The 576,716-nt window shown below is 43.6% G+C and overlaps 1 protein-coding gene across 2 annotated transcripts; it reads right to left on the bottom strand.

The window, feature by feature from the left end:
* Positions 1-183,917: 183,917 nt before the first annotated feature.
* Positions 183,918-555,742, bottom strand: GRIN2A (glutamate ionotropic receptor NMDA type subunit 2A). 2 transcript variants are annotated; one of them, XM_081089521.1, is made up of 14 exons: positions 554,810-555,742; positions 554,043-554,233; positions 552,255-552,686; positions 339,348-339,940; positions 297,143-297,257; positions 261,501-261,706; positions 255,368-255,536; positions 255,105-255,258; positions 249,878-250,003; positions 246,233-246,462; positions 238,001-238,161; positions 219,301-219,488; positions 193,797-194,035; positions 183,918-188,061 (listed from the first exon to the last, which is right to left on the bottom strand). In XM_081089521.1, exons 3-14 carry the CDS (start codon positions 552,666-552,668, stop codon positions 186,271-186,273), a joined length of 4,386 nt encoding a protein of 1,461 aa, XP_080945647.1. In that variant the 5' UTR covers positions 552,669-552,686; positions 554,043-554,233; positions 554,810-555,742; the 3' UTR covers positions 183,918-186,270. The 2 variants fall into 2 exon arrangements, with proteins under 2 accessions (XP_080945647.1, XP_080945648.1); XM_081089522.1 differs by lacking the exons at positions 552,255-552,686; positions 554,043-554,233 and having other exon boundaries at positions 554,810-554,993.
* Between the last annotated feature and the right edge of the window lie 20,974 nt (positions 555,743-576,716).

The raw sequence follows: 576,716 nt of genomic DNA, 5'->3' as shown, positions 1-576,716 counted from the left end.
AAAGATGGCAAATGACTGTACACGCTCACTGGAGAGTCTGACGACGCACTGGGACTCCCCAGGGTGGAGGAGAAACTGCCCGACAGGGACAAGATGAAATCGTTCATCTTTGCCATCTGATGGGGAGCTGGGATGGGAAGAAGGCAGGAGGAGGCCTCTGCCTGCTTAGGAGCAGAGCGAGCACACGGTTAACGCTCATTAGGTTAACTAAGCGTAGCTTCCATACTAATTACAGCAGGGCTGCACGCCTTACACATAGCCCAGCGAGATGGATCCCTGATGTTTCTTTTACTGGCCCGGAGCTACAGTGCTAATTGAAGCATGTCTCTCAGCGCCTCTCTGCAGGGAAACCGGCTGCAAACCACTCATCAGTGCAGACTCACTGCCCTGCTGCTTATATTTATTCTTGGGTTGTTTGCTAGAAAAAATCAGTCTAAGGGGGGAGTGCTTTATGTTTTATTTTTGATTTAAAAAAAAAAAAAAGAACTCTCAGACAATTGGTGAGCCCACAAAGCTAATGTCAGCTTGGACTAATTTTCTGGACACAGTCTGTGGAGTTTCCCCATGTTAGATTTTGGAAGTGCCGCAGGGGAACTCAGACCGAAGGGTTTGTGTGTAGGCATCAAACTTTAGGGTCTCTGCCTTAGCTTGTTCTTCCACTGCCTTCAATACCTTGAGATTTCATGGGTTTTACTTCTTTGCAGGTGCTCTTGTTCTAAAATGGACCGGAAGCCACCACGTGGTGTGTTGGCACCTGCTTGCACCAGCTCACAAGAATCACTTGTTACATTCTCAGGAATTTGGTGAGTCCAGTCGTTAAATCACTGATAACATCTGACTGGCCATGGTGACAGTATTTACACCATGGGAATTGGGGATGGCTACACATCAGGGCTTCCCAATTTTTATTGGAGAGGTTGTCTATTCGCATACTACCCCCCGCCCGCATTGTAGAATATTCATGCATTAACTATCCATTATCAGGTTTAAGATTATGAGCTTCGGAATCAAATTAGCTTTGAGGATAGTAGAAAATGGTCTCTGAGGATTTTGACAATTGGGGTTCACATCCAGTGTTATCATTTAATAACCACATGACCTTAGGCAATTTATTTAACCTCTCCAAGATTCAGTCTCCTCAACTGCGAAGGGGGCATAGACACAGCATAAGGCAGGGGTCCTCAAACTTTTTAAACAGGGGGCCAGTTCACTGTCCCTCAGACCGTTGGAGGGCCGGACTATAGTTTTAAAAAAACTATGAACAAATTCCTATGCACACTGCACATATCTTATTTTGAAGTAAAAAAGCAAAACGGGAACAAATACAATATGTGCATTTGCATGTGGCCCGCGGGCCGTAGTTTGAGGACCCCTGGCATAGGGTTATCATGCGGTCAGAATGAAATAGCTACCCAAGGCCGCTTCCAAGTGCCAGGTATTGCTCCTGGGTCTTGAAGTGTAACTGACAAACACCTGGACCTTGGAAGCTGGAAGCTGGTTGAGAAGGTTCAGGAGGCAGACCCAAGGGCCTCAGGAACAGTGCGACAGTTAATGAGCAATGTCTGTCGTAAGTGAGGGTGTGGGGAGTGTGAAAAGGAGGGAATGGTGCCCCAGGTGGTGGGAACAGCAGGGGGAAGGGCATGGCAATAGTAACTAACACTTAGTAAACCCTTGTGACATGCCAGGCACTCTTCAAAATGACTTATAATGTGTCATATTAACTTGTTTAATTCTTATAAGAATCCCATAAGGCAGGGATTCTCAACCAGGGCTGATTTTGCCACCCACCCTCTCCGAACCCCCTCCAGTGTATTTAGCAATGTTCGAAGCCTTTTTGGTTATTATGGCTATGAGTAGTTAAATGAATGGTACTGGCATCTAGTGGGTAGGGATCAGAGATGCTGCTAAAAATTCTACAATGCATAGGGCAGTTCCCATCGCAAAGTGTCAATAGTGCAAATGTTGAGAAACACTTCAGTACAATATGAGGCACTATTACCCCCATTCTAGTGATGGGAAAAGTAAGGCACAGAGAGGCTAAAGCACTTTAAGTTATTCACGCAGTGACTTGTGGATTCAGACCCAAAGCTCATGCTCTGACCCGCTGTGGCTACACAACCTCCTGTATTTAGTAAGAAAGTGGGGAGAGGAAGAACAGGATATTCATAACAATTTCTGGGAAATAAATGGCAGGTTGCAGCTACAGGGGATTTTTACTAGGTTTTGCTTTGCCTGTACCTGCAACAGACCTTTCTCCGGCCCTTCCTTAGGCCAGTTCCTCTGCTGCTCCCCAGAGGCCTTGCCCAGAGGGTTTGGTTCTTTCCCAAACTTCCTCAGGCACCGTGGCCTTCTTCCAGCCGCCCTCCTCCACCCCGGGCGGGTCAGGGCTGCGAGTGCGATTTGTCCTTACTCGCTAGCCACTCTTACCTACTTTGCTGGGGAAACCGAAGCTGAGAGTTGCGAGGGCTTCATGGGAACCAAGTACCCATCATTGCACTTCCCACTGAGGAGAGCAAGGCTGGATGCGCTCTGGTGTCACCTGTAAAACAGCAGCACTGGTCTGGGGAGCAGCCCCCGGGCCTCCAGGGCTCCCGGGAGGCAGTGGAGGTCAAGTGCAGAGCCAAGTGCAGAGCGAGTCACCTGGAGCCTTTGGAGGCAGAAGTGGAAGCCAGCCTCTCCTCAGGGCTGACAGGAAGCTCTGAGCTGTTGCTCTTCCTGGGCTGCTGGGTGAACGGTAGTTATGAAGAGTTTGCTGTTTTTAATATAAATAGAGGAGAAAGAGAAGGAAGAAGCATGGTATGAAGCATGGGCTGCGGAGTCAGACGGCGTTGGTAGCTGTGTAACAGTGAGCAATCTGCTGCCTTTCTGAGCCTCACTGACCTGTAAGATGCCTAACATGGGGAATTGTGAGGATTACAATTTTCTGGGCATCGGCACACAGGTATGTTACCAAACTAAAGAGGTCCATTCAGCTTGCGCTCAACAAAGCTCAATAAGACAGGAATGGGAGCTTGCAGCAAAGAAAGTAAGGGTTACTTTTAGGACATGGCCCAGGTCTGGAGTCACAGGTGATAGGAAGCCAAATGATTGGTTACAACCAGCTCCCTCACTGATACCTATTCTCACTGTGCAGACCGGGGCCAATGCGAAGTTACAGAGTGTCTCCGGGTGAGGAAAAGGTGGGAGGAAGGACCAGCAAGGCTGGGAGGAGGGGTCAGCTCATCCGAGTGAGCCTCTTCTGCCTACAGTTATTTTATGGGGAACGGTGTTGATATTAAAGGAAAAAATTAAAAAATGCCTATAGCTAGTGAACATGGATGAGTTTTGTCTACATTTCCTGGTACCTCTTCAGGTAAGAGCATCCCACTTTTCCTCTGAGGACCCATTGCTCTCCCACTCCTGATGTGGCTTCTGACTCAGGTCTAGCCAATCAGAATGTTGCATCCCTGGCCACTGGTATAGTTGTCAATAGACAATGAGAGAAGTCAATCTGAGAATTAGGCCTAGGAATTCTTCTGGAAGCATTTAGAAAATAGTTGCTTGTTAAACTGGGACTATCTTAACCTCAAATCCCTGAGGGCCATTTTTTGTCACTACAAAGGGGAAGGCTGCCTGAAAAGGGAGCCCAAACACAGTAAAATGGAGATGAGAGATGGCGGAAGGCAGAGTCTTGACCTTGCTTGTGCACCTGGATCCAGCCATGCCTGAAGCTAAGAGCAGCTGGACTGATGGGCCCTTTTGCCTTAACCAATTTATGATGAATATTCTCATCACTGGAAAAAGAGAGTCCCCATGAGTTCCAGCTAATACAATATCCATGGTCAAAACAGCATGTCCTCAGAGCCAAGTGAATGCTCTCACATTTGCTGGGAGAAAGAAAGTAGCAACGTAGAACAGAGTAGTGAGAATGAGAATAATTCTAGCATGTTAACCATGAGGGTGATAACTTCTGTAAACCTCCTATCTATTACTAAGTTGGCCTGGGCCAGGGGGGTTCACAGTTATCACTGATCCTAATAATCCCACAGTATGATCTCTGTTTTCCAGCTGAGGAAATAAAAAATCAGAGAATTAATGAATCATGCCCAACATACAACAGCTTAGGGAGCTTAAATTTGAGTCTAGTCAGGCCAGTGTGGCTCAGTAGTTGAGCATCGACCTATGAACCAAGAACTCACAGTTCGATTCCTGGTCAGGGCACATCCCCTGGTAAGGGGCATGCGGGAGGCAGCTGATCAATGATTCTCTTTCATCATTGATGTTTCTATCTCTCTCTCCTTCTCCTTTCCTCTCTGAAATACATAAAAATGTATTTTAAAAAATTTGAGTCCAGCTCTGTCTGATTCCAAGACTCATGCTTTTAACTACACTCTGTACAGCCCCTTGGCACACATGCTAAAGTGTCAGAGTAAGAGCAGAGATGTGGGCTTACTATAAGCCAGGCACAGGGCTAGGTCCCCACACATGCCTTCTTTTTTGAGCAAAGTAACACTCAGGTCGTGGAGATTGAGAAAACAAAAGATTAAGAAAAGAAAAATCTGTAGGCAGGAAGCACAAAATCTGCTTGCCCTCATGCACGGAGCTCCTTAGCAACTTATCTATAATAATAAAAGCGTAATATGTTAAGTAGACCGGACATCCTTCTGGATGATCTTCCAGATTAAGCTGGGGCTGCGAGGGAAGCCTGGGTCCTGGGTGCCTGCAGGTGGCTGGAGGGAAGCCAGTGATGGCAGCTGGGGGAAGGAAGGCCTACTCTTGCACAAATTTCATGCATCGGGCCTCTAGTCTATATACATAAAAAGCTAATATGCAAAGTGTCCCCTCAGGAGTTTGATGGGGAGACTGGGAGTTTGATCGCTTGCTATGATGTGCGCTGACCACCAGAGGGCAGTGCAGAATGAAGGAAGGCCCCAGCTGGCTGCCAGAAGGCCCTGATTGGCTCTGATCGCCAGCCAGGCCAGGGACCCTACCCGTGCGTGAATTTCATGCACCGGACCTCTAGTATTAAAATAATTGATCAAATGCATATTATCAGCTGCTGCAATATCCAGTGACAATGGCTGTCTATAGTTCCCTGCTTCATCTGGAGCTCCCAGAGGGAACTCCAAGGAAATCCATGAAGGATATGTTGCATCCTGTCAGTCAAGCCAGCCCTAAAGAGGCTGAGGGAGAGGTGGGACAGGTAGTCACCTTTCCAGCACTTTGTGGCATCAGTTAGAGCAAGAATCATCAGTGTGTCAGAGCAGTTGATAATCTTCAAGATGCAAGCTGGCTGGGAATCTCACTGTTTCTGACTGCAGAAGAAGTCTGTCTCAGCATGTAGCTGGGACAGCGCCTTGACGATCAACATGTTACTCATTAGTGAGCAATTTGTCCTGGGTTGGTATGAAAGCCGACCTTTCTTCCTGGAGTCCTTCATTAAGCACAGAGTCTTCAACTGTTGCAGATTTTTACGTTCAACATCATAAATATTTAAAAGGTTTTTAATCATTAGAACATATCTGATCCAATCAACGTCTTCTTTCACTTCTATTTCTCACCTATCTGTAGTTTACATTCAGAGAAGACAGCCGGTGCTGAGTATGCACCTGAAATGTTGCTGAATTACTCAAGCACATTATTGTCTCATCACTCAGGACCTTTGTTTATATTCTTCCCGCTGCCTGGACTTTCCTTATCTCCCCACTTCCCTCAAATTCCCCTTCCCCCGCATATTAACTGGATTAGTGAATTACTACACAATAGCCACTTTGAGTAGATCCTTCAAATTCCAGTCTGGTCTTCCCAGGTGAGCTCTCCTATTACACATTTTCTTAGTTCCTGGTGTTTCTCCTAAATAGATGCATCACTTTGTAATGACAAAATTATAATTATGCAATTTTTCATAGCATGAATTGTGTTTGTACCTAGGGGTATATGCATGGGTATATTACATTAATTATGTAATTTTTTATTATCGCCCGTATGGTTATAGACTAATGTCCAACTCCTTCTCTGGTACTTAAGTTTCATGAGACTGAACTTAGTTTTTTGCTCACTATTATATTCCCAGAGCTTATCAAAGGGCCCACATGCAGTAAATCTTCAATAAATGTTTTACAATAGGTGGATCTTGCTAATAAACATTATAGACAAGGAAACTGAGGCACATAGAGAAAGTTGAATAACCTGCCAGGACTTGAATCTAGTCCTGTTTCACATGCGCTCTGCCCTTAACCATTATGTTATCCTGACTCCTAGAAGTTGATCTGTCCAGCAGGGTTCAAACAACTAAATGAGCATTGGTGGGCCTGGAGCTCAGCTTAAATCGGTCTGCAAGTTTAATGCTCTTTCTTGGATCTAATTACCTCTATGATCTCAGGAGTCCTTTTTGGTTTTTTTTTAGAATTCAAAGTCCACCATCCAAAATATCTTAGATTGTTAAGGAGACATGTTGTTATTTAGTCCAGTGTTTCTCAAACTGGAAATTCACTGGAGAAAACACAAAACAAAAAAACAACTGCTGATGTCTGGGTTCCACCACCAAAAGATCCTGATTTAATTGGTTTTGGGTAGGAACTGGGCATTAATTGTGTGTGTGTGTGAGAGAGAGAGAGAGAGAGAGAGAGAGAGAGAGAGAGAGAGAGAGAGAGAGAAAGAGAGAGAGAGAGAAAGAGAGAAAGAGAGAGAGAGAGAGAGTTTTGTTTGTTTTTTAAATGTTCCCCAAATGATTCTATGTGCAGCCAGGTTGAGAGTCACTGACCTAGACCTGCCAGCCGCACTAGCTTTATCTCCTGGCACATCACGCATCCCATCCTCATTTCAACCTCATCCTCCTACGAGCAGTTTCCTATGAAGCTCTGTGTTGCTTTTTCTCCTCCATGGCCGCGGGTCTCCTGTGACGCCCTGTGCATATTATTTTGGGCACATTAATCACACCGTATTCTAATCCATCACTCTGTTGTTCTCGTTTCATTTCCTTGGTGTCACCCACATGGACTGATTTAGTGGCGGTCATGGACTGGTCTTATCCAATGATCTACTCAAAGTGCCTATTCTATAGTAAATGTTGACACACAAAAATGAGTTAGTGAATTAAAAATAAATGAAATGTGGTGATTCAATATATTTTATGTTTCTCACCCTTTCCCATTTTAAACTCATAAAAGTCAAGGAATATTTCTAAGACCACTGAGAGCAAAGATTGTAGTTGAGTAGCTCTGGCTCCTCAGTCTTTCAAACATAAACCTCAGTGCTAAAATTACCATCTGTTTTTGGAAAGGTTATTTGGGTTATATTATTTTTTAAAAAATTATCTTACCTGGGGACATAATCTAGTTCAGTGGTTCTCAAACTGGCTGCCCATTGGAATCATCTAGCAATGACAGTGGTTTCCATCAGACCAACTGTACTGTGGACCTACCGTGGATCATGAATTGAGGCATGTGCTGTATTTCATGTGTTAATAGAGAACTTTCTCAGGGCATAAACCCCAAGCTCTGAACATACCTTCTCCTCCTTTTTCTTGTGTATCATGTATCATTCTACAGACATACCCTAAACACCACAATTGACTTTCTTTGCAAAAACAGGAGGTAGGGGGATGGGAATGACTAGAAAACACTATATTCTCTGAGTTTTCCCAATAGATTCTTTCTCATTTCCATATGATAAGCACACTCATTATGCCTTTCATTAGTTAGCAAGAGAGAGAAGAATAACTTTTTTATTTTTAAATTTCACTTGTGGATATGCTTTTAATGATTTTAGAGAGAGAGGAAGGGGGAGAGAGAGAGAGAGAGAGAGAGAGAGAGAGAGAGAGAGAGAGAGAAACATTGATCAGTTGCCTCCCATATGCTCCCTGATCAGAGATCAAACCTGAAACCTAGGCATGTGTCCTGACCTGTAATTGAACCTGCAACCTTTTGGTATAGGGGACAATACTCCAAACAACTGAGCCACCGGCCAGGGCAGAAAAAACCAATTGTACTGTGGACCCACTGTGGATCACTTTTTTTTAATGTGACTTTTTCAATTTCAGTCTGGCATGAATATTTTGATGCTGTTGGTTTGGGGATAAAAAAAATGTTGAGTGTGGAAATATATTATTGATTCCTGCCTCTTCTTCAGGCTCATGCACTATTGATTAAAACCTCTCACAGCCTTAACCTTTGCTCTCTCCTCCCAAATGAGCAAATTTGTAGAATTGCCAAGAACCCAAACTCTGGGCTGGATATTTTGACACTTGGTGAGCCAGCCAGACTGGAGCAGCTCAGAAAATTCTTACCAATCGTGTGAGAGGCCTCGATGGGGAGATGTAAGGAGGGCAGATTGAGTTGACAGAAAGGTTGTGCAGGCTAACAAAGCACACTCCCTTTAAGGATGTGGCCCTCTCTTTGTCTGCACACCTTTCTGTATTTGGGCAATGTGATGCATAACTCTGCTTTCCCATTGCAGCACAGAAACTTAAGCCTGATTGGCATAGGCAACATCATTGTTATTTTCTTGGCTTATGTACCCAGGAGTGGCTGGGATGGAGTTATTTGCCTTAGGGACAACTGGACCAGGACTTTGAAGATGCTCAGCATTGTTCATTTTTTTCCTTTTCTCATATATTTTGTCTTTACAAAAATTGTTGACAGTATCACTCTTTTTCTCTGTATTTTTTAAAATGTTATGAAATTTATTGGGGTGATATTGGTTAATAAAATTATATAGGTTTCAACGGTACAATTCTGTAATATTTCATCTGCATCTTGCATTGTGTGTTCACAACTCAAAGTCAAGTCTCCTTCTGTCACCATTTATTTGACACTCTTTACCCTTTGTTCGACTTTACCTCCCCCACCCCTATTTCCCTCTGGTAACCCCATACTGTTGTCCATGTCTGATTTTTTGTTTGTATTTTTAAAAAATATTTTTTATTGATTTCAGAGAGGAAGGAAGAGGGAGAGAGATAGAAACATCAATGATGAGCGAGAATCATCGATTGGCCGCCTCCTGCACGCCCCACGCTGGAGATTGAGCCCACAACCCAGGTATGTGCCTGACCAGGAATCAAACCGTAACCTCCCGGTTCATAGGTCGATGCTCAACCACTGAGCCATGCCAACTGGGCTGTATTTTGATTTCACTTTCTCTCACTAAAGACAGTTGTCTCGAGTGGTGCTTCTTCCTTCACAAGACTTTCTGATTCAATTGCTTTCCCTCTTTTGTTGTGATCATAGTCCTCACTCAAGTACCCAGTACCTCTCAGTTTACTGATTAGATTTTTAATTGAACTCTGGAACCAATTTCTCTGTCTCTCAGTAGATGATGTAGAAAGAACAATCTCAAGTTCAAGTCCTGGCATGGCCACTACCAAGCTCTGAACTCCTGGAAGAACCACCTGGCCTCTGCGAACTTCGATTTTTCTCTCTTTCTTTGCCCACTTCATATGTCTGCAATGAGGGTCAAATGGGAACACATATGTTACAGGCGGTTTAGTGACGAGAACAAAATATGCTCCCTGAATATTAGTAAAGAGGCAATTTTCTGGTAATCAAACTATGAAATCAATATACAATGGATCAGGGCAGAGATAGAAAAAAAAAGAACTCAAGTTTCCAGGCTGGAGAAAAACTTAGCTGAAGTTGTTAGTAGCTAAAGACAACATGTCTATAAAAATGCACTGGCCAGAGATAAATGTAGAAAAAGAGTGTCAGAGAGGCTATCCACACTAGCAAAGCTAATCCAGCTCACCTCCTGGGGCCCTCTGGGAGGCTCGCACAGTGTGAAATCGGTGCAGACAATGCCAGAGCCTGGTGTCATTACACGTGGGCATAAGCCAATGGACCTGCCTTTGGTTGCCTTACACTTTCTGTTTATACCTAGTCCCGGGCAGGTTGAGATGAAGGAAGCGTTTTTGTGCCTGGCTGGCCTGCATGCACTTGCACATCTTTTCTGGAGGGACAATTTGCAATGTGTAACAAAAGACTTAATAATGTTCTTACCTTGTGAACCAATAATTCTACTGCTAAGGCATTGATCACAAATTGGGATGAAGTTGTATATAGGGGAATATTCATCACAGAGTCATTTATAATAGCAAAAAGTTGAGATGCTCTAATTGACCATTGGGTCTGGGTAAATTTATTATTCAGTAGTTTTAAGATCAAATAGTATACTTTTAGTGAATACAAAAGTCATAGGGAAATAGTTATAAACTATGCTACCTAAATATACTTTGTATGATTTTAATCAGAAAAACTCAATAACAATAATGTCAGGTGAATTCAAGTATGATATAATACTTTTTTATAACATGATCCAGAACTTAACAGGTGAATTCTGTGGCAGATATTTAAAGTATTTGGTTCTGAAAGTGACCCTCATCTAGTGCCAAATGCCAGTGTGTTTGTATAGATGTAAAAATGGAAGGAAACAATAACATCCTTTTCTGTATTTGCCAAAATTTCCATAATGAGTATGTGTTACTTTCACCATAGAGATATATATTTTCCAATTGTGTTACTTCCCTGATTATACACTTTCCCCTGAGGCTCATGATTATTCATGAGTCTTAGACTAATGTACTCTGGCTAGAATTCAGTGACCTCAATCAACAGTACTGAGCTTTCTTCCTACTTACCACCCTTTAAAAATTCCTAGATTCAGGTGGCTCACTACTATTTGCTCTTCCAACATATCCCCTCCGTAGGCATAAGTTATGATGTTTGCTCAGCACAGAAACCATTGTTCCTTTGCTGAGAACTGCTCTCAAACTCACCAGCTGGCACCCTGGCAGTGATGTTTGTGCTTCTTAGAGAAGCTCATTGGATGAAGGGTGGGCCAGTCACTTCATCCTGAACCAATCAGATTCACTCTGTTAGGAACTTGGAGTTGAACTGAGAGGCAGCCATTTCCACCATGTAGAGTGAGAAGCAATGGAAGCTTATCTGCCAAGAAACAATAAAGCAGGCAGAAAAGGTAGAGGGTGCTATGATGGCATGTGAGCCCTCCATTCCAATTAATGCCCAATTCCTTGGTGCACTGCCATCTTCGTTCTATAATCTTATATTAAATTTGAAAGTCTACCTGCTTGTTTTAAGTTGGCTTGAGTTGGTTACAGTTATATGTGGTTAAAGAGAATTGACCATTATGTATTGCATGCTTACATTTTTCTAAGTAGGGTGTAGTTAGTTCTAACAAAGGTTATTTCCTTTTTAAAGCCAATCTGAATCCCAGGCTTCCTCCATCTCAGCTTCTCAGAGAGGTCTTCCTGGTTGACCCCATTCACACTCACCTTCCAGTTACCCATATTTCACCGTGTGTTGGCATCTGCTGTTTCATAACTGCACTTTGTAAGCATCCCAGGAGCTGAGATTTTGTCTTTTCATTTTGTCTGAATACCACAACACCTACCATTCTGCTAGGCAGGAATTAATTTCCTGAATGGGAGTAAAACTTCAGGGTAATTGTAGGGAAAAGTGGCCAAGGAAGACTTCAGCCTGTGCTGACAGCCCCACATCCGTCCACCCTTACTCTCTGCACACATATCCTGAACGTGGTCCCTGGTGGGTATTTTAGTGCACGGGTTGATTCAGCAAGTACAGGTGGATATTGACGTGATGCAGTGGACAGAGGGAGCTTTAGGAGTGAGTCATATTCCCCATATTTCCCATTTCATTGTGTGACCTCAGGGAAATTATTTAACTTTGCTGAGCCTAGTTATTTTTATTTATTTATTACTCAAAATCTAAAATAGAGCTAGTAATAACCTTCTCCTTAGTTATGTTTTTAGAATGAAATAAAATAATGCATTGCCAAATGGCATGGTACTTAAGAATGCAGGTTCTGGAGTACGACTCTCTGGGTTGAAACCCTATCCCCACCACTTACTAACTGTGAGGTAAGTGGCATAATCTTTCTGTGGGAGATAGATGCAATGACGGCCCCAATGTATTCAAGTCTCTCTCTCTCTCTCTCTCTCTCTCTCTCTCTCTCTCTCTCTCTCTCTCTTTCTCTCTCAAAATGTGTTCATTGATGAATTGAACAGAAATTCAAATTGCATTTCAGGCTCATTTTTTTCAACTCTTTTTAGTCTACTAAGACTAACTGGATTTGAAAGTGTCTCTCACCTTCTGACAAGACCCTTGAATCAAGCTGTGGAAGAGACTCTGATGTGATCTCTGCCCACCCAGCTCTTTCTTTTCCCTGCTCCAAGGCAGCTGAGTGATTTGTGTCCAATCACCTTGGGCATCTGGGCAGTGGGCCTCTGAGATAAGCAAAGGGATGTGTCAATCCTCCACCATGTGCCTAAAGCGAAGCTGTGCTGGGAGAGCACTCCCATTGAGCAAGAAGGATATTTTTAAACAAAAGATAAGGCAAGATACCTATCTTAAAATTAAAGGACTTGACAGGCAGGAAGCTCGATTCTCTTTGCCTGGACACATCTTGGTAGAGGCAGAGGGAAAGAATGACTGCTAGAAAGTCCTGACTGATGCTAAATGAATCCCTTTCAGACGACACACTGGAAGATTACAATACCTTCTGCTTATTTGGTAGCTGTAAAAATCCCCCTGTTTCTGAGATTTAGAGGCATTGTTTTCAATTTGCCAAGAGGTTCTTTTCTTCAGTGAAGTGTGATGCAATCTCCCAAGAGGAAAAGACTATTGATAAACCAGGATGGTGTCTAGCAGAGGATGGAGTCCACCTTGCTGACGGTTGAAAGACAGCCTCTGGTCAGATTCAGCTGGACAGCTGGCAGGCAAAAGAGCCGGGAGTTAAGAGTGTTGTCTTCGAAGTCGGCCAAACCTAGACTTGAGGGCTGGCTCTGCCCTTCACTAGTTTTATGACCTTGGGCTAGTTATTTAATGACTCTACACCTTAGTCTCTACATTTGTAGAGTGGGAAGGCAGTAGTTCCAACCAATTAGAACATTATGCAGGTTTAATACGATAATAAATGAAGGGTGTTAGTACAGCACTTGAGTTAGTGCTCAATAAATGACAGATATTACTAGTTTCGGAAACAAGTATCGCATTCTGTTGCAGGCCATTCCTGTGCCAGACATTGAAGGATATAAAAAGAAATGTTATAATCTTTATCTCAGATCAGGGACTTGGTAAACTTTTTCCATAAAAGGCCAGGTAGCAAATATTTTAGGCTTTGGGGCTACATGGTCTGTTACAGATACTCAACTCTGCCATTGTAATAGAAAAGCAGCCACAGACGTAAAAAATGGGTGTGGCTGTGTGCCAATAAAACTCTGTTTACCAAAATGAGTAGTAGGCTGGATTTAGCCCACGGGCTGGAGTTTGCCATCCCTTGTCCTAGAGAATTGCAGTTAGGAGTCTTTGGCTACAAGTAACTGAAATCCCTACTTACAGGAAGTCTTGAGGTAGGCAGCTAGTGGTGTTGGTTCAGTGGTCCAAGGATGTCAATCAGAATTTTTATGATGCTCTGTGTATTTCCTTCATGCCTGCCAACCACATCACATCTGTATTCAAGACAGGAAGGAGGAGAGAAGGGTCAGGGCCAGTGAGGTGTTCCCTTTTATTAGGAGAGCAAAGTCTTGACCAAGGTCACTTTGCAGATTTCTGCTCTGTCTCACTGGCTGGACTGTGTCACACTCCTACCTGCAATAAAGGCTGGGGGAGTGAATGTTTGTCCCCTCTGTCATTTATAATGTATGTGAACAGGGGGAAATGAGGTGAAAATGGTGTTCAGTAAGTCAGTAAAACTATTACACCCTTGGGTAATATATCATTGAGAGAGAAACACATACAGAATTATAATACAGACTGCTTGATAGTTGTATACACACATGCTCACAATCTGTAATGGGAACTGAGAAGAGAGAACTTAATTCCTTGTTAATTCAGAATATCATAATTGTATACTCATTAATAGGGCTATTTGAACAAGGAAAATGTGGGTGTCTAAATGGAGATGGAAACATTTGATTAGCAAAATGAATTATAGCAAGACTAAGCATTGTGTTGAATCCATTATTTAGTGCTCAGACTCTCCACTCTCTTCTATCTTCATGGGGAACATATGCTCACTGGACCCCATTCGTGTTGAATTGGGTCATATAGCTTCATTCATCCTGAATTTGGCTGTGTAGTTTGCTTGGCATCATGATGGGCCATTGTACTGTTCTGCTCCTTGACTATGGGTTCAGTCATCTGACTTGGCCAATGAGATGGTAGCAGCCATGATAAAAGGAGAGAGTCTCAAAATGTGCTTGTGAGGTTGGGTGCATCCTCTTGCATCTCTGTCATCATCATGACAGGAGCTTCCCCTTAGCTCAGAATGAACATACCTGGAGGAGACCTGGGCCAAACCCGCAGTGAGTAGTTAAGTCTACCCGAATCTAGGCTTGAAGCAGAGCTGCCGAGTTGAGCTTAATAAAGTCTTACCCTACCTACAGATAGGTGAATAAGAATAAAGGATTGTTATTTTAAACCACTGAGTTTGGGGGTGATTTGTTACACAGCAATACCTAACTGATACAATAGCACACTGTAAGAGTACATGGATTGCAAACCCACTAATCAAGAACCTGTGTTGACCTGAATTTTAGACTTCTGCCTTCCAGAACTGTGAGAGAACAAATTTTCTGTTGTTGTTAATCACCCAATTTGTGGCAATTTGTTATAGCAGCCATAATAAACTAATATGGAAACTAAACTTCCTTATCCCATGGACAGGCCAGAAAGGAATGCCTTTTGACAAAAAAAAAAAAAAAAAAAAAAAAAACAACAAAAAATCAAACAAACAAAAACCAAAAACAAAACAACTTGATAAAGCTTAGAGGGGATTGGGGTCCTAACAGATGTCTCCAATAGTAATAAGTAAATGCTAGCCCTGGAGGGCAGCTGAGCACTCGATGAATGGGGGAGACACTCACGTGGGGGGCAGGCTCAGTAGCTGTTCTGGACTTTTCCCTTACCAGCCATGTAGAGCTCAGGGAGTATTCTTGCTGTTTCCTCACAGAGGAATGCAACTAAGGCAATCTGATTTTACATCCACAGTAAGGCCTGATTTTTGCTGAAGCAACGAAAACATCTCTGAAAGAACGAACATCTGTACTCAGTAGTGCATCCATGGGAGGATGGCTTCAGCTCAGGTTCAAGTGTGGGCCTCTGTTCAGTAAAGTTTAACAAAACTTTGCTGAATGTCTCTTCTGTTACAGTCCCTCAACTGAGCCTTGGGGCTACTGAGACGAATAAGACACTGGTCTTCCTTTAGGAACTCACAGTCCAGCGACAGCATTGAGAATACAGTGCGTTCTGGCCTATTTGGGGCACAGTTGTGCAAATGTCTGTAACTCACCTGTGTTTTTGCAGGTGTGTGCCTGTGCACGCACATATGCACCTGTAATGTAGGGGACACACCTGCCTGAGTGTGTGAATGTGTGTACTCTTGGTGTGCTGGTCCATGTGTGTTTGCTCTGGTCCACACAAGTGTGTCTGCATCCTTGTGCAATGTGCATGTGTATTTTCCAAAAGGAATGTTTTATCTTCTTTAGAAAAAGTTCTGTCATCTTTGTGCAAAAACTAATTGCTTTTCTCTTTTTTTTCTATATTCAAAGTTGGTTTCAACCAGGGCTTTGCACAGTAACTGAATCCAGCCCATCTTCAGTGAATATAACTGGATGGCAGTGGGCTGTCCACTGGAGAAGCCTCCCAGATAACCTCCTACATCCCCGCCCTTGTCCAGACCCTCCTTCACCTCCTAGGGTTGTGTAGAAGCCCGAATCATTTTGTCCCATTCTCTTTGCTGTGCCTTTGTCTTTTGGGGTTTCTGCTGCTAAACCCCAGTTAGGCATTGGTGGGTATCCTGCCACAGAATCCAGGGAAATTATATCTTTTGAGGACCCCACCCTGACTCTGTAAATTGTATTGTGGGTTGGAGGTGAGAGGTGGATTTTAAAGCATCTAAGACAGGGGTGGGCAAACTTTTTGACTCGAGGGCCACAATGGGTTCTTAAACTGGACCGGAGGCCGGAACAAAAGCGTGGATGGAGTGTTTGTGTGAACTAATATAAATTCAAAGTAAACATCATTACATAGAAGGGTACGGTCTCTTTTTTTTTTTAGTTTTATTCATTTCAAACGGGCCAGATCTGGCCCGCGGGCCGTAGTTTGCCCACGGCTGATCTAAGAGCATCCAACTGAGGCCCCCAAGTTCACTCATGGGTCTTTATAATTGCAAATCCACTAAAAAGGCTTGCCATTTGACATTAGGAATGAAAAAGCTAGTAGGGGGACAAAGCAACAAGGAGCAGTGTCTTCCCAGGAAACAGCAGAATAGAAGTCTGTACTCAAGTCCCAGCTCTGCCTCCCATTGCTGTGTGACCTTTAACCAGTCATATCCCTCTCTGAGCTTCAGAGGGGCTGGGATAAGCCAGACAAATATTAGAAACACCTGACAGTGCTGGTTCAAAGGAAAACTGCCCGGCACCCACTCTAGAAGCACGGAAACAAACCTCCAGGGATGAGGCCCCAGAACCTGCATTTTTATTACGCCTCCCACATAAGTCTTCTGCCCTCTGGAGTTTGGAAACAATGGACAAGCCAGCCTCTGAAGTCCCTTTCAGATAGCCTGACTATTATTCTGGGATAGAACATATTTGCAGAGAATGGATGGGATTTTTTTTTTTTTAAGGAAAAGAAATAAAAACCTTATATCTTGCAAGAAATAGGAAAAAAAAAAGTGAACTGTTTGAGGAGAAACCATATTAGCAAAAGAGGAGAAAGCCTGGGGCTGGGTGTCTGACCCTGAATGTGAAAGCAAGGCTGGCCAGGTTCCAGGAGTGGGAACACTCTGCCAGCCTCTCCAGGTGAATAGATTGATCGGCCCAGCCCCGGGATCAGGGGAGTGTTCTGTCCCTTTAAGCATGTTGCATCCATAAATCAGAAGAGCTGCAGCTCCAACAAGAGCTGTTTTGTCCCCGTCTGTGCATCACACTCAACTCATTTTCCAGTTGTTGGTTTGCACACCGGTTCACACTGGGGAGCCAGTCCATCCACATCATGAAATGACTGTAATCATAATGACAGTGGCTTAAGATTTATTGAGCATTTATCTTATACCAAGCGCTATGCTTAGCCTTTTACGGGCATTAACCCCTTAATCCTTGGAACAATTCTTTGAAGTAGGTGCTATTATTATCCACATTTCAAAGATATGAAAACCGGGGCCTGGAGAGGTTAAGTAGCCTGCCCAGCATAGGGCCTCTGCTAGCCTGTAAGAGTCCATGTGCAAATCAGAAAAAGGCACCCCTTTTGAATGAGAACAAAATAGCCTTTGGCCAGATACGGCTCAACTGGTATGCAGCTTGGTCAGTCGCTAGCACCTGGAAGAACAGCCCCTTGCCCAGACGGGTCCCCCCAAAGCTGGCTTGCACAGTTAGGCAAATACAGGGCAATCTGGACTTGGGCCGCCGCTCACCAACTCATCTGAGTGCCTGTGTGCAGGGCACAGCTGAGCAACCTCACCCAGTCACCCTAACACCACACCTGAGGGCGGGGGGGGGGGGGAGCTTGGGGTTTGACAGTAAGCTTCCTGACTCCAGAAGCTATGCTTTTGACCATAATAAATTTCAATTCTTGGCAATATGTAAAAATAATATACACTTTTTTCCCACAAAAGGGAGATGTATGAGAGTCTTTCAGGGCACAGCGGGCAAGGGAGCATGGAAGAGGGTGAAATCAGATGGGGTGCTCGCTGCTCCGTCTCCAGGGATCTGACCACTGAGCAGTATGCTGCTGGCTGCAGGAGAGCTTGGGTCATTGCAGTTTTAAATTATTTTTTTTCTCAACCAGATATTTTTAAGGCACACACACAATGGGCTGTTGGTTTAAAATTAGGATATGAAAGAGATGGAAAGGCTGAACTACATTTCACCGAGAAGCATGATCATTCTGCAAATGAGGCTTAAGATAGTCTTTACCCATTTCCATAGGCAGCATCCATCTGATCGGAATTCTTAGCACATCTGGTCTCCGAAAATGAATGTTCAGTGGAGAAACTTTTATTAAGAATGCTTGAAACAAACAATCCAATTAGAAAATGGTCAAAAGATACGAAGAGACATTTCACTGAAAAGATATACAGATGGCAAATAAGCACATGAAAAGACGCTTGCCATCATTAACTAGCAGGGAAATGCAAATTAAAACCATCATGGGATTTCACTGCATACCTAGCAAAATGGATAAAATAAAAAAAATGGCGATAACACCATATGCAGGCCAGGACAGGGAGAATCTGGGCCACTCAGACATTGCTGGTGGGAAGGTAAAATGGTACAGCCACTCCAGAAAACAGTTGGGCAGTCTCATATATAAAGCAACCCTGCAGTGGCCTCATGGGTGATTGTTTTAGAGAAATGAAAACTTATGTCTTTACAAAAACCTGTACACAAATGTTTATAGAAACTTTATTTATATTAGCTCCAAACTGAAAACAACCCAAATGTCCCTTAATGAATAAATGGTTAAACAAACTATGGTACATCTATACAAAGGAATACTACTCAGCAATACAAAGGTATGAACTATTGACACATGCAACACTTTTTTAAATTTTACCTTTAAATTACAGTTTACATGCAATATTATTTTGTATTTGTTTCAGGTGTACAGTATAGTGGTTAGAGTATCATATATTTTACCAAATGTTCCCCCTGTTATTTCCAGTATCCAGGTGGCACCATACAGTTATTACAATATTATTGCTTATCTTTCCAGTGCTGTACTTTGCATTCTATAACTATTCTGTAACTACCAGTATATTCTTCTCAATCCCTTCACCTTTTGTACCCATTCCCCTCTGGCAACCATCAGTCTGTTCTCTTTAACTATGAGTCTATTTCCACACAGGCAACAAATTGAATTGGATCTTAAGAGAATTATGCTGAGCTTAAAGAATCAATCTCAAAAGACTACATACTGTCTGGTTCTATTTATGTAACATTCTCAAAATAATAAAATTATAGAGATGCAAAACAGATTAGGTGTTGTGAGGTATTAGGAATATGGTGGGAGGAAGTGGGTGTGGTTATAAAAAATAGCACCAGGGAGCCTTGCGATGGAATGGTACTCTATTTTGATTGCGGTGGTGCTTAAACAAATCTACACATGTGATAAAATTGCATAAAACACACATTGCACAAAACTGCATAAAACTGGTGAAATCTGAATAAGCTCTGTGAATTATATTAATGTTAATTTCTTGGTTCTGTTCTTGCTCCAGAGCAGCAATTTTCGACCTTTTTTCATCTCATGGCACACATAAGCTAATTACTAAAATTCTGCAGCACACCAGAAAATGTACTATTTTTTTTTTTTTTTTTTTTTTTTACCAATCTGACAAAAAAATAGGTATAATTGTGATTCTTTCACACTGGAAAGCTATTGTTGTGTTGGCTGTTGTCATTTTTTTATTTGACAACCTAAGGGAAAAGAGGTCAGTGCCCCTGACTAAATAGTCAGGTATTGCATGTTTTAATAATTCTTGCAGCACACTGGTTGAAATTCATTGCTCTAGAGTTATACAAGATTATGCACAGCAAGTTATGCTATTACTGGGAAAACTGGGTGAAGGCTACCTGGGACATCCCTATCTTTTTTCTATTTCTTGTGAATCTATAGTTACTTCAATATATAGAGTTAAAATATAATTAGGAAATGTTCACACATTCTTAGGCTACAGTAACTCTATAGTATAATATACAAATTGTGCAAATAATAATAATAAATAATACACGGAAGTAAAACAAGAAAAGGCACTTTAATGACAATTGTATCTGCTTCAGTTTTTCATATGCCAAGAACAAGTACGATCCACATGCACATGTGGGAAGGACCGTCTAAATTCCCCACCCATGCCTCATTGTTTAGAAATAAGACCTGCGTTAAAGAAATCCACACACAAGAAAGCGTGTGTGAATGAGGCAGGATAGTAAGAAGCCAGGCAAAGTCCTTGACAAGAGGGTCCCTGTCCAGCTTCCTCTTCTTAGATATGACCTTGGGGACAATACTCAGGCCCTCTAAGCCTTCCTTTCTTCATTAGCAAGAACAGGTTGATCCCTACATTGTAGGGTTTTTATGATGGTTTAAGTAGATAATGGATATTATGCACCAGGCTTATGGCTGAGCCCTTGGGACCTGCTCCATAGAGGTGAGGCCACCTTCTCTCTTTTCTCACCATGTTCTCCTGTTAAGGGATTTTGTGAATTTTGGGGCCTCAGAGAGAACCATGGGCAGATGGGAAAACTCAGTTCTAATGAATCTTTGGGGATTTCTGCTAGAGTTCAATCCTTGATCAGCACTCAATGGCATTTTGAGAAACAGACAAACCCAACACATTCACTTAATTGCTATTCCAATGTCCCAGGAGGCGGATTTTCCTTAAAGACAAAGCATCACTTTGCCACTTGAATAAATAAAAATTGTATTTGTCGCCCTTCCTCCTTCCTTCTTCCTCTCCCTCTCCCTCGCCTCTCTCTCCCATCCTTTCTTGCTTGCTTTCCCCCCTTCTTTGAACAGATTGCTAATATTCTCTCTTTCTTAACATTATCATCTTCGGCATCATCCTCTGCCTTTCTTGAGGTACATTTTCAGGGAGTCTTATGACCTCATTTAATACTCTTTACAAAAGCCACATCCAAAATACGGGGCAGGACCTAAATGAACCTGCTGGTGCATTTTTCACTTTCTGCCCTTTCATTCCCGAATGTCCATAAGGGGAGAATGAATTGCAGCTAGAAACAAAAAGAAGAGAATTGGACAATATGCCTTTTCTAGACTCCTCTACGGAACTACCTTCTTGGCATCTCCCAGGATGTCTGACAGGCATCTTTACTACAAAGAGCCCCAAACTAGACCACTATAACCCTGTTTTACCACCTCATTTTCATCACTGATGGCAACCCTGTCGTACCACATCTGTCTACTAGCTAAGCTTGTCGGCTCTAATTTTAAAGCATATCCAGAAGTTAACCATTTTCACTGTTTCCTCTGCACTGACTGTGTTCTCACCCACCAGCATGCCTCACCTGGATTCTGTAGAGCCCCTCAGGTGGCTCTCCGCTTCCTTCTTTGCCCCTCCCTTCTCACCACAACAGCCTCCGTGAGCCATTTAAAACGTAAGTCAACCATAGGCAGCAAAAGAGCAGACGTATGTCATAGCAATATCTTTACCAATGCAGCTCCTAGGGCAGTGATGGCGAACCTTTTGAGCTCTGCGTGTCAGCATTTTGAAAAACCCTAACTGAACTCTGGTGCCGTGTCACATATAGAATTTTTTTGATATTTGCGACCATCGTAAAACAAAGATTTATACTTTTGATATTTATTTTATATATTCAAATGCCATTTAACAAAGAAAAATTAACCAAAAAAATTAGTTCACGTGTCACCTCTGACACGCGTGTCATAGGTTTACCATCACTGTCCTAGGGCAATGGAAACTAAGGAGAAAATAGACAAATGGGACTACATCAAAATAAAAAGCTTCCGCTCAGCAAAAGAAACTGCCGGGAGCCGGTCCATCCTTGCTGTATCAAAGGACCTGGCATATATGGCATACTGTTCTTAATATGTTTGCTCACCTTCTTGGCACTATGTGTTTTAAACAAGGTCTCTGAGAAAGTTTGTTTCCCCAGGTTGGGATTTTCCCCTGAAGTTAGGGAGGGAATAAAACCCCTCAACTAAATGCCAGGCGGGTAATTAATCACTTTAACTACGAACAATCATGCTTAAGCTACATAATCTTTACTCCCTGGAACGGAGATAAGAAATGCCCTAACCTTTGTAATAGAGATTGATAGGATTGAATCAACTGGTATAAATACAGATGTAACAAGACAGCAAGACTCAGAACTTAGAAGACAGAGCTTAGAACACAGAACTAAGAAGACAGAACCTACACAGAACCTACAGGCAGAAGAACTTCGCTGGAGAGAACATGGCAAAAGATCCTGGACTGAACCTGACTACAGAAATTGGCAAGAGAACCTGACTAGAACCTGGTGACTGAACCTGGCTGGAGAACCTGGAGAACCTAGCAAGAGAACATGGACACAGAACCTGGCTGGAGATCCGAAGCAGAACCTCTCTGGAGATCCAAACCAGAACTTCGCTGGAGATCCAGACCAGAACTTGGCTGGAGATCCTGGCTAGAGATCCTGGATAGGCTGCTGATCAACTGAACGCTGTCTTCATGTCATTCCTTCTTCGCCGACTCCGTCCACACCTTTGGGGACCCCTGGACCCGCTGGGGTTGGACTCCGGCAAGAAACCATCAACAAAACAACAAGAAAGCCCATTGCATGGGAGAACATTTGCCAATGTTATCTCCAATAAGGGTTTAATCTCCAAAATTTACAAGGAACTCATACAACTTAACAAAAGGAACATAAACAATCCAATAAAAAATGGGCAAAGGACCTAAATAGACACTTTTCAAAGGAGGACATACAGAAGGCAGAGAGATATATGAAAACATGCTCAAAGTCACTAATCATCCAAGAGATGCAAATCAAAACAACAATGAGGTACCATTTCACACCTGCCAGAATGGCTATCATCAACAAATGACAAGTGCTGATAAGGATGCGAAGAAAAAGGAACCCTCGTGCACTGCTGGTGGGAATGCAGACTGGTGCAGCCACTATGGAAGACAGTATGGAGTTTCCTCAAAAAGTTAAAAATGGAACTCCCATTTGACCCAGTGATCCCACTTCTAGGAATATACTCCAAGAAGTCAAAAACACCAATCAGAAAGGACATGTGCACTTTCAAGTTCATAGCAGCACAATTTATAATAGCTAAGATTTAGAAACAGCCTAAGTGCCCATTAGCAGATGATTGGATTAAAATACTTTGGTACATCTACACAATGGAATACTATGCTGCTATAAAAAAAGAAAGAACTTTTACTATTTGAAACAGCATGGATGGACCTAGAGAGCATTATGCTAAATGAAATAAGCCAGTTGGAGAAAGATAAATATCACATGACCTCACTCATTTGTGGAATATAATGAGCAACATAAACTGATGATCAAAAATAGATCCAGAGACAGAGAAACACTGAATAGACCATCAAACCTCAGAGGGAAGGCAGGGGAGGGAGGGTGGTAAGAGACCAACTAAAAGACTTGTTTGCGTGCATATTAGCATAACCAATGGACTCGGACACTGGGGCGTGGGGGCTTGTCCTGCAGGGTGGAAGTGGCCAGGGAGAGGTCGATGGGGGAAAAAGGAGACATATGTAATATTTTAAACAATAAAAAGAAAGAAAAAAACATAAGTCAAGTCGTAGCTTTCTTAATATCTTTACTTATAACCTTGCAATTCACTCAGTGTAAAAACCTAGTTTCTTACAACATTGGTGTCTCATTATCTCTCTGACCCATTTCTCACTCTCTGCAGTCATACTAACAGTAAAACATAAAGTTTATCACGTGCTTATCATGTGCCAGGTGCTAAGGCTTTATATATATATATACAAGAGGCCTGATGCATAAAATTTATGCACGGGTAAGGTCCCTAGCCTGGCCGGTGATCAGGGCTGATATGTGGGGTGACTGGTGGGGCGATTTGGGGGGACCCTCACTGGCACCTGCCTTGGTTGGCCTTGGGCCTGCGGGCAGCTCCTGCATTGAGCGCCTGCCCCCTGGTGGTCAGTGTGCATCATAGCAATTGGTCGTTCCACTGGTCATTCCTCCATTAAGTCAATTTGCATATTAGGCTTTTATTATATAGGATTACTCACTCAATCCCATAATAATCCTATCCGGGAGGTACTATCATTATCCTAATTTTACAGGTAAGGAAACCAAGTCACAGAGCAATTAGGTGACTTGCTTACAAGCTACTTCTTGGAGATGATGGGCCGGGATTCACACCCACACATTCTCGGCCGCTATCTTCAGCATTAACGGGTGGATCTCCACATCGATCACGGTGGTGTACAAGGAATAGGTTTTGAACGCTAGCCTTGTCCCTCACTCATTGGCTCTAAGCTCATCACTTTACCTTTCTGCATCCTAGTTCTCCATCAGTAACAGAGGATTTTTAATAGGGTTGGTATCATCATGATGGTAAATGAGAGCATTGGGAAAATTCCTGTCACGTATCAGGGACTCCATTAACACAAGACCTCTCCTGGACCCTAGCTCCTCCCCCAAAGAAATGCCAAAATGGTGTATTCAGCCACAGACAAGATACTAAAAAGAACATCCTTCTGATACTGGCTGCCAGAGTACATAGAAATGTCAGGACTTCCAGCAGCACAATGAACTCCAAAGTTGCAAGTAGCTACAGGATCCATCTCACATCGTTGACAGAGGACATTTGGGGCTTCCTGCCCACACACAGTAATGCACATTTTCTATGGGGCATATCAATTATGCATTCACTGGCTTCTATTAATATTTCAGGCCTCATAAGCATAAATAAAACATACATTAATTAGAAGTTTGAGTCAGATCATCCTTTTCCCATCTTCTCCTGCCATCAGCCTGCTTTCCAAAGCTGAGCACGAGTGGGTACGGGGGTACGGTCCACAGCCATAAATCACCGAGCATCATCCTTGCAGGTCAGCGGTGTGCCCCCTGCCGGCTCAGAACAATGGATTCGAAAAACCTTGCTATGCAGTCCCCGAGCACCAACAGCCACCAAATTCTGTTGTTTTTCCTTTTTAGAAGAAATTAAAATTATTCATGAGGTGCCGCTCAGCTGAACACTTGGATCCTTTCCCCCACAGTGGGGACAGATTTCCCGGCCAGAACTTGCGACTGAAGAATTTAACATTGGTTAAAAGTGAACATCTCCTCCAAGGGGGGACATTAATACACTTAATGTTCGGCGAATCTTGGCACCCCCCACTGTGAGGCTGCCAAACAAATTACATTAGGTAGGCACTTTGGCTCGTGATGGGATTAACAGGTGGCCCAGGTACATTCCACATCTTTATTCACTTGGATCAAGAGCAAGCAGGTGGGCACTAGTCAGATCTCCAAAGCATAGGCTGACCAGCACCTCCAGTAGGTCCTTGAACAGTACACGTGCAAGTCGCCAGTACAGCGTACCTTGGGCACTGTTCTCACTTGTACTGACAAGCTGGGGGTCTGGGTGCCTATAACAGTTTTCTCCCAATTATCGCACTTGGCAGAGGACAGGAAGGAGGCCGATTCTTGGATTGCTCTCAGCACGCCCAGATGCAAGGGTCACGACCTCCATTGTCCGCAGGCACGCAGTGGGAATGAACGAAGCAGACTGAGTGAGGAATCTGAGAACAAGAAATTGACTAATCTGGGGCAGCAGGACACACCGAGGCTAAAGGACGAAGCTTGACTTTGAACACAGGTCTTTCTGCCTCTGAAGTCCTCCAACACTTCCATGCATGACCCAGATCATGAGGTAAAGCAAGACAAGCTTCCTAAATCAGCAAATGGCCAGGGGTTGCTATTGTAGATCATTTCCAGCTTCCAATGGACAGATGAATGGTTGTCTTCTCCGTCCTAGAAGAAAAAGCTAGGATTTCTGTGACTGTAGAATTCATCCCACGTTCTTCTGCTTCTATTTTTGTTGCTCCTCTAAAGCATTTCGCTCTGGGAATTTCAACAAAGGCAAATGCACCACCTAATGCAGTGGTTCTCAACCTTCCTAACGCCGCGACCCTTTAATACAGTTCCTCATGTTGTGGTGACCCCCAATTTCAATGTTACAAATTGAACATAATTAAAGCATAGTGATTAATCACAAAAACAATATGTAATTATATATGTGTTTTCTGATGGTCTTAGGCGACCTCTGTGAAAGAGTCGTTCAACCCCCAAAGGGGTCACGACCCACAGGTTGAGAACCGCTGACCTAATGCATGTTCTCTCCCTAATGGCACCCTGTGTTTTGAATACTAGGCTTCCCTTCTCTGTGCACAGACCTCAGCTTCAGCCATTCCTGTACTGAGCAGATGTTGGATCAAGCCTGCAAGGCCCCTTGCAAATGGAAGAGTTATTGGTCTAACCAGAGAAGCACAATGACACTCTCTGCACTTACCATTGAGGGCAGAGTGATTTGACAATCGCCCTGTGCCCAGCTCCCTGCTTGAATGTGACCTGTGTGTAGATCCTTTATCAGTCCACAGATCACTCAAGTTTACCTGCCATGTGATACTGATTTTTATGTCCTGACATGCAAGTGTTCGGCGACCCCGGCCAATTGGCAAGGGCCAATCCTTTATGATATTTAAAAATAAATTACCAGTGACTGAAAAGTTGGAACAGAAATCAAGAATTCTCAAGATCATTCCATGCTCTTTCACTCAGTAATTTGACTTCTGAGAATCTCTCCTAAGGGAATCCTTCTTACATCCCTATATCATTTATTGAGGACCTTCTCTGTCCCACGCCACAGTTTACAAAAACATCTCATTTACATCCTTGACACTGCCTTGGGGCAGGTATAAATAGGACACCATTTAATGACAAGGAAACTGTGGTCCAGAAAGGGTGAGTCACTTGCTCAAGTCCTTTGGCTACTGGGCAAGAAAGGACCCCGGTTTCAGCCCAACACGCTTTTCCTTTAGACAAACTGCCCACGCAGTGCTATTTTGGAAGCTCCATTTAATAAGCTAAAATGAATTTTATGGGCAGCTGAGTAATTATCTGACTTGAACCCAATTAAACATTGAGTCCATGCTGCCTGAGTTTCACAGGTTCTTTTAATGAATGCTCGACAAATGGGTTTCTCCTTTTAACCAGAACTCGGAGGCCCAGATGGAGAGGCTGGCTCTGTACAGAGCAGCCACAGAGAGGTGTGCCCGATGGGCCCACACATGCCCACTCGTCCATGTGACGATGTGGTGTGTATGGGCTCCAATCAGGGAAAGGACTATTGACTTCTGCACCCAGGCATCTGACTTGCATTCTCAGCAGTCAAGCGGTTTAATTGGAATGTATTGCTTTTCAGAAGCTCGGTGAAGCTCAGAGCGCTTGAGCTTTAGAATCTCCAGACCTGAACTTGTAAACGGGCCCTGTCCCTTAGCAGCTGTGTGGTCTTGGGCACGTCACTTCACCTTCTCAGCATCATTTCTTTCACCTGTGATGGAGTCAGTGGTTGGGGAGTTTGGTCGCAGGCAACAGAAGCTAAGCCTGCGGGTCGTAAGGAAGCTCACCCCTTGAGGATCAGAGAATCAGGTTCAACTCCCCAAATCTTCCAACATCACTGCAGGCATGGTTTACAGCACCAACCCCGGATGTTGGATGTGCTGTTAGCTCAGCGGTCCTTTACATCCAGGATAGCAGTAGAAGCCGCCATCACAGCCATCATCCATTTTTTTCAAAATGAATTTCACTTGTGCCCTATTTCTTGGTGCCTGTGGCTCCAATTTCACTCTGGAACAGGCATAACGGCTGGGCAGAGCCTGGGAGCCACCGAGACCTGCAAAAGCCAGTAATTTGACATTTTCCTTATAAGTGGGAAATGGGCTCTGCCTCCTCAGGTGAGGAAAATGCTCCAGGGGAAGGAAGGAGCCTTAGGGTGCTTTTTTTAGCCAAACAGAGAACAACAAACAGCCACTACAAATGGGAATAATCACAGCCACCTCCTTGGTTTCATTCATTTATTCAGTCACTGATTCATCCCGCGAGTATTTAATGAGCATCTATTCTGTGCCAGGCGCTAAGTCAGGCTACAGCTGTGAAATAAGGATTTATTGCACAGATTTACAATGTTGCTCATAACATCATTGACATGGACTTCCGTTATTGTGAGTCCATGCTTTGTGTCAGGCACATGCTGGGCACTTGATGCCTGTCTGCCACACCCTGCAAGTTAATGAAATGTTACCTCCCAAACATCATGGCGCAGGGCTATTGTGCAACGACACCTCACAGCAGGTGGCCGATAAAAGTGAATTCTCTCTCTCCTCAGCTCAGCAGGTTCAAACTCTGATCCCCAGAGATTAGGTCTCCTTGCTTTTTTTTTTTTAAACATCAATAAGCTTGAAAATCAAAACATGGGAACCTGGTGATTTTGTCTAAATGCATGGTGTCAGCTGCTCAGCTCAATCACGGGGTGACAGCTGCCAACCAGGTGACAAATAGAATGAAGGGCACCAGGGGCATGGAAGCACAGCTTGAAAAGGCTTGCTGCTTGCAGACTCAGATCATCTGTCACTAGACCCCTCCCTGTGCCGAGTTAAACTGATATAATTAAAGGCATGTTTCTATTTGGGAAGTGAGAGACCGAGCTGGCTTTCGGGGCTGCCACATTCGTCATCCTAGACTGTTGTTGTCTTGGGATATGGGCTCTGAACATGGTTCCCCTTAAATCTTCAACCCCCTGGGACTCAGTCAGCCCAGGTATACAACTCCCACAAAGATGGTACCCAATTCTGTGGTTGATCAAAGACTTCAGTGAGAGAATGCTAGCAAAGTGCCTGGCTTATCATGTTGTTGGTAATAGGCACTCTCTAATGCTGTTACTATTATTATCACTGATTCCCAAGCTTTGCCACTTATTGCACAATTTTAGTCAAGTTGACATAGCCGTTCTGTGCCTCGGTTTCTACAACATTAAACCTAGATACCTCTTCAAACTCATCTCCTAACGATAAGTAGAGAAAACAGGTATGTTCACATTTAAAAAAATCCCTTATGAGGATGGAGCCACTCATCAATGTGATACAATGGGAAGGAAAATGCTGCCTTGTACCGTGCATTCATTTGAAAGCCTGACACAAGATTAAGCTGGATCGCTGGTTTTCTGAGCATCCCTTGCTCATCTGTAAAGCAGGGCCCCTGCCTACCTCTTAGGGTTATCATGAAGACCAGTTGAGGGAATGCCTGAGAAAGTTCCAGAAATTCTTCTAGAAATCACTGGGTAGTGTCAGGTCTGTGGACCCTGCCCCTAGGGTAGCAATTTCCAGAAGCAGAAGGGAGAACCTGGTCATCTTTGCAGCACCTGGCTCTCTGCTCTTCTGAATCTGACCACTGGCCATGGCTAATGTTTCCTCACCCCCCCCTCCATTGCTCCACTCAGCCACCCCCCCCCCCCCCCCAAACCCTGTCCCGTGGCTGTGTGGCCTTTCCTGAAGGCTTTGTCTCACCTTTGTATCTGCTCCTCTTTACACTGCAAAGCTTTGCTGCCGGTGAGTCCTGGGCTGTGGCTGGGTTCCCCTGGCACCCTCACCTGTGCCCTCCCTTGGCACAGCACCCGGCTTTCTGTGTGTGCATTTCCCGTTTGTTTTCTTTCCAGTTTGAGGCTGTCAGCCACGTGAGGGCCCCTGCCATTCACTCCAGCAAGGAACCAGACAGACGTGAGTCAGCGCAGAGAAGGTTCGAGTGCCCAGACTCTGAGTTCAGACCTCACCTGTGCCCTTTTTAGCTGTGTGACCTCAGGCCGGGTACATGAGCAATCTGGGCCCCATGGCAAGGGTGTCTGACTGGCTTACTCTCAGTGGTCCTCATGCTTAAAGAGTCTTCAAAATGCCCAGGGGTCTTGTATAAAATTCAGATTCTGGTTCCGTAGGTCTGGGCTGGGGCCTGAGATTCTGCATTTCTACGGAGCTCCTGGGTGTTGCAGGCCCATGGACCACGCTCTGAGCAGCGCGGGGCGTGATGTGGTGGGTTCAAGCCTAGGCCATCCGGCGTGTTTGGTTTTCAGGAGCAACTTGACAAAGTAAGCTGATATGAGGGTCCAAGGGCACTATGCATTTAAATTCTTGAATCCACACATCTGGGCTAATCAAAGCACTTCTCACATCAGCTGTCATTGACTGAGCTGCTCCTATGAGAATAAATGGGAAATATCCACTGAGCACTTTCTACGTGTCAGTTAAATGCTAAGTACTTTGGCACACAGGTGCCTCATTTAATTGTCATAACAGCCACAGGATGTGGGTGGGAACAGCTATTGTCCCTACTTGGCAAAGAGGAAAACAGGCTCAGAGAGGTTAAATGCGTTGAATTATTATTGGCCTAACAAGTGTTTTGATTGACATGTTCCCTTCCTTGCTTGTCTCACCCCCCTCTCTTTCAATAAAATCGCCAAGGATCTGAGGAACTCAAATCTGTTCCCAGCCCTTGTTGCTGCTGCCCAGGAGCAGATGTAATGACACGAGCAGTATTCACCCTCCTTTTTATTCATTGCTGCACCATTGTTTATTTATTTTTTAAAATATGTTTTTATTGATTCCAGAGAGAGGTAGGGAGAGAGAGAGATAGAAACATCAATATGAGAGAGAATCATTGATCGGCTGCCTCCTGCACGCCCTCTACTGGGGATCAAGACGGCAACCCAAGCATGGGCCTTGACCAAGAATCAAACCAGTGACCTCCAGGTTCATGGGTTGATCTCAATCACTGAGCCACACTGGCTGGGCTGCACTATCACATATTGAGTATCTACTATGTGCAAGCACTGTGGCTACAATGGGGAACACTTTTTTTCTCTTGCTTTACAATCTAGTGAGAGACACAGACTTTAATCATGTAACTCCACAGATAAATATGATTCCAATCTGTTGGAAAAGAAAAACACAACTATGAAAAATGGGAAATTTGATTAAGGGACTTGCGAAGGCTTTTGTGTGGGTGTGACCCTAAAATGATATGTGGAAGGTAAGTAGGAATTAGCCAGTTAAAGGGATGAAGGCTGATGGGCCTTCCAGCCAAACAGAACAGCTTTGTGCAAAGGCCCAGTGGCCAGGGGAGCCCGGACAACCCAGGAAACAAAAGAAGGCCAAAGTGGAAGGGCTGAGGGGAGGGTGAGTTGAAACTGGAGAGATAGGCAGGGTCAAGTCACAAGGAGCTGGGGCTTTACGTTAAGAGCAGTGGCAGACACTATAGGGTTGTAAGCAAAGGAGCAATGAAAAGGCCAGGCATGAATTTTGAGATCAATAGGACAGATTCGCCAGGTGTAGCTTGAGCAGAAATAGAAAGAGGAATGTGGAAGCTATCACTGTAGTCCGGACAAGAAATGATGGTGGCCGAGCTGGGGTGACCCAGGCGCAGCAATGCGGTAAAAGGGGCTTCTGTAGAATGTATGTGGCGAGTAAAGGGAAAAAATTATAGGACTGGGAGATGGGGTCATAGCACGGGACACAGTAACAAAGAAGGGAGAGCTTCCTGAGTATCCTCCAATATGAGGGACTTCATGGTCCCAGTCATTATCTCGTTCCACACCTTCCACTTACACTGGGGCAAACAGGCCTAGAGAGGGACGTGCCCAAGGTCACACAGCTAGACCGGCAGACGTAGAGCCTGTGTGAGACCAGTAATGAGGTCCTAGTAAATGAGAAGGTGAATGAGCTGAAATTGATTCTCCCTTTAATGATTCTGTTAGACCTGTCAGATTCTCTATTCTCAGCGTTCTACGCATCATCTGGCCTGAGAAGTGGAACTGCTCAGCCGTCTAGCACCTCTGCTGCGATCCTTTGCTAGAATTGTAGCCAGAAGCTGGCTGTGGTGGACAGGCAGGCCTAGGAGCAAATCCCAGTGGGGCTTCTAACTCCCCACCTTGCAGAGGCACTTGTCTATGTGAAATAAGGAACGTGCATAGGAATCTTCCTGCAAAGCTGCTCTTTTTATAATAAAAATTTTTAAATCAACCTTAAAGTTCATAAATTGGGGAAAGAATAAATAGCATGGTGTATTTATAAGATGGAATAAAACACAGTCATCTAAAGCAAGGAATTTATATCTGTTAGAGAGGGAGATCTCAAAGGTATATTTTGAGTAAAAATGCAAGTTGTCTAAGTATACAGTCAGTATGATACTATTAGGTTAAAAAAATCACAGGAAATACCATATGTCTTATGGACACCGTTAGGCACATCTAAAATAATAAAAAGAGGCCTAGAAAAATGGTTTAGTGGTAAATTTTATGTTATGTATATTTTACCATAATTTTTTTTAAATATTTTATTGGTTTTTTACAGAGAGGAAGGGAAAGGGATAGAGAGTTAGAAACATCGATGAGAGAGAAACATCGATCAGCTGCCTCCTGCACACCTCCCACTGGGGATGTGCCCGCAACCAAGGTACATGCCCTTGACCAGAATCAAACCTGGGACCCTTCAGTCCCCAGGCTGATGCTCTCTCCACTGAGCCAAACCGGTTAGGGCTACCATAATTTTTAAAAAAGCATCAACAAAAGAACCCAAAACAAACAAAAAAACACACCAAAAGACCACCAACTCAATAACAACAAAAATTAAATAATAAAAGACGTACAGAATAGGTCTGGAGGTGGGAGGAAGGGGAAATTCACTGCACTCTTCCAATTTTCTGAAAGGGGAATGAGTCCATTTAATACGGAAGAAAACCTCTGGTTGTGCAAATTCAGACAAATTATATGAACTTTCTGAGCCTCATTCCTGTCACCTTGTAAGTTATAAACGTTTACTATTTACCGTGCAAGGTCAGGGGGAGGGGCTGCCTTCAGAGGAGCCATGGTGTCCTGGACAGAAAGCAAGTCATTGATTAGAGAGCACAGACAAACCAGGTATCCGGGGACCCAAAGTATTACCCCTCCCTACCCCACCCCCCTCCGCCACCCTGGGGGGCAGGGAAGGCCCCTCTGGAGATTGGATTGAACTGAGATTTGAAAGGCAAGAACGTGTTAGCCAGTTTCAGGAACCGGAGACAGGCGATGCAAGCAGAGGAAACAGCGAGTGCTCTGTGTCAGGCTGATTAATTACCATATCATCTACAATGAAGAAAACAAATGCTGCTACTATTCTAAGCCTGTTTTATTGTGGTTGTTTTTTAAATGCCGACACCATCAATAAAATGGGAATTAGGATGTTGAGCGCTCCAAGCTGCTTTTAGGAAAGCATCCGTCACATAGTAGGTGTTTAATAGACAGTACTTCCTGTCTCACCTGGTGCCTCATGTGACCCACTGTAGTGGATGAAGCGGAAAAATGCTCCCCAAAGATATCAGATCATAATTTCTGGGAGCTGTAAATGTGATTTATTTGGGGAAAGGGCCTCTGCAGATGTGGTTAAGCTAAGGATCTTGTCAGAGGGAGATGAGCCTGAAGTATCCAGGTGGGCCCTAAAGGCAACCAGTGTCCTCATGAGAGAGGCAAAGGGAGAGAACACGTTCACACAGAAGCGCCCAGGAGGCAGAGAGAGATTTGAAGATGCTGACCTTGGAGATTGGAGTGATGCAGCCACAAGCCAAAGGACACTAGCAGCTGCCAGAGCTAGAAGAGGCAAGGAAGGACCCTCCCTAGGGCCTCCAGAGGGACATGGCCCTGCCAACACCTTGATATCAGTCCAGTCGTAGTACTTTTTGGACTGCTGGCCTCTAGGACTGTTGGTACATTTCTGTTGTTTTAAGCCACCAAGTTTGTAGTCATTTGTTACAACAGCCACGGAAAATGAATGCACCCACCCCTATTGTCTGAGGTTTTCTTCACTCTTACTGGATTGAAGTGAAGATCTCTAATAAATGCACTAACAGGAAGGAGGTGAGCCCTTGGTGTCCTAGGAGTGTATGCATTGTAGGAGAGAATGATGCTCAGCCAGACAGGGAAGGTTTTCTAATTGTGCATTTCAGACATGAGAGGGGTGTTGAGTTTTGGCCAGAAGGCCAGTTTGAAACATTTGTTGCATTATCTGGAGGAAACTGGCAACCACGGGGAAGGTTCCTGACATTATCTTGGAAAACCAGCCAACAAGGTGGTATAAGGACTGAGCTGGGATGGACAGGCAGAAGCATCATGGAAAAGTAATGCCGGTGGTCTTAATTCAGCATCTAGAAGGGTTCAGGAATCTGGAGAAGCGCTGTGTGTAAATTAATCAAGAGACCAGAGACGAAACATAATTTTAGAAGGCATTATGGGGAGTCAGAGAAGACTTAGCTAAAGGAACTAAGCTCTCCTTGTCTCAGGACCCCTTGCTATTTATAACACAAATTGTCCTAAGGCAAGGTAGATGTACACATCAAAGGGTATACAGAATCCATTGTCAGATTGGTGAAACTGCCTACGGCTGTTTAGGTGTTTAGCCAGTAGGAGGCAATAACTTGTAGACTGAGATGCCCTTAGCTGTCTGGCAGCAAACAATTGTTTAATGCATCTTTTCAGGTTTGGGGAAGTGCCCTCAGCCATTTCCAGATGATTCAGCCCTGCTGACATGCTGGAACTGGCTTCCAGCAGAAAAGAAGCCAAAGTTATTTATGGAGTTCAGCTTCATGAAGCTACTGTGGGAGTAAGGCAAAGATGGAATAGAACAAGTCATGATGGATAAACTATCATTAATAAATGTAGAATATTCAGCTACAGGGGTGGGACACTGCTAAAAAGTTATGTCTGTTAGAGGGGCTCATTTTTATACTCTGAGGTAAGACCCTTTTGCATATTAGGAATCTTGGGCTCAGTGACTCTGCCCAAGGTCACAAAGCTGGAAGGGCAGAGCCAAGATTTACACATAGGTCTCTCAGATTTCAACTAGCGTTCTTTCTTATTTTGGTTAATCCTCATCCAAGGATTTTTAGAGAGAGTGGAAGGGAGAGGGAGAGACAGAAACATCGATGTGAGAGAGACACGCTGATTGGTTACCTCCTGCACACACCCCAACAAGGGCCGGGGAACCTGCAACTGAGGTGCATGCCCTTGACCGGAATCGAACCCGAGACCCTTCAGTCCGTGGGCTGGCACTCTATCCACTGAGCCAAACTGGCTAGGGCTCAACTAGCTTTCTTCACATCGGCTGAAGACTGGGGAAGGTATCCCAGGTGTGGCTACCTGTGGGTGGCATTTCTGTGTCCTCTTACTTCCTGTCTTGCAGATCTGTTTGCTACCCAGAAGCCTGAGTCTAGTGCTAGTATTTTTTAGAAGTTTTTTTTAAGTGGACTCATGCCAACACAGAGGTCCGGATTCTTCTGGAAATCCATCTGGGCTGATTCATTGGGCTGAAGCTGAGGAGGAACAAATGTGCGCGTGTGTGTGTGTGAGTGTGTGTGTCCATGTGCACAGACACATTTAGTCTTATCAGCGTGCTTATCTTAAGACTGCGCTAAATTGCTGTCTTTGGGAAAAGAACAACATCACAGCTCCTTGTCAAGCTGATTCATTCCTGGTGCTGCTGTAATGAAAAACAAACCTCATTTCTGTCCCAACCTTATAACAGTCTGTATCTTCAGTGATTTTTTTTTCTCTTAATCTAGCTCCAGAATCTTAACAGCTTGTGTAATCTTCCAAGGACTCAATAGGACTTTCTTATGTGACTCTCTCTGAGAAAATGGGGGAAAATTACATTTCTCTGGCTTGTCACAAATTCTCGCATATAGCTCCTCAAATTAGGGGCCATTTGAAAGGGAGTCTGATCTATGTATATAAAAGCCTAAGTGACTGACCGTACATCTGTCCAACCGACCAACCACCTGACCAACCGACCAGCCAGTACATATGACTTGCACTGGCAATTTAAAAATAAATGTTGACTTGTGCATGTGCAATACATATAAAGCTCTCGCTGGCGCCAATAACATGTGTGTGTTTCGATCTGTCATTGTTGATTGTGAATTTGGTTCTTTGTCCAAAAAATGAGCACATTCATAAATTAAATGAAAAAATTTTGGATATACTCAATGGAGATTTTCACACCTATTTGAGTGATAATTCCATTGATTCAATGGATGATGCCAAAAAGAAAAATTTTCCATCGAATTTCTTTATAGTATTACTCCTTCAGGAACGCTGTGTCATAAATTAAAATTGAAAGTAGGTGCAATCATCATGCTACTGAGAAATCTTAATAGTAAATGGGGTCTTTGTAATGGTACTAGTTTTATTATCAAAAGATTGCGACCTAACATAATCGAAGCTGAAGTATTAATAGGATCTGCGGAAGGAGAAGTTGTTCTGGTTCCAAGAATTGATTTGTACCCGTCTGACACTGGCCTCCCATTTAAATTAATCCGAAGACAGTTTCCCAGGATGCCAGAAATTATGATGACTATTAATAAATCACAAGGACAAACTCTAGACAGAGTAGGAATATTCCTACCTGAACCCGTTTCTGGACATGGTTAGTTATATGTTGCTTTCTCTTGAGTTCAAAGAGCGTGTGACGTTAAAGTTGTAAATACTTCATCACAAGGGAAATTAGTCAAGCACTCTGAAAGTGTTTTTACTCTTAATATGGTATACAGGAAGAAATTAGAATAAGTTTAATCAATTTATCAGTCATTGTTTATATCAATATTGTTTTTATATCATGTCTTTGTTATTGTTATAGCATGTTGTTATTATTTATTTATTAATCAGTTTACATATTACTAGAGGTCCAGTGTACAAAATTCATGCACTTGGTGGTGGTGGGGGGGACCCTCAGCCCAGCCTGAGCCCTCTCACAGTCCGGAAGTCCTCATGGGATGTCCAACTGCCATGGAGGCAGTAGAGGCTCTTGCCACCACCACTGCACTCATCAGCCGTGAGCCTGGCTTCTGGCTGAGTGGCACTTCCCCTGTGGGAGCACACTGACTACGAGGGGGCAGCTTCTACAAAATACCTACTTCTGTGCATGGGCCACGACGTTTCAATCGCACTGTATGTGCACGCCCACACGTGGTATTTTGTGAAAGAGCCACACTCAAGGGGCCAACGAGCCACATGTGGCTTTGAGAACCACAGTTTTCCAGCCACTGTTATATAGGATTTTCATATACATTTTACTAATTTTCTTTCATCTCTGACACTTCTATTATAGAGAAAGGGTGAATAGTGATATTAAAATATTTCTTCTAATTAATTTCCTTTCAATGTGCATGAATCTGTGCAATGGGCCACTTGTGTTATCATAATTCACTAAACCTTGAGTCTAATTTCATGAAAAAGATTATCTAAGCTAACACAGCATTTATTTTGTGTCAGTTGCTGGTCACTGTTCTATGCATTTTACATATGTTAACTCAATTAAAACTATACAACTCTATAAGGTAGATACTACTATTAACCCCATATTAAATATTACGTTACTAAGATTCAGAGAGGTTAAGAAATTTTCCCAAGACCACACAGCTATCAATGTTAGGATTTGTATTTAGATATTCTGGCTCAAGAGTCCATAGTCTTAACCACTCTGCTAGGGTCCTATATTATTCCAAGGCTGTTTCATTAAATCATAAAGCAACTGCTGGCCAGAGTGTTGTTCTGTGCACCTAAAGGTTGCTGATTTGATTTCCGGTCAGGGCACATACCTGGGTTGTGGCAGGAACCTGCAACTGATCTATGTTTCTCTCTCTCCCTCTCCCTTCCTCTCTACCCATGTCCACGGGTGAGGATTAAAACAGAAAAGAGAAAACAATCATAAAGCAGCTAGCATTAGTTGAGTCTTTATTATGTGCCAAATATCTTGTGGGATACTTTCTATGTCTTTTTGAGTGGTTCCCACACCTGATTGGTTGTCATAATTACCTGGGAACTTAAAAAAATTCAGATTCTCTGGATCCGTTTCCAACCCCTCAGTTATTAGGCGTAGAAGTGAGAATAGGCATCTGTATTTTGAGTTCTTATTTAGCCCACCTGACATATATGTTCCAGGCAACTTGGGAGGGGAGATGAGGTAACTTTCTTTTCTGTTTTCAGGAAGAACGATCATCAAACCTCAATAGTCCCCAATTGGCTCAACTCAAAGAGGCCAACCCCAGTGGGGCAGAAGCAACAATAGGCTGCATGCTCCTGCCTTCTCTCTGCCACAGGTCCTTTGCACTTGATGCTCTTATTCCTGGGCCACCTGGGCTATTCCTATGACTGGCTCCTGCCCTTTCATGTTTCAGCTTAAACATTGCATCCTCAGAGAGATCTCCCTGGCCACTCTGCCTACATATGTCCTTAAACTTTCTGCAAAGGGCCAGACAGCAAATATTGCAGGCTTTGTGGGCCACCTGCGATCCCAGTTCCATATTATTATTTTTGCTTAGAACCCTCTACAAATGTAGAAAGTCATTCTTAGCTTGTGGTTTGCTGGCCCTTGATGTGACTATTTCAGCATCTGACTCATATTTTATCCAGCACTACCCTTCTCAGATTAGTTCTCCAATGGCAGACTTTCTCTCTGTTCACCCTGAGCATCCAGTGTCTGCCCACAGATGATGCTTAACAGATACTGATTAAGGAAAGAAATGTTGTGAGAATTTTAAACATGCTGCCTTTTCTCCAAACACTGCCAGGAAGCTTCAGACCAGGATGGCTTAAAGCGACCAGAAATCTGTTTTTTCTTTTATAGCCTTTCACTCCACGCTAAGGGACTTAGAATACTTCTGCTAAACAACAGGTTCCAAGTTCTTGGGCCCACGGAGAGCTGTCTACTTCCACAAATACAGGTAGAAAAGGGAAAGGTAAGCATAGATACCTGCCCCACCTGACTATTAATATAGGTCTACAGATGCCAATGCGAATGGGAAACTCACTTCTAACTTTTGCTTATTTGAAAATGAAATGGTGAACTCATTGACTTCCCAGTTGGCTTTCTTGGAGTGGCCACCACTAGATTTCAGACACCAACCCTGCCACAAATATGGCAGAGCTCAAGCATTCTAGCCGGGCAACTATCTCATTTTATTTGTGATGACAATGATGATGATGATGGTGATGATGGCAATGGTGATTTGATGATAATGATGATGGTGGTGATGATAGTGATCATGATGGTGGTGATGATGATGGTGATGAGATGACAATAATGATGATGGCGACTTTTTCTCTTTGGAAGTGGAAATAGTTTTATTTTTCATTACACAGCTAATTTAATAAAATTTTTAAAACTTCAAATAATATAAGAAAGAAGAAAAAGATGAAAATTCACCCAAATCCCCACTGGCTCTAAATAACTTGTTAACCGCTTTCAATATTATAAAGAGCATACTTCTAGATGCCTTTCTAGTACTTAAAGAAACGTAGAACTCTATAATTTACGCGAGTGAGATTATACGATACGAAATGTTCTGTAACTTGCTTTTTTTTTTTGCTCAGATGATGGTGATTTGAATGGACAGGTTAAGTGGAATCAGAATAGGAGAAAGATGTCCTCTATGAAAGTGACAAATGCAAGCTCAGGGTTCCCAGCCTAAATGTAAGCGCTAACCCCAGGGGGCCGATGCGAGAAGAAAGCCTCTGTATTACATCCCTGGACCTCAACGAGATAGCTGTCCCTCAAACAAACGTGCTCCCAGCTGCCCTCTTTGCATGGCCGTTCCAGCTCAAATGCTATTTATGTACAGTGTAAGCTTTGATCATTTTCTTATCGGGGACAACAGCTCCTGGAATTACTCTGAGCCATCAAAGGCTGGACTCGGAGATAAAACGGTGGTGGTGATTGCTGTCCATTTGCCTCCGATGCAGCCTGCACATATTGCATCATTTTAATTAAATAGGAAAGGTCAAAAATGACATTAGGGAGGCATACTTATTTAGGCCAGTGCCTGTATTTTCCTGTCTAATGGAATTCCTCTCTGCACACTCATTACCTCATCTGTGAAAAGAGATTTGAAAGCAGTGTTCACGGTACTTCGGGAAATAGGCACTTTTCTCATGGCAGGGATGTCATGTGGTATAACCAAATGAATGACTAGTATATATTGCCACTTACCAGTATTAGGGGCCAGGCACTGGGGAAGCCTCTTACATTTCATACCTGGGACACTCTGAATAGGGGAGAATGCGGAGACTAAGCATGGACAGGTGACTTGCCCAGGTCACCCAGCCAGCCAGTGACAGACCAAGGAGCTGAATCCAGGCCGAGTCAGAGCTGACCTGTAACTGTTATGCTGGTGCATAGTAGGCACACTCTCAACACATTTTTATTCCTCTTACCCTCGTACTAGGGGACTTTTAATAAGGAGAAACCTCATGCCTGCTCTGTGCTAGGCATTGTCCTAGGCAGAGTGGGTAGAGCAGTGAACCAAGCGAAGCCCCCTCCCTCCTTCCCTTCATGGAGCTTACTTTGAAGTATGTGATGATAGACAACGAAAACAACACAGAGGTAAATATGTGCCATTTGGGGATTATGGGGAAAAGTAAGGCAGAGTATGGAAGACAGGGAGGCAGGTAGGTAAGTCATATGAGATGGTCAGGGAAGAACTTTGTGATGAGCTGGCAGTTGAGGTGAATCCTAAAAGAGACACGAAAGTGAGGCTTGCAGAATTCTGGAGGAAGAGCTTCCAGAGAAAGCATGTGCAAAGGCCCTGAGGCATGAGCATACATAGGAGCCAGAGGTGGCTGAAGCAGAGAATTAAGGGAGGATTGGGAGGAGATGAGCTTGAAGAGGAAATGGGAAGTGGTCAGATCACATAGGGCCTTGTGGGCCATTTGGGAAGGACTTGGGATTTATCCTGCGTGAGCTGGTGTTTGAGCAGGTGAGTGATATAACCTGATTTCATTTTGACAGGACCATTCTGGCTGCTGTGTGTGTTGGAGCAGATGGACCGGTTAGGAGGCTGCTGTGATAAGCTAGGTGACAGCCAAAGGGGTCATGGGCCAGAGAGGGAGCTCTGAAGGTGGCAGGAAGTGGTCAGATTCTCTTTATACTGTAAAAAAAGAATCAACGGGGTTTTTTGATAAATTGGATGTGGAGAGACAGAGAAAGAGAAGACATAAGAACCGTACATTCCTTGATTGTCCTGCCACTCTTCAATATCGACCTGCAAATCATAAAAGAGCAGCTTGATAGCTCCAATCATGCTACCTGAGCGATGCCATCTCCTCCTGAGCAGAATAAGACAGCACTTGCTCAGATCCATACTTAGCTGCTTTGTTCTCCTGTAACTGTTGTCTTTCTGGGCCATTTCTTCATTTGTTAAATTGGACGATAATATCAACAGTGCCTCCAGCAGAGCGCCATGGTGTGGATTAAACTCGGTGACGCATGCTCATAGCTGGGACACCAGCATATGATGGAATCTGTTTGGCCTGGGCTTTGATTGTGGGATGGAGACCTTCCCTTGAGGTCCCTGCAGCCCTGGTGACACTGCTTATCTAGCACTGTGGCTAAAATCAGAAACCAAAGGCCCAGAAGTCTATAAAAAGGCAGTGACAGCCATAATTGTTCCACTTGGTCGAGTCATTCAGGTCTTTATGCCTCAGTTTAGTCACCTATGAAATGGGAGAATAATAGTGTCCTTGCTGAATGGTTGACAGGATTGAATGTGACACATCTACTGAGCCCAGGACTGTCCCTCAATCACACCTGCTTCCCTTCCCCTCCTTCCACGCTACAGCTGTCGGTCGCCACACACCTGCATTGGGAATTTCCCTCACACTCCATGTCTGCTTCAGGTTATAGAAAATTATGCTCCTGTCCTCTCTCATATGGACCTGCAGCTTGTTCTGGGGCTGGGGATTTAACGTCTTTGTAAATTGCCTGATTCTGACATTTACTGTCCTCTGCTTGTCCTGGGCTGGCTCCTCTGCAAAGAGACAGCTGCAGGCTATGTTCTGAGCAGCGGCCGTGCGCCCTGAAACCTGTTTGTGAGGCATCTGTGAGAGGAAGGACGGGGCTTTCTGTTTTTAAGTCACAGAAGTGTCCGTAGTGAGTCCCTCTCGTCTGGGATGTGGTACCTGGTCCCTCAAGTCCACACTTGCTCCTTTCAATCCTTTTTCCATACAGCTGCCAGAGGCCTGGGGGATTGTTAAAAATGTCCCCTCACATCATGTGACTGCTCAGAACCTGAAGGGGCTTCTGCTGGTCTCAGGATAAAGACAAAATCCTTCCCAGGGCTCACAGGGCTGTCTTGAAACATCCTCCTTCTCATTCTCCCAAGCCACACTGGCTTGCCCTTTGCAAGTTGATTTGCATCCTCCCTCCCCCACAGGACCTTTCCACATGCTAGTCTCTCTTCTGGGGGAGGTGCATTGGGGCACTGGGGGTAGAGGGAAAGGGACAGTCAATAAGGTACAGGTAGGACATTCAGAGGTCCAATGCCCTGGAGATGTCATACTGCCGCCACGTGCAATTAAAATAAATAATGATAGGCTGTAACATATAATTTTATTTTCAAGATTACACACCTTTATGTTATGCTGAACTACATGAGTTCTCTTGTTTGCTTGCTCTTACTCTCTCCTTTAACATTTTCTTGTTCATTCTCTTCTACTCTCTGTCTCTCTGAGTCTCTGCTTTTCTGATACTCTAAGCCTGTTCTTAATTTCTGATTGGAGTCAAGCATGGGCTTTTCAGGCAAAGGAAGAATTAAAAAAGAGCAGAGCAAGGCGTATTCAAAGATGACTGGATGTCTCTTGAACACCACCATCACCACCACCACCACCATCATCACCACCATCAACACCACCACCGTCATCATCACCACCACCACCATCATCGTCATCATCCCCATGTTTTACATAATATTCACAATAATGGTAAAGTACTCATATATTGGCTATATACAATGAAGCAGGTCCTTCTCTGCACCCTTCCTAGAGCTCTTTAAGGAAACACTATTATCCTCATTTTAGAGGTAAGAAAAGCTAGAGCTCAGAGAGCTGTGTTGCTGCCCAAAGTCTCACAGCAGCTGGAGATAAAATTTACATTCAGATCATCTGACCCCAAAGCCTACACTCAACCCAAAGCTTGCTTCGACATGAACTTTTGGGTTGCTGAGGCCAGAAGGTCCCTCTAGTATGTCACCATCTAGGTAGACCTCAAGCAGAAGCCAGTCAAATGGGTTTGATGATGTCCAGGCTTACGGCTGTCCCGACAAAGGCAGGGGAGCCACTGTGACCTGGAGCCTCAGTTTGCAAAACTAGGAGACTCCCACATACATAGCCTTGCATATCACTAAGCAACAAATGCAGGGGCTCAGATCAAGCCTGGGGTGCACCAGGGTGTGTCAGTTTCCTAAGGCGGCTGAAACAAATTACAACAAACTGGGTGGCTTAACACAACAGAAATTTAGTCTCTCACAGTTCAGAAGGCCAGAGGTCTAAAATGAAGAGGTCAGGTGAGTTGGTTAGTTCTGGGAGGGAAAATTTAGTCCATGCCTTTCTAACTTCTGGTGGCTCTCAGCAACCCTGGGTGTTTACTAACTTGTAGATGTATCACTTCAATTTCTGCCTCCATCATCACATGGCATTCTCCTTGTATGTCTCTGTGTCCAAATGTATTCTTATAAGGGCACCAGTCATTGGATTAGGACACATCTTACTCTGGTATGACTTCATCTTAACTTGATTATAGCTGCAAAGACCCATGCTTGCAGGTGGTAAGGATTAAGACTTAAATGTATCTTTTTGAGAAAAACAATTCAACCCACTACAAGGGACAATAGGAATGGCCGTAGCATTCACCCCAATCCATGTGGTGTGACCACACAAGCCAAATACATCAGTAGCCATGACTGCTATTCAAATGCAGCTTCACAACAACTTCCCACCTCTTTCTAATCAGATGGGATCTGAAGCATCCCATGTAGAAATTCCTGAGGCTCAGAAGGAAGGGAGAGTTTGGGGGCAGTTTCAGTGTCATAAAAGAGGGGGCAAGTAGAGGTGTCGGAGAGGGACTGGAATCACAGACACGGAGGTACCCTGTTCACACCGCCTCCCAGGAGATCCTCTGTGAGGAGCATGGCTGTTGGACAGCCTCCAGCTGCTGGACCTTTGGATCCACCCGTGTTCATGCTGCGGCCATGTTCTCCTGGCCTCCTGCTTAGTCAGTGACTAAGTGAGACAAGGGCATGAGTGCCAGCCCGTCCTGCCCAATGCATGGTTCTTCCAATGGACCACACATGCTTGGAAGCACTTCACTGGCCTGGCCAAGCCCTTCTCCGAGCCACTTTGCAGGCCAAGAGCCTCCCTACCTACCCCTCCTTCCTCCCCTCTTCCTTTTACTGGTGTCAGATCCGCATCGCGGTGTGAAGGCCTCTGCATCTATTCCTGCTCCTTTTCTCTTTATCTTTCACTGGCATTTCTTCCAATAAATCTAGTTCCAATTTGACTTCTGCTTCTTAGAGGACCCAGATGGACACAAGCAGAAAATGGGAATAGAGATAAGCATGTTCAACTGTCTTGGAACCCCTGATTCTCTGAAATTCAATAATGTCAGCCCTCATGTTCCTCATGTCCACATAGATACATAGACTGGTACCCCATTTGGAGGAGGTTGGCTACCTGACTGGCTACCTCACAGCCATTCCCACCCACTTCTTTACTTCTTTGCATTGCAGGGCCTGGAAAAGCCCTATAGTCATTTCCTGGCCTCTTGGCTTTGAGAATTGATTTTCTACCTCTTTCTCCTCCCTTTTCATCCCTGAACATGGACAAGATGCCTAGATCCTGGGCAGCCTTTGGAGAATGTGAAATACCCATGAAGAAAAGACTCAGAAAGTCACAGAGACCCAGCTCTAGCATTCTAGCATAATAGAGCTACTGAACACCAGCCTTTTTTTTTTTTTTAACCTCTGGACTTCCTTTTACATAAGAAAAGTAAATTGTTATCTGTGAAAGCCATGGTGTGTCTCTTGCAGGCAATAGGCCATGGCTTACACCGAGAAGGGCTTATTTTGGACAAAGGGCTGAGGAAATGCCAGCAGCATCTCTTGGTGAGACAGAGTTTCACAGACAGAAAGACCAGCAAGTGCCCAGATCCCTGTCTGCCCAGCATCCCACGGAGAAGTGTACCTGGGCTGAGAGCACCTAGACACAGCATGGAGCTGAGATATAACCTCTCTGTTTTAACAGAGGATGCGTGAGAGATTTGGGCTTTGTTGGTCTCTTCTCCACTTCATCTGATGAGTAGGAAGAGTCAAGAGGCAGCAGCAGAGTGTGACAGTGAGAGTTTGTAGAAAAGAACGTAAAGTATTACTATACAAGCGAGAGAGTGTGAGACCCCCAGGGGGTAGTCCTGGGAATATCTCAAAAGGGAAGGCACAAAGGGAAACACGGTCGAACCGCTCACTCATTTCATTAAGGGGTTAATTTTGTTTCCTATGTTTTTACAAAATTCAAGTCCACTCTCCATATCCCCCTAAAAGCCCTCATCTCCACCAGCTGAATGTGAATCAGCCCCACACTCCACGTGCACCGAGTGTCATGTTCTTTACTTAATATCACAAGTAGCAACACTTGAGCACCAAAAAAGCCCTGGTAATTATATGTCTTTTCTCTGCTGTTATTATTTGCATGTAACAGAGGCACCTGCCACGCTAATTGTGCCCTGTTAATAAACATCTTCTCCAGCCAACCAACCAAAAAATGTTTATGTGGGGAGGAGCTGTGTGTTGGAAGGAAGGGTTTCGTTTTCACATCAGATCTTCAGGTTTTCCTCGAGTCCAGTGATGTACTCATTCACATGAGGCTGCCAAGCCTTCCCCCAGATCACCGGGGAAGATGATTCATTGAACTTAAAAAGAGATAGAGAAATGAAATAAAGAATCCTCCAGAAAAGGAGAATCTAGAAAGAAGTTAACCAAACCTCCCTGCCTGCTGTTCAAGGTCATAGCATCACATCGAGGATGAGCCTTCCCGAAGGCAAACAGGGAAAAAGAAATGTGCTCCTCACAGCTGTACCACCCAGGCACTCTGAACTGGTCCCTAACAGTTTTCTTTCTATTTACACATAGAAACATAACATACAGTAAAGGGCATACATCTTAAAAGCTTGTTTGCCTTTAAAAATTTGTATTGTAAAATATGTAAGACCCAAAATTTGCCATTTTAACCATTATAAGTGCAAAAGTCAGCTGCATTAATTACAATCAAGATGTTGTGCAACCATCACCACTATTTCCTAAAATTTTCATCACTCCAAGCAGAAACACTAAAGCCATTACACTTGGTCAGTTTTTGCTTACACCGACAATGTGTAGCCCAAATCCAGATCAAGATATAGAACATGCCCAGCTTCCGGTAGGCTCCTTAGGCTCCTGCCCTAGGAGCACCGATGTAACTACCATTCTGACCTCTATCACCATGGATTAGTTTTGCCTGCAAATTCATATCAGTGGGACCAAAGAGTATCTGGCTTTTTGTGCCTGGCTTCTTTCACTCAACAGTGCCCATGACATTGATCCATGTTGGTGCATGTATTGGTAGTGTGTTATTTTTTATGGCTATGTGGTGTTTTATTATGTGAATATATCACAATTTATTTTCCTCCTCCATTCTTTCTCCTAGCAGCGAACATTTCGATTGTTTTAAATTTGGAGCTGTTATAAATAAAGCTAATGTGAACAGTATGGTGTAAGTCTTTTAGGGGAACATGGGTACTCCTTCTCCTTGGCCATTTTATTAGTCTGCTAAGGTTGTCATGACAAAGTACCATGACTGGATGGGCTAAACAACAAAAATTGACTGTGTCACAGTTCTGGAGGCTGGAAGTCTGAGATTAAGGTGTCAGCAGGGTTGGTTTCCTCTGAGGTCTATCTCCTTGGCTTGCAGTTGGCCATCTCCTCCCTGTGTCTTCACATGGTCTTCTCTCAGTCTGTATCTGTTTCCTGATCCCCTCTTATAAGGACACAGTCAGATTAGATTAGGGCCCATGCCAATAATCTCACTTAACCCTAATTACTTCTTTAAAAGCCCTATCTCCAAATATAATCACATTCTGAGGTTCTGGGAGTTAGGACTTCAACATATGAATTTTAGGGGATATAATTTAGCCCTTAACAGCTACATATTAAGGAGAGGTGTCACTCAGTCACAGGATGGACATGCATTTAGTGTTAACAGATATTTTCAGTTTTCCACAGCAACTGCACCAGTTGAAGTTCCAGCAGCAGTGAGAGCTGCAGTTCCTCCATGTCCTTGACAACACTTGATGTTATCAGTCATTTTCATTTTAGCCATCCTGGTGGGAGAATAGCAGTGTCTCACTGTGGCTTCTCAGACATTTCTCAAACAAGCAACTTAGGGTCTGATTTGATACTTCCCCTCTAGTTCATGTGTTATCAGAACATATTTTTGTGGTTGTACCTTGGAAGCTGTTTAGCTCACAAAGATTCCTGTGGTGTGTTTGTCTCCACAAGTCTGGGAAGTGGTGTTTACCCCGGGGTGGATGGAGAAATTTTGGATGATCTAAATTTACATTTTTATGTGTCTATGACATTCTTCAAAACTCCTCAATTAGTGTGTGTTACTTTTCCTAAGAAAAAACAACAACCTTATTTTAAAAAGGAAGGTGAAAACATCTGCTTGGGCATTCATTGTAGAGGTAAATCTAGGGCGCAATTGTAAGTGTCCTTTGTGACTTGTTTTTTTTTTTTTTTCAAAGAGCTCACTCACCAGAGAGCATTGGGATTACCCACGTGCTACTGGGGAAGTTTCAGGAAAAAGACAGAAATGAGGCTTGATTGTTTAAGAACTGTATGCACACATAGGTATAGGTATGAATGTGTTTGTGTATACATCATTTTTTTCTGGAAGGTCCTCTCCCAGATGCTATTCTAAGAACCTTCTCAGCAATTTCACAGAGTCTTAATAAGATTGGTGATAGCATATTATCAATAACAATAGTATAGTATTCATTATCATTATTATTTATTGATAGTCAGAGAGGTTAAATGACTCACCCAAGGCCACACAGCTTACAAATGGCAGAGCTAAGGGTCCACCTGACTCATATTCATTGACATCCTACTGCCTTCATGGTGAGTCCAAGTCTTTCACACACTTTACCTGCAATATCTCTAACACTTATAATGCTGTAAGGTGGGCGTTATTAAGGCCCATTTTAAGGATGAAGAAACAAAAATACTTGCCCAAAGTCATATGGCTAGTTGGCAGGATCAGGATTCAAATCCAGTTGGTCTGGCTTCCAGCTCCATGGTTGCTATTTTTATCCATACTAGAGGCCTGGTGCACGAATTCGTGCATGGGTGGGGTCCCTCGGCCTGGCCAACATTGTCCCGCCCAGTCCCAATTGGGGCCAATAGGGGCAGGCCGGCAGGGGGGAGGGACTACAGGAGGTTGGCCAGCCCAGGCTGCGGGAGGTTGGCTGTGGGAGAACACTGACCACCAGGGGGTAGCTCCTGCATTGAGCATCTACCTCCTGGTGGTCAGTGGGCGTCATAGCGACCAATCGACTGGTTGTTCAGTCGACCGATTGTAACAGTCTCTTAGGCTTTTATATATTTAGATCATTTCAAATCTCTATCAAGCTCTGGTATGGCAAAAACTGGTTTTGCACTATCCTTGAAGGACAGGTCCACCCACCAGGCAGTTCTCCCTTGCATCAAGCTGAAATTGGCCTCCATGCAATTTTACTCAATTGTTTCCTGTCCACAGCCCAGCATTTAGCACTTAATTGTATCTTGTCTTCTATTAGGTACTAATTGTCTCCTCTGGTTCTTCCCCTCTCCCTGGTTCACATGCTAATTCCTAGAGGGCAGAGACCAAGTCTACTAGGCTAAACACCTAGCAGAGTGGCAGAATAGAGCTTATTAAATAAATGCTTGTTGATTGAAAGTTCCCACCAGGATTTCCCCTAGGGCCTCAACCCAGGTGTGTGGAAGATCGAGTAGGAAGGTCACAAAGGATTTGCAATTCAAATATGCATACAGTTTGTGTATAATTTGTGTACTCCTTCAGCAGACTGTATAGTCAACACAATTATTTTACATTTAAAATGATATTGCTCCCCTGATGGCTGTCATTTCTTCATCTCTCTCTTTTTTCCTTCTTTGATATCATGTGCATATCAATTCAGAATCTAGGGAGCTTACATCCTATGTGAAAGCGAGTAAACCTGGATCGAAGCAAGAGAGGGTCAGCATAATTTTCCCTTTCAAGAGTGGTTTTTGCTTGTGTTTGCCAATGCCCTCAAACACAACTACTCACTCTTACATTCCGTTGTTCCTGTCTCCTGCAGTTCCCTTACCCCTGAGGGTCCTGGCTAGATTTTAGTCAGAATTCTCTCAGTTGCAAATGATGGGAACCCTACTCAAAGCAGTTTAAGCAACAAAAGGGAATTTGCTTAATTTGAATTCATCGGCTTTTTTTTCTATAACTGAACTGTCTGGGGACTTGAGACAAGGCTCTAAAGCCTGAAACAATAGCATGAAGAGGCCTTCAGAACCTCTCTTCCCTTTGCCCCACTCCACATGGAAAGAGCTTTACTTGCTTAACAGATGAAGTCAAAATCTCAAGACAATGTCTCATTGGCCTGAAATGGGTCACATGACCACCTCTAAACCAACTGCTATTGTTGGGAAGACACATAACGGTACTGATTAGCTAGTTCCTGGGTGCGGCCCACTGCCAGTCATGTGGTCTGAGCGTGGGGGAGGAGTTTTCCAAAGAAGAGGCGACTGGGGCTTTTATCCAGGGCAGTGCAGACACAGCCACCCGCCACCAGTAGGCTCTCTCTTCCTAACCTGGGGCTCTTGGAAGGCAGGAAGTTGGGACACTCCCGTGAAACGGAACATGTAAAGAGGAAGGAAAAATACCTCTTCAAGGCACTAGAGCAGGGGAGCAGGGGTGGGCAAACTTTTTGACTCGAGGGCCACAATGGGTTCTTAAACTGGACCGGAGGGCCGGAACAAAAGCATGGATGGAGTGTTTGTGTGAACTAATATAAATTCAAAGTAAACATCATTACATAAAAGGGTACGGTCTTTTTTTTTTTTTTTTCAGTTTTATTCATTTCAAATTGGCCGGATCCGGCCCGCGGGCCGTAGTTTGCCCACGGCTGCACTAGAGAGTTCTTCTTTTTTCACCTGTTTACCCAGTGACAAGTGTTGGGATGACAGTTGATGAACCAACACGGACATGGTCCCTGCCTGTCATTGGGCTTACAGTCTTGTTGGTGAGGCAGAATACACACAACCAACATTAACAGAGAGTAATGTGCATTATACTAGATGTAAATAAAGATTCTTGTTTACAGTCTAGAACACTCAAGGTGATAGAGGGATAATAAAATGACACCTTGTTTTTTTTTTCATAAATCTCTTTAAACACCTTCACAGCAATGCCTGGGATAGTAGATGCAATGCTCCCCCATTTTATAGAGAGGGAATGGAGACTCTGGAAGGGAATCACCCCGACAAATGCCAGTAGCCCCCAACATTATGCACTTTTATGCAGATAACCCTATTTTCACTAATCTTCCCAATGGCCTCGTGAAGTGCCATCTCATTTTGTAAATGAGGAAAAAGCACCTCAGAGGTGAAGAAATGGGCCAGGCGGGCACCAATGGGAGGAACTGGGATCCCCAGTGATTGGTTGATGCCGAGGTAAGTGAGTTAGTGTCACACAAAACCCGAGGCCGGGTCAGGACTCACCACTCAGGCTCATGGCTCCAGATCCAGTGCTTGTTCCTCAGCCCCACTTAAGCCATGTCCCTCATCGCGGGTCTCTCTGATCAGTCATTAGGCAATGACTCTTGCAACTGGGCAAATAGCTATGGGCAGCTTTGGCCTAGATGAAAGAAAAAGGTGTCCTTCCTGCTCTCCTCACCAGAGCCGTGATGCCCTGCCCCAGAAATGCCAACCCCTTCTTCCGCCCGCCCCAACCGCGAAGGTATTTCTGTCAATTCCAATTGCTAACCCTATTCTAGAAGCTGGGCAGGGATGGTGACAGGGGCATGCAGCCAGCCCCACCTGGGCTTGGCAGGGTATGTGAGGTGGCTGAGATCTGGCCTCTTTTGTGCAGACAATGAGCAAAGATCTGCTTGCTATTCTGCTGGTGTGTTGTGAGAGAAAGGAAAGGGTTAAGGATAATGCTGACATTTTTTGTCTGAACAACTAGAAGTTGTCATTTACTAAGATGAGGAGACATTGGTCAAAGCAGATTTTTTTTTTTTTTTAGCAGGGTGGAGTCAGAGTTTAGTTTGGTACCTGTTAAGTTAAAGTTGCTTATTAGACTTTAGATATTAAGAGGCAATTTGATATGGAAAGAGAATGGAAAGGGCTGGAGACAATAACGTGAAGTTTGTTATCATAGACACAGTATTAAATGCCATGGGATGGTTGAAACCACTAGTGAGTTTGCCTATAGAGAAGAGAATGAGTTAAGCAATAGCTCTGGAGCAGCCAAGGACAGGGGAATAAGAACCAGCAAAGAAGATTGAGAAGGCATAGTTAGCAAGTCAAGGATAACCAAGAAGGTAATTCAGGAAGGAGGGAGGAATTAATTGCACCAAACACTGCTTCTCAATTGAGTTAGATTAGGACTGAGGATTTATCTTGGTTTTAACACATGTCACATTATTGATGACTTTGGCAGGAGTAGCTTAGTGGGGAAGAAAGCAGGAGAGAATGAGAGGAATGCAAGTGGAAACACTCCTTTTTACAATAAAGAAGATGATTTTTCTCAAGATGGAAAGTATTGTAGCATGTTTGTGCTCTGATGGGAATGATGGACAGAGAGGGACAATTTTATGATCCAAGGGGAAAAAAATAGGGCCATTGCAGGAACAGTGTCCCTGAGCAGGATGGAGGAGATGGATTCAGTGGGCAGCTAGGCTGTTTGGCCTTAAAATCCAAACCCCTATTCTTCCAGGTGGCCTCTCCCCACCATGATGCATTCTTAACTTCTCTCCTCTGAACCCTTCAAACTTCCTAAAGAATGCTCCTGCTTGAGAGAACAAAGCCTAGAACAGAATACTTGCTATTTATCCAACCGATAACCCTGAATTAAAGAGAAAAGAGAAATAAGAGGTGACAGAAGACTTTGTCTGAGCTGCTGAATTTAGGTGTGTGCATTGTGTGTATTGTGAGCGTGCTTGCCAAGTCACCTTGCTAAGGATGTTTTCAAGGTTGGGAGGCAGTTTCAAAAGGAAGTAGAGACAAATTAATGAGCACCACTGAAATGTAAGTGGTGAAGTGATCTAAGAAGTTTACAAAAGACATGGCATTTACCATGGCCTCCAGCTTAAAAACAGTTGATTTTTTTTTTAAGAGGTTCCTTTTAAGGTCATTCATGCAAGTGTAAATGAGATTTGGGCAAGGTCCTGGAGATAGAGAGGAGAGAAGGTGCTTATCCTCAGGGAGCTGGAAGTCCTGTAAGGTTTGTTTAACACAGGATGTTTATAGTATGACCTCCCATGTTAAGTGCTTGGAGAGATGTGGGCATAAATGCTTTGGATGCACACAGCAGGGTTGGATAACCCAGGTAGTTTGAAGGAGGCAAGGCTTAGGCACATGTCAAGGAGGAATGGGCTCCATGCAGGGAAATGCAAGGAGAAGTGTGCTAGGGAACAGCATGTGCAAAATCCTTTCGGTGTGAAATACCAGGGCACATTGAGGAACCACCAAATAACTCAGGATGGCTGGAGTTGGGACTTTATCCTGAGCACCCTGATCCATTGAAAGATTTTAATTGGGGAACAATTGGGGTGGACATGTTTAGAATTCAGGACATAAAAGAAGTGTAAAAGAAATGCTCAGGATGCAAAGCATCCTTAATGAATGAAAGACTAGTTGAATTGTCATACTCTTTAGGGTTTGAGGGTTTAGAGGCAGGTATGGAATGAGAAGGAAATGTTTTTTGTTTCATGATTATATATTAAGCCAAGGTCTTGTGCATCATTGTGAAACGACTATTCTTCATATTAAGATTTAGAGTTAAGAACAAACATTTTCTAAGCATAGGACTCCAAGCCTAGTCATACCCATTTGGACAAAGCACAAGGGTGATCTGGGAGTGCCCTCAAAATGTGGGAGGCATACCTTTGATGCATCTAAATTTATTTTAAGAAGTGGGCAGATGAGCATTAGGTAATTGAATGACAAAATGAGAAAGTTATTCCCTTTGGGTTATCTTGCAATCCTTTTGAACACTTCAATGAGAAATGTTCAGTTTGATGCTAAAGGATCTTTAATACTGGTCTTTTTTTTTATTGCCTAAGGTACACATTTGAATTAGATTGAATAGACAATGAAAGAATATCTTAAGACAAGATATTCTTAGAATTTGGAAAAGCAAAAGGAGGCCACATCAAAACATGCTGGAGCACAGAGCAGCCCTTTCAAACCAATATTCTTCCACATTGTTTAGTATTTATTTAGAGAAAAGATGTGTAGTGTATGAAGGAAGGGTGAGGCACTACCAGTAGGAGGCGCTATCATTTCTCCTGCCTGGGGAACTCAACTAGAGTGGAAACGCCAACACTCCATTTAGCCCAAACACACATATAAACAAATAAAGGAATTCTCCAGGAATCTGAGATTTACTCTCCATAATGGTTATCTACACTTTCTAGAGTAGATGTCATTCACTCAACCTGATTTTTCCAAGTATTTTTCTCAAACATTATTTCTATGGCAGGAGTTCTATGTTGCATTTCACTCTATAATGTTCCATCTCCAGGGATGTTTTAGCATCCCTTATGGATGTTGGGCAATTGCCTGGTTGTCACATTTTTATGGCTTAAAACAATGTTTATTTTACTCACAAATCTATAATTTGGGCAGGGCCCAGTGGGGACAGCATGTCTATGCTCCCCTTGGTGCCAGCAATGGTGACTCACAGGCTGGGGCAGAAATAATCTAAAGGCTCATTCACCCATATCTGGTGGAAGATACTGGTTGTGGCTGGGACCGTAGGGCGTTCAGCCAGTATACCTACAGGTAGCCTCTTCAATGTGTCTTGATCTTCCCCCCAACATGGTGGCTTGGTTCTAAGGGTGAGCCTCCAAGGAGAGAAAAGGGGGTGGAAGCTATATCATTTCTATGACCTCGCTTTAAAAGTCACACAGCAACACTTGTGCTACATTCTGTTCTTTAGAAGCAAGTCAAAGAGGGCAACCTATGCAGAAGGGGAGATAACTCAACTTCACCCCTTGATGATAAGTGACAAAAACTTTGTGGGCATGTCTTAAAAACCATCACAGTCCACCCTCTGGCCAGGAGTTATTTATATTTCTCCTACTGGCAAAATAAAGACACTCTCAAGAGTCTCCCTCCCCCAATTTTTCATCTATGTAGAGAAACAGGTCCAAATGATGCCTATTAATCTCTTCTTTTAACACGTTGAAACCAGATCTCAGGCTTAGAATCGCACACAGGTTAGTAACCAACTAGAATTAAATAATGTTTGTTTGATTGATTAATTGATTTTTTTCTAGCTATAACTCACAGCAACATTTTATTTATTTTATATCCTTTCCATTACTGTAAGTAGTATTGATTTTCCATTCATAGTACTAAGGTCAAGTTTTCTTTTAAAATGGATTTTTTTTTTTTTGTAAAGAGAATGGTTTTAAAGAAAATAGTAAATCAAGAATAGTATTTGACACTTGAATTTGGCAAAAAATTATTACAGTGAGTGGTATAAAGGGATTGCAACATGGAGAAACCTAAAAATATTACACTAAGGGAAATAATCCACCTACAAAATTCCATATTATATGAATCCATTGATATGAAATGTCCAGAAAATGCAAATCTAAGTAAATAGATTAGTGATTGCGTGGGGCTGGGGGTGTGAAAGGGAATAGATTGAAATGACCATGAGGTTTCTTTTTGGAGTGACAAAATATTCTAAAAGTAGATCGTGGTAATGGTTGCACAACTCTGTAAATCTCCTAAATATCTTGAATAGTACTTAAAACAAGGTAATAATGGTATGTAAATTTTTACCTCAGTAAAGCTGTTTACAGATTTTGAGAGTGCATGTGAATGCCTGGAGTTTTGGAGACATTGGACAATAATAATAGGGTGGTTTTCAAATTATGTTGATCAGAGCTGCTGCTTTGAAAGAAAAGATATGAGGATAGCTAATTAGTGCTCGTTCAAGACCTCTCTGATCTGTCCTTATTTATTTTATAAACAGTTCAACTTAGAAACATAGAAATTGCTAGAAATGAATAAAGCTAGCCACCAGAGCAAAGGTGGGTCTGCCCTGCCCAGTACAGCTGATGGTATGAACCATTGTGTGAGGCCATATGATGTATAGATTTCCTGATTTATTTATGAAGGCGACTCATGCCTTATCCTATATAATAAAAGCCTAATATGCTAAGTGTCCGGTTGTCTGGTCGTCAGCTCAACCACTCAAAGTGTAATATGCTAATGATATGCTAAGGCTGCTCAACCACTCGCTATGAAGTGCACTGACCACCAGGGGGCAGATGCTCAACACAGAAGCTGGGCTCATGGCTGATGAGCACAGTGGCAGTGGCGGGAGCCTCTCCCACCTCTGTGGCAGTGCTAAGGATGTCCGACTGCTGGCTTAGGCCTGCTCCCCCTGCGAGAGGGTGCTGGCTGGGCTCCCCCAGAGTGCATGAATTTTGTGCACTGGGCCTCTAGTTTATGATAAAAAGGACAACTATAAACATAGTTGAATAAAATGTCTATGAGCACAGAACAGAACAGATGAGTCAGCATGTAGAATATGGCTTTATTTACATAGGTGTGCGTCTATCATTTGTTCAGGATCTCAGAAGTAGGCACAGATGGACCTAACAGAGAGCTTCATGGAACCGAACTCATTAGTAGTAGGCTGAGGAGTGTCCAATTTGGTCTTTAGCAGATGATTACATTGGAAGGTAAGATCTCTAAGCTAAACATGTCTAAGAATCACTGGCTTAGAATATGCAAGGTGGACACCACCATCACAGAGTTTTGATTGGTTTCCTACAGTCTCCACAAATTGTAGTAATTACCATTTGTGATTTCCTTTATGGATAGGCAAATGAAGACTCTGACCTAAACACAGAAAAGCAAATGATGGGGTAGACCAGCCTCCCTCATGAAAATTCCATCTGTGTGAGGCCAACCCCTTTTCCCCTCCTGTTTTTCACAGTGCCTGCACCAATCTGCATTCACATCAACACGAGGATGCCCTTTTCTCTGCATACTCAACACTTGTTTGTGGATTTATTGATGATAGCCATTCTGACAGATGTGAGCTGATATCTCATTGTGGCTTTAATTTGCATTTCTCTGATGATTAGTGACACTGAGCATCTTTTCATATGTCTCTTGGCCACCTGTATGTCCTCTTTAGAGAAATATCTATTCAGATCCTTTGCACATGTATTAATTAAATTGTTTTTGGTTTTTGTTTTTTTTGTTGGGGTTTTTTGTTGTTGTTTTTTGGTGTTGAGTTTTATAAGTTCTTTATAAATATTGGATACTATCCTCTTATCATATTTATCATTGGTGAATATGTTCTCCCATTCAGGGGCTGTCTTTTCATTTTGTTGATGGTTTTCTTTGCTGTGCAATATCTTTTTTTTGATCTAGTCCCATTTGTTTGTTTTTCTTTTGGTTTCCCTTGCCCAAGGAGTCATATTAGAAAAAATATTGCTATGAGAAATGTCCCAGATTTTACTGCCTATATTTTCTTAGAGGATTTTGATGGTTTTAAGTCTAATATTTAAGTCTTTAATCCATTTTGAGCTTATTCTTGGTATGGTGAAAGATGATCTAATTTCATTTCTTTCCATATTTGTCCAATTTTCCCAACACCATTTACTGAATAGACTATCTTTATGTCATTGTATGTTCTTGCCTCCTTTGTCAAATATTAATTGGCCATAAAGGTATGAATTTGCCCTAGCTGGTTTGGCTTAGTGGTTAGAGTGTCAGCCCTTACAGGGAAGGGTCACAAGTTTGATTCCAAGTCACCCCCGAGACCTGCCTTTGCCAGCTGCCTGTCATCTGCCTGATAGACTTAGTCACTGGAAGAGCCTCTGGTGGTCTTGAGTTGCATGAGGTAGGTTCTCAGTGAGTCACCAGGTAGGGGCAAGTGATGTTCATCAGATTCATAGAGGTTCAAACTTGGGGCCAGTGTTGGGTCTGAGGCCACTCAGCAAATGTCCCAGGGTATACCAAGTCTAGCTGTTCCCTGCTGGGTGCCTGCAGGCCTTTGCAGTGGGGTGGGGGCCTCAGGGAGTCATCTGGGTGAGGCAAGCAGATTTTATCAGGCCCAAACAGACCAACATTTAGTCATGTGACAAGAAGACTCTGCACTGGTTGGGCATGTGAGGGAAAAATAGCTTCCATCCTAGAGACGTGAAGCTTGTACTATTTTAAAAGTCTCCTTCAATGACAATCAATTCCTAATTTTTAGGTAATTTTGAGTGAGAGTTTAGTGACATACAAGTGGGAGTTAACTCGACCTGATATCAGACCTAGCCTTCTGAGGTGTCAAGGAAGACATCTGTTTTTAGCCATGTTCCTCAAGAAATAGACTCTCTCTGAATAGGAGATTCTTAAGCAGGAGATTTATCAGGGGATTCCCATGCGATCAGTGCCTGTTGTGGAATGAAGGGAAGTGAAATTAGGCAAAGGAGGAGTTGAACTGTACTGCAGGCACAGGAAGGCCTCAGCTGACTTCACAGCAAGCAGTGGAGTTGGGATGCCCCTAAGAGTTGTACTTTCTTGAGACATAGGGGTAAGGTTTCTGTACAGCCATGTGGAACATGTGAATGTGTCAGGAAGGTGGAGTAACTTTGGGTGGGACAGTTCTCTTTGGTTGAAGGCATTTCCTGGGGAGAGACTTAGCTGAGAGCTGTCAGACACTGACATCCCAATATCTGGAGGTGAATCTGGGTGTCTTACCATCACAGCAACTACAGGTTCTTACAGATGATATCTAAGCCATAATCTAAAGAAATAAGTAAGAGTTATCCTGATGGAAGTCTGGGAAAATGGAATTGTCCTGGTGGAGGTTTGGGAAAATGGAGACCATCCAAAGGATAAAAAATAGCATTTGAAATTCTTGGAGATGACAAAGAGCATGATTGATTCTCAGAATGGAGAGGCGACCCTTTTCCTCCCCACCCTAAGTCAGCTTCAACTGAGTTTCCTGTCACTTGTACCCAATGGGCCATGATTGGTACATACAGGTTCTACGTGGCAGAGCCAAGATTTGAAGTATGTTCTCTGTGACTCAACAGTCTATGACCTTACTCAGCATGTCATCTTGTCTTTCCAGTTAAACAGCATTTCCTGCATCGGAGGCACTTGAAGTATCTCCAGGCAAGATCTTCAAGTGTCCACAGCTTTGAAAATAAGCTTATATGGGTCATTGCCAAGAGTATTAAATTTTACATATTTTTGTTCCACATGTTTATAACACAGCTTTCAATTCACCTCTTTGATATTTAATTTCTGTTTATGAGCCTTTCTGTGTAGCAGGAGTCATAGGAAGGAGAAAGAGAAGAGACATGGAAAAGGCTAGAAGTTCAGGTACTCAATCATAGCAGGAGTCCCATAAACTAAGTTGTAAGAATGGAAGGCGATTATTTCACTCACACTAAATCAGCCACTTTCAGGCAGGCCTTTTGTCACTGCTGAAGGCCAAATGTGTTTCTGGAGTGAGTTCATCAAGTAAAAGTAGCATCCGGAGACCAATCAACATAATGTTGAAGGAAGCAAACAACCTGGCTCTCGGTGCCTGTCTCTGCAGCAAATGTGCCGCTAAGAGCTGTAGTATGTCCTGTAGGCTGATTAGCTCAGTGCTTTCCCTCCAAAGCAGCCATGTTCCCAGGTCAAAACAAATCAGGTTACAATGAGGGAAAGACAATGATGGTCTCTACACCATGTTCCAATATTTCCCCACCTCTGGACTTTTCCAGATGCCAGTCCATCTTCTGAGACCTCCTGACCCTTTCCTATGTTTAGAAAACTCCTAGTCATCCTTCCAGACCACATTTCTTCTTGGAGCCTTCTCAACAATTTGCATGGATGCTTCTTACAACATTTTTCCTTGGTATGTAACATAATGTATTGTAGTTCTTAGTCCGAGCATCTGATTCCCCGCTAGACTATGAACTCCTTTAGGGGAGGGCGATGGGCCATTTGTCTCTCCAGTTCCATGGAGCTGGACAGATGACATGTCCTTGGTAAGGGTTTGAAGAATAAATAAATGACTGCATGAGTATATGACAGTAAATGTGAAAGTGGGTGAGTGAACATGTGTTGCCTGAATGGTGAATGAAGAAAGAGTGAGAGAGTGACAGGATGTGTATAACTGAGCACCTGTGTTCATCACTGAGGGGGTGAATGAGGACTGAAGGAATGAAGGGAAGTCAGTCCTCTTTTCTGATCTTTTAATGGCTTAGTTCCTTTTCCAACAGACTTGAGCACCCCTTGTACCTACCAATCAGTGCATAGTTAGCATAATTAAAGCAAAACCAATTACTTCCTCTAAGGATTGGAAGGCTTTATTTCTTCAAGCAGTAGGCATGAAGGCAGGTCAGAACAAGGAAAAAATCAAGAACCTGTGGGTATGGATAATAAATAAAAATAAAAATCCTAGAAATGGCTCCAAAAAAGTTCTCAGGTGAAAGTAGAGACACCATTATTTTCTAAATTTATAAATTCTTAAGCTTTTTGTTGTTGAAGGCAAGAATTTTTGACAACAGGATAGACTCTCTGGGCCTTCTTCCCAGAAAGAACATAGAATCACACATGACCACAGACACATAAATGCACAGTTGTGTGTGTAATTTAAGTTAATGGATCCCCTTGAGCCCAAAATAGGACACACAGACCATACTCTGATTGTGGCATCTGTCTGTTTTAGTTTAGTAAGGATTCCCAAGATGTATAACAGGGCCTGTCACCTAATATTAGGGTTTCACACATTTCTATTGAATTGGATTGAATTGAAATTCCCTAACTTGAGAATCAGGAGCATGGACCAGCGGACTTTCTCAAAGTCTCATAAACCTTGGGAATCCTTGATATGGCCCCTGGAACTGGCTCTATACTGAGAAATAATCTTTCCAGAAACTTTTCATCTTCAACCCTTGCCAGGACATGTGAGTCCTTCCAAAGCCTCTTAGGAGAAAATCCAATAGTATAAAATATGATTTACATCTGGATGAGCAAACAGAGCTCTGTGTTGGAACAACCTAGTTCATGATGATGCCAAGTGTTTGGCCTTATTTGTTCAGTGCCATATGCTATGCAAATCACATCCAAGCCTCAGTAAGCTCCAATCTAGAGAGGGTAGCCCAGCATGGTTAAAAAAAGTAATAGCTGAGGTGGAACAGAACTACACTTCAGTTTATCCTGAACCTGGCCCATAACGAAGATGTTTAATTTCATTAATACAGCTTGGTGAGTCTGTCTTTGTTCACAAGGATTTATATGAAGGCAAGATGAATAACTGTCAAATTATTGGGGAGGTAGAATATAGATATTAAAAATGCCAGAAATGTGTGGTTTGGGTAGGGTGTGGGGTAATAGGAATTTCCACATGCTGTTGGAAGAAGGGTGAAATATACAAATAGTTTGAAGAACTATTTGACAATATTTGTTAAGATAAAAAAAGCACATTTATTCTTGGACACAAGTATTCTAGTATTAAGATGGTTTCCTACAGATGTGCATAATGAAGATGTTCATTGTTTGTAACAGCAGAGACTGGAAACAACCTAAATGTCCAACAGTAGGGGATTGGCTAAATAATTCATCTATTCTCATAATGGTACACACAGTGGTATTTGGGAAGGAGAAAATAGCCCAATATGCCTGGATGAAGAGTAAAACCCATGATATATTTTTTTCAGTATATTTCTAATTATGAAAACACGTGCAAACACAAACACACACACACGTATGCACATACACTTATTTATGATTACTTCTAGGGAGAACTAGAGAGAGGGTCAGGGACATGATCAATACTTATTTTCATTGTATATACTTGGTACTGTTTCAATTTTTACCATGTGCATGTATTACTTTTTCAATTAAAAGTGTTTTTGTAAACAAGACATTTCTATTAGAAATGAGCACCTATTTCTTAATTCATTTATTCTCTCATTCACTTAAATACCTGTTGAGAGTTGACCTTCAAAAAATATGACCCACATATTCACCCACTGACAGAGCTGAACTGATGATATGCCTTTTACAACCACATCCATCTGGGATCTCTCAAAGTTTGCTTTGGGAAGAGGGAGGAGGAGAGAGGTGATGACATTCTTTGAGCATCTGCTGTTTCCCAGCCACTGTGCTGGGCACTCTCTGTTTACCGTCTCATCCAATCTGCTCTTCTCATCACTGAATTCCTAGCATCTAGATCAGAGCTGGCACCTGATGAGTAAATGGATGGTAACAGTTACAGTATAAAGAAATGAGCGCATTTAGATGTATGGCCCCTCTAGGAAGAGGGAGCAAGTGGCCGTGGTGGGGTGCGGGGGACAGACCCTCAGCTTAGCCTGAGGCCCAGAGTCCCCACTGAGCTGCTGAAGGCAGATGGAGACCATTGGTTTTTCTCCTGCTGCCTCTGGGAAGAAGTGTGGCATCACCACTCATGATCCATGCCCAGGATCTGAATGAAGAAGTGGCAGAGAGTGTGTCTCTAGGAGGCCTGTTTAATATTTTAATATTATGTATTTTTAAAATATAACTTCAGGATACACGAGTCAGTTTTTCTTCACTCTTAATGTATGCATTGAAACCTGAGGGCTTGTCTGCTTTCTGGAAGAGTTGCCTCTGTGGGAAAAGTCTTCATTTTTCCACAAATATTTACTAGGCACTTTTATCAAGACTGTTGCTCAAGAAATCACTGCAGACATTTTCTCTCTTTTTACCGCCGAAACCGGTTTGGCTCAGTGGATAGAGCGTCGGCCTGTGGACTGAAAGGTCCCAGGTTCGATTCCGGTCAAGGGCATGTACCTGGGTTGAGGGCACATCTCCAGTAGGAGATGTGCAGGAGGCAGCTGATTGATGTTTCTCTCTCATCGATGTTTCTAACTCTCTATCTCTCTCCCTTCCTCTCTGTAAAAAATCAATAATATATATATATATATATATATATATATATATATATATATATATATATATATATATAAAAAGAAATGTTTTACCCCACTCTGGTCCTCGTGGTTGTGCTGTGTGACTCTGTTTGCTACAGACATAGTGGATCATGCATCATGTTGGGCTCTCTTTTGCATCAGCTACTGGGAGCTCAGAGCCCAGCTGTGCCCTCTGTTTCTAGCAGTTTCCATTGTGTCTATGTAGATGGCTCTTATTTCCAGTTTTTTCTACAACTTTACATGGCTTTTTCCCTAAGCTGATTTTATTTTGTATTAAATAAACCATATTGGGGCCTTTTGGAACAAGGCAGGTGTATTAGTTTCCTTGAGCTGCTATAACAAATATCCCCTAAGTGGCTTAAAATAACAGAAGTTTGTCTTCTCACCATTCTGGAGTCCAGAGGTTCCAAATCAAAGATATTGGCAGCGACAGTTCATCTTGGAGATTTGAGGGAGAATCCATTCCATGTCTTCCTCCTGGTTTTTGGTGATTACTAGTAAGCCTTAGCGTCCCTTGACTTGTAGACTCACCATCTTGGTCGCAGTCTCCCTTCTGCAAGTGCAAAGGGTGAGGAGATGTCCTAGAGCCATGGTCGGCAAACTGTGGCTCACGAGCCACATGTGGCTCTTTGGCCCCTTAAGTGTGGCTCTTCCTAAGCCTTAGGAGTACCCTAATTAAGTTAATAACAATGTACCTACCAATATAGTTCAAGTTTTAAAAAATTGGCTCTCAAAAGAAATTTCAATCGTTGTACTATTGATATTTGGCTCTGTTGACTAATGAGTTTGCCGACCACTGTGGAGTCTTCTGGTCCGGAAGTCCAGTGGCTTCCACAGTGTGGGGAGGGTAGCTGACCATCTCTAGATTGTACGGAGTTACATCCTGGAAAGTGGCCCTAAAGGTGGAGTGGGAAAGACAATTTGGGTCATACAATGGGGGCCAGGTAGGGGATCCTGATGGCTAAGGGATGTGGGTCAAGATAAGCAGAGTGAGAAGATAAAGCACAATAATCATAAATAACAATGTTCTTGACATTTTTTCCCAGTGGCTTGTCGCGCCACAGGGAGTCCCAGAGCAGCATGGAGTATAAAATCCTGGGACTCGGGTGGTGTCTGGTGTGTCCCCAACTGCCTGGCTCAGAGCCTGGCCTAGGGAAGGATTTCAAACAGTATCTGCGGACTGACTGGCTGAGTGAGTCATATAGCTCTGGATCAAATATGGGCTCTACCTCTTGGACTTTTTGAGCCTCTGGAGACACACCTGTAAAATGGGTACCACCAGAGCTACCTTGAAAGGTTGTGGAAGCTTCTTATCTAGAATTCAGCGTTTGAGAGTCTGGGTTCTCAGGTTGGATGGTATGAGCTCCAAGGCCACCTCTTGAACTTACCCGCTGTTAGATTTGAAGCAAGACCTTTGGGATTCCTGAACATCCGTTTCCTTATCTATAAAAAGGAGGACAACACGAGATGTGAGTGGAATGTGCTTGGCACAGGGCTTGGCACACACTAAGTGTTAATAATTCTGTTTTATTCTTTAGTTTCTCCTGAAAGATGCGGGGTGTGGGAGCAGAAGGGGCTTCCCTGACAGTCCTACGCTTAACTGAAGGGAGGGCTGGTGTATGGTGTCCTCCCCCAGTGCCCAGACCCCTGCAGACTCCGGATTCCCCACTCACAGCCAGTAACCCTCATGCCAGATTGGGAGGCTGGGCAACACCCTTTTAGTAAAAATTGAGAAAGTTTTTATGTTTTCGGTAGGCTCACTTGCTGAAAAACCCTCAGAAATCCATTAACTCCACTATTACTGAACATCTGAATGCAATTTGCAAGCTATAATAACATCTCTCTAGTTAGCAAATGTTTATGCCTCTCTATAATTTTCTTTTCCATATGAAAATAGACCTGTCATATAACGTGGTCGACCAGCTGCCTCTATAATATCGTTAATAAGCAAGAAGGATCGCCTGCTCCGCCATCGGAGGGGCTTGGTTTGCGTTTCTGTTCCAGGGTGGACGAAGGATGGATCTGCCACCCTGGCGGCCACTGCCTGGGTGTTCTCAACAGGTAGAGAATGTGGGACCTGAGGAGGAGGGGATTAGGAGGTACTAGGTCTACACCCAGCTGGCAGAGAAGAGCAGAGCTAACATTTCCAGAGCCTGTTTTGTGCCAACCATGAGGCTAGGCTTATACAGGGGGTCTCAAAAAATGTACACATATTTTAACAGCCCACAGCTCAATCGATGTTTCTTTTCAGATTTAACCCAGTGTGCCTTTATCATTATTCAAAGTATATATATATTTTGCGGGGGGGCACACCTGTATATCTTTCAGTGGGACCCCAAGTTGAGTGTGTGTGTGTGTGTGTGTGTGTGTGTGTGTGTGTGAAAGTCCCCCTTAGGACTTCTTACAGGTACAGATTCCTGGGCCTCGCCCCAGATTTGCTCATCCCTGTGGGGAGTGCCTGGGCATCTGTATTTTTAAAATGTTTCTTTGACTACCTGGTGATTTCCATGCATATTGGAATATGGAAGGGCTAACTACTTCTAGCACAGAGGACAACAAAATTACATTTCAGGGGAAAGGTTCCTTTTATACAATGGCTATGGATCACGTAAGCTTCCCTCAAAGGTTGATTTCCCTTCATATAACTGGATATTTGGATTCCCAAACCAACCAGCAAAACTGAGTGCCCATGAGAGCATTGGTGCGTGGGACTGGGCTATGAGAAAGACATTGCCCCTGCCCTTTCAGAGGGTACATTTTAGTGGGAGAGCCAGGCACCAGAATAGATGATGACAACAAAATATAAGCAGTGCCATGAATGGAGATGTGGGAGCACAGGAACCCTCGGTGGGGGGGTGGGGGACTGACCGAGTCTTAGGGACCAGGGAAGCCCATGGAGAGGCAGTGATAGCTAAGCTGATGAGAAAGACAACCAGAAGTTTGCCAAGGGAAGGGAGGACGTGCCAGGCAGGAGGAACATCCTGTGACTGGGGCCTGGGGCTGGAAGGAGCTTGGAAGGTCAAATGGACCGTGAAACTTTCTGCATGGCTGGAATGTCGAGTGAGAAGATGCTGAAACATGGTGTTAGGCTGGATAGGGAGGTGGGGGCACATTAAGGACTTTATCCCGAGGAGCCATCAGAGGGGTTAAGTGAGGGGATGACATGGTCACATTCATGGTTTATGAAGATCACTCACTGTGGCTGCCATGTGAGATGGGACTGGAGGGGGCAGACCTCACATCTAGAAGACCAACTGGGAGGCTGTCGCCATTGCCCAGGTGAAAGATGGTGACCTGGGCCAAGGCAGTGGCACTGGAGGTGGAGATAGGTCAGCAGGCTCCAGACACCACAGGGGGTAAAAGTCACTGTGTTGTGTGAGTGGTTGGACACCAGCCAGTATGGGAAATAATTAGGAAGCAGAAAAATCAATTGAAGCCCCCCCCCCCCAAGGCAATGACTATGACCTTTATTAGTTCTGAATCCTGAGCTTTTTTTTTTTCACTTAACATTATTTCACATGCATTTCCTGCACTATGATACATTACCAGCTTTCTTTGTCCAAGACTAGTCCAGAGAATGCTGGCTTGACAAGGGATCCTCTCAGCTGGAGGTCAATTTTGGGTTTGGAACCTATTATGTCTTTTTGAATCAGCTCCAACGGTCTGATGTGCTGTCATGGACCTCCTAATAAATGAGCCCGTTTGCTCCATTGCCTGTAACCTTGCCAGGATTGGAATAAGGGAGAAATTATAAACGGATCCCGATCTTCTGTGAAGTAACAGCTCAGCTCCTTGGCATGGCTTTGATGGATACAGACTGCCGACAGCAAGAGGGATAAAGCCAAGTAGAAACGAGGAAAGATGAGAAAGAGACAGGAGCGAAGCACATTGTGTCATTGCTTAAGCTAGTTCCAGCCTTATTTTTTTCTTTTAAATTCACTACTCAAAAATACCAGATGAAGTTGTCAACACGGTACAGGAAGAGCTTTTGCTGCAAGAGGACCGGGTAGGAGAGCGTTTTGTAATTCATGACATGAAACCAGCCCTCCCTTGCCTGCCTCTGTCCCAGCCCCAGGTGTTCCAAGCTGAGGTTCAAAATTAACAGAGCCCTGGGTGAAGACTCGCACCAGTAGATGCTCCACAGAGGATAGCTTTGCAGTTAGGCAGACGAGGGTTATATCCCAGCTCTGTCACTTACTAGCTGTGTGGAAAACTCCCATAAATTATAGAAATGTGTTTTTTGGTTTTTGTTTTTTTTGGGGGGGGGGAGTTGGGTCAGGGATCAGGCAGTGACAGTGGCAGTGGCTTGGGGTTGGGTAGGGGGAAGAGCAGACAGATTTAATGAGATTTTGTGCACATCATATGCCCTGAGTTTCTTACCTGTCAAAATGGAAATGCAAACACGTGCCCCCCAAACCTCACATGGTGGGGTTGTATGCAACTCTGATTCTCAATAATGATTGCACTCTTCAGCTATAAAAAAATCTGATACATGCTGCAAAGTGCATGCACCTCAAAAACATGCAGCTCAGGGAAAGGAGCCAGATGCAAAAGGTCACGTGTTACAGGATTCCACTTACAGGAAATGTCCAGAAGAGATAGATCTATGGAGACAGAAAGCAGATTGCTCGGTCCAGGGGCTGGAGAAGGGGGCAATGGGGACTGACTGCTCATGGGGGAGGGGTTTTCTTTGCGGGTGAATAAATGCTTTGAACTACATAGAGGTCATGGTTCCACAACATGTTCTAAATGTTGCTGAATTGTCTGCTTTAAAATGGCCAATCTCCTGCTATGTGAATTTCACCCCAATTTAGTCTGAAAATCACAGGATGGGGGTTTAGGATGCCAGATGACCCGCTGTTTATCCCATGGATTCTCATTCTCCTGGCCTGAAAAGCGGCTCAAACATTGGTTACTTTTTAGAATTTCCCCCAGAGGATGTAATGGACTGCCAAGGTTGAGAACGATAGGCTTAAAGCAGTGGTTCTCAGCCTTGGCTGCACATTAGAATCACCTGGGAATCTTTTTAAAATCCTGATTTCTGGGCCTCATCCTCCGGAAAGTCTGTTTCTTTGTTACTAACGTTGTGGCCCCACCCCATAATAAAAAACAGAATTTCCGGAGGATGAGACCCAGAAATCAGGATTTTAAAAAGATTCCCAGGTGATTCTAATGTGCAGCCAAGGTTGAGAACCACTGGCTTAAAGAATACCTCCTGGTGGGAAGGGCGGGAGTTTGGGGTCCAGCTCACCCAGGTTTGCATTCCATCTCTGTCGCCTAATTGCTAATCCCCTGAGACTGTTTCCTCATCTGTGACCACATCAGGGCTGTTGTTAAAATTACATTCGATCATGTTAGGAAAGCACATGGGCTTGGCTTCTATTAGGTACTAAATGAATTACAGTTATTATTTCTAATTAAGACTCGTTGTCAAACTTGATGGTAAAGTTAGAAAGAGCTGTAAGCTGATAAATGGCCAAATGTGTGTTTCCCATAAGTCACAAAATCACAATTATTTACCTTCCTTGCACCTTGGCCTCCCTTCTCTAAAAGGGGATAAAAGTGGTACCTGCCTCTGGTGTTATGTTGAGGATTAAATCAGGATATGCTTAGTGCAATACATCATAAGTGCTGGCTGTTTATTTTTAGCAATACCATGAATAGTTTGCAGACTTTGGAAGAAACAGACATAAAAGCTCCTTGGGGGGACCCGGCCTGTGTCTTTGATATCTCTGGTATCATCTCAGCATCCAGCCTTTGATGGAGGGTGGCATGGGGAAATGTGATCATCCTTTCCTGTATTTAAAAAATAAATTTGTCTGGTCCAGGCTGGTGTGGCTTGAGTGTTGTCCCATGTACTGAAGGGTCCCGGGTCAGGGCACAGGCCCTAGTGGTGGGCTCAAACTCCAGCAGGGCGTGCAGGAGGCAGCTGATGGATGTTTCTCGCTCTCATTGATGTTTCTCTCTCCCTCCATCTCCCTTCCTCTCTCTTTAAAATCAATAAAAACATATTTATAACTAAAGAAGTCTGTCTGAAGAGTAACTTTATGAGATGTGTGTGCATCCGGGCATTTTATGGCTCAGACTTTCTTTCCCTGCCGCCTCCCTGGGCTTCAGAAAAGCTCAGCTATAACAAGGGCAGCATCTGGACAAGCTGAGGAGGAGTTTAACGTTGGAGAACCAAGCCCGCGTTATTGAGCATCAGCTTCAAGTGCAAATGGGCAGCAATTTGCAGCAGCTGCTGAGGCTGTGCCCCCCACACCCTCCAAGACCTGCTCCTCTTCTCAGCTACTGGGGGCGGGGGGGGGGGGGGAGACACCCAGTTGTGACACCCAGCTCTCCAGGGAACTCAAAGCTTCAGGATATAGAAACAATGTTCATTCAAATTCAGAGGAGAGGTGTTACTTAAGCACAGAGCCCTGCCATTAAAGCAGGTGTTAACTAAGCACACAGAGACCTGCCATTAAAGCAAGAAATGAGCTCAGACCAAACACTTAAACCCAGCAGAATCCCCCAGTCTTCTGAGCCTAATAAATTGAATGGCTCTGTGTCCACAGGTGGGTTTCTTTTGTTCTTTTCATTGCCCAAATTAACTGTTGTAGAGCCCCCAGGAGTGACAAGTTACCCCCCACCCTCACAGTACCCAATCCATTGATTTGTAATTTTAGATAAAGCACCTCTTCAAAAACCACTCTGATCTTGAACAAAAAAGAAATCACAGGATAAGAAAAAAACCATTGCACAAAATGTCATAAGAAATTTGCTTAAAATGAGAAAGAACATCAACAAAACTCTTCAAACACTAATAGGTTTTTTAATTATCAGGCTTGGAACAATTGTCAAAATGTGACTTCAGTTGCTTAAATTCTAAGGTTGGTTTAATTCAACAAATAAGCTATAGTTTTTAGTCCATCTTTAGATATATTGGTTAATAATAAAATCTTTGATTGGCTCTTGCTGTGCCCATCCTGCAGGCTCAGAGCTTAAAATGAGGTTTGGGTAGTATCTTCCTGTTGATAGTTTGACTCAACATAGCATTCTCTGCTCTGGGGATTCATGGCAGCTATAGCTTATGAGGAAAGATGGGGGAAGGTGAGAACTAATGGGTGTTGATTGAGTCCCACAGTTCTGATTGGCTGTGACTTTGGGCAAGTCACTTAACTTTGCCAGTGTCTTCATCTATAAAATGGAACTGCTCAGAGCACCTATCTCATCATAGATTTGGTGTGAGGATCTTATGTAAGAATCCATGTAAAGCGTTTAGCACAATGCTACGAGACATTGATATTTGACAGATGAGGAAACTGAGTCATACTGGTGAAGTGATCTGGTCATGCCACGCAGTAAGTTATTTGCAGAACTTGAATGGGAAGCCAGCTCTGAACTTCGAAGCTGGTCATGTCTCCTCTATGCCATGCGGTTTCCTTCTTCTCCCCCTCTTTCTGGAACCCCGCTCCCCTCACCACCACCGCCCCTCCTCCTCCCGCATGTGTGTAGTGTTTGCTTGTGTCTGTGCTCATCAGTGCTGTGCTTCCCGGTCAGGTCTCTGGGCCTCCTCTGAGCCACAGGAAGGGATGTTAGGAGTTGATAGGGCTTTACAGTCATTAGAGAGAAGACTCATTAAATAGCCAAGACACTGACTTAGGGCCCTTTGTGTTGGTGAATGAGGAGCTTTGAAATGCTCCTCAGACCCATTTAAAACAACAGGAAAACACCATTCAGACATAAATCCCTCTGCCTGGTGTGCCTCCCATGAAATCTTCCTTTGTATGGGCCCAAACAATGGGCTGGTGAAAGGGAACAGTACTCCTGTGAAGCAGTACAAGACGCATTTCTCAGAGCTGGCTTTTGTGGGATGAGCTGTCATCGAAATATGGTGAGGGTCACTGTGACAAGCAAATGGTCTTGGGGACAGAGTTATGTGAAATGACGATAAAGAGAGAAGCTTTCTGAGTAGCCCGCTGGCACTTGGCTATGAGAAGGATGGGTAAGATATTGTGTAAGAAGGATGAGAATGGAGCTGTGATAGTGTGACGTCTACACAGTATCCTCCCCCGCAGTAAAGTTTTCTGAGCGACATCATCACCACCTTCAGAATTGTTTCCCTCTTCATCACGGTCATTACCATCATCATCACCATCGTCATCAACATTGTCATCACCATTGTGGAGGAGGAACAAACTTTCCTCTACCCTCAGGGTTCTTCTGGCTGGTCTAATAATCAAATAGACATGAGAAAGATTCACGAGAGAAAATAACCAAATTTAATACATGCATATGTATGGGAACCCTGCACACAAAAGAGAACCCTGCATGCAGGAGAGGTTCAGAGAGATAAAGGGAACATGGGTACATAAGACGTCCTGATGAGAGATGGGGTAAGGTGCTTGGGGGCCGCAAAAGGTCACTGCAAAAGGATAAGAAAGAGTGATGCTTAGTAAGTGGGTGTTTGTCCTGCAACATAGATGGGTCAAAAAAAGATTATTGCTGATAATCTCTCATTATGGACAAGGCCCCTAATTCCAGTTCTCCTAAGTAGTTAAAAGGAGGGATGATGTTTCTCTTGAGCCTGAAGCTAAAATTGTCCTTTCCTCAAAACAATCTGCACACCTCAGAAGCACATCTTGGTAGCTCTGAGCCCCCACCCCCATCGTCATTGCCATCATCACCACCACTGTCATCATTATCATCATTAGTACCAATTTTCTGGGACTTCATATCCACTCTCTCATGTAAGGCTGTTACCTTTATTTCCTTTTTATAGGTAAGGAAACTGAGGCTCATAAAAGCTAAAGAGCGGCCTGGTTTTGCCCTCAGCCGGAGGTCATCTCTGCGGTTACTTCTGAGAGGTATTTACTGAATCCCTGCACCCACTGCCCGGCACCTGGTAAATCTCCACAGACCCACTGCAGAATGAATAACTGATCCCTAGAGTTACAGATAAGGCTCAGAGAGTGAGGGTGACTTGCCCAAGGCTGCATAGCCAGGAAGCAGAGAAGCTGGGCTGGCATACTCTGGCCTCCCTCTTCCTTCTGAAATGAGTGGGAAGCTCTGAGCAGGTTCAGGGGCAGCTGCCCTCTGACTCCAATTGAGGAGGCAGAAGCTGCAGGGAACAGATAAAAGGTGATTTATTATCCACTGGGTTTCAGAGGGAGACTTCCTTGGCAGGTTATTTCCCAGGAACCAAGGATTCTGACCCCTCCATTGAGGAAAATGTCATACGGGATATGCTGTTTTATGAACTGGGACCCTAGCCTTTGGGAAAGTGGAGAGAGTAGGGCTTTAAATGGGGTCAGAAGAGAACATTAGCATTGACATTCCTCTGCAATCCAGGTTCTGACAACTGCACCTCCATTTCTAAAGGGAGGAACAGATATGTATTCAGCGCAGCAAAACTTGGTTTACTTTTTCTGAAGGTAGCAGGATACTGTGACAAGCACAAAGGCTTCATGGGCAAGAGGCTTGATCTCACTAGTACTCCTTATGAGCTGTGTGTTCTAGGGAAAGTTGCTTAACCACTCTGTGCCTTAGTCTCCTTGTTGGCCTTGACAGACAATAATGCCTACCATTCGTGGCATTGGGGGACATTTAATGAGACAAAGAATTTAAAGGTACTTAATAGTGTGCCTATCACAGGACAGACGCTCAGGAAATCTTAGTTCTCATGGCATGAAATGTGCTCATTTGAATGAACACTTCCATTGTTAGAATGGCGACAGACAACAGGGATCTTGGAAAGAGGAGAGGAAGAAGGGACAAGCGACCTTTAGGGTCTTCTTCAAACCAGGATACCATGATTCTCCTTCCTGTTTGTCAGTTGTCTTTGAGTGTTAACATGCCCCAGGGCAATCGTTTTACATCAAGGCATGAATAAATTGGGTCTTGGCCGTGAAACACTTACCAGGACTTCCCCATGGTGAAGATAACATCTTTAGGTTCCTTGTTTAAATTAGAGATATCCAAGTTGCCCAGTCCATTGTCTTATTCAATGTGGGCTATGACGATAACAGCGAACATTTTGGGGGTGAGTACTTACCCTGAGCCGGGTACTGGGTTAACATCCAGACATTAATGCATCATCTCATTTGATTACAGGCCAAAAGGATAAATACTGTTTTCCTTATTTTACAAGTGAGGGAAGTGAGGCTCAGAGAGGTTAAGTAGCTTACCCAAGATCACGCAGCTGGGAAGTGATGAGATTCGGATTTGAATCAGGCAGTCTGACTCCATTGCCTTTGCTCAAAGCTATTAGGCTACACCACTCCACTCTGAGCAGGCTTCTCCTCACAGAAAACCCCTTGATGTGTAAGCCTCAAGATATGTACAGTCCTTACCTGGAAAGTGGGAATCATGACAGCAGCTAAGATAAATGACTCTTAGTAATTCCAGGGTCTGCACAGAAGTCCATAGAAAATAAAAAAAGGCAAAAATGGAAAAGTAGGAACAAAATATAACATGGTGTCTCCTAGAAGGGAAGAGAATGGGTGAGGTGACTGGATGGGGAGTCAAGGAAGGCTTTATGTAGCTCTGAAACTTGAGTCAAGTCTCTATTTTAACTCTTTATTATTTGTTTATTTATTTGTTTGTTTATTTATCTATTTTTATTAATGTTGACAGTATTACAGATATTCCCCAATTTTCCTCCTCTTAGCCCCCTCCCCTTCTTCTCAGTCCCTGCCCCACCCCCGGCCTTTTTTCTCTCCCTCACCCCCAATATGTCAGTCTGTTCCATGCATCCATGCCTCTTGGTCTGTTTTGTTTTGTTATGTTCATTAGGTTACACATATAAGTGAGATAATGTGATATTTGTCTTTCTCTGACTGGCTTATGTCACTCAGCACATTATTCTCCAGGTCCATCCATGATGTTGCAAAGGGTAAGAAATCCTTTTTTCACAGCTGCATAGTATTCCATCGTGTAAATGTACTACAGGTTTCTTTATCCACTCATTTACTGATAGGCACTTGGGCTGTTTCCAGATTTCAGCTATTGTACATAATGCTGCTATAAATTGTTTTAGTACAGATAGATGAGTAAATAGAAAATAACTTCAAAGTAAGAATTCTCTAGGCATGATAATGTAAAATTTCATTTGATTTGCTCAGTTCTGAGTAATCATCCATCTCTGTCTTTTGGGGAGATACAATGGAATGGCCTAATAAGAGCAGAGGGTGATTGGTGAGTTTCAGATAATGTTTTTACCTCGGCTGACTCTCAAAGGAAAGGTTGAAACCAACTTTTGAGCTGAAAACTTGAAGGCATGTCAGTCAGAGAGTCAAACATGTTTAAGATCTTACAGCTAGTACCTGGCAGAGCTGAAATTCAGACCTTGCCCAGTCTGACCCAAACCCAGGGAACAATTTCTATTAAAAGAAAGGAAAAAAGAAAACCCAGAAAATATCATTTACAGACATCATCAGATTCTTCATACAGACATAAATTTTTACAAACTTTCTGAAAAGCAGTTTGAAATATATATCCTGAGCTTGAGAAATGTTCTTACCTGTTGACACAGTAATTCAACTTGTAGGAATTTATCATAAGAAAATAACCACAAATGGAAACCAATTAGACATAGATGAAGACGTTTGAGAAACCATTATTTGTAATAATGAGGCTTCGGAAATAATCTACATGTCTAGTAGTAGAATGCAATGGTAATTATGGGATATCTACATGACAGTATTATCTAGCTATTGAAAATAAGGTTTTGAATTCTTTTTATGATGTAGACAGTGCTTACTGGGGCTCTGCAACTTATGAGCTGTGCAAAAAAAATTACACATCTTAATAAAATAGAATGGCAATAGCAAAGTTTGAATGATAACAATAATGCATGGAGGGATTATGGTTGATGTTTTATTTGATTCCTTATATCTGTCTCTATCTTCCAAGTTTTCTCCAATAAACACATATTGCTTTTACCATTTCAAAAAAGAACACATAAAAACCATACATATTTTGAGGTTGGATGAACCTCCTTAAGTGAAAAAGACAAATTCTTATTTTGAATCTCTAAGTAGCAAAAGGAATGGATGCATCTGTAACAATGGGGCTGATTCCATAGAAGTTTCCCTTTAAAAGTGATGTTGAGATGCTGTGACAAGAGCACCTGGGGTGGGGATGAGGGTTGGATTTTGTGCCCTTTTCCTCCTCAGGAACAGAAGAGCCTCCTTGGGTTTGGGGACTGGCACCTTAGCTTTGGTTTCCTCATATTCATGCATGAGGAACAATATGTGTGGAGCACCAGCTATGTACCAGATCGTGCCTAAAGCCCTTGGATTAGGAAGTCTTCTTTCTTTTTTAAAATATATTTTTATTGATTTTAGAGGGAGAGAGAGAGGGAGAAGGATAGGGGGAGGGAGGAGAGAGAGAAGGGGAGAGGGGGAGGGAGAGGGAGAGAGGGGAAGGGAGAGGGGGAGAGGGGGAGGAAGAGATCGTTGTCTCCCACAGGAACCCCAACGAGGGCTGTGGATAGAGCCTGCAACAGAGGTATGTGCCCTTGGAGGGAATCAAACCCAGGACTCTTCAGTCTGTGGGCCAAGGCTTTATCCATTGAGCCAAATCAGTTAGGGCAAGTTAGATATTCTTACTCCCATTTAAAAAATGAAGAGTGAATGAACTTAGCCATGGTTTCCATCTAGTAATGGTGGATCCAAGATACAAACTCAGGGTTTCTCACCCCAAAGCTGTGTTTTTAACCAGCTCAACAGTCTGTGCTGGGAAAAGACTGGTGACAAATGATTTGAATTGGGCACCCAGGAGCAGGAGGGAGCCTGAGGGAGTGGGGAGCCTTTGGGAGGCTGTGTCAGTCACGCGAGCTGAGTCTTGACGATGAATTGGAGCTAGGTCAGCAAAAAAGGGAGAGGCCAGGCGTGAGCGTGGCCTGTGTTTGGGAGCTGCCAGGAGTTGGAGTTGGCTGCACCTGGATGGATGCTGGGTGGGTGCAAGAAATGGAGGAAGGGCAAGATCGCAGGCTATTCTCTATTCCAGTGATGGTGAATCTATGACACGCGTGTCAGAGGTGACACGCGAACTCATTTTTTGGTTGATTTTTCTTTGTTAAATGGCATTTAAATATATAAAATAAATATCAAAAATATAAGTTTTTGTTTTACTATGGTTGCAAAGATCAAAAAATTTCTATATGTGACACGGCACCAGAGTTAAGTTAGGGTTTTTCAAAATGCTGACACGCCGAGCTCAAAAGGTTCGCCATCACTGCTCTATTCCCATGTGGGGATTTGGATCTTGTGCTGCAGATATTGGAGCAAGGGAGTGAGAAACATCAGTTTTATGTTTTTGAAAGTTTTCTTTATTTGGAAAGAAGATGCAGAGCTATTGTTATTGACAGGTGATAGGATTTTTTAACACAGGGAAGCCAGGGGAAAAGCCTTAGATTAGAACTAATAAGAAAAGGCAGTAAAATAGCTACACAATAGTTTTCTCATATGTTAGCAATCAGCAGTTAGAATATAACAACAGCCCTATAGAATTTGATTAACCAATGTTACCCCAATAAATTCAATAAAAAATAATAACAGAAAACAATCTTATTCCCTCATAGTAGTGAAAAAAATAATTTGTTTTTAAACCCTTAAGGAATAAGTTATAAAATTATAAAACCTTACTGAGGAATATTAACAAATACCCTGGCTTCACGGAGAAACTCATCATATTCTTACAAGGGAGGACTCAATGTTATAAATAGGTTCTCTCTTAATTAATTTACTGGTTTAATGCAATTATGATATAAATCCCAGAAGGACAGATTTTGGGAAATTTGACAAAGTGATTCTAAAATGCATTTGGACAAACAAATGGGTGAAAAGAGCCAAGAAAAAACTATTAAGGAAGGCAGTAAGGTGAGATTATAATATATTTAATATCTGTGAGTGCTGGGGGGGAAATAAATTTGAAAGTGTGACACTGCTACAAAAAGAGACAGATTGATGGAACACAGAAGAGAGATTAGAAACAGATGCTAATGTAACACACACACGCATGCACACGCACGTACATGCACACATACACATGTACCAAATTCATGATAAAGTTGCTGTTTCAAAGTGGTGTGAAACAGGTTTATTCAATCTATAGTGTTGGAACACTTGGTTAGCTATTTACTTTAGCAATACATCAAGCAACATTTCTGGTGGCTAACTTTGCCATTCTTACTTAGTTTATAACTTGCTTTCTCCAGTCGTCTTGGGTTAGTGCAACCGGATCCTGCTCCCACAGCTGCCTTCAGCACTGCCCTCAGCACAGGGAGGTCTTGTTCTGATTAATTAGCTGTCTCGATGTCTAGACCATGATCTCTTAGGAAGGCAGCAACTTTGCCTTATTCATATCTGCGTCTCCAAAATATAGTAGGTGCTCAATAAACATTGTTGTGTGCATGTTATGCACCTGCCTCCTCTTGGTTCATACATTCTAGATGGGCAAGATGACTTACTTCATTTTGCAATCTCCAAACCTTATAAACCATGCATCAACGATAGCTCTCAACAAATATTGGGTGCAAGGATCACAATCACATTGACAGTTGTTTCCATTTTCCCCAACTTATTTTGAGCTTTTGTATGTTGCTATCTTCTTTGTATATTGCACTTTAATCTCTTGAATGCAATTTAATTAGATCATAGATGGGAGGGGCACTGGCAGGAGAAACCCATCTCAGTATCTGAGACACATTCATTCAGTCTTTCTTCTGTTTTAATTTTTTAATTACAGTTGATATTCAAAATTATTTTATATTTGTTTCAGGTGTACAGCATAGTGATTAGACATTTATATAATTTACAAAAGTGATCCCCCCTCGATAAGTTTAGTAGCCACCTGGCATCATACATAATTATTACAATACTATTGACTATATTCCCTATGCTGTACTTTACATCACCATGACTATTTTGTAACTACTGATTTGTATTTCTAAATTCCTTCACCTTTTTCACCCAGTCACCCAACCGCCTCCCATCTGGTAACCATCAGTTTGTTCCCTGTGTCTATGAGTTTGTTTCTGTTTTGCTTGTTTATTTTGTTCTTTAGATTCCACAAATAAGTGAAATCATGTGGTTGGTTGTCTTTCTCTGTCTGACTTACTTACTTAGCATAATGCCTTCTAGAGCCATCCATGTTCTTGCAAACGGTAAGATTTCATTCCTTTTTATGGCAGAGTAATAGCATTCTATTGTACATATGAACCACATCTTCTTTATCCAATCGTCTATTCATGGGCACTTACATTGCTTCCATATTTTAGCTATCCTATATATTAAAGGCCTAATATGCTACGTATCCAGTCGTCTGGTCAGTCATTCAACCAATCAAAGCATAATATGCTAATGATATGCTAAGGCTGCTCAACCGCTTGCTATGACCTGCAATGACCATCAGGGGCAGATAGTCGACTGGTCGACAGTCGCTATGATGTGCACTGACCACCAGGGGGCAGATGCATCGACCAGTAGGTTAACTTGCTGCTGGGGTCCGGCCTATCAAGACTGAATGAGATGGGCTGGACACACCCTGGAGCCCTCCCTCAGTCCCTCCCTGGCTGGCCAACCTCCCACGTCCCTCCCCAGACCCGATTGTGCACCGGTAGTGTCCCTCGGCCTGGCTTGCGCCCTCTCACAATCCATGCTGAGTGTCACCCTCACCCCCCAGTGCATGAATTTCGTGCACTGGGCCTCTAGTTGTAAATAATGCTGCCATGAACATAGGGGTGCACATATCTTTTTGAATTAGTGTTTATGATATATGCATTCCTATGGTCATTCAGTCCTTCATTCAACACACATACTTTGACACCTATTATGTGCTAAGCAGTGTTTCAAAGACCAATGAGTTTCTTTGTTTATTTTAAATATATATTTTTATTGATTTCAGAGAGGAAGGGAGAGGGAGAGAAAGATAGAAACATCAATGATGAGAGAGAATCATTGATCGGCTGCCTCCTGCACACCCCATACTTGGGATTCAGCCTGCAACCCAGGCATATGCTCTTGACCAGAATTAAACTTGGACCCTTCAATCCAAAGGCTGATACTCTACTGAACCAAATCAGTAAGTGCATGAGTCTAAGTTTTAATGGTCTCAGTTTGGGCAACTTCCTGTGTTTTATCTCAGCTCTTCCTCTATTTTCTGACTCCCGACAATCATTGATATTCTTGAGTCATTTCTATGATTTCTTTTCCTCCTTGGGGCTGCGAGAAAGAGGAAAACCATCAGGGAAGTTCTTCATGCAGTAATAATGTCCACTTGAAGTGGCCTGTTCTGGAAACTGCCCCAGATGGGTGTGGAGAAGTTTGTCTCCTCCAGCTGGAGAAATGCCATTAATCAAAGCTCCACATGCTTGTGGGAGGCACCAACCCCAAACAAAGCAAGATTGGTTTCCACTTTCTCCTCTTTCATCAGCAGATGCCTTTAACCAGTTCCCATTTGACGCAGTTCAGTCATTCTCAGTCAACATGGTCTTTGCCTCTCACCTTCACATTGAAAAATCCCTTTGATATCTTTATTTGCCACTGGTTCTACAGCTCAGGGTCTTTAATCAAATCACAGAGGCTGATATTATTGGAACACATTCATCCATGTGTGCGTCCTTCTTCAAACCAGTGCCTGTGTTGGACTTACCATAAGACCCTGAGTTATTAAATCTGGATTCTTCTTGTGTGTACATTAAAACCTCATATTAACCTCTACTTTTCACCACTTTCATGGACAAAACAAGGAACCTGGGACTCATGCTTAGAAATTGTCATTATTACCATCATCATCACTACCATTAATTGAGCTCTTACCATGGCCTAAGCATCACACATATATTATGTCCTTTAATCCATTTAATTTCCACAATATATAGCCTTAGGAGACAGGCACTGTTCTTGAGGCTATTAACTTAATTAAGCCAATTTAATTTTTGATCCATTACCTATATAGTACATTCACAGCAATGTCATTTCTTCCCACTTCTACTTTACTTTTACTAAACTCATTTTTATCAGATCAATCCTTTTCACATAAATATTGGTTAGAAATGTTTTAACCTCATGGCCTTGATGCCACTTTTTGACCTGGTGAATATTTAACGCCATCATTCTAAACTGGCAATTACTCAACAATTTTGATTTCTGGGGTCTTTGTCTTGAGAATTACTGAAATATTTGGGATTAATGGGGCATTGTGTCTTCAACACACTCGCAAATGGTTAAAAAAACCCTTTTATTTGACTATGCCCACAATTTGTCTTCATATTTATAATTATCCTGAAACACAAAATCCAAATATATTTTATTTCAACTATTAAATATAAAATACTTCTATAAACCAAAAGAGGTGCAGAAAATAATTTCACAAAAAAGGAACCAAATAAAGAGCATGACAAAGTAAAATAAATATTGAAGAGCACAAACATTATAACCAAATATCCCGGCTTCTATTGCACCATCTGCCTTTATTTGCTGTTCGATCTATCTGGGCAAGTTCCACAACTCCCTTTGTCTCCGTTTCATCAACTGTCAAATGAAGGTGACATTAATATCAGTCTCCCAGTATTATTTGAGAATTAAGTAAAATAAATCATATGAAGTGCTTATCATATTGACTGATCCACAGAGAGCTCCGATTAGTATTAGCCATTTAAAAAACATCTTTACTAATTTCTTAAAACTAAATCAAATTTCCTCAGGTAAAATTTTGCATGCCCAAATTTTGTCAAGAATATTTGAATCTTCCAACGACTTTTCTTCAAACACAGACATTACCAGTCAGCACGGTTTTAGCTGTTATCAGTGTTTCTTTCTGCTCATCTTTCAGCACGTCTAATTTTTTCCTCGGGTCATTTTTTTGTGTGTGCAGATTTCACTGTTATCAAAAAGTTGTGATTCTTCCGTCAGTTTTTCCATTATAACAAATGTTACCATGTGCAGATTTAACAGCTGTCAGGTTTAGTTTGTGTCATACATTGCTGTGAGTAATATGCATCGTGAATTAGAAAAACAGCTAAAGATGTTTTCTCATCTCTTGCATTGGAAAACACTCATCTGAAAACCAGATGTGTAGACGTGGATGTGCATGAAAGTCAAAACGGCGAGGCATGAAGTGTGCCCTGCATCCTACCACTTGTCTGGGATACAGAGGACTGAGACCCTGGGCGAGTGACTGCATTTTGATTCCTTTAATCCAAAGATTTCAGGATGCTTGTATAAAGAAGTTCACACATACATAGCAAGACTTCAATAAAAAGCAAGTGATTAATGCAGAAAGAACCCTGGGTTTTGAATCCAAATAGCTTTGGTCTTAGACCCCAGCTCTCCCACACCCAAGCAGTGAGACCTTGGGTAAGTTCCTTGACCTTTCAAAGCTCTAATTCCTTCCACCCATGGACACAGACAATAGGGTGCTGAAGGCCTGGGGTGGGGGGTGGGGAGGTTGCGGGGGTCAATGGGAGAAAAAGGGGACATATATAATACTTTCAACGATAAAAAATTATAAAAAAAGAAATAAAAAAATGGGGGGTACTGTTCACTTTTAGAATTTTGAGGATTGAAGGTGATAATATATAGAAAGCATTATCCCTAGTGCTTTATGGACAATAGGTGTCAACAACTGAGAAGTCCTGGAGCCCTCACAGTGAAGAGATTGAGTGACTAGATACTAGAAGCCCTAGACCTTCGGTGTCCAATATAACTTCCTGTGATGATGGAAGTGTCTATATAGACATTGCCCAGTATTGTTCCCACTAGACACATGAGGCTACTGAGCACTTGAAATGTGACTAGTGTAAATGAGGAACCGACTTTTTAATTTAATACACATAAATTATTTTTTGAGTGTTCTGAAACTATGTATTTTATAAAACAATATGAATCCATTAATGAAACAATTCAATTACTGCACAAGTCATTTCCTGGTCGTGTAATTTCCTGTTTTGGTGATCAGAATTGGCCGCCCAGATCATGCGATTTAACGCCATTGGACTTTTTTCTTTGGGGTTTTTTGAAGTCTAAGGTTTATGCCAACAAGCCCACAACCACCTACGCCTTGAAGGAGGAAATTGAGCACTGTATCAACGAAATTCAGCCACATTTATGCAAAACGGTCATGGAAAATTTCAACAAAAGAGTGCGTATGTGCCAGCAAAGCCGTGGAGGCCATTTACCCGATATGCTATTCCATACATAACCCTATACTGTATACTTTATGAATAAATAAAAAAATTTACAATTTTTAATTATAAACCTGTGTTTTCTATCAAAATTACTTCTTGCTTGAATTTTGGGACACCCTTTACCTCCTCCCACCCCCACTTTCCCTCTGGCAATAACCGTACTGTTGTTTGTGTTTATGAATTGTTGTTTTTTTTTGTTTAATCCCTTCACCTTTTCATCCAGGTCCCCAACCCTCTCCCCTCTGACAGCTGTCACCCTGTTCTCTGTATCTATGAGTCTGTTTCTATTGTGTTTGTTTGTTATTTTGTTCATTAGATTCCATATATAAGTGAAATCATATGATATTTGTCTTTCTCTGATTGGTTTATTTCACTTAGCATAATATTTTCCAGGTCTATACATCCTGTTGCAAAATGTAAGATTTTCTTTTTCTTTTCTTTTTTTTCTTTTTTTTTAGGGCTGAGTAATATTCCATTGTATAAATGTACCACAGCTTTTTTTTAATCCACTCACCTACTTAAAGGCACTTGGGATGCTTTTAAATCTTTACTATTGTAAATAACACTGCAATTAACATAAGGGTACATTAATATACATTAATTTAAATTGAAGCAGCCACATATGACTTGGCAACAGTACTGAATGGCATAATCATAGATCCATGCATTTCAAAACTTCCCTCCAAAACACTTACCCCAGACTTAGTCATGCCAAACCACCTAGACGCTATGAGAATAAACCAAAAGTGCCATTTGGACACCCATATTTCAGGACTCAAATGGCTTTATGAAATATCTGCAATTCCACTGTTTTCTATCAAGGGCAATGTTTTGTGATCTGCTTGCCAGACCTGGCAGAAGGTTCCAGAGGATGGTAAGAACACAGTCCTGAATGGATGCTACCCAGGGCATTGTCATAGAAATCACATTTGCTCAGGTCTTTGCAATCGTTGAATTGTTTTTCTCTGAACTCGGATACGTCTCTTCCCCACTCCTGCCCTCAAGCGCCATGCACTGACTGACTTATTCAGTCATGCATGACTCAACCATTTATGGAGCATGTATGATGTCTCAGGCACAGTTTTAGGCATTGGAGATCAATCAGAAAACCAAAAGAGACAGCCCCTGCCATCATGAAATGTATAGTCTACCAGGGGGCCCTAACAAGTGCCTCAATTACATGGTTCCATGCATAGCCCATGTTTTAATTACTATGGCTGGGTAGCAAAATCACTGAAAAACTTAGTGCCTTAAAATCACGGTTGGTTCTCTCTCATGGTTTCTGTGACTCAAGAATTAGAGAGCAGGACGCTGGGCAGTCTCTCATGAAACTGCAGTTAGATGGCGACTGGGGCAGAGGTCATTCTGAATTCTCTACTCACATATCTGGCAGTTGATGCTGGAGGACTCACACAGATGGAAGCTCACACATGAAGGCTCCTTGATCATCTCTCTCACGGTGTTGAAATACAGGTGCATCTTGTAAATATGTGATGAATGGAGTCAGCATGCATGACCACTAGGAAACAGCACGCTCTCGTTTCTGATGCTCACACTGACGTCCGTAGAGCTCAAAGAAGCGGGAAGGGGAGATGGCTAGCTCACAGCAATGACCTCTAAATCGGATTGGAAACTTAAAAGGGGCAGCATCACCCCTCCCTTCTGCCCTGCTGCCCTTCTATTTGCTGAGAAGGGAAACACTTCTTTAAAGATAAGAGTAATGGGATTTATTGTCCACTCGAGATATGCTCAGTTGGTTTTATCAATACATTCATTATGGTAAGCAGTAGTTTATCACAACACCTGGATTGGGCAAACTATAAGTAACTGGTTTATCAGATGATGCCTTTTTGCATGAGCAACATTTACTATTTCTGCTACAGAAATGAGGCGTCTGCATTCAAGCATTTTTATGACTTGAGCAGATGAGAAAGCCATATATTTTAAAAGGCCTTGAAATCGACCAAACTGAGGCGGGGGGGGGGGGGGTTGGGGGGGTTGGGGAGAGGGGACACATCTAAATTCTAGACATTGTCTGTGAGCTCTGTGACCTTGGATAAATCACATGGCAGCTAAGTCACCTGATTTAGTGAAATGACCAAAAATAGGCTTTGGAAATAGAAAGGTCTGGTTCAGATCGTGGATTTCCACATTCCAATTGTATGACCTTGGGCAAATTAGCCCTCTTTGAGTCTCACATTTGTTATGGGTAAATGGGGAATGAGAACACCAAGCTGGTAAGATTGCCTTGTAGATGAACTGAAATATAACAGGAAAATGGTACAGCATTTGGCACCAGGAGTGTGCTCAATTAATGTCCACACACTTCAATTCTTTTCCCCTTTGTTTTACCTTCTCTGTTTCCTTATCCTAAAAATGGGCAGTTGACCTCAATGGTTTCTAAGTTTCCTTTAAGCCCCAAATAATTCTGATTAATTTCTGGGGCTAAGTACCAGAACACAGACAGGTCATGTTAACTTCAGAAACATTCAAACCTGTGAAGAATTTTGTTGTGAGTTTGAGCTAATTTGTCGACAAAGGTTGGGAAGCAGAATCTCAACAGATTGAGATTATGCTCCCAAGAATGGCAGTTTTGCACCTTATTTTATACATTACAATCAAGAGAGAAGATGTAAGTGGGTTACATGAAATCCACTGGTGATAGAGAAAGCAAAGTGGGGAAATCTCTGGGATTTGAGGTTTTTACCTAGGTGGCAGCAGAATAGTTAATAGTCCACAATTAACTCAATGACAATGAATGTATTTGTGGTCTCTACAGAATGGTGCCTGTGCTTTGAAGGGTCCAGAAAAAGGAAAATTACTTTGACATTCCAACGATATATTATTGTAGATGCAAAAAGACAATAGACAGGTTCAGTAAGGTAAAGATTGACCTTTGTAAGAGAAGATATCAGCCTAGGACATGACTACCTACCATAAACTGCTCTTTAGTTTAAAAAGTTTTAATTTAAGACCATCCTTTAAGTTTCTGAGTTTGCAAGGCCACCATGCAGGCTTTCCCTGAGATTGTCAGGTTTAGCATGTGGCCCCTTTTCATCCACAGTCATACAGACATGACAGGTGGACACGCGTTAGATGTGTGTGGGTACAAAGTTGAAAAATGGTGGCAAAATCAGAGGAGCCACTTATAGCTGAGTAGGATCAAAGATACACTAAAATAGCAACTATTCTTTCATGGGACATAATGAGTGCTTCAGCTGAGGAATGTCAGACCTAGAGAAATCAGGTGAAATGGTGAGTTCAGTGGATTTGCAATTATAGGTTGAACAAGGGCCTTGTACCTTGTGAGAGATGAAGCAGGTGGGAAAGGTCAACATTTTTCATCGATAAAATGCTGCAAATGGAGCTTTGCCAACACGAGAATAAACACTCACTAACAGCTAGCTTCTTTTGTGCTCCTTATAAGACCCTGTTGTAAATATGTAACATTTGTAACTCATTCTTGACAATCACCTTGTCATGCAAATACTGGTATTATATAGGGTATAGGAAACTAAGTGGCCCAAGATCACAGGTAAAGACAGGGTGGGGATTCAGATTTTCTGAGTCCAGGAGCCCTACTCTCAATTACTGCTTGTGTATGGAGTGTGGGGGGACTGGGCATCTAATATAGTCACAGTGGGCTGAGGCTCAAGACAGGTCTGCTTGGTTACCTGGTGGTAGTCAGAGGTCAGTCTGGGGAAGGGTATTATTGGTTACATAAAGACCAACTCTGATTGGGGCATTTGGGTTGTATCCACCTATCAATCAATGACTGCCACTCAAGCAAGACTATGAGGCCAATAGACTGAAAATTGATGACCCTGCCTGGACCCTGTCTACAGTTTATGGAGAAGAAAGCTTCTCCCTGGTCATGGTCATCCTAGCTAGGGGTCATCTCTAACAAAACCAAAGCTAGAGATATGTTCCCCACGTGGTTCCAGTTTCAAAGAGAAGGCTACCACCGTGAGGGCATAACTAAAGTCAATATCGGGAACTTATCCTAAGGCCAATAAAACTCAAAATTCTCATCAATGATTGAAGAGCACAGAGAATGATCTTTTTATAAGCCTTGCATGCTTGCTGAGTAAGATATAAGAATGCAGAGGGGGGAAAAAACACATAACATTTTAAAAAGCAAAACTAATTTGAGTCTTAAGAAGTGTTTTTGAGATCTTGTTCCATTATTTATGAACACCATGACCTTACTTGCCTCACAGGAGCTTTTCGTGAGTCAAATGATAATCTACACAAGTTGTATGTAGAACGAGGCAGACACGTCAGGGGTGAAGTCAGCAGAGAGGGGCAAAAGGGGGCACCCAAGCCTCCCCCAACATCTAGCAGAGACAAATCGCTTCCATCTGTTTAACTTGATTCTTGATTTGGTAAAATTGTCCTGTTTCTTAGAACAGATGGACAACTGTGATGGATGTCACCATGCATTGGAAATGCTAACGCCTCTTAAATGTCAGTGTTCAGATTCAGTAAGTGTATCAGTTTCCCAGGGCTGCTGTAACAAACTGTCACACACTTGGTGGCTTCAAGCGATGGAAATGTGTTCTCTCTCAGCTCTGGAGGCCAGAAGTCTGAAACCAGGATGTGGGCGGCTCTCAGGGAGGATGTGGTCCAGGCCCCTCTCCTGGCTCCTGTGGTTGCTGACAGTCCTGGACATTCTTGGGGCTGTAGATGCATCATTCCAATTTCCGTCTCCAATGTCACATGGCCACCTTCTCTCTGCATGTGTTTGTGTTGTCTCCTCTTCTCGGGACACAGGGCTGTATAATTTCACCTCACGGTCCTTCAGTTAGTACCCTAGTTCCAAACAACAAGCAAGGAAATGATATTTGTGGGGGGAAGATAAAAGTCACCTTCTGAGATTCGAGGTGGGCATATCAGTTGTGGGGGACACAGTTCTACCGACTGCAGAAGCCTGGGCCGGGCCTGAGACTCTGCTTTTGTAACCAGTTCTACTGGTGCCCTAGGCCCACAGACCACATTTTTAGAAGCAAATTTCTAAAAGACACACAGGATCGATTATTTGCAGCATTTCAGGTGGGTTATATGTCACACAGCTACACACACACACACCTACTGTAGGTTTCAATTTTGATTAGTCAACATTCTGGGACTTCTCAAGAGTGCAGCATGAATGCCTAAGAGCAGGAGTAGATGTAGCATGACCCAGATAGGCATTTTCCTGGCCCCCAAACATGACACTGGCTACAAATGGGTAGGTCCATGCCAAAATATGAGAGATGCACAATCATTTTGTCTTTTTTATTCTTGGGCTTACAGAAATCTCTCCACCTCCCAGAATACCTTACACTAATAATACACATGTTTCTATTTAAAGGGATGTTTATAGATATCTGAGTCTCCTGCCATTGAACCAAATTCACATCAGCAAGGGCACATTTTTATCTGGGAGAGAAAACAGGGTCAGTGGCTTGCTGTCTCTAGATTCCAGTTAGCTGCCCAGGTTCAAATCCCAGCTCTGCCACTTGATAGCTGTGTGCCTTCAGGCAAGTGTATTGCCTTCTCTAGTTCAGTTTTCTCATCTGAAGCACTGAAAAGTATTAGTTCTTATTTCATAGAATTATTTTGAAGATTTAAGAGCTAACGTAAGAATAGTATTTGGAAGAATAGTATCTAGGGCACAGTAAACACTCAAAAAACTTAGCCACTATTTTTATATTTACCATTATTATTATTTTCTTATAGCCCACTTATGAGTCTGACTTAATACCACCTTCTTATCTGGGTGTTTTTTAATAGAAAGTTTGGTCCCAGGGACCATGATAACAAAATCCATTTCCCATTACCTTTAACATTTCATTTCATTTCATTTCATTTCATTTTTTTATCTGTTGATTTAATTTATCCCTCAGCTCATCCCCTGAAAGATATGAAACAGAAAAGAGCTCTCTAACCCTTAACACTGACCATTTAGGGCCTTCTCCTGATTGTTTTCTGACCTTATTCCTTTGCACGTGAGAAATGCTACACAGCTGCTTACCATGTCTCCAAGTTCTCGGGGTGAGATTGAGAATTAGGAGAAATATGACCACTGACCTCCCCCCCGCCCCAAGCTGGTGTGGATGAAGATGCTGTGACAGGCCTTCCCTGGAAACCCGTTTTCAGAGGAGCGTGGCGTAAGTGCAGATCAGGAAGAGATCACATGTCAACAAGAAGGATCCAGGAGATGACCCATGTCCTGACTCAAACCTCCCCTCTCCTCCCCTTCCTGGTGAAAGCTGTTTTCAAGTTATAAAGTTTGCTATTTATCCAGAATTCCTTCTTCAAGCTACAGTTCTTTGAGGGAATAAAGCAATGGTCCATCCACTAAACTTTAAATACTAATACACAGAAATATGACTTTTCATAATAATAACATATTTGATTTATGAAGCACAGATGGTGTATTAGGCACAATACTAGAATCTTATATGTAGTTTCACATTTAATCTTTATAACAACCCTGTGAAGGAGACATCACTGTCCTCATTTACAATGAGATAAATGAGTTTTAAAGAGAATACATGAATTTCCCCAGGCCACAGGATTAGCATATGGCACAGCCTACATTTTAACCTATGCTCTCTGACTCAAAAACTCTGCTGTTGTAATACACAATATAATACATAATATTCAATATGTAATGTATAATATATAATTTCATCTACTATGGCTACCGTGTTTTTGAAGCCAGGGGAATTACAGTTAGTTTATGTACTATATATGATTGTGAATGTTTGTTTATTTTTTATTTTTTATTTTTAATCCTCACCCAAGGACATTTTCATTGATTTTGAGAGGAGAGAGAGAGAGAGAGAGAGAGAGAGAGAGAGCGCAACATGAATTGGTTGCCTCCCACAAATGCCCAGGCCAGGCCAAGGATCGAACTCACAAGCTAAGTATGTGCCCTGACCAAGAATTGAACCCATGACCACAACTGAGCCACACCTGTCCAGGACTGTGAATGTTTTACATTTGCTATCATGCACATTTATTTTTCTAATTGTATTTTAAAGGTAAGGTTTATCTGTAATAATAAAAGCATAACATGCTAATTAGACCAGATGTCCTTCCAGATGAAGCTGGTGCTGCAAGGGAAGCCTGGGTCCCGGGTGCCAGAAGGAAGCCGGTGCCGGCAGCTGGGGCGGGGGGGGGGGGGGGCGGGGAGGGAAGGCCTACTCTTGCACGAATTTAGTGCATCGGGCCTCTAGTATATACATAATATTAGGGGTTCTCAAACTTTTTAAACAGAGGGCCAGTTCACTGTCCCTCAGACTGTTGGAGGGCCGGACTATAGTTTAAAAAAAAACTATGAAAAAATTCCTATGCACACTGCACATATCTGATTTTGAATTAAAAAAAATAAAACGGGAACAAATACAACATTTGTATTTGCATGTGGCCCGCAGGCCGTAGTTTGAGGACCTCTGCATAATATCGTATTTTATCATGCTTTAAAGCAAATAGCACAAGGCCAACTTGACAGGGGATGATGATAAAAGATGAGCTTTTCATAAAATTCAAGGCAAATGAAACTAAATTCACCTACGGATTCTAAAAATAATCTGAACAGGCCATTGAGTTTCACGGTCTGCTCAGAGTCAGCCTCACAATGTGTGATGGATGCTTTTATATATTTGCTGCATATGAGGAATCAGTGGATAACTGGTAAGAAAATTACATGTCAGTTTCCAGAAAGAACAGATGTCGATAAGCAAACCAGGCTGTTGTGCAAATGGGAGCAATTAGAACTTATTAGACATGGCTTGGAAAGTTGCCTCCTCTTGCAGCTAGAAGTTGTTATTCACACCATTTTCTGAGTAGTTCAACTGGGTGTACAAGAGAAGAAATATGGTAGCAAGCATTTATTGAGTTTTGTGATATTGAGGACACCGTTCTGGGTGCTTTATATATAATAAAGTATTCATTTCTCACAAAAGATCCATTAAGTAAGTGCCATTCTAATCCCAATTTTTATATGAGAACACTGAAGTGTAGGTTTTTGAAAATTTAATGGAAGCACCAAGGACATCCAAGTGCAAAGAATATCCAAGTAATTGTTGATAACGGGTACAAAGTTGGAGAACTAATGCTATCTGACTTCTTATAAAGCTACTATATTGACACATTGTGATATAGGCACAATGACAGACTTCTACATTAAAGGTCTAGAGAATCCAGAAGTAGACTTAAACTTACATGATAAAATGACTTTAGACAAAGACACCAAAACAATTCATTGAGAGGGAAAATAAACCTGAATCTCTTCCTTACACTTTACAAAACGAATCAATCTGAGGTGGATCAGAGACCTAAGTATAAAAGTAAACAGTACAAAGGTTTAGAAGAAAATATAGGTGAATAAATAAACACACAACCTGGGAGTGGTTAAAAATTTCTTAAGTAGAACACACACAAAGAAGGAAAAAAGGTAAATTAGACTTAATCAAAATTAAATATTTTTGCTCATCAAAAGTCACCATTAAGAAAATTAAGCAAGAAGTCATAGATTGTGAAAACATACTTACAAAACACATACATGATAAATGACTTGCATCAGAAAATATAAGGACCACCTGCAAGTCAATAATAAAAAGACAAACAATTTAATTAAAAATGGACAAAGCCTTGAACACCCTCTCACAAAGATATGTCAAACTGCAGCGGGAAGGCCGGGGAGGGTTGGGGGGCAGGAGGGAGGGGGGTAAGAGATCAACCAAAGGACTTGTATGCATGCATATAAGCATAACCAATGGACATAAGACACTGGGGGGTAGGGGAGGCTAGGGGACTGTTAAGGGCGGGGGGGAAAAAGGACACATATGTAATACCCTTTGTAATACTTTAAGCAATTAAAAAAATTTTTTTGAGTAAGCACAGAAACCTGTTCAACATCGTTAGTAATCAGGGAAATGCACAACCATAGCCACCCTGACACATCCCTACACCCTCGCCTGAACAGCTAAAACTAAAAACGACTGATAACAGCAAATGTTGGCAAGAAGTGGAGCAACTAGAACTCCCATGCATTGCTGGTGGGTGTGCAAAATGTTGCAACTACAAAGAAACAACAACAAACAAAAAAACAAAATGTTACAACTATGTTGGAAAGAATTGGAAGCCTCTATCTAATAACTCAGCAATTTCATTCTTAGGCATATGCCAAAAAGAAATGAAATCATATATTCACATAAAAAGCTTGTACCAGAATGCTGATCACAGCTTCCTTATAATACCTAAATATTGGAGACAACCAAAATATCCATTAACAGAAAAATGCCATTGACAGAAACAATTTGTAGCATATTTATCTAATGAATTAACAACTCAACAATAAACAGGATTGAACATGTAACAACATCAATAAATCACTTCAATGTTATGCAGAGTGAAAGAAGCCAGGCACAAAAGAGAACATACTATATGATTTCAATTTTATAAAGTTGTTTTTTGTTTTTGTTAATTCTCACCCGCGGATATTTTCCCCATTGATTTTTTTTTTTTTTTTTTTTTTTTTTTTTTAGAGAGAGTGGAAGGGAGAAAAGGTGGGGAAGGAGAGAGAGAGAGAGAGAGAGAGAGAGAGAGAGAGAGAGAGAGAGAGAGAGAGAGAGAGAAACCCATGTGAGAGAGATACATTGATTGGATGCCTCCAGTATGTGCCCTGACCAGGGCTGGGGATCAAACCTGAAACCCAGGGGCATATCCTTGACCTGGAACTGAACTCTCGACCCTTCATACATGGGCTGACACTCTAACCACTGAGCAACCCTACCAGGGTATCAATTATAAAAGTTTTAAAATAGACAAATCTTGTTGATGATGAAAAACATGGAAAAAAAAGATTAACTCCTGTGGGAAATTGACTGGAAACAGACTTAAGGGAACTTTCTGGCAAGATAGGAATGCTATCTATATTGATAAAATAGACATTTGCATTTTCCAAAACTCATTAATTGTATGTTTAAGATTTGTACATTTCATTTTATGTAAACTTTACCTAAAAAAGGAATTAAAAACAAAATTTGCGCTCCAGCTAATTGGTTTGCTTTTCACAGTGACATGAGTTAGCAATTCTAAAACTACTTTTTGTGTATCCTGGGCTTGAGCAAAAGAGTAAATATTTTGAAGATAGTGAGATCCAGGTTTCTCACTGTTGGAAAAGGCAGTGGCAAATGTGGAGAGGAGGAAAACTAGCATGTTTCTTGTACTGTAGGATTAGAAGTATCAATAAAACTCATGCTTTTAAACATAGGGGGCAGTGTGTGCATGTGTGCGTGCGTGTGTGTGTGTGTGTGTGTGTGGACACATGCATGCTCTAGCTCTATTGCTGAGAAGGTCTAGAAGCAATGACACAGTAGTAGCAGTGAGCGCATCTAGACCCAGACCTTCATTTCCAAATATTCTTCTCATCTGAAAGGAACCCAGATTCCTTGGCGAAAAGGCCAAATCCAGGGCTGGGGAAGGAGAGTGTAAATTGGACCTAGAATTCCTTTTTGTGCCAGAAAGTAAGGAAGTGCTCAAGAATGATGTGGATGACACGGGGTCAATGTGAAGAAGTTCCTACTGGATCAGTCTGTACAGTGTAAATATAAAAATAGATAATGATAATCTGTCTATATAAAAGCCTAAGTGACCGAACGGCCAGTCAACCGGTCGCTATGACGTGCACTGACCACCAAGGGACAGATGCTCAATGCACAAGATGGGGCTCCCTCCTGCTGGATTGGGCTTCCAGGGATTGAGCCAAAACCAGCTATCTGACATCCCTCAAGGGGTCCCGGATTGTGAGAGGGCACAGGCAAGGCTGAGGGACCCCACCAGTGCATGAATCTGTACACCTGGCCTCTAGTAGATTATAACTCATTGAATAAAATAAGAACACGTGAGTTAATAAATGAATAAATAAGTAAACGGGAAAGGAAGAAAGTGCTATCTGATGGTAAGATGTCAACTAATAAATACAGAGAGATTGATGGGTGGGGAAATCATCAATTAAAGTGAAGCCATTGCTTCGAAAGTTTGCTAAAGGGATAGGATACATACAGTTTCAAGGGGAAAGTAGTGAGATAGTGGAGAAACCTGCAAGACATGTTATCTTAATATTCTTGAGGGACATTCTACACAGTAACCAATCAGAATTCTTCAAAACTGTCAAGGTCACGAAAGACAAAGAAAGGCCGAGGAACATTTCAGAAGAAAAAGACTAAAGAGCTGTGACAACCACATGCAATGTGTAACCCTGGATTGGATGGTGGAGTAGACTGGGGGGAGAAAGGAAAGGCATTGTTGGGAAAATTGACAGCATTTGAATACAGACTGGATTTTATGATAGCTTTATATCACTATTACATTGATACTGTGTTGTTTGAAAGAGAATATTGTCGATCCTAAGAAATACATACTAAAATTAATAATAAAGGGGTGTGATCTTCAACTTCTCTAATGTTGCAGAAAAATACATATGTAGAATATGAGTAAAATGGGGCAGATAATTAAGAATATGGTTGCCTGGCCTGTATGGGTCAGTGGTTGAGCGTTGACCTATAAACCAGGAGGTCATGGTTTGATTCCCGGTCAGGATACATGCCTGAGCTAGATCCCCAGTAAGGGAGGGCAGGAGACAGCTACTCAATGATTCCCTTTCATCATTGATGTTTTTATTTCTCCCCTCTCTCCCTCTCCCCTCTTCTCTCTGAAATAAAAAAAAAAAGAAAGAAAAAGGAAATCCAGAATGGAAATCAGACTTAATCCATTAAAAAAAATAATAATATGGTTAAAGGGTATTGGGATTTCCTTGTACTGATCTTGCTGCTTTTCTCTAAGTTTGAAAATATATCAAAATCATAGAGAGAGAGAGAGAAACCCAGATATGCTTCCTGAAGAGCAGGACTCGGGCCAGGCTGTTCAACCTGTAAGGTCTTGGCTAAATAAGCCCAGACCGTTCCTGGAATTGGCAGGCACTTTCAGGCAAAAAATGATTACAAGTCTGGAAATCAGGGAGCTGGTTAAGACTATATAATTGGAAGTTAATAAAAAACAACATGTTGAGCTACAGGCAATTTAATCCCCTTGCATATATTATTCTGAAAGTTACTTTATAATTACAAGCATAACTAATATAAAGTTACATACTTTGTTACTAAAGATTTTGTGGAGTCAGGGAAAATAACATCAGAAAGGGGGGCTGGCATTTCTCTGCTCGTGTGTGTGCAAGGCACTGGGCACACAGCGCTTCCCAGGATCTTCCCTGCAACCCTCCTGGTGGCTGTTATCCTCTGCATCTTACAGAAGAGTCTTGTTTCAAAAACTGGCCCTGTACCTTGAATCTAAGAAAAAGCCGGGCCACTGCAGATAGGCAGGTGACTGTTAACAAACAAGGGAACTTACATAGGAGGCCTGTCTTGGATAGTCACAAGACAAGGAGATCTCTGTAACCACAGAAAAATCCTAAAGTTTCTATGGAGGCCTTAATGAGGTTCCACCACCTTTACAGACCAGATGGTCTCAACAACACCTTACTCTCTCGAGGATGCATCCTTGACACAGCTCCAAAGACAGGTGAGAGGGGAAGAGACTCACATTGCCTGGGTCCAGCTCAAGCATCAACCACTGGTCACGTACTCTAGTTGGACTCCTCCAACAAGGCGGGGATTGAAACACTGATAGTTTATCTTGCCCAAGGTCACACAAGTAGAAAGTTTTTCAAGAAGGAGGGCTGCTGAAGAAAGAATTGAAAAATGATGGCTTTCTACCTCACTATTCTCCTCTGGAAGGTAAGCTCCAGGTGGGTAGGGATCTCTGCCTCTGATGTTCAGAGATATATGCCTGAACCCAGAGCAAACATTGTTTAAAGAAATGCTCAGTAAGTGGCTGTTGAATGAGTTCCCCATCGGCTTTGGCACCATCTGGGTCATGGTCAACTTCTGGTAATAGTCATTACTGTGCAGTGGGTTGAGGAGAGGATGAGAAGTGAGGAAGTGAAGACAGTGAGTCAAGTTAACCTTTTAGAGAAACTTTGCTGTGAAAGACAGAAGAGACAGTGAGCGTTATCTGGAGAGAATGAGGGTCAGTGGGGGGACTTCCTGTAGGACCTATCAAATCACATTGGTAAACCAGTGGGATGATCCAATGAAGGTAGAGAAATAATGCAGGAGAGAAAGGGGATGCCAGCAAGTGAGTCTGGTCAGAAGGGACAGAGTGAGAGCAGAGGGTACCCAGTAGGAGATTCCAATACAAACTATGGAGGAGTGTGTATTTTGTTGGTGTTTCAGACATAACCATGACTGTAAGTCCTGGGGAGAATGTTCATGTTAGAATATGATACAGAATTCTTCCCTGAAAGTCAAAAATTTTCTTTATATTTTTTCTCTGGAGGAAAAGACCCACAAGAATCTCATTTCTCTAAGAAGTTTCTGGAAACCTTAGTCTGAGAAGCGGTTCCTTTTCAGATATTCATTTTCCTACTATGTGTCAGGGTTTACCAGATGCCTCATTGAAACCTCACAATCCTATATAATAAAAGGCTAATACAAAAATTGTCCCCTCAACCAGAGTTGGAAGGGGAGTTCAACCAGGAGTTCGACCGGGGTGGGGCCAGCCTGCCAACCACCCATTGCCCCTCCCCCTGACCAGACCTACCTCAGATCGGGGTGGGCGGTCTGGACCCCACTAGTGCACAAATTTGTGCACCGAGCCTCTAGTGATATTATAACTTTTGTATTATAAAGTCCACTTGATGAAGTGGAATCGGAGGGCTACAACATCTCAGTGGCTTTCTAAGGGTAACTTCCAGAAATGGAACCCAGTTTGTCTGTCTGGGTTCTTGCTTTTCTACTACATCTTAGCAAATTTCATTGCATATTTGTTGACAGCAGTTGCAGGGCTCCCTGGACCCAGAGTCCAACCTGAAGAGAGAGCCCCTGTGCCCAGCAGTCACCTTGAGGGAAATCCTGCTTCTCTCAGAATAGCCCCGGAAAGGAGTCTACCTGTCCCTGCCAGCATTCTGAGACAGAGCAAGGCAGACCTGCAGGATTTAATGTCCCAGCAGCGACAACAATATTGTTGCTTCAACAGCACTAGTTTTCTTTCTCTTCCCACAGAGAACTTTTCCCAATATCAGCATTTAAAATGTGCCTTCTCTTACCAGAAGAATGGATGAACAAATTGTTATCCATTAAAAAAAACAAGACAAAACAACTGCTACTTGCAAAAACATGAATGAATCTCAAAATCATGTTGGGCAAGCAGGAAGACACCACAGCACACATACAGTATGAGTCCATTTATATGGAGTTCAAGGGCAAGCGAGACCAACCTAAGGTGGCAGTTGTCAGAATAGTAGCTGATACTCACTGGAAGGGAGCAGTAATGTTTCTGGAATGGTGCTAATATCCAATGTCCTGACCTCACAAAGGTTTGGATATGTAAAAATGAATTGAGTTGAGCACTTAAGGATTGTGTATATTATATGTAAATTATGCTTCAGTTTTTAAATATCCCTTCCCTGAGCCTGACCGGGGGTGGCTCAGTGGTTGAGCATCGACCTATGAACCAGGAGGTCACGGTTCGATTCCCAGTCAGGGCACAGGCCTGGGCAGCCGATCAGTGATTCTCTCTCACCATTGATGTTTCTAAGTCTCCCTTCTTTTCTGAAATCAATAAAAATATGTAAAAAATAAAATAAAATATCCTTTCCTTGAGAACATGGTCTTGTGGAGAAGGGTGAACACCCAGGAAAAACATGGTGAGGAGAGTCTTCCAGAAAAGGAGATGCTGGATGAAGGCAGGTAGATGAAGGGACAACCAGCAGGGTCTGCAATCAGGATGGATAAGAGGGAGGTCTTATCCATCCCGATAAGGTATAATTGGGCTGCTCATTCCTTAGCGGGAGCTGTAAAGATGAGGCGGCCTGAGGTTTATGTTTTTTTTCTTATTCTCTCCACTAAAGAGGTTGAAAAGGTTTCTTATCCAGAAAACTTAATAAATATGGTTGAAACTTCAGGGAATATTACAACGTTATACAAGCGATCCCCCACCTCCAGCCCCTTGGTAACCACCACTCTACTCTGCTTCTATGAGTTTGGCTTTCTTCATTCCACATATAAGTGAGATGAGACAATATTTGTCCAATGGGATGAGGGTGCTAGAGATAGAGATGGTGATCTGGAGGAGGGCAGGAAGAGATGGGAAGGAGATAATATAGACTTCAGAGACTAGATCTGCTTTGTCCTTTGCACAAATCCTCTCTGCATTTCTTCTTTAGTGGAGAGAATAAGAAAAAATAAAACACAAACCTCAGGCTGCCTCATCTTTACAGCTCCCGCTAAGGAATGAGCAGCCCAACTTTAACTTAAAATCCTTCCTCCCCATTGATGCTGGGCGCCTCCGGGGCCCACAGAAATGCATTGCTTGCCCGCTGTGCATGGAGCTCTGACAGGTTTCGCTGTGCGGAGGAGCAAAAAAAATAAAAGGGAGAACAAATACACATAAATACACAGCGTATCAGTTGTGACAACAAATATAAACAGATCTAGTTCTTGATCATAAGGCAAAAACTCCTTGTAAAAATTGTCTTAAAAATCCAAGTCATGTTGCCTGTGTCTTAAAGGACAAATATAGGTTACAAATAAAAGAAAAATCAGCAAGTAAATCTCAGGAAAGAAACTTTCATCGTAAACGAAAAAAATCCAAAAGATAAAGGCCACATTCAGGTCAAAGGCAAAGCAGTATAAGGCAGTGAGAAGTATCTGGCTTTGCACTTAGATCTGAGTTTATGTCTGAACCTCAACTGATCATTAAGTACCTCAGTGAACAAGCTGGGATTAACTAATACCTACATTTCTGGGTGACTGTGATCATTAAAATGAATGCTAAAGCTTATGTATAAAACTTACTAGGCACTCTGGCTCAGGGCAGCTAGCCCATTAGAGGGTAATGTTGGTTAGTGATCACGACCTTAAAATAGATTTCTGCTCTAAAAAAGAAAACAGTAGATCACTGACAGTTTCAATGTCTAAGTCCTGAAATACGTATGAATTGTTAAATTCAGACACAGCAGCAACTAAATGACTGGTTCTTGTTCGCTGCGGGCTCCCTGGTTGCTCATAAATAGAACAAACCTCATATTGACAAGACCTCACATGCTATTGAGCTATTGAAATGGACTGTCTTGACCAGGAGCTGAAAGTCAAATCCATAGAGAGATCAAGCTGGAAATGAAAATGAATGAAGCCATCTGGGTTAGATAGATGATTTTGATACAAACTATGATTATATATGAAACACGCAGGATATATTTCAATTCTATCATCCTACATTTTCTTGAGAGATGTGGTCCTGTCTGTTGTGTTTTCCTGCATTTGATGGAGATGGTATAATAAATGTTTCATCTTTTCCTTAATTGCCCTGAAAGGAAAATAGCCCAAATGCAATGATAAATGTTGAGGAGCACTTGGATTTGGACTAAGAGAAGCAATAGGGAGTGGCGTGGAGGGCGGCGCACCAAGGAGTATAGCCATTGTCAGCGCCAACAGATGGCTGCCAAGTGGGCCTAATAATGCTAGAGTTCCCAATCTTTCCAAAGACATAGGAAATCTGGACTTAAATGGGGGGTATTCCAATATTATAACTCCATTTTTTTTAACAGGATGTAAGTGGACATTTGGCCAGCCAAACAAAACACATTTGTGGATGTCTGACCAGTAAAGGCCCCTGATCAAAATCGCCTGGCTGCAGATTCAGCTGATACAAAGCACACACTCATTAATTTTTTTCCACACACATCCACTCCTACTGCGTTCAAAGCATTTGTGCTTGACACTGGCGGAAACCTCAGCTTTGGGGGAGGTGGAATGGAATCTTTGCAATCATGGCTTTTGAAATCAGACATCCTTATTATTACTATTTTATTTAAATTCTTTATTGTTTAAAGTATTACACATGTCTCCTTTTCCCCCCATTGACCTCTCCCCAGCCCTTCCCACCCCCCAGCACAGGCCCTCACCCCCGTACTGTCTATGTCCATGGGTTACTTATATGCATGCATATAAGTCCTTTGGTTGATCTCTTAACCTCCCCGCTCTCCCGCTTTCCCTCTGAGGTCGGACGGTCTGTTCAATGCTTTTCTGTCTCTGGATCTATTTCTGTTCATCAGTTTATGGTGTTCATTATATTCCACAAATGAGTGAGATCATGTGATATTTATCTTTCTCCGACTGGCTTACAGACATCCTTATTTTGAATTTGGCTTTGCCCCTGTTCTAGCTGGGTGCCATCAGACAATACTCTTAACTCTCAGATCATCCATAAAGTGGGGGTTATGCCTCACTCCCTGGGTTGTTGGGAGAATTAAATGAGATAATGCATTGATTGTGAGTATCAGTTTGTTAATTATTCATAGCCTGGCACCAATCAAAGGCTAGCTCTTATGGTAACGAACAGCCCAGCGATGTGGTCCTGGCATTTTGTCCTGCGTGTTTCTAATTTCCCTCCCTGGCCAGCATCCTGCCAGCGTCTTTCTTGATAACATCCCTTCATGCAGCTACCATCCAAATGAACACAGCTGATGGAGGCACAGATGCCTCCTCTCTGGACATTTCAGCCGTCATGTTGAATTATGTGGCTTGAGCCTCATTGTGCCTCCGTGCTTTGTAACACAGTGGTTTACATCGGATACCATGAATCACCGTCCTGTTAGACTCGATTTATGTCCAGCTGCAGAGCTGTAGTTTCTTGTGTCATGTCTTATTATATGCATCCTTCCAGACTGACCGACGAGGTGGCTGCAAAGGTCCCCTAAATTCAGAGTCCTAGACTGTGCCGCTATATCAAAGACCTTCTCTTTCTAGTCCCACACATCCATTCCCAGCCTCTCTGGAAGGCTCTACCCTGTTCCAACCAGAAAGTTCCCTTCCTAATGGCCCCTGACTTCTGCTACTTGCCTTTTCTGCTTCAAGGCGTGTCCAAATGCTTGTCCAATCTGCTTATTTGTGTTTGATACAGAGGTGATGCTGATTATACTCTCGATGGTAGTATATATGGACCATTATGTCCTCCTAAATCCCCTCTCTTCCCGTGTGTGTTTTTTCCCTCTACTCTTATTCAATTCTGAGGACGTCCACAACTCTGCTCATTTTTATGGCATTTCTCAGGATTGGGAATAAGCATCCTTTATGTACAGTATGATGTAAAGTAAAGTCTAAAATCTCTGGGATCAGACGGCCACACATTTGCGTGCTGCCTACCTGGCAGCTGTTTGACTTTTGGCTAGTTCCCATTCCCCTCGTGCTCCAATTCATCATCTGTTAAATGAGGTTGTTAATGGTAACTGATTCACACAGTTGTGAAGATGGAGTAGACATTTCTGGCACATAATTAGCATCCAACAAATGTTTGCTCCTTCATTCTATCAGAAAAAAAGCTTATTAATAACATGTCACAGGATTTTTAACACCTGCAGGTAAGGACTGTGCCTTAATCATTTCTGAATCTGCAGGGGCATCACAGTGCCGAACGTGTGAAGAAAGAGAGGAACACTGGAGAGGAGGCGTGCCTAGAAGACATGAGCCCATGATGCAAGTTCCTTGTTTCCTGAGGTGAATAGAGATCTCAGACCCTCTCACCAGCAGCCATGAACTTCCCTCCATATCTGGTCAGAGTGCTTGTAGCACTCTAATAATCTGCATTTCTAACACGTCCCCAGATGCTGCTGCTGGTGGGAGGACCACACTTTGAGAACCCTTGACTTTTTTTTATTACACTCCTCTTTACCCCAGTGTTTCTCAACCAGAAGTTGATTTTGCCTCTTCCAGAAGATGTTTGGCAATATCTGGAGACATTTTTGATTGTTACAACTGGATTGGGGGTGGCTGCTACTGGCATCTAGTGGGTAGAGGCCAGGGATGCTGCTAAACACCCTACAGTGCACAGGATAGCCCTACGACAGAGAATTATGTGTCCATCATGTCCAGGTTGACAAGTCCTGCTCTTCCTCCCTCATGCCAGTAAGTCAGAATGACAATGTCCATCTGTCCATCTGGAAGTCAGCAGGCCTTCTACTGCTGTCTCTCTCCCTTACTGCTTCACAGAAACGGCCTAATGACTTCAGTCTACCCCAGGGCTTTGCCATTCTACAGCCAGAGCTGTCTGATCACATTGCTTCCCAGCCAAGAGCCCTTTGTGGCTCCTCGCTGCCCTTTTGACCAAGACGGAGACCTTCCTGCACTCACGGAGCCATTTGTTTTGCCAGCTTCCTCTCCTGCACGTGTCTCACTGACTCTGCCCTCCAGCCTCTCAGATCTGCTCTCAGATTCCCAACAGCGTGAAGCCTCTCTCACCCTGAACCTTAGCTCATTTGTTCCATTGGTCCAGAATGTCCTTCTTCATCTAGTTTGCGGGAGCTACCATAACAAAGCACCAAAATCTGCTGGCTTAAACAACAGAAATTTATTTTCTCACAGTTCTGGAGGCTAGAAGTCCAAGATCGAGGTGTTGGCAGGGTCAGTTCCTTCTGAGGCCTCTCTCGTTGGCTATCTAGCCATCTTGTCCCTGTGTCCTCACATGGTCATCTGCTGTGTGGGTCAGGGTTACAATCTCTTCTCACAAGAACACCAGTCATATTAGGGTAGGGCCCACCCCAATGATCTCCTTTAAATTTCATTGCCTCTTAAAGATCCTGTCTCCTAATACAGTCTTATCTAAGGTACAGGGGATTAGGACCTCTACATGTGAATTTGGGGGAACACAATTCATCCCGTAGCAGTGGGCAACCAAAATATTCTCTGAGCCTTAACTTCTCATCTTTCAAATAGTGAAGATGATACATGGAATGCCTCAGCACAGGATAGGAGTTTGATAAATAAAAATGTCCTTTCCAGTAGCAACTCAATAGCCTGCCATTCATCTAGCTCAGCCGTGGGCAAACTACGGCCCGCAGGCCAGATGCGGCCCGTTTGAAATGAATAAAACTAAAAAAAAAACACCGTACCCTTTTATGTAATGATGTTTACTTTGAATTTATATTAGTTCACACAAACACTCCATCCATGCTTTTGTTCCGGCCCTCCGGTCCAGTTTAAGAACCCATTGTGGCCCTCGAGTCAAAAAGTTTGCCCACCCCTGATCTAGCTTCTTCTCTAGGGGTGTGTGGTGAGGGGCAGAAGAGAAGGACAGATGAATGCCTCCTGCAAAATTTACAGCCTGGAATCATCTTAAAAGTGTGGTCCCTGAATCATCAGCATCACCTGGAGGCTTGTTGAAAATGCAGAATCTCAGGCCCCACCCCAGACCTACTAAGCAAGCAGCTTCATTTTAACAAGGCCTTTAGGTGATCTGCAAGCACACTGAAATGGAGAAACACTGTTCTAGACTACATACAAGGTCATTCAATTGCCCCTCCTGCCACCTGCCTCTCCAGCCCTGACCATCTCCAGAACCAAAAAGTCTGCCACGCCCTCTTTACCACGCTGATCAAGTCTTTATGCCCCTTCCGGGGGTCATTTTCTCCAGCAGACAAGAAGAGAAAACATTTTCTCAGGAAGACAAGCCTCGGCCTCGACAGTTAATCACTATGGTTTGTAACCTGTCAGTCAGGAGGGGGGCGAAGCTCACCTACCTGATATTCATGTGGTCGGGCTTCCTGCCTGCTCTTGGGAAGATCACCAAGTCCAGCTCTAAACTCATGCAGCAGAGAAGCAAAGTCATCAGGACAGGCCAATAGCAAGCATCAGGCAGACGGTGTGGGTGGGGAATCAGGGGCCAGAATGTCTGATTGCTCTTAGACCTATCAGGAGGAGCACTCCGTTAATTCTGACCTTCAACACCTTCCCCCAAAGCTTTGCACATAAGAGCGACTCACACTATCGGTCCTTGGAGCTCTCTTCCATGCTGCTAGCTTAAGCCCCACGAATCTTAAGCCAGCTCCACACAAATCAAGCACATCTCACTATGGGCCAATACTTTCAGCTGTGGTCATGTGGCTGGCCCAGGGAGAGCTTTTACCCCCAATTAAAAACAAAAAAGGGCTGCCTCATTGTTCAGCATGGCTTCAGTCCCACTGTTTGGCTGTTCTGCTCTCTCCAACGTAGCTAATCCCACAAAGCCCATCAGCATCTCAGCCTGCTGCCTTCTGCTTCCAAGACTCTGCCTTCTGCAATTGGACCTTGTCGTAGCTACCGAAGCCACAGATGGAACAGTTTAAGAGACAGTGGCACCATTCCGTGTCCCTGTCCATGGGCTTCTCATCGGTTATCCATCTGGATGAATTTCCTAGAGACCTAGACTCTTTGGTCTGTTGCTCAGACACCTGGAGTCCCAAACCCGTGTCCTTTGCAGTTCCTAATTTCTGGCAACTTATAACACACTCGCTGTTAAATATCCATCACCAAATGTCAGCCAGGCCTTTGCCTGGTATCTGCTCCCTAATGTTGCATTCTGTGCCCCCCTTCAGGTACAAAAATAGTCCCCTGACACGGGAAGCGGTCCTGTGAGTAGCTGGTTCCCGCGCCATGCTATTATTGGCGAGTGACGCTCTAAGGATTTAGATGAGCTACTTGAACTCACTTCTCTTCAGTTCTTAAAAGGCGAGTGGTTTTGATTGGATTTGATTCCTCAGCCCCTCTGAAATATCTGAAATATTTTAAAATATAATCTATGGGCCATTGAGTAATGGCAACGATGACTTGCTGAGACCAACCATGGTAGTAGCATGGTGCGTCCTGAGTTAAATGATTTCAGCACCACTCTCATTTTTTTAAAAACTAAACTTTTTTATTTTAAGATTACATAAATACACATGAAGTTGTAAGAATTAATATAAAGAGATCCATTGTACCCTTTATCCAGTTCCCCCAAATGTAACATCTTGCAAAACTTTGTACAATGTCACAACCAGAATATTGATATTCATGCATCCAACATACAGAACAATACTGTCACCACAGAGGTCCTTCATTTTGCCTTTTTTATATTCACACAACTTCACTTCATAACCCTCATCTGCTGTAATCTCTATTTCTACAATGTTATCATTTCGAGAATGTCTTATAAATGGAATAATACAATATATAACTTTTTATACTGCTTTTTTCACGCATAATAGTTCTCTAGAGATTCATCCTGGTTGTTTGTATATATCTTTTGCTCCTTTTTATTGTTAGGCAGTATTTCATGGTATAGATGCACTGGTTTGTTTAACTATCCACCCACTGACAGGCATATGGGCTTTTGGCCATTGTGACTAAAGCTTCTGTAGACATCTGTGTACAAATTTTGTGATAACATAAGTCTTCATTTCTCTGGGGTAAATGCCCATTGCAATTGTTGGGTTATATGGTAGTTGCATGTTTAATTTTTAAAGAAACTGGAAAACAGTTTTCCAAAGTGTCTGCACCATTTCGCATTCTTGCCAGAAATGTCTGAGTGATCCAGTTTCTCCACATCATCACCAGCATTTGGTGTTGTGACTATTTTTTATTTTAGCCATTCAGATAGATGTGCAATAATATCTCACTTGTTTCAATTTGCATTTCCCTAAAGGCTAATACATATTTTCATGTGCTTATTTCTACCTGTATATCTTCTTCAGTAAAACATTTCTTTATATTTTTTGCCTATTTTTTCTAATTGGGTTATTATTGTTATTTTTACTATTGAGTTTGGAAGTTCTTTAAAATACGTTTTTATTGATTTTAGAAAGAAAGAGGAAGGGAGATGAGATGGATAGAGAGATAGAAACATGGATAAGAGACGAACATGGACTGGCTGCCTCCTGCATGCTCCCTACTGGGAATTGAACCTGAAACCCAGGCATGTGCCCTGACTGGGAATCAACCAGTAAACTCTTGCTTCATGGGTCAATGCTCAACCACAGAGTCACACCAGCTGGGTTAGCTTGGAAATTCTTTACATATTCTAGATACCAGTCCTTTGTTACATATGTGGTTTGCAAATATTTTCTTCCCAGTAATACCTTGCCTTATCATGTACTTAACATGGTCTTTCACAGAACAAGAACTCTTAATTTGTTGAAGTCCAGTGTATCAACCTTTTCTTTATGGAGTGTGTTTTTGGTATCAAACCTAAGAACTCTGCCTAACCTGATATCCCAAAGATGGTCTCCTGTGTTTACGGTTTTTACATTTAAGTTTGTAGTTTCATTTTGAGGGATTTTTGTTTTTTGTTGTTTGTTTGTTTGTTTTTGGTTTTTGTTTTTTTTTTTGTAAAAACTATGAGACTTAGGTTGAGCGTTTTTTGTTTGTTTTTTTTTTTGCCCCTCTGATGTGCAATTTCAGCAGCATCTTTTGTTGAAAAATTATCTTTCTTTTATCAAATTACTTTTGCATTTTCATCAAAATCCAGGTAGTTGTATCTGTGTGAGTCTGTTTCTGCGATCTCTGTTTGATTCCACTGATCTACCCCTCCATCAACACCACCAATTCTTAATTACTGTAGTTACGTAATAAGTCTGGAAATCAAGGAGACTGATTCCTCCCACTTTTTCCCTCTTTTTCAAATTTGTTTTAGCGATTCTAGTTTGTTTTTCCATAAAACGTTTAGAATAATCTTGCTCCTTATAACCCTTGCTGAACTCATTCACTTATTAGTGCTAGGAGGTTTCTTTTTCTTTTAGTAAATCACTTGATGTTTTCCACATAGACAATTATGTCATCTGCAAATAGGAAGGATTTATTTCCTTTTCTGGCCTTATTGCATTTGCTAGAACAAAAGGAGCAAGAATAGACATTCTTACCTTGTTCCCAAACTTAGAGGGAAATATTCTGTCAAATTATGAAAGATTCTTTTAATTCCTATTCTTCTAAGTTTTTAAATTTTTAAAAAAAGGGCATTAAATTTTGCCAAATGCCTTTTCTTTGGCAACTGATATAACCATGTGATTTTATTCTTTATTCTGTTAATATGGCAGGTTACACTGATTGATTTTCAAATATTACATCCTTGGGATAAACCCCACTTGGTCAGGTCTATAATTCTCTTTACATATTGCCAAACTCTGTTGGCTAATATTTTGCTAAGGACTTTTGTGTCTATATTCATGAGGAAAATTGGTCTATACTTTTCTTGTTTTGTACTATTTTTGTCTGGTTTTGGGATCAGGGAATCAGGGTAATACTAGCTTAAAATAAATTGGTAGTTTCCCCGCCTTTTCTATTTTCTGAAAGAGACTATGTAGATTTGGTGTTGTTTCCTCTTTAAATGTTTATTAGGATTCTACAGGGAAACTACCTGGGCCCGGAGGTTTCTTTTTTAGGAGTTTGTATTCCAAATTCAATTTCCTTAATAGCTATAGAGCTATTCACATTATCTCTTTCATATTGAGTGAGTTGCCATAGTTCGTGATTTTCAAAGAGGCCCATTTCATCTATTGTCAAGTTTATGTGCATCGAGTTGTTTATAGCATTCCCTTATCATTTTGATGTCTGCAGAATCTGTAAGGAGAACCTTGTTTTATTCCTGATATTGCTAATTTGTGCCTTCTCTCTTTTTTCCTTTGTTAGTCTTACTCGAGGTGTATCAAGTTATCTTTGTAAAGAACTGGTTCTTTGTTTCATTATTGTCTCTATTATTTCTCAGTTTTTAATTTCATTGATTTATTTTTGCTGTTACATTTATTATTTCCTTCATTTTACTTGCTTTGGGCTTATTTTTGTCTAGCTTCTTGAGGTAGAAGCTTAGATTGTGGATCTTAAACTTTTACTGTTTCCTAATACATGCATCTAGTGCTATAAATTTCTTTTTCAGCACTGCTTTTGCTGTGGACTACAAATTTTCCTAAGTTGTACTATCCTTTCATCCCGTTCAATGCATTTTTAAAATTTTCCTTGACACGTTCTCTTTGACCCATGGATTATTTAGCAAAGTGTTGCTTCATTTCCAATTCTTGGGAGATTTTCTTGTTACCTTTCTGTTATTGATACCTAAGCAGATCCCATTATGGTTGGAGAACACACTCTGCATGATTTCAGTTATCTGAGGGTTGTTGGGTGACCCTGGACTTGGTCTTTTCGGAATGTGTTCCATGGGCACTTGGAAAGAATATGTATCCTGTTGTTGTCAGAGGGAGTGTTCTAAAAATGTGAATAGATCTTGTTGGTTGATAGTGTTGTTGTGTTTTTCTATATCCTTGCTAATTTTCTAACTGCTCTATCAATAGGAGAGAGAGGTTGAAACCTCAATTATAATTGAGAAATTATATGCACGCCCCGGCATATTTTTTTTTTTACCATTTAAATTTTTATTAATAAAACAGAAAACAGAAGTCAGATAACTGCTTTGTTACTCTTTGATCTGACCATATGCCAGATAAGTGATTCTTTATGAGGAGGTAGGAGAGAACTGTCAATGTACCAGTTCCATTAAAAATGGCATACTGGAATATCTAATAAAGTTAGGTAAATGAAATTATAAAGAGAACAAATTAAATATTAAAAGTAACAAGAATCTTTCCCTCAAATATCAGGGATCTCCTTTAGCAGTCTTCAATGCAGCTCATTTGCAATTAAGATCAATCATATTGCAAATAGTGTTTTTTATTGTGCTTTTTGTGTAGCTTTTTCAGTGTTGCTGTAGTTATTCCATTATGCATACAAAACTTATCACGGTTTACTGGTTTCACCATTTTACCAGTTCCAGCAAAATATAGACATTTTGTCAACCTTTATGTCGCTTTATCATCTCCATTTATAATATAATGATCCTCTGGTTGGGGCTTTTTTAGTCTTTTCCTATTTGCATTTCTAGGTAACCAGTTTCTTCATCTCCATATCTGGGAATATGAGACAAAAAGAAAACCCAGAGAGCTCATTACCGTCCCAGTCCTCAGACTCTAAGGTAGCATGTATCAGCACATCATTCCTTTTTGTGCTTAAATAATATTCCATTAAATAGATACAGAACATCTTGTTGGTAATATCGTTAGTTAAAATATGTTTAGCTTATCTCTCCTTTTCAGATTATTATGAATAATACTGCTATGAATATTCATGTACAAGTTTTGGTATGGACATACATTTTAATTTTTCTTTGGTAGATACTCAGCAGTGTAATTGCTGGGTCATATGGTGACTCTATATTTAACATTTTGAGGAACTGCCAAGCTGTTTTCAAAGCAGCTGCAACATTTTATAATACCATCAGGAATGTCTGAGGGTTACATCATATTTTTTAACATCTCTGAAATTGTCATGTATCTTTTAATTGATAGCACTTTAAAATTAAATTGGCAATGTCTTTTTGCTTTCTTTGTGGCAAGTAAAATGATGCATTTTTCAATCCCTATTAGCTTAGAGTTGACGATATATGGAAACTGTTCAGCACCACATAAATACTATCAGTCTTGATAATAATGTAAAAGCACTGGTGATAAAAATTTGGAAGTAGAAGAGGAAGCAGAGTTGAGGGGCGAATTTTAGATTTTATCTCTAGTTGAAAGAACAAGGAAAGGAGATACGTAAGGAATATTTGCACTAGAAGAACTTATAAATGTGTTATATTTATGAGAAGGAGAAAGGTGAAGTACTTTAAATGAAGAAAATCCTCAACTATCATAGCAAGAAATCAATAGATAATTTATGAAACCCATTGGTCCATAAATAGCAGAATAACCACAATATTTAGAAATATAGACTTAACTATCATGAAAAACAATGAATGGTGAGATGGGTGGTATCTTTGTCATTATGTGTTCTGGGAGAGGGAAGGATGTAGAGCTGGTGATGGACAGGGGGCTGTTCCTCTATAAAATGAATTTAAAGATATACTTTACTAAACTAAACTCTCTTGTGATGAACATGTTGAGAATGCTAAGAAATATAAGCTATGGACCCTGAATAAGATGACAAAAGGGAGGAGAAGTGATAGCAGGCAATGGACCAATCAAAATTGTCTACTTTGCTGTTGCTATTTATCCAACATGGTTCCATGATACCATTACTTATGCTTTTCTCCAACACCTAAGAGCAGCATAAGCTCAAAAAGAGAAAGGAGAGGAAAAGCATATTTTCCATTTTACCACATATTAGTGGCTCAGAGTTTCTCGATGAAAGGAGGTTAACACTGGGTTTCTGATTCTGTTTACATTTTCCAGGTGTGTGACTAAACTAAGCTATTTAATCTCTCTGTGAGTCAGTTTTCCCATCCCTAACATCGGAATATAGTTCTCCACTGAGTCCACAAAACTGTCATGGAAATTAGATATAATCAAGAATGTTAAAACCTCTTGAAAAGTATAGATAAATGTTCTTTGATAGGACTTTCTGCACATTAGCACTGTAGGTGTTTGAGATTGCAACATGGAACTCTTCACAATATGCTGAAAATAATAAATACTTGACATTTAAACTATTAAATTTTATTTTATTTTAAAACATTAAATATTAAAATTCAAAACACTTGCACATCTTTGTAGGAATCGTGACATCAGAAGTGAATCTGTTACATGCCAGTTGGAAATAAAGCGTGACGCTAACGTCTTATGCAATGTTTCATGGACAAGAAAACACGCCTTGGGCGACTGTGAAATATTTTAATGCGGTAAATGACCAAGGGACTCTGTTTATGTATATATTTTAGGATCCTCCATCTGGTTTCCTCATCCCAGTCCAAGTGAATGCGGAGCATCCTGAGCAATTTCCATCGCCCACAATAGGACTGAAAGCACTTGCTAGATGATGATGATTTATTTGCCTCTCAGACATATTTCACATATCAGAACAGAGTAAACTCTCCCTCCATCCTTCCTATGAATTCCAAGGGCTTGGTAATAAATGTTGATACCTGAGGGCTGTGTACTATGAGCCTTGCCACTCAGCTATTTACTGGACACATACTTCCTCATCTAACTGTTACACAGCTTATTATTCCCATCCTACTCATGAAATCACAAGCTTAGAGAGATGGGCCAAATTGTTCAGAGCCTTGGGATGCAAGGGGAGGAGCCATAGCTCAAATTTTGCCCCGTAAGTCTGAGCTCTTAATCATGATGTTGTTCCCCTCTTTTGTATACACCGGGAACTCACAGAAGATGCAGAGAGAAGAGGCATAATATCATCAGAGCTTCTACTATCTGTCAGGCATTTACATAGAGGCTCATTTAATCTTGGCATCAACCCTGAGGGATTGATTTTATTGCTACCTTTTTCTTTTGTTCTCACCAATAAGGAAATAGAGAAGCTCAGAGATGAAGGGTGGAGGGAAGTAAAAGAGTCATGGTCAGAATTGGTGGCCATGAAGCCTGTGGGGCTGGGGAGGAAAGAGGAAGAACAGTCCGTTGAAGGGCAGAAGTTGAGAGACAGGTAAGGGGTGCTAAGGATCTCGGGTCAGTGCTCTGGTATATTATGATGTGCTCTGGGCTGAAAGTATCATGAGCCAACTTAATTATAGTGAAATCTGGAGCTGCCCATGGCCAACTAAGCTAGAAGAACATAAACCTGGTGTTGGCCACAACTTTGATACCATTTGGGAAGCTGATAGTGGAGCCCACAGATAGGATACCAGAATCAAGAGATGAAGAGTGAAATATTCCTATCGCTATCATTTCAGCACCTGGAAACAGCTCTGCCTGAAGTCACCACTGGACTTTCTGATATGTTGAATGATGCTATTCTCTGTTGTGCTTAGTTTGAGATGGGTTACCATGAGCCTTGGTTGCAAGAGCCCTGAAAACAGATACCTACAACTTTTCGAGGCACCCATGGCCAACTTTTCTCTTCATAGGACCATAATGATATCTGGAAAGCAGGAATTGACATGAGAGATTTCCATGGTTAGGCACCTGCTAGACACTGAGGCTGAAATCAAAGATCAGAATTAAATCCTGATTTCAACCCCTAATCCCTAGGTAAAACAAAACAAGTATATTTTTAAGGTACTTAACTGGTCAGTATGCTGATCTTCTTAATATTCTTTTGGATACTTCAGATCATGTTCCATAAACAGAGTTTCACACAAAAAACCTGAAAAACGGTTCTTTTTTGTAGGTCCTATTGGAATTCTTTTGGGGGATAAAAGGGTGAAGAAGGGAATGGGAAAAGGAAACTAGCATTTATTGAATACTCCTTATTGTCTGGGACTGTGGAAGCATTTTGGCATAGATTATCTCATTTGTTTCTAATAAAACCCACGAAAGGTGATTATCCTCATTTCCACTGTGTGGATGAAAAAACTAAGAGTCTGGTCCAACTCCATATCCCATATTTTAATAGCTGCACTATAGGCCTCTAAACACAGTGAAATGTGAGAGAGGGTCTCTGTTCATAAAGAGCTTATGCTCATTCTGTAGGATTCATAGCAGAAGGAGCAGGCAGTCCTGAGGTGAAGTCCAGCACCTTCATCCATTAACTGTGATCTTGGACAAGTCACTTCACTTCTCTGAAGCTCAGTTTCCCAAGCTATAAATTCAGGATAATACAATGTAACCTACAGGAGTATTGTGAGAATTCTTGATTAAATGTATTGTAGTTCTCACCACAGTAAAAGGGTAACTACGTGAGGTGATGGCTGTGCTAGTTAGCTTGATTATGTATGTCATTTCACAAAATATCTGTATATAAAATGATCTCAATGTACATTTTAAATGAACACAATTTATATTTGTCAATTATACCTCAAGACAGCTTGGGGTAAAACACTGCTTATGGAACATCTCCTATATGCCAAAAGAGGGCGACAGAGGGCACAGTGAAAGCAGTAAGACAGTGGTGGAGAGCAGAGATCCAGATGTCAAGGAAATTGATGGTCGCAGCCGTGGGCAAACTAAAACAAAAAAAAGACTGTACCCTTTTATGTAATGATGTTTACTTTGAATTTATATGAGTTCACACAAACACTCCATCCATGCTTTTGTTCCGGCCCTCCGGTCCAGTTTAAGAACCCATTGTGGCCCTCGAGTCAAAAAGTTTGCCCACCCTGGTAGGGTCTGTCACCTACTGGCGGGGTGACTTTGAGTCAACCACTCAACCTCTTTAGACTTCATTTTCCTCCTATGTAATACAGAGATAACAACAGCTGCTTCCTTTTAGAATGGTTACATAATGAATGAAACAATGCATATAAGTTGCAGAGCACAGTGCCCAGGTCACATAATAAGGGATCAATAAATATTAGCTGCTGTTGCTGTTACCGAATCTCAATAGTAGATGCCAGGGTGGTGGTTCTCAACCATTAGCTGCCTGCATATTAAGGTCACCGAGGGAAATTTAAAATTTTGATTTGCAGCTATATCCCAGGGCATATAAATCATAAACTTTGTAGGTAAAAGCCAGGGATCAATATTTTTAAAACTCTCCAGGTGATTGCAAGATGTATCAAAGATGTACCTGGTTCCATGGAATCAGAGATGATTTCAGGGAGTGTGCCCTCCCTTGGTGGAGCTCACAGCCTTCTTGAGATGTGCTATTATAACTCTATATTCCAAGAAAGGAGCTAGGAGAAAACAGCAGGAGTGGTCAGTCTGAAGGTGTCTTTGAACTTAAAAGGCATAAAAAATAAAGAGAAAAAGGAACTGCGCACTATTTTAGTTGTTGTTTTACATACAGAAGAAAGTAATTGTCCATGACTCATATTCTGGCAAAAGTTTGTTCTCCTGAAAGTAACTAGGTCATTGCAACCCAATCACTAGCAGTTCTAAATAGGTCCCAGGTGTCCATTAACCTCCTTGCTTGCTTCTTCATGAGATGGGTGGGTAACTGTGATGTTCTTTACAGGGCCTGCCAGATGGCAAAAAGAAAAGCTATTGTCACCTGCCTCAAAGAAGTGTTAAAAGATTCAATCAGAAATGGAAGCCCCGAGGAGACACACTGCAATCCAGTCAAGGTGTGTGAGATCAGAACTACCCTTTGCCAGGCAGCAATGCCATCTCACCTGCACTCCATGATTCCTCTGGTTTCTTTTGTTTAAAGAGCTTGATTAAGTCAATTCCCCCATTTGCAGTCACACCAAGAACAAAGAAGCCTGATAAAACTAGTTTGCCTGATGTTGTGCATTGAGCTGTGTTCCCCTGAGGGACACGTTGAATTCATTAGAACCTATGAATGCATCCTTATATTTCAAACTAGGGTCTTGCCCAGCCAGCATGGCTCAGTGATTGAGTATTGACCTATGAACCAGGAAGTCACCGTTTGATTTCCTGCCAGGGCACATGGCCGGGCTGGAGATTTAATCCCAAGTTTGGGGAATGCAGGAGACAGCTGATCAACGATTCTCTCTTATCATTGAAGTTGCTATCTCTCTCCCTTTCCCTTCCTCTCTGAAATCGATTAAAAATATATATTTTTTAAAATGACACTAGGGTCTTTGAAGATGTAATCAAGGATGGGGTCTAAATCTAATGACAGGAGTTCTTATAATGCAAGAAAGATACGAAGTCAGGTGACAACAAAGGCAGAGATTGGGTTGATGCAGCTATAAGCCAAGGAAAGCCCAGAAGCTACGAAGAGGCCAGGAAGGATTCTCCCCTAGAACCTTTAGCAGAACATGGAGTGTAATCAATTTCTGCTGTTTTAAGCCATATAATTTGTGGTAATTTGTTACTGGAGCCCTTGGCAACTAATAAAACTGGTGACCTATCACTTAGGGCCACTGGCTCTGACAGGGAGGAGCAGAACAGACAGGCCATGTCCACTGGGGATTGAGCTGACTGAGCTGACTCTCAGTGGCCAAGGTCTCAGGTGTCGGAAGCTTCATAACTACCTCTCAAGCTGCTCACTACTTTATTTTGCTCAATATGGCGGTGATAGAATTTGTTGAAATAAATTGGATTTAAAAAGACCTAAGTGAAGGTGTCTATCTGTGTTGGATCCATCTGGCCACATGGGCACCAATACCAGGACCCTCCTTGACATCCACAGTAAAGAAAGAGATGGATCTTAGATTCGTTTAGCTTCTTGAGAGCAGACTATACTTAGCTTTGTGGACAAAAAAAGGGCCACATGCTCACCTAACTCAGGAAGGCGTGTGTGGCGGCCTTGCAAACTCAAGAGATCTAAAGTAACCACAAAGGATGGTCTGAAATTAAAAACCTTTCGTTAAAAAGCAGTTTATAGTGGGTAGTCATGACCTAGGCCAGTATCTTCCCTGACAAAGATCAACTTTGAAGCTCAATCTTTACTGAATCTATTGTCTTTTTGTTTTAGTTTCAATAAATACAAGGAATGTACCTGTATATTTATTTACGTTGTTCTGAACTCACATCAACAAGAAATATATACTTGCAGTACTGTATGGTAATATATATGCACACGACCTCCCCCCTCCCCCCGGCTCATCAGCAGTGTTAAATACTGAATATTCATTATTTATTGTTATTTTATTTTATTTTATTTTATTTTATTGTTTAAAGTATTTATAAATAGTAGTACATATGTCTCCTTTTTTTCCCCATTGACCTTCCCCCGGCCTCTCCTATGCCCTGCCCCCCCCACCCCCATCCCCCCCCGCCCCCCCCGCCCCAGCACATGCCCTCACCCCACCCTCCCAGTGTCTTGTGTCCATTGGTTATGCTTATATGCATGCATACAAGTCCTTACCTCCCCCCCAACACTCCCCAGACTTCCCGCTGTAATTTGACAGTCTGTTCAATGCTTCTCTGCCTCTGTATCTATCTTTTTGTTCATCAGGTTATAATATTCTTTATTATCCATAAATGAGTGAGATCATGTTGTGTTTTTCTTTCACTTCCTGGCTTAATGCTCACCAGTTCCATCCATGCTGCTGCAAATGGTAAGAATTCCTTCTTTTTTATAGCAGCGTAGTATTCCATTATGTAGATGTACCACAGTTTTCTAATCCACTCATCTGCTGATGGGGATTTAGGCTGTTTCCAAATATTAGCTATGGTGAATTGTGCTGCTATGAACATAAGGGTGCATATATCCTTTCTGACTGGTGTTTCTGTTTTCTTGGGATATATTCCTAGAAGTGGTATTACTGGGTCAAATGGCAGTTCCATTTTTAAATTTTTGAGGAAACGCCATACTGATTTCCACAATGGCTGCACCAGTCTGCATTCCCACCAGCAGTGAAGGAGGGTTCCTTTTTCTCCACATTCTCTACAGCACTTGTCATTTGTTGATTTGTTGATGATAGCCAGTCTGACAGGTGTGAGGTGGTACCTCATTGTTGTTTTGATTTGCATGTCTCGGATGATTAGTGACTTTGAGTATGTTTTCATGTGTCTCTTGGCTTTCTGAATATCCTCTTTTGAAAAGTGTCTATTTAGGTCCTTTGCCCATTTTTTGATTGGATTGTTTATCTTCTTTTGGTTAAGTTGTATGAGTTCCCTGTAAATGTTGGAGATTAAACCCTTATCAGAGATAACATTGGCAAATATGTTCTCCCGTACAATGTGCTTTCTTGTTGTTTTGTTGATGAGCCTATTGTCTTTTTGCATAACACACCTGTGAAATGTCAGGGTAACTTGTAACTTTTGTCTTTCCGGACCCCTCAGGGCACAACAAAATGTGCCTGGGCACCTGGATGGAGACCACAAATTCCTTCTTTGTTATGTTATCAATGTTAATTGTGTACTGTTAACTATCCTGTACCCACCTAAGTAAAAGAATTATGTGGCTATCGCATCTATCAGTTTACTTTTAATCCAATCCCAGAAGTCCCCTCCAGCCCTGCTCCCTAATCTATCACCAATGGATTTCTTGTAACCCACTTACATCTCCTCCTTCTGTTATAAAGTATGAAACAAGGTAAAAAAAAAATGCCATTTTTGGAGCACTATCTCAATATGCTGAGATTCTGCTTCCCAGCAATTGTTGACAGTTTGGCTCAAATAAACTCACAAAAAATTATTTACAGGTTTGAATGTTCTGTGTGTTTTTTTTCTTTATTGATTAAGGTATTAAATATCTGTCCTTATCCCTCCATTGTCCCCCCTCCCCTTCTCCCACCCTGCTCATACCCTCACCCCCCTGGTGTCTGTGTCCATTGGTTATGCTTATCTGCATGCATACAAGTCCTTTGGTTGATCTCTCCCCCTGACTCCTACCCTCCCCTGCCTTCCCTCTGAGGTTTGATGGTCTGATCAATGCTTCTCTGTTTCTGGATCAGTTTTTGTTCATCAGTTTATGTTGTTCATTATATTCCACAAATGAATGAGATTATTTGATACTTATCTTTCTCCAACTGATTTATTTAGATTAGCATAATGCTCTCCAGGTCCATCCATGCTGTTGCAAATGGTAGGAATTCCTTCCTTTTTACAGCAGTGTAGTATTCCATTGTGTAGATGTATCACAGTTTTTTAATCCACTCATCTGCTGATGGGCACTTACGCTGTTTCCAAATCTTAGCAATGGTAAATTGTGCTGCTATGAACATAGGGGTGCTTATATTTTTTCTGATTGGTGTTTCTAGGGATTTATTCCTAGAAGTTGGATCACTGGGTCAAAGGGGAATTCCATTTTTAGTTTTTTGAGGAAAGGCCATACTGTTTCCCAGAGTGGCTGCACCTGTCTGCATTCCCACCAGCAGTGTTAACAGCTTGAAGTCAGAATTACCCAACATTTCAATATTGTCTCCAGTTTCTTTCACAAAATCAATGCTTGTTTTCACCTTTCCAAGAACTCCTGACTTCACCGCAGACAGGTTTTCTTCACTTACCTCAATACTCGTTTAGGCCCTATTATTTACCTGTGTCTGAAGCACCCTTATTGTTCATTTAGACATTTGTTACGGTGTCCTTTCCCTGAGAACTGGTATAGCTGCTGGAGATGGATGGATTGGAGAATGGATTAGACCAGCTCCCTGTATTTCTGGAGCTCAGGTTTGGCATTGTCAAAAATCCTACAATACAGAGACTTTAAATAACAAAGAGGGGAAACTTAGGCCTCTGTCCTGAGAGCTTTAACCCAGTAGGTAAGAGGGAAAGCCTGGGAGGTGATAGGGCTCAGGTCAGGCTGCTTCAGAATGTGCCACTTTGGCTAGGCATTGTTTTGAGTGGAGGATAATCAAGGCCCTATAGAGTCAAGAAGAGCCCGTTACCTCCTCCTTAACTGCATAACCAATTCAGATAGGGGGCTTGTACCAGGAGAGAGCTTTACAGAGATAGTTTTGTATCTGCATGGCAGGGCAAACATCTGTTCACCAAACATTTGCTCTCCCCACGTCCTGCAAATTGGCTTTCTCCCCTTTGAAGTCCCAGATTCCTACCCCCTTCTCCTTAGTTCAGAGTAGCATAGAAGCCTCAATTGCCTGTTAGTCGGGAGCCCTTACGTATGACATTAAATTTGTTTTGTTTTTTTTCCCCCCTTCGGTTAATCTCTCTTAAGTCAAGTTAATGATTAGACCAGCCAAAGAACCTAGAAGGGAAGAAGGGAAAAGTTTTCCTCCCTTATGGTGGTAAAATATATTTGAGAAAGTGCTTAGCTGGGAAAACAAAGAGAAAAAAACGGAATCAATTATGGAAATAAAGGGATTAGTTCTTGAGAAACCTAGAGATGCTTGTTAGAACACAAAGATAGAGGGCGAGGGAGTACCTTTTTTTTTTTTTTTGTCCTTTAGCTTAGGTCATTTCAATTCTGCTTGAATATCAGGGTGCTGACTGGCTAACAGTACTGCAGCCACCCATGGGCAGTGTTCATGCAGAGAGGTGGAAGAGCGGGGTGGACAGTAGAGACCAAATCTGGCCTCACCACTCGTCAGCCCAGTGATTCTGACAATTCCCTAACTTCTGTCTACCTTGAATTTCTTATCTCTATGCACTTTCACAGAACAGCAGCCATTAGAAGGAATCACCTACCACATACAGCAGCTGCAAAGGACTAAGTAAGATAATGCATATAAAATGCACCTAGAGTGGTTGGCAAGCAGTGCTGGATGTGATTTTCACACGTTGTCTATGAAATATTTACTGATAATAGCACTCTTACTTGGCAGCTTTATTTTGCATGCTCGGATTCACAAGCCCCTAATTTGTTTTCCCTGCAGATGCCAAGTACCGCCTCCCGTTTCTATTCTCACCTTAAATTTGGAATTCAAGATAGGCAGCTCCTTCTATCGGGCTAACTGTGGCTCTTCCTGCTTTATTTCTCCAACAAACGCTGATGGAGTGCCTCTTCCTGGCGCTGGAGACAGAGCAGCGGAATAAAGAAACAAAATCTTTGACCTTTTGTGGCTTAAATTCTGAGGATAGAGAAAAATAAAAGGCACACACAGGGTGCGGCAAAAGCAGGTTTACAGTTGGTCATATAGAAAATAATGCAATAATTAGTAAATAAGAATACAAGAATAAACTCTGTGTTTTGCATTCTCTCAACCGTGAACCTACTTTTGCCCCACCCTGTAAAATAAGGTCAGGTAGTGTTACTTGTTATGAAAGACACACAAAACAAAATTAACCTGTAATTGTGGGACAGCTACTAGACATGGGGGGCGGGGGTGAAGCTGGGCTGCAGCCACCTGGTGCTGGAACAGAAATGGCATTACCAGTGGGACTAATGGTAACAGAGTAGCAAGTAGTCTTTGTTTAGAAGATCGAAACTGACAGCATAGAAATAACCAGTGGCATCTGATTAACTAGCAAAAAAATGAGCATGTGCAGAAGGTGAGGACTTTACCAATAAAGCTGGGAAATTTATCCTCTAATCCCCAGTTAGGTTAACTACCTTTGTTCTAAACTGAGATGTAAATGTGCAAGGAGGAGAAGGAGGAGGAGAGGAAGGAAGGACGGGAGGAGGAGGAAAACCAGTCGTGATCTTTCTAAAAAGGTCATTGTGGGATTTTAATTTCTTCCTTAAGCAGGAAATGGATATAGAGTTTGCCCAAAATAATTTGAGAATATTGCTTCTTCATTTGATTAGAAAATTCTTCCAGAAATGTGTTCACTGAAAAATTCAGTTAAATATAATTTAAAAGATAAAACATGCAGATCCCGACTGAGGAGGAAACCCAAGGCTTAAGAGTGGAGGCAGCTCCCCGAGGACCCACTCAGCTCCTCTCTCTCCAGGCAGCTCTGCTCTCCCAAAGACATTCCTCTGTCAGCCAGGTGACGGGACAAGGGCTTTGGCGAAACAGCAGGCCCCGGAGTGATCAGTCCTGTAGGGCATGTGACCAGCGCTGGAAAAGAGCTGCAGCAGGGCCCTGCTCTGGTGCAGGCAGCTGAGGCATTTTCTCTGCTCACCATCTTTGTAGCCCTTGACAATTACAACATCCTGTTGCCCTAGGGCAGTGATGGCGAGCCTATGACACGCGTGTCAGAGGTGACACGCGAGCTCATTTTTTTGGTTGATTTTTCTTTGTTAAATGGCATTTAAATATATAAAATAAATGTCAAAAATATGTCTTTGTTTTACTATGGTTGCAAATATAAAAACATTTCTATATGTGACACGGCGCCAGAGTTAAGTTAGGGTTTTACAAAATGCTGACACGCTGAGCTCAAAAGGTTCGCCATCACTGCCCTAGGGGACAGTGAGCTGTGAAACACCCTCAGAGTCAGAAAAATATGGGTTTGATCACCTCCTCTGCTGGTTTTCAGTGGTGTGGCCTTGGACGTGAACGTAGCCTCTCCGATGGTGTTTCCTTCTCTGTACAATAAGGGTCTGTACGTAGGGATTCAACGCCAGCACACGTATCAATTGCCTGGCACATAATGAGTGCTTCATAAATGGTCTCCAGGACTGTTGTGATTGACCTCAGATAAATGAAAGTCCACGTAGAGCCTGTGGGTCCTAAAAGCTGAGGGGACTCACAGCCTGGCTGAGGATGAAAAGATAATTAAAGTGGGAAGAAGAGCGGTGGGAGTGTGTGATTCTAGTCCCTCTCTCTCTCTGGCTGCCTGTGCCCACTCTCGCAAGCCATTTTAGTCCTCGACCATCTGTTCTCATAAATGGAACTGATGCTTCCTCTCTCTCTGATTCTGTCATTTGACACTCACTGGTGCCATAAGAAGCCCCTTCAAGTTCAATGAAAACGAAGACCTCTGATCAGTACTTTCCAGCTTGCAGACGTATCATTTGATTTGATCATCACAAACTTTTATTTTATTTTATTTTATTTTATTTTATTTTATTTTATTTTATTTTATTTTATTGTTAATCCTCATCTGAGGATATTTTTCCATTGATTTTTTTAGGGAGAGTGGAAGAGAGAGAGGAGGACAGAGAGAAACATCAGTGTGAGAGAAACATTGATTGGTTGCCTCCTGCACAAGCCCTGACCAGGTCCCAGGCTGGGAAGGAGCTTGCAACCAAGGTAAGTGCCCTTGACAGGAATCAAACCCGGGATCCTTTGGTCCGCAGGCCGATGCTCTTCCACTGAACCAAACCGGCTAGGGCCACAACCTTTTTTTTAGATCTCATTTTCCAGTGGGTAGCTGAGGTCCAGAGCCACAGAGGGGCTTGCACCAAACCTCAGCGAGATGCAGAATTACTTGAACCCACTTCTCACGACCAAAGTATGAAGCCCAAATCCCAAATGAACTCTTCTTCCCAGTGCATATAGTGTGCCTAGCACATAGTAGGCACAGACCGATGGGGAAACGAAGTGAATTGTTGCCCATGATGAGCTGTAGAGGGCCAACTCAGAGACATAGAGGAAAGCCTTCAAGCAACATAAAGAAACATCACTCTGGTCCTGAGGCCAGGGGAGGACAGAGTGTGGGTGAGCTGATGCTCATTTGGGCCAGTCTGCTCTTTCTCAGTGCAGTTTCCATAGCTGGAGCAGCTACCACATTCTGTGGCTTTTTTCTATGCCTTTGATTAATTGCATCTTTCATGATTCATATTGCCTAATTGCCTCCCAAATGGGTATTCCTGGGTGATCACCTCATGAGGGGAGGCTTGTGGGTCTCTGGCGTGTCTTAAGTATGATGTTGCAAAGCTACAGCTAAATGAGGCATGCTCTTCCAACAGCACAAGGCGGCTACAGAATCGGTGTGTGTTCTCTCTACAGCGGCGCTGTTCCACAGAACTTTCTCACTGATGGCAAGTTCAGTATCTGCACTATCCAATAGGATGGCTACTGTCTGCTTGTGCAACTTGAAACTAAATTGTACTTTTTATTTCATTTGAATTAATTTAAATTTTATGCGAATAGCCACATGTCCAGTGGCTATCATATTGGGCCGTGGAACGCTAGAGTAATCAAAATATTTGTTTCACAGAATGAAATTAAAATCCTAGCTCTGCCATTCACTGCCCGCATCAGCTTGGACACTTACAATTGCATGTATGAGGAGATTTAAAGCACAGGGGACACTGAAGTGGCAACTTTCCCATCTTCTGAGCTCTCGGGGGCTGTAGAAGGAATCCAGGACCAAATTAGCTGGAATTTAGCCATCTAACTATCTACATTCATATGGAGATCACGGAGTGTAGCTGTGGAGACAGTTTACGGCAGAAAGTTCCACCTACTTAGAACACATGTTTGAGTTTGTTGAGGTCCAGGAACCTGCTGTGGCCATCAGTGCAACTAAGGAATGTTCGGAGGAGTCATCAGTTCTGCTGAGGACCACAGGGACCTTCTGATCCATGACCAGGCTTTGTGCTGTTGGAAGCTTATCCACCCTGGCTGCTTGAGGCAGTCCCTGCAGGGATGTTTCAAGGAACCTTGAAATGGAGATGAGAAACACCCTAGCCTTTGGAATGGAATGGAATGGATGGGATTAAGATCAAATAGGATAAATGCAGATGTAAGAGGACAATAGGGGGAGGAACTTGGCTAGGAGAAGAAAGGTTGTTTCCCCAGGTGAGGACCAAATAGTATAAATACAGATGTTAGATGACAAAAAAAGAGAGAGGACCTGGCTATGATGATCACCTGAACACTGCCTCCATGTCCTTCGTTCTTCGCCGACTCTGTCCACACCTTGGGGAACCCCTGGACCCGCTGGGGCTGGACCCCAGCATTGTGCCAGGTAATATAACTCCCTGAATGCACCTGGCAGGTCTGGGTCTCCATGTCTTTCCTGACTGAAACGTTATCTTGGACCCTAAACAGCTCCCCCTGGTCTACCTTATCAATTTCCTCTCTTGGACCTTCTTAAAGAGCCAGCTGAACATTGGTCCTCTTGGACATATTTATTCATTTCTGCTCTGTTCCCCTGGAACAAACCTTTTTTGCAGCACCTGTGGATGTCTGCATGCCAACTTCCTGTTAGAGGATTATACCTTTCAATCTTTAGAAATTCTCCAAACCTAGTACAGAACCTGGTAGGTTGCAGGATCTAAGTAAATATTTAAATATTTGATAAGACAGTAATGATGACAACAGTAAAAGATGATGATGATGATGAGAAGGAGGAGGATGGTGATGTTGGTGGTGGTGGTGTGGTGGTGATAATGATGATGGTGGTGATGGTGGTGGTGGTGGTGGTGGTGGTGGTGGTGGTGGTGGTGGTGGTGTGGTGGTCATGAGAATAATGGTGATGATTGTAAACATTTATGTAGTGGTTGCCATGTTCCAGTTACTGTTATAAATGCTTTAAATAGCATTCAACAACCCCCACAGTAGCTGCTATTTTTGTCTTCATTTTACAGATAAGTAGAATGAAGATTAGCAAGTTTAAATAATTTTCCCAAGGTTGACTGAGCTTGGAAGTGGATTCCTTACTAAAATGGCTGCACCTTCAGAGTGCTGAAGGACCTGCTCTCCCAGGAGATCTGGTCTCCCAGCATCTTCTCCCTGAGGATCCCACCATGAGAACAAAGCCATCCTGACTCCTATTGATCTGGGAGCGAAGGGACCAACACCCTGAGTTTCAGCATAAATTACGGAGCCTCGGAAATAGCCCTGTGTGGCTCCTGGGGGCAGGAGCACGTCCCCACGTCCCTTCCCAATTCCCAGGCACTTATCGCTCGGACAGCTGCAGTGGAATGATTTACAACCACTTGGTGTTTTTCAGCAAGAAGCTGAAAAAAAGTCACATACTGTGGAATACCAATTGCACAACCTCTCACAGAAAGCAGCCACTGGTGACTTTCTGCAGACCTGCCTACCTTCTCCCCAACCCTACACACACTTGTTAATGAAGGACTCACCCTGTGGCAGTCCTGCCTCAACTTGGCTCTAAGCTGTAGGGAGGGAAAGACATTAGGGATTGAGTGGGATAAAATTCATACAATGGTGGGTTTTCCCACGCCTCCACTGAGCGTAAGGTTTGTTTCCTTCACAGTCTCCTTCTTACCTATCACAAATGGACTCATTTAACAAATATTGATGGAGCCCCTTCCATGTGCTAGGTGCTGGGGACACTGCCTTGAAGAAATACCCAGCCTCTGCTTCTTAGTCTAGTTGGGGGGGAAGGGGCTTGGAGTGAGTATTCCCTGTGCAGTGTGATAAATGCTGTAACAGAATGGAGCCCAGGGTATTATGGGAGCACCAAGGAGGGGTCTCACCCTGCTTGAGGAAATACGGGAAAGCTTCATGAAGGAGGGGCCATTTAGATGGTGCCCCTCAGGCTTGTGAAACTGAGATAGTTGAGAGGGAGCTCTAGATGGAGGGAATAGTTTTCAAAAGGCATATGAGGATGAAAGGATACTGTGATGGTTAGTGTATATGTCCACCTGGCTAGGCTGTGGTATCCAGTCACGTAATCAAACACAGATTAGTTACTAATCTAGGTGTTGCTGTGAAGGTATGTAAATGTTATTAACACCTATAGTCAGTTAATTTTATGTAAAGGACCCACACTCTTTGGCATGTGCCCACCATATCATACTAAGAATTCAATGCGTGGTATTCATGGCTAGCTATTATTACCATAGTGTCATTATACTTATTATGATAAAACTGAGATACAAAAAGGCCATCTGACTTGCTTACGGCTATACAAATAGCTTTACTTCAGCAAGAACCCTGCATATGCTAGCTGCGTCTTATATACAGTAAATGTCAGCAGCCATTACCATTTACAGGTGAGAAAACCGAGGCATGGAAAGGTGAAGACACTTGACAAAGTTGCAACAGCCAGTAAATGGCAGACCCTGGATTCAAACCCAGAGATCTGTTACTTGCCTCGCCCTGTAGTCCAACCTGAAATTGATGTTCGACTCTGTGCCTTCTCTGTTCGGGCTTCACCAGTCAAGACATCTCTGTTTCTCATCACAGCCATGCCCACCTTCTGAGCAGATCAAATCAGACTGTGAGTTCATCTGTCTGCAGAAGCTGTGAGGGACTGGGACCTGCGTGAGACAGAGATGGGCCAATCTCAGTCAAATGTGTAATTTATTGCTGGAAGATGCCCTGGCATCAAATCAGAACACTATCTCCAGATCTGCCAGAACACCTCCTCTGACTGCCCTCAATCATTTGGATTCTGAGAGTGTTTGTCAGGCAGTCAGATATGTCAGCTCCTCAGGATGGGGCTTGCAGGGTGTGCCCCAGCCCTGCTGGATTGCTGACGGGTCCTGGCTGACAGCCTCAGGTAGTGGATTTCTCGTGCTGGATAGTTTGGGTCAATACTGCGCTGTCATCAATTATGGACTAAGGCTGGGCAGCTAGTCATCCATCATGTCTTCACAGCTCGCTGGAACCGAATCGTTGGGAGCCTGCTGCCCATTCTTCCAGGCTAGGGCCTGAGGTTTCACTGTGAGAATTAAAAGGCACATGCTCTCTCCTCTGATCTGAAACTTCTTTGTATTTGAATTATTGGTATTTGTTGGTCTTTCCTCTGGTGAATGTTTAATGTTAGAGTAATGGGACTTTGAGGTTCAGTGATTCCCTTAATTAATTTCATTTCAATTTCTTTTTCTTTTATTATATCCAGAGAAAAACAATCTAATATTACATTTTTTAAAAAGTCAGGATACTATGATCCCTTTCTTATCATTTTATTTCTATCTCTTGCTCTCTGTCTATTAGTATATAAGCATGGAAAGATGTCTGGAATGATTTTCATCAAATGCTAACCATGATTATTTTGGGATGATGGGATTTGGAGTATGGTTAGTATTTTTTCTTTGTACTTTTCTGAATTGCTTAAGTGTTTTATGGCAGTCATGTATTTTTTTTCCACCAAGATAGTCATAATAAAAGAGAGAGAGAGAGATGTATGAAAGCTCAGAACCAAGAATAGGGGCCCCATATATTTTCAGTTCAAGCCTTGGTAACACAGATGAAGAAATGGAGGCTCAGAGTGGGCAATGGGTTTACCTCTGGTCATATTGTTATTTGATTGTTGAGGCAAGACATAGATGTCAGTCTGGGTTTTTCTCCCAATATTCATCTGTGCATTCATCAAAATTTAGTGAACATGTACTTGCAAATAAGATGAATCCAATGCAGTACCTGCCCTCAAGGAGTCAGAGAGTTGAATCAAGGTTTATATTGTAATTGATGAAGTTATGGAGGAGAACACAGGGGCTGTCAGAATGCAGATGAGGAGAGACCTAGTACAGGCAGAAGAGAAGAGGGGGCTCCAGGTGAGTCCCCTGGAGAAGACATGAATGGCCATTGGTTAGATACAAAAGGAGGCAGGGAGGGGTCCAGGCAAGAGAACTGCATGAACACATCCACGGACTCAATAGAGAACATGGGCCACATATCAGATGAGGAAGAGTCACTATGTGGCTAAAAAAAAAGTGAGATGTAGTGGTTAGGACTCTGAGGCATTGAGCTGGAGAGTTAGACATGGGCAGGTGAGAGTCAAACTCCCCAGAATCTGCATGGTAATCACATGAGGACATGAATCTTGTCTTTCTTTTTCACTGTAGCATCCCCAGCACCTGGGATAAGTGCTCCATAGATATGTGTTACATAAGTGGCTCAGCAAAAACCGGCATCCTCTCCAAGAAGCCTTCTCCGACTCCCTCCTCTTCCCAATGCCAAAGTTAACCTCTCCCTTATTTCTATTTCTTAAGTCTTTGTCCATTTATTTTAGTGCCTACAAATCTGTCTGGTAGAAGAGATCATTTTCCCATGCCAGTCTTCCCCACTGGACCACAGCCTATAAAAAGAAAGGTGAACGTTAGCATGTCTGATCCCTCTCCTTATTACCCCAGAGATTCTGGCACACAGTAGGTGCTTAACACAGGATTGATGAAAAGATACTTATCAGATTCCCCTTGTCCAGGTTTTCCCTCTCACCTTACCTGGAGCTTTTTACTACATGTGGTCACAGTGCCTACCATTCTAAACACCTAAGGAGCTCTGCAGGAAGGCGCCTGTTGGGATAGCAAAGGCTGTAGTGAATATATTTTGGTTCCACCTATTCAAGATTCATTCCATTTTCTTTGGGGTTCCAACACGTTTGTTTTCCCTTGGTAAGCTACTCATTGAATGCAATTTTGGTGGGAATGTCAGTCGAGATGACCCATCCAACCCCAAGCTGAAGTTGACCAACAGGGTTAATCCGTTCCTCTCTCCTAGGCTTTTCAAAATTAAGCAGAGTGATGCAAAGACCAAAACATACTGAAACTAATTTTCCCAAATGTGTTCCCCATATCCTTCCTTATGGGTGACAGAATCTGTTTTTGTTGCTTGCAACGGAAGAATCTCTGCAAACACGGGCACTGAATCATTCATTGCTTGGCGTTTTTCATGAATTCTCTAGGGAGACAGGCCACCAGCAATGGGCCATGCTTTCTGTTCTCGTACAACTAATCAACAAGTCTTCTTGAGTGCCTACTTTGTTCAGGGCACTGTGCTATCCTTTCGAAGTTTATATTACCTGGATATTAACAAGAAAATCTAAGTAACTTCAATTTTAAAAAGCAGGCCAAGTATATAATTAGCCAGTGTTTGGAAGCCCAAAAGACCCCCAAACATTTGAAGAGATGCTCAAACTCATTAGGAACAGAGAAATGCAAAGGGAATCTACAACATGCTATCACCAATTTACACCAAGGAGATCAACAAACATAAGAAAACTGGGTGATACCAAGTGCTGGCGAGGGGAGATGCGGTTATGCCTCTGCTAGAGGAAGTGTGGGTGGTTCAGGCATTCTGGAGCAACCGGGCAGTGCGTGGTCACATGAAATATACTCGTACCCTGGGGGGCAACAATACAGTCCTTAAGGGTAGGTCACATACCAATTTTCTCACTTGTCCATAGGGAAATATGCATGAGAACTGAAGCATTATTTGTGGTAACAGGAAGTTGGAGAAGACTGGGGTGCCCATCACAGAGAAAGTGGACAGGTAAGAAATGAAGGACACCCCTCAAGGAGACTGGAGTTAGAAGTGGACTAGCGTCACATCTAGCAATAAAGATGGAATGTAAAAACAGAGCGTAGGGGAACTAGAAGAGAAAGAACAGAATGAGAAATGGCACAGTGCCATCTGTAAATTAAATGACACATCACCAAAACAATAGTAGTTTGAAAGAACATATACAGACAAATGATGCACATTAAATGCATTAGAATGCTTGTCGGTGGGAAAGAGAAAATGAAATGGGAAGTGGGATTTATCAGTAAGTGGAATAAATACATAAAACAGAAGAGGATGGGGACAATTAGCATGGTTGGGTCTTTTCCCAAAAGGCAGCAGGGAGGAAGCTGACGTTAATAAGGCAGGAGGACGGGACCTGGAGAAGTGGTAGAATCTGACCAAGGACAAGCTTTAGCTTTCTCCAGGGACCGATGTGCAGGCACTCCTGCTTCCTAGAGCTCCCGCTGGCATGTTGTCCATGAGCCGGACACTGTTTTATGAGGGACTGTGAGGAGTGACCAAGTCCTTTGCTGCCACCTGTGTGTCTCCTGGGCACTGTGTGTTCTCATATCATGGACTTACTGACCAGTGACGGTGACCAGACCAGGAGAGGAACACCTTCTTGTGCTGGTTATGTGAGTCACCGCGTTTTAGGGCGGAAGGATGAGAAGTTAGCAGCACAAAGACACCACATTACTATTCGGTGTTGGATATCACTAGTGCCAGTCAACTTAGGATAAGTTAGATATAGTTCTCCTTTCGTAATCATTTTAAAATTCCTCAATGAAAAAATCTGTATGTATAGGTGAGTGGTTGAAGGAGCTGTTAATAAAGAATAATGTCAAGATTCCGTGGTTCTCCAGCAATTCTATTCCTTTGTGTCTGCCCAAGAGAAATAAAACATAGTCCAGATGGATTGGGGCTTATGCACAGTTACTGAGCAACCTTATTCCCAACATCCCAATACTGGAAACAGCCCCAAAGTCTGCCAACTGAGGACCAGGTGAACCACTGTGCTGTGTCCATACAATGGGATACTACTTAGCAATACAAGAGAACAGACTACTGACACACACCCATGGGTGAGTCTCAAAAGCACTGTGCTGAGTGAGAGAAGCCAGACACTGGTGAGTACATACTGCACAGTTCCATTTGTATGAAATTCTATAAAGACAAACATAATTTGCAGGGTCAGAAAGCAGATCAATAGGCAACTGGGGCTGGAGGGTGGGGACTGACTGGGAAAGGGGACAAGGGGACATTGGGATGATGGAAATGTTCTGGATTTTGATTGTGGTGGAGCTTACACAGGTGTGATCGTTTGATAAAAGTCCATGAATGATACACTTGAAATGTGGGCATTTTATTTTATGTTCATTTATAACTCAATAAAGTTGATTTTTAAAAAGGTAATAGGATATTAAGTCAACAGAATAGACAAGAATCCCCCTGTAGTAGGGTGCTAGTATTGCAAACCCTACCTAACTCTGAGTGGATTGCACTGCTTTAAAATGACGCTATTCCTTTTCTCACAGGCTGATTAGAAAGATCTAACGAAATAGCCTGTTGGAAATAACAGTAATGAGGAGGAGGAGGGAGAGGAAGAAGGGGGCATTTATTGATGACTTACTAAGGGTTAGCACCTTCAACAACTCTATCAGGTATGTACTGTTATGAACCTCATTTTATATAAGGAAATCAAGACATTGAGAATATAAGCAATTCGTTTAAGTTCACAAAGGAAGCAATGGAGTTAGGGTTCAATAAATGCCACTTTCTTCATCTCCCCCCTTCTCGTCATTACTGTTGTTATTTCTAGAAAGCTTGAGTACAGAGGCACACTTTTGGGCCCTAATCCTTGCAGGCTGCAGGGCTCTGTGAGAGCTGTAAAATATATAAATGTCGTAATCAAAAGGAAAAAAATCAAGAATGGGAAATTTATGCATTAAGTCAAGCAAAAACTATTGGAACCCTCACACCTTAGAGGTGACAGTTATCTATATACTTAGTCACAGGGTCCTTTGAATGGTTGAGAAGAAACCTTCTTTTTTTTTTCTAACCTTTCTTACAATGAAACTCTCTTATTTACTCTCACACCTGCCACCAAAGTTGCCACAAAACCAGTGAACAAATTAACACAAGGGATCAATGAGTAATGGCTGTCTTTCTCCCACGGTGAACAAGATAAATGACATGGGAGGATGGCTCTGACTATTTGGACAGGAACATGAAGAATCGTGTGGGCCTCAGCAGCCACTGGGCTCCCCACTCATTGGAAAGTCAAGCTCCTGGCACTAACACAGCAGTGTGGCCAGGCTGGCCTCATGCCTGGCGGGGACCATCTTCTCTGAGGCTGGGGAGTCTCTGACATTTCCATGTTGCACTTGGCCTGGCACGGGGAAGTGAGCACAGAGGGGGAAGGGGCAAGCCCAAAGCGACAGGATGCATCACCGGGTAAGGACTGAGCCCCCTAGCCTCCTCCATTGGTACTCAGCTCATCAACTATCCCCAAACCAACGAGGGAAGAAAAGCCCATCACGGAGACTGGAGCTGGGCCGCAGTTATAAAGCTTGGTCCTGTGCACTGGCTGAAACATTCTGGAACCAGACCTCTGCATTCAAGTACCGGCTCAGTCAGTCCTCACAGGGTGACTCTGGGAAAGCATGTCAGCCTGTCTCCATCTCAGTTTTTCCACTTGCATTTTCTGAGGTGCTTCTCCTCCCCCCACCCCATTTTAATATATATTTATTAGAGGCCCGGTGCACAAAATTCATGCACTGGGTGGGGGGAGGGGGTGTCCAGCAGCCCAGCCTGCACCCTCTATAATCTGGGACCCCTCAGGGAATGCCCAACTACCGGTTTAGGCCTGATCCCTCTCACAATCTGGGACTGCTGGCTCCTAACTGCTTGCCTGCCTGCCAGCCTGATCACCCTCTAACCACTTCTCTGCCAGCCTGACTGCCCCAAACTGCCCTCCCCTGCTGGCCTGATAGCCCCCAACTGCCTTCCCCTGATCTTGTGATGACATGGGAATGGCCATCTTGTGATAACATGGGGCGGCCATCTTGTGATGATGTGAGGGTGAGACACCACCTAGGCTTTTATTAGTATAGATTTTATTTTTCCCATCACCATTTATTCCCCCATACACTCCTCTACCTACCCCCATTTTTCTCCCCCCATAATCACACATTGTTGTCCATGTCCATGAGTTATTTCTTTTTTGCTCAATTCCTCCACCCTCTCACCCCCTCCCCCACCCCCGCCCCAGCTGTCAGCCTGCTCTCTATCTGTCTCTGTTCTGCTTGTTAATTCAGTTTGACCTGGAGAACATTATGCCAAGTGAAATAAGCCAATCAGAGAAAGACAAGTACCCTATGATTTCACGCATATGTATTTTTGATTACTCAGTACAGAGTTGGTAAATAGTGAAAACTCAATAAATGTTAGCTGTGATTGTCATAATCATAAAAATTGCCTGTGATTGTCATAATCATAGAAATTGCCGTAATTCCAAGGTGCATCTCCTTCACATTTTGAACCAGTTAACAAATTAACACAATGTTAATCAAATTGACATTCTGAAGTTCAGAATGTATCTTAAAATTTATGGTCAAGCTAAAATGATCCCAAATAAGAAAGTTTACTTAGAAATTGGTGTATTTCAATTAGATATGGCAATAAAGCCCTCACTATTTTTTAAAATTCCACATTAAAAAAGAATGTTAATAAACCATTGGGTACCTTATAATCACTGGTATCTTAGAATCAAAGCAATTAGGTATTAAGGACCCAAGTTTGTGCTGTTGATGGCGATACAATCACGGGTTTTGTATTGTAGCTCATCAGGTGGAGCTACACTGGCTTTTGTTAATCCTTCCTACCCACAGTGCTCTTCCCAGCACAGGACCTTTGCACATGATATTCTTTTGAGATCCTTTCTTCTCCAGCTAGCTAATGCCTCCTAATACATTAGTTCCCAGCTCTAACATTATCTTCTCAGGGAAGTCCTTTCCAATTTCCCCATCTAGGTTAAAACTTTCTATGTTGCCATTTCAGTCTAGTCCACGTCACAGTTGTGGTTTTATGTAAATCACACAAACATGTGGTTACTATCTGTCTCTTCCAATAGACTTTAGGCTTCATGGGAGGGAGGGGCTGTGTCTTCTTTTACTCACACTGTATCTCCAGCACCGAGCATGGTGTCTGGCCCAAAGTGGGAGCAGGATCAGTGTCCTTTGTAAGAAGGAACAATTAAATGAGTTGTGGAGACACCATGGATCTGGTTGGAAAGTCTGGCACCTAGGGTTTTAGCAAACATCTAAATGATAATTTAGTTCATGCCTCTTAAAATCCACTGCAACCTACGCCCCCTGAGAAGACTCCTGTCTGCTCTGATCTGTTGTAACCTGGCACTTGTGGCATTTCATATCGTATGAAAATATTTCTTTCTATACTAGACCTCATCTTTGGGAGTCAGGAGAGCAGGTATTGTCCTGGCCACTCGTACAACAACGAGTCATAAACCTGCAGCTACAGCTCCAGTTGGTTTCCCAAGCTTCAGTGCAGGGAGACTCTCTCTCTCTGAGGCAGTGTACTTGGCTCCCCACAGACAAGTTAACGTGCACATCGCAGTCAGAGTCAGCCCTGCCCTCCCCCTAAACACACACAGTGCTCACTCATTGCACAAGTTCCTCTAGTACCCAGGCTCGCCTTCCCTGTACCACAGGTGATTTAAAAGAAGGGATTACCTCCCCCCGGCCATTGCATCATCACAGTGGTGGGGGAAAAGGTTCTGGGCAGCGTGGGGAAGCAAAAAGAACACGGGTTTAGGGGTCAACTAGTCTGGGTTCAAGCTCCAGTTCTATTCGACATGAAAAAGGAAGGTGGAAGGAGCAAATAGAATGAGGATTATGAAGCAGTGTGTATGATGGTAAGGCCTTTTTATATAACAGTAAATCTATGGAGTGGGCATTATTATACCATTTTAATAACTAGGAAATGGTCATTAAATGTTAATCAGCAGAGCACAGTTTAAAACCCAGATCTCTCTGACCTCAAAAGGGATCTTTTTTCTTTATATCGTCTTACCTTATATCCTGCCTGTGTGACCTTGAGCAAGCTGCTTAACCTCTCTGATCCTTCGTTTTCTGGTTTGTTACCAAGATGATTCCCTCACCTACTTCCAATGGCTGCCCTGAGGGTCCAATGACAATGCATTTGGGGCAATACATAAATTCCAGTTATTACTGCACTCAATATCCACAAACAGGTAGATCAGAAGAAATTGATTCTTCTGTTGGTCTCTTTAGGGCAGAAGAGAGCTTTTATTATTCCAGAAAAAGTCACCATAGCTCGAGAAGCAGCAATACAATTCCCTCAATAAATGGGAGTTGTGTGGGCAGGGAGGGGTCACAAGGCAACACAACCCTGTCTTCCAATCCAGCCTGTTTTCATTTTTACCAAAATACAACTTCAAATTAGATAGCTTACTGTTCGTCTGAGGTCTGAGGATTTACAGCCCCGCTGTTGGGAGCAGGAACACAGCAGTTAAATACTGCTCCGTGCCCTGGCCCTCTGCTGGCCGCCCGCAGGTGACTCAGCACCTCAGCACGCAGACTCACAGGCAGCAAGCATCCTTTCCCCCAAATGATCGCCCTGGTATTGCTTCCTGCATCTCACCACAGGCCCTGCCTTTCCCTGCACAGGTGCTGGTTTCCATGGGAACGCGTAATCAACTCTCTGTACTGTCACCTGTTGAAATGATCAATCGTAGCCACTAAGTTAGCAGCTGGCATAGCATTCTGGCTGGTCCCAAAGGATGGTGCTTTTGCTCCAGCTCCAGCTTGTCTTGGCTCAGTTTACCTATTTGCTGAGATTTGCTTCTGGGTGAAACCCCACGAGGAAACCCCAGGTTGTTAAGGCTCACAGTACCCAGAAAACCAGTCTCCCTTTGCATCAGAGGGAAGAAAAGAGAGCAGACAATAAACACTCAAGGAACAGAGGGAAGCAGCCACAGTCACTCCCTCAAAGAGGCTACAGTTGACAAGGAGACAAACTGTGAACAAATAAAAACAACAGCAATCATTTCTAAAGTCCTTACTATATGCCAGGCACTGCTCTAAGTGTGTTAAGTAAGTGTATTATTCTTTTATAAAAAATATATTTTATTGATTTTTTACAGAGAGGAAGGGAGAGGGATAGAGAGCTAGAAACATCGATGAGAGAGAAACATTGATCAGCTGCCTCCCGCACACTCCCTACTGGGGATGTGCCCGCAACCAAGGTGCATGCTCTTGACCGGAATCAAACCTGGGACCCTTGAGTCCCCAGGCCGACGCTCTATCCACTGAGCCAAACCGGTTAGGGCAAGTGTACTATTCTTGTCCCCCATTTTACAGATGAGGAAACTGAGGTGAACTTGTCCAAAATCATGGCTACAAAGTGGAAGAAGCAGGAAGTTGGATTTCAAGAGTCTGTGATCTTAACCACTATATTATAGCTTCGCTCAGATGACTATAATATAGTGTAGGCTTAATAGAGAGAGAGGTTTAAAGATTGTTTGTGGACTAAGGTGTTCCAGACAGGCAATCACACATGCAAAGGCCTTGAGGTATCAAAAAGCCTGCACATACAGGGAACAGCAAACAGCTCATTACAGTTAGAGCATAACAAGGAATGGGGGACAGGAGAAAATGGAGACCTGTGGTAGACATATTTCTGGGCTGGAATGAGCCTAGAATGCCAAGTTAGAATCTTGGATTTGACCTAGTAAGATGGGGACCCACAGGCATTTAGAGAGGAGAGTGACATGAGCAGCTTATAGCCGAGAATAATCTTTCAGGCAGTAGTATGGAGAATGGATCTAAGAGGGAGACCGGAGAGAGGCTGCTCTGGGATGGTGACAGAGGATGGGAGGAATCATCATCTCCTTCTGTTTCCTGTTTTTGGAGGGATATGTGCCTTTAAGGATCTCCCTGTCCGAAGTGACCCTTCTTGGCAGCAGCTTGCTAGTATGCAATCAGCATGTAAATGGGGTTGTAAGGCTTCCAAGGAAGGAGAGTTGGCCAAATGAAACCATTGACAGAGAAGCCAGGAAGCCCTTCCAAGTCAGGAAAGTCTAATGATAAAGTCACTTTTCCAAACACCTGACAAGGATAAAGGAACCACTCAGAGCTGCAAGGAACTTTGGAGAGCAATTGGATTTTGCCTGCCTTGGGGAAGCTACTCATTCTCCACTGGGAGTAAACCTCATGGTGCCTGCCTGCCCTACTTCTCCGCAGCTCTGAGGGTGACTGGACCAGTTATAGAACTTCATTTTCCCAACTGTGCTTGGCCCAAGTGGTGGGATGTGCAGACAAGTGGGATCAATCAAGAGATCTGCAACATTTGACCTATGGTGGTAGGCCAGAGAAGGGCTTTGCTGGTAGCCAGCATTCCTGACATATAAAGAATGAACCTGAAAATGAAGCAGCACTAAGGGAAACAGGACCAGAGATGGAGGACAGAATCTTGCTTATATATTGAGCATAAGGATTTAGCTGAGCTAAAGTCAATTAGATCTATTTGCAATTTGCATCTATATTGCCAACAAATCGCAGTTAAATCTCATTGGCTTATTCAGGAATCAATCAATGAGGTCAGGGTGATGAAATATGCTGATTGGTCAGGTTTGAATCACATGACCTCTTTTAGGGACGAGGGCTGGGATGTGAGTTGGGGTAACTGGGAGCAACCACATCAGAATCACATAAACTAAAAGGAGGGGCAGGTGGCTTCCCAAACAAAGTCAAGGTCTTATTAATAGAAGAAAGAGAAATGGTTTCCGGGCAGGCAAAATAGAACAGATGTGCTCCAAAACCTTTGGTAATTCAAATGATAAGATTACATCAGTCTTTCAAACTCATTAGTCCTTGAGCTGGGTTATTTAAAGAGTAAGTAATTCCACTGAGAGCTCTTGGGATGGAGGGACATGGCAAGTGGCTCTTTTTCATTTCCGTCTCTGCTTTTAACCATATCTCCTTGTCACTGCCTTATTAAAAGCCATTGGGTCAGCTAAAACACAAAAGTTTTGTTTCTGTAGGCCTGCGGCCTCCATCTTAACTTCTTATGACTCTGCCCTTACATTAGTGTTCATGAACTCAAATTGTCAGAGAGTCTCTGGTAATTAGAAGTAATAAACAAATGCTAATTAGCACCCTGGCAGTACTCAGAGAACACCACAGGCACCGATCCAAGCCCAATGTTTGTGTTTCCAGGATTCCTTGAACTACCACCTTTAGGAACTTGTTACGAACTTTCTTTATGAAAGAAAGAGCTCAGAGACAGCATAGTCTTTGTGAAAAGCATTGCCCTTTTAGTTTACAGACTTGCATTTCAATCTCAAGTCTGCCACTTACAAGAGCTATATCCATAGGCAAGTTACTTAACCTCTCTGAGTTCCAGTTTTGTCATCCACAAAATGGGAATAATAATCATCTCTCCTTTAAATGTGTTTTTTAATATATTTTATTGATTTCAGAGACGGGGGGGAGAGGTGGAAAGAGATGGAAACACCAATGATGAGAGAGAATTATTAATTGGCTGCCTCCTGCATGCTCCCACTGGGGATGGAGCCCTCAACCTGGGCACGTGCCCTGACCAGAATCCAACCCATGACCTCCTGGTTCACAGGTCGACGCTCAGCCATGCTGGCCGGGCCCAATAAGTTTTATGAATGATTTCCAGAGCCAACCAATATCTCTGATTAGGATTGGGAACGGAAGAGATAAAGCTTTGGAAAACGATAGCTATTAAACTCTATTAAAAAGGCCTATGTGCATTTTTTTAATGCAGAGAAAATAATCCAACTGTTGGATGTTAATATGTGAACAAGACTGGGCTCCAGCAATTCGGGGAGTTGGAATCAAAACCCCTGCAAACTGCCGAGTGCACAGCCGCGGAAGCTTGCTTTCAGCTTTGAGCAACACTGATCTGTGGGTGCGATTGTTTGGGACTTGGCGGCAAGGAGCAGTGAAAAGAATTATTTGGAAATGAAGAGAATCAACAGAACATGAGGGGGGAAAAATAGACAAAAGAAGAGAGCAAATGGAACAAGAGAAAGACTGTCGGAATAGGCAGATTTATTCTGCCTCATGCGGCTTTGGTGGCTTGCGGTAAATGAGTTTCTAATGATGTTTTTAAAAAGCTGGTCCTATTTAGTGGGGCTGATGTAACTCCTGCTGCTTCCAGGCCGGTGTCCTGGGGAACCAGATGAAAGCAGGAGGGAGAAGACTTGAACCTGGAGTTGCCATTCTCTTTGTCCTCCTGGGAAGGTAGCCAGCCAAACGCTCCTCCCTTTCCCACTCCCTGCACTGGATATTCAACTAGCCCTACTATGTGCCAGCAATTCTGACCTTCAAGGATCACAGTCCCGTTGTGGAAGAGACACAGACAGTAACAATACTGTGCTAATAAGCAGTTCTTTCACGCCTACTGTGTGCCAGGCATGGTATTTCTTTGAATTGAGGAATGGAAGTATGAATGAAGGAGGAAATGAAACAAATGCTCTGTGGGCCCAGAGATAGAGCACCCCACCTTTGGGGTGAAGTAGGGGGAAAGGAAGGCTTCCTGGAGGAGGTGATGCAGTAGTATTCAGGGAAAGAAGACACAGAGGGGAGTTTGAGGCAGAAGGGAAGGTGGAAGCAAATGCATGGACTGCCAGAAAGGACATTTCAGTCCAGGGAATTTCAAGTCATCGTATTTAGGCAGAGGCTTTTAGAGGCAGGTGCTGGGAGGTGATAATGATAAACCTCATTGCCTAGGGCAGTGGTCAGCAAACTGCGGCTCACAAGCCACATGCGGCTCTTTGGCCCCTTGAGAGTGACTCTTCCACAAAATACCGACTTCTGCGCATGGGCCACAAAGTTTCAATCGCACTGTACATGCGCGCCCACACGTGGTATTTTGTGGAAGAGCCACACTCAAGGGGCCAAAGAGCCGCATGTGGCTCACAAGCCGCAGTTTGCCGACCACTGGCCTAGGGGATGGGGTGAAGGAGGAAGAGTTGGGAGTGACTGCGAATGGGCATAGGGGTTCTTCTTGGCATGAGGGAAATATTCTAAAATTATATTGTGGTTATGGTTGCATAATTATGTAAATATCTCTCTATACAAAAGCCTAACATGCAAAGTGTCCCCTCTGGAGTTAAACCGACTGGGAGTTCAATCGCTTGCTATGATGTGTGCTGGCCACCAGGGGGCAGCGCAGAACGAAGGAATGCCCTGGTCAGCAGCTGGCAGCTGCTAGGGACCCTATCCATGCACGAATTTCATGCACTGGGCCTTTAGTACTGAATAACATTGAATTGTACACTTATAATAGATAAATTGTATGGTATGTAAATTCTACCCTAATATAGCTGTTAAAAAGATGACTGACCCTAGCCAGTGTTGCTCAGTGATTAGAACATTGGCCTGGACACTGATGGGCTGTGGGTTCAATTCCCAGTCAAGAGCACATACCTAGGTTGCAGGTTTAACACGTGTGGTAGGCAACCAATGGATATGTCTCTCTCACATTGATGTTTCTCTCTCTCTCTCTCCCTCTCCCTCCTTCCTTTCTATTCTCTCTGAAAAGCAATGGAAAAAATATCCTCAGGTGAGGATAAAAAAAAGATGACTGGTCCATTGCCCCAACTAGTGAGGGTCAACCACTGAACCCCAAGCAGTCTGACTCCACTCCCCCACAGCACAACCTTACTCCAGTGGGAGGGTAAATCTTAAACCTACTCAGTCACAGAACCCTTTTCTCACGGGGCCTAGGCACACAGCTTGGAAGACAGGAATGACCAGCGCCAGCTTTGTTGCTGATGGAGGCCGTACTGGCAATAGCGCTCTGTGCTGTGCAGTCACCGGCCAGCCCAGAGGCGAGAGGGGACCGGCCTCTGATAACATCTCAAGTGTGATTAAGCCAGCAAGATGTCCAATGTGCCTGCTGTATTTGTATCATGGCTCCCTGCGCCAGCCATTCATCTAGAACAAACTTGGCAGGACTGGGCAGCCAACTAATTAATTGTTGCATCAATAAAACCCAGGTTTGGCCATCTCATGATGAATTACATAGTGTAAATGAACTTAACAGCTGCATTAAAGACAGAACACAAAGGAAATCCATGCAGAAGAATTTTCTCAGCCAAACAGTCAGCATTTCTCATGGATCAGGTCAGTGGGGTGAGCACCTATTACATGGAGAGATGGCGTTTGTCATTGACAAGACCATCCTAGTTTACATGCGCGGTTTAAAACAAACAAACAAATAAACAAAAAGCACAATGCTGCAGCCCCAGACAGTAGACTGTGGTTGGCACAAAGCCCAGACTCTGGACTTGGCGATACCTTGATTCAAATACCAGCTGCTCCACTTCCTAGCCATGAATTCGGGCAAACCATTCAATCCGGGCCTCAGTTTCTCTTATCTGAAAAAATAGGGACGATAATAGCACCAATATCTTGTGTTGTTAGGCAGATTAGATGAAATGGAGTAACACTGCAGTTCTTGCCAAGTGGGTGTTTAGTAGAGGTTTGCTATTGATCATGTAAAGTTTTTCTCTTATTACAGTGTTCCCAGAAGTGGCAGCAGCATCATTTCCATCTCCCCACCATGGTTCTATTTCTGAACTCTCTATTCCTTCTATTGACCTATGCATGTCAGTCCCGTTGTCAATCCCATAATGTGCTGATTACTGTGGTTTACAGTAAGTCTTTTATTTTTAATTGTTGACAGCAAGCATTACAGATGTCTCCCATTCCCCCTCCCTCCCCCCCACTCCTCCTGCTCCCTTCACCTAACCCCCAACCCACCCCAGGCCTTCATCACACTATTGTCTGTGTCCTTGGGCTATGCATATGCACATATATGTTCTTTGGTTAATCTCTTCCAGGCCCCCCCCCCCGCCCCCCCGAACCCTCTCTTCTCTGAGATCTGTCAGTCTGTTCCATGCATCCATGTTTCTGGACCTATTTTGTTCATCAGTTTATTTTACTCATTAGATTCCACAAATAAGTGATATCATGTGATATTTGTCTTTCTCTGGCTCGTTTATTTCACTTAGCATAATACTTTCTAGGTACATCCATGCTTTCATTTTTTTTTACAGCTGCATAGTATTCCATTGTGTAGATGTACACAACTTTTTTATCCACTCATCTGCTGATGGACACGTGGGCTGTTTCCAGATCTTAACTATTGTAAATTGTGCTGCTATGAACATAAGGGTGCAGATATTCTTTCTGATTGGTGTTTCAAGATAGGATATATTCCCAGAAGTGGGATTACTGGGTCAAATGGGAGTTCCATTTTTAATTTTTTGAGGAAACTACATACTGTCTTCCACAGTGGCTGCATTCTCACCAGCAGTGTACTAGGGTTCCTTTTCTCCACATCCTCACCAGCACTTGTTTGTTGATTTATTGATGGTAGCCATCGTGGTAGGTGTGAGTATAGTAAGTCTTATAAAACTGGGTAGTATCATTTCTCTAACTTTATTCTTTATTTTCAAGTTATTTTGTTGGTTGAAATATTATTTTTGGAAGGCTTTTTTTAAAAAAAGTACTATGGATAAAATTTTTTTTGGTATATCTAAATCCATTCAGGTTATCTGTCTCATCTTGCTGAGTTTGGTAGTTTGTACTTCTTAAGAAATTGGTTCATTTCATATAAATTCTTGCATTTATCTGTATGGAGTTGTTTGTAGGGTTTCTGTATTAATCTTTTAATAGCTGCGGGTAATATTATCCCCTCATTGATTCCTAACATTGGTAATTTGTGTCTTTTCACATTTTTCTTTTTCAGTCTTGTTGGAGGTTTATCAAAATCAAAAAACCAGTATCTTTTGGTTTTATTGATTTTCCATACTCCTTTTCTAATCTCAAGTCCATCAGTCGCTACTTTTCAACAACTTTGTTGTTGAAAACAAATATAATAATATTGTTGTGTTTGCTTCGGGGGAGATATTTAGCTCATTATTTTCCAATTTCTTAAAGTGGAGGCTTAGACGGTTGATTAGAGACCTTTCTTTTTTTAAATGTAAACATTTAATGCAAATAAATTTCCCTCTAAGCACTACTGTTTCCATTCCACAAACTGCTAGTGCTATATTTTATTTTCATTAGTTCCAGATATTTTGCAATTTCCCTCGCAATTTCATTTGAACCTTGGAACCATTTTTGGTTTCTCATAGCCCAAAGCACTTCCTTTATCATTTCTTTTGGGGATGATTTGCTGCCAACAAATTCTCTTATTCTTCCTTCATATAAACGTTGTATGGTGCCCGGTGACTACTGGACTTATGGACTGGGAAGAAGGGGAATCACTTCATAAATTATATAAACATCTAATTGATGCTGTATACTTGCACTAACATAATAATATTGACCGTGACCTGTAATTGAAAAAGTAAAGAGTTAAAAAAAAGAATGTCTATATTTCACCTTCATTCTTAAAGTATTACTGTCTCTGAATATCAAATTCTGAGTGGACAGTTTTTTTCTTCCACATTAAAAACATCATCCTGCTATTTTTTGTCTCCATAGTTTCTGATGAAAAATTTAGTCAGTCAAATTATTGTTAATGAATATTCTGAATATCACACTTTCCCTGCCTTAGTTGCATTCAATATTTTTCTTTGTCTTTAATTTTCTGTAGTTTGATTATGATATATCTGGGCATGAAGGTTTTGGGGGAAGTTTTCAGCAATTATTATTCGAAGTATTTTCTACTCTGCACTCTTTCTACTGATCTCAGGACACGGCTCTCATACCTGTTAGTGTTTTCTCTGAGACTGTGTTCAGTGTTAAAAATCTTGCCTCTCTGTTGTTCAGACTGGGTAATTTCTACTGATCTATCTTCAAATGCTCAGACTTTCCTTTGTTATTTTCGTTCAGCTATTGCATCCTTTCAGTGAGCTTTCATTTTTTTTATAGTGCAAAAACAAACATATCTACAGCAATGAAGGAAAGCAGTCTTCTGTCAAGTGGAGAATACGATTAGGAAAGAGCTGATTTGGGGACCGACTACAATGAGAAGACTTGCTTTGTAGCCTTCAAAGGTTACCTCTCTTCACCTGACACTCCAGCAGCTTTTTAAATGGGTCTTCCTGCTGGGCCTGCTTTTCTGATCCCTTATGATAGTCAAGCTGGTGTGCCACACAGCCTGTGCTCCTCTCCCGTCTACCCAGGTGCTTTCCCAGGTAGCCTAAGAAATCAGAGATCAGATTCATTGTTTGCAGAAGCCACCACCTTAAGGTCTAACAGGAGCTCAGTTAACTTGCTCTCCAGCTCCAGAGTGGAATCCATATGTGTACGCCACTTCCCCAGCTTTCTTGATCAGGCCTCTCAATCACCAGAAGGCAGATTTTACCCCCACGTTTCCTTAGATATTGCACGAATTGCTTTGCATGCTCCCTCTTCAGCTCAGCTTGGTCTTGAAAGAATGCAGCAAGAAGAGGTGCTCCCGTGTCTTCATTGTAATAGCAGGCCGTAGAAAAATAAGCGTCACTGACGTGCAGCTCAGAAGATGCCAAGTGGTTAATAGCAACCCTGCACTCTTCGGAGAGCAGGTGCTGGGATGCCATCTCAGCTTTAGAGAAAACCGGGCATAAACGGTGCTCTAAATGTTTGTTATTGCGTTTTCAGTTCTAAAATGCCCACTTGGTCCCTCTTTAAAGTTCCTGGCCTGGACTCAAAGTTTCTTTGCTGCAACTTTATATGTTTTCATTCATTTTAAGAGCGTGTGCCTAGTGGAGCATTTTTGTCATAGATGCTTTAATGCTGTTTTCAGATCACGCCAACATCTGCTCATCTTGGGGTTGGCATCTGTTGGACCGCCTTTTCCCATACAGGTTGAATTTTTCCAGATTCTTCATACAGTGAGTAAGTTTGGATTGCATTCTCATATTATATTACAAGACTGAACATTGTTAAATCTTATCAAGAAGATGATATTTCTGCGTTAGTGGACAATTGACTCCATTGGGTTGAGGCCACAAGTTTCTACTGCTCTTTTCTAAGTTGTAGTTCCTGTACCTCCTCCACTTTCAGAGCCTCTGCAGTGCTGCCCAGATTTGGTCCTTGCATGAACCACCTGCTGATCAGTCTGGGGTCGAGCCAGTGGTCTGTTTCTCTGCAAAGAACCAGATCCATGACACGTGCAGCTCAGGGGTGAGCCCCCTGGTTCAAACACCAGTATAGAGGCATTTTCCTGAGCTTCTATCTTCTGCCCTGTGATCTTCCCAAAATCTTTTGATTCCTTGGTTCTACCCATTTTGGTCCTGAACATCCCATGTATGAGGTCAAGAGGTAAAAATGGCAAGTTGTTGCCTCACCTTCTTGAGACCATAGCTTCTTCAATCAGAAACAAAGTTTCCTGCTCAAGAATTTTAGGTGCCCTGCTGCTGCTGTTCTGACCAGGATATCCCTCTCCTGTTCCTAGAGCCCAAGCTAACGGACTTTTCCTGGAGCTCTCGCTGTCTTCATGTGCTCACGTCTTGGTTTGGGGGCTACTTTGAGCCCAGGCCTGGGGATTTGAGAAGAAACGATGTTAAACGTACTGATGGTCCTATGGGGCTTCAAATTTTAGTCTTTCCTCCAACCTGCCTGTTATTTTTTACTTCTCAGAGTTCTCAAAAGCTGATCCATACCTGTACCAGGTTTTGTAGCTCTATTCAGTCGGAGAGGCAGGGTGCTGAGCGCTCACCCTATCTCACCCAGAAGTGGCACAATCCGGCTGCTTTTGAGCCACAGCAATATCCTTATAGACGAGAAATAGGTAAGGGCTTATTCACTAAAGTCAGAGTAATTCAAGTTTGAAAATGGTTTCTTACCTTACAGGTTTGCCTACATACCTTGTGAAATCAGTATTATCCCTTTTACAAGGGCTTACCTACATTAAATAAGTTCGCTAAGAGCACACAGCTGGTAATTAGCATAAGCAGGACTTGAACCCAGTGTGTGTTCGCTTTAGGGCCCATTTGTCTTGATATCAGTACCATGTGCTGATATCGTATCATCATTTTATTACCTGCAAGCATAAAGCTTATGCTCTCCTTTCTCAGATAATGTTGATTGACGGCAGCCCTTGAGTGCCGGAATTAGATCATCAAGTCCCAGTGCAATTCTGTTCAATAAAAACAATAAAAACCAAAGACAATGCATTGCTTTCTGAGCCTTTGTTCGTTCACAGTGATTTGTGAAGGAAATGGCCACCTTCTCTCAGTGTATGCCTTATCCTTCGAAAACACTGCAGCGGGAGAATCCTGACCCTTCACTCCAATTTTGCAGATAAGCATTTTGGAAAAGAGACAGAGCTGAGGCTCCTCATGTCAAATGCAGGTAACATATTTAAGGAAAAACAATCCATTTTTTACTTGTGAAATTGAGAGACCTGTAGCTAGCAGCCGAGACCCAGAGGAATTCTGTAATCCCTACCCACTCTATCTCTAGAAGACATCTGCCCAATAGGTTGGCTCCCTTTGGAGCTAACGTGTCTGATAAATATTGGCCAGGTGTAGGAGAGAACGGAATTCACCCAGGCATCTTTCTGACCCACAGGAATATCTCAGTGAGTTGGTAGCTTTCCATCAGATGTAAAGAAAGGCCTCTTCTATTCAGACCAGAGAGGAAGTGGTGACTAAAATGACGAAGGAGTTAGGATAGGAAGCCTTAGCCTTCTTAGAGAAGATAGTGGGGCTCTGAAGTCCCTGTCAATTTTTAAATCACAAATGCAAGGGAGAGAGCATAGAAATACAAGTCAAGAGACTGCAGTAGTTGGGATTCTTTTAGGTGGTGGTGTCAGAATCCATCTCAAATTAGGTTAAGGAGAGGCACAAAAATCTACTGGCTTCCCAAGTCATTAGCTTATGTCTCTTCAGATTCTCAGTATTGTGTTAGCTCAGGTGTGGCTCAATCCGGGCACTCAGCAACATCAGGAATCTCTCTCTACTACACACTCTCCTCTGTGTTGGCTTTGTACTCAAGATGATTGTCCACAGATGATGGCAAGGATGGTCCCCAGCAGCTCCTGACTCCCATCCTTGCTCTTTAGCAATCCTTCTAGAAAAATAACATGTCTTTCTCGATAATCTCAAAAAAAGCTTTAGGGCAGATTCTCAATGACTCTTTTTGAGCCAAATTGGGTTAGATGCCCACTTTCTAGCATCACTGTGGTGATAAAGATGCATTTCTCTAATTGGCCACGCCTGGACTGTTTGGACAAAGCCTGACCTAGGATAGGTCAGCTTAACCTAAATCACAGGGATGGAGAGGCAGAGAGAGGTGTCATCCAAAGGAAAATTGAAGTCCTGTTGCTAAATGAATGGAGAGGGCAATGGATGATGGTTAGAAAAATAAAATAAAGTAAAATAAAATAAAATAAAATGAAGGAAGGAAGGGAGGGAGGAAGAAATGGTATGTCCACTACATCTGCTGTCCAGTACTGGCTCTGACATTTACTAGTTCTCTGTGACTTTAAGCAAATCCCTTTCCTTTTTGATCTTCTATTTTTTCATGTAGAAAAATGAGGGATGTGGACAATGTGTTTAAGATGATTTCCAGTTCTAAATAGTCTTTGATTATGAATCATGTACATTCACATGCTCCTCAAATTTCATATCATAGTCTGGTAGCTCAAAGGAGCACCACACCTGGAGCTCGAAGGAGGCAGTTTTAGGAAAAATACAAGAACTGGCTTCCTCAGAGAAGTTACTGCTTGAAGAACATAGAAGCTGGAGCACAGGCTTGCATGCCAGATGACTGAGCAACCCTGGCAAGTACTGAAGCCTCTACGCTGACGCGCACAATGGCTGTCATAAAAATTCCCACCTTGCGGTGTGTGATGAGATGTCTGGCAAGCACAATGCTAAGATGGCCCCAGGATTCCCACTCCCTGGCATCCATGGCCCTGACAATCCCTGCCCCTGAGTGGGGTGGAACCTGCGCATTGCTTCTATCCAGCAGATGGGATGATTACTCCTGCGATTGCATTACATTATATAGGACTCCGTCTCAGCCACTGGAGCTGGAGATCCTGCTGTCCTGATATGAGAGGAGGGGACCACGGCAGGAGCCAGAGGGCAGCCTCTAGGACCTTAAAAGGTCCCTGGCTGACAGTGGCAAGAAAACAGGGTCCTCAGTCCTACCACTGCAAGGAAAAAAATTCTGCCGAACAACTCGGGGAAATGTAAAGTGGAGTCTCCCCCAGTCAAGCTTTTATTTATTTATTTATTTATTTATTTATTTATTTACTTACTTACTTATTTACTTATTTACTTATTTTACTTCTTTTTTAAAAATATATTTTTATTGATTTCAGAGAGGCAGAGAGAGGGAGAGAGAGACAGACACATCCATGATGAGAAAGAATCATGGATCGGCTGCCTCCTGCAAGTCCCCTACTGGGGATCGAGCCCACAACCCGGGCATGTGCCCCCAACCGGAATCTAACCTGGGACCCTTCAGTTCGCAGGCCAACGCTCTATCCCCTGAGCCAAACTGGGTAGGGCTAACATTTACTTTAATGTCTATACTTCAGGCCATTTTTAGACAGACTCTTTCATTGGTGCTTCGTCCATTTTAAATTGTGTGAATAGATTCATCCATTTTAAGTTGTGTGAATAGAATAAAGTTGTAGGTACCACAAATTAATTAGGAGGCACATTTAAACCAGATACTCTAGATAAACACTAATTAGGATGTTATGAGTAATTTTCTGTCAGATTTCTGTCATCTTAAAACACAACAGTGAAAATAATAAAATGGTCCAATTAAAGGTAAACTTACAAATTCTGTGTTTGTCATTTACAAAGCAATTTTAATCGAACCAGTTATAGTCATTAAGTCCTAAGTAGTCCTTGACTTTTACAGAGAATTGACTGAAACATCAGAGCGCTTGCCACGTCCGAAACACTGCGCCAGATATTAAGAAACAAGTCTAGAATGCAAAGGTCAAGTGACTATACAGAGGCAGAGAGGGCAGTTACACTCCAGCTGTGCAGAGGGAGGAGCAAGAAATACAGGTGCAGAGAAGTACATTTGGCCTCAACATTCCAAAATGAAGCAGATGTGGAAAAGCCATTTTCAAACCCAGTTCCCTCAGTCAGGCCTTTAGGAGGGCAGTCTAGCCAACACCCCAAGGGCAGCCTGTGAAACCCTGAGCACGGGAACCATCAAGCCAGCCTGGAACCCTACCTAACCCATGGAAAAGGGAGATAACACACGTTTGTTGTTTTAAGTTGCTCAATTATTATAATTTGTTATGTAACAATAGAACACTCATACAAGGGGTACATAGATCATGCATGTAAAGTGCATACACTTAGCATGGTGCCCTGCTAAGTAGTCTATATTAGCTACTGTTAGTCTATATATATAAAAGCCTAAGTGACCATTATGACTGGTCGACCGAGTTGACTGGTCGCTATGATGTGCACTGACCACCATGGAGCAGATGTTCAATGCAGGAGCTGCCCCCTGGTGGTCGGTGCGCTCCCACAGCCAACCTCCTGTGACCAGCCAACCTCCTGCAGTCCCCCGCGCGCCCCCGCCCCCCGCCCCAGCTGACCGCCACAAATTCGTGCACCAGGCCTCTAGTATTATAATGAAAGAGTTTGGCACTGTAGATTCAAGGTAGTACAAGGCTATAAACTTCCCTGCATCCATCAGTAAAAACCTTCTAGGCTGGATGGTCCCTGGTCTAAGGCCACACTTCCATCCTAAAAGTGCCATCTTTGCAGACACCTATACAGCCAAACGATGACCAAACTGATGCACCTTTGATTTGAAACACAAGTTATAATCATTCAATTTCAGCAGAAACTGTTTTAGTGTAATGGGAACTGATGCAGAGTATTAGTGTTGGAAATGTACCACTGCGCTTACCCAATAATGAGGCGAGAGCAGGTAAGGATGAACAGGTGTTTCCAACCACCTCAGTGTAAAATACTAAAATTGGGTTCATCTAGTACAGGGGTCCTCAAACTATGGCCCGCGGGCCACATGCAAATACAAATATTGTATTTGTTCCTGTTTTGTTTTTTTACTTCAAAATAAGATATGTGCAGTGTGCACAGGAATTTGTTCATAGTTTTTTTTTAAACTATAGTCCGGCCCTCCAACAGTCTGAGGGACAGTGAACTGGCCCCCTGTTTAAAAAGTTTGAGGACCCCTGATTTAGTAGGCCAGTGGTTCTCAACCTTGGCTGCACATTAGAATCACCTGGGAATCTTTTTAAAATTCTAATTTCTGGGCCTCATCCTCTGGAAATTCTGTTTCTTTGTTATGGGATGAGGCCACAACATTAGTAACAAAGAAACAGAATTTCCGGAGGATGAGGCCCTGAAATCAGGATTTTAAAAAGATTCCCAGGTGGTTCTAATGTGCAGCCAAAGTTGAGAACAACTCATCTAGGCTTTGGAAACTAAGAGAAAGGAAAATAACATTTACTGAGCACTGCCAGGTGGTCTAAAACACATTGTGGCCTTTAATACAAATGGCCGATGGGAAAGAAATTATCCTCTCCATTTTATAGGTGAACAGGTGAAATGAAAAGTGAGCTCAGAGAACTTCAATGACATGCCCAGGGTCACCAGGTCTGACCCACATTGTCACTGACCTTGATAACTGGGAGAGTCCTTGGAATCTACCATGATGTAATTGTAATATTTGTATGTGAAAGGAATGTAGCCCACAAAAAATGGGGGGAGAGAATGGAATGGGTGAGTAGGATCTGAAGCCGAACAGCTTCATTTGAAAACATTGACATTTGGCTTAAAAAGTGCGTCAAATAATATGTTTCCAAGGTTGGGGGAGGGAGCCCTTAAGAGAGACAACAAGGACACATATAGCCATTCCTAGTGGGAGAAAGGAAATAAAAAGCAAATAATCTTCCTTTTAAAATGTATTGTGGTAAGAACACTTAATATGAGATCAACCCTCTTAACAGAATTTCAAGTGTTCAGCAGTTTTGTTATCTATAAGTGCCGTGTTGTAGAGCAGATCTCTAGAATTTATTCATCTTGCCTGACAGAGTTTATATCCATTCATGAGTATCTCCCGACTGCCCCCTCCCCCCAGGCCCTGGCAACCACCACTCTCCTCCCTCCTTCTCAGAGTTACTATGTAGGTGTTTCATATAAGTGGCATCTTGCAGTATTCGTCTTTCTGTGATTGGCTTAATACACTTAGTCCTCATCATTCATCCATGTTGCAAGATTTCCTTCGCTTTATGGTACAATAACTCTCCGTTATATGTATACTAGTAGCCCTGCACACGAATCTGTGCGCGAGTAAGTCGCTGCCACTTGCCTCAGCTGGCCACTCCACCCACCGCCACTGGTAGCCCTCCACTGCTCACATCTCGCTGCCCCACCCTCCTGTAGCTCTCTGGCAACTGACCCGCCCTGCTGTAGCTCTCCGCCACTTGTAGATTGGTCATGACATTACAGTGTCCTGGCTAATTTGCATATTCCTCTATTATTATATTAGATATCACATTTTCTTTATCCATTCATTCATCAATGGACATTTAGGTTGTCGAGTGCATATATCTCTTTGAGATCCTGATTTCAATTCTTTTGAATAATTACACAGAAGTGAGATTGCTAGATAATTTGCTAGTCCTATTTTTATTTTTTATTATTTTTTATTTTTTATTTTTTTTATTTTTTTTTTTATTGCTTAAAGTATTACAAAGGGTATTACATATGTGTCCATTTTATCCCCCCGCCCTAGACAGTCCCCAGCCTCCCCTATCCCCCAGTGTCTTATGTCCATTGGTTATGCTTATATGCATGCATACAAGTCCTTTAGTTGATCTCTTACCCCCCTACCTCCTGCCCCGCAACCCTCCCCGGCCTTCCCGCTGCAGTTTGACAATCTGTCTGAGGCAGCTCTGCCTCTGTATCTATTATTGTTCAAAAGTTTATAATGGTCTCTATTATCCATGAATGAGTGAGATCATGTGGTATTTTTCCTTCATTGACTGGCTTATTTCACTTAGCATAATGGTCTCCAGTTCCATCCATGACGTTGCAAATGGTAAGAGTTCCTTCCTTTTTAGAGCAGCATAGTATTCCATCGTGTAGATGTACCACAGTTTTCTAATCCATTCATCTACTGATGGGCACTTAGGCTGTTTCCAGATCTTAGCTATGGTGAATTGTGCTGCTATGAACATAGGGGTGCATATATCCTTTCTGATTGGTGTTTCTGGTTTCTTGGGATATATTCCTAGAAGTGGGATCACAGGGTCAAATGGGAGTTCCATTTTCAGTTTTTTAAGGAAACGCCATACTGTCTTCCATAGTGGCTGCACCAGTCTGCATTCCCACCAGCAGTGCACAAGTGTTCCTTTTTCTCCACATCCTCTCCAGCACTTGTCGTTTGTTGATTTGTTGATGATAGCCAGTCTGACAGGTGTGAGATGGTACCTCATTGTTGTTTTGATTTGCATCTCTCGGATGATTAGTGACTTTGAGCATGTTTTCATATGTCTCTTGGCTTTCTGAATGTCCTCTTTTGAAAGGTGTCTATTTAGGTCCTTTGCCCATTTTTTGATTGGATTGTTTATCTTCCTTTTGTTAAGTTGTGTGAGTTCCCTATAAATTTTGGAGATTAGGCCCTTATCAGATATGGCATTGGCAAATATGTTTTCCCACACAGTGGGTTTTCTCGTTGTTTTGTTGATGGTTTCTTTTGCTGTGCAGAAGCTTTTTATTTTGATGTAGTCCCATTTGTTCATTTTCTCTTTAGTTTCAAGTGCCCTAGGAGCTGTATCAGTGAAGAAATTGCTTCGGCATATGTCTGAGATTTTGTTGCCTTTGGATTCTTCTAGAATTTTTATGGTTTCCTGTCGTACATTTAAGTCCTTTATCCATTTTGAGTTTATTTTTGTGTATGGTGTAAGTTGGTGGTCTAGTTTCATTTTCTTGCATATATCTGTCCAATTTTCCCAACACCATTTATTGAAGAGACTATCTTGGCTCCATTGAATGTTCTTGCCTCCTTTGTCAAATATTAATTGAGCATACTGGTTCGGGCCGATTTCTGGGCTCTCTATTCTATTCCATTGATCTATATGCCTATTCTTGTGCCAGTACCAGGCAGTTTTGAGAACAGTGGCTTTGTAATACAACTTGATATCTGGTATTGAGATCCCACCTACTTTGTTCTTTTTCAGGATTGCTGCAGCTATTCGGGGTCTTTTTTTATTCCAGATGAATTTTTGGAGAGTTCGTTCTAGATCTCTGAAGTATGCCGTTGGTATTTTAATGGGAAGTGCGTTGAATTTATAGATTGCTTTGGGTAGTATGGACATTTTAATGATGTTGATTCTACCAATCCACGAACACGGTATGTTCTTCCATCTGTTTATGTCTTCCTCTATATCTTTTTTCAACGTCCTGTAGTTTTCTGAGTAGAGGTCTTTTACCTCTTTAGTTAAGTTTATTCCTAGGTAGCTTAATTTTTTTGGTGCGATGGTAAACGGGATTGTTTTTATAATCTCTCTTTCTGAAAGTTCACTATTGGTGTATAGAAATGCCTCAGATTTCTTGGGGTTAATTTTGTATCCTGCTACATTGCCAAATTCATGTATTAAGTCTAGTAGCTTTTTGATGGAGTCTCTAGGGTTTTGTATGTATAATATCATGTCATCTGCAAATAAGGGCTAGTCCTATTTTTAATTTTTTTTTGAGGAAACTCCATATTGTTTTCCATAGTGGCTACACCATTTTTGGATCCAATGGAATACGAGGGTTCCAATTTTTCCACATCTTCACCAATACTTGTTGACTTTAAAAAGTATACAATAACCATCTTTTTTTTTTTTTAAAAAAAAAAGAACAACCAGAATTTTATTGATTTCAGAGAGAAAGGAAGAGGGAGAGAGAGATAAAAACATCCATGATGAGAGAGAATCACTGATTGGCTGCCTCCTGCATGCCCCTCACTGGGGATCGAGCCCACAACCAGGGCATGTGTCCTGACTGGGAATCAAACTGGGAATCAAATCGTGACCTCCTGGTCAATAGGTCTAAGCTCAGTCACTGAGCCATGCCGGTTGGGCTATCATAACCATCTTAACAAGTGTAAGGTCATATGTCTTTGAGGTTTTGATTTGCATGTCCCTGTTGACTAGTGACATCGAGCATCTTCTCCTACACCCGTTGGCCATTCATAGGTCCCCTTTGGAGAAATGTCTGTTCAAGTCCTTTTACCACTTTTTAATTGGGCTGTTAAAAAAGCACCAGCAACAAAAGCAAAAACAGACAAGTGGCACTACATCAAACTAACAAGCTTCTGCACATCACAGGAGACATCCAATACAGTGAAAAGGCAACCCGCGGGATGGGAGAAAACATTTGCAAACCACATACCTGACAAAGAGTTACTTTTCAAAGATACTTTCCATTTCTAAAGAGTGGGCATTAATCATTTTCTTCGTAGCCTCCATATTGATTTTTTCTTCTTCCAATATTTAACAAATTGACCACTGAAAATTGAAATGCCAGAGGCTGCAAAGGTGTTTCTTTTTTCTTCTCTTTTGTATGAGAACATTTCTATTCTATCTCTTCTAAATAGGATTTGAGGCAGGTATGAAAGATATATGGAGTATTTCTGCAATAATAAATCATAACTGATTAATTAAGAAGATGCAACTATAAAAAAGCCCCAACCAAATAAACAATGATGTGAGGGAGAACCAGGAGCAATATTTGTTACATAAAATCCATGCCTGCTAGCGGGTGGCCACAAATCTGCTTCTGCAACCTGCCGGCATCTGACTAGAAGAAACAAAGACGATTAGTTATAAGAATTGCATGTCTATACATAGAAACAAACAACATGGCAATGAGCATTTATTGAGCACAGTGCAGTACCAGGCCTCCACATATATAATCTCACCTAATCCTCACAACAAACCTGCAAGCTAAGTCTTAGTATTAGCAAGCTAAGTACGAAGTATTATCCTCCACGTCTGAGGATAAAAGAGAGGTCCAAGCTTACTGAGCTAAAAGGTGGGAAGTATGAAACTCCTGCCCAGGTCTGAGCTCTCCCAGACCTGCCCTTCCCATTGCACTGCGCTGCACGTTCCCACTGCAGACACTTTGGAGAAACACAACCAAAGCCAGGCAAAATTTTCTCCAAGGCATCTCAGAGGGAGGGCCCGGTGTCATGTACTGAGCCTGGCTGTCAACAGCCACCTAAGAGCAAGCCAGAAACAAGTGGAAGGGTTGTTTCTCACCTGGTCCCTCAATACTAGTGGGTGGCACCCTGTCAAGGTCAAGTGTGGCACGCAGGCATCCTACAGGGAGGCATCCAAGACATGACAGGTTGTTGTTTTATGTCTTAAACGTGCTGCTGTCAAATGACTTCAACAGAGAAACTTCTGGTCCGCAGCGCAGAAAGGTCACAGAGGCCCCAGAAATCAAAGTCTACATTCTATGTGGGCATCTGACTAATGAACTCCTAGGAGGCCAGCTCTGCTTCACTGAGCACCTCGGGGAGGTAATGAGCTGCGGCGAGGACGGAAGCAACCATCCAGGTTAGAAGCAGAGGGAGGTGGAGCTGTGCCCACCAGACACAGAACTGTCCAGAACAAAAGCCATGCGGGCATCTGCAGGAACCAGCAAGAGGGAAGGAGAGGTGGCGAGATGTGTTTGGGAGGCTGTGAATTTCAATTAAGCACAGTCTTAATTAGGACTGAAACAGCTCAAACAATTTTTTTTATGTCCTCCCACAAGTACCAGCACAATCTTGGCCTGATCCTAGACCCCAGTCCTTTTGATCATTTCTTTATGCAATAGCAATTCTGAGGATACAGAGTGGGCCCTTGCCCTCATGGAGGTCCCCTCTGAGGGTGTCTGGACTCTATCCCTCCACTGGGCTGCTGAGGGAAAAGATCTCAGGAAGGGACAGTGGAAACAGGCTGTGTCCCCGTGGTTGGAGATTAAGGTGGACAGCTTCCTTGAGTGCCCTCCACTTGGCATCCATAAACCTACGCACCCCCAATCCCAGTGGATAAGGAGCTAGCCTCCCCATGGTGTTTGTGGGTCACCAAGTCTGGAATTAGAACCCAGTTCTGACTGGCTCTAAAACCCATTTTGTTCTACAGCATCTCACTGCTCCTGGGCTGAACAATCAAGAGGTCTGTGTCATGACCCGGCAGGTGCATTGGCTTATTCGCAACCCTCTCCTTTCTTGGGCAAATCTCAAATGAAATAAAACCCCTGACGCCTGTTATGCAGATAGGATGTGTGGTTAGTACGCCAGTGGTTATTTTTACAGCAGCCTTGCCGCTTCAAATCTCAGTGAGGAGTGGGGATTGAGCCAGCAACCACCACATCAAAATGCCACAGAGAATCCAAAAGCAATGTCATCAATATTGCTCAGAGCCAACTCTAGCCTCTGACGTCTGCATTGGAGGCAAGTTATCTCACACTTTGCATCCAACTGAAGAGACAGGAGAAACACAGGGAAGCAGGTGGGAGAAGGGAAGGCAGCTCACAGCCCCTCTGCGGAGGACACAGAACCCCATGAAGAGCAGACACAGCTCAAAAAGCTCATTATTCCTAACATCTAGCCTACTCAGTCTTGGATATTTCTGAAGCCTCACAGTATCATTGAACTTGGTGATGTTCCCGGAGGTGCCATGTGCTCAAGGATATTAATAAGTCGGAGTCACCTGGTTATAACATTGCTTGCATCAGGTTCAATATTAGTTACACTGAATGTTCCCCCTACTCACCAACATTCTGGTAAATAGCGTTTGACATCATCTCCAGGAAAATGGCCATGAGTGACCGGGTATTAACATAATTGATTTTGCTTTCATTTCTATGGGCATTTCTATTAACTCAATTAATTGCTTTAAAATGCCTGTTATTTCCATTCATCCTTCAAAGAGGTGTTCAGCTCCATTGATTATGAAAAGCATAGATTAACAAGGCATCCTCAAAGTGGAGTATTGAATGTCATGGTGGGTCTGTAAACTTTGGGGGCATTAGATTGTATTATTATAGCTGAACAGACTGGACAAAAGCTTCCTCAGAGAGCTCGTTTTTTCTTTTCTTGGCGGAACTTCTGGGTCCTTTGGGCAGAGCAGATGTCTCCAGTACTCACCTGAGCAGGGAGAACACCTAAGCAACACCAGTCATTCAAACAACATGCTTCTCTTCCAATTAATTTCACAGCCTCTTCGTGACCTTGCATTCACAGCTCAAAAATCCGTCCAGAGATTCCTGCTACCCCTCATCCCCCACCCTTCTTGCATTCTAAAGCCACAGTTTGAAGGGTGTGTCTCCATAAGTGAAGGCAAGCAGACCTAATAAAGGTGGAGCCGACACAGCCTTGCCATTGGCTGAACTCATGCTTGGTTTAGAGGGAGGCACGGGGGGAAATGCCCATCTGTGGAGTCTGTTACCAAAAAAATAGTTTGCGTTACATTCTGGGGTTCTTAGAGCCAGGAAAGATTGTTGACATAATCTTGTCAGCTATCGGTGAGCGTGAGGTGAGGCTGTATGGAATCCCACGGAACAAGGTGGAGTTTGAATTCTGTGGTTTGAGGGAGTTGGAGAGAGTCACACAGCGAGAGGTGGGCGGACCCCAAACCACCAAGGATCTTGTGTTTTCACCTCAGGACTTTTAATTTTATCCTGTAAGCTGGGTAGTGATGTACTCAGATATGTTTTGGAAGGTGGACATGAGTAAATGAAGCCAGTTAAGAGACAGGGAGACCATGAAGTTCCAGAATCGGGGATGTCACAGAGACAATTAGGGATGAGGAAAGGGCTTGTATGGGGACAGGAGGATGCTGGCTAGCTCACTAAGGCCAACCCCTTCAACCAGATCACCTGCGTGGCTCTGTTCTGTGACAGCAATTCACCTTTCTTCCTAGTCCTCCCCTGTGACTTCCAGAGGTCCCGATTTATTGGTTGTCCTGATGCAGGTGCTCGGATTAGCCTAAGCTAGGACCTCCTGGGTCATTTTCCTGGCTGGACTCCAAGTTCACCTCTCAAACATTATTCTCTGGCCTAGGCCCTCTCACACTAATACTGCTACACTGACCTTTCTGTTCCTCAAAGTGCCAAGCTCATCTCTGCCTCAGGACCTTTGCACAAACGATCACTGCTGCCAAGAATGTACTTTCACCTCACTCTTCATCTGCAAATGCTGCCTCATCTTTCAGGGCTAAATTAATATCATATCTTTAAAGCAGACTTTCCTGGTTAAAAACCAGCCCCCTCCAGCTAAATTAAACCCTTCCTTTTGCTTTATTTTAATAGCAGTTTTCACAATCTGAAATGATATAACCCATTCTGTGTTTAACAACAGTCCTTCTACTAGACTCCATGACAAGGACTGCTTCTGTTTTTCAACTCTGTATCCGTAGCATTTGCCCTAGCACGTGGCATAGAGTTGATGGCCAATGACCATTTGTACAAACACTCTGGGTCCACCTTGCAGCCTTATTCTGTTCCTTCCTTGCCTGATGCTCACACAGTTATAGGAAATGGGTTTCTGGAATATTAGAACAGTCTTATTAGAAAGGAACCCCATTTAATGGACCTTTGGCAACCCTAATACCAGGCCCCAAATCCCAGCTCTTCCTCTGGGTGGCTGAGTGGCCCTGGGAACATTACCTAATCTGAGACTTGGGTTTCTCAGAAGAACAATGTGAATCTTCACTTTATTTATAGGGCTGCTCTGAGATTCAAATAAAAATCTATATCCATCCCCAGGGCAGTACTTGGTGAACATCAGCGTCCTTCCCGGCCACAAAGTGAAAGCTGTGATTGGACCGGAACTGGCATCTATTAGGTAGAATTAATTCTAATCTTCAATATTGACCAGAGCTCGGAGCATTTTTTTCTTCTTCCTGGAAATAAAATAATATTTTAATTCAGTTCCACTTAGAAAATAAAAGTAGTTTCCTTGTATCCACCGGAAGCCACTAACCACACTTTCACACACAGAAAGCTTAGGAACAGCCCGCTGATTTACCAGATGTCTCCATATAGTGCATTTACATCCCTGGAAAGTATATGAGCTTATGTAATTGCCTATATTTGTGACTTCTGTCTCTGGGTTGGAAGCCTGACTCTGCCACTCACAACCTCAAGGACCTCAGGAAATTTACTCATCTTCTCTGAGCCCGTTTCCTCACATGTAACATATAGATGATCACATGAGGTTACTATGAGATTGCAGTGAATTCATATAGAAAGCACGTGAAGCGAAATCTGACACGTGTCAAGTTCAACATCAATTTCAGTGATGATTGTTAATATGCTTAGCACAGTGCCTGGCGTGCAGTAAATATGTTCTCACGTTAGCTATGACTGATTAACTTCTGCTGAGGTCCATTGGATAAGATCAGGAGCAGTGAGACTGGACAGGGCAGGTGGGGGCTATGCTGATGACCAGTTTATAAAACCTGATGGTTTGGCCTTGCAGGCACTGATGGGGTGCTATCACTTTAAGGGAGGAAATCAAAGGATACTTTTCCTCTAAAGCAGTGGTTCTCAACCTTGGCTGCACATTAGAATCACCTGGGAATCTTTTTAAAATCTGGATTTCTGGGCCTCATCCTCCGGAAATTCTGTTTCTTTGTTACTAATGTTGTGGCCCCACCCTATAAAAAAGAAACAGAATTTCTGGAGGAGGAGGCCCAGAAATCAGGATTTTAAAAAGATTCCCAGGTGATTCTAATGTGCAGCCAAGGTTGAGAATCACTGCTCTAAAGCCCACAAACAAGTGAGCATGTCAATGTTTTGAAAGGGAGCTTGAGATTTACACATTTCACGTGACATGACATGCACCTCACATGTGCAAGCCCATCTCCTCGTTGCAGCATACTCCCATAGTTATATTGAGTGTCTATCCAGAGGTCTTGGAGTGTTTTTTTTTTAAGCACTTGGAAATATTCGAGGCCTTTAAGCCAGAGTTTGGAGCGAAGGGTAGAGAAGAATCCTTATTTTTCCTCTGATAACTTATAGCTGGGCCTCCTCCCGAGAAATGAAATGGGAACAATTTGATAGCTAGTGTCAAGGGCAGGGCACTCCATCTGGTTGAAATTTTTCCCCAGCTTATAACTAGTAAATTAGCACATGCTTAGATCGCCTGGGATGTAATTCTCTTTAATGCCTGGTTTCTTTTGGCCTCTGAGTGGTTTGTCAAAGAGAAAAATCGAAGATGCCAAAAGAACACTGCAGTTTGCCGGGTTCTGACTTCTTAAGACTCAGAGAACTAGGACCCGTGAGAGCTGTTTGTCCATTTCCAGAGCGGAAGCTGCAGCCTGGAGGGGCCACCAGGCCACACAGTGGGTAAGTAGCCAGGACTGAGATTTGAACCCAGGACACTGTGGCCTCTGGGGCCAGGGCTCTTCTTTCTGATGCTTCGGAGTCTTTATTTATTGACTGTCCCACTCCGGGGGGATCATTGTCTAACAGCAGGGTACTTTCTCGGCACAAAGCTTTCCTTCCACGAGAAGAACCCGAGACCCTAACAACCTCTTTCCTGACACTGGCTGATACTGCCTTTGTGTGATGCCTGGAACTGTAGCAGCCATCTTGCGGCCATGAGATAAGAATAAACCCTGTATGATGATGGCATATCAGAAAAAGTGAAAGGACAAGAGCCTCTCTCATCATGCTCTGTAAGGTTTTAAACTTGGAACCATCCAGAAGATCTCATGGCCTTGGATGTAGAAAACTGGGCTAGATCTTCCCTGTAAGACAGCCAGTAGGATAACTTTGATAGATTATAGAAGAAGTGACATATGCAGTGTAGTCTCTTTATATGCACACAGGGGAGGTCTGGTCCATGTTTGACCAGGACAGTGCCACCCACGGCGGGGGGGAGGGCAAATAGTATCTCTCTCTGTGTCTCTTTTTTTCTGAATGGAAGAAAAGCTTTCTCAGACTGATTTTTTCAGCTGATTTAGTCTCAAGGCTTAATGATCAGGTTGATGTCACCTGCCCAGAGTACAGTATCAATCACTTGACAAAAGGAATGGAGTCTCCATGACTGCCTTAGATCAGTGGTGTTCACTGCTGGCTGCCCATTGGAATCACGTGGCACATCAGTTCTCCCGTGGGCTAGAGCTCTTTCTCCTTGTCCCACATCTTACGGTCTTGAATCTGGAAAACTCCCCTCATGTTGAAAGGTCAATTTTTTATGTTATAAACCTGACTCTGTGATACCCAAAGGGCATGTAACTCTTCATTGAGCATCTACAATGGGGCAGACATTGTTCAGATCATTGGAGATGTTATTTTAGTGAGTGAGACAGGGAAGTCCTGGATCTCATGGAGTTTTATACTTAATTGAAGGGAAACGAAAGAGTAAACAGAAACCTAAAATAATTTTAGATGCTGTTACATGTCAGGAATAACCTAAAACAGACGAATTTCATAGAGAGAGACTGGAGATGGGGTGCCAATTTATATTGTCAAGAGAGGTCACTTTGAGACAGGGTCTCTGAATTGCAGCCAAATGGCTAAAAGGCAACATAACATTCTTAGAAGAGGAAGCAGCATTCCTGATTAAAAATGATCCTGGTGCCCAGCTGGTATGGCTCAGTTGGTTGAGCATTGTCTATGCGCCAAGAGGTCATTGGTTAGATTCCCAGTCAAGGCACGCGCTGGGGTTGTGGATTTGATCCTGGTAGGGAGCATGCAGGAGGCAGCCGATTGATGATGTTCCTCTTTCATTGATGTTTCTCTCTCACACTCCTTCTCCCTTTCTCTCTCTAAAATCAATAAAAACATATATTTTTATAAATGAGCCCGGTGTGTTTGAGGAACAGTCATGAGGCCCAGGTGCCTGGGATGAGAGGGTGGTAGGGAGCCTGGTAGGAGATGAAGTCAGAGGTAGGAGCCTAATGTCCTAGAAATTATAGTGGGTTGAGTGGTGGCTTCTAAAATATATGCCCATCCAGAATCTGTAAATGTGACCTTATTTGAAAAATGGGTCTTTTCAGCTATCATGAAGTTGATAATCTTGAGATCATATATATATATATCACCTTGGATTAAGGTGGGCCTTACATCCAATGGCACATATCCTTATAAGAGAAAAGAAGAGGAGAAATACACACAGGACAGGGTGACATGAAGACTCAGAAGAGATTGAAGTGATGCATCTGGAAGCCAGAGGATGCCAAGGATTGCTGGCAGATGCCGGAAGCTGGGGAGAAGCATAGAGAGGATTCTCCCTCAGAGCCTCCAGAAGGAACCAAACCTGACAGCACCTTGACTTTGGACTTATGGCCCCCAGAGCTGTGAAGGAATATATTTCTGTTGTTTCATGTCATCAAAAATTGTGGTAATTTGCTACAGCAGCCACAGGAAACTAATACAGAAGCCGTGACTCAGAGAGCCCTCCATCGTTCTGCTCTGAACTGGTGCTACGTGTCGGCAGCCCATCCAGCCCCCGAGGAGCCACGCCAGGCTCCTACACACTTGTCCCCTCCCTGGAAACATCTGCCTCCGATTCTGCATGTTCTAGGAAATGTACAAGGGACCATTATTGCGCTGCAAGTCAATTCACCGGAATCCATGTGGCTTGAAAAGATGACATCTCCACGTTTGAAATTTTAGTTCAATTGTTGAGCATGTCTTGGCAGCCATCCTTGCAGTGAGCTGAAATTATCTTTCTCGTATCATCAAAATCCAACAGTAGCATTACTCGTGCTGGGTCCAACTCCAATGGCTTCAAATAATTATTAGCAATTGCTCATTATCTCTTTCGGAAGCCCTAAATATATACCTATTTTGTAAGACATTGGCTCAGTGGGACTGGAAAGGATATGAGACTTTCTTTCTTGGGGTTGATGTGAATGAGGGCATTGTTCAGGAAAACTCAAGCCTGTGGGTGGGTGGGTGCCAACTGGAAATACTGATCAGCGAAGCCAGCTGGGCTAGGAAGCCTTGGTTTTCAGATGTGAAGCCCAAAATAAGATGCGGGGAATAAGAAGGAAACTGTTTTAATTTGTTCTCTTAGCCCCCTAAGTGCCTTTCAGGGTTGCTTTCTCTGTATTTCTCTGACACCATCATCTCACACCTTAAATGTTCAGCTGATCTGGACTGATCTTGAAGACCACCTATGGTCAGCTGGCTGCGGCTGGCTGTGGCTGGCTGGGGCTGGCCCTCACCTAAAGGACCTCACCTGCCAGCCCGGTGGTTGGCTGGCTATTGGTTGGGGCGGAGAGTGATTGGGTCACATGTCCCTCATCGGTCAGCAAGCTAGTCTGGGCTTCCTCACCTGGCAGTAAGTTTCCAAGAACAACAACAGAAGCACACAGGGCCTCTAAGAGCTCGGCTCAGAATCGGCACATGCCGTTGCCTCCACCGCCATGTTTTTTTTTTACTAAAGCATGTCCTGAGGCCAGCCCATGTTCAAGGGGTCTGGAGGTCACCTCTGCCCTCAGGATCCCAATTCTCTGAGGCTGCCTCTGTTCCAGCCTTCACAGAACCAGTGTGGAATTCAGACCTTCCTGAAGTACAAGGGCAAACGTACACAGCATTTATGAATGTAATAAAGTTGACTGAATACAAAGACACCTGCACAAACAACTTTAAACTAGGAACATGCATATCCTTTTTCTTTTAAATGTCTATTCTCTCTTCAGGAAATTTCCACTAGCCCATAACCTCATACAATATTTGTGACTCCTCATTCCTCTCCTTGTCTTCTCCCCACTCCTTCTTCTCAAGAGCTTTGTGAACCTTTCTCTCATCCTTCTATACAAGAAGAATCTCTCTCTCTCTCTCTCTCTCTCTCTCTCTCTCTCTCTCTCTCTCTCTCTCCCCTTTCTCTCTGACACACACACACACACACACACACACACAAACACACACACACACCAGTATGCCTAAGCTCAAGTTCATATTTTACACCAAGTATCTTTCCAAGGTATTTTTTCAGACCCTAAAAGAAATTCATGGCCAGGCTTTAGAATAATATTTTCACTTTATATCTTCATAGAAAACTATCAGATAAGAAATACCCCAACATTTAAGTAGTGTCCGATTTTTATTTCTTCTTAAAAACAAACCTGTATTTCTAACTAACTTTCAGTGGAAGACATATTACATCATTATATAAATATCCCGCCCTCACCCCCCACAAAGAGTTTAAAACTTTATTTGTAGCCCACCCACACAGCACCACCAGTTAGTACTGGTTATACTTAGACTCACAGAACATGGGCTCTTCTGACAATACATGGGCTCAGGAAATAATATTTAACACATCTGATTCTAGCCTCTCTTTCTGGAACAACTTCAAGGACATTTTTTCCTGCTAAACATTGATCCTCACAGCTCAGAGAGGTTGAACAATTTCTCCAAGATCACACAGCTACAGAGAAGCAGAGCCAAGATTCAGACTCAAATGTCTGACTCCAAAGACAATGGTCATTTTGCTATTGCACATCTCCACCCAGAGAGCCAGAGGCTGGAGATTCAAGGAGCCTAGACTATGGAGAGAAGGAATCTAAAGAAGCTGAGAAACACTTAGCCAGATATCATTTGTGGTTTTTCTCAGGGCTTACATCCTGACATAATAGTGACAGTACAGGCACAGGAACATGCTGCTAGAGGCATGGGTAACCTTCACCTCCCTCCCTAGGCAAGAAGCACATCTGAGAAGACATGCCCAGCATTCCTGAGCACCTCAGAAACACGTTATCTATGCGAAATCATGCTGGGAATGACCTCGGGAACAATTACCTCTATCAAATCATGTGATTGGAACATGGCCTTATAAAAATGGATGTGATCAAGGCTCAATTTGGCAGTAGTCATTGGAGACACTAAATCATCAAACCTCTGTTAGAACCAGAGATGGGTCGCCATGGTTTTCTGCCTGGGAGGTTCTGATCAAGTCCCTCCACTCCCTTTCGGGAACAAAAAGAAAGTGAGCTCTGAATAATGTGTCTCCATCCATGTGCATATTGGTGATTGTGCACTGAATTCTAGGGGTAGGGAAACCAGCGATGCTCACAGCAGACCCCTTCCCCAGCTTCTTCCTCCAGGCTTTGGGCTCTGTTTTACTTTGAAGGCAATGAACTAATGGAGGAGAGAGTGCTACTAGGCATGACCACTGACTGACTTGCAAGCTGGTCCCAGGCCAGAAGGGAGGTTGTTTGTCATTGAACTTCCCATTGAAGCGCATTTTTATCTTAATCATTGTGTGTTCTGGCACAAACCATCATTCCTTCCCTGTCTCCTGCTACAGGCTGGATCTGGAAACATTCCTGTCGTCCTGACCTGGTCAAGCATGCAACACAATTTCCTGTACTTGGTAGCTGTCACACACTAGTACTTGTGACTGTCACCCCCTTGTCCTTCATAATTCCTTAGCACTTGTTAAAAATTATGAGCAGGTCCTGGCCAGGTAGCTCAGATGATTAGAATGCTGTCCCAATACCCCAGGGTTACGGGTTCATTCCCCAGTTCGGGCACATACAAGAAACAACCAATGAATGCATAAATAAGTGGAACAACTCTCTATCTATCTATCTATCTATCTATCTATCTATCTATCTATCTCTAACTCATCTTGCAGCTGCCTAAGATATATCTTGTATGTCAATTCCCTTCATAACTCTACTAATTACTGCATTGGTGTGGCCAACCCCTTTATTCAGTCCTTCCCTGCCCTCTGCTTCCGGACATAGGTTTTCAGTCCTAACCTTAACTCTAATCATGTAAAAGAAGGTGATATAGTACAGTGGCTAGGAACTTGAATTGGACTACTTGGCTCCTTTGATCATTCATTTCACAAACAGTTATAATGCACCTATTATGTGCCAGGTACTAGTGTAGGTGCAGTCCCTAAGCTAGGATCTTTGCTTTCATAATGTGTCAGGTCAAGTTGAGGGAGAAAAAAAATAATATATAAGCAAGAACATAGTAGATGGCGATAACTGATGTAAAGAAAGCAGAATAGGGTAGGAGATAGAGGTGGGGGTGGGCTGCTTTAACTGTAGTGGGGGAGAGGTCAGGGAAGACCTCTCTGTGGAAGTGACTTTTAAGCTAAAACCTGAAGATTGAGAATGAACCAGTGTGGGGATTTCTGGGAGTTGAATTTCAGGCAGACATTGCACTTACCAGTTGTGACCTTGGAAAGTTCCTTAACCTCACCAGGACTCAGTATTCTCAAGTACGAGATGGCGGTAACAAAAGGCCATTGTTAGAATTGCATGCCATAAGCCATAAGCCATAAACCATAGGAAGCCCCGCATGCTGGGTGAGGCTGAACCACAGGAAACTAACGAGAGCAGGATGGGAGTGATGGACATGGAGGGAAGTGGATGGAGTCTGAGAGAGGTAGGATGGGGCTATGTATGGGTACGTGTGGGGCTGAGACAGAAAAATGACAAGAAGGTTCTCTGTTCCCTGTATTGAGCTTGAAAGATGGTGGTGGTGGCCTCTGCTATGGGGGCGGGGGGTGGTTGGTGGGACCAATCTGCATGGTGAGCAAATGGACTTTGGGATGAGACCAGGTTTTAGTTGGGGCAGTGTTCACACTAATATTACTGTTAGATATCCAAATGGAAGTGTTGAGTAAACAAAGGAAAATTACAAGTCTGAAGCTCTCAAGGGAGGTCTACAAGAAATATGAATTTGAGAGTCATCAGCCTACAGCTTGGATTGATGTCATGAGGCTGAGTGGGGCCAGACAGAATACAGGCTGAAAGAACACATGGAGAAATGCAGATTGAGCCTTATGTGCTCTGTAACACACATGCACCATGGACAGTGAATGGGGGACATGGCTATTTGAATTCTGTCTCTGCCCTTCACAACCTTTGTAACTTTGGGTGTTACCCCACCTCTCTGAACCACACTTCCCTCACCCATAAAATAGGAAAATGTCATATACATCCCAAAGTTTTTATGAGGACTGGCAATGAGGTGAGTTAATCCCTTGGGCATGTCCTAAGGGCATTACACGTGAGTAGGCTTGGAGGTTGCTTTTCCTCCTAGACCCCACCCGCCCATCTCCCAGCCTGTGTTCCCAACTCTGCACTTCCTTGATTCATACCACATTCCTTCCTCGTCTCATTCTAAACCCCCAGCAGCAAAAAGCAGTTCATTGATAACTCTCCGCGGGGCTTCTTTGATATCAGATTTTCCTCTACTTTCCTGCCTCCGAGTAATATCTGGCTCCTCTGAGCAATCTGCAAACTTCTCATGTGGAAAAAAAAGACTATTTAGGATGAACCACTTTCTAAGCTGCATGCTAATAAGTGGTGTTCTTATTGTTATTATATTTGCTTTCAAATCAGCAAGAATTCTGATTAGATTGTGTAGACAGGGGACGGGAGACAATATTAGCCAGTGGTGTGAAGAAAATAAAAGCTATTCTTAGAAAATCTCTCTTTTAATTAAACCCTAATGCTCATTGGGTAGCTGATGATGTCAGTAGATAATCTTGACATGATGTCAGGGGTTGTCTGGAGGAGCTGGAGGACACAGGTGGGAATACATGGTTGCACCGAGCAGAATGGTACCCATGCTCCTCTTGTGTAGGCCTCCTGCAACTATAACGCCCCTCAATCGGTGCTTCCCACGTGTGACCTGCACCAGTTGCTTCCTAAATATCATGCAAGACCAAGGGGAAGATGACTAAGACTCTGGGTCCACACAAATTAGGTTCAAATGTGGTCTTTTCCATTTCCTGTGTGACTCGGGCAAGAGAATGGTCACTCTAGATGTCCACATCCTCATCTATGGCATGAGGGAAATGATACCACTTGCCTCATAGCTTTGTTGTAAGGATTAAATGGGACACTCCTATAAAGGAACAAGGACTTCAGTTGCAATGTGGTGACTGCTCTATAAATGTCAGTTTTTATCATCTTATTTAATTATCATATTATGTAAGGCAGGTGCTAATATGATGCCTCCAAAGAGGAGAAAGTACTGACCTGACGAGGCAAAGAGACAAGTGTCTGATCTGGGATTTCATCATAGTCTTCCCTAATCGAGGCCAGTGTTCCTTCTGTTACACTGATCACCTTGACTCTGTGATGGAAAACCAGTGACTGACCACCATGAAGACGTGTAACTGACTGAATGACAACATTCTAGGTGTGAGTGCGTAGACGGGCGACTGGACAGAGCAAAGAGCCATGACCAGCCTGAAGCCATGCCTGCTGTGTTCAACAATACACTTCCACATGTTCTGCTCATACTGGGGGAACTCCTAGAAATGTCACAAACTGGACCAGACACTGAAGTGAGTAAAAGTGGTGCATAAAAAGTAACTCAATGCTCTGTCCCCATGGAGCTTGCAATGGAGTCTAAAGGGCTGGTATAATGCAAATAATCACCAATAAATGCAAAATGACAATGAAGATCATTTCTACACTGAAAAGGTATAGGGTTCCTATTTTATATACATACATACATCCTGGTTCCCTGACCTAGTCTGAGGGCTCTGAGAAGGCTCTCCTGGGTAATCATATCATTATGTAATAATAATTATTAATGCTTTTATAACATCACTTACTATGTGCCCCACACTGTTTTTGTGTTATGCTTTCATATTATCCTTACAGCAGCCCTATTATATATCGTTACTATTATGCCCATTTTAGAGATGAGGAAACTGAGACACAGAAAGGTTAAGTGATTAATTTCCCCTAGGTTACATGGCTAACAAGTGGCAGAGCTGAACCAAAAGTTGGCTCCAGAGTTCATGGTCTTAACCATGCTGAGGTCTGAAGGGCACATAGGCATTAACTAGGCAAGGGATGGAGGTGGGAGTGCTCCTGGTAGAGGACGGGAGCACAGAGAGTGCTCAGGACTGAGTGCAGCTGGGCAGAGCTAGAGATCGGCAGAGCAGGACCCTGAAAGGCCTTCAGGCTATAGAATACATTTCAGTAGTTAGCCTAAGAAACATGCGCATAGGTGAAAAGTTTTTAAATGGAGAAATCACATTATTTGCTGTTTGATAAAGAACAGGTGGAAGGAGTAGCAAAAGAAGCAGCAGGAGGCAAAGTTCGGAGGATTTCTTAATTGTCCAGGCTGGGATGATAGCGGCCTGGGCTAGAGTGGTAAGGGTAGATCAGAGAAACACTGATGGATTAAAAAAACACATAGGAGGCAAAAAAAGCGGAACTTTGTGATTCATTGGTGTTGGGGGAGAGGGAGAAGGAAGATTAAATGTCCAAAGAGAAAGGAAAAGACAGTTGACTACAGCTGGTCATCTAAAATGACTGCATAGGTTATTGCTTAACTGGGATAAAGCATAAATTCTTGCAACTGGGCCCCAAATACCCACTCTCCAAGAACATGGGAGGGATGTTATTGCTAATAAGAGCATGTGGCAGGGGAAGACCTTTGAGTTTGAATCAACTAGAAATATGGTATGAATCATCTGTGGGCACCAAAAAGACATATTATCTTGGGCTGTTCCCCCAGTAAAAGGGGACACATATCCTTGTCTCAGAAGACACCTGGAGTATGATGCATGCAGTCCTGCACATCAGACATTTACGGAATTGACAGACCCCACCCTGTCTTGATGGTGTCTGGGATACTGACAGGGAAACGTAAAACATTGTCTGAGCATTTATTTCACATCAAGAATTTGCTAGGCTTTTCACACACATAGCCTCTAATTCTTCTCCTGACCTTATAATATGTTAACCTGTTGACTGGAGGATGGCAGCTCAGATATTCAAATGACTGTTGAAGGTGGTGTAACTCATAAGAGACAGGAGAAATTTTGATTTGAGTCAGCCTGATTCAAATGGCTATGATTTTCCCACTATACTGTGCTGTCTCTCAAGACAGAAGAGAAAGAGCTTGAAAATAAAGACTTGGTGGAACTCGATGTTTACTTTCTGATAGTTGCCTAAAATTTCTCATTGGTAAAATTAATAATAGTACCTGCCTCATAGGGTTAATTTTAGGCCTGAAGGACATACTGCCAGTAAAACACTCAGTCCTATGTCTGATGCATAGTCCATAAAAAATGTTTTATATCATCATCATCGTCATCATCATCATCATCGTTGTCACCGTTGTTGTTGTTGAAAGGAAATCGAATTTATTCTAGGTGAGTCCAGAAGACTAGATGAGGACAAATGGGTAGAATTGATAGAGAATTTGTTTTGTTTCAATGGAGCTAGGGGTAGAGCTAACTCATAGTGTAAAGAACAGCCTCAGGAAGGGGTGAGCTCTTCATCACTGGAGCTGCCCAAATCTAGGCTAGACAACCACTTCTGAAAACGACATACGAAGGGCCTGCTCATCAAATTGAGTTATACAACCTCCAGTGGCCCTTTAAACTGAAAATCTGATTCTACCTCCTCCACCTGTTCTAAAGTGACAATTTTTGTTGTGACATGGAGTAAATCTAGGGCACCTGTTCCAAAAATAGCCGCAGAGTAAGGCAGGAGGAGGAGCTGGGGTTGGTGTACGTCACCTTCCCTTTGACTCACTCCTCTTGTATGTCACAAGGCCAGAGAGGAGCAGGGAAATGACGAGAGTTCTTCTGACCCATCCTTTGACTTGGTCAGGTCCCACCACTCCATCTGGCTCTGGTAGACCCAGCTTTGTGGCTGCCCCAAAGGGAGATGCACCCTAACTCTGGCAAAGGCATCACCCCAGGCACACTTGGCCCATTCTTTTTAAGGCGCTGATTTAGAATTTCAAGAAATCATCACTATTGAAAGGAGGCGGGGCTTCTGCTCTTAAAAGCATAAGGCAAATTCATACTGGAGACCTCTGGAGGCCTTCTGTGGAGGATGAATTGACATGAAGCAAGATGAAAGCTCCTTTAAGACAGGGAATATATTTTATTCATCTTTGTGTGTCTCATAGTTTAATACAGGGCCTTGTACATAATACTGGTACACGCTCAATAAATATAGGAGGTAAAGAGCAAATATCTGAATGATGGAATCTAATTATTTGCAAATATGGATCTACTGTCTTTCAATTCAGCTTGGTATTTACAGTATAGGGGGAATTTGATACAATGTTAGTGAGTGGCTATAGGTTCAAGAGACATATCTAGGCTAGAAATAGTTTCAAAATTTTGAGCAGTACGATTGATACTTAAATTTCTATGGCCAGGGCTTAGATGGATGAAACATCTACCCACATGCAACAAAATATAAGAAACAGAAAAATAGTTGAACCACCTAAGATAAATAAGGTCAGCATACTAGGTCCCCTCCTATAGTCAGCTTTTTCTCTCCCTTTCTCTCTCTCCAGCAGTCCTAGGGAGGAGGGCCCCGAGCAATGAGAAACTGAGGTCTCCTGCTCACAGTCATGTGAGTGAGCTTGGAGGAAATCCTCCAGGCCCTGTTAAGTTTTCAGATGATTAAAGCCCTAGTTGCCACCTTGGCTGCAACTCATGAGAGACCCTGAGTCAAAACCACCAGCTAAGCTTCTTTCAAATTCCTCACCTACTTGAATGTAGTATGTGTTAATTGTTTTGGGACAATTGGTGTTGTAGCAATAGATAACTAATGCAATTTTCATTCCCATTCTTGGTACTAAATTCTGTATTAGTGAGGGTCCAATCAGATAAGAATCACTTGGAATAGATAGATAGATAGATAGATAGATAGATAGATAGATAGATAGATTTATTACATGGATTTGACCTCATGTAATTGTGGGAGCTGATAAAACAGCACCTGTAAGGCTGTTGGATTCATGTCTAATGCTGAAGATTGGAGTCCACAGCAAGGTCAGCAGGAAGGGAAGATTGATGTAAAGGGAATGAGAAGATGAAGGGCACTGTGGAACCCATGAGAATGAGGCTGGAACTTCTGATGAAGGATTGGAACCTGTGTCAATTCTCACTGCCTTCAACCAGATGAAATGATGTCCTGCTGGAGAAGCTGGCACCCTCTGTCATGGAGCCCCACACACCACTGGTTTCAGAGCTGGAGAAGCTGAAGGGAGACCCAAGGGGAGGTGGAGCAGTTGACCCCACCCCAATGAGTGGGCCAGCAGGTAAATGGCAACATGTATGTGCTACCCTGACCTTCCAAGCATAGAAACAAATGACTGCTTTCTCCCTCCAAAGCTCCCCCATATCTCTTGTGGCCCACCTTAAGTGGGAAGTTGACACAGCACAAACCCAGCATATTCTCTCAGGTGTTCTTATTTACAACCATGGTTTTAATTATAATCTGTGTCTTGGTGACTTCCAAATTATCTTTTTTTAAAATATATTTTATTGATTTTTTTTACAGAGAGGAAAGGAGAGGGATAGAGATTTAGAAACATCGATGAAAGAGAAACATCGATCAGCTGCCTCCTGCACACTCCCTACTGGGGATGTGACCGCAACCAAGGTACATGCCCTTGACCAGAATCGAACCTGGGGCCCTTTAGTCTGCAGGCCAATGCTTTATCCACTGAGCCAAACCAGTTAGGGCCCAAATTATCTTTAATTCAAGCATTTTCCTGTGCCCCACACAGCTCACTATTTTTTTTTAAAACCACTTTATTGAGATGTGACTGACATGTAAAGAGCTGTATATATTTAATGTATAAAACTGGATGAGTGTGGGGATAAGTATACATGCATGAAACCATCATGACCACCAAGGCCATAGATATATCCATGACTTCCCAAAGTCTCCTGCCACTATTACTGTTGTTATTGTTGTTGTTGTTAACATAAGGTCTACCCTTTTAGAAAGTTTAAGTGTTCAATACAATATTTTTTAGCTATAGACTCTATGCTGTATAGGTCTTCAGAACTGATTTATCTTGCATAACTAAAACTTTGTATCCTTCGACCAATATCTCCCCACTCCCCATCCCTAACCCACCATACCCCTGGTAGCCACCATTATACTCTCTGCTTCTATGCCTTTGATTATTTGAGATTCCACATGTGAGATCACGCAGTATTTGTCTCTGTTTCTATTTCACTTAGCATAATGTCCTCCAGTCCCATCCACGTGGTAACAAATGGCAGTAGTTGCTCCCTTTTTTAAGACCGAGTAATATTCCATTGTCTGTATATATACCACATTATCTTTAACCATTCATTTACTGACAGACATTTAGGTTGTTCTCATATCTTAGCTATTGTGAATAATGCTGAAGTGAATATGGGAGTGCAAGTATCTCTTCAAGGTCCTGATTTCAATTCCTTTGGATATTTACCCAGAAGTGGGATTGCTGGATCATATGGTAGTTCTGTTTTTAATTTTGAGGAAACTACATACTACTGTTTTCCATAATGACTACCAATTCACATGCCCACCACAGTGTAACAGAGTTCCCTTTCTTCCACATCCTCACCAGCATTTATAATCTTTTGTTTATTAAAAATAATAGCCATTCTAACAGTTGTGAAGTTATATCTCATTGTGATTTTGATTTGCATTTCTCTGAAGATTATGGTGTTGAACATCTTTTCATGTACCAGTTGGGTCACATAGACCATTATCTTCTTTATAGGAAACTTCACAGTAGTAGATATATTAAAGGGACAAATAACATGCTACACTGAAAAAGTGTCCAAAAAGTCACAGGAGCTCATAAAATGGAGCCACTAACTCTATTTGGGGAAAACCAAGAAAGAACTCACAGAGGTGAGTCAGGACTTAAAAGATAACTCTGTTTTAAATAGTTAAAGGATATTAATGAAGAGAAAACAGTATTTTTTAAGGACCTACTTGGGAGGTTACAAAGGTTTACTTTTGCTGGATCAGCATCTGAGTGCAAGGAAGGAGTGGGAGGTGAGGTTAGAGAATCAGTGACAGCAAGAACAGACCAAAAAATCCTTGCCAGGCATGTCAAATATTTTGATCTTTACTGTAGGCAATGGGGAGCCATTGAAAGACTCTCAGTTGGGGATATCATGATCCAAATTTTACTTTAGCACAATGACTGGGGCAGGTATATGGAGAAAGAAAGGTCAGTCAATATCGGCTGCAGGGAGACCTATCACTAGACTGTTACAATAATCCATGTGGGAGGAGATGAGAGATGGCAATCCAGCAGTGGGGATGGAAAGCAGGAGGCATGTAGGAGGATTCAGACAGGGAAATTCACCAAAACTGGGGGAGGGAGGGAGAGAGAGGAGTCAAAAAGACTGAGGATTTTGGCCTGGTGGGTGGAAGCCTATGATGCTCTCCTCTGAGGTAGGAAAGAAGAGACGCAAGTGCTGGTAGCAGGAGGAGAAGGGTACATTTTGTTTTGAATATGTTGAGTTTGGAGTGCCTTCAAGATATGCAAGAAGCAGCTGAAAATTAGTTTCTGTGTTATTATTTTTACTTACCTTATCTTTGATGAATGAATGGGAGCTTGATGATCCTGAGCTTTATTTTTTATTGCCAAATATCAGAAATGCCCCAAATCAGTGAAATGCTTTCAAGGTCTGAAGGCAATACCAATACTCACATGTCCTCCGCTGCAGCTTTTGATGGAAGGTGAGTTGTTAAGATGATGGGAGAGGATTCAGGAAGGTGTCAAATGTGGTTTAACCTATCATAGTGGATTTGGGATGCCTGGATTATAAAGCCTCTTGTGCATACTGATTGTACTGAAATAGCTCCCTTGTCACCATATTTATTGTTCTGCTGGTGTTTGTACATCTTGAAGTCAGTCAAATATTCTATGGGTCCATGAGCCAGAATAGACCCTGACTTCTTTGTATTCCTCTGAGCATGCTATAGGGGCCACAGATAATCACCTTCTTCAGCCACAGCATTTTAACTTTCCAGGTAGGAGTCCATGGGCTTGTTCTTCATTGTGCTCAGTGATGGGGGCAGAGAGTGGGATCTAGGTGCTGGTTAATAGGGGATAACCTTCTCTTCCTTCTTTTTATTGCTGCATATTCTTATTCCTTGGATTCTGTTTTCATTAAAGGCCCCAAACAATCAAACTTAACAAAAGCAGTGAGCAAGGCTGATGCCACCAGGTCCTGGGGCCCAAGCCTCTGAAAGGATGACCAGAGTTTCTTATCTGCTTAGGAACAAATGCAGGAGGAGGAGGCTGTCAGTTGGAACACAGGGCTGCCTGCAGTGCTGCTGAGTTAGGTAGGGCCAGGCTGCTCTTTCTTTCTCAGAGACAGATTGAGAGGCAGGCAAGAGAAGGAGAAAACTTCTGAGACACCCTGGCATGTCAGCGGGGGGTGAGAAATGGGAGAGAGTCGGACACTTCCTCAAGAGAAGATAAAGACTTTCAAATGGAAAGTCACAGCACAGTCTGCTCCTGGCTTCTGCCAGCACGCAGGCCCAATAGAAGTTTTTGCTGAACCAAGTGCATCAGTCTTTGCATATGCATCCTCAGAAATTTTAGCATTTTGGATATTCTGGAGGCAAAAATGTAGACCTAATAAAAGTAAAAAAAGTGGCCAAAACTGGTTTGGCTCAGTGGATAGAGCGTCGGCCTGCTGACTGAAAGGTCCCAAGTTCGATTCAGGTCAAGGGCATGTACCTGGGTTGCGGGCACATCCCCAGTAGGAGATGTGCAGGAGGCAGCTGATCGATGTTTCTCTCTCATCGATGTTTCTAACTCTCTATCTCTCTCCCTTTCTCTCTGTAAAAAATCAATAAAATATATTTAAAAAAATAAATAAAAAATAAAAAAAGTGGACCTAGATTCTACCTCCTGTTTTAGGAGAGTAGTGAAGGCTTTGCACCTACTAGTACTTCCATGCAACTTTCAGCACCACGGAGAGCTCAGGAAAATAGTCCTGGGCGACTTTCTGTTTCTTTAGGGAAAGGCCTAAACCATGATCTCTAATTCATGGACCATTCACATCCAGGGAAAGACAGCCTCTGTTCCCAGCACACCTGGGGGCAGATGTCATGAACTTCCAGCCGTTTCATAAAGCAGTTGTTTTTCTTTGACTACTAGAAGCCCGGTGCACAAAATTTGTGCACTCGGGGTGGGGGCGAGGTAAGAGGTCCCTCAGCCTGGCCTGTGCCTTCTCGCAGTCTGGGACCCCTCGATGACCACCTGTTGGCTTAGGCTTGCTCCCTGGGGGATTGGGCCTAAGCTGGCAATCAGACATCCCTCTGGCAACCCAGCAGCCCTTGGGGGATGTCCACTTACCAGCGGGGAGCAGACCTAAGCTGCAGTCAGACATCCTTAGCGCTGCTGAGGAGGCGGGAGAGGCTCCCACCACCACCCCTGTACTGGCAGCCATCAGCCTGGCTTGTGGCTGAGCAGAGCTCTCCCATGTGGGAGCTCACTGACCACCAGAGGGCAGCTCCTGCATTGAGTGTCTGCCCCCTGGTGGTCAGTGTGTGTCATAGTGACCAGTTATTCTCAGTCTTTCTGCTGTTAGGGTCAGTTTGCATATTACCCTTTTACTATATAGGATAGAGGCCTGGTGTATGGGTGGGGGCCGGCTGGTTTGCCCTGAAGGGTTTCCCGAATCAGGGTGGGGGTCCCGCTGGGGTGCCTGGCCAGTCTGGGTGAGGGGCTGAGGGCCGTTTTCAGGCTGGCCGGAGACTGAAGCTCCAAGCCTCTCCTTTTTTTTCTTTTTTCTTTTATTCTGGGATTTATTTACCTTCTATAATTGAAATTTTGTTGCTGCTCCAGCTCCGAGGCCACAGCCAGCTGAAAGCAGGTATCTGGGGTTTGTTTAGCTTCTATAATTGCAACTTTGTTGCTTAGAGTGGAGCTCAGAGCCCGGCCACAGCAGGGAGGAAGCTTGGCTTCCTCCATCACTGGAGCAAGCAAGCCTCCTGCTCTCTTCAGCTGCGTGGCTGCCATCTTGGTTTGTAGGTAATTTGCATATCTCACTGATTAGCCAATGGGAAGCGTATCGAAGGTATGGTTAATTTAATTTCAATCTTTGTCTATTATTAGATAGGATACCCTGAGTACAACTTCTACATTTTGGAACTAAAAAAAGTGCAAACAGAGTTATCTTTTGTATTGTATGGTCAACCATGCCTCTGCACAAGCCTATGAAGAGGGAAGAGTTGGAGCTGAAAATTCTCATTTTACAGATATGCATGAGAAGACTATGAGAAGGATCAGAGGCTTGGAGAGACTAGCCAAAGTTCACAAAGCTAGGATGTGGTCAAGAACCTAAGACATTCTGGCTCCTCTTTCTGCTACATGTTTATTTAAAAATATGAATGGAGCATTTATAGTGGATAAGGGATTAGGGACACAGAGGACGTACCTGCCTTACTCTATTGCAGTGGTTCTCAACCTTCTGGCCCTTTAAATACAGTTCCTCATGTTGTGACCCAACCATAAAGTTATTTTCGTTGCTACTTCATAACTGTAATGTTGCTACTGTTCTGAATCGTAATGTAAATATCTGATATGCAGGATGGTCTTAGGTGCCTCTGTGAAAGGGTCATTCAACCGCCAAAGGGGTCGTGACCCACAGGTTGAGAACTGCTGCTCTATTGGAACCTAGGTAACACTGAGCATAGAACTAGAAATAAAAGATCACGGGATGTGGATTCCAGCTGACCCATGCTCACCCTGACTCCTGCTTCACAAGGACCTGGGCCACTTCAACTCTCTGACTCTTGGTTTCCAAATATATAAAAGGGAGATTATAATCCCTGCCACATAGAAGTGTTCTAAAGATTTCTAAAGGGCTCTTTACAAAAATGGGTTAATTTAATGAACTTTGACAAAGTTCATCAGCGTTCTTAGAAAAGAAGGTAAATGATCCCAATCGGTCCATTTCTAGCAGAAGACTACAGTCTTCTAAGAGAAACATTTTTTTTATTTTATCCTCAGAATTATAGCAAATTTGACTGGTAAGTCAGAGATTTTCTCTCTCATGAGACCATAACTGCCTGTGAATTAAATTTGCTTGGCTGTCTGGCTATCTAGCTTCAGCCAGCAGAATCTTGGGGGAGCAAAATAAATAAATAAATAAAGTGAACTATTCTGGATAACCATGTCACTGGCAGAAGCAAATGTCTCAAGTCCCAACTACAAATATCTCCTAATTAGGAAATAATTATGCCCCCCAAATGGGGCTACATGGATGTAAAAGCATCTCACAAATTGCCGATTAGTTTCATAGCAGAGATGGTATTTAGTGCCACTTCAGTTAATAGAAAATGTGTTGGAAATGGCCCATCTTTAGGAGAGAGAGAGAGAGAGAGAGAGAGAGAGAGAGAGAGAGAGAGAGAGAGAGAGTAGGAGGCTGGGGATGAGAAAAGGCTCAAAAGACAGGGAATGAGGCAAGAGAAAAGGGAAAATGTATCCTTTTTTCTTGGAGAGTGTACTATAATATGAGTTAGGGACATGAAGTTAGAATGGGAAGAATTTTTATTTTATTTCGATTGTAATGGGAAGGCATTGAAAGCTTGAGAGAAGTTGAGGGATATGATCTAATTAATGTCTTGAAAAGATGACCCTGGCTTCTGTCTGGAGAACGGACAGACATGAAGACAAGCGGAAAAGCTAGGTGGAGGGTTAGAAAGCTATTGCAGTATAGATGGGAGGTCAGGGGCTGGGGTGACAGTGGTGGACACGATGAGAAGCAGATGGATCCTGGATGAATTTTAAAGATCATCCAGACTAAGCTGGCCATTGGATTGGATGTGAGTGGGGAAGAGGAGTGAAGGATGACCAATAGGTTTTTGGCCTGAGAAAGCATGTCAGTTGTAGTACCATTTCCTGAGATAGAGAACTCTCTGACTTCTGTGTATGTTGTAGGGCGGTCCAGAGTACTTTTTAAGACATTTTAGGTTTGGGATGTCTTTAACATCTCTAGGTGGAGTTATAAAATATTAATATGTATGTGAGCTCACATATATGTGAGTCCAGAGTTTACAAGGGAGGTTAGACCCAAATAAAGAAATTTGGGGATAGTCAGTGACATTTAAAGTCAAAGGACTGGATGAGATAGTAGATATAGTAGAGAGTGAGGTAAATCAAGAACAGATTCCAAAGGACTTCATCTATCTGCCCATCCAGCCATGCACCCACCCATCAGCTATCCACTCTTCCAACTAGCCATCCTTCTACCCATCCACAAATGTTTAGTAAGTGCCCTCGCTGTGTCAGATGCTGGGTGGGGTGCTGGGATTCAAATGTGAAAAATGACATGGCCCTTGCCTGGAAAAGCTCACATTCCAAGGAGAGGTAGCACACATGAAAAATATAGTAAAACCTGCCAACGCCTGGATTAGCCAGCTGTTAACTCTGCTGCTGGGAAGAGCTTGGAAAAACTAAGAAGGGGTTTCTACTGACAACACATCTTGGAGGAGGACTAACTTTTTTTTTTTTAAATATTTTATTGATTTTTTACAGAGAGGAAGGGAGAGAGATAGAGAGTTAGAAACATCGATGAGAGAGAAACATCGATCAGCTGCCTCCTGCACATCTCCCACTGGGGATGTGCCCGCAACCCAGGTACATGCCCTTGACCGGAATTGAACCTGGGACCTTTCAGTCCGCAGGCCGACGCTCTATCCACTGAGCCAAACCGGTTTCGGCGAGGAGGACTAACTTTGAAGAGGAGAGGAGGAGACCAGCATTCCTGGAAGGAAGAAGAGCGTGAGTGAAGCACGGGAAAATGAGAGCAGATGGTGTCTTTCTTTGCAGAAGAGCAGAAAGGTCTCTGACACGGCATAAGGCACATGGCAGTCAGGGGCATGGCAGGGACTGGAACATCTCTGTGTGCTGGGCCATGGAACTTGAACTTGGCCTGTGGGTCATTGTTTTAAGCCAAAGGCTTTAAGTGAAGGAGAGGTGGAATAAACATGGTCATATTTTGGTTTTAGAAATGTCCTTTGATCTGGGGGCTGTCAAATAAAAATTAAATCTGGCTTTAGTAAGGTGTGAAGTTGTTCAGAAAATTTACCTCCAGGGGGAAGAAAGGGGCTACAGCAATAAGGGAGAAGGACTATTGGAAAAGGGAGAATGCTCTGAACATAGATCTGCGAGCAGCTTAAGGGTTAGGCGAGAAGAGTTTTTCTTTTATAGGGAGGAGCAAACAGATAGAAAGAATAGGGTGTGAGGAAGTGAGATGAATGGGAGTAGCATGATTGGAAAACAGATCAGAGACTCTGAAGCCAGCCCATCCCCAGGAGGGGCTGTTAAGGAGAGGTTGTGTGCCTGCTCAGGCTGAAGGTGGGCCAGAGTCAGGGACCCAGGAGAAGGACAGAAGCTTAACCAAAGTTCAGTCAACAAACATTCTGTTTCCAATCATCAGTGGGGACAAGAAGCTCAGCAAATCCTTTGTGAGGCAAAGGAAGGGGATTTGAGAGGGGCCTATGTGTGGCCTTGGTAAACAAGAGGGACATCCATGACTCATATCTAAGCCACATAAAGAAGAGTGGTTCTCTGCAGTACACGCTGTTTCCTGGAACACAAAAAAGAGAAGTCTTTAACCATCACTTTTTCCCACAATTCACAGTGCTTGGCAAAGTTTACCATTATCCAGAGTTGAGACTGCAAATGTGGGACCTGCACAGGAAGTTGAGGCCCTGATAAGGGACATTAGTAAAGAATGCAGCTAAAATCCTGAAGCCAAACCATGGATTCTTCCCAATTCCACACTTCCCCCTATACCCCTCCAGAGCACAAAGGAGGGAAATCAAGCTACTTCCCCTTTGCAATAATAATAAGCCTGCCTGCAACATCAGTGATGCCCACCAGGGCAGCAACGATGACAACAAAGACCACAAATCCGTTTCTCATTTTCATATCAATCGGCAGAAATTATCTTTATTAGAAAAATGAAATTTTCCTGTATTTACATTTTTACACCATAGGACCGGGCACTTTCATTGCCTTGTGAGTTATTTACAGATCAGTTTGCACACACATTTCAAACCCCATTCCTTAAAACAGGTTGATAACACGTTGAACAAAAATAAAAGACATAACTACAAGAAGACAACCATAGTACGTATATACTTCCTCTATCGTAGAAAGGTGTTAAGCAAACGTGTAATTTAGTAGCTATGCTTGGAAATATTTAATACAGTTAGTAGCACTTCCTCATGCAGTGGATTAAAATATGACAGGTAGAAGCTGCTGTGATTGGTACATGAACATCTATCCCCAAATGGAAACCACTGAGTAGAGCACACAGCTTGCTTTGGGCTCCGCCATACAAGAGATCGAGCCAGCTCTGATGTGGGGTTTGGACTGTGTTTGAATGTGGCTGTGAATGGAAACCCTCTCTAAGGAGCTCAATCCCATGCATGTTGGGTTAAAATAGACTCAGATATGGACCTTCGAAGGTGCACCATTCAATTTCTCTCTTGTGTGTAATGACCAGCTTGTGTCTTACCCAGTAAGTCTTCTAACATGAATGAACGATGAATAGTTTACCCTCTGCTTCTGCGTAAAAGGACATTATTTGTTACTTTAGTGACCTACTTCTCATTCAAGCCACCAAATTAACTTACCAAATTCTTTCTGAATATTCAGCTTGAAATATATATTAAACACGTAAACACATACCCACAAACAGTCCTTCATGATCAACAACATTGAATTGTCCTGACTACATCATTTGGCAAATAAATGCTTTCCACTTTGTTTTAGCAGGGGGATGAACAAGATTAAGATTCATAGTTAAAAATAACTGATAAATCTTTGGGGACTCTTCGGCTTGGAAGGTGTCTGAGCCACATCTGGCCATGTAACTAGTTATATCGAGGAGTTTATTAAATTTTCTATGAAAATCTTATTCTTCATCTTATCTCTTATTTGAAAAAAAAAGAGGCAATTGACATCCTTTGCCAAGAATTTGGGGAATATGAACGTTACAAGTGCCATGTTCATCTCCCCCAAATGCATCAGAATTTGACCCCAAATAGTTGTCTGAAGCTTTCATTTCTAAACATTTCCTTCATGGTCATGGCCTCAGAGAAACCCAATACACTTACGATTTTAAAAAATAAAACAGGGCTAAAAGTCAATACTGTTCATTTATTTGAATCAGGTTAACTGAGAATAGAAACAATTCAATGCCTCAGATGGCTAATGTAAAAACCTTAATTGAATTCAAAGGGCTAAAATTGTTTTTCCATGGAAAAACTGACCAAATCTGGACCTTCTCTATTTGTTAAGCTATCAATAGTCTTTGATTTGAGCCCTTTACAAGCTTAAAACAGCAAAATGTCAGATCAATGAGAAGTATTTAAAATGCCAAAGACAAACTTTTGTTTGCCAGAGAACAATTAATCTTATTAATTTAAAAGGCAGCTGTGGTATTGGTTACATGTCATGTTAATATCCTTTTGAAGGCTCATCTTAAATCCTTCCCAAAGGTGTGAGGGAGAATTAAGTGGAAGAGGTTATGACTCAGGGTTATGGCTAATGAGGAATGTTCTGGAACTGCAACAATGCAAAGACATTGTTTCATGGATAAGGTGCATAAGAGGGATTTATGAGTGATAACCTCTTGCTTGTTTCTGCATACTGCTGACATCTTATTTGAGGAATGTAATCTGAGAAATGATTCCATTTTAAACAATTTGGTCTCTGCTCCCTGGAGAGCTGTGTGCTTTGAAATACGGCCCCGGTGAAGATATATCACTGGCCAAATTGTTCTTTTGAGCGTTCTGGATTCTACACAGCTCAACATCCCTAGGAGGATATGGTCTTGCACTGTAGACCAAACTGCAGGACCTCCAAATAGCTATTAAATAATATAATAACCTTTCTGTCCTGAGACTTTTTACTGCCAGTTTGAAACAGCTAGAGAATTTCTCAGGGATGAGGACAAGGGTGCTTACGTGAGGTTAATTGACCATCCTGAGGGATTGATTCATAGAACCTTCTAGAAAAATATTCCTTCAGATCTCAGATCAGTTTTCTCATCTATAAAATGGACCTGGTATGCTGCCCCTCACAGTAAATGTAAGTGCCAGGAGAGACAAGTGTGGCTGAAAACATGGGAGGGGGCGTGCAAAAAAAGAATGAATGGGCTCAGTGTCATTGCCTACACGATACATTAAACACTACATCATTCGGGACTCCTAGAATGCCTAGTGAAAATATCCAAAGTCAACACTCGGTAAAGAGACAAACTGAACAAGCGCTCGCTAATTCAGTAGTTATCGTGATGTCAGCTACTAGGAAAGTAACTCTAAGATTTTTTGGGGGGAATAACAGACCAAGAAGGAAAAACAGTCTTACTAGTTGGCCCAAAGTCATGCTGACCACCAAGCTCTTAATCATTTATGCAAAACTCTACTTGCTATTCTCTGTCACACCTCAAACCTTATTCTGTCTGCTTGGTGAAAATAACCAAACATCTAGAGGAAACAGAAGGGCCAGTCCATTTGTAAATAATATGGCCTTTTGGAAAATGTGTCAAAATGTTTAGTTATGAGAGCTTTAATGGGGCCACAAGGCAGCGTGTGTGCGTGTGCACGTGCATATGTGTGTGTGTCCGTCCACACACGTGAAAGAATACTATTTGCATATGTTTAATGGAATTAGCCCTGATGTCTATTGAGAAAAAAAAAAGGAAGGGGATATTTAAGATTAGGCACATGCTAAGTAGAGAAAATAACTCTCCACGAACCAGAAAAGTAAATGCTAAGCACAAGCATATAAGGGAGAGACACAAATGGCATTCAAGTCTCAGAAGGGACTGAGAACAGATCTGAGATCCCCAGGAGTTCTCAGTGCACCCCAAACCAGGTGATGAGGGGTGGACACTGACTAACTTCCTCACCACAGAGGCTGAAACTCAAGAGAGAGCTGTGGGGACCTCTGAACAGCATATCTCTCTTTCTGACTTCTATTCTGACCTCTCTGGAGGAGATCAGGCACTTCAAGAATATGCCAGACATTAGGGATTTATTAGCAAGCTTTTGTTACTGATGAGGCTGAGATTGCCCTGAGCCTTGGTTTCCTTATCTGTAAAATGGGAGCAACCAGACTTCACCCTAAGATTATTTTGAGAATCGCATCCTAGGATATGCCTGGAATATTGTCTGTACTCAACGTGGATATATTTTAATATTTTCAAATTCAACTTCTGACTCAAGGCATGTACTTGGGATAAGCAAAGAAGCTAACATTCCAGTAATGCAAGAATAGGATGGACAGAGAAAAAAAAAATAAGCTCCATATCCGCCCACCATCTTCCTGAAATTTCCTTGCCCCATTTTCTCTTGAGGGCACCTGGTGTGTTCTCTTCACCAGCCAAAACAGTAGGCACTTGGGACTCAACAAGGAATTCTCCCTACTCCCTTCCCTGATACAGTTATACCCTGAACTATCAAAAATATTTTTCACAAGTCAAAAACAAAACCAGAGAAGAAAGCTTTCAGGAAATAGTCTTTTTTATATCATGATCTATTTTTTAATCCTTTGAGATTTTTTCCCCAACCTTTCCTTGAAGCACATGACAGAAAGCAGAGCTGGAAGGAGGCATGATTTGGCAAGGGCTTGAGCGCCGAGTGGAATCAGATCTAAGCCTGTCTGTGCAAAATGTGGAAGGGCAAGTTTATTCACCTGGTTAGATGCCCTTAGGTTTCCATCTTTGAAGATTAAAGTAACCAAGGCATCCCCAGGAGCACAAACTGTATCCTCCAAAGTTACTTACAGATCTCTGGGAGGGCTTCATTGTTTGTTTGATCATGGAATCAGATACATTTTGATTTCCTGGCAAGAATTTTATTTACCATTTCTAGTTTCTACATCTACTCTGTGTTTGCATGTCATGGGTCCTTGGCTATCTTTTGTATTAAGAAACTGAATTTCTAGACCATAAGCTACTATTAGAAAAGACAATTTTCTTTTCCTTTGTGGTTCCTCAATCCTAAATTGGCCTTAAAGAGAGATTAGACACTCAGTCAAGTGCTATCAGCTGATCAGAGTCAGTCAAGTGCTATCAGCTGATCAGTGTCCTTTGCTCATCCTTGGCTCACAAGAAAGAGAACTCTATCATCTCAGCGATCACTGCCAGCTCTCATCTTTGGTTTGAGATTTTAAACTATATCCTTCATTGACTCTTCCCAGGGAATAAGTCCCTGAAACAAGATATTCTCTTTTCCGGGACTCTGAGGCAGGGATTGCTGGGGAGCTTGAAGGAAAACTAAAATTCAAAGAGGGATGTTTGGGTCTGCATAAGGCAAGAGGCAAAGAAAGATGGGTCAGTTCTATAAGGTTCTCTGGCTCTTATCCCACAGGTACTCAGGAGAGCCCTCAAGAGAAACCTAGAAATGAGTCAGCTGGTCAAGAGGACCAAGCTGGGAACTGGGCCATGAAGCCTTGGGTCCTGGACCTGGCTCCGATACTGTCACCTTGACAATCCTACAGATTACTGTCTCCTTGGGAACTTCATTTCCTCTTAGTTTTCTCACCTCCCATCCCCTTGCCTCAAATCTTGGTGACTTCTTTCAGTTATGTTTGTCTAAGGCCCTTCTGGGCAGGCACCTTTAGCTGATACTCTTCTGAGAGTACTTCTGCCCACAGAAAGAGTTCAGGTGGGGGAAGAGAATAAGGAATTCAACAGGAAAGAAATGCCCTCTGATGACTTTACAGAAATCACATTCATGTCTTTATCAGCATTGTCTTCAGAAGCAAATGTGAGCAGAATATACTGCATGCCCCTAACTCTAGATACATTTTTTAAGAAGGGGTCAAGGAACACCAGCATCCAAATCCCACTTGGCTCTGCCACCCTCCCTAGAACTGAGATTTTTTTTAAAAAAATAGTGCCCTGTCTACATAAACATGATCCCATCAATAACCAGAATGGGTTTTCCATGTGTTAATACCATCACCACCATTTAATTGTTAACATAAACTTTACAGTATGTACAATTTTATTTGGATAATACACTTACGTGTGAATTATAGAAATCAAGCATGTATAGTATATACATGTGTACACAAGCATTTGTATTCACAAGATAAGTGCATTTGATCATCTCCGATCTCTATCAAGTGGCAAGCTGGCCTCATCTGGTACAAGTAGATATGAACACAGTACAATGAAAAGGGAGAAAATGGGTACAGGGCAACTGCATATTAGGAGAACTTTTCAAGTATAAGCCCCACTTCACCTCTCATTAAGCACTTTCAACCCTGTTCACCAAAAGAAGATGGGGGTATCCCAAAATGTCTCATTTTGTCTCAAGTGAAAATAAACACTGCTTTTGGAATGGAAGTTGTCTTTATCAAGAACCCCTAGCTCATAGTAAATATCAACCAATGAGTTTAGTTTCCACCTACTCAGTTTTGTTTTGTGTTTTTACCTTGAAGTCCAATTACGTCTACGATAGCCGTGGGTAATACAAACAGGCTCTCTCGCAGAGACAGCTCATGTCCCCCTTCCAAGGCCTCATGCACAACAGCAACGCACAAAGAAACAGTACGGGATGTGCATCCAGTTAACAAATACATTCAGCTCTTCTGAAAGATATTTAGGTTTCTCCCATTAGTATTTATTTAGGTCTCAAACTGCAAGGGATTTCAGTGTGAGGTATTTATTTATATGACAACTGATTATTACAGCTGCACTTTTTAGGTTTAAAGAAGATAAATTTTTAATCACCATTTAATTAACACCAACTTTTTTTTTCCTTTTTCATTAGCAATTCTATTTGCAAAGAATTCAGAGCATTTGTCATTTCCTGAGGAGGATGCAGAATATTAAATACACATCAGCGGTAAGAAATGTCAAATAGAGTAAACAGTGTGCGACTGTATGGTGGCCGTGGATCTTTTTACTAATTAGCTGCCTTGGCTAGAGTCCCACTTAAGTGAAGCTATTTCATTTGTAAACAAGGTGTAATTTTCTTTTTTTTCCTCCCTTGAAAAGAAGCGTGAATTGATTTGACTGATTTTGCTGCAATGGGTGAATTTTAATGCCTTCATCAGAAAAGCTACATATGAAACCTTCTCAGGCCCCCTCTGAAACAGCGTTCAGGAGGAAACCAAGTACATTCCATGAGACACTTGTTCATGGTGCTGGCTAAAATCCTGCAGTGAGATTTGCATAGGATGGAAGAGTGATGCAATGTGTGGGGAGATTATCATCTCACACCTCTCATGGAAGCCCCACTGGCAGAAAAACAGACCCATCAGGAACTTGCCTTCTCAGAGCATTGCTACCGGAAGTGACCTCACAACCCCAGTGTGTGAGGATAAGGAGCACGCTTTTCCAGATGTGCACATGTTTCCCAGAGCAGAACTCATGCCCTAGATTAGAAGACTCTCTTCCTAACACAGAATATTTTAAGTTGGTTGCGTGTGGGCAGGAGCATGAGCATTTGCGTGCAGGTGTACCAGTTGGGTGCTCTCAAGTGGAGAAAATCATGTAGAGCTAATGAAACATCATTATGATGCCAACTCTGACTGCAGTCAGGTGAAACTTGGGCACAAAGTTGGATGCAGAGATTCTGGCTCCTTGGCATCAACAAATCTAAGATCACAGAACCCTTGGGGATGAATGCCTAAGTTCAAGGCTTCCTATTTCATTCTTGTCACCTCCTAAATTGTAGGCATCATTTACAGTTGGGTGTTATATTCTGATATTCTTTTTCCAAAGAATTGACTGGATGTGGATTATCTCTGAATAGCTCCACAACATGGCCTGCCTGTCACTTAAAGATTGACCATCTGATCTATGGCAATTTTCTTATGCTTGGGATCATCCCAATTAAGAGTAAGTGCATTAGTGGAGGAGAGAAATTAGGTATTTATTATATACTATCCAATTCTGATTGTCTTTTCGAAAAACTATGGGTATAAAAGGAGGCATATTTTTTCCAGCACACTACAGTACTGTTGGTTCTTCCAAAAGCCACTTTTAGTTTATTATCCAGAGAAGCATGGGATTAATAGCAGAAATAATGCTGTTATTAGAAGGTTTTAGGGGCCAGGGAATCCTTCCACGTGTAATTTGCACTCCCCCTAGAGATCTCTATCACAGTGGCAGCCCCATGCGTTTTGAGGACACCGGAGGAAGACAAAGCCTCTTTGGATTGATGACATACCACTTTTCTGTATTCCGGGGAGACTTTTTAATTCATGTCATGCAAAGACGTGACAAATTTGTGGGGAAATCCTGGCTGGGGGAAGACAGGTCTGGAATGCAATGGAAGGGCAAAGGCAGAATGTTCTAAAAGACAATCAATGGTATACCTAAGATTAGAAACTGGGGTGACTATTCAAGGTCGTTCAGTATACATTCCTCCATTGTTGGGTCTAGGGGCAGCAAAGGTGCAACATCCATGAATAAAATACAGTGTTCAAGTGCATTTATCATCAGTGTCTAGTCAGCCCTTTCTTCCTTTCTACCGCAAGGTTGATGGGACACCTTCTCACCCATTGCCTTCCTCAGCCTCTCTACCACTGACTGAAATTTATTGCAACCAGCTTTCATCATTCTGGGAATATTGTAAATCGGGTACACATCCCCAAAGATGGAGCCATTCAGTGAATTCTCAAGCTCCAGGAGAGTTATTTCTGGCACCTGCCCAGTCACAGGAAAACACTACCTACAAAACAGAACACACCATGAAGAAAGGAAATAGGATAACTTTTCAACCTGCCACTCTGTTCCCTTTTCCAAGAACCCAAAGCAAAATGCAGGAGGAAACAACTGTTAAGCTAGTCTACATTAGCTTAGGGTTTCTGTAGCATGATGCCAATGCAGACTGAGTTACTCTGAAAAAAACCCGATGGCTAGTTCTCCCAAATATTTCAGGGATATTAATGTATTTAAAATACATTAATTATTAGATTAAAACTGTATAAAATATTTACTCTTGTTTGTGGTCTTTATAATATTTAAGATTTAAATATTAAAATTCTGGTCTGATAAAGTATCATAACATAACAACTGTCTTTATGTATTCATGTAGGCACTTTGCATGTGCCAGGCACGGTGCTAAGAGCTTCCGAGGCATAAAGTTTCCCCTTTCTCCTCCAATCCTGCTCGATAAGTATCATTTCATATCACACATGCACAGGTTTGAGTAGATTAAGAATGAGATATTGGAGGGGACTCAGAAATGACAAATGCTTTGAGAAATTTTTCATCTGTCTCTGTTGGTGCCAATGAAATAGTTAGCCTCTGACAGAGTGAATATTTCAGAAGAGAGAACTCGCTTGTCCCACTGATGTTTACCCACAATTTGGAGGATGCTCAGGGTAGATGCAGGAGTGTCTCTCATGTTTTGAAGGCTTTTGATTTGAGGAGGCTGGGGTGGAAATGAGTGTCCAACTAAATTCCATGACGGTAAGAAACATAAACCGAAAACCACACTAGCCTTCTGCAGACAGATGGCATTGTACTTCTTACAGATCACAGCGCACATATGGCTGTTGGTGCCTGCCACCACATTAACAACCCTGGAAACAGCAACACACAGTTGATTAGAGCCACCATGGCTGTTTGGGGACTGAACGAGCTATGGTTACTCTGGAAGGAAAGGGATAACAGATACTATACAACCCTGAGTCATCACCAGAAGGGGGGAAATGCAAACTTACGTACACTGGAGTCTTCAGGATAAACTATAAGGGCCGCTGTGTCATAGACAGAAGATCCACACTTAGATATCGAAGACATAAATGTCTTAATTTATGCAATCCTGAACAAGACCAGAAGCCAAGGATGAGAACGTGTCTGTGAAACACACAAATGGACATCCAAAGAGATTCTTATAGCTCTCTGCCTGAGGGCCCTTCTGGCCTTTTACTCCAAACGTGTCTTGGAAATGGACTCTAATGAAGGTAGTAGCAGAGTTAGCATGAAACGCACTGATTTGCTATTCTTTGGGGGAGCCTGGAGTTCTGGGGTTGGGCCTGGACTGTGATGGAAGGCATGACAAAAAAGCTGAAATGGTTACAAAGCCAAACTTCCTAATCTCTTGCACATGTCAATCTCGCTACAATGCAGATGCATTCTTAACTGTTTTATTTGGTCTGTGTCGGATTTACATGCATACCATATTGCTTATTCTGTATTAGAGAAACCGTTAGGTGTTTATGATGAGAAAATTGCATGGTGGACTGGCTTAATGGAATTTGGAATATAGGAAATCACAACATCACTTCTGGCATCCAAGGCATCATTATTGCCAACATACCTAGTGGGCATGTCCAGGAGACTTGCCCTTTGATTTATTATTTTTGGTTAAGGACTCACCTATCTGGTATCTGCCATTCTCAGCACACACCTCACAAGATTCCTTGAGTGGAAGACTATGGCATGGAGCCATGTGCAAAAGAACCAACAAAAAAAAAAAATACCTTCCTAAATCCTCTTCCTCTTTGCAGGGCACTATTGGACATCCAACATTTTCCCTCCCGAATGTTGGCCATTACGTATGTTTCCCTATTGATAAAACATTAATGGAAGGTTTTAAACATCAGATTCAATACTAGGCATTTTCTTGTACACACGTCTATTGCTGCAGGAATTCAAAACCCTGGGGGTAGAGTACGTATTATTCTTATTTGCAGCATAAGGCATAACATGCTCGGAAATATACACATCGTTGTGGCCTCTACTGTCCCTGGAACAGTACGATGCCGTTGACCTCAAGGAGGATCGAAGATAGCTGTCATTCATTGTCTGGGATGGCAACGAGTGTTTATAGGAGTCCGAGGGGCATCTCCCAATGACTAAGCGTTGGTCATCCCCATAGGAGTGGAGGAAAGGGTTATTGGAGGTGTGGTCTGGCAAGAGAGACTTGCTCCGCTTGCCCTCCTCCAGACCCTGGGGGAAGAGGGAGCTTTTGTTCCCCAAGAGTTTGCTGGAGGGGACACTGACAAGACTCCCGTACAAATTTCCCTCCAGAAGCCGTTCCCTGTCCTTGAGGCTTATGCTCCGAGAGGGCCTGCTAAGGTCTATCTCCCTAGGCTTGTCGAGGATGTTATCATAGGAATGCTGACGGCTAATCCTTAGCTTGTTCTTTTGGAACTGGAGGGCGTTGTTCTGTGCCCAGTCCTGCTGGTAGACCTCCTCCTGGGTGGCTGGATTCGCTGTCTCCTGAAGCATCTGGTCTTCATCAATGTCGTAGAGGTTCCCCATCCGTAGGCAGGCATCACACTTGAACGGTGACCTCATGGTGAAATGGCCTGAATAGGTGGGCAGGTTGGAAAGGCAGCTCCTGCAGTGTGTGGAGTTCTGCCTGTAGCGGTCGCTGCCCTCGCTGAGAGGGGAACTCTTGTCCTTCAAGGTGAAGTGCTTGGAGTAGAGCTTATAATGGTCATTGTTGGGAAGCCCATCTTCATTGTGCAGAGGGTTCCTGTTCATGGGCAGCGTGGCGTCCCCCTTGCGAAAGTTCTCACTGTGGTCCTGGTAGGCATCTGGGAAGTCCATGTTCTCGGGGAGGGCCATGTTTTCAACAAACTGGGGGGGATCTAGGTGGAAACTGGGCTCCTTCTCACCATCAATGGTGTAGATCTTGTCCCTGGGGGAGCTTGTTTTGGTTTTCAAGTATGAGCGCTCGACCTCGCTGCAGTCCTTGGGATACTTGGAGGCCATTGACCTTTTGAAGTTGTCCTTGGTCTTGTGGCTCTTATTGTTGTCAGGTTCCCTGTGGCACGTGGCCCGACTTGAAGTTTCTGAAATGTCTGAGTGGGCCACCTCCTCTGGAAGGTACCTGGGGCTCTTTAGGGAGTGGGTCCTATTCTCCAATGTTCCCTCCTCCCTCTGGGAGACTGGGTTCTGGGTCATTGAATCTTGGCGTAGAGAGTCCATGGATTTCTTCCAAAGCTGCCGGGGCCTGGAGTTCCCTTTGGATTCTGTGCTCACGGCCACCTCCACCGTGTTAGGGTTAGATTCGTTGAGAGTCAGAGGGTGCTGACCCTGGAACACATAGTTATTGAGGTTGTCCTTGTGCCTGTTGGCCACAAATGTTTGGAGTTCATTCATGTTGTCCCCAAAAATGCTGTCTTTCCCCTGAAAGGACCTGTTGTCTGAATATATCAAGTTTCCCTTGTCTGAAACCATGTCCATGATCAGGGAACCTCTTTGGATAAGGTCGGCAGCTCTTTTGGGAGAATCCATTCTTGAGGAGTTCATGTTGGACATGTTTTTGGCTGACCGAAGGAATTTTAACATGTTGCTCTGTGAGCCGGTCAGGTTGAAGTCTGGAGACTTCTTTTTTTCCTCAATGTGCACTCCGTGAATGCAGCTGTAAATGCCCTGTGGGAAGTGACATAACACACCATCAGCAGCAGCAAGAAAAGGAAACCACTCCACACCTGAACTCTATCTGCAAAGGTGAGATATGGCCTTCTTGTAGGAGCCCTAGAGAACTAGCAAAATCCAATACGAAGCCTGATAATGTTTCTTAATGGATGAGACCAGTGGCAAAGTATCAGGCTTATCTTTTCTCTCTGGCTCAAAGTTATTAAACACTTTTGCAAATAGTCATACATGAAGCTTGAGAAAAGGCATCAATGAATGTTCATATAACTATGAGGGTCTCAGTGCCTCCAAATTGACATGTATTTAATCAGCCCTGTGAACACCCAGATCACCAACTCATGCTTTTTATTAAAATTTCTCAAAATCATCTTTGGAGTTTGGATACCAGAGAATCAGCTATTGACAAATAAACTAAGTTGGCATTAAAGGACAACCTATTATTATTTTGGGAAATTACCCCTACCCACACACTGAAGCTATCATTCAACTCGTGAGACCCAAATAGGTCAGTCAGAAAATCCTTTCTGATTCAGTATAGGCATGAAATCTATTAGTATGTGTGATGAATCAGATTTTTTAAATTTTTTTTAGGAATAGACATAGATGCTAGGATACAAGTAGCAGTCGCAGGGGACTAGTCTTGCCACCACGTGGGGACATTATCCTGAGAGTGAAGCCACCATAGAAAAAAGTAGAACCCAGGGGATAGAGAAACATGACATAGGCCAAACCTTTTGGGCCAATCTTTCAAACTTTTCTCTTACTTCACTCGATATAGTCTTTGTGTGTTTGTTTGTATGTGAATTTGCTCAACATAGAGTTGGGTTTTAGCTGCGAGGGACAGTGGAGAGTCCTGATGATACAGTGTGCTGCATTTAAATCCATGTAGGGACTTATGGACTCCTGGGGAGCTCAAATATAGGCACATCCATCTATATGTCTCTTGTTTTCCACTACACTTTCTTCCATTCTTAAAAATAGCTCTTTACTTCTACTTAATAGTAACTCCAGGGAAGAATTCGGTTCATGTGCAATAGTAGGCAAGAGGGCATCGGTGACATTGTGTTTTACAGTCCCCCCTGCCCCACTCCTGCTCCCAAAGTTTTGGCAGCCAGACCTAAAAGGAACAATCATATCAAGCCTGCAGGATTTGACCTGGTCCTCCCAAGATTGATGAGGAGCCAGCCTGAGAAGGGGTCTGTAAAAGCGAACATGGCAGCTGCTGCTGACTTTGGCATGGACTTGTGCAAAGTATACGTGATTAACTGTGGACTGTGATAATAGTGGCTCCATCAGTTCCCCATGGTGGGGACGAGTTTCACCCGCAGAGATGCTCAAGGAACTGTGACAGCCGAGAGCCTGCTGTACTTTTCTTGTATTTTTCTGAAGACAGTCTCCACTCCAGCCTTCTAAGAGAGGTCAACAGAAAAGCCTACCTACGGTTGTGCGTTTGAGCATCTCTCTCTCTGACACTCAACCCTGGGCTGCGTGGCCCTGACATCGCTCCCTTTCCCCACCTTCCTGCAGCCTTGTCTTTACTCTCCTTTTCTGTGTCCTGTGTGGCTGGCTGTTCACCTGCCAGGAGCTTCTCTCTCCTCCTTATTATAAATTTTTGAGCTGCTCTGTTCCCCCTGATCTGTCCTTCCTGTGATACTGCACCTCTCCTTTCACACCAGCATGAACATGCACTGCCCATTTTGTGGGAGGGCCAAAGAAAGGCCTGCTACCCTTTCCTACCAAAGGTTTGTTCTCCATAGCCACTGTGGCTTCCTGCTTAGGTGAGCAGCCAAGCCCCTCCTCGGGAGCCAAATCCCTGGGCTTGTGTTTCTTTCCTTCCTGCAGAGTTCTCTCTTTCTGTTCTCCTCTCTGTTATTCATAATCCTGGCTGCATTTCATGGATTGTGGAATTAGGGTGCCCTTTTGAACCCACAGGGGGCTCATCCCAGGCCTGGATAAGCCGGAAGCCTTTTTCACTGTTTCCAGCTGCCCCATCCAAGCTCATCGGGAAGGTGCCTGGGTTCCTTCTCCCGGGTCCTTGGCTTTGCTGTGTCCCCCATTCCTTACATCTCAGGAGACAACCGAGGCAGTTCTTTGTGCTGGTGACAGTGAATATTTTTTTTCTACATGAGAGGGAAAGCATTTCAGAGAGAAAACAAACGTTAAGGGCATCCTGCAGACAAGAGGGCACAGTTTGGGAAGTTGTTGGAGACAAAGGCCACAGCTGTGGGAGAAGCTGGGTTCTGATGTTAAATAAATGGTTTCTTTGAGCTCTGGCCTTCTCCCTGGGCAGCTCCACACGTGCACTATCTCAGGTTTGTATTGGTTCAAATTATCGGAGCTCCCCAAGGGACAAGCCCACAAGGAGGGTTGCATGTGTGTGTCTGTGTGTCGCAATAACTTTATGTCTATTGTCTGGCTAATCAATATGCTAAAAAGAGAAATGGTGATGGAGAGACCTGGCTTTTATGCAGAAACCCTGCCTTGGGGTAGAAGTGAATTTCCGATGAAAAGGTGTCTGACACTGACAAAAACAGGAGACCCAACCCTACACACATAGACAAAAGTTCCTCTCTCATGCTTATTTTTCTGGCATGAGAGATGGAGTGAGAAGACCTCTGTTGTTTCAAGGAAACGTAAGTGAACAGGAGGGTCCCATTCTAACCTGTCGGGACTCGGTTTCTCCATTCATAGGATGGGTGTGATCAACTCAACCTCATAGGATATGGCGAGGATTAGAGACAATGGCCCAGGCTTTCATTTACACACGAGGCACAATTCATTGTGTCCTTGTAATCTTCTATTTGTAGGAAAGTAGGTTCTTTGCTTGGGAATTCCCCACTGCAGGTTTTATTTCACAGGAAATGATGGTGTGTACACACTGAAGACACTTTCGCTTCGGTGTGTGTTCTCTGCACTGTATGCAAGCATATATGTAAGGTGGCATGTGTGTGCATGTGCACATCAGACCAGTTTAAAAAATGTGTGCTGGCCCTTGACCAGAAAAGGAAGAGCACTTTTTAGCAACCCAGAAGCCCTTCTAGGTACAGCATCGGGGGCTAAGCCCATTCTGAGTTCCCCTAATAAATGAGAGAGAGATTTATTAGGTAAACTTGGAATGAGAAAAGTACATTAAGGATGAGATCTTTTTATTCACACGTACAAGGCTGTGCTTATTTTAAAAGACAAATCTCATCTAGGGAGAAGGAGGGAGGGCAGTTGCTGTTGGAGGGCTCCCTGCAATCGTTGGGGGCACGAGTGAGGATTGCTGGGAGTTTCAAGGGGGCACACAGGTCCCTTCAGTGGTCCTATGGGATGAGGGGTCTACTCTGGCTTAGGGAAGGGAGGCTGATATTCAAATTCCAGCTCTTCCAGCCCGTCAATGCACAACACAACAACAGCTGCTCTTGTGGGCTCCGTCTCTTCTCCCCACTCCCCCCCCCCCCCCTGCCCCACCAACACTCCCATTCTTCAAGATGCTTGGAACAGGAATGAGGGATTTAGTTCATTTCTTATAATAATGATCCTATCAACTTGGCTTCCTTAATGGTATCTCAGACAGAGGAAATGCTCTTCCAAACACAAGCAGGATTTATAAGTAAATGCAACAGTATGCGTTTGCCCATAATAATCCCAGAATCTTTGGATATGGAAAGCCTTTAGTAATTGGCAGAGAGAATTAGCTTAAAGTTGGCATACCTAGCTATATGCACGCACACTGTTATTTTTAAGCAATCTGTGTGTTTAGATGCCATCAAGCTAATTAAGAAATACGTATTTGCACCAAACTCAAGTTTACAGTGCCATTGAATGGAGAAAATAAATCCTCCTCACTAAGCTAATGTGTACCTTCTGAATCTCCGAGGTTTTTAAAATCACTAAATGCTAAGGATACAAAAATTCCTTTTTAAACAATGATTTAGCTTCCTCAATAAAGCTTAGCATATAAAATTAGATGTTTTTAAGAAATATTTTTCACCATGTTTCAAATCCAAATTCATTAAACACATGTGAAAAAAAATTCCAAGGACAGTAAATGGGAGAAATAGGGAGATAAATAGATTGAATGGAATGGATGGATAGATGGGTGGATGAATGGATGAACAGACAGATGAATGAACAGATGGATGAATGAATAGGTGGATGAATGGATAGATGGATGGATGGATGGATGGATGGATGGATGGATGCATGGATGCATGGATGGATGAACGAATGGGTGGAGAAAGAGATGGACAGACAGATGATTGATACAAAATCTATAATAATAAAAGCATAATATGCTAATTAGACTGGGCAGCTGAACGACCTTCCGTACATCTTTCTGGACAACCTTCCAGATGAAGCCAGGGCTGTGAGGGCCGAGGCAAGCCACCAAGGCTGTGAGGACCGAGCCCCTTGCATGAATTTCGTGCATTGGGCCTCTAGTAGACAGATAATGTTCTACTATGTTAGATGATGAATAAACAATATGTATGTATATGCTTTTATTATGATGCAAGTAAATTACTAGATTGTGTTGAATATGTAAACACATTATATGAGCTGCATGCACATATATATTGTATAGTATGATTTGTATCAAATCTCTCGTGTTGCTTGCATTTGCTATTTGTTGGATGTGTAAAGAGTGTGGGCTCTGGATGGTACACTATTTAGATTCAAACCATGGCTCCACCACAACTGTGTGTCCTCGGGTAATACCCCTAATCTCATAACTCTGAGTTTCCCCCATCTGTAAGCTAATTACATAGAGTTGGTTTGTAGGTTACATGAAATAGAGGGTATAAAGTTCTTATAAGGTGCCTGGAACATATATGTGCTTCACAAATATAAGCATTTTCCATGATGGTTATCATTACTGGTGAATTATGTCACATGTGCTTTTTATGGCAACACCCACATGCCATGTTATACAGAATAAAAGGAGATTTTCTTGTATTGCATGGGAACTCCCATCGCCTGTGTACTCTGTGCTGTAGTTTATGTTGGGTTGAATGTGTAATTTGTCATGTTTGATGTGTGTGCATTTTCTCATGGGTCTTCACGTCTGGTTTCATTGCAGACACTATTGCACTGCACATGCTTTCCGTGTTTTGTTAAGGTGTGTGCACAAAGCGTGGCTGTGTGTGCAGATTACGTTTTGTCCTGCACGTTCTGTTGGAACGCATGCGCACACTGTCGCATCCTGCCTAGGGATGTTAGTAGTGTGGCATAGCATGCCTGGGTGCTAATAATGGAGGCCACAGACTGCTTTGTTTGGCCCACATGATGTTTTGTGTGTGTGTTTTAATGGAATTAGTTACTAATATTTAAAATAGAAAGGTTTCACACAAAATCAGACTACTATTTTCTCTTTTACAAATAAGACCTGATGATATTCGCTCTGCATTCCCGTCCTCCACTGAGGAGGACTGCCCCTTCAGGCATGGTGAGCATTATGCACAGTTTGTCACAGGTCCTGGGATCCTCCATTGTTCCCTCACCCAGACACCCAATTTCAGAAGCTATTTTTCACATCATTGGTGCTGCCTTTCTTATGCCCAGCCTGCTTCCCCCATTCACCCTTCTTTTCTGGCTAATATAGTCATCTGGGTTTGCAAACCGCGGCTTATAAACGCCCAAGATTCAGACCCTTTCCTGCAAAAAGTCAAGACCCCCTGATTCTCTGGACACCTGATGCTTCCCTGGACCTGCTACTGCAAAAGGAAGTGGCTGCCAGGGGTACTGACCCTGCTGATGGAGAAGAGCAGCCCCGGCCGGTCAGAGCAAATGCCCGTGAAACAGAAGCGCAGCTTCCAGTAGAAGAGGTGCTCCCAGATGAAGGTGATGAGGCTGAGGGCCATGGCGGCCGCCAGCATGTAGAACACGCCTGCCATGTTGTCGATGTCCAGCTGACTGCTCATCACCTCGTTCTTCTCGTGGTGGCAGATCCCTGTGAGCCACAGCGTCTCCAGCTCCTCCATCTCACCTGCACAGAAGATACGACCCACAGGCAGTGAGAAGCGGGGCATGCACTCTGGGGCAAGCATCTTTGGGTTTGGGATACACATCCATGACCTGTGGCTGTGTAACCTGAAGGCAAATTACTGAGCTTTCCTGGTCTGCATCACTCACTTGTTGAGTGAAGGTAATGATAATAATACCTACTTACTGTCTGTTGTAGGAAGATGAAATGAGATAATGTATAGTTTGGCACAGTCCCTTTTTTGCCTTTTTGTATGTTTTTTTTGTTGTTTGTTCATGTCATTATCATTATGTTCTGCCCATCCTATTTTTCTCTATCTCAACCTCAAACACACCCGATCCTGGAGCAGGACATGGGCTAAACTGGCAGCCAGCTACAGTAGAAAGACCTGCAGTCCAGTTATGATTTCATCACTCACTAGCTGTGCCTTCGGAGCTACAGTTATCCTGCCTGTGAAATGGGTATAATAACACTGCCTATTTCCCACATTTGTGGTGAGGATCCAACTCACATATGTAAAATTACAAAATGTACTGCCTGAATCACAGGAACTCATTAAATTGCAGCCTTTGTGGTACTGTTGTGAAGAAAATGCCCAGCGCAATTCCTGGCACACCATCATCTTCAAATATATTAGTTTCTTCTTCCCTCTTCCTTTATTTTATTTTATTTTTTTAATATTTTTTTATTGATTTTAGAGAGGAAGGGAGAAGGAGAGAGGGATAGAAGCATCAATAATGAGAGAGAATCATTGATCGGCTGCCACCTGCACGCCCCCTACCGGAGATCGAGCATGCAACCCAGGCATGTGCCCTTGACAGGAATCAAACACGGGACCCCTTCAGTCCACAGGCTGACGCTCTATCCACTTAGCCAAACCAGCCAGGGCTTCCCTCTTCCTTAAAAAGAACATCCAGGATTGTTCCAAATGGTCACCCACAAACTATGCACTTAGGCCTCAAAGCATTGATTGAAAGGAAACACCCCAACCGGCTCTGAATGGCCCCTGGTAAATTAAACACCCCCTGCTCCAGTCAGCACTTAAAGAAGCAAGTGGGGTTTTCAAAGAAATAAGGTAATAAGCATGCTTAGCATTATTTTGTCTCTCTCTTATGTGCATTTTATCCAGTTGCCATTTAGGAGGAAATTTTCTGATCTGAATGCCTAGCAATCATACTAACTGTCTAGCAATTCACTCAACTATGGCACTTCGACTAGGATCCAGCCTTTACACACCACCCTTCAAGGGCAGTGACAATCAAGGCTTCTGCACATAATGCTAAGTGGAAGCTAGAAGTGCGTGCGTGCGTGTGCGAGCACCTGTGTGTGTGTGTGTGTGTGTGTGTGTGTGTGTGTGTGTGTGATCTCTAAGATACAAGAGACATGCAGAGCAAAAACAAAGGAAATAGTCCCCCTGATTACTGGATCCCTCTCGAAGAACTTAATCAAATGACTGTTTCCATACTGCTCTACTGTTCCCTTTTTATGTTTCGGGGAATCAGTGTGTATTGCTGGTGGTTTGTTCTAGCTCTTGACTGATTCGATGGGACACAGAAAGCTCCATCGGCAGTTATTGTTTCTTGACCTTTTGAAGATGTTATGAGTTTTCCTCTGATCTAGACTGCAGCTGTTATTAGAAGCCGGCCCGTAATTACTTGCTATGTAATTTCTATTTTCTCTCTACTCGCTTCTGAGAATTTCATTTTGTCTGTGGTGTGGAATCTGGGTGTGGGTTTGTTTTATTTGCTCTGCTTTTCAACCTGGTGACTCATAACTTTAATTCTGGAAAAATCTCACCCATTGCTGCTTGGCGTATTAACTCTCGCCATCCTATCTTTTTTAAAAAAATTAATAGACTTTCATTTTTCGAGTAGAAAGTACAGAGAGTTTCCACATACTCCTAGCCCCCATTTCTCTCACTTTCCCCTATTAACTTCTGACATTGATAGAGGCTTTTTTTTTTTTTTACAATTTATGAACCAATCTTGATACATTACTATTAACTAAAGTCCACAGTTTACATTGTGGTTCACTCTTTGCTTTGTAGGTTTGTGGGTATTGATGAGTACTTAATGCTAAGCACCCACCATTGCAGTATCATAGTGTATTTTCACTGCCCTAGAAGTCCCGTGCTCCAACTATTCATCGCTCCCTCCCTCCATCCCACCCCCTGGCAATCACTGGTCTTTGTCTTTTCCAGAACATCATATGGATGGAACCATGTAGTATGTAGCTTTTTCAGACAAGCTTCTTTCACTGAACAGAATGTACTTAGGTTCTTTTGTATCAAGTCATGTGTTCAATGACTTGATAGCTTGCTTCTTTTTATTGCGGAATAATATTCCATCGCATACATGTATAGTCTGTTTGTCCATTCACCTGCCGATGGACATCTTGGCTGCTCCCTGGTTTAACCAGTTATGAATACAGCTGCTATAAACATTCTGTGCAGGTTTTGTCTGTGGATGCAAGTTTCCAATGCATTTGGGTAAATACCTAGGAGCATATCGCTAGATTGCACGGTGAGACTACTAGCATGTCTAGTTTTGTCGGAAACCGCCAAACTGCCTTCCGAAGTGGCCGTGGCATCATGCATTCCCACCAGCAGTGAATGGGGGTTGCTCCGCATCCTCACCCACGTTGATTAATGTTCTCCGCGTTTTGGATTTTAGCTATTCTAATAAGGTGTGCAGTGAGTGGTAACACAATTCTCTAATGACACATGATAATCCTGGCTTTTTTCGCTTCTGACAATTTTGTTTAAACTATTCTGGACCCTCTCATTCTATCCTCTAGGTTATTAACTTTGTTTTAATATTTCCCATTCCTTTATCTCTCTGTCCTGCCATTAGATGATTTGCACACTTTCCAGTTCATTTATTCCTTCATTAGTAATACTTAGCTTTCTGTTTTAATTTTCATCTATTTTAATTGTGACACTCATCTGCCTTTTTTTAAAGTTCTGCCAGTTTTTTAAATTTTTTTTTATTGCTTAAAGTATTACAAAGAGTAGTACATTGTCTCCTCCCCGCCCCCCGACCTTCCCCCAGCCTCCCCTACCCCCCAGTGTCTTGTGTCCATTGGTTATGCTTATATGCATGCATACAAGTCCTTCGGTTGATCTCTTACTACCCCCCCCACCCCACCCCCAGCACAATTCACCACAGCTAAGATTTGGAAACAGCCTACGTGCCCATCGACAGATGAATGGATTAGAAAACTGTGGTACATCTGCCAGTTCTTTTGATCACAATGTCCTACTCCTCTGTTATTTTTTAAACTTTTATATTTAATAATTCAACCCTACAGTCTTTGGGTTTTTCTCTGCCCTGCCTCCTCCCCACTCCCTTGGTTCTTGGGGTTCCCACCTTATTGGTTGTGTGTGCTGCATCTCATGGTGGCTTGCCTCCCTGTGACATTAGTAACTTTTGATTACGAGCTCATCTTCAGCAGACTGGTTCTCCCCCTACACCCAGAGGGCTCCCAAGCATCCTGGGCTATAGAAGTGCCCCCGCTGCGGGGTTCTGGGTTTGCTTCCATCACGGACCCAGGGACTTGCAATGCACCAGCTTTAGTATGAAATTTGTTTACTGTAATTACCACACCATTTCAGTAGCATACATTTAGACCTCCATACTCATTTTGGTGTTAATTTCTCAGAGCTTCAAACAGATGGCAAGCCTTCTTGTACTTCCTTCACTTTGATGGACAGTTTTATCTAATCTCCTTTTCCCAGATGCGTTGACTCGCTGGAGGTCTCAGCCTCATGCAGTGGTATCATTTTCTACTCCCTTGCATGATCCAGGGACCCAAGTGGATGTTAAAGGCCGTCTCCCCTTAGATGCCGCACCGCTGATGAAAAATGCCATGGGAACATCTGAGTCCCCTCTGTTTCTGGCGTCTAAAGAATTCCCTTTCTTTTTCACTTTGTGCACTGTGGGAGTGTGGGAGGGCGTGAATGTGCGTATGTGCAATTGCATGTAATCCTGAGTTCTGTGTTTGCCGCATGAAAGGGCACATGGGCCTTGGGTTTTCCATTGTCCCACAACCATATACGCATGTACAACTTTTGTAATCAGGATTTAAACCGCATATGTTTCATGGAAGGAGAAAATAGGAAATGTGCCTCTTTAGAAGTTCTTCTCAAGGAAGGGCGCTGGTTACTCAGTGGTGCAGGCAAAGTGATGGGAAGGGCTATCCTGATTTCCAGTCCTCTCCTCCCAGCAGCCCCTGGTGCTTCCGCAGAGCTGCAAACATCATGGGAGACACTGTCATGTTATCTCATTATCCACTCAACGCCGCGAGTTACAGTATGGGTTCGTCTTGTCAAAAAACTCTGAGGCCATCCCCTCAAAAATACTGTGTGCCGCCGACTTCCCACACTTTGGAGTCTGTGGGGACACAAAAGTGGGTCTTTTCCCCACGTTCTGTCACATTCCCAGCACATCTTCCTTTTGCTGTCTGTTGTCTCAGAGACAGCCAGGCTTGTGCGCCTGTAACAGGGTCAGCCTAGGTATAAGACACATCATCTTGATTCCTTTCAGAATGTGAATATCAAGACTTTCCCTTGCCCTCTGCCCCAAAACCGCCTCTCTGTTTGAATAAGTCCACTGGGTAAACCAGACCCACATCCAGAGAGGAGAACAAAACGCAGTTCTCAATGCCAATTGCAGCCTGTTCCAATCACTTTCCAGTTATTCACTTCCTGCCTCACAGCCTTCTGCTACGCGTGTACTGAACTGCAGTTCAAATGCTTTATTTTGTTTTTAATTTACTCAAGTATATTGTAATCTCCTTGAGGGAGACGAGGGACCATGTGTTAGGATTTTGGTGTTTCTTGTGGCCTGCAGCTCATAGCAAGCGCTGAACCCGTATTTTCCGTTTGTTTCTTTCCTTACAACCCCAGGCTTAAATGGGGAAGCACTGCAAAACGCGCAGGTCTGTGGGGTGAGCGTTTCTGCCACATAAATAGAGAAAATGCAGAGCAAGAGGGAACGTGCAGTGGGCCCCAGCGTAAGAAGCTGGGCGTCTGCATGTCGTCGGCTGGCAAAGCGGCAAGTGCCATTTTTCCGAGGAGCAGCGCTGTGATGTTCATTTGGCTGTCAGTTGCTCCGTTACAAAGAGGCCGTGATCCCTGTCGACGTGATCTTGTAAACTGGAGCTGGTAAATGGGACAATTAAATGTCTTTCCTGCAGCAGACTCATTCTCGCTGCAAAGACAAAAGCTAAGAGCTCTCCTGGGAGGAGAGGGAGCCTGAGCAGCGTTCAGTTTGCAGCCAGCCCTGTATTGTCTCGCTCTCTGCACCTGAGAGCCCAGAGCTCTCTCTCCCTCCCTCTATTTATACCTCTAATGACAGACAGGAAGCTCACGCGCACTTGAAGATACCTTTGTATCCATGGAAGTTACACCTGTTCAGAGGACCTTCCTACATCTATCTTCAGGGAAGAAGGCATTGCCAGCACGGGTCTCTCTGCCAGCCTCGGAGTTCTGTGCCTTCCTAAGAAGGCTGTGTGTCAAACCAGGTGTCACAGACCTCTCTCTCTCTCTTCCCTAAAGCTGCCAGTTAAAAGGCAGCGTGGTGGGGCTTCCAGAAGCAGGAGCCAGAGAGATGTAAAATCTAGAAGGGAACAGGCGAGGATTTCAGAGACAGCTCTGTGCACACGTATGTCTGAGACTTGCTGCCATTAGCACTTTGGGTGATGCTGCAAGAGGCTGCAGGAAACATACAGAATTGGTCAGACCGAATCCTGTGCAGAAAGGACACAGACAGCGGGCCCACCCACCAGCATGGACTCTCACATCATCCATCCACTCGCTCACAAGGCAGAAGTCACGGCTTTCAGATTTGCAAAAATTAATGAATAAAAATTTAAGTAGACACCATCCAGCACATCACAGGAAAGAAGGTTTCAGGCAGAAAACACTGGAATGAGCTACAAATGGTAGTGCCCTTTCCCGAGGGTTTGGGGAGCGTGTTGAATCATCCTGTAAGGGCTACATAGTCACAGGGGGGAGTATGAGAACCAGGCCGCCTGCATTCAACTCCCACCTTCAACAGGTGCTACCCACTTGATCTTGAGCCAGATACTCCTCTTATATATCCATCCCCACACCCATGCATTTATCAACTTTTCAATTCTTTTTACTTAACAAAGTTACATAAATTATCTTCTCTTCCAGGCCCTCTATAGAATTTTCTGAAATTAAGCCACAAGCCCTCATATCAACTTAAGGTGGCTGGTGCCATTATCACACCCATTTTACAGACGGGGCCAGAGAGGCGAAGGAACCTGCTCAATCTCTCTGAGCACCAGATCTAACAGCTACCAAACCTAGGAAAACAGCATCTACCACGTGGGAGTTTAGTTGGAATTCAATGAGGGTGCACACGTGCAGTGCCTGGAACACACTTGTTATGCAATTAGTATTGCTGGTGATCACATTATTTCCTGCCTCAAGCCAGGGAGGCTGGGGCACTGGGTAGATCACATTCTCCTTCCCGTGCCCTCCCGTGGAGCCTGTTGAGTCCAAGGATGCATGTCCGGAGAGAAGGCGTAGGCCTCCAAGAAGAATCTATGTTCAATGGTAAGAGAAATCCTTATTTAGCCCTCAGACTCATTCTCCCCACCTCCCCAGGGACTGCAGTTGCTTTTCAGATTAGATCTCAGCCTGTTCTTAAGACTGTCTGAGCACTAAGGGCATTGCTTCCGGAAAGGATTTACAGCATGCAATGTGACCAGCCATCAGACTGTTGAGCATTTCTCCCCCAGGTCAGTGGTGAACAGTCAGTTGTGGACCTATACCCTTTAGGTTTCACGCAGGGCCTGAGACTTTGCTGCAGTACATCTTCTAAAACCGGCCCACACATGTATCCTTGCAGGCACACATCTGCATATTTTCTTCCCTTGGTCTGTGGCCAAAGCACCTGACCCTAGGCAGTGATCGTATGGAAAGAAATAGTATGTGGTTTGTAGAAGCTGGGTTTAATATTTTGTTTCATTTCTGGTCAAGGCAACTAATGCTTTTTGGTGTATGCGCCGACACTCCAACTGATTGATGTCATTTAGTTTTGACTTACTCCTTCCCACATTCATTCACTCACTCATTTTCATCCATCCATCCATCCATCCATCCATCCATCTGTTCATTAAATTTCTTAAGCACTTAGCATGGAGTCAGCATCTCTGTATTTGTACACAGAGATGGATAACACAGTCTTTGGCCCCTACAAGCTCAGAGTCCTGAGAGACAGACCTGCAGACCAGTACTTACGGCAAGATAAGATGATTGAATTTGCATAGGGCCATAGGCAGGAAAACAACGTGGAGTGTTTTGAGATCAGAGATTTGGGGGAAGGAAGAAGTGATCAAAGAAGGAGCCTGAAGGGCAGGAGCTCATTGCAAAGGACTCAGCTTTCATGCTAAGAAGTCTGGGGTAGCCTGGGAACAGTGGGGCCATTGGATGAGACCAGCTGTGTGCTTGGTGGACCCAAGATTCTTCAACTGTTGCCCACGGAAGCCCAGTGTGTCCTCACATATAACAGAAGGCAGGCTGTTACAGGTAGGTGAGGGATGAAAGATTTGAACAATGGCGCTATAGTGTAGAGGAAGGTCACCAGGAAATGTTACCCCAGTAACACAACCACTAGTAGAGTCGGGTCATGGCCTCAGAGGCAGGCCGAATGTCCAGATTAAACTCTCCTGCTTCCAAGATATGTAACAACTGTCAGTATCACCAGCACCATAACAATTTATTATGGATATACCAGCTGCGTAGTATCATGCTGAAAACTTGGCAATGGCTATATGTGGAGTTCATAGCTCAGAGGTCTCCATCTCCAGGAAGTCTTCCCTGAATACACAGGGATGTTGGTAAGAGACCACAGTTTCTCCTGAGGCATCAGGATATCTTGTCAATAGAAAATCCGTCACACTCAAGTATAATTATCAATTGCTTCTATGTCCTCCCCATTGGGAGGTGAGTTTATTCAGGGTGAAGATCTTTCCTTGTTCTTCCTGAATCTCCAGTCCCTGGCACAGATCTTGGCACATAGTCGGTGGGTCCATAAAAGTGTGTTGACTGAAGTCTTGGCTGAGAAATGCAATCAGTTGGAGTTTCGTCCCATACACCGAAAAGGCTGTGGGTTTGATTCCTGGTCAGGACACATACCTCGATTGTAGGCTTAATCCCTAATCTGGGTGTGTAAGGGAGGCAACTGATTTATGTTTCTCTCTCACGTCAATATTTCTTTCTTTCTTTCTCTCTCTCTCTCTCTCTCTCCCTCTCTCTCTCTCTCCCTCCCTCCCTCTCCCTCTCTCTCAAAAATCAATAAAAAACACAAATAATCTTGTTGAGGATTTAAAAAAAAGTGTGATGCCCTAGCTGGTTTGGCTCAGTGGATAGAGCGTCAGACTGTGGACTGAAGGGTACCGGGTTCGATTCCCAGTTAGGACAAATACCCTGTTTTCAAGCTCAATCCCCAGGAGGGGGCGTGCAGGAGGCAGTTGATCAATGATTCTCTCTAATCATTGATGTTTCTATCTCTCTCTCCCTCTCCCTTCCTCTCTGAAATTAATAATAAAAAAATAGGAAAAAAAGGTGTGCTGACTGTAAATGAGGCTTTCCTTCTTGTTTAGCTGGTGATTCACTGATCTGAGAATCAGCAAGAGACCAAGACAGGAAAGAATCTGTGAAGTCACAGGCAAAAGGGTCAGGTATAGTCTCTGGAACCCGGAAATCAAGGCTGACCCAGGGGGCAAGCATGTTCTAAGCAAAGGTCCCAGCAACAGAGTCCCATGGTTCCCCACGGGGAACCGGCTTCTATCCACAGCCAAGACGTCAGACTGACGTTGCTGGTGATCCCATTAGGGTTTGCTGTGAACACCAAGAGGGGAACTGACCCCATTTCAATCCTGTTTCATGTCTTGTCCAGGGACTGTGCAATTGGAGTTTCTCAGAAGCCCGAATGGAATTGGATATGGCAAAGGAACAATTTTCTTTGTAGAAAATCTGGGGCACCATCATCGGCAGCCTCCCGTTCTCCCGGAGAACAGATTCAGCCACTGTGAGCTCTGAACTGCGGTTGGGAGTGAGGACAGCTTGGGGTCTGCAGGTTTCAGGCCAACTCTGTTTCTTGCCTAGTTGCCCTGGAAGGAAGCCACTGGTCAGATCTGGGATTTAATATGTGGCCTTGAAACAGCGTAAGGTCAGCCAGACCATCTTATCACTGACCTTGGGACTTTAGTTTCGTTAATTCTAAACTCTTGGGTTTAAGTCAGATGACTTGGATCTGGAAATAATAACATCTGGAGCCTAGAATCTCTGTATCCATAATCTCCGAGGGTCACTGAACAACTTGCTAAGGAGAAAAAAAAATACCTTTGGTGTGGGCTGGGGAGCCAGGGAGAGGAAGAATACAAGATTCTAGACACAAATAGAATAACTTTGGAAGATAAATCTCCCTTATTTAAATGTCAGAATATTCCATTTTTGTATAATGCTGAGAAGTCACAAAACCAGAATAAAAATAGGCTTAAATATATCCAGTTATATGCAGAGACAGGCTGTCTTTGGCATAAATGTTCCACCTTCCAGTTGAGGTCTCTGCTCTGTGGATGGAGCTCGAGCACCGTGGAATTCATTGCGGGTTGTCGCCACCTGGCTGGGATTTTAGAAGGCCACGTGATCAACCGTGCAAGCTGGAGTTGGGGAATTTTATGCACACAGGTCCTCAACCTGTGTCTCTTAAAGAAGAAAAAGGAAAAATAGGAGCAAGAATTGGGCAACTCCATCAGACATCAAATGATGTATGTGGTCTCAATTTTCCATTCGAGGGTAGAATTGGTGAGAAATAATTATCTGGAGTTATGACTGTAGAACATTTTCAAGAAGTCCAGGAAATTCTGTGTTTAACAAGCACTTCTGGAGTCTGCTTAACTAATTTGTCTCTTACACATAGAGATGGTCAAGTTGGTATGACTTAAAAGGCATATGCATTTGTGAGCACAAATGAATTCACAGTAACTTTTTGACATTGCACATTTTCTCAATCAATAGTCCTCTAATTCCTATGACTCACTGTGTAAGAGCATGAGGGCTTTTTAATATCACAAAGGGATCCTTGTGTTTTAAAAGGCTATAGATGTAAGAAGATAAAAAAAGGATAGCAAAAATTCCACATCCCATGCCAAAAAATATCTTTTTCTCAGCAAGTAAAATGACGTCACTGCCTTTTAGCTCCCTTTCTATTGAAGAGCTCTTAATAAGCTTCCTGAGACTGCAAGGTCCTTAAGCAGAGGAGCCCATCCCCGTTTTATCTGCATTCCCCTTGCCTAGGACAGTGCGTGTGAGTTTAATGGGCATTCAAGACTTGGTTGTGGCATGAAGGAGAAAGAAGAGAAAGCAGAAAGAAAAGCAAAGGGAAGAAAGAGGAAGAAGGGGAGAGAGAGAAAAGAAGAAGGGTGAAGAACAGAAGGGGAAAAATGGGGGGAGGCAGTTCTTATCTGTCTCCCGTCCCCCTTATCATAGGTCAGAAGTACCGGATGGCAGAGAGACCAGAGCCAGGGATGAGTGGGAGAGCATATAGGGGTAGGGGAGTAGTTACATACAGATTCCAACTCAGGTAAGTATGTAGGGCAGACACTAGTAACTTTTTGCCCCATTCTACAAATGATGCAGCTGAAGTCAAGTGAGAGGAATCAAGGTCATGAATTAAGGAAGCCGGGGAAGAAATCTGCATCTGTAAACTATTGGCTACTTGGGGCCACTGTTCATTATGATTGTACAATGATATCCACCCACACGGCCACCGAGGAACACACCCAGAGCTCAGTTATGCAAGCCTGCTTTACCTCTCTCCTAGAAGATAGAAACAGGGCGCGCAGAAATAGAGGAGCCACATGCATTACCGGTGGGAATGGAAATTTGTTGTACTTCTGAAAACTATCTACTGGGAGTATCTACGGAAGCAGAGTATATGTGCACTTATGACCCAGCAATTTCATTTCTACGTGTATTCCCAAACAGCTAAGTGCCTACGTGCACAAAAATGTGCAGAGATTTTCAAAGCAGACAAAAACAAAGACTAACACAGTGTCCATCAAAGCAGATGTACAACTAAACTGTAATATGTTTGCACAATGGAATACTACGCAGTAATGAAAAATAATGAGCTGTAGTTAGCTCATTAGTATGGACTAATGCCACAAAAGATACACATGAATATACATTATATAATTCTACCATTTATTTGAAATTCAAGAAGCAAAAGCTGTCCATGATCACGGAGAACAGAGTGGTGTTACCTTTTGGGGGGATGTTGGCTGGGAGGGGCCATGAGAGAGCTTTCTGGGGTGCTGGCCATGTTCCAGATCTGGATCTGGGTGGTAATTACACAGTGGTATAAAAATGAATTGCACATTGAGCTTTGTGCCAGAGAGTGATTGTACATTACAGTTGATAGAAAGCAAAAATAGAATAAGAGTGGCATACTAAAGGTGAAGGTATTCTTGCATTTGGGGAGTCAAGAGGAGGCATAATAAGTAGAGTGAACAGAAACAATACTTCTATCCAGAAAAAGAAATACCTTTTCTAGAAATATGAACTGTTTACAGAGAAAATAAAAAGAGTCTTAAAGGATAAAAAGGTATGTACTATGTTAATTTCATCCAAACTGTTGGAATTTTAAAATAATTTTTAAAGAATACATTTTTTACTTTTGTAATTTAAGCCAGAGGTCAGCAATCTTTTTCTGTAAAGGGCTAATTGGTAAACTTTTGCAGCTTTATGGACCAGATGGTGACTGTCACAACTGCTCAACTCTGCTCCTGCCACACAAAGGAAGCCACAGGCACGCGGAGTGCACGGATGATGCGTCTGTGTTCCAACAAAGCATCATTCACAAAGCTGGCAGTGGGCCACAGTTAGCAGATCATTATTTAAGTAAGAAAAACATATATGTGAATAAGAATAAACCCCAATTTAAGATCGTCACCATTGTTATCACCTATGATACACAGTGGGTAGTCTCATACCATTCAAGTTGGTGAGGTTGGTGTCATTAGAATCCCCAATTGAAAGAGGAGGAAACTGGCCATTAAAAAGGGTAACTTCCCCAAGGTCATGGAGCAAGTAAAAATCACTTCTTGCAACCCAAAGCCTTTGTTCTTAGCCTTTGTTCTTAGCGACACCCCTGATGCTACATTTATGACTTTTTGTGTGTGAAATAATAAAAGTTTTAGCAAATTACTAAGAAATAGGAAATTCTCATTGGAATGTATATGTAAAATAGTTAAATGGCCAAAAACTAGATGAAAAGACAACTCAGACCTCCCCCCTCCTGTCTTTCTCCAGTATTCAAAGGAATTCAAATGAAGGCAACCGTGAGGTAGCACATCATACCTTCTGTAATAGCAAAAAGAACCACAATGCTCAGAGCTGCTACATTGTTCTGAACTTGGTACAGTGACTCATTATTAATAGTAAATTTATTTGGCAACAACCTTTTGGGGCAGTAATATGACTAGAAATCAAGATTCCTAGGGATAGTTGTAGCCATTTGCCTTTCAAACTCCACAGTTAAGAATTTGTTACACAGAGAATTAATAAAAAAAAAAACAGGTATGAAGATGTTCCTTCCATCATCTATAATAATAAAAGCATAATATGCTAATTAGACCGGATGCCCTTCCAGGACGAAGCCTCTGCTGCAGCTGCAGGATCCAGGCAGCAGCCTCAGCTGCGAGGGAGGGATCCAGGCAGCCGTGGCTGCGAAGGCCTACACTTGCACAAATTTCATGCATCGGGCCTCTAGTTATCTATATGAGCAAAAAATGTTTAACATTAAGAAAATAAAGTATGAAATATTATTTAATAATGAATATGATATTTTATGCAAAAATTAATTATAAGGACCAGATTATGTAAAGTGAAAAAATGTTTAAAATATACTGGCAAGTGGAATAGTGGAATATAAAAGTGTCCATAACCAATAATTATTTAAAAAAACATGTCTGCAAGTAGCAAGGACCAGAAGGTAATTATATATTGAAAACAATTACGTTGCGGTAGTGGATTGGGATGCTTTTCTAGGTATATTATACTGCTTTGCCAAATCAAAGTGTTTTTAAAAATGTAGACTGAGAGGGAGTTGGGGCCACTGTTTATTCATCCTGTCACTCCTATGTGAGGTTCTATGACATCAATGTTTGATTTACCAGCAAGTCCTTCATTATGTTGTATTTCAACTTTAATGGTTGTCTTGACATTTGGTGTTCCTGATTTGAGCCATTCACTGATTGTCAGGAATAAGATTGGCACTGCAGTCTTATTCCAATCCTGGTGTCAGATTGGTAGTAAACACTGCAACTGCAGATCTCAAGGGACCTATTGGAAAATTCTCTGAGAACTTACACAGATAAATACCCTTGGCGCTTCAACTCAGAGGGGCAGTCAATGACTCTCTGGAATATTTATAGATTTTACCTGTTTCTTAAGAAAGTACTGTTTCATTATTATTCCAACGATATCTCTAGTTAAAATTAAGAGGGAGATAAACAAGTCTAATTTTTATGGTACCATCTAAGTCACAGCCCAGTGGCAAAGCAGGTAGGCCCTTCACTTCTACTTTATGCTTAAGGTGGATACTTTCTTCTGATGAAAAACTTCATTTCCAAATAAGTAGTTTGTGCTGAACTCCTTTCTAGGTCATAGGAGGTGTCCATTGCTGGGGCATCAAAAGTGTCATTAATCACCACTCTGGGTTTATATCATCAAAGCTGGTATTTTGTGTATAAATGAGGTTCCAGTGCATGGAAAAAAATTAGACTCAGTCAACCCACCACCAGGAATGATCTCAACCCACACCTCCCTGGTGGTTTCAAATGGGTCCACATTCACATGTGTACGGGATCAGGAGAGCCATCGGGTCCAAATCTGGTTTCCTATTGAATATAATCAATAAAAGCAGTAGGTCATTGTCTGCCCAAATGTGGGTCTTTCCGTCTTGCCTGCTGTATTTTTGACAGTTATTACATGAAAATGAAACCTTTGGAAGCAACAAACACTTTCATGTCTATGTTGTTCCTTTCTGAATGAGGAAGCTTGACATTCAAGCCTATTTGACGACTTCCTCCATTCACACCCCACACCGTATCTCCTATGCTCCTTACTGTGGTCACTGTGCACACGGACGCCTCCAAGTTCCACACCATTTGGTCTCAGGTTTTCACAATCGCCAAGGGCTGGGGATATGGAAACCCAGTTAGGAGCCCTGAGAGAAGGAGGACGAATGAAACACAGGGCCAACACCCAGTTTCATGGACTTCAAACGGGTGAACTTTTGGCCAGGGGCATATGTACGCAGTACTTGCCGATCAGAGAATAAGATGCTCCTAAATGCTAAACATTGTTAATCTAAAGAGTGATTCTTAAATCTTTCTTTAAATATATATTTTTATTGATTTCAGAGAGGAAGAGAAAGGGAGAGAGCAATAGAAACATCAATGATGAAAGAGAATCATTGATTGGCTGTCTCCTGCACACCTGCTACTGGGGATTGAGCCCAAAACCTGGGCATGTGCCCTTGACCAGAATCAAACCCAGGACCTTTCAGTCCACAGGCTGACGCTCTACCCACGGAGCCAAATCAGCCAGGGCCTTAAATCTTATTGTGTATTAAAATACCCCTGAGTAGATGTAAAAATGCCCCATGGGGATAAAATGTCAGTTTCTGTGTTGTCCACAGGCTCCCCAACTGAGTCTGATGGACACAGAAGTGACACAAGCATCTTTATAGGTAAGGTTACTGTTAAGGGCAACAGGAGTCTTTAGTTATTTTTATATCCCGCCACCTTGAGCTTTGAAGCTTCTCAGTTATTCTCTGTTGAACACAGATCTACAGGGAGAAGGAACGAATGAGCAAATGGCTTTGTCAATGGCACCTGGTCTTTGCTAACTTGATTAGATGTGATTTACAGATTAGCCTAGCTCAGCCCAAAATGTGATTTCTGCCTTTGAAGTCTCAATTTGATTAAAACATGTTTAGCAAGAAACCATAACTTTCTGAAATGCCAGGGATTGTGCAGCTCCGAGGAGCTCTGTGGGAAGCAAGCAGTTTGGGCGACCAAGTCGGGTCTTTGTGAACCTGGAGAGGCTGCCTGTGCTGGGGCCGAGCATCTGACTCCTCTTAATTACATGCTGTCCTTGTTTCATTCCTTCTCATCTCTTGCTTCTGGGCCCGGAGTTTTCCCCTAACTGCCAGGGTTGAATGATTTCAAAAATTAGGTTGAGCCTGTTCCCACGGTGCCGGGGCCCGGGGCATGGACAAGTCTCCTTCTCCGTGGAAAAATGGAACGAAGTGTAGGTCACTGTCTCTCCCACCCTCAACCTTTGTCACCAAGTCATTTTTCCCAGCATCCTCTGCAGGGGACAGATGCTGTTCCTTCAGGGAAGGAGAAGGACACGGAATCTGGATTCTGACTGGTGTGTGTTTCAATCACAGCTTTGCCCCTTTCCAGATGAGAAAGCCTGCCTTAGGGATGTCGATGAGGGTGACAGCAGAGAAAGAAGCAATATTACATAATGATTAAAGCAAGGCCCTGGGGCCCCCTTGCCTAGGTTCCAATAGCAGAGCTGCCATGTACGAGTAGCTCGACACCTTCCTTAACCTACCCGTGACTCAGTTTCCTCACCTGTACACAGGGACTAATAATCATAACTAATGCCATTTAATCATTTTGAAGACTGAATGCAATTAATACATATAAGGATGGAGACGATTTTATGACCCTGGTTATCCCTCTGTAAGCGTACCTATTATTATAAATGTCTGTAAGGATAACAATGATAATGGTGGCTGTTGAAAGATTTCCACTTAGAGAATGGAAAACTATTTCTTCCCCTCCAAGGGAGTTCTCAGAGTCTCAGAACTGCCTTTCCCCAACCCCCCATCCTTATTTTGGCATTTATCTCTTTAAATGGTTGCAATCAGGTGTTGCTGAGTCATCTGAGGACACAAGGACCTATGTCACGAAAAACTGCTAGCCGGGGACGCCAGCGGGAGACCAATTAGACATCTCTGAGTCCGGAGTGAGGCAGCCAGTGGTCTGTGCCTTGCTGCACCTCGGAGCCGAGATGAGCCAGTAGACACTCTCAGATGTCTTCAGTTTCATCTGCAACATGGCTCAGTGCTCAGCTGAACAAATCCAGCGTGCCCTGCCGATGCCCAGGCTGAACACTGCCTGACTGGCCACCTACCACACCTCTCTCTCTGATCTCTCTTCCCCACCCCTTCCTTTCTTCATGTCTTCATCTCTCCTCTTCTTCTTTTACCCCTATTACTCTCCCTTTCCCCCTTTCTTTGCTTTCTTCTATTCTTTTCCTCTTCATCATTTTCTTCTCCTCTCATTTCCTTTCTTCCACTCATATATCTGTGTCGCTCTTGCCCGCCTTACCCTCCTTGCTCTCCATTCTTCCCTTAGGCACCTTAATCTTTTCCCTTCCTTGCAATTTTAAGTATTTTCTGCCCTCTTGTCTTTCTCCAGGCAGTCTAAGACCAGGAGTTATCACACTTTTTCTAGCAAGGGACAGATAGTAAATATTTCGGGATTTGCAGGTCATAGAGTTTTTGTTGCAACAACTCAACTCTGCCATTGAAAGCAGCCACAAACAACACCTGAATGAATGGATGTGGCTGTGTTTCAATAAAACGTTATTTTCAAGAATGGGCAGTGGCTGGATTTGGGCTGTGGCCATAGTTTGGGCCATAGTATGCCACTCCCTATGGAGAATACTCTTTCTCTTGTTTACCAACTTGACCTCAAACCACAAAATCAGTAATAATTTATGATCCACTCCAGTGCTAAAACCCGGGAAATATGTCATCTTGCTGGTTATAGCCATCCCAGAGGATTTGTATTAAAAAGTATACGAAGAAAAAGAGGAATATTAATACTACTGCACACAAATTAGACAATGGAGGAATCTGCCTCTGTCTTACAATAATTACAGGCCTAGAGGATTGGGAAGACTGATTGGACAGTGACTTCCTCTCATCTCTCTCCCTAGAGACAGATAGCTAATGTCCTTCCTAAAGAAAACAGCATCCTCTTCATCAGAAAATGTATTTAATTGAAGAAATAGCCCTGCAAAAGCATATCTGTAATGTCACCAAATCTTTTCATTTGTTCATTCAACTAATTTTATTTGAGCGCCTACTGTGTGTCAGGCCCACTAGTGAGCCCTGAGGGGAGAAAGAGGCAACAAAAATGGACATGACAGGGTGTGCCCTCGAGGACTTACAATGCAGTGTACTGCAACCGGCAAGGGTCATGGACAGATCAGCAATGAGTAGGCACCTAATGCGTGTCAAGCACTGGGTTAGTTTCTTTATGTTTGTTCGCACACTAATCTTTAAACGACTCTCATTTAAAGATGAGAAAACGGGAACTCCGAAATTAATGTGCCCAAAGTCACACAGCTAGGAACTTATAGAACCTTCTAGCTTACCCCTTCACTTGCTTTGCTAAATGCCACAAGAATGCTACAAGTATGGAGCTAAAGGGCATCTAGGCCAGAGCTGTGGGCTCTAAGGAAGTCTTTCTGGAGGCCCTGAAGGATGGGCCAAATGTCAAATCAAGAAGCACAGTTAGGAGAAGAGGGAAGAAGGAATTCCATTGAGAAAGGAATTCCATTTCTTAAAGGTGGTGGAATTTCAGACATGGTAGAGAGTTAATGGGAAAATATTTAGGAGTGAGTGGGCCTTCGGCAATTTCCGTACCCACACCACCAGGCCATTCCTAAGCCAGCCCTAAGAAGACGGGCCATAGAGGTTGCTCACAAATGTGTCCATCCGGAGAACAGAGGCACCGGCGCTCATCGCCACCCACGCTGCGGGGCATCCAGCTCTCCCAACCCCAAGCTCAAACGGCAGCTCAGAGATATTAAGCTGGGAAGCTGGACAACGGCAGGGCTGAGACTATTAGCGACCCATCCAGTGGCTCAGAGCAATTTATGAGAATGCTAATTAGATACACAAAGAGCTCCTGTAATCACACAAACGCTCTGTACCCTGGCTGGCAGCAAGGGTCCCAGCCATCAAAAGCCAATCCTGCCCGCTTCAGTGGAAGAGCAGCCGACAAAGACAGGAACTAGGCATGTTCACTGACTGACTCCCTGGAAGCAGGGAGTGGGCTTCTCCAGGGGCTCCACTCCACCACTCCCCACTCCCAGATCTGAGCATCTCTATCCTGGAGGGGTGCTTGCCAAAGCTCTGGATTTGTGGGCAGCCTGGCTCCTTACTAATACAAGAGCAGAGTGTGTGGTCCCTTCTAATTTGTTATCAATCTGGATGAGACTTTAAAATGACTGCTTACACACTTGCAGTACAAAAGGGATAAGGGGAATGGAGAGGTACCCAATGTACCTATCCAACTGAAATCATAGATGTGGTGCATTTCAACTATCTCATATAGATCTATCTTATGTGTCCCAATAAGCTATACCTGAGGTCACTAGCTAGGTTTAAAACTGGGAGAGTCCCCACAAAATGGGTTGTTGGTCACCTATTTAACACAATATTAATACAAGAGGTGCATATGTCATATCTTTCACATGTTTTACATTTGATATCAGTCACATATACCTAAATATGGTCTAAGAACAACGGGATATACCATATAAATAATTTATACAAATATATGGTGATCACTGGCAATTAGGAAAATGCAAATCAAAACTACAATGAGATATCACCTCAAATCAAAACTACAATGAGATATCACACCTATGAGAGTGGCCATTATCAACAAGACAAGCAATAACAAGTGATGGAGAGGTTGTGTGAGAAAGGGAACCCTCGTCCACTGCTGGTGGGAATGTGGACTGGTATAACCACCATGGAGAGCAGTCTGGCAATTCCTCCAAAAATTGAGAATAGAACTACCATATTACCCAGCAATTCCTCCCCTTGGAATAGACCCGAAAACCTCAAAATCATGTATTTGCAAAGATATATGCACCCCTATGTTCACTGAAGCATTATTCATGGTGGACAAGACATGGAAACAATCAAACTGTCCTGCAATAGAGGACTGGATAAGATGTGGTACATATACACAATGGAATACTACTGAGCCATAAGAAAGGATGAACTAGTACCATTTGAAACAACATGGATGGACCTATGCTAAGTGAAATAAGTCAATCAGAAAAAGCTAAGAACCATATGATTTTACTCATATGTGAGATATAAAACTGAAACTCATGAACACAAACATCAGTGTGGTAGTTGCCAGAGGGAAGGGATTGGGGGGGAGAATGGGGTCCTAATATATGGCGACAGGAGAAAATTTGACTTTGGGTGGTGGGCACACGGTGCAATGTACAGATCTTTTAACATAGAAACGCACACCTGAAACCCATATGTTCATGTTGATCAATGTCACCCCAATCAATTTAATAAAAAAAATATATAGGGTGAATACATATATTTAATTTTATTTGTTCAATACATTCAGACTAGTAATGTCTCAGACACAGACTAGTCATGCATTTTTGAGTTTAAAAATAAACCTATGACCCTAACTGGTTTGGCTCAGTGGATAGAGCATCGGCCTGCGGACTGTAAGGTCCCAGGTTCGATTCCCATCAAGGGCATGTGCCTTGGTTGCTGGCACATCCCCAGTAGGAGGTGTGCAGGAGGCAGCTGATTGATGTTTCTCTCCCACTGATGTTTCTAACTCTCTAACCCTCTCCCTTCCTCTCTGTAAAAAATCAATAATATATATATATATATATATTTTTTTTTTAAATAAACCTATGCTATAAAAATTGAGCAAAGTACAAAATGGAAGATTAAGTATTTGTCAGTGCTAAAGCACACTCTTGAAACTAAGGTGACCTGGCTACTCATAACCAAGGTTTCTCCCAGCAGCGTGGTTTAATGGAAAGATGATCAGAACTGGAGTCACATGACCTTGGTGCAATTTTTATGACAATCTAGGCAGAGGGTTGTCCATAGACCAGCAGCATCAGCATCACCTGGGAGCTCGTTAGAAATGCAGACCCCCAGGCTCCCCCTCCCCAGACCCACTGAAATCATAATTCCCAGGTGGTTTCCATTCACACTCAAGTTTGAGAAGCTCTGCTGTAGCTCACTTAACCTAACTGAGCCTCATTTTCCTGGTCTGTAAAACAGAGATAATAAGATCAACTCTAGAATGTTGTATGAAGAGTTACTAAAACTATTTGGGATGTACTTAGCATAGAGCTGGACCATTGAGTGGGAGCTCAAAAACAATCATTTTCTTCCTTTTTCTCAGCATTACTTGCTTCTGAGCAATATTATTATACAGTCTGTTCTCCTCAATATCTTTTTCCTGGCTCTATACATCAAAAGGGCTTTAACCCCTCTTATCTTCCTTCTTTCTGTCTCTTCAAATCCCAGAATCACATAAAAAATTTACAAAATCCATGAGATTGGTGGGACCTATGAGATCACCTGTTCAACACCACCGCCCCCCAAAGCAGAAATGCCATTTTTAGATCCCAGATTTACTCATTATCTATGTTCTCACTCAAGTGTTACCTTTTAGGTGCCAGAGAGATACCAGGCACTCGACAGATATTTGCTCAGTGCTGAATGAGCTAATGAATGAGGTTCTACTAGTATGAGCTCTGGCCAATTCTATTCTTTATCTAAATCTCACTACACTTATTTTTTGTATGACCTTTTCAGTCCTTTCATTCTTCCATTAAAAAAAAACTAGTTTATCTCATATCTCACCTTGACTACTTTCTAACCTACCCAAGACACCTAAGAATATATATATATATATTACTTAATATACATGAATTATTGTAAATATGTTCATATTTTGAGATTAGAATTTTAAGTTTATATATTAACCACCAACTAGACTATAAGTTCCTGGGAGAAAAGAAAAAAAGACTGTGACATTCCCTTCTTGAAACATTTGTGCCTAGAAAGGTATACTTCCTTTTGTTTTTAGATCCTCATTCACCCGAGGATATGTCCATTAATTTTAAAGAGCAGAAGGGAAAGAGAGAAAAACATCAATTGTGCTGATATTTCTCTCATACATGCCCCAAAGGAGGACTGGACCCAAAACCTAGGTATATGGCCTGACCAGGAATTGAACCCATGACCCTTCAGTGCACAAGACAACACTCCAACCAACTAAGCCACACCTGCCAGGTGGAAGGTATATTTCTCAGTAAATGATAGATAGTCATGATCAAAGCTGAAAAGAACCCATGATTGTTATTAGTAAACTACTGAGAGCAAAGATCCCCACAGTGCATTCCACTATTTCAGAAAGGACACAGTGATCATACAAGAAAAAGGAAGGTAAGATCTTGTTGGGATCCTGTGTATCTCTTAAGGCAGACCAGTGGCCTTTTTCCTAGGGAAATGCTTGGTGGGCTTCATGTAAGAAGTCCCCCCAATAACCTAACACTCCTTCAAAGGTTATATTTATACAGCTCATTAAGAAAAACTTTAAAAAACATTTTTGAAATTCATTACACTCGTAATTGTCCGCCAAAGCTACTCTATAACAAGAGATAAACGTTCCCTTCTAGAGGATGAATAATAATTAGGTACTGCTCAGCGCTGCTCTTTACAGGTCTTACTTCAGAGCATAATTAATCCTGTTGAAGCTGCATATGATAAGTGAAATATTTATGCAGCTGTGTTAATTTATGTATTTACTCCTAGAGAGGCATTCAGAATTGGACACGTGGCTTTCCGGGAAGATTATGCTAAGACGCCCCCTGGAGCAACGTCATTTCTCTCCAATGTCTTTGCCTCCAGATGGTCTCTGAAGATGAAGCTGAGGAGACACATTTCCCAACGCCGACAGTCTGACCAGGAAAGCAATGAGCCAGAACATATTTATAAGAATCTAGACACTGCTAGTACAGGGAACATGCCTCTGGCCTATCTGAATGCCTTTACTTTTTATTTTCCAAAAGGAGGACATTTTCTGTTGTTTCTATGATACCAACTGGACCATATTCTCACCAATAAAACACTAACTAAGGTGTGTTGAATATTGGAATTGCGGATGGACAGTGATGATGAGAAGGAGGAAGAGGAGGAGGAAGAGGATGGTGATGGTGGTAATAATGGTGTCAATGGTGGTTATGATGATGGTGATGATAATGGTGTTGGTGATGGTAATGCTGATTATGGTGGTGACGGTGATGGTGATGTTGATGGTGACAATGATGACAGTGGTGTTGTTGGTGATGATGACGGTGATGGTGATAATAATAGTGTTGGTGATGATGATGGTAACAGTTACCATTTATTTAACCATTTCTATATTCAGGTGCTGTGCTAGCTAAGTTCTTTACGTGCATTGTCTCATTTCATCCTCACACCAACCTTATCAGGTAAATACTTTGATACTCACTCACAGATAAGGCTAAGAAAATCACCTCTTTTGCAGAAGTATTTATAAATGGGACAAAAGATTTAGTTCAGTTATGCATTAAATAACTCCTTCCTGAAGGTGTCTACAAATCTTAAGTGTCTAATTAGCCAATTTTGAAAGCCATCTGAGAGAATTAAATGTATCAAGAGCCTTACATAATTGACCCCCTTCTGGATTAAGGCCCCTTGAGGAGAGGATTTCCCCCTTCCTAGGTAGGGGGCTCATAAGTCCTCTGAGCTTCAGTTTTTCCTCTGTGAAATGGGTAAAAGCAATATTTCACTTCATAAGATTGTTATCAATATTAAATTAAAGAACACATGTAATGCATCTCGTATGATAATTGACATATCTTATTCCCTAAATATGTTGCTGTTTCATAGCAGATTCTGATAAGTGACAGCAATGGTGGGTAGGAGCAGAGTTAGAACTCATTATTTGACAGCTACCCTCCATATTTATAAGTTTCCTGTCAAATGAAACACATCCCAACACTAATCATTCATCCATGTGCGTATTTATTCATGAAATCCTTCATTGGCCAGTTATCTGTCATGTTCAGAATTTTGTGTGCTTACTGTTATAAATAATACTCTTGTTTGTTGAGTAGTTCACTCCATGTAGGGTTGCTTAGGCAACCACAGCGGTAGAAGGAACCATCAGTCCTAATCTTTCATCCCTGTTTGTGTCTATATACCTTGTCCTATAACATCAAACTCCTCTCATAAAAGGTAGAGCATGCCTCCAATCCTTTGACCTTGGGCTTGGCCATCTATCTAGACAGAAGTTGATTAGTAGATATGAATGTGACAAGGCAGCCAGCTGAAATGTGCATGTGCGGTTTAAGGGTTCCTTTCTGTGCCTCTGACACAGCCAACACAAGAGCTTCTCCTAGGTGGCTGCTGACCTTTCAACCTGAGCCCCAGAGTAGACACACATGGAACACAGACCACACAGCTGACAGGGACTTGCGGAGAGAGTACAGTCACCGGAGCCATCACAGCCTGCGGCGCGGCTCCTCCACTCCACCTGCACTCCCATGAGCACAATGAATGTGTATGCCTCTCGCAGCGGTTCTCAACCTGTGGGTCGCGACCCCTGAAAATACATCCTGCATATCAGATATTTACATTACGATTCATAACAGTAGCAAAACTGCAGTTATGAAGTAGCAACGAAAATAATTTTATGGTGGGGATCACCACAACATGAGGAACTGTATTAAAGGGTCGCAGCATTAGGAAGGTTGAGAACTGCTGCTGGGTTTCACAGCCGTAGCTGGCCCACACAGCCCAAAGCACTGTTACACAGCGGAAAACGTGGCTCACGATCTGAGGAAGGCACAAATGCTCCATAGGGAATTAAGAGAATCATATGTCTATTTAGGAGTTAAATATAAAACACATTTAGATTTCTTGATGGCACTGTGAGAATCGGGGTTCAATTCTGAAAGAAGAAAGAAGCTGCAAGGGATGATGTACTTGGTTCCAATTCACTCCAACCCTATGCACTAACCTCTGCCCATTTCAATGTATTGGCCACAGGAGTCGCCAGATTATCCTGTCCCAGCTCTAGGCAGGCATAGCATATTCCGTAACCACTCTGACCGTAGCCTCCCCTCGTTCCTGAATACAGCTGCTGCCCTGTGTCCTGTGTGTCTGTGCCCTACTCACACTCTCTCATTCTTCACTGTTAACCTGCCATCTCTGCTGGCTTTGTCTTTCCTATCTCAGTGCTGGCAGTTGAGAGGGGAACCAGCCTGCCATCTGAGCCACCGCAGAATTGTAAAAACTATGTCATGGCAAAGGCTATGGTGAGATCACCAACTAGGAAACAGAGGACAGACAGAAGGAAATGCTGCTAGAAAGAGTTGACCCAATTAGCTTCCATGAATGCCATAATCCCTAAGAGGGTGGAAACTTTTCTTTTTTTGCATGATAGAAAGTCAAGCAGTGAACTATAATGAAAGCCCACGAGCTTTCTGCTCACGATTCCTTTTCTAGAAATTGCTTCTGTTTCATTCCTTCCTCGGATAATAGCAAGAGCTGTTGTGTTGGTACAACATAACCCTACCCTTTTTTTTCAATCCTGATGGGCCCTTGACCCCAAATGCTCCAAGAATCCTTCCTCTGGGACTTGGAATTGAGAATTGGGACGTATTATGAGCTGGTTATGTAATGTCACTGCTCCAGGGCAGACTTTCTCAGCTCCAGTCCTACTAACATCTGGGCTCAGATAATTCTGTGTTCTGAGACATGGGGGTGGGGATGTCTTGAGTATGGTAAGATGTTTGCCAGCATCCCTCATCTTTGACCTCTACTCTCTAGATGCCAGTGGCAAACACACTCCAGAGTCATGACAATCAAAAATGTCTCCAGACATAGCCAAGTGCTCCCGGGGGGTCAAAGTTGTCCCCCCTCTTGAAAACCACTGCTAGAGAGAGAGAGAGAGAGAGAGAGAGAGAGAGAGAGAGAGGCAGAACCTGTGAATTTGTGCCGTTGAGGCCTCAGGACTGCCCCAGTTGCTGTTCTTCCTCTATATCTATTTGTTCAACTCTTTTCTAAATTCACTGAGATGGATACTTCTGCATCCACAAAATACATGTCTTTTAAAAACATGGCTATCTATAATTGGTTTCCATTATAAGCAACCCAAAGAACAGTGGTATCATGCGATAAGCATTCAATAAATATTTTTAGTGTGCAAGTTCATCACATAAAAATCCATTGGAAAGCCAGTAAAGGGGGGGGGGAGGGGAACCAAAGTGCAAGGGTCTCAAGTCCCCCAAAGTAGGGGGTCACCCACGGTCTTACCATCACCCACAAACTGGAGCAGGGCCAGGTCTATCTGCCTCTTCCAAGGTGAGCCCTTCTGGAGGGCAATTCCATAACCAGTGGTAGCAAAGATGTACCCACTCCCGATGGTCACCAGCTTGCAGCCTTCATCCCGCCCAGCCTTGTAATTCAAGACCGCCGCATCGTAGATGAAAGCGTCCAGTTTCCTGCAATGACAAGAAACCAGGGAGTCATGGGGATGGCGGGGTACCATCTCAGGGCCCAGCTCCCAGCCCACTCCAGCATCACACACTTTCTTTCCCATGGGAGACGATGGCTCAGGGCCGCTCCATCCTCTCATCATAAAAGGATCTATTTTTAATGAAGAGATAAAAGCCAGAACTTTTTTCTCCAAGTTACAAGAGGCAGCTAAATAAAGACGTGAAGAATCCTTATGCCCAAGTGAGTAAACAGTTGAGTTTGCTGGTTTAAGTGTTGCCCTTAGTACTCCCAACAGTGGAGGACAGCGGCCTATTTAGAAAGGCTGCATCAGAACGAAGTAAACTATTAAGGGGCAGGACGATTCGGGAGTAGCAGGCAGGCAGGCAAGGGACGCAATAAGAATAAGGTCTCTCCCTCCCAAAAGAAACATGCTTACTGTGTATTCATATTACAAAAATATGATGTAATAATTTTTAGAAACCCAAATAATGTAGAAAATACTAACAATACAAGCACAATTAAAATTGCCCATAATTCCATAACTCAGAGGCAATCATATTGGTGAACAACCTTCCAAATTTAAAAAAAAATTTTTTTGATTTGAGAGAAAGAATGAGAGGAAGAAAGAGAGAGAGGGAAAGAAACACTGATTTGTTGTTCCACTTATTTATGCATTTATTGGTTGATTCTTGTATATGCCCTGAATGGGGATCGAACCCACCTTGGTGTATTGGGACAATGCTCTAACCAACTGAGCTACCTGGCCCAGGCCCAATCTTCCAAACTTTTTGTGCATGTGCACACACATGCACAGAGTCACACACGTACACACACCTCTTTTAAAACAGGGTTGGTAACTTTTCTGAAAAGACAAGATAATAACTAGTTTAGGCTTTGTGGGCCATAGGGTCTCTGTTGCGATGACTCAACTCTGCCGTTGTGACATGTTATGGGCCGAGTTGTGTCCCCCTCCCCCCAAATTCATATGTTGAAGTCCTAACCTCAGCACCTCACAATATGATCTTATTTGGAGATGGGGTCATTGCAGATGTTATTGTTAAGATGAGGTCATCCTGGAATAGGGAGAGCCCCTCCTCTATTATGACTGGTGTCCTCATGGAAGGGGAGGTGTGGGCACAGATGCACAGGGAGACGCCCAGGGGAGGTGGGAGTGATGCTGCCACAGGGCCAGGAACCACCAGAGGATGGGAGAGAGGCGGAGCAGCTCCTTCCCTGATGCCCTCAGAGAAGGCACGGCCCTGTCAACACCTTGACCTTGGACTTCCAGGCTCCAGGACTAGAAGACAAATAACCATGTTGTTTAACCCTCACCGTTTGTGGGATGTGTTATGGCAGCACTAGGAACTACGCACAGCATGGAAGCAGCCACAGATAATATATAAACGAATGGACTCAGCTCTGTTCCAGTAAAACAAGAGATTGGCCCATGGGCCATTGTTTGTCAACCCTTGTTTTAACCCCCCCCCGTCCCCCTCCCCCCCCGAAATAGAATTTTTACCAGGCAAACTATTTCACAAATTGTGTTCTCTTTTCATTTCATACCACACACAGTGAACATGTTTCATGTCAACAAATGTAGCACTTTCCTGGGATACATTTATTGTTATGGAGGTATGATGTATATAAAATAAAGTGCTAGATAAAAATTGACATATGCACTCATACTTGAAATCATCATGCAGATCAAGGTATAGGACATTTTCATCATCTCAGAAGTCCTCTATGCCCCTCCCAGTCACGTCCCCTCCAAAAGGCTAGCGCCATAATTCCCCTCCATGTCATGGCTGTAACTCATTCATTCCCTAGGTCTCTATTAGCTGGTGTGCATATTGTTTCCAATTTTTTAAGTTATTTAACGAGGCAGGAATGACCACCATTGAACATGGAGATGGATACTTAATTCTAAAGTAGGTAGGAAAATGAAATTGGAGATAACTCCCCTTCTTTGGCAACTTCTCAACATTACTGCCTTTCTTTCTTTAACAAGAAAACATAAAACAGTGAAGCAAAGAAAAATAAAAGTGGCAGGGAGAGGACGTAAAATGTTGCCTCCTTTCAGAGACAGCTGCTGAAGGATGCCCTATGGGAATGAAAGTATTTGGAAGGTTTACGGCTGCGTTCTTCGTTTTAATTTTTTATTTCTGTAATGGTGAGAGTTGGAGTGAGCCTACAAGGCTTATCTCACCAACAGAAAGACCCTGAAGCTTGTATCCAAAGCTGCAGAATTGGAGACGTGGTTTTATACTCGGAGTGCATTAAAAGGGGATCAGAGCATCCAAGCAGAAGAGGAAGAAAGCTGGGCTTTGTCAATGGTGATGGTGATCCGGAGCTGACAACCCCTGAGGGAGCAGCCTCTCTGGAGATTTGGCAAACTGAGACCCGGGGAAACAGGGGCTGGGGAGATTGCAAAGGTCTGTTTGTATGCGGTGGCTGTAGGGTGTGAGGTGAGCAGTGGACGAGCAGGTAGAAGAGATCTGGGTTCTAGTCCAGCTTTGGCTGATGGCGCATCCTCAGGAAAGTCACTTCCTTCTTTTGTGTGGCCGGTGGACCTGCTGAGATGCCCATCGGCTCTGGGATTCTATCATTTCACAAGCCAGCAGTCACCTTCTGTCACTCTTCATAGGGCGGTTGAGACTGGATAACATGTGTTTCCTGAAGACGTCAGTCATGGACGGCATTTGTCCTCTTGATGGAGAGGGTGCTTGCAACGCCCGTATTTCACATATCAAGGTTTCCATGGAGATGCTGAGAACCTGGGTTTTAATAAGACTTTCCAAGCCTCACCCAAATCTTTACTCTCAGTTCCTCCAAAAATAAACAGAAGCACACACCTATGCGTGCACAGGGGCATTCAAATGTCAAGGCCATAAGCTGGTATTCATGGGGTGAAAGTTTTCCCCCTCCTATTAGCCCACCACACGCTGATGCATTTCTGGGGTGGAAATCTAAAACTGTACCCATCAACGAGGCGTGTCCAATGGTGGTTTAAACCGTTAAGCACAGATTTCAGCAAATCAATACTGTATTTCATGACAAATCTTTTTCTTCAACTGAAAGAAACATATTCCCATTGTCAGAAAGAAAGAAATTAAAAATCGCTGACATCCTCAAGAGTGGGCTTTGTGGTCCAAGTCTTTGCGCACGGAGTGGACAGTATCTGACCTTTGTGGGCTGCTGGGAACAAGGGGGTCATATAAATAAAGTGTGTGCACAGTAACCGGCACAGAGCAAATGCTCAGGACACACAGGTGCATCCAATCAAATTCAGATTTTACAAAGGCGCTCACAACTTTTATGCTTTTTACATGACAAATCCAGTCCTAAATATTTTATATCTCATTTACTCCTTCTCACTATGCACAGGTTTACGCCTATTGCCATCCCCACTGTGAGATGAGAAACTGAGTCACGGAGAAGTGACTCTTCACCACCGCCCAGCTTAGAAGTGTCAGAACAGCCTTTGGATTTACACAGTCTGATACCCAAGGCCACAGAATAATCACCATGACCACGTGATCCATAAGACTTGTGACATTAATTAGGGCAGCTCTGTCTACTGCTTATGAAACTCAGACTGGGGGCTACAGCTACACATCAAGCCCAATGATATGAAAAAGGAAGCAAGGATGAGATTAGAATAGAGTTTGAAAAGATTTGGTGGGTTGTTCGGCTTCTTTGTGTCTCTTTCCCAGCACATGCGTAGTTGTGGATGGTATGGAGTGATCCCCACAGAAGACGTGTTTGGCCCATTTGTCCAGGAGACGTTTAGGCGTGGATGGCCAAGGCTTCATGTTGAAGGTAAAGGTAAGGAAGAGGAAAAGGCTGCCTGAAATTGAAGCCAAATTTAGACCAGAAGCACCTGGGCGCTGGAGTTGGGATGCTGAGATGGCGATACATTAGGCTGCCATGTGGCTACTGGCAGCTCTGGGTTTGAAGCATCACAGAGATGAAAGGTTGGCGTGAAAGAGGCCTCAGAACTCAGAGCAGTCAGCTGGGTGCTTGAGGACTCACAGGTGAGGAGCCCAGGGTGCTTCTCTGTTCCGAGTTTTCTCCTCCTGCTTTTCAAGAGGAAATCGCCTTTGTCCCCACCTTCCCAGCTCTTGCTGAGGTCACATAGCTGCCACCGGCTAAGTGCTCCTCCTACTAGGCGGAGGAGGCTCAAAGATCAGGACAGAGCCCCTAGCCAGCCAACTCCGTCCAGCCAACTCTACTCCCTACAGAGGGCTGATCATTTCTTCAAACATTGGTGACAAATGAAACGACACCTGGGCTCCCCAGCACGAGGGCTGAAACAGAAGCGAATGAGTGCCGTGCTGGTGTCGTGACATGCCCACCTCCCTGCCGGGCCTGATAGAGGCTGTGTGGGTGCTGTCACCCTCTCCTGTCACCAGCAGTCCTCAAGGGAAGCAAATGATTAACAATGACAGTGATTCAGAATGAGAGGGGGAAATAAAGCCTCCCTTCTGCAAATTTGCAAAGAACAAAGTAAGGACGACTGTCACGTGTGCCCCTGCGACTTGAACCTAGCAGCTTCCTACCAGGTTTTTCGACGGCTTTGGAGAGATGCTACAGCTCACTGGAGCGTGTAGACAGGACCCTGTTACCTCAGTCAGCCTTTCTTGTACCTGCACGATGGCTTGAAAGTTCACTCCAGACCCAAGACTGTTTGTGGGCAAATCTGATTCCCCCAACACAAAGGGAGACCATGGCCCTTTTGAGAATGAGAGCTTGCCTTGTCACGTGGCTTGACATTTCCTAATCAAAAGTTTCCGGTTTTAGCTCTTCATCTCCTCATGCATGTTTTCAGATGCTCTCGGGGGGGTCATATTTAGCATATTTAAAGGCTAATTATATAGCTAAAGTTAATTATCCATTCATTAACATTCAAGAAGCCTTGAACAAGACATTGACTTGTTCTGATGAATTAATGAAAACCTGTGTGTGTGTGTGTGTGTGTGTGTGTGTGTGTGTGTGTGTGTGTGTGTTGGAGGTCTCAAGTGTTACTGAAAGTTAAACATGTCTTTGATGATAACTGCATGTATTTTTTTAGGTCACCTCAAAGCCTTGTCAGGAAGGAAACACATCACCCAGCCATTTAGGCCAGTCATGTCCGGGCAAGTGTGGAACATGGATGGGGTTCAGATCCACCTCTGCCAGCTGTATGGGACCGCTTGGAGCTTCTTATATGCAAGATGGGGAATAACAGCTCTCCCCCAGGGCTGGCTGTTGGATGGATGAAACAGAAATGAAGGTGTTCTGGAAACTACAGATCCTAATGCACAACCAGGAGCTTATAGTGGCAGTAATGACTGCTTTGGGCAGGAAGCAATGGGGATGCAGACCATCTTCAAGCACGCAGACATGGTACTACTCATGGGTGAAGGGTACTCGTGGGTCCAAGAATTGGTACCACTGAGGCATGACTACTTTTGCAAGCACCTGCTCAGGCAAGAGCCACTCAACATGCACAGAAACTATACCTGCCATCAGCACAGGATGGTCTAAAACTGGCTTTAGGGAAGTGGCTTAGAATCAATCACATTTTGACTCTAAGTTTGTGAACACAAAATTTAATGCATTTTCAATAAAGAAGCATTTTTCAGAGCAAACTCCATTAAGCTAATTTCATTCCTAAATTGATGTCTTGCATAGCATAGTTAAATTGTTTCCATTTTTTTTGTAAACAATTTTCACTGTGATCAATTCTTTGGTGTTTAAATTTTATAGGCTTTGATTCATTGATCAGCATTCAAACCATAACAAATTTTACTGATTTATAACTTCTGCTCTTCTGACGTTTCTTTTGTGGTTATTATTTCCACAAGTCCAGTGCATCTGGGTCAAATGGTGCAGAGATCCAAAACTGGCCAAGAAGACTGGAGTCATCTATGGATTCTTAGTCAATTACAAATTTCACCCTGTGTGCTTTCAGCTGTTGTGAGTTTAATTTGTGTTAATTATTTCTACCAGCAATAGTCACTGTGAATTGGATTTTTAAAAGACTGATGGCTAATATTTACTTTTTAACTGAGACAATGCCGAGCAATTTTGTAAACAGAGACAGAGAGAGGCAGAGATAGAGGGAGGAAGCAAGGGAAGGAGAGGGAGAGGGTGGGAATGATACAGATGGAGGTAAGCACCCAGTAAAACAAAGACAGGGAGAGAGAAAGAGGGATCGAAGGGAAAGAACAAGGAAGAGAGTGGGGAAAATACATAGTAGGACTCAGAGAGGGAAAGAATAGGAGGGAGATGGACTGATAGGGACAGAATAAGAAACAAAGAGGGAGGGAAGGATGGAGACACACAGGGTGAGGAGACGGGGAGGGAGAGAGGAGAAAGGAGAAAGGAGAGAGGAGAGAGAGAGAGAGAGAGAGAGAGAGAGAGAGAGAGAGAGAGAGAGAGAAAACACACTTCATCTATTGACTAAGGAGCTCAAAAATAAGAAAGAGTTAAAATGATACGGCAAACTCCTGCTTTGTTTCTGTTAGATTTCACATTAGACCCACACTAACCATGCCCAAGGAGTTGATAGATCATGTAATGTAGTCTTTTTAAATTTGGGGAAGCCTTGCTAAAAGGGCTTCCCAAATCCAAGGGCAAGTCCTCGGCTGGCATGTAGAGTCAGAGGAACAGCACACAGGAAGGTGGGCAAGTCTGTGTACTTTTCTAAGCCTTGAATTCCCCATCTGACCAGAAGGAAAACAATCTCTCCCACATGATTGTACACCGGTTAAAGGGATTTGCCATGAATCTGCCACATATTTGCTATGAATATGCTGGGTGAATTATAAAGCCCTATGCAAATGCTCTGCTCTGCTCACGCTACCACTCATGTTCTGACACAGAAAAAGTATTGATTCCTCCTAGAATGTAAACATTTTATAGAGCTCCTTAGAATATATTCCTCAAGAGTTGGGATCAGAGCTGACCATTTACTGCAAATCCCAAGGTGCACAGTAAACAATAAAGAATGCTAAAACTGTTTTCTTTGTTCAGACTTTTCTTAAATGTTTACCATGGGCCAGACAGTGCGCTCTTTGCTTGCATAATGCACCTAATCCATACAATGGACTCCTCATGTGGAGGAACCAAAATTAGCACCATTTTATAAAAGGGAAAATGGGGTTTAAGAGGTTCATTATACTGGTAGCGGTAAGTGATGCTGCAGAGCTTGTCATACACGAGGGCTACAAGACAGGGAATCTCAAGGGCCAGAAAACATGAAAATGAAAGAGATAATGGAAAAAGAATCAATATTTGATAAAAACCTTATGTGTCAGACACAGTGCTGGGGACTTTCCCTCAGTCAATTCATTCAATTGTCAAAGGAATTCCAGAAGCCAGGCTCAGGGAGGTTACTGCTCTGCCAAAGGTCACACAGCTGGTAATTATCGGAGCCAGGGTAGGAAGCTAGGTGTTCTGCACGAGGAGGCCACTCAGAAAACAAGGCAATCAATCATTCAATTGGCAGAACAGAACTACAATTTTCAAGATAGTTTGAATATTCTGGCCCAGAAATTCTACTTCTTGTGGTCATTCCTAGAGAACTATGTGTGGAAGTGTACAAAGGACTCATTGAGGTTTTTAACACAGACACCTGACTAATATCCCCCAGAGGGAAATGGTTAAGTAAACTGTGGTACATGCATTCCATGGAATTGTTTCCAGCAGTCAGAGAAAAGAAGGCAAAGACACCTACAGATATGGAGAGCTCTTCAGAACATATGATTAATTGGAAACCAAACTGCAACATATTGCAAGTTTGATAGCATCCCATAGAATGAAGTTTTATAAGTATGCGTAGACATGTGAATTTATGCCAATATGTAACAAAGGTCTAGAACAGCGGTTCTCAACCTGTGGGTCGCGACCCCTTTGGTGGTCGAACGACCCTTTTACAGGGGTTGCCTAAAACCGTCCTGCATATCAGATATTTACATTATGATTCATAACAGTAGCAATATTACAGTTATGAAGTAGCAACGAAAATAATTTTATGGTTGGGTCACAACATGAGGACTGTAATTAAAGGGCCAGAAGGTTGAGAACCACTGATCTGGGAGAAAGGACATGAAATCAGAGAGCAGTGCTTACCTGGTGGTGGGGGTGGTTTAGGATTGGGACATGGTCAGGAGATGCTTATATTTGTATTTTTCATTTTTTACATGAGAATATATTTTTAATGGGAAGCAATACAGCACAGTGGTTAAGGGCGCAGATGCTAGAGCCAGTTCAAATCCCAGCTCTGAAGCTAACCAGCACTTTCCTGGACAAGTGACTTATCCCCTCTGCATGACAGATTATATATGTATTTCAGAGAGGAAGGGAGAGGGGGAGAGAGAGGTAGAAACATCAACGATGCGAGAATCATTGTTTGGCTGCCTCCTGCACGCCTCCTACTGGAGATCAAGCCCGCAACCCGGGCATGTGCCCTTGACCAGAATTGAACCCGGGACCCCTTAGTCCGCAAGCTGACGCTCTATCCACTGAGTGAAACCAACTAGGGCCGCGTGACAGTTTCTATTAGATTTCACCCTGGACCCAAATAACCATGTCCAAGGAGTTGAAAGATCATGTAATTTTTCAGATGAGGGAACTGAGGCCCAGAGATGTACCTAATGGAGATGTTGGGCCTCCCATTCTCAGGGGGCCGCTGTGAAAATTGAATGAGGAATAGATAAAGTGCTTATAACAGCGCCTGACACAGAGTGAGGATCATCAAACAACTGAGATGAAGAGGCTGGGATGGAGAAGGCACAGAAAACCAGCCAGCACAGTGATCACATCCCTCGATGGTGAGGGGTTCATGCGCAAGAGCTGTATTGCATATGTGTGCACTGAGCCGCCAGTGTGTATGGCGTCACTCCCAGCAGCACCTGCTCTGCGAAGCCCGAACCCTGAGGCCTCGCCCCACCCAGACACCAGAGGAGAGCCTCTCTGCCTGTGCTGAGGTCGGACACCTGTCAGAGAAGGTGCTGGGAAAACCACACTGTAACCCAGGTGACTGTTGAGGTTGAAGGGTCCCCTGCAAAATTCACGTCCACCTGAGAGCTCAGAATGTGACCTTATTCAGAAATTGGGTCTTTGCAGATGTCATTAGTTAAGGATCTTGAAATGAAATCATTTAGGAGGGTCCTCGATCCAATGACTTAGAAGAAGAGTCGTTTACAAGAAGAAGAGACACCCAGGACAGAAGGCCATATAGAGACAAATGCCGAGGCCAGAGTGATGCGGCCACAAGCCAAGGGAAGCCGGGAGCCCCCAGAACCTGGACCAGGCAAGGAAAGATCCTCCCCTAGAGCCTTCAGAGGGAGCATGGCTCCGCGACATGTTGAGTGTGGGCTTCTGGGAGAACTGTGAGAGAATACATTTCTATTGCTTTAAACCCCCAAGTTTGTGGGAACTTGTTATGGCAGCTTCAGGAAACGACTGCATGGGGGTCACCTGAAGGGGCGGGACCTTAGTTTCTATCACTCCTCCACGTGCATCTCTCTCTATAGAAGGAGACTGGAGTTGCCAGGCCAGGTGCAGCTGTTCAGGGTTGGCCCTGGGCACCTACTAGGGGCTGTAAACCGGGTCTCCCAACCTGTGCTGTGGCCTTGCACAGCCTCAGCTAGCCCAGCCCCAGGAAAACTCACTCCTCTGCCTGCTGCCAGATCAAGACACGGCAAGAGAACACAGGCGGAGGCTGTAGGCCCTGGACCGTTTCAGCACTGGGTCTGTGGGAGCCTGTTTACAATTTCACAATAAAGAAAGGCAGCACAGCACTGAGATTTTCCAAATCTGAGCTGCGGGTGGGCAAAAGCAGCCACTTCCCTGGTCCTAGTGCTGCCACTTCCTAACGAAGATGCCTAACCCTCCCCTTCCAGGTTGGCGCTTGCCTGCAGGAGCAGAGTTAGCCCATCGTGGGTAGAAAGAGAAGCTGGGGCGAGTTTGAATGCTGGCTCTGCCACTCACTTAACCTTTGAACGAATTGTTTCTGCTCCCTGAGCCTTGGTTTCCTCTTCGGTTTAAAATGGAGAGAATTCTCTTTTGGCAGAGCTGAGTCGGGATGAAATGAGATCCCGTATCTGAAGTCCTCTGAAATGCTCAGCGATAAAAAAGAAGAGGCGGTCCCTAAGGAGAGGGAATCCCCAGGGAGCTCAGCTTCCTCAGTCCCCCAGGAGGGCCTTCCTGACCAGGTGGTCCCAATATCAAGGCCCTTCTTTTGGCTTATTCCCCCCTGCGAGTTCATTTCTTTTCTCCATCTCAATGGGAGGAGAAATACTGGCCCCTTTTAAAGCAGTTTAAGGCTTTCAAAGAAAAAGGAGACGTTTCCAAGTAAGAACAGAATTGGTTCTGGGGATTGTATAATAGCAGGCGATTGGAAACAGGCTAACTGTGCAATGTTCCAGGAACATACACATTTCCTATTTTAAGATCCCATCTTAAAATAGGAAATGTGTATGTCACCCATGGGCTCTGGAGCAGGTGTGACCTCAGATGCGCTATTGAATCTCTCTATGCCTATTTCCTCCGTTGTAAGTGGGCAGCATGCTAGTCATTGTCTCCTAGGGTTGTTATGAGGTTTAAACAAGATAATGCAGGCCAAACATTCAGAACAAATGCTATCAATTCATTAGAGATACCTCATGTTGTTCCCAAAACAACTCAGATAGCTTATGCAAATTGCAGTAGAAAAGGTTTTAAACCTATGGATAAAGCCATTGGAATTGAGTGAGATCAGAGGTGGAAAGTCCAAACGCAGATCTTCAGGACATAAGCTTTTCCCAGTTGCTAACAGAGAGGATCAAAAATAAAGGTCTGAATTATGTAGTAGCCCAAGCAAAAGGAAAACTGTAAGTAGGTTCAGGAATTATGGTGTCCACAAGATAAAAGCCTGCCTTATAGTGAAGAAAAACAATGCCGTTCGCAGCACAGAAGTCTGAGAAATGATGTCGGGTGAGGATGACACTCTCAACAAATTGGTCTACAGTAATGGTAACAGCAAAGCTTGCAAAAAAGACCTGCCTCTTGTAGGGCCCTCCAGTGTCAATCCAGGTATGATGAAAATGCAGAGCAGCAAACGTTAATGAATATTCCCCCAGCTCAACGAAATATCACCTAGTCATTAAATGTGAAAACTGTCCAACAAAATGGTACAGAGTTAACTGAGGAAAGCAAAACACAGACTTGCACGCATACAGATTCAATGTGTGTAAACATGTGGACAAATACCCAAAGGCAACGCAGGAAGAAATGAAGAATTATGTTCAGAAGAAACATTTTTTCCTGATTATTAGGAAAATGTGTTAAATATAAAAATATATGAAAAGGACCATGATCCTAACCATCTAGAAAGATTTCTGATAACATTTTGATGCATTTCATTTTAGCCTCCTCTCTTCTCCTCCCTCTTTCCATCTCCGAGTTTACAGAATTGAGATCCCCCTTTATTTAATCCACCATTTTTTCTATTTTTAATGCGTTATGGGTGGCTTTGAAATTCTGTTACTATAATTTTAATAGAATTTAACAAGAAATAATTCTAAGTACAAAAAGAAAAAAGGCGTCTGTGCTTTCCTGAGCTTTTATTAAGGAAAAGAATTCCTAAGTCTATAAAGTGGTAGCAATTATTTTGGAGCTTTAGTTGCAGTGTGGGGGTGGATCTCAGAAACCAGGTCATTGTCGATCTGATTTTCTCTGGAGATGATGCTATCCCATTTAGGAGAACAGCTCACTGAACCCTGATGCCTATGCCTGCTTTCGAACTCAGCCGCTGAAAATGAACCTTCTGAGTTTGATTCTGCTTGACTGATAAAATACAGCTAATAAAACCTGCTCAAACAGTATCCTTGAGAGAACTTCCCCTGCATAACAACTAACTTCACTGAGGATCCTTCTGCCTTCATGGTCTACCTTTGCCTTGGAAATTTCTACATCCCTGCGTCAGTTTCTTTTGAGGATGGAAATGAGGATTCTGTGATCTTGTCAACTCTCAGGTCATCAATTAATACATATATATTATGTAATATATGTATATTGTATACAATATTAAGCGTGCATGTGTCTGGTTATATTAAATACATATTCTCAGTTTCCAATTCTCCCCTAAACTCAAATCTCACATATCTAACTGCTTATAGGCATTGCCAAGTGAGGAGGCAAGCCTACCTCCTACACTTAATCGTGCTACAATGTAGTTACTCAGTTAAACAGCCTGTTTGTTGGGTAATGAGTTAACCTTGTGGAACCTCAGGTTCTTCATCTCTTAAAGGAGATGAGTGGTACCCAGCTCATAGGAGTGCTCTGAGGATTTACTGAGATTATGCATGCGAAGCGCTCAGGGCTTCATGTCACAAATTGGTAGGTTCCAATAAATGCAGAGATGATGAGGAAATATGATGTGGTCCCAAAGGCGCCTCCAACTTAACATGCTCAAACTCAAACTCATGTTCCTCTACGCCCCTGCTTCTCCTGAAATGCCCTTTCTCTTTCTTGTTCTGCCCACTCCACTGAGAACACCATGTCTCAGTATTTACCTAACGAACCTCTCAAAGCCCTGTACCTGAGTCACTAGAAGTGCTCATCAAAACATGGATCCCCGGACCCTGCAGGCTTTCAGAATCTGTGCTCTCAAACAGGAGCTCCAGGCCCACCTTTGCTGTGAAGACAGGTCTAACACTCACAGGTAGATGTGACCACCCCCTCCTTTTAATGATGTATAAATACATCATTGTGTACAATTTGAACCTTGCAAAACAATGCTTATTGGTCAAAAGACAACCCTGCCTTCTAATTCTCTCAAAGGAATCAATGTAAAAAAAAAATCCAAAGACGCTTGTCTTTGAGCTGGAAATAATATCAGATAGAAAACTCAGGGGCCAGAGGGCTAAAGAGTGATGCTTCTGAAAGAAATGGGGACTTTTTCAGAAATATTTATACAAAGGATTGCACATAAAATCAATTAAAATTAAAAAGTCACCCCACTGTGTCTTGAAATATGAGGCTCCTTGGAGTCCTAGGGATGTTGATAGTTTCATTTAAATCTGGCATGAGTGCTAAGCTTGCAGTTTCGCCCACTTGCCAAAACTTCTTGGAGAACATCGGCTCCTGATGACTGAGCATTTGTAAATCTAAATCTGTCGCCGCTCATTTCAGCTTCAGTTCCCTCTTCTAGAGCAGATGTTCCCAAATCTGATTAGCGCACAGCAGAATCAACTGAGGAGCATGCAGATTCCCAGGCTATGCCCCCCCCCCCCGCATCTAAATCTGTGGGGTTCAGTATCAACATTTTTTAAAATATATTTTTATTGATATCAGAGAGGAGGGGAGAGGGAGAGAGAGAAACATCAATGATGAGAGCATTGATCAGCTTCCTCTTGCACGCCCCCTACTGGGGATTGATCCGGCAACCCTGGCATGTGCCCTGACTGGGAATCGAACCGTGACCTTCTGCTGCATAGGTCGATGCTCAATCACTGAGCCACACCAGCTGGGTCAGGATCAATGTTTTTACTAGTACCCCCACTGCTTCAGATTCAGGCTAGGACTTGAGAAACACTGGTCTAGAAGCCTGGGGTCATGAACAGCTCATCCCCATTGGTTCAGGAGCGCCCCCTATGTCACAACAGGCCTATTTCTTAAAAATCCCATTTCTGTTGATGTTGGCACACCAGATCCTATTTTCTCACTGATTTCCCTGGTAATTTCTGTAACTGAAGGCTTTAACTGGAATGCATTTCATTGTTAATTGAAATTTATTATACATTTAAATTAGCAATGAAACTGAACTGCTTAGTTCCAAGTTTCTTGCTGCCTATGCTCTTCTTAAAAGCGATTTTGGGTCCCATTGATAAACATTTGGTTGATTTAATCTTTATGTGCTATCTCAATAAAATGTGATTATTGAGCCCCTTTAGAACCTCTCAAATTTTAGCAAGAATCAAAATCACCCATAGCAGGGGGCAGGGGATGCTTGTTAAAAATGCAGGTTTGTGGCTCCATCCCTGGAGAGAAGGTTCTGTGTTGGGCCCAAATGTTAACAGTGATGAAGGGAGGGTTAATCCACTGGCCAGGTTTGAAGATGATCAACTTTCCAGCTTTGATCTAAATCCTCTCTGCAAAACCGACAGCCGTTTATATATATAGTATGTCTGGATTTTGAATTTGTAAGAGCTTAAATAAGTGTTCAAGTGTTCAACAGAAATAAAAGAATCTTAGAACTATTTTCAGAGGATGAAGACTCCAGTCCTCTCACTATTTAGATGGGGAAACTGAGGCTCTGAGAGGTAACACTTGTCCAAAGCCACAGCTTGCTAATGAGAGAGCCAAAACTCAAACCAAGCTGGGACTCTCATTCCAAAGCCCCTCTTGTGTTCTAGACTCTTCCAAGAAGTTACAATCGATGAAGGAGCCGTCCCATCTTACTGACCCTGGTGCACATGTGCACAGTAACAGGTGGGTGTCACTGAGGCTTGTGGGTGGAGGGGTGGGACCCAACAGCTGGGATATGTGTTCTAGGATGTCAAACTCAAGGCTTACTGGATTTTAGGCTATTAGGGGAATGAACAATTCAGGAGCATATGGGCACCTACCTCTACCTTCCAGAGGGATGGAACCTTCCAGAGCTGCTGCATGTGGTGAAGGAGGCAAATGGCTATTTCTAAAAGTTGTTGTTGAGTCCATGAGGGGTTCATTTTATTAATCATTATTCCTCATTATACTTACTCTTGCAAAATTATTTTATCATACATCTCATATTTAAAATAATATATTTCCTAATGAAAAATGTAAAAAGGAAACAAGATGTGAGAGGGAAGACAAAGACCTCCAAGTGTGGCAAAGTAGACACTTGAGGGACAGAAGTGGAGATGAGCAGACGTGGTTGGCACGGTCTGTCTGATCTTGTGCTGTTCTGTGGTGGCCGTTCTCAGGACGGGGTTCTCGTTGTCATATGAGGAGATGGAGTCCTATGTCACACTCTACACCCAGAAAAATTCTAAACAGAAATGCAACCAAAATAGAAAGAAACAGGAGAAAACTATTTTGTAGCCTCAGAGTGAAGAGGGTTTTTGAATTTCGACCTAAAATCTAGAGGCCATAAAAAAGGACTGGGAAATGTGACCACAAAATGTAATAGTCTGCTTGGAAAAAATATACCATCCGCAAGCTCAAAAGACAGACAAAACAACTGGGGAAAAACATTTGTAATCATACCACAAATTTCTACTATAGAAATTATTAGTAAGGGGGAGAAAAACAACAAACCAATAGGAAAAAATAATGTTCATGAAAAGACCATCGTGGAAACAAATAAAAACCATTCCCATGGCTAAGAAGGAAAGGGCTATAAAATGTGTCTTTTTGATATCTACTAAAATTGAACATACATTTTATAGCTTAGCAATTCCAGTCTTAGGTACATACCAAGATAAATGCACTCACTTGTGCAACAAAAGACATGCGAGAATGTCTTTCGAAACATCACTCATAATAGCCTCAGATGGGACACTACGCAAATGTTCATCAAGATTTGAAGAAATAGATGAATTTGTGGTGTATCCCCACAATGACATTCTATACAGCAATGAGAATGAGAGAACTGGAGTGATATGCAACCATCTCATAAACAGAATGTTGAGCTAAAAGAAGACAAACAAACAAACAAAAAAAACATATGGTATGCTTTTATTTATATGTTAGAATCACAGGGGAAAGAATCTACTTTAGAAGAGATGATGGTCCATGGAAAATAATGACTGGAAAAGGCTGTGGTTGGCTGGGTGGGGTGTGGGAGAGTTCTGGGGTTTGATGATGTTTTGTTAATTGACCTTGATGGTCAGTTTGTACAAAGCCATCAAACATATTTCCTGCATTTTCTGGTTAATCCTCACCCACAGATATTTTTTCTATTGATTTTTTTTAGAGAGTGGAAAGGAGAGGGAGAGACAGAGAGAGAGAAACATTGATGTCAGAGAGACATTGAATGGTTGCCTCCCAGACGCACTCCAACGGGGGCTGGGGATGGAGCCTGCAACTGAGGTCCGTGCCCTTGACTGGAATCAAACCCGAGACCCTTCAGTCTGAGGGCCAACGCTCTAACCACTGAGCAACCGGCTAAGGCTATTTTCTGCCTTTTTTTAGCTCTATAAAACATTTTTAAAATCCCCTGCAAGCCAGAATGAGCAGTATGTCCATGAGTTTTGGGTAAGGAATGGACTCGAAATCCAAACACATGCTGTCCTAGCCCCTGTCAGGATACCAAAGAGATTCTGAGACCGAAAGGACAATGCTAACAGCCCAAGGTCCTGGGGAATTACGCAGAGACCTGGCCTTGGTGGTTCAGAGGAGGCCCCTCTGCCCCACCAGACACAGGGAGCAGCGAGGCCTTTGCAGAGGGCCTGCGAACAACCCGAGGAGGGGCTGTGGACTCAGGAGAATGCACTGTAGTCACATTTCACTCAACAGGAATCCCTGTGACTGGGACACTCCATGCAATTTAATTTTCTGGAGAGGCAAAACTTTCCTCATTAAACGGCTCCTTCATTTAAAACAGAATCATTTTTAGTGACACCCTTTCAAAAATGTATTCTGCATGTCCCTGATATTTTGGTAAGTCCACAGAATAGAGTGGAACCTTTACATCAAGCTACAACACTAACAATCAAGTCAACTTTTTGTGCCAGGCGATTTCTGAAATGCTTGCCGGCACATTTTCTCACCGAACCCCTATCAATGAGTTCCTAGTAGTTTTCCCATTTTATATATGAGGCTGAGAGCCATTGAAACACTGTCCAAGTTCACACAACAAGTAACAGCAGGGGAGGAGAAGTGCGCTCCAGCTCCACAGCCTAAACTCCTAACCACTGTTCTGTCTTCTCTTACAGCCTCAGGCATTTTGCATCTGCTACACGCTGCTGCCACAAGTACACAAGAATATTAGGTTGAGTTCTCATTGCCTTTCTCTCCATATTACCTTTCTCCTTCATCAATGTTATACTGTTAGTTTTCACATAAAACTATATCAAAAGCTTCTACCTAAAATCAGATAAAAATCTATAGCTCTATGTTTTCAAATAAACTCTCAATCTCCTTAGATCTTTCTGAGAAAGAAAGAAAGAAAGAAAGAAAGAAAGAAAGAAAGAAAGAAAGAAAGAAGAAAGAAAGAAAAGAAAGAAAAGAAAGAAAAGAAAGAAAAGAAAGAAAAGAAAGAAAAGAAAGAAAAGAAAGAAAAGAAAGAAAAGAAAGAAAAGAAAGAAAAGAAAGAAAGAAAGAAAGAAAGAAAGAAAGAAAGAAAGAAAGAAAGAAAGAAAGAAAAGGACCAAAATGGAGTCACTTATGCTAAGTCCCACATCAGCAAAACAAGACTTAATTGTGGTTTCAGCTTCTCCTAAGAACGTGACCTTTAACCAGTTGATCTGGAATTACCTGGTCTGCACTAGTGAGGTAATCTGCCTGACTACCTGCCCTTCCCCAAAGGAAAGTGACCTTGCATGAAATGATCCACTTTTTGCTAGAAACTTCTTTTCCTGCCCCCTTCTGCCTATTAAAGCCGTCCATTTTGCACAGCTCCTCAGAACTTCTTTCTAGTTGTTAGAAGGGATGCTGCCCAATTTATCAATCATTGAATAAAGCCAATTAGATCTTTAACTAAACAGTGGGGGTTTAAAACGAATCACCCCAAGACATGCCACTCTGGCGTGCAGATTATTTTAAACTGAATACAATGGAGGCCCAGGAGGCTCTGAAAGAAGCCTTGTCCTCCCCCCTTTACTGCCTAAAAGAACCTGCTCTGGGGAAGGGGGTGTCAGCATAGGTAACTTTAGTTAACATGACCAGGTGCAGTAGATAGGGAGGAACCTACCAAAGCACATTTGATCAAAGTCCTCCATGTCCCACTGTTTCAAGGCGGCCCAGCAAACCTTTGTTTACTAAACATTCACTTTTTTCATCCCCTTGTAAATTGTCTTAACTTCCGTTTGAAGTCCTGTCCCCTTCTTGGCCCCACCCCCATCCCCCTTAGTCCTGAATGACACATATACCTCATTTTACCTCACTGTCCTTGGAATTTGCATGCTTATGTGAATTTCCCATGTGCATGTATTAAACTTGATTTTCTCCTCTTAATCTGCCCATGTCCTTTTAATTATTCTACCAGTCAGAAGAATTAAAAGGAGCAGGAGAAGGTATTCAGTTGAATTCTGTTTTTTCACATTTCTATTTGGGTAAAATAGCCCATAGAGTTGGGCCAACTTCTTTATCAGTTTAAGAAACCCCACTGGCTCTCTGCATTTCAAAATGTCCTGGATTTGCTTTTCCTTAACACAACTCAGAAGGAAACCTGTGGTGCTCATCAGATTAACAAAAGCAGCCCTTAACTGGGGTGCATCTGGCTGCCCAGCTCTCCAGAAAATATGCAGTGGGGGCAGATAAGGACCAAGGCGTGCAGAGAGTCATTTTCTGTGAGGCTTATCAGCTAGCAGGCCTGCGGAGAAAAAGAAGCCACCATCCTTACCCTGTTTTCAAGCTGACCAAGGCGTCCTCTACTCCCTTCTGATTAAATTTGGTCATGTACTGATGCATGTAGGGGTAGTTATTCCGAATGTTTCTTTCCGTACTGCCATTGGGCACCGTGCCAAATCGAAAAGGTGGGGAATAGTCGTGAGGTCTCTGAAACTGGAGAGAAAGAGAAAGGAGAAGGAAGAGGAGAAGGAAAAGAAGTCAGCCATCACTTTGCCTTGTGTCAGGAGTTAAACATATGCATGCTTTAGCACAGCAAAAACACATTCAGTTTTGTGCTTCTTAATCATATCTCCCACTGGTCTGTGAGCTCCAGTGTCTGTCTTGTTCCATGCTCTTCCCCAGTACATACTGGCTGGGTACACAATAGATAACTCGTTGGACTGAACTTCTTGGTGCCATTGTAGACAGTAGCCTAGTGGTGAGCACTGGGGACCTGGCAGAGCTCAGGAAATGTTGGCTGAGCAGGGATGAAGGTATTATTTTCATTTGGTTAATTTATCCATCTTATGATAAAACTAGAGGCCTGGTGCACAAAATTCATGCACGGGTAGGGTCCCTAGGCCTGGCCGGCGATCAGGGCCAATCGGGGCCTTCTGGCTGCTGGCTGGGGCCTTCCTTCCCCCCGGCTGCCGCCCCCTGGTGGTCAGCACACATCATAGTGATCAGTCCAACTCCAGGTCAGTCGAACTCCTGAGGGGATAATTTGCATATTAGCCTTTCATTATGTAGGATTTTCTGTGATCCCCACCAATCACTCTGAACTTCGTTTACAATGACCTTCACCTCACCCAGAAAATGATGAAGGGGAGCAGATTTTGCCACCCCAAAATATGTTTCTTTGCCATAAGGATTCCTTGGGGCTGATTATTTTTTTTAAAAATCAGCAGACACAGTAGAAGCTCTGAAAACCATGTAGAAGTTACCCTCCTGAGAGAGACATTGACATTTATGAGGAAAATCTCCATTTGTAAGGGTGTCTTTCTTGCTGTACCTGGAAGAGGAAGATGACTAAGTCTCTAGGAACTCTTACCAATGGAAAAGGCAACTGACTTAAGTCTACATAACAACATACCCTTGTTAACTGTGCTTTTCCTGTAACCTTGGGTAATTGGTCTCCCCCCAACATCTTTTGTCTTTATTTAGCTGAAAATGGTATTTAAGGTGGTAGCTTGGGCTATTTAAGGGAGTTACTCCGTTTTCTTGGGTATCTTCTTGTTATTAATTTTTTTTTGTTTTTTTTCTCCTGTTAACCTGTCTCTTATTATTGGGGGGAGAGGGGCATTCTCAACCAGGAACCTAGAAGAATAGAGGAAAAATTATTTTTCTTTGTCTACAGTAACTATATGTCATCACTGACTCATTCTCTACTCACTCATTCATCCATACATGCAATACTTATTGGAGGCCTAACATATTCTAGGCATAATGGCAGGCTCATGAACATTTGTTAAGCTGATGTCCCTACTAAGCATTAGTTTCTGAGGGGTTCTCATGTTGTGAATGGAACCTCCAGCCTTCATGAAAGCTCACTGTCCATGCCCCACTAGTCTTCCATGATTGGCTGATACTGTCCATTCACAACTTCAGCATTTGAGGCAAACCAACTAGATTAGGAGTCCAGAGAACTGGGTCTGAGTTCCCAAAACACAATGAAAATCTAGAGGCAACACAGGCCAATGGCTACAATTCTGAGCTCGGGTCCACAGGTTGTAAAATCAGGTTCTATCATTTACAAACTGTGGGACCTTAGATAAGGCACTTTCTTCACATTTATTTTCCACCTGTAGAGTGGGAAACATATCAGTATCTCTCCGTTAGGGTCAATGGGAAGGTCTAAAATTATAACATTTGTCAAGTAATTAGAATAGTGCCTGAAACAGAGTAAGCACTCAAAAATAAAGCTATTATTGTTTTCATTTTTACTGTCACTGTCATTATGGGCAAAGAAGGAAGGTGGGCCTCCGTTTTTTGTGAAATATATAACTCTGAAAGTAGAAAGTGATGTAATGAGACAACAGGCTAATGTCTAACTTCCATTGTTCCTCAGAGATCATGCTAGTAGCCCCTCCTCTTTCAGGGGCGAGGACCTTGAGACCCAGAGAGGAAAAAGATACCCAGCAATTCCATGGCGGGGTCAGGGCTAGAATCCAGAAGCCCCTTGGACTTCCAGGCCAGCATGCCCTCCACGGAGCTGAGAACTGCCAGAGAAAGTGTGCAAGTTTACCTAAGAGTCCAGCCAACCAGATACATTATTCTTTTTTTCAGACTTCATTTCACTGTTAAAATTTCCAGTTAAAAACCATTTCCCCTAAATTAAACCGCCACAATAGGATTTGAGGGAAGTGGCCATACATTGTCCAAAGGAGAGCCTCCTGAGTGTTGTGGCAGGAAGTGTGGGTGTGAGTGAGTGTGTGTCTGAGTGTGAGTGTGTGTGTGTGTGAGTGTGTGTGTGTGTGTGTGTGTGTGTGTGTGTGTGTGAAAAATAAAAAGCTCTTTGCACTCAACCCAGCCAACAGCAACTCAACTCATCACTGAAAGAGGAGGCCGAGCCCAGGCTCGCTCGCCGGGCAGCTGTCTGCTCTGGGAGACAGACAACAGTGGCAGTTCATAAATCCAGGTGTTGTAGCAGCCGCTCCCAACCTCCAGAGACATCCAGAGAGAGCCAATTTGACTCACTGCCTCCACTCCCCTCCCCATCTGTTGCAGAGCAGCCGAGGAGCTCTGTTAGAGTCCCTTTCGTCCCTGCCTCTGGTTTGCACAGCGACAGGCAGGTCATCAGCCTCTGTGATGAATTCCCATTCTCCACCGGCCTGGACTGTACCGCTATCCACACAGAAGTCAGCGCAGCACCGGGATCCAGGAACCTTTCCCACTGGACTCACGGCTATCAAAGGTTTTACAGCATGACTCACAATGCATCTCCCACTGCCACCTTGCACACACACACACACACACACACACACGCCACTTCACAGTGCTCACTCTTTCTACATGTGGTATACTCGATGGCATTCATTGGGCTCTGTTTTTTGAATGGTCACACCCCTTACATTAATTTCACGGTTAAGAAGCCACTAGCCTACAGTGTGAAAAAGAAGGGCAAGCATGACTCATCTCCTGAGTCCCAGGCCCTCGCGTCAAGGACACATTCTGTGTTTCTTGGGGGAATAGTTTCTAGTGCCACTTTCTCCCAGGGAGTTCCCCGTGCAAATAGAAAGAGACCAATGTGGGCGTTAGCGTAGGAACGGGGGATGCAGAACAATGCAATCACGATCCCCAGAGCCAGTGGAACCCTCATGGCTTCTTTCCCCAGGCCGCCCTCACTGTTCTTGTTTACTGGCTTCCCTTGAACTTGGGCTCAGAGCGTTCAGCTTCTCATGTGCCACGTAGGAACGCAGTCATTGCGAGCAGCTGCGTAAGTTCTCTGAGCCTCAGTTTCTCTGTCTGTAAATTGGGGGTTGCTTTTGTGATTAATCACAGAGAGCTTGCAACACTTCCTGGCATCTGCATGCTTGATACGCATCGCCTGTTGTTGCTGAGCGTGCCTTTAGCCACAGAATGAGCCAGTGTCCTTCCGCTGTGGAGAGCAGAGGATTAGAGGGTTATAATATTCTAATTATTTTCCTCATCCAGTATGTGGCCAGGTCTGAAAGTCGTCCAAGTGATTGAGACGTGGCAAGCAACTTATGATGGAGGAAGTAGAGATGCTGGTCGGGGAAATAAATTGTGCAGGGAGAATGTGGCACTTGACCAGGACCTTTCTCTGTTCCTCTTATGAACCAACACTACACATTTATTAGAAATATCTGTCTTCTGTGGCTGTAAATCAGGAACACTGGCAACTAGAGGCCCTATTTCTAGTGCAGTCTTCTCCCCCTGGTGGAGTTCCACGGGCTTCCTGATGTCAGCATCGAACAGCTATGGCCCTTAAGAGGCTCAGAGGCCTCCATTCAACCAGTAAGTATGGAGGGCCAGGGCCACCAGCAGCACGACCGCAGTGCCCAGAGGCAGCACGACTCCACAAGAACCAGGGCACTTCCCCCAATTCCCTCCATTGCTGTCACAAAGGCCACCTCAGTGCAATATCACTTTAGACTCCAGAAGTGAGGAATGGTTGAATCAGTCAGGGATGATGACAACGAGGAAGAGGAGGGTGATGAAGAGAAGGGCAGGGAAGAAGCAGTAGGTTACTTCTAATCCTCACACCAACCTTGCCAGATGATACTAATACCACCACCCCCACCACCACCTTTTATTAGGATACTAAGCCTTGGGGATACTGACATACTGGAGGCCATATAACCATTATATGGCAAGGCCAGGACTTGAATCCAGGGCCATTTGATCCCAAAATGACACTGCTCTTCCCACGATGTTAAGCTGCCTCTCAAAGATGGGTTTTCCCTACCATAGTGAGTCCCAACAGTTTGGATTTCCAACTTTCCTCTAATAATTCCTAGGGGAGCATCTACCAGCGAATCCGCCCACTTGTTATTTAAACCCAAGCTCATCTGATCACACCACGGACTCCAAAGGTGCCTCTGCACAGCAAGCACTCATCCTGCAAATGGCTTCACGTATTGGAAACCTGAGTTGTTACACAGGTATTCGTGTTTTAAAAGAGAGAGAGAGAGAAACCCACTGTGAACAGTATTAAAACAAATTGATTCAATATAGATTTGTATTGTGCAAACTTTCTCGGTGTATCTGCTATTAATCTTCTGGGAGCACTTAGCTTATTTACTGCAAGAACGTTGCTGTTTATCTAATTGTATCAAACATTTAATTAAAAGAGCTCTCTGCTTGCCGCCGCCGCTCTGAGGCTGCATCTGAGCTGTGTCCCATGAGGACGCAGTATCTGTTACTAGGTGTTTCCAAATGAGAGAAGGTCAGTCAAATTATTAGTGGTTCTAATTAGTTTTCCCACAAGCGGCCATATTATTTAGAACCAAAACTATGTAGCAGGGGATTTTTTTCCCCTCGTCTTTGAAAATAGCAACAAAAAGCAGAGTAGACGGCCAATGATTTTCTTAAAATATCCTCGCATCCAGGACATGGCTCCCCACTGCTTCCCCTGCACCTCCGGTCACTTCTTCTAGAAACTGTACCTTTGCTCCCATAATGTGATAGAGTTGGGTCACGGGTCACGGTGCCTGTAGGGGACTTATAGGCTCCAAGGCACGTGCATGCTTGCAGTCCCCTTTCATCCTCCTCCAACTAGGACTCCCAACTGACAGGAAGGGGTAAGAAGACCCCACAGGTTACATGCCAGGAAAGCATCTCGGAGCCTGTATGTGGCAGAGAGGCAATGGGACCCAGCCTTCCATCTCTGAGTGAGGGGCTTTCTTTATCTGCTGCCTCACAGATGCCGTACGCTTTAGGCGGGAGTCAGCCAGAAGTCGACCCTGAGCCAAGGACTTGGGTGAACTTGACTTATTAAGGAAGGGAGCCAGGAGAAACCAGGGAGGGAGTGGGGGACGGAGGTCAGGGGAGGGAGGAAGCCAACCCAGGGTGTAATTTTAGGCAAAGTCTCAGCCTCCGCCTGATCTAGCAGGGGGCTCTGGACAGGAAACTGCTTCGAGTTTGCCCTGCCTGGAAGCAACAGAGCAGCTGGGCGTTTGTACCCTCACACCGGTTGGTTACAGGCAACTGAAAAGATTGGGAGAATGTTCATTCCCAGTTCCTGTGCCCAAAGGTAACTGTCCTGTGAAGATCCCTTGTAGGAGCCTTTACAGCAAAGGTGAGGCTGGGCACACAGCGGGAAAAGGGATCTCAGGACACCTTGGGGGAGGGGGGGATATGCCGACAGTGTCCAACACCATGATTTCTTCATTCATCAGCAAGTATGAACTGAGCACCTATTAAGTGCCAGATAACTCTTTCATATGCACTCTCCTGAGATCCCCTTCCCCAAGTCCATTTTAAATTTTTAAAATTTGATTTATTGGGGTGACACTGGTTAATAAAATTACATAGGTTTCAGGTGTACAATTCTATACTACATCATCTGTATATTGTATGGTGCGTTCACCACCTCAAGTCAAGTCTCCTTCCATCACCAATTATCTCCCCTTTATCCTCTTCTATCTCCCTGCACCCCACTTTCCCTCTGGTAATCAGTATACTGTGGTTTGTGTCTATGAGTTTTTCGCTGTGTGTGGGGTTTTTGTTTGTTTGTTTGTTTTTGGGTTTGTTTGTTTGTTTTGCTCTCAGTCTGTTCTCTGTATCTATGAGTCTGTTTCTATTTTGTTTGTCACTTTATTTTGTTCATTAGATTCCACATATAAGTGAAATCATATGGCACTTATCTTTCTCTGACTGGCTTATCTCACTTAGTATAACACTCTCCAGGTCCAACCATGTTGTCGCCAAAGGTAAGAGTTCCTTCTTTTTTATGGCCGAGTAGTGTCCCATTGTGTAAATGTACCACAGCTTTCTTATCTGCTCATCTGCTGATGGGCACCTGAGCTCCCAAGTCAATTTTAATCTCATTAGTTTTATCTCCTTTATAGCACTCATTTCTGCCTGGGATAGTCTCCATTTACATTTACTGGTTTGCTGTTTATTTCTTCCTTCTGCAATGAGAGTTTCACGGGAGCACCAGCTCAGGCTGCCAAGTTCACCACAGTGAAGACCAGTCCCAAGAGGTGAATGTCATGGGGGAACCAGCGGTGAGAATGGGAAGACACTGGAGGCAGAGGACACAGAGTGCAAGAGCACCGGGTTGGAAATGAACTTGGAGTTTTTAAGGAACGGAGAGGGGGCCTTAGTGATGGAGGGGGAGGGGATATATAGCGTCAGCCAAAAAATAAAAGGCTTTGTCGCCATGGTATGTAGGATGGCATTTACTCAAGCTACAGTGGGAAGCCATCAGAGAGAGGCCACGCACTACCTAGGGTGATGGCACTGTTGGGAGGGTGACTCACTCCAACCCTCATCATCTCTCTGATGACAGGCTCCTCGGTACCTCTTTCAACCACAGCAGATACACGGAAAAGCTGTGAGGGCATTTTCTGGACTGATTTTCTATTCAGCAACTTATTGATGAATGCCAAAAGCGTATGTGTAGACTTATGTCAACAAGATGTGATAGTGAGATTTTATAGAGACAAATTATCCACACACACGAGACAGAAAATCTTTGCAGCGCTGCAATCCTCATACTGCTGAGCTTAGCAAGTTGGGATTTGTTTTTGGAAGCTAGGATTTCAATAGCAGGATGCACCCGTTTACCTCCTTTCTTCCTCTCTGTGCATTTCTGAATAGCCACGCGCACCCTGCAAACCTCCTACATTTCAGCGGAGAATGAGAGCAGGTGTGATCTCTCCCGTCTCAGTGCAGTAAGCACAGCCCCATCAGGGAGGATTGGAGAGGTGCTGGAGTAAAAGAACTGGTGGGAAATGAAAAACTGATCCTTTCGAGTCCTTTGAAGACATTTCAGGTGAGTCAGGTGTGCTGAAAATGAGGCTGATTGGCCACAGAGTAAAAAGCAGCTGTCAGGCTCGGCCAGCATGGCTCAGTGGTTGAGCGTCGACCCATGAACCAGGAGGTCACAGTTCGATTTCCAGTCAGAGCACATGCTTGGGTTGTGGGCATGCAGGAGGCAACCAATCAATCATTCTCTCTCATCATTGATGTTTCTCTCTCTCTCTCCCTCTCCCTTCCTCTATGAAATCAATAAAAATCTATGTTTTTAAAAAAGCAGCTGTCAGCTTCCTCTCTGGGTAGGGCTTAGAGATGATTTTTTTTTTCACGTCATAGATGAGGACTCCAAGGCATAAGTCTCTTTAAGAGACTCCTCCAAGATCACAGAATCAGGAGGTACCTTTAGCCTAGAGCACCCCATTTCACCCCAAGTTTGTCCCTGTCCAGGCTCAGGATCTTCCTCGACATCACACTCTCCCAGAAAGGTGGGCTGCAACCAGAGCTGGAACCCTGAGCCACAGGGCCTCATCACCAGCAAGAGCATCTAAATGGAAGGACTGACCACGTGGGGAAACTGCTCCCAAATTAGATCTGGAACCTTTCAGACCTGGGAGAGTGAAGCTTATGGTTCTGTTCCTAGCATTTTTAGAAATACGCCCATTTAAACTGAGAGGGAAAATATCCTCTGGCTTTGTGCTTGAGTGGATGGATCTGGATGACAACGCCTGAATCGCTCCCTTCCAAGGGAAGAGCATTTGTGATCCGCCCTCAAGCAGGGAGGATAGCAAGGTCACCTTACCTTTTTGTCACTGAGGCCCGTCACTTGGTCCACAAATTCCTCCTGGATCATGAAGGCAGCCAGATTGGCCGTGTAGCTGGCCAGAAATATGACGGCAAAGAAGGCCCACACGGACACCATGATCTTGCTGGTGGTGCCTTTAGGATTCTGGACAGGCACGGAGTTGTTGAACACCAGGCCCCAAAGGAGCCATATAGCTTTTCCAATCGTAAAAGAAGGCCCGTGGGGTGCTGCAAACGACAGAAAGGACAGTGTTTAATAACTACTCGATGGCCACTGACAGTTGCTAGAAGATGGAATTACGTCACAGTCGTGTTCCTTCATTGCCTCAGAACCACAGCCACCATATCTCCTTTTTTTTTCTTTAAAAATTAGAATTCGCCCTATATTTCTATCTAGCTGGGTTTTGCCACATTTCTTAAAAGAAAATAAAAGAAGAACAAAAAAGGAAGAAGAAATGATTATGCAAAATGTGGATTTGAGTGACAAGTAGTGTTATGACCAGTTTTAAATTTCGATTTGATTTCCATTGGGAGGGCAATCTCCTCAATACACATAAAGAAAGCTTTACAGAAACGTGGGGTGGGGAGGGGCTATTCACCCCATGTGCTATCGCATAAGAACCATGCGATTCAGTGGGACTGGTGTTTGGTATTCTAATGTGATTGCCCCTAGCACTTGCTCCTATTCAAACTCAGATGTAAAGTGTTCACAATATAGGAATAAACTCTCTCCAAATGGAGACATGAAGGAACAGAACTACAGGGCTTAATTCTTCAACACTTCACAGATGGGAGACGCTTGGTTGCAGGATCATGGAAAACGAACTGTGCTATCAGGCACTCTTCCTCTCCGTGTACCCTGACACACGTGTGTCCCCAAGATTCTCAGATGTTCCCTGCAGCAGCCTTAACTCAAGAGGCAGAACCACATGTTGAAATGTATTGGGCTGAGGAGGGTGCAGACCAGAAAAAGTACATGTTACGGCTTTCAGGTCTGTTTTGCACAAGAGGGGAAAAAAATCAATGTATGCCCTCATTTCATTGTAGGAAAGGTCTTCCTTTAAGAGAAGGTTAATTTTTATGCCGTTTAAGTAAATGAAGATGTAAAAAAATGATCTGCTCAGACTTTAGCTGGAGAGGCAGGCAGAGTGGGCAATAAATCAAGTGGCAGAAGTGAATGCAGATTGATGGGAGTGATGAAGTTCTGGGCAGGGAGCCTAGGAGACACAGGCTTTTCCCACACTGGAGGCCAAATGCAGGCTACAGCGATACTTATAATATCCATACACAACGCATAAAAGAAAAGGCAATTAATTGTATTCTTTCCGACCTCAGTCTCTTCTGTTTCTCTTTGCCCAGTTTTATGATCTTCTGGGCTCGTTCCCAACAGGCCGAGAACTCAAGAAAAAAAATAATGAGAGTCAATCCACTTAACTTCACGAACCACTTCATTTTATTAAGAGCGCATGTTGATCAGAAGTGACAGCTCTTTGGGAGTCAGGAATGGGCAGTTGCAAAGGATCGGTCCGAGACTTTTGGGAATTCCTGATTCATGAATACTATTACCAGGCTATATAATTTTGCCGTGAAGTGCAGTGAAATGGAAGCAAACGCCATTTTGCACAAAGAAACAAGTAGCTGCTATTTCCTGAGTTTCTACATGCAGTTGAGCAGGAAATCGAAAGCCCGGATGTAATGGAAAGGCTGGAGAGTTCGCATGCTAGGTTCTTTACTTTACAATGATCTTCTCACGAGTGCTTTGGCCAAAGGAGAAATTATTGCACATGATGGCCTCTGAATGATTTTTTTTATTCTCTGAGATATATCTCAAATTTATCCACTTGCCTCCATCTCCATTACCCCATCCAAGCCCAAACCACTGATCTTTTCTCTTGGGGATCGTACACCTTCCTACCTAGTCCCCTCCTTCCAATGCTGCCACCCTTCTCATTGTCTTGACGAGTGGCTCCAGGGACCTCCCACACCGGCCGTGTTTCATTCCCCCTCTTCCCTTCCATTATATATTGAGGAAAACCTGAAATGCTTACCACAGTCAGCAGCCTATCTTTCTAACTTCATCTTATACCATCGTCCACCTCTCTCACTCACATCTTCTCTGTTTCTTAAGCATATCAAGATCTATCCTATGCCAAGGCCTTTGTATTTGCTGTTCCCTCTGCATGGAATGCCTTTCCCTCCATTTTTATCATGACTGAACTCTTCTCATTCTTCAGGTCTCAGCTCCAATGTCATCTCTTCCGAAAGTCCTTCCTTGTTCAACCATCTTATTTAAGTAGCATCTCCAGTCCATCAATTCACTTTGTTTCCCCCCTTCTTCTTGAGAGTTATTACAATCTGTGATTATTAATTCGTGTATTTACATGTTGTCTCCACAACTAAACTCCCAGCTCCTTGAGGGTCAGGAAGTGTCTATCCAACTTACCATGTTATCCCCCTGCACCAGTACAGTGCCTGGCACATAGCACCTACTCAACAAATAGTCACCAAATAAGTGCACAAATTCATAAATTGCACAGACACTCATTCTGCACATGTGAAGACCTACTCTATTGATCACCCACAGAAAATTGTCTCAGGTTCCACTCTATCAGAAAGCTCCATACTTGCTCGTTGCATCATCCTGTTTGTGAAGACCTGGGTGATGCTCCCATTCAAATTCAACATGATTTTTATGGTATTTTTACTACGTTTGGTTGATTGGAGATGGTTTATGTAGTAATCACCACTCTTCAATGGTGAAGAAGAAGTGGGAGGAGGACAATAAAACAAAGTTCCTAATAGATTCCCAGGACTTGTTGACTGTTTCCAACATTGGACCTTCCGCATGAAAAGTATATATCCGAACTAAAGCATCTTGTTTTTAAATAACTGTACCTTGAAGATCTGCTGTCTTCTACAACCTCAAGTCATTTTTCAGGAAGGAGAGTTGGTCCTGGCACCTTTCTAATATACCATCCACTTAGAATTTATTGTGCACTGAGGAAAATTCACTCAAAATGATGTAATGTGTTTATATACATTACATGAATATTGGCTTGTGTGGGAGCCTCTTAATAAGTTATAGCCAATGAATGCCTCCCAATTCAATTTCCTATCTACTGATTGCCACTTTGTCAAATACATTGCACTAAGGTCGGGCACTGTCAAGAGGAAAATATAACTCTTTGGGAGAAAATACCATTTTATAATTACATTTATTGTTGAACGAGTATAATTATGATGCAGTACTTTGGATGATATCCTTAAACTAGATTCTGTAAAGCCATTTTCTTACACAGACTAAAGTTGAGACTCCCTTCAATTTTAATATTTCTTTTGACACAGGTATTTTAAATTAATTGCCAAAAAATATTCATCAAATCTGCTTACTCAACAAATGGAATACCAGTTTCCACTTAACTATGAACTCCAAGTTATAACAAGACAAAATGCTTCATTTTGTTTTATCTTTTTTTTCAGTTGAAGTGTATAAGCAATACTTGTATGGGATTAAAAGTAATATCAATGACCATTTGTACAATGGTTTAGCACGGCAAATAGAGGATCCTGTGTTCTAAATATGAAACGTTAATGGAAAGTAAATAGCACTAATGTTGAATCATGTTTATGAAGGGGTTCTCACCTTTCCCTTTGGCTAAGTTTCTGTTGTATCCAACAGGACTGAAGTATTCAAAGACAAAAACAGCGATGGCGGACACGATGAGCAGCATCACAAACATCATCACCCAGACGGAGGCGCTGAATGGTTCTGCAGAGAAACAGGCCAGAGGAAGGGAGACATGATCAGTTTGCTCTTCCTAGCAGCCAGGGCCAGCAGGAAGCCCAGAGGTCCATTTTCAGGCTCACCGAGAAACTTTCTCTAATGTGCATCTGATCGTTCAAAGGGAGCTAGTCATTTTTTATTCATACATTTGAACCATTCTTTATTCTACAAAATATTTGAGGCACTTTATAAGACTGCACAGACTAGGATAAAAATAGAGAAGAGCATATGACATTTTGCAAATCAGGTCAAGGATAATAAAAACAAAATAGAATGATAATACCAGGGGAGGAAGCTAGAATGCAAATAAAGAGGCCACAGGAGCCTATATAATCAGAGAATCATCCAGGGAACCAAACCAAGACTAGACTCCAATAGTCAACCATCAGGCTCCTGCCAATTACCATGAGTTTTATTGTTGTTTCAATTTTTATTTTTACATGCCAGAGGGATGGTATGCAGGGGATTCTAGAAGTAATTGGGGGAGTTACAACCTGTTAGAAAAGGATCATAATGCGTGGGGTTGATAGGAATATTGGAAGGCCGTGTCTGCACCACTGCTCACACACTCTCCCTCTTACCTCCTGCTAAGACAGGTGAGATCTCTACAATTTCAGTACCTTATTGATGTTGGTAATGGGCTTCAATGCAATTGGAAAGTCATTTGACAACATTCCCATGACAATTCAATCAAAGGGCAGAGGAAATGAAGTAGTAGATGGATAGATGACTATTGCCCCTGAAAGTAGTTTCCACAAGTTCATTTTTATGTGGAGGTCACAGGAGGGCAGGCCAACTCACAAGGTTCTAAATCTTAGGACACTCTAAAAAGTAAGAGATATTCTATAAAATAAATGAACATTTCTATTCAGTCTGATTGAGGATATGAAAATGAGCTGAATAGAGGCATTTTATCTGTGTATGACATAGATTTACTAGAAAATCAGCAGACTAAAATATTAAAAATGAATATACAGCACTGGGAAAAATAATAGTACAATACTTAATAAGTAATAATATAAGAATAAACTCTGTGTTTCACATACTCACAACTGTACACCTACTTTTGGCCCACCCTGGATCCTCACCGGAATGCATCATTGAAAAGAAACTGCCTTTGAAACTGCCTTCCAATATTCCTATCAACCCCATGCATTGAACTTATAATCCTTTTCATCATAAGCAAACATTTTCTGAGGGTAAAATGTAAGAAGCCCAATAATACCTTTTGGACAGTAGACATTTTATTATTTTTAAATTGTTTTTCTGATGGAGCTAGTAATACTCATAAAGAACTAGGCTGATAGCAAACCGCTATCTTATTAAAGTCTGTGACTACCTAACAGAGCTAGAGGTCATCACAAATTCCCACTTAATATATAACAAGAAACTAATATGTCTGAAGCTTTAACTGTATTGGATAGTTCTAAAACTTTGTGATGCCATTTTTTAATGTGTTTTTTTTATTGTTTGATCCTGAGAGAGACAGGGAGAGGGAGGGAGAGAGAGAGAGAGAGAGAGAGAGAGAGACATCGATCTGTTGTTCCACCCATCCATGCAGTCACTGGTTGACTCCTACCCTGTCCAGGGACTGAACCTGGAACCCCTGTGCATCAGGATGTTGGTTAGAACCCTAGTTCTAACCAACAGAGCTACCCGGTCAGGGCTATATTTGACTTGAGGAATTTCCAAACTTGCCTATAGCAGCTGTACTATTTGCAATGCAGTTTTGAAAGTGTAAATATGTTAAAAAGCAACAGATAACAACAGAAATCACTTGACTTGTATAACACAAGATGAGCCTGAAGAAATCGTTGATACAACTGAAATTTATCTTGGTTAAATTTAGCTTGAGTAACAAACAATATTAGGTCCCCGAAATAACAGAATTTGGTAATGAGGTGTATCCAAAAAAGGGGGAGAAATAAATGAATAATGAAGAGATTAAAATTACTTAATATTAAGAATAGAGATGTTGAATTAATTCTCCAAGTTTGGTATACTAATGGGATAGTGTGTCTTAACAGAGAGGATCATTGTGATGAGCAAATGAACATGTGCATGGGAAACATTTGGTAGTATGTGCTGCACACTGTATACATGTAACAGATTGGATGAAATGGCTGTTTGATTCTACAGCGAAAGCCAGACTGGGTGGTGCAGGGTGCTGTTCAGGGTCCTGAAAATGCATCCTGGTGTTTAAAACATGCCCACTTAATTGCTCTGATAACTCTCTTTTTTCTGCAGGTTGCCATCATATTATAAAACATCAGAGGAAACCCTTCCTGAATTCTATTCACATGTCAGAATCTGTGAATCCGCAGTGGGCTTCATTTGGCAATTGATTCATCCTAGTCACTGACTGGTCAGAAAATGAGGTGGAAGCTGAGAAAGTAACTGATGCCAGATGATTTCCAACTTGGAAGGGACAACATCTATCCCTTGACTTGTGTGCATGGCACAGAAATATAAGTGTTCTGCTGCAGGATTCTGATTTTAGTAAGTTTAAATTAAGTTCCTATTAATGCCCTAAAGGGTTGCTATTGTCAGATAGCACACAGGCACGCACGCGCGCACCCACCGCGCCCCCCCCCCCCCCACTCCACACACACACACCACAACAACAAAGAAAAGCACTAGAACAGTGGTGAAGCACTATCTATAATGTCTAAGGAGTGACCCAGAAATATGTTTAGATAACTCTGGATGACATCCTCTACTGGCTTAAAACAAACTCAACGTTTATCCATGAGGGAACTTCAATCTATGAGACTCCAGGTCAGCATTTCTTTGGATCAAAGAATCCAACCTGCTTAGAAAGTCTTTAGAATTAAATGAATGGAAATATTGCAAGAGATGTCATCTCTGTCCTTGAAGAGCCGCTGGTTACATTTTTACACAAAAGCTTAGAGGCATTACCTGCAAGGGTTTCAGATGTGAGCTAATGGGGCTTGCGGAGGAGAGAGAATAGGAAATAATGAAGAGCCATGCAATCAGATTTTGAATGTTTTGGCTCTTCCAGATGACTGAGCCAGCGAATGGAAAAAATGTAGCTTAGCACGCTTCATTATGGCTTTGAAAACCTGCAGATAATGACCGTAAATAAAGAGGTGCACAGTCGATCGAATAGGGATGTAATTTAGTGACTAGGAAAAATATTAAGCCTACTGGGTAAAAACAGCTTGGAAAATAGTGTCCTCCAGCTACAATTTATTTTGTTTTATTTTATTTTTAAAATGCAGTAGGAAGAGTAAGGGAAAAAAGAAAGTTTGACTAAATTTAGCAAAAATACTTGACTTTTTATGGAAATGTTCTACTAATGCAGATAAGATAAAAACCTAGGGAAACTGGGTTGAAGCCAGATTCAATATCAGCGACCCATTTTTATGAAACAAGCCAATTGATATTTTTGTCTCTCTGATTGAACTGGAAAGAAACCTCTGTCTAGCTCACTAAAGAGATATGTGGACAATTTGTGAAAAGAAAGAGATCTCTTTCCATGAATTCACCTCCTCCAACACTTTCCAGGGCCAAAGATCCCTATTAAAGGGTCTGATAGGAAACTGGGGGTTGGAGGGATGACTAAGAGTGACTAATGAGTGAGAGTCTATCCAATAATTATTAAGATTCTGTACATGTTGCATATATGGATCAGTGGTTTGAAATATGGATCATATTTCATGGTACAGTGAGGCTCCCTTCCTAAGACATGGGCATTGTTATCCATATCAGACAAAGGCACAAAGGAACACAGTGAGGTGTATATTTGTAAAGGTCTACCATATGCCAACAAAGGCTATGACATTTGAAGCAACGGTGCAAAATCGTAAGCCAGTGAGTGGGATGGATTTCAACAGCTTAAATGGATTATAAAAAAAATGAAAATAGTAAATCCATGTTTCTGTGAGTAAGGCAGTATCCAAAATCCTGCTCGTCAACGTTTCCCTCAGGAGAATAAAGAATAAAAGTGTTGTTGGGTGCTGACAGTACAAGTAAATGAAGACAGTGGAGGAATAAGGCCATGGGCTGGGAGATGGTGTCCATAAATTGGCTCTAGTCTGCAATCTTAATTCTCGAATAGACACAGGGTGCTGCTGTTGTTGTTTTTATCTTTTAAAAAAAGTGATAATTTAGTTGAACTTAATCGAACTATTTTTCACCCTCATACTGTTTTCTTCACCTTAACCTTAACCTTCCCAAATTTAGGACAAAAACACTAAGAGGGGGATGTCAAGGGCAAGTTCATCTGAATTCCATGGTCTTCAAGATAGCCACTATCAAAAAATATTCATGCTAACCAAACACTCAACTTAACCTTTCTCTTTAAAGAAAAACTAAATAATGCTTGGCTATATTCTGTGCAGTTTCAATTACTCTAGTCAGGCTACCTATAGCATATATATTTATAGTGCTAAAAAAAAACCAGCTGACAGAAAATACAAATCTACTTTGCCTTAAAACAATCTTATGTAAAAACATGAATTTATGAAATAGTTAAAAGGAGCGTAAATAGAATTTCCTCCTTCATAAGCCATTCAGCTTAAAGGATAGTCATTTACTAGTAAAATATGACTGTTAATTTTAAATCAGTGTTTACTCTTCAGACTACTCCTGTGTTGTTGATTAGAGTAGTGGTATAAATCACTGTGCAGTCACCATTCTTTTCACTCTTATATCCAGAAATAAGTGCCTCTCATTCTAGTGAGGATGGAGGATAGGGATGTAGATGCTCAATAATGGTCTATGGGATGACTTAAATTCACTGGGCACAGACAGGTTTATACTTTAAATGTCTTCGAGACTTTAAGAAATATGTCTACTGATCTACATTCTACACAATCAAGTTCAGTATCTAAATATGTGATTGTGTTTTCAGCAGATTTTTGCAAGTTCAAGGTAAATGAAAGATATTCACTGAGGAAAAAAAAATGAATTGGGATCATGCAAATGTGACGTTTTGGAATATGTTGATGTGGTTAAAATGGAACTGAACCAGTTCCTACCTGGTTCTGTCCTGGGAGCAAACAAGACAAAATACCCAAAGTTCACTGCAGGAAGACAAGAGAAGACTATGAAGGTCAGATACCTAGAAAAGCCGAGGGGGACACGGTGCCGTTGCTTCTTGAAACCATGACACTGATTCCCGTCTCCACAAAGGGCACAGAGAAGTCCACCACCTCCGAACGCTCCTCATTGATGGTGAGTGAGCCGACTGCCATGACCGCCCGCTGATTGACCACCTGGGTACAAGGCGAGAAAGCACAGCCCCTTTACTTATCGTCCCCCCAACCCCGAGGACCTCAGGCCCTAAGTCTGAAGGGGAGCCCGTGGGATGAGAAGAGAACTTACTTCCCCGATCATGCCATTCCACACGTTGTTCACTTTTTTGCCATGCTTTCCATTCGTCACCAGGTAGAGGTCATAGGTAAACTTCACAGTTCTGGAAAGCTTCTTTAGGATGTCAATGCAGAACCCCTTGCAGCATTTTTTCACATTCACTCCCTCATTGGTGGAATTACTGTAGAGGAAAATCCCAAGACCACGGACTGTTAGTACTGGAAAATTTGTTCATAATTGTTAGCTACGCTCTTCCGCTACTTTTCACATGGGAAATTGCGGCTCAAAGTGAGGAAGTGGCTTTCCCAAGGATGTGCGGTGAGTTTATAACAGCAAAAGTGGAAAGTGCTCTTAATTATGAGATAATCATGACAACGGCTAACAGTTATTGAGTAATTACTACTGGGTATGCACTGTGCTAAATGCTTTGTACTAATTATTGGATTAATCTCCATGACATTTCTCTTAATTAGGTAGTATTTGTATCCCGATTACACACTGAGAGTGACTGCCTCTTATGTTTAAAAGTTTATAGCACATGTACCCTTTTCAGACCAGATCTGGTCTAAGATGATTTATAAAAACTTCCTGGAAAATGGAAAAGGATGTGAAATTCGCAGGGGAAGGAGAGTTTGCGGTACCCTATCACTGCAGATAGAGGTGTGCATCCAGAGGGACAAAGGAAGGGTGACTGGATTAGGAAATGCCTTTCCTTATTGAGAAAAAAAACCGCCTCAGCTAAGAATCAGGAGACTTGAGGTCTACCCCCCACCCGAGTCCATAGATTCATGTCTCATGATTGAGACATCTGTCTAACCAGGGCACCTTCATTCTTAACATTTCCCCTCCCTACCTACATGGCAAGGAGTGTAAAAGGTGAAACTGTTAAATAGCAATGCCCTTAATCAGAAAACCAAACTTTGTTAAAATACAGATTTTTTTTAAATTGTCTTAAAAGCTATCATAATCTACCAGGGATATAGTCACTGCTCTGTGCCTGCCACCTTTCTTTATTTACCTGACGAAGTCATACTCAAAGGACACCCACAAAAATCACCCACAAAAAAAGGAAGCAGGGGCCTTGACAATTGTTAGCCAAAAGCAACTCGTGTAGGAAGATTGGGACCTCTCTGAGCAGCACGGTGATTCTACCTTGCACTTGGCGATCCTATTAGCTCGACTCTCTGCCTTTGAGTCACGCATGCCATGAGATATGTGCTCTGCTTGAATATCCCATTGTTGGCACATCTACACTCAAACTATTACCTGAGCACAGAAATGATGTTTACAGAAACCCAACCTCATAATAAGAAAATACCTATGTTTCCACATCATATGAAAAAGTAGGCTATATAGTGCTACATACAGAATGATCACAGCTACATAAAAACAGATGAGCTTAGGAAATATCTGAATGGAAAAACAATAAAATATGAAGCCTAGCTATTTTTGAATGGTGAAAAGTGTTTTTTTCATATTTAGACCCCTTACAGTATCCATGATGAGTGCATACTACATACATAAATGGATATAAACACACATCAAGCACCATTAGTGTAGATCTGCATCTACACCCATGAGTATAAAGAGATTTGATCAAATAACTGTGAGATGTGAAATTGGGTTGCCAAATGAAATCTTTATTTCAATGTTTTGCTTATCTCAGAATCACAGATCACCTATTCTGAATGGCTGTTTCACCATTGCCTCCTTCCTATCCTGTCCCCAATCTCTGCTCAACCAACTTGCTTCTCTCAGCCAGGACCACCATGGAGACCTAATTTCTAGCCTAGAGGCTGGATAACCTGCTCTGACCCTGCCACCCTCAGCTTAGGGGTCATGGGAGGTTACATCTGTGTACATTTACATATAATGACTGGTGGATGCAACTCCACAGTGTAACAGGAAGTAGGTACCTTGCCTATCCCCACAAGTTCCCAGAGCAGAAGCGGGCCAGGCTGGAATTACAACTGCTATAAGTATATTAAGTTAATGGCATGTCCAGATATGATTTCCTTCTTGGTATCTGTGACTCTGAAAAATGTGTCAAAATCAAATTATCTTTCTTCCTGGCCGCTATAGGCCGTGCATCGATGCCTCTTATCCACCTCTTCCCATTTGTGTCTCCCTCACTCTCTGCTGCTTTATTTCTTTTATCTTCCTTCCCCTGGTCAAGATTCCTGGAAGAGTTTGGACAAGAATTACAGATGCCCCAGGTTTAAGATTCAGGGTCACAGGCATATGATGACTTATATGATTCTTTGGCCTCCCTGGGCACCTTAACCAGTTTATGAGTTAATTATACCCCCACACTCCTTAATACTAAGTTATTTCTAGATATGAAGTCATGGAATCTTTTCACCCAGCAAGCACCACTGGGTACTACTCTGTGCATGACATAGAACTAGGCCCTGAGGACATGGGATGAAGAAGACATGCAGCAAATGCAATAGTTGAACTTATCATCGGGGTTATGGAAACACAACCAGCTTGTAATGGGGAGCTTGTAGTTGATTCCTATAACAGCCCGTGTGTGTGTGTGTGTGTGTGTGTGTGTGCGTGTGTGTGTGTGTGTGTGTATGACTTAATTACATTGACATCTGAGAAATGGTGCCCCTGCACTCTCTCTCAGCTCTCTCCCATCACCCAAAATTAAAGGGTGACTCATCAAAACAAATACAGGGAAAGGGACCCAATAAATCCAATTCTTTGGCTCTACAGTTCCCCAGTGTGGCCCCTGGATGTGAGCATGGCCGTGCCAGTCAGACAGAGCTGCTTTCAGATGCCAGGCCTGCTACTAACAACCACAAACACTCAGGGAGTCTGTTCACTCACAGCTCAGTTTGCTCTTTTGTAAATTGAGAAGGCTAACACTTACCTTGCAGGATAGCGGAGGAGATAAAGCACCTAAGCACCTCTCGCATAAGCACTTAAGACTCTATCTCCTCTCCTCTCACCAATGACTTAACAGTTTGGGGGATTAATTGATAGTATGGCCACATTTCTTTCTATGCAGCAAGGCCAGATAATTTTTCTTTAACATTCAACTAGCAGGCTAGAAGAAAACTCTGATTTCTCAGCTCATTTCCTATTGCCTGTGATCTTAGAAGACTTATGGGTGCCCTCAAGACCCTACCATTTACTAGAAGTGAGAGGCAAAGAGTTTTTCTTTGGGAGAACAGCATCAAGAAAACAAACACAATCATGTTATCTAATAAGAATCCTTTTTAGAATCAATTGGCCTGCCTCATGTTACCTTTAAGAAATGCAATGGATCCAATCTGTGTTAATGTTGGGATTAGTGGAACCTAGTAATTTTCCATTGCTTTCAGGTAAAACAAAGACTAACGCTATCTAGATGCACAGTAAACATTTTACGTCCCCAAGTGAGAAAAAGAAAGCTGCAAGTCATCACCTCCCACGGGAACTAAACGTGTGAATCTGAACCTGTTAATGTGTTTATATTCTTCAGGGAAAAGTCAATTCTTTCAGAGAGAGTAATTTATTTGGGGGTTCATTTTCTCCATACAAATGTGACTCAGGACTTGGTGATCTATTGCTTTTGTCCCCAGGGCTTTTGCTTTTAAGAATTTAAACCCTATTATTGATTGTAAAGTGCAAGAGGTCCTACTTACTGGCCATACTGAATAGAAAAGGCATTGTTATCATACGGGAGGCTCCTCACGGAGGTTATACTCTTTGCTCTGTGCCAGCCACTTTGTTTTCTTCATCTGACCAAGTTCTGCTCAGAGAACACCCATTCAAATCAAAACATTGACAACTTTCCCATTGTTTCCCCAGCTCATCACTCTACAGCACTGCCCTAGCCTTCATTCTGTTTCCCAAACTCAGTAATCTCTTTCCTGCCTCAGGGCCTTTGCAACTGCTGCTCCCGCTTCCTGGAAGGCACTTCCCCACATTTGGCTCCTTTTCATCCTTTATTTATGACCTTAATTCTTACCTGTGTGAGCTAAAGAAGTCCCACATCCATCAAGCTACCATCCTCTCACACCACCTTCTTTACATCATTCCCAAAGTTTATCATAACGTGGAACTGCCCTGGTCCTTCATTGGTTGAGTTGATTTTTACCTGGTGCCTGCTTCATGACTGCAAGACTTTTGTCTTTTGTCTTTCCTGTCCATTGATGCATCTCCTGTGTCCAGAACTTTGCCTCACTCATAAAGTGTGCTTAATGTGTATTTATTTATTGATCAACTCATTCAAAATTTCAGTGCCAAAGAGGCTGACAACTCCAAAAAGGCTGATCATTATCTTTTGAATAATTTCAGAATTTCAATTCCAAATTGGCTGAGTATTGATAACAAAGTGTTCTCCAAACTGAAGTGTGCCTTCAAAATATATTTAGCAATCATATTTTTAAAAAATTATCTCTATCCCAAGAGCTGAGCTCTGGGGATTTGCATCTTGTATAATGTGGGGAAAAAATATCCTTTTCCCCGTGATTTCAAGCATCATCAATATCAGTATGTCATGTTTTGTGCTTGTCACTGGGGGTACCAAATTAATAAGTCACATTTCAAATTTGGGCAATTAACAATCCAAGAGGAAATACAGACAAACTATAAGCCACACAAAAAAATGGTAACAAAGAAAGAGATAGATTTGTAGGGACTGGATGTTTGTGTTCCTTCAAATTCATATGTTGAAATCTAATCCCCAATGTGATGATATTTGGAGGGGGGACCTTGAGGGTAATTTGGTCATGAGGGTGAGGCTCTCATGAATGGAATTAGTGCCCTTATAAGAAGAGCAAGAGAACGTGTTTCCTCTCCTCTGCAATGTGAAGATAGGACGATAAGCAGAGGACCCTCATCAGACAATGAATCTGCCAGCACCTTGATCTTGGATTTCCAGCCTCCAGAATTGTGAGAAATAAATGTCTGTTTTTCAAGCCATGCAGATTATGCTAATTTATAGCAGCCTGACCTGACTAAGACATGGACACATATCCAGAGTACTGCTGAAGTATGGAGAACTAACCCAACTTGGGGAGGGAGTAGTTAAGACTTACAGAACAAGCAAGAACTAGTGAGGTGAAAGGAGGCAATCAGAAAATACTCTGAACAAAAAAAGTAGATTTCCATCCAACCCTAGGCCTTTTCCTTTGGTGAATCCACCACAAGGGTGGTATTTTTGTTTATGTCTGCAATAGCAAAGACTATAATCAGGGCCTTGGACTTGGCCATGAAGACTTGTGCTTCTCCAACAGGTTTATATGTTAGGGAGAAGCCTTCACCAGAGGCTCTGATACAAAAGTCCATTCCTCTTTCAATTGTAATGAAAGAGGAAGTGACATAGGTGCCATGCTTGCTTGCTGCTGCTAAGCTGGGATTCTGCCAGGAGATCAGGTCCCCTTGATCACACCAGAAAGTCATTTGTAAGGTGTGTGTTGATCCCCAAATGGAGAGAACTTTTGAAAAGTTTTGAAAAGTTTGGATCTAGAAAATATAAAAGAGATGGAAGGAAGTGAAAGAGGTGAGGTTGGGGGAGGGGAGCAGCCAGAAAAATACAAAGAAATTAATTGTTTAAGGAAAGATTGAAAGAGAGGGTTGATTCAGCATAATGGCTAGATATAGCCGTGGGCAAACTATGGCCCGCGGGCCGGATCCAGCCCGTTTGAAATGAATAAAACTATTGAAAAAAAAGACCACACCCTTTTATGTAATGATATTTACTTTTAATTTATATTAGTTCACACAAACACTCCATCCATGCTTTTGTTCTGGCCCTCCGGTCCAGTTTAAGAACCCATTGTGGCCCTCGAGTCAAAAAGTTTGCCCACCCCTGGCTAGAACATGGACCAGCCTTTGAGTCCTTGCCCCTTCCATTTACCAGCTGAATGGCTTTAAATGCGTTTCTTAATTTTTTCCATAACTCCATTGTTATGCCTAAAATGTCAAACTCGCTTACCTTGCATTGCGGTTGTTGAAATTAAATAAGGCAAACCACTTGGAGTAGTTCCAGTTTAAGTATTTTTAAAAATCTATCATTATATTATACTTATTATAACAGGGCCTATTTTACATTACACACACTGTTTTCTTTTATAGATTTTGTTATGATCAAGGACACATGCCATTGAAAGGATTGGGCACATTCAACGTGACAGGGTCCCCGACTCACTTGATTTTGACGAACTTCCGACAGGGTACAGTGTTCCTCACACACGACTCGGTCAGCGGGTCTATGTCTTCCACGATGACAAAGGGGGCCTCCTCGAGGGTGACAATGCTCAGATGGTTGTCGTCCGGCTCACAGTCCGAAAAGGACTTGTACCTCGGCCACACGGCGTGCCTCAGGCTCAGGGTCTGGTTCTCCCACTTGCCCACCTGCACCATAAAGACAAAGACAGGCCTGTGCTTTCTGGCACAACTGGTTTCTGGAAAGGCGAGTCTTTCCCCGTGAGAGGAGCAGGAGAAAAATCCATCCCTCTTAAGGGTTTTTCTGCTACTTGCCTCAACGTACGCATCTGCTTTACATGCTGAGAAAAATGGGGACAGACGGAGAGCAGAATATTGGGCACAGACTCACCCCAGACTAATGACATCACGGGGGTTTTGCCTAAGCACTAACACAGTGGTTCTCAACCTTGGCTGCACATTAGAATCACCGGGGAATCTTTTTCAAATTCTGATTTCTGGGCCTCATCCTCCGGAAATTCTGTTTCTTTGTTATGGGGTGGGGCCACAACATTAGTAACAAAGAAACAGAATTTCCGGAGGATGAGACCAAATATCAGGATTTTAAAAAGATTCCCCGGTGATTCTAATGTGCAGCCAAGGCTGAGAACCACTGCCCTAACACTTTTGGAGCTCCCCAGGTGATTCCCGAGTCCTGCCAGAGTTCAGGATCACTGATGTCATGAAAATAGCACGAATTTTTAGAATCAGAGAGACCTGGGCTTGAATCCGCAACTCTGCCACTCATTAGCTGTACAACCCCCAGGCAAGCTCTTAATCACTATGAGCATCTGTTTCTCATCTGAAACTATTCCACCTGCTTTAAAGGTGCCTAAAGTTGGCATAATTCCAACTACTTTATAAAGATGTTGTGAGAATTTTTTATTGATTTGAGAGAAACATCAATTTGTTCCACTTAGTTACGCATTCATTGGTTGATTCTTGTATGTGCCCTGACCCGGAATCGAACCCACAACCTTGGCGTATCAGGATGATGCTCTAGCCAACTGAGCTACCCGACCAGGGCAGGATGTGTGGGAATTAAATAAGGCAATTTATGAAAAACTTACAGCACAGTGCCCGGCACAGAGTTAAGGACCACATACTTTTCCTTTTAAGTATAGAAGAGAGACAATGCAAAGGAGGGGGTTTTTTAGTGCTATAAAAAAAAAAAAGAGGAAAGGGGAAAGGAAGATGAAGTAGAGGGAAGATTAGGGGGAGAGACAACACCAGGGTCAGAGCAGGTGAGGAAACAGAAGCAACACTTCACGCTCAGATATGGTTCTACTTAAGTTGCAGATTGAGGTGAACTTTTATGAATCCAGCACCGAGTGGAGACTTCTGCTTAGTACACATCAAGATCTGTCAAAACAGAATCGATGTGTTCCCTCTGAGCAGCAGCCGGCATCTTAGTGAAATCAAATTAAAGGCTGTGTGTTTTGAACTTTAATTTTATTTGACAGCTTGTTGGCACTGTTCGCATGCACGTGGGAGAAAGCTGCCCCCAGCATCGCACTTTCTCTTTCTTTGCCCTCCTCCCACGTGCAGTTGCTTGACACCACAGGTCAGCCTTTTATTTGTAATATCAGCCTCAAGAAAAAGGCCTCGTCTGAAATGCTAAGTGCCAAGTCCAGGCTCGCCTGTGTCGACATGACCCACCGGCCTCTCCCCCTGGAATGTAAGTGTCGCCAGAAATGAATCGCAGGTCCTTCAAGAGAATTCAGACTCTCTGGACACCAGGAGAGGTGAAGGGTTGGGAGAGGGTGGATAAGGCAGCCAATGTTCTCTAAGATGATCTCATCATTTGGACTGGAAAATCTTTGCTTCTTGTAGAGAAACATCCCATGTGGCTAATTAAAAAAATTGTCCAGCTTCACGGGTACCTTTCGTTTTAAGATAGGAAGGGGAGCAGAGTAGTTTGGTCAAACTTGTTCATCTACCCATGCTGTGATATGTAACACTAGCTGGAGAGAATGTTGAGCCCATCGAATTCTTCATTCATTCAACACGGATTTATTGAACACCAACTCTGAGCTGGCACCAGCCCGGGAACACTGATAGATAAAAACAGAACAATTGCTTCCTTCTTGGAACTATCAGTTGGCTGCAGGTCAAAGATCAAACCTTTAATAATAAATAGATTAAAGACACAGCCAAACTTTTCCTTTTGGAGAATGTTATACCAACTCCCTCCTTGTTTTTTTTCCCCAGAAGCCTGGTAGTTCAGTGGGCAAGCAAATGGCTTTTGGAGTCAAACAGAGCTAAGTATTAATCATGGCTTCTCTACACATACTCACTACATATACATATACACAATTTCTCATTGGCTGAGAAGCCTTGGGAAAGTCACTCAACCTCTCTGAGATTCGCTTTCTCTATCTGTAAAATTCAGATAATAACAGGATACACCTTTCAGGACTATATGAGCCAAAAATATACAAGAAACATTGAGCATAGAAATTAGCACTAGTTAAGTACCTACTAGTACCATGCATGGTAGCTGCTATTATTTTATTATTGTTGTAGTAGGCATTTCAGATGTAGCTCAGATATCACATAATCTTTAAAGGAATTCCTGTCTTCCCTAGTAATACAGAACTTTGCGCCTATCTCCACCATAGCATTTGATGTTATAATTGTAACAATATCACTTTGGGGCGAGGAAATGTGGCAATATCACCCAAAATCCTATTATTATCCTATTATTATCCCCACCAATAATTCCATGGTGAGGATTATTATTCCAACTTCACAATTCAGACAACAAAAGCACAGATAATAAATGGTGGAACCAGAGCAATAGTATGGGGCTATCTGAATCTAAAGATGTTTTCCTACTAGTACATCTATTAATTGATCTGCATTCATCATATTATAGCTCCAGTACCCTTTCTTCCTTCAGAGACAAGCACTGAAGTCCCCAAAATACCTAAATAGAGGCAAAGACTGTTCAGCTAGCAGATCTATGGTGATGTCATTGACCACATCTCATACCCTACACAGTGGGAGGCAGGCAAAAGCTCCATCCAGCTCAAGGCTGACTCATGGAGAGAGAGGTTGCAAAGGTTTATGAGTTCCCAGAGTGCAATCACTTCCTAAATCTTCTCTCTCTCCATTCCCAACATGTCTAAGAAAGCACCCATGAGTTGGCCAAGGAGGGTGGAAGTGAGTGGTGGGTGGAAAAACTTGACCAGAAGCTGAAGTTGCTGTGTAAACAATGCCCTAGATCCTCAGAGCTCTTGTCTACTTCTCTGAGTCTCACAGGCTCCCATTCCAGACACCAAATATCTCAACTTCAAGATTTTATATACCAGACAGAGGAGAACAGACATCCTTATATTTCCCCTCTGATATCCTTATTTCAAAGGACTATAAATGAGTCCAGTGTTTATAAACATAAGTATTTATTGAGTGGCTACTAAGTACCAAGAACTGTGCTAGACACTAAGGATACTATAGAGAAAACAACAAATTACTTGCATGGAATTCTTACGCTAATTGGGAAGACACACATGGGTCAAATAATCACACAAAAGTATATATCATGCAGACCAGGAGGAAGAAAAAAAAAAAGTGAGTAGGTATATGAGAGAAGAGAGGGGGGAAGAAATCACAGGAGGCTTCCCAGAGGAGGTGACACAAACTGAGATTACAAATCTAAGATGAGAGGGTGGGGAGTAAGAGGGAGTGGAGGAAGGAAGAGTACTCCAAGAAGGCATGGGCCAGATGATGCAAAGCCTTGTAGGTCCTGTCAAGGAGTTGAGATTTACTCTAAGAGTTAATTTAGTCTGTTTAGCCAAAATGGAAAATGATATATGGAAGTCATCATGAACATATTTCTGTATATTACCTGTCCAAAAGTGAAGGTTCTTTGCTTCTTCAATCCAAATTCTTCCTTTTTTATGAAAAAAAATTAACGCATACAAAAGAGAGTAGTAAAATGAATCTCTATATTCCCATTATTTCGCTTCATTAGTTACTAACTCATGCCAGTCTTGTTTCATTTATACTCCACTACTTTTTCCATGCTATATTGAAGAAAGTCCCAACTATCATGTCATTTCATTCACAAATTCTTACTTTGATTTAAATATCTAACCTCCATTTGCTTAATAATAGTATACCTCAACAATCTATATATTTATGTATTTGCTACATTTGTTAGATAATGATTCCCCAGTCTAGCAGAGATTGGTTTCTATGTCCCCAGCTTCTAACTCAGGCTTTAGCACAAGGAGGGACTTAATGGATAGTTGTTAATGGAATGAATGAACACACAGCTTGAATTAAAAAAAAAATGTTCATGAGACAGAAAATGCTAGTGGATTGATCAGTGTATCCTTATATGCCTCAGCTATGGAATCTTGTAACCTAAGGAATGACGTAGGCTGAGCCAATGGGAATTTTCCCTGGGACTTTTGCTGGGACTAGTAAGATAGGGTGGGCATGACAAAAGAACCAATCAGAGATTAAACATGGAGCTAAAAAATAAAGCAGAGATTAATAAAATCTTGATGGTATTGCCTGAGCTCTTATAACAATAAAAGTTGACAATCACTAAGCACTTATGTATTAGGTACCATTCTTAGCACTAGCTTAATTCTTATAAACACTTTATACACAAGAAAAAAAGTGAGGGCAGGTGATTTTTATCTCTATCATGAATTTTTTTTTGTACTTAAAAACATTCCCAAACTCACCCAAATAGACTGTGTGAGAGAAGAAAAAAATGTTTTACCTTCAAAATAAACTGCATTTTGGTGATAAACCTTTGAGTGTTTTCAGCAAGTATATTGAAGTTTTGAGGACAAAGAAAACTAATTGACCTCTGATGGAGAAAAGTTATTTTGTTAAAAGAAATATGAAAAGGGTAAATTAACTTTGTAATGATTTTTTATCCATTCTTATTAATAAAATTTAAATTCGCTTTTAGAAAGCGAATTGCTCTTAAGGTCCTAAAAAGCATTTTGTGAAAGGGCAGTGATTACTTCTTGAAAAGTTCAGCCAATACTTTCCCAGAATAGAGGCTCTTAAGTTAATATTTACCCCTTCGTGTCTGGGTAAATTCAGAGACATGTCATCTAGGCTGCAAGAAAGAAGGTTAATAGATGTGTGTGGCTCTCCTTTCAGAGATATGAGTGTTGGATCTTATTTGATCTCTTCACAAAATGCTTACAAGAGACAATTAAAATCTCTTTATTACTGGCCTCCTGGTTTTCCAAACCATCCCCTAAAACATATATCTAAACACCCCTACTCAACTCCTTCCATGATGCATTCTGCCTACAGAATCCAAACCAGACTCCCCTTTACATTAAAGGACCCTGTGATATAGGTCCAATTAACCTTGTTACACTCTCATTGATCTCTCTCTTTCCCATTCTTGTACACCCTATACATACTCTCACACTAAAACATGTGCACCTTCAAAACACACATACTCACTATGCATACCTACACATACTCACTACATATACATATAAATGTCCATGTGTGTATATGTGTATATATGTCACATACCTATACATCATACATAAACCTATAAACACACACCTGCATGCATACACGCATACCTACCCATACACAATACACACATATATACACTCACACACATGCACAACTACACAAACACACATACCTAGCCCGTACCTAAACACACTTCTACACACACACACACACACACACACACACACACACACACTACTAAGCCACAACGATGTATCTAGTTTTCAGTTCTCACCACACACACCTTGAACAACACCCACTTCCCTACTTTGCCTGGACTATTTCTTCTACCTGAAATTCCTCACCTTATTATCGCCACAGTTTGAAATCCTACCCATTCTTTCCAGGTCCAGCTCAAATACCACTTCTCCCATGGACCCTAATTCTCCATCTGGATTTCATTTTGCATCTTCTGTGCCTCCAGAACATTTTCTTTTTGAATTCTCCCACTTGTCCATTCATGCCCTCAATACACATGCATCCGGTGCTGTACCCTGTGCCAGGCACTGCAGGAGGCTCTGGGGCTACAACTGTGAACAGGCCCAGGCCCGGTCCCCACCCTCAGTTTCCAGTCTGGCTGGAGAGAAGTTAAAGCTCAAGGGCAATAAAGCAAGATGACCGCCTGCTAGGGTAAGCACAGGATGCTACTGAAGCAGACAGCCACCTGCTCTGGAAGGAACCCAAAGATGCTTCCTGTAGGAAGTGGCTTCCAACTATGAGCCAGACCAGAAGAGTTGTGGTGTGGCTAGTTAAAGGTTTTATCATTATCCTGGGGGCAACTGAGGGGTATGGAGGGGGGGGGGGTGGGGTGACTGAAGACTTTTAATCAGGGGAGGGCTAAATCAATCTGGTGTATTAGAAAACTTCTTACCAAAACTTCTTACCAGAGACAGGGCTTGTGGCTAAAAAATTGTGAATTCAGACAGATGGGTTAGGAGGCAGTTGCATTAATCTGGTTGAGGCTCACATAGGACCATATCGGTGAGGCCGGCATAACTCATGAGATCTCAAAGTGGTAGAATCAATAGAACTTGGAGACCAATTGTATAACTGTATGTAAGTGGGGAGCGATGACCCAGGCTGCACTGAATTACAGTTCTGTTGAGTATCCGGCCTGGCCAGCTTCCACAACCATGTGACACCCCCCACCCCCCTTCGGATATGCTATGGCATTCACCCACAAGCCAGTTCAATAAATATTTGCTAAACTGAGCTCGACTCAGACTGCAGCATACCATCCATTTTTACTTGGAATCAAAGTTTAAAGAGGAAAATGACCTGTTTACTCAGCTCCTTTCCTTGGAGATAAGACAATAGGGATTACAAAATTAAACATCAGAAAGGAAATTTATTAAAACTGACGACGGAAGCAGAGTTCACACTGCCTGGGGTCTAGCTTGCCTGTCCCCGGTTAGCTCGTTGGGTGATTTCATAACCAAGGTGGAAAGAGGCCTTAAAACAAACACCCCATGTGTGCAAAACATCGGAAAACATTTCACTTTGGATAATAAGCAATGATTTACTCCCAAGCTAGAGAAAATGAGTAATTAACTCCTCAGAAAGATAAATTTAAGGAGAAAAACAAGGCAAACAAGGAGGCCAATTTCTCTCCACCTGAAATATAAAGTCTTCCAAAGGACATGAGATAAATGGCCGTGAAGGAAATTTAAAATGATTTAATGTCCATATTTAGCATAACTAACATCATCGATTAGCATCACTTCCATGCCTCTGCATGCAAATCTAATACTGTAAGCAAGCTGATAGCAGGGTTACACACAAGTAAGTTTGTCTTGGGTTGCTGCTTGAAACCTGACACAGATTTCAATTTGATTGATCAGGAAACTAGAGCACAGATGTGTAAGCCACGGCCTGATATGAAGTTGAAATGTACTCTATCTGGAGAACTTTGCAATTGAGTCCAATGGTATATTTTTTTTTAACCAAATCCCGAGTGAAATTTCATCCAAAACAGCTAGAGTCTGCTGAAACAAAACGTCTTATCGGAACCCAACTTTTCCCTTCATGGTATATTCAGTTTCTGTTACAAAGAAACTGTTGCCCGGGGCGGGTGGCTCAGGTGGTTGGGTGTCGTCCTGAGCACCAAAAGGTTGCTGGTTGATTCCTGGTCAGGGCATGTACCCAGGTTGTGGCTTTGTTCCCCGGTCGAGGTGCATGCAGGAGGTAACCAATCTATGTTTCTCTCTCATATCAATCTTTCTCTCTCTCTCCTTCCCTCTCTCTCTAAAGTCAATTTAAAAACAGATATTTTTAAAAAGAAACTTCTGGAAAGCAGATGTGGGTCAAACCTATTTTGTCTTCAATGCCCTGGGGCCACAGATGCCACTGGCAGAGTGACACTAAGAATTACTTTCCAGATACAGAGGGGACAATGTCTGCTACCTTTGAATGCACTGTCTTAAATGGGACTATGAGGCTTCAGCATGAATAAGAACCTCTCATTGGGGGCTAGTTAAGAAGGCAGACTCCTAGATCTCAGGAGTGCCTGCCTCAGTAGGTCTGGGAGGAGGCCTGGGAACCTGGCTTTTCAACCAAGGTCTAAGTCATTCTGTTCCAGGTGGTCTAAGCACCTGAAGGACTGTGCCTGTGGGTCCCAGCAGGATTGAATACGGCATAAGAAAAGATGGAAATCTTTCTTCTTGGGTTACTTATGTAACCAGTAGCAATTGCCAGCAGATCTAAATGAGTTTAATCAGCTATTAGAGCCTTAATTAAATTCCTCTCAGTTGAAATTTCAGAATTGCCTAATTGTTACACAGCTCACATTGGAGCAGTTGATTTTTTTCTCCTATAATAACCGCTCTCAGGATAATCTAATATCTTCATGGATAACCGTGTCAGCTATTTTAGAACCCAGCACTGAGATGGAAATTCATGGAGATGTGTTTTGATCATTGTTATTTCCATAAAACAACTTGCCTATTTGCTTCTCTTCTCCTCTTGATGTTCCGCCTACAGCGGAAGAGCTCAATGCTTGTTCGACCTCAGATTTGGTGAAAGTCTCTGGGACCATGAGCCACCATTTCCTTTAGAAGTTCATGTATAATCTTCCATCCTCCAGAGTTCCTCTGTTCCCCAAGTTCTATTTCTCTGGTTTTCTTTTATTCTTTGTGTGCTCTCAAAAGTGATGTGTCTGGTAATTAGCTAAACAGTTAATAGTAGTTTTTTGGGGTTTTTTTATCTTCTTTGGTTCCACACTGGAATGATATAACATGAGAGGCTTGAAAATTCAGCAGAACATAAAAAAGAAGCTCTTTCACAATTACTAATTAATTTTTGTAACATGTTCTTGGGAGTCCTTTATTGAGCAACTTCCATATCAATCAATCTACTGCAGGCTGTAATAATGACTATTAAATAATTAGTAAGTATAATAACTGGCAATTCTTGAGGGACCACCCCACCATGCCTTTTTTTCTCTTTACCCTCACAGACCTGTAAAGAAAAGGCCATTATAACCTTTAATTTCCTGATTAGGAAATGGGGGGGGGGGGGCGCTTAAGTGACTTGCCCAAGAGCAAACAGTGACTGAGAGCTTCTGGAATCTGAGCTCAGACTACCTGATTTGAGAGCCTGGGACCATTATCAGCCTTTGATGTCCCCAAGACTGCCATCAGACTTGCTTTGCGAAATATTAAGGCAAACAGGAGCAGTTGGCTTTGTTGCTGGAATGCTCCATGGATCTGCTGCAGAAAGTGGTGGCCTGGGGGCCTGGAGCACCTGAGTTCTGCCTCGCACTGTGCAGAGTCTCCCCACTTTGTGGAGGGGCAATGTCTTCCTTTTCTGTGAGGTACAGCCAGAGGTGGTCATCTTGCACTTTTTTTTCGTGTACACCAGTTTTATTTCCTCAATTTACCCATGAATTGATTCTTCTAAGGACCTTGAATTCCACCATGAAAATGCCTCTACCAGCAGGGCCGCAGTGAGCCCTTGCCGGCTGGAGGTTGCATTCTACTGCTATTAACACTGACATCCAAGAAACGATTAGAATAAGAGATCAGGGGGAAAAATCCACCGCTCAAATGTGACCTGAGTGACAATTAGTTAATTTGGGGATTTCAACCAAGCGGAATGTAATTAAGTCTCTAACAGCTGATTAGCCTTTTTCTTCGCCTCTGTAATCATCCCCATTCCTTACATAAGGGACCTTAGAAGACAGGATTCCATCTTCCCTTTGTGTCATGCTGTACTTGAGATGCTGACGGCCAAGGCCCCACAAGTCTGTTTATAGTGCTGCATCTGTGATTATCAAAACTCAAACATAAACTTGGTTGAACTGCTTAAAGGGCTGCTTCCTTGGAGAAGAAAACCAGAATGCACATAGATCTGCATCTCCAGGAGGAGATGTGGGGGGTTGGGGAGGTGGAGATGGGACAATCACAGAACCTGAAAAGGGGGAGGGGGAGGATAAGGATGTAACATTGGATCAGACCTTGACCCAAGGTCAGTCCTCTTTAACAGTAATAGTGATAACCATTATTCTTCCTTGTGACACCTTCACAAAGACAATTTAGAAAAAATGTCAAGGTTTCGCTTTGACCTTCTAATGTACTTTTTTGGGTAAATTTCAAAGATCAGTGTCATTTCTACTTGTAAGAGAAATGAAATGCCGTTTGCAATCTGGCAGAGTAAATAGCCCTTTTTTGGGAGTATTTACCTGAATGACATTTAGCAGCTCTTATTCCCTCGATAGAGTTTCCGGTAAGAGTTAGGATGCAGTCAAGAGATGCATCCTCTGATGCTGGGCTAATTGCTGAAACACCTTGCATTTATTGGGATTATTGAGTCATTCTTACTAGCCTAGAAATTATGACAAGGTTGGGTATGAATACAGATGTGACTTCTCCTCTTACTATTGGGCAACTTTTAAAAATAAAAACCTTGAAAGGTAGCAAACTTTTGGACTGCCCAACAGTTCATGAAAGGAGGTAAGTTCTAGATAATTAAGTTGCAGACCAGGGAAGCAGGAGACTTCAATGCATCAAGCCTGACTTAGGCGATGGAATAGGCCCAAAGCTGATGGATTTCCTCACACAGTATTATGTAAAACCGCCAACTTCATTTGGATCTTGGCCCTGAGCTTTCAAAGTTAACCTCATTGACAGTGTCTGCAGAGTTTTAAAATAAGGTTATAAGACCCGGGGGTATCGATCAGCTGCAAAGCATTTTATCCCCTCATCCGTGAAAAGTTACTGGATTGTGAAAGTTGAAGTGTTTGGAACTTGATGTCGGGTCTCTGATGGGCATTTGTGTTTGTTTGTTTTCATATCTAGGGCAAAACAATAAATTTATATTTTTGAGATGGACATTTTCCTCCTTCCATATGAAAGGGTGAGCCAGGGGTTGGTGCCTGAGGCCCTGCTGGTTATTAGGAAGATGCTAACTGAAGCCCTTGTGCATGGATGAAATCCATCACTGTGATAAACGCACATGGATCAGAATTTCAATTCTCTGTAGATAAGATGGTATTTTGACAATCATTTTTCTTTGCTCAGTTCTGGCCCCAAACTATTTGCTCCAGGCTTGTCTGAGCCCTAAAGTATTCCAGGGAGAGGATCCTCTGCAATACTAAAGCCAGCAGAAGATTTAATGGTGAGAAAACAGTAATAAGCTTAACCACAGCTTTGCCCACTGTTAAGAATATGATTAGAAGGCAGTGGTGGAGACGAGGATCCCCTTGGGATGGGCCAGATTAAGTCTTGGTATTTCAAAAATAAAGCCTAAGGAACCCTCTACTATCTGGCCCAATTTCATCCAAACCTATTAACCTTATCTTGGACACCAATGAACAATTCCAGAACCCTGTAGAGTTACTGGGAGGAAATGACAATCATGGTGACTAACCAGGCAAGCATTGTTTTCTCTGTTGAACTATACCAGCAAACTCAGAAGGGTAAAAAACTCTAGAAATGGAGTCAGAAGACCCACGTTCAAGTTCAACTATAATGCTTATAAGCAACGTCACCTTATTTAAATAAAAAAAAATTTCAGATTCACACAAACTGTAGCCTAGGCTAGCACCCCAAGGTTCCTAATTATTCTGACTGTTACAACCAGTAAGTGAAGCTATTTCCAGGAGTTCGGTTACTTAGGGTTGGATGACATTGACTTATTGGTCAATTCATTCAGCAAATGTTTACCTAGTGCCTAGTATGTGTCATAAACTGTTTTATCACTGGTGATTCAGCAGTAAATAGGCTCTAAGCTGAGGATTACCAAACTTCAGCCCAAGGACCAACTATTTTTGTACAGCCCATGAGCTAAGATGAATGTTGCATTTTTAAATGGTTGAAAAAGATGAAATAATATTTTTTGACAGGGGAAAATTATATGAGATTTTAAGTTCAGTGTCCATAAATAAAGTTTGATTGGAATACAACCATGCTCATTTTCTTATATGTTATTTATGGTTGCTTTCACACTAAAACAGAAAATTGAATACTTGCCATACACCCAGTATGGCCCACATACAAAACTAATATTTATTAGCTGCCCTTTACATAAAATATTTGCAAACCCCTGATTTAAGTCCCTGTTCATAAGAGACCCACCCAACAGGAGAGAAAGTAAAATAAAATGCCCTCAGAATTAATTACAATATAAAACAGAAAATGATAAGTCCCAAAGGAGGAAAGGTAAAATAAATGCAGAGGGCACCAGAAATAAGAGAGAAAATCTGATGAGAGAGGAAATAAATTATGAAAGGAGTGGCAACTGAGGGGAGCTGTGGAGTAGGCAAAGGAGTTGAAAAATCAGAATAGAGAGAAGGTGTGACAGTGGGGAATTGTGATCAACCCCACCATTCTTTTGACATTGTTTCTGGAAATACTGACTCTGACTAATATGTAGCTTGTAGATATGCAGCATGTTTGTATAAGAACCCTAGGAGCTAACTTCAGAAGGTACATACTCTGACATTCAGGCATCCCAGTTCCAGGAGATTTGCTGACCTTCAACCATAGAACCAAGATGATGCACACTAGACCATCACTTGACCAGTTTTAAGATCCTTAACAGAATGGGCTGTGCTGGCCTGCACATAGGAAACTTGTCAACACTCTCCGCTTTATTTCTTTATTCTGCTTTCTCTCTCCCTCTTAAATAAAAATCTCTGCCTGCACTCAAGTGAGGAGGTGGGCTTTGCAACAAGAGTCCTCCATCTCTTCAGGTGACCAGCACTTGAATAAATCTCTTTCCTTTTCACCTGAACCTGTCTCATGAATTTGTCTTTCATGGTGGCAGGCAGTTGAAACTTGGACTTCTGGGTTGAATGAATAATGTGAAAGCACAGAAATTGAGTTTAAGGGACATGTTTGTGCACTAGGAAGTTGTTAATGTGGCTCAGTGGTTGAGTGTCAACCTATGGGCCAGGAGGTCACAGTTCAATTCCCAGTCAGGGCACATGCCCAGGTTGTGGGCTCAATCCCCAGTAAGAGATGTGCGGGAGGTGGCCCATCAATGATTCTCTCTCATCATTGATATTTCTCTCACTCTCCCTCTCCTTTCCTCTCTGAAATTAATAAATATATTTTTTAAAAGTTGTCTAAATTGGATGAAATACACAATATACAAGGAGATTGGAAAAGAAAGAGGAATAGAGGAAACATTGAGATAAGATCACAGAAGCCCCGTTGGGGTGAAATCCTTATGTGCACGTTGGAATTCAGTGGCATTTGAGTTCAACTTGGCAAATGGCCTTGGGATCCCTTAATGACTTACTCAACGTCTGAGGATAATATTGGTGATTTCATCCATGTAGGGCTGATATTTATCACCATCCACATCTTTTGGGATTTTCATATAATTGTATAATTTATTTTATAAATCCGTTCATATTTGTCAGGCTATTTTCATAAAATTAGAGGTCAGTGTTTTGTTTTGTTTTGTTTTACCTTCCCTTTATTGATCACCTTCAGTTCACTTTAACTGCCCATTTCTATAAAGGGGAAATTCACTTAGAATTGCTTGATTTCAAAGTTTCTAAATTTAGATAATTCACAACACTCTCACACAGCTATCCTCATGCCTCTTCTCCAATATTATTTTGGCCACTGGCCCTACTTTCTCCCAATTGATCTACTCACCATGCCTCCATGTCCTCCCAGTTCCAACCTAGACTTCTTCATCTATCAAATCAATAGTTGTTGTAGCTTTTTATGCCATACCCACAATTATCTTGCTCCCACTTTGTCCTCCTGTCATACCCACCTGGCACTATTACCCTCCCCCAACTCTGAGTCAGTCCAACCACTTCTTTACCTGTCAACCACAGAGTACAGGCAAAAAATCTCACAAAACCACTTTAAATGTAAGGACTCCCTCTCTGGCTGGAAATCCTTCTCCCTTTTCCTGATTGGCTATCTCCCATTCTCTATAAACTATTTCAAGCCTTCACACCTGCCCACAAGACTGCAATTTCACCAGCTCCGTCCTCACTCCTAGCTGATGAATCTGTCTCTTATTTCACAGGGTCTGTAGACAACCCACACACCCCAGAAACTTACCTGCCTCTGCCCATATCTTCCTTTTCCGGTCCTTTAATAATGAAAGAGGCATCTCTCCTCTAGCCAAACACTAATCCCATTATTTTTGCTCTGGACACAGTCCTCTTCGGTACCAACCTCTTCTCTAAATCTGGCCTCACCAAGATCAGCAGTCACTTATTCATCACTAAATCCAACATCTGACATTGAAGCTACTCCTGCCTTCCTTGAGTCTCCCTGCCATTGACAGTCATGATCCTGCCCTTTCTAGGCTATTCCCCACCTCTTTGCCATCTCCAACTCTGCCAAAATGTGAGCTCCTCTTTCTCTGCACATTTTTAAGTGTCCTTCCCCTCCCTGGTGCATCCAGATATCTATGCTCAGGCCCCTGCTACTGTCCACTCTTCACTAATCATCTCTATGTTTATGACCCTCACACCTTACTGTCTTTCATCAGCTCCTCTCTAATGCCTCCAAGAAACCTCAAACTTAGTGAGCGTAGAGTGGAACTTATCATTTCACCTTCAACAGTTTTTCAAAAAGCACAATTTCTCTTCCGTGTGCCAAATATGAGTTATTGAAACCCCAACCCTGGAAATATTCATTTCTCTCCCTACACCCCTATATATATTAAACCAATTGCCAAGGCTTGGTAGCTATAATATTTGAATATTTTCCCTTGTTTGTGTCTTTTCTGTGACCACCACCCTAGTCTTGACCTCTGATTGGTGTCCCTGCCCCAGATGGTGTTCCTCTCAGCAGATTCTCCAAGCAGCAGCCTAAGCCGTCACTCTAAATAGCTCTGCATATGTGATTGTTCCACTCTGCTCCTTAAAACCTTTTGATGGTTTTGGAATCGAGTGAAAATGCCTGACCATAATCCATATGACCAGCCCATTTCCGAGCCTCTCTTGGTCTCTGCACTCATGCTAACCTCATTTCGGACAACCACCTTCCCACTCCACACCTGTCCCATCCACATTGACTCATGAATCCCACAGAACTAATCACAGGCTTCTGAATACAACGAACTTCTCTCAGTGCCGGGTTTGAACAGATGCTACTACCCTGCACAGAAAAAGCTTTCCTACTCTCTGCCTTGCACCCTTTTCCTTGACCTTCAGAACTCTACATGGAGGACAGCTCTTCTGGGAAGCAGACCCTGAGCCTGTAAAAGTGGTCAGGTGATCTCCTCTTTGTTTATCTCATCAAGTATTACAAGTAGTCATATGCTAACCTGTCTGCCCTCGCTGACTCACTGAGGGGGTTGGGGGACTGTATTCTCTCTGTTGGCCTTAGAATCCCTTATACTCAGCTCAAGGCCTCTTATATAGCAGATGCATAAAATTTTATTATGTAAACCACTGAATAAGTACATGTACCAACATGACCACCATAACCCTGACCTTCCTGTAATCAACTATCAACTTTGTTGGTCTCTTCTGGTAATTAAAATGTACTAAAAATAACGTGGATTTGGAGTCAGCTGGAACTGAGTCTGAATATCAGTTTCTTTGCTTATGAGCTGTGTGACCTTGGCTAAGTTTATTTCCCAGGCCTTCCTCTCCTCCTCTGTCAAGTCGGGATAATAGGAGTAATCATATCATATGATTACTGTGAGAATTAATAAAATAATGCCTACAAAGCACTTACCCTGTTCGCTACAGTCTGGCCTATAGTAGGTATTCAGACAAGGTTAGTTCCATCCCATCTACAATGTGCGTGTCTCATGACGTTGACGTGAACCCCTGGGTGCGGGACGCCGGCTGTAACTCCAGAACAGGGGAGGCAAGGCATTGATTTTATCAATACTCCAGGCCCAGGGCTTGTATATCAAAATGACACGTAGGAAATGCATTAGCTTTTTGTGCCCTAAGGGGAGACAGATATGTTATTCACTTACGGCTCCCTACCGTAGACAGAGCGGGTTTGCCTATTAATATAATTCTGTGCACAGAGAAGGAGGTTCTGCCAAGAGCAGCCTGGCATTACTTTAGCTCTACCAATAAGTCCAAAGACCTGATGCTTATTTCTAATTCCATTTGCTGGTTTGAGGTTCTGCACAATTAAGGCATAGCATTAATTTCATACCCCTAGCTTTCTTGGATCCTTATTCCAAGAAGTGTGACCTATGGATATACTTTTTAGAGCTCACTGGCTAACAAGCTGTAAGAGGAGCAAAAGAAAGAAATAGAAAAAGGAAACTTCAGATGATAGACACACTTGGAAGAGGCACCCTGACCAGAGTGCTGTGTCATTACATGGATAATAATATTAAATTCCCAGGGTTTCGATAGCCCAGTTGCTGTCTATTGTCTCATTTCATTTGACCTTCATGGCGGAAAGTCACAAAAAGGTGAAGAAGATATTATTACAATATTTCAGAGCAGTAAACTAATGTGCAGTCAAGTAAGTTGGATCAAAAAGTACAGCAAATAGAGAAAATAATTACTTTTCTGACTGCTGGCTGAGGACTTGCTTAATCGTATATGTCTCAGCATTCACCTCCTTGTGTGGGACTCAAAGAGAAAACAAAGGGACGATGATTCTTGAGTGTGTTCATCTTAAATTTTGGCCCAACTCCTCTGAAAAAAGAGAATGCCAGCAGCAGGCTTCTAAAAATCCTCAAAGTATAAAGCAAAACAAAAGCCCCATCAAAAACCACCCTAATAACTATCATTTAAAAATCCATATTGCACTTTACATAATAGTTCCCATTTATTAAGTTTTAGCTATTATGTGCCGGGCCCTATGCTAGATGCTTTACATACATTATTTATAATCCCTGCAAGTTATGAAGTGCCTGGGTGACTATGTTCTAATTAATTCACTTCTCTGGTCCTCAATTTCCTCATCTGCAAAACAAAAATAATTATACTTTCTACTGATTAGGGTTGTGGTGAACTAAAAATGTGATTTGTGTATATAATATGTTTGGCTCAGGGCCTATGCCAGAGTCAATGTTCAGAAAATAGTTAGGCTTTTTGTTTTCGTTATCTGAATTGCAATTACATAGGAAACACAAACCCCATGCTTTCTTTTCCCACTTGAATCCTGTGTTTCCCACAACACTGGGTGATGTCACCTGCATCCTGGAATTTGACTGAGGAAGATAATAGAATTTAGTGATCAAAGCCTGGGTTTCAGAATCAGACAAATGGGGGTTCAAAATCCATCTCAGATTCTTGGAAATTAACTTGTTTGCTGTATTATTTCGTTTTCTCACTTGTACAAATGGGGATAATAATAGTCACCACATAGGGGTTTTGTGTGAATTGAGAGAGATCCTGTTTCTAAAGCTCTTTGTGACCCACAGCGAGCATTTAATAAATGGTAGAAGTAATATCTTCACAGAAACCCATTTTTACTGAGGGAAACACTGGTTATCTAAGAAATAACAAAGAATGACAACTTTTCAGAGTAGGCGTGGGTCCCAGAACTAAGTGTTGTCCATGGCCAACTCAAACCTATAAAATTGATCAAACCCCACTTCTCCCCTAAATGTCTCAGCTACTAGCCCCCTATGAGCGCCTCAGTCCATTTCCTCTGACCACGGTGCTGACCTCTCTTTGTCAGCAGGAACCTATCCCTAATCTTTTTTATTTTAATTCAATCTTTGTATTGTATAAAACCTATAGTGAAGTGTTTGAATGCTCTTTTTTAAAATTTTCTTGTTGACACTATTACAGATGTTCTCCCCCACCCCCTCCACCTTTACCCACCTCTATCCAGGTGCCACCCCCACCCTCTGGCCAACACCACACTGTTGTCTGTGTCCATGGACTATGCACATACGTTCTTTGGCCAAGCTCTCCACTTTCTTTCATCCAGTCTCCCCCATCCTCTTCCCCTCTGACTTCTGTCAGTCTGCTCTATGTATCCACAACTCTGGTTCTAGTTTGTTCACCAGTTTATTTTGTTCATTAGATTCCACATTAGTGAGATCATATGCTATTTGTCTTTGCCTGGCTTATTTTGCTTAGCATAATAATATCTAGGTCCATTCATGCTGTTGCAAAAGGTCAGAGTTCCTTCTTTTGTATAGCTGCATAGTATTCCATTATGTAAACATACGACAGCTTTTTGATCCACTCATATACTATGGGCACTTGGGCTGCTTCCAGATCTTGACTATTGTGAGTAACCCTCTATGATCATAAGGGTGCATATATTCTTACTAATTGTGTTTGGAGGTTCTTAGGATATATTTCCAGAAGTGGGATTGCACTACTAGTTATCAAACTATACTACAAGACCACTGTAATCAAAACAGCCTGGTACTGGCATAAAAACATCACACAGATCAATGAAAGAGAACAGAGTCAGGAAGTCAATCCATCTCTCTATCGTCAATTAATATTGACAAAGGAGGCAAGAGGATACATGGAGTAAAGACAGTCTCTTAAATAAATGGTGTTGGGAACAGTGGACAGGCACATGCAAAAATAATAATAATAATAAAACTGGACCACCAACTTACACCATATATAAGAATAAACTAAAAATGAATAAAAGACTTTAATGCAAGTCACAAAACCATAAAAATCCTACAAGCAAACTTAGGCAGTAAAATCTCAGACATTTCTCATAGCAATATTTTTGCTGATATGTCTCCCAGAGAAAGGGAAACAAAGAAAAAAAAGAAAGAAATGGGAATACATCAAACTAAAAAGCTTCTGCACAGCAAAAGAAACCATCAACAAAAACCCACTATATGAGAGAACATATTTGCCAGTTAAACATATGAGAAGGGGTTAATTTCCAAATGATATAAAGCACTTACACAGCTCAACACCAGGAAGACAAACAATCCAATTAAAAAATGGGCAAAGGACCTGAATAGACACTTCTTCAAAGAGGACATACAGATGGTCAATAAACATGCAAAAATTGCTCAACATCACTAATCATCCTAGAGATGCAAATTAAAACCACAATGAGATATCACCTCACACCTGTCAGAATGGCTACCATTGATAAATCAACAAACAAGTACAGGCGAAGATGGTGAGAAAATGGAACTCTAGTGCCCTGCTGGTGAGAATGCAGATTGGTGCAGCCACTATAGAAAACAGTATGGAGGTTCCTCAAAAAATTACAAATGGAACTGCCAACCCCTTATCTTCTGGCACTGATTTGGAATTGGAAACTTTGCATTAGACACATCCTTGTCTCCAACCTCTGTCCTGGTTGATTGATTGTATAACTTGATGGGTGTCCCATATTTTTTAATCTTTACCCAGTTTCAAAGCATTGACAATTCCCAAATGCAAAACTAGGGTATCATTTTAGTAACAAAACTCAAGAAGTCTTTCTGTGTTGATTCAAGTTACCAACTCAAATGCTATCTGGAGAGAGAGTGTGTATGGTCCTTGCTGAGGAGCCTTGAAGAAGTCACCCATCCTCTCCCAATCTCAGTGTCCTCCCCTGTTAAATGGAGGTTAATATCCCTGCTGCCCCTACAGAAAGAGTGGTTGTCAGGATCCAATATCCAAATCTGATTCTTGCCCTCCTTTCCTACCTTGTATCTGCCTGTCCTATTTTCTTCAAGCACATTTTCATCAGGCAAGAAAAAAAAATGCCATTAGCTATAATCTTCTGGCAGACTTAGAGATCAGCGCGGTGGGGGATGATATGAAAAATCAGGATTCTTCCAACCCAGATGGTATGTTTTAAACTTAAAAGTTAGACACAACATAAGAAAGAGGCCATCGTTTTCTTCAAGTCATTCTACAAATCCCTTCAAGGGAATAAAAGTTGATTCCCTTGTCTTTTCTCAGCTTCGGATTTTTCCTTCATATGCATTTCCAATAGACTTCATTTGCACACTGAGAGAAATCAGTTGGTTCAGTCCCTACCCACTTCCTTCTCAAACAAGTCCATTCAGTCTTTCAAATTTGCAAAATTATAATTCAAATGGAAGGAAAATAGACTCCAAGAACTATAGATCTGATTGTAATGTCCTTTAAAACACGTTTTCAAAAGACAATGACTACAGATAAGGAACCATATGGTGGAGTAATAAAGAACGAACAAGCAGCTTACTGCAGGGGGGTGGGGGGTGATTTATACCTTCAGGTTCCAAGAAGAACGCTGATTGGCTTTGCCCAAAGATGCAAGAGACTGATTATGTGGCAGATTTGTGTGCAGCTCAGTGGGATGCTCTGAGCTCAGCTCAGGAAGAGGAGCCTCATTAGTGAGGGCATTGTGCACCTGTAATAGCCCTTCCTGCACACAGGGGGACATGTCCCCATACAGGGATGAGGGGCTCCCAATGTAGTTTTCATAATTAATGCAATGACAGCCTTCACTACTGATTGATACAAAGAACCCCCACCTCTACCAAATGGTGTCATAGAAAGAAAATGGACTTTAGTATCTGGCAGGCTTGAGTTGGAATTTAGACAGCGTCACGTGCTCTTTAACCTTGAGAAAGGTCATCAATCCTCTCAGAGCCTCAGTTTCTTTACATATAAACTGGGGGGATAGGGGATCTTACTTAGGCTGAATGTCTGTTAAAGGGAGATGAAAGTAATGCATAATACAGTCCCTAGGCTATAACCAGGGCACAGCAATTATTATTTTTATTGTTAATTATGTTATAAAAGGTGGGGCATTATCTCAAGTTATCAGGTGGCCAATGTTTTGATCTTGGCAGTCTAGAAAGTACAGTAAGTCTTCCACAGCTTAGAGATCAATGCTGGGAATATTCAATCCCTCTCTATCTCTGCCTCTCCCTCTGGCCCAAGCCAGGCTCCAATGCCAAAAACACACAGAAAAAAAACAGCATAGGGGGGTGCATGCTACCGCTGCCAATAGCACAGCTGAGAAAGCCAAACTGCAGCTCCAGAAGGCAGCCTGACCCAGCCACCTGTAGCCAGAAGCAGACTGCTGGGCTGGAGCGCTTCGCTGTTCTGTCTCTTTTCTTACAGACCAATGTCATTCCCGTCTGCACCAGCAGCCTGCAGGTGGGAAAATAACAGAGACTGACAGAGACAATGCTGAGAAAGCAGGAAGCAGGTCCAAACGACAGACCGCTGAGGTCTGGTCATTGTAGGTGGGGTGGGAAGTAACTCAGCTGCTGCTAACCAGGTGAATTATGAAATGAAGAAAAATAATGAGGACCTCACATGTTTGTAATTGAGCCAATACAGTGGGTCAGATGACCTTCACCCTTCGAATAAAGATTTATTCATCCTTGAGGACAAGGGCATGCATTAGCTTTTCTCATTCCTTTCATAGCACCCAGGTTGGGTAAGGAGCCCGGTGCTCAAGGCTTAATGAACTACACTATCAGCAGTCCTCTTACTATGTTGTAATTGAAAGTCCATTTCTCTGTCTCTGCCAACAGATTGTGAGCTTCCTGATGGCATGGATATTGTATTTTTCACCTCTGCTTCACCCATACCTACCACAGGTCTGGCACAGAGTAGGTTATTGGTAAATACTTGCTAAGCAGATTAGTAGTGGGTGAGTGGGTGGGTTCAAGAGTGGATGACCAGATGATAGAGAAAAGACAGTTGTTCAGATGGGTTGATTGATGGGTTGATGAATGGATACATGGATGGATGGATGGATGGATGGATGGATGGATGGATGGCCAGACAGATGGTTTATTAGATGACTGATCATTGGATGACTGGCTTGGTGGATGGGTGAATAAATGGACGGACAGGTAGTTTAATCACATCAGACATTCATAGTAGTTCTTTATCCTAAAGGGTAAGATTTGAGTCTATTTAAAGGGCTAGTTATTGTCATTTTTCCCCTCCACTGAACTTCAAAGGTAAATACTATCCACAAGAATCTCTAACTCTTTTATGAAAATTTCCATCATTTATCCTAGAAACTGTACAAGTGGCGCAATGAGCATTAGACTTGGAGACTCACAAGACCTAAATTTGAATCTTGTCTCAGCTATTGATAAGAAATGTTTCTGATTATCTCTAAGTTTCCCTACTCATAAATCAGAGAATACCACCTGCTTCACGGGGTTATCATGTAACTAAAGTGAAATAATAAATATGAAAGCCAATATTATAAGGTTTGGCATGTCATAGGTACTCAACCAATTTGAGCTTATTCAGAAGCTCACTAAAGTCAATCCCTTTACTTGACTCATTTTCAAAATTATTTTAGAAATATTATATCTTTCCTCCAAATAAACCTCACTCAGAGCACCAATATAGCCACCAGATAAAGCGTTACCATCTCTGGTTAAAGCTGGATCCTGCCTTGGTAACCCCTGCTGGCTCAGAGACCCCTGTGGCACTCTGAAGGAATCCAGCATTCCAGGGAGCATAGAAAACAGCTTTCTCCCACAGAACACACGGAAGTTTCCATCTCCATCCTGCAGTGCTGGGCCTACAGGCCCCTGTTCTCAATCTCCCTGCCTCCCTCCCACCCTCCTTGGCCTCCTCCTTCTGTCAGAGGAGCTCAGGGCTCTGCATTCATCTGCAACACAGAAGAGTTGATGGCCCTGTCAGCAAAATAAAAATGGTTTTTCACTGAGTTCAGGAGTTTCTAGAAATAAGCCTTCCGAGAGGCTTTTTGAATAATTTACTCATCTGAGATCATTTAAATAATCTATTCACTCATTTTCATAATTGATGGCAATGGAAAACTATCAAGGGTGCAGCTTTTGTCTTACATTCATACCATCTGTCAGCTTAATCATGCCCCATAACCCTCGGATAGCTTCCTCACCAACTGGGTTTGGGAGTTAGGTAGCAATGGATACTTTAGGCAACATAGTTGTTGACTCTGGCTCTATTATAGTGCTGCTTGGCCTCAATTCTGCCTTCATCACTCTCACCTTGGGCAAGCCATTTATCCCATGTAGCTTCCAATTTCTCTCCTATAACCTGGAGCTCCAATTATAATTGGCCTGGCATTTATTGATAATCTATTGTGCCCAGTCAGTGTTCTAAGCACTTGATATATTATTTTATTTAATTTTCCCAACAACCTCCTATTTAGATATGAGAAAATACAGAGAATATTATGATATTTAAGCGAAATAATGTATTCAAACATTCTGCACAGGAGCTGAGCTAATGACTTCTGCTAACATCATGATTATCACATCAATCACCAACATCACCACCACCATCATCATCAGTCATCTTTATCATTAACATTCCCATCAATGTATGTTTCTATACAGAGATGTCTTTTCTATGAATTGCTTTTATTACATTTTGGAAGTCTAGAAAAATTTTTGCAGAATGTTGCCTCGCAGGAGAGCACTGGTTCAATTGCTCTTCTTTTTAAAGTTGGGCTGATGTTATAACTGAAAACAAAATAAACAAACAGTACAAGACAGAAACACACACACACACACACACACACACACACAGAAATGACATCACTTATTTTAGTTTGATGTGTTAATTTGTTAGAGACTTAACTATATTTTCCCCACTGTGACCTAACATACTGTACTGTGTGGTTATTTAAAATAGTCACTAAGCATGATGCTAGATGATAATTTTAAATCTTTTGTAATGGCTTAACTTTCCCTCTCTATGGCTCACATAATTTGAGAAACTTAATGATCATTATATAAGAAAACAAATTAAATTTCACACAGACTCTGCTAAGGTAGTGATATTACCAAACCTATTTACAGAAGGGCACTTAACTTTGAATGTGGATTGGGAGGGGAGACAGGGAAGGAAGAGGGGGAGAAGGAGGAAAGAGTTGAGCCATGTTATTTACAGGAATGGCAAATTTCTTCCAAAATGCCTAACGACAGGCCCATGCCTAAAAAAATTGTTTTAATCTGACTGATTCCTCTCTGCCACAAATCTCTCAGCAAACATCCAGCCCATGCCATGCTTTCACGTCTGCTTTTGACATTTCTCTCAGATCCCACTGCCACTTTTCTTGCTTACACCTACATCCTCTTAAACCTGAGCTACTTAAATGGCCCCTTAGAAAAATTTCCTAAAGATTTATGCCAATCACCATTTTATTTCTAAAGAAGAGACTAGTTTATGAGGTTCATATATCCTGGCTTTACGACTTACTAGCTCTGTGACCCCGAGCGAGTTATTGAATTTCGCTGGGCCTCATTGCCTACATTTGTAAAACAGAGTAATAGTAGTAACCATATTACAGTGTTCATGGGAGGATAAGATGAGTTTATGTATTTGAATGCTTAGCACCCTGTGTGGTATATTATCAATACCAAAGAAATGTTAGCTATTACTATTATTATTTTTATGTTTTACTCTCATAATCATTTTTATAGTGCACAAAAGATTACTGAATCGAGTCCTGTAGTCTGTAATTTGAATTCCAGTATGGTCCTTCATGCCCACAATTTCCCTTAGAACAATCTGTATTCATTTTCTATTGCCATATAACAAATTACCTCAAATTGAGCTACTTGAAACAACACCCCGTTATGATTTCATGGTTCAGCAGGCTCAGCTGTGTTTTCTCTTCAGAGTCTCAAAAGGCTGAAATTAAGGTGTCAACTAGGATGGGCTCATAGTTTGGAAGAATCAACTTCCAAACTCATTCAGGTTGTGAGCTGAATTCAGTTCCTCGAGGCTGTAGGACTGAAGTCCTTGTTTCGTTGCTGGTTATTGGCCAGAAATTAAATTCAGCTGCTAGTGGCTACCCACATTCCTTGTCATGTGGCCCTCTCAATGCTCAAATCCCGCAGTCATTCAAATCTTTCTCATGCTCAAATCTCACTGACTTCCTTTACTATCAGTAGTTGCAAAAAAGTCTCTTGTTTAAAAGGATCATGTGATTAGGTTAGGCCCACCCTGATAATCTTCCTTTTAATTAATGAGAAGTCAACTGAAAATACCCTTTTGCTATCTAACATAATTACTGAAGGTATAGCTCATCATATTCATGGTCCCACTCACGCTCCCACTGGAGAGAATTATAGGAAGGTGAGGGTTATTCAAAACACACAGCTATGTTTCTAACACACTGCACTCTTCCTCAGATGGGTCATGGGCACTCTTGCCTCTGGACTTTGACCTTCAATGTTCCTCTTAAATGGAATGGCCTTCCCACACATGTTCAGAAGTCCACATCATACTTATTCTCTGAGAACTTGTTCAAATGAGGAGTCCTCTGTAGAGATGCCCGTGCCCCTCCTCCCTACATTTAACAAAGCTATTCTCTAAATACCAGAGAGTTTTATCAGAAAATCTTTGGTGGCACATTTCACATTATCTCATAGTTATGAGCATTTCCTAGTGCCTTAATAGACTTTAGTTATCTTTTTTAAAAATATATTTTTATTGATTTTTCACAGAGAGGAAGGGAGAGGGATAGAGAGTTAGAAACATTGACGAGAGAGAAACATTGATCAGCTGCCTCCTGCACACCTCCTACTGGGGATGTGCCCGCAACCAAGGTACATGGCCTGGCCAGAATCGAATGTGGGACCTTTCAGTCCACAGGCCGACGCTCTATCCACTGAGCCAAACCAGTTAGGGCGACTTTAATTATCTTAAAAGTTGGTCCATGTCTTATTGCCGCCCTCTACAGTGATTTGCACATAGTAGGTACTCAGGAAATTTTGTTGAATGGAATAAATGTGTGAATAAATAAGCGTTATATATCCAAAATTCGACATACTCTGTTTATGGGAGACAGATTTAACTGGGGAAAAAAATTTAATAACTCAATACTTATTCAGGACTCACCAGGTGACAGGATCTAAACTATATCCATAAACAACACTTTATTTGACATTGCTACTGTCTCATTCATCAGAGATTACTCAAGGCAAACCGAGACTCCAGTTTCCTTATTTGCTTGTCTCCCATATCATTTCTCTTAAGCATTGCCATTAAACAGTGTATTGCAAAGGAATAAAGAGGCATAAAGACTAAAAAGCAAGAACTCTTGATAAGTAGATGAAACCATTTTTGTCAGGGTTACAAGGAATAAATCTGTGCCCTAAAGCAGTGGCTCTGTATCTTTAATGGACATGAGAATCACTAGGGGAGCTTATGAAAAAGCAGAGACAGAAATGATTATTCTCTAGGTTTGAGATAGGGCTAAGGCTTTCTCATCTTTCCCATGGCGATTCTGATCTAGGAAGCCCAATCGAGCACACTTAAAGAATGATCACACTAAACAATGTTCCTCATATAGGGGAGTTCATTAAAAAATGTTTCCATTCCTTCTCATGTTCTTTCTACAAACTCTTATTGAGTCTCAGCTATTGGGCACCAGAGATTTAATGGTAAAGAAAAAAGTGAAAACCTGAAAGCCAACAAACAGTATTCTCCCAGTCACAGCCAGAGTTTATGGCCTCATCAACAGGCTGCCACTGTTTTTCTCAGCTAAGTGAGCACGTAGTAGAAGCCATATATGTTTCTGTCCACTTGTAGAGTATGTAAACAACGCATTTCATTGTCAGCAATCCACACAAGTGTTCTACCAATTGTCATTTACTGGTCTCAATTATGATTTTCCTCCATTTTTCTTCTACATCATTATTGGAATGTGTGTGTGGAAGCAAAGTACAATGTTTGCATAAATACTTTAATCCTTTAGCAGGGTGAACATTTCTGCAGGTTATTGATATCACACACCAACACACACACACACACACACACACACACACACACACATGAAATCTGTGCACATTTCTCATATTCTCACGTGTTCTGGGCCATTCTGGATTAAATGTGGTCTGAGAGTCATGGAGGGGTAGTTAAAATACAGTGATGTAGAAGGGAGGGAGTTAGCATTCTATAACTAGAAATCACTTCACCCCATGCACACAACATTGTTGATGAAAGTCTCACTAGATCTGATAACACATTGCTATGTCACAGTCAAAACTATACACTTCATAGACCAACCTGAGCTTTTTCTAAGATACCCTTTATCATATCTGTTCTAGGAATTCTTTTACTGGCATCTACTTCATAAGGGACAGGTACAATCCCCTTCTTTAATGAGACCAATTGGAAGTTGGAATGGCTCTGTCCACCACAAAAGACAGGGCCTAGGACATGTGATAAATACTTATACCCCAAGCTCCAATGAGCTGATTTGGGTGGAATCTGCTCTACCCAGTGAGAAAAAGGAGGTGGATTTCATTTTAAGGGTAGGAGGAACTCCCTTAATTTCTCCTTTTCCTACTACCAGAATGATGTCGCAATTAGGAATGCAGCCTTTGGGATTCAGGCAGACCTCTTTTCACATTTACTCCCATCACATACTAACTGAGGGATCTGAAGCTGGCCATTCGCCTCTACAAACCTGAATTTCCATTTATGAGGCAAGGATAAGAATGCTGACTTTAGATGTTGACATAACAGAATGGGATTATGGATGTAAAATTCTCCGTGTGCTTCTCGGTTCAGTGTAGCTCTTAATAAATTACCAGAAGTTGTCTAGAGGTCCTTCTTTGCACCAGAAACAAAGCCTTGAGGTAGAGCCAAAGAAATATGAAAGCAACAGACCTATTCCTGATGGGTCTCCTCCAGTCTAAGCTGAAAAGAATATGCAAGCAAACAATTACAGTGCAAGCTGTTTCCACTCTTGGGAGGTCTGTAGAAATGAAGTAGAAAGAACTGAACCCTCTTTGGATTATGCAGATGTAGAATCAATGGATAGAATGTCCTTGGCAAAGAGGGGGAAATGTTCAAAGGGACATGAACATCAGGACATGCTATGCATGAGCAGATGACAACTGAATACGAGGGCCTGGGGGATATTGAGAGGATAATAATAAAGCTTTCTGTGCTGGGGCACAGGAAAATAACCATATTCATGAGAGAAAGATGATGACTTTGACTTTAGACAAGATGGAGTTGGAGGTCAGTGGACGGTCCATGTGGCCATGTTCTGCAGCCCAGTCTGGAGATCGGGGGGATCTGGGCTGGAGGAAGGGACCACAGTGTGGAAGGCAGCTGAAATCAACGGCACCAGTGAGAATGCAGAGTGGTGAGAGTGAAGACGGAGTAGACACATCAGAGCAAGGAGAATGGGACACTTTGTTCAGGAAGACATAATTATGGATCTACCTTATGTCTTCTGGGGCATCTTTGTCATCATTAATTAGCACTTGTCTAAAAAACAAGAGGGTTGTTTTTCTTTGCTATTTAAGGTTTTTGTCCTATTTATGCTTGAAATCAAAAACTGCTTTTAAAAATCTTTCTTTACATACATCTTTTTGTCTCTAACTATATATTCCTTTTAAAGCTAGTCTGTATGTATATACAAGCATTTACAGCATATATACATTTTTTTAAATTTCAAACAAGTATAATCCTAAAATGGCAAATAGGATTATTTCCAAAGCCTTTTTTAGGTAGTTAATAAATGATTTGGCTTGGAAAAATCCAATCTATCACTCAAGGACCAACACCAATGTCCCTACCCTTATGAAGATTTCCCCAACTGACCTGGTCAAGTTCATCCCTCTTTCCCTAGAGATGGCTCAATTATGAGCTATGTGAGGAGAGGGATGGTTTCCTACTCATCCTTGCAGCAGCCCTGGTGCCTGATGGAAAGTTGGTCATAGAGTTGGCACGGAGGGGATATCAGTTGTCCTGGCCTGGGTTGACAACTGGCTTGCATCCAGAGTATTGTTTTCAAGCACCTCTGGGAAGTGTTGGACCACCAAGCTCCGAGGCAGAGCAAAACCACTGTAGAGAAGGTGAGGCAAGAGGCACAAAAGCCCTGGTTTGCAAGAGAAAGCCTGCTCAAACCAGAGTGCTGTGTCTGCTGAACACAGGCAAGCATTGTGCATAGCGCTGGATTAATCCACAGCAGCCGCACACAAAAGGCTCAGCAGAAAGCAAATTCCCTTCTAAGGGCTTGTCACCTTTTGCAAGACACACATTCCATGCTGCTACCTCCAGTGACGCCACTGGGTGACCTCAGAGATGAAAAGACCCTCTCAATCCCAGAATAACAGATCTCCCCTTCTGCGGGCCTTGCCCTCGGCTGACCTGCCGTACCAGGGCGTGCTGCAAGGGGGCGTATTTGAAGGAAAACATGACGGGTATTTTCCTGCTCCACTGGCTTGGTCTGTCTTCGAGCCGGAAGCACAAGGAGTTATGTCTGAAACACTGGATCTCCTGGGAACCAAGAGAATAGACCAGCTACAGGAAGCATTTGTACATTCTAAGCTCAACTCAGCAGCAACTCCCCGAGCTGCCTCTTTGAGAAATTGCTGTATTTCAACAGAAATTTGAAAGAGGACACACAAAATATTAAAAGGGCATTTTCTATATCTGGTAATGGAGGATATCAACGGTAGCCTTCTTTTATGTGATGTTATCACTTACCCTGCAGTGGCCTCCCTATAAACAGGCTCCCTGGCAAATAAGCTAGGTCCAAAGGCAAGGCGAAAAATTTATAGGCATGAGTCAAGCCTGACCTGACCCGGGACTGGTTATGGCCAACCAGGGAGAATGGTTTTACAGCTTTAAAAGGGATCCTCAGATTGTGTAACTTCACAAGGTTGAAAAATAACCCCAAACTCAACATCACAGGCAGAAGGGCTCAAGTGCTGTACCTCCTATTAAGGGTAAGAAAACAACAGCAATAACCTGCGTTTTGGCTCTGCATGTGTAAGATGAAGGAAAAACCAGAATCTGAAAGATGAGTGAAAAAAAGTGAGGATAACCCTAGCCGATTTGGCTCAGTGGATAAGAGCGTCGGCCTGCGGACCAAAGGGTCCCTGATTCCAACAAAGGGTTCCGGTCAAGGGCATGTACCTGGGTTGCAGGTTCCTCCCTGGCCCGGGCCCTGGTTAGGGCTCATGCAGGAGGCAACCGATTGATGTGTTTCTCTCACATTGATGTTTCTCTCTGTCTTTCCCTCTCTCTTCCACTCTCCCTAAAAATAAATAGAAAAATATCCTCCGGTGAAGATTAAAAAACAAAACAAACAAAAAAAGTGAGGATAAGGAAAGCATTCCAAGCAATAATGATAATAAGGATAATAATACTCCAAGTCCCAGAAGCATAAAGGAACCCACTTAGTATGGTGGTAGGGTGGCCACAGGGCACAGTAGAGGTAAGAGAGGAGGAGTCACCTAGGGACATTAATTAGAACCCAATGCTTCCCTCAAACATCACAAATGTAGACAGAATTCCACCCCACCTCCCTCCACACACACTAGAATCTAACTTCCATGAGTACAGAAATTAATTTTTTGTCTTTCTTGCTCACAGATTTCAAACCTCAAGAATAGTGCCTACATAGTAGGCACTGACTAAATATTTGTTGAATGACTGAATAATCAAAATTGTCACTCAGTACTTTGGTGTACCACCTGAAAGAAAAATAAGAGTAGGTGTTCACTAAGCAATGGCTAATGTTGTTATAATTAGTATTCATGTCTGGGAGTTAAACAGGAAATTCAGTAAACATTGGTAGTTAAATGTACTGAGTATCACAATTTGAAAGGTTTAAAAATTTCTTTTAATTAAGGTACAATTACATACAATAAAATAAACGTATCTTGTGTGTTAGTTTGATGCATTTTGATAAATGTTCAAGATAGAGAACACTGTCATAAATCTAGAAAGTTTCCTGTGCCCCTTCCTGTTAATGACCCACAAAAGCAACTATTTTTTTAAAATATATTTTTTATTGATTTCAGAGAGGAAGGGAGAGGGAGAGATAGAAACGTCAATGATGAGAGAAAATCATTGATAGGATGCCGTCTGCAACACCCCACACTGGGGATCAAGCCTGTAACCTAGGCATGTGCCCTGACTGGGAATTGAACCATGACCTCCTGGTTTATAGGCTGATGTTCAACCACTGAACCACCCTGGTCAGGCAAAAGCAACCATTATTTTGCTATCTAATCCCATAGATGAGTTTTCTCTCTTCTTGACCTTCACAGAAGTGGAATCATACAGTATAATCTTCCGTGTCTGGCTTCTTTTGTTCAACATAATGTTTTTGAAATTCATCCATTCTGTTGTGGGAATTACTAGTTCATTCCTTATTAATGAGCAGCATTCCATTTTATGAATATACCATAATTTATTTATCCGTTTCCTTGCTGATGGACATCTGAATTCTTTTTGATGTTTTGCCATTATGAATAAAGTTGCAATAAATATTCTTATACAAATGTTACTTTTGGGTATATGTTTACATTTCTTTGCAGCAAATACCTAGGAGTGAAATGGCTGGATCAAAAGGTTTGTCTACATTTTACTTTGTAAGAAACTGCTAAATACTTTTCCACTGTCGTTGAAAGTTTACATTGCCCCCAGCAATATATAAGATATTCAGTAGCTCCCTATCCTTACCAACACTTGTCATTCTTCTTCATTTTAGCCATTCGGGTGTGTTAAGTGCTATCTCACTGATGTCAAAGATGTTAAGCATGTTTTCATGCTTAAATCAATTTCCACATTTAATTTCTTTTTGTTCTTTTCATTATTGACTTAAGTTCTTTATATATTCTGGATATGAGTCCTTTGTTTAATATCTATATATATAAAACTCTAATATGCAAATAGACCGAATGGTGGAACAATTGAACAACTGAACAACCAGTCCCTGTGACGTGCGCTGACCACCCAGGGGGGCACACGTGGAACATGGCAGGCATCAGCAGCAGGCAGCAGAGCATGGAACATGGCGAGCATTGGCCTCAGCAAGATGGTGGAGCAGGTAAGCAGGGGCACCAAACCAAGGCAGGGCTCTGGTTTCTATCATCGGGGTGAGCCTCTGGTGGTTACTGAAAATTCTTTGTTCCCCATGCGCTGTGGTCCCACCAGGCGCTTGCACCTGTTGCTGGTGCTGGCCCTGCTCACACCCACTGTCAGCGCTGGAGCTGCCACTTGCACCCACTATCGATGCCTGGTGCTGGCCCTGATCACTCGGTGCTGTCAGAAGGTGTGAGTGGCGGCTGCCGGCCCTGATCGCCCCTGAGGGCGTCTCCACCTCCCCCTGATCCTGAGGGATAATTGGGGCAGCAGCCGCTGCTTGCACCCACTGCTGGCATCAGCCCCAATTGCTCTGCGCTGGCAGCAGGTGCAAGCAGGGCTGGCGCCATCAGCTCATGGGAGCGGCAACGACAGGAGTGGGGCTGCCAGCAGACAGGGGATAGTAGCTGTAGTGGGAGGGGCCAGGTGGGGGTGCAGAGGATGGGCCGAGACCCGCCCCTGTGCCCACAGCAACCTCGCAACCCACAGTTCCTTTCAAGGTGCATGAATTCATGCACAGGGCCCTAGTATATTGTCAAATATATATCCTATATAATAAAAGCCTAATATGCAAATTGTCCCCTCGACCAGGAGTTCGACTGGGAGTTTGACTGCTCACTATGATGTGCACTGACCACTAAGGGGAGGCGCGGAACACAGCGGGCGACAGCGACACAGCGCTGGCAGTGGGCTGCAGTGGAGGTGCTGCCAGCTCCAATGGGCCCCAATGAGAGCGGGACTGCGGCGGGATGGTGGAGCAGGTGAGGGGGTGGCACCATGCCAAGGTAGGTGCGAGTGAGGTCCAATCGCTCCACTGATCGCCCTACAGATGGAGACCAGCAGCAGCGGCCGAGGGTGGGGCTGCTTCCCAGCTCCCAGGCACTGAGTGAGCCAGGCAGGGGGCCCGATGACTCAGGTGGAGGGGGGTGGGTAGGGGCCCTGGGGCCCAGAGCCCAGAGGTCAGCTGGGACCTGCCCTTATACTCCAGATGCTCACGCTTCAATTGCCAGCCAGGCCTAGGGACTGCACCCGTGCATGAATTTTGTGCACCGGGCCTCTAGTGTGTGTGTGTGTGTGTGTGTGTGTGTGTGTGTGTGTGTGTGTATACAGGGTTCAATATCTGTGATGATATATATATATTCCCCAGTTTGTGGCTTACCTTTTTCATTTTTAACATGAAAGTTTTAAATTTTGACGGAGGCCAATTTATTACTTTTACTGTATGTATATTGCCTTTTGCATTCTGCTTTCTCAGATTACAAAAATATCCTCACATATTTTCTTCTACAAACTTTATACTTTTAGCTCTTACATTTCAGTTTGAAATTTATTTCAACGTATTTTTATGTATAGTGTGAGGTCAATGTTTATTATTTTTTTCATTATGGATATCCTGTTGATCTAGTACCATTTATTAAAAAGACTTTCCTATCCCCCACTGTCATAATTATTCACCAAACAATTTGAATGTATATTTGTAGATCTATTTTCATTATTTCATCATTAGACAATATGTTAGTTATATGGTTATGAATAACCTTTATCAGATCAAGAAATCTACCTTCTTTATTGTGAATGGACATTGAATTTTGCCTAATGCTTTTGCTGCATCTATTGAGATGACCATATAAGTTTCTGCTTTACCAAGCTTGCATTCTTAAGGTAAATTTCTCTTATCCACGATAAGTATCCTTTTTAATATATTGCTGCATTATGACTACTAATATGTTGAAAAACTGTGTAGTTTGGTGTTATTTCTTTTTAAAATCTTGGTAGAATTCACAGTGAAGCCATCTAGGCCAAGGTTTGTTTTTTTCTTGTTGTTTAAATGGGCTGGTCTTTAGTTATGAATTAAATTTCTTAGCAAATTTAGAGCTATTCAGATTGTTCATTTATTTTTGTGTCTATATTGGAAAATTATGTGTTTTTCAAGTAATTTTCCCATTTATCTACATTGACATATTTGTTGGCATAACATTTTCATAATTTTAATGTTGCCCGGCTAGTGTTGCTCAGTGGTTGACCATTGACCTATGAACAAGGATGTCAGGGTTCAATTCCCAGTAAGTGCACATGCCCAGGTTGCAGGCTCAATCCCAGTAGGGGGTGTGCAGGAGGCAGCCAATCAATGATTCTTTCTCATCATTGATGTTTCTCTCTCTCTCTCTCTCCCTTTCTCTCTTTCAAATAAATATAAATATATTTTTTAGAAGTAAAAATAATTTTAATGTCTGTGGGATATGTAATGTCTGTGATGATATCCCCTCTTACGTTTTTAGTATTGGTTTTTAGTACTTATGTTTTCCCTTTTTTGTATGATCATTCTTGCTAGGAATTATGAATTTTCTTAATCTTTTCAAAGAACTCACTTTTGGCTTTGTTAGATTATGTCTCCATATTGTGCTCTACTTTGTCAATTTTTACTCTTATGTTTATTATTTCCTTCCTTCTACTTCATTAGTGTTTACTCTTATTTTTCTAGCTTCTTAATGAAGAAGCTTAAATCACTGACTTTTCATTTTCCTTTTTTTATTATAAACATTTAAAGCTATGAATTTCTCTCTTTGCACATCATCAACTTTATTGTTCAATTTTGATATGTTGTATTTTCATTGTTATTCCATCAAAAATACTTTCTAATGTCTTTTTTAATTCTTCTTTGATGCGTGGATTATTTAGAAGAGTGTTCCTTAATTTCCAAACATCTATTGATTTTCTAGATATATTTTTGTTATTAATTTTTATTTTAATGCTGTGGTGGTCAAAAAATGCATTCTGGATTATTTCAATCTTTTAAAATATATTTAAACTTGTCTTATGTAGGATTGGTCTAGTTGGTGAATTTTCCAAGTGCACTACTAAGGAATGTGTGTTTTGTAGCTGCCCTATGTAGTCGTCAAAGTTTTCCAAAGTTTCATCATTTCCTTCTGGGAATCCGTCCTTAACCTCCACCCCACGCCGCCAACGTCAATGCTATGGTTGTACAGCATTTTCTTCTGACCTTGTTAACTACAGTATGGTACCCACACTACACCCGGTATCGTCCTGCTCCCCTAGAGTCTCTCAGGGCTCCATCTGATGAGCAAATTGGAGATAAAGCTGCTGAAGTAATTTGGGGTCATGCATTGCTTGTCAAAAAAGACGAGATAACAATATAGGCTTCCTTTTCAGTCTCTTTTATTTCATTCTTCGTATGATATTGTGGTGACTAATTTGAGAGTTCAATTAGGGGGAAGGAGAGAGTGCAACCGGGACAGATACTGTCATTGTATGCATGACATCAACTGTAAATCCCTGTGAAGTCCCCCCTCTCTGGCTCAGGACGTGGTTTAGACGGTATGTGAGATGATTGTTTCTCGGCACAGTGATTTTTTTATAGTTAATATATATGTACTAGAAAATGTGCTTTACAAACAATATAACCTTCTTTTTCAACCTATGCTTTCTAGACGGGGCACACTTAAATTTTGGAAATTAGTTGATTTAAAATAAAAGACTAAGTAAATGAAAATATAGGGGTTTCATCCAGATGCTTAAATGTGTCAACATGAAACAAAATTATGAGGTTTAGGCAAACGGGTGTGATCACTGCTATAGAGTCAACACCTGCTACTGCAATGATGTGAACAAAATCTCGCCGCCTTGAAATTATCCTAAGTCCTTCAAGGACCCTTGCTCCTGAGGGTGGAGACCCCACAGAGAGAGCAGCACACCATTAACAGTGTAGCCGGAAGAAGCAAACACTGCATCTTACAATATTTGGCTGCCTTGTTCCAAAGGCAGCTGCTTGGGATGGGACCTGGAGCAGCTCAACGGGAAGTGATTTGGGAAAAGAAGTAATTCGAGCCCTTGGTTTCCCAGGCTCTCTTCCCTCCCCCGCGTTCAGCACACAGGACACTCACCTTTTCCCACTCTCGGTCCTTGTTCAGCACAATCACCACCAGCCTGGGGTGCACCTGGTAGCCCTCCTCAGTGAAGGACAGGTCTTTGCCGTCCCATGTCACATTGACCATAAATCTAGAAAGAGGAAGAGAGAAAGACAATGTTTTTAAGGGAAGAAGAAGACAGGTGTGAGACCAATGAGTGGATGTCACCATCAGGTAACAGTGAAAAAGCGTACACTCCCAACGCCATCCCCATCTCAAGCAGCCTCCACGTGTGGAAGGGTTAGTACGCATGCCGGCACTGCCCCCTGACCAGGCGCTCTTCCATGAGCCTATACTCATTCTCAGAATGCCCACTCCTGTACAGGCTTTAGTGACTGACTGTAATTAGCACATGAATGTTGTCTTTCTGTCCTGCCAGATCCATATACCTTGTTCAAATGACCTTAAAAAAGGATTCGAAAGCATGTTCTATCGTGTTTTAACAAGCTTCCCTACAGGAAACTCATAAACCACATGACCCACAACTTCAAAGACATAATTTCCCCTCCATTCATTATTCATTCAACTAATATTTATTAAACATTTGCTGCGTGCCAGGAGTTAGCTAGTTGGCTGGGAATAAATAAGGAAACAGACATGATCACTCTCCTCATGAAGCTGATAGTCTAAGGGAAAGTACAGGCATTAATTGAGTAATTACAGATCTATGTCAGCGTTACAATGGCAAGGTGGGCATGCTAGGTGAAAGTGAAACAAGTCATCAGACAAGACTTCTGTAAGGAAGAGCAGCGGGCCCTGAAGGATGAGTCAGCATTAACTGGAAAAGATGTAAGCATGTCCCAGGCAAAGGGAACATCGTGTGCAAGAGCCCTGTGGTAGTGCGTACGAGGGACTGAATGTAAACCTGTGAGGATGGAGCTGAGAGAGACAGGAAAATGCAGGATGTGGGGTGATTGAGATGATGCAAACAATGCAAAGCTTTTCAGGCCATGTTAAGGCGTTCCATCTGGTTTTAAAATAATGGAAGACAATGAAAGTTTTAATTAGGAAGGTGATATGATCAGACTTTGCTTGTATAACATGACTCGAAGGCTGTGTACAGAGTGGATTTGAAGGGACCAGAGTGCATGTAGAGGGCTTGGTTACTGTGTACTTATTAGCCACGTTAGATTTGATGTTGGCTTTGGTCCTGTTGTGGCCCTGAAGAAAGAGAAGGGAGAGTAGGAGCAGCAACCAATAGGACCAAGTGGAGGTATTCGGTGATGGATTAGATGTGAGAGCAAGGGAAATAGGTTATTAAGGACAACGCCTCAGTATCTTTCTTATATAATACCTCTGCAGTCCGCTTTTGGCATAGGTATTTGCATTGCAGGTGGCATCTGTCTGTCTTACAACACTCTTACCGCCACCACTCCTCAAAGCCACCTCGCCTGCAGTAAGGTTGGCGCAGGTGGGGAAGCAAGGCAGGGCTCCTCTCCCAGCCTTTGGGTTGGGAGTCCCCAAAGGTGCACATTTTCTTGCAACTTGAGAAAAATGTGATGTTGGAACAGACTTCCACAAAAACACACCACTAAGCAGACACTCAATGAATAAAGTATGTTGGATTGAAGCATTCAAAGACTTCCTAGACAGGCACAGTATCTCAAAGTCATAGCATTCTCTTGGTCTATATTCTTTTGACACTAAAAGTAGATAAAGTCGTAAAATATTAAAGAGGAATACTAGACTACAGAAAAATTCCAAAAAGACGGATCGACCTAACTGACTGCCCTAGGCCATCCTGCTGAGGAAGATCTGGCTGTGTTGTGTGTGTGTTGTGTGTGTGTGTGTGTGTGTGTGTGTGTGTGTGTGTGTGTGTGGCGGGGGAGAATCAGTTCTCCAATGGCAAGATGAAGGAACTGGGCAAAGTCAAAGAACAAGGACTGTGTATCCATTCAATGCACTAGAAGGGTCATGGGGCGGGGGGGGGGGGGGGGGCGGTGCGGGGTGTAGGAGATCAGGAAAAAAGGGTGGACATCTGTAATACTTTCAACAATAAGGACAAATTTTAAATAAATAAAAAGAAAAAATCATGTTTTTAAAGATAAGTTAATGGCATGGAAAAATGCGCAGTATTTAACGTTAATCAAGCAGAAAAGAGGATAAAGATAGGGCTTGTCTGTGCATGGAAATTTTATAGGTACTTTTTATTTTCTTTTGTGTATCTTTGTAGTCTCCAAAGTTATGCAAATACTTTCCATTTTTAACAAAAATACTGTTTTTGGTATGAAGCACTGCTATTTTAGAAGCAGCAGCAGAGTAATCACTATTTTACTTGGTACATTTGAGGCATCTCAGATCATTTTCTAGTTAGAACATTTATTGATTCAACAACTATTTACTGAATGTCTACTATGTGTCAGGCCTTATGGTGAGTCCTATCGATAAGAAATAAAAAACACAGTGCCCGTCTGCCCTCTTACCTACATTCTTATAATTCAGTGACACAAATATATAAACAATAATCGCACTAGAATGTCGCTTGTGTAGTGATGGACAGTAAGTGTGAGAAGTTGTGAGAACATGGAGAATGACCCCTGACTCAACCTCAGGGATTTAGGGAAGGATTCTTGGGGAATCATGAGGAGTGAAGGGATTGAGGAAAGTCAGGATAAAAGAATTCTGAGCAGGGGAATAATCTTAAGTAAAGAAAAATCAACACAGGGAGTGACATATGCGAGAGGAAGTAGAGACTAGCTTAGGAAGGCTGACGGGCAGCGGGATTTGTCTGGAGAGAATCTCTGAAGCCAGATCATAAGGGACCTTGGATGACACCCTGAGGGTTTGGATTTTGTTCAGAAGGCTGTGGGGATTCATGAAAGGTTTTAAGGGGAGGTATGATGCACTCAGATGTGTTGCCAATAGAAGCAGAAGTAAAAATGCTTCTTTGCATTTAAAGACAACTTCAACATTTTTGTTTACGGTTAAAAAAACATTCATTATCTCGATAATCAGAGCTGGGTTTTTGTTGTTGTCGTCGTTTTATCCTTTGCTGCTTCCTGGCTGTATTTGATGAACTGAATGGATGCGGTCCAGGCAGCACATTTAAGGAGTGTTCCACTTCACACTCCCTTACTGAGACCCTTGAGAAGACAATTTGCATGGATTGGGAATTTGGTCAAGTTCCCCATTATCAGCCAGCTTTCAAAGTACTAACTGGGGTCTAAATTAAGCTATTTCCAAGTTAACTATTTTGGTTTCGTTCCTCATGGTTATTTTTGGCTCTATCACATTTTCTGGCACAACAATGAGCGAAATGAATGTTTGGTGGTAGAGTGTGTTGATAGATATTCACCAGAAGTGCCATCCATCCATCCACCCATCCATGACCATCAATCCCTCAATACATTCATCCACCCATCTAACAGACATTTTGAATACCTACTATTTATCACACCCCATTACCAAAAACCATGCTAAGAAAATAGTCCAAAAATAAGCAAATATACAGAGTGTCCCAAAAACATGTATACACACTTTAACAGCTGATAGCTCAATTAATGTTTCTTTCTTTTCAGCCAGACTAAGCTTTGAACAAAGGAAATCCTATATAATAAAAGCCTAATATGCTAAGTGTCTGGTCAGCCATTCAGCCAATCAAAGCGTAATAAGCTAATGATATGCTAAGGCTGCTCAACCACTGGCTATGACATGCACTGACCACCAGGGGGCAGACAGTTGACTGGTCAACCAGTTGCTATGATGTGCACTGACCACCAGGGGGCAGACGTTCCAATCAGTAGGTTAGCTTGATGCTGTTGGGGGCGAGATGGGCAGGACACGACCTGGAGTCCTCCCAGGAGCCGGCTCCTCCCCCCGGCGAGACCCCACTCTTGCACGAATTCATGCACCAGGCCTCTAGTTCATCATAAAATGCTACTGGAAGTTTGAAACTCAGTTGAAGTACAAACACTGCCTTTGTAATTATTCAAAGCTGATAACTCACTTAATTTCATTCCTTTTAAGTTCAACTGATTTGAAATAATGGGTGAAGCCAGACGAAGTTTTGAACAAAGGAAATTTATCCACTAGACTTTTTATGGGGATACATACAACATAAAGTTTACATTATAAAACTGGAAGCAGTTGACAAATTAAGGGCACACAAATACCAAATGCAATGATTCTTGACATTTGTGATTCCATTGCTTTGTGTTATCAGCACTGCCTGAACCAGAATGGCCATGGTTTTAAAAACAGGTGTTGACAAAAAAAATTATTCATTTCTGTAGATTCCTTTAAATTTTGAAAATGAACTGTATGTTAATAAACACTAACTTTATAATCATTCAAAGTGTGTACACATTTTTAGGAACACCCTATATATCTGCAACAAATAACTGCAATAAAGAACAGGAAGTGCAGCCCGTGTGACTCAGTTGGTTGGAGCATCATCCTATGCACCAAAAGGTGGTGGGCTCAATTCCTGGTCAGGCAGGGCACATACCTAGATTTTGGGTTGGTTGGACTGTGTGCAGAAAGCAACTGATTGATGTCTCTCTCTAATCTCTCTCTCTCTCTCTCTCTCTCTCTCTCTCTCTCTCTCTCTCTCTCTCTCTCACACACACACACACACACACACTTTCTCTCTCTCTCTCTCTCTCTCTCTCTCACACACACACACACACACACACACACACACACACTTTCTCTCTCTCCTTCTTCTGTCTAAAATCAAGTTTAAAAAGAGCAATAAGTATAAAATTAGAGATATGTACTAAGTAGGCTGGTGAAGCACATAAGGAATAGATGGCCGATTCTATTGTGGAGGCAGGGCTGAAATGAGGAAACAGAGAGGCAGATGCTTGGGTTGTGTCAGGAAGAAGAGCAAGGGCTGGCCAGGTGAACGGCAAGGGGAGGGAAAGGAGATGCACTGCATGGAGAAAACTGCAAAGTCAAAGGCATAGAACCAGGAAACAGGACAGAACTCTGTTCATGGAATTTCAGCATAAATATTCAAAGACCACCAGTGTCCTTTCAAAGGCCACAGAACCATGAAACAGGATGGAACTCTGTTCATGGAATTTCAACATAAAGATTCAGAGGAAGACCACCAGAGTCCCTTACCTGGGCTAGAGAAAATCTGTTACCAAGCCACTTTGTAGCTGTTCCCAAACTCATAGTTTGGCCAGCTAATTCACTGAATTTTATTTTTATTTTAATTGAATCCAATGAGCTCCAAGCCAGGTGTTGCTTATCCAACACTTTGAGATAAATAGAGTTCAGGTTGCATCTACCTAATGCCCTATATTTGGGTGAAACTGAAAAAACATTTTGATTATCAAGAGGTTTGGAAATACTCTATATGTTATCTGTTTGGAAAAGGCAGACCAGAGAACAAATGTTTCTGGTTTGACCTAGACATGTGTCTTGGAGAGAGTCATTCACAGGGCTGTGCTGTATGAACTAAAGGTCACAGTCACCACTTTTATCAAGGAGCCACATGTGCTGTTGATACCCAGGCACCCAGGTGAATTTACTTCTTCTTTAATTCCCCATCTCTGTTTCCTCCACTCATTCCCTTTTCTCCCATTTGTAGTGCAATTAGATGGAATTAGCAGGGTGATTATTTAGATGCAATCACTCTTCTTCAGATTTTATGGGAATGATTATTCAGTGGTTCTCAGCCTTGGCTGCACATTAGAATCTCCTGGGAATCTTTTTAAAATCCTGATTTCTGGGCCTCATCCTCCGGAAATTCTGTTTCTTTGTTATGGGGAGGGGCCACAACATTAGTAACAAAGAAACAGAATGTCCGGAGGATGAGACCCAGAAATCAGGATTTTAAAAGGATTCCCAGGTGATTCTAATGTGCAGCCAAGGTTGAGAACCACTGGATTATATGGAAAGTCTCATGCTTCAGATTTTCCTCTGTTCCTTTAAAATTCAATATTCTGGATCAATGAGTCCATATACTCAGTGTTAATATTGTCTTCTTCCTTCTCTTTCTTTTTTATTAGGATCTTCAGTCCCTCGGGAGGAAAAAAACAACAACAACTCTAACACAGATTTTTGCTGAATGGTAATTTCATTATAAAGTTGGCAGGGAGCAAGTACCTATTACCTTCAATTCCCCCATCCAATTTCTAGGAAGGACAATCCATATTTCCTTGGGCTTTCTTCCCATTTAAACTTGTTCCAGAGCAAAATTCTTTACTAGGGAAATATCATTGCACACCCCATTGCTTCGTTCCCATTAACACCTGCTGGGCACTTGTATTAAACAATAAAGTTTTATCACTGGTTTGTTTACTTCTCAAAAATTGATAATAAATATTTAGTGACCAGATAAAATATGAGAAATTCTGGCTGCTGCTAAGCTTCAAATTACACTTTTAAAATTTCTATCAGGAGCAATAAATACATGAAAGAAAGCTGGGACAATGTAAGGGGGGGGGGGCTCTGATGGTTTGCAGAGGGTCCGCTTCTATGTCATCATCACTCATTGATGGTAAAGTGTCAAGTTGTGTTTTATTGTTAGTGATATACCCAACACTAAACCAAAAAGTGTGCAAACCTACAGGTTTGGGCAAAAAGTAGGTTTACAGTTGTTTGTATGGAAAATAAGATAATTAATAACTAATAATACAAGAATAAACTCTGTGGCTTGCATACCTACTTTAGCTCACCCTGTATATGACTTACATACAAGTTTCCTTTGGTGTCTAGTCTTAGGGATATGAAGCTAAAGTCCAAGTGAAGAAAACATTATTTGCTTGCAATTCATGCCCTATGATGTTGTGTGTGGGGATCAGAAAAAACACTGAGAAACAGGTAGGTCATTTTTCCTGTATAATTATGACTACTAAAAATTGGGCCAGAATGACATGTTCTGTCTAGAACTGCACTGTCTAATTTGGTAGCCACCAACTACTGAGCACTTGAAAACATTGTTAGTCTGAATAGAGATGTGCCATAAGGGCACGATACACACTAGACTTGGAAGACTTTGTATTAAAAAATTGTGTAAAAGAGTTCATGAGTAATTTGATATTGATTTCATGTCAAATAGTTTAGACCTATTGGGTACAATAAAATATATTACTAAAATCAGCTTTTACTTGTTTAAAGTGCTGCCAGAAAATTTAAGATGACTTGTGGCTCTTGGGAACTGTCTATTGGACAGCTGCTCTAGACTGGCGTTGGTGAGTGTGGTTCTTATGAAACCAATGGACAGTATGCATCATGAAGGCAGCCACTGCATCTGCCCTGTTTAGTGCTGTAGAGTGTCTGGCACATAGCTGGTGCTGAATGAACATACTCAGGATGGATGAAAGAACAAACTGCTATTTCTACATCGTGGATGACAAACCGGCTCCACCACTGCCCAGATATGTCATTTTGGACAGTGTATTTAACATCCTCCTAGCTTCCATTTCCTTCTTTGTAAAAACAGATCAGGTTAAACCAGTAGTCAGCAAACTCATTAGTCAACAGAGCCAAATATCAACAGTACAACAATTGAAATTTCTTTTGAGAGTCAAATTTTTTAAACTTAAACTGTATAGGTAGGTACATTGTTATTAACTTAATTAGGGTACTCCTAAGGCTTAGGAAGAGCCACACTCAAGGGGCCAAAGAGCCGCATGTGGCCCGCGAGCCACAGTTTGCCGACCACTGGGTTAAACCATATGAACTAGCCATGACATTTCATGTGGCTTAATATAACACATACCTACCTCCCAGGTTCGGAGTGGGATTAGCGATAGTGCACATAAAATGCTCAGCACACTGCCTAGTACGCAGCTGTCGCCTAATAAATAGCAGCTAACATTTAAATTTTCAGTGCATTTTTTTTACTGTTTTTTTACCTTGCCATGTTTTCGAACACTCCACCCCAAATGCAAGCTGATCTTTCTAAAACCACGCTTACCACTGCCACTCAGTACACTCATGTCCAGGGTCCCTCTGTCCTTTCATCAATAGCCAACTGCATGTGGGCCCCATCAGCTCCTTCAGCTTTACTTAAAATGTCTCATTCCTCCAGATTTCTATTTTCTCTCTTTTGCCTTACAGTGGTAAGTCTCCTTTAACTTTCAAAATCTGATTATTTGGAATGTTCTCTAGACATATTTATTATTCGCCATTTCCCTTCAGACTTTAATTCTCTTACTGTTTCATAAATGCCACCATAACCCATTTAGTGTTTCTCAATTTGGGGTTAATTTTCCATCTGCTTTGCCATTTGCCACATTCCCCAGGGCCTTTTCCCAAATCACACTATCCCTTAAATACCTCTTTGAAGTGCTTTGGGTGTCACCATTTTTCGTTTGTCATTTAATTTACATGTGTGTTTATTGTGTTTTTTTTTTTTTTCAAAAGAGTCACTGGTTTCTTAACCTCTTTTAAGTTCTCAAGACACTATCATTTTTTCCCACAGTTTTGCTCTTCCCAGTTTTCTCTTGTCGGTTTGAAATCCCCTCGCCTTTGCTGTCTCACTTAGCACCCTTGCATCTGCATTCCCTTATGGACATGAACCCTCCCCTCTCTTTAGAACAGAGTCATGGAGCTATCACCCTTCAGTTCCCAACTCCTGCACTGCCCCTTCCCCGGACACACCCTTGCACATTTCTTTTCAGCAAGTTTCTGAACGAATGCACTTTCTTTTTTGCCCAGGGCTCAGTTTTTTATACTCCTTGGTGGTTTCCCATTTCTTCTGAACAATTATTGAAGGCATGACCACAGAGCTGAGACTTAAATGTCAGGATAGAAATGTAATAACTTGAACACACAGACCTGCATTTTCTAGCCCAGCGTCATCCAAAACAGACCCAGGAACGACATCATAAAGGAAAAGAAAGAACTGGGCTTTAAAAAAGAGGGGAGTATTTATTCTTTCAACTCCAACCTTACTGTGGCCAAGGAAAACAAAATAATGTTAATTGTCCTGGCTGAGCAATACTGAATTTTTTAAAAATAATTAGAACAGGAAATGGTATGATCCATAAGGCAGGGATCCTTGTTTGATCACTGCGATTCTAAAACACCTTAGAGAATGTGTATCTTGCAAGAAGCTCTGAAAAGTATTTGTTGACTAAATGAATGAGCAGACAGAGGCCTCCAGGAAATTGCTCATCCAGTGCTTATTTCCTGTGCAGCAACTTCAGACAGGCAATTCTGTAAGATGTTGGCTTTGGAATCTGAGAGCCTGGGTTATACTTCAGCTCTGTGGCTTTCAATCTCAGGCAAGTGTAAATTCTCAGAGCATCCGTTTCCTCTTCTGTAAAAGTGAGGTTATAATAGTAGCCACATCACTGTGTAGTTATAGGGATAAATTAGATGGCATTTAATGAGAAGGTATGTAATGTGGCCGGCAAAGTGTTTGTCACATAACAAATGATGGTAGCAGTTGCCATGGTCTTACATACTTATCTTTTCTCCTCCTAAAATTTGAGGTTAAAGACTTTCTTTTAGTTGTTGGAGGATTGTTGTGGCTGCTGATTCCAGTCCCCCAAGGGAGACAATGAGCCCCCTAGGTCGCCGCCCCCAAGGAAAGAGGAGGAGCTAATCTGATAGCTCAGAGCCCTCAGTACCCCCAGACCAGGCTATGGCGCAAGGGTGCCAGCCTGCCCTGCACCTCTCCTGGTTTCTCGTCTCTATTCGGTGAGCACACCTCAGACAAAGGTGACTTTTGGGGACATGTTCCACATGCTGTCTTTTGTAATGCAGCTTCTAAGTCTGAAACTTGTAGTAAGTTAGGACAAAGCTTACTCTGTAAATATGACCCTTTCCCCTCTCAGGCCCTTCCCCAGAAGACAGCACACCTGAACCATGTGGCCAAAGGTTTACATGGGGAGTAGGACATATAGAGTAGGGTCTAAGATGCATGTCCTAACTCTACCACATCAGGAGTTATTGGAAGCCTGAGTGTCCATTACTAAAGTGGTTCTCAGAACCTCACTCTCTTCTCGTTCCTTATGTGTGTGGTTCTTTCAGGAACCTGGTTGGGGATCTGGACAATCTTGAAGTTCTGGATAGTATTTTGTAACACTCTCAAAATAGCTCCAAATATATCACCATTCACCTCTAACACCTGCCTCCTCTAATCATTTGGAACTGAGATCAATGGAACCATCCTTGTAATGAGCATCTATTCCAAGAGAGCCAAAAAAATGAGGTAATGTGAAAAGCAGTTTCTGTGAGCTCACCTGCGTCTATGCTTCCACATTAATTGGGATCGCAAACAGGCAGTTATGCATAAATGTTGCCTCCCTACCCCCCAATAGTTTATAGAATGAAAAGATATGGGTCAATTCAAGGTGCGATTTTATCCAAGCATTTCTGAGCATCCCACTCTGGAATATAGGCTCCATGAGAACAGGGCAATTGTCTATTTTGTTCTCAGCTGTATCAACATTCCAGAACCTGGAACAGTGCCTGGTGAAGCAGAGATGTTCAATGCATGTTCACTGAAGGGATAAAAAGTCTCCGTTCTTTGTCATGTTCTCTTGCCCTCTAACAACAAGTCCTATTTTATCCCTCCATCCAGTGGGTGTCAGTCTGTGTTCCGTGGGTCACTGGGGATCTGATGAGGTAACTCAAAGACAGAGGAGATGTTGGGGTGAAGGCACTAGGCTTCTAAGATTTCTACCTCTGCTTGAATCTTTAATATATTGCCCTTCCTTTAAGTTATTATTTGGGGAGAAAATCTACTGCTTGTATCAGCTATTTAAACAAATAAGCCAGAAAACAATTAAGAAACTTGCCCCCCATGCTGATGCACAGGAGGGATTCTGGTCTTCAAATAAGGAGACCTAGGATCTTGTCCCACCTCCCTGTATATGTGACTAATAGCAGCTTCTTAAAGAAAGGGACTAAAATGTATTTGGCACCTAAGACGTGCTAAGTGTTGTACCAGATATTTTCCATATGTTCATGAACTTTCTCACCCTAAGTGTGGACTTCCCATTTTACAGAGAAAGAACAAAGGCTCAGAGGCTTTTAGGCTGCTGCCAAAGGCTGCAGAGGGTGTCAGACACTTGTCTGTCCATCAATATCCTCTCTCTCTCTTCTGCTTTAGGAATAGAAACCCCCATATTTAGCTGGCACATAGCCTTTTATCATAAACTTTACATTTCCCAGCCTTCCTTGGAGCGAGGCATGGCCATGTGACTATGTTCTGTCCAATAGAAGAGAGAAGATAGGACATGTGTAACTTACAGGAAGTATCTCATGGGGAGGGAATGGGCCCTTCTCTGTTCCTTCCTCCTTCCTGCTGGCTGCGAGGCACAGACATGAGTGCTGTAGCCCAAACAGCCACATCTCGGTCACTGTAGGCAAAGCCACCAACTGAGGTGGCAGAGTCACAAGGCAGAAGCAGCCGGGGTCCCTGACACCATGGAGCACCACACAAATGCTGGGCCACCTTTGAACTTCTTTTGCAGGAAAGAGAACTCAATGCCTATCTTGTTTAAGCCACTTTTATGTTTGGGGTTTTGTGTCACTTAAAAACAACATTAATCCTTGCTGGAGTAAGAGGTCGATTGACTATCTGAACCAAAATGGATTCAAAGACTTTGAATTAAGCTGTGCCAGCTATTTGGCTTCTCTGCACCTCAGTTAACCTTCTCTGAAAACTATGGGCATGGCACTACATATTCTTTGTTTCCTTCCAGCTCTGCAATATTTGATCCTATCTCCTGTTCTCCCTCCCAATATTTGGTCCTACCCGCGACTCCTGGTATATGCTGTTCCTCTCACTGAGAATGCCTTCCCTCCTCATTATGTTCAATCTAAACCTAATCCTTTTTTTTTTGGCAAGTCTAATTTCAAGCTCCATTTCTGCCACATGGCGTTTCCTGATAATCTTACCTTTTAATCCATACCTCACGTTATAGTCCTTAGCAATACGTCATCCCCTACTGTTCTAAGGATTTCCCATCCACACATTTGGTCTCACCAGAAGCAAAGATCGGATCTTGGCTTTAGTCGTTCATATTTCTCTAACACCATGCTGTCGGCACAGCATGCTCAACATTTATTGACTCAATTCGAAACGCAGTTCATTAATCTTCACCTCAGGACTACGTTTTGCCCACTTAACACCAAACACAGGACTGAGTGGGGTTGATAAGCCAGGCCACGTGTCTTTGTTCTGTAGATATAATTCCCTTCCATCCTCGTCATCAGGGGTGGGGAATGAAGGCCCCAGAAATCATTTATCTGGCCCTGCCAAGGCATTAGAGGTGAGTTAATTACATGTGTGACCAAATAAGGCAGGCTAAGTTTTAAGTTGATAATTCTGTATGACCGGCAAATGATGTTGTAACTATCCAAATGGCGCTTGCAGAAAAAAGGTTCCCCACCCCTTCTCTACATCATGTTTATTGGCCGCCCCTCATGATCATTTCAAAGCCTGCCCACCAAGTCTTACCCAATTCCTCCAAATCAGATATGTTCTCTCCCAATTCTCAGCCTCTGCATCGTATGTGGTATGTTCCTCTCTTAGAATACACCTTCATTGTTCATGTATTGTCCCATCCAGTTGGAGAGAATTTTTAAAAGCACCTTTTTATGAAGACCTTTGTGGTGGTGAATTTTATGTGATTGGGTGAAGGGATGCCTGGGTAGCTTGTAAAACATTATTTCTGGGTGTGTCAGTGAGAGTGTCAGGAAGAGATTAGTGTTTGAATTGGTAGAGTGAGTAAAGAAGCTAACTCACCCTGGTCAGGCGGCTCAGTTGGCAGGGGCATCATCCCATAACCAAAAGGTGAGGGTTTATTCCTGGTCAGGGCATATACCTAGTTGTGGGTTGATTCCCTATCAGGGTAAGTATGGGAGGCAACTGATCGATGTTTCGCTCTCACATTGATGTTTCTCTTTCTCTCTCCCCCTTCCTCTCTCTCTAAAATCAATTAAAAAATCATCGAGTGAGGATTTTTTTTAAAAAAAAAAGAAGATAATTCTAATCAATGTGGATGAGCACCATCTGATCCCTTGAGGATCCAAATAGAACCGAAGGCAGAGAAAAAATGAATTTGTTTTCTCTGCTTGAGCTCAGATGTCCATTTGCTCCTGGCCTTGACATCACTGCTCCTGGTTCTTGGCTTTTGGACTTGGACTGGGACTTACACCACTGGCCCTGGTTCTCAGGCCTTCAGGTTTGGACTAGACCTACATCTCCAGCTTGAAGATGTCAGACTGTGGGACTTCTCATCCCCTATAATCATGTGAGCCAATCCTTCATAATAAATCTCTTTATCTATATCTATATCTAATCTATATCTATATCTATATATCTTATTAGCTCTATTTCTGTGGAGGACCCTGCCAAATACAACCAGATACTGCCAGAGTTGTGAATATAAAACACAAACCTTTGGTGACTATGATGCAAAGGGAGACTCCTAGACTTGTATTGTTCATAGCCTGCACAACTTTATCACTTTTGCTACATTATAAACTCCTTGAGGACAAGAGTTCCTAACCTAGTACTTTGAACTCTGGGAACAGAGTAGAGAGAAGAGCAGATTTAGAGATAGACAAGTTGAAGTTGAGTTTTAAATCCGTTATTATTGGCACTATACCAATCACCCAAGTTCTCTGAGATTCGGATCACTCCTATGTCAGTGGGCATAAACGATTGTCCCTACTGGCTGCTACCAACTACCATAGACTGGGTGGCTTAAACAACAAGTATTTCTCTTTCACAGTTCTAGAGGCTGGAAGTCCAAGATCAAGCCCTGGCAGATTTGAGTTCTGGTGAGAGATCACTTCCTGGTTTACAAACAGTCTCTTACTGTTATGAGCTCACATGGTTAAAGAGATAGATCTCATGTCTCTTCCTCTTCTTATAAGGGCACTAATCCCAACATAGGGGCCCCATCCTCCTAACCTCATCTAACCCTAATTACCGTCCAAAGGCCCCATCTCCAAATAACATCACATTGGAGATTATATTTTCAATATGTAAATTGGGGGGAGGGGCACAAACATTCAGTGCGTAGCAACCACATAGTTTCATGGTGGTAGTGCTAAGAGTTAGATGAGGGCCTGTAACAATACATTTTTTGATTGAGATCCATAAGTAGTGTGAACAATTATCCTGGTTTTCCTGGAACTGGAGGGTTTCCTGAGACATGGAACACTCAATGCTAAAACCAGAACCATAAATTAAGAGTTTGGTCCACTAAGCAACATCTCAAAAGCACATCTACAAAAAGGCTTCAAGTCCATTTCTTAACAAACACATCAATTCAAACAAATATTAATTGAGTAGTTGTGGTCCTTTCCCCAAAGTCATTTAGAATTTAAGGGGAAACAGTTATCATCAGGAAATAATTACAAACATATAAATAATTACAATAAATGAAAATATATTTGCAACTAAAGCCCCTGATGCTAAAGGATCATTAGCAGGAGGACCTAATCCATCAGAAAACTGGTTAGTTTTCCGTTATTCCATTTCTACCTTAAGGATAGCACCAAGTTGAGTTCTCAGGCGGAATAAAAAACTCTCATGCTTTCCCAGACAGAGACGGTAACATCCATGAGTGAAACAGGCCAGGTGCAAGATTACAGACAGTGGGAAAAACACCAGCTAGAGGCATTCATTCGAAGTCATTTAAAAACACTACTCTAAATGAAATAAAACAAACCTACTGGTCACTTCTTTGAAATCTGATTTCTATTCAAACTTAAGAATATCTGTGTTTCTTCCTCTAACAAAAATGCAGGCTTTCTTCTATGATTGCATCCCTTGTAGGGTGGCTTACTGACATACAAAAAGCCCTCTTCTTAGGAAAAGCCCTCCCCACTACATACACCTGAACATCTAGGCTTCCCACCATCCCCCTTCCCCCGCCATAAAAAACAGATCTGGTGGGGGAGGGGTGCACCTGTTCCAAGCTGGGTCCATCAGATTCTCTCTCCTGGAATTTTGAAACTTGATGGGTGAGACAGAGACCACAAGTTTTGGGATCTGGACCCAGGCAATAGATAGAAACTTTCCCCCACCAATGAATGGTGCCTCGCCTTCTGACCTTTCCAAACCTTGGCTGCTCAACTTCTCCTTTGATTTTTAAAGATCCTCTGATAGTCCCAATATATTGTCTATCGTTCCCTCTCCACTACCTCCTTTTGTTTAAATTAAGCTAATCAGAGTTCATTTATGTCACTTACTGCCAAAATAACTTAAGTAATATTCACTTTGTTCCTACCTGGACTATTATATCGTATCTAGTCTCCAGATTCCTTATATATCATCCTTCATATTAATAAACCCACCTGCCAGGTAAAGGATCTTAAATCTTTAGTGCTGATTATATAGAATTCTGCTCCAAAGCCTTAAATGACTCCCCATTGTCCAGAGATAAAAATCCATGCTCCTTAGCCAATTTTAACTTCCACCCTTACTTCCCACAACTGTTCTTTATGTATCCTGCTTTGGAGCAAACCCAAGCATTTCATGGTCTCCTGCTAAAGCCTTATGATATCCCACTTCCTAGCTTTTGTTCCTACACTTTTTTTCCACTGGGAAAGCAGTAATCACTGTTATTTCTGACTGTTTTCATTTCCTGGTAATAGATCCTCCCTTTCCTGGCCAATAGGAATGCCTCTGGCTACAGTGATTCCTTCAGGGGTGGGCACATGACTCAGTCTCATCCAATCAGATTTCTTCTCTGAGAACATTCTCTTGCAGCTAAAGTAGATAACTATCTCTCTTGACCTAAGAAGATACAATGATAAAAGTCAGTGAATTCACACCTATTTTAGATGACGCTTTCCTATCTCATGGTGTGAGGTGGGGACAATGAGCCATAATGGAGAGGAACATAGGAGGGAGAAAGAGAGAGAGAGGGAGAGAGAACTGAAGATACCATTTGAGGCTGGATCTAGATCTGTCAGAGAACAGGCACACCCCCAACCTTTCCAGTTGAGCGGACGAAGAAATTCTTTAGCTTTTGCTTAAGTTAATGAGAAATGGTTTTCTATTGCTTAAAATCACAAATATCTTAATTAATGTAAAATACTTTTCTCCCCTAAATAGTCTCACATTCAGACTTTCCAAAACTAAGCACAGAGTTCCTCTTCCCAAAGGTCTCATTCCCTCCTCAGAAGCCCCATCTCTCTCTCTCTCTCTCTCTCTCTCTCTCTCTCTCTCTCTCTCTCTCTCTCACACACACACACACACACACACACACACACACACACACGCACACACACACACACACACACACACCATTTCCTTTGCTAGAGGGTAAACTCTGGGAGAACAGGGACCATGTCTGAGTTGTCGCCACATGGCCCGCACCCTGAGCACCGCATCCAGCATATGGCAGGTGATCAGTGACCATTTGCTAAATGCACAGGAGCAGGTTTTCATCTGGCCAGAGCTGGAGTCCTCGGCAGCGTGGACACTGCCCTGGTGTGCTGGACGGCACCTCAGGACCATCAGGACAGAGTAAATACATCCTGGCCAAAGCAGCAGCCTGGACGCTGCCCAGTCTCACAGTGAAACCTGGCATCCTATGTACATCCAGCAGTAACAATGTTTCACGTCCTGCCACAGACTTCTGGGGTGGAAATGCATCCCCAAAGACTCAGCTTTGCAGCCCCACTCCCTGCCCTGAGAGTCATATAGTTGCCCATAATTGCTAGCCACTTTCTTGGTGGGGAAGAAAATGCTGTGTTTACCTCCTAACAAGCAAAGAAGAACTGAGAGATCAAGGAAGGTTTGGGTTTTTTCTTTGTATAAATGATAGAAAGAATATAGGTTTTGATTTTCTTTAGCTCCTCTTCCTACTTGTTTTTCAAATAGCTTTTTTAAAAAATATATTTTTATTGATTTCAGAGAGGAAGGGAGAGGAAGAGAGAGATAAAAACATCAATGATGAGAGAGAATCATTGATTGGCTGCCTTCTGCACGCCCTCTACTAGGGATCAAGCCCGCAACCTGGGCATATGCCCTTGACCAGAATCGAACCTGGGACCCTTGAGTCCACAGACCGACGCTCTATCCACTGAGCCAAACCAGCTAGGGCTCCAAATAGCTTTAAAGAGTTCATTTTAGCCCTGGCCAGTGTGGCTGAGTTGGTTGGAGTGTCATCCCGTGCATCGATAGGTGGTGGGTTTGATCCCCGGTCAGGACACATGTAGGAGGCAACCGATGGATGTCTCTCTCTCTCACATTGATGTTTCTCTCTCTCCCTCTTTCTGAAATCAATTTAAAAAATAGTTGTTTTTACAATGACAGGGAAATAACTGTAAGAAAAGTAAGAAGGAAAAGAGTAGAAAGAAATAAAGAAGGAAGCAACGTTAAGGAGAAGGAAAAGCCTGGGGAAGGCAGAGAAGGAGGGACAAGAGACTGGAGAGAGAAGTGTGGGGAAGGGAGGGCTGGTGTCTTCTCACACTTACATAACAAAACAAAATGGAGTTTGAAGCTGAGCAGGGCCCTTCAGGAAAGCTGGAGAGGGCCATGTGGGAGGCGATCCTCGTCAGTGGGATGGGAGCGAGAGTGACAAGATGGAGCGAGTCCAGCGCTGGTCAGCAGCAAGCAGGAAGGGGAGCAGCGAGAGCAGGGTCCACGCTGTGGTCTGGCTCCACGCCCTCCATGGCGACATTGGGAAAGTAGGTCAGTCTCCGAGCTGGCGGGGAGATGAATGGTCAGCCAGGAGCAAGTGATGGGAAGTGAGGCTGCGAGGGAGAGGCTGACCTGACACAGGACCTGGGAAATGCGGCACTTCCCAGCGCAACAGGAAGAATGGAAGCCAGTTCCAGCCAGCGCTGCCCAATAGCCCCTTTCCCCAAGGATGGAAATGTAATACCTCTGATACCTGACGTGGCAGCCCATCTTTGCGATGCCCAATAGGAGAGCCGCCCATCACCTGTGGCTACTGAGCCCTTGAAATGTGGAGAGTGTGGCTGAGGAACTGAATTTTCAATTTCATTTTATTTTAAATAATTTAAATTGAAATAGCCACATATGGCTAGTGGCTGCCATATTGGATAACTTATATCTAGGAACTGTGTGCAACATATTAAAGAAGGAATTGAGCCCTAGCCGGTTTGGCTCAGTGGATAGAGCATCGGCCTGCAGACTGAAGGGTCCCAGGTTTGATTCCAGTCAAAGGCACATACCCAGGTTTCAAGCTTGACCCCCAGTAGGGGGTGTGCAGGAGGCAGTCGATCAATGATTCTCTCTCATCATTGATGTGTCTACCTCTCTCTCCCTCTCCCTTCCTCTCTGAAATCAATAAAAATATATTTAAAAAAAAAAAGAATTGATTGCCAAGAGGAACCAAAAGACTGCTTTCCCAAATGTCAACAGCATACTTCAGGTGGTGCACAGATAGATGCATTGGAATGTGCATGGGTTAACTTTATCTTTAGAATTAAATTTGTTTAATTTGATGTATATTTGAAAAATGGGGCTAGTACAATAGACCCATTATTTCATAGATATCATTGCTAGGAAGAAACTATGGTGGAATTTTATATCTCTAAGAAAGTAAATCAGTAAATAAAAAGTACTATGTGACAAATGTCACAGACGGTTTACAGATATGACCGAAAGCAATGAACATATTTCATATAAATGGAATCATACAATATGTGGGGGTTTGTGCCTGGCTTCTTTCAGTTAGTGTAATGGTCTCAGGGTTCATCTATGTTGGGCATGTATCAATATTTTATTCCTTTATGTCTGAATAATATTCCATTGCATGGATGGACCATATAAATGTATCCACATATCTGGTGATGGACATTGTGTTTTTTATACCTTTTAGTTATTGTGAGTGATGCTGCTATGAACATCCCTATATAAGTTTTTGCTTGCATACCTGTTTTTCATTTTGGGGACATGTAATTGTTTAGAGTTATGGAAAAGTCATGGAACTAGAGAGTGGTGATGATTATCCACTGTGAACATACTGCCACCAAGTTGTACAGCTTTAAATGGTTAAATGCCAAATTTTATATTATATGTATTTAACACAATAAAACTTGGTTTTTAAAAAAATAATGAAGCCCTGACCGGTTTGGCTCAGTGATAGAGCGTCGGCCTGCGGACTGAAGGGTCCCAGGTTTGATTCCGGTCAAGGGCATGTACCTTGGTTGCGGGTACATCCCCAGTAGGAGGTGTGCAGGAGGCAGCTGATCGATGTTTCTTTCTCATTGATGTTTCTAAATCTCTATCCCTCTCCCTTCCTCTCTGTAAAAAATCAATTTAAAAAAAAGTAATGAAGAAAGTAAGTAGATGGCTGAATAGAAACTGAGTTGATTCAAATTATATAAAAAGTAGCTTAAATTGAGAGATTAGATTTTTCAGGGATCCCAGAGTATCCTTTTATCTAAGAATCATTTCTACAATATCTCTGGCAGAAAGATGAGCCTGACACCATAAATATAAGAAAGAAAAGCAAAATTAACAAGTGAGACTATACTAAACATGCATGGCAATATAAGTGGTTTAACAACATAAAGCAACAACTGTTGGAATGGGAGAAAAATCTTTGAAAACCATGTATCAGATAAAGGGGCTAATATCCAAAATATGTAAGAAACTTACAACTCAAATGGGCAAAGGACTTGAATAGACCTTTTGTCAAAGAAGACATACAGATGGCCCTCACCCCCCTGTTGTCTGTGTTCATTGGTTAGGCTCATATGTGGTGAGGTCATGAGTGGGGGCGTGGGGAGAGCAATGGGGGGATAAGGACACATATGTAATACCTTAATCAATAAAGAAAACAAAGAAAAGAAAAAATGTCACATGATCTCACTCATTTGTGGAATATAATGAACAAGATAAACTGATGAACAAAAACAGATCCACAGACAGAGAAGCATCGATCAAACCGTCAAACCTCAGAGGGAAGGCAGGGGAGGGTGGGGGGAAGAGGGAGAGATCAACCAAAGGACTTATATGCAAGCATATAGGCCTAACCAATGGACACAGACACTAGCGGGGGGTGAGGGTACGAACTGCAGGGTGAGGGGCCACTGGGGGGATAAGAACACATATGTAATACCTTAATCAATAAAGAATAAAAAATAAAATAAAATAAGTAAAAAATAAAAAAGACACACACATATTTTTCAGCCACAGAAAAGGAGAAAATCCTTCTATTTGGAATAACATGGATAGACCTTGAGAGTATCATGCTAAGTGAAATAAATCAGACAGAGAAAGACAAATACTGTATGACCTCACTTACATGTGGAATCTAAAAACAAAATAAAACCAATAACAGCAACAAACCCCTAACCGGTTTGGCTCAGTGGATAGAGCGTCGGCCTGCGGACTGAAGGGTCCCAGGTTCGATTCTGGTCAAGGGCATGTACCTTGGTTGCTGGCACATCCCCAGTAGGGGGCATGCAGGAGGCAGCTGATCGATGTTTCTCTCTCATCAATGTTTCTAACTCTCTATCCCTCTCCCTTCCTCTCTGTAAAAAATCAATAAAATATATTTAAAAAAATAATAACAGCAACAACAAAAATCACCAAGCTCATAGATACTGAGAACAGATTGGTTGTTCCCTGAGGCAGGGGGGTGGAGGGGTGAGTGAAATGGGCGAATGTGGTGAAAAGGTACACATTTTTAGTTATAAAATAAGTTATAGGGTGTCATGGACAGCATGTTAACTATAGTTTATAATATTATAATATACTGATGTAAATGGGAAAGTTGCTAAAAGAGTAAATCCTAAAAAATCTCATCACAAGAAAAAAAATGTGTCTAGATGCTAACTAGACTTATTGTGGCGATCATTTCACAGAATATACAAATATCGAATCATCGTACCTCAGTACAGGTACAACATCATAACCGCATTATTATGCCTCAATAAAAAATCCTCATCTCCTAGGGCTGCTGTGACTAATAAAAGAGCAATGCACACAAAGCCCTTTGTGAAGATCCTGGAACAGAGTAACTGAAAAATAATCATTAGTTATCATGTTATTAATGGGCACAATTAAAGGAGGAGGGATCTGGGCCAAGGAACAAATGGTGTGGAATGGGCAGTAACAGCTGTGCTATTCAGCAGATGTGAATGGTAATATTCTAAGACAGAGAAATCAATAGACCTGAACGGTCTCCACATAGAGGGTTTTAAGGTTATTCACCTAAATTGACAGAACTACCTCCTATCACACTTGACCCTCACCACACACTGCAGAACCCCTTCCTGACAGATAGCTGCCCATTTGATTGGAGGTGTCCAGTATCTGAGTGAAGAGAGCCGCTTCATTGAGAGCTCTAAGTACTTAGCAAAGACTCCTTCTACTGAGTCCGAATTATTTCCCAGCAACGCCAACCCACTGGCTCTAGTTCTCCATTGCAACAAAGGAGATGAATTCTACTCCTATTTCCAGATGGCAAACCTTTAAACTCTGAAGATGACCCTTGTGTCACCCCAGACATATATTAGACACTGGCAGATTCTTCTCTCTTCTCTCCAATCAGAATCCAGAATTTTCAGAATGTTTTCAGAATAAAATTCCATCCCAGGGACCTTTGTAAAGATTTACAGGCATTCATTACAATGAGTTCCACAATCTTGTATTTCTTGTCAAAGAAGTAATTGAAATAAGTTTCTTACATCTCCCTTCTATATATGAATGATTAATAATAATATTAAATTGGGAGTCCAACATATGTTAAGCGAAGTGCTGGGTATGTAACATAAGTTATCCCATTTCATACCTCAACGGCTCTGCACTTAAACTGCTAACACAATCAATTTCAAGAGTGTTCACATGTTTCAGAAATTGGGTCTTGTGTCCTGGAATGAAGCCTATTGTACGCTTCATTTGCACTTCACTCATAAAAGCGCCCCTTGGTAGAAGCTATTTGATGTACACGGTCCCTTTTCTTAGCTTTTGCCTTTAACTGGGAGGTCACGTTTTGCATTCTCCAACTCAGTCCTCAAAGGCTTTCCAGCTGCTTAAAATGTAGAAGGCAGGTCCTATTGTGTGGGCTTGAAGTTTGGGAAAACGTTTTTCCCATCTCGCCTTTGGGAAGAATAATGTCCTTCATCCACAGGAGTTCTTTCTACTTGTTGCTGATTTTCAAAAGAAAAAAGAAAGGAAGGAAAAGATTCCATAACTCCATTAGGCGAGGGCACTGGAATCAAGTGTGAGAAAACAATGTAGGACAGAGGCTCCTGAGAACCCAGGCTTTCACGAGGGGTAGAAAACCATTCTTGCTCAAAAGATGACACACTTTCAATATTAATATAAAATCAGAGACTAATTTCTTCTGGTTGAAGTAGAGCCAGGAATCAAAAATGCCAAATCACCATTTTAACAAATGGCAAGTCTTAGTATTTCTCTGCTGGACAGAAACGCCAAGAAAGACAATGAAACTTTACAGAATTCCCAGTTTCCAGGATGCTGGCAGGCAAACCCAGCAGATGTACCACCAACAAAGGCAGACCAAAACCTGCCTAGCAGGGGCACCACTTGGCAAATGGGCGGCCTGCCACCACACTGGTGTCTATTTCAGACAACAAAATTGCCCAACACTGGCTAATAGAGCTAACTCAACCAGCTGTGTGGCTGACAGGTCTGCACCTGCCTACAATGCCATATCTGGCTCCAAGCAACACAGTCTATGTGGGTTCCTCTCACCACACTAAAGCACAGGAGAAAATGTCCCGATACACTATGTCTGGAACCAGTTTCCAGTGCCTATGATCTGCTGGGGTAGAAGCTGAGCTTATCACAGATGTACAAATGGCCCCGGAGTGAAAGGAGCTGGAACCTAAGGGGCTTTCAGACCCAAAGCTGAAAGAGAAGTCAATGGCATGCACTTGCCCTTAATACCATGTTAGCTGCACCACCTGGATCGGCAGCAGCAGTCAAACCAGCCCCTGGAGATGTAGAGCCTCAATTGGAAACTGAAGCATGGAGCTACAAAGGCAGCTAAGGGGCACACACCGCCAACAGCGACATTTCCCACAAGCAGGGCGATGCATATGTTTCCATTTATTTGCATCCTATTGACTATGCAGATCGGAATTGGGCACGCTGACGAAGCTGAAGCTGACAGCAAAATACAAGTTGGGGAACCAGGACTCAACTGGTTAATCTATTTAAATAACAGCAACCCCTTTCCTTAGGAAGAATGGCAACTATCCAAACATTTTGATTAAAGTAGAAAATAGCTATTTTTTTTCTATGATGGCAGCTTCACGGGCTGATTATTTATCAAGGCAATTGCTCCAATTTTTCTTTTATTGCCTATGTTCATCTTGCTCATCAAACTTCTAGCAAGAGAAGAGATTTACAACTAGGAATATGCTCAATGCAACACGATTCCTATTAATATCAGAAATATGTCATCAATAGAGACAGTTTCATTGGTGATGACAAGTGGGTTTGGAGTTAAACTATCAGGGTTTGGGAACTACCCCTGCAACTTGCTGGAAGCTGGACAAGTTGTTACTTCACCTCTTTCAACCTCAACTTCTTCTTCTGTTAAATGAAGATAATAACAGCACCTACTTCGGAGCATTGTTGTGAGGAATAAGCAAGTTAATAAATAAAAATAATTTAGCACAATGTGCCAGGCACACTCGATAAACGCTGATTGTTGTAGAAGTGGTAATGCCATTTGTTATTATCAACATCTTTGCTCCCTGAGATCATTGGGAGAGTTGGGACAATATCACACTTCCAATCCTTTGCAACTTTATCTTCTAGACTTGGAAGCATTACAATTAAGTCGATGTCTTTGTGTGATCTTGATTATATCTGATCACCTCTAGGAACTTTATAATCTTTATCTGTTAAATGAAAATAATCTCATAGGACTCATAATTGTTCCAAGGATTAAAGGATATTTTGTATTTGAAGCTAAAACACTCTACATAACATTATTATAATAATTATTATGGCGATGTAGAAGGGGAACCAGGCAAAATGATGGTCCTGTGGCTAACATAGACTCTCTCACACAGCCCAAAGCTTCCTCATGACAGAAGGCCTGGTGAAAAGTAAAAATAGAAAGTTACATTAAAGTGCCACCCAACTTCTCAAAGGAACCAAGAGGTTGGGAATGGGAGCTTTTTCATACACCGTGACTTTGCAGACATTAATAAAGTGAAATCTTCTCATTCTTCCCTTATTTTCAAGTGCCTCCCGTTGGGAAGAAAGGGGATACAATGAAACCATTCAGAACCGCACAGCACAGCTTTAAGAGCCACCGAAATACCAGGACATGTGCAAGGTGTTCCCCGCTCTGTGGGTTAACAGAGACACCTAGTGTTCCAGTAGGGAGCTGGCTCTGACCAGGGGTGGGCTCAACTCAACCAGAATTATCCACCCCCAGCTCTTCTCCCACCATCCTCCCATTTCCATCCCTTCAAGGTCATCCTCCCTCCACCTACAGATCTCAAATGGAAACTCTTCGAGCGTCTCCTCCAGCTTTAACAGGACAGGAATGGAGTTGATCACAGAATATCTGAAAGGAATTATCTATCCTCTGGAGGATTAAGTAATTGATGTGAGACAGTGACTAACATCCTTTGACAGCCACTACTCCATGGTTTTTCTTGCACTTCAAACACTCATCCGTGGCCCTGCCTTATAAACACCGAAGTCTTTCCTATCTCCAGGACTTTGCACACTCTCCTCCCTTTGCCTGGAAGGACTCTCTCTGGCTCTTTTCAGGTCTGGTTCTTCATCCTTCAGCTTAAGATGGAATGTTACCTCCACAGAGACACATTCTCTCCTCACCCTATAGCAGTGATGGCGAACCTATGACATGTGTGTCAGAGGTGACATTCGAACTCATTTTTTTGGTTGATTTTTCTTTGTTAAATGGCATTTAAATATGTAAAATAAATAACAAAAATATGTCTTTGTTCTACTATGGTTACAAATATCAAAAAATTTCTATATGTGACACGGCACCAGAGTTAGGGTTTTTCAAAATGCTGGCATGCCGAGCTCAAAAGGTTCGCCATCACTGCCCTATATAGAGAAGTGCTCCTCCCATTCTTGAAGTTTTCCATCTCAGGACCCCATCGCTTTCCTTCTCGGCAGCCCTAAAAATGTGTAATTATTTTATTTATTTGACTCCCTTCTCATTTTTGTCTAAAGTCCCTATTAGACTATAACCATATTCATGTTTTGACAGTTTACACTAGATAAATTCTTCACATTACAAAAAATTCATCAAATGAATGGACAAATGCAGCTGTGACTCTTGTCCACTAATGCCCTGACCTTGAAAAGGTTACTTGCCTTTCCAAAGCCTCAGTTTCCTCATTTATAAAACGAGGGTTATGCCTACATTATAGGTACTTAGAGCACTGGACATGGAAGGCCCTATTCCTCGACTGCATCAATTTTAAGATGCCCATTGTTTTGCATTTTAACTTTTGTGAAATAAAGATCACTGTATCATTGCTGGAGTCTTAGATTATAGAAAATATGGGAACATCTCACCCTGATGTAGGACCCAAGTGCTTTTTACATTAAAAAATTTTCCCCTGGAAAGACATGGTTATATGGCTCCACGTGGCTAATTATTTAAGGAGCAAGTTAACATCAACACTAATGCATTCTACTCCACAATGTCACCGCTGCCTCCCTCTCATCTCCTCTCTAAGCACTCCTCCTCCCCAGTGTCTTAGATAGCAAGGCTACATTTCTAAATTTTTAAAAGTCTGTTTTTCCTTCAGAAAGCCCCAGGGAGTTAGGATAATGAAACACAATTAAGCTATGCAGAGCAATCCTGCCATCGAGGTGACATTTTCTGTCCCAATTTCCTTGGTCATTCTGAGAATTATATTATTATACAAGCACTAACGTTCATAGGTCACTTTGCATGTGCTAGGCACTGAGCTAATTGCTTTGCATGCCTATTTAATTCTCGTAAACTCCTCACTAAGAATGGGACCAGCATTATCTCCATTTTACAGATGACAAAAATGAGGCTTAGATGTATTGAGTTACCTGCTCCCACTGCTAATAAGTGGCAGAAAAAGCTAGAATCTGAGTCCAAAAACCTGTGGATTTATGGGCTGAAATTCTCCAAAAACTACAAACATATACAGAGCACAAGTTGGATCCATCAGGGAGTTTTCTGTCTGAAATTAAAGGGCCATCGCTGTTTTGTGGAAAACAATCTTTCTAAAACTTTTATTTATAATATCCCCTTGTTGCTCAAATTGGGCTTTACTAAAGGCCACCATGTTCATTTAAAGAGTAAGACACATCAACTAATTGGCACAATACTACAGATTAGCTGCCAAATATGCATATCCATCAAAGTTCTTTTGGTTGCCATTAGCAGAAATCAACTTGAACAAATTTACACCATGAAGGGAGTCTGGTGGTTAACATCCAAAAAGATCAATAATAAGGTGGGCTTCAGGGGAAGTTTGGTCATGGCTCTGGCTGGTTCTCCATACCACAATTCCCTTAGTTCTTTCCTACGTGTAAGTCACATTTATCCTCAGTCTGATCTCTTCTATTGTAGAAATATGGCAGCAGAAATTCCAGGCCTCACATCTGCATGCTTGCCATATGTCAAATAGTCCTGAACTTCTCTCTTTTAGATCAACTTCAACAGGAAATGAAATGGCACAAGGGAAAGAAAAAGCAATGAGACTCCAGATACAGCCTGCGCAAGCTCAGGGGTCTTTGCAGTAGTCCGCCTCACTCACCTGCTAAAACTCTCCAATGGTTTCCCATAGCACTAGAAACAAAACCCCAAACCTCCACCCTGATCTAAAACACTACAGAACGTGGTCTCCTCTCCAAACGCATGTCCCGCTCGTCCATTCTGCTTCTACTATTCTAACCATCTTGCTATTCCTCAATCTGTCCAAGCAATTTCCCAGCTCCAGTCTTTTGCAATTGCTGGTCCCCTACCCAGAACATTCTTTCCCCAGATCTTCACATCACTTTCTTATTCTCTTCTGTCAAAACTTCACCTTCTCAAGCATTTCATCTAAAATAACCACCTGCCAATACCAACTTGACATTATATGTTTATTCATTGATTTTTGGTCTCCCCAACAGAACAGGAGCTTCAGGTGGGAGCTTTTGTCTGTTTTGTTTATCATGTGTGTGTCTCCTACCTGTAGTAGGTATGTTGCTACCTACTACAGGTAGGAGACACATACTAATAAGTGTTGAATACATGAAGGGGTAAATGAATGAAAATGCATGTGTGAATGAACAGACAAATGAATGAGTGAGTTCCAGGCAATCAGTGGATGAACATGGGTAACAGATGCCAGGGGACTGTTTTTATTGTTTGTTTCCACCTAGTCAGTTGAAGAAAGCACGTTCTCTCAGTCCTGTGTTTAGGGCTTAGAGTCTCACTCTGTTTCGAAAGCAGAAGATTTATGAAACCCAGCATCTGTAAATAGTTCAGAGGCACAGTGGTTTCCACCCCCACCTTCTATACTGAGGGGTAGATGTTTTCCAAAGGTTTGGCCTCCCTGCAAATGTGAATGCAAACTTTAAAAATCAAGGCAGACAACCTCATTTTGACCTGGTTTGTACCCAGTATCAAAATTAAAATAGGCTTCCCTCTTCCTTTCTACCCTTTATTTTCTCCCTCCTGCCTCGTCAGAATGACTGAGACACCCCTGCTGACATTTTTGCTCAAATTTTTTTGCCTCAAATTCATATTCATTAGCCCTCCTCAGGGATGCACAGAGTCTGAAGGGACTCATTCTAGAACAATTTAAAGGAGGTTGATGACTATGCAATTGAGCTTTTGACTATTATCATCACAATTCTCCCAGCTTCTCCCTCTGTCCTCCACTTGCTTTATTCTTGGTGGTGCCAAACATCCATCTCCATGATACTGACAATAACAATAATTGATATTGATGCTGAGAATAGTAACATTTTCAGAAAGGTTTTGTGGTTTAGAAAATGAGTTCCCATTCATTTTTGTGATAAATTAACTCAAAAGACAAACAAATGATTCTTGCCCACAGTGGGAGGACCTGTGTATGTGCTTTACGCCGGCACTGGGAGTCTTCCTAGGGCCTCATGGAAACATACCCGGAGCCTCATCTTTCCCTGAAAAGCCAGAAAACCAGAGGATCGGTGCTACAGTCAGAGAGGCAATCCTAATCCCAACTCTACCAGGTGACCCCGGGAGAGTCATTTTTATCTCTGAGATATTTTTCTCATGTGAACATGGGAATAATAATAATAATACTGCCTATTTCATGGAGTTGCTGTGAGAATAAAGTAAGTTAATGCATGTAAAAATGCTTAACATAGCATCTAGATCAGAGCAAGTGCTGTGATAGCAAGTGTCATTATTCACTCATTCAACACATTCATTAATGTCTATGCTATGCTAGGTACTGGTGTACACAGATAAAATGGAGTTCTTCGTCATCATCCATCATCATCATCACATTATTATTAATCACCAAGGCCCTAGAAGGAGAGGACTGGGGCAGTGGAAGCCACACACCAAGGTTTGGGCGAAAAAAATATGGGGCTCTTAGCATGCACTTGCCACTAACCAGTCTGTCATTAATGAACTCTGTGTCTTTTCAGCCTCAGTTTCTTTATCAGTAACAGAGCACAGAGACATGATTTGTGATTTTGATGTTATAAACCCTGTTGAAAATCATTAGTTACAACTAATAATGTCTTTTACAAATCTGATCTGAATGTTATAAATTATTTATTTTAAAAATATAAATTACAGCAGACTCACTGTCATCACTTGCTTGCACGCTAATGTTTTCTTGAAGGGGGAAAGAGGGGCTGGAATTACACTTACACCTTAGGGATCATGATAATATTGCACAAGCATCCAGAAGCTTCTTTATGTACAAAAAAGAAAAATATTTTAAAATGATTGGTCTCAGTGATTTCCAGCATCCCTTCCTATTCAAATATCATGCAATTCAATTCCAGATTATTGTACCCAACACAGATGAAGAAGTTGAGACCAAAAAAAAAAGTTTAGTTTTTCCAAAGATTCCAGCCATATATAAGAGCAAAGCTTACATTAGAACCCTATGTCCTAAATCTTAGTTTGGGTTCTCTGATACTTAATTTTAAGTCAACTTGACTGGGTCATGAGGTGCCCAGATAATTTGGTCAAACATTATTCTGAGTGTGTCTGTGAGGGTGTTTCTAGGTGAAATCAACATTTGAATCAGGAGATTGAGTAAAGTATGTTGCTCACCCCACTGAGGTAAGCCTCATCCAATCAGTTGAAGGCCTGGATAGAAAAAAAAATAACCCTCCCATGAATAAGAGGGAACTCCTGCTACCTGACTTCCTTGAGTTGGGACACCTCTGTGGGAAAGCATGGGACTTGGTTGGAAAGTCTGTACAGTCGGGGGCCTCTAGGTGGACCTTGCCGAAGGTGGTAGCCCCTGGCTTGACTTTTCCAAACTAATCCAAACCCCCGGGTGTTTTACTAAAATCTCTGTTTAATCTTTAAACCTGACCTTGTAGTAGCCTGTGTTTTCTCAAGGATACTTACCCTGTTGATTGTATCTAAAGCAGTGGTTCTCAACCTTGGCTGCACATTAGAATCACCTGGGAATCTTTTTAAAATCCTGATTTCTGGGCCTCATCCTCCGGAAATTCTGTTTCTTTGTTATGGGGTGGGGCCACAACATTAGTAACAAAGAAACAGAATGTCCGGAGGATGAGGCCCAGAAATCAGGATTTTAAAAGGATTCCCAGGTGATTCTAATGTGCAGCCAAGGTTGAGAACCACTGCTCTAGAGGTTAATATTAGTTCAAGCTGTTGTTACAACAAAAGCCTAAGGAGGCAGGCAATCTAGGCTATTTGCTCCTAAAGCAAACAGCCCCTTAGCCTCTCTTTCACAGAAACATGTGTCCGAGCAATCAGTCATCCATTGTTCAGGGTCTGCCGGTCAGCCCCCGCACGCCTCAAACTGAAACATCGGCTCTTGGGTCTCAAGGCTGCCAGCTCTCATGTTGGAATTTACATTATTGGCTTTCCTGGGTCTCCAATTGGCTGATTATAGATCTTAGGACTTGTCAACCTCCATTAATTATATGAGCCAATTAATATCTATTCTCTCCCCATCCCCACTCTTTCTCTATTGGTTGTGTTTCTCTAGAGAACCCTGACTAATACAAGTTCTATTTCCACCATCACATAAAAACTTTCATGATGGCAAGGAACATGACTTGCCAGAGAATTACACCCACACCCATCTGGACCCAGTTTTCTATTCATTTTGTCAGTAAACCCATTCTTTATGCCCTTACATTCATGCACCTCAGTGTGGATATCAATTCCTGACTGTCCTGAGCAAAACTGAACTGAGCAAGTAGCCATATGTCCCCGTGACTTCTTTACTTGAGGATCTACCTTGTGTCTGAATGACAAACAGTTTCCCATTATTGAGGCAAGAACTTTCTATACTCAACCCAGGCTCCCAGGAGGTTTTCCAATCTGGCTGGTGGGAACAGACAAAAAATAACCCTCACTATTCCTGGACCCAAGTGAGTGCCAGCACTGCTACTTCTAATCTTTGGGGGTGGTCCTTTCCCTGGCCCTGACTGCTGTCCTCACCCACTTGTATTGGTCAGTACTCAGCTCTCTAATCAAGAGGGACCTTAGGCAGATCTCCTGGTTTCTCCGTTTGTGCAGGTCACTTTTCTCAGATCTTGTAAACTCCAACCGCTCTTATGTTGAATCTAGACTCATCTCCATCTGGTCAGCTCAGAGATTTCCCAGGATTTACCTGGGTTCCCATTTTTAAGTTCCAGCCTGGAAACTCAAGGCAGTGAGATGGGGCATTCATAGGACTCATGTAGTTTATTTCCTATCATCTTTTGCCTGCTATTGAGTGTCTTAAAAAAAACATGTCGCCGAAACCGGTTTGGATCAGTGGATAGAGTGTCGGCCTGCGGACTGAAGGGTCCCAGGTTCGATTCCGGTCAAGGGCATGTACCTGGGTTGCGGGCACATCCCCAGTGGGGGATGTGCGGGAGGCAGCTGATCGATGTTTCACTCTCATCGATGTTTCTAACTCTCTTTCTCTCTCCCTTCCTCTCTGTAAAATATCAATAAAATATATTTTTTTAAAAACACAACATGTCATATAGTTTTGCCCATTTTTGGTTGCTTTGTTTAGTAGATTAGAATATATCCAATCCCTATCACTCTGTCTTGGTCAGAAATAGAAGCCAACAGGATAAAATTTAATGAAGATAAATGTGACCATTAAATCTCTCAAATATACCCCTAGCAGTTAGAATTTACACACCCAGGAGTTATTTTTGCAGCAAATATTAAAAACCCCAGAATCATTAAAAAATCAGATTAGAACCATATATTTTACTGGGTTGAAATGGAAAACTAACATCCTCAGCGGTGAGCCTTCACAAGCACCATGGGTTTGTTCAGACTCCATCACTTGCCATTCATCTGACAGATTCCAGGATATTGCAGAAAAGCTGGACACTCACCTCACCTCCTACCAGAACAAATATTTTCTTCCGGCTTTAGAAGAACCTCTATAAATGAATCTAATCTGACAAGTGAGAGCCCTCTTTGAGAAATTCAGTAAGCTCATGCCTACTGCAGAGAGGGCAAGCCATCTAGGCACAAGCAACCCCAATTCACACCTGTCAATTGACAGGAGAAGTTAATGTATGACCTTTGGCCACATAAAATGACCCTTCGTCCCAGATGACTTATCTCCCAGACATCTCCAGCTGAAACTTTAAAAGACAGTTTTATTTTGTTTTGAGAAAAATGTGAGTTAAAGATTAGAGGCACCTCTCCAATCCCATGGAGACTCTAGTCACGGAAAATTAGCAGTTCTTTCTGTGATTTTGCCAGCTGTTTGCCCAGTGAAGCTGCAAGCATATGGAAAGAGAGAGACCTAGCTGTCCTCAGATCTTTGTTGTACTGACTCATGTGTAAAGAACTCTGGAGGTAAGACATCAAAACCTGTCTGGCCAGTGTGGCTCAGTGGTTGGGCATCGATCCATGAACCAGGAGGTCACAGTTTGATTCCTGGTCAGGGCACATGCCTGGGTTGTGGGCTCCATCCCTAGCGTGGGGCATGCAGGAGGCAGCAGATCAATGATTCTCTCTCATCATCGATGTTTCTAACTCTCTCTCCCTCTCCTTTTCTCTCTGAAATCAATAAAAAAATATACATTTTTAAAAGATATCAAAACTTCCTGTCGTCACTCATTCCATTATCTATCACTCAAGTTCTTGTTTTGAAATGATTATAAATAATGATAAAACTAATAAAATAAACACAAGACATATTATGATATAATAAAATACTTAAAGAGGCCATGGAGATCATATAAATGAGTAAGTGGTTTAGGTGGGCACTAAGGTAAATTGAGCAGGCCCTCCTTGAACTGAAGTCACTGCCCACATTCAGCTGACCATCTCCAGGTGGGAGGAAGCTTCCAGTACAAGATGGTGACCTAGGAGGCTGCTGAATTCACTTCCTCCCACGACACACTGAATCTACAGCTGCACATGGAGCCTTTGATATACATGAGCTGCCCAGGCACAATTCTCAGTGAAAGAAATCCAGAAACTAGCTGAGCAACTCCTACAGATCCAGTGAATGAGAAAATATCACATCAGAATGAATAGAAAAGGGTTGATACACACTCCATAAACCCCACTCCCATCAGCAACACACAATCGGGAGGGAATTCACAATGCCCAGGTTCTCCCTGAGAAGCGAAAGGTTTGCACCCAAATGCAGTGCCCCAACTTTTAAGACTTCTAGGCAGGAATGTGAAGGGATTATCATCAGTTCTTCATATTTTTCAAGACTAGCTAAAAAATATAGTTTTTTCATGAAATCTTACAATTTTGAAAACAGTAAAACCATCCTGTGAGTCAACAACAACTTTAGGGTCAATTTGCAACTTCTGAAAGTAGTATAATAGGGTTTAGATCCAAAGAAAACTGGATTTAAATTTTGGCTTCATTTTATATTAGCTGTGTGGCTTTTGTCAAGTTAACTAACTTCTCTGGTCCCCAGTTTCCTCATCTATAATATGTTATTATGATTTATAATTGACCTGCTGGTCGTCTACTCAACATCCATTCCCCTCTTCCTCCTGCTTAACAGAACTCATATTGGTTGAGCGTTCATGCTTCCCAAAGACTCTATGGCCTTAGGGAAAGCTTACCTCATCCCCAGTTCTAAGAGTAGGACTGGTTTGTTGTAACCTAATCCTATTTTCCTTCTCAGTAATTGGGTCAGGAGTCCAGAATTAAGCCATTTAGTATATGGCATTGGTCCAAAGATGGGCATAAGACCTAATTTGGCCACATAGAAGTTATCCCAGGTATTGCTGGTGGCAAACTTAAAGTCATGAAGGAAGCTGTTTGAGAACAAAAATGACAATTCCCAAAGAGGAGAGTCAAGAGATCACAGGGAAAAGAACCAGAACCTTGATCATACTGCACCTGAAGTCCACCCTACCTCTGAAAATACAATCAAATCATTCAATCACAGAACTGAATTAGTTGATAATTATCTGTAGTGAAAACATCCAAATTCATACCTAAGGACTTAAGAAACTGTACCTGAAGTGACTGGCACAAAGGAGGCACTTACTACATGGTAGGTTGTAGCATTAGAGAACTTTAACACTTCTATTATATCACATTTTAAAATATATATATACTTCCATAATATAACCTATGAAACTCAAAGTATCCCCTCCCATAATAATGTATTATTTCAATATAATTAAATTTATAACATCTTGTTATTAATCGTGATGGAATGAACGGGAAATGAGCACAGGTCTCAGGAGAGCTGTTCTCCACGATGCAGGATGCTGAGCAGTGTATGTTTATTCCTTGCGTTGGAACCAACTGAAGCAAATCCTCAGGAAACTGTCTATGGGGATTCAGGCAAGAGTACACCAAACATCAGCAGATCAGCCGATTCATTCACCAAACGTTGGGACTTGTCTAAAACTGTGGCTGGCCTCCCATGCCCATGCAGAATCCAGCTAGCGTCACCAAGATGAACAGAGACTCCTCCATTCCTGGGATCCAGCCAGCCAGCCTTGAGGCACTATGAGCCTGCACCAGGCTCAGTCACACCCGCAGGCAGGCAGCCCTCACATAGAGGTAGGAGATGGGGAAGCAGAGAAGCCAGAGGACAAAGGCAGAGAACAGGTGAAGAGGCCCATTCTGGCTGTGTAGCTCCCACCTGGAAGGGATGACAAGGAGGGCTTCTGTCCTACCTGTGGGGAGGTGCATAGACAGACACTCTTCCAGAAGAGCCAACAAAAGCCAGCTTGCAAAGGAACCAGCTCTGAGCACTGGCCCCTCACACTGGGCCCCATGCTCCTCCCTTGTGATGGAGAGAAATCTTTAACTTCATTGTTTTGTGTGACAGCAGATGTTTCCCAGACATGTCAAAAATGAAACAAAAAGTAGAGGTTTTCTCCTTCCTGAGGTGTCACCTCCCTAAGGTGTCACCATCTCTAAGATCCAAAGCTTGGCTCACCACCTATGTCACAGCTCCAGCCCAATATGGTATTGGCTCCCTTTGACTCAGAGGATTCCTACTCTATTTTCCCGGTAGTTCATCCTATGATACATTTTACTTTACAACGAGGTTGCACTAAACCCAGGTAGGTTAGCACTGGCCATGGATTATAGAGCTTTGGAAGGTCCATAGTACCATCACAATGTCTAGCATATAGCAGACACTGCACAGACATCGATCTGGCTCCACAACAAAATAAAGACTGGGCTAGGAAGTCTCCATGGGGGGAAAGGGAGCTGAAATTCACAACTCCTCCCCGCCCCCCCCCCAGTATTCTCCTCCCCCTCTGGTATCATTTACTAATCAATGTGAAACTCATCATGGTTTGAACCTGGCCCCTCCTCTGATTCTTCATTCTTCCCTACGTGATCTCACCCAATCCTCAGGCTGTAACTGCCACCCATAAGCTCAAAACGTGTGTACTGTATTTTCCGTCTAACCTCAGACTCTTCCCTCCAATTGCCTACTTGAGAGCTCCACATGGATGTCTCAAACGTGTGTTTACTCCCCCCGATTTGTTTCTTCACCGGTTTTGTAAAAGGCACCACCATCTATTCAACTGTACGAGTGAAAAATTATCATCACATATCTCTTGTATCGTCTCATAGTCATCTAAAAAGTCTTGTTAGTTGTACCTCCAAAACATGCATTGAGCCTACCCACTCCTCCCAAGTCACCATCTTCTCTCCCCTAGAACAGTGGTTGGCAAACTGGCCCCTTGAGTGTGGCTCTTCCACAAAATACCACGTGCGGGAGCGCACGTACAGTGCAATTGAAACTTCGTGGCCCATGACACGGGGCCAAAAAGCCGCATGTGGCTCGCGAGCCAAGGTTTGCTGACCACTGCCCTAGACTATGTCATAGTCTCCCAACTGGCCCGGTGCTTACACATGAACACCCTCTGGCCCCAGTATACTCCCGACCAGCAGGTACCAGAGTAATGAAAAGGATACTTTCCTTTGCTTTATCTTTTCCCAGAAGAGAGTTGCAACAAATTATTAGTATGTGTCACCAAATTAACAAGTTTCAAAATGAAAATTTTCCCCAGAGCCCTGAAGGAAATAGATCAATACATCTGTCTGTTAGGCAGGCTGGCCTCCACCTCCAGACTTGCACCGGGACTAAGGCAAATTCGAACAATACTTACATTTTCTGTATGACCCCAAACCAACCTAAGCCACCGTTCCCTCAAGGTGAAGGCACGGCCAATTTCAGTCCTTTCAAGTTGCCAGCATCAGGTTTCTACCATTTGTCAAGCTATTCACTGGATGCCAGCTGGAAATGATTGACTTGCATTGCAGGGCTGGCATACGGTGCTTTTGACTCCCAGCCAAGAAGGAGAGGCTGTGTTCCAGGAGAGATGCCACACACCGAGATGACGCCGACGAGAGGCTGTTGACTTAGCTCTCAGGCTGAACACCCAGGGGGCACAGCCCACTTCTCATGGGTCCAGCAGGACACACGAGGGGCCCAGCTCAAGCTATGCATCTGGTCCAGAGAAGCAGAATTAACCTCTGTAGGGTGCCAACTACATCCTAGGTGTTAGGCTAAGTGCACTGCGTGCATTTAAATGTTGCCATAACCCTCTATGGTTAGAATTATCTCTGTTTTTAATCAAGGAAATGAAGGCTTTAATCAGGGAAGTAGCTTGCCCAGGACAACCCAGATAAGGAGAGGCTTTGAGCACAGCACTGTCCAAACTCACATCCCACTAAGTCACAGAGTGCCATGGAACATGCTTTCAGGTCTCAGCATGGCACATGCCCTGGCTTCTCTCACTACATATTTCTTGGAGGCTCAGCCTGTCCCTGTTCCTGAGTCCAGAGACCCAATCAGTTTTATAGCACAGACCCACAGGATGGCTTGGTCTCCTGGGTGCCTGGTGTCATTGCCAGAAATGTTTGTGGAGCATATGGTGGTCCAACAGACAAATATTTGCAAAAAGTTATCACATTCACCCTGTTTTAACTCCGGTCAAGCTCAGAGAATCAATTGATCAGGCTCTTCTCTTGGCATCAAAAAGGAACCAACGGTGATCATTCTCGTTGTCAAATAAAAATATGCCAACCAGGCCAGTGCGGTCTCTTCGTGGGTCATTAAATCAGAAACTTTTCCTACAACTATTTTAGAAACAAAGGCTGAAAAAAGCATCAGTGTAACTTGGATATGAAGTAAACTCACTCTCACTTATATACCTTCCATTCCTTTCCTATCAGTTGGGTAATAATTTACAAGGTTGTTGCTTCTTAAAGCAGAGGCCTGCCTGCATAAATCAAGAGGTTAATGTAAAACATGTAAGTGGTCATGCCAGGTGTCATCAGTTAAGGCCAAATAACTTTCCCTCAATACTAATGCATAATACTCCCAGGAGAAGATGTTCTTTTCTTACGTGTTTGGGCCATAGATCTACTTGAGCACTTCTATTTGGCTTGCTATGCCGTAACTTCTCCATTTCCTACTCCCTCGACTAACATCAGAGCCAGAGGACATATAGTTGCAATTCAGTTGTTAAAAAATGAGACTGGAATACACCTCCATTTCTCACATTCTTGCCTGTACATAGCTCGCAGTGTAACAGTATCAGTTAAAGTAATAATAATGATGATGATGATTATCATCATTATCATAAAATAATAAGAAGGCAGTAATGACAGTTGTGAAATGCGTACCACCAGCCAGGCTCAATGAGAAGTGTTGTACATAGAGACTTTCATTTAATTCTGCTCTAATAAGAACAGATGACTATAACACACACACACGCACACATTTTAGATAAAAACCTGGGTTCAGAGTGGCTAGTAACTTACACTTGGTCAGTATGTGGCCAATTCAAAACCAGTTCTGTGATAGTACCCAGCCCATGAATTTCTCTATGCCACACTGCTCTTCTTCGCCCTGGCCAGATTCCTCTCAAGGTAATCCCTTGGCAAGAGGATTTAGATCTGAAATGCATCTACCGCCCTAGCTGGTTTGGCTCAGTGGATAGAGCGTCAGCCTGTGGACTGAAGGGTCCTGGGTTCCATTCCTGTCAAGTGTACATGCCAGGGTTACAGGCTCGATCCCCAGTAGGGGGTGTGCAAGGGGAAGCCCATCAATGATTCTCATCACTGATATTTCTCTCTCTCTCCCTTCCTCTCAAAATCAATAAAAATATTTTTTAAAAAATCAAAAAAATTCGCCGAAACCGGTTTGGCTCAGTGGATAGAGTGTCGGCCTGCGGACTGAAAGGTCCCAGGTTCGATTCCGGTCAAGGGCATGTACCTGGGTTGTGGGCACATCCCCAGTAAGAGATGTGCAGGAGGCAGCTGATCGATGTTTCTCTCTCATCGATGTTTCTAACTCTCTATCTCTCTCCCTTTCTCTCTGTAAAAAAATCAATAAAATATATTTTAAAAAAAAATTTAAAAATTCATCTAGCTATCCCTCTGTGATCTCCTCCTCAGTAAGTGTAACATGTGTTCCCTCCAATGAAGAACACATGAATACATGCACATATATTTTATCTATTACAGTAACCATGTACAGACTGCTTTCCATATGCCAGGCTGTGGGCTAAGACGTAAATACTTTTCTTACCCCTGTGTTTCACCTGAGGGAGCAGACCTGGAGGAATTAGGTAACTTGCCCAAAGTCTTAGAACAGAAGAGTTCTGATCAGAGATTCAAACCAGGCAAGCTGGCTCCAGTGCCCACACCCTTAATCACGAGGCCACAGTGCCTCCCAGGGAGCCCCATCCACCAGTGAACTGGACAGATCTTGGGATAGAACTGGACAGAACAGCCTATGTCCCACCCCAGCAAAACAGGTCCTGGTTTACCTTCCCAGCGCTGGGAGCGAAAACTCTGTGCTTGGCGAAAGAACAGATGTTTAATAACTTTGCAGTAGCGAGGAGGAGGTTACATAACATGGCTGAGCTATTTTTGAACTTTGGAAAATGCTGACTGCTCTTTTCAGAGTGCCTTCTGTAAAACCAGGAATGTTCAACCTAAAGACTATTTCCCCCTTGCCTTGCCCCTACTCTTTTTATTCTGGAATCCCAGAAATGGAAACAGGTCCACAGTCAGATCAACACGTCACCCAGAGCAAGCCCTCCTTCGTACCGGTCCAGCATCATAAGCTATCAGTCACTGTTGCCATAGCCTAACTACACCAGCTCTGTGCAGACGATTACGAATAATACCCATGAGGACCACCAAGAGGCATCACCACTAGCCCCGAGATGTGCTCACCAGTCGGAGTGGGACCCAGAGCCTCTCAGTAACGCAGCGTGAAACCATCAGGTGTGGCTGCACCTGACGCTCTTCTGAAGCCAGTTGCGTCCCCCACCCCCACACAGTGGGGGTAGTGAGAGCTATTTCTTCACTAGATGCTTTACCAAGGAAGACGTTTTAATCCAGTTGAAATGTAACTTTTAAAGACTGGCATGAGAACCCCTAACTCTAGAGTCCTGGGCTCCACTGAACAAGTGATGGGTCTACCTCTGTTCTCTGCCTTCAGCCATCCAGCAAACAAATGTCCATCCAACAGGCGTGATTAAATCACAGACGCTTAAGTAACTTCTACAACAGAATACAAAACAGCAACTGAGAGGAATATGTTGAATTCTATGTGTCTGCACAGATCAATCTTGAAACCATAAGGTTGAGGTAAAGAAAATTCTAACACTTTAGATACCATTTGGTACCTAAGAAAGAACTAAATGGGGTCAAAAGTTGCACATATTTCAACAACAAATGTGCATGGATTTGAATGACATGATGTTTATTGTAGTGTTTCCCCTCCCGTGGAGAGGAAGGGAGAGAAGCAGGACTGGACAGAGGTATGATCAAGATTTCTACCTTATCAGTAATGTCTTATTTCTTTTAAAACTGTGAGACACATATAACGTGTTAACCTTTGTTCTCTGTGGTAAGTACTAGGGTGGGCATTTTATTGGACTCCATACTTTCCCATAGTATTCTTTCTGAGAGAGAGAGAAAGAGAGAGAGAAAGAGAGAGTTCTTGTTATCTGAGTTTGTCTTCAGACAAATCTCTCCTGCCTCATCAGATTGTACATTCTCTGAGGGGCAAGGTTACACCAGGCCTAGCACAGGGTCCATTGGGTGGGAGGGGTGATTTCTGGAGGATGGAAAGATACAGTCCCCTTAATCCTTTTCTTACCAGCCGCCTTCGTTGGGCTTTCTCAAGCCCCTAGTGCTCGCCTTGCCTTGGAAAGAGCCACTCTCCCAGGCATGCTTAGGAGCACTGTGATAATGAGGAAATGTGATCAGGGCCTTGCTTGTGCCGGATTCCAGCCCCACACACTCAGTGAGCACCACCACGCTCCATAAATGGAGAAAAGTTTCATTAAACACCAGGCAGCAGATGATAACCTACCACACCTGACGCATTCCTCCTCTGGGGCTGAAACATCAGCTCCGAAATTGCCTCCCTCAAAAGCACGACTCCTGGAAATAGCACGACAGCCTTCACAGCAGGAGGACTGTTTTAGGAATGGAATTCAGGGTGGTCACTGGAAAGAGATCTGAATGCCTTGCCAATGATCCTTCTCAAATTCCTTTTCCTGTATATATTATATTTCAATTGCCCTAAAATTGAGTTGTGTTGCCATTGAAATTATACATTTCTGAATATCCCAGCTGCAGGGCACTTCTTGTAATGAAGAGTGAGGATCATCAGCCCAGCGCTTGTCTCTGGGCTGGCAGCAATCCTGCCTCTGTGAGAGGCGCCTGTGTGTCCTACAGATTGCCCCCAGTTCCTTCCTGCTATTTGAACAATTATTTAAAATGCTGGAAGTGGCAATGTAGAAACAAGATCGTTAAAGAGAGGGGTGGAGGGGAAAAGGGAAAATTTCAAAGGGCCATGATTTCCTAATTCAAGAGTTGTTCAGGATTGTGTCTATTTTATGCACCGATTACACACACACACACACACGTACATATATGCACACGTGCAAACATACACACACCTCCAGCCCCAGCCCAGAGATAATCCCTGAACTGGAGCAGATTCAAAGTCCTAAAACCTTCCAGAACCATTTTAGAGAGAGGCGTCACTCTGCTAATAATCAACCAAACTAGTCTGCTGACCCTCATTTCTGGTGACCAGAAAAACTTGACTGATCACTCTGACAGTCACTCAGTCATTACTAGGTGCTGGGCACTGTGCTAAGCAGCACTTTTCATGCATCGCCTCATTTCATCCTCACAAAACACCTAGCACGTTGGTTCTTGATGCATGACCCCCAGACCAGCAGCACCCGCATCACCCAGGCACTTGTTAGAATTACAAAGTCTTAGGATCCACCCAGAACTTCTCAATGAGCTCAGAGCGTGGGGCCCAGCAAGCTGATTGAACCAGCTCTCCTAGTGGTTCTCATGCATAATGAAGTTCAGAACCGCTGCCTAGAAAGTCAGTGCTGGTATCATCGCTCCTCAACAAACTGAGGCCCAGAAAAGTAAAATGATCGTCCAAGTCATATAGAAAGTGGTTGGCACAAGATTTGAACCCTGACAAATCTGAGTCCAGAGTCCAGTCCCTTAATCACGGTGCCACGCGGCTCGTTATCTGAGGGTTGAACACGGATTAAATCAGCAAACAGAAGGCAAAAGCATGCAAGACGGGTGTACGAGTGTGATCCTTCTACATCTTAACAGCTGAGTCATAATGATGGGCCACAACGAACGATGATACTTCTCCCAAACATACCTTCTAATTTAAATGTCTACCAAAATGGGAGTCATTATATAAATTATGATACATCCATGGGATGGAATATAATGCAGCTTTGAAAGCGTGTTTGCCAAGATTTCCAATGCCCTATAGAAATATGTAGGACATAAGAAGGGGAGAAATTCAGCTACATACTCAGCCAAGGACTAGGAGCACCACTGTGGGCAGTTTTCCAAATGTTAGCATGTTGGTGAGGATGTGGGAAGTGAAGTGATTTCACAAATGGCTGGTGTGAATATAAATTGATATAGCTACTTTGTAGGACAATCTGGCAGTAGATACTTAAATTTTAAAATGCACATGCTCTGTGACCCCCAAGTTCTGCTTCTCGGAATCCACCCTAGAGAAATACTTGTACATGTGCATAAAGAGACATGTAGGATGATTAGCACTGGAGTTTAGTTTCTAATGAAAAAAAATCTAAAAGAACCCAAATTTCTATCATTATGAAGGCTGGATAAATAAATCATGGTATATTCCTATTGAAGAATGAAATGAGTAAGTTACAAAGAATGTAGGTTTTCATATGTGTATGTTTATAAGTGTATATCTACATATACACATATCTATATATTCATACATATGTATGTACACACATATATCTACATATATGCACATACATATTTGAAATATATCTATAGATAGAGAATTGATGGATGGATGGATAGATAGATCTCAACTGTAAGTTTTCATGGGATATTGTTAAGTAAAAAAATTAAGTTTCAGGAAACAATATAAGAAGTTACTTAAAAACAAAAGGAGAGGAGAAGAGAGGAAGAGGGGAGAGAAGTGCAGAATCAAACAAAATAATCCCATACGCACAAACACAACACTCCTGATTTTCAGTGCACATTTTCAGCAATGAGTACGTATTGCTCTTAGTATTTAAACAAACAAACAACAGCAACAAAAACACAACTCTGATCCCAAGCAGAGAGAGAAAAAGCAAAGCGCCGCCTCTTACTGGTGCAGGGTGTGCAGCGGGGCCTCCAGCTTCTCCGTCTGCCCGTAGCAGCTGGCCTTGGCCTCCGGGATGTAGGAAAAACTGTCCAACATGGAAGACGCGGCAGTGGTCAGGATGCCCAGGCCGTCCCTTACTCTCTCCTGCAGGCTGTAGTCCCAGTCATCATAGGAGACTGAGATGAGTCCCGATGGAAACTCTTTGGGGATGAGTTCTGTGTTCCCAGAGACCAAGCTGGGGACAATCCAGAAGAAATCATACCCGGTGAGACCCAGGGAGCGGGCCTCGCTCAGAATGAGGACGGCCTCATCTTTGGAGCAGTAGAGCAAGATGACAGAAGAGTGGATCTTCTTTAGCTGGACTTGCGTCTTGGCATCGTCAAAGGAGGTGTCCAGGGTGATCACGTTCTGCATGTCCCAGCCCACAAAGCTGTTGTCCACGGTGGTCTTAATGAAGCTGATGAAGTCCCTGTAGCCGGGGTAGATGGTGGTCACCAGGGAGAAGACATGCCAGTCATAATCCTGCATGATCTTCATCATGACCACGGCTTGTTGCTGGATGGACGCTCCAAATTGGAAGAAGGTAGACGTCGGATCCTGCCAACAGGTAAAAAAAAGAAAAACAAGATGAGGCAGAAGGCAGTTTATACAGCACCATCTGTCTTTATAGGCTAACAGAAGCTCCTTCCTAGAAGTGAGGGGAAATAAATCACATATCTATTCATTCGCAAACATTCCTGAGCACCTACTGTACACCCCACCCTGGAAGAGATACTGAAAATACAAAGAGGAGAGAAGTCCTGGAGTTGGAGCCCACGCCCTGATACACTGAGGAACATCTGTTACTTCTGTCATCTCATCATCTATTCTCCTCATTTTCCTCTAGTTCATCCCATCCACCTCGCCCCTTTGAGTCCATATGTTTCCAACAGAATGAACTCTCTCTGGCCCCCAGGCTCATGGCTGGGAAATGAAGCCATCAGAGACAAAACAACATCAGTAAATAGAGACAGATTCCTGATGACACTTAGACCACCTGCAGCCTGCCGTGCCCGTAGCCATTGACTCTGGACCTGTTGGTTTATAAGCCAACAGGTTCCCATGTTCACCTGAGCCAATTGTAGTAGAATTTCTGTCCCTTTTTTTAAAAAAATATATTTTATTGATTTTTTACAGAGAGGAAGGGAGAGAGATAGAGAGTTAGAAACATCGATGAGAGAGAATCATCGATCAGCTGCCTCCTGCACATCCCCCACTGGGGATATGCCCGCAACCCAGGTACATGCCCTTGACCGGAATCGAACCTGGGACCTCTCAGTCCGCAGGCCGAAGCTCTATCCACTGAGCCAAACCGGTTTCGGCAGAATTTCTGTCCCTTGAAATCTAGACTCCTGTGTAATATAGAGGATAATAAATGCTGGGTGGGCATCTATCTGCTCAATCAACAAATATTTGGTGAGCACCTAACTGTGCAGAAACAGCTTGGAGAAATGATATATGCGGCAGGCACAGACATTGCCTCCGTCTTCATAGATCTGCTGGGAATTTGAGAAAGAGCCACTTCCATAAACTGGGGGCTGAGAGGAGCATGAGAGAATGTTGAAGGAGAACCAGGTGTGGAAAAGGGCAAACGGGTGGATATTAGAGTCAGAGGAGCCCCGAGAATACATCTTGACTATGCCAGGAACTACAGATAAATGCATTATGGTTTGTGAAACAGAGGGGATGAGATGATGTTGAAGAGCTTGGCAAGAACCCCCATCACATATGGCCTCAGGGGTTGTGTTCAGAGGCTTACGCCTTATTCGGAGCACAGGGTGGAGCTGCTGGGGGCTCTTATACTGAAAGTGGGGTGGTGACTTGCGATGGGTTGAGGGGCTTCTAATAGCCCAAACACCTCCCCAAGTCTATGGTCTAATCCCAAGAACAAGTTTCCATTTGGAACAGGCAGCTGATACATACAGTTGTACAATTTACAAATTACCTTCACACCCCTTAACTCACCAAAGCTGCATGAGGACCCTCAGAGGGTGGTCTATTGTTAGCAGGGGAAATGGGCCCAAACTGGTCGCAGCCAGTGAGCATCCAAACTCAGGCTCTGATTCCACGTCCAGCACCCTTTGCAACACAAACCACAGCCTTCTTGGGGTCACTGAAGATCAGCTTAACCCGCGGTGCAAAAATGCCAATGAAGCAAGGTATGTCTCTGTGTTGTAACAAATCGGGATTTGACCAACGCTGAGATGTATTTCTTCCTGGGAACTAAGAGAATTCTCAAAGGGTCCTCGTTGTACCACAGCCATGTGCGTTTTCATTCTGCATGCTGTGTCTACCACGTGTATTCCCACAAACTTGGAAGTACGAATATGGGAATGGGAACTCCATTGTGTGTGTGTGTGTGTGTGTGTGTGTGTGTGTCTTAAGAGTGAACAACTCCATTCATATCTTTCAGAACAATACTTTGTAGCTGTGTATCTTAATTCTGAACAAGTCTGCATAATTTTTGCTGTGGGCTCTCACTGAACAGGAAGTTTTATCTGAATGGGCCAAAAGCTATAGTTCTTCGAAATACTCCCCTTTTCCAAAATGCAGGGGTTAGGGGGATACTTTGAGTGCAGTGTGGCTTGAAGAAAGAGAAGAAGAAAAAAAAACAGGAATAAATGCCTTCTGCGCCCCTTCCAACATTACAGTTCTATGAATTTTACCAAATTAAGTCAATTAAAATGGGAAACAGGTTTAAAGACTTTGGGTCGTTATCTTTTTCCCTACAGTAGCTTTTGGAGAATTCCAATATTCTTGGATGGATTAATCATTTAAAATCGCCCTCAACAGGACTGTGGACTACTGAAGGGCAGAGATTCTGCTGTCCTCATCTCTCCGTCCCCAGCACCTGGCAGAAGGCTTGGCACATGACACATCAGGTAATGGAGGGTGAGGAAATGCGTGAGTGGGTGAATGTGCGAATGAAGCCTAAGGAAAATGTCCTTGATTTAAACATAAACTGAAAGGGAAGAATTCAGCATCTGAGGTTGTGCTTCGTATGGCTCTTGAATGTCATGTCCAAAAACTAAAACCTTTCAACATCGTCACCCTACTATCATGAGGAACCCCTTCTCCATTAAACACCCGAAATACATTTAGGGTGTCCTTTATTTATAATGAGATATAGGAGCCCTAGAAGCCCCAACAGGTATCCATAGAACCTCAATTAAATACCCAAAAAAGGCAACAATATACAGAACCCACCCACAGCAGAAAGCACAGAAGTGAAGTCAGAAGGCAGTTATAGTCATCAACGTTATGTGCTGTCACGTGCCTCTTGGAATGGGACTGAAAAGTTCCAAACTTAATTACAAAAGAAATGTAATAAGGAGCAAAGATGCCTCTGAGGAAGCCAGTCACCAGTTATAGTATGACCGCAAAAGGCAATGGGACCAGCATCTCCTTGCACTGAGCACACAAGGAACTAAGGAAGTTCTCAGGAGGACATATGCTAAGGGCACAGCTGAAACCTAGTTTTTAAAAAAAGTCTCTAGCCCTAACCGGTTTGGCTCAGTAGATAGAGCTTCGGCCTGCAGACTGAAGGGTCCCAGGTTCGATTCCGGTTAAGGGCATGTACCTTGGTTGCGGGCGCATCCCCAGTAAGGGGTGTGCAGGAGGCAGCTGATCGATGTTTCTCTCTCATCAATGTTTCTAACTCTCTATCCCTCTCGCTTCCTCTCTGTAAAAAATAAATAAAATATATATTTTTTTAAAAAGTCTCTGAGACAACCCACATACACAAACTTCCTTGGAATAATTGGTATTGGTGGAGGTGAAGGTCAAACATGTTACATGTAGGAGCTGAGGGTATGTGGGATGCTCCAACACCCTTACTCCATGTACTATGAGCTAGACATGACCAGTGTACCCATGAGCAGCTTTGTGCACAAGGCAGACTTGTATGCAAATGCAGTTTTATCTGGTTCTCCACATAGAGAGGAGGACACGGCTGCATTGGGAACGTTACGAAGGAGAAAGATAATTATAAGGATAGCAGTTCACTGGCCAAGAGCTTGGCACAGGCCACCTGGGGAAGAGTATGTGCGAAGCCATTGCCTTGTGCCATCCCCACCCTCCTGTCTTGCCTTACTTTAATCCAAGTTCAATCTCTCCTGTTACTCTCTTGTGATCCTCACTAAGATCTTCTCCCTGGAGGAATAGCAGCGTAACTTCTGGGGTCAGACTACCCATGTACCATTGCTAATTGTGTGTCCTTGGGAAAACTCACTTAACCTTTCCAAGCCTCAGTTTGCACATCTGTACAATGGGTATGGCAATGGTAATATTTACACCAGCTAACATGACAGAAGTGCTTACTATATATGACAGTCATGTGGCTAACAACACTTTTTTTGATGAGATTATCCTTTAATCCCACCCCCCCCCCAACCAACTTCCTAAACTGGTATTATCCCCATTTTAGAAATGAAGAAATAGATTAAGGATAGAGTGACTTTTCCATGGTTACACAGGCAGTGAATCAGGTTTATCTGCCTTCAAGATTCCAAGCTTTTCACCCCTGCGCCACGCTGTTGGCAATGATAGCATTTTCTCATTGAGCTGTATAGAAACTTCCAGTACAGTACCCACCACATATCAAATGACCAACAAAGGTACTAGTAAGTCACTGTTATTTCCCCATAGGCCAGGAATCTCAGTGTCTCACATCAGGGGCTCATGCTACCCCCTCCACTAAGGCGGTAATTCACACTCTGAACTTGAGAATCTCAATAACTCACCCTCTTCATGGCTGCCTGATGCTTTAACCAATCTCCTTCTCTGCTCTATAGCCAGTCACCTATGGCCTCCCAGACCTATCACGTTAAATTTAGACTCTCTAGCCTACCCCTGCATGCTCACCAGTCAAACCTTGTAGTTGAAATAGCATGGGCTCTGGTCTATCAAACCTCAGTTCAAGTCCGCATGGGGTTGCTGTGAGGATGGGATGAGCTGGTAGAAGTAACGGGCTCTTCTATCTATGAGGACCCCAACAGCTTGGGGTTCCTCTCCATGTGCTCTGCCCTCTAGACCACAGAGACACCCCAGAAACCCAAGGGGATCCTTATCCTATTTCAGAAACTGGTATCTCCAGATCCACTGGCATGCTGCTCTTACATTCCCCCTGCAAACCAGCCCACTCTCCCTGAGCACAGGAAGCTGTGTGAAGAGAAGAAGGAACTGTCTTTCCTCACAGTGATGAATAATGCTTTGGAGAGAAACCATCACTTGTGTCCTTCATGGGCCTCATGCGGTTACCTTATACCACTTTCATTTCCTCTGACATCTGCAACAAACTTCAAAACCCATTGTGGACCAAAGGCATTGTAATCCCCTCAGAGGGATGGACTCAAGAGTTATTTGCAACACACAATTGCACAGCGAGGCACTGAAGAGCCTCACGTTTAGCATTGGATTTTTCTAAGGTGGTTTTATGGATTGGCAGGAGGTGATGGGGGAATCTGGCCACATTCCCAGGGCCTGGCAGCTGATATGCCAAATGGCCCTTTCTTTCAGGGCCCTGACCGTTCTTCCTGCTCCCTGCATGGATAGCAGAGGCTGTCCCTCCTGCACTTAACCTCCTGCCACCACTCGGCCTGTCCTTTTCGGATTCTGTAGCGCAGCCTCTGACCACCTCTGGCACCAGCCTCCTCGGCAGCGTGAAGCCGGGGGAGAGGAACAGATTTCAGACACCCACTTTGGTTCTGAAGCAAAAGCAGTTTTCCCCATGCTTGCTGCTCTGCAGAACACAGAACAAACTGTTTTAAACACAAAGCGAGGGAGGCAGGGAGGTGTGGGATTCTGGGTGTCTGCTCTCAACTCTGTGCTTCAGTCCCACATAAGGTCTCACTCTAATGTTCTAGAATGTTCCAGGGCCTGACTGGGTGCTCAGGGTCAGACCTGACTCCATGGGTATCAAAATCCGATATTTAATAGAGTCTAATTCCAACTTTCATTTCACTTACTCATTCCACAAAGGCTATAAAGGGCACCCACACCCATTATCTCTTTTTTCTTTTAATATATTTTATTGATTTTTTACAGAGAGGAAGGGAGAAGGATAGTCAGAAACATCAATGAGAGAGAAACATCAATCAGTCACCTCCTGCACACGCCCCCACACACACACTGGTACATTGCCCTTGACCGGAATCAAACCCAGGGCCCTTCAGTCTGCAGGCCGAAGCTCTATCCACTGTGCCAAACCAGCTAGGGCCCATTATCTCTTTCTGATTCTAAGTCCCCAAGAGATGAGGTATTGCAAGTGGTGATAACAATCATGGATGGCTTTTATCATGAGGACACAGGAGGAGAGGTGAAGAGATTTTCCTAAATGTACGTAGCTCCAAGCTGACAACATCTGTTATTGCAAAATACCATCCAATGTTTCCTTACACCCAAGTAGCTCTCATTCCTGGCTGCACAGAGAATCACTTGGAAAGTTATTTAAAAGCACCAACACTCGTGCCCCACACCAGTCCAACTGAAATGAATTTCTGTGACCTGAGTATATGAACTCCAGCACTGATTTATTTGTTTTTCTCTGTCTCATCTCAATGGCAGGGTGTTATTCAAGTCAGTGTCTTCAAAGCCTGGCACAGTGTCTGACCCACAGTAAGGGCCCAGTAAATATTGGGTGAGGAAATAAATGAGCAGAAGCCTCCTTCCCAGGAAGCATAAGAGAAACAGGGTCAACCCTGCCCCCATTTCTATAACTTATTTTCCTTCTGCCTGCCAGGGTGGGCACCAACAAAAAGGATAATGATGCAGGTGACCCAGCAGAGATCAAGAGAAACTCCTTGGGAATTTTCTTTCTCCTGTCAGAGGATTGCCTTGGTGAGCCATGATTTACTGTCTGCCACTCTTATTGTGTATCACCTGAGCTTTTAAACATTTTCATTTCAGTTTCCATGGATGAGATAAAAAGTAAAGGTATCAAACTTGATAAGCTTGAGGATTCAGATGAATAGCATTCTCACATACATATAAGCTACATCTGTCCTACGGGAGGATTTCTATCCCATCATCACCCATCCTCCTCATCCTCCTCCTCCACCACTATCATCATAATCATCCCCCCATCATCATCATCATCATCATCACCACCACCGCCATCATCGTCATCCCCCACCATCATGATCATCAGTCACCATATCCATCCATCTTCATCATCATTATCCACCACCACTATCATTATAATCATTCCCCACCACCACCATCATCATCATCATCATCACTCACCATCATCATCCTTCTCCTATTCATCATCACCATCACCATCATCATGGTTACAATCACAACTAATAGTAATTGGACATATCCAATATGGAGTCAGAATGTAGCTTGCCCGAACTCACCTAGCTTGGACTTGGCAGGGCCAGGATTCAAGACCAGGCAATCTGAATGCTTAGTTACTAGAAAGGTGATTTCAGGTATGCGGAACAGGAAACAAGTGTGTGTGTGTGTGTGTGTGTGTGTGTGTGTGTGTGTGTGTGTTGAATAACCACCACCCAATAAAAGAAAAAGAAAACCTCCAGAAATGAGAATTAATGTCAAAGATCTCCAATCAATTGGCAATCAGTTTATGTAGGAGACTGAGGCTGAGGGGAGAAATCATCCTCAGGTGCCGTTTCCTAAAAGCACATAAGCTCCACCATCCACAAACACAATATTTCATCCCAAGCAATCTCCGCTCATTGGACCATTTCATGACTCATGTGTTAGCCTTCATTTTTTTTCCTATCAGGAAAGAGGAAGGGGTCTCTTCCCACATTTACCACTGCAGTTAACCACCACTCAAGCTCAGATTACTTCTTCATCACCCCCCAGGTTTATTTCTTTTTCCTTTCTCTATTATACCTGCTTATGCTCAGACTGTCAGCAGTTCTCTCGCAGACTATGGAGTCCCTACCCCAGTCTCACCCACATGCCGCACCGCTAACAGAGCTCTTTTTAATGTTCACATTGGAGCACTGTCTCCCCCTGCTTGGCTTTTCTCAGCAGCTCCTACAACGTTCAGGATAAAGTAGAAACACACACCAAACCCATGACTGTTCAAGTGTTTGGGGCTCAGCATCTGTCTCAGTACCTGAGAGAGGCCAGGTACTCCATAAACATGTAGCAAATTGAATTACTGAGAGAGCTAATGAAGCCAAATAATGATGCTTGGAAGGAAAACCAAAGGAAGCCTTCATATTTTCCCCTGTCCATCATTCCCCAAAACACATCAGCTCCATCACCCACAAGCACAGAATTCCACTTCAATCAATCTGCACTCATTGGACCTTTTTATGATTTATGTTCTAGTCCCCAGTTTGCTTCTCTTGGGAATAAATCCGCCAGCATTCTTCTAGAATAGCCTAACCTTCTTGGCTCTGCTTTCTCCTCCTCTCTCTTCAAATGAGAAGTTTAATCTTAAATTCCTGGTGACTGTTGGGTTCCCAGCGAGGGTAGCTAGCCAAGGTGGCTGGAGTGATCTGATTCAGAAGCCAGGAGAGCAACACCAGTCTTCACTCAGAGTCTGTTCACTAGTCTCTTGGAACACAGTGAAGGGGATGGGTGTTAAGTAAGGTAATTTCTAAGAAGAGCTCTACAATTTGGGGACCAAGGAAGGGAGCCTTTATCCACTGCCAAGCCTGGGCTTCCTACACAGCACTGATTAGCCACATATGACTATTTAAATATAAATTTAAATATTTGGTTTCTCAATCACTCTAGCCACATTTCAAGAGTTCAATAGTCTTTACACTTTAAAGCCAATGCTCTCCTACCCCTGCCAGCCTCATCCCTAAAGATGCCAATTCAGTTGGTCTGGGACAGGGTCCAGGACGTTTTTTATTCCTTCAGTGAGTGTAATGTGCAGCCAGGGTTGAAAACACTAATCTGAGGCTTCAGTATCCAGCCTGTAGCTGTGCATCAGCTCACTTGGGGAATTTTTTATGCTTACGGATTTCTCAGCTCCACGCCATCCCCCACTGCATCGGAATCTCCATTAAGGAGCCCTAGATAATATGTACTAATATTTTCCCCAGAATATGCTGATGGACAGCAAGACGTGGTACAGCTAGTCCAGCTTCCCTATTTTCTAGGTGAGGAAACTGAGGCCCCAGAAGCTTGGACGACTTGTTTCAAATCAGTGGAACCATGTGAACGGACACAGGGCCTCTCGCCTTCTAATTTGGTCCTCTCTTTGCTGTGCCATGAAGCCATCAGGTACGAAATGTTTTCTCCAAGGAACAGGGGCTTTGTAGGAGGGGCATGGGCTTTGCTGACAGCCCGCCTGAGATCTGCTTTTAGCACAAGTGAGCTATGTAACTTACGCCTCTGTTTGCCCATCTGAAAAATTGGAATAATAGTAACAGTCACAGCCTTAACGGGTCGCTGTGTATATTTTCAGAGGTAATGCACATAAAGCACTTGGCACATAGGAGGTGCTTGCTCAGGCTGAGTTGATGTTAATAGGGGTGATGATGGTAGCCTTGACCATCAAGCCCCAAGCACCACATCCATCATGGACTTCTTAATGTCTCACTTCCTACTTATTCCTACCCTTCTGAATTGCCAGCACCTTTGTCTTTACCTCCCATCCGCAGCCCTGACTTGTGTGTGGTTGCCTAGTTGCTGAGAGGCACAACCTCGCCTGCCCCTCACACTAGAATTCTACAGAGCAGGGCACCAGGCCCTTCTGAGTCCTCCTCAAAACCTTGCATGGCACCAGGCCACTACCTTAGGAACTTAGGAATGAAAGTAAGACAGGTATTCTGAGTCTGCAAGGCTGCCAGTGGGATAAAGGGAGACTAGTGCTTTATGTATTTATGAACCTGCCAGATATGCTGCTCTAGAAAGAAACATACATATACTGATTGCCTTTCTTAAATAAATATATATTAGGGGCCCAGTGCACAAATTCGTGCACCTTGAAAGGAACTGTGGGTCGTGAGGCTGCAGTGGGCACAGGTGCGGGTCTCGGCCCATCCTCTATGCCCCTGCCTGGCCCCTTCCGCCGCGGCCCCCGGTCTCCTGTGTGCTGGCAGCCCCGCTCCCGCTGCCACCACTCACTCCCACTGATTGCGACCCAGCACCGTCAGCGGGTGTGAGCAGCCCCAATCGCCCCTCAGGAGCAGGGGTAGGTGGAGAAGCGCTGAGGGGCGATCCGGAGTGGTGCCAGGCACTGGCAGCAGGTGTGAGCAGGGCCAGTGCCGGCAGCAAGTGCAAGCACCAGGCGGGACCGCGGCAGCGCGTGAGAGCAAAGCATTTTCAGTAACCACCAGAGGCTTGCCCTGATGACAGCGACCGGTGCCCCGCCTTGATCTGGCGCCCCTGCTCACCTGCTCCACCATCCCGCCACAGCCGACACCCGCCATGTTCCATGTGTGCCCCCCTGGTGGTCAGCACACGTCATAGCAACCAGTTGTTCAGTTGTTCCACTGTTCAGTCTATTTGCATATTAGCCTTTTATTATATAGGATAGTATATATATATATATATATATATATATATATATATATATATATACACACACACACATATTTCAGACAGGAAGGGAGAAGGAGAGAGAGAAAGAAACATCAATGAAAGAAACATCAACACATTGGGGATCGAGCCTACAACCTGGGCATGTGCCCTGACTAGGAATTGAACCACAACCTCTTGGTCAACCACTGAGCCACCTGGCCAGGCTACTGATTGCCTTTCATTCATTCAATGAATTTAACAAACTCTGATTATGTGCCAGGCATTGTTCAGGGGAAGTGAATCTAGAGAAGAAGGCTACCAAAGCGAAGGTCCCTGCTTTTATGAAGGTTCCATTCTTAGGGGATTAGATAGACAAGGAAGAAGGAAATCAATACATAGACTAGTTTCTAGGAAAGCAGATGAGCAATGGTTCAGGAGTGGCGTGGAAAGCCCGGGAGCTCTGCTTTAGATCACCCGGTCGGCCACATTGGCACTTATCAAAGGGATGCCAAGGAAAAGCCAGCCAGGAAAAGCTGAGGGTGGGGGTGCAGGTAAGGAGAGCCATCCAAGCAGAAAGAACAGTGTGTGCAAAGGTAGGAAAGGGTTTAGCAAGTTCAGGGAACAGAAGGAAGGTCAAACAGCTGTCATTTAAAGGAAAGTGGTGGGAGATGAGTTAGGATAGTAAATAGAGGCTCTATCACACAGCAACTGTCCGGTAGATCTGGAAGGGCGTCTGGATTTAATTCCTAGGCCCATTTCATTCCAAACAACACCTCTGTTAAATGCACCATTAGTGTCTCCCAGCAGGGGAGCTGGGAGGGGACCTGGAACGGAGCATGTTGGGGTTTCATGTGAGCCAGCCCTGTTCTTCCCTTTGGAATTCTGATCTGTGCCCAGGGGGCAGCCTACATTGAAGATACCGTAAAGCATGTAACTGTCAGCTGTACCAGTTAGTCGATTGGTACCCTAACCTCTAATGGAAAGGCTGGAACTCCCATGTCTACCTGGGCATTCCAGACTTTTTCTGTTCATCATGCAGAGCTAAGCTCTCCCTCCAGCGAGTCATACAATGCTGGAGGAGAGAATGGACAAATGCATGGAGAGATGTATTTCTTGACTATACCAAGAACAGCCCAACATCCTCTGCATCCATCAGAACTGCCGATGATTGATGCTCTTGGCCCCAACCCGGCTTTCTGGATCGTTAGCAGGGCTGGCCAAGAAGAGACACCTGCTGAGACTGAGGCTCTTATTTCTATGCAAGGACATAGCAAAGGTGGAAGCTGGCTTCACCCAAGTGCTCTGTCAAACTGCAGGTGAGCATCGAACTCAAATCTTCCAAACAGGGTCGTTAGCAATTACAGATCACCGAGGCTACACAGGAGCACCATTTGTTGTTGTTGCTGCTTCTATAGTTATGTTTTATTTTGTGTGTGTTTGTTTTTTTGTCAGTTCCAACTGTAGCTAAGCCATTGGCCTTGCTCTGTGCATCTGAAGCCACTTTTTTCAGATCCCTTTTCTTAAAGAAGCATGAACCTCCCTGAGGCATATTATAGGCATCTGTTATTCTGACCACCGACCATCCTTTCTTCCTTTACTGATAATAGAGAATTTCCACTGGGAGCCATCCTTCCCCCTCTCTCAGTCAAGCCAATTGGCTCATCCAATCCCCACAATGTCAGCAATTAGTGCAAGGGTAGGAGCATGTCCTAACCTGGCCCATTCAGACTGACTCCCAGGATTTGTGGAGAAAGCAACTAAGAAAAGACAGTTTCTCTTATTGTTAGACTTGAGTTTCTGGCAGCCATCCTGCACCACTATATTCCATCCTGAGAAGGAACCCATCAAAGCCAAAGGCAAAGCTGAAAGACAGGGAGTCACCACGTTCTAACATCCTTGTTGAGCACCTTGTTCAAGCCACACCTGCAGCCGAGTACCAATGCTGTCATTGCATGTCCCAATTAATTATCTCTTTCCAGCAGTTCTCAATCTGTGGGACGCAACCCCTGAAAATACATCCTGCATATCAGATATTTACCTTACGATTCATAACAGTAGCAACATTACAGTTATGAAGTAGCAACGAAAATAATTTTATGGTTGGGGGTCACCACAACATGAGGAACTGTATTAAAGGGTCGTGGCATTAGGAAGGTTGAGAACCACTGGAGCCAATTCAAATTAGCTTTTCTGTCACTGGCAACCAAAGATTCCTGGTGCCACTGAGATTAGGAAAAAAAAAAAAAGAATAATGTGATTCATTTCTAACTCACCTTCCAAACTTAGATCAAGAGAATTCAAACTACACAGTGGTGTGTTTCCCTTCTCCATCCTTCCCTTTTCTTACCCATGCTTTTCCCCTTGGAACAGCTGCCTCTCTCCACATATCTCCCTCTTCCTGCATGAGCTCTTTATCCTTTTTTTATTGTTGATTTTTCTTCAATATGCCTCTGTGATTGGTTTCTTCTCACAGTCTGACAGCCACCGCCACCACGACCCAGATGAAAGACATGACAGTTGCCACTGGTAATAATCATTTGTCATTAAACTGTTGCAGGGAAGAGAAAAAGCAAACTGGCCGTGTTCGTTACATCTCCATCTCTGGCTGTCACACTCGGAGGGGCTGCTGTGGAACTGCAGGAGACAGCTTTATTTTTGGAAAAAGGAGAGTCTCTGGTGTTCCCATAACACCTGCTGGGGGCAGGCCCTGGTGGTAAACATCAGAGTACAAAGGTCCTCTTCAAAACGCCCATTTCTCCAGGAAATGTCTACAAGCAGCTCTGAGAGCTGAGCCTGTGGAGAAAACTGCTTCTCCCTTTGGGAGTCTGTATGTTCATGTTCTTAAAGGCCCAGAGGTTGGTGCCAAATAGACAGAGCGTTCAAGCCTTGGCTCTTACTCTTACTAATGTCAGGACCTTGGGCAAAATCCTTAAGGTCTTCGGGACACCACTTTCTCATGTTAAATGGAGGGAACATTAGTCCCTACTCTCGGGAGGTTGGTGGGACTGCGATAATGCATAGATTCCTCTCAGCACATACCAAGAGCTCAACTCACGGGAGCTGGGATTAGGCTGTTGTCACCATGAAAGAACTACAATGACAACAGTGAAACCCAAAAAGGACAGCCCACCAGCACAGCATCAATGCAAACAGAAGAGGTGCCCTGTGGCATGTCCCAGTAACAACCTGACACCAGGCTCCAGAGCAGCTTGTACTGTGTGCCGGGCACGAGCTGAGGACCGACAGGTAGACAGCTCGGCCCAGTGTTAAAACTCAACCCCTTCGTATAGTTTCAGTTTTGCAAGATGAAAAGAGTTCTGGCTACGGATGCTGGTCTTGGTTGCACAGCAATATGTAGTACTTACTATCACTGAACTGTACACCAAAACAGTCAAGATGGTCATGTTTATGCTACATATATTTTCCCATAATAAAAAATGTTTTAAGGGAGGAAAAAAAACCACAACTCAACCCCTTCAGTGCTGAGCAAACCAGAACCGCTCCTCAGCCAAGCAAAGAGTTTCAAGTGCATTTAGTCCTCACACGGTCCTTCCCATGAAGCATTTCTGTTCCCATGCTGCAGTTGAGGAAGTTGGGGCTTATGAGGATATGCCTTGTTGCTTTAATAAACATAGGGAGCACCGGGGCCTTGTCCACTGCAGGTGCCACCCGGGGGGTGCAGGCTGGAGCGCTGCCCACAAGCTCCCAGGCAGCACGTATGTGCTGGTCCAGGGACCGAGCTTGAGGAGCAACAGGAGAGGCTCAGTGACATGGCCGTGGTCCCGGGCAGCATTGGGCAACGCAGAGGTTCAGACCCGACCCGGGGTCTGACCCGTAGCAGCCTTCCGCCATGACACCAGGGGGGCTCTTTCTTCCAGGGAGGAGTGGGGAGTGACACAGACAGTGTCTGTGGTCGGAAATCCTCACCTGTGAGTTTCCATCAGGCCTCCCCTCTGGGGCTGCGACAGCCGCATGTCACAGCCTGTCAGCACTGTCTTATCCGACAAAGTGCTTGGGAGAGGCTGAGTCAGAAGGCACTGCACTGCGAGGAAGGAAGGAAGGAAGGAAGAGGGGCTGCTCTGGGGTGAGCCACCCCACTCCTGGGAGAAAGCTGGAGCCCCCCAGGAACCAGCGATTTCGGGGAGGTAGGTGCCCACACCCATCTGGGTGAGAAATGATTCCCCTGGGAGCAAAGCCTCCCTCTCTCCTGCGTGCGGCCCTGAGGTGTTCACACTCGAGGGAGTGGCTGAGTCTTTCCCAGCCTCCATGTTTTCATCTTTGGAATGGCCCCAGGGGGACTGGTTACCTGGAGGGACGGTGGGCATCAGGGACACCGAGAAACACAAATCTCCGCGAACTGCAAAGTGGGGGCCCACGTGCCAGCTCTTTGGGTACAAACGAGCACTGCCACCTCCTCTCTCCCCTCCTCCCCATCCACCCCCACGGTGCTCCTGGGTACACGCTGTCCAGGCCTCTACTGTGGATCTCATCACCTGGTATTTTAAGTGCCTGTTTAAATATCTGTCTCCATGTGACTAGATTAATGCTAATGCACTTCTGCAGCAACAGCACCCAGTCCAGCTCCTGGTACATGATGGAACCCAGAACATGTTAGCTGGAGGCATAAGTAAGCAAAGGAAAGAAAGAAAGAAAGAAAGAAAGAAAGAAAGAAAGAAAGAAAGAAAGAAAGAAAGAAAGAAGTGGGTTGTAGGTATGACAGAGTGATGGAATGAATGAATGACTATTCAGTAAGAGTGGCTGAGTCAGGGGCTCATCCATGGAGTTAGGAAGGTGAGCGCTGTGTGGATGGGGGTGTGACGTGCAGGGAGCTGGGGGGCAAATCTGAGTTTCTGAACCACAGGAATCTTTTGCTACCCAAACATTCATGACCTGAAGGCAGGAAACAAATACAGAATTTAGGGGGTGAGGTTGGCATTCCTTGCTATCTGAACTCTTGCTACCTGCCCTCCAGAACTCAGGAACCAAACAGTTCCAGAGGAAAAGGCTATCTCTCCCTATCCAAACCCAGGAATGGAACAGATTCCATCAAGAGCCTGTGTCCACGCTGCTGTCAGCACTGACTCTGGGCTCTCGGGACACACTGCTTCCCTTCCCCAAACTCCACCTCACTCCCAAGCCCCCTTTTCTGCCTTCCCCTCCCCATTACATACCCTCAGCATAGCAGCCAGACACAAAAGACCACAGACTGCCTGGCTCCATGTATATGGCGCGTCCAGAACAGTCCAATGCACACAGAGAGCAGACCAGTGGTTGCCCAGAGCTGGAGATGACAGGAATGGGGAGTGACTGCTAACGGATATGGGGTTTCTGTTTGGGGTTCGGGAAATAGATAGTGGTTCCCTGACATTGCGGATGTACTTAATGCCGCTGAATTGTACACTTTAATATGGTTACAGTGGTAAGCCTTAAGTCTACTTTATCACAAGGATAAAGACAGAATAAATAAAGAAAGCAAGCAGGCCCTACAGCTGGGGTTGGCTGCTTCATCTAGGTCCCTTCAGTCTTGTAACCCCTCTGGTGAGATGAAGGTCCTTAGATCTCATGGTCCCTTGAGGAAGAACGCCTGGGAGCCTGCAGGAGCACGCTGTCATCCATATCTTCCTGCTTCCCCCGGGTATCTGAAGTCCCCAAGCAGCCTCATGGGCATCAATCACCCACCTACCTCATAGAACCTACTGCTTGAGGGGCTGTGACAATGGTCTGCTCCCAAGCAGGTGTGGCCCTTCCTGTCCTCTCACAGGCTCAAACGGGATGGTACAAGCTTGGCCAGAGCACAGACCCAGCAGGATCACGGGAGGAGAGCTGGTGCGGTGGAAGGCACACGGATATCGGGATGAGGCATATCTGCGTTCACACCTCCGTTCTGCCCCGTGCTAGCCTTGTGGCCTTGAGAAGCTGACTCAACATCATCAAGCCTCCGCTTGAGACAGGAAAAGCAATCGCCACCCACCTCATGGATCAGCTGAGCTCATGTACATAAACCTGTCAGCACCATGCCTGACCCACACCGGCTACTACCTACCGATTATTGCACTCCAGTCCCTTTTCCACATTACCTTGTTTCATCGTTAGCACGACCCCAAGGAGTAGGCAGTATTCACGTCAAAGTGAGTTCATTGGAATGCTGCTGGATGTTAAAGCCCTAGCTTGCCACCACTGGGCAATGTGCACCCTGCTCTTCTTCAACCGTAACCTTTTTGCTCCCTTTCCTTGACCCAACGCTGGCTCCTGCTGCCTATACTCTAATGTTGCCTAAAGCTCCCCCTTCCTCAGCACAGCGCGGGTCATTGCCGGCTTCTCCCTCTGAAGTAATGCCTCCACAGCAGGAGTATGAGCCCTAAACTAATGCCAAGAGATTTAGCAAGCTCATCTGCCCCATTTCCCTTGGACATAATATTCTACTTTCTAATCACTTGCCCATGAAGTTTATAGATCCCGCAGCGTCCTGTCGCGCATGTAGACTGGGGCATCTGAAGGGCCTCAGATTTATGCATTTCATGCTCTCAGAGACAAATAGACCAATATGGAATACCACTGGCTCTTCGATCAGGGCCACCATAAATGCTCATGTGCGCATGTGCGTGCTCCCGCACATGAAAAAGCCAGCATTTGTTTGTTCTCTGCGACAAGCATTAAGCCGAGATCCACTTGAAGCTCAAAAAAGAAGAGGGTGAGTTGTGATCAGAGTTTACCAACACAATGGTCCTCTGAGCACAAATTAGGAGCATAAACTAGGAGTTGGAAGGGAGTGATTTTAACAGAAAAATTGATGGTATGACTGGTTTCCTGAGAGGTAACATAAAAGGGGAGAGCGCTAGCCTCTGACGAGGGTTTCAAATCACTATTTATTATTTACTTATTTATTTATGAAAAAAACACAGTTGACAATGGTCGGGCTCTGACCTGGGGCCTCCCAGTTGCAGCCACACTCAGTGCTGGCTTCATGCAGGGCCCAAGTCAGCTGACTCCTCCTCGAGCTCAGCAGGTGTGTCTTCTCCAGCCTCGGACACAGAGGAACTTCAGGGCCTCAGAGGCAAGGGGAGCCCTGACAGGTCACCCGCTGCCCTCCAGCCCCAACACTCCCCCTCACCCTCAGATAGTTCACATTTGTTTCAGCCCTTGCAGAAGCCATGGGAAATCGGTAGATGGGTCCCTTTCTTCCCTTTTTAGAAAGAGAGACCTGAGGCCGGAGGGTAGGGGAGGAGGTGGGCCCCAGGGGAGGTCCTGCCTTCTGGCTCATGGTGTAGAGTGCCACTGACTCTTGTTCCAAAGCACTTAACGCCTTTATGTTCCAAACAATTTCTATGATTTATTTATTATGTTTATTGTTTCCTGTCTGACGACTGTCCCTGATAGAATATAAGGAATATTTTTCTTGTTCATTGATGCATTTCCAAGTATTTGTAACAGAGTGTGCTGTATAATGGAGCGTAATACATATATTTGTGAAATTGAATTGAAGATATTCAAATTGTTGGAAGGAAGGGAGAAAGTCAGGCAAGGAGAAAGTAGGGAAAGAAGGAGAAAGGAAGACAGAGAGAGAGGGAGGAAGGAAGAAATAAAAGAAGGGAGAAAGGGAAGGGGTGGGAGGATGGAGAGACAGAAAATGAGTGAGGGGGGAAGAAATAAGGAGCTAAGGTTTTCTACAGTTGATGAAAAGAATCCACTGAGGAATTTTAAGCAGAGATGTGACATAATCAGATGTTTTCTTCTGAAGGGACCACTCTGGCTGGAGCATGAACAGCTGGCGGAGGGGAAGACTAGAGGCAGGAGGAGCAAGTCAAGAGGACACGGAAGCAATCCCAGAAAAGGGGGAAACACCTGAACTTGAATAGTGTCAATGGAGACATAGAAGAAATATCCCAAAGATGCTTAGGAAGTCCATTCAATTGGCTCTGGCAACCAACAGATGGGATGGGATGGGATGGGATGGGATGGGATGGGATGGGATGGGATGGGATAGGATGGCATGGGGATTTTGGCATTTGGAGGGGGAGGGACTTAAGGAGAATGATTAAAGGAATGTGATGTCACTTACCAAGGTGGAGAACAGGTGCGAACACTTGTACCCCTGGCACCTAGCATGGTATCTGACATAGAGAGGTGGCTCAGTAAATGTTTGTTAAATGAAGGAGGGATCAAGGCAGACAAGCAGGTACTGGCAGGAGAAGGGAATAAAGGTTTGGACGAGCTGCTTGTGAGATGCCCAGGTAGATGAGCCCAGCAGGCAGCAGGAGATGCAGGTCTGAGAACAGAAAAGAGGATAGAGCTGCCGTGTCAGAGACAGGAGCTATGCTCCTGCAGTGGCTTTTGGACAGCGGTAGATGACATCTAACCCACGCAGAATGAGACGAGCCTTGAGAACTTTAGGAAAACATTAGACTGCATGGGCTAGCAGAAGGAAGGATCCATGAAAAGGAGACAGAGAAGCCATGCAGGAGAGACACAAGGAGAAAGCAGGGGAGCATGAAGACTCAGAAGCCAAAGGGAGCAGAGAGCTGAAGGTGGAGGGAAAGGTGAGAGGTGTCCCAAGTGTCCAGGAGGACAATGACCAGAAGGGATTGCTGCACAGGCAGTGAGAGGGTCACTGGGGCTTTCGCAGGAGTGGAGGCACAGAGGCCAGACCTCAGCGACCCAGAGGGCAAAGGAGACACAAGAAGTAAAGCAGACAGTGGAAGAAGACTCAACACTCTCCAGCTAATCTGTGCTTCCTCTCCAACACCAAGGTGTTTTGAGGCAGAGAGAAGGATCCCTCTGCTACTGGGATCAAACGGGGGGCAGCTGGCTCCTCCCCTGCGTTCTTTTCCCATCCACCGGTTCCTTGACATCCTTCCTCCTGTGCCAGACAAAGAAACGTGTGCAAGAAAACACAGGATGTCCTCAAACAAGTCCCTCCCTGCTGAAGGACAATGAAGGGAATGTTCTCCTTATTGTTTTATTCCAAATGCAGGCTTGCAATATACCTTCAGTGTTGAAGAATGGGGTTCCTGAGTTCTTCATTCTGGGCATCCCTTTCTCTTTGCAGAGAAAATATAAAACCTAATCGTGTTCTGCTCCCCAGAACATAAATGAAGTAAAGGCCGGACGCGGTCAGCCGACTGAGACAGCCTGAGCCTCACCGACAGCCTCTGGAGTAGGGACGGCCTCTCTTTGCAGCTCACACACCCGGCGTTATCTTCCTGTTGCCGGCTCAGTGAGGGCTGCCAACACCCTCTCACTGGAACAGGACAAAGAGAACCGGACACGTAGGGGCCACTGAGCACTCGGCTCATTAGCAGCCCGCTCAGATGCCTCTTTCTCTAAAGCTCACGTGACATGGCGATTGGACAATTCTGGCATAAAAACCCAACTCTCTTCACGTGTTTCATCCCTTGCCAACCAAATTTCAGGCCACAAATTAGAAAAACAGAAGCACTGCAGGTACCAAAAAAAGCTGGGGATTTAATGAGCCTTTTGCCTCTAAATGACTCTATCTCTCCACACTCAGATGAAATGCCTCAATGAAGCGAGCCAGGCTGTGGCACGAGCCCCAAGACTCATTCTCCGTCAAAGTCCTCCTTTCTCTGGGTCATAGCATGTTCATCCTGTCAACCAGTGTCAAGTTTCTAGCCAGAGGTGGGAGATTTGCTCCGCGGTGGTTTTTATGCGAACAGTGGCTGTAACCATGGGGCTGCCCTCCCCTGAGATCATGATGCACTTATTCTGCAGGCTGTCTGGTTGGGATTGGGAATGAGTTTGGCGTCATCCCTGGAGGCATTCTGTAAACCCTCGCAAACAGTGCCTGAGTCAGGAGGCGGTTTCGCTGTCTTGACACCTGAATTTCTCTCCACTCTGGTGCTGACGACTCAGTGTCAAATGGCTCTCAGGACAAATATCACAAACCACAGTGTGGCCTGCAGATGCCAGCAGGGCCCTGTTACCTACCTGGGTAGGCTCATCTCAGACCACACGCTGCCGTGACCTCTCAGCCCCCTGTGCCCCCTGCAGTGCCTTTGCCGGTGCTGTTCCATCTCCCTCCTTCTCAGTCTCTTACTCATCCTTTATTTCACTGCTTGATCATCAATTTTTAAGGGCGGCTTTCCCTGACTTCCTTGATTAGGTAAATGTCCTCTCTCCTATGTTCTTCCTTGGATTTGCATAGCACTTAATGTGGTTGTTAATTCACATTAAGTAAGTCCCCCCTAATCCACAGGAAATATGTTCCAAGACCTCAGTAGGTGCCTGAAACCACAGACAGAACCAAACTCTATGTATACTATGTTGTTTTTTTCCTAAACATGCATGTCTATGATAAAATTTAATTTATAAATTAGGCACAGTAATAAATTAACACAAACAATTACAACAATATATTGTGATAATAGTTATGTGACTGTGGTCTCTCTCCCCCACTCTCTCTCTCAATATCTTGCTGCACTGTACTCACCCTTCTTCTTGTGATGCTGTGAGATGGTACAGTGCCTATGTGATGAGATCAAGTACACAGAATGGGGTGAAACTTAACACTTATGGATTGTTTTTTTCTGAAATTTTCCACTTCACATTTTCAGACCATGGTTGACCATGGGTAACTTAAACCGCAGAAAGCGAAACTGCGGATGGGGGACTACTGAATAGCTCTTTTGAATGCGTACCCCCACCACACACACACACACACACACACACACACACACGAGAACTATGTGTGGTGTTTGGTTTTGTTCCTTTGTCTTACTAATCACTATATCCCCAGCACATAGAGGGGGCTGACTTGGGTTTTGGTTTGGTTTACCGGCTCGTGATGAATGAGGTTAGGAGACTTGCCCAAGTGTGTCAGTGTGCACGAGGGCCTCCAGACACACAGCATCAAGGAGGACATTTAACTGGGGGTCTCTCTCCACCTCCAATTTCAGCGGCCAGGAAGCACAGTAGGTTACATGACCTCTGGTCGGGAATGATCAGCAGCCTGCGTATCATGCTGACAAGTCCCGGCCAGGCATCGGGGGCCGGCCCCTGCCATTATTTCCATGTCATGCCTTAGTGTTGCTGGAAAGGTTTTCCTGTTCAAGCTGGTGGTCAAGATGCAAAATGATTTTGCGGGAATGAGCACTCCTGCCTACTACCTGGTGAACAGGCAGACTTTGTTCAAATGCAGCTCACACCGAGGGGAGGAGCTTGAACAGACTCCATCATCCCGTGGGCTCCGTTGTCTGTCTTTTCTGTTATTGTTTTTGTTATTGTTTGCTCATTTTAATTTCTAAAGTTTTAAAACTTCTGCTTTTACCAATAAGCAACATCAGACCATATTTTAAGCAACGATGAATAAAAATCTCAGATTCTCAAGAGTTCTGAGTGAGTCTGGTGTATGAGGTGTGTGTCTTGGCAAAGACATTTCATTTCACTGATCCATGGAACCTTGGTTTCTTCGTGGAATGACAAGTAGAACCAGCTTCACCAACTTCCCAGAACTCTACAAAGGACCAGATGTCAAGTGTCACTTAACTGTGTTTCCCTTTAGTTAATTCATTCCTTCATCCTGTTATTTATTCATCTTTGTGCTGACGGCTGGGGATTCAGTGGTGAACCAAACCAGCCCTGGAACCCGCACCCACAGAGCTTATGGTCTAGATGGAAAGACAAGCATTCATCAAACAACCACGCACATGTAAAATTGCCATTGACATTTGCATTTTAAAGGAAAAGTATATGGTGCTTTAAGGGCACAAAATGAAGGAAGTTGAACAACCTAGGTGCTCAGAGATTCTCCCAGGAAGGGATGCTGGGACAGGAGTGACCGTGGTGACAGGAGAGGAAAGAATGCCTCCCTGGAAGATGAGCTTCACATTCAAAGGCAAGAGTGGGGGTCCGAAAGGAAGCCTTTGGGGCAAGGGGGGAGAGAGACCTGTTTTCTGCGCATAAAACATATTTTTATTCTTTTATACATAAAGAACAAGTTATTATCTATCTCTCAGCCCTCAGTTGCTCAGGGATCTTTTCACAGTTTCTGTCTAGTCTCTTTTAATAATTCCCTGGCTGCTAATCAGAGTAAAGGTGCTAATTACCTTATTAGCACTGTTTTGTTTCTCTGTGACCATGAAATGCTTTGAACTTCCTCCCACATGGGAATAGCATTGGCCTGTCACTCTGACCCTGTGCTCCTGCCTGGAGCCTGCTCTCAGCTACGAAGGAAGAGACAGACTACCTGGCACCAGACCCTCCTTACTCATGGGGAAGGTGAGTTAAGGAACCTGTGGGTCCCGGATGGAACTGCAAGCCCAGGGCTGCGTTTGCTGCCTGACAGTCGCCACTTGCCCCATGGGCCACCTAAGGAACATGGTACTTCACTTCCTCAGCATCAGGGTGCAGATACTGTGGTTTCCTTTAAGGAACCTTCTTTTTCATGCCTCCTCTAATGAAACCCCAATTCCCCTTGAAAGACATTATCAAGAACAAAATTTCAATCCACAGTTGTGCTCTGCTTATATTGAGCAGCCAGGGTGGCAGAAATGAAATAAATATAAACCCCGAGAGGTAGCTTCCCAGAGAAAAGGAGATTACTAAGATTATGCAATCACTTCATGCTTGGAGAGGGGCCAGAATCCCCAACCAAGGAAGGTGGGCAAGGCATGGGGCAATCGCAACTCCTCCTTAATTGAGAGATTTCTCAACCAAAACGATGACCAATGACAACTCTGAAGGGCTAGGTGGCTCAGAGAGGCATTCCCTGGAGCTCTTTGAACCTCACCTGAGGACTGTTCTATAGACATGAGCGGGAGAACATCACCTGAACCTCTTCCAAAGGCTTCCAGCCACCACGCTCTTAGGGTTCTAGAGTGTCACATGGGTCACCCTCGTGAGCAACACTTGCCAATGAAGATCCCCCTCAAAGGATAGGTTGGCTCATTTGTCGTATTTGTGGTGTGTGCTTCTCTAGGTTATCCTGGGAAGGAGGGATAGTGACTAAGCCTGTTAGGATCCTAGCTCTGCTCTCTCTGAGGTGGGGGACTTTGAGCAAACTGTTTAACGTCTCTGTGCCCTGGTTTCCTCCTCCAAAAGTGGGGATAACAACTATACCTGCTGCCTCAGACTATGAGGATTAAAGGTTGCAACTACGTAAAAGCACTTGGCACACAAAGAACTCCCAACAGAGTTAGTTACTGTAATCGCCATCATATGTCATCTAGTCCACCCTGAACTGCTATCACATGCAGCCTCCTTGAATGCTGACTTGCCACAGAGCCATGGCTCCCCATGTTGGGCAATATTGGCCTCCAAACCCATCTCTGTTGGCAAACCACACTGTTAGTTGCCAAAGTTATTATTGATTATCCCTCACACCTATGAATGATGCCACACACACATGCATATATATACACAACACACACACACACACACACACACACACACACACACACAGTTCAGTCCTGCTGTGCTAAATTTACCCATGGTCTCCTGGGTCCCTGGTTCCATAGATTTTTATTTGTAGAGTAGACCCAAGGTGTGGCACAGGAAGCAGTATTTTTAAAGCAGATTATGAATCATCAGATCCTCAAATTGGCCCTTAGGACGGATCCCATGGGACGGAAGCATCTTGCCAAAACAATTACCAAGGAACACAGTAAGCTGGGGGAAGAATGTTTGCTCCTACACTGTGCACTAGGTATCCATTGCCTATCTTAACTTTCATACCATATTGCAAACTACTTGAGGACAGAAATTAGCACTTGAATAGCTTCATACTCCCACCTTTCCCCAAACCACATAGACTAGTAGTAGGTGCTCAATAAATATCTAAAGTGCCTCAGCAGATTGCAAAGTCCACACAGGCATGGCCTTGCTCACTGTTGTATCACCTATGTGGGCACATAGGAGGTGTTCAACAGATATTTGTTGAATGAATTAATGATGAATATAGAGGAGGTATTATGTAAAATGCACAAAGAGAATCGATGTTAATTTGTGTTGACACAGACAAATGTTTAGCTTATGCCTCATAGCACACATTTTTATAATCACCTTTCCATGAAGCCACTGAACACTGCTGGAGCCTCTGATCGGGTGTGCTCTGCATCGATGCTGCCCCATAAGCACTCACTTTCAGTCAAATGTTTGGTTTGGAGTGTCACAAGAATGAGGAACCATTCGGACCACAAAAATAGGCTGAATTTGCATTCATTGGCTGCAATGCCCTGGAATCTGCCTCAAATGATTCACAGCCCTTTTTTCTATTTTTAAGAATTTAATTTTCTTTTATTTTTTTGTTAACGCTCACCTGAGGATATTTTTCCATTGGTTTTTAGGGAGAGTGGAAGAGAGAGGGAAAGAGAGAGAGAAACATCGATGTGAGAGAAACACATCAATTGGTTGCCTCCTGCACGTGCCCTGACCAGGACCCGGGCCGGGGAGGAGCCTACAATCAAGGTACATGCTTTTGACCAGAATCGAACCAGGGACTCTTTTGTTCGCAGGCCAATGCTCTATCCACTGAGCCAAACCAGCTAGGGCTCACAGCCTTTTTTTTTTTTTTTTTAATATATTTTATTGATTTTTTTTTGCAGAGAGGAAGGGAGAGAGATAGAGAGTTAGAAACATCGATGAGAGAGAAACATCGATCAGCTGCCTCCTGCACACCCCCCACTGGGGATATGCCCGCAACCCAAGCACATGCCCTTGACCGGAATCGAACCCGGGACCCCTCAGTCCGCAGGCCGACGCTCTATCCACTGAGCCAAACCGGTTTCGGCTCACAGCCTTTTTTAAAACATCTTCTCCAACTTTCTATGAGACAAAAAGGCTACATTCCTTTGCCCACCCCTGGCCCGCCCACCAGCTCTCATCTCTGAATCTGACATTGTGTCTCCTCCTATTTCAAATCCTCATACCTCCTAAAAATCCTCCAGAAAGCTCAGAATGGGCTTGTGGGTCCCACCTGGTTCTGAGAATCAAGTTATGGCACTTCGATTTCAGTATCCCTCCCATTTGCAGAGCAAGCCTCCTTAGTATTTAAATATGCAAGCCTAGTGCAAGCATGGTATGCGATCTGTGAACTCCTCACCTGGGATGATGCATTCCAGCCCTGCTCCGATTTGTTATACAGGCTTCCTGCTGTGCTAAAGCAAGGAGCCCAGGGGATCTGCAGGGAATTGCTGGTGGTGCCTCGTGGCTTTCTTCTTTTATTAATTAAAAAGTAGCCCATCGAAACAAACCTAGGGATCCTCTAAAGGCATGTAATTCCAACAATGCCAACACTCTGAGGGGTAGGAGATGGTGTGGCTTCAGGGTTGGGTCCCAACTCCGCTGGCTCAGGTAGGGGACAGTATGCCTAATGGTATGGAACATGAGCTTTGCATAGTGCCCTGCACACAGGAGGGGCTCAATAAATAATGTCTCACAGCAAATAATCCATTCACTTCAGTTGAATGAATATTAAATGAAATGCATCGAAGTCACTGAGTTTATAACAACCCAGGAAAAAGTTAAATGGAAAGTAAGACATAATTTTGCAGGTGTACCATGATCATTACTATAGTAAACAAACAAATAATATACTATATAAAATAATACAATGAGATTATACACCACAAAATAAAATAGGGATTGTCCCGGGGAGGTGGCAGATGGATGCCTTTATGTTTTCTTCCTTTGCTTTTCTATATTTCTCAAATTTTCTATAATTAACCTACATTTCCTTTATAAAAGAAAAATCAATTAACTTTACTTTTAAAATAGACAGCCCAGCCCTAGCCAGGTGGCTGAGTTGATTGAAGTGTCATCCCATACACCAAAAGGTTGGGGGTTCAATTCCTGGTCAGGCTGCATACATGAATTGTGGATTAGATCCTGGTTAGGGACCTAAGAGAAGCAGCCAATCAATGTTTCTCTCTCACTATGTTTTTCTCTCTCTCTCTCTCTCGCTCTCGCTCTCGCTCTCTCTCTCTCTCTCCCTCCCTTCCTCCCTCCATCTCTCTCTCCCTTCATCTTTGTCTAAAATAAATCAATATATATCCTCAGGTGAGGATTTAAAAAGAAATAGCCCAGATAAGTGTGGGAAACATATTTGTTGAAATCAACCAGTCCATCATTTATTAATTGTATGACCTGGGCCCAACATGTAATTTCTTGGTCTCAATTTCTTGATTTATATACTAGAGATAATAACATCTACCATTCAAATGAGTGACTGTTATTGTTTTCATTTACATGAGATAACTAATGCAAAATGCTCAGCACAATAATGCCTGGTATGTAGTAAACATCCAATAGATATTAGGTAGAGAAACGCTTGTTCATGTGCTCATTTCCTTAATGGCCCTTCATTAAGCCTCTACAATGTACCAGGAACCACTGCCTCACTGAAGCTTTAGCCCATGAGGAAGACATTACAAGCTTGAATCACCAGGCCCCATTCGAATGTCAATAGGAGACCCATCTTCCAGGCCCAGAACTCATCTATTGATATGGGGTCGCTGGTAGAATGGGGAAGCAAAGAGCTTTTAATATGTGACATCATGGATGAACCTCAAAGACATTATGCTTAAAGAATCCAGCCACAAAAGAATGCACCCTATACAATTTCATTTATAACATGACAGAAATTTTATATCAAGTTCAAAAATGTGCAAAACTACTCTATGGTGATTGAACTCAGAACAGTGGTTATCTTGGGATCAAAACAGAACTTGGGACACTGGAAATCTTTTTAAAATGTATATGACTAAATTGGACCCATCTAGATAATCCAGGATAATCTCTCCATCTCAAGGTCACAATAAAACGTCCCTTTTGCTGTGTAAAGTAACCTATTCACAGATTCCAGAGATTAAGAGCTGGACATCTTTGAGAAGCCATTATCCTGTCTACCACACACGATGTTACTGAGCACAGTGCCTTGCTTATATGTGCCAAAGAATGGTTAGTTGCTACGATATCACTATTCTCATTACACCAGATTCAAAGGAGAAGGAAATGACAGAGCCTCTGGGGCCAATAGGCCTGCAAATCTGAACCAAATAGGCTGGAAATCCGGAGGATGCTCAGGTCTTTCAAAACTGCTCCAAAAGATGAACAAATCTAAAGTTAGTTTCCATTGGAACAAAAGTTTCTAATAATGTAAGACTTTCTCACTAAATACTACCCATAGTCAGATGCTGGCAGAACAAACACTGCCTGGTGTTTCAGCATTTCCATACCAACAACCAGAATAGATTCCTCTCCTAACCCTCTGTGCCATACCAACCAGCTGGTCTGGTCTGACTCATAAATGGCTATCGCCTGGTGGTGGGTGACGAGAGCTCTGTAAACCATTTGCAAAGAACTCCTAGCAACTAGTGGGGTAGAACCAAAAATACGCTCAAAAGTTGCTTCAATTTCATTAAAAGTGGCGCAGCTCGGAAGCCAGGAAATTGAACGCAAAGCATATAGGGCTGGGCTATGGAATAGAGCAGGGGTGGACAACCTCTTACACGCCAGTAACTTTTGCTGGCACGCGAAACCCTCTCTTATAATCTTACATTTACAATTTTTTTCTTAATATCGACTTTTTTATTTTTCAGATAAATTCAGTGTAGGTGCATCTTAGGTAAATAAATAATTTTACATAACAAGTTATCTAAAGACCATAGACATGGATTGACAAGAGAGGGGAAGAGCAATTTCTATGCCTCTGCCTTAACTCTCCCTGCCTTCCTAGATCCCACCAGTGTTTTGGTTTCATCCACATATGCTTGTGAATCTTTGTTCTCAGTGATGAATTTTGTTAAGTCTCATAATAGGAGTAGCCTGATGGATGAAAGTAGTAGCTCGTGCATATCTCTGAAGGTCACGAAATATAAACATGATGTAAAATCTCTGTCATCAGTGATGCAGCAGCAAAAGTCCCACTGATAATATCAAACGAAGTCATAAAGTTTTCTGTCGGACTATCAGTATACATGTATACATTAAAAAATAAATGTATTTTTCATCATCGTATACTGTGTTTTTGTCGCTCGAATGAATTTTATTATTTCTTCAAGGTTCTTCACATATGTACACCTTAAGAGATATCAAGTAGGCGTAACATGTTCTCAAAAAATTAGGGTTGGCACGCAGAAGAATTTTGAGTCAGAGATTTTGCTGGTTTTGGCACGCACTCACGAAATGGTTGCCCAGCCCTGGAATAGAGGCTTTTTGGATGGATAGTGAACTTTCTCCTCCACTTTAAGCAGATATTGCCATAGATTCTGACACTGTTTAACAATCCCCCCACGCTCGATGAGACTGCTGGCTCCATGAGAGCAAGGACCATGCCTGCTTCAGTGTCTGGCACAGACAGGACCCAGTAAAAGGTGTTGAATTAAAGAATGAATGAATGGCTAGAGAATCACTGATGGGAAGACAAGCAAACCAGTATCACAAGCAAGGGTTAGTATTCTATGACCCATGGCCACACCCACAGTCTATTTTATATGGCCCCCAAACACAGCCACACTCATTCCTTAATGTATTGTCTGTAGCTGTTTTCCTGTTCCAACAGCAGAACATGTGGCTTCTTTGTCTGCCAAGCCTAAAATATTTACTATCTGGCCCTTTCCAGAAAACTGCTTTACAATATATTTTGGTAGCTCATCAGGATAATCTTGGGATCTTTTATATGCAGCTTCCTAGGCCCAGAATCTGAATTTTAACTAGTTCCCCAAACTCTGAGAATCCTTGCTCTAAAAGGGTAGTGATCTGATTTCACTAAACAGGGTTCTAAACATTTGGATTGAACCAGGATCACTAAAAGGTTTGTTAAAATGCAGATTGACGGGCTCTGCCCCCAGAGTTTCTGAGTCGGCAGGACTTGTATGGAAATGAGCCATTTTTTATCGTATTCCCAAAGGACGCTGCTGCTGCTGGCCCAGGGACCACACCTGAGAAGCACTCATGGGTTACCCAATGTCAATCACTTGTTTGAAGTCACTTGTGTTCCACATGCTAACAGTAGATTCTGGATTGAGTAGGTCCCACATTTTGCAATTTGGAGTGAATTCTTCCTGCAACTCTGTGGCAATAAAGAATATGAAGTATGAATGCACGGGGAGGCTAACGCAGCAAACTGACAGAGAGAAAGGCACTTGGTGGCTGCGTCTGAAATACAGTTTCGTACAGTGTTTCATGGCCTACAAAGTTGATCCCCATCTATTATCTCTTTTAAACCCTAGAATAACATTGTGGGGAGGCACTGCTATTACAACATGATCCTCCTCCCCATTTTTCAGGAGCAAGAATAAGGCTGAAAGAAGTTAAAGATGCAGGTGAGTGTCTCCCCTCCACTCCACCTGCCTGTTTAATGAAAATGTCTCTAAGCCTCGTCTAGCTTCCTTCTTTCTTCTCCTTCCTTATCTCTGACTTCTTCCCTCTATTGACCTTTTCACACTGGCCTCACCCATGCCCAAGTCTCTCCCTTCCTAAAAATGAACATCTTATAGCACTGCCTCACCTCCTAGATAACAACGTGACCACTCATCATCCCTCTGCTGCCAAAGAGCAAGCAGCCCATGCTCTCCACGGTGATCACTTGTCTCCTCTTTCGGCCCAAGAGCAGTCTGCCCTCCAGCTCTACCTCCTCACCTGTCATTCACTTCTCAACTCACCATCTGCTCTTCTTAGTCCTCACCCCTCCACAGAAACGGTTCTATGCCAGTGATGTCCAATAAAAATAGAATGCAAGCCACATAGATAATTTTACATTTTATTGCACAAACACATGGAATCAATTTTAATAAGGCTTCTTATTCAACCCAATATATCCAAAATATTATTTCAATGTGCAATCGCTATAAAAATAATTAGTGAGATATTTTGCATTCTTTCTTTTTCATAGTAAATGTCAAATCCAATGTGAATTTTACATTTACAGCACATCTCAGCTCAGTGTAGCCTCATGTCCACCGCACAGTAGCCACATGTGGCCAGTGGCCAGCAGATTGGTTAGCATAGGAGGTCTCTGTGCTCAAGATGATCTTCTGGTGAACACATCCCGCAAGCCCTTTTCAGAAATAAGGTTGGTGTATCTTTCATCTACTGTTACCTCGCTTTTCTCCTGGCCCACTTTCCTCCACTGTTTTCTGAGAAACTTTTTTCTGCTTGTCCTTCTCATACATCCCTGATCATTCCTTCTCATTGGCAACTCTTCCTTCACTCACCTGTTAAAGAGTTGGTGTTCTTGAAGGTTCTGTTTTGTGTCCATTGGTCTTCTCTTAGTAGGTCAGTTACTTGGAAATTTTATCCTTCTTTATGGTTTTAACTATAGGCTGATGGATCTCAAATCCACATCGATAGGCCTGCCCATTCCACTAGGCTTCTATATCCAAATATCCAGGCCTTCATGGGACCCTGTGAGCCAACTGAACCCAATGGATTCTAAAATTAATCTTATAATCCACCATCAGAACCTGCTCAGTGAATAACACATCAGTCCATGGGACATCAGATCAGAAACCCTGGAGCAGTGGTTCTCAACAGGAGGTGCTTATGCCCCCAGGAGTCATTTGGCAATGTCCGGAGACATATCAAATTTTCAAAGCTTCAAGGGAGGGTGCTACTGATATCTAATGGGTAAAGACCAGGAATGCTGCTGAATATCCTACAATACACAAGAAAACTCCCCACAACAAAGAACCATCCACTGAAATTGGATGCTTATCTTACATCATACACATTAATCAACTCAAAATAGATCAAAGGCTTAAATATAAGACCTGAAACTGTAAAACTTCTAGAAGGAAACATAGGGAAACACTTCACAACATTGGTCTTGGCAATGGTTTCTTGGCTATGACACTGAAGCACAGGCAACAAAAACAAAACTAGATAAGTAGGACAAAATCAACCTAAAAAGCTTCTTGCACAACAAAGAGGGGGAAAGAGAGAATGAAAAGGCAACCTCCATAATGAGAGAAAATATTTGCAATCATAAATCTGATAAAGGGTTAATTCCCAAAATATATGAAAATATTCTACAGCTCAATAACAACACCAACAAAATAACCCAATTTTTAAAAATGGGCAGAGGACCTGACTAGACATTTCTCCAAAAAGGATATTTTCCAAAGGCCAACAGGTATAAGAAAAGGTGCAACATCACTAATTACCAAGGAAATGCAAATCAAAACCACAATGAGATATCATCTCACACCTGTTAGGCTGGCCATTCTCACAAAACAAAAAATAATAATTGGTGATGAGGGTGGAGAAAAGGGAACCCTTGGGCATTGCAGGTGGGAATGTAAATTGGTGCACTCACTATGGAAAACAGTGTGAAGGTTTTGCAAAAAAAAATTAAAGTTAGAATTACCATATGATACAGCAATCCCACTTCTGGGAAATGAAACAAAATTATTGAAAACAAGATCTCAAAGAGATATCCTCACTCCCACATTCATTTGCAACATCATTCACAATAGCCAAGATATGGAAACAACTCAAATTTCCATCAACAGATGAGTGAGTAAAGAATATGTGGCATTAGATACATACTAGTGGCCCAGTGCTTGAATTTGTGCACATTGAAAGGAAATTAATTAGAAGAAATCTTTTAATATCGTTATTCGCCCTTTCTCTATAAGTGTCAACCAAATTCACAATTGACAATGACAGATTGAAACACACACGTGCAGTTGGCGCCAGCGAGAGCTTTATATATATATAGATAAACTTGCTTAATTAGACCTGCTTTCTGATTTAGCTAAACTTTTTCCAGCCCAGTGAAGCACCTCAACCTCTCTTTCAGGTAATTGTCAGCAACACAGCAGTAAATATCAACACGACGCAGATTTTTATTATAGATCACGCAGGGAGAACAAAGGGCAAAATACTTAACTGCAGTAGTGTTTGACTATGTTCTGCGCAGTGAGAAAACCTGAAGTCCTTTTCAAGGTCCATCATTTCTTACTTCTTTTCAGTCGGGTCAGGTTTCTAAGCTTTCTAAATCTTTGTTTTTTGGTTAATGAAAAGAAAATAGTATTCCACCAAGTCTTTTATCTACTTACTCCAGGACTTCTGTGAGGATCAAACAAGATGAGGCATGGGAAAATGCTTCACAGACATTTGGCTAAAGTGTAAAATGTTTCCACCTGGCTATAAAGCAAGTCATGTTCCTGGGCTGAAGAAACTCCAAGGAGACTAGTCACTAGGGAGGAGAAGCTGGGCGTTGCTACGTGATGTCATTACCCAGCGCCCACAGCCACCGTTTCTGGGCTGGGCTGGGCTAGGCTGTGGCTGTGGCCGCATTTTGCACCATGGGGTCTCAGCAGCATTGGCTGCAATTTGGTGGGGTGTCACTCCAGGGTGGTGGTGTCACAGCCAGTGCGTATCACAGCAGCTCCTGTGTTGAGTGTCTGCCCCCTGGTGGTCAGTGCACATCATAGCTACCGGTCGGACAGTTGGACACTGAGCATATTAACCTTTTATATATATAGATGATGAAATATTATCCAGCCTTAAAAAAGTAGAAAATGCTGCCATTTGTGACAACATGGATGGACCTGTAGGACATTATATTATATTAGATGAAATAAGCTAGACACAAAAGGACAATTACTATATGGCACCGCTTAAATGAGAAATCTGAAATAGTCAAGCTCATAGAAGCAGAGAGCAAACTGGTGGTGCCGGGCCTGGGGAAGGGAAATGAAATGGGGAGCTGCTGTCCAATGGGTATAATTCCTTATGGCAAGATGAGCAAGTTGCAGAGACCTGTTATAAAACACTGTGTCTGTAGTTAACAATACTGTACTGTACACTTAAAACTTGTCAAGAGGGTAGACCTCATGTTCAATGTTCTTACTATAAAAATAATAAAAGAATTATCCAACTCAAAACATCAAGTGTTCCACTGCTAAGAAACACTGCTTCTAAGAGTAGCCTATGGACTCACTGCATTAGCATCACAGGAGCCTAATAGACAATATATTCTTATGCCCCACCCCAGGCCTCCATTCCACAGTCTATGAAGTGGGGCCCAGATCCAGTGTTCTCACAAGCTCTTCAGGTGATGCTAAAGTTGGTGAATCATTGCTCTACGTAGAGACAGCATTAATGTCACAGACATCCATTGAGTTCCTGTTCTGTGCCCAGCATCAGAACAGATGACAGAGTAAAGAAAGTGCCAATTCAAAGTCTGAGTTGGCACAGGACTTCAGCTTTCAGGATCCAAAGTCATGGACCTCCAGGTGAATCATGTAACTCTCTTTTCCCCTTTATTCCAGTATTCCAGAGGAAATAAACCCATAAAGCTCATGGTCCAAAGCAACAAGTATATGATACACAATCCGCTCTTAGTCCTAGAGCTTAGAGCTGATTTCTTGATGTTTAAAACAGAAATTGAGCAGTGCTTGGTGCATTGCCCATTAGGGAGAACTTGGAGTGGGGAACAACGTAGGAAAATCCTCAAACCTTTTCATCCTATTACACTCAGTTTATAATTTTAAAACAAGAAAGAAAGTGCTCTTGAGACATGGGGGTAAAGATATGAACTGGATATAATAAGGAAAGAGGCCTTGAAGACTGTTTAGGTTCAGTCAGCTGCTGGAGAGCCCTAGAAAGAATTCATTTATCTGGAATCCAGAACCAGAACCTTAACTGACAGTGTGAATTTCAACAACAAAAAAATCATTCCAGTTCAAGAAATGTGATTTAGCATCTCTATGAGCCAGGCACAGAGCTAGACACTGGGGACAAAATACACAAAGCAGTCCAAGCCCCCAACCTTGGGAATACAGGTGGTGAATTCTCAATGGGCGAGGCATTGAATGTATCAGATATGGTCCCTTCCCCTGGGAAACTCAGATCAGTTAGTGAGGAAGACAACGGGTCTTACAATTGCAGGGCAATGTGATAAATACTAAAATGTATAGAGAAGGCCATGGAATAACATTGAGATGGGAAGTTCATTCACGCTGGGAGATAAAGGCTTGTATAAGAAGGCAGCGAGTTCAGCAGACAAACATTTGAGACCGGTTAGATTACAGGGGTGGGCAAACTTTTTGACTCGAGGGCCACAATGGGTTCTTAAACTGGACCGGAGGGCCGGAACAAAAGCATGGATGGAGTGTTAAGGATATCCTGTGATAAGCTAAGGACGTTTAATGTAATCCCCCACCCGTGGTCGGCAAACTGCGGCTCGCGAGCCACATGCGGCTCTTTGGCCCCTTGAGTGTGGCTCTTCCTAAGCCTTAGGAGTACCCTAATTAAGTTAATAACAATGTACCTACCTATACAGTTTAAGTTTAAAAAATTTGGCTCTCAAAAGAAATTTCAATTGTTGTACTGTTGATATTTGGCTCTGTTGACTGAGTTTGCTGACCACTGCAGGCAATCACTTTAGAAATGCAAGACATATAGCCAAAACCAACAAATAAGTTTAAAATGGAATTCTATAATATCCTGCAACTTTTTAAAAGGGCTGGTATTATGAATAGCTTGGCCCCCAAAGATGTACATGACCTAGACCAGGGGTGGGCAAACGTTTTGACTCGAGGGCCACAATGGGTTCTTAAACTGGACCAGAGGGCCGGAACAAAAGCATGGATGGAGTGTTTGTGTGAACTAATATAAATTCAAAGTAAACATCATTACATAAAAGGGTACGGTCTTTTTTTTTTTTTTAGTTTTATTCATTTCAAACAGGCCGGATCCGGCCCGCGGGCCGTAGTTTGCCCACGGCTGACCTAGACTCTGGATCCAGTGAATATACTGTTACATGGAGAAAAGACTGCAGATGTGTTTGAGGACTTTAAAATAGGGAGGTTATCCCTTGAGTCCAATAGAATCACCTGTGTCCTTAAAAACAGAGAACTTTCTCCACCTGGAGTCAGGGAGCTATGGCAGAGAAGTCAGAGAGATTCAGAGATTCAAAGGAGGAGAGAAACATGACCCACCACTGCTGGAGGGGGCCATGTGGAAGCTGAGAAGGAAATGCAGGCCTCAGTCCTATAACCCTTACGTTCCTCCTCATTTGTTACAGCAGCCGAAGAAAACTAATTCAGCAGGGCAGGGAGAAGAGAGGAATGAAAAATAGGAACTACAGAACACACAATAAAATGGTATATCTTATCCAAAGGCATCCGTAGTTACAGTAAATGGCAGTGGACTAAAAGGTAGACATTATCAGAATGGATCAAGAAAATACAGACCAACTATTTGCTATCTATAAGAAATGCACTTTAAATATAAAGACACAAATAGATTGAAAGTGGATTAATGGAAAAATTATATACCACACAGTCAATGAGCATTAGGAAGCTGAATCATCTGTATTAGCATCAGATAAAATGGACTTCAAAACAAAGGGTAATAGCAGAGACATTTCATAGTGATAAGAGGGTCAATTCATCAGGAAGATATAAAAATATAAATGTGTGTGCACTCCTAACAATCCCAAAACACACGCACACACGCAAGTGCTAAGGGGAGAAATAGACAACTCTGCAGTCACAGTTTCTCTTCAACCTCCATCACTAGCATTTAATATATATACTAGTGGAAGGGAGAGGGAGAGAGAGGTAGAAACATCAATAATGAGAGAGAATCATTGATGGGCTGCCTCTTGTACACCCCCCACTGGGGATTGATCCAGCAACCTGGGCATATGCCCTGACCTCGTGGTTCATAGGTCAATGCTCAACCAGTGGGCCACACCAGCCTGGCTCAATCACTCATATTTGCCATTAGTTATTCTTTGTCTATAAATCAACTCACTTTTTAGGAGGAAATTAGGCTATTTTAAGGGATATTTTATAGCTTGCATAAATGGGGAACAATCACCAAGAAAATAAAACACACTGTATTATTAAATCCTAGTGTTCTTGTGTTATTATTCCATGCCCACTCTGAGTCCATGTTCTTCAATCTCATCTGCCTTCATCATCCAGGGACCAAGGTGCCAGGCAACTAGGGACCATCCCTACAGTTAGAGCCCTCCGAATGATCCAAATTAGCCACCCTAAACTGTTTACCCCGTCCTGTCTTGCCCTTCCTTCAGAAACCCCAAGAAAAGCTGTAGCCAAACATTCCACTCCTTCCAGCTCTGCTTCCTGACCCAAACCTAGCACTCCTCCCTCAGCCCTGCATGGTGTGTGTCTCCTTTCTAGGGGAACTGTGAGTAACATGAAACTTGTCTTTCAATAGCATTGACCTCTCCATATGGTCGCTCGCTTAGTCAGCTTTATAAAGTAAGACCCAGGCACAGAGCAGTGTGCTGGGAGCAATCAGCATCCACGTGTGTGCTGTCTTTCTGACGTGACTGATGTCATCCATGGAGTTACAGAAAGCAGAGTGAGTACTCCAGTTCCAGCAATGGAATCCCAGGCAGGCAACCCCGACCTCACAGGAATCTCACAACGAATGCACTTCCACCGAAGCTGTTCAGCCGGCAACTTGTACATCCATCCCTCAGAGGGAAGCCACTATCCATCAGGTGGCCAGCCTGGCACCACACTGGATGAGAATCGAGATCTTGGAGTCCAACTTCTCAGGCCAAGGCCACATCAGTGGAATACAGAATAGTGTATCCTGCTTATGCTCCGTACACTGTTATAAGTGAACATTGTCCAAGGCTCAAAACGAGAGGGCCATAGCCAATTTTGCTTCTCCTTCCAACAACAAATAGGGAGTTAATACTCCACATTCCCTAACTGATCACAGTGACTAATCTCTAATCAACCTGTGTTTTAGGTGGCCCTCACTCAGTGTGAGGCTGGCTTGCAAGACGCCAGTTTCAACGTTAAACAGACCAGGATTTGAGTCCGGGGCCTGTTATGTGCTAACTGACCGACATGAAGTTATTTAAGTCTCTCAATCTCAGTGTTCTAATCTGTAACACTGAGGAAGTATTACTTATCTCACCCTAACTGGGAAAATTATAATGAAAGGTAATAACCTTCGTGGTATACCATCTTCAGACACTATGTCAGCGGTTCTCAACCTGTGGGTCGCGGCCCCTTTGGGGGTCAAACGACCCTTTCACAGGGGTCGCCCTAAGACCATCGGAAAACACATATATAATTACATATTGCTTTTGTGATTAATCACTATGCTTTGATTATGTTTAATTTGTAACAATGAAATTGAGGGTCACCACAACATGAGGAACTGTATTAAAGGGTTGCATTAGGAAGGTTGAGAACCACTGCACTATGTTAAGCCCTCCCCATGGATCAGAGTGCGTATGTAGGATCTAAAGAAGAGTTGTGAGCACAGCCAGGTGCCTGGTGCAGGGTACCACCCACTACAGGGCTGACAGCCGAAGGCAGAACTCAAGCACGTGTTTAGATAACTCTGCCACTGAATATTAACTGGTACATATGTACATGCAGCCCTCCCCACCGACACCACACACACACCACTCCGTTCCCATGGCTGACTTTCCCCAGGGGAAGTCCACTTTGCTGAATGTGTACCTCTCTTGGCCTTAGTCCCAGCTCCAAGCAAACCGAAAATCCATTCTAATTCACAAAAGAAGGATGCTCTTAATTAGGTTGCCCCTGGAGCTTGGACCACAGAGGTAATGAAGCAAGAGCCCTTTGGCAAGAACGAGGCAGCCAGAGTTTGAGAAGAAGGCAGTACACTTGGACTTGGAGCTTGGGTCCTGGCTCTGCTGCTTATTAACTGCGTGTGTGGGGACTCCTTCACATCTCTCAGCCTCTTCCTATGGCAACATGAGACCATTAGATGCTACGTGTCTAGACTCTAAGGTGCTAGAGTGTAAGCAAAGCACCAACCACTGACTTGTCAAAGCATCCATGGAGAGACTGTGCACTCAGGGAGTGGAGCTTCAGAGGACGGTTCAACTTCCCCCTTCGCCCTCTCCTCTTCCCCCCTCCTCCTCCTCCCTCTTCCTCTTCCTGTCTCCTCCCCGCCCTCCTTCCTCCTCCTCTTTACTCCTTCTCCCTCCTCCTCTCCCTCCCCTCTTCCTCCCTATTCTCCTCCTCTCCTTCTCCTCCTCTCTTTCCCCTCCTCATCCCACACCCTCTCCTCCTCCTCCTCCTCCTCCTCCTCCTCCTCCTCCTCCTCCTCCTCCATAAAGAAAGGGTCCATCCTCATTGATAACATCAGATTTCTCCCACTCTGTGGCCTGGGTCAAGTTCACCATGAAAACAACTCTGCCAGGAGGAACACTCCTGTGGAAGGAATTTTTCATTTCTTTTCTTTCTGAAGAGCAAGCAGGGGATCAACAGTGTCGTCTCACAGAAGATGAGTGCCCCAGCGGAACCAGAGCCATCTTCATCGCCGTTCTGGTGACATGACGTGGCTCCCATTCTTCATCGCAAATGGCAGGTTACTCAGCGAGGCAGAGGGAGAACAGCAGGTGGATGTGACAGCAACTTCTGCTATGTACCCACAGACACTTCTAAGACATTAAAAAGTTGTGCCCACATTTCCTACTCCCACAGCGAACCCTGTGAAGAGATCCTGACGTCAGCTTGAGGAGCATGTGGGATCGCGCCCTCTCTTGTCACCACAAGTCCTTCCTCTGGTCACGCCAGGCACAGCTTAAGTTGACCTCTCTGGTTGTGAGAAAAGAGAGGCGAGGGCAGACTAAGGCTGTAACAGGTTTATTTTATCTGCTTACAAGGAACGCCAGTTCTGGAGCCTGATGAAAAGAACCCGAGCTTTTGTTCTGTGACGTACTAGCAATGAGAGAGGGCTGCCTCAGTGCTCCCATCTCTGAAATGGGAGGAGCACTGAGAGCAGCTCCATGTGGTTATTCTGAAGACCGAATTAGACCCACCTCGGGCCAATCTCCCCTCCCTGCACCTCGACGGTTTCCAGACTGTGATTGGCTTCTGGCCTCAACACCTTTGCACTGGCTGTTCCCTCTGTCTGGAATGCTTTTCCTCCAGCTCCTCCCATCATTATTGGCTCCCTTCCATCCTTCAGGTGTCAGCTTATGTGTCGCCTGCTCTGAGGTTTTCCCTTTCAGAGCAGGGCCTTTGCCCATTTGTCTCTACCACAGCTCTCTGCTCCCCAGAGCACTTTTCAAAATCTATGATTAATTCTCTTGCCTGTGTATCGATGTCTCCCTATCCTGGAACGTAAGCTAGAATCTGATCTTTGCATACTATGCCCTCATCGTAGTACAAGGATGGGGAACATCTGGCCCTCAGGCCATAAAAGGCCCGAGAAATCTTTTGGTCTGACGCTGCCAAGGCAACTGCTGGCGGGACAGAAATTCAATAAATCTAGGAGCTTTTTTCATAGCAACTAAGTTCATATTAAGTGAATTATTTCAAGCAAATGATGATATAAATATCCAAATGACCCTTGGCAGAAAAACGGTTCCCCACCTTTGATCCGGTGCAACACCAGCTACCTAGGCATTTCATAAATATTCACTGAATGCATGTATTAGAAAATACTTGGGAACTATAAAGTCTGGTATACATATAGGAAACATTCTCTGTACATATTGTATGGATATATATATATATATATGCATATACATGTATATGTATATATATGTATATGCATATATATGTATATGTGTGTGTATATATATATATATATATGTATATATATATATACTATACAAAAAGTGAAATCACAGACTCATTCTGATGATATTAGAAAATTCCCCTGTGCCCCCCCCACCCCCAGGGGTCTCTACACCCCACCGCTAACCTAGAGGAGGAAAAGAGGTTGGCATGGGCCCCAGACCGAAAAGACATCAGTCACTGTGACTGTCAAGCACAGAAACGGAAAACGCCAGCCTGGCTGTTTGTTATTAACTTCCTGACTTGATGGATTCTCCTCCATAATCTCAGGACAGCCTTGCCATGCTGCTCTCAGGGCCTCCAATACGTTTTTGTTTTTTTGTTTTTTTAAATATATTTTATTGATTTTTTATAGAGAGGAAGGGAGAGAGATAGAGAGTTAGAAACATCGATGAGAGAGAAACATCGATGAGAGAGAAACATCGATCAGCTGCCTCCTGCACATCTCCTACTGGGGATATGCCCGCAACCCACGTACATGCCCTTGACCGGAATCGAACCTGGGACCTTTCAGTCCACAGGCCGACGCTCTATCCACTGAGCCAAACCGGTTTTGGCCAATACGTTTTTTTAATATTCTGTTACATCCTTTTTTCTGATTTATATTTGAGATATGATTGACATATAACATTGTATTAGTGTAAAGTGTGCAACATGTTGACTTAGTACAGTGATATATCATTACCAGTGATTACCACGGTAACATCAGCTAAACACTTCTACCACCCAGTAATGTTTAAAAGAAATTGAGCTGGTAGATTTTGACCAATCTGCAAAGCTTTGTTATAACTCAATTAGATCATTACAGGAACATTTGCATAAACTTAGGGCATTATAGTCATTATAAACATGCCACTATTGAGAAATGTCAAACAGAGAAAAGAGAAAGAATATAATAATGAAGTCCTATGTACCACTTCACCCAATTTCAACCATTTTTGATTCGTGACCAATCTTGTTTTGTCCATATTCTTACCATGTCCTTCTTTCCCTGGATGATTTTGAAGCAAACCTCCAGACATCACATCAAGTATTGCAGTATGTATCTCTCAAAGTCAAGGCCTCTTTCTTTACAAAAATCACAATACCATCATCACACTCAAAATGTCTGTTAAATCCTTAATGGTATCAAGTGTCTGATTTTGTTCACATTTCCCTGCTTGTCCTATACACTTTTCAACATCTTATTTCTTTGAATTAGAATACCAAAAAGGTCCATATATTATGATTGGTTAATATACCTCTAAAGCAGTGGTTCTCAACCTTCCTAATGCCGCAAGCCTTTAATACAGTTCTTCATGTTGTGGTGACCCCCAATTTCATGGTTACAAATTGAACATAATTAAAGCATAGTGATGAATCACAAAAACAATATGTAATTATATATGTGTTTTCCGATGGTCTTAGGTGACCCCTGTGAAAGGGTTGTTCGACCCTCAAAGGGGTCGCGACCCACAGGTTGAGAACCGCTTCTAAAGTCTCTTTGAACATAAAGTATTTTATTAGCTTTTTATTTTATTTCATTTCATCATTGGTTAAAAACCTGGGTCTTTCGTCTCTGTTTCCCACAGTCTGGATAAGCAGCATGAGACAACTGGATTCCCAAGATGTCATTGATCAGACCTCGATCCCTCCCATGTTTGTTGAAAACTGGTAGCTTAATTTAAAGGCTTGATTGGATGCAGATTTCAATTATTTCCTCTCCAGACTATTTCATAGGTGATGTATACTTCTTTTAGGGGAAAAAATGTCTAGTTATCTCTTTTTGTAACATTAACGGGCATTGATGGTCATTGCCTAGATTTGTTAATTCATTGGAGTCTGCAATTCTATTATTCCTTTTCATTTATTACCTAGAACAATGCCAAAAAGAGAAACGTTCCCTCATTAACTATTTGGTTAGCCTGATGGATAGTTTATTCAAGAAAGGCAGGATAAATGCTGATTTTCTCCCCTTCATGTAGGTTTTTAAAGTGATGAGTTGGTTTCTTAGCCTCCTCAGAAAGTTCCCAATGCTTTATCTTTTTCTTTAATATATTTTATTGATTTTTTTTTTTTACAGAGAGGAAGGGAGAGGGATAGAAAGTTAGAAGCATTGATGAGAGAGAAACATTGATCAGCTGCCTCTTGCACACCTCCCACTGGGGATGTGCCCGCAACCAAGGTACATGCCCTTGTCCGGAACCAATCCTGGGACCCTTCAGTCTGCAGGCCGATGCTCTATCCACTGAGCCTAACCGGTCAGGGCCCAATGCTTTATCTTTTAAAATATTTCATTATAAACCCATAACTGTGTTATTATAAACTCATGGATTTTTCATGTTTTGATCCCTTGCAATTAGCATCCTTAACGATGCCCCAAGTGTGCCAGCTCTGGCTGTGGGGACTTCCAGCTGGCTTCTGAGTTCTTCAGGCCTGCTGTCCTGGGTGACTGCTTTGCTCTCTGCTAGGAAATGATGCTCTAGGAAGGACCAGCCCCTCCCCTAGAAACTGCCACTTTCCCAGCGGTTTCTCTCTCTGGAAAATAGTATTAAAAACCAAACCCCGAGTGCTAGGAGTGCTTAATGTCACTAGGTCGGTTGCTGTTGTAGATTACATGTAATTTAGGTCATTTCTAAGAATCAGCAGATACTGGAGAAGCGCTGAAAACCTAGTAGAAGTTACCCTTTTATGGGAGACGATTGCATGTACCGCTCCCAAGTGTTTTCTGGTGCATGCATTCAGTGCTCATTTGTCTTCTTCTTTTTTTTTTTTTTTTACCATAATGACTTTGTATGGGATTCAACTATGATCCTTCTATGTTGCTCTCTTTTGGTGAAATTTTGTTTTCCTGCACTTTCAGGAGGAAGAGGTGGGCCCAGAGAGCTTCTCTCCTTCCTGGTTTTGTGGTTGGTTCCCTGTTCTGTTTTGATCATAAAGTGATTAAAAATGCGGCCTCTCATTTTTTGAAAGCTTCTTCCTCTGCTCCTCTGAGCCTCCCATCTGGACTACTTCTGCCATTTCCCCTGTTATCTATCTCCTGCCTACTTTGGTTTTTGCTTTGAGCTTTTTCCCCTGGCATGCAGGGCTCTGTCCTGGAAGAATACTCAGGTTTGTCACTTCTGAGAGGTTGTAGGGTCATAGCCGCAGGCTACTCCAGTACCCTCAGCCCTTCCTGCAGGCCCCTGTACTCCCTCTGAATTACAGCCTGCAAGACACCCTCCAGTTTCTGCTGTCATCCTTAGCATGGTCCCCAGGAGGGCCCAATGATCATTTTAGACTTCTCAGAAGTAGCTGCCTTTTCCTCTCTTTTCTCACACACAGTGTCTAATGCCCCATGGGAACTGGAGCTGCTGGTGGTTTTATCCACATGCTCATTTGGAGGGTTGATGGGGACATCCTGTCTCAGAATTTCTTTGTAGATGCTACCCAGGAGGCTGGTTGGTTTGTTTTTTTCCTTTGTTGATCTGCCTTTTATTGAGGCAGGGTTCAAAGATGTTCAAAATCTCAGCTGCTACTACATTCCAGATCTCCTTGGTAAACATATTCTTTTTTTTTTTTTTTTGTAGCAAATGCTATCACCTTTAGTTTTAAATCAAAAATAAAGAAACTAAGTTAGTATGAGCAACAGATGCACAAAGAATCACAAACCACTACAAAGGAGACTAAAATTCTTTGAGGCATTCCAGAGAAGAAAACCAGTTCACCTCTGAGGTCCAGGATATTGGAGGTGAACGTTCTGTTGAAATCTAAGTGTTCTAATAGTTACTTTCCAATCTCTAATTTACAGAGGCCCAGGTATCCTTGCCTTTTACTCTATGCCGACATGGCCAACTCCAAAGATTGATGCAATCAGAGCTGATAAGTTTATTCTTAATGTGACTGTCTTTCAGCTACAAATGGACACATACCAGTATGCGCCCCTTCTCTCACACATGTACACATGTATGTGCACACACACACATACGCACACACACTCTAAAGAGTGACTTGACTCTCTGTGACTCTCCTCCAGGAACTGAACTCTTAACAAAGTTGCCTGATTTGTCCAACTCTGACTCCTCAGTTCAGTTGGGCCGAAACTCAAGGGAGAGCAGTTCCCTTGCCAGCAATAAGAATAAACCAAATGGTGTTATTACAACATCCAGCAATGGAGCAAAATGATTTATATGTTCATTTCTATATGGTTCTCCATATGGCATGAAAAGAAATTTCAATTTATCCTTCTGGTTCCTAGCTGCCTTCATCATTAGGAAGTGATATTTATTAGTCAAAATTTTAAAAGGAAAATACATTGGAATGAGGTTGTTCTCTAGCCAAAACCATATGCAATCACAGTCATCTTGATTTCAGCAAGTAGAGGATTCTTGATTATCTGGCTGAGTAACAACTTTGAAGGAAAACAGAAGCATCCATCTTCCTCTAGAAACAGAAACCATCAGCACCACGGTCCCTTCTGCCTGGGTACCAAACTACACTGATAATAAAGGAAATCCGCCAATAAAGCAGAATTCTATAAGCAAGAAGAAAATGTTCAGGGAGAGGTTGTAATAACATAGGAAATGCTTCAGCTAGGGAGTTAGGTGAATAAAAACAGGACACAAATGAACCTACGAGACGGCCTTAAAAGATACTCATAAGAAAAATAAGGCTACCAAAATGTTACAATGATGATGGGACTACAAGTAATCTTTTTCTATTTTTTGGTAGTGTCGTTTTTAACAATGTGCATTTATTATAACCAAAAAAGGAATAAAGTGTGCTAGTATTGTCAATGTTTTGTTTACCTTCAAGATCCTGATGTCACTCTCCCTCTTCCATGAAACCTACAAAAGGCATAAACCCTAATGGCATAATTCAATTATTTGGTGAGCGTCAGAATCACTCAAATGAGAGGTGTGTTTTTTTAAATCTTCGCCTGAGAATATGTTTATTGATTTTTAGAGAGAGGAAGAGAGAGAGAGAGAGAGAAACATCAATCATTTGTCTCCTGACCAGGGATCAAACCAACAACCTAGGTATGTGCCCTGACCGGGAATCAAACCCACAACTTTTTGGTGTACAGGGAGATGCTCCAACCAACTGAGCCACCCAGCCAGGGCTCAAATGAGTTATTAAAAGGCATATACCTGAGTTCTACTCTAGCCCTACTGAATCAGAACTTTGGAATATGGCGCCCAGGAATCTGTATTTTGAACCGGCATACCGGTGTTATTAATACAAGTATTCCTTGGGCCCTCCTTTGAAATATTCCTTATTAGGGACCTGACTTGGGGACATAAGCTGATAGTTTCTGTTAATGGCTGTTTGTTACTGCAGAGCATGTTTAAGTGCCTGCAACCAGATTACTAATTATAGAAAAACAGCCACAACTTGTCTCAGAACCCTCCAAAATGATTCTGAGCAATAAAGACGACCCAAAGACATGCTATCTCTTCCTCTTTAAAAACATTCATTATGGAGTTGTATAGCAAAACCTGTCCACTTCCATCTGTAATTCAGAAACTAAGGGAGAAGGAAAAGCAGCTAGAATAATGTCATTTTCTTGGCATGCCATTAGGCCCACGTGTGGAATTCCACCTATCCACAAAGAATATCTACCTAATGACTGCTAGTTTATGCCCTGTCCAAATGCAGTAAAATAAATGAGGGCATGTGAAAATACATATTTAAAAAGTGGTTTACTAAAAATATCTAGTCTCTTCTGCCTTGTGCTAAACTGAGAAGATAAAACCAATGACACCAACTAGAAGCAAATTATTAGAGATTCAAGTTGTCTACATTTGGCATACATAAAGCAAAAAGAGGAGTTGTCAGTCACATGAGATCGGTTTACTCTGATTAGCCCAATTCAGAGGTAAGGTCTCGATCCTTCTAGACCAGTGGTCGACAAACTGCGGCTCGTGAGCCACATGCAGCTCTTTGGCCCCTTGAGTGTGGCTCTTCCACAAAATACCACATGCGGGAGTGCATATACAGTGCGAATGAAACTTCGTGGCCCATGCGCAGAAGTTGGTATTTTGTGGAAGACCCACACTCAGGGGGCCAAAGAGCCGCATGTAGCTCGCGAGCCGCAGTTTGCGGACCACTGTTCTAGACCATCCTGGTCTAGACTGGGTAGATACAGCCATTCTAGAAAGGAAAAAGTCCCACGCATGCAACCAATTTGATAAACATCAAGCGATTGTTTTATACAAGTCAATCTTTCCAGATTGGGGGCAGGGATTGTCTCTACCCAAGACATGAATCCCAAAAAGTGTAAGACTAATACATCAACACATCTAGCAAATGGTTTACCTGGTAAATGGTTTACCTGGATCGTGTCTAATTTTACAGACAAGAAATCTGAGGCTTGTAGAAAATAAATCCAAGATTCTAACCCTGGCATCTCTGTCTCCAAAATCTACATGGTTCCCACTACACCTGTCAGAGGCAATGGAAGAATATCAGGTTCAAAGAGCAGCACGGACCTAAGTTGCCCCTGATGTCAGGGGCAGGAAGCAACTGTGGAAGGAAGGACATACCAAGATGTTCTGGGCTTGTGTCTCTCCTAGCCACTGAGAGAAAGAGCCCCGTCATTATAAATGTGTACTTATGGGTATAAAATATCTCACAGACACGCATTTTTTTAAAATATATTTTATTGATTTTTTACAGAGAGGAAGGGAGAGAGATAGAGAGTTAGAAACATCGATGAGAGAGAAACATCGATCAGCTGCCTCCTGCACATCTCCTACTGGGGATGTGCCTGCAACCCAGGTACATGCCCTTGACCGGAATCGAACCTGGGACCTTTCAGTCCGCAAGCCGACACTCTATCCACTGAGCCAAACCGGTTTTGGCCAGACACGCATTTTTAGTAAAATCTTAGTACTTACTAGTAAATAGTGGACAAATCATTATGGAATACCACTCAATTTTTTTTTACAATTTGAAAGCATCCATGTAACCGCTTCCCAAATCAAGATACAGAGCATCACCAGAAACCTCCCTCCAGCTTCCTTCAAGTCTATTCCCCTCAACAGTTACCTGGTCATCTCTGTCTCTCTCCCCCCACACACACTTTTAACAAGGACCAAGAATAAAGAGCACCTCTGTATATCAGGTACTGTGATAGGTGCCTTAATCTTCCGTTTATTTCATTTTCACAACACCCCTCTGAAGAAGGCATTGTTATGTCCATTATGTGGAAGAGGGAATTAAAGCTCAAAGGTGCCATATAACTTCCCCAGGTTGATACAGCTAAAAATAAGCCAAGGCATGATTTGCTCTCAAACCAGACTAACTCCCAGCCCATGTTCTCTCCATAACACCACAGACCCCCCAGTTCTCCCACTCTGATAGAATGTAGCCCCAGATCCCCAAGAACCCGATGTCGTCAATGAGAAAGATGAGAAGGAAGAAGGGTGGTAATCAATATACCTACCTAGCTAAGAGTTTTAACCCTGTAACTAACCCTATTTTCCACTTAATCAATGTTGAAACCTTAGCATGTTGGTCCATTTTCCTGCCTTAATAAGGAGATACAATTTTGATGTGTGTTGAATCTTGAAGACTCTGGCAGGGGGTTGGTGTACCCACTCTGAACATGAATAATCTTTGCCCTTTGGGATAAAAAATATATATAAGGTTGAGGTACAAATGAATGCCAACCCTAGATTCTGCCTAGAAATAGAGTTCTGACTACATTCTTAACATTGGCATTTCTTCCACCTGTTTTGATCTCATAAAGGTCAAGTGTAGGAGAAATTCTGGCTAACAGAGCTTGTAAGGTAGGTTTTGAATAGCACAGCTTTCTTTTTTTAACAAATGACCTGTTATTTGTAAGATGCCAATGTTCTCATTACAAAGAAAATGGAAAAGGCGAATGCCTGGCATTTCTTAATGAGGCACTACACTGAGCACGTCGCAGGAGTTATCAGACTTAATGCTCCCTGGTCTAATATCAGGTACTGTTAAGTCCATTTACAGATTGGAAAAACAGAGGGAAATGATGTGCCCAAGGTAGAGAAACAATTGGATGGATCTTGGTCATCTGGCTATCCAAAGGGAAACCATGACAGTTACAAAAGACATGTGGAAGACAAATGGATTTTAAGAAGACAAATACAAATCCATCACAATGGCCTTGGAGAATATATTTCACTTTGCCCTACTATTAAATCTAGTTCTGAATTATTAAATGGTCCAATTGCTAAAATAAATGATGTAATTTCAAGTTGCAACCATGGTTCTTAATATGAGGGCTTCTCAGATGACAAGACAGCTTGTAGAGAAAGCTGGAAGAAGTGGAAGGAGGGGTTTATATGTCTAGAAGCTCTCAGAGCTGAAGTTCCCACGTGAAGATGGAACAGGGGAGAGATATTCTATTTGCTCAGCAGAAAAAGGGCCAGTTTCACTCTCGGCCAGTTAACTGCAAACTGTTTGTGCCCTATTTCTTGGTGCCATTGAAGGTAAGAAACAGATCAATATGTATCTCAGCTTCCAAAGTTAAGGAGAAGGTATCTCTGGCGAAAATAACCTGCCCTGTTTTAGCTCCTTCAACCAGAGACAAAGAACAGAAACAACTAACATTTATTGTGAATAATTGCTGATGGGGCAGATTATATATTGTTCTTGATTTCACGCAGAGGTTCTGTTTGCATCAACCAGAGCTAATAAATCAGGACAAAGAGGAACCAAAGCAGTTCACAGGGAAATGTTGACACTGGACAAACCTGAGACAGTGGGGCAATGCTCGACTAATAAGCAGTAGATAACAGGAAGTACAGTGAAAGCCACACCCGAGCCCCAAATTATCTCCTTTCTATCCTTCTTCCAATGTTACTTTTTCCTGCAATAAATAATGATGATAAAATCTCACATCTTTAAAAAACTATTTTGTTTCTCCTAAGAGTTGAGACTCTTCCATTTTGAATCTCTCCCATGCTTGGGACATTTCTCCATCCTTGTATTACTGGTGGTGACACAAAGACACAGAATAATTTGGGGTGATGTCAGGTCCCCATAGCACCAAAAAACTCTGTCAAAGGGAGAACTGAGAAGAGAACCTAAATCTGCCCTATTTCCAGCCCCCCAAGAAAAGACCCAGGCTCCGCATCAACAGAGGCAAGAGGCCTCAGGGCCCATCATGAGTCAGTGCAGACAGCTTGTGGGAGGAAGCGCATGCAGCCCTTGTTCTCACGCTGACCCTGATTTCAGAAGCATCACTGCAATGTCACAGTGCTCCATTACACTGTCACTTCTACTCCGCTACAAAGAGTAGTTTTCTATCTTACAGGATTGCAGATGGATACTTATTCTTGGGCATTCTGGAGCAAAGGAAGAAGAAATTCCATCACCTGGAATCTTGTCCTGCATGCTATAATCTCACATCTTTGGCACACATGCTCAGCCCTAAAGGTAATGCTGTGAAACACCACCCCACCCCCCCCACCCCCCGCCCCGCTTTGAAAAACAAAATGAAAACTCAAGATCTTCAAGTGCAAGGTTCGTTTTTCCAATTTCCAAGGCAAACTGCTGAAGACAGCCTTGAACTTGTCAGAACACAAAACCCATTTATCGGCTCCTGGATAGTTTCTTTCTGTTATTTGAAGAGGTGACTTGGGTTACTCGTCTCATATTGCCTGTGCCCATGCCTTGTATCTCCTTCTCTCTAAGACAATAAAGCAAAAGGCCATTGTTCGGGGGACTGCAGAGCCCCCACATCCTCAGGTGAGAGGTGGAATGAGAAGGGCTCAGCCACGGGATCCAATCAATTAGGAGGAAAACATTCTCTTAACTAAGTTCTGCCCCAAGGATCGACTTCCCAAGATGCTAACCTTTGCGTGTCAATGCAGTGGGGAGACTGGAGAGTTGATTCACTATTCTAAATGCAGGGGCAAGATGAGGGGAACTATTGATTTCTATCAAAATAGACAAAGAGCAAACAGAAGACCACGGACAGAGAAGGATTTGAATACAAATGGAAACCGCCGGGTATACTAGTAACACTGAGAATTTCTGGACTAAGTTTCAAGCCAGGGTCAGCTACAGCGCTGGAGCATGAAAAAAATATTGAGCAAAATTCTAGGCTCAACCACCATCTCCATGTCATTGGATTTCCATTATCCTGAAAGTGTTTCTTTTGCCTACAGTTGCCATGGTAATGAAGGTGTTCTTGGCCAGCATCTTGATGACAATAAATAAGCAAATAATCTAATTCCAGCTAGTTATAAAGGTTGAGGCAAATAAATGCAAGCTGATGTGACAGGATGTGACAAGGGAGGGGGCACTCCTGGAGACTGATCTGGCAATCCATGTCCCCTGAGGTCCAGGGATGGGCTTCAGGGAGCTGAGAAATCCCCTGGAATTGGGGGGAATGAAAACTGTTATGTGTATGTGCATGCTCCTGTAAAGAAAGCCCTGGGCTTTCTTCAAATTCTTTGCAGGGTCTATTCACCCTTACAAAAGGTTAGGAATAACTGCAAGGGAGAATCACTCAAGAAGGTCATTCTGAAGACCCGGTGACAAGAAGAAAGCAAGCGTGTAGAGACTTGGGGCAGGTTGGGGAAAGGAGAAGGGATAGTTATCTAGGTGATAAAGATGGTCAAGAGAATTCGAGGGGAACAAATAAGGAAGGTTCATGAAGGGGATAGAGGAGGAAATCGGATTTTCAAAAGGCTTCCTAGGTGCTCACCCCCTCAGGATGTTCAATAAGACAAGAATTTGTTGTTGTTGTTTTGGCCAAGGTATCATGAGGCAGGCCACACTTTCAGGCTACACTGCATGGTAAGTAAATGTACCCAAGGTCTGGTCATCTTATAACCACCCACCTCCTGCTGCCACCACCACCACCCCCGCCCCACACACACACAGTGTGTATTGTGCTTCTAATGTTAGTGATTCTTACACACTACATCCCTCCATGTCCTCACTCACTTTTCCTTGATAGGTTCCCCCAATCCTATATCCTCAGGATGTTTTTTCAATGTAAGGAGTAAATGGTCCCTATGAGGCTAAATTCCATTTAAGGAGGGATAATGAAGTAATAGTTATAGGATCCAAGTGGCACCTTCAGTGGGACCAAGATATAATGGAGGAGGGGCTGGTAGGGAGGCACAGAAATCAAGAAGCAAGAAGAGCTGGAAGTATATTGAACCAGAGTGACCAGAGAGGTAAAATCACAGAGGAAGGAGGAAATGGAATGAGAAAGTCAAAGAGAATAAATAATAAGAGGGAAGATAGAAGGAAGAAAGAGAGCAGAAGGAAAGAAAAGGAGAAAGAAGGGTTTGGAAAGAAAAGAAAGTAACGTAGAAACAAGTGTGGAAATAAAGTAATAAAAGGATGGAAGGCGAGGATGCCAGAAAGCAAAAGAGCAAGACAACCAAATAAATGGCAGAGTTATGGAAGGTGGAAGGTCACCTCCAACAATTCCATCCAACTGTGGGTCACTGTTTGCTTCGTTCTGCCCCCATGATTCAGCTGCAGAAGGGGCAGGCCTCAGTCTCTCCCACAGCATTGCACTGTGTGAAACCCCTTCTGCTCTCCCTGCCATGAGGCACGCTCCCTGTGCTCTCCCGCACAGCGATTCTCTCAGACGCGGGCACACATGGAAATTGAGTTCAACAAAATGTAGTCTGAACCCCAGAAGACCCACTAATACCCATTACCATAGTCATTAAGAGGAAATTAATTGCCTGAGGCCAGAGTGCAGAAATCCACCCAGACATCGCCTCCCAATTGCTCTGTCCCTGAGTGGATTGTAGTGGGCACACCTGTAAGTAATATTCCAACTGCATTTGCCTACACGGAATTTCCTTGTCAGCACTTATAATCGCATATACATAATGGTTGGGATTGCTGTAAAATATATGTCTCCCCAATACACTGTAAGCTCCATCCATGGGAACAGGCCATGCCTATTTTTTAACCCCCTAGTATTTGGTGCATACTAACTACTCATTAAATAATTGTGAAGAATGGATAGATGAATTGGGGTGGGGATTTCAAACCAGAACTCACAGTTCTTAACAAAGAAAACAGAATAAAAGAAACACGGCTCATTTTTCTGCACCGATTTCTTTACCAGGTTTTTTAAATGAAAACATAAAATTATATCCCACACCTATGAAGTTCCCAACAAAGGTGCCAATCTTAACACAATTCCTTAAGCTATGCTATTCCATTCTTTTAAGCAAACGATGTTTTTTTATCACCACCATCCCCCAAATTTCTCATCTTGACAACACAGAAAGAACAACTTGATTAAGCTTGGGAAACTTTCTCTAAAATCAAAACACTGTTTGCCCAGTAAGACTCAAAACAGTAGCTTCGTCCTGAACTGGCTTCTAGTCTTTCTAACACTGGAACAAACCCATAATCACCAGCATGGTGATGCTATAATTAAAGTCAGTTTATCACAATGGGGAGAAGGTTGAGTCTAAAAGCTCCCACTGTTCAGCACTCCCCCAATCCTGCTATTCCACACCAAAGGGTAGAGTAATGGTGTGATGAATGGTTTCACCCAAAATCTACCCCACGGCATCTCTGCCTCTCTGTGGACTTCCCTCTGTGCCTTTTTCTTGGCATTGTTGGTCTCTTTCTCTTCACTTCTTTTCTTTTTTTCTTTCAATTCATTTATATGCACACATTCAAAATATGAATATATTCTCCTTTGGCAAATCCAAACATTGAGAGACAAAGCTAAAGTCCCTTTGACCACCCCCTAATCATCCCCACAGCAGCCACTGTTGTGTTATGTATTGTTGTATTTCCGTGCAAACTTCTGCCTGTGCATTTATGTGCCTATATTTATATAGAAAATTATATGACCCCATTTCATAAGTATTTACATAAATAATAGGAAGTGCTTTTCATTCTATAATGTACTGTTTTCACCCAAAACAATGTCTTAGAGGTCTCTGTACATCAGTATGAAACTATTTCATTCTAACACGTTCTTTTTTCCATAGGTTAGCTATGACCTTGAAATTCATATTTAGTCCATGTCCACTTGTTGTTATTGCCATTGCTACATGTTACAACATGGATAAATCTCAAAAACATTGTACCAGTGCTGGCTGGTGTGATTCAGTTGGCTAGGCATCATCATATGCACTGAAACGTTTCCGGTTCAATTCTTAGTCAGGGCACAAGCCCCGGTTGCGGGCTCAGTCCCCAGTAGAAGGCCTGCCAATCGATGTTTCCCTCTCACATAGATGTTTCTCTCTCTCCCTCTCCTTTCTTATCTCTTTAAAAATTAATACAATAAAAAAAATTGCGCTAAGTGAAAAAAGCTAGACACAATGTGTATGATTGCATTTGTGTAAAATGTGCAGAACAATTAATCCATACAGATAGAACACAGATTGGTGGTTGCTAGTTTTGAAGGGGTGAATGTGGGATGACTCCTTATAGGAATGGGGTTTCCATTTAGGGTGATGAAAAAGTTCTGGAACTAGATAATAGTGATGGTTACATAAAACCATGACTGTATTTAATGCCACTAAATTATACACTTTAAAATGGTTAAAATAGTAAGCTTTACATTATGGGTATTTTGTTCAAATAAAACAAATGTAGATATGCTGGATCGCAGAGTATATGCTTTTATAATTGTATTAAAGCTTAGCAAATTGCCCCGTAAAATCTTACCCCTTTCTCTCTGTTTGTATTAATATATATTTTTTCTATGTATCTTTTCCGATTTATTTTATCTGCCTCTCTCTCTCCTTCTCCCTGCCTTCCTCTCCCCTTCTCCCTCCTACCCTCTCTTAGCTCTCTCCTTTAACCCCTTCCTGTCCCATCAATACTCTTTCTATTTCCTTTTCAAGAGAGTGGGGAACTCCTTCTGACCTTCGTCTCCAAGTCTAGGAATGATTCTGACAATAGTCACAAATATTTCCCACATACCCCCAAAATCGGGTGATGTATCATTTCAACTACACGCATGGCCTTCCCCTTCCTGCTGCTCATGGCCAGCTTCCTGCATGGCTAGTTAAGGAACATAAACATGCTGGGAGAGGGGGAACATAGGAAATCCTTATCCCTGTAGCCAGGTCAGAGCCAGTGGAAGCACTGCATGAGTAGAACAACCAAAGTTAAGTTAGAGGTTCCAGGGTATCACAATTTCATTAAACAGATAAAGTATTTCCCTCAGAACACTTACGGCAGCTTCCCAGGCACCTACTGGTGCAGAAAGGACATCTTTATATCTAAGACGTCCCAGCTATACTAGAGGGTAGTGCAGTGCAGTGGTTGAAGGCCCTAATTCTGGTATCAGTCTGCCTGGGTTCAAATCTTTATTCAACTGCTTAACTAATGAAGTGACCCTATATATATTAACTACTCTCTCTAAGCGGCATTTTGTAATCTTTACAATGAAGGACTGATAGGAATCAAGAAAGAATGTATGCAAGACATTCCGCACAGGTGCTGTCAAATGCTGTATTAGATTCTGTTTGCTGCTGTAACAAATTACCACAAACTTTATGCCTTAAAACAACACACATTTACTAGTATTTTCCTACAGTTCTGGAGTCCAATCCAGGAGCCACAAGCATGCTTCTCTGTGTCCTAAATAATAAGATGAGGGCCTCTTCAGAAGGTTCTCAGAAGCCTCCCAACCAAATCTTCCCCAATCTCATTGTTCATAACTGTGACTCATGCTAATCTGTGAACCAATGACCATAGCCAGTAAATAGGAATTGTGTTGGTTAGTTTAAGCCTGTCACATGGCCTGCCTTCCCCAGAGGACATGAACTACATGAGGTAGGGATGGAAATCCAAATGAAAGTTATGGCAGTTGCCAAAAAAACAGAGGAATAAATTTGGAGAAGGCAAACACAATGCCTATCACACTGGCCTCTGAGAATATATTTAACTTCAATGAACCCCTGTTTGCTCATCTATAAACTAAAATAATACCTGCCATTAATTCAGATTAGATACACTAATTCTTATTAATCATTTATCCAGGCATAGGCTTTACCCTGACAGCAGTTTTCCAATGAAAGGCAGCTACTAATATCATCATAATTATCAACACCATTATCATCACAAAAACTAGCATATCTTCCTTTGGGTCTTACCAACTGAACATTGAGAAATCTCTAAGATGGCCTCACACATCAAACAGGAACTTTCAAATGGCATGAAACAACCAGGTAAAGAATGGTACAGGATGAGGCAGCATCGGGGGTCCCTGGTGCTTTATAACCAGTACAGAGCAAATGTTACCCTTCCAACCCTTGAGAATATGGTAGAAATAAAGTTTGGGAGAAGTAGAATAACTCAAATAAATGCCCACTAGTATATCACCAACCAAGGGGTGGGAGGATTTAAGAGATGAAAGCACTACTTCAGTCTGTGAGGGAACTCTCTTCCAGGGAGAGCTGGTTACAGAAGGAATAGATATAGGGCAAGGCAATCAACCCATCATCTCTGGAGATTGAATGACCAAGAGATAGCAAAGGGACATCCATGGAACAGGCGGGTGAGGGAGGAGCCTGTGTAGATGACTACATCAGGCCTTCCTCCCATCAGCCTGGAACTCCTTGAAGCGAAGCTGCACCTGAAATGCCTTCAGAAATCAGGAAGGTAACGAAACGGAGCCAAGCAGGGTGGATAAAGCCAGACCTAGATGAACCAAAGATTGCCACCTCATTCCCATTGCCACTACTCAACTCCCTCTGACTGTGGCCTACGAGAATACAAGCTTCACCCAGATCTTTCAGTATTTTAAGACAATGGAGAAGTCAGAATTTCATGTGAAATCTTCCTATTTTAAAAGTTGGCAACTCATTCACATTTAAGATCTTGTGTGAGTCAAAGATAACCCGTTGTGACTCAGAATCATGCCACGGGCCCACATTTGTGGCCTCTGTGAGTAAGGTCATTTCCCTCTAAGGCACCACATGACCTTTATTATTCACGTCAAAATTCATCAACACTTTACAAAATAAAATAAATTATTAAGCACCAACTATTAGAAATACCTAGTATATTGCCAAGGAATGACTAACAACGTTAGACATTAGAACCGAAACGAGCTCCTTTGCATGTTTTAAGGGGAAAGAGAAAATGAAGCAGTCCGTGTAAAATCAGAATCACATTTCTTGGAGGGCTCCATGTGTCTTTCTATCTGGGGAGTAGGGAGTTCCTGATCTTCCCTCCATCGATTTGTAAGGTGTCCAGTTCAAAAGTAAAGAAGAAACAGAAATCCTGGACTCCAATTCCAGTGGTGGAGGCATGGACTGCTCAACAGTAGAGTGAAAAAAAAAAAAAAAGAGGGAGAAAACTCCATGTGGAAGGTGTTGAAGGTAGTAATTATCACAGAGCGATTTCAGGTATAGGAAATCTATTACAACAAAAAAGGAAAGGACAGTAGGATTAGCAAAGAGAAATTACAGAACTAAGCCAGTAAATTTAAGAAAAGCAGTATAGAGCTGCTAAAACATTCATAGAAAGAGAAACAATGGACAGGAATGATCACTGACTGGTGTGCATTATTTTGGCTACGGAAGACAGGTTAACTGAGAACACAAGGGGAATATCCCCAAGTAGATCTGCGTACAAGGACGAGGCTGAAATCGTGCACGCTCCCACTTCTGGTTGCCTTGACAATGAGACTCCTACTTTATCCTAATGAATGAGTAAAACCCCATGCAAATGACATGGTAATTAGAGGCAAAGCCACATGTAGTTTAGCCTGCACCATATCAGAGGGAAGTGTAGGGAATAGTTTGGGTGGGCTTGTGCAGCCAAGAATAAGGTGATAAAAGCAAAGAAATTAAGGTATGAATAAAAGGGATAAATGCGTGAGAAAACTGAATCCTACTGACTCATTGATTTTCCCACTGATTTTGGTCAAGTCGTATGGATAGCAGATCATGCAGTCACCTCTCCATCTGCTCTATTTGTCCGTGTCCCTCCTAGGAAAAGGGAAAGATGGTGGTTTACTCTCCTAGTTCCTTGTGTGTGCCGTCTCTCCGTTGCCCATAAAAGGGAATGAAATGGGGGCTGGAAAAGCTTCATGGAGGGGTTTGCTAATATACAAAGAAAGAGGCCCGTTATGGGATCTGTTTGTTTCCTATTGCAGCTGTAACAAATTACCACAAACTCGTTGGCTTAAAACAACACACATTTATTCTCTTATAGTTCTGGATGCCAGAAGTCCTAAATCAGCTGCACCAGGTGGACACTGGAGTGTCAGCAGGGGTACACTCTGCTTTACCATCAAATGCCTTCATCTTTTCCTGCTGTAGAATCTCTTTTGCTTTTCCCTTGTAAGGATTTTGTGATTATATCATTGGGTCTAGCTGAATAATTCAGGATAATCTCAAAATCCTTAACTTTATCAACCCACAAAGTCCCTTTTGCCATATAAGATAACATATTCACAGAGTCCAGGGATTATGACATGGATTGTGACATGGCCATTTTAGCAGGTAATAATCTAGCCTACCACATGAGGGAAGAGAGAGTATAAGTGGAGAGGAAAGGTGATTTTAATAATTGGAACTTAAATTAGATGCCCATTAATATTGTTGGAAAGATCCAAGTAAAGTTAGAAATTTATTTTTAATGTGTTAACTATGTTTCTCTGAATATGACATGGTTTTGAGATTGAATCACAAGGAGTACAGGCATATATGCAGGTTAGAAGCAGCAATTAAAAGAATCATCAAAAATTACATCTCGCAACATGCCTCACTTAAAGTAATCATTTCATGTTATTCCTTCTGTGACAGCACTTATTTTAAATGAGTATTGATGTGCAAAGAAGCAGGCAAGATTTAGACATCAAAAGCTACTTACATTTTGGGTAAATGTAATATTAAGTGTTGGTTGCTCACCTGTTCTTTCTCTCTCCAACACCTATTTATATTGAAAAGCTTGGGCAATTACACAAATTAACAAAGATGGATATATCATTTTTTATTACTCACATTTCCTGCTATTTCTCATTCTGAAGCGAAATAAATGAAAAATTTTAGAATGAAGATCACAAAAGCAAATGCTCCAAGCCTGTCACATAAGTGACGGAGGTGATCCAGGTAGGAAAGGTGGCAAACTGAAGGGCATATTCCCCCCCCCCCCCCGCCGCCCCTAGAGAAAGCAGCCACTACTCAACTCTGTCTCATTATTGCCATTCCAAAGGCAGCATCGCCAGAGCTTTTAAGTTTTCTAGAGAAGTCAAAACCCCAGAATTCCATGTAATACTTCCTGATTTTTAAATGTTGGAGACTAATTCAAAACACCATTCAGGCCAAATAAAACATATTAAAACCTGTATTTGACACTTTGCAAACTCCATTATAAATTCTGTTAAGTAGTTTTGAGTTTCTTAAAAAATATGTTTTTGTTTATTTCAGAGAGGGAAGAAGGAGAGAGAGAGAGACTCATCAATGATGAGAATCATTGATCAGCTACCTCCTGCACGCCCCCTACTGGGGACCGAGCCCACAATCCAGGCATGTGCCCTGACCAGGAATCAAACCATGACCTCCTGGTTCATAGGTCAATGCTCAACGACTGAGCCACACCAGCCGGGCAGTTTCTACTTTGTAACCTGAGGACCAGAAGGGGCAGCTTTCACCAGTGGCACGATATACCCACAAACATGGTAGCCATATTTGTGTTGACTTTATTTATTTCTAACACAACTATGTGCATGAATACAAACACACCACCGCTACCACCACCGCTACCACCACCACCACCACCACCACCACCACATAAACCTTGACTGTTTTTTAAAAAATTACTTTGGAAACCATAAGTTCCTAAAGGATAGCTTTTATCCTCATCTTACAGCTTTGGCCAGTATTGACCAATCCTTGTTTTCCCTTCGGTGAAGATCTACGTAGGTCTAAAGGTTGTTATAATAATAACCTACTCTGTATGAGATCAAACAAGCCCCCAGATGTACTGTGACCTGCCTCAGTGGTCAAGCTAAGCGAACTGATCCTAGGAACTTAGAGCACCATCCTAGCTGCAGCCAGAAAGGTCACTGGGCACACCCTCCTGCTTACAGTCAGGACTTGAATAAAACCATGTCAGACAAATAAGAACTCACCCAAATGTTAAAACACAACTTTTTAAAGGTGATTCCACAGTCCGTGTCAACAAACAAAACATGTGAGCAACAAAAACAATTTTTCAGATAGTGAGAACAGCTGTGTACAAGATGAAATACGCAACGAGATAAAGTGTGATGCATGGGAGCAGGCAGGGAAGATGTGCCACTTCTGGAGGGGAGAGGGGCGGTGACATTCTCGCTGTGGCTAGAAGATACCAACCACGTAAAATGAGGGCTCAGTGGTTGAGTGTTGACCTATGAACCAGGAGGTCAAGGTTCAATTCCTGGTCAGGACACATGCCCAGGTTACAGGCTCCATCCCCAGTGTGGGGTGTGCAGGAGGCAGCCGACCAATGAATGTCTCTCATCATTGATGTTTCTCTCTCTCTCCTTCTCCCTTCCTCTCTGAAATCAAGAAAAAGATATTTTTTTAAAAGTTGGGGGCTAACTGTTCTTGACAGAGGGAAGTAGAAATGCTCAGGTCCCGAGGCAGGAATGAGCTGGCAGATTTAAGTGGTGGACAGAAGGCTATGGTAACTGGAGCCAGATGAGAGAGGAAGAGAGTGGGATTAAGAGGAAATTGAGGCTATTGACAGCGTGAAGTGAGAACATAGGAGGGCTTTAAATGGGAAGGTCTTAGGCAGGGAGTGACTTAGTCCTGTTTACATTTTTACAGAGCTTCCTCTGGCAGGTCATTCCACCTCTGAGCCTCTTGCACTCTCTCTAAGATGTGCCTAATGTCTTTGTTTCTCAGGACACTTCAGAAAGTTAAAGTGGACCTGGGCAGAAAACCCTGGCATACAGCAGGCACACTGTGGAAGTGAGCCGGAGCTGAACAAGTTGAGGATTGAGAGGCAGTAACTCTCCGGAGAGAAGTAGGGGCTGCCGTGACTGGAGGACAGCTGCTCTCCTGAGCCCTGGCAGCTCCTGATCCTAAGAGAGACTCTGATTTCGGGGCAGTGCCTCCCCTGCCCTTGATTTGAGGTTTCATGCCCAGGCTGCCGCTGTTCCCCACCCAGCATCCTATGGCGGCTTCCAACAGGAAAGCTAATTTGGTTGTACCATGCTGAGAAACCCATCTTCTAATACAAATGTAACAGGCTAACACACAGAAATGGACTGCTGGTGACCACAGGGCTTAGCAAGACAGACTCCTAGAGGCTTGAGCAATGTGCAACACCTGCTCCTCCCACCTCATCCAAAACCACACCATCACCACCACTACCGTGGTTCTGTTCAGCCCAAGAAATTGGGTGGGTTATTTCTAACAGTACCACCCAAAAGACCAAAGATCCAGCCCATGAAATAGGTGATTCCTCTCTGGGCACACAATGATACAATCAGGCAATATCTACTCACAGCAGCAACACAGCCTCGGACCCAGCAGTTCTACTTGTAGGAAACTTTCTATAGTTACTGAAACCCTTGGACAAGAAGGTCTGTGCAGTGATGCTCAGGGCATTTTTTGTCTGTAATGGCGAGAGATTGGGAACAACCTAGATGGATCAGAAGGGCCCATCAGGGTACATCCTCATGGGGGCACTGTCTATGCAGCTGATTAGACAGTGAAGCCAGTGTATGTACATGTACTGACAGAGAGCAAGTGAAGGCACACAGTGTTGTATGTGGAAGGCAAGGTGCAGAGCTGGCTACCATTTGTGAAAAGAGAGTGAGTGGTATATCCATTTATTGACTGAGAGCCTTTTTTAATGCCAGACACTGGCGATACGCCTGTAAACAAGTCCTGGCTCCATGGCATTTGCAAGTGATGGAGAGAGACAAATAATACACATGAAGATAGGTTATATACCAGATCGTGATTAGATAGAGCCTCCATATTTATCCTTGAATTTGGCTGAACCACATGAAATTGCCAATATACAACCACTTTGACCTATAAACAAGGTAATTTCATAAGGTTTTACCCAGTACAGACACAGACAAAATGATTTAAGAGAAATAGACAGTGGTCCTCCAGGAAGGGACATTAAGGCAGGGAAATGCTAACTCCACACCCAGTAGGTTGATGAATGTTTTTATCCCATGCAGATATTACCTACTCAGAACAAATATTTTTGAATATATTAATAGAGCTGGTACACAGAGAAGTAGAAGGTAGCTAAGAATGGAGTGACACCCTAGCCAGTTTTCTCAGTGGTTAGAGCATTGGCCCACGGAACAAAGGGTTGTGTGTTTGATTCCCAGTCAAGGGCACGTACCTCAGTTGCAGGTTCCCCAGCCCTGATAGGGGCGCATGCAGGAGGCAACCAATCAATGTGTGTGTGTGTGTGTGTCTCTTTCCCTCCCATCCACTCTCTCTCTAGAAATCAATGGAAAAAAATATCCTCAGGTGAAGATTTAAAAAAAAGAAAGAATGGAGTGAGGATTAAGAGCTAAGAGGAAGTGGAATTTTTCTAAATGCAAAATAGGCAGGTGACAGTGACACACTGTAGAAAGGTATGCTCAGTTTGACACCTTAAGAGGCTTTTTATTTGCAATGCAATTCAATCACCAAGGACAGCACGCTTCCTAGACCCAGATCAGAAGAGGCCAGTGGTAACCAGGGAGAGACCTGGGCGGGACGAGGTGCAGCGGAATCTGTGCCTCAGCTCATCAGTGCACTGCCCAGGTGATCCCCATGAGTCTTCTCACCTGCACTGGATTGGCAGTCGGTGGGTGTATAGCAAATCCAGTGCAGATAAGAAAAACTCAGCGGGTGTAGACCTCTCATCGTCACCCTCAGTGTTCTGAGTGCCTCCCTCCAATCAACAAACCTGCCAAGCTGCTCTTTCCTGCCGGAAATGAAAACCAAAGTATGGTTCCAACACAGCACAGAGAAGCGTCCAGGCAGCGAGGTCATGTGGCCAGCGGCCAACTCCGCAGGGGAGGTCACATAGGACAGAGATGAGAGCAAGAGGCAGAAGCAGGTGGGATGACAGCCAAAGGCACGCAGGGACTGAACCTGGGGTTCCTACAGATGTGGCCTGGCGTGGAGCAGCCACTTATCTTTGGCAGGCCCCAAGCCTGGCCCCCTCTTCCCTATGAGGGGCAGCAAGGCCCTGAACAGACACGCGTGGCTTTGAACTCAGCTCAAAGTCCTACTCTCTACATTCTAGGTCTGTGCCCTCGGGCACACCAATGAACCTCTCTGGACCTCCATCCTCCAGTCTGTAAAAGGCAGATAAAAAATAAGTGCTACCTGGTTAGTATCTTTATTTTATTATTAATTATCTCGCTGTTCCTTTCGGCATGTTTATCTAGCTTTTTAAATTATTCTGTGTTTATGCAAGAATAATCCCCAACTAAGCGAATTCCCACATCATCCTTGTTTTTCTTAGTCCTCCAGAATTGTCAAGAATGTAGCTTGTTCAGAGACAAGAAAGAATTTACTCTTGAAGGGACCAACAATAGTGTCTACCTCTGAAAATTGTTGTAAAATTAAATGGGATAACGTATAGGGAATATCTAACACCATTCCTAGCACTTTGCAGGTTCTTAATAAGGGAAAGCATCATTATGATCTACCCAAGAATCCCATGGATATGCAGCATCAACAAGTGATGACTAGCTGAACAGCAGACCTTGAGCCCCAGGCACCTGCCCAGGTAGTAAGGGCTCTAACCTTGTCTCTCTGGGGATGCCATGTATTTACACTGCACTGGTCTCTCAGCCAGGGCTGCCACTCTGTGCTAGTGCAGGAGGCAGCCTTTATATTGTATCCCATGAACACAGCCCCCCACCCCACCAGTGCCTGGAGTTGTGCTACATGGCAGCCCCACGTGCTACGGTTTCAGGTTTGCTGTGTTATCATTGCAGCATTTGCTTCCATGATATCTCACCCCAATGCAGGGCCATCGCCATCAATGCCACTCTCTTCCTTAGCAACTGTCACCCTACAAGAAGCTAGGGAGATACCTACCTGAATCCACTTTTTCTGACTTATGCATCAATTTGGAATTATCAGGCAATATTTGCACCTCTACTCTAAAGATGGTTCTTACCCTTAATCGCAGGTAAATGTAAAAGAGTATCTGCCCAGACACTCAGGCAAGACAGAATTCTAGGTTTGGAGGTGAGAAGGAACTTAAAGACGTTCTAGACTGCCCCTCTTCGTTTGAAGAGGAGAAATTGAAGGCCAGAAAGGAAAATGGACTCGACCAAGTTCATTCAGCTCATGAGCAGCTCTCTTCACCATTCCACATCCCCAGTTCACCCTGAAGTACTTAGTAAGATGCTAAGGGACCTACGGAGTCACCTGGGCCTCAAGTCTAAAAATCACTCCAAATAAAAAGGTACATCAGCATCCAACCCTTCTTCTACTAGAAGCAACATCCTATTTCCTTTAGGGAATCGCCACTCCCCAATCACATTGTTCAGGACATCAATCAAGGCACCTGCTCTCCAAAAGTTATGGGGGAACCCAGATCAACCAATCAGACTCGTTCCTCCGAGAATCCACATCTCAAGGGGAAAGACGCCCGGTGGAGCCGATTCACCCTGACTGCTGTGTGCTGAAGTCTGCTTCCCAGGTCCCCAGAGAGGCCCTCCTTCCTGCTCTGGCCAAAGCATGCTTCTTCCGAGCATCCCTGAAACCTACCAGTGAATTATCTTTCCATCTAATCTCGCCAAGCCGTTTAACCCAGGGCTCACAAAAACTAATGTCCACCATGGAGAGGCAGGTACAGGAAATACATCAACCCATTCCGTAGAGTCTAAGGCAACCGTGGGCAAACTACGGCCCGTGGGCCGGATCCGGCTCGTCTGAAATGAATAAAACTAAAAAAAAAAAAAAGACCGTACCCTTTTATGTAATGATGTTGACTTTGAATTTATATTAGTTCACACAAACACTCCATCCATGCTTTTGTTCCGGCCCTCCGGTCCAGTTTAAGAACCCATTGTGGCCCTCGAGTCAAAAAGTTTGCCCACCCCTGGTAAGGGGTGGTCATGTGGGATAGACAGAATAATGGCCCCCAAAGATGTCCACATGGTGGTCCCTGTTCCTTCTCGTGGCCCTGTCTGTCATGTCAGGTAACGAAGAGCAGACCCAAGTCCAGAGGTGCAGAGACCTGTGCAACAACTAGAGACCTGCTCCCAAGCCCAGGTGCAGGTGACGTACTTCAAGGCAGCGATACTGCAACTAGCTTGCTCAAGCGGAATAAAGAAAAGATTTCTGACTCTGAAAGCACTTTAAATTTCTGAGTGTACTTACATTTGAAACATCGCTTTGCCCTTACGTACACAGTTTGCACTAGATTAATTTGCATTCATTTAACAGCGCTGCCTAAGCTCGCTCCTAAGCATTTTCATCTGTTCAATCATCTAATCACTGCATTCCTTCGACTAACATTTATGAGGCACATGCTGTTTACCAGGCGAGGCAAGTGCAGGGGGCAGGGCTCAGCCCTGTGATGACGGAGCTCATACTCAGTGTGGGAGATGGACACCCAAGCGGACCCTCCCTCAACAGCATGCTGGGCGTTCCCTGGATGAAGGAAGCCGAGGGGACCCTGGGGGCACAGAGGAGGGGCACCTAACTCAGCCTGGAATGGGGTGGGGGACAGTCAGGAAAGACACCTTGAAAATCTGGGCAATGTTTAGTTTCTCAACTGGACTGTGGGCTTCTTATGATGAGTGTTCCCTCTGTCACCCCAGGCAGCTCTCAGCCACAGCTCGGACAGGATGGGTAGGACATCCACTCCACGCACAGTGGATTTCCACACACTCATCAAATACACACACACACACACACACACACACACACACACACGCCACTGTAAAATGGAGCCGGAGCTCCCATCCCAGAGAAACTGCCTTGCACGTCTTATGCTTCAAACCTTGGAATGTTAAAACAGGGCAAAGTAGCCTTTGGACTTTGCCTAAAGCATCGTATGTCCCAAAGAAATGATTGCAAAGATGATGAAAGGAGATATTATGACCACTGGACTGATGACCGCCAGACTGAAAATTAAACACATCATTTTGAATTAGCATCCGTATGTTAGCTTATCTGCACCGATAGCTATGCCTTCCTTCTATTGATGTAATCATTCCCCTTCCCCTCTCATAACTGCCCATCGCCTTTGTCGCCTAATGGAAACACTATTTGGGCTTCTGCCTGAATCAGTGCTTCCGAAATTGCTTTCATATTTTGATCTCGAATAAGTGCTTGTTGGCTCTCACTGCGGCCCTTTATTTGTAGAGTAACACATGGAAAAGGAAAGGAGACTATTGCCCCATGCATGCACTGCACATAGTGTTTCTAAGGGGGTGCGGCTGCTTGCCAATCACAACCCACCTTAGTGCACGATGCACTTCCCCAATCATATGTCTTATGAGGGCAAGGAGCCCTGTCCTTGATTACGGTTGAATCTCCCGGTCTGGCATAGCGACTAGAGGATGAATGGAGTTTAGTGAAGTTGAGGTTTTGCAATAGTTTCTCTTCCCCTTTGAATGATTACATTGCTCCTCCACATTAGGGCAATGTGAGCTAAAGCATATCTGACTTAACCAGAATGGACACCATCCCCACCACTGTTACACAGGGCAGCAGGATGGAGCTGGCACGCAAGCTGAGCCTCTGCATCTCCTCTGCCAAGTCTTCAAATATTATCAGTCACGCAGGAAAAGGGCTCCAGGCCACTGCGGCTTAATGGGCCTTGATGGATGAGCACAAATGCAGAGAAAGGCTGTGATTACCGACTACGAGATACGATACGATGCCATTGGCCCCTCTGTCCTCCACAAGCATGTTTCTATTGGGGCGAATGAGGTTGAGTCCAGAGCCGTATGAGCAGGTGAGCGATCCCAAAGCAGCCTATGACCCTTTCGTGGTTTTGGTACAAAATAACCATGGGAAGCTGAGGCAACACCATCTTCAGGAGGCCTCAGGAAGAAGATGGACAAGTAAACAGATAATAATTGCATGCCACTGTGTGTGTGGTGAGGGTGTCAGCTACCTGGGGAAGTGATGACCAAAGGCAGGACTGGAAAGTATTTCTGCACAGGGTGTTGTGGTTTTGTTTGTTTAAAATATATTTTTGTTGATTTCAGAGAGGAAGAGAGAAGGAGAGAAACAGAAACATCAATAATGAGATAGAATCATTGATCGGCTGCCTCCTGCACACCCCCCACTGGGGATCGAGCCCACATCCTGAGCATGTGCCCTGACCGGGAATCAAACCATGACCTTCTGGTTCATAGGTCAGCGCTCAACCACTGAGCCACACTGGCCAGGCTGCACAGGATATTGTAATCCAAGTGCATGTTCTAGAACCTTTTGAGCTCAGCATGTCAGCATTTTGAAAAACCCTAACTTAACTCTGGTGCCGTGTCACATATAGAAATTTTTTGATATTCGCAACCATAATAAAACAAAGACTTATATTTTTGATATTTATTTTATATATTTAAATGCCATTTAACAAAGAAAAATCAACCAAAAAAATGAGTTTGCGTGTCACCTCTGACACGTGTGTCATAGGTTCGCCATCACTGTTCTAGAGCAAACAGCCTTAGCATCTTGGTTCTGCCTGTTTTGAGCTGCACTAGTTGCAAGTTACTACTCTGGGGTCCCAACTGCTCTGAGAAACGTGAACGAGCAGTAACAGCTCCTGGTTCCTGGGGTTGGGAGGACTGTGCACCTAAAGGACATGAGGACAAACATGGGGCACAGTAAGTGCTCAGTAAACACTGGTCATTATTACCAGGGCTTGGACCAAGGGGATGTGAATGAGGCTCTTGTTTGGATGCAAAAATGAAGAGGGTGTCAAAAGACTCAGTGATAAAAGATAAGGAATATTTTAATACAAAATCTTTATGAGTCAAAATCAATGCAAAGAAATCTATGAGGAAATAAATGTCAAATTTGAAATAAAGACGGGATCCGACCCTGCCCTTGCCTCATCCTGGATCGCCTGTCACCGTAGTCCCAGCTCTGTCGGATCCTCTATTTAAAATTTCAATATTTTCTTCATCATGAGATTCTTTGCATTCATTTGTTTTTTAAATTTTTGCATTCAAGTAGCATTTATCTTGATAACTGAGGGGGGTTTTTTAGGGCCCCCTTGAATTTTATACTCAAGGTGAGTGCCTTCGCTAGCTCACCCTCGTTCTGGCCTTAATACATTTCTTTCAAATTTTTCTACAAGTCTATGCTACTTTTGTCATTAGGAAAATAAAATGATAAGCTGACTACTTTTAAAAAATGAATTATTAAAATGAGGCTTGATCTGCATGCATTTATTTAGTCTAGCTTGGAAGGCACACCAAACACATGTGGGCTCTTTCAAGTACAAACCCATAAAACAATACATGATAAAGTGCCTGTTAAGTGAAACAATGGGTGTTATAAGAATTCTGATCAGGGTGAGAGAAAGGAAGGCTGGTGTTTTCCAGAAAGAGTCAGGAGAGAAGAAGGTGGGATTTGCCAGGTAGCACCGGAAGGCACACATGGGGGCAGCAATCCCATTGTATTTGACCTTGACATTCCTGGCAGCCCCTGGAGAGCAGCTCACCTAAATGTGGAAAGGAACAACCAGCCCTGTGCACTGCAGCGACCTGGGGCTCCACTCAGCGCTGTGGCCAGACCCGCTTGTGGGCAGGTGAAGGGGTCCTGGAGGTTGTCCCAGGCGGTCTGCACAGGGGACACTTTCAAAGAGGGAGCAGGGAGCAGGGAGCCTCAGAGGCTGCAGGAAAGGAACTCTAGACAGGGAGGTGACTGTCCGGTGCCCATGGCATTCAGCTTGGCATGCCTGTCTCCACCATTCATCCATACACATTGGAACCCCAGCTCTGCTTGTCCATGGAGATGAGCAGAGAGAAACCTGCCTCTCAACTCCAGGCTGCTCTGATTGTCTGGATCCCAGACTCAGAATCACAGACACCGTGCAAACCCTGGTTGTCATCAGTGAGGCCATGCCCAGGATTATAGCTCCAAACCCTCGGTCTGGGCACTGGCTGTGGTCTGCATCGCTCAGAACTCACTTTTTCTCCCACATCCCTCCAAGCTCCAAGAAAAATCCTCCCTTCCCGCCCCCCCAGAAAACACATTTTTAATAAAAACCCAATAAGATGAGAATGATCCATTCTCCAATAAAGTCCAAGGAAGGAGAGATCTGTAAGGAAGACCTGGGTCCTATTTGAGCTTGTGAGCAAATTGCTTGATCTCCTTATGCCTCAGTTACCCCATCAATAAAAAAGGGGGGGATAACCCCAGTGCTGACACCTTATTGGCAAAATGGGGACCCTAAGAGCACCTTCCTGTGTGGCAGGTATGAGAACAGCATGCAAGAGTTCAGGAAAGCAAGCATTCAGCACAACGCCTGGCATATGACAAGTATTCAATATCTGAGAGCTGTTTATTATCATTTTATAATCACTGCTCTCATCATTATTATCATCAGGTTGTAAAGAAAGGACTAGAGGTAGATTGTGCGTGTAAAGCATCCATCACTGCCTGGCACCCGGCAGGAGCACAATAAGTGGTAGGTACTGTCATGCGGATGGCAGCGAGGAAATGGTGAAATCCGCGAGGCATTTCTAAGAGGAGGGCTAAAATAGCATTTCTAAGCAGAAATCTGTAAGCACACTTTAAAGATAAAATGCATTTCTAATCAGCAGCATTATTTATACATAAACAATTTATCTACCCAAGGCAGGAACACAGTTTTTTCTCAAGTCGATTAAACCACCGCCACCCCGCACCCCAATTCCTCTCTTTGCCACTCATATGTTTGGTAAATGCTTTCTTCTGAGATTGTAGCTGGTCAATTTCACCCCTGCGGGGACAGGATTCAGAACTAAGAGCCTCAAGTGTAGTCGCTCCTGACTACACCACACTGATTAGAAATTAGCCCGAGGAAATGAAAAGGCACTGTAGCTCAGGGCTCATGATCTGGAATCACACAATTGTACTTTTTCCCCACTGGTCAGAACATTCAGTCTCTGGTTTTAAAGAAAACTTTTTAATCAACTCTACTTCGGACCAGAAACTTGGGTAAGTGTTCAATCTAAGAGACAGGCCAGTCAGTGTTGTAATACAGCTCTCTGTAGTTTTCTACAGGTTGGAGATAGTTCATACATGAAGAGTTAAAAAAACAGGCTTGTGCCACCCATGCTGCTGAGCTCAGTGATGCTGGAATCACAAAACCTTGCCCTTGGGAGAGGTCTTAGCAGGCTGGCTGGTCCACGCCCAGCTTCTCTGCAAGTCCCTGAGGATTCACAATAACGCCCCTTACAATTCAGGAGCAGTTCCAGCCTCCAGGGGCTGCTCAGATCTTTCCTTCCTGCCTGGGTACCGAGTCCCTCACTCCTTTTCCACCATCACGCATCCTGAATGCATGAGGACTCCCACTGAAGCAGGCTTCTACTCAAGCACAGGCGCTTCCAGCATCCTTAGGAAGGAGGGGGTTTCTCTAGGTACCAGAAGAACAGAAAGAGCCTTTAGCTGGGACTCAAGACACTAGTACTAGATCCGACTCCACTAGGAAGCCCATCTCTCTGGCCCTCAGCTTCCCTGTCTGTAAGAAATGGGGGAGAGGGGTTGGAGAGGAAGGGGTAATCCCAATCTGCCCCCTTTAAAGAGCTGTTTCAAGCGAAATGATGGACATAAGCACTGAAAAATGGGACTCCTCCTACCTGCCCTGTGTTAGTTTTCCAACAAGTCCAGAAGTCACTATGTAGAAAACACCTTTCACAGTGCAGGTGATTAATAAATGGAATATTGAGCTTCTGCATAGTATGATCTCAGTACCTGGTGGGAGGCCAGTGCATAGGGCACACCGTTAGGCGCTCAATAATGCAAGATTCGAGTTTTCCGTATTGAGTTTCTGAATAACCAAGGAAACATGGACTCTGCAGCCAAGATGTCACACGTGCTTACTAGGTCTATGACATAAAGTGAATTAATTAAGTGTTCCTGTCCTCAGTAGCAACATGAGGGTAAATAATTAATCCATGAGGGGTATAACCCATGATGGTGTAAGGATGAAATAAAATTAAGTACACATCATGCCTCATGCATAGTGCTTGGCCCTGGTTAAATGCTCAGTAAATAGTATTACTCTACTGTAACAATAATGCCATTAGTATCCCTTCACTCTCCTGCCAGGTAGCAGGGATCCTGTGTCTGCCCAGCACACAGGACCACAGCTGCAGAGCCTGCACTTGTCACTGAGCTACTGTAGATCTCGGTCAGGCCTCCTGCACTTCTGCAGCCTGTGCATGATGCCACTACATCCCCTGGGCTTCTCCCTCTCACCTCCCGGTATGTGCTAAACAGTTTACCAAGCAGCTTCAGACTCATTAACATCTAATCAGTACTAATTGGCTGCGATTCAGCAGGCGGGGCTCTGGAAGAATTCGTTCCAGGGGCCAGGAGGCTGCCAGAATCCCCACAAAAACATACTCCTGGCCTTTAGGGACCAACCACTGGGTGGGTGGGAGAGGGAAGGCCAGAGTTGGGTCCTCTAAGAAACCTGTGCCTTTCCAGCTCTAAGGCAGCCCAGGACCTCAGCATTGAATGACAGATTGATCGAGCATGGATCCATTCAACACATTTATTGAGCACTTACTATGTTTCAGGCACTGTGTTAGGTGCTGGAGATACAACCATGAACAGAACAGTAAAAAGACATACCAGGATTTGAACACCAACAAGAGCCCATTTTCAACTATTACCACTGATGGTGAGTATTAAAAGTCTTCAATAGCCCTGGCTGGTGTGGCTCAATTGATTGGGCATTGTCCCATACAACAAAAGGTTGCCGGTTTAATTCCTGGGTTGTGGGTTTGATTCCCGGTAGGGGGCACCTGATTGATGTTTCACTCTCACATCAATGTTTCTCTCTCTTGATAATTCAACCAAAAAATTTTTAAAGTATTAATAAAAAAAAATAGGTATCATGGAATTATAATACCTACTTCCTATTGCCCTGGTTCAATGACCTTTGATGGGATGAAAGTTTTCAGAGTATGTTGCTATGAATGAGCAATACTGCCTTGCCAGTTGATCCTGCAGACAGGAACAATATGAATGGCAGCCAGTCCATGCATTTCCATAGGCCTTGCAGAAAGGTCTCTGACGTATGGTGTCTCAGCTAATCCCTCAGCAGCGCTGGGAATTGGGTATTGGTGCCACTTTACATACAATAAAAATGAGATCCCAAAACAGTGAAAGCAATACTGACAAGTATTTATTAAGCACGAGCCTTATGCCAGGCCCTTTGCTCATTATGACCTTTAATCCACGCATCTGAAGCTGCCATGGTGCCCACTGTTCAGAAGAGCAGACTGGGGCGTGGAGAGGCTGAATGACTCACCCAAGGTCATATGGCTGGTCATCAGAGCCAGAATTCCAACCCAAAGTCCTGCTCTCAACCACCACGGTGTCCTGCCGTTTCCAGGAGCTCAAATTAAGCCCATCAAACTCCCATCAGCTTTCTGCCAGGTCATGCATTTGGGGCTCATTATACACTATTGTGAAGACTTTATTGATGCCACACACAGTTCAGAGCAAAGATGCCCTTCAGTCTAGGCCAGTGATGACAAACCTGTGACACGCGAACTCATTTTTTTGGTTGATTTTTCTTTGTTAAATGACATTTAAATATATAAAATAAATATCAAAAATATAAGTTTTTGGTTTTTTTGTTTTGTTTAGTTTTGTTTTGTTTTTAAATATATTTTATTCATTTTCTACAGAGAGGAAGGGAGAGGGACAGAGGGCTAGAAACATCGATGAGAGAGGAACATCGATCAGCCGCCTCCTGCACACCTCCTACTGGGGATGTGCCCGCAACCAAGGTACATGCCCTTGGCCGGAATCGAACCCGGGACCTTTCAGTCCGCAGGCTGATGCTCTGTCCTCTGAGCCAAACCATTCAGGGCATAAGCCTTTGTTTTACTAAGGTTGCAAATATCAAAAAACTTCTATATGTGACACGGCACCAGAGTTAAGTTAGGGTTTTTCAAAATGCTGACACGCCGAGCTCAAAAGGTTCGCCATCACTGGGCTAGGCTAACCTATGTCCTCCTCAACACCTCTTCTCTGTCTCGTATGGCCTGTTAAAAATCGCATAACCACGGTGGGCCTGCCTTTCAGAGACTTGCATTCTGCAATCCCATTCAAGCCACGGAGTTCGAGTGGGAACAAGACAAGAAGCCTGAACAATACCGTGAAGGCCCATATTCAAACATAACCCCAACTCACTCCTCATTGAAGAGGCGGGCACAACAGCTTTCCCACTGTTTAGCTATTATTTTATGTCCAGTAAGAGTCACTGAGTGGCAAAAGAGACCACTTGAAGACACAGAATAGCTATTTGGTTGGTTGGTTGTTCATTTTTGGGGGAAATGAAATAAGCTTTTAATTCAAATACAGCCTCCAACAAAATCACCCAAGAGGGAATGAGAAGGAGGTAACAGTTAGCATGGAGAGAGGCTGGAGAGGCCTAGGGATATGGATGGGAGAGAACCAGAAAGAAGGAAGATAAGAAAAAGGGGATGGTGAGGGGAGAGGAATAGAGACAGAAATGGCAGAAGATGGAGAAGAGAAGAGAGAAAAGAGGGAGGAGAGAAAGAAAGAGAAAATAGAGAGATGTGACAGAGAGATGAGAGGGGCTACTGAGGAAAGGAAATTATTAGAGGTGCAGCCAAATCATAGAATTTCCATGTTTATAGAAAACTTATGGCCCACGTTTAACAAAAGGTGCTCAAACTTGCCAGATGGGGGAAGCAGCGGGACTTCTGGAATGTGTTTAAGCAAGGAGGCCACAGTGCCTTCTAAACTGGTTCCAGGAAAATAACAGTTTGCCCCGGGGATGGAAATAAAGGCACAAGAAGTAGCATATTGGGGAGGGTCCACTCTAGGGTGTTGGCCAAAGCCATTCCCCAGGTGTATCACCTGGTGGGGAGAGGCAGGCTGGGGGGCGTAAGGGCTCACAGGTGGAGACACAGCCTTGCTTCAGAGAAATCTTGCTGCAAACCCTGGAGACTTCCAGGCTGAGGCACTGGGCAGGGTTGCAATGACGTAATGTGTATGAGGCAGTGGAAGTTTCCTCCAAATGAAAAAGAAAGGCAAGAGGCCTGAGCAAGTCAGGCAAAGCAAGCCTGGCAGCCAGTCCTGGAGTCAACCTCGAGGCAGCCTCCTTGGCTCGCACAGTACTGTCTGGCTCTACATCATCACTGTTCTCAGTCCAACTTCTTCCTGGGTATAGAAGCTCTATGCACTCACCGCAGGCAAAACAAAACAAACAAACAAGACACAGCAAAAGCAGGAGGATGCAGAGAAGACTTGCAGAGCTGCTCCCCCCGGGCCACTACCAGGACAGGACTGCTTAGTGGCTGAGAGCTGGCTTCAGATCCAGACTCGGTTCTCACTAATTGAATTGAATGACTCTGGGCTAAGTCACTTCACTTTCCTGAACTCGCTTTCTTCACCAGGATGACAGAAGGGACAGAATGTGAAAAAATAAAGTAAGATGCTTGATGCACTGTCAGTCATACATGGGGAAGCTATTGATATTATTTGCTACTGTTATTTGAATAGATTTCCTTTCTGTCTTTTTTCCCGCTGCATAGAAATGTGATCTATGCAATGTACTCAACACAGTCAGAAGGATATTTCCAGGCCACAAAGAAAACAATGATATTTCCTCTATTCAATCGTCAGATCGCTTTTCCCTCTGATCCAAGAAGAGCATCAGGACCCAACTCTAACTCTTCCTTTCTATCCACCGAAGAACCCGAAGAGGCCCTGGTCGGCTGCACAGTCCATCTGGATGGACTGCGAGCACACGGAGAGAACGCCACCAGCAGACATGAGCCCTGCCAGCTCTGAACAATGGCTGGAAAAGCCAGCCACTTCCCTCAATTACAGACATGTCAAACAAGAACCTGGTCTATTTTCTCTCTCTTCCCTCCCCCGACCAAAAACAACTAGGGAATGGGAAAGTAGATCCTTTCAGATTCTTCATATCAAATGGAGAAACCCCCAGACCTTTGCACATGCTGTTCCCTTTCTTGCAATGCTCTTCCTCTAGTACCTGGAGGAATCACATCCTCTCCTACTTGGTCTGTCTGCTCTCAAATGGCTTCTGCTCAGTGAAGCCATTTCCGACAGCTCTACTTAAAATTGAAACCCCATCGCACCATCACCCTACCACTCCCTCTTGCCCTTCCCTGCTCCATTTTTTCCTAGAGCTTATCACCAGCTGACATTCCGTACTTTACTTGTGTATGTCTGTGTCTGCTTTCCTTCACACTGGATTGTAGCCAAAGATAAGACAGAAGCTTTCGCGATTTTGTTGACTGCTGTCTCTGCAGCACTCAGACCCTATAGAAGGCTCTCAAATACAATTTGTTGCATGAGAGAATGAGTCGTTCAGAGCTCCCCCTCTCCCTGGCATCTGCATAAAGGTATAAGGGACCTTATGAAGAAGCTGTCCCTACCAGAGATGAGGAAACTGAAATCCAGAGAAGCAAAGAAACCTGTCCAAGATTCATAGCAAAGTTCGGCAGTTCAGCTGGCAAGAACACCCACATATCAACATCAGAATATAATGACGTTCCTCTCCATGCTCCAAGGACTGTTCATCTAGCCCAGCGGTTCTCAACCTGTGGTTCCCGACCCCTTTGGAAGTCGAACGACCCTTTCACAGGGGTCGCCTAAGACCATCGGAAAACACATATATAATTACATATTGTTTTTGTGATTAATCACTATGCTTTAATTATGTCCAATTTGTAACAATGAAATTGGGGGTCAGCACAACATGAGGAACTGTATTAAAGAGTCGCGGCATTAGGAAGGTTGAGAACCACTGAGCTAGCCTGTCTCAGAAACAACCTCCATAATCCAGCAGCAGGGTGGGAGCCTGGCTGCCATTCCCTGGTCTGCGCTGACTAGCTATGTGGGATTGGCGTGTCTCTCGGGGATTCCATCTGGCCACCTGCAAAATGGAACAATAAACCCTGCTCTTACCACCAACCAGTGCTGCTCTGAGAATCAATAGAACATTTTGGAGCGTTCCTTGGCTTCCAGGGGGTGGGGGAGGGAACTTAGTGAGGCATGAGGAGCCCTTGCTGGCGTGTTACTGGAGGCGCTGAAGTCATCGTGCTTCCAGGGAGGGCTGGCCCCATGCCTCTGTGACTCCCATTCTGATGCCCTCCACCACGTGTCACAAGCAAGAAGAAGCTGGCTCAGTAAAGGACAGAACAAGAGATGCTGCTGCGCCCTTGAACCAAGCACGGGCTCTGCCTGTGTGTTCCTCCTCTTGTCCTTCCTCCGGGCGTTCCAGCAGACACCTGTGTGCCTTGGACAGAGGACCCTTTCCACCCTGTCTGTCCTCAGTGCCTTGGCTTGAGTAGATCTCTCCAGGAACATCCCCTTTCATATCCATACAGCTTCCCCCTAAGGAGTGCAGGTGGTTGGGGACTTATTACAAAGTGCTCTAAAGGATGTTGCTAAGGTGCCTCTGCCTTTCTGTGGAGTCACTGGAAATGCCATCATTGGCGAATGACATCTGTGTGCCCCATGCCAGACCTGTGCCAATCACTCCAAGTAGCATATAGTATCGCTTACTCCTCACAACAATGCTATGAAGCAGGTTCTATTGTTATGCCCATTTTAAAGATGAGGAGACTGAGGCACAGAGTGTCTAAGTCAATTCCTCCAAAGGTTCAGTCAGTTAAGTGGAAGAGCGATGATTCAAAGCCAGGCATCCAGCATAGAAAGAAAAGAGCATGATGGTGCCGGCTATGTGTCCAGAATGAATGTGTGCTTCCCTGAGCATAGTAAGCCACTGTTGCTAGGAGGCAGCTGCCCAACCAGGTACTACATTTCCCAACACCCCTTGCATCTGGGTGTGGCCATGTGACTAATACTTACCAATAGGAAATATGCTAGAGTTTTTAAGAGTTGGAAACCTTTTCCTCTCTCCTTCCCTCCAATGCCTGGTGGCAGAACACTGTAAGGTGTTGCAGGATGACAGAGACACAAGATGGTAGAGATTAGATCCTTAAATCTCCCAAGTGACAGGAAGCTGCTTGTTGACCTGCACTGGACCATTGGATGAGTGAGAAATAAGCTTTACTGTTCAGAGGTCAGCAAACTTTCTCCTGTAAAAGGTCAGAGAGCAACTGTTTTCAGCTTTATGGGTCATACAGTCTCTGTCACCATGACCCAACTCTGCCATTGTAGCATAGGCAATCTGTAAATAAACACAGCGGGATGTGGGTCCCACCCCACATTTCCTCCCCAAAGCATGAGCAGGCCCTGACTCCAGGCAAGGGCATCGCTCACTGCCTGTGGGAAATCAGAAGGGGAGATCCCTAAAGAGAACACTCCATTTCCCAGTCGAATAGCACATCTTCCCGAAGGCTGTAGACATGTAGATTCAAATGGAAAACGGCGTTTTAAAAGGAGTACAGAAATGCTGAGTACAATATTCAATAGAAAAACCCAACGCAGCCCTTAAAAGTTAATGCCCCGACATTTGTTTTGAGGATGGAGCATATGTCTCGCCTCATCTGCGATTAAAAGTTCCCTGACTTCTTCCTGCAGTGCTTTTTCGTCGTTTGCATAATGCAATCAGTTAAGGTAGAAACTCCCTGCAGGCCACAGGGTCCTGGGTGGTGACTGCTGGTGATGGGAATGGAGCACAGATAAGGGGCAGGAAGAAATTATTTCAGAGACTTTCCCAAGTCATCTTCACATTCTTGGGTAAATTCTGTTTCATCAAATGTTATGGCATTTCTCTTGTCGCGCAATAGGCTGTCAGTTCTGGCAGGAAACACGACAGACACATACATGCCGATGCCTTGCACCTTCTCTGCTCCAGTAGGTGACCAGATTGCTTTAGCAGCACATTGACCCTTGAGATGCTGCCTCCCTGGGAAGCACCGAGGTAGTGTGGCCTCCGCTCTCCCCAGCTCTGAGCTCAGGCCTCCACCATTGCCAGGGGGAAGGAGGTGTGAAATCCAGGAGGGCATTTGTCTTGATTTTCTGCTTGTACTTTCTCCTGCCCTGGGGAATTAAGCTGGCACCTGGGAATCCAGGTAAATCCCGCACAAGGCCCAGGCATTCTTAGAGGGAAGGGTTGTGTCACCCATTCTTTCTCCTCGCATTCTATCTAAGCCCAAGGCTCTCTCTTTTGTACTTTTGTATCGATGAAGTACAAAAGGGTCTCTCCAATATTTCTCTGTTTTCTAATGTCCTCCTTCCTCTTTCTTTGTCAAATCTCTACTCTCAGGCCAAAAGGCATTCCATAGAAGCTTAAGTACAGGGTGATCATCTATTAACCCAGCCAAGAGTTACTGACATCTACAGTCTCAGATACTATTTAAGGCTCCAGAGATAGAGCAGTGAGCAAAACACAGTCCCTGCTGTCAAAGTTCCGACAGTCCAGTGGGAAAAGCAATAAATAAGTTTAGAATTTGTTACCAAAAAAAGTTTTCTAAAGGAAAGTCTCTGGTTTTGTGTCTCATGCATTGCTTAGCCATACTGGTTGCTGAGATAAAAATATGCTAACGCTCATATTTCTCCTCCAGGGAGAAATCTGAATTTGAGAAAGTGGTTTGGGACCCTGGCATTGGGAGGGAAGAGACCCAGGCTGGAATCTTTCTGCCACTCAGCTCACGTCATTTCCCAGCTCCCCAGCTTCCGATGGCCTCTTGGCCCATCCTGAGTAAAATCTAAATCCCAGAATCCTCAACATGGCCTTAAAGACCCCACGTGATCTGCTTCTGCTACTTCTCTGAACACATCCTCTGTTTCTTCTCTCCGGCCCATTGGCTTCTTTGCTGTTCTTTAAACACACAGAGCCTGTGGCCACCTCAGGACCTTTGCATCTGCTGTGCCCCAATTTCTCTTCCCACAGATAATTCATTTAGCTGCTGCTCCCATTTCAAATTGTCAGCACTTCAAGAGGTTCTTCCCATCTAAACAGCAGTCAAGCCTTTCTATTCTTTGCCCTGCTGGTATGAACTGAATGCCCCGCCCCCCAATACATTCATACATTAAGATCCTAACCCCAAATGTGACGGTATTAGGAGGTAAGGCCTTTGGGAGGTAAGTAGGTCCTGAGAGTAAAGCCTGTAGGAACAGGACTGGTGCCCTTATAAAAGATGAGAGGTCTCTCTCTCTCTCTCTCTCTCTCTCTCTCTCTCTCTCTCTCTCTTCCCATCCCCTCCTTCCATCTTTTCCTCCCTCCCTTTCTCTCTCTCTTTGCTCTTCACCACAACCAGAAGACAGCCATCTGCAAGCCAGAAAACAGGTCCTCACCAGGAACCAAATCTGCTGACACTTTGACCTTGGACTTCCCAGCCTCCCTAACTGTCAGAAATAAACGTTTGTGGTTTAAACCACCCAGTCTAGAGTAATTTGTAATAGCAAGCCAAATGGACTAAGACTCCTACTTTCCATTTTTCTCCCCAGCCCACATGGCTCCCTGACAGTCTCTATTCACTTGCTTGTCTGTTGTCTGTCTTCCTCCACTAAACATGAGCTCTCTCGGGCTGAACCGTGGAAGGATGAAGGCCGCTCAGGGCTGTAACTTACTGCACCCCCTCTGCTCCCCTCCCGTCAGTCTTCCGTGTGGCTATGAAAGGATGCTTCCGGAAGGTAAATCTGATGCTTGGCGACCCCTCCGCCATGGTTTGGAAGTCCTCCGTGGCTTTCATCTGCTCTTAAGAGAAAGATGCAACTCCCAACCGTGGCCTGCAAGTCCCTGCACGGTTTTGCACTTGCCCACCCTCAGCCTGACCCTCCGAGCCCAGAGGCTCCGGCATGTTTTCAGAGGTTTGGCACGGGGTTTGTCCGGGCTATTCCCACTTTGTGAAACACTCTTCTTTTTCACCCAGGCACCCCTTTCTAGTCTTCACAGCCCAGTCTGAGTCCATGTCCTTATACAACCTCATCTGACCTCCCAAGTGAGTGAGCCCCATCCCCCCCTTCCACCCCCCCCCCCCCCCCCGCACCATCTGCTCTCATAGTGCCTTGTGCTTTCACAGTACAGACGCTCATCGATGGTGGGTGACATCCCAATAAACCCATCACAGCTGAAAAGATCCTAAGTTGAAATGCATCTAATCCACCTAACTTACCAAAGATCAGGGCCTAGCCTACTTTATAAGCACTCAGGACACTTACATTAGCCTTCTCTTGGGCAAATCATCTACCACAATGAATGCACTGTAGAGCACTGGTTGTTCACCCTCACGATCACGTGGCTGACCGGGAGCTGTGCTCGCTGCCTAGCATCACACACCACTAGCCCAGGAAAAGATCAAAATGCAAAACTTGAAGCATGGTGATCACTGAATGCATATCACCTTCCCACCATCGTAAAGTTGGGAAATTATAAGTAAAACCCTAGTGAGTGAGGGACTGTCCACTTATTACAGGATATTAACATGGATGTATATTAACATGCGTGACACTCTCCTCCATACCCACTTCCTCCCTTCTAGACTTGTAGCTCCAGAAGAGCAGAGAAAGCTTGATTGTGTTCCCCACTTGACTCTCAGAGCCCAGCACATAGTAGGCTTTCAAGAAATATGCGAATGAATAACCAAAGGAATATGACTTTCAAACAAGCTAGTAACAGCCACAGGGATAGGAGGCCTCAAAGAGATAACACTTCTGATGATGCTGTGCAAATGGACAGGGACATGTGTTGTACAGATTACGTGGTTATGTAAAGACGGAGGCCTGCCCACCTCTAGGCCTCTCATCTGATCCCCCGAATTTGAAACAAAGACGCTTAATCTGAACACCACCTCGGCCAAGTTTCTTTAGCAGCCTCTCATACCACTAAAGGTCACATCTTATAGGATCTTCTCACCAAACCGGCAAACTGGGCATTTACTGTGTGTCCTAAGTGCTTCAGATATATTAACATATCCAGCTCTGCGACCTATCATTGTGCCCACTGCATAGATGAGGAAACTGAGGCATGGAGGAGAAAGAGGACTTTCCAACAGGCGCACAACTAGAAAGTGGTGGATTGAGGGTTTGACCCCAGGCATCCAAACTCCAGCCCACGCTCTGAACCATCATGCTGCAGTAGAACCCACACGCCAGTGACAAATGAGGAAACTGAAAGAGGCTTAGTCACATGTTCGGCCAGACTCCCAGCAGAAACTCCTAACACGAGGCCTCTGCTCACATGAAACAACATCCAATGTCCTTGCCCAACAGGGAGCCCCCTGACCCCATCACCTCTCTATGCCCCCCAGCTACACCAGGCTCCCTGGACACTCCGATGCCCAGCTAGTGTGCACTTAGGAGTGGACTTCACCTTGCACTCCTGGGCATATGTTTATACCTGCACTGGATGTGTTTCTGGCACTTTCTCAAGTGTACATACCTGCTGCCGCCTGTCATGACAACCTTGGGCCAAAAGCCAATTCCATCAACTATTTACCAAGACTCTATCACATGGAATTCTGCAGAGAGCAGAGGTTACAGAGTGAGGCTTTGGTCAGATGGGCCTGGGTTCAAATCCTTCATTCATCATTTACTCTGTTAACCAATATTGTGGAGCCCTGGCTCTATGATGGGGCTGCTATACACTCACAATATCAAGGGGAACCCAAAAGAGGGGGCACTGCCATCAGGAACTCAGAGCCTGAGGGGAGACACTGACACAAAGACAATAAACACATAAACAATAAAACTGTCAATGATGGAAATAAATGGGATGGTGTGGTAGAATAAAACTGAGAGTGGAGGGTTGGAGAGATCCTTAAAATAGAACCATAATCTGCCCGGACAAGTTTCATGCCTTTGGCAAAGTCTCTTAATCCCTCTGAGTTAGTTTCCAAACCTGGGAGTGGTGATGGTAACATCTACTGCCCATGGAATACGCTCAGAAATGAAAGCTCTGCTCTTGTTAAGGCAGGTGCTGGGCAGCCAAGGGTGAACAAGAGGCCGTGTGCAATCCAGGAGGGAGACGGGCTACATGAAGGCATGTGCCACCAGCATTAAGGGGACACCATAATCGGACTCTCCAGAACGCTGTCCCCTGTTCCTTCCAACGCAGCCTCTGTGCACCGAGTCCAGGCTTGTTCACTGCCACACAGGCGAGTCCTCCAGCCCGGCCAGCCCAGCATCCACCACAACGAAAGCAGGCAAGAGGCGCTTCCTCCTCCCACCTTGCTGCATCATTGGACAAAGAGGAGACAGGTAAATGGACTCACTTCCTGCCTCCTCTTTATTTTTTTGCTATCACCCCAGGCCAAGCATCCAGCCAGGAACACCTGCTAGGAAACCTCACAGAGAGGCCCAGAACCTTGGCATAGATGAAGGTCTTCAGGAAGGCTGGCTGCCAGTGAGAGCTGAGATGAGCGGCGTAAAGGGCGGCAGTTCTCGTCCTATCTGACCACATCCTATTGCTCCCAGAGACAACGGCCCATTCCTTCTGTGCCTTCAGGCTGGGTCAGTGATCAGGAGAGATTAGCAACCTGAGTCCAAACTGGCTCAGCTAGGATGGAGCCAGGCTCTGGGGAAAAGAATCATGACTTGCTGGCTAATGGTCAAGGTCAAGAGAGAAAGGAGTCACTAATCTTTAAATAGTCTCAGGTGAAAGAAAACTGGTGTATCTATTCAAGAGATTGTATTCCTAAAGATCCCAAAATCTAGGTATCCCCAACATCCCCACCTTATACACACACATACTTTACATATGTATATATGTGTGTGCATACACACATGTACATACACATACAGGCATATACAGTTACAAATATGTAGTACTGGTATATGTAGACACACATGTATATAGACATACACATACATAGACACACACGAAAATCATACAAATAGAGGGATATATGCACATATGTATAGACAGAGACACTAACAATATACATATCTAAAGAGACACACATGTATGTATATTTAGATGCACACACCCATGTACTGCTGCTGTAGCATTAACTTTAAAATGATCTTCAGTAGTTCTCCATGGAAAATAAACTTATCCTAGTCCTAAGACCTCTAGAATCTGACCTCATCCTCCTTACGTCCAAACATTCCTTTCTTCAACATTTATACTTCTCTTTGCATATTTTTGTTGTTGTTAATCCTCACCCAAGGATATTTTTCCCATTGATTTTTAGAGAAAGTGGAAGGGAGAGAGAGAGACACAGAGAGAGAAACATCAATGTGAGAGAGACACATCAATTGGGTGCCTCCCGCATGCACCTGGACTGGAGCCAGGATCGAGCCTGCAACCGAGGTACGTGCCCTTCACTGGAATCAAACCCACGACCCTTCAGTCTGTGGGTAGACACTCTAACCACTGAATAGAACTGGCTAGGGCTCTTTGCATATTCTACACGGGTTTTCTGTCCCCAACTGCCATCATTCAAAAACCATCTTCGTGATTTCTGCTTTATCTGTGAACCACCCATTTTATTAATAACCTAATAGTATAAAAATTAAGTTAGTTTTCAGTTAAATACATTTATTTTGACAGATGCTTTTATTCACAGCATCATAAATGAAATACCAGTATCATTCCCATGACAGAAAGGCAGCCATACAACTCAGTACAATGGCTGTAAAACAATGCTGGTGACTTCCAGCTGGAGCGGGAGCCGGCCAAAGGCCTTCAGCCAGAGACCTACTGACATTTTGTCAAGGAGGGAAAAAGCTGGTGCTGGAGGCGTGATGCCTCCGACTAAGACTTTCTCCTTGACATAATCTGCAAAACTAGAAAAAAATTTCAAAGGAGGTCGGTGATTCTGTTGACTAAGTCTGGTGTTGGTGTGACCCCTCTGCTCATCTCGGGAACCAGCCCACACTTTGAGAAACAGCCCGTGAGTATCAGTGATTTGCTGGCTGGGAGCAACCAATCTGAGTGTCACACAAACAAATTACACATTGATGCTTCGTCCTATAGTAATGGTCCTGAAACGCCTTCCAGGGAGCCCCATTAAGTACAAACTCATTCCGGCTTTCAAATCTTTTACAACAGAACATGCTAGCTACATTCCCTACCCCCCACTGTGCGCCTGCACTTACTATGCCCCCACCCCCACCCCTGTAAACTGGACTTCCCATGTCCTCTGAGTGAGTCTCATGCTTCCACACCTCCTTTAGATGGGCGTTCTGCTCCATCTAAAACGCCCTTCCCCGGCTCCTCCTACGGCCCTGCCCATCCTTCAAGTCACATCTCAAGTGTCACCTTCCCCACGAAGCTTCACCTGCCTTCCCCACAGTCTCACTCGCCCAGGCCAGTGGCTTCAAACTGGGGCGTCCTTCAGCACCCCCGGGAGTTTCTGATGCAGGGGGTCTTCAGGGAAAAGCCCAAGGGTCTGCATTCCCAGGGGATGGGGATCCTGCTGGCCTGCTACCACACTTTGTGAACCTCTGCCTCCTGCTTCCAAGTACAAGTGGTGACTGAATGACTGTAACCTCCTCTCTTGTGTTACTGAGCTCAGGGGGCCAATCTGAAATACTCCAGGGAGTGGTGATGGCCAACAGAATCACCTCCCCCTTTTAAATCACTCTGTTTACCCTGATGTATTAGTTCTTAGGACTGATGGAGCAAAGCACCCCAGACCAGGTGACTTAAACAGAGAAATTCGTTCTCGCACAGCTCTGGAGGCCGGACGTCCCCAATCACGGTGTCCACGGGGCTGCAGGGCTGGGCCCCTCGCAGGGCTCTGAGATCTGGTCCATGCCCCCGCCCGCTCCTGGGAGCCTCAGGCATTCCTTGGTTTGCAGATGGCATTCTCCCATTTATGCCAGAATAAAACTATTAGCACTTACTATTTTTAAAAACACGCTTCCCATCCTCCTCCTTCTGTGAGTGTCTGACTCTGTCCAAATGTCCTCTCTCTATAAGGACACCAGTGATTTTGAATCCAGACCCACTAGTGGCCCCATTTGAACTTGGTTCCCTCTGTAAGGACTCTATTTCCAAAAAAAAGGTCACATTTTAAGGTCCTTGGGGGTAGGACTTCCACATATATTCTTTTGCGGGGGACACACAATTTAACCTATAACACCCTGTCAGGTAGCACCTCTAACCCCTGAAGGATCCAGGCTGTGGAGACAAACACCTCATTTGCCTTGATGACACATCGCCTCACAGATGTCCTCGTCACTGGTCCCGGCGTCAGAGTTTGGGCTCCCGGAGAATTCTGCTCGGGTTAGCAAAAGTGAATGGCTCGCGTTGTTATGCAATGTGCTGACCTGGTTGGTAATTTAATGAAAGGACGTTGGTAGCCATGTAGAACTTTGGATCCTCGTTTCACCGCTTTCCTCTCTGTGTAGCTTTTTCTTGATAGATAACAAAACGGCCCTGTTACATAACCGCATGCCATTGCCCTGCGCTAACTATACCGACTCTAAGCCCTTCTGTGGAGACACAGTGATTGCCCCTCGGCCTGCCTGCACGGAAAGCCCCTGGCCTAGAGCCCGCGCCCAGGGTCCAGGCCTACCCCCTCCATCTCACCCACGTTCAGCATCCACAGTGATGTTTCTCACAAGCATATTTGACCACCGATTGAAATGTTTTATTGCCCCTCCTTCCATCCTAAAACAATGTCTAACCCCCACCGGACATCCAAAGGTCTTCATTAATCTGTATGTGACAACTTCTCACTCCTCTGTCTAAGTGTCCCCTCCCCACACCGGGCTGTCCTTTCAGACAGGCCCAGGTCCTTGCAGCCCCCTCTCAGTCCCCGCCACACTCCTCGGAATGCCTTTCCATCTCCTCTGCCTACACCAGAATTTCTCACCCTCGGCACTGTTGACATTTGGGGCCTGATAATTCTGCTTTGTGAGGGCTGTCCTGGGCATTCAGGCTGGTTAGCAACCTCCCTGACTTGTAACTGCCTGATGCCAGGAGCATCTGCTCCCTATCGTCAAATGTCCCCTGGCCTAGATAACCCCAACTGGTCCTTTAAAAATTAGGGTGGTGTCGCCTCCTCCAGGAAGCTCTCCAGCCCTCCTCCAGGCCCCACCATGCCATGTTTTTACCACCTTCCTCACACTGCAAATTCTCTGTATGCTTACTTTGTGTCTCCCCCAGATCAGACTGGACCATGTATGCTTCTATGCTGTGCCCCTGGTATTAGCGAAATACCTGCCAAGCAGGGCGCACTCTCGTGTTGTGTTTACAGACCAAATAAAAGAAAAAGTGAGAGGGTGGATAAGAAAGGGAGAGAAGGGGGTTTGGTCCTGCCCCCTGGTGCCAGATGGAAGAAGGTTTCACTGCCTCCAGCGTTTTCTGATCTGTTCCCATGCTAACCACTCCAAGGCGAACGAGGATGCACAGGGACCATATCTGAGTCACACTCCAACCAGCACCAAGCCTGCTTTCTATCCCTGGGGTCTCAGATAAATGTTGCTTTGTTAAAACCATAGTCGCTATGTTCTCTTTTCTTTTTAAACTTTAAAAGATAGAATTTGGGATGTTTAGGGGGTTTTTTGTGGGGGTTTTAAGGCAAGAAGCTAAAAATTGCTAAAGCTAATCTCCCAGACGTAGACGAGGAGCAGGGCTTATCAACGCTGCCACCAACAGAATAGCGGGGCAGCAGAGCCGAGCTGCAGAGGGACCAGGCTGGAGGGGCCACCAGGACCTTCCAGAAGGAGACCCTGGGGTCAGTGCCCTGATCCCTCAGCCAGTGGGAGGAGACTATCTTTCAGAAAAGCTCTGAGAATAGAGCGAGAGGCAGAAACCTGCCCCCTCTCTCAGCTACAAAGGAGCCAGGCTGAAGGAGAAGAGAGATCACACACTCAGCACACATACAAACTCATAAATACACACATACTCACAAACACAGATACATTCATCCCCCCACACACTACACATACATAAAACACATATCACAGGCAAACTGTATACCCTCTATCTCAAACACACATAAAAACACATCACAGGCAAACTCTGACACCTTTGCACACACTGACACACACACCTATACACATACACATGTACACACAGACACAACGCATCCTCACATTTCTGCTTCCAATTCTTACATCTTGCTCTGCTCCTCAAAGAGCCATCTGGACGTTTAGACACAGAACGAGGGAGATGCCACTGTAGGAAGAAATGCAGTGGTGGAGGGAGATGCAGCTGTAGGGGAGATGGAGCTGTGGGGGAGTCGGAGCTATGGGGGCCACGGAGCTGTGGGGGAGACGCAGCTGTGGGGGAGACGCAGCTGTGGGGGAGTCGGAGCTGCGGGGGAGACGGAGCTGTGGGGGAGACGGAGCTGTGGTGGACACGGAGCTGTGGGGGCCACGGAGCTGTGGTGGACACGGAGCTGTGGGGGCCACGGAGCTGTGGTGGACACGGAGCTGTGGTGGACACGGAGCTGTGGGGGGAGTTAAGTCTGTGGAGGAGGCTGTGAGGTCCACACTGCTCCCTGAATAGACCTGAATAGACATTTCTCCGAAGAGGTCAAGAGACATATGAAAAAAATGCTCAAAATCACTAATCATCAGAGAAATGCAAATTAAAACTACAATGAGATATCACCTCACACCTGTCAGAGTATGCATAGCCCATGGACATGGGCAATAGGGTAGTGAAGACCTGAGGGGGGTGGGGTGTAGGGGCTGGGACGAGGGAGGTTATGGGGGTGGGGGATGAAAGATATCTATAACACTATCAATAATTTAGAAAGCAAAACAAAAAAGTAAATTTAATTTTTAAGACCTCACCTCTTCCATGACACCTTCCCAGTTTTAAAAGCTAATTTTTACAAGCTAGTTATTCCAAAGCACAGCCTACCGAAGGCATAATGCAGAGTAGGAACTCCAGGGGGACAGATGCACTAAGTAAATCTTAATAAATTCTGAATCATATTTTCAGTGCACTGGGTGGGGTGTGGGCTTGATAATTAGAGAGCATCTTCAGTAACGTTTCAATAAAATGACAAATTCTTTTGTAAAGAGATTACTCACTCTGCTGTACCTACTCCCTACAGCTAAATTATTATACAAAAGCCTGACTTTGAACAAGCTAGACAAGTTTCTTAAGCCAAGACGCTGTCCCCACGTTCTTTGAAGCACAAGTATCCCTTAGGCAAGCACTCTCAGTGGGCCCTCTTACTCGCTGCAGGTCTTCTGAGGGGTCGCTTAATGTCTCTGAACTTGTTCCTTTCTCTGTAAAATGAAGAAAACATTGTCTGACTCCCAGGAAGGTAATATGGATTAATACACACACACACACACACACACACACACACACACAGTGTGTGTGTGGTGCATATTAGGTGCTCAATAAATGCTAGCTAACACCTTTGCTATGATCATGCTCTTCCCCAATTCCCATCTCTGACTGTCAATCTAACCCTTTCCATGGAGCCCAGTTCAAATCCCACCTCCTCCTCGCGAGGTCTCTCTATGAATGTGCTCATTGGAAGTAAACCATGTCCTACTGGAGTCCACACCCACCCTCTGGCACTTCAGCTAATGTCCCTCTCCTGCACATCTTACACTCCCTCTTTACCAGGGTCCATTTCTAACTCATCCTGTGCCCCCTCAGTACCAAGAACAATGAGATGCACACAGGAGGAGCTCCAAGTGGGTTATTTATGTTAGTAAATGCAATAGCATGGCAGACCTTGTGGTTGGCTCCCATCATGCACCCCACCCCTGGCCACCAGATATATGTTCTAAGGCAATCAGGGTATTTCTGGTGCACCATTGATATGGTAGCTTTAAAATACGTCCACAAAAAATTTAAACTCTTCCCCACCCTTCCAAAGGAGAGGCCTGACCCCCTCCTGTGCACTCCGTGATTCACTTCTAATGAACGGAATTTGGTGGAAGACACAGTCTGTGACTTCTGAGATGAGATCGACGAACACGCTGTGGCTTCCTTCTCTCGCTCTCAGATCACTCTCACTGGCGGAAGTAGCTACCGTAACGTGAGGACGCTCGAGTAACCCATGGAGAGGTTCTCAAAGTGAATTAATGAGGCCTCCTGCCAACAGCCATGTGAGTAAGCCCTTCTGGCAGCAGGTCCTCCAGCTCTGGTCTGGCCCTTGCATGGCTGCAACCCTGGCCCATCGGCTGAGCACAGCCTGGCTCTTGAACTCCTGACCCACAGAATCTGTGAGGTAAAAATGCTTGTTTCAAACTGCTAAGTGTTGGGATTACTTTTAGGCACCAAGAGCTAACACACATTCCAACAGTCCATGGTTTGGGAATTTGATCCAGTCTTGGACAATGATGCATTGAGAGGAAGCTGCTAAGGGGGAGGTGAAGGCTTACTTACTCCCTCCTAAGGGAGGCACAGGAAGATCAAGTCTCTGTTCCCTGATAAGATGTTTGTGTCTGGATAGGATGCCCCAAACCTCAGAAATCTTTTGGATACCAGCCTGTGAGTGAAGCCAACACCGAGGATAGTAGGGTAGAAAGAAGGAAAGAAGCTGGATTCTACCTGGCTGGTGTTGCTCAGTGGTCAGAGCATTGGCCTGTGCACTGAAGGGTTGCAGGTTTGATTTCAGGTCAAAGGCTTGCACCTGGAGTGCAAGTTCAAACCCCCACCCTGGTCGGGCATGTGCAGGAGGCAACCAATCGACGTGTCTCTCTCACATGGATGTTTCTCTCTAAAACTCAAAGGAAAAAATATTCTCAGTTGAGGATTAACAAAAAGAGAAAGAAGCTGCGTTCTTATGAGGACACTGAACCACTGAATCCAATGATCCCGAAGCCTGATAGACTTCCCAATTTCTAGTCACGTGAGATAACAAACGTAGACATTGTATAAGCTATTTTGTTCTTTTGCCCGTAGCTGAGCACATCCCAGCTCATTCAAAGAGTAACATTTAATGGGCTACCTGTACTTTACAATAGGCACTATCCTTGACACTTCCTACAGGTTATTTCTAAACTCTTCAGGTACTACAATGTAGGTATTAACACCCTATCTTAAAGATGATTACATTAAAGCTCAAGGAGGTTAAATAACTTGTCCCAAGTCACATCGCTTTTAAGAGGCGCAGCTGGGATTCAGTACGTGCCTGTTGAACTCAACACACCATGCTGAGGAGCAACATGGGATGCTAAAACAGCTCCTCAAGACAAATGCTAACTCCTTATCTTTGTGTAGAGCCCAACATTGCTCTCTGCCACAGAGCCTCCCAAAGCTGGACACGTCTTGGTGTGATTTTCCAATGCTGACTCGAGAAGGTATTATTTCTCAATATCCTACAAAGGCACCACCAACCTTCAATTATCTCAGCAGGGACTGCTTTTGCAACCACTCTAGCCCACAGTGAAGGCTCCCTGCTCTGAACCCCTACGGCACTGATAACTAGAACCACAGTTTAGTGCTAAAGGGTTTTCAAATTGTTTCAATCATCCTAGCCTGCCCTCCCATCAGCCCAGCTCTCTGTATCTTATGATCTAACTCCTGTGCCAAATGCTTCTCTTGTTCAGCCCAAGTCTAGGTATCAAAATATTAGGCATAGTGTGGTTCCTTAATACATATTCACTTTCACCCTGTCTGGTCAATGGAAAGGGGCTACAATATTTTTTAAATCATGTCTACGTGGATTTTTGCTGCATTGAGAAGTCTGGCTTGCTTGCCATCTCCTTATGCCTCTTCTTTCCTCTAAGTCTTTGTTCAATCCTTGTGAAGTCTGTCCTAATGCCATTCCTAAGCCCCCAAACTAAGTCATTCTTCTAAGCTATCAGTATGTTCTGCATATATCTTTAGTAAAATGAGCATCCTATTGCTTTATGATCATCTACTATTGAAAAGCTCTAGGAAACCAGGTATGTGAAAAACTATATTTCTAATTCCCCAAGTACCAATGGCTGGTATTCAGTAGGTGCTCAATAAATGTTAATGAAATGGACAAATACATTTATCATCCAATGAATATCCAATGTCTGCTGTGTTTCTGTAATAGTTATCACAGGTCTCACCTCGGTGCACTGTAATTAGATGTTTGAGACTGTCTCCTCCATTGGACTTGAGTTTCCAAGGGCAGAGGATGGCTTGTTGTCACCACTCTGTCTCTAACATCAAGCGCAGGGCACAAGCCAAGCATTCAAATATTTGCATATAAATGTGTGATAACTGGTTTCTGTTTAGTTAAGCATTAAATAGGTTACTGTTCCCGAATCAATGGCCAATGAATTATTGAATACAAAGAAACTGGTCTTGAATTAAATATTCACTGCACACAATCACCTGGCAGAAAAGAATTCAAAGAGAACTCTTTTTAAAACACATTTTTGGGGACAATTTGTTGATGTTATAAGCTTTTTCGAGTTGGTGGCAGCTGCTAGCCAACTGGCCAAGGCGTCCCCTGGGCTCTTGCTTCGCAGGTTTGCAGGATTTCTGCAAGGTTTGCCTATGAAAATGTACCCTGGGAATTCGAAAGCAGAAAGCGGCACGTTTGAAAATACAGATCCCAAAAGAAATACAGATACCCTCTCCCCGGAAATTATTCTTTCCTGCCACCAAACAGAAGCCAGTTAACAATGTTTTTCCTTCCCCGTACGTTTGCCAGGGGTCTCTGGCTCCTTCGCATCCTTCGGCACAGCAGGCTCCAGTCCGGCCTCCTGGAAACCGGTCTGCATTGTTCCGGCTGCAGAAGATGGAGGTTCAGAGTGGGACAGAGCTTCCCCACCAATGAATCCTGACTGATCTCCTGCCAGAGGTGACGTCCTATCCTCGGGGTCTGGCAGCAAGCCTGATGGAGATAAGAGATGCCAGACTGGGCCAGACCAATGGCCCGTTCAGGCCGCACTGTCTGACAGAGGCAGCTAAGAGTTGTTTTGTAAAAAAGAGCTTGAATGTGTCTCCTTTGACATCAGCCACAAAAATGTGCAGCAGTCCTTCTGTAGCGGACTATCTTGGTGGTCCATCCAACTTCTATGCCCCTTCTTCCATGCTAATGGGATCCCCATTTCATTCAGGCGTCTACCCTCCCCATTAAAGCTCAGGGTTAATTAAATCCTTTCTGTCCTACACCAGGGTTTCCCAACCTCTGCACTACTGACATTTTGCACCTGATAATTCTTTGCTGTGGGGACTGGCCTGTGCGTTATGAGATATTCTGCAGCCTTCCATGCTCCTACATGCTAAATACTGGAGGTAACCTCCTCACACCCAGTTGTGACAAGAAAAGTATCTCTAGACCTTGCCCTTAGAGAAGAGGGAGACAAAATTACCCCCAGGCAAGATTCGCTGCTCTAAGCCAGTACTGTAGCCAGCAGCCCATTGCCTCAGACAGTGATTGGTTTAGGGTTGAGCTCGTGATCCAGTTCTGACCAATGAGACCTGAGGGGGAGCCATCTTAAGGGCTTCTGAGAATTTATTTTTCACGCCTGTCTTAGGAAATAGAAGGTCCCTCTCTTCTTTTTCTGGCTGCTGACATATCTCAATCTGACACCAGGAACTGCAGCACACATACCCTGAGGATGCAGCCAACGAAAAAGATGAAAAGATTATTGTTTTTCAAATCCATGGTTCCCCAGTTGATGTAACCAACCCTAAGGCCAACGTATCTCAAGACTTTTTGTGACATGATATAGTAAATGTCCCTATTGATTAAACAGATGTGAGTTGGGTTTTGTTACTTACAGCCAAAAGTATACTAATCGATGTATCTTCCTGTCTTCTCTATAACAAGCCCATTTTGTCTCTCCACTCATGAGTAGATGAAACACCACCTTTAAATGAATTCAGAAGCCATGTTGAATAGAAGGGCTCTGGATTCAGTCAGACAGAGCTAAGTTCAACCAGCAGCTCCCATACACACCTCTATCATCTTCAGAAGTCACTTAATTTCTCTCACCTCTAACAATGGAAATACCATCCATTCTGCACTCCTCTGGGGTTTAATGATGGTTAAATGAGATAGTGCATATGAAAAAAATGCCTGGTGGACACTAAATTATTCATGACTATTATTTTATGTTCAGACCTTACCATCCTTTAAAAAGTGGCACATCTACACATGCCCCACCCAACAGTCAGACATTCTGCTGACATTTATTAAAGCCTGAAATTAAACTAAGAACTGTGACCATCAGTTCCCCAACCTTGGCGCTGTTGACGATTCTGTGTTGTGGAGGCTGTCCTGCCTGTGCACTGTAGGAAATTTAGCCGCGTCCCTGGCCTGTACCCAATAGATGCCAACAGCACTTCCTCCCCCAGTAATGACAACCAACGTCACCAGACATTGCCAAATGAGAAACATTTGTCCCTGAAGGGCAAAACTGCCCCTCATTGAAACCCACTGGTATGGACGATGGAGATACATAGATAAAACAATTTGCTTCTAGACCTCAAGTACCTTACTTACATTCTTGCATAAGCAATCATTTATTTTTATACTATAAAATGACCACAACCATCATTTGGTAGCAGATAGATCATAAATACAGATTCAAATACAGACTCCACTCTCTCCTAGCTTGGGGTCGCTTACTGTCTCAATCTCAGCTTCCTCATCCAGACATGAGGGTGATGAAGCCTACCTCTCTGGTTCATTCCTAGAATTAAATAAGATAATGAGTGCCGAACATCTAACAGAATGCCTCTCATCCAATTAGTGCTTAATCGAGAGCGCTCCACCCAAACTCCCTCAGGTCTTCTTACGATGTCAGCAAGGCCGGCTTGACTCCCAACAGCCAGCACCTGGGTCTTCATCAGAGAGCAACTCTGCAGACGCTGGGCCGCACATTGCCCAGACACTTCTGACCCACCTGCAGGTTCACCCCGGGACAGCCTTTAACGGATGGCTAATGGGGATGGAGTCTAAATGCCCCAGCTCCCTCATTCCTTGGCACAGATACGTCTCAGGCAAGTGTTATACACTGATGCCTAAAGCTTTCCTGCAGCATTAACTCTGTTGCCCACCGTGGTATCTGGCTGAGTAACATGGTCTTTGTTGGAGCCTCCCCTCCTTGTATCACCCCTCCTGTCTCCTGCCGGTGCCCCAGCGTACCCCAGGTGATCCAGTCCACCTATTCTTTAGTCAGGGCCTGTTTCTAGGGGAAACCCAACTGAGGTACTTTCCTTTTAGTTAGTGATTAAGACTCTAGAGTCTACAGTCTAGACTCTAGAGCAGCGGTTCTCAATCTGTGGGTCACGACCCCTTTGGGGGTCAAACGACCCTTTCACAGGGCTTGCATAAGACCATCAGAAAACACATATATAATTACCACATATATAATTACATACTGTTTTTGTGATTCATCACTATGCGTTAATTATGTTCAATTTGTAACCATGAAATTGGGGGTCACCGCAACATGAGGAGCTGTATGAAAGGGCCGCGGCATCAGCTACACTGGGTAAAGGCCCATTTTCAACATTTGTTAGTTTTGTAGCTTGGATGAGTTCCTTAACCTCTCCGTGTTCTTTATGAGATGATCATACTTCACAAAGTGATTAAAGAACTAAAAGAGTTAATATTTTTTAAACACTTTAAATTATGCTGGATACCTAGGAAGTGCCACATAAGAAAGTATTTCTTTAAACTCCTGCATCATGAGTCCCAGTCTCCTTGACCACCTGGCTCAAGTTTCCAGCACTTGGGAATTGCTGCCCACCGTCTCAAGCCAGCGCATCAGGAATTGTTTGAGAATCTAATTTCTGAACACAGCCAACAGCAAGAAGAAAACTCCGTTCACTTGCCCCAAGCATAATTCCAGCCTTCGCTGGCGAAGACATATGTGGGGACATGTTGTTTGCCAACAGCTTGGATTCCTGAACTTGAATTAACACTCAGAAAATGTGTCTAGATAGGTCTGCATCTGTGGGATGATCCCTCTGTCCTAGAAGCAGACCAGAGATATCACTGTCCCCAAATGCTGATACCCCGCACTGTGCCCTGTAGAAACAGACTGTGAAATGGGTAAGCAACAGTCCATCCTACAGGATGCCCACATCCCCGGGGCTGGTGCTCACAGTGGTTCAAATGCCTCATTGCATAAGGGATTTCTCTCCCCACTCCTTCTCTCCATTTCAACCTCATGGGGCTTCTATTTCCCAAAACCTTTCCACATTGCAGTTGGGCTATCAATGCAAGTTCCAGGGCCAAGTTCTACAAAGCCTGTTTCCTGCTGGCATTGGGGAAAGAGCGGGGAGAGACTTCCCTGGCCCCAGCCCTGCCTGTTCAATATTCTTGCCTCAGAAACTTACTTTCCCTCACCTGAGCTATTTGACTCCCAGTTGTTGCTATTCCCAAAGAGAGCCACGGGGAAGGAAAATCTATAATAGTATTTTAATTTCCTGGTATGTCACACTGCGTACTGAAATAGCCCTTTCAAAGCTAAGAGTGCATCTTAGCAAAAGCCCAGTGTATTTTAGTGCACGTTATCATCCAGAAGGACCAGGATTTTGTGTTATAGGTAATGGGGTGACTTTGAGGGGATGGATTGCCTACTTATTTATGTAAATTTTATTTTTAACTTAGATTTAAGACTATTTTGTGCCAAAACTGTGCTAAGCATTTTACACGCACTCGCTCAAATCTCACCTTCTCAGTGAGCCCCAGCATGGCCGCCTTGTTTAAATGGGCAATGCCTTGCCCAGCCCTTCCCATTCACCTTCCCTCCTTGATTGTTCTTTGTCACACTTAGTACCGTCCAATATATTATATATTCACTCATTTATTTTATCTCTTTTCCCTGATTATAATGAAAGCTCTATGAGGCCAAGAACTTAGTACTTTTTTGGGGGGAGCAGTGCCCAGCTTATAGGAAGCATTAAGTATTTGCTGAGTGAGTGAGTGAATGAATGAGTGAATCTCTCGAAATCTTTCTGATAACCCCATAGAAAAACCACATTTATCATCACACCCATACCATCATACCTGATAGGTAGAATAATGCCTACCCTCTATACACAAGATGGCCATGTCCTAATACCAGAAACTCGTGAATATGATACTTTACCTGGACAAAAAGACTTTATAGATGCGATTAAGGATCTTGATATGGCATATTATCATGAATTATGGGTAAGGTCCAATGTAATCACAAGTATCCTTATAAGAGGGAGGCAGGAGGGTTAGAGGAAGATGCTATACTGATAGCTTTGAAGACAGAAGAAGGGGCCATGAACCAAGGAATGAACGCAGAAACCTCTAGAGGCTGAAAAAGGCAAGGAAACATACTCTGCCCCAGAGGAACGCAGCCCTGCTTTTATACATCTGGATTTTAACCCACTAGGACCCAACTTGGACCTTGGTCTTCCAGACCCATATCTATGTTTATAACAGGCGAATATACTAAGTGTCCAACCGTTGGACCATTCGACCATTAGCTATGATGCACACTGACCACCAGGGGGCAGGCTCTCAACACAGGAGTGGAAACCACAGGCATGGAAACATGGAACAGACTGATGAATCTCAGAGGGAAGGGGGCAGAGGGGAGGGCAGAAAGAGATTAACCAAAGATCTTATACGCATACTAGAGGCCTGGTACTGGGGTCCCTCACCTGGCCTGCACGCTCTCACAATCCAGGACCCCTAAGGGCAGTGGTCAGCAAACTGCAGCTCACGAGTCACATGCGGTTCTTTGGCCCCTTGAGTGTGGCTCTTCCACAAAATACCAACTTCTGCACATGGGCCACGAAGTTTCAATTGCACTGTATGTGTGCACCTGCACATGGTATTTTGTGGAAGAGCCACACTCAAGGGGCCAAAGAGCCGCATGTGGCTCATGAGCCACAGTTTGCCAACCGCTGCCTTAGGGGATGTCAGACTGCCCATTTTGACCCAATCCCTTCAGTCCAGGCCAAGGGACCCCACTGGTGCATGAATCCGTGCACCAGACCAGTTTCAGCCCCATCCCTGCAGGCCAGGGAGAGAGAACCCACTGGTACCAGTGAGGTCTCTGGGCCTGACCTGCGGGGATGGAGCCAAAACGAGCTCTCCGACATCCCCCAAGGGGTCCTGGATTGCGAGATGGCACAGGCCAGGCCGAGGGACCCCACCAGTACACAAATCTGTGCACCGGGCCTCTAGTATAGGATAATAACTATGTGTCACTTTAAGCTACTACACTTTAGGTAACTTATCATAGCAACAAGAGGACACTAGTACACTCTGTACTCAGATAAGGCAAACAAGACTTGGGATTGTGTCCCAGATCCCACAGATAGGTAAATGGAGATGCATAGATGGAAACACAATCAGCCTAACTCTTTCTCTTAACTTCTGTACAGAGTCAGAGGATTGGTGCTCAGTATACTGGTCAGATGAAAGGAAACTGACTGCATGGAATACTCAGTTCCTGGAGTGCTGGTGCTTTTATATTGTGCTCACTCGCTCTACAGTCACTTCAGCACCTACTGTGCACTTTGGAGCATACTTTTTCCGGTGCAGGGAATTTCCATCTCCCTGTTCAAATGACTGCAGTCAGCAGTGAAAATGCTCAAATAGGAACAATACACTGCTCCAAATGCATCTCAGAGCCCAGTGGGGCAGATAGAGTCATAAATGAGTAGCAATAAAACCCTGGGAAGGTAAATTCCCTGGGTTGCTGGGGTCCAACCCCAGCAGGTCCATGGGTCCCCAAAGGTGTGGACGGAGTCGGCGAAGAAGGAATGACACGGAGACGGTGTTCAGTTGATCAGCAGCCTAGCCAGGATCTCTAGCCAAGTTCTGGTCAGGATCTCCAGCGAAGTTCTGCCTAGGATCTCCAGCCAAGTTCTGTTCAGGATCTTTTGCCATGTTCTCTCCAGCGAAGTTCTTCTGTCTCTAGGTTCTGTGTAGGTTCTGTGTCTAGGTTCTGTGTCTAGGTTCTGTGTCCTGTTGTCTTGTTACATCTGTATTTATACCAGTTGATTCCAATCCTATCAATCTCTATTCCAAAGGTTAGGATGTTTCTTATCTCCATTCCAGGGAGTAAAGATTATGTAGCTTAAGCATGATTGTTCGTAGTTAAAGTGATTAATTACCCGCCTGGCACTTAGTTAAGGGGTTTTATTCCCTCCCTAACTTCAGGGGAAAATCCCTACCTGGGGAAACAACCTTTCTCAGAGAGGTGACCTTGGTTAAAACACATAGTGCCAAGAAGGTGAGCAAACATATTAAGAACACTATACCATATATGCCAGGTCCCTTGAAACAGCAAGGATGGACTGGCTCCCGGTACTGGGTGCAGGGATATTGCCTTTTCACAGGTATATCCCCAGAGCCTCTATCAGTGCCTAACACATAGTAGGTGCTCAATCAATATTTGTTCAATGAACAAATGAATAGAGTGACTCAAAGTACCTTTATGATTTAGTCCTTGTTGCTATAAAGCTTTCCTTCCAGCAAGTAACATTTCCTTTACGATCAAGAATTTTAATGTTTATGTAATCATCAATGCACAATATTGTGTTGTTTTGTTCTTGATAGTAAACCTGGAAAGATCATAAAACATCAGCAAGACGGAGGCCATGGAATTAATACAGTTTGTTGCACTGTTTCCTCCCCTTTTGTTTACAGAAAGCCCACTCCCTTCCTGGACCCCAACATAGCAAGATAAACTTGGACATACATAAGGCCAATGTTGCTTAAGGCTTCAGGCTTCACTTTGTCCCCCAGCTTTATTGAGTTATAACTGACAAATAAAATGGGATATATCTAAAGTATATGTACACATTCTGAAATGATTACCACAATCAAGTTAATTAACATATCTATCATTTCATATGGTTACCTTTTCTTTTCTTTTTTTCTTGGTGAGAATGGCTAAGATGTACTCTTTTAGCCAATTTCAAGTATATATACAGTATTATTAACTACTAGAGGCCCAGTGCACGAGATTCGGGGGGGGGGGGGGGAGTGCGGGTAGGGGGTTTGCCCTCAGCCTGGCCTATACCTTCTCACAGTCCAGGACCCCTCGCTCCTTACAGTCTGCCTGAAGCAGAGGTGGGAGAGGCTCCCACCACCATTGCTGTGCTCGCCAGCCTTGAGCCCAGCTTCTGGCTGAGCAGCACTCCCCCTATGGGGGTGCGCTGACCACCAGGGGGCAGCTCCTGTGTTGAGCGTCTGCCCCCTGGTGGTCAGTGCACGTCATAGTGACTGGTCATTCTGCCATTTGGTCGATTTGCATGTTATGCTTTTATTATATAGGATAATCACCATGCTGTACATTTGATCCTCAGAAATTACTTATCTTATAACTGAAAGTTTGTACTCTTTAACCAACATCTCTCCATTTCTCAGTCCCTGGCAACCACAATTCTATTCTGGGTTCTATGTATTCACAGTTCAAGTCTATGAGTTCATCTTCTGTTTTCTTTAGATTCCACATAGAGATGCCATGTGCTACCTTTTTCTTTCTCTGTATGGCTTATTTCACTTAGCATAACGCCCTCCAGATTTACCCATCAAAGTATTTTTTTAAAGTGCTCTAGGCATGCAAAACTAGAAGAGATTAATTCTGCCTTTGGTGTGTGTGCATGGCTGGAGGGTCAGGATGGGAAGATATCAAAGAATGGACCATCTGAATTGAACTTTGCAAGATTCCTAAGATTCATTGCAAAGAAGGAACATTCCAGACAGAGGAGCAGTGTGATTCAGACCAAGGAGGCAGAAAAATACTGGAGAAAACAGAACATTCTATGACCAATGCAGCACTGAACAGGTGGCTCAGAAGAAGATGAGAGAGCTGATCAGGTCCTCGTTGGCCTCCAGGGCTGACCTGCTCCTGTCAGCCATGGGGGCAAGCTCAGATGTTCAAGCAGAAGGGTGACAGAGTTAGATATGTATATTATAAAGACTACATTGCAGCCCAGTGGGTGTGGCTCCGTGGTTGAGCATCGACCTGTGAACCAGAAGGTCACAGTTTGATTCCAGATCAGGGCACATGCCAGGGTTGTGCACTCGATTCCCAGTAAAGAGTATGCAAGAGGCAGCTGATCAATGATTCTCTCTCATTGATGTTTCTATCTCTCTCTCCCTCTGCCTTCCTCTCTGAAATCAATAAAAATATGTGTTTTTTTAAAAGACTATACTTGCAGCAGTGTGGACATCATTCGTTTCTCAGATCACTGTCAAATGCTACAAACAAACAAAAGAAACCTCTTTTGTTTGTGCCAAGAGATACCAGCCTATCTGTTTAATTGAAGTATTCAGCAGGAAAAATGCAGAATCAACGTGGACTGAAAAGTTAAGTCCCTTAAAGATTAGCATTGCAGCCAGAAGACAACATCACACGTGCCGAAAGCAATGCCGTCAGAAAATTCCAGAGGTTGTTAAATCTTACTGCAAATAACCCAAAGACAATCCTAGTGATAGATGTATTCTCCTATAATTTAAGCTTTTCCCCATTTGGAATAGGAGAGAAGAGGACACTAGTTTTCAAAGAGCCTATCACGTTAAATTTTCCCATTAAGACCTGAGGTAGATGCAGCTATCACTACTTCACGGTGAAAAAGACTAAGGCTCCACTGTGGAAAACAATATAGAGGCTCCTCAGGTATTACTAGTAAAAACAGAACTACCATGTGACCCAGCAACTCCGCTGCTGGGTATTCATCCAAAGGAAATGAAAGCAGAATATCAGAGTGATGTATGCACTCCCACGTTCATTGCAATATTATTCACAATAGCCAAGACATGGAAACAATCCTGTGTGTCTGTCAACAGACAAATGGATAAAGAAGGTATGACATATACATGATGGAATTTTATTCAGTCACAAGAAAGAAAAAAAATCCCGCCATTTGCAGCAACATGGATCAACCTTGAGGATATTAGGCTAAGGGAAATAAGTCAGACAGAGTAAGACAAATACTGCATGATCTCACTTATATGAGGACTCTAAGAAAGCTGAGCTTGTAGAAACAGATGGTAGAGTGGTAGTTAACAGGGGCTGGGGTTGGGGGAATTAGAGGTATGTGGCTTAAGGGTACAAATGTGCAACTAGTAGATAATGAAATCATGGAGATTTAATGTACAGAATAGTGATTATAGTCAATAATACTGTATTAGAGACTTCAAAGTTGCTAGGAGACTAGATCTTAATTGTTCCCATCACACACAAAAAAGGTAATTATGTGACATGTGAGAGGTATTAGCCAACACTACGGTGGAAGTCATATTGCAGCAGGTAAATGTATCAACACATTGTACACCTTACATTTACACGAAGTTATATGCCAATTATATATCAACGAAGATAAATTTTTTTAAAAAGACTGAGGAGGTTGAGCCAGGTATACCAGATTAGAGCTGGGATTTGAGCCTGAGAACTACAAAGTCTGTGCTCCTCTCCATGTCTTAGCTCTCTATTAATATATATATATATATATATATATATATATATATATATATATCTTATATAATAAAGCCCTGCGACCATTACAGCAGAATGACCAGAACGACCAGTTGCTACGATGCTCACTGACCACCAGGGGGCAGATTCTCAATGCAGGAGCTGCCCCCTAGTGGTCAGTGCACTCCCACAGTTGGAGCGCTGCTCAACCAGAAGCTAGGCTCATGGCTGGCGAGCGCAGTGGTGGTGGTGGGAGCTGCTCCCACCTCCGCGGCAGCGCTAAGGAGCAGTGAGCCAAGCAGTAAGGAGCAAGCAGGTGGGTGGTTAGGAGCAAGGGGTCCTGGATTGTGAGAGGGATGTCTGACTGCCAGTTTAGGCCTGATTCGGGCCTAAACCGGCAGTCGGACATCCCCTGAGGGTCCAAGATTGCGAAAGGGCCCAGGCTGGGCTGAGGGACCCCTCCCACACACACGAATTTTGTGCATCGGGCCTCTAGTGTGTATGTGTGTAAATATACATACATACACACACACACACACACACACACACACACACATACACCTATCTATATACACACACATATTTAGGAATGTCAATCAAGATAAGTGAGACAGTTACAGAGAAGTTTTAAAACTCTACTGAATATTTTAAAATATGTCCCAAATAAATAAAAAAGCTACACTATGTTCATGAATAAAAGATTTCCTGTCAAATGTTGGTTTGTTCTAAAATAATCTATAAATTCAGTAAACTTTAACAAATCAATAGTATCAATGGAAATTTTATAGAATATGACAAGCTAACTATGAAATTTATATCTAAGGATAAAAGTCCATTAAGAAAAAATAAAATTATGATAAGACAAGGCAAAAGGACTTGTCTTCTCAGAAATCAACTTGTACTATAAAGCTACATTAATGTAAAAAAAACAGTATGAAAAAGACATGAGGATAAACAAGTCGTTCAATGGAACCAAACAGAGAATCTAGAAAGAATTATATCACTAAGGAGTTATTGCAAATTTGTGAGAAAATGATGAGCTATTCAGCAAACAGTGCTGAAGTAATTGCCTCTCCACATGAAAAGCAAATAAAATTAGATCCCTATTTCACAACCTATACAAAAGATATTCCAGATCGTATAAATATCTAAATGTGAAAGGCAAAATGGTATATTTTAAAGAATCTATCTTTCTGTCATTGTAGTAGGGAATGAGTTCTTTTAAAAGATGCTAAAAGCAAAATCCACTAAGAAAATGTTTGACCATTCCCATGTACTAAAATGTTCACTTTTTTTTATTATAAGACACTATACTTAAATTTAAAGGACAAACTGGCTAAAGAATTCTGCAATACTTTCAATAGATTCAAAAATTACCATCCATGATGTAGGAAAAAATACACATAAATCAAGAAGAACAATAATCATCCTGATAGAAAAGAAAACCCAAATGGCCAGAAAATATGCCCAAATTCCCAACTAATAAGATAATGCAAATTAAAAATTATAGTAAGATTCCATGTTGCATTATCATATAAGCAAAAATGGACAAAACTAAGAATACCAAGATTTGAAAAGAATATGAGAAAGTTGTTTTTCATTCTTTGCTGTGTGAGAATAAACTGGCTCGGTCATTTTGCAGAAAAAATTCGCAATCTCTAGTGACATTGACTGATATCTAGCCCACAGCCTATGACTCAGAAATTCTACTTACAGGTATATATTCTTTTTTTTATCCTCACCCAAGGATATATTTATTGATTTCTCTTTAAGAGAGAAAGGAAGGGGGGGAGAGAGAAACTTCGATGTGAGAGAGAAACATCGATCAGTTCCCTCCCATGTGCATCGTGACAGTGTATCGAACACACAACCTAGGTATGTACTCGGACCTAGAATCGCACCTGCAACCTTTTGGTGTACAGGACCATGCTCCAACCAACTGAGCCACCTGGCTATGGCCAGGTATACATTCTTGAGAAAAATCTCTCATATGTGCAAGAATGTTCAATGGTTCATTGTTTGTAATAACAAAAAGGCGACAGTCATTCCAAATGTTTATACATTTGTACAACAGATACTAGTAAACAGTTTAATTGACTAGAGCTAAACATAGATGAATCACAGTACCATACTATTGAATAAAAACAAGTTGCAGAAGGATACATACAATATAATATTGTTTATGAAAAGCTTTAAAATACCCTCCAGGTTTGCATACACCTATAGAAACATGTGTTTGTTAGCCTCAGGTTAGTGGTTTCTCCTCTCATGAGGGAGAGAGGGAAATGGAACGAGGGTGGCAGGATTCAACAATGTCTTTATTTAAATACTAGAGGCCCGGTATGCGAATTCGTGCACAGGTCGGGTCCGGATGGCCTGCCCCATGGGGGCTGATTGGGGCCGGGCCGGTGGCAGGGAGGGGCTGCAGGCAGTTGGGGGAGCCGATTGGGGCCCCGATCGGGTGGTTGACAGTGCACATCACAGCAACCAGTCATTCTGGTCGTTCCAGTGGCTTAGCTTTTAGATATACAGATATTTTTAAATTTTTAAATAAATATGACAATAATGTTAACATGTTAAATCTGAATAGTTGGTATGTGGTGTTTTGTTATTTTATTCTCTAGACTTCTCTGTGTGTCTGAAATATTCTAGCATTTATATATATTTTCTTGTTAAAGAGAAAAAGAGAAGTTTTCAAGCACAATGATATGAGTGCTTCTCTGAGCCTTCTGAGTTCATGGGAAATCTGGACCAACACTAAGGATGTTTGGAGCAGAGAAAGCCTCTGAGAAGATCATTGGCATCTGATGAAGTTAATCCATCTGGCACCAACCTGCAAACCTCCTATTAAAGAGCACGGACGTACTCATCACTTAAATAGGCAGCAGCAGAATATGTGCTTTTAAATTCAACTAAGCCCTTCCTTTAACAGAAACCAAGACCTAGACTTTAGAATCACCAACACCACAGCATTAACCCCTGTCTAAACTGAAATAATGAAAGCAAATGTACATGCTGAAGGCCTATTTATCTGCCATCATGTTTATGATTTTAAATATACTAGGATATGAAATAGTGCTGTCTATGTATTTTTAGTTCCCAACAGCGGGAATTATACCCAACATGCAATTTCTTTTTCAGAGTTGTTTCAGGCACCAGGGGCACATTCCAGGCTAGACATAAATCCAGACTGGACATGGCACCAACTAATTCACGCATACATCCCTCTCCCCTGGATGTTCACAGCCTAAGACATCTGTCAGTAGCCATTCCAGTGAACAGCATTTCTGAAAGCAGGAAAAAAAAAAAAACAGGCAACAAATATTTAACAAGCACACTCTAAGTGCAAAGTGCCATACTAGGTAGTAAAGAGAAGATAAACACATATGCCATGTATTCTACTATGAAGAAGTTCATAATCTAATTGAATCACCCATACATCTACCCAACCAGCCAACCAGCCAGCCCTCCATCTATGTGCCCTTCCACTCATCCAACTTCCCAACCTCTATCCATTCAACCCATGCATACAACAACCCCTTCATCCATCCATCCTTTCACCCTTCCAGCCACCTTGATCCCCCCTTGTAATTCTCAACCCATCCATTCAACCACCTTCCATTGCTCTACTCGTCCCTCTAACCACCTGTATAGAGGTAAGTAGTGTCCCCCCAAAATTCACATCCACCCAGAATCTCAGAATATGACTTCATTTGGAAATGGGGTCTTTGCAGATGCAGTTAAGATAAGGTCATAGTGAATTAGAGTGGGCCCTAATCCAATGACTAGTGGCTTTCTAAGAGGAGAAAATAGAGATACACACAAGAGAAGGCCATATAAGGATGACAGAGATTGGAATTATGTATCTATGAGCCCGGGGATGCCAAGAATTGCTGGTAACAACCAGAAGCTAGAAGAGGCAAGGAAGGACCCTCCCCTAGAGTCCTCAGAAAGAGCAAAGTTCTACCAACAACTTGATTCTGCATGTTTAACCTCCAGAACTTTGGTTCACTATATTTCTGTTGTTCTAAGCCACCAAATTTGCAATATGTTGTTTAGGTAGCCCTGGAAAAACTGATATACTACTCTTCTCCACCTTTCCAACTCCCACCAGTAAGCCTTCCAACTATCCAACCCTACACCCACCCAACAATCCACCATCCAGTCTACCCATTCCATCCATACTTCTCATCCATCCACCATTCATTCCACGCATTCATCAATCATCCATCCATCCACCACTCATTCTATATGTCTATCTATCCATTGTTTATTTAAGATCTATGTGCCAGGCATTGTTCTGTGTGCTAAGTATACAAGGTAACCATGACTAACAAGATGTTATGGGTTTTGATCCCATGCCTACTAATATCCCCCCTCATATCACCAGACCCCAATATAAATATAATGGTAAATGCAATGGGCTTGCTAAACAAATTGAGCTTCAAGGCAAGTGCTCTAGTTATCCTTGCCACCCACAACCACATTGGTGGCACCTTGGCCCTTTTGATATAAAAGTTCTGAAGCCTCCACTAGGTGATGAACAAAACACCTATGCTCTCTTCCCTGATGGATATATGGATATTGAACAAAGAGTCATACAAATAAATGTATAAGTGTGCTAAAATCTCTGAAGAAAAAATCTCAGTTCAATGAAGAAAACACTGCAGGGGCCAGGGCACTAATTATAATTGGGAAGGCCTCTGTGACTTGGAAAAACAATATATGCTCCTAAGACAGGAAACATCACCTCACAAAGGGATTTAATGTTGGATCAGGGAGTTATTGGATGTGCCAAATAAATAAGTGCTACACTGGCTCGGAGGAGGAGGAACACACAGTGGGCTGCAAAGACTTCTTGGAGAAAGATCTGCCTGGACCCTAAAAAGTAAATGGTATTTAAGTAATCGTGGGGAGGGAAGGATGTTCCTATTTGTAGGATGGTCCTCAACAAACAAAAGTGTAGAAGTCACTCATTCATTCTGAAGGATTTGACTTTTTTTGGCCAAGGATCACTTTGGCAGGCCAGTGAAGCCTTCTGATTCCTTCCCAGAGCAAAGCTGTTAAATGACATGTTAAAAATGACATCTTAAATGACTTTACATATATTAAATTACAAAGGAAACTAATTGTTATCAAAATATAGTCATAACAATCATGTCTAAAAATAAGTCGGTTATATGTATCTAAGTCTATATTATGTTAAATAGCAAGATCTATGCTGTGTCAACTATTGTCACTCAAAGCAGTTTGATGAAAGTAAACAATAATTCTAAGATATCTGCAACAATGGTGAAAAAAATCAGAGTATTGCTAATATTACTATAGTTTGTTGCTATCGTTCAAAACTTAAAGGCAATGAAAATTTTCAGTTACAGGTGAATCAAAATAAGTAACTTTTCCCACATCCAAGTTTACAAATCACAGACCAATTGACCCCATGTTAAAAGTTCCCGATTCCTGCATTTAAATCCATTCATTTATTCACTCATTTGTTCCCCAAATCTTACGTGCTTATGACATGCTTGCATTGCAGTAAGTGCTAGGAACGCAGGCAAAAAACAATAGATGTGGTCTCTCCCTAGCAAGCTTATAATCTAGTGGGCAGAAACACTATCAGGAAGCAAGCAAGTCAACGAGGCAGTTATAGATTGTGGTAACTGCTGAGTGGGGAATGCACATGGGGACATAGTGGAGATAAACCCTGGTGGGGAGACAGGACGTACACTTGGTGTCAGAACCCATGAGGAGCAAGCGGTGCAAGAGCCTGGACAATCGCAATGCAGGGAGATCAGAACACAAAAGCCGTGTGAAAGGAGAGGGCCTTGGCTGTGTAAGGAAGAGGAAGCAGGCTCATGTGGCTGCAGTGAAGACAGCAGTAGGAAAGGTGGAAGATGAAAACAAAGATGGAGCAACTGCCAGAAGATGCTGGACCTGATAGACCATGGGTACGGGTCTGGGTTGTACTTCAAGTGCAATGGGTCGCTACTCAGGTAGCTTAGGCAGGGGAATAACAGGATAGGAATATACTGTTTTAAGAATTCTTTGGATGCTGACTGCAGAATGGGTTGTAGAGGAAGAGATAACGGGCAAAAGAAACCAGCTTAGACGCCATTGCATTCATCCAAGTGAGAGGTAGTGGTGCTGGGGCCTGGGCTGGGTTAGAGTGAGACAAGTGAGGCACCTGGGTTCAAAATTTAAGAAAGCACTCACTGTCAGATGCATGGAAAGGCAGGGTTCAGTTAGCCCCGGCTTGCGCTGGTGTGGCAACAGGAGGATGTGGGCAGCTCAAAAATATATTTTGAAGGTAATGAGCAAGACAGAAATAAAAATTATTCTAAGCATTTCTAAAGCTCAGAAGTAATAATTTTAGAAAGGATCTTATGCAACAGATTACAGAGGGTCTTTAATAAAGAAGGAAGGATTTTTGACTTACTCTTATAGCTAATAAAGAGTCTGCAATTAAATAAAACATAAACACTGTCCTGACAAAAATCTATGGAGCTCTGGCAGCCATTTGGGACCATGAAGCAACTTTAATTATGCAAACCACACAACAGAAATACAGGAGCCTGGGTCTATGATGGCACCATGCCATCCCTGAACCCCACCTCCAGGCTGCTCTAACCTAGGTAGAAATAAACTTTTATTTTGTTTAACAGCTGATTCCAGGCCTGTCTATTGGCAAATACAATTCCTAAGCAGCGGGGAGTTGCAGGAACCTGCCCACAAGTCTTACCAAAATCCAAATGAATATATTCCTCTACATACTCATTTCCACTCATTCACCCTGATTTAAATACAGTCAAATGTGTGTCTCACTTGGGTTGACAAGGTACCATTGAAATCATATTTTCTCCCTTGTTGCTTCTGAAAAAGATTCTCAAACCCACCGTGAAATAACCTGGCACAGAGAGAGGTGATGTGACATTATATATGTCATTATAAACTCTACCTCTTTTCTGACTCTGAGAAGGTTAGTAGTTGCAAAGGCACCAAAAAGTCACAGTGATGAATAGAACATGTTGGAAAGTGGCCTGGAAAAGTAGGAATTAATGAATGTCAGCTCCCACAAATGTCAGTTGTCAATCAAACGTGAAGAAAAGAAGGTGTTCCCTTCAAAAGTGGTGAAGGGGACACTTTCACAAACAGAACACAAAGCCAACTCCAACGCGGCAGCACAATGGACTGTGTTCAGCCAGTGCCTGTCATTTTGTAAGGCTACTCCATCAGTTTCTCGGCCAAGATCAGGGATGTGCTGGAAGGGACTTCTGAAATCACTTGCTCAGTGCCCCCATCATAGAGGTGAGGCGATCGAGGCACAGTCCCATGGAAAATGGTGGCTGGGATGCAACAGGTCCAGCCCTTCACTTCCTGACTTCTCGATCGATGAGCACATTTCCTTATGGATTGTGAGAATCTGCCTTTACCTAAGGCAGAGGTTGGCAAACTTTTCTGTAAAAGGTCAGATCGTAAATTCTTTAGGCTTGCAGACCACAGGATCTCTGTTGCAACTACTCAACTCCGCTGTTGCTGTAACAGAAAAGCTGCTCTAAACAAATGGGTATGGCTGTTTTAATAAAATGTATATACAGAAATAGGTGGGCAGCTGGATTTGATTCATGGGCCCTAGGTTGCCATCCTCTGACTTTAGTCAATGGATCGGCATGGTCCCTGGACCAAGCAGCATCAATAGCATCTATAAATGCATATTCTCAGTTACCTCCACCCCCAAACCTAATGAATCAGCAATACCAGGGATGGCATCTGGCAATCTATTTTCACAAGCTCTCCAGATGAATCTCATACTGACTGAAGCTTAAAAACCACTGGACTAGAATCATAGCGAATCACAGTGTATGAGCGCCACCTCTCCTTTAATCATTTCTAGTACATACTCTGGCGTTTGGATTCCTGTCACAGCAACTAGCTTCCTACCCTCCAAAAAAAAAATATTTCCCTCTTCTTCCTTATTATTAGAATCCCAAGACTCAGCTAGAATTATGGCTACCCAGAATAAAGCCAACATTTCTATATTTTTCAGGCTCCCTTGCAGCTAGGTTTTACCTTGTAACTAAATTCTGGCCAGTGACATTTGAGAAGTATTGTAGGCCAGCTCCTGGGGAACTCCATTAAAAGACAACTTATATACAACTATTGCCTCTTTCTCCTCTTTTTTTTCTGTCCAGCTTTCTGAAATGGAGGCATAATGGCTGGAGTTCCAGCAGCCATATTGTACCATGAGGTGACCTTATAAATGGAAGCCATCTAGGAAGAAACAACAGGATAGACTAATCTGTATTATCATTGTGTAGCCACCTTACAGGCATTGAGCTGTCTGTCCACTACCAGACTTCTTTTATCTTACCTAATAATATACAAGCATGTAAATTGACCATACCTTCACTACGCTAACCAGCCAATCAGGCGAGCATGCAAATTAGCCCAACAAAGATGGCGGTTAATTTGCATATGTAGGCTCCAAGCAGTGGCGCGAAGCCTGACGGCCCCGGGGCCGGAGCAGCCGGCTCCAGCCAGAGCCCAGCTAGAGCAAAGGCCTGGGTCCTGGGTGCCAGAGGCAAACCGGTGCTAGCAGCCAAGGGAAGGCCTATTGCATGAATCTCTTCGTGCAACAGGCCTCTAGTATTAAATAAAACTGTCTCACTAAGCCATTGTTAATTTTGTTTTCTGTCATAAACCACCAAACCTAATCCAAGTGGTTCAGTGTCCAGTGAATATGCATTGAATGAATAAATCAATCAAAAACAAAAGATCTGAATCACAAGTTACAGGTAGATTGGATTAGTCAAAACAATTCTTCAAAACACAGTGTCCATTGGGTACAAAATAATAACAAGAGCCCTAGCTGGTTTTGCTTAGTGGTTAGAGCGTCAGACTGTGGACTGACGGGTCCCGTGTTCGAGTCCAGTAAAGGGCACATGCCCAGGTTGCGGGCTCGATCCCCAGTAGGGGGCATAAAGGAGGCAGCCAATCCATGATTCTCTCTCATCATTCATGTTTCTATCTCTCTCCCCTCTTCCTTCCTCTCTGAAATCAATAAAAATATATTTTAAAAAAGAACACAAAATAATCAAAAGGGCCACATTAGGTGGTGAAAACATTGGAAACTTCTAGACATCATTTCTTGCATTGCCAAATCCAAGTGATAATGGAGTAAAAATCTCTTCTCAGACTCCCCAATAAGACAGCCACTATACATGACTCCACCGCAGTCATCTCATTCTGGAAACCTTTCCAAATTGAGCACTTCTAGTATTCTGGGGTTTTGTGTCTCATAGCAATGCATGTAGGAATGTTCACACTGCTGTCATTTTGCAATGATTCTCAAGCTACTTTTCAAGCAGAGAGCTTTCCTTACCCATGGTAGGCTTTCAATCGCTATCTGTGAAATTGAACTGACTTCACTGGTGAGTTTTGTTTCTCCTGATAGAGCAGAAATTCCTTGAGAAGTTGAGCTGACTTTTCTATTTGTCAAACCTCCCAATGTGCATGGGCTCTGCACCCACAGGCTCCATGAAGTCCGCTTTTGTGCATCCTAGGCACAACCTCTCCTGTGCCCACTTTGATTCACCAGGACAGCCTCTGTACTGGCCCCTCCTCATTTTCACTTTCTGGAGACTGAGGCCTGGCCTGATTCCCAAAGCCCTGCAACAGAAATACTCAAACATTTTCAATGAGGACCTCATTTACCAACCAGAAAAAGATGAAATTTTGCTCCATGATATCCCAACAGCAACATCAAACCAATGCTTGTTTCTACCATTCATGCCTTTACAGTAATGGTTCTCAAGATTTTATAACCCACGCCCCTTGGTAAACATTTTTAAACAGCTTTATTAAGATATACTTGATATAAAACAAAATTCATATATTGAATGTGTATAATTTGATGAGTTTGGACACATGAATACACCTGTGAAACCACAGCCACAGTATTAAGATAATAGACACATTCACCTCCTCCAAAAGCTTCCTTGTCTCCTTTTGTGGTCTTTTGTGTGCATTGTTTTGTTTTGTTTACAGTAGTAACATTTAAAATGAGATCTGCCCCCTTAAATTTTTAAGTGCATAATACAGAACTGCTGACTATAGGTATTATACTGTGGAACGGCGCTCTAGAAGCAATTCCTCTTGTATAAATGAAACTTTATACCAATGGAACAACTCCCCATTATCTTCTCCTCTTGGCCCCTGGCAACTGCAGTTCTATTCTCTGCCTCGGTGAGTTTGACTATTTTAGGGACCTTATAAAAGTGGAATCATGCAGTGTTGGTTCTTCAGTGACTGGCTTATTTCACTTAGTATCATGCCCTCCAGGTTCATCCATGTTGTTACAATGACAGGATCTCCTTTTTTAAGGCCGAATAATATTCCATTGTATGTATATACCACCTTCTCTTTATCCATTCATCTTCATATACATTTTTAAACGTGTATGTTCCTCTAACATTGTTTGAAATTTCAAGATGAATTAATATCGTGAATTCAAATATATCAAGTGGCATCACTGTTCAGCAGCCCCCCTATCACCACCCCAGGAAAATTACACCCATATAACTCAATCGAAAATCTTTGTTTCACATGCTATTCTCTGACTCTTGCTTACTCAGTCTCTGTTTTGACTTCTCCATACATTTTAGCCAAACACAAATTACTGTTTGATCCCATGGACTAACCTAGGAGGAAATGTCCAACGCCTCGGAGCAGGGTTGGTATCCAGCCAGTTGTTGATGGCTGGTACCCATGCATTTGGTCGATGCATCCATTCAAACCAACCAGTCAGAGCCTATGCCTGACCAATTGTTAAACTTGAGTATAACCTACCTGCAGAAAATAACATAAATTAGAGAATTCATAATAGTGGAAGCCAAGAGTTGAGACCATGCAAAATATTATATAGAAATTTAGCTTAGTCTAAAAAGGCTTAAAAAGGATCTCTACAAAGCGTCTCACACAAAGCAGGAATTTAATAAATGTCTGATGCAACTGTGAATCCATACATGCCAATAAGTGTTGTGCTTTGCTTTATAGTAACCCATGTGCCTGGAATTTGTTGGGAGAATTATTAACCATCATTAAATAAATATGTGCCTGCTGCTACCTACCCAGGAGCCCACAGTATGGATGTACGCACATGAGAAACAACTTGTTAGAAAAATAATGTGTTTGCAATTCACCGCATCTACCCTTATAATTTCTTATTTAGGCTCCTTGTTAAACCACTGTTTTCTCTCCACCTTTCGCAATTTAATACATGTGCCCCAGGGGTCTCTCTTTCTACTCCGGGCTAATCACATCACGTCTCTCCAAGGTGCCTCCAGGACCCGCCCACCCCAGAGTGCATGTATTTAATGTACATCTAGACCAGTGGGTCTCAACCTTCCTAATGCCACGACCCTTTAATACAGTTCCTCATGTTGTTGTGACCCAACCATAAAATTATTTTCGTTGCTACTTCATAACTGTAATTTTGCTACTGTTATGAATCGTAATGTAAATATCTGATATGCAGGATGTATTTTCATTGTTACAAATTGAACATCATTAAAGCATAGTGATGAATCACAAAAACAATATGTAATTATATATGTGTTTTCCGATGGTCTTAGGCGACCCCTGTGAAAGGGTCGTTCAACCCCCAAAGGGGTCGCGACCCACAGGTTGAGAACCGCTGATCTAGACTGTTGTCATTTGCTCCCTGTGTGACCTTGTGCAAGTTACTTAACTTCAGTTTCCTCATCTGTAAAAATAGCTCCGAACTCAAAGCAGTTTTAAAAGGATCCAATGAGATCATGGATATGAAGCACCCAGCATGGGGCTTGGCATGTAGCATGTGTTCAAGAGTGTTGATAATTATGGAAGAGCCCATTGGCCACCAGTAGAATGTCAGCCTGGGAGAGGACTAGATATGTCATTCACTCCATCCCAAACCAAGACTATACTAACAGCATGCTGAAAGTTACCTGTCCATTCCTTAAAGATTGTTCCTTGAGAGAAAGCTTTTGGAAATGGCTTTAGATATCATAACTTCAACAACCAGAAAATCATTTCGCCGGTCCTCCTGACACCATCTATAGCCACTCACACCCCCGTCTTAGAAACTGAGTAGAAACATTCTCCAGGCGTTAGAAAGCAGGCCATGCTCTGTCCTAACACAGGATTTCATACCCCCCGGTGTCGAAGCGGGAGCCTGACAGCCTTTGAAGTTTGGGATCTGTCTCTCTCTGTGCCTTTGGGGGTCTTTCCTTCTGCTACACTGCACTTTGGGGAAGGACTGGCTCAGCACCAGCTCACAAAGCGGCCCCCCTGGGTCCTTCCCAGACTCTGATCCTATCTGTTTCAGAATGTCCTTCTTCCAGAGAGATCACCAACTTACTTACCCCCCTGTCACAAAAAGGAGGGAGGGAAGGGGCAGCAGAGTTTCAAGGTGAGCCAATGCTTGTGAAGTGAAAGCGGTATGCTGAAGGTGGAGGGGTGCTGGAAAGGAAAGGGTGCTGAGAGCATCATAGTCAGCAGACACCCAGCTTTGGGCCCTTTCAGCTTCCTCACGAATAAGACCTCACTCACTGTTGCTACGCTGTTATCAATGAGCCAAAAGAAACTCGTGTTCCCACCAGGATCTATCTACTGGTGGGATTGAAAGGATTTAATGAGAGAATGTATTCAAGACCAACACAGTGCCTGCCACACAGTAGGCATTTAGTCGATGTTGGTTTTAATACTGATTTAAAAAACCAGCCCACCAAAGCAGCATTATTCACAGTAGCCAACAAGTGGAATAACCCAAATGTCCACGGACAGATGAAGGGTAAAGAAAATGTGGCATATCCATACAATGAAATATTATTCAGTCTTTAAAAGGAGGGATATTCAGCCCAGTCTGTGGGGCTCAGTGGTTGAGCTTTGACCTATGAACCAGGAGGTCACAGTTCGATTCCTGGTCAAGGTACATGCCCAGTCTGTGGGCTCAATCCCCAGTGGGGGGTGTGCAGGAGGCAGCCGATCAATGATTCTCTCTCATCATTGATGTTGCTTTCTCTTTCTCCCTTCCTCTCTGATATCAATAAAAATATATTTTTTAAAAAGGAAGGATATCTCAAGAAACCAGAAACACCAATCAGAAAGGATATATGCACCCCTATGTTCATAGCAGCACAATTTACAATAGCTAAGATTTGGAAACAACCTAAGTGCCCATCAGCAGATGAGTGGATTAAAAAACTGTGGTACATCTACACAATGGAATACTACACTGCTGTAAAAAAGAAGGAATTTTTACCATTTGCAACAGCATGGATGGAACTGGAGAGCATTATGCTAAGCAAAATAAGCCAGTCAGAGAAAGGTAAGTATCACATGATCTCACTCATATGTGGGATATAATGATCAACATAAACTGATGAACAAAAATAGATCCAGAGACAAATGGCAGGGGAGATGAGGGTGTTAGAGAGCAACTGAAGGACTTGTATGCATGCAAATTAGCATAACCAACGGACAGAGACACTGGGTGGTGGGGGCTTGCCCAGGGTGGGAATGGCTGGGGGTGGGAAGTCAATTGGGAGAAAAGGAGACATATGTAAAACTTTAGACAATTAAAATAAAAGAAAAGAAACCAATCCCAGTTACCAAAAAAAAAAAAGAAGGATGCTCTCTGTACTGGCTGGTGTGGCTCAGTTGTTTGAGCTTTGTCCCATGCATCCAAGGGTTGCCGGTTCAATTCCAGTCAGGACACATGCACTTGATCCCTGGTAGGTGATGTGCAGGAGGCAGCTGATCTATGTTTCTCTCTCTTCTCCATCTCTCTCTTCTCCTCCCTCTAACAATCAATAAAAAATCTTTTTTTTTTTAAATAAAAAAAGGAAGAATATTCTGTCATATGCTACAACATGGATGAACCTCGAGAACATAACTCAAGGACATAACCTTGAGTGAAATAAAACAGTCACAGAAGGGCAAATACCATATGACTCCACTTCTATGAGGTACCTAGAATAACCAAATTCATAGAGACAGAATGGTGGGTGCCAGGGGCTGGGGGAGGGGGATGGGGGGTTAATGTTTAACAGGTATGGAGCTTCAGTTTTGCAAGATGAAAAGATCCTGAAGCTGGATGATGGCGATGGTGGCACAACAATATGAATGTATTTGATGCCACTGGACTGTACAGTTAAAAATATTTAAATGATTTAAAAGGAAAAATAAAAGCCCAAGGAGTCTGAAGCAACCCCCAAACTGTGGCAGAGAATCAAAGGTGGGGCAGCCCTCCAGAGCTCTTCCTCCTCATCGCCCACTCTGGGCTGCCAGGCAAAGAGGAAAGTGGCCCTCACCAACCAAAATACCCCCTCAGCAAACCAAAAAGAGGCAGGTGGCAAAGTCAGGAGTGGGGGATGCAGACTGCAATCAAGGTTGGAGAGGGGTGTGTTCTAACATTGATGACCACTGCTGAGCGTTCTCTGAGATGGCTCAGGCCCTCACAAGCAAATCAGGCACAACCCAAAACTCTAGCGGAGAGAGCCTCGGGCTGCTCTGTGAAGAGTGTACAGAGAAGCTCCCATTCTCAGAGCAGGAAGAGGAGCGTGAACACTGAAACCAGCTTTTTGAGCAACCAAGGAACTGTCTCTATGTTAGCAGGAAGGACCCCGTGGGTAACAGTGATGATATGAAGCAGGTACTGGGTACCAGAGACTTCGGATAGATTACCCCTAATTATTATCACAACCCTGATAGTTAAGTACAGTCATTCCCCACCTCTGGGCCTCAGTTTCAACTGATGATAGTGTAGACCTCATAGGGCAGTGATGGCGAACCTTTTGAGCTCGGCGTGTCAGCATTTTGAAAAACCCTAACTTAACTCTGGTGCCGTATCACATATAGAAATTTTTTGATATTTGCAACCATAGTAAAACAAAGACTTATATTTTTTATATTTATTTTATATATTTAAATGCCATTTAACAAAGAAAATTCAACCACAAAAGTGAGTTCGCGTGTCACCTCTGACATCATAGGTTCGCCATCACTGTCATAGGGCATCAATGAGGCCCCAGTGAGATTATTTGTGAGTAAGCAAAGCACTACAGAAGCTCTAAAGAAACTAGCTGTTGTCGCCGTAAGCACTCCGCCCTCTTCTAAGCTGCCTGCTGAAAAGTGAGAAATTCAGACTAAAGGCATTTGCTGTAGCTACAGGGGAGGGTGAGGATTGCTAGGAAACCTTCAGCTCACCCCTTCCAGGAAGCTTTCCCTGATTGGCCAAGACTAGGCCAAGGGGCCTTCCTCTGACTATCCTAGTCCCTGTGCTTCCCTCTATCTCAGCACTTGACATACTATGTTGTAATGTAATGATTATTGACTTGTGTGTCTTCCAAGGAAAACACCTAGAGTGAGGACAAACTTGTACCCAGCCCCCAGCATCAGCAATCTCCCTAGCTCATAATATTTTGGATAGATAATGGATAGATGGATGAACAGACAAAGGGATGAACAGATGGGTAGATGGGTGCATGGGTGGATGGAGGAGTGGGTGAATGAATTAATGGACAGATTGTGGGTAGATGGATGGATGAATGAATGGATGGATGGATAGGTAGGTAGATGGATAAATGACTGGGTAGATGGATGGACAGGCGAATGGATGGATGAATGGGTAGTGGACAAATGAATGGGTGAATAGATGAGTAGGTGCATGAGTGGATGACTGGATGGGTGGGTAGATGGATAAATGGGTGAATGAGACAAAAAATGGAGCCCTGTATCTAACAGTATCCCTGGGTAGGAACTCATTCACATTCTCTGTCTAACACACACTCCTCTATTCCTTTCTTTCTTCATCACTTGCCCTTTAAAAGACACCACTATTTGGGCTTTTCTTCTGTCCAAAAAAAAAAAAGGCAGGAAATAAATTTCTACTTTAAAACACCCAAGAAAAATTCACACTGCATCTCTGAATGAAGGAAAGCTAGGAGGCTAGGCTGTTCCAGTGGTGGAGCCTTGAGTCTGTTTTGACAAGTTATCTCCTCCTAAGCACAGTGGTTTGTCTCACACTAAACAACCAGACGTGCTATTTAGGCAAAGGAAAAAATATTGCACATTTTCTCTTCAGCATATTAGCATCCATGCCAATGATACAAGCATCTGAACATGGGCTAATGTTAAATAAACCAAAAAAGAAAATGTTTATTGCAACTCAGAACATCACCATCCATTTGTTGCAATCCCAGAGGGAAGTATAAGGGGGACTGTGGGAATGGTGGGACAAGGAAGAGTCCCCAAGAAAAACAGCAGCTCGCCAAGAGAAATGGGGTAGAGGAGCATAGGAAAGGCTCAAATTATCCACAGGCTGAGCCATTGGTTCTCGGCTGGAGGCTAGTTTGGCCCCAAAGAGACATTTGGCAATGTGTGGAGACACTTTAGGTGTCATAAGTTAGACAGGGTGCGACTAGCATAAGAAGGTAGAGGCCAGGGATAAGACTAAATGCCCTATAATGCTGAGGACAGCCACCCCTCCATTCCACAACAAAAAATTATTTGGACCCAAATGTTATAATGCCAAGATCAAGAAACCCTAAGCTAAGGTGCAAATCAGCTCTGCTCCCCAGCAGCTGTGAACTTGGGCAAGTTAATCACACTCTCCGGGTGACAGGATGAATCTGATAACAACCTATGAGACACAGCAAATGTGATAGTAGGTGTATCATGCACACAGTAGGTACCTCAAAAAATATTTGCCTATTTTATGTACTCCTCCCCACTTTCCCAAAGCTTATTTGTCACTAATTCACTCACTCCTTTTACCAATATGTATTGAGGATCTACGGCGAGCCTGGACCTGGGCACTGGGTATTCCTGCCCGCATGGAGCTTACGTCCAACCAGGAGAGACAGACAATCAATAACATATAAACCAAACTTATGCTTTGTGCCATGGAGGTAGAGGTGCCGGAGACTAACCACCTGCAGGGTGGTCAGGGAAGGCCTCACGGAGGAAAGAACAGTGAGACAGAGATCTGAAGGATAGCAGGAGCCACTGGTGAGAGAAAATGTGTTTTGCGGGGAGGGGGTGCTGGTTCCTGGCAGAGAGAACAGAATACGCAAAGGCTCTAAGAGCACACAGGTATGTTCAGAAGTGACAGAGAGCCAGTTGGTGGAGCACAGATGGCAAAGGGGAGAAGGATGAGAAAGGTAGGGCCTCAAGGGTGATGAGTAGGCACCTGGATTCTAGTCAAGATGTCACGAGAAACCCTTGAAGGCTGTTTAGGAGAGAAGCGACCTGGCTGCAGTGGAAGCCTCGGAAGGGAGATGGATGAAGAGAGAAGCAGGAGACCAGTGAGAAGGCTACTCCAGAGGTCCCCGCAGAGACGATGGGGGTGCTATGGCGATGGGAGAGAATGAGATATCTGTTTGAAGAAGAATAATTATAAATTGTACTATTCTGGGTACGGGGAGAGAGAAAGGGGACGTCTCACTGTCCATTGCTGGTCAGGCTGTGTGGTCAAGGTTAAAAGGCAGATAACTGCCGCCCAGGGACTAGGTCAGTGCATGATTCCAGGTCACTGAGAACAGACAACATGCACACGGGCTCAAGTGGGCCAATGTTTACCTACGGCAAGAGGAGAAAGTGCACAAGATCCAGACCCTTGCACTGTGTCGGACCCCCACGGCCAGGGGTCCACTCCACAGCTGACGCTGCAGTGTGGCTGCATGCCCCACTTTGCACTAAGCCCCCACTTTGCAGTAAGCCTCCACTTTGCACTAAGTGCAAGGATCCCAATCCCTCCTCACAAGAAACAGCAGTGAGGGTGGGCAGGTGCCATCCAACACCCACTCCTGAGCAGGACAAAAGTACACAGCAAGGCCAGAACAGAGAAGATAAGTCCAGGCAAGAAGATCTGCCCAGCACAGGCTGTGAGGGCCCTTCATGTTCCTGCAACGAAATGTTCCAGGCCCAAGGCCACTCTCACACAGCCGTGCAGGGGTGGAGCAGCCGCAAAGGGCTGCTTTTGTCAGCGTGGAAAACTGAAGGACAGCTCCAGGTCTCTGGCTTAAGCAGCTGGGTGAACGGTGGGTGCACTTACTGAGATGAAAAAGACTGCGGAAGAGAGCGTTGGAGGCAGAAAGAAAGAGGCAAAGACAATCAAAAAGCGGTTCCTATGGGTTCCCTCCAGCCTGTCTCCCCTCACCCTAAGCACCACCGCAAAGTTCTCAACTCCAGCAGCTCTAGAGTTCATTCATTCCTGGGACCCGGACAGCAACATCTTCCTCTTCTGTACCAGAGAGGGAGTCAGAAAGTCTGACTCGTCACCCTCACCTGGGGGAGTCCCCAAGCCCTCCCCTGCATATGGGCCCCAGAGACACCAGCAATGCTTTCTAGGTCCCCCAGCTACTTCTATGCCACCGCGAGACATCTCCACTCGGACCTCCTGCCTCTGTTTCCCAACCATTCCTCTACCCCCACTACTCACAGTGTGGTCTATGGAACAGCAGCATCAGTGCCTCCTGGGAGCTCCTTAGAAATGCAGAGTCTCAGGCACCACTCAGACCTGCTGAACCTGAACCTGCATTTGAGCCCAGCCCCAGGTGATTTGTGTGCACATGAGCTGGAGAAGCGCTGGTCTCCAGCTCAGGAGGCAGCCATCTATAACGGTCTTGTAAAAATGCCGTCAGCGTGGCCTGAGATGATTTGTTCTTAAACTTCAAGAGCCACCCCAGGCCCAAGATGCTGGTGCCACAGATATTTATGAATTTCCCCCTCGTGTTCTCTGCTCACTAATCATCAGATTTTCCGGATAGTAAATTTTAAGCAGGCCCTTCTTTTCCCTGTACTCCCGTCTGGACCTCCGTGCCTCCTCTCGGAGAGTCTGTGAACTGGCTGTAAATTGTTGGGCGGCTGGGTTAACCAGCTCTGCAGGCTGCCTCACACGCAGGCCATCTGGACCTGCTTGCCTATACAGGAGACGAGTCCCGCGTGTCCTCTTTCCTCTGTGCTTTTCTCAGGGGCACTTTTCCCTCTAAGGAGGTAGCTCCGTTCTGTCTGTTTAGGTTTCCTTGCCTCTCTTCCTCCCTCTCCCCACTTTTCTGTGTTTAGGAGAGCAGCTAGCATCAACACAGCAACTACCAGAGAGTCCCGAGCTCCATGTCCTCCCAGCAGAACCGCTATCAATTCTCTAACACTTTCCTGGTGCACTGGGTGGCATTGCTCAGAAGGGGAAATCTAGTGTGTTGAAATCAGAAAATCTATTTAAGTAATACATACATAAAAGATACACACCTGGCATGTGGCTGCATGTGGAATATCATTGAATGAAAACTTGAGGGGTGTAGAGATGTTGTGAAGGTAGAATCGTGGTGATATTCTAAAATTATGTTAATGGAAATGCAATGTAGTCAATTTATTGGCTTTAAGAGAGCATGTCACTATCAGTCATTTGGGTGCAGAGCCAGGTTAGGAAAGAGGAAAGCTGTGGAGTCTACACCCACAGCTGCAATGACAGTCCAACAGGATATATGAGTGTCAGCAGGTAACATGTGGGTCTTGCTAAGACGACGGATACGTATCTCTTCTGGTCGCCTCAGTATAAAGGCCCCTCCTCACACTAATGACATTATACTGAGCAGAACTTCAAGGGCACTGGCTAACCAGGATGGAGCCCACAGTGTTATCTCGGGCTGTGCTTTCAGAGAGGGACTGACATGGAGTTTGGGAAGGTGCTGAGTAGAGGACAAATGAAGAAGTCTCACCAGGCAGGGCTGGGTGGAAACATGAGAGAGATATTCTGAGCTTATGCCCTTGGGAGCATTTTGGACAAGGTACCTGGCCACTGTTGCTAGCACTGGCATTGTCCCAAGCACCTGTCCTGCCTGTCAGCGTGGCTATTTGAAAGGCAACCCTAGAGAAGAAAGAGTGGGAACTGACTATTTTACATAAACAGTTAACTATTTTACATAGATCTTATTTAATTCTTAAGATGATTTCTTTTCTTTCTTTCTGAAAGCTTAATCACATTTACTTACTTATTATGTTTAATTTTCTTTTATTGTGGTCAGAACACTTAACATGAGATCTACCCTCTTAACAAATTCTAAGTGCATGATACATTCTTGTTGAGTATAGGGGCAATGTTGCACAGCAGATCTCTAAAGCTTATTCATCTTGCCCAACTGAAAAGTTATGCCTTCTCCCTCCCCCTCAAGCCCCTGACAACCTCCGTTCCACTCTCTGCTTTAGATACCTCGTATAAGTGGAATCGTGTGTCATTTGTCTTTCTGTGACGGGCTTATTTCACTTAGCATAATGTCCTCCAGGTTTTAGAGTGGTTTATCATTGTACTCTCTGGTTTTCTAATTTTAATTTTTGAAGACCACTTCACAAGGTGCAGTTTCGGCAGAAACCAGCATGACACGTCTTGGGGGCCTTCTGTAGGTAGGTACCTGACTCTGGTTCCTCACAGGGAAAGAACTAGGCAGCAAAGAGGCACAAATGTTTGGAATCCCTGATTCTGAGGGTTTTTTAATGATCCCCAACTCGCTGTTTATTATCCTTTCTCCGGGGGACCTTAAAAATAATTTCCCTTACAGAAATAAAATGGCTTCATTACTGCTTCTTGTCACTGTTTTGAGTAATTCATAGGCCTTTAGGGATTAAAATTTTACATGGTTTCATTTCAATTTTTAAGCCCTTGAGTCATACCTTAAACCCTTCTGTTTGCTTGGTTCTGGCCATTCTTATTATTGTGATCGTGCCCGAAACAACTCAGTCTAGGAGAGGTAAGTCTTAATTTTTTTTTTTTTTTTAGCCTAACTGTGTCCCAGGTACAAGCACATGCTTTTGGGCACATTTGAAGATCAAAAATGCCCTTGGAATCTGAAAGTCTCAAAAGAAAATGAAGGGGCCTTAGCTGATTTGGCTCAGTGCATAGAGTGTCTGCCTGCGGACTGAAGAGTTCCAGGTTCGATTCCAGTCAAGGGCACATGCCTGGGTTGCGGCCTCGATCCCCAGTGGTGGGCATGCAGGAGGCAGCCAATCAATGACTCGCTCTCATCCTTGATGTTTCTATCTCTCTCTCTCCCTCTCTCTTCCTCTCTGAAATCAATAAAAATATATTGAAAAGAAAATGTTGGAGGGATCACAATACCAGATATCAAGCTATATTACAAAGACACTGTTCCCAAAACTGCCTGGTATTGGCACAAGAACAGACATATAGACCAACAGAACAAAACAGAGAACCCAGAAATCGACCCAAGCCATTATGCTCAATTAATATTTGATAAGGGAGGCAAGAGCATACAATGGAGTCCTGACAGTCTCTTCAATAAATGGTGTTGGGAAAATTGGACAGATATATGCAAAAAAAAATGAAACTAGACCACCAACTTACACCATACACAAAAATAAACTCAAAATGGATAAAGGACTTAAACATAAGACAGGAAACCATAAAAATCTCAGAAGAATCCATAGGCAGCAAAATTGCAGACATATGTCGTAGCAATATCTTTACCAATACAGCTCCTAGGACAATGGAAACTAAGGAGAAAATAAACAAATGGGACTACATCAAAATAAAAAGCTTCTGCACAGCAAAAGAAACCATCAATGAAACAACAAGAAAGCCCACTGCATGGGAGAACATATTTGCCAATGTTGTCTCCGATAAGGGTTTAATCTCCAAAATTTACAGGGAACACATACAACTTAACAAAAGAAAGATAAACAATCCAATCAAAAAATATGCAAAGGACCTAAATAGACACTTTTCAAAAGAGGACATACAGAAGGCCAAGAGACATATGAAAACATGCTCAAAGTCACTAATCATCTGAGAGAGGCAAATCAAAACCACAATGAGATACCATCTCACACCTGTCAGAATGGCTATCAACAAATCAACAAATTAACAAGTGCTGGCAAGGATGTGGGAAAAAGGATCCCTCTTGCACTGCTGGTGGGAATGCAGACTGGTGCAGCCACTGTGGAAAACAGTATGGAGTTTCCTCAAAAAGTTAAAAATGGAACTTCCATTTGACCCAGTAATCCTACTTCTAGGAATATATCCCAAGAAAATAGAAACACCAATTAGAAAGGATATATGCACCCCTATGTTCACAGCAGCTAAGATTTGGAAACAGCCTAAGTGCCCATTAGCAGATGAGTGGATTAGAAAACTGTGGTACATCTACACAATGGAATACTATGCTTCTGTAAAAAAGAAGGAACTTTTACCATTTGCAACAGCATGGATGGAACTGGAGAGCATTATGCTAAGCGAAATATGCTAGTCGGAAAAAGATAAATATCACATGATCTCACTCATTTGTGGAATATAATGAACAACATAAACAGATGAACAAAAATAGAGCCAGAGACATAGAAGCATCAAACAGATATCCAACCTATGAGAGAAGGCGGGCGGTGAGTAAGATGGTAATTTTATGTTATGTGCATTTACCACATTAAAAACTGGACAAAATGCCCTGGCTGGTTTGGCTCAAAAAAAAAAAAGCACCTCAGCCCTGACCTTGCTGGCCTTGGGACTTGCATTGGTCATTTCCTCTCTCTGTGCCTCAGTTTCCTGTTCTGCATGCTGGAGGAAATAACCCTATCCAGTACGTGACACATAGTAAGCACCTAATATGTGCTTACTCACAGACGTGCACGATCAGATTAGGACCCAGAGAGATGGCATGCCCTGTCTATGAGTGTGGGTGGGCCTCGGCCCTGAACCCAGACAGATCGATTTTGGAAACTGTTCTTAGTCGCTGTGCTTCTATAAAGACCGTAAGAGAATTCCAGCCACCCCCTTTCATGACATGAGGAAGTCCATTCTGAGCCCATCTGCCAAAGTAAAAGCTCTGCTATTGTGAGGCCTGAGAAGGCACTGAATTATAAAGTTGCTCATGCTCAGACTCAGAACAGACACAGAGCCCACCAGACCATCTCCCAGCCTGGGATGTGGGCAAGCGAAGTGGGTGGAGATCCCACACCCACAGGCCTGCCTGAGTCCAGGGGGGAAGCCATCCTGCTGCCTGTGTTTGTTTATCCTCTATGCTGCTGTGTGAGGCCCTGCTAAGCTTTGCAAATTAAGTCACAACGGGGATCCAGTGGGCTGTGCAACTGGGCCTTGACCCAAAAACCATCCACAGGAGGATGTACACACGCAACATCTGCTGCATCGGCCCCACGGAAGCCCGAACCATGAGTCAAGTTCGCATCCACAGTGACGACAGTGGGGACCTGGGAGCTGAAGCATGGGTTCTCAGGCTTGGTCTGCCGTCAGCTCTCACGGGGCCCGGCAGGTGGAGAGCAGGTGTCAGTGGCTGTCCCTGAGAGCTGGGACCTAGATCCTGTTCCTTACGTAAGAGGTAAATTTGGTTCAAGTTTGGTTTCAGACTATATTCATGTCATATTCAGATCATCTGAACATTCTTTCAGGCGTGGCTCTGAGAGACACTGAAGAGGAAAAGGCACAGGCAGGAGAAAGAGCTGTGGACCAAAGAAATACAAAGTATGAATGGGCCTCCGAAGAGGGGATCTTATCTCATAGGGTGGGTCAAGTCACAGAAGGCCTTAGGAGAAGGAAATATCTTGAAGGACAAGCAAAAATATAGACACATGCAAGAGGAGGAAAAGGTAAAAGGACAGGTTAGTCCAAAAAGAGGGAGCAGCTATGCAAATGTGTGGCATTAATAACAAAACAACCAACCACAACAATATTGGCAGCCAACACTGACTGGTGCTTTGCTCTGGTGTTGGCATCGTGCTAAGCATTTGCCATGTACTGCATGTTTAATGCACCTCACAAACACGTGTGGTCCGCACTATTACTGCCCCCACTGAAGACATGGAGAGGCCTGAGATTAACCTTTAAGAACACCACAGCGGGAGCCAGTGCACGCCATGGTTAGGAGCTCAGGCCCAGATCCCACAGCTCTGCCCTTGGCCATCCATGTGATCCAGGATAAGGTATTTATCTCTCTGAACCTCGGTTTCCTCATCTATAAAATGGGGATGCAATAAGGACTGAATGAATCGTGGTGATGGCTTCGTAGATGTACTCATATGTCCACACTTAACCGGTTGTGCTGTGTATTGGTGCCAATTATGCCTCAACAGAGCTACTGCAATTGTAAGATTTTAATAACGAAATACTAATGGCAACAATAATGATAAAATACCACGTGTGGGCGCGCACGTATAGTGCAATTGAAACTTCGTGGCCCATGCACAGAAGTTGGTATTTTGTGGAAGAACCACACTCAAGGGGCCAAAGAGCCGCGTGTGGCTCACGAGCCACAGTTTGCCGACCACTGCCCTAGCTGGTTTGGCTCAGTGGACAGAGCGTCAGCCTGCGGACTGAAGGGTCCTAGGTTCGATTTCAGTTAAGGGCATATGCCTAGATTACAGGCTCAATCCCCAGTGGGGGATATGCAGGAGGCAACCAATCAATGATTCTCATCATTGATGTTTCTCTCTCTCTCTCTCTCTCTCTCTCTCTCTCTCTCTCTCTCTCTTCCTTACTTTCTGAAATCAGTAAAAAAAAATTTTAAAAAATGCTTAGCCCAATGCCTGAAACATCGTTATGAAATGTAAGGTGTTGTTGATTTGTTGTCGTTAGTGGGATGGGGACTCCACCAGCCAAGTGCCCGGAACTGTGCCAAGGAAAGGACAGCCTCATCTAATCCTTGTGACCACACCATCAGTCAGTATGATCCCAATCTCACAGAGAAACAAAGTGAAACTCACAGGCCACGCCAGTGGAATGTTCTAGAACAAAATCCTCCTTCTAGCACATGCTAGTGGCACATGAAGCAAAGCATAGGAAAACAAAGCAAGTCTAAGGGGAGGCAGCCAACAGGGGACCAGGGAATTCTCTAAGCACCTGGTGGCTCCCCAGCTCCTGGGAGCAGGGGAACCCGGCCACATGCTGATGTCCCCCAGGAGACTACAGCCACATCGATTCTCTGCTCAGCCCCTACTGCCCCGCCCCAGGCCCGGACTTCTTCCCTTCTCTATCTGCAACAGCTTCGTGGAACCTAGAGCACAGCCTCCTGCAGCAGACAGAGGGGATAAGCTGTGAGGTGGGGTGAGGCTGGAGGAGCTAGAGAGAAGCTAAGCTTCCATTACCCACACAGAACCTGCAGACCTGCAGCTCCCATTGACAGAGCCCCTGGTAAAAAGACATGCATTGACTGACTCTCAGATCACTGGTTCTGCATTGTAACCCCAAGTTTTCTGTTGTGCCTGTTATGTCCCCAGTGTCTTTCCTCTCCACCAGCCATGGTAACGACAGTAATTACAACAGCCACACAGCCGTACACTCATGACTTCATTCATCCTAACAGCCAGGCGTCAACAATGCCTGAGATTTGTTCTCATCTGGATCCCACCTCTGAAAACTCAGCGGATACTTTTTTATTGATTTCAGAGAGGAAGGGAGAGGGAGAGGGAGAGAGAAACATCAATGATGAGAGAGAATCATTGATCGGCTACCTCCTGTTACTGGGGATCAAGCCCACAACCCAGGCATGTGCCCTTGACTGGAGTCGAACCTGGGGCCCTTCAGTCCGCAGGCCAACACTCTATCGACTGAGCCAAACCAGCAAGGGCTGACAATGCAGTGAATATTTTTACCATGTGCCAGGCTGCAGGAAAGGAGGCAAATACCACACAAGGTCCATGCCTTAGGAGCTTAAGTTCTAGTGGGGACTGGCGCGAAGGGGCAATGGCTATGAGCAAACAAACATGGTAATTAATATCACATTAGGATGAGGGCTATGAAGGAAACAAAGTGTTGGGCTAGAATAAGAGAGAACTTCCTAGGTGGTCGGGGAAGGCCTCTGAAGGAGCTGTCCCTGAAGCTGAGACCTGAAGGATGAGAAGGTGCCAACGCAATCATGGTTCAGACAGAGGGACAGGGAAAGTTCTGGGATGGGAAAGAGCTTGGTATGTTCCGGAAAGAAGTGACAGAAGTTCACTGTGATTTTGACGTGGTTCCTGTCCGAGAACCCTAGTTCAGCTCCTGACACAGCTGCCTACCGGCTTTTATGAGCTTGAGTAAGCTACCCTCCGAGCTTGCTCTCTGGGCTTGCCACTGTTCTCAACGAGCAAATGAGGTTGATAATGGAATGTAACTCACGGAACTGTTGTGAAGATTCATCTAATTAATTCCTGTGAAGTACAGCATACAGTAGGTGCTCAATAAATGTCAGCTCTTGTTTCTGTCGCTCCCCAGCCTGGTGGCCAGGATTCAGTACCGAGGCGTATGTTCAGGGCTTAGCACTTTGGTCTGATTCACTTCTGTGAGGTCCCCATTGAGTTTCTTGTTGCGGTTCTCACTTACAAGGCAGTCAGGAAATATTTGTTGAATGGGCAAATATAAATGAATGAGTGGGCTTCCTGATTACCTTTAAGCCACTGAAAAGGCAGCATTAGGCCTCCTTTAAGATTAGGCTTCCCTTGTAAGCAATGTGATCCCGCCTGGAATTCTGTGTTCCTGGAATATTGCAGAAAGGATAGGTGGAGGGGAGGTGGTGATTAGCCACTGTCTCTGCAAACAGCAAGCCATCTGCACCCCGTTACCTAAGCACAGACCTCTGTGGGCGCCCGACTTCAGAGGCCTGAGAGTTGGAAGGGATTCCGAGCTTGGATCCCTCAGGCGAGGCTATTCTTGGAAGCTGAGCACCGCCTGCCACAGGGAGATGAGTCATGCAGAGGGTGAAGGCTTGATGGATTTCTCCCAGGCAGCAGCTATTTATCAGGGTGGATCTGTGCACCACACCAGGACACAAAGGGCGGGTGGGTTCGGATCTGATGCTACTGAAAACAGTGCCACCCCCACCTGCTTCCTGGCATTGTATCCAGAGGAGAACGCCTGGGACCCTCTCACCCTGCAAATGCCCGCCTCAAGGAGGCCAAATGCTGTCCTTTGACATACCGTCCCCCTTTATATATGAACTACACTCCGAAGAGCTGGCGAGGTTATTCCAGCCACATCTCTACCCTGCACACTCAGGTAGCCCATTCATCAATTCCTGGCTTGTGTGCTCTGTCCCCAGGAACGTCTTTACCGCCCCGTGAGACGCCGAGATCTTGGAAGGTCTTGTGTCGCAGGGTTCACCATTGCACATAAAACTCTGAGTTGTGCCTGAATGCAGAATAGCAGGGGTCTTATTATATTTTGTCTTTACAAAGTCTCAACTGTGGAAGGAGTAGCATGCCACAAGCAGCTTAAATGCCAATAACACAGACAGCCATCGTGGGGGATTTCCTGAGATTTCACCTGCTATGTCCTGGGTTCAGTGTGAGCTTCTGCACCCACTGCTGAGCCTTCGCGTGCTTATTGCAAAGGACAGCGAGCTGGGACGGAGTGGGGGCTGCTACATAGGATTTGGGCGCCTGGTTAATTCCACTTGCCTGGCTGCCTTTGTTCTTCCCAAACTGCCTGGCAGCATTTCTCTGAAGTCGGCCTCAGCTCGCAGTTCTGAAGTGTGGCTCCCCACATATGCTCGCAAAAAGTTGCTCGGAGGGAAGGCAGCTTAATTAAAAACCACATTCAATCAAACTGTCATTTTGTTTATGAAAAGGTGTCGAGTAGCTGGAAATGGCAGGAACAAGCACTGAAGATTAATGCTTGAAATCTGTTCTGATTAAAAGTACGATTGAGGCATGAAGACAGCAGCCCAGTGAACTGGGTGGCCCCTAAGACCAAGATTCTGCCATTTTCAAATACAACCGGGCGCAGTTTTAAGTAGAAATAGAACTTCTCCATGCCTAGAGGGTTTCCCTACCTTCATGACGTCACAATCTAGCTGGAACTAGTTGTTTTCAAAGGGACTCTCTCCCCACACCTGTCAGCTTCTTCACTGGCAGGTGCCCCAAAGGTGATGCGCACTGGCTCTGGGGTCACTAGATCTGTGGTCATACAATATTAACATGAGTAGGGACCTCAGAGGTCTCCTGGCCCTAAATCTTCCTTTTTCAGAGAGGGAAGCTGAAACCTGTGAATAGAAAATAGCAAATACAACGGCACCCAATAGAAAAGAACCCAGAGTGAGGAGGCCTAAGGTTAGCTTCACTTCCAGAACTCATCAACTCCCAGATCCCTTCTTTTCCCACGGGGTTACAAAGTCACTGGTCTATTTCATCCAGCAGAACTCAGTCCTAACAAAGCCACCTAGAGACAGGTGACTCTCACCTGCTCTGCAAACAAGAGCTGCCTAGTCTGCATCCAATGGTTCTATTTCACCCACACCTGAGACCTCCAAAATGTTGGGTGGTCACGCTCCACCTCCCCTTACAATGGAATTATGAGAGGGCTTTGGAAAACAGCTGTTCTCCAAGCCATACGCTTCATCCAAAAATCAGGAAGAACAGGAAAGAGTCTCTCTCAGATCTGGGTTACAAGCTGGGACAGGCCGAATTCTAAGATAACCACCAATGATGCATGCCCTCGAATGAGCTCCCCTTGAGCATGGGTAGAACCTGTGAATATGATGATATCACTACTATGATTATGCTATGTCATACAATAAAGATAGAGAGATTTGCAGATGTTATTAATGGCCCTAATCAGTTGAGTTAGACCTGTGGTCGGCAAACTGCGGTTCGAGAGCCACATGCGGCTCTTTGGCCCCTTGAGTGTGGCTCTTCCACAAAATACCACGTGCGGGCGTGCACGTACAGTGCGATTGAACCTTCGTGGCCCATGCGCAGAAGTCGGTTTTCGGCCTGGGCATGTCTATTTTGAAGAAGTACTATTGATATCTGGCTCTATTAACTAATGAGTTTGCCGATCACTGAGTTAGACAACAGTGAGACTAGCCTAGGTGGGCCTGGCTTCATCAGGTGAATGCTTTAAAGGGCGCTTAGACTTTTCCTGTGCTCGGGGACTGAGAGAAACAGGAATCTCTTTCTCTCTCTCTCTCTCTCTCTCTCTCTCTCTCTCTCTCTCTCTCTGTCTCTCTCTACAATGCTGGTTCTGAACAGGAATGCTTTATGAGTTCTACAGCTGCAGGGAAATGAATTCTAACCACCACCACATGAGTTTGGAAAAGCACCTGAGACCCAGATGAGATCCTAGTCCCAGCTGACAACTGGAGTGCAGCCCTGTGAGACCCTGAGCAGAGAATCCAGCTAAGCTATTACCGGACTCTTAACTCACAAAATCTGTGAAAATAAATAGGTGTCAGCCACTAAGTTTGGGGTAATTCATTATGCAGCAATAAATAGCTAATACACCGGCCCAGAGCCAACAATTCCTAAAGAGGTCAAGGTGGGAATGATGTCACTGGTGCCAAAATGAGGAAGTAGCGCTAGGCATTCCCCCTGTGGGCCTCCTTTAGTAATAATAAAACAGAAAAGACTTCAAAACCTAGCTGGCCCATTTCCTTTACCTGCCATTATCTTTTTTAAAAAACAAAACAAAACACTGAAGGCCAACATGGGGACACTCGGCTGACTTGATCACAGCTTGGTTAGGAAAGCTTCCTCTAAGAGTTAAGGAAAAAAGGACTCTTAGCACAGGAGAAAGAAGTTTCTCTTTGAGAAAAATAAAATGTTTTCAAAAGAAACATTTGAGTCTCAAACCTAAAAAAAACAACTTCAGCCAAGAAGAAACTCCCACCATTTGGCATTTGCAGGAGCTAGAAGAGAGAAGATGCAGAAGGGAGCTGTTCTGGTGTGCAAATCTCTGACAGGTGTGCAAGACATAACACCCCCCCTCCCCCCCGTGTCAAGTCTTCCCAGCCCAGACCCGGAATGGGTGTTCATGCAAAAGTGAAAATGTGCCTGGCGCGAGGGAGAGAGGACTCAACATTGTGAGACAGTATTTAAGTGCTAAATTGTTGGTTACTGGATTTAAGTGGTAACCTTTGTGTGGTGGGGAGAACCTTTTTTCTGCCAAGGCCCATTTGAATATTTATAACATCATTCATGGGCCATACAAAATTATCAATTAAAAATTAGCCTCTATATCTGGTCAAACATTTAATTAACTCACCCCTAATGCCTTGGCAGGGCCAGACCAAATGATTTTGCGGGCCTTATACGGCCCAAGGGCCGAACATTCCCCACCCCTGGTGAAGCCAGTTTGATCAGGGAATGCTTCCGGTTCAGAGATTACTGTACTTATATGGTTTCCCAATGCCGTCGAGATAAAAACCTGAATTACTGAGTAAGGCCTACACAGCCCCCCCTGCTCCCCATCCACCCACCTCTGCACCCTCATCTCTCACTGCTCCCAGTCTGCTCTCTGTCCGGCAGACACACCAAATTCTCCTCGCAGCTGCTTCTGCTACACGCCCTTGGGAGTCCTCTCCTGGGATCTGTCGCTGGGAGAAGAGCCTTCCTGGAACCTCCCACCAAGGTCATTAGACCTCATTTAGGATCCCTATTTTTAGGAAACAAGGAAAAAGGGGATATGACAAATATGCCTCCCGAGAAGAATATTTCAATGTCCTGGCAAAAGAAGCTCATTTCGGGACTGGATGTTGTGTGCGTGCCTCACAAGACGACATCTTCGTCTTCGCAGATGTCACCTCCTCCGGGGAGGTTTACATAATCTCCGCTCATTAGGAATTAATCTCTCCCTCATCTGACTTTTCAGGAGTCTGCCTGGAATCTCTCAGGCACTTTCCTCCCAAGCCTTCATCACCAGCTGAGGCATTATACATTTACGTGTTTATTTTCTGCCTCCATCCTCTGAAATGTAAGCGCCTCAGGGGCAAGGACTTGGATTTGGCTCTGTGCTCCATCTCTAGGACCTGCGTCAGAACTCGGCATGTAGGGGACACTCAATGAATATGTTGCACAAATGATAGGAGGAGGAGGAGCCGGTGCCTTGCTAGTGCTTCTGAGGCACCGGGAGCTTCTAGTGCTGCATGTATATTAGCTCATTTAATCTATGCAACAGCTTTGTGAGCTGGGCTCTGCTGACAGCCCCGAGGCAGAAGCTGAGGCAGGGAGCATTGGGGTCACCAGCGCTCTCACACAGCCAGTGAGTTAGAGAGTAAGGATTCAAACTCAGGCAGTCTGACCCCAAAGTTTATGCTCCTAACCACAACACTAGAATGAGTGAGTTAATGAATAAATGAAGAATGATGAAGAATGAATGAATGAACTTGGTGTCTATCACATCCTGTAAACGGAAAGCTGGAGGTTATATTAGGGGATGTGCTTATCCGTTCTCTGGTGTCCTCTGGAACGTTGTAGCCTCTACATGAAGTGAAATCCTATGCCTTGCACACAGTAGGCACTTTGGAAGTATTTTTTAAGTTAGATCACCACAGTTAGTGCTTCCAGATATTCTAAGTACCTTTTTGTGCAAATCCCCAGCTTTCCTTCATAGCATCTACACAACGAATTGCAATGTCGCTGGTCCCTAGCTGGAGTTTTTCACAATCAGCAAACCAAAGCCACCATTCTCACAGTGACACTGCCATCTGTTTCTGGGCCACGAGAGCGTTCAATACACATTGATGGTGGCTTTGGAGGAACAGTGATTCTGAAAGAAACCATCACTTCCTGAGCCTTCTGAATCCTCTCCCCCCAGGAGGGTAGGCAAAGCTGCAAACATGAAGACATCTGTGGCAAAACCAGCAGCTTCCTGGCCAGACTGAACTGCAAGTGAGCAAATCCCACCATCTTTGCTGGCTCCGAAGCAGCTGCAAAGTCTGATGGGTCCCCAGGAGGAGCTACACCATACAAAGGGGAGGAGCAGCTCAGAAGAGGAGGGAAGCAGAGAAAAAAATCTGGCTCCATACCTACCTGGGACAATCTGTTTGCTCAACAGCAGAGAGGACTGTGTACCAAGACCAGGCAGGCAATGCGTGGGCATATGCCACTCCTGGGTTAATCCGCGGACCGCGGGGAAAAGCAGGCAGCGCTGAGCTCTAAAAATACCCAGCACATTCCCACCATGGCAGGAATGGTAAGCTCTTAGCAAACAGGAATCCTGCCAAACAAATGCCTAGCCGGGCACTCCAGAATGAGTCCCAAGGCCGGAGACTGAAAACATGGACTCCAGCTAGGGAAGTGGCTTTCTCTTGAGCATTGTCACAGATTGATGAAGCTTTAAGAGACTGGTGTGTTTGGACTGTCCTGAGCTGGAGCGGGGAGAAGAGGAGAGAAGGAGCCTGCTGCTGCTATCCAGGGAAGCCAGTCTAATGCAGTGGTTACAGCCACAGGCTCTGGAGTCAGACTGAGTCCACTTTACTCTCAATCCTAGATCCAACGCATAATAATTATGCAGCACTGGGGCAGAGAGGGGGGTCATTTCTCAGTTTCCTCATCTGTAAGGAGGGAACAATAATAATAATCACCACCATCTACCTCACTGATTTTTATAAGAATTTTAATAGATTACATTCTTTTTCAAATATTCACTGCCCCTCTCTGCCGGACTCCTCCACACTGGGCAGCTGGAGTCCCCTCTAATGTCGGGCTCAGAGCCAGTGGAGTGTGAGTGGAAGCCAGGTGTGCCACTTCCAAGATGAACCGTTATGGCTCATCTCATGTCTTCATGTTATTCTCTTTGCTCTGGACGTAGCGATGACCCTGACAGGGCTTCTCTTTTAAACTGAGTTCTGACTCTAAAACATGAAGCAGAGCCACAAACTAACCTAACATAAGCTGAGAGCAAGAAATGAACCTTTGATTTGTAATCCATGTAGATTTTGGAGTTGTTTTGTTACTGCAGCATAAATAAGCTTAAACGGACTGATACAAAGATTCAATGAGGTAATCTATATAATACACTCAACACATACTGGCATTTTCTAGGCACTTGATAAAGTTTACTTACTATTACTAATATCAACATCATCATCAATGATCTCACCATATTGTTCTGTGTGTGAGGGGGAGTTTTGTATGTGTGTAGGGGGGGGGATGTTTTTTGTTTTGTTTGTTTTTTGCTTCCTGGCATCAAACCCACAACCTGGGTATGTGTCCTGACTGGGAATTGAACCCACAACTTTCTGGTTACAGGATGACGCTCCAACCAACTGAGCCATGCTGGCCAGGGCTGGTCTCACCCTTTTGGAGGGAGCACATGCCTCACTAAGAAACTAATAAAAGCTTTGGAGCTTCTCCCTTGAGAAATCGCATACAGACACAATTATGCATCCACCTACAGGTGGCTCAGACATCCCAGGCTCGGAGCCCCTGGTATAGAGTCCAGGTTGGGAGTTCATCTTATCATCTTGAGACAGAGTCCCTAAATATCAGCATGGAAATTGCAGCCATTGACTCTCTGAGGTTATATCAAGTACCTGTGTACACGGACTAGGAGAAAATATTTCCAAATCATATATACAATAAAGAACGTGTAGCAATAATAAATAAAGAACTCTTACAACTCTATCATAAGAAAACAGACAAGTTAAAAGATTTAATAGGTATCTCACCAAAGATGACCTACACATGGCTAATAAACACATTGCAAGATACTCACATTATTAGTCATTAGGGAAATGAGTTTTAAAACAATGAGATACCAGTTACATAGTCACTAGAAAGATTTAACAAAGAAGACAAGTATTGGCAAAAAAATATGGAAAAACTGAAATGCTCATACCCTGCTGAAATGTTGCAGCCACTTTGGAAAACCATTAGGCAATTTCAACTAGGGTATCTACCCAAGAGAAACTAAAACATACGTGCACACAAATGCTTGTACATGAATGTCCGTCGAGTATTATTTATAATAGAAAAAAAAGTAGAAGCAACCCAAATACCCATCAGCTGGTGAACGTACAAACAAAATGTTCAGTGTCCATACAATGGAATATTATTTGGCAGTAGAAACGTATGAACCGGTGACACCTGATACAACATGGGTTAATCTCAAAAACATTATGCGAGGTTAAAGAAGCCAACTACGTATCGTATGGCTCCCCTTGTGTGAAGTGTCCAGAACAGGCAAATCTATATGCAGAGAAAGCGGGTCAGTGGTTGCCGGGGACTGGGCGTGGAAGCAATGATTGACTGCACACGGGCTGGAGGGGATTTTGCAGGGGTGATGAATATGTTCTAAAACTGCCTTGTGATTGCTGCAAAAAAATCTGTAAGTTTATGAGAAAAAAGATCACTGAATTTACAATGAGTAAATTTTATGATTTGTAAATTAGACCTCAAGAAAGCCGTAAAAATAGAGAAAGTAATTAAGCCCCCACTAGCCCTTGCAATAGTCTCGTCAACGGATTGGCTTGCTGTACCGCCAACTTCGTCCTTTCTGCAAGAGGTAGGAGAGGTTAGTCAGAGGAGGGACAGGTTCTAACCTCTTTCTCTCCAAATAATCCTACCCAAACAATGTTGAGGAAGCATTAAAAAAGTGACACAAACAGCACAATCGTGTCAGCACAAGAGTTACTCGCATATATTTTTAATCTCTTCAGTTCTAGAAAGGGCATCTTGTTCCAGTCCAGAGAAAATCAGTCTTTACGCTGAATAATAAACGAGCATTTCAGCAGAAAGGCACTGTCAGGTGAGATCTGCCTGAGTTAGCAGTTAGACAGCAGGGGCAGAGCGCCTCCAGTCTCTCCAGGGTGACCAGGAGGCCCTGGATGGAGATGGTCGTGTCTTCAAGAGATTGATAAGTCCCCTCTTCTCAAGAATGTCTGGACACAAGGAGCCCTCCTTTGTCTGATAAAATAACTTCTCAGCTCCAAAGGGACCACTAGAAATGGGCAGTTTTTTCTCTCAAAGATTTGGCCTTTAATAATAACTCTTAGTAACTGCCTACCACGTGCCAGGTACTATTCCAACCACTTGATATATATTAACTAATTTAATGCTCATCACAACCCTCTGAGGTCAGTTCTATTTTATCCCCTTTTTACAGATGAGGAAGCTAGAACACAGAGTGGTCAAGTGACTTGCCCACGATCACACAGCAAGTTAGTATAATGGAGCTAAGATCCAAATCAGGCAGATAATTCTAGAGTCACTTCTCTTAGTCCTCCACCTCTTATTCTCAGTAGATCTCAAGGACTGAGAAATATGGAAGTAATTTTTAATGCCTCCTCTCACCCTGCAAAGACCTCGAGAGGAAGAAAACAAATGGAGCTAGGAGTTACAGTGTCTTCCCACTGCAGCCTATGGTCCCAACTGTAAATGTATCCTTTTTTCTTGCCTGGTCTTGAAAAGGATCAACTACCAGAGGCGTGTGGCAGCCATCTGTCCTGTTTCTCAGCAGGTTTCCCATCTCCTGGACCTCTGTGTCCCGCCCTGTGTGGTGGGAGAGGCCCGTGCATCCAGCTAAAATTCAGCATCACTCTTCCATTGGCCACATGGTGCTGGCACCCGAACCCCAGTGCCTGCATTAAATCAGATGGCATCAGCTGGCTTTATATTTAAGACCTACAGTCTCTGGCTATTGTAGGGGATTCCCTAGCAGCCAAAATGAAGGGGTGAATCCTTTTTTGGTAGATTGAATTTTCAGCCTAATTCTTAACTCCTTATTGCATCCTTGTCATGTGATTCTGTGGTCCCTTTTACTAAGGAGCGAGGAAGGTGTATATCCCACCTTCTTTACTTCGGGTTTGGTCACATGACTTGGTCTAGTCAATAGAGGGAGGCAGAAGTGGCAGTGTGCCGGTTCTGAGACTAGGCCTTAAGAGACTTTGCGTGGTTCTGCCTGTTCTCTGAAATCCTAATTATTATCACAAGAGGAATTTTTTCCCAGACAGCCAGTGACTTTTCCGCCTCAGTCACAACACAAACACATCAGCGCAGCCCTGAGTCCGAAGCTCATGGAGGACCTAAGCTCAGCCATACCCATAGCTGGAAGCACCAAGGAGCTTGCCCAGCCAAGATCAGCCCACACCCCTCAACCCACAGGTGTGTGAGTGATGATAGGTAATTATTGCTGTCAGCCACTGACTTTCAGCGCGGTCTGCTATGCAGCCATAGTTAACCAGTATGCTTTGTTACAATGTGGCTTTCACTTGTGGGACCCAAGACTCCAGGGAAGGGATGGTCCTGGGGAGCTCTGACCAAGACATCACCATATAGCTCATGTAGTTTGGTTTGTCTCTTTTTAGAAATGAGAAATGTGGCCCAGAGGTGAGAGCATATGTGTCACCCAGTGAGCAAATGACGAGAAAAAGCCATATGAGCACATAGCGGGGAGGCAGCCATGGCAAGCCAGGAAGGAAGCTCTCACCAGAACACAACCCTGCTGGCACCCTGGTCCCAGACTTCCAGCCTCCACAACTATAAAAAAATATGTCGGTGGTTTAAGCCACCCAATCTATGGGATTTTTGTCATGGCAGCTCAAACTCACTAAGACAGGAACAGTCAAAACAAACAACCACAAGAGACAGTTTGAAAAGGTGATGCTTAGCCAAATCTGGGACAATCTAAACATAGATATAAATAATGATAGCCCACTGAAAAAAAATGAAGAGTAGTGAGTGCATGCTGATATAAGTAAATAAAGGAAGATAAGGAATGATGGAGTCAGAAAACATCAGTGGGTCCTAAAGCTACTGAGCAAAACCAGGATGAGGAGCAGGAAATTTACAGTCTCAGCACATCTCCCTATAAGTTACTTCATGACAAAATGAAGATCACCGGTATCAGGACCAAGAGACACCCTGTGCCTCCCCATGTGAGCAATGAGAAGAATAGTTGTCACTGAAGTACATTCCTGCCAAAAATGTGTGAAGGAAATGGGGCAACATGTAAACAATTGGTGCATCTGGGTAAAGGGTATATAAGAGTTCTTTTTACTCTTCTTTCAACTATTCTGCATTTGATTTACATAAAAACACAGTTTTTAAAAATATATGGGTCCAGGTTGCATCCCAGAATAATAAAATCAGATTCACTGGTTTTATTCATTTCAGCTGTTCAAGCTCCAATGCTCTTTCTGGATTGAGAACTCCTAGGGGCCTCAGAGGATTATTAGACTCTGACGTTCTCTGGACTGGCACACATCAAGGCGAACGGTGTGTGGCTCACCATCCAGGCCCCAACCAGCAGCAGCAGAGCCTGGGAACTTGTGAGAAATGGACATCCTTGGGCCCCACCCAGACCTAGTGAATCAGACGCTCTGGAGGCAGGAGCAATCTATACTTGAACAAGCATGCTCAAGTAGGCCATTCTGCCCACTAAACTTGGGGAATCAATTATAACTGCGCCTCAATTATTTTGAAGGTGGCTAATAGTGTTCCTCTTTTCCTTTTTAATTTATTTTAATGGTGGTAAAGAACATATAACATAAAATTTACTACCTTAACCGTTTTTGAAATGTTCAGTAGGGTTAAGTGTATTGACATTGTTGTGCAACAGATCTCCATTTTCATCTTGAAAAACTGAAACTGTGTAACCAATACACAGCAACTCCCCATCTCCCCCTCTCTGCAGCCCTGGCAACCACCACTCTACTCTCTGTTTCTATGAAGTTGACAACGTTAGATAACTCATATAAGTGGGATCATAGAGTACTTGCCTTTTTGTGACTAGATTTTTTCACTTAAACATACTGGCCTATGTATAGCATGTAACAGGGTTTCCTGCCTTTTTTTAAGGCTGGATAATATCCCATTGTCTATGTATACTACTTTGTGTTTATCATTCATCCATGATGGATACTTGGATTGCTTCCGCCTCTTGGCTACTGTGAATAATGCTGCCATGATCGTGGGTGTGCAATCTCAATGTTAATATGCACATGAACCACCTATGAATAGTGTTAACATACAGGGGGGGTCTTGGGTGGGAGCCTCCCAGATTCTGCATCTCTGACAAGTTCCCAGTTATACTGATGCTGCTGGTCTGCAGACCACACGTGGAATAGCAAAGATCTGGACCCAATAAGAGGAGACAAAGGAACTCAGAAAAGTTTTAAGACTTCACATCACCTTCCCCAAATGTCCCCCAGAGAAGAAAGTCCAGGGATAAGAGTGAAATCATGGGTTTTACCTCCACTATTTCAACCCATGCCAGGTACCCTCCTACCCATGGCAGACACCCCACCTCTTTTACTTCTCCTTCTGGTCCCCATCCATGCACTGTCCTGCTACAACCACCATTAACACCTTGAAACTGACCAGTCTCATACATCACGCTCACGCCAGGTCCCCTGAACCGGCCCAGGAAACAAAGACTCAGTCTACAGAATGAACCAATTCAGGGTTGTCTACTGGAAAAGGCTAGAACCCTTTCCCCAGCATGAGGCTATTCTACTGGTGGTAATTTTTAGGTGGTACAAGGATAAAGAAGTAACATTGAGTCACAAGGTGAGCAAGCTGCTCACGTTCAAGTCTGTTTCAACCCTTCTGAAAACATCAAGGAAAAGGTCCCAAAAACCCTACAACACTTGCTAATCTCCCGTTTTAAAAGTGATCAGGCCTGGGGCTCAGCGCCTTAGGCAGGCAGCAGTCTCCAGCCAGAAATGAAAAGACGGTTGGGTCTTCAAGTTGAATTTATTTTTGTACTTACTTTCTATTTCTGGGAAGTGATACTGGTTTTCCACTTAGGGCTGTGATGCCAAGTTGCTCTTTTAAAAGTAGTTGTACTCAAATTTGAAAGTGACTGCTTTAAAGCACCCATTAAACAAATTATCGCAGAGATATTTGAAATTGGAAATCTGAGAGGAGGAGGTCCCGGGCCTCTTCCCTGCGAAATCTTCCCACCACACATATCATCTTGGCATCCTTCTGTGATTGGACAAAAGAGTGGATGTTCTTTCCCCGTTGCTAGTGGGAGTGGGGTCCTTGGGGAACTGCTGTAATGAGCATTTGTGGAGGCCTCCATAGGAGAATGAGATGTGGTAGAAAGCTTTATTTTCATGGAATTACATCTGTCAGTTTGCAAAGTCCCATTTCCCATAATCCAGTCCTGAAAGATGTGCAGCTGGGGATTCAGTCGAGCTAGAGCAAAGCCAGCACCCAAAGTTTCTGTTCCATGGTGGAGCTGGGTCCGGTGCAGCATCAAGCTAGTAGTAGTTCATTAGACCATTGTGTTTGGGATCCAGATGGCTGTGTGCCATGTGGGCAAATGCAGGGGAGCCAAGAGAGTTGGCCCCTTCAAAAAGAGTCCTAAGAGAAACAACAGGGCAAGAGCACAAGAAATCCTTTGTCTGGGAGATTTAAATATCTTAAATCTTCCTGCACTTGCAGTGGCCGCGCCTACTCTGGCCAGTGACCCATTCCCAGGTGTGACTGACAGACAAGTACCTTTCCTATTTCACCCAGGTTAACTGCTACGATATCACTTCCAATAAATGAGCTAGGAGGCATCAGGGAAGAAACAGAGCCTCCAGCCAGATTGGACCACCAGTTCCTTAGAGGGACTAGCAGAACCTCCTTGCCCTTTCTTCTGGTCCCTGAAACCCAGAGGCCAAAAAGAGGCCCTGTCAAAGTCTGCCACCGTGGGAAAATCCTGGGTTCTACCAGAGCCAGAGCTGGGCAGCAGTGGGGACAGGAGGTTCCCACTTACCCAGCGGGAGCCCTCCTGCACTTGCTTTCTTAAACTCCCCCATCTACAAGAATTTGGATCAAAGCAAAGCAGTCCTCCTATCTTGTGCATCTGACCAAAGATCTCCAATTTGACCTTAAAGACTTAGAAAGGGCATCATTATGGATAACTGCAAAACCATTGTGAAAATCGACGACCTATTTTGAGATGACTCCACACGGTCAGTATAAAAGATACTCTAAAGCTTTTGGTGTTTTCATTCCAATAAGAACTTCTTTTAATGCTGCAAGCAACTTTACAATTTTAAAAGAAAGACACATTATCTGTAATTAAATGCAAATCACCAGAGCTCCAAATGCAATGCAGGGCCCGGTCTCCAGGAGTGCCTGGATTCAGCACCAGCGGAAACAAATTACTTGGAGAAGAAAATAGGACGCAATCCTGTCTCCTTCCCTCCTCAGCAAACCAATGCTCTCCTGGATCAAAGAAAATGTGGAAGTAGGTGCTCTTTCACGAGGCTGGTACTCTCTGGAGCTGTTTTCTTCCAAAAGTAGGACAGGTCAGAAGAGATCTGTTCATACTCTGTTACCTGGTCCTTCGGTCGCTAAGGTTCTGATTCCCTGTCTTGTTTACTGGGGCCAAGAGACAGGACTGGCTTCACAGGCTGGATTCCAATGCTCCTGCTTCCGGAATGCCATTGGGACTCTCTGTCACCGCCAGTTAGAAGGAACTCTGCTTCCCCCTGGCAGTGAAGTCAGACGCTCTCGGTTCAAACACCAGCACTGGAACATAGGTCCTTTCAACATGGTTCTTGAGCACCTGCCACAGGCAAGGCACTATGCTAGGTGCTGGAAATACAAAAGTGAAGACAAACGGGTAGTTCTCTACCCTCATGGAGCCTGGAGTGCAGGGAGACAGGAGGTAGTCAAATAATCACAAACGTAAATGGAACATTACTAATGGCAGTGAGAGCTATTTACGCACATGAACATAATTTTCTAGTCATGGAGTGATAGTGGAAGGAACAGCAGGTGCAAAGGGCCTGTGGTATAAAGAAGCAGCGGAACATGAGGGGAATGGCAAGAAGGTCAATATGACTTGTGCAGAGAACTAGGGACAGGTGAGAAATGCAGCTGGGGATGTGGCTGAGATCATCCAGGCAGCACCTTGAAGACCATTGCAACATTTTTAGTGCAATCACCACAGCAAAGGAAGTCATCAAAGGGGTTTAAGCAGGGAGTGGCATGATTAGGTTTGCATTTGAAAGGATCTCACTGGCTTAAGAGTGATGGAGGACATGAAGAGAAGGATTTCTACTGGTTGTGCGATGTTGGTCAAGTCACTTCTCCTCCCTGAACCTCCATTTCTTCATCTGTAAAATGGGATAATAGTGTTCACACCCCCTGAAGAAATGAGGTGATGTGGAAAAACCTGGTCCCTCGTGAGGATTCGAGAGATGATAGCTGTTATTATAATGATGATCTTCTCTACACCTCTCCTAAGACCCTTGTCCATTGACACTTTTATAAATGGTTGCTTGTTCACACTTCTCATTTCATCTGAGAGGTTTTATATTCTTTGAAGGCACAGTCCTTGCTGGATTCACTGTATCTCAAGTTAGGTTGCCCACCAGGGTGACTAGCATCCAGAAAGTGTAAATACATATTTATGAAGGAAACTGGCTTGAATGGTGCAGATGGCGGCATTCGGCCAGTCTCCCTAATCACTGGAGTTTATCCATCATAGACGTGCTGGTCTCCAAGGAGGGCTTCCAAGCAATCACCACTCGAATCTGCCACCAAGAAAGAACAGGTCGTTCGGCCACAAGGAGCACAATTCACAGATGGCCTCCAACTACAGCGCCTTCAGGATCCGTTTCAGCTTCAAAGTTGAAGCCATGCTCTTCCCTGCAGTCCTAGGCCAGCAACTGAGCGTGGTGGGCACTGGGGCCTGGCCACTCTACCCAGTGTGGGATTCCTCTAATGGGCAATCTCTGTCCCGGAGTTTTCTGTTGAGTTGGCAGAGACTGTCAGGTCTTCATCACGGTCTGAGGCTCTCCCTTGCCCAACCCTACTTCCTCCCTCTCTCATTTTATTTTTCACAGGCATGTATACCCCTGCCTCCCCCTCCTAATAAATCTCTTGCACTCACTCCTGACTCCAACTGAACATCTGCTTCCTAAAGGATCTGACAGGCATCCCTTGGGGAGAAGAGAAACCAAAAGCTGCAACATGAAGAAACATCGAAAAGAACTAGGTAAGTTAAGTAACTCAGAGCTGTCTGCTGTGTCAAAGGATTAAAAACTCCAAGAGTTAGCCCTAACCAGTTGGCTCAGTGGATAGAGCTTCGGCCTGAGGATTGAAGGGTCCCAGGTTCGATTCCGGTCAAGGGCATGTACCTGGGTTGCGGGCACATCCCTAGTAGGGGGTGTGCAGGAGGCAGCTGATTGATGTTTCTCTCTCATCGATGTTTCTAATTCTCTATCCCTCTCCCTTCCTCTCTGGAAAAAATCAATAATATATATATATTTTTTTTAAACTCCAAGAGTTATAAAAGAGTATGTTCTAATTAATTAAATTGGCTTACCTTGCCAGAAGCTTTCTGAATAATAGCAGATGTTGGGGTTCCAAGAAAGATTGTTCCTTGGTTTTGGCCAGAATCCCAGGAGTAATTTAGGGCTGTGATTTAGCCAGTTCTTCTCCCCTTTCTGGCCAACACCTCTCAATCCAGTATTCGGGATACTAATTATAACCCTGGGACCAGAGCCTAATCTCCCAACAAGGCAGACCGGGGTTGTCAGTCAACTTTATCTCTCCCTGGCTTGAAAATCAGTGTGGGTCTCAGACTAAAAGAAATCAGGTGGAAATAAGAAAAAAAAAACACACATAAATACCCCGGTTCCTGACAGAACTTTCAAATCTGTTGGAGAGACAGCACCACTCTAAGAGGGAACTGTTGTTACCATAATTTGGGGGCTAGTTGAGCAGGTTTGGGGAAATCCACTCAAAATTTAATCTAGTCTCAATTTCCAGGACATCAAGCCACCTCGTAAAGGCAAAGGTGACAGGCAAAACTGACAACACGGTGGTAATCTTAAAGATGATAACATTAGCAACTGGTATTTATGAAGCAACCAGTACGTTTCGGGACTGGGTGAAGTATTTTCATGTGATTAACTCATCTAGTCATCACAAGAACGCACTGACGTTGGTGGTATTATTAATCCTTTTTCAATGAGGACACAAAGGCTCAGAGAGGTTAAGTAACTTGTTTGAGGTCACCGAGCTAGTAAGTGGCGGAGCCAGGATTCAAACTTAGGTCTCTCCAGAATCAGAGACCACATGTATCATCCTTCCTCCATAATCCTAGAGCACTGTTTCCTTGGATCACACATCCTGGAGATAATCACCCACCCACAGGCACGCAGTGACTGCACTTCAGTTGCTACATCACTGAACAAGCAGTTATGGTCTACTCTGAGCCACATCCTGTGCTCAGCACTGAAAGAAAGGAATGGATGACCCTTGACATCAAGAAGCTCACAGACGGCTGAGCAATTTCTCTTAAGTTCTCTCATGGGGGACCTCGCCTGAACTCTGAGGAAGTAGATACCATCAGAGGTAACAGCTACATTTTTTTCAAGGATAAAGCAACTGAAGATGGGAGAATGGAGACTTATCCGAAGATGTACATCTAGCCATATCAAAGCTAAAACTCAGACCAGGGAAGCCAAAATACCACAGCCTCTGAATCATCCCTGCTGGAAACGGCGCACTCGGGGCGGAGGGAAGGCTCTCCCTGCGTAAGTCAGAATCAGTTTGCAGACATTTTGAGGAGCAGAAAATGCATGTCTCTGAAGGGCAGTGATCAATCATCCAGCATCTTAAGTGAGACCAGAATAGATACAAAGAGAATCATAACCATACACAATTCTAACAGTCAAGGATATTAACTCGCCTCCAGAATATTTCTTCTTGAAACTCTAAGGACATGGTCTTAGAATTCTTTTTTGGGGGGGTGGCAGTGGGGGGAGTGAGCAGGGGTATGAGGAAATATTAGTTTAGGCAGCTGAAGCAATACCTATCTATATGATGGGACTATTGCCAGAAGTCTTAATAACCTCACAGAATCTGAAGGACAAAGTTCACACATATCCAAGTCAAGCCAGAGCAAGAATTCTGCGACATATGACATCTGCTTATTCTGCCTGATGACCCTCCAATGCCAACTCTCAACTGAGTGAGTCGACCCATTGCTCTTCTTTATACATTTTGGAGACAGCGTCTACCTTCTCTGGACTCACCTTTTCCTTTAGATTCTAGAGCAGCCGTGGGCAAACTACAGCCCGTGGGCCGGATCCGGTCCGTTTGAAATGAATAAAACCATTGAAAAAAAAAGACCGTACCCTTTTATGTAATGATGTTTACTTTGAATTTATATTAGTTCACACAAACACTCCATCCATGCTTTTGTTCCGGCCCTCCGGTCCAGTTTAAGAACCCATTGTGGCCCTCGAGTCAAAAAGTTTGCCCACCTCTGTTCTAGAGCAACATAGACTATATCTATCCCATGTTCAACATGGATGCTCTTCAAGTAATTTTAGTATAGCAAGGTACCACATCCTCTCTCTCCCTCTCCCACTTTTCTCCACTCCTTGGAATACACACGCTTCCATTGATAATTTCAGGGGACCACTTCCAGCAGCCTGCACCTCCCCTGGTCATCTCCTAAGATTTCATTCCTCCTAAGAAATCCACTTTATCAATGGCCTTCTTAAACCATGGAACCTAGAAATGATCATAGCCAAAGATTAAAATATCTGTGAAGGACAAAGTTCACACATATCCAAGTCAAGCCAGAGCAAGAATTCTGCGACATATGACATCTTTAAAACTTTCTTAATTCCTTTGAAAACTTTATCAATTCCTTTATTAGGCAGAAGCAAAGGAATCCCCCTCTCCCTCTGGAATGAAGCAAAAATATAAACTGTAGTTCTTTAAATATAAACCAGTTTGAAGAAACCATTAAATTCATTCATTTTATTCATTCGTTCATTTGTTCATTCACGTCACAGATCTATGGTGGTTCTAAAACTGTGGCCTGCGAGAAGAGCTGGGCATATATAACGCTACATAAACTCAATCCTTACTCTTTACTGAGCATCCTCAAGGCTCAGGCTGTGGCCCTCTTTCCTTCCCACCCTTCCTGCTCTCCCAGGGTGATCTCTATCTCCAAGGCTGATGCTTCCCAAATGCTCACCTGCCCCACACAGCTCTAGATGACTTCCTAGACATTTCCATCGAGATAACCTGCAGCCTCCTCTAACCCAACTTGTTCAAGAAAAAACTTACCATGTTCCTCTCTTCAAAGTAAACCCCCCTTCAGTGGTTGGCACTACCATCCTTCCAAATGCCCAAGCTAAAACTCTGGGATTCTCGCCTCTTTCCTTTCCCTCGTACCCCATGCCCAGTCACTCTACCTCCTGTATACTATTCATATCCATCTACCCACTTCTCTCTCCTTTAGCCCAGCTCCCTGTCATCTTTCACCTGGACAAGTTCAATAACATCCTAGCCTTTCTTCCTGCTTCCACGGTGGCCTCCTATAATTCATTCCCCACCTAGCAGCCAGAATGTCTTTTAAAAAACAGAAACCTGCCCAGCCAGTGTGGCTCAGTGGTTGAATGTCGATTTATGAACCAGGAGGTCAGAGTTCGATTCCCAGTTGGGGCACCTGCCCAGGTTGGGGGCTCAATCCCCAGTAGGGGGCATGCAGGAAGCAGCTGATAGATGATTCTCTCTTGTCATTGATGTTTCTCTTTCTCACTCTCCCCTTCTCTCCTTGAAATAAATAAAAACATATGTTTAAAAAAAGAAACCTGATCATGTCTGTTTCCTGCCCAAATAAAACCCTTCGTGGATCTCCCCAAAGTCACCTGCCTATCCCTACATGGCCTGGCTCTTTCTGATGCCTCCAGCATAATCCATTCCTCTACTCTGACTCCCTGATCTTTAAAAAGGGCCATAGTCCTTCCAAACACAGGGCTGGTTTTTGCGGGAACGCTCTGCTCCTCTGCCTCTCTCCCCCTCTCCCCTGTGACCCACATCCTTACCGGGGGACTCCTTAGAGAAGCATTCCTTGAGCACCACCCTCGCCCTCAGGGCCCTCTCACAGCAGCCTGTAATTCTTGTCCTTGCAATCATAGAAATGTAACTAAATAATTTGTTGCATTACTCATTATTTGGTGTTTCTCTCCAATGAGATTGTAAGTTCCATAAAGCCTGAGACTGCATCTGTGTTGCATTCTTACATATCTCTCATGGGTGATCAATAAACAGGTGATCAATAAAAGGATACATACAGGTGCAAAGTCAGAAAAAAACAGATATGGCAGATATACTAGTACACAAGAAAAAATATGTGATTGAATTCCATCAAAAATGGTTCTGCAACAGCACAAAAACTGGGTAAGAAAGTTGAATTCAAACTTTTCCTTTTAACCAGCTTATGTAGTATATAGACACACCTTGCTAAGTGATTCAGACATGATATGGACTATTTATACTTCAACCTTAGGCTCCCAAAGAAATCTCACCAAATAGGATGCTCACTTTTCATAGCTCCTAAAGAAACTGTCTTTCCCTGTCCCCTCCCAGCCCCTAGAAGGAGAGTGGGAGGTGGGTAAGAAGAAAAATAGAAAAAAAGGGCAAGTGGGAGGAAGGGAACCCACAGCACAATGTTTGTTTACAGCTTTGTCGTAGGATCCATTTTTTGTTTTGTTTTATTTTGTGTGGGGGCTTTTTTGTGTTGTTTTGTTTTCGCCGGGAGCCAGGCATGACAGTATTGCTCTCTTCTTTATCGTTTCGGATTCCCATTGTGGGTGAGAGTCAAAATATTTTGTCTGTTTTGTTTGCTGATATAACCCCTCCACCTCAAGCAGTAGTAGACACTCAGTGAATATTTGTTATATGAAGTATTCCAGATGCGAGAGCTGCATGAGTATGAGGACAAAGTCTTTTCAGCTTTTATCCCCAGCGCCTAACAGAGGGCCTGACTATCTCAGGAATCCACTAATATTACTAGAATAAGTTATTTAATGAAGCAATTAAATGATTATATTAAGTCTCCCTGCTACTTGCTTTGCATGTGGCTAAACACATTCTTTCATTTAGGGAGCTGGCATGAGCACAATTTTACCTAGTAGTAGGGAGGGATGAAACCACACCGGGTAGGGCAAACGTAGGTTTACAGTTGTGAGTACAGAAACAGGATTTATTCTTGTATTATTATTTATTAATTACTGTATTATTTTCTATATATATTCTTTGATTCTTTGTATCACCCACGTGACAACGCCAAGTTTTTACACCGAGTCTTGACTCCTAAGAGGAAAAGTTCAGGGGATACCTATACATTAACACCTAGCCTTAAAAATCAATAGAATCATCCCTCAGTTCCCATCAAGCCAACACTTTGGACCCCACCGTGTGGGCGGGGGCTCCAGTAGGTGCCAGGAACAGAAAGAGAAACAGTCAGATTTCCACATCCCTCATGAGCTCAGAGTCTGCGAGCAAGACTGATGGGAAAGACACAATAAAGTAAAACGTTAACAGTGTGATCAACGCTATAGCCGAGGCACATGCTAATGTTACAGGAACACAGAGAAAACATAAAATCAAAGAAGCCCGAGCTCAACTTTTAATGAGCGGCCCAAGAAAAGTCTTTGGTCTTCTCTGCCAAGATGGATGCAGTGCTCCGGGTCTGGTGCCTGTGGCCACCATCCCAAAGGACCCTGAGTTTATCCAGAGTCTTTGTGATCGATGGGAGCCTGGAGAAGTCATTCACAACAGCAGGCAGGCTCCCAAACCCCGACAAAGGCCTGAGGCTCTTCCTCAGCAATGCTGACCACACCATGACAACCTGTCCCCCAAGAGGAAAGGCCCTGCCCTTCAGTGAAACTGCCAAAGCCTCCAAAGTGAACAGCTTGCACTGCGTCTTTCTGCAGACACGGAAAAATGAGAGGGGACATCGAAGGGTTATGTCAGAGCCAGAAGATCGTTCGGCTGTGACGGTGTCACCCAGGCCTGGGTGGTGGGACCAGCCGAACCAACGTTAATAGAGATATTAAAAATATACAAACAGGCCTGGCTGGCCTGTGGCTCAGTGGTTGAGTGTTGACCTACGAACCAGGAGGTCATGGTTCGATTCCCGGTCAGGGCACATGCCTGGGTTGTGGGCTCAATCCCCAGTGTGGGGCAGGCAGGAGGCATTTCATTAATGATTCTATCTCATCACTGATGTATCTGTCTCTCTCTCTCTCCTTCTCCATTCCTCTCTGAACTCAATAAAAATATATTTAAATATATACTATATAAATATACAAACACAAGGAAACCACATTGAAAAAGTCATAATGTGGAAGGGGGTAGGTTTTTAAATACATACGAAACAAGCCATATGATATTGCATTTGGTAGCCATTAGAAATGATAGGGGCAGAAATAGAATATTGGGGACCAGCTAGAATTATAAGAAGTATTAATCATGCTCTGTGAACTATGATTGTTTTATTCTGATTAAAGAAGGCATATGCTAACCCTGCTAGGGCCTCACCTAGAAATGCAGCCCATCCTCCCCATCAGGGAGCTGCCTAATATCATGGAAAGATTACCAACCTTGTTGAAGAAACCAGAATCGCCAGCCCTTTAAAGACCCCAAGCCCTTCGATGGCTCCCACCTTTGCACACCCACAGGTTGTTGCAAATCCCTGTAAACTGCCCATGTGCCCTTGTTGCCTACTTCCCATGTAATCTTTGTCCTTCTACCCAACATAAGCAGCTGGCTTATGGGGGGGCTGCAGAGCAGATTTTTGTGGATGACCTGCTGCTCTCCCATCCTGCCAACAGTATTGGAATAAATGCTCATGTACGATTCAACCCTGTTTCTGCTTAATTGGCTCAAGTAGTGACAGGCATCACAGACCCATGGATTGTCTGGTTACAAAAACATAATTTTAATGACAGGAATTTCTTATGACATTCTAAATAAATAAGACAAAATAAAATGTACATGTACAAATTATGTTTTAAAAGGTTTTGTAAAATCGCCTCATATATAAAGTTATGTATTAAAAAAGGACTTGCACTCCCAAGGACTCTAGAAAACATAGATAAAATGAGGCATGCACATATCCCCATATGAAATAGCCAACATGATGAACATTCTAGGGAAAGAAATTAGTGAAAGAAGTGTATGATTTTTGGTTTATGGGTTGTTGTTTCTTAACTTTTTAAAAGATTCCTATTCAACTTTTGTTGTTGTTAATCCTTACCCAAGGATATTTTTCCATTGATTTTTTTTTTTTTTTTTTTTTTTTTTTTTAGAGAGAGTGGAGGGGAGGAGAGAGAGAGAGAGAAACATCGATGTGAGAGAGACACATTAATTGCTTGCTTCCTAGACATGCCCCTACAGGGGCTAGGGCAGTGATGGCGAACCTATGACATGCATGTCAGAGGTGACACACGAACTCATTTTTTTGGTTGATTTTTCTTTGTTAAATGGCATTTAAATATCTAAAATAAATATAAAAAATATAAGTCTTTGTTTTACTATGGTTGCAAATATCAAAAAATTTCTATATATGACACAGCACCAGAGTTAAGTCAGGGTTTTTCAAAATGCTGACACGCCGAGCTCAGAAGGTTCACCATCACTGGGCTAGGGACTGAATCCACAACCAAGGTATGTGTCCGTGGCCAGAATCAAACCCAAGACCCTTCAGTCTTTAGGCTGACACTGTAACTACTGAAAAAAACAGCTAGGGCTTCTTTATTTTAAAAATGAGATAAAGCTCCCAAATACCACCACCATTACACAACCGTGCTGGCCACACCATCTCACATGAATTGTAGCCTCTTGCTCTGTGGCTGAGAGTCTAAGTCCCTCAAGGGCCGGGAGCAGGACTAGTTTTTCTCTGAATTCCTGGCGCCTGGAATCAGCCTGACCCCTAGAAGGTTCTCAGCGATGTCTGATGAACAAATGCAAAGGCACAGGAGGAAATGTGATCTTTTACCAAAGTAAAATGGCACTGCAAGAAATGCTAAGAAGTCAGCTCCTTCACTTCTGGAAAAAGGAGAACAAGGCAGGAACTCAACGGGCAGAGTGGGAGATGGGGGTCGATGAAGGCAGAGAAGGAGGGTAGGTAAGACGGCTGTGCAATGAGAAGTGAACCTGTGTATTATGTCATCCTCCTAAGGGCCCCCCAGGGTAGGCACTGCTGTCATCTCCATTTTCAGGTAAAGAAACTAAGACCAGGGCATTGGACTGAAGATATAATGTTCACAAGTTGACATGTGGAGATCTGAACCCAGGTCAGTTGGCTCCAAATCCAGAAAACTCTACTTCTAAGGGACATCATGAAACTAGAGCAGTAGTTCTCAACCTTCCTAATGTCGCAACCCTTTAATACAGTTCCTGATGTTGTGGTGACCCCCAACCATAAAATTATTTTCGTTGCTACTTCATAACTGTAATGTTGCTACTGTTATGAATTGTAATGTAAATATCTGATATGCAGGATGTATTTTCATTGCTACAAATTGAACATAATTAAAGCATAGTGATTCATCACAAAAACAATATGTAATTATATATGTGTTTTCCGATGGTCTTAGGCAACCCCTGTGAAAGGGTCGTTCAACCCTCAAAGGGGCCGCGACCCACAGGTTGAGAACCACTGAACTAGAAGGACCATAGTATTGGGGGATGGCAAGGGTGGAGACCAGACTTTCCTAATGAGGGAATGTTGACCAAGCATGCATACTTGCATACTTCAACCCTAACCACACACAGGAAAGTTCTTTCTGCATTTGAGAGCCAGGAGGGAGATCTCAGGACAAGTCTATGGCACCGCCAGTTTCTATCCCCTGCTCGACACTAGATAACCGGATGTGTTAGTGCAGGAAGGTGGAAAAAGGAAAGCAAGATGGACCTTCATGCACCAAGGGAGACTACGGGCATGAACAACAGCAGGAGCCCCTGGAGGACATGAAACATACAACCTCTTTCCTCCAGCCCTGGTGTGGAAGATGCCATAAGCCAACTTTAAATTCACCTCAGGTAACTGCATGGGGAGTACTTACAGGATCCTGCTGAGTCTGTTTTTACTTTATGTCACCAAGTCCTGTAGCCTTTGAATAAACACCTATTCTCTTGCCAGGCAGCACTAGCAAACAGCCAAGTGCCATGTCCGGAATTTGCAAACCAGGGATATGTAGGAAGGTGGACACATTCCCATAAAAGAGAACTGTTATTCTTCTGCAGTTCACCTAAAACTAGCATAACCCAGGGCTGAGATAACCACGGGCCATATTGTGGAGGCTATTGTTTTCCTGCTGAGCTTCAGGGCACTGAAATCAAAGGTGTAGATTTAAAGAAGAAGAAGCCATTTTACAAGCCTTTCTGAGAGCCTGTTATCTGAGCACACGGTTCTAGACGGTGGGGATACAGAGGTGAACAAACTCGCAAAGTGTCTGCGGTGTTTACCTTCTGGTGAGAGAGAGGATATTCTTGAGGATGATAAGAGTTTGAAGCAGTGCTTCATATACAACAGAGGGGCCCTGGGCTAGGTCCTTTGCATGTATGTCTCATCCAGTCTCATCACAGTTAGCAGAAATAAAATAGGGGGCTCATTACAGACCTTTCAGATATTAAAGGGATAGTAAAGGAATAATATGAACAATTTGGAATATTCTGACAACCCAAATGAGAAGCATAAATTCCTTTGAAGACATTCTTTTGATGTTCTGAGGCCAATTTTTATGGGGGTCTTTGTGGGGGGTGGGGGGCTGGGGGAACCGCCCCTACCAACAAGCAATTCAACTTGAATTGAATTCAACTCAATTCTGAGATTATCAACCAGATAATCTACCAGATTCTACCTGGTGATAACATCAGATTCCACAGGTAAAGACTGTTCCCCCACCCACCTCTTCCTGCCTCAGGTTCCATTAATTTGCTAGAGTGGCTAACAGAGCTTTGAGAATCATTCTACTTATTCAATTATCAGTCTATTACAATGGATATTAAAGGATATGTATCAACAGCATGATGAAGAAATGCATAAGGCGAAGGAGAAAGGGCATTGTAAGGACAGCAAAAGGCCTCGCTTTTTCTTTGCTGTGGCTTCCACAATTTATGAGAAGCACCTGGTAATTAAAAGCCAAGATTGTTGGCTCCTTTGATTCAAACAGCACCTCTGTTCAAACTGCAGGACAAAATAAGCGACTCTCAAAGCTACATTCTTGCATCCCCACCCCCCCCCCCACCCCCTGCTATTTTCAAAACTCCGGGATAATTTGCACCAAGGAGCTTCCAGTTAGAAAGTTCCCTTCCTCCCTTCCCTTCAAACACGCCTCTTTTGAACTCTTCCTAACTTTTATTCTAAGCTTGTTTTACAGGCTTGGGAGAAATACTGATAAGACACCTCCCTAGGACATCTGCCAGACTGACTCCTGGAAAGCAAACAAACTGTAACTTATCAGGACAAACCCATATCTGCTCAATTTCAACCCAAATCCTCCTCCCTTCCTTGCTGCTTAGCAACAGCCACTACTTAAACGACCAGACAACCCTTTCTTCCCTGGTCCTTGACTAGCAATACTTGGCCTTTTTCTCTCTTGGAAAATAAACATCCTCTCTGCATCTCTTCTTTTAGTTGTAAATTCTTTCACAGCCCACAGCACCAGCCAAACCCTAACTGGCAAGGAGCTTCCATGCTCTCTCCAGGTGTACCACTCTCCTGGCTTCTCCTGAATCCCGCCTTTGTGGGTTTTTAGGAAGGCTTCATTACAGAGTCACGTTTGATTAAATCATTGGCCACTGGTGACTGATTCAACTGCCAGCCCATCCCCTCTCCCTAGAGGTTGCAGGTGGGAGTGGGATTGAAAGTACCAAACGTCTAATCCAGCGGTTCTCAACCTGTGGGTCGCGACCCCTTTGGGGGTCGAACGACCCTTTCACAGGGTTCGCCTAAGACCATCGGAAAACACATATATAATTACATATTGTTTTTGTGATGAATCACTATGCTTTAATTATGTTCAATTTGTAACCATGAAATTGGGGGTCAGCACAACGTGAGGAACTGTATTAAAGGGCCTCGGCATTAGGAAGGTTGAGAACCACTGCATAATCACATGGTTGGCTCCAGTGGCAACCAGCCCCCACCCTTAGATGCTTTCCCAAAACCTCTCATTAACATAAAAAAAGACACTTTTATCACTCTCAACACTTTGGAAATTCCAAGGGTTTGGGGAGCTCAGAAAACCAAATAACAATTCCTTATCATAAATCGTGATGTCGCAGATGCAAATTACCAAAACTCCACCAAGATGAAATAAATAAAAAAAACCTTAACAGCCCTATATCGATTAAAGAAATTAAATTCACATTTCAAAATCTTCTCACAAAGAAAACCACAATCCCAAGCTGTCTTACCTGGTGAATTCTGTCAAATATTTAAGGTGGAGGAAAACAATGCTAGATGAATTATTTCATGTACCAGACAAGGAGGGACTACTTCCAAACTCATTTTATGAGGCTATTATTACCTTGATTTCAAAGCCAGATAAAGCCAAAGCCATCATAAGAAAACTATAGCTCAATATCTCAAAAACATAGATGCAAAAATGTCCCACAAAATATTTAGCAGATTCCATCTAAAAATATATTAAAAGGCAATACACACACCAGTATGACTAAATGTTTGTGCCCACCTAAAATTCCTATGTTGAAATCCTAACCCCAAGGTGAGGGTATTAGGAGGTGGGCCTTGGTATTAGGAGGTGGGCCTTTGGGAGGTGATTAGGTCATGAGGATGGAGCCCCCCAAGAGTAAGATTAGTGTCCTTATAAGAATAGACCAGAGAGAGCTCCTGGCTCCTCTGTCTGAGGGTACAATGGCCATCAGTGAGGAGGCATGTCTTTACCAGACACTAAATCTGCCAGCGTACGATCTTGGACTTCCCAGCTCTAGAGCTGTGATAAATAAATGTGTTCATTTGTTTTTTAATAAACCACCCAGTTTATGATATTTCTGTTAACAGCCTCAATGGACTAAAACACATTCACACCAATGCAGAAGGAAATAGAAGGAAAAATGCTGTTTGTGTTTAATATGTGTGACAGAATTATTAATAATTTAAATTGTATTCTTTATTTATAAAATAATGGGCATATAACACTTTTGGGATCAGATAAAAGTAAAATAAGTACAATGATTTTTTTTTAATTTTAAAAACCATCTCATGACCTTGAGGAAGAGATTCTTGAGAAGAGCATCTTAAGAAGGAGTATTGGTTCAGTTTTTATAAAACCACCCACCAGCACTTGATGTCACTTGGTCCGTGGTGCTGATACGCTCTTGGGACAACCCCATAGAGGAACCTGCTTGGACACTTGAGAGAGAGTTGAAGGGGTTACTTCAATCTGCTCAACTGCGTATCTGTGTGCAAAGCCAGGAGAACTCCAGATTCAGAGATTCCACTCTGGATGAAACTAACTAAATCAAGCAAAGCCAAGAGAGAATGCTGCAGGCCAGTCGCCCAGGGAGGAATCACAGCCTTTGAAAGCTGGTTGTGTAAACACATGAGAGAAAAGGGGAAGATGTATCTCTGTGTCCCCAGCAGTCCCCAGGCACCAGCCACATCGATCCTGGGATATGCACAGCTAGTTTGTTTTGGGAGCTAAAAACACTGCCCACTCAACCAAAATCAGAGTGATTTCTACAAGTGATTACACACCCATTGATTTCTCCAACAAGTATTTCCCAATAAAACCCAGATCCACGCTCATTTATCTAGTTGTCTGGCCAAGGAATGACAAATAAAGTGCCCTACAGGAGCCAAGGAGAAGCAACAGCGGCAAATGGAGAATTCATGCCTCCGTTGATGGGGCCAAGTCAGGCCCCCAATGTATCAGACCTGCACATTGTTTTTAACACTTTTTTCTTTAAACCTTGTTTTATATAGAAGTAAGGTTATTTCACTTAAACATTCCAATTTCCAGTTTTTCCTGAAAACTGGGAAGAACTGATGACACTGGACCTACATTCCCATGTAGCATTGGTAAGGTGACTGGCCTGTCTCTTCTCACTCATTTACAATTCTTGCCTGGGGCCTGCATTATGGAGTTTGCCCTGGGTGTTTCCTTCCTGCTTAAATGTGGTGCTTCCAACCCTGTGGTGGAATTGTATGTAAAAAAAAAAAAAAGCAAACTAGCCCTGAGTGAGAGTCTGAGAGGATTCTCCTCTGAGTAAAGTACATGAACTTGGAGAATGTTGTTTTGGATGATCTAAGATATTTTTTTTTTCTCAGCTTACTTTGTTACTTCCTTAAAGGTTCAGGATGCTGGATAACAGGTCTCCAGATTAGGGAAACACTACCAGGGACCTTCATGAAGCTACTTGCTTCATCACCAACTTAGTGTTTGTTTGCATGTGTGTTTTCATTTTAGATAGTAGGAAGACACTCAGAAATGTTCCCACAGGGACAGCTGTTCTTCTCGCTGTCTCCCCGCCCCTCCTTGTCTGGGATACAAAGAGAAATTCATCTTAAGGAGGATAAGCAGAGCATTCTTCCATGTGCACATCATCATCTGAGCCATCAGGCGAGGCTGCTGGGGTATCCATATTACTTACAGCCTGGGAGTTGTGCTCAAGTCCACAATACTTGGATTTTATTATGCTGCAGGTAAAATTTACTGCATCCCAGGTAGTCCTGAGACCTGCCTGGGTCCTGCAACTGGATCCTCAAGCTGGAAAAATTTTGTGCGAATATGGGGTTGGGAGGGAGGAGTCACAGTTTCCCAAATGTATCCATTATTTCCTAGTCCATGCAAATATTGAGGGTGGAAAATATAGAGCATACGTACTTAGAAGTCGATTTTTGTGGGGATTTTTTTAGAATGACAGGTGAAAGGGCGAGGACTACGCCCTCCATCTTACCCTGGGTCCTCCATTTTGGGGCAGCCATGTGCTCGGCAAGGCTTCTTCCCGGAAGCCCAAGCCTCTGCTAGCCCCACCCAGGATTTCTTTAAACTAACCAATGACAATCAAGGGAAGTGTGTGCCATAGAGATGACCACATCCTGTGTAATAAGACACCGACTTGCGCCTGGCCAATCGGCAGGGCCCACAGTCCCCTCTCCTCCCCTTACTCCACCCCCCTATAAAGCTTCTCTTCCCACCGAGCTAGCCCTCTTTTTGCCACTTGCCTCTGTGTCGGGAAGGAGGGTAGGGGAGCCAAACCCAGGTTTGAATAAAAGACTCTCTGCTTTTGCATCGGACTCGGCTGGCTCCCTGGTGTGGTCTCTTGGGGATCCTGAAATCTGGGCATAACAACGGGAAAGGAGGAGTATCTCAGATTAGGTTTTCTCTAAAAGAGATCCTGACACAAGAAATTAGGGACATGGTTCAGTTGGGAGGTGATCACAGGAAGCATGGTAAGGAGTAGGGAAGTAAGAGAGAAAGCCAATCACAGGTGCATTGACTGTAGGGGGCAACTGGGACTTATTCACACAAGGGACCTTTTGACACTCAGTGTGGTACATGACGTAGTGTTGTCACATTAAGCCACAAGGAAGCTGGGATATTTATACACCAATTTCTGCCCCTCGTGGTTGAGGGTGACTCTGAGGGGCATTTATTCCCTCCCACTTCTGGTCTGCCATTTGCAAAAACCAAGCACAATCCCAGGGCCAGAGAAAGCCCTTAGGCGGAGAGACACCCATGCTCAGAGTGAGAAGTCATCACTGTGTTGAGAACTGTCCATCTAAGTTTCAAATAACTCTCAGGGTGGGCCAGGGGGATATAGCCAGGGTGCCAACAACATCCTATAGAAAGATTATTCTGGCTCACCTAATCTGGAAAGGAAGTGGTATCATTTATTACTTTATGCACAGCTGAATTCAGAGCCCCAAATTTGTCATCAGAACTTGGTTTCTCTCCTTCTTGCTGCTCTGCTGGCATGTAATTGGCTCTAATTGCTGGTCCACGTGGAAGCATGGTGACAGCAGTACTTTATCCCTTACATCTTTTCAGATTCCATTCTAATAGGAAATACCAAGTCTTTTTCCCTAAGACCGCCATCTTTAGAGGCACATACTGAAAAACATAGAGATGAAATTATATGATTTGGGGAAAATTAGAATTTTGCTCCAAAAGAATCCACTGAGAGTGGTGCTCTAATGAAACAAGATTGCCCACAAGTTGATAAATGCTGATGGTGGATGGTGGGTATTTTTGTGTAAAGTTAATTTTTAAAAAAAGAAGCTCCTACATTCAAGTTTGAGCTAAAGCCTGATTTCATCTCATTGGCTTGTCCTGGACCAGGTAACCATCCCTGAACCATTCACTGAGATCAGGGGAATACAATGCCAATAGCCCAAGCCTGAACCATATAGTCCACTTCTGAACTAGGGGGCAAATCTCCATAAGGACTTCAAGGAGCACAGACTTAGCAAAGGTTAATCGAATATAATTATCAGAGGAATATTAATGAGTGTTAGGAACAAATATCCACTACATAAGAACATTGGAAATATAGTGGACATTGGGTATCTCTGCCCATCCAGCATCCCTTTCCCCATCCTTTGGGACAGCATTTCAGGTTTTCCCTGAAGAACTGCCCTTCCTACCAGTCCATCCCTGTAGATTGGGCACTCTTGTTCTTGTGGTGCACACATGACCTAGTCTGGCCAGTGAGAGACAGGCTATGGTGATTGGTGCAAGGATGGGCACATGACACCACTCTGGCCAATGAAATTCAGCCCTGAGACATTCTCTGGAGCCCCTCTTCCTGAGGTAGCTAAGTGAGGGATGAATGTCTATCACTGCTGGTGGCATCTTTGCCATCACTGAGGAGAGCGAGGAGAGTCTGCCAAAGAGAGAGGCTGATACAGAGGAAAGTGGAGCCAAGTAATGAAGAGAAAAAGATTCTTGATGGCCTATTGAGCACCTGTACTCAGACTTGCTGAAATCCAAGTACCCTGAATGTTTCCAAAAAATAAATTTGTGACTTAAGGCTCCCTGAGTTACAGTTCTTTCACTTATTTCCCTGGCTAATAAAAGAAACTCTGATCACCCCCAATGCAGCACTTGGAGTTCGTCTTGCCCTGATGCCTATAACATCAGTGCAGAGCTGAGGGTATAGCTCTACAAGCACATAAGCTGCAATTTTCAAGTTAACAAGTAAACCTTCCTTGAGTGCATGCTTCTGAGAGTGTGGACAATATTTTCTTTTTTGTTTGTTTGTTTAGTTAAGACCTTTTTGACCTTTCATTTTGAAGTAATTTTTTTTTTATTTCCTTCTCTTCCACTCCCTCCCCTTCGGAGGCCATCAGCTTATTATCTGTATCTATGGTCTGCTTCTGTTTCATCTTGTTTTGTTTATTCATTTATTTTCTTTAAGCTTTCACATATATAGTAAGTGAGATCATATGGTATTGTCTTTCTCTGTCTGACTTATTTCACTTAGCATAACACTTTCTAGGTCCATCCATGTTATCACAATTGGCCAGATTTCATTATATATATATATATATATATATATATATATATATATATATATATCACATCTTCTTTATTCATTTGCCTATTAATGGACATCTAAGCTGCTTCCATATCTTGGCTATTACAAATAATGCTGCAAAGAACATAGGGATGCATATATCTTTTCAAATTAGTGTTTTTATTTCGACAGTATTTATCTATTCATCCCTCCTGCAAATATATATTGAATGCTTTCTATGTGCTCAACCCTGTGCTAGGAACTGGGGATATAAAAGTTATTTTGGCACAATCCACATCTCTAATCCTGATAGAAAAGAGAAATAGAAATTCAAAGAGCCGACAGACTGCTGGACATAGAGATCTGGGTTCCTATTCCAGCTCTACCTCAAACTGCAGAGAGGAGGACTCTGTGCAAAACTCTCCTCATCATTGGAGGAAGCACTCTATATGAACAGGCTCCTGGTGAATTTTCATGACCAGAGAGTGTCACAGAATTTGAGCCAAGATGAGCAATTCAATATTGATTCATTCTACTTGATTGGAAACTATCAGGAGTCTAATTTCCAATAGTGGAAGGTGAGCATAAATGAAGTCACATCCAGGCCAAGGCTCTTTAAAACAGGGCATACCATCTCCTTACCCTTTCTTCAGCTTACTGAAAAAAAGAGACGAGAGAGAGAGAGAGAGAGAGAGAGAGAGAGAGAGAGAGAGAGCGCTTAGTTGTGGGAAGAGCCACAATATGGCAGAAGCCTGGGTCCCTGAATCACCACATGGAAGAAAGCTGTTCACCAACCAGGAACAATGTTACATGAGCAAGAAATAAACTTCTACCTTGTTAAACCTGGGGGAATTCTGGGGCTTGTTACAGCATCCACCATTATCTTTATATCTTTTGAATTAGAATGTGCTTTACCCATTCCATATAGGTGGATATCTTTGCCGTTTTCAGAATTCTGTAACTTATTAATTTCTGTAATTAAAAATAAACTTATAATTTCTTCCACAGTATTTCATAAACAGTAGATTCAATAGAAAAGAAAAATATATTCGTTTAAGGAAGGAAATAAGACTTTCCTTTTACCTAACCTGGTAGTTCTCAACTGGGGTGATTTTATCCTCAGGGAATATTTGGCAATGTCTAGAGACATTTCTGGTTGTCACAATTGGGGATTGCTACTGGTATCTAGTGAGTGGAGGCCAGGGATGCTGCTCAACTTCCTACAGTGCACAGGACAGCTCCACAACAAAGAATTTCCTGCCAAGGTTAAGAAACCCTGGTCTAACCTGAGGTTCCCACCCCAACTTGATTAATTAATCATTCTATCCCTTTCTCAGTTCTCCTACTGAACTCTGCTGGGTCTGGAAGCCAGTGGACCTTTTTCTCAGCTTCCTAATTCATGAAACATGAATTTTCTGGCTGTGTCTTAGAATTTTACCTCTTAATTAAAGTTCCCTTTTTGGAATTCATTACGTGAAAGATAGAAAGAGAGAGAAAGAGAGAGTATGTATGTGGGTGGGTGGGAGGGTGATGAGCACACCAGAAAGACTCCACATTTAAACACACAGGAAGACAGAGCTTCTGCCTGAAATACACTTATGATCTTTTCTTTCTGCCTCCCTCTTCCTGTGCAGGTGTTCTAGGTTCACAAGAAGAGAGCCCCATCCTAGTTAGCTCAAGAAAAAGAAATAAACTGCTTATTCTAAAGACACATGCAGATGGCCATTGGAAATCAACATTCTCTTCTCTTCGTCTCTCTGTCTCCATGGTCTCTTACTTCCCCCTCCCCCTAGAGCAGCGGTTCTCAACCTGTGGGTCGCGACCCCTTTGGCGGACGAACAACCCTTTCACAGGGGTCGCCTAAGACCATCCTGCATATCAGATGTTTACATGACGATTCATAACAGTAGCAAGATTACAGTTATGAAGTAGCAATGAAAATAATTTTATGGTTGGGTCACAACATGAGGAACTGTATTTAAAGGGCCAGAAGGTTGAGAACCACTGCCCTAGAGTCTTCACCTACTCTCTCCACCCACAGACTTTCCCTGATCATGCCTACCTTCAGCTCCCATGTCAACAAGGCTAACTGGAAAATCCTGGTTTCTAATTCCCAACCTCACACCCAAGTTCCCCCTTTCAAGCCCAGCCACAAAAGTCATAGGTCATCAGACAGTCTGAGGATGAGCTACACTTCAATCAGCTCCAAGCCCTGGTCGGACCAGCCTGCAGAGGAAGAAGGGGTGGGGCTCGGAAAGCAGTCGCTGTGAGCTGGGCAACCACAAGAACCGGGCTCCCTAGGACACTGTCTCCCATACACACCTACCCTCTGTCCCCAGTGACATCAACCACAGAAGAATTAAACTGAGCTACCAGGAGCTACCTAATCATTTTGCCCCTTGTGTTGGCTTGCAACCCTGCTGGGGAAAGGAAGGTCACCCATCTCATCCGGGAACACCTTTTTAGGGGGTCATAATTCTTGGGCCTCAGGCTCAGAAGCTGTGAAGGAGATTGGGCTCTTCAGACTAACACTCAGATGACCCCACCGATAGCTCTGGAATCACTCAGAACAGCAGTGTCCAGTGGAGTCTGGGACCACACACCTTGTACTGGGTCCCTGTGACCATGGAGACTGGGCAGCTCCCAAGAAACACAAAGGCACAAGCTTATCCATCCCCATAACACCAACGCCAGGGAAGGCCCTGGCTGGGTCCAGCTGCACCGAGAGTTTCCAGGCCACTCTGCCCGAGCTGAAACCAGGCTGTTTCTTTCATTGCACAGGAACACGGTGGTTTCTCCCAACTAGGACCCACACGAAGCATACAGGCCAACACGGAGAAAAGCCTGTTCTCCCTAGGAAAGGAGGGTGAGCAGGTGCTAAAATTTTTGACCCTTCAATACAGTGCGGGCCTTGGCTAATTTTACTCCATATGAAAGATTTCAGAGCATGGAAACACTGTCAGGCAAAAGAGAGGGGACCAAGCAGAATGTGCATAAAATCTCAGAGCGTTGCAAACAAGAGGGAAACTCGGTCTAATTAAAATGATGTAAAGGGCTGTTTCTAGGCTCCCAAATACCTTGTTCACTCAAGGTTTCATGTCCGAGGAGTGTCCTCCATCAGGCAGCATGGGTACGGCTAGCGTTCAGTCAACGCCCTTTCTTTCTGGGCATCTCCAGCTGTGAAATCAGTAACCTATTGACTAATAGGTTGTTTCTCCCGCTGCACCCATACTCGAGAGCTTAAACAGCAAAATCTCCTAATAATATTTGGCCCCGAGTCAGAACGCATTATGCACCTCCGGTAGCCAGAGCCAAAAACCTCCTCAGAAGCCTGGCACTGTGCCAAAGGTCCCCTTCTTTCAGCATCGGCCGTCCCCTTGGCAGTTTGTTCAAGCCGGAGGAGTTTTAATCCAAGTGAAATCTCTCAGGACATTCTTGGTAAGGAAGCTGCAAAAGCAGGGTGCTGGGGGGACCTCTGCAAGGCGCAGGGACACTGAGCAGGTGAGGCTATTCAGAAGGAGCTATTTTCTCCCAAATCCTGTAATTGCCTCGGGCGCGTGATCTTCTTGAAGGTCATTAAAGTTATGCTGCTGTCAAGTTCCTCCCAGAAACTTTCTGCTTTGATTAGTTTCCTGGCGCTTATTTCCTAAAAGTCTCTTTTTGTCCCTTTTAAAAAAAGTGAGGAGCATTACTATTTTAAAAAAAGGAATTAGATGAATAACCTGCTAACTGTATCTTGGCAAGATGAGAGGAAAGAGCAAAGTAGTGTGAAAATGACACCGACCTTCTTGGGGTTCTGTTAGAGACACTGACGCATGGTCAGCCTAAACCCGTGGTCAGCAAACTGCGACTCTCGAGCCACTTGTGCCTCTTTGGCCCCTTGAGTGTGGCTCTTCCACAAAATACCACGTGCGGGCGCGCACATACAGTGCAATTTAAACTTCGTGGCCCATGCGCAGAAGTTGGTATTTTGTGGAAGAACCACACTCAAGGGGCCAAAGAGCCGCATGTGGCTCGCGAGCTGCAGTTTGCCGAACCGCAGTTTGCCGACCACTGGCCTAAACTCACCCCCAAAAAATGAGGTGATTCACAGATATATGACATCAATCATCACCTACAGAACCACTCATCCTTTTGACTTGAACACGATCACATACATCATTGGTGAAGCCACGTGGGTGCCTCGTGGCCCTTGGGGCATTTATAAATTGGGAGGGATTAAAAAAAAAAAAAAAAGGCTCTCCTTGTCTTGTAAGGATTCAGGTATCTAAGGGAGCATCTATAAGGACCTAATTAAATGAACGGGGGCTGAATAACTGTCCAGCCACAATGATTAACTATATGGCTCGCAAAACCAATGTTTTGAATCAAAGAAGGAGATCAAAGTATTTGTCCCAACACAGTAAGATGGAGCCAGTCTGTCTTGGATCAAAGGCTCCTTTTGTCCTCACCACACTTGCAGATGAGTCACAGGCAGAGCTAATGTGGTAGCTACCTTCCCAATCCAAAGAGAGGCTGTTTGCCAAAACTTCACCGGCAATACAGACGCCTTCAGCAATCCTAGCCCCCTGGTAACTGCGATGCCATGGCGTCCCCCAGACAGCAGTGGGCTCTTTCTTCTTCTCCTTTTTAAGCCTTGATCAACTTCGCAAGCTCAACTTGCTTTCCTATTTGTTGAAGGTACTAAATTAATTAGTTAGCAATCATCCATCCAGAAAAGGAAGCAACAACTCATTGACTCATCGATGCCATGATCTGTAAGATACTGAAATCACAGGTTGTCTCCAAGACCTCACATGCCCTAAGCCTCCAGCATCTGTAAGGTTGCACTTGTTTACATTCATCCATCTCAAACTTTACCTTGCACACGAATCCCCACGGAGAGGGGCGCCTTATTAAAATGCTGATTCTGACCCAGTGGGTCTGGGGCGAGGCCGAGAGCCATCACTTCTAACCAGTTTCCGAGGATGGTGAGCTACTGGTCCATGGCCCACAGCTTGAATAGCGAGAGTCTACGAAGCTTTACTTAACTGGTGAGTAGTACATGGTGGTTGTGTCCTCAAGCTCTCAAGTCAGGTTAGCTGGCTTTATATCCACCCTCCACTGCTTCCTTTCCTTGTGCCTCAGTTTCCTCATCAACAGAACGATGCTTTAGGTAATAGTACTCAGAACAACACATGCACAAAAGCATCCAGGATGTGAGCTGTGGCTGCCCTGGTATCCTCTCTGGTATCAGTTTCCTTGGACCGTCTCCTTCCCAGAGAAAGGGAACCCAGGAGGGGCCCCAGAGGTAGAGGAAATGAAATCAAAAGTTTCTGACCCTCACAACTCAACCCAGCAGCATAGTCTTTTTTAAAAGCAAGTCTCACCAGCTCACCATCGTGTAGAAGGGCTGTAGGCATGGGTGTCAAAAACTAGGCCCCATTGGATAGTGGGAAAAGAGCACGGGTTTTGGAGTCTGGCAACACCATGTTCAAATTTACCTCTGACTGCCTCTATTTCCTTCCCTGTAAAATGGGGATAATAAAACCTACCATATAAGGGTGCTCTGAGGATTATGGGTAATGTATGCCAAGTGCCTGCACCATGAGCGGCAGGCACTCAATACATAGAGGATGCTTGCCATCGAAACTCCAGATTCACAATGACAAGCAAGAAAGGAAGCCAACCTAACCATCAACTTAGCCTGGATAACTCTTTGCTCATTCAGGTCAAGCAGGGCTATTTGCCAACCTGAAGAGGGTGATAAATGAGGGCAGGATTGCTTGGTGCTTGGGTGCACAGCTTTCCTGTGGGCTCATATATAGGTTTACTGAAATTATTGCATGCAAGAGGTTTTGCCATGTGACCCTGGTGTGACTGAGCTGGGGGAGAGCAGGAACAACGAAATCAAAACTGCTTTCCTAGAGAGTTATCTATAAATTATTACTAACATCTTTAAACTGGCCCATGTGTCAGCTGCTCTACTAAGCATCCAATGATGAACCAGAGGCCCCACCCTCAAGGAGTGCCCACCTCATGGAGGAGACAGAACCACATAAATGGATAAAATTTAGTGTTTTGGTACAATTCATGAAGACAGGGCTCTTATGAGAGCAAGTAACGAGATTATCATGAAAGGCCTCTCTGATGAAAATAAATTTAAACTGAGTTTTGAAGGATAAGAAGGAACCAACCAAGTGCAAAGGAGTAGAAGAGCATTACAGGCAGAGGGAGCAGTGAGTGCAAAGGCCCTGGGGTTGAAAAGAAGGAGAATAGTAGGAAACAAAGTCAAAAAAGCAGGCAACAGCCAAATCACACAGGGCCTTGCAGGTCACAGTGAAGTTATTGGATTTTATTCTGAAGAACACGGATGTCAAGGAAAGATTTTAAAAGGGGAATGTCTTAAGACATTTGCCTTAGACATCTGTCATACACAACAATAAACACTGCAGGAATCAAGTCCCATAGTGGCCTGAGACCATGAGGACTCGTCTTCTTAAAAGCCTTCTGCTTCCCACTGGAAATTGAAGGTCTGTGACCCTGGGTATACCACCCTAGTATGAAATTTCTTAAAGTCGTTTGTGTTCACTGCCAAAAGCACAGGGGAAGCAAAGAAAAAAGGGGGGCTTTTATCTGCAAGTTCCGGGAGGTACTAGACAGAATCACCCCAAAAGCTTAAGACAAGTGGGAACCTTGGGGAGACTGTGCTGAGTTAACACACTCCAGACCAGCTGCTCCCTCCACCATGCACTCTGCACGCCTAAGAAATAAGTCAATCCCCACATAAACGGCCAGGCAGCCTCCCTCAATTACACAAATCCAGACATGACAAGGAGCCGCAGAGATTCTCCTCCAGTGAATCTGAAAGCCCAGAGACAAGCCAAGGAGCTAAAATATAATCCCCATGCCTGCAGCAGCCAGAGGGAAGCAGGGCTCCCCGAGTCCCCGACTGTTTAGCTAAGCCCTAGGTCTGCCTACACCAGGCTGGGTGGCCAAGGGCAAAGGGGCTGCCTCACCTGCTACAGAGATGTCTCAGGCACCTTGGGAAAAGAGGGGAGGCTTTCCTGGGCCAAGAAAACCAAGCGTCCTGCAGGGAGGGGGGACTGGGGGAATAAGCTGGGGTACAGGATGCTTGAAGGCAAGTCTTTCCCTGTTCTCAGCTCCCTGGAGTACAGAGTCCGCTCCCACTTTAGAACAGAAGGAGGTCTGACACATTCACGCCAGAGGGAAAGGGGGGGATAGGAGGGTTGAGGACATGGAAGCAGCTAAAATGCAGAAGAAAGGAGGATGCCAGATCCTCCCTCCCCTTGTTCCCTCCTTTCCACCAAAACGAAGTGGGTAGCCTCTGAGACAACCCCTTCCAAAGGCCTTCTCTTTTTACTTTCTTATGATTTTGCTTTTCTTATTATAAAAACAATATGTAGCTCCACTTAACAAAACCTTTTGTGAGCTGATTCACTTCATCGGTTTGAGTACTTTGTATTATTAGCAGGCTTTAACATTTTCTCAGGCGTTTGTTAACCTTTGTGTTTTTATTCTAGCTAACCACCTGTTAATTTTCCTGGCCTGTTTTTCTTAGACATTTGCCTTTGCCTTTATCTTAATTTGTAAGTAATCTTCTTGTACAAATAGTAGTATCCACTTGGCAAATATTGCCAACATTTTTTCCTCATGTCTGTTGGTTTCTATTAATTTTTTATGGCATTTCTTGAACTCTCTGAAAGGATCACAAAGCAGCCATCTAATTCTACCAAAGACAGGTTCTGTCTTTGAAATATGGTTTCTAGAATCTCCATGACTCCTCCTGCTCACAGGCCCAAAATGTCTCAGAAATCCTTCATTTTTATAAACCATGCCATTTGGCCTGCAGTACCAATCTACTTTCTCTAGAGGCTGTGACCAGATTTGGGAAACTTCCAAGTCACATTCTGAAGTCCTGAAGTCACCATAAACAAAGGGCAGCTCCTGGATGGAGTGGCGATGCAGCCACCAAAAACCAAAGCTCAAACTCATGGGCCCTGCTCAACCCCTTGCATTTGCCACCATTCCTTTTCCTGGCAGCGACAGGTGCCAAGAATCCCTCACAGAAGCCCCTCTGCTTGGTCTCAAAGCCCAGCTGCATTGGTACAACATGAGGAAACTCTGATGGTATTCCTGACTCTGCCCTATGTGCTGCCCAGGACTGGTCTAACTCTGTATCCTTTAGCTGTGATAAACCATCACCATGAGGGTAGCAGCTTCCAGTGAGTTCTGTGAGTGTCCAGTGAATTATCGAGGCTAAGGGTGGTCTTGGGGATCCCCAAACTTGTAATCAGTACCAGAAATGAGGATGGCTTTGTGGACTGTGACCCCCTAACTTTGCAGTTCCACTCCTAAGGACATTCAGAAGGCAGTGGCTGTAATAACTCATCTGGAAAATGTAAAACATAAAGGATAGGCCCAACTAATGGAATGTCAAGACGGTCATGCCACCACTGTGGATGCTTCCTTCATTCAAACCCGCCTGGCGTGCAGAAAGGGTCTCCTTGTCTCCCACCCTTCCAGGATGGAGATGGGCAGCACTCTCCAGGCAAGAGAATGAATCATGAGTGCCTGCTCACTGCCATCCCCTCCCCCTCTCTCCAACAGATGATTCGGCAAAAACAGAAAAGAATTCCTCCTTTATAAATGGCTTTACATGCTAACTGTCTCTAAAAAGTACCATGTGCCAAGCTAGTCTGCTAAGAAACAGATGCAGAGCAGATGAAAAGGCCCATGAGGTAGCTGAGAAGTTAACAAATTTTGATTCAATCAGAAGTAGGAAAAGTTTCTTGGGAACATAATATGATCAAGGATGGCCCAAGGCAACTAGAGAGCTATGGAAAGTCTGGCTCCCAACTTAACATAGCATTTCTTACCATGCCAGTTTCAAAGCACGTGTGTGTGTGTGTGTGTGTGTGTGTGTGTGTGTGTGTGTGTGCGTACTCCCCATGGCCACTCTTTATCCATTCATTTAACAGACATTTATTATGCACCAACTTACGTACATGGCTCTCTTAGGATACAGGATACAGCAGTGACCAAGACAAGTTAAGTTCCCTGCTCTCAAAGAACTTACATTCTAATGGAAAAAGTCAGATAAAAATATAAACAAAATAATGTTTAGGTAGACCTATGTTACAAAACAAAATGGAACTGATAATATAGTAATGCTGGGGGCAGAGGTCATTTGAATTTGAGTGATCAAGAAAGGCCTGAAAACTCCTGGCTGGGGTGGCTCAGTTAGTTGAGTGTCAGCTGTGCACCAAAAGGTTGCTGGTTTGATTCCCAGTAAGGGCCCATGGCTGGGCTCAATCCCCAATCAGGGAGCATATGGAAGGCAACTAATAGAACTCTTAGAACTCTCTCTCTCTCTCTCTCTCTCTCCCCCTCCCTCCCTCCCTCCCTCCCTTTTTCCCTCCTTCCCTCCTTTCACCCTTCTTCCTTCTCTCCTCCCTCCCCTCCTCAAAGCAATGGGCATATCCTCTAGTGAGAATAAAAAAATATGAAAAAGTCCTCAGAGAAGCAGCAACATTTGAGATAAAACTTGATTGATAAGAAGCTCTACCATCGAAAGATCTGGAAAAAGAAAATCCCAGGCAGAGATCAGCAAGTGCAAAGGACTGAAGGTGAGTACTAGGATTGTTCCTGGAAGAGAAAAAGGGACCAAGGCAGCCGTGGGCAAACTACGGCCCGCGGGCTGGATATTCGGCCCGTTTGAAATGAATAAAACTAAAAAAAAAAAAAAAAAAAAAAAAAAAGACCGTACCCTTTTATGTAATGATGTTTACTTTGAATTTATATTAGTTCACACAAACACTCCATCCATGCTTTTGTTCCGGCCCTCCGGTCCAGTTTAAGAACCCACTGTGGCCCTCGAGTCAAAAAGTTTGCCCACCCCTGGACCAAGGGAAAGGAGCGCAGGCTTCTGTCTGAGATGTGATCAGGATATGATATGATGGCCGGCCTTCTAGGCCGTGGGAAGAAACTGATTTCAATTCTTGGTAAAATGAAAAGCTGTGGGAAGGTTTTATGAAGGAGTAATGTGATTACATTTATGGCTTTTGTTGTTGTTCTCAGTCACGCAGGCAGCTAGGTCATTCATTGATTGTAGGAAATCAAAGCTGGAAGCAGAAACCACTTTAGAAGATGCTGCTGTCATCAACAGTGGTTTGCGCAAGGAGTTGCACTCAAGGGGGGTGGGGGCAATGGGGGGACAAGGACACATATGTAATACCTTAATCAATAAAGAAAAAATAAAACAAAGAAGTTGCACTCAAGATAGGGACAGATTTTGTGCTTATGTTTTAAAGGTAGAGGTAGTTGCACTTGCTGATAACTTGGCAAGAAGGAGAAGTGGTAAGAAGGAGAGAAATCAAAGATGACTGCTAGGTTTATAGTTTGCACAGCTAAATGGAAAGTGGGTAATTGGCTAAAATGGGAAAGGTAGAGGCAGGCATAGGTTTGAGGACATGCCAAAGATGAGAAAATTAGACTCAAAAAAGCCGAGAGACTAGTTCAAGGACACACAGCTGGGACATAATAGAGGCAGGGTTTGAATGCTGGTCTCTGGGACCCCAGGGCAGGATTCAAACAGCAAAGCAAACTGAATTCCCAAGCCAGTTTCCAAGAGGACTTGGAGGAAAAATCAAATCAGTAACCCAGGCAAATTCAGGACACGCCACACGGCTGATCTATTTTCAGCACCCACTCTTGCGAAGGCTACTTGTAGAATCATAGAGTTAATAGAATGTTTAAGCTGAGCAGATCTTTGGGCTCAGAAGAGCACCTGCGTCTTTGCAAATATGATTCACAGAACATCCCCTGAGTAGGCAGGTGGGTCAGGCTGCTGAGTAGACTTTGCTTTGAATGGAGCTCCAGACACAGACCCAGCTTCCAAGCCATCCTCTCCACTCCCTCCCCACTGTCAAAGGAACAGGACATTATATAAACCTTCTGAAATGCCAAAAGGAGCAATTCTATATTTAACTCCCCTCCCGGCATCCAAACATCACGTGATAGAATGTTGAGGATCCAATTCAACAATACTGAGTAACAGCAAGATAACCCAAGGGACTCTCCCCTTCTCCCTTCTCCTCCAACTTCCTGTCTCCAGCCACCCACAATCATATCTTCATTAAGGAAGTTCAGGAGCAGCGTGACTCAGGCAGATCCCCGGGAAAGCAAACAGCTGGGGGAGTCAAAAGGATTATGCTAATAGAGATGCTATTATAGCTACAGAGAAGCTGGAACTTAGAGCCAATCACGGGTCCTTCCTCCCTTCAGCATTCCCCAGAAGTGTGGGAACTGAGGAATGAGAGAGAAGGAGGCAGCTTATATTAAAACCAATGCTCTCCAGGCTCGGGAGGCAAATGAAATGGGACTTCAGCCACTGCATCTCAGCAGCCGGGACCTCCGTTAGAAAGGTGCAGATGGAAAAAGTCAAGGCACGTCTACAAGACTGCAAGAGCTGGGGTGATGAAGAAGCAGTAGGAGCTGACCAAGAAGGCGTGGAGTGAAGCTCCTGAACACACTTATTGACCAGCTTGCATTCTGTGGGCGATCAGTTTATATTAAGCAGCACGGCTGGTGGAGAACAGGTTTAATGAGGCCAGGAACAGCATAGGCTGCCGTGGTGAAGGGCCATGGAGATGCTCAGCAACCAGCCTCATCTCTGCAGGTCCCATGTCTGTGCCTTTCTCTGGGATGGTCTCAGTTTCAAAAAGAAAGCAAACCAACCCTTGGGGAAATGGGAAGCTGAGGGAGCCTTCGCTGGCATGGCTCAGGTTTACCGCTCCAGTCTCATCACACCATTCATTCAATTAAGAAATAAATCCCCAGGACAGAGTGGTGAATAAGAGAGAAACAGAGGAAACCTCTACCCTCAGGGAGTTCCCAGGCATCAAGCACATGGACAATACTGAAGTAGGAAAGGGCTTCACGCTATTAGCCCACAAAGGAAGGGTTGTCCACTCCAGCCAAGCTCAGACTTGGAGAACCTGCTCTTCCCTTCACTTATAACATGCATGTACCCCTCCCTCCCCCATTAACCCCTCCCCACCATATCACTTTGCCAAAAGTAACTCATCGTTGTAATTAGTATTTCGTTGTTTTGCTATTACTACTGCTGTTATCATGATCACTATCTTATTTATGAGCACTTACATGCCAGGCACTATGCCAAGCCATGTTAGCACATTTCCTCTTTTAAGCCCCACACCCCTATAAGAAAGGCGTTACTATGATAGGTCAGGAAACTGAGGTCAAGAGAGGTGAAACCACCTGCCCAAAGCCACATATTCAGTTAAAGTGGCAAAGCTGGATTTGAGCCCCGGCAATATGACTCCAGTGCCCTTACACATCTGCTAAACAACTTTTCACTACGTCACCACGCACGCCACACGTAAAGCCTCACGTTGAACTGTGTCTTCCTGGCTTTCCAACCTACCTGTTCGTATTCCTCATATCCCTCCGCATTTATCATTCAAGACCTGCTCCACAGACAGTGGAATCAGTTGGACATGCAGTTAAATCTCAGACCCCCCCCATCCCCCACACTTACTAGCTCTATCATTTCATTTAGGCTAGTTATCTGAACTTTCAATGCCTCCATTTTCACGATCATAAAATAGGGACAAGAACACCTATATCCCGAAGGACTGATGAAATAGTGAAACAAGATAATGTGTTTAAAGACTGTAGCAGAAAGCCTGGCACAGGAGTTGTATTAGTTTCCTATTGCTGCTGTAACAAGTTACCGGAAAGTTAGTGGCTTAAAACTATTATCTTAGAATTTTGGAGGTTAGAAGTCTAAAATGGGTCAGCAGGGCTTCCTAAAACTTTATTCTGAGGGCTGTAGGGGAGAATCTCACCTTTTCCAGCTCTTACAGGCTGCCTGCATTCCATGGCTCATGGCCACATCCCTCTGAACTCTGCTTCCACCATCATATTTTTTCTGACTCTCACACTCCTGCTTTCCTCCATGTAACCTTGTGATTACCCCCACCTCATCTCAAGATGGGAAGATTCTTAACTTAATCACATCTTCAAAGTCCCTTTGCCATAAAAGATAACATATTCTCAAGTTTCAGGACTTTATTGGGGGGGGGGGTCATAATTCTACCTACCACACTTCATTCTCTGACCCCCAAAGATTCACTTCTTTCCCACATGCAAAGTGCATTCACCCCTTTCCCAAAAGTTTCAACCTAAATCTCATCAGCTCAAAAGTTGCAAATCTCTCATCATCTCAACCCTAACTCGAATATGTATTGAGACTCTAGGTATAATCCATTCCTGGGCAAAATTTGTCTCCATCTGTGAAACTGTAAACCAGAAAACAAATTATCTGCTCCCAAAATACAATTGTGGAACAGTCATAGGATATCAGTTATGGGCATTCCTAAGCTAAAAGAGAAAGAATGGAAAGAAAAAACTAGTTACCATACCCAAACAATTCTGAAATCTAGCTAGGCAAACAAACATTAGCTTTCAAGGCCTGGCAATAATTCTCTGTGTTCCATGATTCTACCGTCAAAGTAATCCTTCTTTTTTCATGAGGGGTAGCATGTATTTCTGCCTATTAGCTTGAGCAGTCTGTTTCTTGCCTGTAGAATTTTGGGAGTGTGATGGCTTTCTTTCATTTCATCCTCTGATCCCTTCAGTCCAAGTTGGCAATGTTTCTGCGGTATAAAATTTGAAAAACTTTGTGGGTCTCCTGTGTGATTCACAGGGATTCATTCCATTAGACTTCAGTGTATCTTTCTGAGATAATCCTAGCTCTATCCCTGGCTTCTGCTTAGATGGCTGAGGGGTCCTCACACCTAATCTCTTAAAGATCCCTCTATATAATCAAATACTAAGATTTTTTTTTATCCGTTCCAGGCATTAGCAATAGGTTATCCAGCCACACCCTTGGCTTTCTCTTGGGAATAGTTTTACTGGTATTGAGTCTCCTAATTTTAGCATCTTTTACAATTTGGGTAGGCTGAGAATTTCTACAGTTCTTCCTTTAATCTATCTCTTGCCTCTCACATTTTACTGAAAGCAGCAAAAGAAAACTAGACTGCACTTCCAACACTTTGCTTGGAAATCTCCTCAGCTAACTATCCACATTCATAGCCTTTAAGCTTAGATTTCCACATAACTGTAGGACACATTCAGCTAAACTTTCTGACACTATATAAGAAGGATCCCCTTCTTCTAGTTTTCAATAAGATAGTCCTCATTTCCATGTTAGCTAATCCTCTCTGGTAGTTAACATCCATATTTCTACAGTCTGTTCATGGTAATTTGGGTATTCTATAAGATATGTTTTCTCTACTATGCTCCTCACTTCCTTCTGAGCCCTTGGTGGTAGAGTTGTTGGCATTCATATTTCGACTAACAGTGTATCTAAGGAAATCAAGGCTTTTTTATGATTTGTCTGAAAATTCTTCCAGCCTCTGCCCACTGCTCAATTCCAAGGCCACTTCCACTCTTGTAGGTATTTGTTATAGAAGCAACTCCACTCCTGGCAGCAAATCTGTGTGACTTTGGGTTTCATTAGAGAAACAGACCAATAGGAAGCATATATTCAGAGATTTATTATGACAAATGTGCTTAAATAATGTGGGGAATGGTTAGACATGTCTGAAGTTCATAATGCAGGCTGGAATTCCTGGGCATGAGTTCAAACTTTTATCCTCAGGTAGGAGTTCTTCTTTTTCAGGAAAACCTCACCTTCACTTTTAAGGCCTTCCAACTGATTGATTCAAGCCCACCCAAATGATCTAGAACAATCTCCCTTAAAGTTAACTGATTTTAGACTTGAATCACAATTACAAAACACTTTCACTACCACACTTGGCTCAGTGTTTGACTGAATAACTGGTGAACGTAGCCTAGCCAAGTTGACACATAAAACTGACCATCACTTCAACAATAATGATTTAAAAACAAAACAAGGGGTGAGGGCATGAGTGGGGGGTTGGGGGGTAATGTGGGGATAAGGACACATATGTAATAACTTAACCAATAAAGAAATTTAAAAAAAACAAAACTGACCATCACATGGGTGCTGTATTCATCATGCTATGTTCCTAACACTCAAGACAGACTCTCATGCATTTCTATATGCCTTCCCCCAAGTCCTGGGTCCAGAGCAAACATGCACATGTCAAATGAGCAAGTTTACAGGCAAATGGGTTCATCTTTTCATCACTACTCTTCATCATTCTTCCCCCTCCCCCTGTTCCACCACCAACCCCACTGATTCTGAAGGCTCCTTGTTGTCCTTGCCTCCCAGCAAGCACATTATCTGATACTTTGGGAAGTCAATATTGTAAACACTGGAACATAATAACCCACAGCACAGACCCTATAATCCCACCTCTTCAACAGATGAAGTCTAAAACAATGAAAATCCAAAAGTTATTCTCTCTCCAGCCTATGACTAGGCATGCAAGCTCAAATATCAACAGAAACTTCAAAGGCAAGGTTCATTTGCACCTGGGTTGTAATAAAACCAGTTCTTCACCAAGAAAATCAAAATGGGTAACTCAGAATGACCAATTGATGATGCAAGAGGCTGCTGACTAATCATACTCAATTTTAGATAGGTTATGCATGGTTTAAACAAGGACTGAAGATTAAAAATACTGATTAATAATTAATAAACTGTCTTCCTTTAAAAAAGAAACTATTGTAATACTTTCTAGATGACCTCTCCCTTCATATTTTCTTCATAATTTTGGATGAAGTTATCTGTCAGTGCAAATATCTTCAAAAATGAGTTCATTCTACCTTCAGAATGATGATGATGATGATGATGATGATGATGACGACAATGATAGCAGCAACCATTTATTGGGCCTTGCCTTTTACTAAGCACTTTATACACAGTACTTAATTTGGTCATTATTATAACCTCTCATACTTTGAGTTCTCCCAAACCCTGAGGTTGAGGACACCCTGAGAAAAGAATTTGAGTTCCCAGTAGCTTATCTGAGGAATGATCCCAGGAAACTCAGGTAGGAAAAAAGAGAAGTGAGGCAGGGAAGGAAAATGAAACAATAAGTGGTGCATTTTCTAAGCAAGTTACAACTGCGGGCAACTGAACCTTATTATCACTGGGGACATTTGGGATCTGACATAAAATATCTACATCACAGTCATCCCACCTAAAGAGCAAGAAACAGGAGCACTTATCCAGCTCTCTATCTACCACTGGCTGCTTCCAGCACCTTCACTCATCCTGTAGGTGAGCTAAACCTGCTTCCAGAGCCAGAAAGACCTCGCAGGTAGAGTCACATGTATTACTTATAGAAAGCAGCCTTTGGAACATACAGGTAAGGACTAGGGGGATGTAGGCAAGTACCAGCAGCTCTACATAATCCTAATAGGTAGGTGGTGTTATTCCCATTTTAGAGAAAAAAGACCCAGAGAGGATAAAGTCACTTGTTCAAATAATGGAGCCAAATTAAAATCAGGTTTATTGGGGGGGGAAAGGTACACAGATTGACAACAAATACCTTTTTTAAATACTCAATCCCACTAATCATCAGGGAAATGCAAGTCAAAGACAGTAAGATACTACCTCCCACCTGTCAAGATGGCAATTATCTAAAAAACAAAAGACAAGTGTTGGCAAGAACACGAAGACATCAAAACACTTGCACAGTAGGAATGAAAAATGGTAGGGCCACAATGGAACAGAATGGAGATTCTTCAAAACATTACCACACGATACAGCAATCCCATTTCTGGGTAATTATTCAAAAGAACTGAAATCAGGATCTCACAGAGATATTAGCAATTCTATGTTCATTGCAGAACTATTCACAATAGCCAAGATGTGAAAACAACCTAAATGCCTATGGACAGATGAATGGATAAAGAAACTGTGGTATATACATACAATGGAAAACTATTCAGCCTTTAAAACAAGAAGGAAATCCTGCAATATGCAACAACATGGATGAAACTTGAGGACGTTATATTAAGTGAAATAAGCCAGTCACAGAAGAACAGAAAATGCATGATTCCACTTACGTGAGAGATCTAAAACAGTCGAATTCATAGAATCAAAGAACATAAGGGTAGTTTTATCAGGGGTTAGGGAGAGGATAAAATAAAAAGTTTATTTTGTTTGTTTTTGACAAATAAAATTTGTATACATCTAAGATATACAATGTGATATTTTATATATGTATATATTGTGGAATGATCATCATAATCAAATAAATTAACATCCATCACCTCACACAGTTACCATTTGTGCAGGGGAGAACATGAGATCTAGTCTCTTAGTAAATTTTGAATATGTAATACATTATTATTAACTATAGTCACCATGCTGTACATTAGATCTCCAGAACTTCCAGGCTCTAGAGATCTACCGTACAACACTGTGCCTATAGTCAACATTACTGCATTACACTAAAAATGTGTTAAGAGGGTAGATCTCATGTTAAGTGCTTTTTCCACAATAAATTTTTGGAAAAAAAAACAAGCCTTTCAGCCTCTGAAGTCACATTGTTACCCACTCCACATGCTATCCAGGTAGGTGGCTCCTTTCTGTTCCTACTGTTAGCATCTTAGTTCACACACAGCTGGAGGCCTGCAGAGACCTCTTTCCCCTGCCTCCAGCCCTTCTGCACACCACAAACAATTTCACTGTCCTTCCTCCAGACTGCAGATCAAGTTCACACTCCTGCTGCAGGCATTCAACTCCGCTCATAACACCGTATGGCAACCTTTGTCCTTCTTGCCCCAGCCCTGAACTACACCTACTTCATCCAGCTCAAGTGACACTTTTTTTTTGTGAGACACTATGTACTCCCTTGTTTCCTCCTCTGTAAAATGGAGATAATCATAGGGCTGTTAAAAGGATTAAACAAGAAAGTATAAAGTGCTTAGCACAAAGTACATGCTGTGAATCCATGTGAACCTGTATTATAAGCTCAACCAAGAGTCATTGTTTCATCCTCAGAGCCCAGGGTCCACCTGTAAGGGCCATGGAGTGCTTGTCAGAAACTCCCAGGTACTGGACATGACTCCCCTCCTCCGCGGAGGGGCCCTGAGACTATGACCTGTACAGCCTAAGGTGGTGGCTGAGGGGCCCTGAGACTATGACCTGTACAGCCTGAGGTGGTGGCTGAGGGGCCTTGAGACTATGACCTGTACAGCCTGAGGTGGTGGCTGAGGGGCCTTGAAACTATGACCTGTAGAGCCTGAGGTGGTGGCTGAGGGGCCCTGAGACTATGACCTGTAGAGCCTGAGGTGGTGGCTGAGGGGCCTTGAGACTATGACCTGTACAGCCTGAGGTGGTGGCTGAGGGGCCTTGAGACTATGACCTGTACAGCCTGAGGTGGTGGCTGAGGGGCCCTGAGACTATGACCTGTAGAGCCTGAGGTGGTGGCTGAGGGGCCTTGAGACTATGACCTGTACAGCCTGAGGTGGTGGCTGAGGGGCCTTGAGACTATGACCTGTACAGCCTGAGGTGGTGGCTGAGGGGCCCTGAGACTATGACCTGTACAGCCTGAGGTGGTGGCTGAGGGGCCTTGAGACTATGACCTGTAGAGCCTGAGGTGGTGGCTGAGGGGCCTTGAGACTATGACCTGTAGAGCCTGAGGTGGTGGCTGAGGGGCCCTGAGACTATGACCTGTACAGCCTGAGGTGGTGGCTGAGGGGCCTTGAGACTATGACCTGTAGAGCCTGAGGTGGTGGCTGAGGGGCCCTGAGACTATGACCTGTAGAGCCTGAGGTGGTGGCTGAGGGGCCTTGAGACTATGACCTGTAGAGCCTGAGGTGGTGGCTGAGGGGCCTTGAGACTATGACCTGTAGAGCCTGAGGTGGTGGGAAAAGCCTTACTTAGATTTAGAGCAAGAAGCCCAAGTCTGATCTCTGCCAATCCCTGGTCATGTGACCTTGACCTCATCAATCCACACCTAGACCTCAGTTTTGTCACCACCAAAGTGGGCATAGCACCATCCTCACGGCAGTAGTAAGAATTAAAGGCTCTATAGATAATGTTTAATGAATAATGAAGAATGAGTTCCTTTCTTCAAGCTAATGTTAGTGTGTGTGATGGTTAATAATGCAGACTCAGAAGTCAGAGAGAGATGGGTTTGAATCCAGATTCAACCACCCACCAGCTATTTGAATATTCTCTTTCATTTCAATGAGCCTGTTTTCTCACCCAAATAGGGGTACGAATACCAACAGCATCATAGAGTTAGCATGAGGATTAAGTGAGATATTTAAGGCACTTGGCACAGTGCCTGGGACATAATAAAATTTTAGTACATGCCAACTATTACCATTGTCACTATTATTACTGTGTGCCATCATTATCAGAATTCTCTGAATATGGAATGTGCATAAAAACAGTTTGATGAATGAATGAACGAATGCTGAGAAAAGAACATCATTAACTAAGTCCTGGCAGTGCCTGGATTTTATAATTCTTCATATGGAAGTTCTCCACTAGGGAAACAAAAAGTCTTGCAATTAAGGAAATGGAAAAAAGAACCTAACAGGCGTGGCCAAATTGCCTAGCCCCGTCATGTATGAATTGCTTCAGAACATCTGATGGAGCCAGTACAGATCAGCCTGAGTCAAGATCAAGATCATGAGACCAGCCTAGGGGCCTGCAATCTGTTGAAGCTGGTTTTTCCTGGGATCTGGAAGTCAAAATCCCACCATCTTCTCTCAGTGATGGGACAGAAATGGGAGGTGTGGGATATCTCCAGGGATGGGATAGATGTCTACTGTGCCCTCAGGTGGGGAGAGAGGAGGGACCCTGCCTCTTCTGAAGAGGCCTTGGGCAAGAAGAGCAAATGAGGAAACTTACTAAGGAAACGGGAAAGAGGTCAAATCTGCTGCTTTGTTCAAATGCAGATTCTGGTGTCTGGGTTGATGTTTGTAATTTAAACAAGATACCTCAGGAAATGCAGGCCCCACTGGCCACATGGAGTCTCCAAAAAGGGTAATGAGATGCCCAGGATCATACAGAGAGTTGGTGACAGAATCCAAGACTAGAATCCAAGTTCTCCCTGCCTCCCAATCTAGTGCACCTTTCTATTGTAACTCACATTGGTATCACCTGGAAGAAGGAAATCGATCATATTCTCCACAGTAAAGAAAAGCTCTTGTTTCTCACACTTTTGGGGAATCAACTTTCCCACATCTCCTTCCATGTAGCTCAAGTGGGGCCAACCCCATCTCCAGCTCTAAGGATATGCATATGACCAGGCCAGCTTCTCAATAAGTGTACTCCAAGTGTGGGCCACAGTGATTGGCTCAGTTAAGGGCACGTGATCCAGAGGAGTCCAATCAGAGTTAGCCCTGGCCCTTTTGATAGAGCTACCAGGAAGGAAAACTGAACTCTAGTTCCTCTGAGTCATTAAACTGCCGCTTTGGGAGTAGGGTTGAGAGGATATTCCCTGAGAATGAAACCAATGCAGAGAAGAACCAAACTGAGAATGGGAGAGACTGATTTCCAAAGACACCTGGCTAGCCAGGCTAGATGATTCCTGGTATTTTCAGTTAGATCACCCCCCTTGCCTGGCTTTAGACAGCTGTCATCGGTTAATAATAACTGCAAGACCAGACTTTTTGTATTGAGATTTAGACTTTACAAGTGTTCATTTGCATTATGGCATGACACCCTCGAAGCACCTCCGTGAAGTACACGGGCCACATTTTTACAGATGAGATACCAAGGGAGCAACGCCTTGCAGGCCACACAGCTCGAAATAGCAGGAGAGAAACAATATGTCAAATCTTATGACTCCAGATCAGAGCACTCCCCTGCCTCAACCTAGGGATGTGTTTGGGGGTGGGGGGGCTGGCTCCAGCTCAAAGTTCCGTTTCAAAAAGAAGTGAACATCCCAAAATGCCCATTTCCTCTCATTCCAGGGAGTGAAGGGCCCAAGCACACAGGAGATACTGGAAGATTTACTGAATCACAAGAAAATGGGAGCACAGTAAGTGCTACAAAGAAGACAGAGCCCGGGGTTAAACCTGGAATAAATTATCCTTCACTGCCTAAGTTTTGAAAGAGGAGTTACATTTAATAAATAAATAAATAAATAAATAAATAAATAAATAAATAAATAAGAAAGACCCAAGGATCCATAAAGGCAAGAGCCCTGATTTACCTCAACCACCCAGGCTCAAGTTCAAACAACTGTAGGCATCCGAAGTCTCTCCAGATCTCTCCCTGCTTCCCACAACTCCCACCTTGGAATCAGGCCCCCTGGCTATGATCTCTCTCAATCTCGCTCCCATGTAAAATCCCCGGGTCTCGTCCCTTTTCCAGTTAGGTCCCAAATACTACTTAGATCCTTGTACCACCACATAATAATTTACACGAAACACTTAATTAGCTTCTTAGATAAAAATAACATGTAATTTGTTTGGTAATTATATGTTTCCACAACTGCTGAAAGCAACTCATTATAGGAATTTGGCACACTTAGGATAGATTACCTTAATTCTATTTTCTGTTTATCCAATTATATCTGTCGGTCTTACTTGTATTACAAATTGTGTTGAGCCGGCGACTGACTAGAAAGCTGTTGTTCCTTCAGGTTTCGTGGTTGATTCGCATGTCCCTGGTGTTTGCTTTAAGCACTGACTGGCTCTGTGGGCATGGAGACAACGAGGACTCACTAAGGCCCTTCACTCCAGCAAGGGAGAAAGTTGTCAAGACTTTCTGCCAAGGGTCTCCTTAGCATGGTGCGCTCCAAAATGAGGGAACATGAAGGTTTCCCTTCAAAGCGTTTAATAATTCAATAGCTATTCTACCTGATTGGTGTGGCTTAATTGATTGAGCATCATCCCATGCACCAAGAGGCTGCCAGTTCAATTCCTCGTCAGAGCACTTGCCCAGGTTGCAGGCTTGATTCCCAGTAGGGGGCATGCAGGGGGCAACTGATCAGTGTTTCCCCCTTATCAGTGTTTTCTCTCTCTCTCTCTCTCTCTCTCTCTCTCTCTCTCTCTCTCTCTCTCTCTCTTAAAAAAAAAAAAAGTAGTTGCCGAAACTGGTTTGGCTCAGTGGATAGAGCGTCGGCCTGCGGACTGAAAGGTCCCAGGTTCGATTCCAGTCAAGGGCATGTGCCTTGGTTGCGGGCACGTCCCCAGTGGGAGATGTGCAGGAGGCAGCTGATCGATGTTTCTCTCTCATCGATGTTTCTAACTCTCTATCTCTCTCCCTTCCTCTCTGTAAAAAATCAATAAAATATATTTTTTCCAAAAAAAAAAAGTAGTTCTTCTAATGTATCTAAGAAAAAACATAAATAGCATATCCAAACCATAATTTCAAGCAAATTGCTGTTGGAACGAAGCTGAAATACATATTTATGTTTTAACACATTGAGTCAATTTGTGGGTAATTGATGATAGTAAGGAATTATTGCTTTCTAAAATGTAATAACAAGATTATGTTTATATTCAATAAGTGGAGCCATTATCTTATTAAGATGGCTACTGAAATTTTATAATAAGATAATACAATTCCTGGAATTTGCTTTATAATAATTGAGGTGGTGGATATGAAAGAGGAGAGAGTATTAAGAAAAAAAGATCGACCATGAGTTGAACCTGGATTAAGGGTCTATGTTCTCTCTACTCTTGTATGTTTAATCATTTCTATATAATAAATAAAATTTTAATTGAGTCAATTTGGAGGAAAATGGTTAATAGTAATGTAGAACATAAGTCAACATACTTTTCTATAAAGGGCCAAATAGTAAATATTTTAGGCTTTGGGTGCCACATGGTCTCTGTGGCAACTACTCAATTCTACTTTTATATCATGAAAGCAGCCATAGACAGAATGCACACAAATGGGCACAGCTCTGTTCTGAATAGGTGCAGTTTGGTTCCAATAAAAATTCAGTTACACAAAAGAGGGAGCAACCCATAATTTGTAGCCCTTTGAGGTCAGTAATACTGCAAAAACCATGAAGGTTGTATAGGGAAGACATGAAGAGGGAGAAAATACTCAATTCTTGGATCCCTGAGACTCCTTTCTTTAGAATAGTAAGTTCTTATCAATTCAGAGAGGCAACTACCAGCCAGGCCCTATGCTGGGCAGAGACACAGATTAAAGGAAATCAGGGAACAACAAGCATATCCAGTCATCCATACATTCAATAACATTTTATAAAAGCCCTCATAGGAGGACATGTCAGCCTGCATCAGGGGATGGTGCAAAGGGAAGTACTTAAATCTACTCCTTGTCATTCCAGCTCCTGCTGAGAGCAATTCACACATCTACACCACCCCTCTCTGTACTTAATTAGTGTGGGAATAAAGGGTACCCCTCAGAGTGTATATTGGTGTAGCTATTTCAGAGTGAGGATTAATATTATTGCTCTGACTCTGCACGTCCACTCATCCTTGGGTTTCTGCCTGGAGGTGAAGACAGGAGCTGGAGAAGTGACTCCAGGAGGTCTCTAGGTACCAGCCTGAATACTGGAACTCACACTTGAGATAAAGAGTTCCCCCATCTCCGTTGTCCACCTGCTTTTGGAGAAATTACATGACAGTGACATTCCTAAGTTGCTAAAGGAGGCATGAAGCAAGAGATCTCGATGGTCCAGAAACTGTCTGACAAATGACAGCTGGATGTGGTTGTCCCCATGATGACAACTACACAACCCTCCTTAATGCAACTGCAAATCCTGGACCCCCAGCAAAGGTCAGACACCTTGAACCCTTCCCTGGAGACCCCCTCTTCCTTCCCCGTTGAATCACCCAGAAAATCGAAACACCATTCATCTAACAAAATACTTATTGAGCCCTTAACAGGCACCAGGCACAGTACTGGGGACCAGGGAGACCAAGATGAGTATTTAGTCCCTACCTTTTAGGAGCTCACATAACTCAGTGGTTCTCAATTGGGAGCATCCCCAAAAGATATGTGGCAATGTCTGAAGACATTTTTGGTTATTGCAACTAGGGGAGGAGGTGCTATTGTCATCTAGTGGCTAGAGGCCAAGGATTCTTCTAAGCATTCCATAGTGCACAGGATGGTCCCACAGCAAAGAATTATCCAGCTCAAACTATAAAGGTTGAGAAACCCTGCTGTCATAGAAGACATAGATATTTGAACAAATGTCTGTGGGAAAGATGGAATTACAAAAGTGTGCACAGGGTACAACTGTAACAAAAGAAAGAGATCAACTCTGCAATACAAACAAAGCTTCTATCTTAAAAACAGAAACAAGCCCTGACCAGGTGGCTCAGTTGGTTGGAGCATCATCCCATGCACCAAAAGGTTGCTGGTTCTATTCTGGTCAGGGCACATACCTAGGTTGCAGGTTCAATCTCCACCTGAGGCACCAATGGGAGGCAACCGATAGATGTTTCTCTCTCACATTGATCTCTCTCTCTCCCCAGCCCCCTCTATCTCAAATCAATACGCATATCCTTGTATATTGGATTTAGAAAAACACAGACACAAAACCCCTTATTTGACCCTATGCCTCCCTCCACAAAATTCTTCACTTCTCTGTTCCCCTTTATAGCAAAAATAATCTCAGAGTTGTCTTTAGCAGCTGCCCCCACTTCATTTACCATTTTCTCCTCTGTCGACTCCAGTCAGGTCTAGTCACCACCACGCTGCAGAAAGGCTCTCATTAAGGTCTCTACAATCTCCATGTTGTCTGATACACTGGCCGATTCTTAGTCCTCATCCTTCTGACCATCTGTGGATCCCTCCTTTCCTTGACTTGCCTTCCTGTGCACCACACTACTCTGGTTTTCTGCTACTCTACTGGCTGCTGTCTCTCAGCCTTCTTGCTGATCCTTTCCCATCCTCCTGACCTCTCAACATTGGGGGCACCCAGAAGTTGACAAACAACAGCCTGGGGGCCAAATCCAGTGCAACACCCAGATCTGGAAATCAAGTTTCATTAGAAGCCAGACATGACCACTGATTTATGCACTGTCTAGACTGCTTTCTCTCTACAATGGCATAGTTGAGTCATTGCTACAAGCGATCATGAGACCCGCAACACCTAAAATATCTTTTTATCTGGCCTTTCCAGAAAAGTATGCTAACCAAAATTCTTTTTTTTTTAGACTTTAAAATTAACTTTTTATTGTTTTATTTCTGTCTTTGAACCAAAATTCTTATTTAACCATTCTTTTTGTTCAAATTGACTCACTTTTTAAATGAAGTTTTATTATAGAATAAAACTACAGAAGAGCAGAGAGTGGTATGGCATTAAAAACCATGTAAATGCAGGCAGCAGGATCTACAGCTCAGGCTCCCTCCTGAGTTCCAGATTCATATATCCAGCCAATTAATCTGACATGTATCTCCACTTAGATGTGAAATGACATGAAAACATGGCCAAAGCAGAGCTAGAGAAATCCCCTCTTCTACACTTCACCCATCCCCAATACTCTGTCTCTTACAGCTTACTCTGCTTTATTTCCTTGCCTGGCACATGTGGCTACCTGAATTTATATTATATGGTTATTCATACTTTTATTACCTATCTTCCCTGCCAGAAAGCATATTCCCTGTTGGCAGGGACCTTATCAATCTTATTTCTTATTGCCTTGCACATGCTTGCCACGTGGTAGATGCTCAAATATCTGTTGAATGTTACATATGTTAAATAAACCCTTCCTGGAAAAGGCAAAGAAAGCCTGGAGAGGAGACTAGCTGTGGCCTAAACAGTGATGAAATGTGCATATGTTAATTTCTTTAGCGGCATAGGAACCATCGCTATCATGAATGCCTTTGGGGAATCCTCACTTTCCCTATCCATCATCTTGGTGAATCCATTAAAGGTCCTCTTCTGGTCAAGACTGAGACACAGGTTGTAAGCTGGATTCAACAGGCTTTTTAATTTTGAGCAGCAGGTCTCCAGATCCTGCCAAGAAGCCCGAAAAGTTTCTGATCCCCTTATTCCACGAGTTGCCTTGGTCTTATCCCTTCAGAGCCTCAATTTCATGAGCTCCCCTCTTTTCCTGACTTTGTTGGTTGAGTGGGAAGGGGCATACTACAAGCAGGTAACAACTTTTACCAAGGCACTGAGGCGTGACCCAATAGGAAATGATGGGGCATGAAAATCAAATGTTTCTTCAAAGTACAGACATTTTGTCCCAAAACAGTAGAACTCCCTTGGGACTCAATTCACAAGTTGCGGAGGTATTTTCCTAGAGCATATCTTACCCACAGAAAAACAGAACATTTTCTTCAAGATCAATGCTTGGCCGACATCATCAGCCTCTATTTTTTGTATCAGGATGGACAACTGAAAGTTTCCTCCCACCTTTATCATAATGACTATAACAGCCTTACCATCTTGTGTTTGTCCAGTAATCTCAGCTTTTCAAAGAAGTTTCAAGTTCATTAACATAGAAGCTCCCTCCCCCAAAGCCTCTGAGTTTGAGACATTAAAGGCTCTCCAGGTGGAAGTACCAACCTCTTAACAACATAAAAAAAAACCTTCAAAGTCACCAAGACTGCCCAGCCTCTGTCTGACTCTTGACCCCTCTCATCAGACACTTCAGCTTCTCTCAAGGCCGCACTGCAGGTGAGACATTCATTCAAACCAGCAGGAAGATCAATGCTGAGTCAGCACACTCAAGACCTTCTGCTGACTTAGCATCATGCCAACAGGAATGCTGAACTTGTCACTCATTCCGAGGAGTCACAGCGTGCCTGAGCGAGCCTGTCTCAGACACCCTCTCCACTGCAGCGGCCACCAGGGAAGCCAGTACAATGAGTGGTCCGAACAAGAGAGGACCATAGGTCTGAGCACACTATAACCAGAAAATCAAGATACCTGGCAGATCCAAGAACATGACTGGTGCCATTTCCATTTGCTCCAAATTAGCATAAAAGTCAAGAGGAGTTAGAGTCAAAATGTAAACACCCCAAGTTCCAATCACAACTATCTACAATGTTTCCTCATACACACCAGGTACTTGGCTACCTATGTCTTTATTCATACTGTTCTCTTTGGCTAAATAAGCCCAGTGAAATTGCTTATTTTTGCCAAAGTTAGCATGTAATATGGACATAATTATGGTTAAAAGCCATAGATCACATGTGGCAACCTTTCCCCCAGCTCCACTATTGAAATCCTACTCAACCATCAAACGTGTTCTTTCTCCCCACAAGTACTCACTCTGATCTAATTCACTTCATTGAGGTCTCAGTTCATTGTTCTCTAACTTCATCACCTTTTTTGGCTTGGTGTTCAGTCCACCACTGTCTTTACCAGATAAATTCACTCTTCCTCTAGTCAAATTCATTTCACCTTCTTGACAGTCAATGGTCCTGAAGTCAGAACTCTCCCCAAACCATACCTTAAACGATGCATAGCTTTCCCTTCCCTCATCTAACCAGTCTACAACTATTGGATGTATGGATCGTCCATCACTTGCCAGGCACTATTCAAGGTGCTGGGATACTCAGTGATGGTGACAGACATGCCTCTGCCCTCTTTGAGGGTACTAAGGAATCTGGGTAGTGGTAAAGTCATTCCAAGTATGGTAAAGTCATCAGGTAAACACTAATTTTCCTTTTTATATGTATTTTGTAGACATTATATGATTGAAGTGTCTTTACATGTTTCTGTCTTATTTCTTGGCTAAGACATAAGCTCCTTGAGGGTAAGGCCTCAGTCAAAGGACAGGTCAAAATAAATCAGGTAGCCAGAGATAAGTTCAGTAAACTGATTCCAAATCCTTTACTTGAGGGACTCCAATATCAAGCAGCCCTTCTTTGAGTTGCTTAGATATGATCTAGTCCTACAAATGTACACTCAGTTACATTTGCCACTTGGAAAACTGGGATAGAAAGATTTCACACATGGAGCAAGTCCTGGAATTCAAGATATTCATTCTCTAACTGGTTGCCCACTCAATACCAACCCTGTGCTGAGGGCTGAAAGACCAGGTGTTTGCATGGAGGATCAGGCGGAGTAGATCAGGGTCTCTGCATGTACTATTTCCTCCACTTGGAATGCCCCTCCCCCATATCCACATGGTTCCTTTCCCCTCTCTTTAAGGTGTCTGCTCACTTGTCCTCCCTGATATGAGAGGATATGAGTGCTGTCCATCAAACACTCCAGTTCCTTCTCTTTCCAGGCACAAGGCAAAAGAGAGCACTTTCCTCTCCTTGAGAGAGCTGTAGCTAATCAAACGTGAGCTGAAGCCTTAAAGAGACAGTACATGACTCATCATACCCCTTTTCCCCACTGCTCCATGACAACTGGCCATGCTCCATGTGACACAGGCCCTGTCCACCTGAGCTTCTAGACAACCCTGGCTGGGTATGATGCATTAATGAGAAATAAGCCTTTATTGTTATAAGCCATTAAGAGAAAAAGACTATTGTTTCTGCAGCATAACCTAACTCATCCTAGTTAATGTAGCTTCTCTGAAAACCCTATGCCAAAGGGCATCACCTGCCCCTCTTAATCTCTTTTCTCTGCTTTTATTTTAGCTCTAACATTATGTATTTGTCATAAGTTCATATTTTGCCCTCATCCCATTGACTGTAAACTTCATGAGGGAAGGGACTTGGTCTAGTCCCCCAGGATCCCCAGTGTCTTCAACAATATACCTGGAAACAGAAGGCACAATCCATATTTATGGAATGAAGAAAGTAGATAAAATACAATTCCTGCTGAACCGGTTTGGCCCAGTGGCTAGAGCGTCGGCCTGCGGACTGAGGGGTCCCAGGTTCGATTCGGGTCAAGGGCATGTACCTTGGTTGCGGGCACATCCCCAGTAGGGGGCATGCAGGAGGCAGCTGATCGATGTTTCTCTCTCATCGATGTTTCTAACTCTCTATCCCTCTCCCTTCTTCTCTGTAAAAAATCAATAAAATATATTTTTAAAAAAATACAATTCCTAGCCCCAAGAGTATCCTCAACAAAAACTACAAAAGCACAAAAGCATAGGAAAGGCACCTAATCCCATGGGGGCGGGGATGCAAGTTTTCCCATGGGGCAAGACGTCTGAGATGAGTTTTGAAGGACATAAGAGAGGCAAGAGCATCACAGAAAAGGAATAGAAAATGTGAAAGAAGCCAGATGTATTGTTTTGCAGCAACCAGAGCAATGTTTTTTGCTATATTTTATCAAGCCAACAAGAACAAGAATTATATATATATATATATATATATATATATATATATATATATATATAGAAGGGGGTGGGGTTGTGTGATTAAATCAATTTAGGAAATAATTAAACACAGTTTAAAGATGTCGGTGGTGCAAGACTTCTCAGAGCCTTGAATGGGCTTATACATATTGTAACTATCCAAGAATTTCATGATGTTCAGCATCTTCCTAAATTATTTCAGCTTAAACTCTGCTCTGAAGGGAACACCTCCCAGGACTAGTATTCCTCAGAACTTTCTTAGGGAAATGCAGGACTAGAGCAAATTGCAAAATCGGGAGAGAACTGAGCAGAGGCTAAAGAGGTGGGCCGGGTCAGACAATCATGGTAAGAGAAACAGTGTGGCCAACAGCTTGCATTTTATCTGAAGGCAGTGTGGTGTGAGTGATTATCTGAAGGCAGTGTGGTGTGAGTGATTATCTGAAGGCAGTGTGGTGTGAGTGATTATCTGAAGGCAGTGTGGTGTGAGTGATTATCTGAAGGCAGTGTGGTGTGAGTGATTATCTGAAGGCAGTGTGGTGTGAGTGATTATCTGAAGGCAGTGTGGTGTGAGTGATTATCTGAAGGCAGTGTGGTGTGAGTGATTATCTGAAGGCAGTGTGGTGTGAGTGATTATCTGAAGGCAGTGTGGTGTGAGTGATTATCTGAAGGCAAAGTGGTGTAAGTGATAAGTCTGCAATGAGGTTTTATCCCCATCCCCATCACAGAAAAAGGATGTCATTGCTGGTCCTTTCAACAGCCCCAGTAATCAACAGCTTACGGACCAGGAGACCTATGGACTGGGACTCAGGAAGGAGGGCGCCTGAAGTTTGGCAAGTCCCTGAACCTCTCTGAACCTCAGCTTCCACATCTGTTTGATGGCCCACATTAAATACATCCATCCTTTCTATGGTCTCTGTCAATTATTACGTTCAGTGATGTGACTCTGATACTACCAATGATTATGATGTTGGATAGAAAGGGCTAAGGTACCATCTTTCCTATTGCATGAATTTGAAGGCTAAAAACTATTTCAAAAGACGAGAATAAATAATCATGCAGAAAATCCACTGTGAGTGGTAGAAGGACAATGAAAGGGATGGCCTCGCCTTGAGGCCAGGAGAACTGTCAGCTTTCCTGCTCCACCGCTGCACCTGTACTCACACTTGTCTCCTTTCTCCCCAGGGAAGCTTCTGTCCCCTTCAATGATTTTCAATACTCTGGCTACTCATGGGATCAGTCATTTCATGGCTCCTCCCAAATCTTTTGAATCAAAGAGCAAGAGGGAAGGAATCATGCCATAACACTGGATTGCCTGCTCAGCACGTGTGGTCAGCTGTGTGGCAGAATATAAATTTAAAACACCTAAGTAATTAAACTGTCACTTCCTATTAGGGGAAGCATATTCAAAGGAAAATCTAATAGGAGAAGAAAAATAAGGAAAGAAAATATGTTTGACAGAGCCAGCGAGGCTAAGGCTTCCTCCATTCCCAGTCTACACTGACAAGGTCTCTCCCACAGGCAGGCACAGATCTGCTCTTCCAAAGCACACATACAGGCACTGAGGGGTGAGGAGATGACATGGCTAAAGCAAAGGTATAGAATAGGAATACAAGGACAAACCAAGATGGCGGCATAGGTAATCACCTGTACTTGCTGCCTCCCACAACCACATCAAAATTACAACTAAACGGCAGAACAACTACCACCCAGAACCGCAGGAAAGCTGGCTGAGTGGAAATTCTACAACTAGAGGGGTGAAGAAAGTGCATTGAGACCAGTAAGAGGTGCAGAGGCGCGGAAAGTGCTAGCACCTGGATGTGCTGTTCTTTAAACCGGGAGGGAGATACAAGCTCCCGCTTGCTCTGAATTCCAGTTACAGGTGAGACTCTGGGGGACCCAGACACATACGGGGAGAAACTGGACTGTATGGCGTCAGGACAGGAGAGTGAGGGCGGCTTACTCTTAGAGGTGCTTGCAGCATTCATTGTTCCTGCACGGGTGCACGGGATGTGGAGAACCAGGGGCTTCTCAGTTCAGGGAAGCCATTGCTGTTTGCTCCACCCTGGTGATTCCCAGAGACCCCGCCCTACCCAATTTACAACCCCACCCAAGCTGTGTGCATTGGCTTTTGCATATGAATGGCCTGCCCTTTAGTCTAAAACAAACTGCAGCTGGGTCAGAGAGCCCCAGAGATTCCAAAAGAAGGCCCACTACCTGGCAGCAGCAGTGGCCTTGCTTCACAGCTGGGCCTCGTCTGGGCACTTACAAACCCCATACAAAGGGGAGGAATCTGCAGATGTCTCTGTAGCTCCTGCTGGGCGGCCCCAGACAGTGGCTGACCTTGTACCTCCTTGGAGATGATAACGGATTACAACTCTTCACATCCGTAAGAGAGACACTCAAGGGGCAGACTCAGTGAACACCAAAGCCCTACTGAAGCAAGTCCTGCCCCAAAAGGTGTCTCCTATGCAACAGATCTTCCCGTGTGGACACAGCTGAAGGTCATTTGGCCTGGAGGTCAATTCCTCCCAGTGATACCAACAGCAATCAAGGGTTAACTACAACAAGACTCCAAGGGAGTACCCATATGACTGTCAGCTGATTTCTCAACAGAGACTTTACAGGCCAGAAGGGAGTGGCAAGAAATATTCAAAGTGATGAATACCAAGAAACTACAACCAAGATTACTCTACCCAGCAAAGCTATCATTCAGAATTAAAGGTCAGAAAAAGAGCTTCACAGACAAGATAAAGCTAAAGGAGTTCATCACCACCGAACCAGTATTATATGAAATGCTGAAAGGTATCCTTTAAGAAGAGGAAGAAGAAGAAAAAGGTAAAGATACAAATTATGAACAACAAATATGCATCTATCAACAAGTGAATCTAAAAATCAAGTGAATAAAAAATTTGAAGAACAGAATAACCTGGTGAATATAATAGAATCAGAGGCATAGAAAGGGAGTGGACTGACAATTCTCAGGGGGGAAGGGGGTTTGGGGGGTACAGGAAGAGACTGGGCAAAAATCTTACACCTATGGACGAGGACAATGGGGGGGTGTAAGGGCATGGGATGGGGTGGGAACCAGGTGAAGGGGAGCTATGGGGGGGAAAAGGAGGAACAACTGTAATAATCTGAACAATAAAGATTTATTAAAAAAAAAAAAAAGAATAGGAATACAGCCCTAACCGGTTTGGCTCAGTGGATAGAGCGTCAGCCTGAGGACTGAAGAGTCCTAGATTTGATTCCGGTCAAGGGCATGTACCCTGGTTGCAGGCACATCCCCAGTAGGGGGTGTGCAGGAGGCAGCTGATCAATGTTTCTCTCTCATTGATGTTTCTAACTCTCTATCCCTCTCCCTTCCTCTCTGTAAAAAATCAATAAAATATATATATATTTTTCAAAAGAATAGGAATACATTCGGTCATGTGGGAGGCCATGCTTTCTGTCAGGTGGCACGAAAGATACTCAGGGCACAGCAGGCAAGGAAGGCAACTGATTCAAATCTAAGAAATAGAAAAAACACCTGGGAGCCCTTGACATTCAAAGGTTCAAGAACTTAAGACAAAGCAGAACTAGCAATGACATGGTTTGCACTTGTATTTCTTTTTAGGGTTTTCAGGGTTCTGTATGCCTTATTTGATCTTCCTAAGAACCCTGAGAGTTAGATCAACCAAGATGATCAACACAGGTGAAGATGATGGAAGAAGAGAAGAACTCAGAGACAGAGTTAGAACTGTGGGGCATGTGGGAGAAAGAGTAAGCTCTCTTGCCCAGCCGGTGTAGCTCAGTGGTTAAAGCATTGACCCATGAACCAGAAGGTCACTGGTTTGATTTCTGGTCAGGGCACATGCCTGGTTTGTGGGTTCGATCCCAGTAGGGGGGCATGCCGGAGGCAGTCAATCAATGGTTCTTTCTCATCGATGTTTCTATCTCTCTATCCCTCCCCCGTCCTCTCCTTCTAAAAATCAATAAAAACACATATTTTTTTTAAAAAAAAAGAAAGAGTGAGCCCTCTAGATCACCTGATGGGTCAATATAGGAGACAGAAAGAACTGGTCTGTGATAGGGGGCAGACTGTGGTGCTTCTTGGGTACCTGGCTAATGGTTTAGACTTTACCCTGGTAATAATGGAGATATCACCAAAGCTCTAAGAATGGGGAGTTAATATGCTCAGAGTCCCCTTTGGTGGTGGGAGCGGTGGTTGATGGTGAGCATCTGGGCAGAAAAGTTAGAAGAGTGGAGTCGGAGTCCAAGGGGAAGGTGATAAGGACCGGGTGACATGGAGAGGAAGGAGGCCTCCACGAGTTGGGCATTGGAAGAACGGACACACCAGAGTGCCAGGTGTGGTACCAGAGATGGTTTTGTCTAGCACAGACAAGGCACTAGCTGACAGTAAAGCACACAAGCCAGAGCCCTGATTCTCTTCTAATCCTTCTGATTAATTAATGAGGAAGTCTCATTTTAGTGCTAATAGGTCTTCAACACCTTTCTAACACTTGTTAATCTACTCTTTAAGGAGAGGGAAATATGCGAAGGGTTAGGAGAAAATAGCAGCTAGTTGCCTTTTAGTGGTGCTGTTACATTTCCTCTTTTCTTTCTTTTTCTTTTTTTGAGGCTGTTCTTTTTAAATTTGTGTGAATGTGTTTGTTCCTTAGTTTACTATTACCTTCTACTTATGGCAAGGGAAAACAGGTTCTATTTTTGGTAGTGATATAACATTTCCTTTTAAGATATATTTATTTTCTTTTATGATGTCAAGAAAAGCATTGAGGGGAGAAAAAAGATCATCCCCAACAAGTTAAATGTAGTATTTCCATAACAGCAATTCCACTCCTGGGCATATATCCCCGCCAAAAATGAAAGCAAGTATTCAAGCAAAAATATTGTGCACACATATTGGTAGCAGCACTATTCACAACAGCCAAAAGGTGGAAATAACATAAATGTTTATCAATGGATGAATAGATAAACCAAATGTGATGCATCCCCACAGTGGAATACTATTTGAATATTATTGGGCCATAAAAGGGAGTGAGTACTTATACATTCTACAAAATGGATGAACCTTGAAAACATTATGCTACTTGAAAGATGCTAGACACAAAAGGCCACATTTGATAGGACACCATCAAATAGTTAATTTTTTTAAAAAAGAAAGAGTGAGCCCTCTAGATCACCTGGAATAGTTAAATCCATAGTTAAATCCATAGAAACAGAAAGATTAGTGGTTTCTGGGGCTAAAGGAAGGAGGGAATGGGGTGAATGCTTAACAGTTATGGGGTCTCCATTTCGAGTGTGAAGATGTTCTGGGGCTACAAAAGGCAATGGTCGCACACCATTGTGAATGCACTAATACAACTTAATTGTTCACTTTAAAATGGTTAAAATGGCAAACTTTATGTTATGCCTACCTTACTACAATAAAAAAAAAAAGTCAAAATAGACCAAAAAATTCTGTGAAGGTGTCATGGGAAGGTGCCTGAAGAAACTCTTCTGGTGGAAAAAGCAGAGGGTGGGGAGTCAGGAAGCCTGAGTTCAAGTGCCAGCTCTGTGTGACCAAGAGCATGGGTCGGTGACTCTCTGGGCTTCACTTTCCTTCTGTTTCCTTCACTTTTCTGAAGTTTGTGCCAGCAATATAGTGCCTGCGCATGTGGGGGTTCAACATCCATCCGTCCTTCCTTTCCCTTCTGAGTGTGGGTGACTTGAAGAGCTGGGAAGGCATTGACAGAGAGAGAAAACCCAGGATGGGGACGAAGCAGAAGGGGAGGTTCTAGGCAGGTTCCGTTTAAGGTGCTCATGGCTCACAGCACAGCATGTTTTACTTTATGTCAAGGGAGTCAGCATACCAAGAACCCAGGGCAAGAGGCTGGGACCACAGGTACAGATGGTGAAGCATCTGCACAGCTAAGATGTGGTCCAGCTAAGAAGGACCACAGCTGGAGAAGTGCAGCTACTAGGGATGATTTGAGGAAGGCCCTGTCTCACCTGTAGAGGGGCCTAGGCCCCACCAAGCAGGCAGAAGGCAGATCAGCAGCAGCCAAGACTCTTTTTTTTTTTAATATATTTTTATTGATTTTTCTACAGAGAGGAAGGGAGAGGGACAGAGAGCCAGAAACATCGATGAGAGAGAAACATCGACCAGCCGCCTCCTGCACACCCCCCACTGGGGATGTGCCGGCAACCAAGGCACATGCCCCTGACCGGAATCGAACCTGGGACCCCCCAGTCCTCAGGCCGACGCTCCATCCACCGAGCCAAACCGGTTTTGGCGGGAATGACTCCTGACCTTGAAGAACAAGTGGACTCCTCTATCACAGAGTGGACCTTAGCCCAGTCCAATTTCATGCAAGAGGAGAGATACAGCCGAGAGAGAAAAAAAAAAAAAAAGGAAAAATGTATTTTATAAATTTAATATCTCATAGAATATATATATATATATATATATATATATATATATATATATATATATATATATATTTCCTTTTGACAGGGAAGAGTCCTGAAGCTCAGATTAAACCCCAGGTCTGCCTAACTCCAAGCTCCAAAATGTTTCCAACACAACCTGCTCTTCTTATTGCATAGAATTCACCAAGAGAAGGAAAGATGTTAAAGCTACAAGAGCCATTAGCCCAACCTTCTCACATGCAAATAAGAAAGCTGCGGTCCAGAGTTTGCCCAGCCTGCCCGCCACGCTCACCCTAGTACCATGGGGAAGCAAATTAAACTCCTTAGCACAGTCCTGCATGCCCCTCTAGTGAGACGGTTATAACGGTCCCTGTGGTTGGCTAAACCATGGCCCCCCAGGTATCCAGGTCCTAACCCCCCGAGTTTGTAAATGTTACTTTGAATGGCCACAGGGATTTTTGCAGATGCTATGAAATTAAGGCTCTTGAGAGGGGGAGATTAACCTGGCTGCATGGGTAGACCCTAAATGTAATCACTCAGGTCCTTGCAGGAGGGGTGACAACCGGAGGAAAATGCCATGCTGCTGGCATTGAAGTTGGAGGCGAGGGTGGTACACCAAGGAATGCCACTCTGGAAGCCGCTAAAGGCAAGGAAACAGATTCTCTCCTAGACCCTCGAGAGGGAGCACGCCCTTGCGACACCTTGATTTGAGCACAGTGAACCCGAGTTCGGATTTCTGCCCTCTGGAGCTGCAAGAGAGTGAAAGGGTGCTATTCTCAGACACCGAGTTTGTGGCAATGTGTTAAAGCAGCCGTGGGAAAGAAATACCGTCCTGGACCTAGCCCTTTCTACTGTGCCACTATCTTACTTAAACATCTGGGCACCTCCCTGCCCCAACACTGGGTGCTAGAAAGAGGGGCAAGATGAAGCCGTAAATGTAAGTGGGATGCAGTCTCCACAGACTAAGTGAATAGCAACACGCATCACACAGGGCAGTGGACCAAGGGCAGACGAACCATGAACGGGACATTGACTTGGGCAAGACTCCATCTGGCTTTGACATTCTGCCCTAAGCAGGACACCAGACGTGGCTTTAGGAACGAAAGAGAAGGCTGCGTGCAGGCGGGCCTCATTAAAACGTACTTTCTAGACAGGACTCCTGGTCACGGGTAGGATCAGAGATCCATCTAGTGTCTCGTGTGGTCACAGTGTGGCCGAGGATTTGAATTTGTGATTCAGCTGCTCAGAGTCTGAGGAACAGTCGGAGGCAGAGCCTTTCCTGGTGCAGCTGAAGCAGAGATTTGGCCCCTTTGCTGAATCCTTCCAGCCCATTGCACTAACCCTCATCAATCCTAAACGTTAACAGATTCCTTTCAGAAATAAAACATGATCGCGATGTATTTTGGAGAAATGCCCCAATTAGCAGAAAGCTCATTATTGATTAGTTCTTCTTCTTCTCTCTGTCCCAGGTATCCTGAATTTCTGGACCCTTTTTCTCCCATCCAGGTCCAAGAATGATGGGGCAACTGGTTGTGAATAATTTGGTGGAGGCACATTAATTGTTCAGACGACTCCCAGGAAGGCCATGTGTGAGCAAATGAATCATCCTTCTGAAAAGAATATTAAGCGCCTATGTGCACCAGCGTCTGCCTGCTGCAATCTGCTCCGTGCCCTGACTCAAGCTGCCGCAGCCTGCCTGCACTGCCAGCGCAGCCAGCGAGGAGTGTTAACATCCTCGCACACCAAGTACCGCTTGGTCCTGACACCAACCCCCAAATAGGGAACAGACTCCACGGGGTGCTGCCTAGATAAAGAGACACGAGCCTTAAGAGACCCGAGTCTGCTAGAGCTTCAAAGGTTTAGTAAAACATGGGGCCCAAAGTGCAATGAAAACTTCACTTATTAAACACCACCGTGTAGACAGTACCACACGGTGACCAGACTTCCAAACCTGGAGCTGTGGTTCTCAACCGGGACAAACGTGCCCCCCAGAGAACACTTAGCCGTGTCTGGAGACATTTTGTGTTGCCACAACTGGGGGTGTGGCAGTGCTACTGGAATCTAGTGGGGAGCAGCCAGGGATCCTGCCAGGCATCCTACAAGGTAAAGGACAGCCCCACGGCAAAGAATTATTCAGCCAATGTGTCAGCAGTGCCAAGTTTAAGAAACCATGCCCACGAGCCAAACTAGCTGTGTTCAAATGCTGGCTCAACCACTTACCACTGTGTGAATTCAGACATACATCGTAAGTTCTCTGGGCCTCAGTTCCTTCATCTGTAAAATGGGGATAATAATGAAACCTACTTCATCATGCTGCTGCGAAGACGAGAAGTGTTAATGTGTAGACTGTATTAGTGTTAGAACAGTGCTTGCTACACCGTGTGCTTTATTTTATGTGCCAATGTGCTCTATATACACTTTTCACAGATAATTATTGATCTTTACAGCAACCTTGCAGGATTGGTATTACTACTAACCCATTTTATAGATAAGAAAGTTGAGGCTCAGAGTGGTTACATGGTGTGCCCAAGGACACAGAGCTAGTAAGTTTGAGTTGTCTGAATTCAAAGCACACACTCTCCTACGTTTCTCAGACAGAGGCATGCATGGTTCAGATGTACACATGTGCAGAGAATAAACATGGCAGAACTTTCTGGAGCATGACTTTTGCTTGACTATTTGGTGAAGAGAAAAGTTGACACATCTATCTGGTAAGTCACTTTGAAATTATTCTGGCCTTAATACCAATGCAGTTACAGTATGCGATGGTACACATACTCTGCATAAATTTTAAGGTAAAGCACAGAGAGAAGGCCACGTGGGGTACAGCCTGCCCAGCAGCGCATTTTCCAGATTCTCCCCCAGTGTTGGTTTCCTATGGCTGCTGTAATCAATTACCATGCACTGACTGGTTTAAAGCAACACAGATTTGTTCTCTTACAGACCCAGAGGCCCAGAGTCTGAAATGGGTCTCACTGGGCTAAAATCAAGGTGTCACTGGGCTGCATTGCTTCTGGAGGCTCCAGGGGAGGTTCTGCTTCCTGACCTTTTCCAGCTGCTAGAGGCAGCCTGCATTCCTTGGCTCGTGGCCCCTGTTCCATCTTCAAAGGCAATTACTCCAAACTCTGCTTATGTCATCACATCTCCTTCTCTGACTTTCACCGCCCTCTCTCCTTCTCATAACGACCTTGTGATTACATTGGACCCACCGCATATTCCAGAAGAATCTCCCCATTTGAAGATCCATATTTGCAAAGTCTCTTTTGCCATATCAGGTGACATAGTAACAGGTTTCCAGGGATTAGGGCATCTTCAGGGGACCATGATCCTGTCTCCCACACCCCTTAAGGCTATTTGAATAACAATTTTTAGGAAACACTGAACCTAAAAGTCCTGTGTGTTTTAGGAAAGATTCCAAGGCAAGGACTCGGTGCCTCAATGTGTGAGCCCCGCTGCCAGAACCAAAACCCCACCAGGAGAAGACAGCAGTCAGTGTTAGAGTACGTGGGGGTGTGAGTTCTGATCTGGAGCATCTTAACTCCCTCCCAGTTCGGGAGTAGAAGAAAAGCACCAGGGAAGCTTGAGATGAAGCTTGAAGTACCTCCCAACCTCTCGGCATTATTCTGCTCGGGCTGCCATAACAAAGCACCACAGATGGGGGTGAAGGGCACACAGCAGAAATTTATTTCTCACAATTCTGGAGGATGGAATGCAAGAATAAGGCACCGGCAGATTCAGTGTCTGGTGAGGATCCCTTTCTTAGTTCATTGATTGACATCTTCTCTCTGTGTCCTCACATGGTAGAAGAGGTGACAGAGCTCTATGGGGTCTCTTTTATAAGGGCGCTAATCTCATTCATGAGGGCTCCACCCTCATGACCTAATCACCTTCCAGAGGCCCCACTTCTTAACACCCTCAAGTTGGGGGTTAGGAACTCAACATATGAATTTTGTGGGGGACACAAACATTCAGTCCATAACGTGGGCATTCTGTAACAGAGGTTAAATATTTGGGAGATCCTCCCCCCACACACATCTGTTAATATCAACCCTAAGTCCCTCCTACTTGTGTTTGCAACTCATTTGTCTGGCCCACCCAACCATGGCAAAGGAGAACAGTTATTCCTTGGCACCCACGCAATACCCCTTTCTGATCTCAGGGCAGTCACTGTGACATCCTCATCCCGCCTTTGACTTTCTAGAGAAAGGAACAAACCATGGTTTCACACCCCTACCGCTCACCACAAAGCCAGCAACATGAGTACATCGCGGGCTAAGACATGGTTCTCTACCGCCTCCTGGCAAATCATAATAGTCAAGTCCCACGAAATGATTTTCTACTGGGAAATTTTACATTTTAAAGCAATTCTTGAAATAAAATTGATACAGACACAACGGTTGAGCAATGCCTGGTGACTAAGAATGAATAATCATAGAACTCCCTGCCAGGCTTCAAAATATTTATTAATTTTTAAAAATTCAAATTATTTCACTGTACTTTATATTGGACTCCATCATTTTTGAGCTTTTCCATTTACACAATGAAAAATCTCAAAGAGGTTAAACTGTGCAACTTCTAAAGAACAAAGAAGTGTGACTAAATTAAAATATATTCCACAGCACGTACCATAAAATAGATGCAAATTAGAACAATGAGATTCTAGTAGAAAAGTTTTTGTTTCAAGTTCTGGCTGGAGTTAGGTGACTGAGGCACTTTAATACAGCTATGGGAAGTGTCCAGGGTTCCAATCTTTCTGGAAACCAATTAGAAGTACGTATCAAGAATCTTAAAATTCTTGCCCTGACCAGTGTGGCTCAGTGGATAGATCATTGGCCTGCAGACTGAAGGGTCCCAGGTTCGGTTCTAGTTAAGGGCATGTACCTCGGTTGTGGGCACATCCCCGATGGGGGGTGTGCAGGAGGCAGCCGATTGATGTTTCTCTCTCATCGATGTTTCCAACTCTCTATCCCTCTTCCTTCCTTTCTGTAAAAAATCAATAAGATATATTTAAAAAAAAATCTTAAAATTCTTGATGTACAGTGGCCCAGTAATTTCAGCCGCAGAATTCAATTCAACACCAATAATCTGTAATTCAGACATTTCATTATGCAGGGATTCACTGAGGTGCTATTTTTTTTTAATATTTTTTATTGGTTTCAGAGAGGAAGGGAGAGAGTGAGAGAGAAGCATCAATGATGAGAGAGAATCATTGATTGGCTGTCTCTTGCATGCCCCTCAACTGGGGACCAAGCCCGCAACCCAGGCATATGCTCTTGACCTGAATCGAACCTGGGACCCTTCAGTCCGCAGACCGAGTGCTATCCACTGAACCAAGCCAGCTAGGTGCTAAAGTAATTCATAATTACAATTGTGAAGCAATCTAAATTATCAAGTACTATTATCAAGTAAATAATGATGTTTCTATATCATAGAAAATGCAGCAGATAAAAATGCTTACAAATAATTTGTAATGCTTCTGATAAATAAATTAAAAGCTATATGTGAAATTATATAATCAATAGTATATATGTGTTTGTATATAAGGTATAGAAAATACTAGAAGGAAATATACTGAAATGTCACTAACAATTGTCCATGGATGGTGATTTTTATTTTCTTTATACTTCTCTGAATCTCACTAACCTCCCAATGTGCACGCATGAGATTACTCTCATATTAGCTGAAGTTATTTTTTAACAGTCCTTAAAATTCTTATCTTTTTGCGATATATACTGATATATTTATTCTGACATTATACATATTTATACTGACATTTTAATAGATGAAATATATTGCTGTCTTGGATTTGCTATAAAATGACCCCATGGTAGGGGTAAGGAGAGTGATGAAGTATATAAAACAAGAATAATAATTGTTGAAGCTGGGAACACGAGGACTCATCATACTATTCTCTCTACTTTTTTATGTGCTTGAAATTTTCCATGATTAAAGTCTTTCTCTGAATGCTGCCAAGTAGCATTCAAGTACTAATTAACCAAGACCAAACCACCAGCAATTAACTAAAGCGTAATCTGACCAGGAAGCTCAGGCTTCACCCAAAGCCCACCATTCCCAGATCCCATGGGTGGAAGCCATGCCCGTCACCTACCACCAGAGCCACAGCAAGCCTGTCATTTCATCCCACTTAACACCCCTTCCTGTGGTTTTGGCTCTATTCACCAAAGTCAGCCAATACTACATTTCCTCATCCCTACACATATCTTAGCTTGAAAACAATTCACCTGGCAAATATGTGGGGGTTCTTTCAGCCCTAGAACTACAGACAAGCAAGACAATGTGGATTTCAAATGCCACCCGGTCTTTTGGGCTAGAGTTTTCTAATTTGGAAGAGAGGAAACAGAGCAGGAGACATTCCACCGTTTGCAACAACAAAACAGAAATTGGCAAAAAGCTCAATGTTTGGCTCGTGAGACCTGCCTTCCAGAGGAAAATTCAGGAGCTATCCAAACAACACTTGAGCCGGGCAGCCTTGAGGAGCCTGTGAAGAGGGAAAGGCCCAGGTTGTAAACTGGCGTCTGGTCCTCCATGAGCCAGCCTCCTCCACTCTGCAGCTCATCCTTCACTGAGCTGGATGCAACCGCAGGGCAGGCACATAGAGGGCAGCCTCTTCTAACTCAGGAGTTCTTTCATTCGAGTCTAGAGCACAGCCCTGTAGGGCATTTTCTCTGACAAATTCCCACCCTCAGGCCTCTGAATGAGGTGCCCTCCTCTATAGTCCCACAGCCCTCCAAACCATCCCCACCATAAATGCACTGAAAAATTATGACAGCTATGAGTTTACCACCTAAAAACAACCACTGCTCACAGATACATATGTTTCTCACCAGCCTTTTCTTGAAGGCCATCAATTTGTTCAGAGCTGGAAGGGGACTTAGAGATAATATCACCTCAAACCCTCAATTCGCTGGCTAATTTCACAGGTGTGGGAAGATAATTACTAGCTCCTAACTCTGAGGCCTGTCTCCAACTGGGTTCTGAGTTACATCAAAGCAAATATTTGGATGATAAATATACCTATAAAATATTTGGGCCCAGGGTACAGGCTCAATAACTGTTTGAAGAATGAACATATTAATAAACCAATAAATTAATGAATTCTAAGAAGATCTATGAATGGGTTTCAGAGGGTCTGTGAGCCCCAAAACTGAACGAAATAGGGAATGCATACTTATGAAGGTGGTTCCTCTGGGGAGGGTCCGTTGCTTTGATCAGTGTATAAAATGATCATGACTCTCCCCCACACCACCTCCAACTATCTTCAATTCTTTGGGTGAGTCTGTGGGTCTAGCTTGAGGTGCCAGAGCTTTTCAGAAGCGATCCTATATTCTAGAATGGGTCGTTATTTTGTTTTGGGGAAATAGGCACAGTTGGGGAGCAAGAGAAACTCATTCACCTCTTTCAGGTCAGTGAGATTTAAAAGAGGAACAGGTCCTTGTCACATACCAACTTCAACCTAAATTACAGGGAACAAGCCACCGTTCCTATTTAATTTTTTTCTTTGAATGAGTAACATGGTCACCTCCGTGGAGAAGAATGTGTGTCTGAGGGTCTGCTGTGCAGTATTGAGCAAATACCCTTTCTCTGAATGCTGTATGCTATTAATTGGGGTTTGTTTGTTTTTTTACTCTGCACATGGTTAGCTCTTTCTAATAAATAAATAATTAGAAAGAACACAGCCATTTCCATTACACAGAACACTGCAAAATTTGAATGGAAAGACAAAGGATTAGGAAAGCAATTTCAGGTTCTGCTTTTCCCTGGAAGATGTGAGGGGCAAATTAGGGAAAGTAGATAAACAACAGAATAGTCCCCAGGGCATTTTATGCCCTAAGCAAATGCTCAAAACACAGGGGGGTATAACAGACCAAAAAAAGAGTAATTTGACAACTGAAAAGTCAGAGAGGGTTCAGTGCCAGGGGTGGGCAAACTTTTTGACTCGAGGGCCACAATGGGTTCTTAAACTGGACCGGAGGCCGGAACAAAAGCATGGATGGAGTGTTTGTGTGAACTAATATAAATTCAAAGTAAACATCATTACATAAAAGGGTAGGGTCTTTTTTTGTTTTTTTTTTTAGTTTTATTCATTTCAAACTGGCCGGATCCGGCCAGCGGGCCGTAGTTTGCCCACGGCTGGTTCAGTCTATCTCTTTAGAATGTAAAAGGATGACTACAGTAAGATGTGCAAAAATGAAATATACTTTAATAAGTAATCATGATGAACTGGATGCAACTGCAAGTGCTTCCCATTTGGAGATTGGTGGCAATTATTCTAAACACCGTCTTCTGTAGATGTGCTTCTTAGCCAAAAACACTTCCACTAGTAAATATGATGCCGGCTGACCTACTTATGTTTATATTTATATATGTGTGTGAGAGTTGACATATACCTATATAGGTTTTCTGCTTTTCAAATATCATCTACCCTTCAGGATGATGTAAAGTCCTTTAGGGATTTGAGGCGATGATGCAGGGCTCATAAATTCCTCCCCCATGCCGGGCAAATTTAAACTGAATCACTCATATACTTGCAGAAAGTGGGGATGTTGGTTTTCAGCCAAATCCAAGGGCCTAAAGTTCCAGGACTTGGAGACTGTAAAAAAATTGTTTTCAAGGATTTGAGAGGTACAGAGTCTCTGAGTTAAACAGGACCTCAGCACCTTAGCCGGTTTGGCTCCATGGTTAGAGCATTGGCCAGCAGACCAAAAGGGTTGTAGGTTCAATTCCTGGTCAAGGGCATGTACCTTGATTGGTGCTCAATACCCAGCCCAGGTCGGGGAGGTGGAGCTGTGCGGGAAGCAACCAATTGATGTCCCTCTCTCACATTGATGTTTATCTATTATCTATCTATCTATCTATCTATCTAGCTATCTATCTAGCTATCTATCTCTATCTCTCCCTCTTCCCCCTCCCTTCCGCTCTCTCTAGAAAAAAAAAATTCCTTAGGTGAGGATTTAAAAAAAAAAAAAAGGGACCTCAGAGGTGGCCCAATCCCGTCTGGCCAATGTGAGTCCAACTCGCCAGCCCGTTCTTGACAGACAGGCAGTCACTCGCCGCTCAGTCACATCTGACAGACATTTATTCTTCTATAAAACATCACAGGTTTCTATCAGAGACCAAATTTGCAAAGCTTATTTCCCATATCAAGCTGAAACTTTACTCCTTCTAATTTCATCCTCTGGCCTCAGTTTTGTCCCCAGAACAAAAGAATATTAAGGCTAAACATTCTATCCCCTACCAGCCTATGGAGTAGTGAAACCTCTCTCCCATTCTCTCTGAGATTTCCCTTCTCTGGGATAAACTTCCCTAAGTATTTCTTCTGAGACTCTTATGTCATTTAGATCCCACATAATCCTGAAGGCTCTTCCTCTGGACAAACTGCAATTTTTCAACATTCATCTTTAAATAGTAACCCTTACCCCACACCCGAAATAAGTCCAGTCTACAGGTAATGGTGTTATACCATTTGGCCATTGCTCCTACACCCCTGCTAACAGAAGCAAATTTTGCTTCAGTGGCAATTATCCATTCCTGGAGACAAATCCTGATTGTTATTCTCTACCAGTGATGTTCAAGGGGCATATGACTCGTTCTGGCCAATGAAATGTAAGGGAAGTCTACTCAAATGGAAGGTAGAGAGTCAAGAAAAAAGCTTCTTTTCTATCCTTTTTTCTTCCTGTTTTAAAGGCTGGCATGTGAAGATGTGATGGCCGGAAAGAAGCAGCCCTCTTGTGACCAAGAGGAATCAGCAGCTGAGGAAGGCAAAGTGAAAAGGACCTGACTCCTTGGTGGGTTACTGAGTCACCAAACCATACCTGGGGCTCCTTGTTAAACAAAAAAATCCTCAATAGCTTAATGGTATAAGCCATTGTTGGTCAAATATTCTGTTACTTGCAGCAGAAAGCACTCCTATCAATATAAAAAGGTATGCCCTAGTTGGTTGGCTCAATGGACAGAGCGTTGGCCTCCGGACTGAAGGATCCCGGGTTCAATTCCAGTCAAGGGCCCATCCCCAGTGGGAGGCGTGCAGAAGGCAGCTGACCAATGATTCTGTATCATCATTGATGTTTCTACCTCCCTCTGCTTTCCTCTCTGAAATCAATATATATATATTGATAAATATTGATATATATTTATAGATATATAGATATCTATAGATATATAGATATATATAGATATATAGATTAGATATAGAGATAGATATATAGATATCTATCTCTATATCTAATCTATATATCTATATCATCTATATCTATATCTATATCTATATCTATATCTATATCTATATTTATATCTATGAAGGTATAATGGAGCTATCACCAATCCTGATTCAGGCATTATCTTTCTAAAAATGTGGACTTCACTTTTTAAAAAGCCATATCACTACTTAGAATCTGAGGAGCATCTGCTCAATGCAAAACAATAAGCAAATAACAAATAAAAAACCCTGTGACTGGGGGGGCAGGGGCGTCACAATCACAAATGATTGCAGAGACCATGCAGTTAGCATAAAAAGTGAATCTGGCTATATATGAAATAACAGCAAGCGTGGAGGGCTCTAGTGAACTTGACAATGCTTGCCTCATCTAAAGACATTAAAATTCAAGCATTTTAAATACTGTGGTGGTAAATAAAATACTAATGCACCCATGAGCCAGATTCAGCAGGCACTTCACTAGTTCATGACCCTTGCAAAAGTCATTCTCAACTCTAGTTGGAGAGCCACATCTGCTTCCTGCAAGAGTGCAAATCCTCCTTAAACCCACCAGTGCAGTCTGGAGTATGCACTCATCATTTCAATCTGCAAAAGCAGTTCTGAATTTTCATTCCATCACCCAACATCTTAATCATTTTAGTTACGACAACCAAAATATTAACATCAAAATCAGTTGTCTCTCTTGAATCTAAGCCCCTTCCCTACACTAACTGCATTCAGAATGATTCACTTGAAAGAGCAATAAAATAAAAGCAGAAGAATAATCCCCCAAAGACCTGGATTCTGGTTGTGTGACTAAAAAAAAATCACTGCAAAAGTCAGGACCTTTATTTTCTCATCTGCACAAAGGGATTCTTTAATCATGTCCCTGGGGCTGCCAGGTTCCCCAGGCCATCACTGAATTACTTTATCCTTGGCAGAGATGAAATAAAAACTATATTTGGTCACGCCCTAAATCCCTAAGCCCTGAGCAAGCATCTGATCCAATTGGTGGAATTATTTACTGCAAAGGTCACTGAGACAGTCTCTGCTTATAGACACTTTCACATTGGCCATAACTAATCTTCAGTTTGCCATAAAGCTCATGGCAAGTGCAAAGAACTCAAAGGAAGCTTCTGGTAGTCCCAGTTACGAAAGTATGAGTCATTTTATGTTGGACTCTCCATTCCTAAGGGTTCTGTGGAATTCATTCCCAGCTTCCTGCAGGGGATTCCCTCTTCACCCTTCATCATTTTCCTCTGATTACTAAAAAGTGCATGTACATTGGAGAAAACTAGAAACTACAAAATATAGACATCATACATAGATTTTCTGTAGTAAGTATTTATTATTACAAGTCACTCACTGAGCTATATACTTTACATCCATTATCACATTTAAATCGCACAACTCTAGGAAGTAGGTACTATTATTATTCTCATACTGAAGATGAAGACACCGAGGCTCAGAGCCATTAAGGAACTGGCCTAGGATCACCCAGCAGATACGTGATGGACTCTGAATTGAAACCCAGACGCCCTAACTTGAGATCCAACTTATTAACCATGCTGCAATGACCTTTTTTAATTTAAAAAAAATTATGACAGCTATAAGTTTACCGCCTAAAAACAACCACTGCTCACAGATATGCATGTTTCTCACCAGCCTTTTCTTGAAGGCCATCAATTTTTCAGAGCTGGAAGGGGACTTAGAGATAATATCACCTCAAACCCTCATTTCGCTAATTTCATAGGTGTGTGCCAAGCCTCCTCTCCTCTCTAGTGGGGAGATAATTACTAGCCATCTTAGGGATTAACAGAAATTGGGGGGTTCCATACAAAAGTCCCTGTAACAGCTCATCAGCAGGAGGTGGAAGTTGGTGCCCGTGTAACCCGGCAGCTCTGGAGTTCGGATGTGAGTGATGCGCCTTTCCATTGACCACTAAAGCTCATGGGAAGGGCGGACATGCACATCAGAATGTTGGTGGAGCTCCCTCAGGAGAGCCTAAGGTTCAGACTCTTTGTCTAAGGCAGCGGTTCTCAACCTGTGGGTCGCGACCCCTTTGGGGGTCCAACGACCCTTTCACAGGGATCGCCTAAGACCACCGGAAAACACATATATAATTACATATTATTTCTGTGATTCATCACTATGCTTTAATTATGTTCAATTTGTAACAATGAAAATACATCCTGCCTATCAGATATTTACATTACGATTCATAACAGTAGCAACATTACAGTTATGAAGTAGCAACGAAAATAATTTTATGGTTGGGGGTCACCACAACATGAGGAACTGTATTAAAGGGTCGCAGCATTAGGAAGGTTGAGAACCTCTGGTCTAAGGTTTTCTGGGATCTTCCGACTCGAGTGGTTGGTTGAGAAGGACTGAAGGCCTGTGGGCTTAAAAGGACAAAATACCACATTGGTGGCAGCAGTGAACACAGCATCGTGGCCACGTGCACACTATGAATTAGCCACCAACCGAGGAGCAGCCCCTGGGAGGGAAGGAGATGCCCAGGCAAGGCCTCCTAACAAAGAACAGCTATTTTCTCCACCTCCTACCTCAAGGATCACAAGCCCAATGCCTTCAGGACCAAGTCCACAGCACAAAGGGTGAAGTGGGCACGTTGAGGACTAAAGAGAGAAGAGAAAGAGCACCTGCGCTGTCTGAGGGGAAGGGGTGCTGCTTATCTCCAGCCCACTGTTGCCACGGGAAACATGGGCCCAGTGTGATCAGGCCTTCTGATTTTTTCAAAGAATCATGAAATTTGGATTTTTTTTTTAAATGTCATGTCTTTAAATGTTGGCAACTAACTTCAAAATGTTGGCAAGCAATTTAAATTTGAATAATAAGGAGGAGTGCCGGACAAAGGAAACACACCGGTTAATAACATAACCTCTCAATGACCCCATGGCCTTATCAGAAACCACCAACTCATTAAAAAAACAAGATTCTATTTGTCTCTTTCCAGTCCCTTCCCCACCCATCCTCCTCCTTCACCCCTCCCCTCCCCACTCTACTTAGAGGAGCATTTTCCACCTGAGGCTACCAAGAAGATAAGCACTCCCCCCTTGAAATCCACCAGGCCACAGTTACCAAGGGTCCGTGTGATTACCAATGACCCCCGGGGCCACTGGGGAAGTTAGTCATGCCTCTCGGGTGATGCCTGTTGCTCCCGAATGAGTTATGTGAGGAGGAGTGGATGATTGCATCTGACATGCCTCATCCAGTAGGCTAAATATAGGCCTCCCACTCCCAGGAACTACCCGATGCCTCCATTGCCTCCGCAGTAGGAGCTGAGGGAGCTCCACCAACATTCTGATGTGCATGTCTGCCCTTCCCATGAGCTTTAGTGGTTAATGGAAAGGCCCGTCACTCACATCCGAACTCCAGAGCTGCCGGGTTACAAGGGCACCAACGTCCACCTCCTGCTGATGGGCTGTTACTCAGCAGCGCTACACGGCCTTCTGTATGGAACCCCCCAATTTCTGTTAATCCCTGAGATGGCTAGTAATTATCTTCCTTCTAGAGAGGAGAGGAGACTTGGCACACACCTGTGAAATTAGTCAGCATTTAGGGAACAAACACCGCATGGAAAGCCCTGAACCACAGTGTGGTAAGTTCGCCCAGAAACTGCAGCAGGCTGGCAACAGAACCAATGGCTTCATTCATTCAATCAGCAAACATAGGCCAAGTAACAAATGCCAAGATCAAGGGCAGCACGAGTTGCCAGAGAGAACACACATGTGGACTAGTAATTAAACTTACAAAAGGTAGACAATAAGGAAGAACAGTTAAAATAATTATGGAATAAACAGAATACTCTGAAGCCACTTAAAATCATGTCTGAAAAGTCTACTTACTGATAAGGGAAAATTCCAAGAATATATGATCAAGTTTGAAAAAATAAAAGCAGGTTGTGAAATATAACTGAGTCAAAATCAGAATGAACACACTCAATAACCTCCCTCTTCTACTCCTAAAACATAGAATTTATAGATATTTTAAAATTTACATAGTAGTACTTGGAAATAAGCACAGGGAATCAGATCAAAAATAGACAGGGTTCCCTAAAAATAACTGAACCAAAAGATGGGACTCTACAATTTCAAGTAGAAATCAAAGCCACAAGGTCCATGGACGGATGGGTCCATTATGAGCCATGGGAGCAGAAGTCCCAACATCCACCAGGGGACGAGGGACAGAACAGTGGTGCTAGTTATGAATGGGGTCGGAATATCTGCACCATCCACCATGAGTCACAGCCAAAAAGCATGCTCCTGTCTGTGTCCAGGAGCCAAAATTAAGCCATCCACATGAGACTGGGACCCAAGCTTGCACCACAGGGTATGTAGCGCAGGAAGACAGCTCTGATCTGAGCTGTTGATATGAGCTCTGATTTAAAAGCACACATCCTTACAGATAGAGGGCAGGAGAATACATAAAACTGCCTTGAAAATAAGTTACAAACACAAATTAGGGAATATCTGAGGACATCCAATGATCAGACTCACCCAATAGAAGAATTCATACCTGAAGAAACAAAGATGCTAGAACAATCAGAAAAGGATTTTATGACAAGTATTTTTTAAATCCTCAAAGAGACAGAGGTGGTATTTACATCCACAAGGTAAGAAGAGCTTTTTATAAATCAAAAAAAGTGAGAAGGCATGAAAAGAAACTAGCTATTTATCTTGGAAATAAAATAAACCATTGTTGAAATGAAAAACTTAGCAGATAGGCAAAACAATAGACCAGACACAAATGAAAAGAGCTGGTTAACTGGAATATAGAATTGAAGAAACCTTCCCAAACATAGCACAGAGAAATAGAGAACTAGGGGGAAAAATGTTTAAGTTAATGTACATGGAGGATTGATGGAGTAGCTACGTATGAAGACAATAGAGATCATGTTGGAGAGGAAACATCCAAGAGATAATGGCTGAGATTTTTTTCCAGAATTAAAGAAAAACTGAATCTTCTGACTAAGAAAGCCACAGAGTGCAAAGTACAATAAAGGTAACCATATAGACAGTATAACCCATAATTTATAACGAAATAAACACAGCTTGAAAGAAAATAGACCCAAGTGTCTCAACAGTGGTTACTCCTGATGATAGGATTTAGAGGGAGATTTTTATTTTCTTCTTTAAATTTTAATGTATTTTCTAGGTACTCTGCAATGAAAAGACGTTTCTATAAACTGTAGAGAAGGAGTATTTGTTATTTCACATACACATAAACGTACTTAAAAAAATATCTGTCCTCAGGGAACTTGCACTCTAGTGGAGGAGATGAGGACATAACACCTAAAGCATTAACCCACATGGATAGATGTAGTTAACATCTGAGCCTTGCCTTTTCCCCTATGAAAGAGTTAGAAATTTCTAAGAGGGACAGGGAAGGAGGAGGTAAGGACACTGAGCAGAAACATATAGGACTGGTGCATATGCTTGACTTACAGGGGCTGCTACTGCAACTTCCATGTATTCCACTTGGACAGGATCAAAATAGCCAAACCAAGATGTGGTTAGAACTTATGTACAGCAATCATTATTCCCACCTCTAACTTAATTATATCTCAAGACCACCCACTGATAGAAGCAGAAAGTAACATCTTCACTGTAAATTCAATTAACACCACAAAAATCTGTCACTTGACACATTTCAATTATTATAAAACTTTCTATTTTTTTTTTCAAGGGCCAAGTAGACTGAGGGGAAGGTAAAATGGTAGGGAGAGGTATTCAATGTAACTGATAATCGAAGTAAGTGCCATGGTTATCCACAGGGGCACTATCCTGTTACCAATTTCGAAGCGAAAACACAGTTATGTTCTGGGCTTTACCAAGTGAATGTCATCACAGGCGGAAACAGAGAGGCCTTGTCAGAGGTTCAGACTTTGTGGCCATAAACACCACTGGCCAACCAGACCAAGCAAGGTGGTCTGTGTCTTCAGAGTGAAACAAACTGCATTCAGCATTCGGCATTCAGCTCCAAAAGAAACAGGTGGCAAAGGCACTAGCCAACTTGATGTGCTACTAGGCTGTTCATGTCTCAGACGATCTCTTTTTTTTTAACACATCCAGGTTTTTCAAAATACCACTCTCTAACCCAATCCTTCTCAACCTCAGAAGCACATTCCATATGTGGAGCCAAACATGTACCCCAATATTATCCCTACTGACATATTTGATTCCCTGCCAACAAGACCAACTCAGAAAGCCCCAGCATTAAGAAATATACAATTTCCTTCACCATTTTTGAGTCAGGGATCTTTTGTTCCTCTCTTCTCCACCCCCTCTTAAATCTCTCTCTAATCTTGATTTCTCTGAAAATGTTCTTTCTCATCTCCCTCCTGGCATTTCCTAATTCCTTTTTTCTTTTAATCCTCTCTCAAGAATATGGTTGTTGTTTTTTTATTGATTTTTAGAGAAAGAGAAAAAAAAAACCATGTGAGAGAGAAATATTGATTGGTTGCCTCCCGTAAGGGCCCCGACCAGGATCCAACCTGCAACCTAGGTATGTGCCCTGACCGGGAATCGAACCTGCAATCTTTTGGTGTACCGGATGACTGTCCAACCAACTGAGCCACCTGGCCAGGGCATCCCTTTTCTTCTTTACTCTCTTGTCCAATCCCTAGAAGGAATTTTCACTCCAAGAAGAGGAGAATGCTTCCACCCATAGCTCTTGGACTTCTCAAAACTCTCTTCCTTACACCCTGTTCAAGAGAGGAGCAGCTGCTGGTAGTAAGTCAGAGCCTGCCATTCACAGTGGGAAGGGTCACTGCCTATCAAGGGAGTGCTCAGCTAGGAGCCCATTCCCTGTTCCTGCTGCTTTGCCTGCAGTTGGATGTATGAGTCAGGAGAGAGCCTGAGCCACACACCTGCCAGCTCTGACATCCCAGCCTGAGTGAGCCTCCAGCCACCTTCTCCAATTCAGCTTTTATCAGATTTCTCCACCGATTGTGCTGGGCCTTAGTCAATCCAGAAATTTCACTTTCAATATGGCTATTGTTTTCTGTGTATAACTCCTTTGGTCAAAACTTCAGAAGGGAGGAGGTATTGGTGGTAATGCTTAGATACTAAAATCCCTGCTGGAAAACACTGTTCTCCTCCTTTTTAATATCTTCATCAGAAGGCTGGTCACTCCTGCTAGTCACTTATGTGCAAGTTCTGTGGGCTCTGATTTGCTGCACCTTTCCATGGCTCAGTACCTCCCATAAAATGAAATTCCTTGACCCTCCTGAAGATGGGATGACAAAGTTAAAGAATAGGCTTGACTTTGGTAGAATGTGAGATCTACAGCTTAGGACCAAAAAAAACCCAGATATCTAGTTCCATCACCCACTGTGTGGTCTTGGCCCAGTCTTTAACTGCCCTACGCCTCAGTCACTTCACCGAAAAGTTGCAGGGTGTTCTCGTAGACTCTAAGTTCTAAGTCCCTTTCCAGTTCTGAAATGGTCCATCCCTTCATGGCAGGGCACAGCTCTTCCCTACTTTTTTCATGCCAGGAAAGAACCCCAAAACTGAGAAGTGGCTGGGAAAATGCTCAACCACACATATGAATTTTGCTAGGCTGCAAACCATTTTAAATGAATGTTTAATAAGATACTGCATCAGTTATGTACTTGGGCTGAATGTACTGCAGCCCAGGAGACCTGAAAGAATTAATATAGTTCCCAAAAGAGCTGGTGGGAATTGCTGAGGCAGAGGCAGAATCTGATTTGATGAATTGAATAGAAAAGTGCTTTGAGAGCATCAGAAGGAAAGCGCTATGACACATCTCTGCTCGCTCCATGAAGATGTCTCCTCCTACCTAAGGAACATACTCCAAGAAGATCTCAGGGCTGGGGGCCACGGCACACAAGTACATTTATCCTTTCCTCCCCTTCCTGACTCCCTTTCACTTGCTGGAGCTTAAACAGAGGTACAATGCACCCACAACTCGAATCCTTCCTTTTTTTCTCACTTCTCAGCTTCTTCCTACTGTCTTCAGTCCTTCCACTTCTGGACAATTCTCAAACCAAGCCCTCCTAATATCCCACTCAAATCTCCAAGTCTCTCTCCTCTCCTCTGCCAACCAACGCTCCCATCTGGTCCACAGAAAGACCCTCCCTTCTCATCCTAAGCCAAGAAATTTGGACACACCTTTCTTCATTCTGACACTCTCAGACTTCAGTACCAAAACCCATCCTTGGGTGCTAACCCCTCCATCTGAGGGCCTTGGAAACCCTTCCAGCTTCACCCCAGGAACAAACAGGAAAGCGTCAGGCCCTCCATGCTCTGGGTCTGCAGTGAGTTCTCCTCTCCGCTCACACCCACTCTGCTAGAGGAATACATTCGTGTGGCTGTTCGGGCTTCTCAAACTTTCCACCCTTCTTGGGGCCGCGGAAGCATGACGTTTCTCTGTTCTTTTGTGCTTTACCTATAAACACTTTGCATTTTGTTCCACAGCACACCCATACTTAATCCTTTTTGAAATAGTTTTAGTCACCACAAGAGGGAAAAAATGGACATTTTCCACAAAGCAACCTGGTAACGATATTATATGAATGTAAACCATGTTGTTTCAAGTGGCCCCAGGTTTGTATCTGTAAACTGCTTAGAAATCTCCAAGCGTTCCACCACCCTATCACACTTCTGTGTTTTCCAAGTTCTTCCTGGCACACCCAGAGTGCCTCTCTGAGTACCCCACTTTCAGACCCAAGACAAAAAGCATTTCCATTCATTTCTGGGCTGGAGAGGTGGGACCTGGTTCTCACCAGAGTCAGTGGCCACGACACCCTGTCATAGCAAGAAGATACCAGGGGCTCCCGAAGACCTTGGGTGGCTGTCCTATGACTAGCGCACTCTGGAGTCCTCGTAGACCATCGCTTCCGGCCTTACCTTATCAGCCATGATCATAGATGCGCCCCCGTGGATGCCCAGGATGGGCATGAAGGTCTGTGAGGAGATAAAATCCAGCATCTGGGCCACGGCCTCCTGGTCGGTGTCGTCCCCAAACACCAGGCCGTGGATGCGCGCCCCGGACATGAGGTCGCACACATGTGTGATGAGGCTCTTGGGGTCCGTGCGGTTCATCAGCAGTGCTACCACGTTCACGTCCAGGGGCAGCCCAGTCGCCTGCTCCGGGCCCCACAGGTTTCGCAGTTCACGTTCCGTCACGTCGTGGCTGTGACCCAGCAGCACCGCGATGTTCAGCGCCGGGGTACCCTTCTCCGCCGCCGCACCCTGCGCCGGATGGCGCCAGACCAGAAGTGCCGGCAGCACCAGCAGGGTCCAATAGCCCAGTCTGCCCATAGTCGCCACTTATGGTCCCTGCAAGGTGGAGAGGGAGAGCCAGGGCTGCGGTGAGCCAGGGTTCCAGACCCCTCCCCTTGCTCTACCAGCCAGGTAGAGAGCCCACCCGCAGCGCAAGTTGCCCGAGTCACCTACTCCATTCCCGATCCCCGACGTCATCCACGTCACTAGACACATCGCCAACTCTATCCAACTCCAATCCGAGCTAATTCTCCAACCCTGGCGGTAAATCCATCTTCTCATCCACCCTCCTTCTCATGCCTCAATCGCCATGCCGGACTCTGCCCACATCTCCCACCGAATCCACCAAGTTAGTTGCGGACCACCGCCCTTGAGCGTAGGCGCACAGAGCAAACCTGTCACCCACTCCTCTCCCACGCGGGCTAGAGCGGACCAAGTTACGAATCCCGCCCCCTGCTCACAAGGAGCGAACTACAGATCAGCCGGGCGTGCGGAGGCGGCGTAGAGACTAGTAGCCGGGCTCCAGCGCTCCCGGGAATTGACTGACCCCGCCCCCTGCGAACGCGCGGGACGCAGCGCAGACCTGGCTCCCTGCGGCACCCGCTGCGGACCCCATTCCTCTCCCGCAGGTACAACCCACGAGCTTGCGAGTGAGAACTCTCCCTTCTGCGCTCCAGTCTCCGGGGCGCCTGAAGGAAGTTAGGACCCGCCCCTCCTCCCGCTGAGGGGCCCTGAAGAAAGTGACCCCAGGGCCCGCCCCCTACACGCACGGATTCACACACGTTCTCTTTCACGCGCGCTGTGTGCAATGCAGAATTCCGGAGAGGAGGTCGTCCGCGGGCCTGTGCGTGGGAGCTGGCAAAAAAACGTGTGTGGGGCTAAAGGTAGGCTTTTAAGAAGCTCTCGGACCGACATAAACTGCACAACCCCTCCCCAGGCTTTCCACTGCAGGTCCTGTTATCAAGTCTTAGGTGCACGTGGGCAGGTGGGGCTCCACTCGCTCACAGGCACGCGCGCATTTCTGCGCACAACCACAGGCCACCGTAATGGTGCCAACGGCCATCCAGAGTCCGCACATGGACTCAGGCAGTGCACACATAGACACCGCGCCAGGTACACAGGGGCGCGTGCCTGCAAATACCAGCACAGTCGTGCACGCGTGCACAGGCGCGCGCCCTGTGGCGGGCACTGCCAGAGCCTGGGGAAGTTGGGGAGAACTCGCACCGACCTCAGAGCTCTATGAGTGAGCACTGCGGTGCCGCAGCGCCCCCTGGTGCTCCTCTCTCGCCTAGCTACCGATACTCCCTCGCCAGCTTTCTCTCTCCCTCTCTCCCTATCCTTCTCCCGCTCTCGCTTGGGTCGAGTCTTCCTCCTCCCCATCCCGCCAAGCCCGAGTCTCCCGCTGGGACGTACCTGTAGCCCGAGAAGGTCGAGGATGCAGTGGGGCGCGCTGCGCGCACGAGCATCTCGGCCGCCTCAGCAGCCACCGGGTTTAGCGGGTTTCCGCATGCTGCGGCCCCCGCGCGCTCCCCTGGCTGTCCCGCGCTGCCCGCATCGCCCCCACGGGGGGCGGCTATCCCAGCCGGAGGCTCTGCAGCAGGGCTCTACGAAGATGGGAAGAGTCGGGTCAGCCCACGGGTCGGGAGAGCGAGACTGGGGTGGGGGTGTCGGGCTGCAGTCTGCAATGCTCGCAGTCCCTATGTGCATACAGGGGGCTCGACAGGAGAGGGGGAGCTGAACCTCCGTGACCAAGACGCCCCCAGACCGGATCCTCAGACTCTGTGGCCCATATGGAGAGCTCCTCTCTAGAGCGCACAGGAGAACCCGGAGCCCCAATTTATCCACCCACGAGAAGCTAACAGGGCACCTCCGCCCTCACCCCCTACCACCTCCCCAGCGCCGGCTGCTGGGAGTTGTGCGACCAGGAGCTGCTGAAGGAGGTGGGGGGGGGGGGGGCATGAGGTGGGTAGGGGGAGTAGGGGGGGTATGGCTGAGTTTGCGTTGAGCCGGCAGGAGGAGAGGGGAAGGGAAAAGGACTCGGGCTCCCGCGGTCCCAAATCCCCGAGGGAGGTGCGATCATTCCCATACAACGACTCTCTTGCGGTCCTGCCGCCCACCTCTATCCAGGCCTTCCACCGTCCTCTTCCCAAAGGGGCCCTGCGTCCCGCGCCAGCACTCACCGCAGCCTCTCTCCACATAGTTCTCAGCAGTGGCCGCTCCTGGTCATCTCCAGGGCTGATGGCTGCAGCCGCGACTGTCAGTGCTCATCCGGCCCCATGCTCCGGTTTAAGCCCTGGGCGCCTCCCTCAGAGAGCCAGAGCTCGGTTTCCTGCCCCACTCCCGACAGCAGCTTCCCAGTCCTCTGAGCGCGCCCGAGAGATCTCTCTGCAGCCCAGGCTCCGGGCTGGTGTGTGTGAGGACGAGTGTGCGAGAGTGAGTGTGGGAGCGCGCGCGCGCTTGTAACCGGGGATCCCCGCGGTCCGCGGCCGAAAGAGATGCGGGAGGGGGCAGACAGCTCCCTCCAGGCCCTTTGCTGCGGGGCCAGCTCCGGGCCAGGCGTTCAGCTCCCCACTTCGCGGCGGGAGTCCCGAGAGCGCCTGATCACCCTGGTTCACAGCACTGGGAAAACCGGGCTCCCAGGGCGTGCTTCTGCTGCGGTCGCCTGGGAAAAAGAGGAGGAGGAAGACAGGGGCGCCTCCACGCCAACTTAGGGACTTGTTCCCAGTCGGTGAGACGCAGCAGCCCCCGCGAAAGCCGGAGAGGCTTGGAGCTTCGTCGGGCGAAGGCGTCACCCGCCCGCAGCCGCTCTCCCCGGAGGCGGGCCGAGACAGACCCCGCAGTCCCTTGGCGGCGGCGCGGAGCGCTGCCACCCGCTCCCAGAGCGCACGCTGGCGACAAGGCCAGGATAGGTGGCTGGCTGACAGCGGGGGCGCCTGCGGTGGCGCGCGCCGCTATCCGTGGTGCTGAAACCACGCTCTACGCCCGCTCCTGGTCGTCTGGTGCGGCTGAAGAATCAATTATTCAGAGCTCCTCCGCTACAGCTTCTTCCTCCCCCGGTGCCTTGCGCTGAGTACAGCAATCCCCCCTCCACGCACAGACGTTCTCTCTCTCTCTCTCTCTCTCTCTCTCTCTCTCTCTCTCTCTCTCTCTCTCTCTCTCTCTCTCTCTCTGAATTTGTTCCAATGCTTCTCCCTATGCCTTGCCACCCACCCCCGTGCGGGAACCCACTCCTCTGAGCTCAGAGAGCCAGAATCCGAAAAGTAAAGACATCTTGACATTCCCCCACTTGCTTCCTTCTTGTTTTCTAAGTTATACCAAATGAAAATCGCCCCGAGGCCGCTACTTCTAAGCTCCCAGCAGGGGTGAGCCAGAGAGCATGGACTGCCTGGGTGTGGGGGGCCTGGTTAGCTTGATTTCTGGCCACTGGGCACGAAAAGCATTGTCAGGGCAGGACCATTGCCCCTTTTACGCTCTACTATTTCTCTCCTTCCAATGCCCACCTCTGCTTTTCTCCTCTCATGCCCTGGAAGAAAAGAGGCCTTAAATGCTAAGAGGTTGTGCAGTCACTGTTCCAACCCTGCATCCTCCACTTATCAGCCTGATACCACTTTTGAGCCAGTAACTTATCTTCTCTTTTTCATTGCTAACCTGGAAAATGGGGAGGGCAGTAAAAATATCTACTTCTCATGGTTATTTTTCTATTAAATTCATTGGGGTGACATTGGTCCACATCTCAGTCTTGTTTTAAAAAGAAAATGACATCACCTTGATGAGCGAGCCAGCAAGGTCTAGCACATAGTAGGTGCTCCATAAGAGGTCTCTTCGGGGTGGCCTAGCAGGGACGGGACTTCTTCCAAGAATACAGATGTGGCTACTGAAATGGAGACAGAAAAGAGGTACAGTTCCTGGACACCAGTGGGTTTATTATTAAGCTGGTTGTTGTATGTTGAGTTCTCTAGAGTTTTGTTATCCAAAAGACAGAGAAAGGGTGGAGAATTATGGAAGATACGTGAAAACGAAGGGTCTTGTGATATGAGGCCGAAAATAGGGAAGGGGTCCCTTTCTTGAGACTGTAATTGGGCTGAGCTGGGTTAGGCCCTTCCCTCATGTGGAGATGATCATTTCATGGACTTTGGGGTCTCACAGGGAAGTTAGGCTATTTTTTTTAAATGAAGTACAAATTATATACAATAAAATGCACTTCTCTTAAGGATTCGGTTCAAGTTTCGAAATTGTTTGCCTCTGTGTGGACCATCACTCACAACAATGTACAGAATATTTTCATCACCCCCAGAAAGTACACTTGTGCCCCTTCATGATTAATCCCACTCCCCCCCCCCGATAGAAACTACAATTTTGATTTCTAATACCCTATACTAGCTTTGCTCATTTTTAAACTTCATGTAAATTGAATTCTACATTGTATATTTTTTGGTAACTAGCTTTTTTCACTTAACTTAATGTCTGAGGGATTCACACATGTTGCTGCCAGTAACAACAGCTTTTTCTTTTTTATTGGAGTGGCTTTCCATTGTATGAGTAAACCACACTTTGCGTTTCCTGTCTCCTATTGATGGATATGTGGTTTGTTTTAAAAACAAAACAAAACAAAACACAGATGCTGCACCCACTTTAGATCTCTTCCATCAAAATCTCCAGTGGGGTCAAGTGTGATAATATATTTTAATTTTATAGGCCATCTTGCTGATGCCCTGGTTAATAGTCGCTGCACATTCATTCCTATATATCAGTGTTGACCTTGAAATAGTCTTTGATGAAAACTATTGTTATGAAGAGTTTACATTTATTTGTAACCGGACTGGTAATAGGGTAGATCAAACAGGTGTGGCCTCTTTTGAGTAGAGAAAGAAGGAACAGTCTGTCTCTGAAGACAGAAACAGGCAGCTGGAGTTGCTCTAGGCTGGATATCTCCCCCGTAGGGAGAACCATTTGAGTTAGGCACTTAGGACTCCGCCACACATGTGGAGGCTCCAATAGTGTGTATGTTATCATATAGCTTTACCCCTCACTGTGCTGCAAAACTAAGTCTGGCACACAGCTTGAGCAGGATTTTGCTACTCAAGACTTTCAGATTGAAAACCTTCATAGCAGCTACGCTGACAATGCTATTTTAAAAAACAAAAACCTTAATCAACATGGTTCTGCAATTTTGCCAATCACATCATTAAAGTCACTGACATAATCTAGTCTGCTAGGAACAAATTGCTTCAGCTGTTTTCAACCCAATTGATTTATCTTCAAATGTTCTACTAAAGAAAGGACCCCAGTGGTTGCCACTTACTTTGAACCACTTAAACACTGTGGTTAAAAACCAACCACCATATCACGTTCACAAGCGAGAAGTAAAATGAGCCAGCCATTGGTTATGCTTCTCTTTGTATATCTATTCTCAAAGGAAATCAGCAAAGAATTATAACGTTTTGCAGGTGAAAGGCCTTTAGAGACTACCTTGTATGGTGCATTTCCTGTTTTCAAGTAAATTTAGGGAACTCTGCCTATCCAAATCACTTTAAGGTGAATTTTTATTTTACTAGTAAAGGATCTGAGAAGTCCTGCAGTTTTAAAAAATGTTTTTATTAATCCAGCAATATTCCAAAAGAAAATCATCATGGAAACCTATTTGATTCCACATAATAGCTGCTACCATCCTACGGAGCTATTGTTTCTTTTCATGCTTTTTGAGAATTTCTGGCCTGGCCCTTTATTTTGCATATGGGGGACAGAAGACTCAAGTGGGACTAGCCAACTTTAGTACTATGAGATAAGAGGCTCAAGGCAAAATTTGAAGCAGGATTTGATCCAGAATTTTTGCTTTAACTGCCTGCTGTATAAAATAGAGGTTATTGAGATTCCAAAGCAGTATGATAGAATCTTGAGAGAAGGGTAAAGCAAGAAAGTAATTGAGGATAGCTGAGTGGCCTCAATGCCAGGCTAGCCACTGCCTTTAGGCATTGCTTTTTAGTGGTGATCTACCTTTCCCATCCTCCCAAATTCCAGCCTGTGAGTTCCCACTCGGGCTAACCATAGTCCCAGCTTTCTCGACCTTGTCTTTTATGTCATGGCAGATAAATAGGACTCACCTGTCCTGTGCCAAGGCAGACATCACTAACCAATTCTTGAATTATTTCTCTCAAAGTTTAGATAGAATTTCACGAGCTTGCTCGGTTGTAGGTATTCTGGGGAGCCCCATCTCTTACTTAGAGTTGGCTCTAATTTGCTGTGCCTGATTTGACAAGGTCTCATAGATTCCTGATTTTAGCACAACCTGACTTGATTGCCTATATTCCCTGTGCTTTCTCTCAGATCCTAATTTCCGTGTTACCTGATGACCTTGAGGGCATTTGCCTCCTGGGACCTCAGTTACCCCACTTGTAAAAGAAAGGTTTGGACTAGCCAAGATGGCCTCAAAGCTGCCCTCCACATTTGACGTTCTATGATTCTGTGACTTTCTTGAAGGTCTCAACCCGCAGATCAACAAAGACACTAGTTAATCCTCCCGTAATAACTTATCCAAAAGACTACTATCCCTTCCTGCCCCCATGACCCATTCAGGAATCGATAGTTCTAATCAGCACTAGCCACATAGCTCAGTTGGTTAGAGCATCACCTGATATGTCAAGGTTGGGTGTTTGATCCCTGGTCAGGGCACATACAAAAATCAACCAATGGATGCATAAATAAGTAGAACAATAAATGTCTCTCTCTCTCTCTCTCTCTCTCTCTCCCCCCCCCACTTCCTCTCTCTAAAATTAATAAAAAATAAAATAAATAGTTCTAATCAAAGGGCAAGTGTTTTGTTTTGTTTTGTTTTTTCTAAACAAATCCACTGCTAGTCTTGAAAACTAAAATGAAGGTAGCAAAAAAAGATTTTGTTCCTTATTGGTCTTTACCTAATGCAGCCCAGTTTCCTCCCTCATACTGGACAGGAACCTAGGAGGCACCAAGGCATACCACTGAGAAAAGAATCGTGATTTGGGAGTCAGGCGTCTACATTCTGCCACTTCGGGAAAAGTCCCTGACCTGCCCAGGCCCCAGTTTCTTCATTAGTAAGGTGGGAGTAAAATCGCCCTGCCTCGCCCGGCACTGTGGCGAATGTTGTATTAAAATATATCTTAGAGTGGATCCCTCCAAGAATAGTAAGGGTTCTGCACCCAAATCCAGTACGAATGGGGGACAGGGGTAGGGTAGGGGGGTCCCACTCCAACAAGAAATTCTTGGACACCAGCTGGGTGCCTTAAAATTCAACTAAATTCTGACACTCTCTACCTGGAGACAGCATCAGACTCCCCAGGTTAAGGCTCAATCCCACAGGACTGCCCTCAGCTTCAGATGCCAATCGAAAGTCCAGGTTGTTACCTGTGCTTTTGATTGGCTGGCTGTAAATCAGAGATTCCCACACCCCCTCCATTGGGTTTGATTAATTTGCTAGAGCAGTTCACAGAACTGAGAAAAACTGTTTACTCGCTAGATTTCTGATTTATTACAAGGGATTATAAAGAATACAAATCAACAATCTGATGCAGAGATGTGCAGGGCAAGGTACGAGGAAAGAGCACGAAGCTTTCATGCCCTCTCCAGGCACGCCACTCTCCACTTTCCTCAAATCTCCGCATGTTCACCAATCGGCAGGCTCTCAGAACCTCATCTTTTCGTGTTTGTTTGTTTGTTTGTTTGTTTGTTTGTTTGTTTTAATGGAGGCTTCATTGCATAGCTGTGATTGATGAAATCATTGGCCATTGCTGATTGAACTCAATCTCCAGCTCCTCTCCCCTCCCTGCAAGTCCAGGGGAGTGACTGAAAGTTCCAGCCCTCTAATCACCACCCCCTCATCCTTCATTGATTTAGGGTCAGTCCTGGGGCATTAGCTCCTCACCCTTCCCCCTACCCTGTGCACAGAGAAATGCAGGAAGCCAGCAGGTGCCCATGGATGTTCTATGAGTGATGCTGTAGACAGGGTGAGCATGGAGATGTGAGTGGGGCGCTGACCACACTGCCTAACAAACAGGAAAGGCCTGGATCAAGTGAAGGCACCAAAGTGTGTGGCCTAAAGAGAAGCGACAGAGGGAGAGAGGCGGCCTCCATTGTGAAATCAGCTTGAGCCTTTTATGGCTGGGACTTCCGAGAGAAGGAAGCCAAACATATATGTCACCTTTTAACAGTCATGTGCTCTGGACTCTAATCACCAAATCAGCAACTCCCTCTCTAAGAGGAAGAGCTGGGAGGAGCTCCTGCGGTACCCACGGGTCACATTGCTATGCCCCAAGGGAGCCCGTGGGTGCTCCTTGTCACACTCACCAATGTAGGGCAGCTTCCATGCCCAGAGGAGGGCAGGCCTCTCCAGGAAATCTCTTCCCTTCCAGGCTCAGACTTAACTGTGAAGATTCACAGACCTGACCTGACGCTCACGCTCTGTGGCTGGGTCAGAGCAGTAGCTCAGGACAGCGCTTTGAGACCCCTGCAGCTGGACCATTTAAGGCCAATTTCCCAAGGCCAGGGGTGCTCAAACGTCTCATCATTCACCCCGCAGATAAAGGGGAAGACTTAGTCAATGTCGATCCCGATTCATAGGTCTGCGCTTAGGAAGAGGACTTTTCTCAGGGAACCGTGTGGATGCCAAGGAAAGAGGTCATGTTTCCTGGTGCCTGGGATCACTGAAGCATGCCATCTCGAAGCGGTGCAACCCATGGGCGCCATCAAACCTCCAAGACTGTTCTTTAAAGATGAGGACACTGAAGCTGAAGGAAGGTGCTGAAGGTCACACAGCTACTGACGGTCAGACACTCTCCTATTCACGTCTTGTCACAACACAGCTCTTTCCCTCTCCATGAACACAGACTCAGCTGGGCGTTGGATTGCAGGACAGGTTGCCGGATGGAAAGCCACTATTTTGTATTATACCTTGTGGTGGGACAGTCCTGGGGTACCCTGGGTATCTGCATCATAACTGGGCATGTCCAAAGGCATTTGGGTATCCTGTGCCCTTTGGGTTGGGAGTTGTGGTTGAGTGTAAAGAGAGACAGTATGACCCAGCAACTGAGTTCTTCTATCTGAGAAATAACTCAGGGCATCAACTCTCCCACTTGGAGCCCTCGGTGGCAGCAAACAGGGACTGTCTAGCAGTGGAGAGCTGACCCAGCCCAAGGACACCGCCAGTAACAGGCAGCCTAAGACTTGAACCCATTTGTATCTGGCTCCAGAACCTGCACTTGGAACTATTATGTAATCTGCGAAGTCACTAATTAACTGGGCCTCTTGACCTGGGTCCCCTTACCCTCTCTGAGGCCCACCTTCCTCCTCTCTTAGGGTACAAGAATGTCAGAGCAGCAACTGCTAGGACTCAGAATTATCATAAGCGGCAGAACCCCTCTGTGAGCCAAATCTCGCACATAGCTCTAACATGGGAGGCAGCGAAAAGGGGCACTTTCATCTCAGGTTAAAAAGGGGGTAAAAGGTTGGGGGTCTGACAGTCATCCTCAGCTTCTCCTTCCCCCTCCCCCAACTCCACCCCCGCCTCCACCTTAGCTCCAGATGGAACGCCGGGACTGTGACGAACACATTTTGAAAATACGATCCACCCCTGCATCGTACAGAAGAAACTGAAGACTTGCAAAGAGCAGGGGGCTGAAAAGAATTCCCCGTCAGGAAGAGACTGAGCAAAGAGTAGAACCCAGGGCTCGTGAGCCAGCCAAGCTTTAAAATGTAGAACCTGAAGCCCGGTTCTGAAACTTCCCAGCTGCATGACCCTGACCCTGGGGAGGTCGCTTAGCCTCTCTGTGTCTGCTTCCTCGCCTGTAAAATGGGATAACAGTGCTTAAATAGGGTGGTGCGTAAGGAGTGAATTGAGACAATACACATAAAGCACTTACTTGTAGCCTAGAGCCCAGGCATAGGAAGAGTTAACAAATGCCAGTTGTTAGCATGCTTATTCCTGCTGGATAGGGCGTTCCCCTGGGATGTTCTGTCCCCCGCCCCCCCCCCCCCCCCCCCCCCCCCCGACTCTCTGACTCCTTCCCTGGGCTGAGTGCTCCTGGTGTGTGCTCAGGGTGGCCAGGCCCACGGGGCGGGCGGAGGAGGCAGCCATTGCCTGGCCCTGGCTTTCCAGCTCAGTGCGTCCCAGATGGTGCCCAGAGGGGAGCTGGCAGGTGACACGTTGGCAGAGCCTCCCTTCCCTTGCACAGTTCACCGAGCCACGCAGGGCCCAGGAGCCTCAGGCTGTAGCGCTCTGCCAAAGAGGCAGGCTGCCCAGCCCAAACCGATGGAGGCAGGCGTGGCGAGCCCAGGGAGCGGCCTGTGTGCGCCAGCCTCCAGAGCAGGGACAGGTGGGGCACTTGGCTAGCTACCTCCCCAGGCTCCTCCCTTCCCCGCAGCTTCCCTCTGAGAGGAAAAGGGAGGAGCTTAGTCAGAATCCAGCCCCACCCCATATGGCCTGAGTTTATATCCTTTTTCTGAAAGTAGTAGCTCTTAGAAAAAAAACAAACAAACAAAAAACCATGTAGTGAAGGGAGATAACCCCTCACTAAACACAGGAGAAGTCAATTTCTTCATCTGAAAGAATGGCGATAATATTATTGATTTCAGAGTCATTGTGGGGCTTAAATGATATTGCACACAGTGATTGAAATAGCATCTTCTATGTGGAAAACGTTCAATAAATGTTAGCCTATGTCAGCATCTGTAATACATTCATAGTTGAATCAACATTCCGGCACAATGCTAAAAGCACAGGCTCTGGAACCCCTCTGCCCAGACCCAAATCTTGGATGTAACTCTTCCCATTTGTGTGGTCTTGGGCATGCTGCTTAGTGCCAAAGCCTCAACATCCTCATCTACAAAATGGGGATGGTATTCGTACCTCCTTCGCTCACAGGGTTGCTGAGAAGATTAAATGGGTGATACACATGAGTCCCTTAGCACAGCACCCGGGACAAAGGGAAAGATCAGTAAGTAGAGGCTATTCATAGGGTGAGCATTAGTATCATTGCCCAAGGTCACCGGCAGTAAGCTTCCTGACAACTTGGTGTTCACTCCACCACTCGTTGCTACCTCCCACCCAATTAAAATTCCTGGCTCTGCCCTCCGAGAGTCACTGTTCTTTAAAAAGGATTCCTTTTTTTTTTTTTTTTAACTGGGAAGTCACAAAATAAATTGTTGCCAAGTCCAGCGGTCAGATCCAAACTGCATAGAGAACATTTCTCTTCCTTAGGCAAAGCCACCCAAAGATCCGGGCTACGGGGAGAGGAGGAAAGATGGAAGCTCAACAAGCAGACCCGGGCGCCAACAGGCCTGGCTGGGCCCACACTTCTGCACCTTCCCTCTAGCTGTGCGCGCATGGGCGAGTCGTTCTGTCTGCCTGAGCCTCAGTTTCCTCCTCTGCACCATCACGGCTGGGTGAGAATTCAATTAGGTAAAGCATCTGACACATACTTTAATAAATGGTAAGTATTATTAAGCGTCACAGCTTTGTTGAGTGAGGTATGTGTGGGGTTTCATTGCTTTGTTGTGGTGGGGTTTTTTGTTTGTTTTTGTTTGTCTGGTGGAGTTTTGTTTGTTTTGCTCCTAGTGAAAGGATAAGGGTTTTTGTGATTTCCACCCAGGGGTGTGTTTCTGCTTTCACCAGGGGGTCCTCAGCTCCTGGCAGACAGTGGATCTCTTTCCATTTGAAGAGACGGACCAGGTCCCGCAGTGTGTACCTCTGGGAAGCTCAAGGGCATGGACATGCTGGAGCCCAAGGCTCTGTCTTGGCCATGGAGGCACCCTCTCCTTTGCTTCCCATTGGAGCTGCTGCTTTCGCTGTGTCACCCATGCCGGCCGGAGACTGTGAGCACACAGTCACACACATACTCACACATGAACACACCCACCCCTGTCCCCTGCCATCTCAGCCTTTTATTTATTTTTTTAAACAAAAGGTAATATATGTGCGTGTCAAAAACAGATCAAGCTCTACTGTGAGATGTAATCCTCCTTCTCTCACCTGTCCCTCTCTACTGTCCCTCTCCCCGATCCCTCTCTTCCCTGCCACCAGCCACCTCCCTAGAAGCCACCACTCCTGCCACTACCCCATCAAGAGATTCAGGTTATGAACCCGTGAGAATAGGTGGGCCTTTTGTACTTCCTTGACCAATATGCTATAGCAGAGGTGTTGCTAAGTGACTTCTGAAGCTAGGTCATAAAAAATGCAGTGCAATCCCACCTTGTTCCATTGGGATGTTCCCTCCTGGAGCCCAGCCGCCATGCTGTGAGAAAGCCTGGTCACCCCAGGGAGAGCCTTACATGAAGAGGAACCAAGGCCCACAGCCCTGGCAGGATTGTTCACTCACAAGCACACCCACCTGCCAGCCGCAGGGGTGAGTCATCTCAAAAGTGGATCCTCCTGTGTGGAACCCCCCTGCACTGTTGGTGGAAATGCAAATCGGTGCAGCTGTTATGGAAAACAGTACAGCGGTTCCTCAAAAAAATTAAAAATAGAATTACCTTATGACCCAGCAATCCCACTTTGGGGTATTTATCCAAAGACATCCAAAACACTAATTAGCAAAGACATATGCTCCCCTACACTTAATGCAGCATTATTTACAATAGCTGAGATACTGAAGCAACCGAAGTGGTCATCGATAGGTGGATGAATGGATAAAGATGTGTATATGAATATTACTCTGCCCTAAAAAGAAGGAAGTCTTGCCATTTTTGACAACATGATGGACATAGAAATGTACTATGCTAAGTGAAATAAGTCAGACAGAGAAAGACAAATACCATATAGTTTCATGTATATGTGGAATCTAAAAAACCAAGTAAACAAATGAACACAACAGAAACAAGCTCATAGATGCAGAGAACATTTTGATGGCTGCCAAATGGAAGGGATTTGGGAGGGTGGATGAAAAGGGGGCAGGGATTAAGATGTACAAATTGCCAATTATTTAAAAAGTCACAGGGATGTAATGTACAGCATAGGGAATATAGTCAATAATATTGGAATAACTATTTATAGTGTCAGATGGTACCAGGCTTATGGGGTTGATCACTTCAGAAGTTATATAAATGTCTAACCACTATATTGTACACCTGAAACAACATAATATTGTATGTCAAATGTAATTTTAAAATATTTTTAAAGCATTAAAAGATAAAGAAAGAAAAAAAGCTCCTGTCCCCAACAAAGTCAAGCCATTACTGCTGAACTCTGCCCTACTTAGAGGTTCATCAGCAAATCAATTGCTGTTATTTTAAGCTGCTAAGATTGTGGGTAGTGTGTTACACAGCAATAGATAACTTACATACTGTACTAGAGGCCCAGTGCACAAAATTTGTGCACTTGGGGAGGTGGGGGGGTCCCTCAGTCTGGCGCCCTCTTGCAGTCCAGAAGCCCTTGGGGGATGTCCAACTAATGGCTTAAAATGTACAAATTGCCAATTATTTAAAAAACAGCCTGGTGCTCAGTTGTTTGGTCATCCCTCACTAACACCCCTGCCAGCCTTGTCGCCCCACTCAGCCTGTTCAGTCGTCCGTTCGGTCATCCATTCAGTTGCGATGGCCCCTGGCTCTTTATATGTAGAGAGGATTTTTTAAAAATATATATATTTTATTGATTTTTTTACAGAGAGTAAGGGAGAGGGATAGAGAGTTAGAAACATTGATGAGAGAGAAGCATCAATCAGCTGCCTCCTGCACACCTCCCACTGGGGATGTGCCAGCAACCAAGGTACATGCCCTTGACCAGAATCGAACCTGGGACCCTTCAGTCCTCAGCCCGATGCTCTATCCAGTGAGCCAAACTGGCCAGGGCTATAGAGAGGATTTTTAACAAGCCTCTCAGATTGTTCTGTCAGAAGTGATCAGAAGTTGGCACTTTATTGGAGTAGGTTGCCCTTTGCTGTCTCTGTGGCCTTGGATGGCTCTTCATGAACCATCCCCATCCACCACAGGGCCGATTTCCTGTTGCTAAGCATCAAAGCCACCTTAGCAGGAGACCTGGGCCTCTTCTGCACATACATATTTGCATCAACATCTTCTCCAGGGATGCCTGGAGATCTCCCCACTTCTGGGTAAGCAAAGCCAATTTTCCATCCATATTTGCAGAAGTATTTGTTAATAAGCAAGAAACAGCCTTGCAAAATCTTAGGTAAATAACACAAGTCCAAGAACAACACTCCCATACCAGGAGCCACACGATGCAAGCAATGACAGATCTCTGGGGACTGCTCAGACTTTCTCTCAAACTCAGCAAGGCACTGGCTAAAGCAGTGTGGCCACTGCCACTCTCAGCAGAGCAGGAAGCAAAAGATGGGGGAGGGCACCATGATTAAACTCGAGGACTTGAGTTTGAATCCTGACTCTGTGACTTACTGGCTGTGTGTCTTTGGGAAAATTGCTTCACCTCTCTGAATTTCAGTATTCCACTATGCAAAGTGAGAAAAATAGTAACGTCCTCATTTGGATCCCGATTAAGATAATGTGTGAGAGTCACTTGGCAGAGAGAGGAACTTAGTACATACTCAGTAAATAATAAGAGTTACTGTGTCTTACATATGTGATTATTATAGATAGAAGAAGAAAAAAAGGCAGATTGGAGAGGCAGAGGAGGCCCTGGGATGGAGGTCAGGCAACCTGGATTCCTCTGTGGGTTTTGATGCTCACTTGCTCAGATACCTGAGGCAAGGTGGTTGACAACACTGGACTTCAGTTGTTAAGTGAGGAGGAAGGACTGGGAGGCGCACTAAACACCTAAATGCACTCTAGTTCTCTCCTCCTTTGGACTGCTGAGGGTAGCCTATTGACTAATATGTCAGACACCCTTTTAGCAATAGATGGCAGAAACAATCTCAAGCTACTTGAGCCAAAAAAGGAGAAATGGTTGGCTCAGAGAAGCCAAAAATGGGTTGAAGAGACGAGCTTTGAAACGCAGTCAGATCCCGAGAACAGCTGGAACCTGGGTCTCACACGTCTGTCTCCCTCTCACTTGTTCAACACATTCACCCTCCCTCCCCAAACTATCTTCCTCTACAGTCAGGGCACATTCGTATCAACACTCCCTGCTTCCAGTTTGGACTTAAACCCACAGGAAAGAATGACTGACCACCCTGCCTTCCCAAGTCCAACATCCCAGTGCAGTGATTGACCGGCCCAACCTGGGTCAGCTGCTGACACCTTGACTGGTAAACCGTGGCTTTGGGTCCTGTGAGAACACCGAAGCTCTCCTGGGAACCATCTGCTACCTACCCAGCCCGTGTGCACACCTGAATGTGCAACTCCTGCTGTTTGCCTAGAGGGGAGCTCTTATATCCATGGTTACGTTTCAAAGTGCTCCCACTCCTATCCTCATATAGTCCTTATAACAACCTCACGTGGAAGTAGAACTGACATCATTAAATGTGTTATCATATGGGACACACCTGGGCTCAGGGAAGCTAGGTGCCATGGCCAAAGACACACAGCCTGCCCTTGGCAGAGGCAAATCTAGCTAAAGAATCACGTACCTGAACACTCTTTCCCAAAATGCACTGGGGACATTGCCTGATCTTTCCAGAACGCTCATGAACGAACACCCAAGAATTGAATAGTGGTGAATCCCATGTGTCCCTTACCCTGGCAGCTGTGGAGCTCCCCTGAGGGTTGCTTTCTGTGTCAGATGTCTCCTTGCCTGTAAATAGCAAACCCAGGGACTGTCAGGTCCAGAGGAAGAAAATCACAAGCTTCCTAGGGCCCTTCCAAACTACTAAGACTGGGAGAAAGGAAAGCAGGAGAAAACTCTGGAGATGCCCAGAACAGCTTCAAGCTCTGGCAGAAGAACAGATTTCATCATTGCAGGCCCACCCCATCACCTCCCTCCAGACCTCTTACTGGGCATGATGGGGACTCTGCTTCTGGTTGTCATTTCGCATCCCCAAGGGGAGTTGGTTGCCCTACCTTCCTTCTTAGTTTGCAGCCTCTCCTTCAAATCTTTTAATACCGCATAGCAGTCAAACTTGCTGGCTTCAGAGCTGGTCTACCTGACGATGAGGCCTTGGCAAGTTATTTTCCTTGTGTGCCACATTTATGCCACTTATATAATCTATCTACACTAATAAAAGAGAAAGATGCAAATTGACTGTACCTTCGCAAAGCCCACCAGCCAATCAGGCATGAGTATGCAAATTAACAAAACAAAGCTGGCAGGTTAATTTGCATACACAGCCACCCAGTGGCTGGGGGCGGGGTGGGACGCTTGTGTCGTCACCGTGGCTATGACGAAGGCATTCTGCACTGCTCCAGTCACTCTGGGCCTCTGGGCAGTGTGGGAAGGTAGAAAGGCAGCTCCGGGCTGGAGTGAAGGCAGTGCCGGCAGCTAGGGGAAGGAAGGCCCATTCTTGCATGAATCTTCATGCATCGGGCATCTAGTATATATATAAAAAGCCAGCAACGAGATGCCAGAATGACCAGTTGCTATGATGCCCACTGAGGCCAGCAAACCAGGCACATGGGGTGCGGGGCGGCCAGCCAACCTCCTGCAGCCCCTCCCCCTTGCTGGCCCCACCCCAGATTAACCCCCTACCCCAACCAGGGGCAGGGCCAGCCGGCCCACTGCCCACAGCCCCTCCTCACAGCCAGCCCCACCCTCAGTCAGCCCCCATCACCCTGATGGGCCTGCGGTCCCTCCTGCCATCCAGCTCCACCCCATTCGGCCCCCTACACACCAATCAGGGTGGGGCTGGCCAGCCAACCTCTCATGGCCCCTTCCCTGGCCACTGACCCCCGATTGACACCCCCCCCCCCATTCAGGGACATGGCTGCACAGCCCCTTCCCATGGCTGGCCCTGCCCCCAATTGCCTCCCCACCCCAATTAGGGGCAGGGCCCACTGGCCAATTGCCCAAGGCCCCTCCCCCCAGCCGGCCTGGCCCTGATCCATCCGATTGGGGCCCAGCCAGACCCCACCCATGCATGAATTTGTGCACTGGTCCTCTAGTGGGATTGATAAAAACAGTATGTATGACATGGGTTTATTGTGAGAATTAAATAAGATATTACAAATAAAGTGCTCAGTACCATGCCTGGCGGGTGGAAATTGGAGTTATCATTATTACTTACACAGTTGGGAGAGTCGATAATAACTACAGAGGAGAGTATTTTTTATCATTTTCTTATTAAGAAAGTATGCATGGCACTGGCCAGTGTTCTTGATGGTTAGAGCATTGGCAGGCACACCAAAGGGTCTCAGGTTTGAGTCCCAGTCAAGGGCATGTACCTGGGTTGCAGGTTTACCCCCTGCCCCCAGTCAGGGCAAGTGAGGGAGACAACCAATGTGCCTCTCTCATATCGATGTTTCTCTCTCTCTTTCTCTCTCTCTTTCCCTTCCTTCTTTCCTCCCTCCCTACCTCTCTCCCTCCCTCTCTCCTTTCCACTCTCTGAAAGGCAATGGAAAAAATATCCTCCCACTTGGGGATTTAAAAAAGAAGAAGAAAAGAAAGCAGTGCATGCCCTGACCAGTGTGGCTCAGTTGGTTGGAGCATCGTCCTGTGCACTGAAAGGTGGCAGGTTCAATTCCTGGTCAGGGCACATACCCAGGTTTTGGTTCAATCCCTGGTCGGTGTGTGTGGGAGGCAACCAATCAATGTTTCTCTCTTGCATTGATGTTTCTCACATCCATGTTTCTCTCTCTCTCTCTCTCTCTCTGTCTCTTTCTCCCTTCCTCTCTCTAAAATCAATAAAATATTTTTTTAATTAAAGAAAAGAAATCTGTGCAACCACACAGAAAAGGCAAACACAGAAGATGCACTCCTCAGAGGGATAACTCATATGGTCTGTTGGAGGCATCAATTTGATGGATAAAAAGGCCAGGCTGTGTTGGCCTCAATTTAAAGAGATTTAAGAGACATTACACCCAAATGTAATGTATGGTCCGTAATTAGATCCCGGTTATAGCAAACCTGTTGAAAAAAAATTGTTTGAAGGACAGTTGGGGGCATTTGCATACGGACTATGTGCTAGATAACAGTAAGGAATTACTCCTAATTTTGTTAGATGTGATCATGGTGTTGTGATCAGGCAGGAAAATATCCTTATTGCTTTATTTATAAATACATACTGAAATATTTAGGGATAAAATGGCATGGCGTGAGTAACTTTAAAATAGTTCACCCAAAAGGAAAAAAAAAAAAATGAAGCAAGTAGGCAAAATGTCAACAATCACTAAATCTACATGATGAGTTTATTGGTTTCATAATATGGGTGTCTCTATTTTTATGTATGTTGGGCAATTCTCATAATAAACATGACATGCTTATTATAAAAAATTAAAGCTACAGAAAGTATTCTGAAGAAAATAAAAGAATTCCACCACCCAGAAAAACATCACCAATCGTGTTTGATGTATGTCTGTCCTGTTTTTGTCGGTTTGAACATCACTGCAACCATAAAGCCCATGAAATTCTGCAGCCTGCTTTTTAAAAACTCATCATAAGCATTTTTCCTTGTTATTAAAATGTCTTTAAACAACATTTCTAATGCTGAAGAATATTCCTTTGAGGAGATGAACCAGGAAACCTTTAAGTTCCTCCACCACAAAGTTGCAAGTCTCATTAAAATGATGGTGATGATGGCTTATATTCAGTGAGCGCTTATGACGTGCCTGGAGCTTGAGCAGCCACCCTCTCTTTCCATCTTTGCGGCCTGTGAAGTAGCTACTATTATTATCAACTCCATTTCACGGGAGAAGGAACAGACAGAGAAATAAGTGACAGGGTTATACAGCTAGGAAGCAGACTCATGCTCAGAAGTACAAATGTAAGCTCATACCTTTAATTCATTTGTTCATTCACCAAACAGGGGTAGAACACCTGCCCGGGGTCAGGTGCTGAGCTGAGTTGTGGCTCACACTATATGAGCTGCACGGAACTGCTAACAATTTTAATTCATCAGACTGGAGGTTGCAAGAGTGGTGATTCCTGGGGCCTGAGTTTACAGCACCTGCATTCCCTCTCCACAGCAGATAAATAAGCCAAATTTCAGACTTCCAGGAATGATCTTCCTGTCCTAGGAAGAAGGACCCTGGCAGCAGAGACAGTGGGGGTGGGGGATAATTCATTATTGACAATTAATGATGCCAGAAACCTTTTAATATTCATATTATTTATTCTTAGCCCAGGCTGCCTGCATCAACACTAACAGTTTATTGTTAATGAGACTGGGAGCATTTTTAAATCAAGTTAATTGACATTTTTATGGTGTTCAGCAGGCCCTAAACACAGGCTTTTTAGCTGGGGAGCTGAATGTGAGCCATGGGAAGGGATGGGGCCCCATCGAGCCCAGTGCAAAAGGAGGTCATTGAAGAGCAGTCGGATAGGGAAGGAGCCTCTTGGGTCCCCACAGTTCCTTCCTGTTCCTCTACTCTATTCCCATCACAGCTACACTGCCCCTCCCCACCCAGCCCCGGAGCTTCCAACTAGCTCTGCAACCTTGGGCATGTTCAGTGCCTCATTTTCCCCATCTGTAAAATGGGAATAGTAATAGAATGGAAATTTCTTCCTCACAGGGTTGTTATGAGGGTAAAGTGAGTTAATTTATGGAGAGAACTAAGAACCGCACCTGATACTTTGCTGATATTAGTATTGCTATTGTTCATAAAATGAATATTATAAGATTTACATGGTAAATTTTAACACAAAGATTCTCAATTACCTCCCATAAAAAGATTTTTAGATGCCCACCTTACTGAAGTCAGTACTGGCCATGTGACTTGTTTTGGCCACTCATATGCAGGTGGAGCTAGCACCTGACACTTCCCAGCAGATTCAACAGCCAACACATTATTCGCTATGTCTCTTTCCCCCGCTCTGGCATGAGACTGGCAATGTTCCACTCAGAGTTTCTTCCATTTGCCAGTCCCCAGAGTGAAAGTGACACAGAGCAGAACCACTGCCAACCCACGATAGACAGGCAATGTGAGGGAGAAATAAACTTTTGAGGGTGGAGGCCATGGAGTTTTGGGCATAATTTGTTACTGCAGCAAAACCTAGCCTATCGTAACTGACATGGAACTTTGCCTTGTGACGCCCTCAGTCTAATGGGGAAGACATAGTAACAGATAAGGTCTGTGGGAATAGAGAGCAAAGGGGCTGTGGAAATCCCAGAGAGGAACTTCCAATCTCTCCAGGAAGGACTGGATGGGAAGGGTCCTCTAAACCTTCCTTCCAATTTGAGCTGGGAGGAAGAATTACCCAACAGGGTAGATATTGACTAACATTTATTGATTGCTCTAGGACGAGGTAGTCTCAACATATTTCCTCATTTAATCTTCAAAGCAGTCCTAGGAAGTAGTTGTTATTGTTATTATGATCATTCCCATTTTGATATGGGGGTCCTGAAACTTAAAGTTTAACCAAATTGCCCCAAGCCCCATATGAGAAGATTCAGACCTAGGCAGAGTGCACATACTTTCCACCACAGTATACGGTCCCCTGGATAGGTCCTCACCTTCCACGTGCCTCTGAATCCCTGGGGGCATGGGGGAGTGGCCTCATTGAAATGAAAACCTGGCAGCATAAGCAGAACAATCAGATGTCCTCCATGACCTCTGCCTCCCAATGTTATGAGCTGTACAATCTCTTCTCCTGAGGGCAACCTGAGTCTGGGACTTGCTTCTAATCAATACAACCCGGTACCTATAACCAGGTATCTAATGTTATCTAGAAAGTAGGGAAGTAAGGCTAAAGCTGTAACTGATGAAGACGTAACAGTCACTAGCCAGGATTGGGGCTGTTTGGTCACTGTTATGGCTTGGACACCACTCCTGTTTTGCCTGTGCTCAGACATAATTGCAAAGGGGTCTTGCTTTGTCTTGATCCATCACCGTCACAGCGACCTTGTCAGATGTTGTGACATAGGAACTTGTTTGTACTCAATAGGAGAACACCAGGGCCAGGCTGTGAGCACCAGGCCAGCTCCCAGATGTCAGGGATGGCTTTTCTCTTTCTCAGAAAGGCTCAAGGCCAAGAAGAGAGTGAGGAAGACCTGGAGAAGAAGGCAGGAGCCAGCTGCCTAAAGGCTGTCCCCCTGCACTTGTTAAACAGACAAGGACTAGCTGGTTGGAGGACTCTCGCCCCCCCACCTGGTGGGGTGGCAGGATCTCTCCTTTCTTCTCATCTCCCCACTGCTGGAGGTGGGCATCACTAGGGCTCAGCTGGAAGCATTACAACCATGTTGTTGCCCTAAGCCAATGGGGACCCACCTTAGAAATTTAACTATCAACCAACCAGCTGGCTTGTAGATCTCTCCTTCCCCCAAACCCACAGACTTGGTCTTCCTTCCTTCCTTCCTTCCTTCCTTCCTTCCTTCCTTCCTTCCTTCCTTCAGAACAGAAAAAAAGACCAATGATTCTATCAACCAGATTGTTTTCAATAGAATCACTTTTCCCCAAATCATATGCTTCTATCTTCTGCCTGCACTGCCTTCTTTCTTCTCCCTCCCATGCCTGCCTGAGAAAATCCGAACTATCCTTTGACGTTCATCTCTGAAGCCTCCTCCTCCAAGAGAATTTCTAGATCCACCCTGACCCCTAATGGGACCAGTCTCCCACAAAACCCTTTGGCCAGAACCATTTTATACTAAAAAGTGCTTCATGACGGGAGAAGGGTCTGATGGTCTTGATACTGAAAAGACGGACAGTCTATACCAATGAGAAGAGAGGAAGGGCCCAAAGGGATCACTGAGAGCTGGAAACATTGCTTCCTCATCACTAGGCAGAGATTTGACTATCCTGGGAAGCTCAGGAACTCCACGAGGGAACCTGCCCACCAAGCAGAGGCCAAGTGAACTGGGTGGAGGAGCCACCCACCTGTGGGTAGTCATGAGTTGGAAGATAAGACTCAGAGTTTAAGGGAAGAGATTCACTGCACATTCTTATCGGCTACTAAGCATCTAGTCATAAGGATTGTTATTCTTAGCCCTCTCTCAGGCAGAGTTCAGTTCATTATATTTGGGAATCGTGGTGGTTGTAGGATCGAGTTCCTTGTCTACCAGGGCTCCAGGCAAGCCACCAGACAAGCTCAGGTCCTCCTCTTGAAAATAGAGACATTCCCCTGAGGTCTGGGACTCCCCAACATACTTTTAACAAGCTCCTTTTCAGATTAATTAGCCCAAGTTGGATTTTGTTAAGAACTCTAATAGGTACACCCACAATCCACCTTCTCAGGAGTGATCCTTGTTAACTCCGTGGGGTTCAGACTTCCAAATCTTTTTCTGGTCATTTATGAATTAATACTTTTTCAAAAGAAATGGAACTGCATTTTATGTAATGTTGTATAACCTACCACAATTTATGTGAACAATGCGCCAATTGTTTGAAGTGTTAAGCTTTTTCTTACTAATCCTCTATTTTTGAACAATTTGATTGTTCCAACTAATCCTTGATTGTTTCCAGTGCTCATACACAGTAGAGCTATTTGACTGATAATGGATGACAAAGGAAAGAAAGCACCTCCCCAACCCCCCAGTTCTTTAAGGCAGACAAAATAGTAATAGCTAACCATCAGGCTTTGAGTTCTTAACATGCATCATCTCATATAATCCCCACCAAAATCCAGGAGTATGGGGGGTGAGAGGTGGGTCATTTTCTCCATTTTCCATACAGGGAGGCCTAGGATAGGTCCAGTGCTTGCCCATGGACACATCGTCTGTGAGTACCAGGACCAGCATTCAAACCTGTATATTCTGACAAGAAGCCCTTGGCACGCTGCAGCAGGCAGAATCCACATCTCTTTTGGATGCTCAGAAACATCGATATAGGAATAGCTCTTCCGCAGCCCTGACCCCTCCAACGCTGGTTTCAAATACCTGATAAGGTCTGACTAGGTACATCTCTCAATTTTTTACCACCCCTGCCATTCCCTCCTCCTCTCCCGGACTAACTCAGTAGCAGATAGCTGACACTAGGAATATGTACCACCTCTTCTTTGTCTAAAACCCATTGCTAATCAATCATGCTCTTTTTCTGATGGGTCTGAACTGATCCTCAGAATCTTTCTTAATACAGTACTCCAAGCACCCTCCACCAATCAGTCAGAGTTGTCATGTGAGATAAAGCCTCTTTACAATGTTTTCTCTAGACTGTGCATTTTTCCAGAGCAGGAACTGTACATTATTCAACCCTTTGATAAAATTTTTAAAAATAATATCAGCAACAGCTAACATTTTTGGGGCTTTTAAATGCTTCAGGCACGATGCTTAGTAGGTTATATGTATTCTATCTACCCTTTAATCCTTACAAGGAAGATATTTATATTGCCCCTTTCTCAGATGAGGAAAGTGAGGCACAGAGAGTTTACCAGCGGTTCTCAACCTGTGGGTCGCGACCCCTTTGGGGGTCGAATGACCCTTTCACAGGTGTCGCCTAAGACCATCGGAAAACACATATATAATTACATATTGTTTTTGTGATTAATCACTATGCTTTAATTATGTTCAATTTGTAACAATGAAATTGGGGGTCACCACAACATGAGGAACTGTATTAAAGGGTCGAGGCATTAGGAAGATTGAGAACCACTGGTTTAGACAATGCATGGAAGTTTGAACTGTTAATACATGGTGGAGAAAAGACTGCAACCTATGGAGCTGGACTAACAGAACACACTCTAACCACCAAGCACAAGGCCCCTGCCCCCTTCCAATCTGTGTCCCCCGGCTCCACGCACTGTGTGGCAGGTGGTAAGTACATAACCAGCATTTCATAAATGAATGAATGGGAACATGAATGAATGAAGTGGCTCCAGCTCTGGCTCAAAGGTGGAAAGGAGAAGTGAGACCAGCCTGTCTCTCTAGGAGGCTGGGCTCTGAGAGATGGTTTCTGACTCAGACCCAGCTCTCAAACACGGCAGGAAGAACTGCCTCCCTGCTTCTTAGCCTGAGACTCAAACCTTCCAAGATTATAATTATCTCTCTTGCTCTGCCCGCACGGCTCTGCTTCTCCAAGGAGCCACTGATCATGGCCCGGGGGCTCCAGAGGAGAGGGGGTGAGTGGGAGCAGGCAGAAGGGAGGGCCTCAGGGGTTTTCTTAGTCAGAGAGTAGAAGGAGGAACAAGGGAGGAAG

Source organism: Myotis nattereri, assembly GCF_964212035.1.
Source record: "Myotis nattereri genome assembly, chromosome: 4".
Taxonomy (NCBI): Eukaryota; Metazoa; Chordata; class Mammalia; order Chiroptera; family Vespertilionidae; genus Myotis; species Myotis nattereri.
The sequence above is the reverse complement of the archived record's forward strand: the minus strand, read 5'-3'. Positions and strand labels throughout refer to the sequence as shown.

Coding starts and splice junctions, on each gene's coding strand:
- GRIN2A (XM_081089521.1), bottom strand. CDS start 552,668: ATGGGCAGACTGGGCTATTGGACCCTGCTGGTGCTGCCGGCACTTCTG. Junction 297,258..339,347: donor CCGCTGCACACCCTGCACCA/GTAAGAGGCGGC, acceptor TCCTCTTTCTAG/ATTTATGGTCAATGTGACAT. Junction 194,036..219,300: donor GCTCCAGTTTGTGGGTGATG/GTAAGACCGTGG, acceptor TCTTCTGTGCAG/GTGAGATGGAGGAGCTGGAG.